This window comes from Homo sapiens, chromosome 18, assembly GCF_000001405.40.
Source record: "Homo sapiens chromosome 18, GRCh38.p14 Primary Assembly".
NCBI classification, from domain to species: Eukaryota; Metazoa; Chordata; class Mammalia; order Primates; family Hominidae; genus Homo; species Homo sapiens.
Window position 1 is genome coordinate 26,754,653 of NC_000018.10, and position 576,716 is coordinate 27,331,368.

Consider the following 576,716-nt stretch of genomic DNA (forward strand, 5'->3'; position numbering starts at 1 on the left):
TTCTCATTGGCCACAGAAGGTACCCTCACAGATCAACAAATACTTACCTTCTTTTCCTGTAGAAAGGATGCAGCATGATTTCTTGTGGTCCTGTTTAGTTCTGAAACCATCTAACAACATTTCAGGGATGAATTTAGGGTGTTTTCTGTGGGGGGTGGAAAGCAGGACTAGAATTTTTTCATCTCAAATGCAGGTAACTTTTAGCTACATGTGTGGCAGATTGAATTGTTCAAATAAACCCCATGCAGTTCTTCAAGTTTCTGAGTCTGTGCTTCCCTTTCTTCTTTGCAGTGGTCCCTTGTGGGGATACTAGCATGTTTAACTGTTGTTATAAGCTGAATTCTGTCCTCTGAAATTCATAAATTGAAGTCCTAACCCCCAGTAACTCAGAGTGTGACCGTATTTGGAAATAGTCTTTAAAGAGGTAATTAAATTAAAATGAGGTCATTATGGTGGGACCTAATCCAATATAATATAACCTCCTCATAAGAAGAGGAGGTTAGGACATAGATATACACAGAGCAGAGGCCACGTGAGGCCACAGTGAGAAGGCGGCCATCTGTAAGCCCAGGAGAGAGGCCTCAGAAGAAACCAGCCCTGCTGCCACCTTGATCTCAGACTTCTATCCTCCAAAAATGTCAGAAAATAAATTTCTGTTGTTCAAGCCACCCAGTCTGTGGAATTTGTTATGGTAGTCCTAGCAAACCAATACAAGTGTGGATTTTTCATATACATTTGTTACTTTCACAACCAGATTCTTCATTGTTTTCATTCGTTTTGTAGCCAAACTTGATCCCACCTGAGTTCCCTGTCAATGCTCTCATAAAATTGCTATTTGGGGCAGAACATAAAAAGTTGAAAGAAGTCTTAAAGTCAAATAAATCTTGGCTTCCAACCCTTCCTTACTACTGCAAATGGCTACAGGGTTTAGGATAAATTTAAGAAGGACCTGACACTAGTCTGCATTCAATTAGCAAAACGACATGAGACAGAGGGAATGTCCTGCTCTGTTTTGCTGGATGACTCTGGTATAGTTAAGGATGCCCATGAAAACCAATCTGATGGTTCAGATCTGGGCAAGCACCACTTAGCTGTTCTCTCTAACTGTAGATTGCACCCCAGTCTTTGTAGCTGTTTATAGAAAAAATTAGTACGGCAAGTCAATGTATTTCATTGCCACTGCTGGAAATCTGAAAGAAAATGACTCACTGGGGCAGTATCTTTGACCTTCTACCAAGTGTAATACTTCTGATTATTGTTAGTTAATTTAATGGGAACCATAAACAGGTTCTCTTTCTTCTTCCTCAATGGACTCTATCGTGTACTTTAGAAACATGCCAAAAATGTATAATCACATGTTTTAAGAATATATATTTTGCTTTCTTTCAATACTTAAGTATAGAAAAATAAGAAAATAGCTTCCTTTTTTTCATCAAACATTAAGCAATATTTCACATTTTAGATTATTAAGTTTACATAAATAGTGTTATGTGTTCACTACTGAAATTCTTATGCATAGACAAAAGTCTACTTTTTGCCTTTTCCCCCCAACTTCCTGGCTCCTCTTAAACTTCAATGAAAAAGTATCTCTTCCTATCCTTGATCAAACAGCTTAATCTTCCCCTGCCTACGATTTTCAATTATACTGGCTTTGAAAGGTCTGAGGACATTGCATTAAAGACACTGCAAACAGTCTAGCATTATTGTAAGCTGGGCAGCCTCAAATCCCACATGAAGTCTAGATCTCAATTTATCATAACCCCTGGGCATGTCTACATTTTCTATAAACAAATTGGAATTATTTCCCCTTTTGATCTGGATATGCTAAAAAATAAATATCTGATTTTGGGATAAAAGCTTTTTTGTTTTTTTTTTTTTTTAAGTTAGGGGAGCCTGTTCCTGGTAAAAAGGAGGGGTGGGGAGCCCACCAGCCCTTGTGCAAGTTTCCCATCTCTCTCTCCTTAGCTGACAGAAGCACTATAGAGATTTAACCCCAGGCCTCTTTTCAGTTTAATTCCCATGGACATCTCCCATTATGGCAAAGGCAGCTGATAGGAAATCAGAGATGAAGCAATATTAAGTGTTACCCAGGGGACCTCTCATTTGGAGTTGAGAATGAATCACCTTTAGCCTCTCTCCTCCATCTCCGACACCTGCCAAGTATTGCCTGGGCTGTCAGTAGCTGTGTCTGGCGCCTGTGCAGGGTGGGAGCTTTGTAAGCATTTCTGCTCCTTCTCCTTAGTTCCAAAGCTTGTTTATGTTTCATTACCTTTTTCTTCCAAGGTGAACATGAGCTGTTAGGCAGTGCTCATGAAGCAATTGTTTGGCTTATATACCAAAATTTTCTCACATTCTTGCAGGACTGATTTTCTTCATGCCAAGCACAAAAAATGCTGTTCAATACACTTTCTCCTTTTCTCCTTGTGTAGTAAAGGAAGGATTCTTGGATATTTATCCAAAGTTTTGTCACACTGAAAAGAGAAGACTGCATTGAGGTGATGCTCCAAAAGGAGCAGCTTTGATGCAAAAGAAGCAAAACCCTTTTGTTTCTTGGGCTTATACGAAGGTACTTCCTTTAGATCAGAGTCGGGATGCATACACACTACAAAAACTGGAATGAAAAAGGCAAACCATTTTTACTCAACAGAATTCTCTGTACAGGTCAAGGAAATGCCAAACTTAACAGATGTCTTAGACTGTGCCCTGCAGGTCAATAAATTAGAGTTTTGTTGAACCAGGAAGAGGAAGGAATTCCAGGACTTCAGGTCCCCAAATGGAAATGCCCCTTAGGACAAGTCTAAACTAGGCAAATAGCACTGGAGCTCCTCCAAGTCAGTTGGCTCAGTCTCGTGTAACTCATTTCTGGCCCCCCTGAAGCTGTTTGTTCAACTGTGCCTTCTACAACGCTACAGTGTCAAAGAGAGTTAATCATTAGCAAGTGTGAATAATGTCAGTGTAACGCAGCATGATTGCAGTTCAGTCTGTTTTGACAAAATTCTAAGCATTTGTCAGAGTTTACCAAAAAACAAAAAACAACATGACCACAGAATGTTAAAATAGCATGAAGTTTGGGGAGCAGTTAATTCACTTTCTAGCATTTTACATCACCATTCTCATCGTTTTCCCAGAGGAGAGTGTTGGGTGAGGCCCTCCAGGTGATGCAGTATTACTGACTGGCCTGGTATGGTCTGATTCAGTTCAAGTCAGCTTAATGCAGCTCACCTCCAGAGATCCAGGCTTTGGAGAATGATCTAAAGGTTTAGGTGTAGGGTCCTTAACCTCCCCATTTTCCTTCTCCTTTGTCAGAGCCACCTACTGCCATAGAATTAATATGGACCCATCTGTGATGCAGAGCCTGTTAGGCCTCCTGCTTGTCCCCTGGGCTGGGGATCATAATGAGTCCAAGCCCTCCCTTTTGACTGGAACTGCAGGGGCCCTGGTCCTGGAACTCTGAGGTTGAGAATGGGATGTAAAGCTATATTCCAGCAAGCACTGAAGGATGAGTTTTTCTTGGGCTCATCTGAGTTCTGGATGAAATGAGAGTGATCATCCTAAAATAGAATCAAGAATTCCAGCAGGCACCCAAAATGGCTGTCCAGTTTTAGAGTCATGGCTTGAGGAGGCACTCAGCTAAGTCCTGCCAACAGTAGCTGAGTCCCAGGCCCTGGAATGCCTCTGAAAACCCTTCACATGTTATAACTATGATAATTAGGATGCTCTTCCAAGAAGGTGCACAGACAGACTTCATTTTTCCTGGGATCAGAGCCTCTCAGATATGCCCTTCTTCAGTTCACACACCGCTATTCATTTGCCTTGCTGCTTAACCCAGAAAGTCAGGACACGCTGGATAAGTCACCAAATCACACACCCTAAGATCTCCAATTATCCTTCTCTACTCTCTTCCTGTTGCCATAGGCTTAGTTTGGTCCTAGTAATTTCTCTCTTAGATTCCTTTTAGTTAGGCTTTATGACCCTCAAATTCAGTCAAGATGTTGCCAGAGTCCCCTCTTTAAAATGCAGAATTGCTCCAAGCACTCCCTTGCATGTTCAGCATGCCCCTTTCTGGTGGAAAAAGCCCAGCCCTTGGATACAGCCATCACTTCCTAATTGGGGGTTTACTTTCAGCCCCATTTCTGTTCTCTTGGGTGTTACAGCACAGAGAAGGGCTTCATGTGTCATGGACTTTCACACCTCTTGGCTCCTTCAAGCTGTTCCCTGTACCTGGGATACCCTCTGCTCATGGCCACCTTGAACATTCCATTTAGGAATTGTCATTAGGAAGCTGCTCGTTTACTCCCATTCTCCCTATCCTCTCCCCTACCCACCACCTTGAACTAAATGGCCCTCTTTTGTACTCCCTTAAGTCCTGGTCTATTGCATATTAAAGGATTTGATTCAAAATGTCTTGCTTGGCTAGATGGCAAAAGGAAATGATCCTAAATTGGTAGTTCTCAACCTTGCCGCACTTGGCAATTGCCTGGACATCTGGTCATCTGGTGAAAGGAAACTGACTCAGTGGAAGAGGAACAAGTCTGGGAGCCTTCTCGGGAGAACACCATGGGTCCTGCTCCCTAAGGTTCTGACCTACATGGTGTGGGGTATGGCAGGACATCAGGATTTAAAACCGTTCATGAGGTGATTCCAATGTGCATTAAGTTTGCGATCCTCAATTTTAACTGAACCCACCTTACTAAGGATAAGCAGGTTCATTTGGTGTTATAGACACACTGGTGTTGTCTTTCTGACATGCTTTGTAAGTTCTTCTGCTTTCTATTTCTCAATCAAAAGCTTTCTAATTTTTCAAATACAGGCACCAAATACAGTAGAGAATTGGGCCAAACATGGAAGAAGCTCTTGATTCTGGCCTCACTGTAGAATCATTACCTAAGAAACAAAAAATATGGATGCCTGGACTTGACTCTAGAGCTTAAAGAGCACATCAACTTCTCTGCATTACTCTGGATGGCAGCCTTCACAAGCCATCATTGCTCTTTGAGGAGAGGGGTCTTTTGTCTCAAAGATTGTCAGGAGAGAAGGATGGAGGGACATTGGGCGAGGAGAAAGAAAAGAAATTGGGAGGGAGGAAAGTACATACGACACTTGATGGGAATATTACCAATAACAGGTTTAGGTTCCATTCAGTACCACTAAAACAAGTCATGGGAAATTGCTTTCACTTCAGGCTTCTTAGCTACTGATCCTTGCATTTGGTAATAATTGTTGTGGTGAAAAGGAAAATCAAAATTTGCTTTGCACAGAGTAAAGATTTTCGTCCTTGGAGAATCTGGTAGAGGAAGGGAAATCAGTGGAAGGCTTTCTCATCTCACACTTGGATAAGATGCTCAGCTGGCAACCTGACACTAGTAGTTCAGTGGCAAAGTCAAAGCCGCGATGCTTTATTCCCTGTTAGTATGTCCCATAGAACTCTTAATAGCTTGCCTTGGAGTTGGAGAGAAGGGGGAGAAACAAATGTTTCTTTTACACTTTCCTCTTAGAAAAACAGAGGCAGTGTAGCTGGTTTCAACTTTCTACTGTGGATATGGCTTGTCCTGTCCATTCAAATTCCCCCCACCCCTGCCTAATTCATGGCAAACATACTAGGACACTTGAAAGTAGCAAATGAAATGGAGTGTCTAGTTTTTAAACCATGAATTTCAAAGAAGTAGCATATGGGGGCAGAGCGTTATGTTATTTTATTTCGTTTATTTATTTATTTTTTTGAGACAGAGTCTCATTCTGTCGCCCAGGCTGGAGCGCAGTGGTGCGATCTCGGCTCACTGCGACCTCTGCCTCCCGGGTTCTAGCAAGTCTCCTGTTTCAGCCTCCCTAGTAGCTGGAATTACAGGTGCTCACCGCCATGCCTGGCTAATTTTTTTTGTATTTTAGTAGAGACGGTGTTTCTCCGTGTTGCCCAGGAGCTTGAACTCCTGAGCTCAGGCAATCCACCTGCCTCGGCCTCCCAAAGTGCTAGGATTACATGCGTGAGCCACCACGCCCGGCCTGCTAGTCATTTAAATAAGAGACATAGCCAGACAAAGTGCAAATATAAGAACTCCTCTGAGTTTTGTATTTTCTTTTTTTTGTTTGTTTGAGAGGGAGTCTCACTCTGTCACCAGGCTGGAGTGCAGTGGCGCGATCTCAGCTCACTGCAACCTCTGACTCCCTGGTTCAAGCAATTCTTCTGCCTCAGCCTCCCGAGTAGCTGGGATTACAGGCATGCACCACCACACCCAGCCAATTTTTGTATTTTTAGTAAAGACAGGGTTTCACCATGTTGGCCACGATGGTCTCAATCTCTTGACCTCATGAGCCACCGCCTCGGCCTCCCAAAGTGCTGGGATTACAGGTGTGAGCCACTGTGGACTGGGTGAATTTTGTATTTTCACAAGGCTCATTTGTTGAGGATAACATTGTAGGAAGGTGAGCACATGTGACCTTTTCAATCATGAAATTTTATGAGACACATGCCTTTTTAGGTGGAGCTTACTGCTCTAGGTTTAAGAAGGTAGAGGGTTTCTATCCCTTGAGGATGGGAAGGTGTCTTGGACTCTGCTGTTTTCAAGCCAAAAGCTTACTTTTCTAACAATGCAATGAAGTATCTCCTTTATCTTACATCACATTGATGCTTTGCACACTCAAGTCCACAGGGGCACCTTCTCCGAGCCCTGTAGAGAGCTGGTGCCTCTCTAGTGCCTGGCCTGTGAGCAGCGCTCAGTAAAGCCTTGTTCCTTCCCACACCCTTTCCTCTCTATTTTCTTTTTCATGTGAGGGTACCTCTAGGATAACTGTGATTCTTATCTTCCCAATACCAGGGGGCAGTAAAGATTACGAGGTTTTCCTCTGTTTCTCCTGTTTTTAAACACCTTATGTAATAAAGAAAAAATGTTGAGCAAACTTGAATGGGTGCGTTTGAGTATTTATGTTTCCTATTCTATTTAAGTATTGCACTACATAGTTTCCAAGATGGCCTATAACAGTCCCCATCTCCTGGTATTCATTGCCTGTGTAATCTCCACCCATTGAGTAACTTGCTTTTAATGAGTAGCACATGTCAATCTTGAGGGGATGCTAATTCTGGGATCACATTACAAGAGAGTGTGACTTCTGTCTTGATATCTGATCCTCCCTGATGGCTTCATGAAGGAAGTTGCCATGTTGGGGAAGCCCATGTGGCAAGGATGTGAGAGCAGCCAGCAGTCAATAGCTAGCTAGAAATTGAGATTCTCCATCCAATAGGCCAAAAGGAATCAAATCCTGCCAACACTACATATGTGAGCTAAAAAGCAGATTCTTCCCCAAGTAACCTTCAGATGAGACCCTGGCCCTAGTTGACTCCTTGATTGTAGCTCTGTGAGAGACTATGAATCAGAGAACCCAGCTAAGTTGTGCCCAGGTTATTGACACACAGAAACTGAGATAATAAATATGTATTGTTTTAAGTAGCTAAGTTTATGGCAATTTGTTACACAGCAGCAGATAACTAATACAAATACAAACAATAATATAGTGCTGTCATATATAATTCCTCCATTGTTATAGACATCTGTTTTTTCTTACCTCTATAAAATGTTGATTATTATTATTATTATTTTGAGACAGGGTCTCACTCAGTCACCCAGGCTAGAGTGTAGTGGCAAGCTCACAGCTCACTGCAGCCTTGAACTCCTGGGCTAAAGCCATCCTCCCAGCTCAGCCTCCCTAGTAGCTGTGACTACAGGCATGCACCACCATGCCTGGCTAATTTTTGTATTTTTTGTAGAGATGGGGTTTTGCCACATTGCTCAGGCTGGTCTCCAACTCCTGGCCTCAAGCAGTCCTCCTTTCTTGGCCTCGCAAAGTGCTAGGATTACAGGCATGAGCCACCACATCCAGCCTATAAAAATGTTATAACAAAATTCTGGAGAGGAAAGAGATGACTCTTTTTTTTTTTTTTTTTGAGACAGAGTCTCGCTCTGTCGCCAGGCTGGAGTGTGGTGTCGCGATCTCGGCTCACTGCAACCTCTGCCTCCCGGGTTCAAGCGATTCTCCTGCCTCAGCCTCCTGAGTAGCTGTGACTGCAGGCACCTGCCACTATGCCTGGCTAATTTATTTTTGTATTTTTAGTAGAGAAGGTGTTTCACCGTTTTAGCCAGGATAGTCTCGATCTCCTGACCTCGTGTTCTGCCTGCTTCGGGCTCCGAAAGTGCTGGGACTATAGGTGTGAGCCAGCGTGCCCGGCCAGAGATGACTTTTTATGTGCCTTGGCATCTCCCTCAAAGTATTTAGTAAAAGTTTTCTTGTTTTCGTTTTTGTTTTTTTTTTTTTTGCATACAGTAAATGCCATTAAATATTTTTTGAAAGAATGAATAAAGGTATATTTTTATTGATGTTTTCAAAAAATGACTTGAATTCATGCCTTCTGATATTTGGCATGTCTGATTCTGCTATGTTCACATAGTTAAAAGGTTCATGCTTATTTCTTCTTGATGAATAAAGAAAAATTATTTCCACAAAACATTATAGGTTGTTTTGTTTGTTTGTTTTTTAGGAACTTGGAGAATGAGTAGTTCTACTTGTTTGCAGGCTTAATGAAGAACCAAATTGGATATAGTTTAGAAAGTGGGGTGAAATATATTTGACCTACAGATTCTGGGTCCTGATTATTTTCTGACTGCCTTTGCCCACATTTTTCATGCCACTCACCTAAAATGATGATGCATTTGTGGTATTGACAAATCTTTTCTTTTGGCTGCTGAGTTCTGTGTTAAGAAAGACATATATCAATCACTAATTAGTAAGTCCTAGTCAAATGGTGGGCGGGGGAGGGAATCCATGAAAATGTAAATACAAAAACAACAAGCCATATTATACTTAACAATTAGTTTGCTTTTTCCTGACCTCCTCCACTTTTTGGTACATCTTTTTTTAGACACAGGAGGCGAGAGGAAGTTCAGATTGGAGGCAGCCTTCCCACTTTTCTTTAGAGGAAGTCATCTTTGTCTTTATCTTTCCTTCCTTTACAGCACAAAAAGTTTTCAAAAGATAGAGCTGACTTCCCTGAATGGCTTCCCCATTCCTATTCCACTGTGGTAGCATTTTTGGGTCTGGACTCTGGACTTTGAATTTATAGCTGTCTTGTGTTCTCACTCTGGCAGAAAGACATCCTCTCCCTCAGGCACCTTGCCTCTTAACTCACTGCTTTGAACTACAGCCATATGGGTATGTGATCAATCTGTCTTCCTCAAGAAATCCAAAGAGCGCAGGCAGGGGAATCCATCTGGACCCTATGTAGCTCTCAGAGAGGTGGGAGAGAGCCCATCAGGTCTGAGCCGGCAGTAAATTGCCCGCAGGTGTAGCCAGGGACCCTTCTTCGTCTAGATGGCTTGAGATACACCATCCTGAACCTTGGCCCCTGGCCACATTCTTTCCTGATGGGTAGAGGAGGGTAAAGTTAATACTCACAGGAGTATTGTATTTCCAGTTCTTAACTGTGCTGCCTGCAAGCATGGCACAAGAACTACATGGGCAAACAAACTACTGAATTTCAGCAAGGCAGTTTAGCAAATTCTTTTATAAATTTGAAGGAACCTGTGGATTGGATGATTCTGCGTTGTGGCAGCATTGTCAACTGATGGACCCACCAGTTCCTGAATCCTGCTGACTAATGGATCATTGTCAACTTGCTGGAGCTTTGAGGAAGGTCTGTATTTAATCTGTACTGTTCAATGTTTGTTATCAGTAACTTGGATGAGATTATTCATGACACACTGATCACCTTTGTTGATTTTGTGAAGCTGGATGAGCTTCCCAAAGCTATTGAATGACTGAATACAAATCCAGAACTATTAGAACAATGAGTGAAATCTTACAAGACAGACTTCAGCAAGGATAAATGTAAGGTCCTACACTTGGATTTAACACACACACCCCTTAGTACTATTTGTTCTTGTCCCCCAGACAAGGGAGGATTGGATTTTGAGCACTGCACTTGTGTAGAAGGCAGGATGGTATTGTCTTGGGGGAGATGCTTAGCCAAAAGCTGACCATGCCATTCAACAAAATAATATCCAAAGAGGTTAGGGAGGCAGAGAGCATCTGGCTACAAAGCCAGCCAGATAGGGATCTGTTGACAGAGAGGTCTTGGAGAGGGTGGGGGAGGTAGGTTGTAGGCAGAGCCTGGGGCAGTTCCTGTGCTGATGGTTGCTGTACTGTTTTTTATCTGTTGTGATGGCCTTAGGCTTGGGTGGAGAGGGAACAGTGAAAGGCATCAGCCAGGTGTGGACAAGCATAAATACAGAAAGGGGAAACTATGTCTAGGAGTAGCATGCAGAAAAAAAGGCTCAGGGACTTGAATTGAAAACATGATGTGAGTCAGTATTAAAATGCGCTTGCCAAAATAGCTCATTTGATCTCTGGCTGCACTGGTAGATGTCTATAGAATTTGTAATGAGTCTTGGTCTGATATGACCCAGTGTACAGAGTCCAGTACTGGGCACTACATTTCATGAGGATCATTGGCACACCAGAAGGTAGCCAGAAGAGAGGCTTCTTTCATTCATTAAGTCGCCAAATATTTGATGAACACCTACTAAGTGTCAGATACTTTCCTAGACACTGGAGACTTAGTCACAAACAGGAGAGACCAGGTCCCTGTTCCTAGTAACCATCTGTTCTAGTGGACAGAGAGGTAGCAAAGTTGTACATAACTAAATAAGATCATTATACATAGGAATAAGTCTTACGAAAAATAAAGTAGGATGATGTGCTGGGACTTAATGGTGCGGGGTTGGGTATAATTTACTTATTTAGAGTGATCAAGGAAAGCCTCCCAGAAGAGCTGGGATCTGAAGAATGAGTAAGAGGTAAGCATAGAAAGACCCAGGAAAATAATTGTACAGGTAGAAGGAACAGCCAGTGCCAAGGCCCTGCAGAGGGAAAAGCTTAGAAAATAGAAAGGGGGCCAGTGTGTCTTGGAAGCAGTGAGCAGTATGACAGCAGGACAGCAAGTCTAGGTCAGAAATGCAAGGTAGGGTTGGCTGGTGCCAAGGACTCTAGTGAGGTGGTGCAAAATGATCCCATTTATTTTATATTATTACACAATCAGGTACACAGCACTTAACTGTGTGCCAAGCACTGTTCCAAGTCCTTCGCAAATATTAACTCATCCATCACCATGAAAATGATGGTGGTAAGCATGTTCTCACTCATAGGTGGGAACTGAACAATGAGGACACTTGGACACAGGGCGGGGAACATCACACACTGGGGCCTGTCGTGGGGTGGGGGAAGGGGGTAGGGGGTAGGGGGGAGGGATAGCGTTAGGAGATATACCTAATGTAAATGACGAGTTAATGGGTGCAGCACACCAACATGGCACATGTATACATATGTAACAAACCTGCACATTGTGCACATGTACCCTAGAACTTAAAGTATAATAATAATAAAAAAAAGAAAATGATGGTGGTAACTCATAACCAAATTACATTTTATAGCTAAAAATCTTAAAATTTTAATTTTTATTTCACAATTATTATTTCATTAGAAACATAAAATTCAGACTAAAAGGGCTTTTTAACATAGTGACTTTACCTACTTTGAATGCAAAGCACAGAAAATATGAAATAATTTGTCCAAGGGTCAAACCCCATGTATTTTCACTCTTGATGTCATTTGTTGTTTGAGCAATAAAGAAGGAACAGAGAATGTTTAACCCAGAGAAGATGTATCTTTGAGGTAATATATCTCTCTGATATTTCTGCATCATAGAGTTACAACACCATGACCATGTTTCAGAATTTGATGGGCTGTGCACAGTGGCCTCTAACACCTGACCAGAGACCCTGTGAGTCCTCTTTTCACACTGGTTGGGGTCAAATATTTGCTGAATTATTGTTTTTTTAGTTGTTGCTGTTCTTTTGTTTTGTGAAAACCTCAACGTATTAGAGAAATGCTTAAAATCTTTCCAATTTGTGGTTTTGATCCTTAAATTAGGGAGCGAGGAAGGAGTGCAGCATATACAACCATGATGCTGCTCTCATTTATTTATTAAATTAACACATATTTCATTGAGTACCTCTTCTGGGTAAGACTGTGCTTGGTGCTAGGTATAGAGAGATGAATGAAACAGATATGGTTCTTGCCCTTACACAGCTTACACTCTATGGGGAGGGACAGACAACAAACAAGATAAAAGCACGTATCTATGTAATTTCAAATCTTATTAAATGCTAAGGAAGCAATGAAATGTGTTTTTGTTATCTATTGTGCATTATAATTCCCACTGAAATTTAGCAGCTTAAAACAACCACGGTCATTTATTTTGCTCACATATCTGCCATTTGGACAGGGCTCAGTGGGAATAGCTTATCTCTGCTCCACACAGCACCAGCTGAGGTGCTTGAAGGATCCACTTCCAAGGTGGCTCACTGATGTATTTAACACTGGTTGTCATCTGGAAGCTCAGCTGGGGTTGTGGCTGGGGGCCTCCTTTCCTCTCTACCGTAGCCTTTCTGTGGGACTGCTTGGGCTTCCTCATAGCATGGTGGCTAAGTTCCAAGAAACTGTCAGTCTTTTTAAGTCCTAGGCCCAGAAATGGAAACAGTCACTTCTGCCATAGTTTGTTGGTCAAGTATGACCACAGAGCCCACCTAGATCCAAGGACATCTAGCCCAAGAGTGGTCATAAGCCAACTCTTGATGAGAAGAATGTAAAACAAAAAGTGTGGCCATCTTTGATCTATCATAAGCTGTTATTTCATAAGTTTCCATCTTTAAGTCTACTGCCCGAGATAGAGTTTATTTTTGCCTGCAGATTTTCCCTATAATTATAAGGTGTTGACATTGGCTTATAGGTGCTGGTTTAGCTGTGAGTTTAAGGTATGACCAGTTCATGAAGATTGTTATTAACAGATTATCATGTTTCTCTGTTGATTATATATTTTATTTAAAAAATATCTTTATTAAATAAGAATTAAAGAGCAGGATACAGACTGAATCCCAACCCTTTGACTATCTTATCAGAAGATTGGAAGCACCTGGTTAGTTTTTATCAGCGCCTGGAGAGAAGAAAGAAAATGAACTTCTATTGAGGGCTTACTACGTGCACAGGTGATTCATTTAAGGCAGCTTGTTAAATCCTCCTAAACACCTTTCTAGTTATTCAGTTTCCACAACCAAAAAATAGAGATACTACTAACTTGAAAGGTGTTTAGGAGGATTTAACACACTACTTTAAATGAATCCCCTGTGCACACAATAAGTACTTAATAGAAGTTACTTCCCTTTCCCCTCTCCAGGTTCTGATCAATTTCTGTCTTTCTTCCCTCAAGGCAAACTCATCAAGAGAACAATCAGTTACCTGGTAGCTATCTTCACTAGTCCTTGCTTCACTCTCTCCCTCAATCATTGACTGATTGAAACCTTTGGGGCTAAAATGTGATATTCCTGATTCACACATGCACACACACGCAGACGCGTGCACGGACATGACATTATTTCTCTCTTTGCTCACTTAGCAGTGAAACAAAAGGTCTAGCTCACTTAAAAACTTGTCTCCAAGTTCTGATTCAATAAAAACAAACCAGAGAAAAGTAGAACAAATTTGAAGAGAAATAGGAGATTCTGAAGTGGATACAGATGGTTTCTTCACAGCAGCAGACACTCCCCTTATTATCTTTCTTTTGCTGGTGCCCTTGACTTCTCTACCTTGCCCTTAACCCTGCCCAAATTAGGGCATCAGGGGTAGAGAAAGGAAGCCCCTTCCCTGTTTCAAGCTGTAAACCCTGCACATCCTTCCTGTGTATCCCTTTGTGCAGCCTGGCTTATCCATTCCGGAAGGTTTGTTTATTCCTTCTATTTGCAACCGACAGATCAGGAGAGAGAAAAGGAAGGAATTACCTCGGATGGCTGGAGCGGAGAACTAATGAAGGGAAGGCTCCAGGGCTTTGCCAATGGGGCATCTGGCCGGAAAATCTGTGGATGAATCAGCACAAGTGGATGCTCGCTGTTACAAAAATGGCCCAAATCACATATTCTAGTGATCATTGTTGATGGTATCATATTAAAAGTGAACTGCCATGGAAGAATGCTAACTTTTGTTGGTGCTTGAGGTGTAGGAGTCCAGAGACATTCGATTGGGTGTTTTGAAAGCAAAAGGCCAGTCTCCAGACACGTTTTAGTGTCAGCATTCAGACTTTCACAGCTTTGGCTACCTCTATGTGCTATTATAAATTGATGTCATTACAAAGATATTATAATACCTATCTTTTCTCCTAGAATCATGAAAAGGACTATCCTTAATATGGAATTGGATATTAAAAGCCGTTTCTTATCCGTGTGTCCTAAAGCAATAAATGACTTCTATAATTAATTAGTGCATGGGTCATTCCTGGAATGCTGATTGTCATTCTGTGGTTTAAAATCACAACCTGGGATTTTCTTTTTTGTCTTTTGTCCATATGTGACTCTGAGTAGCCAAATCTAAGTATCATTTGCTCTAGATGCTTGACATAGTTTATATGCCTAGCAATTATGACTGCCAAATATTTTACATTGTGAAGCCAAATGGCAAAGTCACACTTATAGGGTGCAAAAAGGAAATCAGATATCGAGTATGATACCACACATTCAATAGAGAATGAGAGTTCAGGACACGGCCTGTGGAGTTGAACTGACCTGAATGAGAACTCAGCTTTCTCATTGAATGACTGAATGCCTTGCACAGTCATTTTACGTCACCAAACCTCTGTTTCCTCATCTGTAATATTGGGATAACAATGACATGACCTCATTAGGTTCTTACATGGAATAAATGGGACAACCCATGTAGAAGGTTTAGCACAGTCCCCGGCACAGAAGGGACTCAGTAAATACTAGATGTTATTTGTGCAGGAATAGATGTGGTGCCTGCAACCTTGCTGTATAACCTTGGAGAAGTTTTTTAGCCCCTTTTCCTTTTCTATTTCTGTACGTTCTTATTTGCTTATTTGTTAGGGTTATTGATTGGATGTAGTACCTGTTAAATACCATCTTGTACTGGTATTTGTCTTTGTATGTGTGTCTCATTGTCTCAAGTCCTCTATTATGTGTTGGAGGATAGGGGCTGTGTTCCACATCCTTTTGTCGTTTCCACTGTGACTTAACTGGTGGTTTGCACACTGTGTGTGCTCAATGCTGATTGATGATAATGGTGAGCAAATCATAGTGTGTGGTGGAAGCAAATCAAGATCAGGTAGTCCACTTTCACATGCATGAGAAAGCTTCAAGTTTGCGGGAAAAAAGAACTCCTTTTTTTCTTTATGGTTATAGAGACTTCACCCTTCCTCCTGGACAGTCACTTTACATCCTCTCACTTTCACGGAATGAAACAGGCAGATGATCAGATGTAAATATTAATATGTCATAGCTATGGGCAAAACAACTCCAGATGACTGTTTATACAAATTTTGGGGTCAAAAGACTTTATTACTCTAACTTTTGGACAAAAAATGTTCTATGAATACAGATCTTTTTAAAAATTGTGGTAAAATTAAAAAAAATTGTGGTAAAATATACATAAAATTTACCATATGAACCATTTTTAAGTGTACAGTTCTCTGCCATTAAGTACCTTATTGTGCAAACATCAGCATCATCCATCTCCAGAACTTTTCATATTTCCCAGGTGAAACTCTGTACCCATTAAACACCAACTCCCCCCTCCCCCCACCTTAGCCCCTGGCAACATCATTCTACTTTCTATCTCTATGTTTGACTTTAGGTACCTCATATAAGTGGAATCATACAGTATTTGTAATGTTAGGACTGGCTTATTTTACTTAGCATAACGTCCTTGAGGTTCATCTATGCTATACCAGGTGTCAGAATTTCCTTCTTTTTTAAGCCTGAGTAATATTCAGTTGTATGTATAGACCACATTTTGTGTATGAATTCATCCAATGATGACTCTTGGGTTTCTTCCACCTTTTGGCTATTATGAATAATGCTGCTGCAAAACATGGCTATACATTTTTTTTAAAATATGGCAGTGTATTAGGTTTCTCCAGAGAGACAGAACCAATAGGATATAGATAGATACGTGGATATAGATTTGGATAGATAGATGAGAAGGGTTTTATTAGGGGAATTGGATTACATGGGTATGGAGGCTGAGAAGTCCCATGACAGGCCTTCTGCAAGTTGGAGATCCAGAGATGCTGCTAGCGTGGCTCCATCCTCGTCTGCAAGCCTCAGAGAACCTAGGCCAGGGGCAGGGGTTCGGGGGAGGTAGGGGTCATTGGTGTAAGTCCTAGAGTCCCAACACTCAGTTGACTGACTCACATTTCAATCTCTTCTGAAAACACCCTCATAGAAAGAAGGAATGCTTTACTATTTCTCTAGGTATTCCCTAGTCCAGGCAAGTTGACACCTAAAATTAAGCATCACAAGTAGTGTAGACTATGATTATGGGCTTTCTTGTGTAACTCTCAGGTTACTCCCTTTCATAGAAGGATTAACGCTGGCTACCATCCTGTAGTGATACAACTTTGTTTTCTGTTTTTCCGCATGTGTCACCACTACGTGAATTATTTCCTGCTTATGGGAACTGGTGTCTACAGCCTGTGTGAGTATTGTGGCTGTGCTTCTGTTCCAGTCTTCTTTATTGAGGGAAATATTTGAGAAGAGTCCTTACTGCTTAAAACTAAAGCTTGGGAATTGCTTGCTTGAGTTAGATTTACCCAAAAAAGAAAAACGTAAAAAAAGAGACAAAATGTAAGCAAGCTACACTGATACACGTCTCGGACACAGCTTCCTCCACCCCATGCCAGGCTATGTGCTGCCATTTGAACGGGTATCAACTTTCTTGTTGTTTAAAAGGAAAGGGCCCTGGTGGGCTGATTCTGTGACTCGGTGCACATATGGCAGACCCAGTGCTGTCATAAAGAATTCAGTGATCCCAGAACTGATTTATTTTATTTTGTTTTTAAATCTGAAGACCAGGTTCTTTTGAGGTATTAAGTTCTGGGCACCAGCGTTTGCAGATATATCACTGCTCAGGGCAGAAATGCCTTCCTGTGCAGGGAAACCTCCCAAGAAGAGTGAGCCTCCTCTCCTCCTGCTGGTGAGACCAGAGAAGTGTTTCTAACATTGTTGAAATGAAGCAAAGTTATCCTTCTTTTGACCCTGCTGTAGCATCTGGGGTCATCTTTTTGTTTACTGTGTATTTGTTTTTGACCTTCAGAAGGTCCTGGTGGCACAGCCCAACAAAGACTAGAGAATAAAACAAACAGATGCAAAACAAAACAAAGTCTTTAATCATTTCCAGATACCACCACCCCACATGGCAATGTGGCTCTCAGCTTATAAGGTGATTTGATTTTAGAAGCCAACTGTGTTCTACATAACTTATACTGTCACCTGTCACGTTGTAATATACCTAGTATGTTAGTCCATTTTTACACTGCTATAAAGAACTGCCTGGGACTGGGTAAATTTATAAAGGAAAGAGGTTTAATTGACTCCCAGTTTTGCATAGCTGGTGAGGCCTCAGGAAACTTACAATCATGGTGGAAGGGGAAGCAAGGCACCTTCATAAGGCGCCAGGAAGAAGACTGAACACAGGAGGAACTACCAAACACTTATAAAAACCATCAAATCTCTTGAAGACTCATTCACCATCATAGAACAGCATGGAGGAAATCACCCCTATGATTCAATTACTGCCACTTGGTTTCTCCCTTGACACGTGGGGATTATGGAGATTATAATTAAGATGAGATTTTTGGTGGGACACAGCGAAACCATATCACCTGGCAAGCATCAGACACCTATGGTGCTTTTTTTTACCTGTGCTCCTCCTTCATCTTTCATTTTCACCTTAGTAGACTAAGGCACAGGCAGTGAGAGCATCGAGGTGCCTTTTGCAAAGGCTAATGGGGGTCCAGGAATGCTCATGCAGCCTGTCTGTGGGGACAAAGAATAAGGTTGGGTACAGAGGACCTGGTGGATTAATGCCCATCACATGGAAGGCCCTCCACCTGTAGTTATTGGAAGAATAAATGAATGAAAGAGAAGCATCCCTGTGATGAGAGATATAAATTGGCAATCAGTATCTAATATTAATTCCATTGTGCAGATGAGGAGACTGGGTTATTGAGATAGTAATTGATTTCCATAGGCTCAGCCAGCTAGCTGCTGTCTTGTTAATGTCAGAAACAAGACCAGACTTTACGCTTCCAAGCTCAGAGCCTAAAGTGTTTGTGCTAGATTTATGTGCTTGCCGACCCATTCCTGCTGATGGTCACTTTGATAAATCATTTCAATTAGAAGCAGATGTTATCATGGTATACATGGAGACAGGTCTTTCTGAGTTTCCAAACAGTGTAGTTGCTGTTTTATGGTTTCCTGTCTGTGTGTGGGTCTTTATTTGTACAAGTCTCATAAACAAACAAATAAGCAAATAATAACAACAAAATTGGCTGTGGTGGCATTTAAGATTTCAGTAGAACTTTTTAAGTATATAGTCTTGTGTATTTCTCCAGAGAACATGATCAGCCTGCTTGAAAAATCAGCAGAAAAATGAAGAGCTTGGTTTGTTGTACAGAGTAATCAGAGAGCACTCACACAGCAATGGTAGTTTCTGGAAATTTGGTCTGGAAAACAATAATTAAAAATCTTTCCTGCTTTTACAGCATCTGGTACTAACCATCACATTCTGGGAATCTTGACTTGCATGCAGAGATTTTCTTAAATTATTTCTCCCTCATTTAGTATTCACATGGCTTTTATTTTCTTATAATAATTTCCTTTTTTGATTATATATTTAATACTAACATAAATTTTGCATGAATTTGGGGAAGATCTGTAATGGCATAAAGATAAAATTTAAAAATCACTTATAATTCATTATTCAGAAATACCAATTTTTAACATTCTCGGGTATACCCTTTTATTCTTTCATATGTTTTTGTTTTTTTTTTTTGAAATTAGAGGATCTATTTTACATTTTGTTGTGCAATCTGCTTTTTTTTACTTAAAGGTTTTTGTGGAAATTTCTCCATGCAATTAAACATTCTTCTAAATACAGTTTTTTAAAAGGTGCCGCAGTTGTAATGTTGTAAATGCACTATATTTACTTAACCATTTCCTTGTGGTAAAATTTTAATAGAATTCTGACTTTTATAGTTCATATGCATATGGATAATATAGCATCTATTTTTATATCTGTAAACTTTCTTCTAGAAATACATTTATTTTGAGCAGTAAAGTATCTGATTTTAATTTTGGATCACTCTTTCCCCCCGGGACCTTGGAATCAGAGCAAAAAATGAGAAAAAGAAACAAGATAATAACAAAAGTTGGGGCAAGTTAGTATTAGTTGAACTGTAACAATTCTTCCTGCCTGCCAGCCTAACTTCCTGACTCCCTCCCTCCCTTGCTATAATAAGTGCCTACCATGTTTCACGCATAGTGCTAGCCCTATGGAAGAATAATAAGCAAGTGCTAGTTCCTACTTTAATAAACATATCATGGAAAGAGGAGTGGAAGCTGCAGATGTGTCTAGCAGTTTAACATGGGAGAGTGGAGGTAGTAGGTACCTGAGATTATATTAGCCTTGTAGGAAAGGGAAAGCAGGTGATTGCTGAGTTGATGTGATTTGAGGGATGCTGCTTAAAGGCATGTGTGTTTGTGCATATGTCCATATGCTTCATGGGTGGCCAAGGGCATGCAGTAGAGAGAAAGCAGGTTGGATGAGTTGAGTGTCATTGACTCATAAACTGGGAAACTCAGTGCTTCATGCTCAGTTCATTTCTGAAAATGTTAATAATAATTTTTTTTACTTGTTTTTTTTCTTTTTACAATTTCAATAGTTTTTGGGGTACCTGTGTTTTTTCGTTACATGTACAAGTTCTTTAGTGGTGATTTCTGAGATTTTAGTGTACCTGTCACCCAAGAAGTGTACACACTACCCAATATGTAGTTTTTTGATACCTTCTCCCAAGCTTTCTCTGCTGAGTCCCCAAAGTCCATTATATCATTCTTATGCCTTTGGGTCCTCATAGGCTTAGCTCCCACTTATGAGTGAGAATATATGATATTTGGTTTTCCATTCCTGAGTTACTTACCTTAGAATAATAGCCTCCAGCTCCATCCAAGTTGCTGCAAAATACATTATTTCATTCCTTTTTATGGTTGAGTAGTATTTCTTGATGTATGTATACCACATTTTCTTTATCCACTTGTTGGTTGGTGGGCACTTAGGCTGATGCCATATTTTTGCAATTGTGAACTGTGCTGCTATAAACATGCATGTGCGTGTGTCTTTTTCATATAGTGACTTCTTTTCCTTTGGGTAGATACTCAGTAGTGGGGTTGCTGGATCAAATGGTAATTCTACTTTTAGTTCTTTAAGGAATCTCCACACCGTTTTCCACAGTAGTTGTACTAATTTACATTCCCACTAGTAGTGTAAAAGTGCTCCCGTTCACCACAACCACCAACATCTATTGTTTTTGGACTCCTTAATTATGGCCATTCTTGCAGGAGTAAGGTGGTATCTCATTGTGGTTTTAATTTGCATTTACTCAATGATTAGTCATGTTGAACATTTTTTTCATGTTTGTTGGCTGTGTATCTTCTGAAAATAATTATAAAATACCTACTTTGTGGAATTCCAAGGCTAAAGTCCTATGAAATTCATTCTTGCACCCACATGGTCCATCATATTGCAGAATTCTATCTAATTTATCCATGTTCATTAGCCAAATTGCAAACTCTTAACACCAGAAAAGTAAGTAAAGGAAAAGAAGAAGCAATTACCCCCAGCTGGCTGCCAGTTTCCTGTTTCTGTTCCCAGGACCAGATTCTCTTATCCCTGGAGCATGCTCCCTGTTGAATTGGATGTGGCTGATGTGTGGGTAAAATTGGACCATATCTTGTCATTATTGTGTCTCTGATGACAGAAGTCATGGGGTCAGACTGGGTCTCAGGTGTTGTCTGATCAGGGAGGCTGCACCTGCTGTGGGGTTCTGGTCTCAGTCTCCTGACTGGAGTGCAGTCCTCCTACCGTGCCCACTTCTCCCTTCTCTCCACGCCCCCATCCCCAGGCTCCTGTCTATCAGACCAAGACAGGCTTCCCACTGGCCCACAAAAATTCTTAATTACAATAGGGACTTCTCTCTTGTTGACTTTTTACGACTAAGATCCTCCTCAAGGTCCTAATCAATAATAGAGCAGTTGATTATCCTGTGTAGGGTGACATGGTGTATTTAGACTTGGGAACAGAAATATTTTGTAGCCATGTCTTATTGTCCAGCACAAAGTTATCTTAGATTCAGACACTCAAAACAAACATTCCATATAAAAAGAACTTGCTAACAGAACATAAACACATTTAGCATATGAGGGGAGATAACCATGCTCTTTAGTAAATTTCTCATGTACTGGTAAAACACATATTTTGAGACAGAGCTATATACAAGCTAATAGAAAAATATTGTAATTATAGGCTGGGCTTGGTGGCTCACACCTGTAATTCCAGCACCTAGAGAGGCTGAGGAAGGTGGATTGCTTGAGCCCAGGAGTTCGAGACCAGCCTGGAGAACATGGTGAAACCCCATCTCTACCAAAAATACAAAAACTAGCTGGGCATGGTGGTGGGTGCCTATAATCCCAGCTGCTTGAGAGGCTGAGGCAGGAGAATCACTTGAACCCAGGAGACGGAGGTCGCAATGAGCCGAGATTGAGGCACTGCACTCTAGTCTGGGTGACACAGCGAGACTCTGCCTAAAAAAAAAAAAAAAAAAAAAGAAAAGAAAGAAAGAAAAATGTTGTAATTATCTATAAAAGTGGTTTAAAATTATGCTTTTCTAAAATTGTGACTTTCTGAGCAATTCAAAAGTGTCATAAATTGTGAGCTAAATTTTTAATTCCTATTTAATATTTGAAAAAACTGGGGTTTAGAGAGGTTAAATTGCCTGCCCAAGGTTACCCAACCAGTAAGTTCAAAAGAGGGAATTTGAAGTCTAATGTATTCTTAACCAATTTGCATCTTCAAAAGACAATGTTTAGTGAACACCAATATGTCATGTTATTTCATTTAGTACTCATCGCTACCCTCTGAGGCATTATTCTTCTTTTACTAATGAGGAAACTGAGGCCCTAAGGGATTAAGAGAAGTGCTCAAGGTACATGTTTGTTATGTGACACATTAAGAGGGATTCTCACCCAAGTCTGTGTAACTCCAAAACCCGTGAAATCCCAGTGCACCTTAATTCCTTCTGGAGCTGATACGATTGGAAATATGATTGGTTTCTAAAAAAAGTTACTTCCACTTCCTCTAGTTTTTCAGACTTGAGAAATCACTAGAAATGGGGATAAGTTGAATTTGGGTAGGGAGGGAGGAAAGGAACCAAGTAAACTCTGAGCAGGGGCAGAGAAAAGAGATTTTTTTTCCCTAGCTCCATTTTCAAATGTTTTTGAATCATTTTTTTTTTCAATCAAATTCAGAGCATGCCCCATTTATTTGCAAACCTGGCTGGTATAATTTTTGTCATAGTAACCCACGTTTTCATAATTTTCATTTGAGATTGCAAAATGCTCTTGCACAGCATTTTAAAATAGCAGGCAAACCAGCCTTGGAGCCCTTTCCCTGGGAAGGGTAGCGGTGGGGGTGGGAGCTCTTCTCCTAAAGGACAGAAAGGCAGAGCCACAGGAGCTCTGACACAGGAGAAGATCCCAAAAAGTAGGACACCCTGGAGGGTATTTGGCATATAACAAGGTTGAGCTAGCTCCCAATCGAAGCAAAATCAAAGCAGCCTGGCCTCACATTGGAGATGGGAGTCTGCCTGGAGCTGACAAAGCCCAGGCTAGGCAGGGCTTAATGACAGGAAAGGAAATGAAGACATTCCTCCGCTCTCCTCCCACCTTCTTTTTCTCAGACCCAAAGATGCTGTATCAAATTTCATGCTAGGTGGAAAGAACACATATGCTGCCTGCAGATGCCTCTGCTCACAGGTCATTTTGGCCCTGCCTGAAGTCAGTACTTTAAATGCATCCTCAAAGGAATTCCTAAAGGAGATCTTTCCCCTGCCAAAACACATATGTGTGGAGAGCATATACGCGTGCATTCTGGAAATGAGGAAGCCTTCAAGGAGAAGTTTCGCTGGGAGTACCCAAAAAGCTCCTGGCCATGAGACCTGAGAGAGCAAAGTCCTTGCCAACTGGTGCTGTGGGGACCAGAGAATGCTTCATGGCCCAAGGAGTAGAATCTTGCAGCCAACTCTGGAAGGGTTGGCCAGGGTTTCATATGGGAGTTTGCATTCTTCAGGCGGGGCCAAGTAGTTGGCACCTATACAACAAAAGCATTCCCTAATGGGAAGCTACATCTTTGGCTTCTTTGATGTATGCCTTTCTGTCTCGGTTATCCCAAGATTTTATTAGCTAAGGCAATTTTGTAAAAAAACAAAACAAAAAGAAAACAAACAAAGAACAATAAGAACACCAAGGAAACATACTATGGTGTTAAACACACAGACACACAGACACACACACACACACACACACACACACCCCACTACTTACCTTGTAACCAGAACCCAACAACTAACATCTTAGTACCTTCTTCAGATGGCTCTTGCATTCAGAAATAATTTTACCTTTGACTAATCACATTTTGAAGTTACTCTTCATGTAAACCAGTGATTTTCAACCTGGGAAGCACCAGGGCCTTGTACTTAGAGATTTTGATTTGATTGTTCTGTAGCAGGTCCCAGGCTTGGGTGTTTTTACCTGCTCCCTGCCTGGTTCTGAAATGCAGCTAGGGGCTGGGTACCCCAATATCCCTGGAGAAGCACTATGCACCTTCCTCACCTGCTTCATGCATCCTTCCTGCTATGCCTAGATGACAGCAAGAGTGGCAGGAATCAGAGTTTAAGCCACATTACGGTACGCTCTTCATATTGTATTTCAAGTGGATTCCTTGTGTAATTTACTGTCACACTTTTGAGATACAGGAAATCCTTTTGACCTATTGACTTTGCGGAGCAGGTTTCCAGAAGTGTTAAGAATGCTCTGGCGGTCCTAGGTGACCGACACAGTAATCTTGGGGCTTAGCAGAATATACTAGCCTCTGGCTGTGACATCCACAGGAAACTTCCCCGTCTGGAGATATACATCTGAGAGAACACACTGGCATCTTTTCATTCACCTGAAAAATCAAGAAAACGCAAATGTAATCCATGTTTGGATGGATTTCGCGCCCTGGGAGAATCCTACTGGTCATTAATATGCGTTTTCACATTACCATAATCACATCGTGCTTCCTGTTTCTTAGCTGAGGAGGTGGAAGATCTTGGATTACCTGGCCAGAGTTATATACTTTCGATAAGACCAACCAGTTCATAGTTTCTGACTGCAGTGAGTCCACTTCCCTTGTAATGAACACATGGCTTCCTTTTGAAGCCACAAGGATAAATGATTTTTGACTTAAGGACTGAGAAAATAAAAAAATCTTTAGATCTTAGGACATTATTTCTGACTGATTTGTAATATCCCAGGAGTCTGAATAGAACTTCTTAAGCTATGTTGCATAATACAGTAGCATTCCACATTTTAAAAATGTAGGAGGGTAGATATATGCTAAATAGTATCTAAGAAAATATTTTAATAATTGCCTTTCAAAGGATTAGTAACTAGATGACTACACATTCAATATATTATCTGGGTTCTTTGAAAACCTTATAAATTTGAGAAAAATCAACATAAATTTCCTCAAAGATATCCTAAAAATCTATAGTTCAGTTTGGCCATCTTAGCCTTTAATTAAGCAAGCAGCATTTAATTTTACATGTTCTTTAAAGACATGTAAAATTTAAAAAAGTTCTAGTTTAGTTTGAACATTTCAGCTCTTAATTAAGTAAACAGCACTTTATTTGATTTTAAAGTGCTATTTATTTATTTAAAAACATTTACATAGTTCAACATTCCAAAGGGGCAAATGGTTAAAAGTGAAAAGCTTTTTGCTCGCCTCTCAACTACCCAACTTTCCCTTCTGCAATTCAAACAGTGCTACAGTTTCTTGTATAGGTAACCTTTATTTATGCTACATTTAACTGGAATTGGAGAAGGAAACAGATTATTCCCACTGAAAGCCCAGAAAACAAGTTTTGATAGAAAATGGGGGAAGAAGGAAAGTGGCATTATTTTTGAATATGAAGTACAGTAATATTTACTGCCAAGTTACTTTCCAAAATGAATCTCTGTTAATCACCCAAACATAATGCCTCCTCAGTAGATGTTGAGAAATACTTGCTTATTTAATTGGCTATCGATGGAGTGATATCTTCCTAACACGTAATTTGGTGTTGTGTGTTTTCTTCTGTTTCCACATCCTCTGTGAGGTTCTAGAATTAGGTAAATTGGGACCACGCATGGTGGCTCATGTCTGTAATCTGAGCACTTTGGGAGGTCAAACTGGGAGGATCGCTTGCACCCAGGAGTTCAAGGCCAGCCTAAGCAGCATAGCGAGACCCTGTCTCCACAAAAAAAAGTAAAGAAAATTAGCCAGGCATCATGGCACGTGCCCGTACTCCCAGCTACTTGGGAGGTTAAAGCTGGAGGATCGCTTTACCCCAGGAGTTTGAGGTTCCAGTGAGCTGTGATTGCACCACTGCATTCCAGCCTGGGCAACAGAGTGAGACCCTTTGTCTCTAAAAAAAATGAAAATAAAAAATAAATTATTGTAAGCTGGCCCTCCTTACCTTTGATTCCCCTGTTTCCTATGACCAGCCTATTACCCTCATTTGACTTGAAGGCTGGAGTTTCCAGCCTGCCCCTTCTCACACGTGCAATTTGGATTCACGGGTGGAACTCCAGGTCGTATTCATGGTGCTGAGATACTTGAAGCACTTTCTCCTGAGATGTGGGGCAGGAGAGAGCTGAGGCACTTTTCCTGCTGTGTTAAGAGCTGCCTCCTACTTTCCCAGCAGGAAAGAGAGCCCAGTTGGGGTGAGAAAGCAGTTTTTTAGCTACTGCTGCATGTCAAATAGGGCTTCCTATTGTTTTGTTTACCCTATTGGCTAATTCTATGATTTTAGTTCCAGAAGGGTTTTGCCAGGTGGCAAATATTCCAGGTGCCTGGGAAACAGCAACACCATAGCAGAGAGAAACAGTGCAAGGCTCTGTTTCGACCAGGACAACCCTCACTTTTATTCTCTATCATTTTTTCCCTCTTTGATATCCTTATTTTCAAAAACCCAGAAGAATGCATGAAATGGGCTATACCGGACAGGTTGAAGCTAAGAAAGCAGTTTCCTTAGCAACTGTAGCCATATGAAAGGCTGGCAAGTCTTCCTTGTCTCATTTTTCATTTCATTTTCTGCAGTTCCTGAAAAGAGGTCAGATGCTCTGTGTTAAGTTCACGTTGCAGTTTTGCTTGTGGTACCTTCCGTACCAGAGCTAGGCAGGCAGATAACTGTACATGTTACTGACTGCTTTTGTTTATTTCAGTTAGAGATGAGCACATGCACTGTCACATTTTGCAGTTGGTTCTCAAAGAAACACAGAAGACTTCTTTGTGAAGAGTTCAAAAGCAAAAGTATAAAAGCAAAGGCCACATATTTGCAGCTTGTTGGTCTTTAATGAGAGCTATTCTGATTTCAAAGTCATATCAGAATATTTTTGGTAATGGCGAACAGAACCACATTAAAAAATTCAAGTTAGTCCTCCACTAATATGACACCTCTTCTAAAATTATTTGCAAAATCTAAAAAGGAAGTTTTTGGTTAATTTTAAGTTCCTAAATTCGATTCAACAGTATTTGTTGCAGCTCTGATTCACTAAGAACTGCAGGGCATAAGCAGATGTGATAAGATGGTCTGTGCCCTCGAGGAGTTGCAAACTTAGTCCTGGGAATAAGACAAATGCAGTGTAATTACGACTACAAGGAAGAAAGTGATAAATGGCACAAAGCAGTGGTTATCGACCTTGACTGCAGGTTGGAATCACCTGGGGAGCTTTAAAAACACCAGTACCAGGGTCCTTCTCCCAGAGGTTCTGATTTCATTGGTCTGGGGTACAGCCTGGGATTGGGATTTTAGAAAGGCTTTTCAGGTGACTCCAATGTGCAGCTGAGGTTAAGGACCCCTAGTGAAGAGGGTCCGAGAGATGTCCAAGAGACAGTTTTGGTTGGTTGGGGTGAGAAATTGTTTACTTTCAGGTAACATTTAAGAAAGGCCTTGAAAAGTGGGTGTGAGTTCATCAGGCAGAGAAACTTGGAAGGGAAAGGAAATGTTTGCAGAGGAGAAAAAAATATGAGGAAAGCCACGAAGTGTGAAACAGGGTGGGTGGATGCGTGGGTATTTAGGGAACTGTGAGCAAACCCCCTCCATGTGAGTGTGGAGTATCCGAGTCCAGGAGAAGGTGAAGCTTCGAGGCAGATTGGGAAATCCTGAGGTGGGTAAGGTGAAAAGACTCTGAGCTGGAGGCCAGACTTGCTTCAAATTTGCTTTCTTGTTTTTAACTGTGCCTTGGGGTCTTTGGGGGTTTGAGCCCAGTCTTGATTGGGGGAAGTCAAGCAGAAGGGAAGACAAGAAAAAGAGCTTATTTATGGGAGAAGAGGATGAGTTCAATAGTACAAAATCACCGCAGTTAGGAGGAATCTTGGTTAAACTCCTTTGTTTTCCAGTGGAGGAAGCCCTAGAGGAAACTGACCTAGGACAATGACATGAGTAGTTATGAGCCGTTGTGATTCCAAGGTTGAGGGAGTTCAGGTGGAGATGTCCAGCAGCCAATTGACAAACAGGTGTAAAGCTGAAAAGAGAGGTCAGGGATGAAGATGTAATTTTGTGACTCACTTTCAATGAGGCAATAAGGACTTGGGGGTGAGAGGAATCTGGAAAGGAGAGAAAGTGATATTTAGAAGAAAAGAGAATTTGAAACCCATAAAAGAGGCACAGAATTAGCATCAGAGAAATAAGAAGAGAATCAGAATAATTCAGTGGTACAGAAGCCAAGAAAGAGAGTTTCAAAGAAAGAGATCCTTCACAGAGGAAGGATCAACATGCAAAAGGCTGGGGAGAGACTGCAAGCATGCAGGCTTGCCAAAGGCCCTGGGATTAGAGGCTTGAATACAACATGTGACACCATTGTGAGACGGTGGGTGGGAGGTAGATGTTAGGAGCGATACATGAAGGCCTCTGAGGAAGATGCTATGAGCTTTCTTCATGTGCTGGGTGGCCCTTCCCCAGATCTTGTATTCAGTCATTTTTCATCAATTAAAAGACAAAATGGTTGTGGTGAAAAACAGACTATTTTGCTTTCTGAGGAGCAAACAAAAGCCTCCAATTTTAAAATTCAATTAAAATCAATGAAAAAATGACATTCTATACTATGAGCTTGAAAATATAAAATGAATAGCTTAAAAAACCACCATAATTAGTTATCTTACCAGTCTAAGACTTAGACTTAGACCTGAGTCACTTACAAAGGAATACCAATGGATGGGGTGTGAATATGTATACAGATTATGTATATTATATTTGATAGACAGATCAGGAGAGAGAAAGAGGAAAAGTAGGGTGTTGCAGACGGCACAAATGAAAAGACTCTAGATTTTCCCTTCGGGGAGTGCAGACAGCATGCTCCAAGCTGTTGAGTGGCTCTGCTCAGCAGTGAGAAAACCCAAAGGCATCGTGCCTCCCAGAATACCCCTCGGCTGGCCAGAAATAGAGAGTTAATGAACAGGGACAGACGCTACCAACAAAAGAAGAAATGCTTTATTTATTATTCACTAATCTCCAGGGTCCCTGTGCTATTCAGAATTAACATGCTCTCTGGAATAATGGTTTAACACCTCCTGGTTTGACAGAGCTGTGCTTATCCAAGCACGTGCAGCATTTCTTTTCCTGAGAGCCAGGATGGAGCATAAAATGGAGCCCCTGACTCTTCCAGCCTTTGAAGGGCATCTGGTCCACCCTCCTGCCCCATTGTAAGAATGACCTCACAGCATCACTGACAAGGGCTGCCTTCTCTTAATAAGTTTTTAGTGTTAGGGAGTTCACCACTTAATAAGGTAGCCCATTATGTTTTAAGTGATTTTATAACCTTTAGAAAATTTTCCCGTATATTGAATTCTTTCTTTCTATAGCATTCATCTTGTACCTGGTCCCAGGTCTTCTCTCCTTCAGGTTTCATCGTTTCCCTCAAGCTTTTCCTCTATGAACCGTTGAATTTGTACTCTACTACAGTCTTTATGTTCATTTGCTTTATGATATGAAAATAAAATCTTAAAAAGTCATAGCTTATGTACCCAAATTAAAATTCTGTCCTGTGATGTCCAGGTCCATTGGGATCATGCATTCCTTTAAAAAGTCCTTGAAACCAACACAATGTTGTTAACTTCATTTGCTCATTCATGCTAGCAGAGTCTAGGCTCCTCTTAGAATCTGAATGGAATGCTTTATTATGTGTCTTTGACAAGCATCTTTCTGAGCAGGGACTTCCATCCTGTATGTCAGACCTACTGAAGGGAGCCAGTCTATGTTGTGAATGCAAAGGCATCACTTTCTTCGGTGGTGAGCTTGGTTGATATCTGGGCTATCAGAAAAATGTAACAGTTATCACTTACAGAAGCCCATTTGCAGTCAAATCACAGAACTTCTAAAAAAGCAAAAAAAAAAAAAAAAAAAAATCCCATGTTAGGGAGAGAATTTTTGCTAATTTTTTTTTCAAGATAGCAAAGCAGCATAGATGCCACAAGTGTGTCTTTGACAAATTCCTGCTGAGTTGATTTGAACAGAATCTGCTTCTTGTCTCTGAACTTAACATTTTTCTGTGGAGGTACTGGTGGAGTGCCTCCCCACAAAACAAGAGAGACATCTTTTGACAATTTCTTCTTCTATGAAAGGTATTTGGATCCTTTAGTATTTCTTTGCAAGACTAGGTCAAGAATTCTGTGTTAGACATTATTTGAAACTTTTTTTTTTTTGTAATTGATAATACAAATGAGAAAACTAGAATAATCAGCAGACAAACTAGATCAGGAAATCTGCTAGCATCTATGCAGGGCAGCATAAATGCCTACAGTTCAATATCTCGAATATCCAAAATGCTTACCTTCCATATCTGGGTTCTTCAGAGTCCTCAGGATATCTGGATGACTGCTTTCAGTTGTCACATTTTTGTTCCTTAGGGAATTAACATTGTTATTTTTGTCCACAATGACTAAGAGATATGCAAATAAATCACAAATGATTTTTTTTTTCTGTACATAGTTCTTCAGGGCATTTTTACCAACTCCTCTTACATAACTTTAAATATAGTGTGAATTGAGGTGAGACCAATTTAAATTATAGACACTATTCTCATCATTTTAACAAATGCCCTTATCATATCCAGCTCTATTACTTTTACCATGACACGAAGTTCCTGCTAGTATCTCTTGGCTCATGTGGACTCCATGAGTTACGCTGGGGTCCCTGTGTAACAGATGCATTTGTAAGCCCCTCTCTGTCCCTTCTTTTCAGTCAGTCTGTCAATCTACTTAATGACTCTTCCTCTTGGCCTTTTTTAGTAAGGCATTTTTTATACATTAATGGTAGAAGCTTTATGTACAGATAAAGCTTGACACATTTTTCAAGTGTTGGGATGGCATTTAATGGACACTTTGATGTTTCTTCTATAGATTAGAGGGCTGGCAATTTTACTGAAAGGCCAATGCTTGGAAACAAAGCCAATGGCAAAGTGCCTCCCCTTGCCCCACCTCCTTAACTTTTTTGGTTGAAGTACAACTTTTCCTACCATTTTAATGAAAGAACAGCTCAGTAGGTGCCAGGCTCCCAGATGCCAGGGCGTTTGGAAGAGTGAGCTGAAGGAAAGAGAATGAAGAGGTAGTGTAGACAGAAGATGTGTGGAGTCTGTAATTAAGTAAGAGAGAGGAGACGTAGGTGAGTTTGGAAAGCAGAAATCTGAGGTTTTTCAATAAATTAACAGAGTCTCTCTCTCTCTGTTGCTCTCTCTCTCAGTCAAATTTTGTGGTGGCAACTCATTCCTATACCAGGGTGCCACATGTGGAATCCAGATGTTCTTGAATATTCACGTGTAGAATTAGACAAGTTTGGGGGAGAGTCAAAGGCCTTTTATCAAGGCCTGTTTCCAAAGCTATTTTTTCCACAAAGCATTCTCTGATTCCCCTGAAGGCAGACTCTGTTTCTCTTGGATCCCCAAGGGCATTCAGCACCTCACTTAGCCTTAGAAGTTGCTCCTTGTGAGTTTGTATCCCTTTCTGAACTGTGTGCTCCCTGAGGGTGGGCCTGAACTTGCATGCTTTCGTGTCTCCTGATGCACTAAGCGTGGAAGGCGCTCTCCCAATGCTGGAGTTGAGTTGGAAGGACTGAAACTTAAAAGGCTGGGAGAGAAAAGAGGTGGGCTTTAAAAGCATCTGTTCTTTCATTTCCAAGAGCAGTGGATCCACTCCAGAGGCCACCCTGAAGAGGGAACTGACCCTGTGCCATGACTCGAGGAAGCTGCTGTTTTGATGGAGGGCATGGCTGCAAAATCTTGCCAGGCCATTTTTACGTGAATATCTTCACAGGATCCTAGGTGCTCATGGGCACAGCCTAGGCTCTGAGGAACAGGATGACTCTGTTGGGTCATTAGCAAATACTTGACCTCAAGGTGCCAAGGGTAGAAAGGAAGAAGGCCTGGAGGACGAGGCCAGGTACCAGGAAAATAGGTGAGTCTAGTGAGCATCTTGTGTGTTTCAGGGTTGTGACATCCTTCTTTCTCTAGGTAAAGTTCCAAGATTGAGCAGGTGACATAATCTCTCCACCTCCTTTACTTTCTGGCCCCTTTCAACCATATTCGTTTGTGATCTTCCAATCAGGAGCTTTTATCTCATCCATCTCTGGGCTTAGCTGGGTGCCTGACATGGAAGGCACTGAATATGAGCTTACTGAGCCAATCTGTCACCCCCTGTTACGATGCTTGCTTCCATGTGTGTTCTAGTTTGATGGACCTATCCTCCCATCATACTCTTCAAAGACTGTTACTTTTGAATTTCAACATTGTCCAGCACAACATCTTTTTAAAGGACAACAATAATACATTTTAAATAAAATTACTATTTCAGACATGTTTTAATTTTTATGCACTAATTTTAAAAATAAATAAAATTTGATTTTTAATATTATTTTATTCTATAACTTTATACTTATAAAATGTTATGATGTAAAAAATGATAGTTACAAAGCTTAAAAATAAATGGAATGCCCACAACCACCACCCAATCTAAGTGTTAGAATATTACCAAAACTCCCATCCTGTGTGTTATCTTACCGCAAACCCTGCTTCTGTTCAGTGGGTAGCAACTCTGCTAACATTTATGATTATTGGTCCATTGAATTGCCTCTTAAATACAGTTTTATCTCAATGTATATAATCTTGAACAAAATATTTAGTTGAATTTTTTTAAGTTCTATTTAAAAATGCCCGTCATTTTGCTTGTAGATTTCTGGTGCTTTCTTCTCTTTGCTTAAAATTATGTTCCCAAATGTATTCATGTTGTTGCATGTAGCTATTGCTTGTTCATTTTCACTGCTACATAATATTTAATGATGTGAAAATACAATAATTGTTTATTTCCCTTTCCTGTTGACAGGCATAGGACAAGTTTTTGCTATTATATTTGGCTGGTATGAACCACCAAATGTGTATGCAGTTATTTGGGGCATATACATTGGGAAGCAAGGTCTGCAGGTATTCAGCTTGGCAAGACAATGCCAAACTGTTTTCCAAAGTGGATCTACCAATTCTCCCCAAAGCCGGCTATGAGATTTCCCCACTGATCTGCTTTCTCTATAACCCTTGGTATTGTCAGACTTAGCAATTTTTTAAAGTCTAGTGGGTACAAAATGACATCTTTTTATTTCTGTACTTAGGTAAAGCCCCCAGACTTAGCAAGTGGCGTTGTCTCTCCTCGTTTACTCCCTAAATCCTTTCAACCACATTGATCTGTGATCTTCCAATAGAGGGGCTTTATCACGTTCATCCCTGGGCTTAGCTCGGTGCCTGACATGGGAAGACTTGTTGATCTGAGTTTACTAGAGACTCCATAGAATTTGGATCAACAGAATCTTAGCATTAGATGGGATTTACCGAATGGAGCATCTGAGAAAGCCCAGAACCAGACAGCAGGAGGTTGGTGTGTGCTCTCTCTCTCTATCTCTGTCTCTCTCTGTGTGTGTGTTTGTGTATATATATATAAAACACAATTGTGTGTGTGCAATTGTGTGTTATGGAGAGCAAGCATATTGACATGTTGATACTAATACAGCCCCCATGCAGGAGATGAGAGGACAGGGTGAGGGCCATGCAGGCTGACAGATTTGTTTTCTTGAAAAGTGGTGAAAATGACTGCTCTGCTGAAGGGACTGTGGGTTGTGGGGATCGTTGCCAGTTGGAGAGCATTATCCAAAAGATGGGACAGTGTGTGTGAGTGAGAAAGAGGTATCTGTGAAGGAAGAGTGTAAGAGAACTTGCTGGAGTTTGAGGAGTCCATAATCACAGATTTGGGAAGCTAGAGAATTGGAGAGAAGAGAAAAGAGAAAAGGAGATTCTAATAATATTGCCATGACCTGTGTATTCAGATCCTCTTTTAAGATTCATCAAGAAATAAAATAAAGAATTTTAATCACTAAAGTCCTGTTGGAGATTTAGCCACATTTTCTTACCTTGTCAAAACTTTGTAATGGAACCAAATGAAGTTCATATAATTTTAGATATATATTCACACATATCCTAAAAACTGTAACCATAGTAGTTTGAAAAATATCATATGTTATTATGACCACCATTACCAAATGTTTTACTTAAAGGATAAGATATAAATGCTACAGGCCCAAAATACCATGAAGATTTGCCATTGTAAGCAAAATATCTCCTTATAACCAACAGTTCTCTTTCAAAACATTTTTCAAAATATAAAAACGTAATATCTGCTTGACAGATATTGTAAACCAATAAAAGACAAATAAACAAATACTCTTATACTGAATCTCAATATTAGCTTTTGGTTTCAGGTGCAATATAGTTATTCTGATGGGCAAAATCATTCAAACTTATTTTAACGTGTGCGTAACTATAGCATTCTCCTCTACATGTGGATGAGAATACAGTTGCGTTTAGCTAGGCTAAGAATACGGCTGTATTTAGCTGGGCTAATGTTTCCACTGTCAAATCTACTAATCAAAAAGCCAAGTTCTACTGACATTTCTCGGCATTCCTATTAGGGACTAAATATATATTTGTTTACTTATTTAATGTGATACTTCTTTCAGAGGTTCTCTTTCCATTTCTGGCCTTAATATGAAATCCTTATACTGTACACCAAGTAATACATTTAATGAAGACCAAATCTATTGGATATTTGAACCACTGCATTCCATGTAAAATGTGTCTTTTTAAACCTATAATGGACATTAAAAATATGCTCAATCAAATTTCTTGGGGCCTCCTGTGTCAGTCTTCCTGGAATCCCTTGAGAAGCGTTGTCTTAGACATGATCGGATGTGCTCTCAGGTGACCTTTTCTGTATTAAGATCTCCCTTTTTATTCATAAAATGTCGATACTGTAACACAGAGAATCCTATATCCACCTGGATTTCAGACCTCCACACATCCTAGTGCACCCTGGCTTCAGAAACTCCATTTTGCAGTAGCAATGCCCTCCTTTCTCTTCACAGGCAACCTCTCTTGCCCCTCCTTCTGACAATCTGTCAGACAGTCACCGATTTTTCTTTGCTGGCAATGCACTGTTACCAGTAATTGCAGAAACCATTAATAAAGTGGGTGGGAGGGGGCAAGGGGGAGAGGGAAGCGAGACACAAAGGGAATAAGTATTGTACATAGCCCACAGGCTTTTCCCTCCCACACATATGATGCACTGTTGTTCCCCGCCTCACGTGGGAAAATGTTGTCCTGCTGAAAATACACCTTAAAGGCAGCTCTGCCTCAAAGATATCACATATGCATATTAATAACACACACTTTGTAGTGCCTAGAGTTGTTTTTAATGAAGCAAGCCGAAATATACCAGCAACTTTCTCATCTTCTTCTGAGTGCTGCACTGATGCATAAGGGTGGGTTGGGGTGGCTTCTGCCCCGAAAAGAAAGATGAGAGAGGCTTGGTTAGTAATTCTTTATGACAGAAATAGAGGGAAGGAAGCATCACTGGATGAAATGAGTCCATCTTCCAGAAAGACCGAGGCTTTAGTAAGATTTTTAGCACAGGCTATGCACGTCAGTAAAAGTAAATAGAGATCAATGTAGGTGAGAAAAGGACCTGCAATGGAAAGCCAGAGGAAGACGAGAAAATATTTGAGGAAGAGGCTTTGTGTGAGGAGGCATGAAGGTTCCTTTAACCCTGAGATGATGTTTTTCCATCTTGCCAGATGCTCTTCCATTTTCTTATGGGACTTAACTTGCTTATTTAAAGAGAACAGATCACCGCTGTTAGCTGGGCCAAATGTAAGCTTGAATTTTTAGGGACGATATGGTATATTCTGCCTATCAAGTTCTTGCTCCCTGGGGTCCATTGCTCTAAAGAACAGCTGATTCTTGGGGGTTTAGCCATGAGGAATACTAAGTAATCGATATTTGGCTTTCTTTTATTAGATGAGCCCAAGAGGCAGGTATGATTTTTCTAAAAGTCTACTTAGCTCAGTTGGTTAGAACATGATGCTAATGAGACCATTATCTTGGTCTCATTTTCTTGTGGTTTAACTTTGCATAGAAGAAATTTCTTCCATGCTCACAGAATTTACTCATGAAGAGAAACAGTGTGGCCTGCTCAAGACAAAGCCATCATCACCTCTGGGAAACCAAATCACAGAGCCTAAGCTGTTCCTGTGTTTCTCACACCTGTTCCTTCTTTCCATTCTGGGAAGAAAAGTTTAGTGACCTGTCACAGCTTGTTTCAGTAGGCTTCTAATATTCTCCGTGTCTCTAGTCTCTTCCCATCCTAATAATCCTACACATGAAGGCCAGGGGCAGCTCTATTCATGCCATCTTCATCGATGGCCCTGAAGTTAAAACCCAATATCTTTGTATTTAAAGCCTTCTGTGTTCGATCCCTGGTTTTCCTTCCTATCTTGACTCCTCATCCTCTTTATCATTTAATATTGCACTCAGATTGCATAACCCATTAGCCCTCAAATTTTCTCCATGTTTCTCACCTTTGTGTTTGTTCTTCTGATGTTACCCCTGGATGGAACACCCTCTCACCAATTATCTCAAAATGTTTTTCATTACATGGCATTGTTCAAGTGTCACCAGTTTTCAACTGGGCACAGTGGCTTACACCTGTAATCCCAGAACTTTAGGAAGCTGAGGCGGGAAGATTGTTTGAGCTCAGGAGTTCAGGACCAGCTGGGGCAACATAGTGAGACTCCTACAAAAAATTTAGCCAGGCGTTATGGTGCGTGACTATAGTCCCAGCTACTTGGGAGGCGGAGGCAGGAGGATCACTGGAGCCAGAAGTTCGGGGCTGCAGTGAGCTATGACTGAACCACTGCACTCCAGCCTGGGCAACAAAGTGAGACCCTGTCTCAAAAAAAAAAAAAAAAAAGAAAAGAGAAACAAAAAGAAAAAAAGGAAGAAAAGAAAAAGGGAAAAAGTCACGAGTTCCATAAAAAAAATTCTGTTCTTGCAAATGGAGACAAACTCTCCATCTTCTAAGTGTCTCTTGTACTTGGGTTTTTACCTCTTTTAAGACATGAGTAATATTTTAATATAATTATAATCATTTTTTATCAAGTATCTAAAAGTGCTAAACATTATGGTACAAGGAGGGTTGAATATAAGTGTATGTAATCTCCTTGTATTAGTTAAGGTTACACTAGCTTCTCTAATAACCCCCCAACTTTTAATGATTTAACATAATAGTCCAGTGTGGTATTACTGGTTAGCAGGAGGCTCTTCTCCAGGTGTTGATCTAAGGACAGCATTAGTTTAATCTAGTTCAGGTTTTTCTACCTATTTTATTTATTAGTTATCTATTGCTGCATAACCAATCACACCATCAAACTTACTGGCTTAATAAAACACATTATTTCACAATTTCTGTGGCTCAGGGATTTGAGAGAAGTTTAGCTGGGTGGTCCTGACTTCAGGGTTTCTCATGAGGTTGCAAACTGTTGGCAGGGGCTGTATCATCTGAGGGCTGGACTGGGCCTGGTGGATCCACTCCCAAGATGACTCACTCACAATACCTTGCCATGCAAGCCTCTTCACTGAGTGTCCTCATGGCATAACAGCTGACTTCTCCCAGAGTGAGAGATGCAAGAAAGAGCAAGATGGGGCTTGTCCTTCATGACCTACCCTGAAAAGTCACACTCTGTCATTATTTCTGCACTCTATGTGTTAGAAGCAAGTCACTGAGTTTAGGTCACATTCAGACAAGGGGAAACTAAGCTCCAGCTTTCAAAGAAAAGTGTATCAAGGGATTTTGCACCCATTTTAAAACCACCACAGCCTGAAACCTTCCATACCTTCCTCCATTGTGTGGGGCTGTGCAATCTCCTAGGGTCTGCATTCTTTAGCTTCCAGCAGGTGGAAAATGAAGAAAGCATAAAGGCACAACATCTTGTTAAAAACACTTGTCTGAAAATGACACTTATCACATCCATTCTCATTACAATGACGAGTGTCATATGGCCAACTCTGGATTCAGAAGGTGGCCAGAAAATGTGGCCTCTGGCCAGGCAGCCATTTCTTAGTGGCAACACTCTGCAACTCACACCCAGCCCCAAACATTAACTTCTTTAGGGCAGAGACTGTCTTGTCTTTCATCGTATTCTTCATTCTACAGATAGCACAGGCCTTGTGCAGAGCCAGTGTTTTTTAAATATTTCATGAAAGAATGAATACATAAATAATGGGATGGTAGCATTATTTTTCTATATATTTCAAAAGACAAACCCAGGCTTGCTTCCTAACTAGAATACACACAACTGTGCTACTCAAATTCTATTTACAACCCAGCTATGGCCTGTGTGTCTATGCTCAGAACAACCTAGGCGTGATAGTTCTCTTGTTATTTCTTATGAATTATTTATCTTCCCCCCTCTGAACTTTCTTCAAATGGCACATTGCAAAGGACTAGTTCTTTACTAAAGAATATTATATAAAGGCAAGAATGTTCAAAGCTTCTCTGCATCACTACACAAACAATTCAAGAAAGATGCTGCCAAATGCCAAAGTGATGGGATCACAGGGTAGCAGAGATAAGAGGTAAATTGTCATAGCAACCAGAGGACCTCCATTGGAATGACTGCACTCCAACTTAAAAGGAAGTTTTAAGAGCTTAAATACACACAAAGAAATGGCTAATTTCATAAAAATGTCATTTAAAAACAAGAGAATCTCTTTAAACTTTTCTGAGTGAATATAATTTGGAAAAAATATAATGTAGGAAAATGCCAAATCTGGACATTAGTGAGTCTTCACCATAATATTTAATAAGAACAATAATTTTTGTTCTTATTAAATACATGATTTTTTTAATTTTAGAAAAAATTAGTTATTATTCATTTGGGGGTTATGATGGTAACACATGCTTAGTGTAGATAAATTGAAAATGTAGAAAAGGTAAGAGAGGGAATTAAAAGATAATCTTACTACCCAGAGTAAAGCAATCTAAAAAATATTTTTAGTATATATGTATATATGTTCAATTGTATGTATATAAACAAACAAAATTGAGATTGCTTGTGTATATTTCTTTTGGTATGTTGGCTTTTTACTGACATTATCTCACAAACATTTTCTTACATCTTTAATATTTTCAAAACATTACTTTCCATTATTTAGATATATCTTAAATTTATCTAATTACTTCGGTAATGTTTGACATATTGATGATTTTAATATTTGGGGTAGCATAAATAATTTTGTAGCCAACACTATGAATGGACAACATTTGTCACATAATAAAGTATTAATAAATGTTTGATAAATAAATTAAAAGATGCAAATATTTCTGAATATCTCTGATTATTGCTGTGTTCCTAAAAATGAATTATTATCTATTATTTTAAATTTTTTCATTTGTTTCTCAACTTAGGTTATTCTTATTTTGCCATATGTAGATTAATTCTTTTTTATTTTTTATCTTTTTAATTTTTTATTGTACTTTGTAAGTTTAAGGTCTACAATATGATGTTTTGATATACATATACATATGGAAGTGATTGCTACCATCAAGCAAATTAACATTTGTTAGCATCTTCATCATCTCACATAGTTTCCTTCTTTCCTTCCTCCCTTCTGCCTTCCTGCCTTTCTGCCTCCCTCCGTCTCTCCCTCTCTCTTTCTTTGTGGCAAAAGTACCTAAAATCTAAGCTCTTAGCAAGTTTTCAGTGTACAATACAATATTATTAACTAGGGTCCTCATGCTATACATTAGATCTCTAAACTTATTCATCCTACAAAACTGAAACTTTGTATCCTTTGAACTACATCTCCCTACCACACCCCCGACCACCACCGTGACTATCATTCTTTTCTGTTTCTACATATTTGATTTGTTTTTAGATTTATCTGGAAGATTTATTAAACTTTGCTGTGAGTATTTGGAATAAACTTGGCTTCTAATACCTAGATTATGGACCATTTTATGTAATGGGGGAAATAATAGTTTGCAAAACATGGGTGAGGGAGTTGGAACAGTCCCTTGTGTAGCCTCTGATAAGTCAGCAGCTCGGGCGTCCTAAGTAAACCTGAAAAGCAGTCTAGGCCACAAGGACGGCAACTCCTAGGTGAGTCCTCGTGCTGAACTGGGCTCAGGGCCAGTGGACTTGTTGGGGGTACATGACCTACTGAACTAGCAGCTGGGGTGGCTAAGGAAGTGCTGGCATTATCCCTCCCCTAACCCCAGGCTGCACAGCTTGTGGTTCCAAAAGAGACACCCTACCTTCCACTTGAGGAGAGGAGAGGAAAGAGTGGGAAGACTTTATCTTGCACTTTGGCTACCAGCTCAGCCACAGCAGGATAGGGCGTTGGTTAGAGTTATGAGGCCCTCTTTCTAGGTCTTAGCTCCCAGATGATATTTCTAGACACACCCTGGGCCAGAAAGGAACCTGCTTCCTTGAAGGGAAGGACCCAGTCTTTGCAGGACCTATTACCTACTAACTGAAGAGACCTTAGGCCCTGAATAACCAGCAGCAATACTCAGGTACTTTCAGGTACTATGTTGAAAGACTTCGGTGAGACTCTGAGGTTTGCTGGCGTCATGTGAGACTCAGCACATTTCCAGCTGTGGTGGCTGTGGGGCAAGACTCCTTCTGCTTGAGAAAAGTGTGGGGGAAACTAAAGGGGACTTTGTATTGCACCTTAGGCACCAGCTGGGCCACAGAAGGGTACAGTACCAAGTGGGCTCTTGGGGTCACTGATTCCAGGACTTGGCTCTTGGATGGCATTTCTGGACCTGCCCGGGGCCAAAGAGGAGCCCACTGCCCTGAAGGGTAAAGCTGAGGCCAGATAGCACCCACCAGAACTGACTGAATAGCCCTTGGGCCTTAAGTGAATGTCAGTGGTAGTCTGGCAGTACTTCTCATGGGCCTGTGATGGTAGTGGCCATGGGGTAAGGCTCTTCTGCCTTTGGAAAGGGGAGGGAAGAGTGGGAAGGACTGCGTCTTGTGGTTTGAGTGCTAGCTCAATACAAAACAGTATAATAGAACACCAGAAAGACTTCTAAGGTTTTTGACTCTAATCCCTGGCTCCCAGATGGGACCCCTGGACCCATTCAGGGCCTAGGGAAATTTACACCCTGATGGAAAGGACACAGGCCTGGCTAGTTTTGCCACCTGCTGATTGTAGAACCCAGGATCTTCAGCAGTAGCCAGGGAGTGGTTACAGAAGGACTTGTGCAAAACCCACTGCTATGCTGGCTTCAGGTCTGACTCAGTGCAGTCCCCATGGTGGTGGCCACAGGGTTGCTTGTGTCACTCCAACCCCATCTCCAGGTGGCTCAGAACAGAGAGAGAGAGAATCTCCATTTGTGTGGAAGAAAGTAAAGGAAGAGAACAAGAATCTCTGCCTGGTAATCCAGAGAATTCTCCTGGATTTTGTCCAACACCATCAAGGTGGTACCTCTATAAGCCTGCAAGAAACATAGCATTACTTGGCTTGGGGTACCCCCTAAAGCAGGTGCAGCTTAGATCACAACACCCAAGTCTTTTTGAATACCTGGAAAGCCTTCCCAAGAAGGATAGGTACAAAGAAGCCCAGACTACAGAGATGGTGAAAAAATACTTAACTCTTCAATGCTCAGACACAGACAAACATCTGCAAGTATCAAGACTGTCCAGGAAAGTATGAGCTCACCAAATGAACTAAGTAAGTCACCAGAGACCAATACTGAAGAGACAGAGATATGTGACCTTTCAGACAGAGAATTCAAAATTCATTTTTGAGGAAGCTCAAAGAAATTAAAGATAACACAGAAAGAATTCAGAATTCTATCAGATAAATTTAACAAAGAGATTGAAATAATTAAAATCAATTAAGCAGAAATTCTGTAGCTGAAAAATGCAATTGGTATACTGAAGGATGCGTCAGAGTCTTTTAATAGCAGAATTGATCAAACAGTAGAAAGAATTAGTGAACTTGAAGACATGCTATTTGAAAATACACAGTCAGAGGAGAGGAAAGAAAAAAAAAACCAAAAACAGTGAAACGCTTCTACAGCATTTGGAAAATAGCTTCAAAAGGGAAAATCTAGGCTGGGCGTGGTGGCTCACACCTGTAATCCCAGCACTTTGGAAGGCCAAGGTGGATGGATGACGAGCTCAGGAGATCGAGACCATCCTGTCTAACACGGTGAAACCCCATCTCTACTAAAAATACAAAAAATTAGCCGGGCGTGGTGGCGGGCGCATGTAGTCCCAGCTACTCAGGAGGCTGAGGCAGGAGGATGGCATGAACCTGGGAGGCGGAGCTTGCAGTGAGCCAAGATCACGCCACTGAACTCCAGCCTGGGCAACAGAGGGAGACTCCATCAAAAAGAAAAAAAAAAAAAAAGGGCGAAAATCTAGAGTTATTGACCTTAAAGAAGAGGTAGAGAAAGAGATAAGGGTAGAATGTTTATTCAAAGGAATAATAACAGAGAACTTCCCAAACCTAGAGAAAGATGTCAGTGTCCACATACAAAAGGTTATAGGACATCAAGCAGATTTAACCCAAGGAAGACTATCTCGAGCCATCTAACAATCAAACTCTCAAAGGTCAAGCATAAAGAAAGGATTCTAAGAGAAGCAAGAGAAAAAAAACAGATAACATTCTATGGAGCTCCAAACCAAAGGCAGCAGACTTTTCATTGGAAACCTTACAGGCCAGGAGAGAGTGGCATGACAAATTTAAAGTCCTGATGGAAAAACACTTTTACTCTATTCAGTGAAAATATCCTTCAAACATGAAGGAGAAATAAAGACTTTCCCAGACAAACAAAAGCTGATGGATTTCATTAACACCAGGCCCATCCTATAAGAAATGCTAAAGGGAGTACTTTAATCAGAAAGGAAAGGACATTAATGAGCAATAAGAAATCATCTCGGCTGGGCACAGTGGCTCATGCCTGCAATCCTAGCACTTTGTGAGGCCGAGGCAGGCAGATCACGAGGTCAGGAGATGGAGACCATCCTGGCTAACATGGTGAAACCCTGTTTCTACTAAAATACAAAAAATTAGCTGAGCATGGTTGTGCGCCCTTATAGTTCCAGCTACTCAGGAGGCTGAGGCAGGGGAACCGCTTGAACCTGGGAGGCGGAGGGTGCAGTGAGCTGAGATCGCGCCACTGCACTCCAGCCTGACGACAGAGTGAGACTCCGTCTCAAACAAAACAAAACAAAACAAAACAAAACAAAACCAAAACCAGAAATCATCTAAATGTACAAAACTCACTGGTAATAATAAGTACACAGAAAAACACAGAATATTATAACACTGTAACTATGGCGTGTAAACTACTTTTATCCTAAGTAGAAAGACTAAAGAATGAATGAATCAAAAATACTAACCACAACAGCCTTTAAAGACATAGTGCAATAAGATATAAATAGAAACAACAAAAAGTTAAAGAGTGGGGGAATGAAGTTAAGACGTAGAGTATTTATTAGTTTTCTTTTTGCTTGCTTCTTTGTTTGTTTCTTTATGTAAACAGTGTTAAGTTGTTATCAGATTAAAATAATGGGTTATAAGATAGTATTTGCAGGCCTCATGGTAACCTCAAACCATGAAACATACAATGGATACACAAAAAATAAAAATTAAGAACTAAATCATATGACCAAAGACAATTACCTTTACTAAAAGGAAGACAGAAAAGAAAGAAGAGAAGACCGCAAAATAATCAGAAAACAAATATCAAGAAGTCTTTAATTTTCAATATTAACATAGGATGTAAATGGACTAAGCTCTCCAATCAAAAGACATAGACTGTCTGAATGGACAAAAAATCAAGACCTATTAATCTGTTGTCTATAAGAAACACACTTCACCTGTAAAGATACACATAAACTTAAAATAAAAGGATGGAAAAACATATTCCATGCCAATGAAAACCAAAAAAGAGCAGGAGTAGCTATACTTATATTGGACAAAATAGCTTTCAAGACAAAAATTATAGAAGAGACAAAGAAGGTTACTGTATAATGATAAAGGGGTCAATTCAGCAAGAAGGTATAACAGTTTTAAATATATATGTCCCCAAATGCTGGGCACTCAGATATATAAAGCAAATATTACTAGAGCTAAAGAGAGAGATAGGCTCCAGTACAATAATAGACGGAGACTTCAACACCTCATTTTCAGCATTGGACAGATCTTCCAGACAGAAAATCAACAAAGAAATATCAGACTTAATGTGCAGTATGAACCAAATGGACGTAATAGATATTATGGAACATTTCATCCAAGGACTGCAGAATATACATTATTTTCCTCAGCACATGCATTATTCTGAAGGATAGACCGTACGTTAGGTCACAAAACAAGTCTTAAAATGTTCAAAAAAACTGAAATACTATGAAGCATCTTCTCTGACCACAACAGAATAAAACTAGAAATCAGTAACAAGAGGAATTTTGGAAACTGTACAAATACATGGAAATTAAACAATATGCCCCTGAAAGGCCAGTGGTCAATGAAGAAATTAAGAAGGAAATTGAAAAATTTCTTAAAATAAATGATAATGGAAACACAATATCCCAAAATCTATGATACAGCAAAAGCAGTACTAAGAGGGGAGTTTATAGCTATATGTGCCTGTGTCAAAAGAAAAAAGAAGAAAAACTTCAAATAAACAACCTAATGATGCATGTTAAAGAACTAGAAAAGCAAGAGTAAATCAAACCCAAGATTAGTAGAGAAAAATAATAAAGATCAGAGCAGAAATAAATGAAATTGTAATGAAGAAAACAATACAAAAGATCAATAAAACAAAAAGTTGGTTTTTTGCAAAGTTAAACAAAATTGATAAACCTTCAGCCAGACTAAGAAAAAAAGAGAGAGGATCCATATAAATAAAATCAGAGGTGAAAAAGGAGACATTACAACTGACACTGCAGATATTCAAAGAATCACTAATGGCTACTATGAGCAACTATTTGCCAATAAATTGGAAAATCTAGGAGAAATTGACAAATTTCTGGACATATGCAACCTATCAAGATTGAACCATGAATAAACCTAAAACTGGAACAGACTAATAAAGAGTAATGAGATTGAAGCCATGATAAAAATTTCCCAGTAAAGAAAAGTCCTGGACCAAATGGCATCACTGCCAAATTCTACCAAAATTTAAAGAACTAATACAAATTCTACTCAAACTATTCTGAAAAATAGCAGAGGCTATTCAAACCATTCTGAAAAATAGAGGAGGTGGGAATACTTGCAAACTCATTCTGTGAGGCCAGTGTTACCCAGACACCAAAAACAAAGACACATCAAAAGAAAAAAAAAAAAAAAGAAAGAAAGAAAAGAAGAAAACTGAAAACTGCAGGTCAATATCTCTGATAAATAATGATGCAAAAATCCTTAACAAAATACTAGCAAACTGAATTCAACAATACATTAAAAATATCATTCATCATGACCAAGTAAGGTTTATTCCTGGGATGCAAGGATGGTTTGACATATGCAAATCAATCAATGTGATACATCATATCAGCAAAATGAAGAACAAACACCATTTGATCATTTCAATTGATGTTGGAAAAGCATTTGATAAAATTCAACATCCCTTCATGATAAAAACCCTCAAAAAATGGTTATAGAAGAAACATGCCTCAACACAATAAAAACCATATATGACAGACCCACAGCTAGTATCACACTGAATGGGGATAAAATGAAAGCCTTTTTTCTAAAATCTGGAACACACAAGGGTGCCCACTTTTCACCACTGTTATTGAGGATAGTACTGGTAACCCTAGCTAAAACAATCAGACAAGAGAAAGAAATAAAGGACATTTAAATTGGAAAAGAAGAGGTCAAATTATCCTTGTTTGCAGATAATATGATCTTTTATTTGGAAAAACCTAAATATTCCACCAAAAAACTATTAGAACTGATAAACAAATTCAGTAAAGTTGCAGGATACAAAATCAATATACAAAAGTCAGTAGCATTTCTATACCGAAGAAAAAAGTAATCCCTTTTACAATAGCCACATATGAAATTGAATACCTAGGAATTAACTTATCCAAAGCAGTGAAAGTTCTCTATCATGAAAACTAAAGTATTCATGGAAGAAATTGAAGAGGACACCAAAAAAAAAAAAAAAAAAAAAAAACCAAAAAAACCAAAACCAAAAATAAAAAAAACAGAAAGATATTCCATGTTTGTGGATTGGAAGAAAAATATTGTTAAAATGTCCATACTACCCAAAGCAATCTACAGACTCAATGCAATCCCTATCAAAATACAAATGACATACAGAAATGGAAAAAACAGCTCTAAAATTTATACGGAAGCACAAAAGACCCAGAATAGCCAAAACCATCCTAAGCATAAAGAACAAAACTAGAGGGATCACATTACTTGATTTCAAATTATACTACAGAGCTATAGTAACTAAAACAGCATAGTACTGGCATAAAAACAGACAGACACATAGACCAATGGAACAGAACAGAGAACCCAGAAACAAATCCACACACCTACAGTGTACTCATTTTCAACTAAGGTGCCAAGAACAGACATGGGGAAAAGACAGTCTCTTCAATAAATGGTGCTGGCAAAACAGTATCTATATGCAGAAGAAAGAAACTAGATCATCCCTCACCATATACAAAAATCAAATCAAAATGGATTAAAGACTTAAATCTAAGACCTCAAACTATGAAACAGCTACAAAAAAACAAAAAACAAAAAACAAACAAACAAACAAAATTGAGGAAAATATCCAGGACATTGGTCTGGGAAAAAATTTCTTGAGCAATACCCCACAAGCACAGGCAACCAAAGCAAAATGGACATATGGGATCACATCAAGTTGAAAAGCTTCTCCACAGCAAAGGAAACAACAAAGCAAGGAGACAACCCAGAGGATGGGAGAAAACATTTGCAAACTATACATCTGACAGAAATTAATAACCAAATTTTTTCTCTATAGGGAAAAAAATCTAATAACCTGAGCTCTTCATATGAAAAAAAATCTGATAATCTGATTAAAACATGGGCAAAAGATTTGAAGAGACATTTTTCAAAAGAAGACATACAAACGGCAAACAGGCATATGGAAGGGTGCTAAACATCATTGATCATCAGAGAAAAGCAAATCAAAATGACAATGAGATATCATCTCACCCCAGTTAAAATGGCTTATATCCAAAAGACAGGCAATAACAAATGCTGGCGAGGATGTGGAGAAAAGGGAACCCTCGTGCACTGTTGGTGGGAATGTAAATTAGTACAACCACTCCAAACAACAGTTTGGAGGTTCCTCAAAAAACTAAAAATAGAGCTACCATATGACCCAGCAATCCCACTGCTAGGTATGTACCCAAAAGAAAGAAAATCAGTATATTGAAGAGATATTTGCACCCTCATGTTTGCTGCAGCACTGTTCACAACAGCCAAGATTTGGAAGCAACTGAAGTGTTCATCAACAGATGAATGGAAAAAAAAAGTGTAGTACTTACACACAATGGCATACTATTCAGCTGTATAAAAGAATGAGATCTTTTCATTTGCAACAACATGGATAGAACGTAAGGTCATTATATTAAGTGAAATAAGCCAGGCACAGAAAGACAAACATTGCATGTTTTCATTGATTTATGGGATCTAAAACTCAAAACAATTGAACTCATGGAGACAGACAGTAGAAGGATGATTACCCCGAGGCTAGGAAGGATAGCAGGGGTGTGGGGAGGAGGTGGAGATGGTCAAAATATACAAAAACAATAATTAGAAGGAATGAACAAGACCTAGTATTTAACAGCCCAACAGGGTGGCTACAGTCAATAATAATTTCATGGTACATTTTAAAATAACTAAAAGAGTGTGATTGGGTTTTTTGTAACACAAAGGATAAATGCTTGAGGGGATGGATACCCCATATTCCATGATGTGATTATTACGCATTGCATGCCTATATAAAAGCATAGTTTGTACCCCATAAATATATACACATAGTATGAGTACATGAGATGCTTTGTAACCACAAAAATTAAAAATAACAAATTAGAAATAAAAACAAAGTAAAATAAAATAAAATTAGGACCATTGATCCTGACAGTACAATAGATATATCTGGGAAAATTTAAAAAAATACTGTTGTCTAGACTCCGTCTTTTACAACTAGGATCTCTAGGAGTGGGAGTAAGCCAAGCGGCAATACACAATAGTAGTGCTTTATAATAGGAAGAAAGTGTGAGTCACCATGTTGAAGATGTGTACAAATGTTTGAGGAACTAACACAGGTCCAGAAACTTCTAACCTTCTTACCTGGATTTTAGATATGAAACTATCCCCCTTTGAGTTGTTGTTACCTATTTATTGTCCATTATGAGAAACCTCTTTATTGACCACAATTATAATAATGAATTTATCAAGGACCAAAACGGCCTGAAGTCTAAGCTAAAAACAAAAAAGGTTGAAAAGGGAAACAATCCCAAGGTAGACCCCAATAGTGCCTTTGAAGTGGCTGACAACTCATAAGCCCAGAGCCACAGACTTTAAGCCACAGCTCTTTGAGCTCATGGGAGACACAGCTTAGGCTCCAACAGCCTACTTTTCCTCTCTGGAAGGCAGGAAAACAAGCTCTGGCTTGAAGAAGCACACAGCAATGAGGTGGTCGGCCTTTTTCAGCATGTCCCAATTCAGCCTCTGTGGCTCAGCCAGGCCCTGGCAGCCTAAGGCTCTTTCTGGAAGTTGGGTAACAAATCAAGTTGGGCTGCAGACAGCTGCAGGCAGAGGCCATCCCACAGCACCCTACACTCCCCTCTCCCTACACTGCTTCCTCTTACTTATTGGCAATACCAGCCATTATTTCTAACCAAGGTATTATTTTTCTTAAATATAATTTATCCTGCCTTTGAGGATGTTGTATAAAAATTTATTAATATGTGGTTGTGTGATGTCACCATGGATCTTGCATATGTAGGGAGATTTGCTTGGTTTACAAGACATCCAGAATTTAAAAAATGACTGGCAGTGATCTGAGCATTTAGCTTTTACCAATGTGGCGAGGGACAGCTGAAAGTGAAAGGATAAAATGCCAACTTATGGTTAAATTGCTTGATTTTGTGTCCTTCAATCTCATCATCTCACCACTTTGAGGCAGCAAATTTAATGCCATTACAATTGCTATTAAAGCATTTGCATAGATAATCCTATAATAGAAAGCAAATATCATTATGTCTCCTTTCACAGTTTTGCTTCAATGATTCCTTGCCAAAAACCAGCTCCGTCACCCTCTTGGTTATCCTCCATGTCCTCAAACTTAATATTTTAAAAATTTATTTTTAATATATTTTTATTGTATATATCTAAGATGTACAACATGATGTTTTGATATACATATACATAGTGAAATGATCACTACAGTCAAGCAGATTAAAATATCCCCCAAACCAAAATTTTTACACACACATACACATCTAATGTAAAAAAAAAAATCCAGGATGGCTCATGCAGAAATCATTTACTTTTAGCACCTGCCAAGGGGTGGAGCTGCAGAACCACAGACTACCAGGAGACTGCTTTTTCTGTCCCATCAGAACAGTATTTTTTTTTTTCAAATGATTTAGGAAGACCCACCTTCCATTACTTTTCCTGATGAAGTGTGATATTGGGTTTTTAGCCCTTTGTTTTCTCTGGTAATTTTACCCTGATTCCAAATGTGGTGTAAATTCCTTAACAATTCACCTCTTTGATGTAAGATCTGGGTAGAGAGAGCATACTTGGGGGCGCAGCCTTCAAATAACACATCTTGATGAGACGTGTGCATAAAATGCAAAGAAGAAATAAGTGGCCAGAGAAAATGATGGTGCAGAAAATGTGTTTCTTAAAGAAGGGTTGTTAATTTTAATGTTTGGTTCTAAAACTCTTTGCTGCACCCCCATTTAACAGCTAAAACATAGGACTCAGGGAGAAAATGAAGGTGTCGGGAAATTTAGGCTGAAATTCCTGGGTTGGAAGGAGCACAGTAAATGAAGCCCAGCCTTTTTCGTGTTTTATATTCATTAAGCATAGCAATGTACTGATAACGTTTTTTAAGCTGTCATTACATCTAGTTGATATTTAATCTGAATTTTAATATTTAAAAGGATACTCAGGATCTTCATTAGAGCCATAAAAAATTCAAGCAGGGCTACTGTTTGGAACTGTAACAAAGCAATTTATACTCCTATCATTTCACTTAAATTAGAGTGAGGAAAGAAATTTAGATTTTTTGAAAAGTGCAATCAGCCTCTTAAATAAAAAAGCAACTGGTGTCACCATTAGGTGGCAGGCACACTGCAGCCAGCTGTCACTTAGGCTGGGTGGAAGCGAGCCTGGACACCAAGGCAGAAATTCCTGGTCCCTTTCCTGGATCTTTCTTTCAGTCATTTAAGCTTGCAGAAGACAATGTGCATGGAAACCAGCAGCAGGCATTTTAATGCACCTTTGACACTGTTTCAACATTTGGTCTTCAGCTGCATGGACTGCTCATTCAGCTTCTCTTTGCCCTCCTGTGGTGTCTGAGCTGGCTAGCCCCTGCTGCTTTAGTTCTTTCAGCTGTAGGATTTTCATCACATGTGCATGTCAGAATCTGCACTGGGTTTGGACTGAAGACTCTGTCTTTTGTATTCGCTCCATTTCCAGTGGGTCAGGAGAATTAGTGTAATGGGCTGGTGTGTTTTATAACAAATGCCATTCTAGAATTCCATCCTTGTCGTCTAATGTTTGGGCAAAAAGTAGAAAAGAATAGCTAAAAAATGAAATCATGGTAATTGCTAGGACTCTCAGCATCTGCTAATGTAATACTTTTCCTTTAATTATGTCCCATAATATGTAACCTTTACTTTCTCAGGTCACACCGGCTAGAGGGACAAATTGCAAAGTGCAGTTTACAATCATAAGGGTGGCAATAACAGTCTTTGGTTTCAGATCCTCCACCCAGCAGAATCTAAGGGCGAAGTCCCTGAATTCCCCATCCTACTCCTGACAGTTTTTGGCAGCACAGGCTCTTCTCCTTGGAGGCCATTACAGTTTCTTTTTATTATACCTGGCACTATTCACTCTGATTTCTCACCCAAAGAAGAGACACCTGTGCTGCCCACGCTGGCCCTGCCTCTCCTGCTGTTATTAATATTTTGTTGAGCCCATCACTCCTATGGCAAAAGGTACTCTTGCTGGGCTCCCAGCAAGAGGCTGACCTTGGATTTTTAGTATTTTATAGTTCTCCGACTCTAGGAATTTGGAATGCATTCCCCTGAAGCTGGATTGGAGAAGATTTAAGTAGCAGCACCAATGATCAAATCCAGAAATGTTCCTTTCCACCAACAGGCAAATTATACTCCAGAATAAAGCCCTGGACTCTTGAATCATGACCTATTCTTCCTCTAGCGGTACAGCTTGGGTTCAGATATTGGACTTTCCGCTTCGTAGGAGTGTGGCCTTGGATAAGGTAACTTCTCTCTGCCTCAGTTTTCTCATATGTAATATAAGGGCAATCACAGGATCAACTTCCTAGAGTTGCTGTGAGGATTAGATGAGTTAATGCATGTAATGGGCTGATAGTGCCTGGCTCATAGCAAGCACATAACCAATGTCAGCTATTAGTATTATTAAAAAATTTTGATCTATGTATTCCGGGGACTGACCACTAGTTTCTATTTTTTCCAAAGAGGTAATTGAGATTTCATGCCCAGGGTCTCTGATGTTTTGCCCCAGTATACCAGAATGCTAGAATAATGAGGGCAGCTTTAGGTTGCTATCTCTACCCTCTCACCCCTCACTCTGGAAAGTTCCATGAAATAAACATGTTTTTAAAAAAAGTTCTGATATGAAAATTACGATTGATCTGATGCCAAGACTGGCAAGTAAGAGTAAAGCCCTCAGAGTTTGCTTTGTATTTGGCAGTCTAGTTAGACATTAATGTATTTATATTTTAGCCATCAATCTCCCTTTCTCCTTAAAAGTACTTCAAGTTTCTTTTGGGGAAACTACCTTCCTTCCTTCTCAGCCCTGTGTGATTGGGTAAGATTGAACCTACCCTGGTTCCAGAGTGGCCCCTGATTGGCCAATGTCAGGACCATCCCATCTGCTCTGGCCCTGTGATTGGCTCATTGAAGGATCTGTAACAAATCAGGACCATAGAGACTTGAGGAGCTATTTGCTGGGGTTTCTGGGTAAGGAAAATGTAGCACTTCTTCCAAACGCTATAGGAAGAGACTCCTCCCTTCCTCTGCCTGAAGAAGCCTGAGAATGTGAGATCTGGAGTGAGGCAGCTTTAGGAGCAAGTCAGCCCAACGGCGAGAGATGGAACTTAGCCCTGGGCAATATCTTTCCAGTTGCTGGATCCAAACTCACCGCATCTTCCTCCAGCCTTCTCAGCTACGATTCAACAAATATCCTTTATTAATTTAGTCCGAGTTGAGGGTTTTTGAGTGTGTGTGTGTGTGTCACTTGCAGCATAAATGGTGTGTCCCTACTGAAACGCTGCATTACAGTTAAAACATTCCTATGGCAAACAGAAACCCTTCATGATTTCAGAAGATAAAACTTGTAAACTATTCTTGCTATCTCATTTGGATGTAGACGTCTAAAATGTTGAAAAATTTCAAAGCTTTGGGTACTTACATATGACCTCCCTTGATGTACAAACCCAGAGTGGAATCATCTGTTAAATTGAATTTCCAGAAAGGGGTTCCATCTATCAATTAGGAAATGGCCTTTTTTTTTTTTGCACTTTACCAATTTATTGTAATTGAGTGCTTGGTGCATAGCAAGTGCTCATGGAATGTTTAAGAAGTGGAGTTTTCTGGTTATACTTGAATTTCTGATTAATTGAAAGTTAATTAGAAACTCTCCCCCCACCACCTACCATTTCCTCTCTTTAGAAAATCTTTGTAAAATGTATGAGTGCACTCTTTCCTTAGTAATTACAGTATAGTGAGCATAATTGCATTTTTGATGATTAAGAATTTTACAGTGCCTGAGGGTTGCCAGTCAGACTATAAATTCTCATTGTAGGATATTTTACATGGAGAAGTTGCAGGAAATTGGGCTAAATATGGATTGATCCTGGGACAGTCTCTAGAAGTTTATTTTCTAAAAACTTGAATATCTATTAGTTTTCATTGTCCTTTAAATTTTTCTTCAAATTTTTTTTTGTGCAAAAGTTTAATCAGAATTTTGATCAGCTAGATTTGGGTTAAGAAAAAATTTGCTATGTTTTTTGTTAAATCATTTGAATGCTGGTATCAGTAATGGTACAGTGAAATTATTCACGTGGGGCAAGATTGGAGGTGTGCATTACGCGAAGGGTGGGATAAAAGAACCTGACAGCGTTATGAGTTTCAATGAGGAGGTTATGTTAGGATTAACTTCGATTGTGCAAGTTTACTGTTGACTGTAAATTCAAGGAATGAGGGGATGTCAATGTCAGGGCATCCAGCAAGTAGGAATTATCTTCCATTTTTGTCCTGTTTCTTTTGTGGAGAAATGGCCCTGCATGTTCAGATCTTCCTATATCCTGTGGCTGAAGCCACCATTGGTGGGTTAATGTAGAGGTTGATATAGAGGGAACACATCAGGCAAGTACATATTGTTCATGGCAATCTTTTCTCTAGATTCATCTTTTTGAGTCTCTTTCACCAGTAGACTGATCAGCTGGAGGTGATTTAGGAATATGGGATCAGGGCCATAAATCTTTCTATTCCCATCAAAGATATGACTAACAGCTAGAGTCAGGGGTCTAAAGGGGATGCCACACCCCATGTAGTTATCCAAGAAAGTGGCAGGCTAACCATTAATGTGTGACCAGGGATGGGATGCAGAAATTGTTGGTCAAATCAAGAGGGTGTGAAGGGCCATATTGGTGTCCAGGAAGGAAACATTAGGTTGCAGAACATGGCAGATGGTAGTGGGTCCTCCTCTTTGTCTCAATACCCTTAACGTCTCAATTCCCTTCTTTTTACCCCTTCTTCCAATGCCTTCTCATCTTCAAGAGGTGATATTTTGGCACTGTTCAGAAACTGGCATTGGACAAGTTAAAAGTATGTTTTTGTATTATTTTCCACCAAGTTTGTCCTTTACTAGGGTTGTCTTTAAGTGTTGCTGTTACTGACCTACTGTCTGCAGGGCCTGTGCCTTGAGTTGTGTATGTAGTAGTGAAGAATTAAGCTTGAGTTTGTGAAACTCTCTCACCAGTCTCCCCTGTGAATCTGGCTTTGCATTTGTAGGAAAATTATGGGGGTTTCCCAGAAGACTATGTATTTCCTGGAAGACTGATGAGATTGAGAGAGTTCATGACCAGGGTACTAACTCCTCTTCATGCAAAGGAAACTGTTTATTTTATTCTATTTAAAAATCAGGTTTAAACCTCAGTCACTTCTCATTAGCATCATTCTATGTATGCTCAGTTCAGTTATAGACAAAATATTTTACTACCCAGCCAATTCAGCCACAACTGGAATGAGCACTGTGGGGATTATATGGATGAGTTAGATAAAGTCTAAGAGCTCCTGGGGCTCAAAGTCTCACAGAGGCATTTAGTGATTCTAACATGAGAAAACTGTGAAACATGCCATAATGAAAGTATGAATGGATTTCATTGAGAGAAATAAAGGAGAGAGAGGACGCTCCAATTAGGAAGATGCCTTGGAGTAGAAGGAATTAGAGTCAGGCCTTGGAGGAGGTATAGAACCATAATGGCCATGGCCCATAGTCAGGGCATTTCAGGGGGAAGGGATGGCCCAGATGTATGCACAGAGGCTGAAGGGAGTAGAACCTGCTCTAGGGCAGATAATAATCCAATGAGGTTGGGCTAAGGGTGTGTGGAAGTCAGGTAAGAAAAGGGAGTATGGTTTCAGTAAGATTGGAGATGGAGGCTGCTGTTTTATCATGGATGGCGTGACTACCACAGTAGGGGATGATGAAAAGTCAGCATTGTTTTTGAACAAGAAAGTTGTTGAGATTGTTACGTTTTAGAAAGACAATTCTGGGGGCAAGGTGGAGAGTAGGTGGCATGGGTGAGGGTGGAGGACAGGACAGACGAGCTGGAGTGTCCAGTCACGAAGGTACAGCAATTATTCAGATGAAAACTCATAAATCATGACCTAGGAAAGTGATCATGGGAAGGAAAATGAGGCCATGGACTTGGAAGATGTCAGGGCCCACGGAGAGGGAAGTATGAATAACTCTGAGGTTAAATGAGATTGGGAACATAAGGGAAGTAAGAAAGGAGAACAAAGTTTACTTTTAGTAAGAAGATGAAGGCCACGCGTGGTGGCTCATGCCTCTAGTCCCAGCACTTTGGGAGGCCAAGGTGGGAGTATGACTTGAGCCCAGGAGTTCAAGACCAGCTTGGGCAACATGGTGTAAACCTCTAAAAAAAAAAAAAAAAGAAAGAAAATTCAAAAATTAGTGGTGTATGCCTCTAGTCCCAGCTACTCAGGAAGCTGAGGTGGGAGGATCACCTGAGCCCAGGGAGGTGGAGGCTGCAGTGAACCAGAAGCAGGACACTACTGCAGCCTGGGTGACGAAGTGCAACCTTGTCTCAAAAGAGAGAAAAAAAGATGAATAGCTCATTTTTGAATATGCTGAAGTTTGAGTGTGTACATGTTCAGCCTGAGAGGTGAACTTGCTCTTTGAGAGCTGGGATATGTCTCATTCGCCTTTGTAGCCTTAGCACACAACAAGGCATTTATTTAATTATTCGTTTATTCATTTATTCATTCAACCAATATTGATTAAATGACTACTCTGTATCAGGACCTGGCATGTAATAGGAGCTGAATAATTGTTTGCTTAATTGAACTAAACTAACTTTTATGGATCCTCACCTAGTTAAGTTGTCATTCTATTGAGAACTTCTACTTGGTAGACTTTATTTGGTAGGACCGTTAGTTTAATGGGGACTGGGTGAAGGAGTGGAAGCATAATGATAACTGTTTCATAGGAGGGGGAGTTAATGACTTGTACCTGCAAGGACCAGATCATGGGCTTACAATGGGAGTTCAGCCTGCCTTCCGCTGTGTGCCCCAGCTTTGAAGTAGACAACACAAAAGTCTTGGGGAACTTATTTATAGACATTTTCCAAAAGCAGAGGGAAGGATGGAATGGGTGGGTTGCATGAGTCACTTAGGTATTCCTGCCTAAATCAGAACCCTGTACTTCATAAGATTAACCGTATTCATGCCTCTTTTTTTGTATGATTTGTGTATTTTCTTCATACTTTTAAGTTACATTTTTCCTTAGGTGTTGACATTTTTCAAAATTTCAGTCTGTCTTTCTTATGCGAGTGAAGGAAAACAAAGCCATCTTTAGGTGATTCGTTTCTATTTTGGGTTGGAATTTTATGTGGAGAGTAACATACTACCCAGACTAGGTATTGTGGTGTCAGGGTCCTAAAGAAGGAATATGCACTAGGGAAAGTGTAGGGAAAAGTCAGGCTCAGCTGCACAGAATCCTTTTCTACGAGGGAAGTTCTTTTCCAGAGGTCTTTTCTCGGGCATTGGAGATGTTGTGTAGCGTGGTGATGGGAGTCAGGGTGCTGGATTGGAGTAATCCTGATCCTGATTATATGTACTCATGCAAATGATTCATTCTTTTAGGCGTCCATTTTCTCATCTATAAGAGAGATAATTATACCTGATTCACCTTCTAACATGCTAAATGATTTGCCTAATTACTGTGTTATTTTTTATCCCCCCTAGAATGTTAGCTTCTACAGATAAAACTGGGGCAGAGTTTTATTTGCATTGATCCCTGTGTATCCCATGTGCTGGGGACATGGTTACCTTGGAGGTAATTTCAAGGCAAAGGAAGTAGAGGAAGTGGGAGGAATAATTGGGGTGGTAAAAGGACAATATGTTCCTGAAAGTCAATGTAGAAAGGGGTTTCATGAAGAAGATGGCAACAGGGCTGGATACTGAGGAGAGACAGAAGGGAAAATCCAAGGATAGGTCTTTGGATTTTGTAATTAGGAGGATACTGGTGCCTTAGAGAAGCCAAAAGCCATTGAAAAACCCAATAGTCAGTGATAAGAAGGCTAAAGAGATGGAAGGATGTGGTGACAGTGAGTTACAGCAACCCTTTCCAGAAGCTCAACAAAGAAGAGGAGCGGGATGGGACTTAATCTTGATGACAAAAAAGGTTCAAGGGAAGAGTTGTATTTTTATAATTTATTTATTTTTATTTTATTTTATTTTATTTTATTTTTTTGAGATGGAGTCTCGCTCTGTCACCCAGGCTGGAGTGCAATGGTGCAATCTTGGCTCACTGCAACCTCCAGATCCTGGGTTCAAGTGATTCTCCTGCCTCAGCCTCCTGAGTAGCTGGGATTACAGGCACACGCCACCACACCAGCCAATTTTTTTTTTTTTTTCAGTAGAGACAGGGTTTCACCATGTTGGTCAGGCTGGTCTCAAACTCCTGACCTCGTAATCCTCCTGCCTTGGCCTCCCAAAGTGCTGGGATTATAGGCGTGAGCTACCATGCCTGGCCAAGAGTTGTATTTTTAAACCAAGGAAGGAAGGTGCCCAGGGGCAGGGAGAGGCGGAATATGTGAGGAGAGGCAATTATTATTAAGTACCCGAGGAGGGAAAGAGTGAGATAAAACCCTGAGGGAAAAGGTTAGTCTCAGAGGACACTTCTGGTTGAATGTGATTAAAAGGGGGAAAACCATGAGAAGCAGGGAGATTGGAAATTTAAGAGAGAATAATTAAAGGGTTCAAATTGAAGTCATCTAGCGTCTCAGTGAAGTAAGAACCAGATAATATGGCTGTAGTTTGGTGAGGACTTGCAAAGGGTAGAAAAGTTTTCAAAGAGCTATACAGAGAATCTCAATAGGGATCAGTATACATAATTGATGAGATGGCTCAGTGGACAGAGACAAGTGGAATTAGATGGCATGGACATGCTGCAGATCCCATCTACTCAGTTATGTGAACTTCCCCCTCAGTAATGCTCTGTATTCAAAATGGGGCTCAAAAGCAAAATGGCTGACTCGAAGAATGTGAGATTAAAAATTAGAAGGGAAAGTATGAAGGTGGGTAAACGGGTCCTGGAAAACCACGATCTTATTGAAAGTATGACTGAGAAAATGGACAAAAGTAGTAGAGGATTCAGCGATAATGTAAAGATCAAGGAATTGAAAGCCCTGAAGACAAAGACTAGATTCAGCAGCAGTGAGAGGGATGGAAGAGGCATAAAGTTAGGTGTGTTTATCTGATTAAATCATTCTTTTTGTTTTCAGAAAAGAAATGTGGAAGTAATGAAGTTGGAATTTATGGATTATTCCAATGAAAGCAGTCCTTTGTCCTTTTTGGCACACAAGTATGCGTTACTGTTTCTGGGTGATAATAACTTCTAGTTAGACTAGAAAGAGCTGAAGAAAGCATTTTTCTACATCAATGTGTAACAATGAGAAGAGGGAGGTGGGGAGTAGGGGTGGGGGATAACGTCAGTCCTCATCTCAATCATTATGATCATGGAAATTAATTGTTGGGAAGGGAATCTCGAGTTGAATTTCCCCTGAAGTTCTTTTCCAGACATATGCTAAGTTATAGCAGGGTTTATTCTAAGTAGCTTTTATTTCCTCTTTCTTCATCTGTAGCAGAAATTAAAAGAAGTGTCTTTAATAGAAAGCAAGATGCCATCTTATTAGTCATGGTGCCCTAAATCTATTAGCTTTGAGTAGGCAAAGTGGCAGTGATTCTGATATGCCTGACATTGTCCAGTCACATTTCTAACAGCATTTAAGGAGGTGGTCAAAGTCATGTATCTCTTTTGACCTTGGTAAAAATTAATAGTGTAATGCCTAGTCTGCCTGTATCTAAAACCCATCTACAAAAAAGTGATAAAGCAGCCCATGTTCTCAAGGAAGAGGATACAGGTTCTGTCCAGCAGCCATTAGGTGGTGCTGCCTAACCAACATTCCCTTCCCTGTTAGGTCACCTACATGAGTCCTGTTGCCTTTATTGTGGATACAATGGAGAATATTATGTGATTCACTTACAAAAGGTGGAAGTGGCTGAAATTTCTCTATCACCTCTGTGAAACCTATCAGATTCTCTTTTTTTCTGGAGAGTAGTCAATAGCTGCTCTAAGGAGGCAGCAGACACGAAAATGGCTGCTCAGACTGAAAAGCAAGCATTGATATTTGAGTAGCACTTTCCACTTTACAAAGAATTTTCACATGTCAGAGTTCCTGGAATATTGGAGGTAAGCACTCATGACATTTTTTGAATGAATAAGTGGAGTACTGTAGGTAGAGAAAATTAATTCTATATTGACTTCTGATAATGTAGAAATTACATCAAAGTTAGTTTATGAAAAAAGGTATATGTTTCTGAGACAACATGCATGGCTATTGATAAATGTGACACATAATAACACTTACTCTACTCATACTTATTCTATTGCAGGGCTATTATGGAAGTTACCTTATTAGCAGAAAATTGAAAAACAATAACAATAAGAAATTTTTATTAAGAGCATATTCTCAGGCTCTCCTTATTTCCAAATGGTGTCTTCATTGAAGAATTTATTCTCCATTACATAGCTATATATATGACTTTTCTTTTTCTATTTTCAAAAATGTGTTTTTTAATTGACAAAAATTATATATGTTTATTATGTACAACCTAAGTTTTGAAATATGTATACATTGTGGAGTAGCTAAATTGAGCTAATTAACATACACATTACCTCACATTGTTATTTTTTTGTGGTAAGAACACTTAGAATTGACTTTCTTAGTGATTTTCAAGAGTATAATACATTGTTATTAACTATAATTACCATGTTGTTCAATAGGTCTCTTGAACTTACTTCCTCCTGTCTAACTGAAATTTTGTATCCTTTGACCAACATGTCCTCAGCCCTGACCCCTACCCCAAACCCCTGGTAACCACCATTCTACTCTCTGTTTTATTAGTTTGACTCTTTTAGATTGTACGTATCAGTGAGATCATATGGTATTTGTCTTCTGTTCCTTGCTTATTGCACTTAACATGATGCCCAGGTTCATCCAAGCTATACCAAATGACAGCATTTTATTCTTTTGTAAGACTGAATAGTATTTTATTATGTATATACTACATTTTCTTTATCCATTCATCTGTTGATGAACACTTAGGTTGATTCTATATCTTGGTTCTTGGGAATAATGCTGCAATGAACATCAGAGTGCCAGTATCTTTTCAACATACTGATTCCATTTCCTTTAGGTATATACCCAGTAGTGGGATTGTTGGATCATATTGTAGTTCTATTTTTAATGTTTTGAGTAACCTCCATAGTGTTTTCCATAATGGCTTACTAATTTACATTCCTACCAACAATGCACAAGGACTCTGTTTTCTCCACATCCTCTTCAACACTTGTTATCCTTTATCTTTTTGGTGATAGCCATTCTAACAGGTGTGAGGCGGTATCTCATTGTGGTTTTAATTTGCATTTCCCTGATAATTAATGTTGAGACTTTTTCATATAGTTTTGGCCATTTGTATGTATTTTTTTGATAAATGTCTACATTTTTATACCTTTTTTTTGAAAGTTTTTCTTTTTATCTTGAAGGGATGTTGAACTTTGTCAGCTGCTTTTTCTGCATTTATTGAGATGATTATATGTTTTTGGTTTTTCATTCTGTTAATGAGGTATGTCACATTTATTGATTTGTGTATGTTCAATCATCCTTGCATCCCAGAGATAAGTCCCACTTGATCATTGTGAATAATCCTTTTAATGTGCTGTTGAATTTGGTTTGCTGGTATTTTGTTGAGGATTTTGCATCAATGTTCATCAGGGATATTGGCCTGTAATTTTCTTTTCTTGTAGTGTACTTGTCTGGCTTTTGTATCAGGGTAATAGTGGTCTCATAAAATGAGTTTGGAGGTGCTCCGTCCTCTTCAATCTTTTGAAAGAGTTTAAGGATTGGTATTAGTTCTTTAAATGTTTGGTAGAGTTCAACACTGAAGCCATCAGGTCCTGGGCTTTTCTTTGTTGGGAAACGTTTTATTAAGGAGACTGAGTCAGTTTCCTTACTTTTTATTGGTCTGTTCAGATTTTCTACTTCTTCATGATTCAGTCTTGATAGGTTTTATGTGTCTAGGAATTTATTTATTTCTTGTAGGCTATCTGATTTGTTGGCATATAATTGTGCATGGTAGTCTTTTACAATTTTTTGTATTTCAGTGGTATCAGTTGTAATGTCTTTTTTTCATTTCTGATTTTACTTAAGTCTTTCTTTCTTAGTCTAGTTAAATGTTTTCTGAGTTTATCCTTTCAAAAACCAACTCAGGGTTGTTGATATTTTCTACTTTTTTCAATTCTCTCTCTCTCTCTTTTTTTTAACCTAATAATTTTTTTTTATTATACTTTAAGTTTTAGAGTACATGTACACAACGTGCAAGTTTGTTACATATGTATACATGCGCTATGTTGGTGTGCTGCACCCATTAACTTGTCATTTACATTAGGTATACCTCCTAATGCTATCCCTCCCCCCTCCCCCAACCCCACAACAGGCCCCGGGGTGTGATGTTCCCCTTCCTGTGTCCATGTGTTCTCATTGTTCAGTTCCCACCTATGAGTGAGAACATGCGGTGTTTGGTTTTTTGCCTTGTGATAGTTTGCTGAGAATGATGGTTTCCAGCTTCATCCATGTCCCTACAAAGGACATGAACTCATCCTTTTTAATGGCTACATAGTATTCCATGGTGTATATGTGCCACATTTTCTTAATCCAGTCTATCATTGTTGGACATTTGGGTTGGTTCCAAGTCTTTGCTATTGTGAATAGTGCCGCAATAAACATATGTGTGCATGTGTCTTTATAGCAGCATGATTTATAATCCTTTGGGTATATACCCAGTAATGGGATGGCTGGGTCAAATGGTATTTCTAGTTCTAGATCCCTGAGGAATCGCCACACTGACTTCCACAATGGTTGAACTAGTTTACAGTCCCACCAACAGTGTAAAAGTGTTCCTATTTCTCCACATCCTCTCCAGCACTTGTTGTTTCCTGACTTTTTAATGATCGCCATTCTAACTGGTGTGAGATGCTATCTCATTGTGGTTTTGATTTGCATTTCTCTGATGGCCAGTGATGATGAGCATTTTTTCATGTGTCTTTTGGCTGCATAAATGTCTTCTTTTGAGAAGTGTCTGTTCATATCCTTCGCCGACTTTTTGATGGGGTTGTTTGTTTTTTTCTTGTAAATTTGTTTGAGTTCTTTGTAGATTCTGGATATTAGCCCTTTGTCAGATGAGTAGATTACAAAAATTTTCTCCCATTCTGTAGGTTGCCTGTTCACTCTGATGGTAGTTTCTTTTGCTGTGCAGAAGTTCTCTAGTTTAATTAGATCCCATTTGTCAATTTTGGCTTTTGTTGCCATTGCTTTTGGTGTTTTAGACATGAAGTCCTTGCCCATGCCTATGTCCTGAATGGTATCGCCTAGGTTTTCTTCTAGGGTTTTTATGGTTTTAGGTCTAACATTTAAGTCTTTAACCCATCTTGAGTTAATTTTTGTATAAGGTGTAAGGAAGGGATCCAGTTTCAGCTTTCTACATATGGTTAGCCAGTTTTCCCAGTAGATGGAATCTCACTCTGTCAGCCAGGCTGGAGTGCAGTAGTGCAATCTCAGCTCATTGCAACCTCCACCTGCCAGGTTCAAGTGATTCTCCTGCCTCAGTCTCCTGAGTAGCTGGGATTATAGGCACATGCCACCATGCCCAGCTAAGTTTTATATTTTTAGTAGAGACTAGGTTTCACCATTTCAGCCAGGCTTGTCTCGAACTCCCAACCTTAGGTGATCCACCTGCCTGCCTGTATTCTCTCTTTCATTTATTTTTGCTATGGTCTTTATTATTTTCCTCCTTCTACTAACTTTTGGCTTAGTTTGTTCTTCTTTTTCTAGTTCCTTGAGGCATAACATGAGGCTATTTATTTTAGATCATTTTTCTTTTTGATGTATGTGTTTATTGCTATAACCTTCCCTCTTAGAATGGCTTTTGCTGCATCCCATAAGTTTTTCTATGTTGTGTGTTCATTTTAATTTGTCTCAAGATATTTTTAAATTTCATCCTTGGCCCATTTATTGTTAAGGAGCATGTTGTTTGATGTCCATCTTTTTGTGAATTTTTCAAGGCTCTTCCTGTTATTGATTTCTAGTTTCATAACATTGTGGATATAATTTCAGTCTTCTTCAATTCATTAAGACTTGTTTTATGGTTTAATATGATCTATTCTGGAGAACATTTCATGTGTTCTTGAGAAGAATGTGTATTCTATTGCTACTGGGTGAAATGTTCTGTATATATTTGTTAGGTCTATTTAGTCTAGTCTAAAGGTTATTGTATTCTAGTCTATAGTCTATGAAGCTTATGTAAAACACTTTATAACAGGCTGTTTTAAGCTGATAACAACTTAACTTTGATTGCATATACAATTCTATACTTTTATCCCACCCCACCCCCAATTTTATGTTTTTGATATCATAATTTACATATTTTTGTATTGTGTATCCTTAAATTGTAGCTGTTACTATTTTTTTGTTATGTTATTATTTTAAATAATTTTTTTCTTTTAACTGTCATAGTCATGATATGTTATCTGCATACCACCATTACTGTATTAGAGCATTCTGAATTCAACCATGTACTTTTACCAGTGAATTTTATACTTTTATGTGTTTTAATCAGCATTACTTTTTTTCCAGCTTGAAGAATTCCCTTTAGCATTTCTTATAAGGCAGATCTGGTGGCAATGTACCTCCTCAGCTTTTGTTTGGGAAAGTCTTTATCTCTTCATTTCTGAAGGACAGTTTGCCAGGTAAATATTCTTGGTTGGCAGTTTTTTGTTTTTTGTTTTTTTTCCCTTCAGCACTTTGAATATACCATCCCATTCTCTCTTGGCCTATGTGGTCTCTGTTGGGAAGTTCACTATTAGTCTTATTGGAACTTCTTTCTTTATTATTTGGTTCGTTTTTCTTGCTGCTTTCAGTATTTTCTCTGTGTCTTTGATTTTTGACAATTTGATTTTAATATGTCTTGGTGTAGTCTTGTTTGGATTGAATCTGATTGAAGAATGTTGATCTTCTTTCTCCTTGATATTTATATATTTCCCCAGATTTGAAAATTTTAACTTTCTACTTCATCTCTCTTCTCTTCCTTTAATTCCTATAACTTGAATATTTGCTCTTTTGATGCTGATACATAAATATTGTAAGCTTTCTTTATTACTTTTCATTTTTTTCTTTTGTCTTCTCTGTACATTTTCAAATAACTTGCCTTTTAATTTGCAATTTCTTTCTTCTGTTTTATTGATTCTGTTGTTGATGCCCTCAGTTGCATTTTTTATTTCATTCATTGTATTTTTCAGCTTTGAATTTCTGTTTGGTTTTCAAAAATAATTTCAATCTCTGTTAATTTTCTCATTTTGGTTATTTATTATTTTTCTGATTTTGTAAAATTGTTTCTCTGCATCTTCTTGAAGTTTGCTGAGCTTACTTAAAACGATTCTTTTGAATTTTTTGTTGGGCAGATTGTAAGTCCCCATTTCTTTAGGGTCTGTTACTGAAGCTTTAATTTGTTTCTTTGGTGAGGTCATGTTACCTTGATTGTTCTTTATCTTTGTGGTTATGCATTGGTGTCTGTGTATTTGAAGAAGTAGGGACTTATTTCAATCTTTGCAGACTGGCTTTGTCTGGGCAATCCCTTTACCAGTCAACTCATCCAGAGACATGTGTGTGGTCTGGAACCTGGGGCTACTGGGGATCACCTGGCCTTGAGGCTAGTGTGGAGCCCAAGTCTGGGAGAGTTGTCCTGGTACTGGGGCCTATCCAGAGCCTGGGGATGCTGAAGTCAGTCTGGCAGTAGGGTATACTTGGGGACTGAGTCTCCCAGGCAGGCCTGGAATCTGGGGCTATAGGATCTGGACTGGTGCCAAGGCAATTCTGGAGGCTCAGCCTGGCAGGCTGGCCTGCAGTCTGAAGCCACAGGGTGCTGCCCAGCGCTGGATTTTACTGGGGCAGGCTCAGTGTTGGAGCCTGAGGCAAAGTCTGGTGCTCACTTTCATCTCTTTCCCCCACATAAAGGGTATCTGTCTTTATTCTGTACTGCCTGGGATTGGGGGAGGTTGTCATGGGTGGGTAATGTGAACTGTCCTTCCTACCTTCTTTTCTTTTTATTATTTATTTATTTATTTATTTATTTTTGAGACAGAGTCTTGCTCTCGTCACCCAGGCTGGAGTGCAATGGCATGATCTCAGCTCACTGCAACCTCTGCCTCCTGGGTTCAAGTGATTCTCCTGTCTCAGCCTCCTGAGTAGCTGGGATTACAGGCACCCACTACCATGCCTGGCTAATTTTTTTGTGTATTTTTAGTAGAGACAGGGTTTCACCATGTTGGCCAGGCTGGTCTCAAACTCCTGATCCCAGGTGATCCGCCTGCCTCTACTTCCCAAAATGTTGGGATTACAGGCGTGAGCCACCGCGCCCAGCCTACCTTCTTCAACACATCTTTTCTGTGCTACACCCAGATACTGTAATCACTCACTCAGTTTCCTTAGCTCTTGTGAAGGTATTTTTGTGCCTGAATAATTGTTCAAATTGATGTTTCTGCAGGGGAATGAGCACTGGAAAGTGCTATTTTGCCATCTTTCTTGAGTCTTTTCGCTTCCCGTCTACATATACTGCTCTCAAATGATTTTGGGGAGTAGGCAAGACAAAAAGTTCCTAAACACAGTATGAACAGTTTATTTTACCATCCTGAAAGTGTTTTTATTTATCCATGAAATCCACAAAATTTAACTGAAATAAGCAATGTAACTTTCTAAGATATTCTGTGACTAGCTTCTAAAAACTTCTCTATGCAATATTATCTTGGGAAGGAAACGTAAACTTTGATATTCTAGCTCTCACTCTGAGATGCACCTGATAGGTATTTTAGCCTGACATGGTCACAAACTCCAGGAATTGTTTTAGGCTGCTCCTTCTTTTGGGGACCCTGAGAGATTAGGTGGATTCACAAATTCTTGTATTGTCTTCTGCTGGGGTTTGCTGATTCTATAAAGGGAACCCTACTGTGTCTAAGGTTCTTCAAGTTCCATTCTAAAAACACTTGGAATGGTGGAAGTTGTGGTTCATACCCAGAATGTTTCTAGGAATAGTAACATAAAATATCTTTGAAATTTGAGAAAAAATACTAAGATATCACAAAAAAGATAGTATCCTACACAATTTGAATTATGTAAATAAGAAATAAAAAGTATTCCTCATCTGTTCTTTCTGATACCATTCTCCATCAGAAGTAGTCCTTGTTAAGTATGGTATATATCCCTTCCAACTCTTTCCTATGTTGCTATATTTCCTATAGTTCTATACATCTATTTGACTATTTTTCTTTGCATATGCAGCACACATACACAACAATTTTCTTTAGTATCTTTTTTAAAAATAGAAATAGCTATATAGTATTTCATTGTGCAGATGTATCACAATTTATTTCACCTTTTTTCTATTGATGCTCATTTTTGTAATATTCACTTTTTTTTGGCTAAGTGCTGCTGCAGTTAACATCCATATGCACCTGTCTTTTCATTCTATGGACTTTTAAAATTGAAGATGCTGTGTATGAGGGAGAAAAGTATGACATAGTACCTAATATTTAAACTCACTCAACATTTATGTCTTTATCAATATTACATTGTTGATCACCCTTCGTAATTTTGTGCTGGGGTCAGAGGATGACCAATGCTTCCAGCTCTTTGAGGTGCCCCCAGTCTAGGCTCCAACTGAATGCAGATTTTAAAACCCTCTGTTGATAGAGTGTGATGGTGGATAGGGAATAGTTCACAACTCCCTACAATTTTACACTCTCCCGCACCTCTTAGAATTTTTCTCTGAGAGTGTTATGTAGTCATCACATCAAGAAAGCTTTAGCTATTCAATTAGTGGCTGCATATCTCTTTTCCTTGTTTAAAAGTAATATTTAAAAAACAATGGCTGGGCATGGTGACTCATTCCTATAATCCCACTGCTGTGGGAGGCTGAGGCAGGGGATTACTTGAGCCCAGAAGTTCAAGGCTGCAGTAAACTATGATTGCACCACTGCACTCCAGCCTAGCTGGCAGAACAAGTCCATGCCTCAAAAAAAAAAAAAAAAAAAAAAAAAAATTTCTTTAGAGAAAACATGCCATCTTTTTCTCCCACCCCTTCCTTTTTTTCTTCTCTCCCCATCTCTTCCTCCCTTCCTCCCCCCATTCCTTTCTCCCTCCCTCCTTCCTATCTTCTTTCTACCACCTTGAGAACACAACTTTATTTATCAGTTAAACTTCCCATTTAGAATGCTTGCATTGGAATTACATTTTGTTAAGGAAATTCTGGAGTTTAAAATAAAAATAAGGAAGTGGACAATATGCTTTTTTCTTTGATATCTCTTTTTTAGTAAGTCAGGATTAATGGAGTCCCAGGTGGTTACCAGCTCTTAAAAGTGAACTGTAGTACAGTGCATCCTAAGATTTCCTCTTAGAACTCTGCTAAGACAAAGATGACTGTGCCTTGTGGCAGTAAGCTATGGTGATCCTGGCAATTTTCATCATAATGGTATGATTTCAAGGTGACTCACCTTTCATGGTGGATCTTTTTTAGAATTTAGAGAGAAAGTAGTTTGACCAAGATGGTTAAGTTAAGGTAAATGATTGCAGTAATTATTCCTAATTAAATATCACCAGAGGGATGATAGGTATATCAAAAAGGAAAGCCTCCTGAGATGGAGGCAAGTAACGTTGTATTATAGTATCCACATTTTAGGAAGTGTTTGCATAGACATGGTTTAACCTGGATATTTTATAATCTGTATATATCAAACCACATCATAAAAAGTTTTATTATAGTTATGGGGAAAATTAATTTATGAAATTAATTAGGTTAATCAATGATTATCTACTTAACAGAAATTTTTCTGATGTGTCATTGGCACATATATCTGACACAGGGACATATATTAGAGCAAATACATCAACTTTTTCTTTAATGAGTACACTGATCAGATCATATGTGGTTTACCTGCTCCAGTTACCTTAAGTATGAAATAACAAGATTTGGCTCTGTTGATCATTAAAGGTGGCCCATTAGGTCTGGCTACTTAGAAATCCATTTGTGGTTGAGGCATTTTTCACAGTGGCACCTAGACAATCTCAGGACCATTATCCGGGCTCTGATTATCTACAGAGAAATAGTCACAGATTCTCTGCATGACAAGAGTGAAGCATGTTGCTATGTTTTGTTTTCCAGAATCTAAGATATAATAAATTACACCCAAGCAATAATCAGTGTTCCCGATCCTGTCTGTGATTTGCCTTTATTGTTTTCCAAGAGGAAGCCTCACACATGCAAAGCCATATGCTCTATCACTTTTCAAGTTGTGGTGTCTCATCTGGGAGTGATTTGAGCCCCTGCCCCTCAACATTTCTTTTATGACTCCAAGATTAAAAGACCATATTCAATCTTATTTTTATTATATCTTTTTGGGGAGGCACAAAAGCAGTAACTCTTAGCAGAGGAGGAACTTGTATGCCATCTGACCTAGAAACAGATGCTACTGATTGGGAAGATCACAAGCAAGGATATACACAGTCTTTCTGTATCTTTCAAAGTAAAGATGGCCCTGACAATAGAAAAGGAGAAACTACCTCAGTACCATCCCAAAATATCATTTCATGTGTAATAAAATGCAATTATTCTTCTTTGACCAAAATAAAACCCTTAGTGGATCACCCAATCAAAAAAGTCAGTTAACGTACAGAAGCGTAAAAATAGCTTACACAAATCTTATGTGCTGTGGCTCATGCCTGTAATCCCAACATTTTGGGAGGCCAAGGCGGGTGGATCACTTGAGGTCAGGAGTTCGAGACCAGTCTGACTATCATGTTGAAACCCCATCTCTACTAAAAATACAAAAAAATTAGCCAGGCATGGTGGCAGGCACCGGTAATCCCAGCTGCTTGGGAGACTGAGACAGGAGAATCACTTGAACCCGGGAGGCAGAGGTGGCAGTAAGCCGAGATCGTGCCACTGCACTCCAGCCTGAGCTACAGAGCAAGACTCCATCTCAAAATAAATAAATAAATAAATAAATAAATAAATAAATAAATAAATAAATAGAAACCCATAATTATACACCAATTCACCAACCTTGTGAAGCAGGAAATGACCTTGTTCTTGAGTTTGGTTCTTCTGATTAATGTTCTTCATTGGCTCTCACAGACAAGTGACACCTACACAGCATCATTGGCCATGTGAAGCTTCAGTTTCTTAGGTGAAGGAGGAACTTACAGAAACTTACAAAGCAATCTAAGACCACTATTCTTCCCATTTTTAAATGATCTGATTTCCTTCCTCAATCTTTTATGGTTGTCTTGGTCAAACTTAAGATGACAGTATTTATTTTTAAGGTGACCTGACTTTATTGTCTCTTTTCAATGCATTTGATTTGGTTTTTGTAGAGGAAGTAGATCTTTTGTTCTTCATATCCATAATAATTGCTTTTAATAATATTTAATGAGACTGCATAATGACAGTAATAAGTACAACTGGAATGACTGGATTTAGAAATAGAAATCTTCACATGTTGCTAGGCATACAAGGCAGGGTCTGGGACAGAATTGTATGGATATACAGCACTAGCGAGTGGCCTAGCAGTTGTGAGAATTTGGTATTCCATGGGTACCAAACAGCAGGTTTTATAGAAGGCAGTGAGAGCTCCAACAAATCTTTCCTACTTGATTAAAGGCTGGTAAAGAGACAGTTTTTGAGTTATTATCATCAAGTATGTAGGTTCTGGTAGGTCAACAGCTGTATCAACATACAGAATGGCAGCCCTTGGATAATGCCCCGTGTCTTTAAGCAAATGTAGTTTAAAATCCCTTAAAATCCGGTGTTGTTTTACAGATCCAATGAATCTATTCACGCAATAGAAATGTATAAATCAACAAAATCTGCTTATTAAAACACTTTTGAGTAGATGGTATCTCACATTATGTAGCTCTTTCACGTTTATTTTTCTGTTCTTTTTTCCTAAAAGAGATATGCATTATAAGCAATGGGAAATAGCTATATTCAACAATAGTAAAAAACCCTCAATGTAATTTAATGTTGGAAATCAGTACTGTATGTCCTGGATTGAATTGAGAGGTGGAGATGAAGACTTTTGTTGCCCTAGGTACACTGGAAAATGTTGTGATGCCTGCAAGCCTGAAGTCAGCCAAAGGGTATCCAGTCACTACACGTTTTCATTGCTCCTAATACTCTTTGGCTCTAGGCTACTGCCTCTTTTGCCTAATGATAGGGCTAACCTTGACCAGGAGCCCTCTGAACCTTTCCCAAGGGGTTCCTCGGTGCTTATTCACCCTTTGACATCAACCTTCAGAGTATATGAAATAGAAATCTTAATGAAAGAAGGGAGGGCTGAGATTTTCCTGCGTGCTCATCTGGCTAAACTCCTAGCATTTTATGTTTATACTTGATTTTTAAGTCATCCTGAACTCTATTTGCAGCTCTGCTCTCTTTTATCTTTTCTTGTCATCACAACCTTTACTACAAAGCTTATTTCAAGGGAAAACTGTTAGAATTCAAATCACTTACTCCTGTTTCACGCTCGTCTGTTTGTTTGGGATTCCAGCTGACAAGATGTCCTTCAAATGATTGCTTTTAGTAAAATCAAAGTGACTTGAGGACCAAAAATTTTGATAACTGAATATGTGTTTTAGACTACTTCAGGGGTTTCTCTCGCAACTTGGCTGGATAAGTGTGAAAACAGAATTGTTAGTGATGAAGAGGGCTGAGGCCTGTATTCTAGATTGTTTGCAGAATTCTAAATCACTACCAGGAAAGGGCTCAGAGAAAGCCGTCACTTTGTGAGACCTCAGAAGCAACCTGGAGCCAGGTCTGTGGTTGAAGAATGTTTCCAAACTGGGGTGATGGCTATGGCTATTTTTTTTTGTTGTTGTTGTTATTGTTGTCAGATGCCTCAGGGCGCCAACAAATGAGAGTGGGTTGTTGTCCTTAGAGGGTGTTTTTTTTTTTCTCTTCAATTTCTTACTTTGGGGAAAACTCTGGAAATGCTGTGTGTTTTTGGAGATTTCCAGGGGTTATTGTAGGAAGGGTAGAAGACTCCCCCATCCACACTGGGGTGACCCTCTGGGAAGGGTAGAAGACTCCCCCATCCGCACTGGGATGACCCTCTGGGTGCCACCGACTTCCCTGTCTGCAGACCCTCGGAAGCTGCTGTTCCGGCTCTAGTGGAAGTGACTCCTCATGATTAGAAAAGGCATTTTCAGCACAAAACTCTATAGTTTTGCATCATGCTGCCTTACTCTTCTTTCCATTAGGGTGAACAAATGTTTTATAACAACTTATCAGGTATCTACTTGTCACCTATAATAAAAACGCTGAGCACTTGCTATGGACAAGGGATGGTGCATATGTGCTTTCCTTTAATTCTCTCAATAGCTTTAGTGATTTCATCATCCTTCTTCTGTGAAGGAGAGAAATGAGGTTTAGAAAGATGAAGTTCCCACAGCTGGTAAGTGGCAAAGCTGGGATTGGATTTAAGTACAGTTCTATCTGGCTCTCCAAACCGGTTTTCACTAGGAGACATGTGTAACTCTCTCAGAGTGTCACTGGGAAGAATTATTCAGTATTATGCACTTTGAGTTAGAGAAACGTAAGCACATAATATTCCCTTTAGCCTCTTAAATTTCTGGGAAGAAGAGCAAAATAAAAAGATGAATACTTTTAGGTACCGTATTATTAACAGATTAGCTTGCATGCTGGTAACCAGATATACCTCTACCATCACAATATATTTATTCAGGGAAAGGAGGATAAATTAGTAGCTATTGTCTCACATGTAGGAAGGAGAATGGAGAATGGAGAACATTCTATACTGACACAAAGTGTCAGCCAATGAGAAGGGAAGACTATTCTTGTTAGTGAAGGAACTTCCCGATTACTGATCATTCTAGACATTCATATCTGGGTGCTTATGGCAAGCTGTGCTTGGTGAAGCTACCATATACAGGGAGGTTGTCCTCTGGTCCTCTTGCATGTGAGCACCGTGGCTGGAAGGACCTGGCTCACCTTCTGTGGCCCAGCTTCTCCAGGGCTTGCTTGAGAGTGGGCGGACATGTAGACAGGCTGGCTATCCCAGCAAATGAGAGTGATTCTCTTTGCAAGTTTTAGTAGCCAGGGTGTTTCCTAACATGAAGAATGATTTCATATATAATTGTATAACATCGTGATAAGTGTTTTTAAACAACAAAACAATACATCAGAGATAGACTTGCCAAGCTCAAAAGCAATCCAGATGGATTTTCTGACGTCTTTCTGCACCAGCATTTTCTTTATGTTCTTAGGAAATAGCTGGAGAGGTTTTTATAGCCATTCAGATTTCAATCTTGGGACTCAGAAAGTTTTGATATTGTAGAGTGAAGTGTGCAACTATTAAACTTGAACTGCTCTGGACAGCTGTGCAGATGGGAAAGAACTACCATGTTCAAAACATTTTCTTTTTGTTTTGTACATTCCTTACAGTGCAGCTGGTTAAATTCTCTGTAAAAAGATGGTGTGCAGCTGTTTCTCTGAGGCAGACCCTGAAGGCAAATACCCATCACCCCAAATACCCATCACCCCAGCACGTCCTTTCCTATCTTGGCAAGTCGTTTTGTCCTTAACTCTATTGTGTATAACCATGAAACATTGCTATTTATCTGAATCTTCTTTAGGATACAATACATGAGCTCATTCTCAGAAGTTCCAGGAACACGGCACTCCATCGTAAAATATTTTCTATGTCTCCCACCCCCTCTCATTTTCACAGTTTCCATGGCAACATTTGGCTCCGATGGCACCTCCAGGATTATTACTATCATCACAGTTATTTCTTCTGATTACTATTGTTGCTTATGGTCATCAACATCATTTTGACTGTCGGTTAGTCAGATCTTGATCCTAAACACCTGGCCTCTGGGGAGTGTTTCCTCAAAACAGTTGAAAAGTTAAAAAAAAAAAAAAGGAATGCAAATCCCAAGAGATTACCAGAGGTGCAATTATCCTACATCAGGTTTAAGTTTCTCTTTAAAAAAATTTCCCCATCAGTCATTGTAATCCTTCCAGAATATACGTAGATAAGTTTGTCATGATACCAAAATAGACATGGTTGTCAATACTGCTGTTTTGTTTTTAGAGAAGGAAAGTGTGTGTGCATTTGTGTGTGTGTGTTGGTGGGTTGAGAGGGGAATTATGAATCTAAAGCTTTCTAACATTGCTAAAGGAATTTTTCATGAAATGTTGGAAACTGGTTGTTTAGAGATGAACAAAATAGTTTGAGACTATTATCCACTGATTTTTCCATACTTGCTGTCGACCCTGTGAGCCTCCTTGAGGCTCAGAGGGGAATAGGCTTCCTTTGTAAGAGTTACTGCCTTATGAATTAGTGTAACACTGGGATGCCCTGTGCTTTTGAGATAGACTTAGACTTGACTCGAAACACTACCTCCGAGGCCATGAGAATCCAGAAGCATCATATTAATTTCTGCAAGTTTCTTCAGCTGTCTTTTTGTGTGTCCTTCTGTCCCTGGGCTCCTGTGTGGATGCTGGCTGCTCTGCTGGGTTTAGTGAAACCCTAAATGCAGAATTTGGCCTCTTTAGCTATCTTATATCAAGCTAGCCTGTCCTTTCACACTTCCTCTCCCTCCTTTTCTTTTCCTTCTCTTCCTGTTTCCTTTCTCCCTCCTTCATTCCCACCTTCCTTTCACTTTTTCGGGAAACCTTGCTGAGTTGGTGGGTCACTGGGAGGAGTCATATCATAGGGCACAACCTTTCCTCCCCTGTCTGCTAGCTCCACCCTTTCACTCCCATTCTTCCCTTTCTTCCTGGTGCATTGAAGAATTTCTTCTTTTTGTCTCATTTAGGGCAGCCATCCCTGAAAGGAATTCTAGTTTCCCCACTTGGTTTTAGTCTGCACGTAGATATATTTGTTGCACCTGCAAAAAATCAATTCCACAAACTCTTTCTCAAAGGGGAGAAGGACAAAACCAAATGTTAATTTATGTTTTGGTGGCAACAGAGCTGCTCTAACTGAGTGCTCAAAGCCCTGCCTTACTGCCTCCTGGTCACCGAACACAATCTCAGATGCTTCTAGGAACCTGGCAGGTGACATACACGAGTTGAGGGAATCTGGTGGAAGAGGCAGTGTGGAGTGAGGGACAGAATATGTGTCCAGAGTCACAGTTTACTCAAAGGGACCACAAGCAACTGGGCTCCAGCTGATGGCTGCCAGTGAGGATGGAGGTCCAGTGTGGCCTCATTACCCAATTTTTAAGAATTTAAAGGTCTAATTTTTATTAAAAAATTCCCAAAATGTGAACCTTGGCAGCTGTTTTTTCAAAAAACTTTGCAAGACAATATTGTGTTGGTTACCAAACTATGCAGGAGAGACAGACCTAAACCACATGGGAGAGACCGACCTAAACCATGTGGGAGAGACAGACCTAAACCACGCGGGAGGGACAGACCTAAACCATGCGGGAGAGACATGCCTAAACCATGCGGGAGAGACACACCTAAACCATGTGGGGGAGACAAACCTAAACCATGCGAGAGAGACATGCCTAAACCATGCGGAAGAGGCACACCTAAACCACATGGGGTAGACATACCACGCAGGGGAGACAGACCTGAACCACATGGGAAAGACACACCTAAACCACGCGGGAGAGACAGACCTAAACCATGCAGGGAGACACGCCTAAACCAAGTGGGAGAGACACACCTAAACCACACGGGACAGACGCGCCTAAACTACATGGGGTAGACACACCACACAGGGGAGACAGACCTGAACCATGTGGGAGAGACACACCTAAACTATGCAGGAGAGACAGACCTAAACCACGCGGGAGAGACAGACCTAAACCACGCGGGAGAGACACACCTAAACCACGCGGGAGAGACACACCTAAACTACGCGGGAGAGACAGACCTAAACCATGCGGGAGAGACAGACCTAAACTACGCGGGGGAGGCACACCTAAACCATGTGGGAGAGACACACCTAAACCACGTGGGGTAGACATACCACGCAGGGGAGACAGACCTGAACCACATGGGAAAGACACACCTAAACCACGCGGGAGAGACAGACCTAAACCATGCAGGGAGACACGCCTAAACCAAGTGGGAGAGACACACCTAAACCACACGGGACAGACGCGCCTAAACTACATGGGGTAGACACACCACACAGGGGAGACAGACCTGAACCATGTGGGAGAGACACACCTAAACTATGCAGGAGAGACAGACCTAAACCACGCGGGAGAGACAGACCTAAACCACGCGGGAGAGACACACCTAAACCACGCGGGAGAGACACACCTAAACTACGCGGGAGAGACAGACCTAAACCATGCGGGAGAGACAGACCTAAACTACGCGGGGGAGGCACACCTAAACCATGTGGGAGAGACACACCTAAACCACGTGGGGGAGACAAACCTAAACCATGCGAGAGAGACGTGCCTAAACCATGCGGAAGAGACACACCTAAACCACGTGGGAGAGATGCGCCTAAACCACATGGGGTAGACAACCACTGCTGCTTTGGGGTTGCCTGTTCTGCCCAGGAGGATCTTGGGCAGGAAGTTTCCTGTTTGGTTCCAGTCTATTTTTTTGTTTGTTTTTTGATATGGGGTTTCTCTCTGTCACCTGGGCTGCAGTACAGTGGCATGATCTCGGCTCACTGCAACCTCTGCCTCCCGGGTTCCAGTGATTCTCCTGCCTCAGCCTCCTGGGTTGCTAGGATTACAGGTGTGCACCACCACACCCAGCTAATTTTTTTTTTTTTTTTTAGTAGAGACGGGGTTTCACCACATTTGCCAGGCTGGTCTCGAACTCCTGACCTCAGGTGATCCGTCCGTCTCTGCCCCCCAAAGAGCTGGGATTACAGGCGTGAGCTACCACACCCAGCCTGGTTCCAGCCTTTCTCCTCCCCTCTGTGATGTGGTCCTTGCTGATGCCCAGCCAGGTTGGAGTGTCCTTTACATTCGGAGAAGCTTCAAGGGATCATGGGGCTTGAGGCCTAGTCAGCTCCTTGATTCTAACTCAGCAGCAGCAAAGTTTGTAGCTGAATCAAATACAAATATCACTCCCAGCCTAGATTTTCGGTCACATTTCCTCCTGCCCCAGGGCCAGGATCCACCTCTCACCATCTTTGTCTTTCAGTTGCTAGAAAAGATTGCATTATTCCCTCCATGTCTTGGTCCATTGAGAGAAGAAAGAATTTAAATGCTTAAGTTATTTTCCTTTTCTCTTTCTCTTGGTAACAGGTTAGTTCAGCTCTCAGTGTGGTTTTTTTTTTCTTTTTTTGAAGCTTGGATAATTTAATAAATTAAAATTGGGAGTGGAGGAGTAGGGCAGAAGGAAAAAGAGGAACATCTCTTTAGCATTTGTTCATTCTAACATTCACATGTTTGCTTCTCCATGGAATTGTTTTACTATGAACAGGTTCACTAAGGAGCCAATTATGTCCATGTGAAATGAGAATAAAAGTGCAAACTCATTGAGATCAGGTTCTTCTGAGGAGTGGTGCTTTTGAAAAAAATATGTAAAATAAAAATAGAAACACTCTTTGTCAAATACTTAAATTGCAGCCACAGTAGTGGGACAGCCACTACTTATAGAACACATGTCTATTTAAACCCTTTTTTTAGGCCAAAGACTGACACCTATGCAATTGACCTAGGAAAAGAAAGGATAAAGGAAGGAAGAGAAAGAACACTTCATGTTAGACAATTCAGTCACCTTCATTGGTTTTGACATAATTAGGGACTCAGAATTGCTCCTGCTGAGGCAATGGGAGCCCCACTCAAGCTGAAAGCATGAGGAGGTGAGGAGGCAATTGCCTCCAGGTCCTCAGGGACAGATCTTTGTCTTTCCCCAAATCAAGCATACAACTACAAAGTCCTGCTGCTCCACTTCCAAGTCAAAGTTGATAATTCTTAGGTACCTCTAAAGAAATCTTGAGTAACAGGGTATTCTCTGATGAGGCTCCTCCCTTCAGTGCCAGTAACTAAAAGCCAAGATGTTGCAATTAATTCTTTTATTATTTTCCAATCAGCCAACAGTCCTCACTTAGGGCTTTCTTCCCTTTTTACTCAACGACTGTCCTTCTCCAGAGAAAGCAACGAATCTGCCTCCAGCTTCATCCTCTTCAAACTTTTTGACAAGGGGACATGCATTTCTGATGAAAGGTGTCTTACCAAGTTTAAATTCATGATTGGGAATTCCTCTTTTAATGTCTCCAGGCTTGATTGGGGAGGGGCTTTCTTTCTTTCCATCCAGTCTGTTGCCAGAGCCGGAGAAGGCACGGAAGCCCAGCTCTCCAGCATAGCCACTGTGGTCGGCTTCACCTTCTGTCAACTCCTCGTGCTGGACTTGTCTTTCGGGTTCTTTGTAGCCCAGGGGAGCATCAGAGTCCACGTTTGTGTCACACTCAGTGATGGACACTGCCTTGTTGGGTTTGGTTTCCATCACACGCAGTTCGAGTTCATAGATCTTTTCATTACAGTTGATGGCAGTCACATTCCCGGTGGTCAGACAGGCAAAGTTCCTAAGTGCGTTGTCTAATACAGCTTTGGGGTTAGTGATGTCCAGGATGTCAGGGCTCTGAGGCTGGAATTTGGAGTAGGTGGCCACTTGAAGGTTGACACTCTCCACCTAGACCAGGCTGCCTTCTTCCAAGAGCAAGTTCTGCATCATCCAGTGTGGGAGGTAGCAGATGCCCTCATCAGCCACAAACTCCAGCACGCCACAGTGCGTCATGCGGTCCAAATTCTTACTGGTCAGTTTGAACAGCATGGGATAGGTAATGTTAAGTTGGCTGAGTTGGTCCAGGGCTGAGGGCAGCATAATTATCTTCCCTCCTTTCTCCACATCTGACTTGTCATTAGGCCCTGCTAGCGTGGACACAGAGAAGCAGCGGTAGTGTGTGGAGAAGCGGTTTTGGAAGACCCTGGGAATTAGGTGGTTGAACATGTTGAAAGAGAACATGATGGACACCACCTCACAGACACCGCTTCTCTCAGGGAATGCGACAAAGGCACCCTGCCGACCGCTGTCCTCGCTGCCGCCGCCACCCCAGTGTGTTGTTTTTAACCTTGACTTCTAAAAGATCAGAATGCAGATCTCCTTAAGCATAAAATTCATCAAAAAGTGTACTCTCTCTCTATATATATATTTTGAGACAGAGTCTTGCTATGCCACCCAGGCTAGAATGCAGTGGTGCGAACATGGCTTACTGCAGCCTCAAACCCCTGGGCTGAAGTGATTCTCCTACCTCAGCCTTCCAAGTAGCTGGAACTACAGGCACGTGCCACCACACCCAGCTTATTAAATTTTTTTTTTTTTTTTTTGTAGAGACAGGGTCTTGATATGTGCCCAGGCTGGTATGAAACTCCTGGGCTCAAGTGAGCCTCCTGCCTTGGCCTCCCAAAGTGCTGGGACTACTGGTGTGAGCCACCACACTTGGCCAGAGTGCCCATTCTTAGCAAACTCCAAAATGTTTGTTCTGGGGTCTCAGGCAATGCCTTGCCATTTCTGGTGCCTGCCCCTCCCACACTGCAGCCTGGGAATTGCTGTGGTTGGTGAGGCGGTGCAGTCCCTTGTGTGTGCCCATCCCCTACATGGGAAGCACACTGGTGGGTGCAGGCTTTCAGGCTCTAACCAGAGTCTAGAATTTGGCCTGTGAGCCTTTTGACCAGAGGCTTGTTAACAGACAAGCAATTCCTTTCAACACTGGAATCTTTTCTGGATAGGAAAAGAAAGCTCATTGTCAACATGCCCGGTGTACTCAGAGTCTCTCCCTGGCCCACACAAAGGCCATGAATCCCCTGGATAAACAGATTATCAATGTAAGTACCTTTTCTCTCACCAATTCACAGACATTTATTGAAGACCTGCTATCTGCTGGGTGTTAGGAAGACACACTTCTAGAGTGTTATTTGTGCCCTTGAGGAACTCAAGGTCTAGTGTGGGAACAAACGTGTAACCCAGCAAGTTTGTGCAGACCGATAAAGACACAGCATGAACAGCGATGAGGAAAAGCAGCCCTCGGGTAGAAGTTCAGAGAATCTGCTTGGCCAAAGTGGGGTGGAGGCGCCGCCCAGGTAGAGGGCACAGAGGCCTGCACTTGGGCGCGGAGGTGGAAAGGACAGTGCTTGTTCTGGAAATGCAGTTTATGGTTAAGGAAAATGTTGCAGAATGTGTGTCCAGAACCCCCAGAGCCCTGGATCTCTCAATGAGAGGCTCTCCCCAGGAGAGGCTGGCTGGGGTAAAACTGACAGGATGAGTGATTCACGTTGCCCATTTCACTTTCATTCTAAGACATTCATACTTAGCGTGGAATGCTAGGTGAAGCCATTTTTACTGTTAACTATACATTAAAAAAAATTTTAGTGCCTATGCATGTAATTGAATTAGTGAAAATTAAGTGAAAGAATGATGCAACCCCAATGGAGAGATCTTTTTCAAATACCCAAAGAACACCTTCAAAGTACACATCCAGTGCTATTCAAAAACTCTGTTTTGAGCTGACTGCCATTAGGCTCTCAAAGGTTATATAAGAGAGACACCCTTGGGCATTGGAGGCACCGTAGTGTGACGGTTAATAGCATGAACTTGGATGTGTTGGACATCTGGACTTGAATCCAGGCGTTCTCCCTTAATAGTTCTTGATGCTGGGCAAGTTAATCTCTGCCTCGGTTTTTCACTGTTGCTCTTGTTCTCTCTGGGTTTTTTCATGCTTCTTCAGGTCCCAGAGCCTTTTCCTCCTCTCTCTTCACCTACTTACCTCCCACACAGCATTTCAAATGTCCCTTCAAATAGCATTTCAGATAGCATTTCATTTATTTTTTATTTTATTATTATTATGTTTTTGAGATGGAGTCTCACTCTGTCGCCCAGGCAGAGTGAGTACAGTGGCATGATCTCGGCTCACTGCAAGCTCCGCCTACCAGGTTCACACCATTCTCCTGCCTCAGCCTCCCAAGTAGCTGGGACTACAGGCACCCTCCAACACACTCGGCTAATTTTTTTGTATTTTTAGTAGAGACGGAGTCTCACCATGTTAGCCAGGATGGTCTCGATCTCTTGACCTTGTGATCCACCCGCCTCAGCCTCCCAAAGTTCTGGGATTACAGGCGTGAGCCACTGCGCCTGGCTCTCAGATAGCATTTCAAATGCTCCTTCAAGATGATAATGAAAATGATATCATAACACATTGTGCCTTTTCTTCACAGCATCTCTATTTTAGTTCTGTGTGTATCTGTGATTAATTTATGCGTGCCTCCAGCACTACCCTTTTTTGTTTGGGTTTGGATCATAATTCCAAAAGACACAATCCTGAAAGCCAAAATCCCGAATGTTGAAATTCTGAAAGACCAAACTCCCAGAAGTCTAAAATCCCTAATGTCTAAAAATCCTGAAAATCACAGTCACATGTTGGGTGGAACTATTACCTTGTTACTGTCTTTATGCAGAAGAAAATGAATTTCAATAGAATTTCCAAACCATAATCACAGATTTGGAATTAGGTGTGCTCAAAGCTACTAAAAGTGAATTTCTAGTTGTTAAAAATAAAGTTTGTCTTTCCCACTCAGCTCAATGCATTTGGTGGAAAATTCAAGTGAATAGATTGGTTATATGATATGGCAAGGACAAAAACTTTAGTTTAAAAATTTGTCATCTTTGAGTATTGGCATTTCTTCCGCCTGATGACATTGCAGGAACTTTTAATAAATTAAAGCCACATTTGGCTGAAGAAGCCAGAGAAGTTACTGACTGGCTAGGAAATAATTATATGCACAGTAAGATAAGAAGACACTTAGGCAACGGTGTTGCTGTTGGATCACGGTATTGTTTCCAACACATTTGTCTGTATATGAGTGCATGTAAAATGGATTTCTGCATACCCAAAACAACAGAGAGGCAGAGCACAGAAGATGGGAAAATTTAATAGGAATGCTGATGTCAATGTATATAAAATTATAGAAGAATTCCAGAAAGGGCAGAGCCACGGAGAAAATGAATGTGAATGTATTCACTGAAGACAGCCATGTCCTAAAAGAAAAACAAACAAACAAACAAAAAAAACTCCCCAAAAAACCCATCAGACCTAAATGCAAGACTTCAAAATATAGTCAATGATTGTGAAAGTCGGCCGGCTTTTGTAGACTAACTCTGTGCAATTGCCCATAATTTATCCCTGTAATACACTTTTTATAGGTGTTAATTTCTAGCTTTTATCTTTTTTCAAGTTTTTTTTCCACGATTTTAAATTGTCCACATTATTTTTTACAATTCGCTATGCTATGCATTTAATCTTTGCATCGTTCCAATACTGGAGCTATAAATTGTCTAAAGATTTTTAGAGAATTCTCATTCATTTTATGCATTTTTGTTTTTTGCAAATTTAACTCCACAAAGATGCATTATCACAGCGTTGGCTTTGTTTGTAAGCATTGTGCATGTACCTAAAATAAAAACATTGAAACTTCTTCAGTAAATGAAGAGGTGTCCTTTTTGTGCATCTGCATTTGTGAAAGATAAAATTTCTTGAGCTCTTGGCTCTTTGGGTGAATGGTGTGTTGGTGATGTGGTGGTGACCCATCACAGGTTTTGATTGATCTCATCGAAAGACTTAGGTTGTCTGTCATAGTACTTCAGCTGACTGTAGTTATAAAGCTGAGTGCACACAATTATCATAGTGAAGGTCTTTAAAATACTTGAAATAGAAGAATATTGATTCCATGTTAAAATCTTTTGATTTTAACATGGTATGCATGTGTGTATTTCACTTATCTATTTCTTTATGAATGTGGTTTATCTGCTTATAACTGTTATACCCATGTGACTATCATTAGTATACCTGAATGTTTATGCTTGCAAACATATTATGTTATTATTGCCTATTTTATTGTGTAGAGTGGCCTATGAAGTATTGTCATGTTTTTATGTTTCTCAAATAAAGTCACTTTTAAAAATGTTAAGTAAATATCTTTAAAATAATTTTTAAAATTATTTTTCCATGATAATATTTTCAGGACTTCAACACTTGGAACTATGGTGTTCATAATTGTGTCTTTTGAGATCATGATTGGCTCCAGTTTTGTTCACCACTGTGGCCCAGTTTAGCATAGTATTTGTCACATAGAAGGTATGTGATTGGCCAGGTGCGGTGGCTCATGCCTGTAATCCCAGCACTTTGGGAGGCCGAGGCAGGCAGATCACCTGAGGTCAGGAGTTCGAGAACAGCCTGGCCAAACATGGTGAAACCCCGTCTCTACTAAAAGTACAAAAATTAGCCGGGCGTGGTGGCGGACACCTGTAATCCCAGCTACTCAGGAGGCTGAGGCAGGAGAATTGCTTGAGCCTGGGAGGCGGAGGCTGCAGTGAGCCAAGATTGCACCACTGCACTCCAGCCTGGGTGACAAGAGTGAGACTCCGTCTCAAAAAAAAAAAAAAAAAAAAAAGAAGGTATGCGGTCAATATTTTTGAGTGAATAGGTAAATAGATACTTCCTTTGTAAGCTTGATTGAGGGCTGCATTGTATAATGCATCTAAGCTATTTGGCACAGTGCCTGCTATATAGTCAGCATTCAATAAATGTTGAGTTAAATAATTATTCTTATTCCTTTAGGTATGCTGTTCTCTAGTCCTATAGTGGACTGAGTAATGAACAATTTGTGTGTCGTTAGCTAAGTTCCAATAGTTCTATTAGCTAAGTTTTTATGGTGAAAATGCTTTAGGTTCAATATTATGCCCTTGGCTCTGAGTGTTGATTTAAGAAATGGAGACCTTCTAGGTCATCTGTGGAGCCACTGAAAAGGATTTTATGCACAGTGTGGCAATTTGGAGCAGGAGTTTGGAAGTAGGTTGCCTGGGCCCAGGTTATTGCTGCTTCGTTTTAGCTGTAACCACGGGTGACTTATTTCTCTGTGCCTTTGTTTTCTAACCTGTAAAGCAGGCATAATAATCTACCTTACAGTGCTGTTATGAGGATTAAATTACTAATACATATGAAGAGTTTAGGAGAGTATTTGGCACATAGTCGATATTCAATATATGTTAGCTATTATTTTATAAGGACTTATGGGACAAATTCTTCCTGGAATTTGGTAGAAAAACTAAAATAGTAACTCTTGAAGAGCTGGTATATGTATTTTTTAGTTTATGGTAGATTTACTATAGGCCACTACATTTCTTCTTTTGACTTATTATCAGAAATTTTAGAGCTAAATTTAGTGCTGAAGTGCAGCAAATATCTCATCTCTGACTCTGTATCATCCTTCTGTCTATATTCTTTGTTATTTCTTATCTTCATCCTGTGTACCCAGATATCTTTTTTAAAACTTGAAATCTACCTCAAATCCTTTTAGGAAGTAGGCGGGGACACATATAATAAATGCATGAATTCCAAATAATAGAAAGAAAACACATTTTAGGTGATATTTACTTCAGGTAAACTTTATGTGATCCAAAATTTTCCCTATGATCCTGTATAGACTGTTTCACTCCTTTTTGAATAACTAAAAGCAAATTCAGTATTCTGGTGGGAACCATTTATTATGGAAATTCTAATATAAATTATGTATCAAATGCTAACTAGAAATTGCAAAATTTTGCTGGAAGTATTTGAAAAGTTCAAATTATTTTCCACTATTCATATCATAGCATCATAAAATTTTAGAATAGGATACAATTTGTTTAGTTTTCATGTTTCACTTGGTGTGAGCAATAAGAGTCCTGACCAACTTAATTTTATGTTAATTGAGTTTCAATTTCTTTTTGTTTTGAGACGGAGTCTCGCTCTGTTGCCCAGGCTGGGGTGCAGTGGCGCGATCTCAGCTCACTGCAAGCTCTGCCTCCTGGGTTCACGCCATTCTCCTGCCTCAGCCTCCCAAGTAGCTGGGACTACAGGCGCCCGCCACCACGCCCGGCTAATTTTTTGTATTTTTAGTAGAGACGGGGTTTCATCGTGTTAGCCAGGATGGTCTTGATCTCCTGACCTCGTGATCTGCCTGCCTCGGCCTCCCAAAGTGATGGGATTACAGGCGTGAACCACTGCACTCGGCCACAATTTCTTTTTAGAAATGAGACAAAATTGTATTTTTATGGCATTGTGATGTTGGACAATCTCAGCAGTTCGGTATTTCATTTGACCCTCTACTCAGGGCAACACCTGAACTACTTGAAATAGAAGAATATTGATTCCATGTTAAAATCTTTTGAAAAAGGTATTTTAAAGACCTTCATTAATAACTCACCTCAAGACTTAGCATTTCTCTTTTTTCTGTTTAATTTACATCTGCAAATTGAAGACAAAATTCATACCTCTATTGGGCAGGGAACAGAGAAGTAATTGACCATTTGTTGCATAACAGCCCATTGGGGAAAACCAGTAAAGACCAACTCATTCATTCATTCAGTCTTCAATCAATATATATTTATAGATTGCCATCTATGTGCTATGCACATGCTGGATTGTACAGATGCTCTTACGAGTCCTTATGCTTAATGAGTTTTATAGACTAGCAGGTGGAGACAACAAGCAATGAAATAAAAAAGAATTTTGAAAATGAACTCTTTCTGTCTGTGTTTTGATCAAGACATTGACATAATGGACATGGGAAACCAAAGTCAATGTGAAATAAGTTCCCTGTGACACAGGATTTATAAGGTAATGAATGCACTAGGACTAGTGCATTAAAGTTTGGACCCCTCATCCAGATGAAGGTTGTACAAGCTTGCAGAGCAGAAAGAAGGATTTGAGGAAGATTTTCTTGGAGGAAATGATGTTTAGAAGCCTCTAATTTTCTATCTGAAGGGGTAGGGTGGGAGGAGAGCACCACATTCTTTCCCTCAATCCTTTAATAGGTTCACTTGGAGAGCTCTGTGTGTTTTAGGAATGGGGGGAAGCTTGCACTGGGGTCTCACTCTTCCTTTGGAAATCCAGAAGGTGACAGAAAGGATGATACACTGCTTTGATGCTGCACAGGGATCAGCCTGCGTGCCTAGAGTTTATCAGAAGACATGTGAGTGTTTTTCATGGAAGAAAGGGCCAAACTGGAACCATCCTAATTCCTGCTGTGGAGCAAAGGGAGAGGGCTGATGGTAGGACTTAAAGATCAATGCATCCCCTCCCCTTCTCATCTTGAGAATTGCAGGTAAAGAGAGTCCCTAAGGATGAGAATTCCAAAAAATTGAAAACAGAACACCAACTCATGAGGGTAAGAGTTCAGCTCTAATAAGTTGCTTGACCCAGATAGCTCAAAGCCACCTAACCACTATTTTTATTTGCTAAATCGGTCAACTGTTTGCTTCCTTCCCTTCTTGTCCATAGCTGAATGAGCTGCTGTCCAGCGTGAAAGAGTAGGGAGAGAGCAGAAGCTGGTCACACCCCTCTCTGGCAGCAGGCAGCTGCCAAATGTAGGCCTAAGCAAGAGAGAGAGGAAGAATTAACTTTGAAGGAATATTGAGGAGTTGCTTAATATTTTGGGGAGAACACATTCCAGTTAGTGAATCAAGTTTTGTGAATTAATGTGATCATAGGACTCTCTTTTTCATGTAAGCAGAAAATTGTGGGGATCCACCAACTTTCCTTACAGAGATGGAGGAGATTATCATCACTGAACAAAAGTTTACAGGGACACAAATAGACAAATATAAATCTGTGTTTTTGTCCCAGCCACATCCACATCCACATATTTGTGGGAGGAACACAAGGTTTTAACAGGGGGCATGTTGCAGAGGCATTTTTCCTAGATTCGGGGGTTTCTCAGAGGAAGTAACATTATTCCAAGAGCAGAAGCGATGAGAGGATTTCTGTGCAAGGTTGGCAAGTTAAACACTTTCACTCCCTCCCAAGGTCTCCACAAAACAACTATATGGTGATTTTTTAAAAAGTCTTGGCCGGGAGCGGTGGCTCACGCCTGTAATCCCAGCACTTTGGGAGGCCGAGGCGGGCGGATCACGAGGTCAGGAGATCGAGACCATCCCGGCTAAAACGGTGAAACCCCGTCTCTACTAAAAATACAAAAAAAAAATTAGCCGGGCGTGGTGGCGGGCGCCTGTAGTCCCAGCTACTTGGGAGGCTGAGGCAGGAGAATGGCGTGAACCCGGGAGGTGGAGCTTGCAGTGAGCCGAGATCCCGCCACCGCACTCCAGCCTGGGCGACAGAGCGAGACTCCGTCTCAAAAAAAAAAAAAAAAAAAAAAAAAAAAGTCTTAATCCCTAAAGGATAAGAACAACAAAAAAGGAGGCAATAGCTGCAAAGTTTTGTAACCTGGAAAGTAGGTGGGTGAGTAGTGAAGGACCAGAGAGAATGGAAGTCTAAGCTAAAGTAGAGAAAGATGAAATCCAACACACTTTACTCCTCAGGATTGACAGCTCAGAAATAAGTAGCACGTGGCACTTCCAAACGTGGGCTACTTAGAAGGACTAACATGAGGAGGATTGACGGAAAGCTCTTGAAGTACTCAGATTCCCAGATCACCTTGCCAGCTTCATAAAGCCATGCAAAAGATCTTCCCAACCCTGGCAGGAGAAGGTGGATTTATTTTTTCTAGAGACAGTGGACTCAGTTAAAGATGGAGATACCATAAAAAAATTAGGAGATAAAATGCACGTATACAAAACTGGATGTTGAGAGCATCTCCTAGCCTCCTTCCCACATTCAGCTTCCAGAGGTCCAGCAGCCAGGTCTTCACCTTCCATGCAGGGGGCAGTAGAGCTTTCTCTGAGGAATCTGACCAGCCCACGAACAAAGACCTGCAAATATTGACATCAAGGCTTCCCCACTTTGATGGCTGGGGAAACTGCCCAATCAATTACCCTAAAGTTCACAGTTCATAAGTTCTACACACACTTACGCTTGAAGGATTTGGTCCCCCCACAACGCCACTTAAACGTGAGCAGACAGCCAAGGATAATCAGATGTCTGAGTAAAGCGTCTAACAGAGTGCAGGAAGCCCAATATCGGAATAACAGGAGCTGAAGAAGAGAGGTAGATAAAATGCAAAGTAGGATGTAAGGATCAATTCAAGTAAATATCTCAGAATTAAAGGATTTGAGTTCTATATTGACAAGCTCACTGAATGCCTAGCAAAATAAATGAATAAAAATAGACCCAAGACATATCATTATTAAATTTCAATGCACTAGAGAGAGAGAGAGAGAGAGGATCCAGGATTAGAAAGATAAATGGCATCAGATTTCTCATCAACTAGAAGCCAGAGGCCTTCACAATTTCCATACTCAGCAAAACTACAAATCAATTTTCAGGATAAACAAAGAAGGAGGAAAGTAGAGAACATGAGAAACACTTGAGAGGGGTAAAAGGAATCCCCAAGATGATGGTGACGGGAGATTCTAGGATGACAGACAGTTACCAGGTGAGAAGCTCCAACAGTCCAGGTTGGAGCAGGAAGGCTGTCAGAGAGGTTTCTTTAGGAAGGTGAAACTGATAGAATGCTTGCTATGTCCAAACACTTAAAGAGGAAATGTAGACAACTGATGAAGGAGTTGCAGGTTGAACTGATAAATACGTAAAAAATTAAGAAAACAAAAATTAATATTATTATTAACTTTAGGAAAAAGAAAAATTCATGCAAGAAAAGCAAAGAAACCAGGTTAACTCCATGGCTCAGTGTGTATGTATATATTTGCGTGTCGGAAACAAGGGAGAGAATCACAATAAATCTTCTTCTTTAATAGTGTCAAGTCAATAGATAAATGTCTAAAACCCAGAGCTAACAAAATCAGCAAGTGGCAGCACAAATCTATTATTTAGAAACATAGAGGTAATTACCAAAATATATAGTTAGAATAGGTGAAAGTGATTGCCTTTAGGGGAGAGGGGAAAAATGAGTGGAAAGAGTAGGGCATTATCAGTAGGGCAAACTTTTGTAGAGCTGTTAAAATATATTCTGTATAAAAGAACTACATTTTTTTCTTTTTTTTTTATTATACTTTAAGTTCTGGGGCACATGTGCAGAACGTGCAGTTTTGTTACATAGGTATACACGTGCCATGATGGTTTGCTGCACCCATTAACCCATCATCTACATTAGGTATTTCTCCTAATGCTATCCCTCCCTTAGCCCCTCACCCCCCGACAGGCCCCAGTGTGTGACGTTCCCCTTCCTTTGTCCATGTATTCTCATTGTTCAACTCCCACTTATGAGTGAGAACAGGCAGTGTTTGGTTTTCTGAAGAACTACATTTTTAAAAGGTGAGAAAGTTCAGGTGATGGCATTGTGGTGATTGGGTTAAAGTCCTTGGGGTCGGGGGTGGGGAAGAGAGAGAGAGAGAGAGAAAGAGAGAATGGCTCATATGAAGAATCAAAAGAAGTTCAATATAAGTGTGATGGGCAGAGGAGTGGTAGGGATGATGAAAAGGGCAGAAATGAGATATGAAGCTAGAGGATTAGTAGGGGCTAGATCATGAATGGGCTTTAATTTTATTCTAAGGACAACGAAAATCCAAAGAAGAACACTTTCACATTGAAGAACACTTTGACATTTAAGGAAGAGGAAGCTCTAACAAAAGTAGCTTAAACAATAAAGGATCTCATTTTACTATGTTTTATCATATAACAAGAAGTCTAGGCTGATGACTCACACCTGTAATCCCAGCACTTTGAAAGCCTGAGATGGGAGGATTGCTTGAGGCCAGGAGTTTGAGATCAGCCTGAGCAACATAGTGAGACCCCCCTCCCACCTCTAGAAAAATAAAAAATAAAACTAATCAGGCATGGTGGTGCATGCCTGTGGTCCTAGCTACTCAGGAGGCTGAGGAGGCAAGATCACTTGAGCCCAGGAGTTTGAGGTTACAGCAAGTTATGATTGCACTGCTGCATGCCAGACTTGGTGACAGAGTGAGATCCTGTCTATTAAAAAATAAATTAATAGGCCAGGCATGGTGGCTCATGCCTGTAATCCCAGCACTTTGTCAGGCTGAGGCGGGCAGATCACCTGAGGTCAGGAGTTCAAGATTGGCCTGGCCAACATGGAGAAACCCTGTCTCTACTAAGAATACAAAAATTAGCCAGGCATGGTGGCACACACCTGTAGTCCCAGCTACTCGGGGGGCTGAGGAAGAAGAATCACTTGAGCCTGGGAGGCAGAGGTTGCAGTGAGCTGAGATTGCACCACTGCACTCCAGCCTGGGTGACAGAGTGAGTCTTGGTCTAAATAAATAAATAAATAAATAAATAATAAATAAATGTCTGGAGGTAGGATTGTTAATTTGGCAGCTCCTTGGCAACATAAAAGATCAGGATCATTTCTTTTTTCTACCCTGCTCTTCTCAGGTGCCAAGTATGTCCCTCAGAATAGCTGCAAAAGCCAGATGTTGCTTTTATTACACAACAGCATCCAAAGGGTAGAAATATCCATATGTTTCTGTATCAGTTATTTATTACTACATTGAAACCTACCACAACAAAATTTAATGTCCAGAAACAACCACCATTTTACTTGCTCATGATTCTGGGACTCAGCAGAGTGGGTTGGGTTCAGCTGGGCTGTTCTTCTGTTGCTCTTGCTTAGACTCTCATTCACCTGCAGTCCGTCAGTTGGTGGCTCAGCTGGGGTGGTGTTGTTCTAAGATAGCCTTACTTATAGGTCTGGGGCCTCAGCTGCATGGTTGGGGCAACTGGCTTCCCTGCTTCATGTGGTCTCATCCCTCAGTTGACTAGGCTTGGCTTCTTCACATGGCAATCTCAAAGCAGTGTTCCAAGGTAATGAGAGCTCAAGCTACAAGGTTTCTTGAGGCCTAGACTCAAAATCACACAATACCCAATTGGCTCCATTCTGTTGGTTAAAGCCAGTGGCCAGCTCAAATTCGAGGAATTAGGAATAGATTTTACCACATGATGGGAAAAACAGCAAAGTCATATTTCAAAGGTACACACACATAAGAATGGTATACATTATTATGGCCATCTTTGCAAATAAACCTATCGGAGCCCCTTTTTAAGTAAGAAATATTGTCTCAAATCACAGTCAATGAGTTATTCTCAAGCCCTTTTCTAAATCAGTCACTGGGGAGGACAATAAAGTTATTCTCATTGAGTAAGCTTAATAAGGATTGATTGACTCCCTGGGACTGAGAACACATCTTTCTCTGAAGCAAAATGATTTTTGTTGCAAACAAGTATGTGTGTGGGATCTGGGTAGAGAAATAAATAGTATCTCCCAGGTTTTACTAAAGGAAGGTTATTTCATTTTTAAGATATAACCTTGATTGCAGTGTGAAGATGAATTGGCGTGAAGCAAAATTGAAGGCACGTAGATCAGTTGCAGGGTTTCTGTTATGGTTTGGCTGTGTCCCCACCCAAATCTCGTCTGGAATTGTAGTTCTCATAATCCCCACATGTCGTGGGAAGGACCTAGTGGGAGGCAATTGAATCATGGGGGCAGTTACTCTCATGCTGCTGTTCTCGTGATAGTGAGTGTGTTCTCATGAGATCTGATGGTTTTGTAAGGGGCTGTTCCCTCATTCCTTGGCACTTTTCCTTCCTGCCGTAATGTGAAGAAGGATGTGTTTGCTTCCTCTTCTGCCATGATTTTAAGTTTCCTGAGGCCTCCCCAGCCGCGGAACTGTGAGTCAATTAAACCTCTTCCTTTCTGAATTACCCAGTCTCAGGCAGTTCTTTATAGCAGCATGAGAATGGACTAATACAGCTTCTGAACCTCAGCACTATTCACATATTAGGCCAGATAATTCTTTGTTGGGAGTGGGGGACTGCTCTATGTATTATAGAACGTCTGGAAGCATTGCTGGCATCTAGATACCAGAAACTCACTCTGAATTGAAACAACCAAAATTGTCTCCAGACATTTTGGATATTTCCTTGTGGGCAAGGTCACCCTTTCTTGATAACCACTGAGGCTGGAGGCTAATGCAGTTATCTATTGCAATGGTCTGAACCAAGGTAGAGGAAATAGGCATGGAGGCAAAAATAATTTAAGAGGTCTTTGATTTGGCAAATGATAGAATTGAAGAGAATTGGAGACTTCGTATACAATTTTTAATTTTAAGTTCGTCTGAAAAATCAGATCAGGCTACACTGGACCCAAGAACTCAGGTGGCAAAAATCTGCAGAGTTGAGTTTGCCCCAGTTTGTCCCAGTCTCTCCAAGGCCTTCTTGATTCTTTCCATTGCTTGCCTACCTACCCCTGCAAGAATTTGAGCTTAAGACCCCTGCCTTTGTTGAAGCTTTCTGGCTTTGAAATAGATACAAACATGAGAAGCATTACTATCTAAAAGGCCCCACATTATATCCTGTGTTCCCTCTGGCACGTATATTTAAATCGGACCTCTTAGGTCTCTTTTAATATATCATTCATTTTTTTTACATTCTGGTTCTAAAAGTATTACATGTCTGTTGTGGAAAACATAGAAAATACAACATGTATATTATCCCCAAATCCTATAGTCCTCTTGGATTTTGTTTTAGCTTTCCATATATCTTGGAAGTGGTGATTAGGACTCACAGGCCACCACCAGGAAGGAGCCAATCCTCTCTGTCTCCACTTGGGTAAACTTTATCGCATTTCTTAACCCAGATCCCAGGATGTTTCAGGACTAGAGCAGAGAGTTTTTTCCCAAACATCCATGGAAGAAAATTAAACAAGCTGTATTTTCCTCTTTGCTTTTGTGCATTTTAAGTCCATCATTCTGGGGGTTGCTAAGAATGTTTTTGAAACAATCAAAAGTTCAGGCAATTAAGTGGTTTTTTACATTGCCCCTCATGTCTCTTAGTGTTTCAAGAAAACATTTTCCATTCATGTTAGTTATCTCAAATTATTTTAAAAAATGAGCCTTAAGTGTACGATTTGTAAGTATGTGACAAAGTTCTTTTAAAACTGCTTGAATAATAGAAAAAACATGACATGCCTCTTGGAGAGCACAATGGACCATAATAATGTGAGGGAGAACAGATAAGAATGGATGTAATGGTTAGAATTAAATGATGTCTGACAATTACTTTCAATTTGAACTGAGGTGAAGAAAATCAGAATTACAATACTCTTGTGATTAAACTTTGATGAGATGAAAATGTCATTGTTTGATGAGAATTTTTTATTAGAGTTCAAAGAATATGAATGATTTAACCACAACATACTAACACCACAGGGCTGAATAATCTATATCTGAATTTCTCAAGTCTTCCTTACTGCAGGTCACTGGAGAAATCTCAGCTGCTCTCATTCCTCAGTTCTGTGACTGTTTCCATAATATCGGGTTTTGGAACAACAAGATAAAACTCAAGTCCTTTGTGATAAGTTTTGACATTGAAATCTTGGAGTAGCTTAATATGGTGAAACTTTTCCAGGAGCCAAGTACTAAAATTTAGACTCATTTTTTTAAAGAAATAAATTTTAGAGACTAGATGAGAGAAATGGAAAAATCCTGCTTTTATTCTGCATTCATTGATGAAATCAAGTGAGTCTTTTCATTTCATAAGAAGAATCTGTTTCCCTTTAAAGTGACGTTTTGGCAATTAAAATTGAGGTATGGGCTTGAGTTTGTTAAAGACAATGCATAGCCCGGTTCTCTTTGGGGCACTAATTACAATATAGGATGACAGGTACATGCTGACTTAGCACAGGGACTTTTTTCCGTACAGGGGCAACGGCTGTCTTAGTGATTCCTGCAGTCAATCGAGGGCAGAAGAGCTGGGAGCCCTTTTCCACCTACTTTGCTGCTACTGTGGGATGAGTGCTGTCCTTCCCTCCCTCTTCTCTTTTCCTCTCTTTCCTTTTTGGGGGCCCCAAATTTAAAAAATAGTTTTCCACAGTCATTGGTAGTACATTTTTTCCCACATTTTTAAAGATATTTTTTCTTCCAAGAGTCTGAAGTCAAAATGTTTGGGGACTTAGGGTACAATCCGGTAGTTTGGAAACAGGAAGGTGATAGTTATGATCAGTCCTATTTTTATAAATGCAAATCTTGGTCCTCTTATTGAAAGAAAGAGAAAGTACTGAAAATAGTCATTCTATCCAATCATTCCCCGAAGCTGTTGGCAGTGTAACAATGTTACAGTTTGGCCCAAACACACACACACACACACACACACACACACACACACACACACACCACTTTTATTTTGTTTTATTTTTAAAAAGCCCATCTTTCAACTCTATAGGCTGATTTAGGGTAAGTGATCAAACACTAGCTCAAGTGATTGCTGAACACCATCTTACTGATTTTCTTATTCACATTTTATAAAATAAAATCAATAAATATTTAATAAATAAATTTAACTTATTAAAATTTGTGATAGATCTTTGAACAAAATAGGCACTCAAGCACATATAAATTGGGTGATTAATAGGTAAATAAGGATTAAAATACATATTGACAATTGAAATTGAGATGAGAGCTTAAGTCTCAATGAAAGGCAGAGAGAAATGACCACAAAAATGGGATCTAATTAAACTAAAGAGCTTCTGCACAGCAAAAGAAACTACCATCAGAGTGAACAGGCAGCCTACAGAATGGGAGAAAATTTTTGCAATTTACCCATCTGACAAAGGGCTAATATCCAGAATCTACAAAGAACTCAAACAAATTTACAAGAAAAAAAACAAACAAACCCATCAAAAAGTTGGCGAAGGATATGAACAGACACTTCTCAAAAGAAGACATTTATGCAGCCAACAGACACATGAAAAAATGCTCATCATCACTGGCCATCAGAGAAATGCAAATCAAAACCACAATGAGATACCATCTCACACCAGTTAGAATGGCAATGATCAAAAAGTCAGGAAACAACAGGTGCTGGAGAGGATGTGGAGAAATAGGAACACTTTTACACTGTTGGTGGGACTGTAAAGTAGTTCAACCATTGTGGAAGTCAGTGTGGCGATTCCTCAGGGATCTAGAACTAGAAATACCATTTGACCCAGCCATCCCATTACTGGGTATATACCCAAAGGATTATAAATCATGCTGCTATGAAGACACATGCACATGTATGTTTATTGCGGCACTATTCACAATAGCAAAGACTTGGAACCAACCCAAATGCCCAACAATGATAGACTGGATTAAGAAAATGTGGAACATGTACACCACAAAATACTATGCAGCCATAAAAAATGATGAGTTCATGTCCTTTGTAGGGACATGGATGAAGCTGGAAACCATCATTCTCAGCAAACTATCGCAAGGACAAAAAAACCAAACACCACATGTTCTCACTCATAGGTGGGAATTGAACAATGAGAACACTTGGACACAGGAAGGGGAACATCACACCCTGGGGCCTGTTGTGGGGTGGGGAGAGGGAGGAGGGATAGCATTAAGAGATATACCTAATGTAAATGACGAGTTAATGGGTGCAGCACACCAACATGGCACATGTATACATATGTAACAAACCTGCACGTTGTGCACATGTACTCTAAAATTTAAAGTATAATAATAAAAAAAAGACTAACAAGGAAATTTGAGCCAAAAAGTGGAAGGTATATTGTATAAGAGGTTTCTGTCACCCCCCCTGCTCATTAAATAAAGAGTTTAATTGGCCATTCAAAGTCCCTTTCAAAAATACTTTGTAAGTTTAGCCGATTTATCTTCATGGCATTTGCACTTGAGTGTTTAAATCTTCCTTCAGAGGTGGTCAAAATGATTATTATAGATTAAGTCGGGAACTACTGAAGAGTTCCAATGCACTGCAATCTCTGTTGGATATGAAAAAGTCAAAGGCTTGGAAAAAGCAGATAATGAAAGCTGGAACTAGTGGAACCCCAAAGCACCACAGGTAAGAGACAACACAGGCAGTGGCTAAGAGCAGAGATCTACAGAAAGACTGTCTGGGTTCAAATCCTACTTCTATGGCTTAGTAGCTGTGTGTTTTGAACAAGTTACTTGCTATCCTTAGACTGCAGTCTTCCTGTCTTCCTTCCTTCCTTCCTTCCTTCTTTCCTTCCTTCCTTCCTTGCTTCCTTCCTTCCTTTCCTTCTTTCCTTCTCTCTCTGTCTCTCTCTCTCTTTCCGTTTTTTTTTTTAATTTTTTTTTTCTCGCTCTGTCGCCCAGGCTGGAGTGCACTGGCACCATCTCTGCTCATTGCAGCCTCCGGCACCCGGGTTCAAGTGATTCTCCCCTCTCAGCCTCCCTAGTAGCTGAGATTACAGGTGTGCGCCACTGTAACCAGATAATTTTTGTATTTTTTGTAGAGATAAGGTTTCACCATGTTGGTCAGCCTGGTCTTGGACTCCTGACCTCAGGTAATCCACCTACCTGGGCCTCCCAAAGTGCTGGGATTACAGGCATGAGCCACCGTACCTGGCCTAGCTGCAGTTTCTTTACCTGAAAAATGGGAATAGTAGCAGGACCTACCTCGTAAGGCTTCTATGAGGAATAAGTAAACTTATGTAAAGCTTGAGTAAGTGCACAAAAATACAAAGTTAATGTTACTATTATTCATATTGAAATGTGGAAGATCTTCTCACTAACTTTGCAGTTATCCTCAACTGTCTTTTCTAAACTAAATGAAAAACGTTTCAAATAGTGGGATTTATAACATTTTCCTAAGGATAAAACAACCAAAAATTTCCTAAATTATCCAAAGTATCCTAAATTAAACCCATTGTAGCAGTTAACGCTATTCTCTTATTTGAGACCTTTTGTAAGGTCTGCAATACTTAGTCTAGCCCTGTAGTACTTACTTTATTGCCCTTTGGTGGCGTTGACATGAGGTGTTCCCATAGTATAGCTAGAACATGTTTTTATTTTTTGCCACTTAAAGGAAACATGGCTAATGGGAAATGAAGCTGATAGATGAATGGGAGAACTTTGTGTGATTCAGGGGAACTGTGTGGTGATTGGGATTAATTGGGATCCGTATTCCAGTTTTTGCTTTACTTTTAAATGTAATTTTGGGTAATTTACTTAATTTCCTTGACACTTGATTTCCTCATTTTTGGAAATGGGAATGATAATATTGCTTGCCCCACAATGAGCTTTGAATATTAATTAATTGAGAATAATATTTATAAATTCAAAATTCCCATATATATGCTCACAATTGATAATTATTCTAATGCATTCATTTCTCCTCTTCCCTTGATACCCTTGGCTGATGCTTTCATAATTCTATAACTCTTCTGTGAAAAGCAGTCCTTGAAAAGATAGAAGGAATACAGGCTATGATTTTCATTTGCTCATAGATTAGTATCTCCAGATTAGAGTGTTTCTGTCATCCACCCATCCATCCATCCATCATTTATCATCCATCTATCCACCTATCCATGATCCATCCATCCATCCCTCCATCATCCATCCATCCATCCATGCATCCATCTTGCATTTATTGAGCATCAGCCATGTGGTATGTCAAAAGGTTACAAACATCATAATAATTTCCCAGAGATTTCTGAACATGTGGAAATTGAAGAACTCAACTCAGCTTTTTAGAGTTCTTAATGTTGCCTTAAACCCAGAGATTGAAGAAGTGGAAAAATGAAAAAATAGTAAGAATTAATTCAGGTGACATTGTTTTGGACATTTTCCAAATGGGATAATTATCCAAAAGCAAGCCGATATTTATATCTGTGGGTTTCTATGCTTGTTAAAATACTTTCTTTTTGCTGAAGTACTCATTGAGCTAAATTTCATCTAACATCTGGCTATTGTATAAATATAGCAATGAAAACATGTCTAGTTGCCTACACATTAGGCATAAATTTTAGAAATCCAATTAGTGTTTTATTCTTTGTGTGCATTTCCCTTTTTCTTTAGTGTTGAGCTAATTTTGGGCTTCTACCTGAAACTATAAGAATTCAAATATTTAGCACACATCTATGCAGCAAAATCCAACTAGATTGAACATTTCCTAATGATTGTAAGATATTAATTAATTTCTTTCTTTATCCATGCAACAAGCAGTTATTGAGTGAAAAGTCAAGCCTCGTCTCAGTGTCAACGGCTGGAGGTGGGAGTGGGAAGATACAGAATACATAAGACACAATAAGGAGTTTAGAATCTAGTGGAGGAGATAGACACCTACACCAATGATTTCACTACAGTGTGACCAATGCTATAAGTGTGGTACTTATCCACCTGGCTCCTAAGGCATCACTCACCACTCATCTGATGGGTTGCACACTACATATATAATTGTCCTTAGTCTTCCACTGAGAGTGTATAACCTCTCAAAATTGAGAAGCCCCTCAAACCAAGAACCCAGGGAGTTAAACCAGTACTCATTGAGCCTACATTATCCATCTGGGTAGGCGGAATCTGCCAAATGGCCTGAGGATGGATCATTTATTTAGCAATACCAGTCGCAGTTGTTTGTGTCTTCACTTTTAGATTCACCATAATGATAGCTGATAACCAATGGTTTATTTTGCATAGATGCGGACATTTTGAATTAAGCCTGTACAAACACAATTTTCACTATCTCTATCAGGGCATCCCATGGTGTATACTCTGCAGGCTTTCAAAAAATGCATTTGATTTCATGGGCTTACCACCATTTCCTTTGGTGTTGATTATACTCAAATATCTAAACCTGCTGATCATTCTAAAGGATGAACTTAAGATCTAACTACAAATGAATTTTTAACTTCATCAAACATAATGTTTACCTTTTAAAACATCCAAATGTTTATTTTCACAAGCTTAGTAGTACAAGATGCAACATAATTCAAGAAAATCAACCACAGTGCTAATACTTTAATATATTATTCCAAATATTAGACGTTACAGTTTAAATCTTTTTAACATTAGCTCTAATGTTGGAATAACATTTAAGTTAATAAATAACTGTGAATATAACCATATGTTCAGTCTATTCTCCCCAGTTTATCCTAAATGACAATTTTATTGTGATTTGGGTCATAAAAGTGATAAATAATTGTTTATATGTTTTCATAAATTGCATGTTTATTTAATTAATCCTGAAGAGAACCTAGAAATACATTCCAATGGGTTACATAAATTAGACGTATTTTTTAGCTCTTCGATTTTTTTTAAACATGAGTGAGTCACACTGTAACTGCTCTTAAATTTAGTGTTCATTGCACATAACATTTTTTGAAATGTATTTTCACAGGCTATAGGTAGTCATTTGCAAAGATGGCCACAATTTTTGATCCTTGAATTAAATGTCTTTCATTTATTTCAGAGAATTATGAGTTTCAAAAGCTACTGCTCTTATGGGGCAATCTGTAGAGTACTAAACTCACAAAATTTGTGGTAACAAAAGAGAGTTTTGTTACATTACACTTTCCAAATAGTAACCACATCTTCCTACTAATTTTCATGTTAAAAACACTTTAGGAAAGACAGAATTACTTTTAGGTATAAAATGTTCTGAATTTGCAAATTCTATAGTGCTTATGAGAATTTATATTGGCTTTTATATTGTTTGATAAGGTTGTCTGTGCCCCCCAGACTTCCATCTTCAGTTGCCACAAAGGCAAATTCTCTGTGAATTGTTCGTAACGTGAGGTTGGTGTCAACATGCTGCAATCAGAGGCCTTCTAGGATTCATCTTACCATTTGAATTTACTGCTCTAGTTTGGAATTTTCCTGTCATTATCGAGTTTAAACCAATACATGTGTTGTCTGGTTTCATGGTCTGAGAACAGTATTCTGTGCTCTTTGGAATCAGATCTCTGATAAATCATATAGCTCAATTTCATCACATATGTTTTCCAAAGATTTCTAATCTCCTTGTAAAGTCTTCAATACTGAGCAGCAGCTCTAGCTAGCACCTATGAGCTGCATTAGGAAAAGGCTCAGATAATAAAAAGATAGTATAAGGGTTTAGGAAAAGCATCAATGGCAGAAATAAAGTGTAGGAATCTTAAATTTAGGCAACTACTTAAGTCCAGAAAATATTTCCTTCCAGTACAAAAGGTTAAGGCTCTTTGAAGAAAATGTTATCTTCAACAATGGAAACATACATTGAAATTCTGGTCCCCAAGTTTTTAAGAAAGCCTGAAAGCTTAAAATAAGACTCTTTCCCTTTTGTACACTTTTGACAAACTATGTGCGTTTTCAGTGTAGGGACCACCTTTCAATTTTAGGGTACTTGTACTCTTCCTTAGGGAAGAGACAGTTGGCATTGTTTCATGGCTGGGTATAATTCATTTATGTCTTCCCAGTTTTTCCTCTCTGATCTCTTCTCTGTGTATCTGTCAGCAGTGGTCTCCTGGGAGCAGCACTATGCACTTCATTAATAAGAAGGGATTAAAGAAAAAAGCCCCAGTCTCCTAATACACTTGGATAATTTGGTGCCATCCACAAGGCGATAGACCCCTGCTGCATAGATGTCATTAGAAAGGTACAATTTCATTACTTTTTACTGGCAGAGCCTTGAGTGAAATACAAAATATGTTGTCTCATATGTAGGGGCAAAAAAGTGCTAAAGCTTTCATTCATTTCATGCCCCTAAAAATAGTAGAATGCAAAAAATGTATTTTATGGTTTTCACATGTATATTGCCTTCCTTTAGTAGTCCTTGAAATCATACTTCCTATTAAATATTGAGCAAAATAAAGATTAAAAGAAAATTATTTATATTCTTAAATCTCAAATGAGATTTATATATTTTTATTAATTAACACACTTGTTTTGAATACATACTATGTGCCAGGCTCTCTGCTAGCTACTAGAAAACAAATTACAAAAACACCATTCACTTTTCTTTAACCGTAACTTATTGAATGCTATAATTGGAAGTGAGTGTAAAAGTGAGTGTATATGAAATAAACCATATGGCAGAATAAAAATGATTATAAGCCAGTATATTGTAAGTGTATTCAAAAAATCTGCTTAACACTTCCTTGTTAACCGAACTTATTTTTAAACTGACATGTTTGCTGACGGTTGATATTACCTTTTGAACTGAACCACCCTGATTTTAAGCCTCTAAGTGGTATATTGTGCAAACATTTGAAATGACGGTGCAAACCATCTTTGGGAGATTTGTACCCTAGTTTCTATAGGTGCCGTCCCAGCCAGGAAGTAACTATGTGTCACTGGCGCAGTGTGTGGTGTGGCCACGCCCCCTGAGAAAGGGGCCTGGGATTTAGGCACCTGCGGTATGCCAGTGGCACTCCCAGGCATAACACTGGTGTGACGACTCTCTGGGAATCTCACACATCACTCTTTCCTAGCACCGAAGAGAATCAGGTTTAATAGTGGTCCATTATCTCACTGCCACAGACACACAACTGCCATTAACGCTAAAAAGTGACACAGAGTTGGAACCATGCTTGAGAGAAGACAGCCCTTGATCATCAGTTATTTACAAGTCACTCCTTGCAGTGATAGGTTTCTGCTTTACTTCTAATAGCTTTTGTTTAGTGAAATTGACATTTGCACTTCTTTGTCTAAGTTAACGGCTAGACTAGACAGTTAAGATGACAGAAACTGGGGTTTCTGGAGAACATTCTAGTGACAAAAGGCAAAGCAGGACAGAAAAACCAATTATTTTGACAAGTAAGTGAGTCAGTAACAAAAATAGTTTAAAAATGTGTTGGGTTAGCTACAATATATCCAGAAATGAAAGATTGTTCGTCTAGTAAGCTTTGAATACAGAGTGATCTGATGTCCTCACCCTTTTATTCTGCAACCATGTTGTACCTTGTCTGTCATGCATTTTAATTCACTCAAATATCATTACACTTGCAGTAAAGATTATCAACAAATGTCACGAGAAGTGAGAGAGCAGAGATTGGGACAGGGCCTTTACACCTTCTAGAGTGAACACAGCTTAATAATCAACAAAAAGCCAGGACTCAACTAGCTAAGTTCTTGTTATCAAAAATATGTCTCAGCTAATGTTTAAATATAGATAACCAAAGTTACAAACAAAATCCCCAGTTTTGCCAATAAATTTTTTAAAAATAAGCAAAGTGGTAAAGGGGTTAAAAGCTTAGATCGTAAAACTGGTGTGGTGCATTTGAGGGTGTGCACTGAAAACAGATCAACCGTTTGATACCCGAATACAGATCTCCTTTTTGTTTGTGATTTTTGTATGATGATAACTTTGCCTCTGCCTCTACAAGATTTTACGAGTCTGCTTGTCTTGAATCTCAATAGGTGCCCTTATGATTTGGGAAGGATTTCTGAATATTCTTTTCAAATTTCTGGGCTTTAGTCCCACATTACCTTGGGCATTGAGGAGGAAGAAATACCATGAAATGAAGTTAGAATTGAAACTTGGGTATTTGTGATATAAATGGAAGGAAGTAACTGATGAGCAGTGACACTTGCTAATGCTCTTTTGCCAAGGTAGTCTATGCATAAGGGATTGCTCATAAAAGAACTTGTTATATTTTCTCTCTTGAATGTGCATGACTGTGACATACTGTATTTTGCCATTGTTAAACTCAGTTTAATAGAATAAATATTCAAATAAGAATTGACTATACCAATATTCCAGTAGAGAAGGAATAAGCTGATAGACGTGTCTTTGAGTTCTGTCAGGCAAGACTTAACCAAATCTTGACACACGGTTAAAATTGGTTGTTAATGAAAGGTAACTAGATAAAATAGGTATATATTTGCTTAAGAACATTTTAAAAATATTTCTTTTTTTAGATTTGGAATTCACAATAGGTTTCTTCCGTTCCTCCTTTGTAAATTATGAAATATTTATTGTTTAGACTGAGTAATATGACATGAAACAACAAACCTGCACATTTCTAATTTATAACAAATCTGTTTCCTTAATGGGTGGAAGGAAATCTGAGGACAGTTCTAAGGAGTCTTGTCTGCTTTCAGTGCGATCTTCTAGTCATACTGAAGACAATACCTCTCCAGATTGGTCTTTCCCCTTCTTCTCCTCTCCCCGGTCAACGTCAATCACATGCACCACTCCAGGTTTTAGAATCAGGTCATCCGTCTCTACCTGACTCCTGTTGTCCTCCACCTCCATGTAGCTTCCTTTTGTTTGCTGGGCAGCTTTGCTGAAGGCTTCTTTAAAACGACGTTTGAATTCAACATCTGGACAGAAGACATACTCATAAAGGCCACCAGCGAGGACAGCTCCTATGATGGGCCCAACCCAATATATCTAAGGAAAAGATGGAAGAGGATAGAGTGTAAGTAGAGAAAAGCTATTCCATTGAGCAGCTCATGAATGTAGAATCTAGCTGGGTTAAATTAAGAGTGTATTTGTGTCATGCATCAAAAAGAGGGGAATTGGAGAGGAAATAAGAAAACACACCAAAGCCTCATCAGAGATCCATAAATTATTAAACTGCATTTGAACAGAAAACAAAAAGAACTGTTTCATCTCCTATCCTCTTTTCATTAATTATGTTCTTTCCATCTTATGATAATCGTTAATGTAAAGATAGATCCTCTTTGGTGGTACTACAAATTAAGCGCACTAAGAATTCTTTAACTAAAATAAAAAAAAAATTTCTGGAGAGTCCTTCTCTTATTTTCTCAATATTGCCATTTTACACTGGTTTCCTGCACAATCATGATCATAACACAGTTTTTATCTTTTGGGGATTCCGTTATTCAGGTAAGCATGATCAAAACCAACCCAGCTCCACCACTTAGCAGAGTTATGAGTGCTTGTATCAGTTACGTAACTTTCCAAGTCTTAATTTCCTCATCTGTAAAGTGGGGATTATAATAATACAAACCTCACGGGGTAAAAGGATTAAATGCAACAATACTTGTAAAGTACTTGATAGTTTTTAGCTCGTAGTAATCTGCTCCATTCCAGGCTTCCAAAATTTGGTGATTTGATTTAAATGAAAACCTCGTGTTCATTACTGTGCAGATAGCTTTCATCTATGCGGTTCTCACGATGGCTTGGTGAAAAAATATGAGTTTATGGCTAGTTGAGAAGTAGCAATTCCATAGGATTTCAATAAATGGAAATTATTATTATTATTATTATTATTATTAATTTTGAGACGGAGTCTTGCTCTGTCACCTAGGCTGGAGTGCAGTGGGCGATCGCCACTCACTGCAAGCTCTGCCTCCCGGGTTCACGCCATTCTCCTGCCTCAGCCTCCTGAGTAGCTGGGACTACAGGTGCCCGCCACCACGCCTGGCTAATTTTTTGTATTTTTAGTAGAGATGGGGTTTCACTGTGTTAGCCAGGATGGTCTCAATCTCCTGACCTCGTGATCCACCTGCCTCAGCCTCCCAAAGTGCTGGGATTACAGGTGTGAGCCACCGTGCCCAGCCGGAAATTATTATTACATATTAGCTATGCCCCTAGAATAAAGTTTTGAGTTTGAATGAAGTGCAGACATTTGCTTTAGAGCACATGTGTGCTGTAGAATATTAGACATTTATTTAACAGACGCACTTGGGCAACAGAAACCCTGCTTGTTGAGCACTGTCCCCGGGCCAGCCGTACTTGGCACTTTTCTTGTATAATCTCATTTAATTCTAACAATAACCAATGAGATAAATATTATTATTCTTCCCATTTTATGAAAAGAAGAGTGACACTCTGAGAGGGTAATAAGCTTGCTTAAGATTTTGTGCTTATCAAATGGTTGAGCTGAGATTTCAGACCTGTCTGACTTCAAACCTCTCATTTGAGGCTGGGCACAGTGGCTCACACCTGTAATCCCAGCACTTTAAGAGGCCAAGGTGGGTGGATTGCTTGAGCCCAGGAGTTCGATTCAGCCTGAGCAACATGGTGAAACCCTGTCTCTACAAAATACAAAAAAAAATTAGCTGGGCTTGGTGGTGTGCACCTGTAGTCCCAGCTACTTGGGAGGCTGAGATAGGAGGATCACTTGAGCCCAGGGAGGTCTCGGCTGCAGTGAGCCATGATCGTGACACTCTACTCCAGCCTGGGCAACAGAGTAAGACCCTGTCTCAAAAAAAAGAAAAAAACAAACAAACAAAATGAAAACCTCTCTTTTGAAACACTGTTCCAAACACTGCAGTATACTGTTTTCCACTGTACTACACACTCATTTGAAAAAAAACATGATGGATGCTTTTTGTTTAAAACACCCTCTGCAAATTAATCTCAGTTTGCATCCTCATTGTAAGATTTAAATAAAATTCAAAATTTAAGCTGAGGCTGAAGACATAACATTTACGGGGAAACTGTTGCTAGTGTGGCTGGAAGAATCAAGTTCCTCTCTTGAACATGAAAAAACCCATATGAGCCTTTATCTTCTCTATGCCCTTTTAAAGGAGAAATGAGAGCCCTCCTCTAAATGTCTTTGCTCTTTGTTAGTAAGGTCTCATTAGACATGTACTATTCCACAGGCTACAAATCCCACAAGGGAGACTAGAACAGCAAAATAATTACTACCCTTTCCAAAACATCTGTGAATAAGATACCCAGCTGCATGTTCTCAAAAATAAACAAATCTCAGTGTCAAGTTGCTATTTCAAAATGAAGTCATATGTACTTTAAAGTAAAGAATCTTTATTGCTAAAAATCTAGAAAATGTGTAAAAGTATAAAGAAAACTAAAATAATATCATTACACTATACAAAAAACCCAATTAATATTTTAATGTTATTCCTAATCTTTCTACCTACAAATATACTTTAAATTAGTTCTAAATTTCATACAACCATTGCTATTTTTAGTAGAATTAAGATTGGTATAATATAACATGGGGCAACTTTTAGTTTAATCAACAAGCTAAGAATGTTCCTACTATTTAAATCTTAACTAGTTTACTGCAACTGACAAGTAATTAGTAAAATATATTTTTTCATCTACATTTTCAAGTGCTTATAAATTTAACTAAAAGTTGTTAATGACAAAATAGTTTCAATTTAATATGTTGAACTGAAAGTTGTATTTTCATTGTAAGATCAGGGCTGGGCACTGTGGCTCACGCCTGTAATCCCAGCACTTTGGGAGGCTGAGGCAGGTGGATCACCTAAGGTCAGGAGTTCGAGACTAGCCTGGCCAACATGGTGAAACCCTGTCTCTATGAAAAAATACAAAAATTAGCTGAGTGTGGTGGCATGCACCTGTAATCCCAGCTACTCGGGAGGCTGAGGTTGGAGAATCTCTTCAACCCAGGAGAAGGAGGTTGCAGCAAGCCGAGATCATGCCACTGCACTCCAGCCTGGGCAACAGAGCAAGACTCCATCTCAAAAAGAAGAAAACAAAATCATATACTACTCACTAAAAATTTCCATTTCTGTTAATGTGGTAACAGTTTTTGAGACATAAATGGAGGTATCAGTGACAAAATGACTAATCTCATGGATGGCATTTTTGGCTAAGTCTTGGTTTGAACGCTGACTCTTATTCTGTTATTTAATGCTGTAGATTACTTTTAAAGATTTGGTATACTTTTCTTAGAAGTGAATGCACATAGCAGCGGTGCATTTTCTTGTCATTTGCAGTGTACACCATAGATGAATGGCTGTGACTAGGTTGGTAATCACTGTCTGAATAAACACAAGGGGCATATTCTGTTATATTCATGAATTTTTTAAAGTTGTAAGTGACATTTGCAATATATAAATTATAATAAAAGCTAGCGCTCTTTGAAGCTGGCTTACAGGTCTCATATTTTTATTGGCTATTGTAAGTTAGCATGTTGGTGGCCTTCACAACTGCTGCATTACTTATTTAATTTTAAAGGATTTAAATTCCTTTGCTGTGAGAAACAACTGAAACAAAATTAATTATAATATTTTAAAATGGACACTGCTATTCTCTGGAAGCACTGCCACTACATTAATAAATATTTATTTATAATAGTTTAGGTTTGAGACTGAAAAGTGAGCCTTTTCTGTGAGTCATTTATTTTTCCGGTAACAGTTATGGTGATAATAACATAAACCTTTGCACTATTTATTCGACACCATCTGCAGTTCAAATACTTGCAACTTACATACTATTAATTGAGTTCATGCATTTGTAAACAAAAAAAGGGTAAATATCTTTGCTATGGGCAGCGCTTTTAAGTATTTCATTCTTTCTCTTTTTTTTGCAATTTTTTTCCATTATAGCTGGGAAGACTTTACTTTCAATTATTTAAACACCATATTCACTACACCATGCTGACTTTAACTTGTTCCACATAGGCAACCTCTATATACAGTGTATTCTGCTGCAATCTGTTAGATACAGTGTCTAAAATAGTGCTTCAAAAAAGGAAAAGACTATTATTGGAGGCCTAGAACCTTCAGTTAGAGATGTTTTACATCTCTTATCTTTTTACAGCAGATCTGTGCTATTCTTTCCCTAGTCTTTATGAAAGATGTAATAAAGTGAGGGTCAAGGTTGGAGAAATGCAAGAGAAAGTAGTAGGCAAAATAATGAAAAATAAAAGAGCCCCACAGGTAATTGTCCTCAACTGTAGGAAGATGGGAACTATCAATATGAGGGTTACCCAATGGTTTTCCCAATTTCCCATGATAACTGCAGGTCCAAAGGATCGGGCGGGATTCATGCTGGCACCAGTATAATTGATCTATAGGAAACAAGAAAACAACTTCAGACATTGCTGAAACAGGGCTACTAGCAAGTATCATTCATTGCAATTTGCTGTCATTTGTCACTTAGAGGAACCTCAAGATATTAGCAGCTATATCAACATTCTCATTGAGCAGTTGGAAAAATTATAACCTAAAATGGACAGTCATGGCTGGATACTAAAGAGCTACTGCTGTAAAACACAACATCTTCAGGCCAGCTAGAGTGAGGATAAATGAGGTGGGATTGATTATTTAAATGGACTTGGAAACTTACTGCAAATAAATGTCCAATTGCAACAGAAAATCCAATTGCTAAAGCTATTGAGCCAGTGACATCAGTCCGTTTGGAATCACAGCTGGCAAAGATAGTAAACACCAATTGAAATGTGATTATCAACTCAACCAGGAGACCATGACCAGCGGTAAGATTTCCATGAACCTAGAGAAAGAAAAATATTCCATCAGAATTGAAGCAAGAGTATTTTCGATGACAATGTATTAATATCATTGTGAAAGGCACATTTTATCTGTGTAAAAAGTAAAGGTAAGTCTTCTACCCCACCTTCAACTGAGAATTTCCTTCTCTCACCCCCCAAAAAGAAGGAATAAATTTATATTCATTTTGGGTCATCACAGATGACTGTGATTACTCTTACAACGACCAAACAGGAGTTTGTGCTGAATGTCCTTTTCTACAAAGGAAGCAAAATGTGCCACTGCAGCACTTAACTCGTAAAAGAATTTCTTGAGAGCCTTGTGATTTTATAAGGCAATGATTAAATCCATTAATTAGGTTTAAATTAATTAATATATATTTCAATTAAAATTTAAGCCATGTGTGTTTTTTTTTAATCAGCCCTGGTGCTGAGTTAACAATTGATACTCCTAATCAGCTAAGAACAAAACTAGGATCGGATGTCTATTTTTTTAAGCATAACCCTTTATGTAGATCATTGTACATCTTATGAACATGACAAGAAAATAGTTTTTTTCTGCTAGTGAACAAATAACTGTAAGGAAAATGCATTAAGCTAAATATAAAGTCAATATAGTAATTGGAATGGGAGAAGGGGAGGAAAAAACCAACACAATTTTCGGGCCACCTAGATTTTGTTATTTTTAAGGCACTCAAGAGCAAACAATGATTTCTTACAGATATACCTAAATACTGCCAGAATCAGTTTTCACACTATTAAGAATCATCAAAAATTCCCTAGGAGTAAATTAGCTATTTTAGGGATGTGCCTCATGCCACCAAGGCATTATTTAGCAAAGAGTTTGCAAGAAGCTTGGAGTCCTAGTTTGAAAATAGCTAAAGATGCTACCATGGTGACTCCCAGGCCTCCCACCACACTGGGAGGTGTGACCAGATAGAGGATTCCTGCTCCAATGATGGCCCCCAGGCACTGGGCTGCGATGTAGAAGACAGACTTGGCGATGCTGATCTTCCTGGTGCACACCATGGCCACAGTCACTGCAGGGTTGATGTGGCCACCGCTGATATGGCCAAAGCACTGCACCATGGTTGCAATGCTGAGTCCAAAGCAAAGGGAGATGAGAACCATGTCGACCGGTAAAGGCTTTTCTGTTCCACCCCAGTTGATGGTGGATCCCAGGCTGAGGAGAACAAAAATAAGCATGGCCAGAAATTCCGCTGTGACTGCTTTCCAGAAAGCTTGAGTCCAGACCCCTTTGAAAGCCACCATGATGTTCTCTCTGGTACACAAAGGTCCACACTTACTGAAAAGAGAAACAAATCAGCATCAGAAGCCACTACACCCAGGTTTATGAATTTAGGTGAAGGGAACAAGGCCTGCCATCTTCGGGTACTGTGGGCAGGGGCTGCCAGGCGTGATTTGCACACCAAGAAAGAATGCTTCTGCTAAAGCTCCTTCATGAATAGTCAAGAGACTGTTATTCTAGTCTCCTTTCATTTAATATTCAAAGATCATCCAGTTTCACGGAAAATTATCCAAACTGTCCCTAGAAAGGAAAAATGTCTAAATCAAATTCCTTAAAATATTAAGAATAAAATATATTTACCTTGTACTTAATTCCCTTAGAGCAAGTTTTTAAGTTTCGAGTACATTTTATATGCTACTTACATTTCGAACATAAAGCATTAAAACAAGGTGTGCGTGGGGGGGGGGGGTCGTCTTTTCTAGCTTTGCATTTGATTGCTTTGAAATGGCATTCTGAAAATCTCCCCCTCCCCCCAGACTCTGGATTAGGGGGAAGCCTTCTAGGAAACCAGGGTGCTGAAGGCTGTCTTTTGAGAAAGTGAACTCATTGAGGGGAGAGGAGCTTCTGGTGACTAGCAAGGGCGATGGGAACAGGCAGGGCCTCAGCTGGGACAGCGACACTCCCTCCCTCTCCTTTGCGCCAGGAACGAGCAGGCTGCCAGCGGGAGGAGTCCGGGAGCTGAGCCTGCCCAAGGGACACGCGCACCGCCCAGATCTGGGAGCGCGGCACGGGGACGTGTAAACCTCCGTCCCCAGGGAGCCTGGAGCACCTCTCAGAGGGCGGAGCAGCGGCCATTCCCGGCCCGTGGCAGGCTCCCGGGCGGCGGCCAGGTGCACACGCAGAAGCGGCCCCGCGAGCTCGCCCGCCTGCCCGCCGGCCCGGTGCATCCTGGCCGCTGGAGGTGGGGAGAGATGGGAGTGGGGGATGCTTTTAGGGGAGGAAGGACAGCCTCTCCTCGTGCCCGACCCTCTCTCACCCCTTGACCCTGACCGTACAATGCAGATAAACCTGCCAAAGGGAGCCTGGAGGCTGGGGTGTGCCAGCAATGCCCCGGTACCTTTCCTGCCTTCATGGTGCAGAGCTCGGGAAGTCAGGAAAAGCGGGTGTGGTTAGGGAAACTGTGGGCCCCTGAGCAGAAGGCTCTATGGAAAACGGCTTTTCTCTACGGTCTTTTTGATGGCTTTCTGTTACATGGGCCTATAGGACAGTGTGTCTCACCTTGTGGAGCTTCTCTGGGGAGGGTGGTGGGCAGGGAGTCTGGGAGAGGGAGGACGCCTTCTCCTCCCGTCTATATCCCTCTTGCTGTCATTAGATCTTTGGAGCAGAGAAGGGGTGGTTTGACGATATTGATGCCAACTGCTCATTCTGGCAGGAAATGGCTAGGATTCCCCTTTTGGGGGGGGGGGGCAATTACCCCAGTTACCCTATCATCTAAGACTTTTGCCCTTGTCCTTTGCCTGTGATAGTCATGAGAGCCAAGAAGTATGGAGAGTATTTACCAGAGAATCTAATTGCAGAGGACCACGTAAGGGGTTAGGCAAGAAAGCCAAGTACTTTAAGAGATTAGTATTATTGTGGCTTTCCCTTTGACAAATTGCGGGGCCCTCATTTCCCCATGTCACTGAATGTTCCCGGGAACCTGCTTTCTGCGTGGGTAGTGAGGAAATGCAGTGCCAAAAAGGGTGAGGGGAATTTCCAGCTCAGCCTAGCCCTTAGTTTGCTATGGGGCTTTGCTTTAGAGGTGGAGAGAGAAAAACCCTTTCTTGCCCAGGCCCGGGTGGCAGGATAAAGGAAGAGCTGGCTCCACAGGGGGGTGGCCAGCCACATCCCACGCATCCCCTGCCCCAGTGAAGCGAATCTCAGAAGTATGAAAAACCCCAGGTGGGATGACAACGACATCATACTCTCTAGAGGAAAAGAATGTAAAGAGACAAAAACGATGGTTGCAATGGGGCAGGGAGGGCACCCTGGAGGAGACACTAAAAATATTCCCAAAGACGGTAAACTCAGAAAAGTCACATATTGAAGAAGTTAGGAGAGTCACTTCTGAACTCACCGGCAGCCCAGGGCTGTAGCCGGGATGGCAAAGGGGGCAAAATGCGATCATAGGTGCTGTCGTTTGTGGTCAGGGTTAGGGGAGAAGGAGGAGGACAAAACAGTAGGCTAAGGAAGCTAGGTGGGCAGGAAACGTCCTTTTCAGCCCCGCAGGAGACACCAGAAGAGGTGGGACCCAGAAAAGGCCAGCCCCGCTGCTCACCCCCTTCACCTCTCACTTCTGCCATTTCCGGAGTTCTCTCCCTGCTTGGCCTGTCATGCACCTGTTTACCTCTCCAGAGGTAGTTGCTCTTTCAGCTTCAAATATTCATCAACCAGAGAAATTTAAAACAGTGCAAAACACCAACACAAAACATAAACATGCTCTTTAAGAATGTTTTTAGCTTTTTTTTTTTTTTAAATCCACAAAAATCTGATCTTCTTCCAAGGCAGATGGACCAGCCTCACTTGGCTGTGAACCGTGAAGTTTGCTGGCAGCATATACATATCTCTGGCCTTATGAGGGCTCACCCTAGCGTCACCCATAGCACCCTGCTTTTATTGTCAGTGTTCCCTTATATGTTCACAGTCACTGGAAATGATCAACACAATTAGATTTGCTTCTTTTGCCCCAGAACAAAGCGGGTTTGTTGATGTACTGAATCGGACACATTACTTTCTAGCTGAACACTCAGCTTCATCCACTCCAGGACAGCTGAGCGTCTGGGTGAGTAATTTTTCCGAAGAAATGTACTATAGCTAGATTCACCTCCATAGGGTAATTTTCCTGGGCTTTTGCAGATCTGAAACATATGGAGGATTTGGCTAAAAAGCATCCCTTTTCTTCTACCTTCTCTATGCCTCTCTTCTGAAAATGCCCAGTACTCAGATCTAAAAGAACCACCCACCTGCCCTATAGCTGCCTTCCAGATTCTGCCTAAGAAGGCACAAACATCTATAATAAAAGAGACAGTTTCATCTTTTGGCCCTAAGCGTTGTTCCCTTAAGGCAAAGAAGGACTTACCCCCACCGCCTTGCTGTGGGTCTGTCACTCATGCCTTCCCCAGCCAGAGTGCAGCTCTCATTGCCTGCCCCGCAGCTCCCTGTGTGCTGGGAGTCAGATTACGGCCACTTGTCTGATTGGGTTTTTGGAGTGTTAGGGGTGGAAAGATTCTGCACCATGTGGCAATCGCTAAGTTATATTTGAACTTGAAGTAGCTTTTCTGTACCTGATCACTGTAGACACAGGGCATTTCAGGAATGCAAAAACATTTACTTAATTTTTTTTTTTTTGAGACAGTAATTTTTGAAAATGAGGATTTCCTTAAATCTTTATTTGAATTCTTTCTACCATGAAGAATTGTTCAGAATTTGTCTTGTTTGGTTATATGTTGTAGTTGAAATTGGGCAATTATTAGAAAATGAATTTGTATAATCCAGCAGTTAACATGAATTTAGATAGAGACTTCAGTGCATTTAGTTTTTAGCCAATGAATTCTGTTTGAAGTTTTTGATCTGAGAAGAAGCATTATAAGAACAATATATAACTGCAGCTCCATTTATAGCACAGGCAGCACTGATTTGGACAATAAAAATAAGGAAACATAGGAAATACAGGAAAAAAGACTGCTCTAGGGTGCTCACCTGACTGTTACATTAATAATCTGGGGATAAGAAGTAGCAAACTTAAAAAATATCAAAGTTGGATGGGGACGAAATTATGGGGAACTGTAGGTAAATTTAACCTCTGGAAACTTAGGGACAGGACTGATTTTATAATTTACTGGTCCCAGTGCAAAATGAATGCAGGACACCTTGGTAAAACACTATTTAAATTTCAAGATTGCGACAGCAGAGCATAAATAAAGGCTGGGTGCTCCTAAAGGCAGGACCTTGTGCAGCTGCGCAGGCTGCATGCTTATGAAGACGTCCCTGCCGAAGGAGTTTGGTGAACTCTAGAAGGGTCTAACCATTAGCTACCTGCATCACCATCTCATTATTATTTTTTCTTTAAACAGATCTTAGGTGCATGGGATTGGAATAATCAGAATTCCTGATTTATGACACTCTGTCATCACTCGTGCATGTATGGCCCTCTTATTTTCTAATAGTTAATTATAATGGCTTTTAAATAATGTAATGAACATCTATGAACCCACCACTCAACCCAACATCTAGAACAATGATAATAACTCACATTACCTACGGATGCCTCCCTTTTCCCACTTTATATTTCAGATTGGATTATTTTTTTCCAGAATGAAGTATGACAAGAAAGAAATACATGAGAGAAGAAAGACTGTTATACTTTTAAATCCCAGTTACAGTTTTTTTGTTTTGTTTTCATTTGCGTACTTGAGACATGGGAATGGGTGAAGAGCTCTCATTAGAAAGAGGAATTCAAAATTTGAGTGTGACTTTCAGAGGAGCACTTTATTACTGTTTCAAGCATTCTCAGCTAACCAAGATTGAATTTAGATTCTTAAGAATATGGTTGCACACTTATTATTGTACATCAGTGGTTTCTACCTTTAATATGCTCCCTGAAAGTCAGAATAAATTCTGATGAGAGGGGCAGGGAGAATTTATATGAAGCCACAGAGAACACTTAAAACATTTCATATTGATTCTTAAAGCTGTTTACCATTTGGATTTTAGAATGAGATTTTTAAAAGGTGCAAAATGTTTGTTACAAATTGGAAAACTGTGAGTTTCTAGGCAGATGTGCTAAATGTCATTACTCTGACCCTAAGACATTTGAGTCAGAAGTATTTTGAGGGCTGTGAAGCTAAGGCACAATGTAGCCATGTTTAGGGGCTTCCTTGTGAATGAGTACGGTGGGCAGATCCTCAGGAATCTACAGAGTGGGGCTCTTTAGGGCTACCGGTCTGGTCGGTGGGTGGACATTTTCTAGGTCCACTCTTTACAGGTTGTCCTAGGCTTATTAGCATTCTCTGCACAGCCTCGGCAGTTGCAGTTACCATTTTACAAAGTGCCAGCAAAACTTGGTTACCACGGTTTCTCAGCCTCTTTCCCTGTTTTCTGGCTGGCTGATGCTTTCCAGGGCAGTTCCTAAGGGATGACTGTTCCCATCAAGGAAGGGGTCACCCTCATTGGCTCCAACCCCTACACTTATTAGTACTCTCAGCAGAGTAGCTTAAAATTGACCAGGGATTAACTCTTCACCTGCCAGAGGTAGTTTTTCTTATTAAGTATTGCTAATTAACCTTTTTGTACTTGAGCTGCTACTACTGATCTTCCTGTGATACTGTCAGCTCTATGCAATAATCAGCTACTTATCTGGCTTTTCTTTGGACTAGGGGCAGAAATTTCCCACACGATTGTCTGTGGCTTTGTATGCAGAATGCGATAATGAAGGAAAGCAGCTATAATGTGCTTGTAGTGGTGGTGGACCACCAGGAGGTGGGAAGCTCTGGTGAACATGAGTAATACCTTCTACATTGAAATGTTTTGATGTGGACCTGGATCCAAGTGAGAGTTGGAATCTAACTGCCCCCCACCCCCCACACCACTGGTATGTTTAAAAGGGCGCAATTCATTAAAAAATTGAATAACAATTTATTATATTTTCTTGACTTTCTCATTGTATAGTGTTACGAACTTTTGGGGGAGGATAGTTACATGGCATATTGATTTAAAATTGGTCTTTATGCCAGACCACCTTGTGAATCTTTAGTTCAATAGCCTTGCGAAGTTGTGGGTCAGTAACACATGAGGAACCAGAGAGAAGCGTAAGTGAAAATGACAAGTACTTAGCAAACACTAGCTAATTGACACGCTTTTTTTGTTGTTGTTTCTGAATTTTTAATCTACTATGCCATACTATTTTCCTTGGGTGCTGTTGTATATCTTTGGGATTTGTGGACTCCTTCTCCCATCCTTGCCCTCAGAACTTTTAATATTTCTTCATGTGTTCAGAGATTGAAAACTGAAACAAAAGCACTAAACATGCCAGCAATGCCTCAGTACCAGACGGGAAGTGTCTCCAGGCTGGTAGGGGCAGATTCAATCGCAACTCATAAATCTTACTTTGCTTTTCATGAATCTCAGCATCATGAATTCCCCCAGAGCACTTATATATCAGTATGTTCATTAAAAACAAACAAATAAACAGAACAACAACAGCAGCAGCAGCCGCAACCACAACCATCACGACGAAGGGCTTAATGGGGCTTTGTTCCTTTTTCAAGGAAGCTTTACCTTATGGTTATAATTCAGGATGGCTTCCAGAAATAGAGTTCACCACCGAAAGAGTGAAATAAAAATAATGATCAAATACAGCAAGGAATCAGAGTGTTTAACTTAGCTTCCTGCTCCTTAGTGAGGTAAATTGGAGAAAACCTATCTTTCCAATGGTTGTTGAACCTTTCACAAACACCATAAATCTCTCTCTGTGCCCCACGCCCCACAGATCCAGGTTTTTATGTTTGGTGTAGCAGGCACATTTTTCTTGATTCAGATCCAGGCGGACTGCTTTGGTGGGGTAGTTGTACTCTGCTGACATTTAAGGCAGGAATTCCCTGGGAAAATAATCAAGAGATTATTTTGGAGCTGCTGGAAAAGCTCCAAAGGGTTTAGGGTTCCCCTCACTAGGCAAATAAGGAGAGAGAACGAGAGGGAGGGAAAGAGAAAACAGAAGGACTTTATTGAGTGACTGTATTTCATCTGAAGCTGGTACAAAAAACCAGAAATGTGGTTGGATGACTGGATACTTTTCTTACACCTTATCTCTTACCCAGCTAATATGACAGCTCAGAGTCTGGTTGGGCATTTAAAAAAACAGCTCAGACGTCCATAGTAGACAATCAGTTCTCCGGGAAGCAAAGGACTTCGGGATTTAATGGGTTGGACAAAATGTTTGAAATGGTTAACAGTCTAAGTGTAGCCTGTACTAGTAATTGTTTTAGAATTTAAATTAAATTTGAATATATTAAAAGCTAAGCCAACATTTTGGTGACCACTCTCACTCAGCAACCTCTGTCATCTACACAGTGATCATTACAGAAGGGCTCAGAGTACCCATATTTTTAGCAGACTGACAAAGATGTTTCCAGCTTCAAGGACAGAAAAGGTGTTTAAAATTCTGTACACATGGGGTATGACTGGCAGAGTAGGCCAAAAAACTAGGTGGTTAAAAAAAATGCTTTCAGAATAATGCTAGAAACAGAACACTTTTTAAAGAAGCAGAAGTGGCCATAATCTGTGACCACAAAAAGAAATGACTGATCTCAACAGTCAAGTTATTTAGGAATGGCCTTCGATGACCTTTCTAATAATTCAGATGCTTTCTTTTTTTCCTTCCTAAGTGATCATACATCCTTCTCTTTAACCTCTGTGCTTTTTTTTTTTTTTTTTCACATTCATACAATCAGGAAAGCACATCTGAAATTCACAGGGACTTAGAAGTGTCAAGTCTTGGCATTACTGGTTTTACCTTTCCTGGGTGTTCTTATCTCTTGCCTCACTTTGGCCTGTATTTTTGCTGCAGGGAGTATGCTGCGACCACACCTTGTCAGGCCCCACCTTGGAGCCAACTTAGGTGATTCTTTTATCCTCAATCCCTTTCCCTTCTCTCACTGCCACAGGATTTTCTGATTCTTCTTCAAACACTCCTCAGTATTTATCTCCTTCATGAAATCTGCTCTTCGCAAACTTGCTTGGTTCTAGTCACTTAAAAAACCCATAACAACCGGAAGCCTATGTGATACTCTACAGTTATAACTAGGTAATATATTGACTCATTCACTGGTGTTTTGATGCTACCTTATCTCTCTTTTAAAATATAAGCTGTAGTTATGGGAATATATGTCCTGTGAAATTTCTTACTGTGTTGGTGTTGATGATGATGATGATAAAGTGATGGTAATGATTTTGTTGATAATACCATTGTGTAGTGGAAGGAGAAGGGTAAGATTTGGCAGTCTTGGCTCGATCATTTACCTTCTGTTGGCTGTAGACCCTTGACCTCTTTGAGCTCTGTTTTCATCATCTGAAATGGAATAGATGATTATCTGTTCTGTGTTTTTGCAAATTTATGGGAAATCTATGATGCCCTCTGTGATGGTTTGGCCTGTTTGACCCTTCTAAATCTCATGTTGAAATTTGATCCCCAGTGTTGGAGATGGGGCCTGGTGGGAGGTGTTTGTGTCATTGGGGTGGATCCCTAATGAATGGCTTGGTGCCATTCTTGCAGGAGTAACTGAATTCTCACTTAGTTCCCATGAGAACTGGTTGTTGAAAAAAACCTGGCATCTCTTCCTCCCTCTCTTGCTTCCTCCTCTCACATGCCAGCTCTGCTTCCCCCTCCGCCATGAGTGGAATCTTCCTGAAGCCCTCACCAGAAGCAGATGCTGGTGCCATACTCCTTATACAGCCTGCAGAGCTGTGAGCCAAATAGACCTCTTTTCTTTTTGAATTGCCCAGACTCAGTTACTTCTTTATAATAATACAAAAATTGACCAAGGTGTCCTTCTCACCTCATTCTGGTTTGAGTCCAACTTTTATATGCTTCCATAATAGTTTGGGCTCCCGAATTCCATTGTAGAGTTGTGTCTAGCATGCTGGAATCACTTGTTTACTTTTATCTCCATCACTGGCCTGTGATGGCAACGGGAGTAGGGAACACTCTCTTAGTCATCTTACTAATTAGTCACATTGTAAAGATTAAAAAGAATTGTGGAGTAAACAAGTGAATATGGCTCAAATAAGGCAGTATCAGCAGGAATGCTTTGCAAACAGTGTTAATAAATGTGAGTAAGGATGATGCTGAGGCTCATGATTTTAAAAAAGGCATTCAAGCCGGGTGTGGCAGCTCATACTTCGAATGCCAGTGCTTTGGGAGGTTGAGGCAGGAGTATCACTTCAGGCCAAGAGTTCAAGACAGCCTGGGCAACATAGAGAGACCCGTCTTTACAGACAATTTTTTAAAAATTAGGCATGATAGTATGCACCTGTGGTCCCAGCCACTGGGGGGCTGAGGTGGGAGGATCGCTTGAGCCCAAGAGTTTGGAGCTGCAGTGAGCTATGATTGCACCACTGCATTCCAATCTGGGTGACAGAGTGAGACACTGCTGCTAAAAAATAAATAAGTAAATAAAAAAGGCATTTGCTTATGAGTTAAGAAACTTATCCATGTCAAACCTTGAAAAAAATCATGCATTCTTAATCTTATTATCCAAATTACAGAATGAAATAATAAATCTTTTCTAGCATAGGTAAGGATCCATGTTAATGGATGCATATTGCTTTTAAAATAAGAAGTTAGGTAACTGTAGAGTATAAACATTAACGATAAAATTTCATAAACTTCAAATGTATATAGATAATTCCATGGCTACATTTTAGAGTTTAAGGCAGAAGTAATACATTTTGAAACTTTACTTTGTTTTATGGATTAATAAAAAATATCTTGCAAATTTTATTAAAAAATAAGAAGCTGATTAGTATATCATCTCCTCATTGGCTTATTAACTCTTTGTGGTTGATAATAAATGACATTACTGAGTACTGCTGCGAATAACACCGTGGAGAATCAGTAACTTGGTGAAATTATGGTTTCTAAAGTAAAGGTGCTCCTCAGTGTCACCCTGCAATCCTATATGGGTTCAGAGTCATCTGTCTTTCTCATTCTCCAGTCAGAACCCTAGCTGAGACAGAAAATGACTCTGGCTTCCCTAAGCAAAGGAAAGTTTATTGAAAGTATATTGAGGCTCAAAGAATTGTGGGGAGGATGGAGAACCAGTTTGCAAGTGGCAACACCCCAGGTAGCTCTGGAAGCTGGAGGCAGGACCTGCACATCAGCTGCTGGGATGGATGGCCTTCCAGCCTTCCTCCTTTTCTGGCATTGCTGCCTTCAGAAGCAAAATTGCAGAAGTGAGCATTTGATACTGGGTCAGGGAGAGAGATGACTTCCATAGAGGGAGAGAGTCATCAGGCATTATCCTCCTCCCAAGGCCACACTCAGTGGGTGAGGGGTAATAATGATGGCAGCTCTTTTGTACGATCTCATTTAATCCTTAACACAACCCTTTGAAGGAGACACTATTGCTGTCCCTGTTTACAGATAAGGAGACTGAGGCAGAGAGAGATGACAGACTCTGCTTGAAGGTCACACTGCCAGTGTACAGTGAAGCTGGATTCGAACTGTGGCAATCAGACTCCAGAGTTCTAGTTTTTTATCACTTTAGCATGCTGCCTCTTCAAGAGGACTCTGGGAGGCAACTCAGCAGGAGGCTTGATACAGGCAGCTGAAAAATAGCAAATGCCCCTTTGCACCATTCTTCCACCTGTCTCCCTTTACCCCAGTTCTGCATAGAACACATGCCTCATTCTTCACTGGGAAAGTAGAGGCCTTCCACCCAAGCACTCTGTCCACTGCTCTCTTTCACCTACACACATGGCCTCTAACATTTCTGTAGCCAAAAGAAAATTTTGTATTTTTTCTCTTCAAATCAAATGCCATCTCCGTTCATCCAGCTACCCCACGTCAGAAAGTGGAGAGTCATTCCTGACTTCTTCTCTCAACCCACACTCCCAATCAATCACAGGATTCTGTCACTCTCACCTCGTAAATATCTCTTGCATTCTTCTCCTCTTTTTACCCCATTGTCACCTTCTTAGGTCAAACCTTAATGATTTACATTTGGATTATTAGCCTCCTAGAGAGTCTCCCTCCCATAGCCCTGTACCCCTCTAACCCATCATTGCCTCAGGAATAAACCTCATTTATTTATTTATTTATTTTAATATTTTTATTTTGACACAGAGTCTCACTCTGTCACCCAGGCTGGAGTGCAGTGGCGCGACCTCGGCTCAATGCAACCTCCACTTCCTGGTTTCAAGCGACTCTCCTGCCTCAGCCTCCTGAGTAGCTGGGATTACAGGCATGCACCACAATGCCCAGCTATTTTTTGTGTGTGTGTGTGTATTTTTAGTAGAGATAGAGTTTCGCCATGTTGGCCAGGCTGATCTTAAACTCCTGGCCTCAAGCGATCCGCCTGCCCCAGCCTCCCAAACTGCTGGAGAGTAAGCTTTCTAACACACAACCTGAAACTGATTTTGCAACCCTCTGGCTTAAAATCCTTCAAAGGTGCTGCTTGTGTTCCAGGTAGATCTCAAACTGCTGACCCTTGCCATTTAATCATTGGCTGCAGGTTCTCCCCACACTTGGCTCCCACCATCCTGACACCCACTTTTCTTTCTAGTTACACAGGACTGTGTTGGTCAGCTCAGGCTGCCGTAACAATGTACCATAGACTGGGGGGCTTGAACAACAGACATTTATTTTCTCACAGGAGACTGGATATCAAGGGTAATTTGGTGACTTTGGTTTTTCCTGGGGCCTCCCTTGCTTGCAGGGGATGCCTTCTTGCCATGCCCTCACATGTCCTTTTCTCTGTGTGTGCACATCCCTGGTATCTCTCTGTATGTCCTGATGAGTTCTTTTTGACATCTGAACTTGGAGGAGGACATAATGCAGTGCATAGCAGGGACCTGTCCAACAGAAGTCCTAGGGCTTCTTACACATTCTTTCTTCCCTTCCCTGACTAGGTAACTTATATCTCATCCTTTAAAATTCAATTTAAGTTTCACTTTTTCTGTAAAACCTTTCCTGTTCCTCTAATTTTATTTAGATGTCATTTCTCTTTATTTCTCCCACAACACCCTTCCAAAATAGCTTCATACCTCCCTATTTCCAAGCATATAAATATCAGATCCCCTTCATGTTGCTCCCCAAAAGACATGAGTTGCCCCAGTAAGCAGGTATAAGAATCAAAGGCCTTTTTCACCAGTAATGGATGACTCACTAGGAATTGTACACAGGGCTGCTTTAGTTATAATTAAGGGTTGTGTTATAATTACACTGCTCCATAATTTATGGTTGTACTTTGGTCTTCCTTGAAAATAGAGTAAGTTTGTAGAAAAATTGGCTAATTTCAGAATCATTTGATAAAATCTTTTACCAAACACAGAATCCTATACTGTTTAACTGGTTAGAGTAAAAAAATAAATTTTTATTTCAAATGGGAGAGACTTCTTGAGAAACAATTTAATAAACCAGTAAAGTACTGACATAATGAACTATGATTTGTATTGATATCTGAGAGTGATTGGTACAATAGAACATTGTAACAAAGTCTGAATGGTTTCATAGACATACTCAGTATATACTTAATATTTTTGTTGTAATCATTTTTTTTTGTGCACAGTCTTTGTAACTGACCAAAGGGGCATATGAAAATCACCTGATAAGCTTTCAAGAGCAATGTGATTCTTATTTCTTTTTATTGCTAATAATTCCATTTTAAAGATGAAGAATTGTTGTGTGGAATAAATGAAAGAACTCTATAGTGCCTTCGTAGTTTCAACACTTTACCCTTTGAAAGCATATTACACTGGAGATCTCACAGAATAAGTATAAAACCTCATATTACCCTTTTCATACTGCACAACATTTTGAGTAGAGAAAGTGCTGCCCCAAGTGCCTTGTGGCTCGTGAGATGTTAGGGAGGCCAAAAGAAATTGCTAGAACCAGAACTCATGAGTGCCTCAAGGCCTCAGCCTCAGTTGAGATCATTAGGTTTAACTACAGCTGAATATGGGAATATAGTTCCTCAGACACTCCTAAGTATTATGTCATCCCAGAAACCTTTAATTTTGGTGAAAGAAGAACAAGTGCTTCCATAGTTGATAAGATTAAAGTTCTAATGGTTAGTTGTCTGTCAAAATTACATAGTAGTAGAACACATGAACTATTCCCCGAGTTAGGGTTCTGAAGATTTAGCTCTAACCATTGTAATTTGTTCACTCCAACAAGGAAGCTGAACTTTGATCTTCTTGGTTGCATCACATCCTCACTACATAATACATGGAGTCAACAGTCCATATTGTATCTTTTAAAAGAGAAAGTGAAAACAGATCCATTTAACCATTTTCCCAGTAAAATTGTTTGCTCTCTGAAGCTAAAGATGGCAAGGTGGTCACTTTCAGTGAGCACCTCAATCTTGAAATCTTGATCGAGGTGTGTGTACTGTGTACAATTCCTAGTGTGTTGTCCATCTAGTAGAGTTAGATTTCAAAATCAACAGCAGAAGTAGAACTGAATAACTGAACATTTATAAAATTAGAAGATAAAGAGTGGACTAAGCAACTAAGAAAGTATTTTAGGACACTTTAAAACACCTAGAAATAAATTAGTTTAAACATTCAGTTTGTTACCTATGGCAAAACACTAAAATTCTTGAAATGTTGGGAGTGGACAGGCAGGTGTTTGAGATATCATTCTTTCTATTTCTGTATGGTTGAAATATTAAATAAATAAGAAATTAAATACATATCGTAAATGCTGGTTGATATTATTATGCTCAGTGTTCCTGCCCAGCTGCTTCCGCAGGGTAATGCTCTCTGAAGATTTATCCATGATTCAGGAATACTCCCCCCAACCTGGGGGCTCTGATGCTGCTCCGTCTTCCCTTTGCTTGGCTCTGATAGGTACCCTAGAGCCACTCCCCTGGCTGCTCAAACTCCTGGTATCCCCTGCACTTTCTTCTTATGTTTAGCCAGTGATTTCAACTCCTACATCACAATGAAAAGAAACCTTCAAAGGGAAATCCTTCAAATTCCTGCCACCAAATCTAAAAATGTCTCCACATCTGTGTCATCCCCTCCTTCTGTTTCTTACTGGAGAAATATCCCTCCCTTATCTCAGATGAATTTCTCCACTTCTGTTATGGGTTCCGCCCTCTCCTACCTCCTCTAGTACCATTCTCTAATCCAGCAGTCCTCAAATTGAACTATATATGTTGACATCATACTAGGAACTGAAGCAGAAAAATTTTAAAAATATGTTATAATTTTCTTAAAATATCAAGAATAAACCCAATATATGTTAACTAAATTGAATTTTTATTTATTTATTTGTTTATGTTTTTGAGACAGGGTCTTGCTCCATCCAGGCTGGAGTACCGGGGTGCTGTCACAGCTCACTGTAGTCTCGAACGCCTGGACTCGAGTGATCCTCCTACCTCAGCCTTCTAAGTAGCTGGGACTACAGGCATGCACCACCATGCTAAGCTAATTTGCAAACACTTTTTGTTGAGACGGGGGGTCTTGCTATGTTGCCAGGCTGGTGTTGAATTTCTGGTGTTGTTCAGGCTGGTTTCAAGTGATGTTCTTGCCCCAGCCTCCCAAAGTGCTGGGACTATAGGTGTGAGTCACCTTATTTTATAAGTCACATTTATTTCATAAATAAAAATAAATTTAATTTTCAAAACAAAAACAATTAGTGAAAAGAGAGCATTGTTTTATATTTTTTCAAATCCCTTTAAGTCTGATTTAGTAGAAATCACCTGGATTTCTGTATACAATCTATTGTGAAATAGTTATTTAGTTGAAGTATGAGAAGAGAGTCCTACCCCATACACATATGTAGTTGGAAAAGGGAGGACTTTTTTTTAACAATCTGTTCAGATAATTGTGGATATTTTTCTTTAATACTATACCAAAACTTAACAAGTGGTACTTTCTTAAATCTAGTTGCAATGTGGAATCTGAAAGTATATTAATGATTTTTTAATATCTTGTTACTTTAAAATCCATTAATCTATTTACACTTTGAACTAATTTTTTACTAAGGCATGATTTTTAACATTATTCATGGTGTTTTGAAAAATATTGGTTCACTGAGGTGTGCAGACCATCCAAATGTTGGCATATTTTATTTTATAACATAAAAATACCACATTCATTAATATGACCAATGACATCAGAGCATTTAAGCATTGAGAGCTGTCAAACTCATGAGGCTGATACAAATTTTCCAAAATTATAATTTTTGCTTAAAAGCTCAAATATTAATATTGGAAACAAATTCCATCAGTTTTTCTTGAGGTGACAGGCTCATTTTGCTTACTTTAAGAAAATATCTTCCAAACATTCAATTTGAATAGCCATGGTTTGTTAGCCATTCTTTGAAGTAAAAATAGTATTTCATGAAAAAAGGGGTTAGTTCAGCTCACAACTATATAGACCCAAAAAAAAAGCCATCACACTTGGTCTACAGGAGAAGTGCTTTATATGCACTTTCCATTTTGCCACATTGAATGCTAAAAAGATATGGACTGTGAATCAAGATATAATAAGATTAAAATTTGTGTGTGTCACCAAGAACTTTCTTAAGTGAAACTGGTGTTGATCTTACTGTGTGTGGTGGTGAAGAGGATAATGACCGCCATGATGGTGTGATGGCTCTACCTTGATTCATGCCATGGGGCCAGCAGTTTTATCCATTGCTATGGTTTGAATGTGTCCCCCCAAATTCATGTGCTGGAAACTTAATCCCCAGTGCAACAGTGTGGAGAAGTGGAGCCTTTAAGGGGTGATTAGGTCATAAGGGCAGAAAATGAATTAATGCCAATATCGAGGGAGTGGGTGAGTTATTGTGGGAGTGGATTCCTGATAAAAGGATGAGTTTGACTCCGTTCCTCTTGCTCTGTCTTGTGTTTTTTTACTCTTCAGTCTTCCTCCATGGGATGATATAACAAAAGGGCCCTTGGCAGATGCAAGCCCCTTGATCTTGGACTTCCCAGACTCCAGAACTGCAAGAAAAAAAATCTCTCTTCTTTATAAATTACCCAGTCTCAGATGTTCTATTATAGCAGCACAAAATGGACTAATACACCCACCATTGCTTTTGCACTGATAATACAAAAGTCACATGGTGAAAAAGGCAAATGCTATCTTATTATTATTATTATGAATACAGTTTTGATCTCTCAGCCTCCCTGAAAAGGTTTTTGGGACCCCTAGAGGTATGTAGGCCACCCTTTGAGACCCACTGATCTAATTGATTGTCTCCTTTTTTTGTATCTTAATTCTCTAATTCATATTGTGTCTGTATCTTTTAAGCATGCTGATATGTCTCCCAACTTAGAAAAAAACTTTAAAGGTAACTCCAAGTTACTCACCAAAGACCATTAAATCTATTTTCCCTTTACAGCCAAATGTCTTTAAAGAATCATCTCCACTTATTGTCTCTGCTTTTCCCGTCTTCCATGCTTTCACACCCATTCCAATCTCATTTATTCCCTTATCTGTTTCTGTAAACTGCTCTTTTTAGGTTCCAAGGGCCTTTCCTGTCATGTGACTCCAGGAGACATGCTCCAGTCCTTACCTTCCTTGACCCTTCTGCAGCATCTGACCCCTCTGACCACTTTGTTCATCACAATCTGTGCCATGAATTCTGCTAAGTGCTTTAAATGAAATAGCTCATTTAATCCTCACGGTAACCTGGTGATATAGCTAGGATTGTTATTCCATCTTATAATTTAGAAAACTGAGAAAACTGCCCGAGGTCATACAGGTCACAAGTAGAAGTATAGAGTCTCAAGGTCAGCTCTCCATGACCCCAGATCCAGAGGCCTTAACCACAATATACCCCTTTTTGGAAACACTCACTTCCCTTTCCCACAGTACCACTCTCCAGGTTTATTTTCCTTCCTCTCTAGGTCTTTGTATGTGAAAAAAAATACACTTGTTCCACGTTCTTGCTTTGCTTATAGCAAAAGTCCTGGGAAAGGTTACTTAACTGGCCATGGCTAAGTAATGGGCACACCCAGCCCCTGCCTTTGCCATACTGAGGAATGGGTTGTTTGTATCCTTTAGCTCTGGAAGGTACCCCTAAGCCTGTACCCAAGGGACTTGCTCAAGCCAAAGAATAATTGGATGTTACTTCATTCAGAATTGATAAATGGTCACTAGGATTTATTCTTCTCTTTCTTCTTTTTTTTTTCACTGACTCCTACTCATATTTTAAGACTCAACTTAGATACTGCTCTTTCCCAGAAGCCTTTCCTGACTTCCAAATCTGGATTAGCTGTGCCCCTTGGTGCCCTGAGCTTCCTCCCTTGTGGTATTGTCTTATGGTGCATTGAAGTTGCTGGCTTACATTTCTTCTCTGAGTTCTAGCTTTCAGATGGCGAGATTGTGTCTGAGTTTCACCTTACACCCCCAGAATCTGGTACAGGGCCTGGAATCCATGTCCCTTAATATTTGATGAATAATAAATATACTGGGTGTGAGGAACGAATGGGACCTTCCTGAGATATGTATCTGGAAGTCATTAATGGGGAAAAGTGCTCTCAAGAGTGGTCTAAAGATTTTAGAATTATTTTCACAGAAATAGTGTTTGAAGTCATTGGAACGAATTAGACACTATGGGAGAAAGAAGAAAAAAATGTCTCCGGGAATGGGAAAATAAGAGCCTATGAAGGACCCTGAAAAACACATGGGTTAGAGTTGAAATTCATGTGGCTGCAATGCTATGGAAACAAAAAGAGGGAAGTTCATAAAATAGGGATACCCTGGGGTCCAACAGTTGCAAACACATTAAAGGGAATAAAAATTTTTTAAATGCCATGTGATTTTGAAATAATTCTGTGGTTTTAAAAAGAACTGTTGCAGTTGAATAAAGATAAAAATCACGGAGTGAGGAGAAAGTGCATAGTGAAGAAATCGAGGTTGAAGGTGAAGCATAATATATACAGCTCAGTGGTTCTCAACCAGGTATGCACATCAGTTCACCTGCACAGATGTACAAATCACTAACCCTGGCACCATTTGCAGTTTTCTCATTCAGTAGATCTGGAATGGGGCCTGGGATTCTGTAATTTTGAAAAGCGTTATAGATAACTGAACCTCTGGTTGAAAATCTTTAGTGTATGTCCATCACTTTATTAGTTTGGCTGGTGCACCAATGAAGGAAGTAAGGTTAGGGGAAGTGTTATGGGCTGAATTGCATTCCCCCCAAATTTATATGTTGAAGCCTTAACCCCCAATATGACTGTATTTACCTTAAATAAATAATGAGGATTAAATGACATCATACAGGTGGGGCCCTAATCCAAAAGGGCTGGTGTCCTTATTAGAAGAGGAAGAGACACTGGAGTATGTGCGCTCTCTCTCTCTCTCTCTCCACACTGAGAAAGCAGCCATCCACAAGCTAGGAGGAGAGGTCTCACCAGAAATAAATCCTGCTGGTACCTTAGTCCTGAACTTCCAGCCTCCAGAGCTGTGAGAAATAAATAGCTGTTGTTTAAACCACCCTGTTTTAGTGAGCTTCACTAAAAATAAGGGAGAGGCCTTTATTTCTAGGATACTGGAATCTAGTATCCTAGTTATTTCTAGGATACTAGAATCAAGTTAGAGGGAGAGAATGAGCCAATAGCAGTGGATAGGAAAAAAACAAAATGATTGAATAGAAAGGTACAGCTGAGAAAGCCAGAATCTAGAAAATGTGAGAACTGGGATTACAGAGAAGTCAGCCTTGGAGAACCACATTATAGCATTTCTGTATATTTTTCATTTGATCCTACTAATGGCTTTGAGATACGCAGATGAGGAAGATTGATTTCATAGGGGCCAGATTTGTACAGTTGTGAACTGGAAGACCTAGGACGAGGAACGTGTCTGAATTAGCTTTTCCTAATGAGCTCTCCTTCCACAGCATTTTCCAAACTGCTTTCATTTCTGTGCCACCTTCACCATTTCTGCCATATTGAAGTCAGCTCCTTACTATTATTTTTTTGTGTGTATGTATATGTACACGTGTGTGTGTGTGTATCAACACACATATTCAACTCTGATTTTTACTTAGCATCAACCTATGCAACAATACCACAGGTTTGACACGCTAGTTATATTTTTAAAATGCATATTAAATTCAATATATATACTTTCAGGAAAATCCATTCCATGTATCACCTAAGGGCATCTTGCATACCATCAGTGGCCCATATGCTGCCTCCATGATGAGGAATGACACTGTTTTTGAGAAAGGAGGAAAGAAAACGAGGATTCAGGAGGAAATGCCTTATATTAAGATGGAGATGAAGATTTGTGTGCATCTCATTTGAAGGTGGTTAAAGGTGGTTAGCCCCTCAGGCAGTACAGATCAAGGAATGTTGGATAGGACATCACAGAAATCATTAGAGAATTAATTACTCCAGAATAGAGGTTTTACATTTTTCAAGTGGTGACTTGGGCTCTGCTGTCTGTTAGTACGTCCCCTGCAGAGCAGCGAAGGATGAAGGCAGCAGTAGTCCTGGCCTTAGACCTAGGCACTCGGGACCCCTGCCCTGGGTTCCTGTTTGAGGATGCTCTGTTCCTTCCCAGGATACACCACCTTCCTTCTTGGGCACACCCACACTCTCCATAACTAGGACTCTGGAATTCTCTGCTCTTAGAGACTGGACCTGTCTCTTCTTTTGCTTCCCTCTCCCCACCTGAACTACATTGCCTCTGTCTGCAACCTTAGGTTCCAGTGACGGCCAATAGACAGCTGGTGGCCAATAGTTAGCAGGTGTGTGTGTGTGTGGACCTAGGACTGAGGTGTCCACACACACATATGCTAGGCTCCTTGTGCTGCAGAGTAAAGCCATGGGTGGAAAGAAAAGGGAGGGACCCAGTCATGTAAATATTAGGAAAGAACTTGATTACTGCAGACTCAGAGAACTGAGCAAAAGAGAGAGAAGCAATTCTCAGGGAACAGGAGAGACAGTTCAAAGAGAACATGCCCTGCAAGTTCCATCCTCTGCACATTCTTACCACTTTGTAGTAGGAATTAGAATTATCCACAGCTGTGCAAATATTGTGAGGAAGACTTTATTTAAAATGGGGGCTGGATGTGGTGGGTAACACCTGCAATCCCAGCACTTTGGAAGCCCAAGGCAGGATCCCTCGAGCTCAGGAGTTTGATACCTCGTCTCTACTGAAAAAAAAAAAAAAATTAACTGGGCGTGGTAGTGCACGCCTGTAGTCATAGCTACTCTGAGGTGGAAGAATCCCTTGAGCCCAGGAGTTTGAGGCTACAATGAGCTATGATGGTACCACTGCACTCCAGCCTGGGTGACAGAGCAAGATCCTGTCTCATAAAAGAAAAATAAATAAATAAATAAGAAACTTTAACAAGCAGACCAAGAGATAGAGTGCTGTGTGCGGTTAGTACCAAAGACTAGATTCATAGAATCCTCACTGTGGCCATTTTGATACAGACTGAATTGGAACAGGACAATGTAGAACACAGAGGAAGAACAGCAACAGGAGTGGAAACAAGACAACAAAAAGGCCCTGCATGAGCTGTGCACAGAAATGTTCCCTTACTTGCACTGGGCTAAGATTTTCACCAATTCTTCAGGAAAAAAGAAAATGGAAGTTAGCATTGAAATGACACCAAGTATTGTTGGTTTTGGTTTCAATCAGATACATATGTATTGAACAAACTCTATCTTTCATATATTAAGGAAGGCTCTGGTGTTAATAAAATAGCATGAAAATAAATTCCTGCAGGAATCAGGTGGGAGAGAGACTACAGGTGGAGAAGATTTAACATAGAGATTTGGAGTAATTTGTTTGGAAAATGTGCTATGGAAGGCACGTAATATAAATAATAAGGTTTTGGTCAGCTAGCAGCACATTTGAAGCTAGCATGGATGTGTAGGGAGGTCATCAAGATTCTATAGTTTTCCTTAGTAAGGCTCTGCAGTTGGGAGGAGGAGCAGGATGAACGGGTGGAGGGAACTGGGTCAAGCTTGGCACAGTACCCACTTAAATATTGAAGTGGCTGACCTTGCTGCCTGGGCTAATTATCATCATCATAATCACTAAAAAATTTTTTTGAGCTCTTACTATATGCCAGTTTCTGTTCTTAAGTCTTTAAATGGATCATCTTTGGGCTGGGCAGGAGGCATGTGATCATAAGAGAATCAGCAAGCTGTGTAAGATGGAAAGGCAGGCAGAGTCATTCCAAAGCTTAGTAAAGGTTCTAGAAATTTGTATTCAACTGCTTCAGTGTATACTGAACATGGATGAAGTTCAGTATGAGAAATTCAGCTTTAAAGATTTGACAGTTCCAAAATTAATATTGTTATAATGTCCATACTACCCAAAATGATCTATTGATTTAATGAAATCCCTATCAAAATTTCAATGACATTTTTCCTAGAAATAAAAAAAAATTCTAAAATTTTCACGGAACTACAGAAAACTCTGAATAGCCAAAGTAATCTTATGCAAAAAAGAACAAAGCTGGAGGCATCTCATTACCTGACTTCATAATATACTACAAAGCTATAGTAATCAAAGCAGCATAGTACTGGCGTAAAAATTGATGTACAGACTAATGGAACAGACAGGAGGGCACAGAAATAAATCTGCACATTACAATCCATTGTTTTTTGACAAAGAAGCCAAGATGTATACACTGAAGCAGTTGAATACAAATTTCTAGAACCTTTACCAAGCTTTGGAATCACTTTGCCTGCCTTCCCATATCTTGGGGGGTGTCCACCCCACTGCGATGTCGATCGTAATACCCAGCCAGGGGAGGGGGGTGATATTACTCCCCATATGGCGGGGGGTGTCCACCACCCTGCTATGTGGATCATAATACCCAGTGGGGTGGAGGGGGGTGATATTACTCCCCATATGGCGGAGGGTGTCCAGCCTCCTGCGATGTGGATTGTAATAACCAGGAGGAGAGACGGGGGCGATATTGCTCCCCATATCGCAGGGGGTGTCCACCCTTCTGCGATGTGGACCGTAATACCCAGTGGGAGAGACGGGGTGATATTACTTCACATATGTCGGGGGGTGTCCACCCCACTGCGATATAGACCCTAATACCCAGAGAGGGAGAAGGGGTAATATTACTCCCCATGTCATGGGGGGTGTTCACCCTCCTTCTATATGGGGAGTAATATCATCTCTCCCATCCTGGATATTAGGAACAATTTCACAGGGTGTGTGTACACAGCCTGCAATGTTGAAAGTAATGTCATCCTCTCCCCCTCCGGATATTAGGAACAATATCACAAAAGGACTGTACACTTTTTGCGATATTTCGAGTAATATCATCCTGTGATTCCCTGAATATTGGGAGACATATTTTCCACAAGGTGGGTGTACACTCATTGCTATACTGGGAGTAACATCCTACTGTACCCCCCGGAAATTATGAGCAATATCACAGGGGTGCACAGCCATTGCCATAGCAGAAGTAATATCATGCGCTCCCTCACTAGTTTTTAGGAACAATATCACAGGGGGAAGTACACCTTCTGGGGTATTGGGAATAATATCATCATCTCTTCTTGTAGATATTAGGTACAATATCACGGGGGGGGGTGTACACCCCTTGCTCTATTAGAAGTAATATCGTTCTCGCCTCTTCTAGATTTTACCAATAATATCACAAGCGGGGTGTACATCCCTTGTTATATTGGGAGTAATAGCATCTTCTTTCAACCTGGATATTGAGAACAATATTACATGGGGGTGTACATCCCTTCAATATTCGGAGTAACAGTATCTTCTCCACTCCTGGATATAAGAAACAATATCACAGGCAGGGTGTACACCCCTTGTTGTATTGGGAGTAATAGCATCTTCTTTCAACCTGGATATTGAAAACTGTATCACATGGTGAGTGTCCATGCCTTCAATATTGGTAGTAATACTAATTTCTTCCCTCCTGGATATAAGAAACAATATCACGGGTGTGGTGTACACCCCTTGCAATATTGGGAGTAACGTCACCTCTCCCTATGTGGTTATTACGGAGAAAATCACAGGGTGGCTGTACACTTCCTACGTTATTGGGAGTAATATCATCCACAACCCCCCTGGATGGCAGGAACCGTATCACAGAAGGGGTGTACAGCCCCTGCGATATTGGGAGTAATATTATTCTCTTGTCCCTGTACGTTAGGAACTATATCACAGGGGGGCTGTACACCTTCTGTGATATTAGAATTAATGTTATCATCTTCTCCACTGAATATTAGGAACAATATCACAGAAGGGTGTACACCCCCTGCGATCAGGCCAGTAATATCATCGGCTCCTTCCCTGGATATTAGGAACAATTTCACAAGGTGTGTACACCCCCTGCGCTATTGGGAGTAACATTATTCTCTCTTCCCCTCGATATTAGAAAGAATATCACAGGTGGAGGGTACACCCCACCCCCTGCGATATTGGGAGTAATATCATCCTCTTTTAACCTGGATATTAGGAGCGGTGTCACAGGGGGCGTGTACACTTCCTTCGATACTGGGAGTAATATCCTCTCTCCCCGTAAATAGTAGGAAAAATATCAAAGGTGTGTACAGCACTTGCGATATTGAGAGTAACATAATCCTCCCCTCACCTGGATATCAGAAATAATATCACGGTGGGGGGGTGTACACAACCTGCGATATTGGGAGTAACATTATTTTCTGCCCCCATGGATGTTGAGAACAGTATCACAAGGGCGGTGTACACCGTCTGCGATAATGGGTGTAATAGCGTCCTCACTCCCCCTAGATATTAGGAACAATACCACAGGCAGATTACACACCCGCTGCAACGTTGGGAGTAATATCATCCTTTCCCCCCTGGATACTAGGAACAATATCTCATGGGAGGTGTACAGCCCATTCCATTTTGGGAGTAATATTAATTTCTTCATTGCTGGAAATAAGAAACAATATAACAGGGGTGGTGTACACACCCTGTGATATTGCCAGTAATAGAGACTTCGCCCCCCCCACCGGATATTAGGAACAACATCAAAAAGGGGTGTATACAGCGATATTGGGATTAATATCACGCTCTCCCCCTTGAATTTAGGAACAATATCAAAGAAAGGGTGTCCACCCCTTGCGATATTGACAGTAATTACATCCTCTCCCTCCGTGGATTTTAAGAACAATACCACATAGTTGGTGTACACGCACTGCGATACTGGAAGTAATGTCATCCTCTTCCCCCTGGATATTAAAAACAGTATCACAGAGGTGGTCTACACCCCCCGCGATGTGGCCAGCAATATCATCCTTTCCCCCACTGGATATTGGGAACAACATCACAGGGGTGTGTACACCTCCTGCGCTATTGGGAGTAGTATCATTCTCTCTTCTTCTGGATATTAGGAATAATATCATAGGTGGGGTGTACAACCCCTGCGATACTGGCAGTAATATTATCCTCACGCAACCTGGATATTCAAAACCGAATAACAGGGGGGTGTACACCCCCTGCGATATTGGTAGTAACATCATTCTCTCCCCCACTTGATATTACAAAACAATATCCCAAGAAAGGGTGTACACCCTCTGAGATATTGAGAGCATTATCATCCTCTCCCCAACTAAATATGAGGAACAATGTTGGTGGGGGGGATGTACACCCCTTGCGATATTGGGAGTAATATCCTCTCCCTCCCTGGATATTAGAAACAATATCAAAGGGGTCGTGTACACCCCCTGTGATATTGGGAGTAATATCATTCTAATCTCCCCGGGATATTTGGAACAATATTATGGAGGGGGTGTACAACCTCTGCCATATTGTGAGTCATATCATTTCTCTTCCCCTGGATATTAGGAACAATATCTAGAGTAATAATATCCCTTCCCTTCTGGACATTAAGAACAATATCACTGGGTGGGTGTACAGCCCCTGCAATATTGGGAGTAATATCATCCTCTCCCTCTCTCGATATTAGGAACAATATCCCAAGGTGGGTGTACATCCCCTGCGATATTGGGCGTAATATCATCGTCTGCCAACATGGATATTGGGAACAATTTCACGGGGTGGGGAGGGGGTGTACACCTTCTTCCATGTTGGGAGTAATATCATCCTCTCCCCCCGAATTGTAGGAAAAACTTCGAAAGGGTTTTACCACTTGTGCAATATTGGCAGTAATATCATCCTCTCCCCACCTAGATATTAGGAACTATATCACAGGATGCTGTACACTTCTTGCGATATTGGGAGGAATATCATCCTCTCCCATCATGGATATTAAGAACAATATCACAGGGAAGGTGGACAACCCCTGCGATATTGAGGGTAATATTATGCTCTCCCCTTCTGGACATCAGGAATAATATCACAGGAGGTGTGTACAACCCCTGCGATATTAGGAGTAATGCCATCTTTTCCCCCCGAATATAAGAAACAATATCACAGGAAGATGTACACCCCCTGAGATATTGGGAGTAATATCATTCTCTCCTACTCTGGATATTCAGAACAATATAACGGGGGTGGAGTGGCGTGTATACCCCTGCGGTATTGGGAGTAATATCTTCCTCTCCACCGCTGGCTATTAGGAACAATGTCACAGAAGGGGTGTACACCCCCTGGTGTATTGGGAGTAATATCATCCTCTCCGTCCCTGGATATTAGGAACAATATCACTAAGGAGTGTACACCTCCTGTGATACTGAGACTAGTATCATCCTCTTGCCCCCTGGATATTAGGAACAATATCACAGGGGTGGTGTACACCTCCTGCGAATTTGGGGCAAATGTCATCCTCTCCACCTTTGGATATTAGAGACAATATCACAGGAGGGGTCTACGCCCCCTGCAATATTGGGAGTGATATCATCCTCTCCCCCCCGGATATCAGGAACAATATCACAGAAGGGATGTGCACCCACTGTGATATTTTGAGTAATGTCATCCTCTACCCGCTGGCTATTAAGAACAATACAGGTGGTGTAAGCTTTCCGCGACATTGGGAGTTATAGCATCGTCTCCCCCAGATATCAGGAACAATAATATTAATATTAATAATTAATATCAATTATTAATATTAATAAAATGATGCTAATTAATATCAATCATTACTATTAGTAATTAAAGTGCTTACAATGAAATTAATGTTAATAACATCAATAAGAGCCATAGTAAATAAAACATTAGCAATTTATATTGATTAATAACTAGTATTAGTATTAATAATTAATAATACCATTATGTTAGAAATCAGTATTAGTTGCTATCAATAATTAATAATAATAATTAGTGATTACTAATGACATTATCACTATTATCATTTCTAATACCGCACGGGGTCTACACCCAACTGTGATTTTGTTCCTAATAGTCAGGGCAGGAGAGCATGATATTAGTTTCAATATCGCAGTAGGTGTACACCCGCCCTGTGATACTGATTCTAATATCCACGGGTCAGAGTATGAAATTACTCCAAATAGAGCAGGGGGTGTCCAGCCACCCGGTGATATTGCTCCTAATATTCACAAAAGAAGAGAATGATATCACTGCCAATATCGCAGGGAGTGTACACCTCTTCTGTGATACTGTTCCTAGCATCCGGAGGGGGAGAGGATGATAATACTTAAAGTATCGCAGGATGTGTACACCCACCCTGTGATATTGTTCCTAATATCCAGGAAGGGAGAGGATGATATTACTCCCCTCATAGCACAGATGTACACCCACCCTGGGATGTTGTTCCTAATGTCCATGGAGGAGAGAGGCTGATATTACTCCCAATATCGCAGGGGGTGTACATCCACCCTGTGATACTGCTCTTAATATTCAAAGGCCGGGAGGTTGATATTATTCCCAACATCGCAGAAAGTGTACACCCCCGTGTGATATTGTTCCTAATATCCAGAAGGGGAGAAGATGATATTACTCCCCATATCGCAGGAGGTGTACAGCCACTCTGTGATTTTTTTTAATAAGCGGGGGGGTGGGGGGAGAAGATAATATTATTCTCAATTTCTCAGGGAATGTACAACCCCCTGTGAGATTGTCCTTAATATTCAAAGACAGAGGGGATGATATTACTCCCAATATCGCAGAAAGTGTACACCCCCTAGTGATATTGTTCCCATGATCCACGATAGAAGAGGATGATATTACTTTCAATATCACAGAATGTGTACACGCACCCAGTGATATTGTTCCTAATTTCAAGGTGGGAGAGGATGATATGACACCTAATATCGCAGAGAGTAAAAACACTCCTGTGATATTGTTCTTAATATCAAGGGTGGGGAGAGGACGATATTACTGCCAATACTGCAGAGGGTGTACACTTGTCTGGAAATAGTTCATAATTTCAAGAAGGGAAGATGGTATTACTCACAATATCATAAACAAGCTGTCGGTCCACCGTGGATCGTAATATCCAAGGGAAGAGAGGGGGGTGATATTACTCCCCATATCGTGGGGGGTGCCCACCCCCCTGCGATGTGGATTGCAATATCCAGGGGGCAAGATGGGGATGATATTACTCCCCATATCGCGGGGAATGTCCACCCCACTGCGATGTGGATCATAATATCCACGATATGGGGGTGATATTACTCCACATATTGCAGGGGGGTGCCCACCCCCCTGCAATATGGATTGTAATATCCAGGGGAGGAGAGGGGGGTGATAATACTCCCCATATTCTCTTATGATCTCATGCCTCCTGCCCAGCCCAGAGATGAGACTTTCCTTACCTAATGAGAAAAGGACAGTCTCTTCAACAAACAGTGCTGGAAAAACTGGATATCCACATGTGGAAGAATAAAAATGGACCCTCATCTCACAACATACACAAAAATCAACTCAAAATGGATTAAAGACTTAAATGTATGACCCGAAAATGTAAAACTATGGAAGAAAATATAAGGGAAAACCCTATGATGTTGATCTGGACAGTGATTTTTTTGGATATGACCCGAAAGGCACAGACAACAAAAGCAAAAATAAAGAAATGGGATTATGTCAAACTAAAAAGCTTCTGCCCAAGCAAGGAAATAATCAATAGAATGAAGAGACAACCTATGGAATGAGAGAAAATATTTGCAAACCATACATCTGATAAGTGGTCAATATCCAAAATATATAAGGAAATCAAATGACTCAATAACAGGAAATCAAATAACCTGATTTACAAATGGGCAAAGGATCTGAGTAGATATTTCTCCAAAGAAGACATGGAAATGGCCAATTGCTAAGAAAGTAGATTTTAAGTGTTCTTTTTACAAAAAAAGATAAGTATTTGAGATAGGGCTTTGTTAAATAGCTGAATTTTGCCAATCTACAATACATAAATATATCAAAACATCATGTTGTATGCTATAAATATATACAATTTTTATTTGTCATTTAAGGTAAACAAATTTTTAAAAATGAAACAAACAAAAAGATTTGACAATTCCAGAATGAATGACTGAGATAAAATGTAGTGATCTGATCATCTTGAAAGGTCATTACAATTGATTGAATTATTTTGGCTGTTGTGGAATATTTTCCACGTGGCCTTGTTTGGAAGCAGGGTTATAAATAAGGTCATCCCTTCCTGATTTTAGGGATGTGAAATCAAACTTAGTATTTTAAAATTTTGTTTTGAGTTGGGCTTCCACTGGTAGAAAAATAAATGAGAACTTAATTCCATTATTTAGAATTGAAAAAATAGATTTTTAAACAAAATGATTTGTCTACCTGTGCTGTGGTGGAAAAGTATGGGTGTCTGTGACAGGGTTTCCTTTATCAAGTGAAAAAACTTCAACCCAGACTGGGCTAATTTTTCATTTGGTAATATGGCCATATCTGGGAAGCAATCATTTCCAGATCTTAACTGGCATTTCAATTACTAACTTTTACATTTCACATGTTTAATGGAACCTGGAAAAGGAGACACAGATTTTAGTCTTCTTGGCTAGTTTGTGGGTATAGAACAATCTTAACTCGGACATCGTGGAAGTCAGTGAGCTGTGTAGACAGGACCTTCTGGGGAGCTGATTGTTCATGCACTGCAAAACTCTCTTTCAATTATTGAAATCAACTTTTTTCCAATGCCTCAAAGCAAGGACGATTCTGAGGCCTTTGAAAGCAATTTTTCATTTTGTTTCTTTGCATACTGACACATCTCGATGTTTACTACGTAACAGAAGAGCTAATTTAAAGCAGTGTGTTGCTAAGCCTAGCTCTCTCCCTATGTCTCCCTGCCTCTGCCACCCTGGATCCTGTGGTCCTCAGTACTTTTCTGTGCCATACATTAGAATCCCAGAATGGCATTCTAAATAGGAGACAGGCGGCAGAGTAGTAAAAATTGAGTGAATTTATGATTCAACTGAGAAGATTCTCTTTCCAGTATTCTTTTCCCCAGTAAAGTGATTGTACTGATTCCTTTGTAAATTTGGTCACTTGGAAAGTTCTAAGGATTGAGCAAATTGCTTTTAAAGAATCTCCATTTTCTGCATATGTATGTCACCTACTCAAAATCTTATTTTCCAGTTTAAATTATTTTCTAACTAATATGTTATACTTCCCTCAGCAATCCCTCAACTGTAAGAAAAATGCATTTTTTTCTTCTAGTGATAAATAGTAAGTTCATTGCATTTCTTAGAATATAAACATTCATAATTGATAACGTCCACACATCTCCCCAGTCCTCATGTTTGTATTATTAGCTTAATATGGAAAGACTGTGTGTGTGTGTGTATGTGTGTGTGTGCATTTGTGTCCATAATAAAAGAGAAATCTTATGTGTCCATAATAAAAGAGAAATCTATTTTGCTAATGAGAGTTTCCAATCAACAAATTTTGCCTTGTGAATTACAGTTTTAAAGTACTTTCAATTGTTAAATTTATTGCTATTTAAAATCCTATTTAGGAACCTTGCTATTAATACTAGAACTTTAGTTACAGCCTCAAGTTTGAGCCCCTCCCAAAAAATCTCATCTCCTGGAGCCTGCAAAAGTGTATAAAATATGTTCAGAAAAATACATCTTGGACAGCCATGGAGTGGAATGGAGAGCTGGTGGGATATATGGCTGAGAGGAGAGGTCCAAGACAGTGCCTTTCCTGGTCACAAGGTCAAGGTCAATATGGCTCACATGGGTGATGCCATTTTCTTCTTGTTCTCATAACATCCAGAAGATGTGCTGGCTGATCAGCAGTTTTGCAGAACTGCTACTTTGGTTCTCAGGGAGTGCTCTAGAATATATTTACATAACTTGAGAAAAATGTCTTGAGCATATACTGCATGGCCAGTACTGTGCCTGAGCCCTCTTAGTGTCTAGATGTGAATTGTAGTTATAGTCTCATGGCTAAAAGTTGTTTTGTATTTCAGTCTCTTCTGCCACCTGGTTTTTAAAATGTTTTCCTTTTTGAGAAAATCACAATTACCTGTATATGTAAATTTTATTGTTAAAGATGAGTACTGATATTTTGACTTTATTTTGGGTCATAGGCTTGCAAAGCTTTACTTAAGACTTCAGTAAGTAAAGGCCCATGACTGATTTGTAGAATCACTGAAATAATAGTAAGACTCTACTTCTCAGAAGATGAAACAGAGTCTTAGAGAAGTTTATTACTAAATTAGACAGTTTTTTTTTGTTTTGTTTTTTTTTTTGAGATGGTGTCTCACCCTGTTGCCCAGGCTGGAATACAGTGGCACGATCCTGGCTCACTGCAATCTCCATCTCCCGGGTTCAAGCGATTCTCCTGCCTCAGCCTCTCAAGTAGCTGGGATTACAGGTATGTGCCACCACGCCGACTAATTTTCATATTTTTAGTAGAGATGGGGGTTTCACCATGTTGGCCAGGCTGGTCTCGAACTCCTGACCTCAGGTGCTCTGCCCGCCTTGTCCTCCCAAAGTTCTAGGATTACAGGCATGAGCCATTGTGCCCAGCTGACAGTTGTGTTTTTAACTTGAATTTTATACTTAATTTTTGATAAGAATTTTTATTTGGGGTGTATTATGATATTTGAATATATGATATTTTGTGGGTATGGAGATTGCAGATGATTTACCAGATTTGCAGAGCAAGTAATAGAGGACAGTTTATTCCTTCTTAGTTTTCACTTGCTCTTCTTCCACATGTGTTAGCCACTGTTAGCTCCACTCCAGATGAGATAGAGCTTCTTTTCTGTCTGAGCATGAATTTGCTGGGAGCCATGAGATAAGTTTTTTCTTAGGTCACATAGTTATTAAATAAATATTCACTGAGTTTAATTTATGAACAACGAAAGTAAAACCAGACACGATTCCTCCCCAAAAGATGAGCTCATGTGAAACAGTGGGGAATGCATCATCTTTCAGGTTACCAGTGTATGGTGGCACTACAGTATCAAGGTTATGTATTATAGACAATAAGTAAGGAAGACATATCTGAGCTGATTCTAAGATCAGAATCTGGTGATGTGTTAATTGAACACTTGGCAATTGCTTTCTTAGTTTACCCATTCAGATTACTTATCCTATTGAGGAAATGAAGATAGAAAAGATTGGTGGCTTTATTATATGTTACACTGATGCTTTGGGTTAGAGAGCATGGGTTGCATAAAATATTTTAAAATGCGGATGGATAATTTTTAGACCAGTTAGGATGGCTACATTAGAGAATCCAAGACAATGTCTGCCATTATCTTTACAATACACACTGATTTTTGTGTGTACCTTGTCATTATGTAAGCTTCCTACAGGGCTGTGGTAAGTCATGGACAGGGTTAAGGAGAAGGGTACATGTCGAGAAACTAAATCACATTTGGAGAGGAGATGTAACAAAGGTAGGGTTCAGAGGTTTACTGGTAACAATTCCAAATTTGGAATGAAAAAGTTACTCTTTGTTTAGCGTTCGAGTTGGGAGTTTGCCCTGCAAGAGACAGTCAACCACTGACTTCAGTCGAACGTACTTGGAAAGGGAAGAACTTAAACCAGCCATGAACAGAAGAAAGCCAGGTTTTCTGGAAACATCGCCAAAACCCAGCAATTTCTCAGAATTTTCAGAGGCGCCAGGGGGGTGTTTGCATTTCAATGGAAAAAGTTCTGAAAGCTCTGGAAACTATTCTCAGTTTTACTTTCTCATTGAAAGGCAAAAACCATGGCTGTAAGTAAGAGACAGAAGCATTTGCTATGGCTTTGTTAAGAATTAAGAAAAGGGACCTCTGGAAAATTTGAATTGTCCAATCCTTTGCCACAGAGCCAAGACAAAGTGGTCCAAGTCATAATGGCAAATAGAAAATAAAAGTACTGTTAGCTTTAAGACAAAAGTACTCAATGTCTGGAGCCACTTTCCACCAGCCTGGGTTTTAAAAGAAAGACAGAACTTTCTAGATTTAAAGAGACATAGTTGCAGCTGTATTGCAATAACATAATGGTAGCTCTCATAAGTACATACTTGTCATAAGTATTTAATCTTTTCACACACTACAAATACCTTGTTAGGTTGCTAAGGGGTTACAGTACTTATGAGAAACGATCTTTGAGAAGAAGAAGAATACTATTTCCAGTTAAGATTTAGAAGAATTTTAAGTAGATCTATAGTAACAGTCAAAAGTAGAAAATATGCAGTATAGCAAACAAAATTATTTTTGGTCTAATTCTACCACATAAAACTTGAAGGCAACATTGTCCAACAGAAATACACTGTGAATCACATATGTAATTAAAATTTTCTACTTGCTACATTTAAGAAGTTAAGACAAACAGGTAAAATTAATTTTAATGCTGTATTTTGTTTAATCAATGTCTCAAATATTATCATTTTAATATATAATCAATATAAAAAATTAGAAGTGAAATACTTTACTTTTAATCTTACTGTATGAAATTTATAATTTATGTTTACAACATCTCTCCATTTGGATGCTAAGTTTTCATTGGAAATACTTGATTTGTATTCAGATGTCATAAAATTTATGGTTGAAAAAGTAGATATATAAACATACTTAAAAATTTTCTAATAATTGAAATGAGTAGCAATTTTTAGTTTTAAACTCATTAAAATTAATAAAATTAAACATTCAATTTCTCAGTTGCACTAGCCCCGTTTCAGGTACTCAACTCAGCAGCCACACGTGGCTAAGTGGAACTGTATTAAACAGTGCAGCTCAAAAAGGTTGCTAAATTCATCTTTTATTATTCTGTAATTTTGCTCTTTCAAATATTAGCTAACCAGATAAGCTTGTGAAAGTGACTAATGCCCCCTTTATTATGCGAAGATATTTTGGGGGGAATACAAATTGTTCTGTGAGCTTCGACCTACCCTTTGCTATAGAGGTCATTTCTCCATTTACTGTTAAGTGTGCATATCTTGCTGGAACTCTTCAAAAACCCTGAGCGAGCTTTCCATATGGGAAGCAGTGAGTCACTTGGTGGGGGGATTTCGGGAGAGGAAGATGAGGAGGTGAAGTAGAGTCAGCAGGAAGAGGAGCATTTTTCAACCAGGGTCAGAAATGTGAACAGTAATTTTCAGGAAATAACCACATATTTTCTTATTATTAAAATAATTATTACTACAAAAAAATTAATAACATTCAGATAAGCCTGAAAATATAGAAACCATGCATAATTCCATTACCCAGAGATAACCACTGGTAACACTGAACACATGTCTTTTTAGTCTTATAAATTTATTCACATTAATGACTACTTTCTATAGTGGTTTCTATTGCTTCACAGATTCCTGGGAGTCTCTGAGACATTTTCAGGGGGTCCATGAGATCAAAACTATTTTCAAAAAAGGACTGAGAAGTTATTTCCCCTTTTTACTGTGTGGCACTTGCGCTGATGATGCGAAAGTGGTGTAGACAAAACTGCTGGCTCCTTAGCACTAATCAAGGTGGTAACACTGAATTCTACTAGAAGTCATTGCATTCTTAAACACCACACGCTTAGAGTAAACACACACACATACACACAGACACCCTAAACCCCAAAAGACAAAAAAAGTCAAGACACGAATAACCTCCTAGTTTCACTTAAGAACATCCTTGGTAAAGCAATACAATTATTAATTATATTAAATCTTAACTTTTTTTTTTTTTTTTTTTTTTTTTTGAGACGGAGTCTCGTTCTGTCGCCCAGGCTGGAGTGCAGTGGCTTGATCTCGGCTCACTGCAAGCTCCGCCTCCCGGGTTCACGCCATTCTCCTGCCTCAGCCTCCCGAGTAGCTGGGACTACAGGCGCCCACCACCACGCCCGGCTTATTTTTGTATTTTTAGTAGAGACGGGGTTTCACCGTGGTCTCGATCTCCTGACCTCGTGATCCACCCGCCTCGGCCTCCCAAAGTGAAATATTAACTTTTGATTACTCATCTTTTTTTATAGTCTGTGTGGCAAGTGAAGTACAAATGAAGTACTCCCGATTCATATTGAAGCATGATGGTTGTTTTAGGAAAGACACCTATGCCATTATTTGAGTTGTGAGCTGAACTAGCAGCTTTTTTTCCCCCAAGGAATATCATTCTTACTTAAAAGAACAATACTAATAAACAAACATACTGATTATTCAGACTTGCATATTTGGTGGACATTTTATCAATGATGTGACCCTGTCATTTCCAGGATAACAACTGAAAGTATTTGTTGCTAATAGTAAAATTTGAGCTTTCAACCAAAATTTAGAAGTGTGAAAAACTCCATGAACTTGATGGCTTCCCAATAATTAAAGACTTTTTTTTAAAAATGAGATTTATGATGATGGTAACCGATGTGACTTTTTGATGTTATATAAAATCTGCCAACATTTGGAAAATCTACATAACTCAGAAAAACTAATATTCTCCCAAACGATAAATGCACTGTGTTCAAAATCACGCACGAATAAAAGATCCTTTCAGAGTGTGAGATAGATGGACTTCAATGTAATAGTATAAACATTCAGTTATATGGTTTCAAATTGCATATTGTAACTAGCATTTAAGAAACATTGCTTTTTGAGTTTTGGTGTAGCATCAAAGAAAAATATTCACAATTAGCTGAAAAGGCTATTAAAATACTTCTTTTTCCAGCTCCAAGCTGTGTGAGAGTAGATTTGTTCCCCCATACTTTAATCAAAACAACATATCACAATGGATTCTATAAACAGATATGATGAGAATCCAGTTGTCTTCCATTGATATGATGAGAATACAGTTGTCTTCCATTAAGTCAAACATTAGATTTGCAAAAATATAAACAATAACTCTTTTCTTACTCATTTTTTTGTGGGTTAAAATATTATATCACAAAATATGTAATTTATGTTAATTTAGTTGATTTATTATTATTTTAGGTATGTTGATAAATATTTTAAATTTTTTTCAGTTTTAATTTCTAATGTGGTAAGTTTTAATAGATATAATACACATAAGCAAATATCTCTCAGTAGTTAAAATACTAGAAATTATTGAGGCCCTCAACAATTTTCAAGAGTTGTGAAGAGGTTCTGAGATTAAAAAAAAAAAAGTTAGAGAACCACTGCTACAATAGGTCCAATCTTAGGTGCCTACCCCCATCCCCAACTCAGGCTAACTACAGACATGACAAATAAACAGAAACGCAAGAATCCTACTGTGTTTCAAAAACATTCTCTCAGTACATACACATATTTTAAAACGTACTTACAACATTTAAAATTGAAATCCTACTGTACATACTCACTTGTAATCTGACTTGTCCCATTCATCATAAACACTTTTTTTTTCCTCAATTTTAAGTTCAGGGGTACGTGTGCAGGATGTGCAGGTTTGTTACATAGGTAAATGTGTACTATGGTGGTTTGCTGCACAGGCCATCCCATCGCCTGGGTATTAAGCCCAGCATCCATTAGCTATTCTTCCTGATGCTCGCCCTCTCCCCACCCGAACCCTCTGACAGGCCCCATTGTGTGTTGTTCCCTGCCACGTGTCCATGTGTTCTCATCACTCAGCTCCCACTTATAAGTGAGAATATGTGGTATTTGATTTTCTGTTCCTGCATTCGTTTGCTGAGGATAATGGCTTCCAGCTCCATTCACATCCCTTCAAAGGACATAATCTCATTCCTTTTTATGGCTATGTAGTTTTTCATGGTGTATATATGCCATATTTTCTTTATCCAGTCTATCATGGGTGGGCATTTAGGTTGATTCCATGTCTTTGCAATTGTGCTGCAATGAACATACACGTGTATGTATCTTTATAATAGAATGATTTATATTCTTTTGGGTATATGCCCAGTAATGGGATTGCTGGGTCAAATGGTATTTCTGCCTCTAGGTCTTTGAGGAATTGCCACATTGCATTGTCTTCCATAATGGTTAAACTAATTTACACTCCCACCAGCAGTGTAAAAGAGATGAACACTTTCCAATGTCATGAAATATTCCTCTCAAGTTGGATTTGTGGAGGTTGTATTGTATTCTACTGGTCAGATGCCACTCAGTTCATTTATTGTGTCTCCTTCCATCAGCAAGGTTTAGGCAGGAAAATGATGTTTATGTTTTAAGAAAGTACTCTAATAACAAAAGAGAGAGAATCAGGGGAAGCTGTTAGAAATCTCTTGAGGAGGACCAATTAGGTAGACACAGTGATGGCCTGAGAAAAAGCAGTGACCTTGGGATTGTGGGGGTGAGAGTACATTAAGGTGGGCAAGTGAGTGGGAAGAGAGAGATGTGTGCTCTATTATGCATTTTTCTAGCATAGAGATCAAAGGCCTTTGGTAAATCCAAGTGGCAATGTTCAGTGCATTTTCCATTCTTTCAAAGCAGTGCATGTTTCACTCTTTTTAATTTTGAAATACTCAGTATTTTAATAACTGTGTACCATATAATGTAGAGTTTACATGTAAATGTCTTCATTTGCATTTACACATGGCTTCTTTCCACAAAGTTGTCATTTCTTTAGTTTTCTGCAGCATAATTTAATTGCTTATCTACCAGTCCTGAGTAAACTCACTCACTTAGGGTTTTCTCAGCATTTCATAGATCATAGATCACCTCTGCCAATTATAGGGGTCATTCTTTCCCACTTTCCTTTCCAAGGTGACCTGTAACTTCTGGGCAGCTTACATTGCCTCATGACCTCTGGATGAAAGTGCCTACTTCAGGGTCTTCCTCTGGCTTGTGTTGGCACCTCTGAGCTGTCTGTAGGTCCACTGTGATTTCTGGTTGCTGATGCCTGTCATTGTTCTGGCATCTTTGCAATGACTGTGAACACATCTTAGTGTCTCTGGTCACTGGTCTATATGTTTCGAGTCATCTTTACCCCTGAGGGCTCCTTAGGTCCATTGTCTGCTCTCTGCAGCTCAGGGGAACAGACAGCACAGAGTCTCTGTGGTGGCTTGTCTACCATTCCCTGGAGACTGAGAGCTGTCTTGGGCTCTATTTGCCAGGTTTGCATGCCTACCTACCATTGTGGCTCCTTTGTAACTCCCACAAATACTTAATAATTGTTCAAGAATGTATATAGATAAAGGGAGGCATTATTGCTATTAAAACTGCTTGATAACATCATGGAGATAGCATGAGACTAAGTCATTTGGACTACTTGTTCATAAAAGACTTCCCATGGGATTAGAGAACACCATAAAGGAATGTTTTCTTTTAGTCACATTTTAAATTTCTCTATAGTAAAGCAAACCACAGATAGAAGAGTCACCTGTTTTAAGGTTTCATTATTGCAAAATCTCTTGCCATTTGCCTTTCTTTACTTTCTAGAGCTGAAAAGGAATTGAGGCATAACTAAATCCTCCTTTGTGATTTTTCATAGAAGAAAACTGAGGTCCAGTGGGGGAAGCGAATTGTACAAAATTACACACAAGTTAGATGGGACCAGGTCTCTCAACTCCCAGTCTGGAGTTCAATTTTTTTTTTTTGAGACGGAGTCTTGCTCTGTTACCTAGGCTGGAGTGCAGTGGCACAATCTCAGTTCACTGCAAGCTCTGCCTCCCGGGTTCAAGCAATTCTCGTGCCTCAGCCACACAAGAAGCTCGGATTACAGGCATGTGCCACCATGCCCAGCTAATTTTTGTATTTTTAGTACAGATGGGTTTTTGCCATCTTGGCTAGGCTGGTCTTGAACTCCCGGCCTCCAGCAATCTACCCAACTTGGGCCTCCAAATGTGCTGGGATTATAGGCATGAGCCACCACGCCTGGCCTTCTGGAGCTCTTTTGAATTCATTCATTTCTTTTCTTTATAAATTACCCAATCTGTAGTATTATGTTATAGCAATACAAAATGAACTAAGACAGTGACCATCATACCCAAGATTCAAGGAGCCCTCCCAACCAGCTATTAAGATTTGCTCCAGAAGCTCTTGCCAGAACTTGAGTCTCAAGCATGATAAGTATCAACATGTCAATAAATTGTGCCCTATCATACATTAATATTTTGCCTCGTCTCCATTTATACAACACCTTCACATTTTTCTTTCACATGCATTGCCCTAATTTCTACTGATTTATATTGTTGATGTCCTACAATAGTTTTTAGCAAGCAAACTATTTTATTTCAGCACTCCTCCTCTTGGGCTTATCCTAGTTATCAATCTGGAGGTAATGAGGGAAGATATTGAGGAAAGCAAACATTGTTTTATGAAGTGCCTGCCTCAGATATGTTTTTGTGTGATCTTCATGGAAGGTGAAATTGCTTTTCTCTGGCAAGGGGAATAGCACTGCTTTCCCCAGGCTGGGTATTCAAAGTTCTCAGACTCTGTTATCTAAAGGACCCCCATCCCAGGTTTCAGTGTCCCATTTTCTTCTGATCACTGCCTTGACCTTGACACAGAGGATCTATGGAGGCTGTGCACTCAGCTCTGTCATGCTACAATTTGATCCTGGGCCTGATTTTCCAGCACAATCCACCCTGCTGCTTCAGGAGTTGAGAGTCTACTTGACAACTGTAAAAAAGGCTCTGGCTTTAACAATGTACCTTGTGTCATCAGTAGGCCACTCTGAGCCTATCATTTTCTTCCTTCAATGTTTCAAATACAGTTAAAGAAAGCCAACCCACTCCACAATCCTTACAGTTATCAAAGTCCAGATTCTGCATATTCCAATGACTCACCTTCCACTTGAACCTCATCCTGACTAACCACAGGTAGTAACCACAGCCTTTGTAGCTGGGATGCCATTCCTTGCTAGGGGTTCCCATAATTTCACTCTTGTCTCCAAATGTTGTAGCCCAGTCTACTGATTTGAAGAGTGTCCTCTTCCCCCTGGCAAATTCATGACTACCTGGAACCTCAGAAGTCACCCTTATTTGCGAGCAGGGTCTTTGCAGATGTAATTAGTTAAGATTAGGTCATACTAGATGACGATCGGCTCTAAATCCAACAACTGGTGTCCTTATAAGAAGGCCACATACAGAGGCACAGAGCTAAACAGGGAAGAACACCATGTGATAACAGAGGCAGAGCTTGGAGGGATGCAGCTACAATCCAAGGAACACCAAGGATTGCCAGCAACTACCATAAACTAGAAAATAAGCATGAAACAGACTCTTCCTCAGAGCTCCTGGAAAGAATCAACCTGAAGACAGCTTTGTTTCAGATTCCTGGCCTCCTGAATTGTGAGAGAATAAATTTCTATTGTTTTAAGCCACTTAGTTTGTGGTACTTTGTTACGCCAGCCCTAGGAAACAAACACACCCAGGTTCCCAAGAAAGCAGCATTTGAGGCAGAGATCTTATATGTGGTTACTCCTATGTGCTATTACACCTTACATGCTAATACTTCTGTATTAGGAATCAGTAGAGAGGGTCAGGGCAGTGATCAGGGAAGAGACAATGGCCAATGTGAGGATGCAATATCTAGTTGGTTGCCTTAAACTACAGAACCATTAGAAGAAAGAACGTTAACAATGTTTTTATACTGTCTATTTAAGAGAGAAAGGAGGAATAATATATCCACATGGTCACATTTCCCTTTGATTAAAAGTTTACCCATGGGACATTAAGTCACCTCCACTTAAAAGGTGTACATTCATTGGCACTGTTTTCATCAGGGATGTCTGAACTATGGTAATCTGTGTGGGAGCATCATTCAGAGAAGAGAGAGGAGAAAAATGCACTAGTAGCTCCCTTTCTTGAGCTCCAATCTCCTGCCATTGTCTTTCATTGTCTAAACCCAACTAGAAGCCAGCTGCATCAGGGGACTTGGAAATAGAGTCTACAAGTGTCCTTTACTGCAGAGAAAGGAGAGGAAATGGCTCTCAGAGCCAGCCGGCCAGGAACAGACACATCAGGCATGGTGGTATGAGGAAAAGTGCAGGGTGGCGACTTCTGAGAATCTGTCCTGGCGGCCTCCAATTCAGCCTCCTGCTCTGTATGCTGTGCTGTCTCTGCCTTTGTGGCTGACTGGGCAGAGGGACCAACTGCCTGGCAGTCTGTATTAGTCCGTTCTCACGCTGCTAATAAAGACATACTTGAGACTGGGTAATTTATAAAAGAAAGAGATTTAATTGACTCACAGTCCAGCATGGCTGGGGAGGCCTCAGGAAACGTACAATTATGGCAGAAGGGGAAGCAAATATGTCCATCTTCACATGGCGGCAACAAGGAGAAGTGCAGAGTGAAGGGTGGCAGCAAAGCCTCTTACAAAACCATCAGATTTCGTGATAACTCACTTACTATCAAGAGAATAGCATGGAGATAACTGCCTCCAAGATTCAGTTACCTCTCATCAGGTTCCTCCCACAACATGTGAGGATTATGGGAACTACAATTCAAGATGAGATTTGGGTGGGGACAGAGCCAAACCGTGTCATTCCACCTCTGACCGCTCCAAAATCTCATGTCCTCACATTTCAAAAACACAATCATGCCCTTCCAACAGTCCCCCAAAGTCTTAACACATTCCAGCTTTAACTCAAAAGTCCAAGTCCAAAGTCTCATCTGTAACAAGGCAAGTTCCTTCCACCTACAAGCCTGTTAAATCAAAATCAAATTAGTTATTTCCTATATACAATGAGGGTACAGGGATTGGGTAAATACATCCAGTCCGAATGGGAGAAATTGGCCAAAACAAAAGGACACAGACCCCATGCAAGTCCGAAATCCAATAGGGCAGTCATTAAACCTTAAAGTTCCAAAATGGTCTCCTTTGACTCCTTGTCTCACATCCATGTCATGCTGATGCAAGAGGTAGGCTCCAATGGCCTTGGGCAGCTCCACCATTGTGGCTTTGCAGGGTACAGCTCCTCTCTTAGCTGCTTTCATGGGCTGATGTTGAGTGTCTGTGGCTTTTCCAGGTGCATGGTGCAAGCTGTCAGTGGATCTACCATTCTGGGGTCTGCATGATGGTGGCCATCTTCTCACAGCTCCGCCAGGCAGTGCCCCAGTGGGGATTCTGTGTAAGGGATCCAACCCCACATTTTCCTTTCACACTGCCCTGGCAGACATTCTCCCTGAGGGGTCTGCCACTGCCGCAAACTTCTGCCTGGATATCTGGGCATTTCCATACATCCTCTGAAATCTAGGCGGAGGTTCCCAAACCTCAATTCTTGATTTCTGTGCACCCACAGGCTCAACACCATGTGGAAGCTGCCAAGGCTTTGGGCTTGCACCCTCTGAAGTGACAGCCTGAGCTCTATGTTGGCTCCTTTTAGCCACAGCTGGAGCTGAAGCAGCTGGGACACAGGGCATCATGTCCTGAGGCTGCATAGAGCAGGGGGTCGCTGGGGCCAACCCAGGAAACCATTTTTCCCTCCTAGGCCTCCAGGCCTGTAATGGGAGGGGCTGCCATGAAGGTCTCTGACAGGCTCTGGATACATTTTTCCCATTTCTTGGTGATTAACTTTTGGCTCCTTGTTACTTAAGCAAATTTCTGCAGCTGGCTTGAATTTCTCCCTAGAAAATGGGGTTTTCTTTTCTGTCACATTGTCAGGCTGCAAATTTTCCAAACTTTTATGCTTTGCTTTCTCTTGTACACTTTGCTGCTTAGAAATTTCTTCCACTAGATACCCTAAATTGTCTCTCAAGTTCAAAGTTCCACAGATCTCCAGGTCCAGACCAAAATGCCACCAGTCTTTTTGCATAGCAAGAGTGACCTTTACTCCAGTTCCCAACGAATTCCTCATCTCCATCTGAGACTACCTCAGCCTGGACTTTGTTGTCCAAATTGTTACCAGCATTTTGGTCAAATCCATTCAACAAGTCTCTAGGAAGTTCCAAACTTTCCCACATCTTCCTGTCTTCTGAGCCCTCCAAGTCTCCAGGAAGTTCCAAACTTTCTCACATTTTCCTGTCTTCTTGGAACAGTTGGAATAAACTGTTCCAACCTCTGACTGTTACCCAGTTCCAAAGTTGCTTCCACATTTTTGGGTATCCTTACAGCAACACCTCACTCTACCAGTACCAGTTTACGGTATTAGGCCATTTTCATGCTGCTAACAAAGACATACTTGAGACTGGATAATTTATAAAGGAAAGAGGTTTAATTGACTCACAGTTCAGCATGGCTGGGGAGGCCTCAGGAAACTTACAATTATGGCAGAAAGGGAAGCAAACACATCCTTCTTCATATGGTGGCAGCAAGGAGAAGTGCATGGTGAAGGTGGGGAAAACCCCCTTATGAAGCCATCAAATCTTGTTAGAACTCACGCACTATCACAAGAACAGCATGGAGATAACCACCCCCATGATTCAATTACCTCCCATTGGGTCCCTCCCAAGATATGTGGGGACTATAGGAACTACAATTCAACATGAGATTTGGGTGGGGAGACACCCAAACCATAACACAGTCCTTATGGCTGAGGACCATTGGGCCAGTGGTCTACCTCTTCTCCCAAAGTGGCCTTATGCAAGGTACCTGGAGAAGGTCCACTTATGAGACTCTATTAAACTATTAAATACTATTTTCATTCACCACTGAGTGAATAGAAAATCAGAAATTAAGGTCCTATTTTATAGACTTCATAAAATCACTTGAATTAGTGGAGGGTTGATTGGGGTTTTGTCTTTGTCATGAGTACAAAGTATCAGTCATGATGAGCCTCATTGAGTTTTGTGGGGAGGGGTGTACCAAAGTTCGGTAGATTACATGAGTGAGGAAGGATGGCAAAGCCTCTACAGGCAAGCAATGCCTAGAAGGAGTGGCACCCGTTCTACAGACTCCACACCAGAAATAAACACTGCTCATCAGGGGTTCAGCAAGACAGAGCTCTGGATCCAGATGGACTGCTGACCAACTGTGTGAACAGAATAGTTGTTCTCAAGTCTTCCCCTGCTCATTTAAATTACTGAACAAGTTCCACTACCATGTTAATGCCAAGCTAAATTACACTAGTCAATGCTTTTGGTCAACATAGAGGTCACCTTTTAATTTTCCCCAATCTTTTCTGCTATAGAGCAAAGCACTAATACTGTCCTGGCTTCTGTTGCTGCAATGCAGTCTTTAGGAATTTAGTCTTAAGTAAATTCTGGTGGAGTAACTCCCGTGTAATCCGTTTCAGTCTAGCATTTGCCAATGTCTTAGAAAAGAGGAAGACTGAAACTCAGAGCTTTATTTATTTAGTCAGTCAACAGAGTTTACTGAATGTTGACTACACGCTTGGGGCTGAGAAAAACAGAAGAAACCTAAGAGACACTCTCCCTGACCCAGAGGACCATCTCATCTTGCAGTGGGAATGTAACTATGAATGAATAAGCCTGATCTGTGGACCAGGAAAGGCTTTCTGAAAACAGTGATGTATTAGGTTGTTTGACAGTATTCCAGGCTCAGAGAGCAGCCCATAGAAAGCCCTGAGGCAGAGAAAAGCATAGCTTATTTGAGGAGACAAAAGTTCATCATGGTCAGGGTGTAGCACTAATGGAAAGAAAAGGGTTAAAGATGATTGAACAAAGTGATTTTTAGTTTACTTATTTGTTTCTATGTTTGGCTAGGAAGCCTGCTATTCTAAACCATTAATTCGAGAATCCACATTTGAAAGCCTCAAATTTAATTTGATGTATGTACATTTATTGGGTAAGATGTGATTCCTGACCTCAGATAACTTAGAGTCTGACAGGAAAGATAAGACACATTTTTGTAGTATTATAATACAAGTCAGAATGTACCTTAAGGGAAAGACAGAGTGCCATATGAATGCAGGAACACCTGTGCTGGATTTGTTCCTGCATTCATTTCTTCAACAAATACTTAAATAGTATCTTCTCTGGGGTTACAAGGATGAACAAGACACAAACTTTAACTTCAAGGAATTGATTCTACTAAGCAAGGCACATACATAAATCATTAGAATTCTTTAAGCACAGAGATAGAAATATGCACAGGCTATGATGAGATAAATCAATGGTTTTATTTTATTGAGCACTTATTAAATACTTTACATGCATTTCCCATACCCCCCTTACTAGGTAGGTATTCTATCCTCAGTTTTCAGATGAGAAAACTGGCACTGAGAGAAGTTAAAGCAATTTCAGAGGTCCCAACATTTGAAAGTTGAGGATACGGAATTCAAACCCAGTTCTTACTCATGACAAGCCCCAGGCTCCTAACCATCCTACATAGAATCCTGCTTCCCAATCTCTCATAGTACTCAGGGCAGAGCATCTCATCTGAGCCAGGCAGAGATGACAAATGCCTCCCTGAGCTTAGTTTAGGGATTAGGAAGTGTTGGGGAGGTGAAGGGGGGTAGGTGGGTGCCCTAATAGAGGGACAAGCTGAGTAGACCCAGGAGGAAGAAAACTATCCAATGTTAGGGTATTATGTCCATTCTAGGCTGTTGGAGATTAAGCCAGGAGGCAGAAAATGGCCAGAAATATGCCTGGAGAAGAATTGGGATCATGCAGGATATAGAATGTATAGTGGGAAACAGAACTGGAATTGGATTTGCATTTTAAAGTGATTACAAGGGCAGCTGTATGGAGGATGGCATTGAGGGAAATGAGAGTGGGAGAGAAGTTCAAGATTATCGTAGAGTTGTAGACAGGAGAAGGTGAGAGTCTGAACTTAGATATTAGCAGAATGGATGGGAGGAGAGGAGAAGCTTGAGAAAAAGTCAGGCAGTGAAGTTAATGGGCTTTCTGAATTCTGTGGCTGTGAGGAGTCAGCTTAGGGAGAAATCGGGGTTGACTTCTAGGTTCCTAACTCAGAAGATGGAGTAGATGGATGGTGTTGCCACCAAATAAGGAGAAAGCAGGTTTGGGGGTTAGGTGATGAGTTCAGCTTTGGTCATGTTGAGTTGGAAGCTCCAGTGAGACATCTAGATGAAGCAGTCCCACAAGAAACTGGGAATCTGAATCAAAGTTCGTGATAGAAACATAGCCTAGAAAAAGATTTCGGAACCATCAGCCTAATGGTGGAGCTAAAGCAAGGAGAGTGGAAGAGAGTCCCCAAGCAGAGAGGGTAGAGCGAGCTGAATGTGGGATGGTCATGCGGGGCAGGCAACTCTTGGAGGGGGCACCCATGTGGAGGTCCTTAAAGAGGAATAAAGGACACTTCAGGTCGTGTAATAGTGTGAGCAAAATAGGGGAAAAAGCAAGAGGTGTTTTCAGAGAATGTAATGGTTCCATGTGGCTGGATAATAGTGGGTTTGATGCAGCTATCAGGTGATTAAGCTGGGAATGGGTTATAGTCTTGAGAGATTGAGGCCAGGCAATGAGAATGGAATACAATTCAGCCTTGAAAAGAAAAAAATTCTGGTACGTCCTTCAATATGGATGAACCTTGAGGACATTATGCTAAGAGAAATACGCCAGTCACAAAAAGACACATGCTGTATGATTCCATTTATATGAGGTATTTTAAGTTATCAAATTCATAGAGACAAAAGGTAGAATGATGGTTGCCAGAACTGGGGGAGGGCAAAAAGTGAAGTTGTTTAATAGGTGCAGAGTATCCATTTTTCACAAGGAAGGAAGGTATGTGATGGGATAGTGGTGATGCTTGCACAACTACACTAAATGCTGCTGAACTGTACACTTAAAAAATGGTGGCAAGGCATGGTGGCTCATGCCTGTAATCCCAGCACTTTGGGAGGCTGTGGCGGATGGGTCACGAGGTCAAGAGATCGAGACCATCCTGGCCAATGTGGTGAAACCCAATCTCTACTAAAAATACAAAAATTAGCTGGGCGTGGTGCTGTGCACCTGTAGTCCCAGCTACTCGGGAGGCTGAGACAGGAGAATAGCTTGAACCCAGGACGTGGAGGTTGCAGTGAGCAGAGATGGTGCCACTGCACTGCAGCCTGGGCGACAAGAGTGAAACTCTGTCTCAAAAAAAAAAATAGGTAAGATGGGGAGGGATAGGAAAATATTCATTAAAAGGATACCAAAAAATGATAAGGTGATAAAATTTTATGTTATGTGGATTTTGCCACAATTGAAAATATCAAAAGAAGAAAAATGCAAAGAGAAAAGAAGTAATTTTTAAATAAATAAATAAAAAAGGCAGGACTTCTATTCAGAGGCTATTTCCAATAGTTCTGAGGAGAGCCAATGTGGTTAGAATTGGGTAGGTAGCAGCAGAACTGTTAGTGGACCCACATGAAAGGGCTGTGTTTATATGTCAGAGTCAGTCAAATGTTGGCAATGTCATATGGTTCAACCTAATAGAAAGGCAAAAAGAGACAAATCCTTTAATGAAGTTCAAGAAAATATACATTATAACCATTTAAGTTAAATTGCAAAATATTTCCTGGGGCACTTGCTCTCAAACTAATAACCAAATAGCAAATATTTTCCATTTTCAATCATCTTAGGTCAATTTGAAAACAGCTTTTTAGTTTTTATTGGAGAAACTCATATTGTCTTCACTTGTTCAATGTGAAGTTGAGTTGCCAAAATTGCCTTCAGTACACATTTGTCTTTTATATTTCAAACAGAGGAAAGTTTCCATTTCCCCATTTCATTCTGAAAGCTTTCAAAAAGTTTGGGCAGTGCCCAGTGCTGTCCCCGTCCCTCACTTCATCATTTCAGCTCTAGTTCTTGCACTTGGCAGACTTCGGACGCCAAGTTTCTGCTTCAGTGCTGGTCAAAATCCCACAGAGGACTTTGGTACCAATACCCACTGACAATTCTCTGAGCTGAGAGTTGTTAACTTTTCAACACAGTGACAGAATGAAAAGAGCAGGTTGTATTATCATTTATAATCAACCAGGACTTAAAAAATTCACACACACACGAGAAGTACCCCAAGAGATTATTAAAAAGGAAATTTTCAGGTGGTTTTCATAGAGATTCCAATTCTGTGTATCTTGGATGGGGTCTGGGAATATGTTTTTAACAAAAATTAGGTTAATTCTGATACAGGTCGTCCATACACTATTTTTTTCAGAAATTGATAAGTTAAATCAGGGCTTATTTTTTCCTAAGGATAATCACAGTCAAACAAATAATATTGTTCTTTTAAGTTGGTAGACACTCTAGCATTCTGAGTGCATTTTTATTTATTATATAGTACATCCAAAAATCATTTTTCTAAACTTTGGAAATATTTTCAGCAAATGAATGCATAAAATGAGATACTGTGTGTTTTACTAGTTTTCCTGGTATTTGAGGACAAAAGTCGTAGTTATCCCTTCTCCTGTTTTCTCCACCTCTCTAAGTATAGAAGTGGGGGGAGGAGTAGGAGGAGTAGGAGGAGGAGGAGGAAGAGGAGGGAAGAGGAGGAGGAGGAGGTTGTCAGAGCATTAAGAAGCAAGAGAGTAGAATGTTACAGGGGGTGCTACAATCACCCAGATAATAGCAGGAAGTAGGGTGGAGAGGCATGTTATAAATCAGAAAGAAGAATCTTCGGAGAAGGCTGGGAAGCAGGTGATTTTTAGAGTTGAGGAAGCGGGCACACCTGCAAAACAGAAGAGATTTTTGGATGAAGGTTATAGAACAGCAGTCTAGAGGCAGCAGTGGGAGCCAGTTTCTGTCCCTAGATACTAGAGCTCCAAGAGCCTGGGAGAATGACTCATCTCTGCAGAAAGAGGTGGGAAGGAATGTCGTTGCCAGGGGACCCAGTGGCTACGACAGAAAGATGCCAAAAAAAGGTACTGGATTTCTCCCAACATCTTTGTCATTGGTCAAAAGAGACTTCCCCAAACAATGAAATACTGTTTGGAGATCCCACTGGATATAGGACCAAAGGGCAAGCAGCACTGTGAGCAAGGATATGGAAACCCGGAATGGGATAACCTCACTACCTGCACAACACAAATAGGGTCAAGGATAATGTTCAGGAGTTGATTTCCTTTGGAAGCTTGGCGGGGGAAGGAATACACTCTTCAGAGCAGGACTTGAAAAGTGAGATGCTTAGGGGCCAGGCAAGTAAGGTGAATGAGTGATGGTGGATTAGTGAAGAGTGTGAACAACTAGAGATCTCCAACCTCATCTAAAGGGACTGACCTTGCCTCTGTCCAACTATTTTCAGGTGGGCATATAGAATGTAGGGTAACAAATCCCCTGTCATTAATGAGGCCCAATGTTGGCAGCTAATTCAGATGTTAAATAAAATGCACTGTCAGCCAAACCAAACATATCTGTAGCCAGATCTACCCCGTGGGCTGCCAATGTATGGTCTCAGCTTTGGAGCCAGAGAGACTGTTATTAAACCTCTTTGATACTCAGTTTTCTCATTCATGAAATGATAGGTGGAAAAATACTCGACTTTGATTTTTTTGAAAGCTACTTTTGGAAACGGTTAGACTTACTCTTCATGTCATTAAATGAATGTATGCAAAGTATTTTTCCCGTGTCTGCTACTGAGTAGATCCTCAGTAAATGGCTCTTATGTTGACCAGAATCATGCATTTTTCTCAAAATTTTCTTCCCCAAACAATCAAGCAACTGCTATTTCTTAGAAATGTAAAAGATTTCTGTGTCTGCAACTATCCTTCAGGTCAAGGGATGACTATTAGTGTAGAAAAGGTGTGTGGCTCAGCTCCCTTCCCTCAGCTGCCCTGCTCTAGCACCTTCCTTTCAGATCCTCTGGTCCTATAGATGCCTGAAGGTCACAGGCAGAAATATACGAATTCTACACTAAAAGAAGTTGTACAGGAACCTTTAAACAACAGCATCAAAAGCATCTGTTAAAGTAACGCTTTCCACTGAGTGCCTTGCTAGACATGGTACAAAGTGCATTCAACAGACACAGTTCCTTTCCTCTTGGAAGACCTAAGACATTCCAATGACAACAACAGATATTTTATATTCATAAAAAGTGAGATAAATAGCACATGAACAAATAAATTAACGAACCTCCCTGACAAAAAAAATCGAGGAAAGGAATGCCTGCATTTATTGGTAAGAGAATAATCTGATGCATGTTACACCAGGGGAAAACTCTGCTGTCTTTTTCTGCCTATCAGGGAGCTCATAAAGAGATGAGATTTTGAAATTGAATAATCTCAAGAGATTCCTTGGTGAGTTAACAAGAAATGAATGTCCAGATATATAGAGAGGGGAGCATTCCAAATATAGTGTGAGACTTGAGGAGAGGTTTAGGGATGGAAAAAGATGACTGCTTAAATGGATTTAAATACTTTTGCCTGGAAGCATATGATCCTGGTGAAAAACTAAGATGTGACTGACTAGGAAATTCTGAGAATGAAATGATATGAGGCAATGTTCTGTTGAACTCCCCAGACCTGGCCTTCCTCAGGTAATGATCACAGGCCTGGGAAATGTCTGCCATCTTCTAGCAAGAGCTTATTTATTTTCACCTGGTTTCATGGTGTTTTTTCAGTCGGTTTAAGTCAGCTTGCTCCTCTATTCTTTTCTGCAGTCTTCCCGTGTAGGCTCAGGGTAATCTGACTACAAACTAGTACTAGGGAAGGAGACTCAGGAAGAAGGGGATAATGCACAGTTGCTCTGTTTCTAGCAGGAGTGGTTCTCACTGTGTGTGACTAGCTTGCTGAACCGTGACCATCTGCAGTGGCTGTCAGGGGCCTATGTGTGGAAAGTTCGCCTGAACTTTCTTCCTCTTAGATTCTGCTTATCCTTGACTGGTCTTGTAGCTGTCTGGAATTTCTTGTCAAAGAAATGATATTTTGTTTTCACAAGGCTAAATTTGTTCCAGGGACTATTTTTTCTTCTTAAAAACATTGTTTCCATGATTAACTAAGGATTACAAAAAAGTTGTGGGGAGGAAACCTAATTTCTTCCAAAGTCTTTGAACCTGTCAGTTTAACTCAGCAGGAATAAAGAAATAAGCTGATTTGAAATGTGATAACTAACTAGCTAAATACACACACACACACACACACACACACACACACACACACAGACACCCATATTTGTATGGAAAAAATTTCAGGATTCCAATATATTGTTTTTGCCTCTACCTATCCTGAATAGAGGTAACGGAAAGCAAAAGTAAATATTGGTTTGTAATATTCTAAGCAAAGAGTTTGGTAGTGGTATTTGCTGCTTGGCTTCATCCTGGCTTCTGACCTACTTATCATCTCTGTCTCCTTAGGCAAGTTACTCAGCTATAGTCTGCTTTACTTTCCTTTATGATAGATGGAAAGGGAGAGGGCTACATAATATTACCTATGTTAGACTGGCTATGGAGATTAAATTAATGCATGTAAACTACTTGAAGAGTGCCTGACACCCAGTAAGTATTGAATAAATGTTAGCTAGGATCATGCATACGATTACTGTATAATGATCATGATTGAGATTGAGAAGGTATGAGCCTAAATGTAGGACTAAATTGAATTAGCCTTGGCCTAAGGTTCTCAGGTAGTTGAGCTATAATTAAACGCCTTTGGCCAATCCTTTTTCAAGTATCAGAGCATCTTGGGAGGGTTAGCCCTGGGCAAAACATCTGCTTCACCACGCCCCATGAAGGCCTAGAGGCTGGGATGCCCTGAGAGGCCACATGAGAATGCACAGGAGGGAGACGTTTACTGTAGTCCTAGCCTAATCCCAAGTTCTATTAATTCAGCAAGTGATTTTTTCAAAGGGCACTCTAATATTCAAAATTCTCTGCATCTTCTTATATATACCTTCTGCTAAATACTATACATTTTAGGAGATAAGAATAATAATACATCAATAAAATGTAAAAGTATTTTTCCTCTTTCTAATTAAAAATGACATACAAGTAGTTCTTGAATTAGAACTACTAATTCCCTAATGATAATAATATTATTATTTTCTGTTACAGAATGTTTTATAGACATCTAGCAAGTGGCATCACATTTCCATTGAATTAATGGATATTTCCAAATGTTTGAGAAAATCCGAAAACTGGATGTCCTGTACATACATTTCCATTGAAGTTTATGGCAGTTTCTGGGCACAATCACATCAATATTGCACATCTATAGATAGTTTACAGGTTACATAACTGTGGTTTTGGATTTAATTGCCAACTTGTTACCCTGATAGTAATTCCAGACAGGGGAATAACAGAGCGAAGGGGTCTGCCCATTGTGTTACTGCTGCCTATAAAAACAAATAGGATCCTTAGGGTTTAATTGGAGGACTTATAATTGCACCTAATGTTAAAATGGGAACTTTGGACATCTGGAAGATGAGTCTGGATTTGGTCACTTGCCTTTAGGAATTAAATTCATGAAATTGTGATGGTCCTAAAGAACAGTGGTGTTCCCACCTGGATTTATGCACAGGCAGAAATGACAAAGGTGAATGTGAGCTGGTCTGCAAGGCCAAATAAGTCAGGAGAGAAAAATGGAGTTTGGCTTTAAACTCACAAGTAATCCAGGATGATGACTGGCTTCTTTGGTCCTAACATGAAAATAAGCCATCTAAAATGAAGAGCAGGTACATAAAAAGTTTGTTCTTACTTGGCAAAGACATGCATGGCTTTTGGAACTTGCAACTACACAGGGTGTCACTTGGCATCATAGAGCCCATTTAGGAAAAGAATGACCCATGGTGACACGGGCTCGTTGGAAAGGGTCAGGAAAGGAACATATACAGCAAAAGGTACAATACAGCTTTCCGTAGAGAACACTGGGTATCATTTTCTTCCACTCATCCCTCCTCTCCACCATCAAAGCCAAACATTTATATAGGTATGCATTCCACCCTGCCCAATGCATTACAAATGCCAATAAGAGAGGTAGGACTGTTGTTTCCATTTTTTTCCTTCTAAAGCTATTGAAAGTTCTTTGTCTGTTCCTTATATAGTTTTAGGAATACTTTTGAGGAAATTGCCTTTATTCTTTATAGTGGATTTCATATAAAGCAAGTTTTGTGTTTCTTAGGAATAAAATTTCAGGCTTCTGGAATATTTTTTATTTTCTCTCTCCATAAAAAGATAATTTCAATTTCCCTAAATTACTAGGAATCTACTCTACATGGTGCAGCAAAATTTTAAATTATGTAATTTAGATTACTCCAGAGTAAAACGTCTTAAAAACTGAGAGCACAGCTTAAGTGTATGGTCTAGAGGCAAGAGTTAATGGCATGGAAAAGTAGTAAAAGGTTGGATTAGAAGGTTTAATACTTTTGATCTCTCAGCCCATTGCAGTTTACTTACTCCTTAGGAGACACAGATGGGACACGGCAGGTGTGTGTAAGGAGCGAAGCAATTCATGAATACTCAGCCATGAAATAGAAAATCAAAATGAAATAAGTATGACTGCAACTATCTTGGTCTATTAACATTCAACTATTAATACCTACTGTTCTTTGAAAGCCATTACTGAATATTTACTGATAAGAAAAAAATGATAGCTTAGGAAGAGGAAGATGTTCAGGAAAAGCATTTAAGCAGGGTTTGAAAGACTTGTGATTTTCTTAACTCGGGGTAAAAGTCGACCAATTAAAGTAGGTTTCCCATCCAAATGTTTCCCATCCAAAATGATCCCTTTTTTTTTCCCCAAGGGATCTAATTTAGGATCCCTTGGAAAAAAATTCCAAAATGCATTACAACTATTCATAAGGGTGACACATGGACCTATTTTTCTAAGGACTTTGATTTAATATTTGAATGCAATGGTATCTGACTTTGTTAGTATAGAATATTTAAACTTAAAAAGAAAATACCTTAATTTACTTATGCATAAGCCTATTAAACACATTTCTAGGGGCTCTTTTTATGTTTATTCTCTAGAACATAACCTATCTTTGAAGTGGTATATTAGTTTTTAAAAAGTCATTCCTAAGCTGAATAATTAAACTGAAAACAAAAGCTATTCTTAGGGTGTATTCCACATATAAAGCTATGCACATGATGCTTTGATTCAAATAATATACTTATAAAACTTTGTTATTGTTTGAGTTCCATATTCAGAATGGCAACTTTTGTTTTTGATGATTATTCCATCCTGAAACAATTTCCCCCCTGCTCAATTAAACCAGAATTAGGAGCACATTTATATCTGATGAGACTTAAGCTTCTCAACTGCCTGCTTCAGAAATGTAGACCTTTAGTGCTTGTGTTCATTTTGTCTCTTTGTGGAAGGCTCAAAAGAAAACAGAATCAATTCCCTTAAGTTTTTCTGGAAGAAGAAGGTTGGTTTTGTTGCTTTGATCTTAGCATGTTGTGCATTTTTTATTGGCTGTTGAATATAAAAAGCCACAGCCTCATCTGGTTTTTCTGCTATATTCTCATATTGTAAATCACATAATGCCTTCCAATCTAAAGTAAAATGCCTAAGTCCAAAATATCACTTCAAAATGGATTTATCATTATAGTTGATAGAAAGATTTCCAGGGTGTAAGAAAACAATTCAACAGTTTGATTAATATGCCACAGACTGCTAAAAATATATTCATGCATTTTAGACAATAAATTTCAGGATATAGACATACACTCATGCTATTTGAGATCCTTTTTTCCTACCATTGCAAGAGGCTGCTTTAGCTAATGCAACAGCTGGCTAGGTTATTGCTTCAACAATATAATTCATAATGCAAAAGCAGCTCTTTTCCAAACATTTTAGAGCAACTCAAGTTGTTTACATCTCCTGTAGGTGATTTTCCTATAACTTTGTGCCAATTGGTGTCATACTATTTGGTAAAAATCTACATTAAATCAAGACAACTGCACTTGGTTAAATTTCTGTCATACAGAGAATTATAGAAAAATTACAGCTGATTTGAACTTATCATCATTAAGTATATACAGGGTTTTAGAAAATGAATGCAAACTACAAAAATGGAGTTGTATAATTAAACATTAAATAGTCCAAGTAATAAAAGTCATAGATTAATTGTCTCTCAGTTCTAGTCAGATCCTTTAAATACTGTCTCACGACTTGAGCATTGGTTCTTTCATCGGAAGAGTGCCTATCCTTAAAGTTGGGAAATTTCAGCTCCTTTGGAGCACCGATCATCTGTAAAAAGTAATTGGCATCTTCTTCCAAAGTCTCAAATTTCCCTACAAAATCATAGTTGATCAAACACGGATAGCAGAGTTTGCTGACCTTTTCCCAGTGAATGTCCATTCCTACTGGACGGTGGGAATCCAGCAAGTAGTGGATAAACTCTTTGAACTTGACTCCAGATCCATTAATTAATGCTTCTTCACAGGCATTTGGTCGATATTTCTTGATAATTGCCTTTCCGAATACTGGATGGTAATAACTATTGGGGTGTTCAAATTTGTCCCTAAAGGCTGATACTAATCTTTCCATGGGATCACGAACAAACACAGCTTTGGTGTAAGTATTTAAGCGGGTATATATCCCTTTTAGGTCAAAGCTATCTAGCTTCTTCAAATGCTTCCCGTAGTGGACAGCATTGTGGGAGATGTTGTATGCAGAGGAAGCCAATCCATTTAGTACCATCAGAATTCTTTTCCAATTGGAACAGCCAGCCTTAGGTACCTCACAATATAAGATTTTGTGTTTATCTTCTACATAGATTCTGGATACTGTATGAAAAAGATGTGACTGATGATGACTCACCCCACCGTATTTCTTGCAAAACTCCTGAAGGAAAGACCTTCGTTTCTCTTGGGTCTCCTCAGTTTTCTTCCATTTATTATCTTTGACTAAACTTTTGTTTAAAGGGTGAATGTCCACTGGCCAATTCATGTTGCTGAACTTGTTAAAAACAGTCTTAGCTCCTTGACGTTTTTCAATCAACTTCTCTGTTGGTGACCCTGTGGACTTACTTAAAGCTTGATCCCCTCCTTGTGAATGACTGGTCTTTGTTAAGAGCCTAGTAGATCTCTCAGAATTGAGTAGAAGATTTTCCTTTTTTTCTCGTACATCCTCAGGCATGTGAAACTTGGGGTTCTGTTAAAATAAAGAAGGAGAAATGTTGAAAGCACAGTCACGAGTGTGGGTATACTGGATAAGGAACTTCACATATTTGTTTTAAAATAGTATCAAGGAGAGCATATTTCATATAAGCTGCCAGAACAATTTAGCAAGGCATGCTGAACATACATTTTGTAGTGAGCTTCTTCACAGAAAATGTAGCAATGAGAAATGGCATCTACAGGATAGGGAGGAAAGAGCCCTGGATTTTTGTCCTGGCTTTGCCTGTAATGCAATAGGATGTAACTCAACCATTCTGAGCATCTATGACTTTTGGGATATTAATAAGTATGTCATCTTCAAGTACTGTTTTAGTTTGTGCACCTGAATGTAGATACAAAATGGAGATGTTTTGAGATTGAAACTTTTATTGTTTTTAGGGAGCACTCTGTAATGCACAGAATAGTTCAAAATCATAAATTACAACTTAAAATTTTGGCAAGGCTAATTATAAATCTCGATGACCACTTCAGTTTTCTAAGTGCTTGCAAAAATCATGTATTTTTTTTTTCCTGGGAAAATGTTTTATTTTTCTAAAGCATTTATCACAATAATTTAAGAATTTATTATGATCATAGTATACAATCTCATTCACATATGAGACCTTCCCTCTTTCCCAAGTGAAGAATGACTAAGGAATCCAGAAAAGTCTACTTGACGTCCTGCTCTATAAAACTGTATCAAGGTAGAGCAAAAATGTAGTTATCTTTTCAGTAGGATGAATGAGTCCATTTACCACATACTGTTCATCTTGCCACATCCTTCCTACAACTCTCACAGTAAAAGAAGACATGGAAGACGGGATTTACAAGGTGGCATCCTCTGGTAGGGATGAAAATTTTAAGGACCTTGGCTTTTACTCTGGGTAAACTAGGGAACTTTTGTAGGGCTCTGGGTAGAAAAGTAACATGATCTCACTTAGACTTGAAAAGGATGGTGTGGAGAGGAATGGACTGGATATATACATATAGGGTTGTCAGCATGTTATTGGAAAAGTAAATGAATAAATTCTGTGCTGTGGACATAATGCATGGTGTCATCAGCCTAGAGGTGGAGGGAGTGGTGGGGAAAGTTTCCTAGGGAATATAAACATGATTGCAAATATATATATACATGATACACATGATTGCATATATATATATATAGTACATATATATGTGTGTGTGTGTATACACAATTTTTAACCATTGTATCCCCAATAGTGTCTAGAATGGTCTACAGCCTATAATAATTTCTCTCAAATATTTGTGGAATGAACAAGTGAATGAATGAATGGAATTAGGTCTTCAAGGATAATTAGTAATTTTCTAGCAAATTAAGCAATAGAACAGAGGAATGAAGCACCGTTCATGGAGCCACCTCCAGACATCATGGTCATTCCACCAGCTGAGGTTGAAGGGCACTGCTTTTTTTTCTAGTGCAAGAGGACTGTGTGAATAACCCCCTGAATACCATATGCCAACGTGTACAGCCCCGTGTATAGCCCCGTGTATTAGTCTGTTCTCATGCTGCTAATAAAGACACACCCGAGACTGGGTAATTTATAAAGAAAAAGATGTTTAATGAACTCACAGTTCCACATGGCTGGGGAGGCCTCACAATCATGGCAGAAGGTAAAGGAAGAGCAAAGGCCTGTCTTATATGGTGGCAGGCAAGAGGGAGAGTGTGCAGGGGAACTGCCCTTTATAAAACCATCAAATCTTGTGAGACTTATTCACTATCACGAGGACAGCATGGGAAAAACCCACCCCCATGATTCAATTACCTCCCACCTGGTCCCTCCCATGACACGTGGGGATTATAGGAGCTACAATTCAAGATGAGATTTGGGTTGGGACACAGCCAAACCATATCACCCCCTGAAACGGCCACTCCAAATCTTCCATACCATTGGACCGTCTATTTGGAGTTTTAACTCTAAAACCATTTGTCTGCTGTCTTCTCCAGAGACTGCCAGGATTACTTCAAAGCCCTTTGTGCTTCTTTACTCTGATCAGTGATTTGTAGTACATAAAGTTGTCACTGAAAATATAAAATTTGACTGTGGTTTGACAGACCATAGGGTTATGGGTGCACATGCATGGAAAGTACTTAGCACAGGCCAAATATAAAACTGCCATGATATTTATACTATTACACTGCTATAAATAATAACTACTATTATTGTTGTTTTAGCAGCAGCAGCAGTAGTAGTAGTTATAGTACTTTAATCCCAGGGACCTGGTGAATTTAAAGCCTCCCCATTTGTCCATTATTATTCAGACTATAATTTGTGTGTCCCTACATATGCCCTCACCAGGTCTCTTCTCTGCTTGACAATCAGAAATAAAAACAAAATCCACCTTCCCCTGTGGCCTCTGGACTTTCTGCTTTGTGGCCATCAAATTCCCCTTTAATCTCCAGGGGTTTCTGGAATGTTTGTTTCCAAGACTCTCTGTAAATGAAACTTGGCTGACTCCCAACACTCTGTGTCTCTTGCACTTTCTCAAGTAGGTGAAACTTGACTTCCTTGAACTACTTGTCTCTCCAGCCAGAAGATAGGGAGTGATTTCCCTGCAGCCCACGGCTGCTTCCAGGACATCACCCAGCAAAGCCCTCTGCTTCTGTGAAATCAATGTGTTCTCCTTAAGTCTCCCTTTCCCCCTCCTCTTGTTGTCATCTACCTTTATCACTGATCTGTCCACTTTACACACTCCAGCTTCTAACTCAGCTCCTGTCATTACATTTAGTGACTCTGACATCCAATCAACTCTCAGTTCCTTGACCACTTTGTTTTTAACAGAGGAGCTCTCCACTTCACATCAAACTTGGTTATCACCAGAGCCTTTACTATTCCCACCATCTTTCTGACCACTCTTGTCTCACCTTCCAGTTCAGTGTTATTTCCTGGTTTGCAATTCTTTGACCACTTTTCACTGTTACCCAGGTCTTAACAGCCAGCATGACTGGCTCTTCATTCTTCAGCTCTCAGTTGGAAAGTCACCTCTGTAGAAAGGCTTTCCCTATTCACCCTGTCTAGGTTATTTCCCTCCCTTTCAAAATATTTCCTGCAGAACCCTGCTTATTTTTCTCATAGCACTAATCACACTGAGAAATGATTTTATTTATTTCCTTCTCTGTTGTCTTTTTCACCCCACTCTACCTCCATTGCACTAGAATATAACTGCAGAGAGGTCTTATCTTTCTTGCTCTCTGTGGTACTAAGCACACTGCCTGGCGCATAGAAGATGTTAAGGAAATAATTCTTGAATAAGTAAATGTGCTTCTAATTTAATAGTGGTCTTCTAAACAACTGTTTTATGACCTTGTTGAAGAAAAACAACATTGACCAAAAGGTCAAGTTAAACTTGAATAAACAATTGACCAATTCTTGTTAAGGTGATGAGAATCTGTGTTTAAATAAACCTTTGGCAAAAGAGAAAACAAATAAAATAAGCACATGGGAATCTGCTTGCAGTAAAGTAGATGTGGAGGCTTCGTGTTTAACCTGCCTGCCAAATCAGATCAGTTCAAAGTCACTCAACGCTGTCTCCAAACCTGTCGAGGGCTTGCCAGCAATCCGGATTTCCAGGCCTTACTGCAGACATCCTGAATCAGAATGTCTGAGTGTAAGGCCCCTGACTTTAATTTCAACAAGATCCCCAGGTACTCCAGTGGCAGTCATAGCATTTGGGGACTACTGAACTAGAATATAAGAAAGGAAAGTATAAAAAAAGGCACAAGCCTTGAAAAGTTCCTTTCATCCTATCTGGGGGAGAAAGACATCAAATGTAGTGGACTTGAATATTTCAGTAAGAAGAGAAATAACTTGGATGTAGAGTAGGAATGTCACATGAGCCCTCATGCAGACTAGATGCAATGTCTTTCTTGTTTATCCATTTCTCGTTGCTGGAAGTCTTGGATCTCCAAGCAACTTTCTAAAGACTAGTTTAGCTGGGGAGATAACCTCATGAGGGAAAGGTTCACCACTCAATATAAATTAGTGTCCTCCTGTTTTATTGAGTGCTAGTAAGTTTCCTCTAGTCTAACCAAATTGAGATATGGGAAAAGGGTTAATTCTCTAAAGTAATGGCACCAGCAACCCACAAGGGTGGCCACCAGACCTTCTCCTGGAACTCCTCATCTCAATGTCATCCACCTTATAAAAGCTGTTATTCGGGTTTGATGACATCCCTCCCAGCCCCCATCTAACTCCATTTTCTTCCAATCACAGCAAAGACTCCATGACTAAGGGGTTTGCATTACTAAAATCATAGCTAATGACATTTCAAATTTAAAGCTCATACCAACAAAGTCCCATCATCATCATCATCATCATCATCTTCACAACAATAATAAAAGAGTAAAATCTTACATCTCCATTTTCCTTGGGACACTTTATTCTGATTGTCCCTGAGGCAAACATGTATATAAAGCCAAAATTATCCTGTTGCCTTCAAGAGTGGCTCCCCCTGTGTTATTTTCCGTTTTTGAAAAGGTCCTATTACTTTCCTGTCACCCACTCACAAAATCTGAGAGATGCTTTAACAATGGGAAAGTAAATTGGCTATTTTACATCTCATAATACTTCTTTTTTTGTATCTTTCTAAATTAATTACCCCCAATTGGATATTCATTATCCTCCTAATTAGTGTCCCTGCAATTATTACTAAATTATTCTTCCCCAAACATTTTGTTTTTTATTTCTTAACATTTTGAACTGGATCCTCTAGTATCAGTGAACGTCCCCATTCCTTTGCTGGCATTTGCAGCCTGGTGCTGCTGAGCCTCTTCTCCTTTTGCTTTTTTTGCTTCTCTCTTAACACATGCCCTGTCCTCCACTTGCTTTTATCTGGGCTCTTGGCAGCCCCAACTCATGGTCTCCTCCTTTCTTGGGACGTTCAAAATCTTCTAGTTTGATGTAAAAATCCTACTTTCTCCATGACAACCACCCAGGTCTCCAGTGAGTGATTCTACTCCCTTTGAAATGACTATAGCACTTAGTCTGTACTTCCTGTGAGGAAAGTAATTTTATTCCAGCTTCCACAGTTATTTGATTGTTTTGTTGGAAAAACTCTTTTAACTGCAGCTAAATTGTAAGCTATGGAGGAAAGCTATAGTTTTCCATAAATATCCTTAAAGAGTAGATATTGCAGAGTTAGCTGAAAGACATGTAACTACAGATTTAAAAAAATGAGTATCTAAAAAAAATATGGAAAAATGTGTGGAATGTTCATTAAGTCTGCAATAAACTTGAAAGCCTAATTCTTGTTATTTTTATTTATTTATTTATTTATTTTGAGATGGAATCTTGTTCTGTTGCCCAGGCTGGAGTGCAATGGCATGATCTTGGCTTACTGCAGCCTCTGCCTCCTGGGTTCCAGCAATTCTTCTGCCTCAGCCTCCTGGGTAGCTGGGATTACAGGCGCATGCCACCACACCCGGCTAATTTTTGTATTTTTAGTAGAGACGGGGTCTCACCATGTTGGCCAGGCTGGTCTCAAGCTCCTGACCTCAGGTGATCCAGCCGCCTCGGCCTCCCAAACTGCTGGGATTACAGGCATGAGCCCCTGCGCCTGGCCAATTCTTGTTATTTTTAAGGGTTTCTGTATCAAGCATATCTCCTCTGTGAATTCTTATCGATCCTCAACACTGATATGAATTATACTTTCTTTCTCCCCGTCAAAGTTGTTGAGCACCTCCTATACATCAGGTTCTGTGCTGGATGCCAGAGATGGTGGGGTTTATAAGACAAGTGCGGACTTTATTCATATACAGTTGGTATTCTCATAGGGAAAAGTATATTAAGCAAATAACTGCACAATTAATTAATCTATTACCATAGTGGCAAAGGCTCCAGCAAGATACTATTGGAAGCTGGGAGAGCAGAAATGGGGGTCCAGGATACAAAGAAAAGACTGGCCCAGTTTGAGTGTTAAGTCCTCTGTTTATTGTGTTTTATTTTATTCTAGGTAGTTGTTAGGGTTAATTGTTTAGGTAATGATCTCTCTATTTTAATTTCATTAAATGTCAGTGTGCACTCTTTTAAATCTATATAACCCCCACTAGCATCAAGAACACTATCTTGCATTAATAACATATGTTTGAATTTGATTGAAGCAAAGAATATCATTCCTGCACTGCTCCTTATTCAGGCAACAAATTCACATTGGTTTTATACTGTTGATAAGTGTTGTACATTTGTAGGACCTTATATACTATTGTGGATCCTATGGAAACTATAAAACTTGAGACTTTGATCATTCTTTCATCAATGCACATATATGGAATTACTACTGTATGTTGTTTTAAGCATTATATAAATAAGGATGAGATAGATAAAATTTGTGGCCCTTCAAGGAAACCAAAGTTTAATTGATCTGATGAAAATAAGCAGTTTATGAAAAAATGTGACAATTGCTATAATAAAAGGATAGGTCAGGTATTTGGAAAACAAAGAAAAAAGTGCTTAATTTTTCTGGAGAGATTTTTGGGGGCAAATTTCACAAGGGAGGTGATGCCTGAGATGAGCCTGGGAAGATGACTGAGGAGCTACCAGGTGGACAAGCCAGAGATGGCAAGGGCTGTACATCCTGACATCGAGTCTGCTTGGGGGCCAGACTCAGATGACAGGGAGAGGCAGGAGGGGTTGGGTGTCATTCCAGGAGGGCCTGGGCTGATATAAACAGTCAGACTTTACCATATATATGATGGGGATTTTCAATAAGGTCGTGACAAGATTCACGATTTAAAACATTCTGGGGCAGTGGGGAGGTGTGCCTGGGGGCAGAGGGATCTTCTGGAAGATGATTATGATTGTCCATCAGGAATCCTTAGGAGAGGAACTAAGACAATGGGGTAAGAATGAAGAAAAAGGGAGTTGAGACAAACTTAGGAAACTGCTCAGATTCGAAGCATAAGGGTGACAGAAGTGTAAAGAATGGCTCCCCATTTCCTCTCTGAGAGAAGAAATAGAAGTAGCAGTTTTTATGGGGGCCCTGGGGTGGGTGTGGGCATTCACTATCTTCGATTTCAGACCTCTTGAGTTTAAGGTGCCTTAGAGAGCTGGAGGTAGATAGCAGGACTGAAAAGCTGGGTATAGATTCAGGAGTTGTTGGCTGGTGGAGGTGCAGCTGGATTCATGGGCCTTGAAGGCACTGCCCAGGGAGTAATTTATAATATTACTCTTAATAATGTATCTTTTGTGATTTACCTTGAATCTAGATAGAAGTGCAGTTATATTTCTTCACACCATCAAGGAGACCTAATTGTCTCCAGTCATTGATAAGATAAATGATGGGAGAGGGTGGGGTGCTCAAAAGTCAGTCTTTTCTGGGGACACAGGTCAGTGTGTCTCTCCTGGGTCCCTCTGTGCCACAGCTACTCCTCTTAAATCTTGATTCCAGGGCTTCAGAAGCTGATGGCATAGTTATGAGAGGGGTGAAGACTGCGACTGCATTTCCAACAGACCCTGAGGACAATTGGGAAGAATGTGAGTACGGAGTCCTAATATCCAGTGCCATCTGCCCCATCTCGCTCTCCATCCTCACCCTTTGCCCTTCCACCTTCAGTTATTCATTAAACACGTGTTTTCTGAGCACAAACTGTGCTCCAGGTACTGGGCTGTGCGTTGGTGGTATAGCTAGCAAGACAGACTTGGTCCCTGATCTTACGGAGCATCCTTGTGGTCAGGGTGGGGTAGGGAGATACAAATAAGAAAACCAAAGTTATACTTATGGGAGGTAATGAGATGGAGAAAAAACTTGGTGCATTAAAGGACAAAAAAAAATTTGGCACAGGAAAACATGAAAGAGGAATCCTGGCTCGCAGGTGAGGGAGGGTATCTGGGAGAAACTATGAGCCAGGCAGAATCATTTCCATTTCCTGTCTCTGTGACTTATTTCCTCTCTCTTGAATATTCTTCTCCATTTTGTTTGCCTAGTTAATAGACTAGGGGGCATGGAGCAAGCTGGTTTAATCACTGCATCAAACAGAAGAGTAGATGCAGATAAGCTCATTTTACAGATTAAGAACCTGAGCTCAGAGAATTTAAATAATGTGCCAAGTTAACACAGCTATTGCTGGAGCTGGTGTCTCAAATCTCTGTCTTAGTCATGCCTGGCTTTTTTCAGCTGCATCATATATCAAGCAATCTATTTCTTGTTTAATGTCCATTAAATGAACTGATGTCAGGAAAGCACCAGGCATATGCCTGTTACAAGAGATAATGGTCGTTAAGAACATGGATTTTTGAGTCAGACAGAACTGGTTATGTGTCTTCTTCTATCGTTTTCTCTCTGGGTGACCTCGGTTATCTTATTTTGTTTTTCTGAGCTTCAGTTTCCTTATCTGGAAAATGAAGATAATAACAACATCTACCTTGTTGGATTATAGGAAATGCCTGTAGAGATTCCTTAATGTAAATATGTTCTCCATAAATATTAGATTTTTTTATTGATTTAGGCGCTGAATATTTTTGAGCAATTTCTATATGATAAGCAGTTTTTAGGTAAGTATTTGTTTTTTATTCTGCTTTTTTCATCTCTTTCTCCTCTTCCTTCTCTCTCACAACATGTAGCAAAGTTAAATGTTCAATGGCAATAAAAATGAGTGAGAAAAAAAGAGAAGGATAAGACACTTGAGAGACAGAAATGGGAAAGAGAAAAGATAAAATTAAGTGGAGGCAAAGGCAAAGAAAGAAAACAGAAGAAAAGAAATCACAATTATGGGTAACAGGGAGGAACAGTGAACACTTGAAGAGAGTGGGTAAAGAGAGAAACTACTGAATTACAGTCTTCTCCAAGCTATGAGCTTTAAAATATTTAAACTGCTTCAACACAAACCAGCTGTTTCTGTTGTGAGGCTATTCAAGTTGATCCAAAAAGCTAATTTCTATGGTCCTCTTGGATTCAAGGATTGAAACTATGGTTTTATTTGCCAGTTCTTTCCATTTTTGGATTTAATTCCTATTTTTTTTCTGCTTGAAGCCAAACAAGCTTAAAATATGAGGACTGAGGACATAACATAATGTGAATGTCAAGGAGAAGTTTCTATTGGAAACAGTGCTCTGGTTTGACAAGACCATCAGAAGCGGAAAACTGACATAACCTTAATGTATATAAGTAGATAAGGCTACTCCCCAAGGGGTTCAATATGCTTTTATAGATTTATCATTCTATCTTCCTTCCAAGTTTTGTAGGAAAAATGAGATGACTCTTTTGTTTGCAAATTTACAGATAAATAAATCAAGACAGACTTGTGTAATAACTTGCACAAGGTCACTCTAGAAAATGAATGGAGAAGTCAGGAATGTAGTCCAGTTCTCTAATTCTAACCCAGTAAACATTAGTTAGCAGAATATCTTGTTTTTTTAAAGAAACTCAAAGCCTTAATGAGGAGCTGCAACTTGATAAATGAAATACATTCAAAATGTTTGGCCCTATTTTATTTCTTAGGTTTGTGTCTGTACATATTAAATGTGGATGGGAACAGCAAAACCCAATAAATTATATTTGGCAGGAAAGAAGTAGAATAAGTTGGTGTTTTCACTATTAGGATTTAAACATTTCATTGGATTTTAGATATCTAATGGATTTGGGATATGGCTCTTTAATATTTCCGTGTATTTAGTTGTCTGAAATTAGTATTGGTCAGCCAGCCTCCCCTCCCCTTGCATTTCAGGTTAATGCCAACAACAATGTGTGTGTCCAAGAGGGTTTGGAGGAGCAATGGAGGGGTGCACCCTGACTCTGACACCTTGTTCTAAAGTATACAGTTGCTAGACAGAGTTCTTCTTCTTGTTCTCTGGAATGTGGTGAAGAGGAAGGAACCAGCTGTCTTGTGTTGCAATTTCAAAATGTCAAGTTTTCTTTTTATGTGTGTGTGTTATGGCCATGGATTGGCAAGAAAAAGATTTTCACAGGTGAAGGGGAGGTCTTCCCCTCCACACCTGTGGGCGTTTCTCGTCGGGGGGCGGGGGTACGAGAGACTGAGAAAAGAAAGAGATACAGAGACAAAGTATAGAGAAAGAAAAGTGGGCCCAGGGGATCCGCGCTCAGCATATGGTCTCTGAGTTCCCTCAGTATTTATTGATTATTATCTCTACCATCTCTGAGAGGGGGATGTGGCAGGACAATAGGGTAACAGTGGGGAGAGGGTCAGCAGGAAAACATGTGAACAAATGTCTCTGTATCATAAACAAGGTAAAGAAAAAGGTGCTGTGCTTTGATGTGCATATACATAAACATCTCAATGCATTAAAGAGCAGTATTGCCACCAGCATGTCTCAACTCCAGTCCTAAGGTGGTTTTCTCCTGTCTCAGTAGATGGAATATACCATAGGGTTTTACACCGAGACATTCCATTGCTCAGGGATGACAGGGATGAGCAGGAGACAGATGCCTTCCTCTTATCTCAACTGCAAAGAGGCCTTCCTCTTTTACTAATCCTCCTCAGCACAGACCATTTATGGGTGTCAGGCTGGGGGACGATCAGGTCTTTCCCTTCCCACAAGGCCACATTTCAGACTATCACATGGGGAGAAACCTCGGACAATACCTGGCTTTCCTAGGCAGAGGTCCCTGCCGCCTTCCGTGGTGTTTTATTTCCCTGGGTACTTGAGATTAGGGAGTGGTGATGACTTTTAACAGCACGCTGCCTTCAAGCATTTGTTTAACAAAGCACATCCTGCATAGCCCTAAATCCATTAAACGTTGAGTCGACACAGCACTTGTTTCGGGGAGCACAGGGTTGGGGGTAGGGTTACAGATAAACAGCATCTCAAGGCAGAAGAATTTTTCTTAGTACAGAGCAAAATGGAGTCTCTTATGTCTACTTCTTTCTACATAGACACAGTAACAGTCTGACTTCTCTTTCTTTTCCCCACACACAGGCAAGGGGGATGAGTCCATAAGATGACACTGGAAAAGGGGATTGGCTTGAGTGCACCAGGGGGCCAGAGACATGGGTCATCCCTGGTGACGGGAGTTGGAATGCTCCCCTGAGATGGAGACTGGAAGTACAAGAAAGAAGAAAGTTGTTGTGAGGTCAGGAGCATGGTGGCTGGATAGATCTTCAAAGTATGAAGAGCATTAGCTTTTGCGTCAGATTGCCTAGGTCTTCCACCTATTAATTGGGTGATTTTAGGACAATGTCATCATTTGTGGCTCCCTAGAATCAGACCTTAAGTCAAGGGTTGAGAACAAGTTATTAATTTAGTGTTGATTCCAGGAAACACTGGCAGGAGAGTAGGGAACTGAGAAAGGAAAGGCACAGAATATAGGGTGGATTATTGAGCAAGTTAGCACAGTGGGAATAGGAGCTGAATTCTACTGAGGAGCCCTCAGAACAAATGTAGAGCATATCTCCCCAGAGTTATTCCACACAATCCTATCAGCTGTGGTTAAAGGTTTCTGCAGGGCGAGTTCTGGCAATTCCAGTCTGCTCTACAGGCGGGCAGGGTGGACTCACTCAGGCAGAGTCACAGGTGTGGGTAGTTGGTTGGAAGTCTGGCTGGAGTGCAAAAGAATGTTAAGAGATGAATAAATATGGGAAGGCACAGCTAGCACTCTTACAGAGAGTCCATTAACATTCCTGAGTCTGTTTCCTCATTTTTAAAGTGGGAATTCCAAGAACTATTTTGGAAACGTTGAAATGTAAGTGAAGGCATTGGCTGGGATCCAGGACCCCAAACACTCTGTCTTACCATAGTAAGAGGTCTCAATTCTGTCTTCCTATACTCACTCTTCCTTTGGAAGTGTCCATGGTGTATGTTTGTGTCTATGCACACAAACAAGGCTGAGAAAAGGAACACCCTACAACTAGATGGAACCCTAATCCTGTTCAGCTAAGACTATATAGATCTGTGGGAATTCTGTTGCTCAGAGAAGGCAATCCTAACTTTGGGCAGGAGGTCTCTTTGGACCCTTTAACCAAGAGCCATGCCAAAATATCAGCCCTCTGATTCTCAAACTCTGATACTGGGAAAAGGTAAGTCTTTTAGAGAATTAACTAGATAAATGCAGTTATAAAGTACCTAGTACAGTACCTGACATATAGTGTCTGCCATATAGTAGGTTTCTCCAAAATGTGAATGCATCCTGTCTCTATGCCTTTCTTCTCTGATTTTCTTTAAATACCGGGCATATCATCTATAACGCTGCTTTCCCAACTTCAGATTAAGATGACCATGGGAACAGTCCCTGTGTGCATAAGCAGTTGACAGAGGTGGATGCTAATTCAATTAATAGTATCCATAGGCCAGTGAGCAACCAATGAGGGGACCTGGAGCAAAAGACACTGTCCAAGTGGGTAGAGAGTAACTAGCTAAATCAATGTGTCCATCTCCCTTTTGGGCTGTAGACTGGAAAATATGGAGAGTGGCCAGTTATTACGGGGTAGGAGGAGAGAGAGAGAGAGATGAAGAGAGAAGAGGAGGCACAAAAGTAGCAGAATAGGAGTCTGAGAGGGCATCTGAGTCAAGATAAGGTGAAGCTGGGGGCTATGACGTAAGTGACACTCCTTTTCCAGGAAGCAGCATATACCTGCCCCCAACCCTGCCCAACATGCCAATGCCTACTAGTCCAAAGCCACCTGAGTCCTGGGAGCAGCATTGCCATGTGCGAGAGTAGTAGGGGCACTGGCAGGAATGCACTCCATTCGTCTCACTGGATTAAGCATCTACTGGTCCCAGATCAGATTGGCCTGTGTCAGCACCTTTGAGTGAAACACACGCCCCTCTGGCTTATGTCACTTGCATATTTGACAACTCAGCTATACTTAAGACAGCTCCCCAAAGCCTGCTCTAACCCTCACTGGAGAGCAGGCAGCTCACACTCTGGTGCTACCATGTGTTACCTGGGCCCTGAGTTAGGAAGAGAGATTGCCTGTGGTATCAGATCATGCCATGGGGATTCTGAGTCCATGCTGAGTGGGGTTTCTTTTCAGGATTTCATTCTGAGAAAGAATGCAAAGGAAGAATATAGAATTACACTAGCAGCAAAGCAGAAGGACAGAAGGGAAGACAGGAGTCAAGTGGGTTGTCATATGATGAGGTCAGAGTGAATAGAGCACTAACAAAACTAAGCGAGCATCAAATGGATATTTGCAAGGTCTATGTATGCATGCATTCAGATACATTTTATCATCTTTATTTTTTAGAATATTATTTCATTAACTCTAAGTTTTGCAGCTTTTTGGGGTTTCCAAAATGGGTTACCTCTCCTAAAAACAGTTGTACTTGATTCAAGATATCAATTAAATGGGTACTGGAGGCAGCCATGGCCACAGCCTCTCCTTTTGTTCCCTTTCTTTGTGAGGGCAAGTATAGGTTGCACTGATCCTGACCTTTTGGCCTGAGGATGGAAGTCTTCAGTATCTGTACAACTTTACTCCCAAGAGCTGGTGTAGAATGAGTTCCTCTGGCCATGGGAGGATCGCAGAGGGGCACCTGCCACCAGCAGCCCAGCCTCAGTAAGTGCAATGTGCAGTTGGCAGAGGGGAGGGAGCTGGGGGCACACCAACCCTTTCTGTTACTTCCTGTAGGCATAGCCCAAGTCTCAGGAAGCAGAATATACATGGGGTGGGGTGGGGTGGGGTGGGGGAGGAGAGGGGAGCTGTTTCTGCCCCCACCCATTACCTACTAGTCCAAAGCCACTTGAGCCATGGGAACAGCAATGCTAACCACAATAGCTGCAGGGACCTGGAAGGGGATTGTTGATGCATCCAACTGCAATGCTCTTTTACATTGAGATGTTGATGGACAGGCTTCTACCTAGTCTTCTCTAGAGATACACATATCATAAAGCAGGCAAGTATAACTCTCTACACATTCCTTAGATGCTGTATCATTACCCCCTTCCCTCACTACAATTCTGTAATCTGCACCTTGGGAGGAACAAACACGTCTTATTGCACCTTGCCCAGAAATAGTATCACAGCTTATTAACTCCATCTACTCCCCACACAAGGGATAACGACTGTCCACTGAAGGGGTAAGGAAGTCTCAAGTGCCACACAAGGAATTTTCCTAGGGCCTTCCATCATTTTAGGCCAATAGTAACTCACCTATAGCCAGTACTGTAGCAAGTTGAAAGTGTATGGATTTGGGTACCATTCATCTGTAAAAACCAAAGAAAAGACTTGCCCTTCTGGATTAATTCACAGACCTGTGGGAAGACCCTCTTGTCTCACCTGTGACTCATGACCATATTTTGAGATCCCCAAGTCCCTGGAGCCTGCTTCCTCCTGAGCAAAGAGGGTTGTCTTTATTTCAACGGGCAAGGAAAGTCCATTTGTTTGTCTCCACTCCTGCCAGGGCTCCACTCTCCTTCAGTTACAGGAGACCTCCTGAAGCAAGGCTGGAGGGAGAGGCTGTGTGGTAAGAGTGAGCTTTGAATGAGTATGGACTGAGGGCTTCACATGCACCAGATGCTGCACAAAATAATTGAATTTAATCCTCACTCTGGCTCTGACAGGTGGTTGAGATCATATTTTTATTAAACTTACTCAGCATTTTATAATGGGCAATTAATTGCTGGAGGTGGGATTAAAATCCAGTCTTGTCCAGCTCCAAAATGGTATGTCTCTCACTACCTAACCCATGCTTTCCTCTCGGTGACATCACATCTGTAACTATAGGAGTGTTTCCTTGCTATCAGATCCAAATGAATACAATCCTTTGTACCGAGTTACCTTGAGGTAGCCAAATGTGCCGGAGTCAACTCTAGTTAGAATGAATGAGGACATCATCCCACCTTTGGTTGCTTCAGCTCTCCAGTTTAAAATAATATATGTTGGGTACCAAGAAGCTCTACTGAACATCATTGTTGGAATGACCAAAGTACTAGGCTCTTGCTCCTGGACAACAATGATATAAGTCAGCACTGCCTGGACTTTGGGTCTCTCCTCAGGTAGCATAAACCACACAGAGATTGTGATCATCTGCTCAGCTTTTATGTCAGCCTTGCAACAAATCTCCTTATCTTCATGGGATCTTTATCTTCACTTCTGCCTCCACACTACTGTTAGAAACACATATACTGAGACTTGGTGGTTATGGAGTAATAATATCTTCACTCCATCAATGTTGTTTTTTTTCAAGAAAATTTATTTTAAATCTTGGCACTTCCACAGCTGCAAAAAATCTGGGAGAACAAGCCAGCACTTGTGGAGCTGTGTGTGTTAGCTGGATCAGGGGTGAAGGGGGGCAAGCTGAAGTACCTTTCAACCCCTGATAAACTCCCAGGGACCAAGGAACCTGGTCCCCATGGCTTTTTATCACTGAGATGCTAGCTCTATAATGCCATCTCCATGGTGATTTCTACATTGAAGAAGAACATTTATTTCCTGCCACCAGTAAGAGACCACCTGAGTGTTCAGTTGCAGTATCTTCAACTCCCCAGATCCATCAGTAGCATTGTCTTCTCTGGGCTTCTCTTATAGAACTCTTTTTTAGCAAAGTCAAGTTTCCATATTCTAGGTAGTAACTTATCAGATGGATGTTCAAAACGATGGAAGCAAAGCATTCATGTATTGCATTTCAGTTATTTTCTCTGGGGTTTTATCACCCTTCAGGTGGTTGTCTCCAAAATAACAGGTGTCATTCTGCTCTATTAATCTGGTTCCCCTACCTTTATCCAGGCACTTTTCTCTTCAGCGTCTTCTTCAAGGTATTTCCAGTTGCCCGCCCTGAACTGTTTCAGAATGAGGAGGACACCTGGAGGAATCTACACGTGCATAGACCAATTTGCAAAAGAACCTGTGAGCCAACGTAGGTTGTGAGATGCATATCCCACATCCAGTTCAGCCCAGTAACTTGGGAAATGGGGGAGAGGTAGCTCTGAAGACCAGACTTAGTACATTTTTACCCCCATCCATGCTTGCAACTGTAAGTTGATCTTAAATTAGTACTTTTAACCAAGTCAACCTCAATCACTTGAATAGGATACCCAGCTGAAAAACTTGGGGTCACTGAATCAATCTCTTATCTGTAAGAGATAATGATGCCCACCCAATGGGGTTCTGAAAAATATGTAATGCCTGACATGTAGTGTATACTCACTGAATGTGGCTTTTAACCACAACCTTTATATTTTTGCCGAGTATCACCTTTCTGCAGCAACCGTGAGAACCTCGCGCTAAGCTTGTCTTAGATTGCTCATTCCTTTCCTATATTTAGACACCAAACTCCATTCATTTTCCCCTTGAAATGTTCATTCCCATGATCAAGATTTTGCTTAAACACATTTTGTTTTCATGTCCAGATTATTACCTCAGCTGGAAGAATTAATAAGCAACACGTTCACCCAAGAAGTATTTACTGAGCACCTACTATGTGCATTATTTTCTGGTGTTGGGGCTAGGGGGCAAACGACTCTGACAAGTCTCTGTTCTCAAGGTACTCACATTTATATGGATGAAGATAGATAACAAACAAGGAAAAAATTGGACAGACAAAAAATTTAGGTGGTGCCAAGTATGATGCAAACACTAAAACAGTAATGCAATAGAAGATGTCAGAGGGAGAGTGGGAAGGTTACGTTAAATAGATGTCCAAGGAAGATCTCTCTGAGGAGAAGCTACTAGGGCTGAGATCTTAATGACAACAAGGAACCCAAGGGCTGGAAGCAGAGCGTTTTGAACATGGCCAGTGGGTGCAAAGGCCATCACACGTGAATGGGCCTGGCCAGGTGGAAGGACAGAGGGCAAGGCTGTTGTGGTTGCCCTGTGAGTGCGAACGGCCCAAGATGGGATGAAAGAGGAGGTCGGGACCACACCGTATAGGAATATCAGATCATGGTCAGGGCTTTGGATTTTACAGGGGTGCAGTATAAGCCATGGGGAGTTTTAGACAGGTACAGAAGTAATTTACATTTTCTTTCTTTCTTTTTTTTTTTTTTTGAAACGGAGTCTTGCTCTGTCCCCCAGGCTGGAGTGCAGCGGCGCGATCTCGGCTCACTGCAAGCTCCGCCTCCCGGGTTCACGCCATTCTCCTGCCTCAGCCTCCCGAGTAGCTGGGACTACAGGCGCCCGCAACCACGCCCGGCTAATTTTTTGTATTTTTAGTAGAGATGGGGTTTCACCATGTTAGTCAGGATGGTCTCGATTTCCTGACCTTGTGATCCGCCCGCCCCCGCCTCCCAAAGTGCTGGGATTACAGGCGTGAGCCACCGCGCCCGGCCGTAGTTTACATTTTCTAAAGCGTACTCTGCCAGCCAAGTGGCAAACAGACTTGGGCCTCTTAAGAGTGGAAGCAGGAGGAAACCCGAAGATCCTGGAGAGAGACTGGTGGCTGGTACCAGTGGAGAGGGAGCAAAAAGGAAAATACAGGATACAATTTCAGGAAAAATTTCATACCAATTTCCTGAGGTAATTTCTGAACTCGAACATTTTCAGTGTCACCACATTGTGTTTCCTGCTGAATCAAGTCTACATCACTTCGGTTTTTAAAGCCTTCCACGATCCTTCCCTGAACACTGTAGTTTTCACTGATGGTTGGCTGTTTCAAACTCCCATATGATCCATACTGTATCATTAATAAGCAAGCAAGGAATAACACACCCTCTGCTATTCTGTGCAGTGTTTCAGGTTTTTAGTTTTCTCTTTCAAGATAGAAAATCCCTTTAGAGTAGGAACTCGGCTGGCACTTTCTTTCACATCCTGCATAGCACTTAGCAAAGTTCTGTACACAGGGCACATGTGGAAATTGCTTATTGATTGATTAAAAGCATATATCACTGGCATTTGTATCTTCAGTATTTCTCTTGTATGAAGAAGGGTGATTATCTGTCAATATTCATTGCATCATTGAACCAATGTACAATGCATTAATCATCACTGAAGATAACCAGATGAGGCTTTATTGTAATCTCCTTCTATTTTGCTGAGATAATTTCACTTGCTTTAGAGTTTATGAGGCCATAAGTGGCTCCCATCTGTTGATGAACATATTTCTAAGAGTCATTTAGTCTCAAGTATGGAATACTTGAGGGGAAGTTAAATTGTAACTTTTATATTAAGTGTCATCTTAGTAACAGAACCAAAATTGGAAGCATGTGTTCAATTTTGGTTTTTCATTTTCAAAGCTTTAGGTCAGGCAAAGAATTAATTTCATTTGTTTACAAAGTAGATTATGCCTAATAAAATCTATTTTGTTTATGGTCACATTTTAATCAATCCACTGCTTTAGAAAATGAGAGAATTCTGATTGGCTAATCATTCAACATAGTAAATTACATTATTCCACATCCACAGAACACTGGCCTAATTGCATTATCCAGTAATGATAAAAATATTCCTTTTAATACATTTTGAGCAAGGCATATACCAGTGATGAAACAGGGAAGAATCTTGTTTATTCCATCCTTGTTTGATGATCGACCACAGAATATAACATAACACTTCTGTGTATAAGAATTTTTTCAACATTAAGGATAATAAGGACAAGGTAGTTTTCACTGGATCCTTACTGGTACTCTGAATTTTCACTATTTGTCCGCATTTCTTCTCCTTCCCGGAAATTTGTTTTCTGCGAAAAACAAGTGCTACTTTGTCAAATAAAGCTTAAATAAAATTGGTTTCAATTTATGCATAATAAAAGGAATGCCTAGTGACTTTCTATCTCTAGTGGGAGGTAGAAAACTCTCCAGGGTGACTTTATTCACTCCAGAGGTTCTGGTGAGCACCAAGGAACATTACCTCTGCAAAATGCAGACATACGCAAAAGGATGCATCAAATTTAAGAGAAGTCCGTAGATAGATATCTGAGGGATCTGCCTTAGGGGATGTAGACCATATATACAACACGAATTCCACAGAATTAGCCTGGTATTCACGATCACTGTTTCTTAAAACATAACTCTTTTATGTTACCAAGCAACTTTTATCTGAGATGATGACTACTCGAATACTTCTTTTGCATATCGCCAGAAAATATCAAGTTTTCATTTGAGTCCTTAATTCAAGTTCTTTATCACAAGAAGAAAGAATAGCATGGATAAAATGGTTTAAAGGTAGCCAAAAAAAAAACAAAACATTGTATTTTAGAATGCATATTCAAACATATTCCAAAAAATACTGTATTTTAGAATGCATATTCAAACATGATGACAAGTGGGCTCTGTGGCTCATATTGACAATAGCTTTAACCTATGAAGTGAGTGTCTTTCTATACGGAGGTGATGAGTTACTCAATACTGAACGGCTCTACTAAATTGTGCTTTTGGCTATTAGAACTTGGCTACTGCCTTTCGTTGCTATGTGTTGAGAGAAAAATCTCAAATGATGATGCTAACCATTTTGCTAATAAAATATGCTAAGCTGAAACATTTCAGTTACTCAGTTCATCTTCTGGTACAGATGCTAGCAAGCAGAGAAGGTTATGATTTGAAAAACTCAACAGAAAGGAGGAAAAAGATGAGAAAAAGATTGACTAGAAAATTATTCATGGAATATATTTCACCAGCCTATTGGGTGTTAGCATCTTAGGTGGTGTGGTTAATGCTAATTTACATTAAATGGTAAATTAACTATTTTTATTTTTCATAAATGGTACATTTTCAGTACGGAGTTTCAGTATTCCATATTTTCTCACATGGGTACATACACAATGACACTGTTATTACTAACAATAAAGAACTTGTAAGAGAGTTTTTAGAAGTAACATGCTTTTCTAAGAAACACAAAGAAAACATTTTATAGTGAGTGAAAATGAAGGTTTTTACTTCAAATTCTCTTTTTATTTCCATGATATTTCTGCCTGGGCTCTGCCAAGGAAAACTGGCAGTGGGCAACGGATTATGCCAATGTATACTTTTTTCCCCTCTGAGTTTTTAATCTCTTTTCAGGTGACAAATAGTTTTCTCTTAGACCAGATTCACTTTATTTTTCACTTACTTAATTAAAAAAGTAATTTACCGCTCAACAGGGACCCTGGAGTATATGTATGCTCATCTTCATGGTTAAAACACTTTGAAAAAAGACATACCACATCATAAAAATCTGTATTCCAGGGTCTCAGAACAGACTGCTTCAGTATTGGTGTCAGAATTGGGGGATTAATTAGGGTGGTCATAAGTGAGATCATTTAATTAATAGAACAGCTTCCAGAAGAGGTGGGAGTGTAGTATAATTGTGGAGAGAAAGGAATTCAGAATGAGATACACCTGGATTCACATTTGAGGGCTGCCACTCATCAGCGGAGTGCCATTAAGGAAAGATATTTAAAGCATCCCAGAATAGTGGCTGTTGCTCACACTGTAGATAGCATTGGATTGCCTTATTTAATCCTGGCATGACCACTTATGCATGCATGATTTTAGACGAACTAATTCGCCTCACTAAGATGAATCTTTTGATTTGTTCCTACTTCGCAGGGTCACTGTTGTGAGGTTTAAGAGAGATAATTTAATGTAAAATTTAGCATAATGCCTACACACAAAAAGCTTGTCAAGCATTTAATAATAATACCGACCATTATTATTACTAATGTCGTGCTAAATGTGGCAGGACCTGAAAAATTACTAAATCTGATTTCAAGCCTGAGTTTCCACCTGTATAAAGTGGAGATTAAAATCCTGGTCCTCACAGGGTTGTTGTAACAAAACATGAGATATGGAGCACTGAGTGATTAGCACAATTATTGATGGCAATTATTCAGAAGCATTGAGTGCTTGAATGAGAGCTGTCTGTATATTTGATTGTGAATAGTTCTCACAGTGTTTATTCCAACCACTATTTTCTTCTTGGTGGTCATGCTTTTAAAACATCTGAAGGCCATATTCTCAGCTTTGCTTTGTCTTGTCAATCTAGATACCTTTCCACAGGTACCCTTCACATTTTAACTTTCTTGGCTTCCAATTAAAGAGGCAAAGCCCAGCACTTCGACATTTACACTTAAGTATTTTCTAGGTAGAAGCCATCTGACCTTTAAAAAAGACATCTTTTATAAATTCTTCTTTGTTAACCACCATTAGTGTCACCACTTTTCGATCCTTTCAGTCCTTCTTTCAGGATTTTGAAAAAGACTCGTAAATTGGATAGCTTTTCTAAAAGTGCAACTCTCTCAATTCTGAAGGTAATCTTAAAAGGGAATTAGGGACATGTGGGATCTTTACTAGCTCCATTAGTGCCAAACTTGCAAAGAGAAACTATCTTTAAGTCAAAATTGTCTCCTTGAGTGCGTGGCCATTTTGATAAGAATAGTGCAAGGTAATGCAATCCCACTTTAAATTTAGAAGTTCTAAAGTTCACACTACACTGAAAAGTCATCAGTGAGTGGCACTGCCATGCTTACATTAGAGGAAAGAATCAGGTACTCAAGTCTTGAACCAGGCAAACCATTTAATGTTCTGCAGGCAATATGGATATGGACATACAGGTAAAAAGAAGATCTGGATCTCCCTGCCCTTCAATTCTTTCATTTCCTGACTGTGTGACCATTATTCATAATGACCATGTGCAGTCTTGGCTTGTTCCTTCTGTTTTTGGTTTAGAATCCTTACCTGGGAGGGGAAGGAAGGATACCTTGTTCCTGCCTTATAAGAATCAATGACACAGCAGGTTTGAACATTCCGGTGTATAGGGAGTAGACTCTAAATTTAGCAGCCCCTCTAGCTACTAGAATAAGAATTTAGTGATCTGAAGAATTTACATTCTGCCAGCAGTTGATCGAGTTCTTATGATATGCAAGGCCCAACGTTGGACATGGAAATGAACCAAACACAATCTCTTCCCTTTAGGGCAATACTAGGTAGTTTCAAAAATCATGTTGGGATATAAATGATTAGAATATAGGGTAGAAAATATCTATAGCAAAAGGGCAGAGAAAATAAAATGGGGTCATGGAAGAGAGTGAGATTATTCTTGGCTATGTGATAAAGGAAAGCTTCATGGAGAAGGTAGTATTTGAGTTAGGTCTTATATGAGTAAATTTTGTACATGAAGAGAAGGGGATTAGTACGTTGATGAAATAGTTTTATAAAGAACCAACAGTTTTATATAAAGGAGTAGAATGGGAAATAAGTCTAGGAAGGTGGGGAGAATCCTCTCCAAAGGAGTACAAGATCCCAAGGCTTTGTATTTCATACTCCAAGGTTAGAAACGTATTGTATGGCTTTCCATCAGAATCACATATTGAGTTTTTGAAATTGCAAATGTCTGAGCAGGATCATTCCCAACATTTGTGGGGCCTAGAGCAAGAGCATGAATGGAGGTCCACATACTATATGTCGAACTATTTCAAAGTGTTAAAGGAAGCTGCACCCAAGACCTGGTCCTTGTTCCCATCCAAGGGACTGCTTTGGGACTAGGAGGCTTAAGAAGCCCTGCTGTCCCTCAAGGCCATCCTGCACTAGAGGCCTGATTCATTGCTTGGAACTTCACGGGGGAAACAGGACGGACCCTGGACTTAGCCTGGGGACTCGTGGGCAGGGCCTGCATCTGCCCCCATCAAGGATGGAAATGACTCAGTCCAGGTCTTCTGGTTACTGAAGGAAAAGGTTCTCCTACCTCATGTTTTACTTTTCTGATTCCAGATTACCAGGAGGTTCTAAGCACCAGGTGAAACTATACTCACCCACTCCATACCCCCTCCCCAAGCAGAGGGGAAGGTAGAAGTACAGTTACCTGGGGAACACAGTCTGCCTATATATCCTCCCACTTCAGGGGCTACTGGGTGGCTATCCAGAAACTAAAGCATCCCTTCTTTCTTTGATTTCACAGGGCCCACACAGCCTGACCTCTCTCAATAAGGGGATTTCACTCTTTTTTTGGTCTATCCCATTTGCCCAGATGACCCAGTTCAGCTGCTATGTTCCTTTCCATGTTTTGTGTGCTCTCAATTGGTCATGAAACTTTAAAACATGAGACTCAGAAAAAAAAACCTGTCTTTGCATGACTGTGTTTGTGATGCTTGGAGACTCCTAAAGCCTGTGACCTTTCTTGGTCTCGTCTGAGGGTTGTGCTGTGTCTTAACCCAAGTCTAGAGCTACTGACCCAGAATGTCTTGGGGTTAGGATTGGAGATGGGGTCTCAGGATCTGTGTTAACAAGTTTCAGGGGTGACTATAATGCCCAGTCAGGGTTAAAATCACTGTTAACAATAGGGGAGGTTTTTCTACTTAGTTTTTATTTCTCAGCAAGATGATATTTTAAAAAGCAAACTGCAGGAGAATGGAAGATGAATAGAAAGGTGGTGAGGCTAACAGGAGAGCCTCAGGAAATCACCGAGCAAATGAGACAAGGGCCTGGATGAAGCAGGGGTTATGGGTGGAGGTGAGAAGCTGGTTGGGAGAGGTCAACAGGAGATCCCATCAGAAGTGCCCAGTGCTCAGAGGGAGTGATGGAGTCGAGGATGACTCTGAGGTTTCCGGCTTGTTATGGGTCATATTATGTCCCCCAAACAGATATGTTGAAGTCCTAACTCCTAGTACCTAAGAATACAACCTTGTTTGATAATAGGGTCTTTGCAACTGCAATTAAGTTAAGAGAAGGTCATTGAGGGAAAGCCCTAAGCCAAGATGGCTGGGATCCTTATAAGAAGGGGAGGGACACAAAGGGAGGGCAGCCATGTGTCCACAGGGGCAGAGAGTGGAGTGATGTGGCTGTAAGCCAAGGAATGTCAAGGATTGCTGGCAAGCACTAGAAGCTAAAAAGAGCAAGGAAGGATCCTTCCCTACAGGTTTCAGAGAGACTATGGCCCTGCTGACCCCGTATTTTGTATGTGAGACAATACATTTCTGTTGTTTTAAGGCACCTGTTCATGGTACTTTGTTTTGGCAGCCCTAGGGACCGAATACAGAGCTGTAATGGCCTGCACTGGTGTTGCCTCTCTCTGCACTGGGTCATCAGTGAGGGCAAGCGTTTCTCGTAGACAGCACCTGTCTATGAATGTTCTCCACAGCATAGACATCCTCTGCACCAGAAACAGAGCCTCATATTCGGTGTTCCTCTTTGTTATCTAGCTGCACAAACACAAGGTATTAATTCACTAAGGGTTTCAATTATCTGCTATATAAAAAGGCATAAACATAAAAGGTTTTAATTGTCTTTTATATAATAAGGCAGTTTCCAAAAATTAAATTAGGATTTTTACATTTAGTTTTCCCATTCTCATGCTGACCATATTTTAATTTGATTTCGAAAGCATTTTTGGTAATATTTTAAAGTATTATCTTTCATCTAGTATCATAAAAATTATTTAGAAAACCTATAGAAGATTTCATCTCTACAAGTAACATTTTTCAGATAGGAAATGATTGCAGCATTGAACTGCCAAAGAGACAGCTGAAAAAAAAAATGGGTCATGCATTCATCCCATTCTAGAACAGAGGCTGCCAAGCAGTTCACTGCTCATTTTTGTCCTGTTCTCGTAAACAAGCTGCGTTAACAAGTTACTTTTAAAAAGCATACTAATTTCCCCAGTGAATTGCACAGGAAAGAATCCAGCGTTCCCTCCAGAGGACTCAAATAGTTGTTTGTTCTCAGAGCTCAGGTGTGGTAAAATAGCCGTGGGCTAAAAGCACAGGCTGGATATTGGCCAGCAGGCTAGAGCTTCCCCTCCACTCCTGATTTCTCACGTTGGTGAGAAACTCATAGCCTGCCTGATGTGGGGGGGAGAAAAGACTCGATTTTCAATTTCAATTTAATTACACAATCCATAGTGCCTAATGGGAAGGATTTAGCGGCAAGATTAATGCTCAGCAGCGCTCCATTTTGCCTTTTTTTTTTGATAAAAAATACTGTATGGATTATCTAAAGTGGGTTTTCAAAAATGTTTTTCAAGAGCCAAATTATTTTGGTGGCATAGTGATTTGAAAAAGAAGGTGACTTTATTTCTTGACTCTCTGCCAGAGTTTATATAAATTAGAGGTATAAGATACCTTTTTGAATTGTATTGCCAGTGTATCATTCTTGAGAGTGGGGAGCACTTCTTTACTTGGGAGAAGAATGAATAGAAATTTCACTGTAGGATTAGAAATATAAGCAATGATTGAAGGAGACGACGATCTGTTCTGAGAATGACTGTAAAATTAAAATATTAAGACCTTTCCCTCTTCAGTTAAATCCTAAAGAATTTCACTCTCTTATTGAGACTGAAAACCATTATAATTTTATATGGCATCAGATCAATATTTAAGATTATGAGTAAATATTTGGCATTCTATTTTGGTGTCTACATATTTTGTTAGTTTTGCTAAACGTAAAAAGAAGCTAAAATAGGAAATGGAAATCTACCCATGAGAAGTGACCTTAGTATATTTTTTGACCAATTGCTTTAGGTTGTTAAGTTAATAAGGGAAACAGGTAGGTTGTTACATTTATAAGGAAAACAGGGCTTTTTATAAGGAAAAGTATTCCTATATGATTTAAATAAATAAAAATAGCAGCAGTAAACTTTACTGGCTAACCATTGCTGAGCCTCACCAAACCACTTGAGCACATACAAATAATTTTAAATGAAGTAATAAAGAAACTAAGGGCCGGCGTGGTGGCTCATAGCTGTAATCCCAGCACTTTGGGAGGCTGAGGCAGGCAGATCATGAGGTCAAGAGATCAAGACCATCCTGGCCAACATGGTGAAACCTGGTCTCTACTAAAAATACAAAAGTTAGTTGGGCATGGTGGCACACGCCTGTAGTCTCAGCTACTTGGGAGGCTGAGGCAGGAGAATTGCTTGAACCTGGGAGGCGGAGGTTGCAGTGAGCCAAGATTGTGTCACTGCACTCCAGCCTGGTGACAGAGCGAGACTCCGTCTAAAAAAAAAAGAAAGAAACTAAGTTTAAAAGGCAAATGAACTATTTGAAATGGCCAAATGATTTTGCTATTTCACAATGATGGCATTTTCAAGTATTAAGAGAGTTGCTACTACAAGTCAACATGTACAACAGTATTTAAAAACAAAATGGCACCTGATTAAATTTTGGCTACTGAATTTGAAAAATAGTATATTAGCCAAATGGGTTGACTATTTTGAAAGCTTGATGAGTTACAGGGCATCTGGCACAGATTGGGTAAAACTAGAACTTTATTGGGATGGACTGACAATAGGAACTAGAATTGGAATTTCTTTTGGAGTGCACTTAGAAGGTTGAAAAATGCACCTTTGACTGGTATAAGTGTAGATTTACCACCCTTCTCTTTGGTAAGGGTAAGCTGTAATTTATGCCATTGAAAGGAAAAAAGAAGGAAGATATGGAAATGTGTACCTATGGGTGAAACCCAAGCATATTTTTCCACAGGTCAATGTCTGCATTCTCTGACTCTAGTGGCACAGGCAGGGTTTGGAGAAACTGTAGCTAAGCTGGCCTGGGGAAAAATTAGGTGGGTGGGGCAAGATATGCTTTTGGGGAAGGCCTCTCTTTGTTTGTGTGGCTGCAGGTCTCAAGCTCCTAAAACAGTTCTATAGAAGGACACCATCTACCTAGAAATACAAAAATAGATCAGTAAGAAGATGGGATAAGAAAACCATGATGCAGACAGGAAGATGCTGGCCAACTGTGAGTAGAAACAAAAGACCAGAATGGAAGATCAACTTGTGGTATATAGGGGGCCAGTTCTTAGCTGTTTGGGAGGCAGTGACTTTTAGCTGATTGAACGAAAACCTGAGAAAATCACGGAGAGTCACCTTAGTTAAGGGAAAAGTAGATGGAAGTATCTATTTGCTGCCATGATAGTATCAATACAGAGGTCACAATAAGGTCACAGAGATACTTGCAAGTTAGAACTGGCAGAGTCTCATTAGTCTACTGTTTCCTGTTTGGATAGGATGTGGTTGGGAAGGACTTGGCTTGGGAGGAGACAAAGAAAGCGCATGGTCATCTACATATGACCAAATATGTTTTTTTCCCCAGAACCAATAACATATATATTGCTCATAACTAACAGCTAACATTACCCCCTGCCTTTTTTATATTTACACATGTTTATTAACATTGAAACAAAATTCTATATTAGAGTTTACGAGAAATGAGAGAATACCTGGTTGGTGATATGTTCCTGGATTTTTTCTGTACTCACTGAAAGAGAAAGCAAAAAGAATTTTTACATTAAAGCATGAAAATGAATAAAATGCGGTACTGATGCTGCTCTGTTTACAGTAAACACTTCCAAAGTGGTCATGGACTCTCTGAGCAAGGATTTCTATCACAATGTGGATGTTTACAACCACTTCAATAACTGGGGAAAAAAAGCCAAAACCTAAATAAACTGTGTTAGGCAAAGATAACAGAAAATGGAGTGGAAATCCAATAAGGGTGATACCAGCAGAATGTATTAAACTTTCACAGATAAATGATGAAGAGATGAAAAGGACCGAAGAAAAATTTGAACAACAGCCAGTCAAAACAAAGTTTTCCAAACAATGACAACCTATTGAAGTATAATACTAATACTGAGCTCAGGGAACCCTGAGAACTGGACAAGGAGATTTGAGGTGGCAGATGGCAGCAGTGCTACTTCAAAAACATTTCTTACGTGGGAAGTGATAAAGGCAATATTATACTTTGTTGTTATGGTACTGCCAGAGATTGAAGTACAAACCAACAGTTCTATAAATTGTATCTTGATCAGGATGAAAAACATGCAGAGTAATGTATGACAGGCAACCAAGGGACATAAAAAATAAGGATTCTAATATAATATATTTCTCTGTCATTGTGAAAATAGCCTGAAAGTGATCAACGTTATGTATGTCTTAAGTAGAGGAAAATAAAATCCTTAGTAGTAATAAATAAAAAACAAACCATGAGAAAAGAAAAGAGAGAAGACATTTAGTGGCATCACAGTTATTATGTGTTTGTGAACACCTTAGTGTGTTACAAACATTTTATTAAATGTGTCCCTTTTAAAAAAACAAACTTTAATTTTAATTGAAATAACTGTTGAGTCACATGTAGTTGTAAGAAATAATGCAGAGAGATCTCTTGTACTTTTTACCCAGTTCCCCTAATGGTAACATCTTGAAAAGCTATAGTACAATATTACAACCAAGGTATTAATATTGATAGAAAGAGTGTTTTCCTTACCACAAGTATCTCCCCTTTTGTCCACTACACTACATCACTCCCCTCCACCTCCATGCTTTCCCTAAACCCTGGCAACCACTAGTCTGTTTTCCATTTCTGTCGTTTTGTCATTTCAGGAATGTTATACAAATGAATCATAAAGCATAGAGCCTTTAAGGATTGGCTTTTTTCCTCGGCATACTTCTCTGGAGATTCTTCCAGGTTGCTGTGTGTGTCAATGTGGTTGGTTTCTTTTTATTTTTGATATATTCTGTGGTATGGATGTGCCAAAGTTTGTTTAGCCATTTACTCGTTGAAGGATATCTTGGTAGTTTCTAAGTTTTGACTATCATGAATAAAGCTGCTATAAACATTTTTGTACAGGTTATTATGTGAACATAAATCTTCATTTCTCTGGGATAAATGTCCAGAAGTGACATTGCTGGGTTATATAATAGTTGTAGGCTTAATTGTTTGAGAAACTGCCAAACTGTTTTCAAAAAAAGATGTCCCAAGTGAAACTTACTGGCCAATTAGTCAACCAATAATAAGTATACTTAAAAATTTTGTTAAGTATTCAGTACCAAGCTCCATGTCATATGAGATACAGTAGAAGTGTAAGGCGTATAGGGGAAATTGAATGGTGATGTTCAGAGTGGGCTATTTCATGGTGTCATTGTTAGGAAATGCCTGATGCCTGGGGCCAGTCTCAGACTCGCCAGATAATAAGAATCAATTTTCTTCATTTTTTTAAGGGCAATCTCAATCAGATACTCTTGATATGTTTTAGATTTCTTTTGTCAGTTTATATGCGGAGTGTTTAAAGAAGAGACAACATGGCTTGTGGGAAAAGGTTGGCCTTTTAAATTACAGATCACTGGTGTTTAAATGTGGGCTCCCCAAAGAAGTGACATTTGAGTCAAAACCTGAAAGATGATAAAGGAGTTAACTTGACCAAGAAGAGGGGGGAGAACTTTCAGGCAGAAGGAAGAACATGACAAGGGCCATGTGATAGGAGGGAGCATAGTGGATCCAAGGATAGAAAGGAGGCCAGCATGGCAGGTGTGGAGAGGTGAGCAGGGCATAGTGTGAGAGAGGCTACACAGATAGGCAGGAAACCCTGCAAAGAAGTCAGGTAGACCATTTTTGGGAAATTTAAGATCCTCTCAAGAACAGTGGGAAACTGACCATTAAGGGGATTCAGGCAAGTGCACAGGTAGTGACATCAGAATAGCATGCACAGCCTATGTCCTGAATGGTATTGCCTAGGTTTTCTTCTAGGGTTTTTATGGTTTTAGGTCTTACGTTTAAGTCTTTAATCCATCTTGAGTTAATTTTTGTATAAGGTGTAAGGAAGGGGTCCAGTTTCTGTTTTCTGCATATGGCTAGCCAGTTTTCCCAACACCATTTATTAAATAGGAAATCCTTTCCCCATTGCTTGCTTTTGTCAGGTTTGTCAAGATCAGATGGTTGTAGATGTGTGGTGTTATTTCTGAGGCCTCTGTTCTGTTCTGTTGGTCTATATATCTGTTTTGGTACCAGTACCATCCTGTTTTGGTTACTGTAGCCTTGTAGTACAGTTTGAAGTCGGGTGGTATGATGCCTCCAGCTTTGTTCTTTTTGCTTAGGGTTGTCTTGGCTATATGTGCTCTTTTTTGGTTCCATATGAAATTTAAAGTAGTTTTTTTCTAATTCTGTGAAGAAAGTCAATGGTAGCTTGATGGGGATAGCATTAAATCTATACATTACTTTGGGCAGTGTGGCCATTTTCACGATATTGATTCTTCCTATCCATGGGCATGGAATGTTTTTCCATTTGTTTGTGTCCTCTCATACTTCCTTGAGCAGTGGTTTGTAGTTCTCCTTGAAAAGGTCCTTCACATCCCTTGTAAGTTGTATGCCTAGGTATTTTATTCTCTTTGTAGCTGTTGTGAATGGGAGTTCACTCATGATTTGGCTCTCTGTTTGTCTATTATTGATGTATAGGGATGCTTGTGAATTCATGACTAAAACACCAAAAGCAATGGCAAAAAAAGCCAAAATTGACAAATGGGATCTAATTAAACCAAAGAGCTTCTGCACAGCAAAAGAAACTTTCATCAGAGTGAACAGGCAACCTACAGAATAGGAGAAAATGTTTGCAATCTATCCATTTGACAAAGGGCTAATATCTAGAATCTACAAAGAACTTAAGTAAATTTATAAGAAAAAAACAAACCCCATCAAAAAGTGGGCAAAGGATATGAACAGACACTTCTTGAAGACATTTATGCAGCCAACAAACATATGAAAAAAGCTCATCATCACTGGTCATTAGAGAAATGCAAATGAAAACCACAATGAGATAACATCTCACACCAGTTAGAATAGCGATCATTAAAAAGTCAGGAACAACAGGTGCTGGAGATAATGTGGAGAAATAGGAATCCTTTTACACTGTTGGTGGGACTGTAAATTAGTTCAACCATTGTGGAAGACAATGTGGCGACTCCTCAAGGACCTAGAACCAGAAATACCATTTAAGCCAGCAACCCCATTACTGGATATATACCCAAAGGATTATAAATCATTCTACTATAAAGACACATGCGAACGTATGTTTATTGCAGCACTGTTCACAATAGCAAAGACTTGGAACCAACCTAAATGCCCATCAATGACAGACAGGATAAAGAAAATGTGGCACATATACACCATGGAATACTATGCAGTCATAAAAAAGGATGAGTTCATGTCCTTTGCAGGGACATGGATGAAGCTGGAAACCATCATTCTCAGCAAACTAACACAGGAACAGAAAACCAAACACCTCATGTTCTCACTCATAAGTGGGAGCTGAACAATGAGAACACATGGGCACAGGGAGGGGAACATCACACACTGAGGCCTTTCAGGGAGTGGGGGACCAGGGGAGTGATAGCATTAGGAGAAATATCTAATGTAGATGATGGGTTGATGGGTGCAGCAAACCACCATGGCACATTATACCTATGTAACAAACCTGTGTGTTCTGCACATGCATCCCAGAACTTAAAGTTAAAAAAAAAATATCATACACAGATTTGCATTTTTAAAAGACCACTCAACTCTGGTTGGCAACTGAAACACTGACTCCTCAGGGTGTCAGGGGTGGCAGCAGCACTACAAAACCTTAGTTTTGTTTCCTTTGGGACTAAGAGAAATCTGCAGAAATTGAAGAGACAAATAAGAGCCAAACAATAAAATATTCACACCCTAATAATGCAGCAGCCTACTGAACTCTAGAAAATGGACTAAAGGACAGCATGGTATCTAATAGCAGCTCTGACAATTACTAGGTGTTTGAACTGGGGCTAGTTACTTTAATGCTCTGGCTTGTTTGCCTATCTATAACAAAGGGTTAACAATATCCACCCTTTCCCAAATTTGTGAGGATTGAATGAAATAAGAACGAATTTTGCAGGTAAAGGATAAGAGAGGGGCACTCCAGGGAGTTGGGGCAGGACAAGTAAAGAAATCTAAGAGGCAGGTAAGTGTAGGGTGTGTGTGGGTGAATCGTGAGAAGTTCTGAGCGGCTTATGTAATACACGCATACACTTTAGCAGGTGTGGGGATGGAATGTGGGAAGAGGGAAGGGGCCCAGCCTTTGGAGATTGTGACTTGGGGTGATATTGGAGGCTTTGCAGGCAGAAGGAGGCCAGCAAAAGTCTTTCAGATGAGGATGAGGTGGCCAAAGCAGTTCTTGAGAAAGATGAATTGAGTGGTGGTGTGGAGACGGGTTGAAGGGGTAGTAGAGGTGGGTGGTGAAGACAGCAATGAGCATGTGCTGTGTCCAGGCAGAAGGGGTGCGGGCTTGAGCCCAGGCAGTGAGAATGGGAAGGGAGGGACGCCAGGAGCAGGTGGTATTTCTGAAGTAGGTTCTGGAGATTGATTGAATGTGGGAAATACAGGAGCAAGAAGCAAGGACAACACTCAGGTTTTTATTAGGGAATCTGGCAGATGATAGCATTATTAAAGATACAATGAGAATACAGCAAGACCTCATCTCTACTTTTTTTTTTAATTAGCTGGGTGTGGTTGCATGTGCCTGTAGTCCCAGCTACTCAAGAGACTGAGGTGGGAGGATTGCTTGAGCCCTTGAATTCAAGACAGTCCTAGAAACATAGTGAGACCCTGTCTGAAAATAAACAAACAAACAAACAAAAAGATACAATGGGAGAAGGAAAAAAAATGAAGAGGAAGTTAATAAGTGAGGCTTGTGCCTGTAATAAAGAGGAAGATACCTGTAGGTTACAGAAGCTGACATGACAATTACGGCAGATTGAATAATGGCCCCCAACATGTCCACATCCTAATCAGCCTGTGAATACGGGACCTTTCATGACAAAGGGACTTTGCAGATGTGATTCAGTTAAGGATCTGTGGATGGGAAGCTTATCTGGACACAGCCAGTGTAATCATAAGAGTCCTTATAATAAAGGGGCAGGAGAGTTTACAGCAGAGAGAAGGCGAGGTGGCAGTAGCAGCAGGGGTCGGAGTAATGCCATTGCTGAAGAGGGCTGTGAGCCAAGTACTGTGGGCAACCTCTGGAAACTGGAAAAGGGAAGGACATAGATGACTCCTAGAGCCCTGCAAAGGAACGCAGCCTTGCTGATACCCTGATTTTAGTCTGGTGAGGCCCATCTGAACTCTGACCTTTAGAATTGTAAGATGCATACATTTGTGTTGTTTTAAGCCACAGAGTTTTTGGTGATTTGTTACAGCAGCAAAAGGAAATGAATTCAAACAAGTTCTTATGCTTTTTCTCAGCTGTTCCTCAAGGTACGGGGAGGAAAGCACACTGCTGCTGAGTAACTGCTGTGCCCTGGGCCTAGGCGACATACCTCACAGACATTATGTCCTGAAAAGTAGAGATTATTCCTCCTATGTTTTTAAAGATTATGTGACCAGGGCTCAAATACATGCAGAAACTTGTCCAAATTTTCATGGTCTATGGGTGAAAGGACAGCCAGCATTCTAAGGAACAACATAGCTACTCTTAAGACATAGAAAAGCAAACTTTCATTATATAAAAAAGACATATGAACATGCAGGTTTTTAGCAGCACAATTCGCAGTTGCAAAAATGTAGAACCAACCTAAATGCCCATCAACCAGTAAGTGGATAAAGAAAATGTGGTATATATACACCGTGGAATACTACTCAGCCATAAAATGGAATGAAACAATGGCATTTGCAACAACTTGGATGGAGCTAGAGGCCATTATCCTAAGTGAAGTAAGTTAGGAACAGAAAACCAAATATCACATGTTCTCATTTATAAGTGGGAGCTAAGCTATGAGGATGCAAAGGTGTAGAAATGATGTAATGGACTTGAGGGACTCAGAGGGAAGGGTTGAGGGAGGGTGAGGGAGAAAAGACAACATATGGGGTACCGTGCACACTGCTTAGGCGATGAGTGCACCAAAATCTCAGAATCACCACTGAAGAACTTATCCATGTAATCAAGAACCACCTGTTCTGCAAAAATTATTGAAACAAAATTTTTTTAAAGCTAACTTTCAGGATAAAACTAGTCTTTTTTGTCTCATATTTGGGTCTTATCCCTCCAGCTTTTGGTTAGAGGATTAAAGAGGGAAAAAATAAAAAAATTGACAAAGTTGTCTGACCGGCAGATTAAGTGGAGAGTCATCCCAGATTTCTTAAATTTTAATCTCATTATGTCTTCACAAAACAAAGCAGAATAAACTGCAGAGGCAGGTTGCGCACACTGTTGGCTCATCTTATGATGAAGGTGGTGTTGAGACACTTCTGTGCATTCATGAGCTTCAGGAATAAAATTTGTAGAAACAGCCCTAACCCACTATCATCAACATGGGTGGGGAAGGACCTATTTCTCTAAGATTTATAATTCCAGGACAACTGCCTCAAATTCTCCAAACTTTGCAGTGAGACTCACTAATTCTTCTCATTGTAAGTTGCTTGATTAATCACCCCGAACTGATTAAAATTCTAGGGAAAGTTATTTTGCTGCCTAAACAGTTTAAAGCAGTGGTTCTAAACCTCTTTCAGGTAACAGGCCCCTTTGAGAATCTAAGAGCAGTTATGATTCTGCATTTCAGAAAAATGCCAACACACAGGAAAAAAGGGAAAATGGCAGGAGGCTAATAGACCTTCTTCAGCCATGCATAGATCTGCAAGAATCTATCTGTTGCTCAAAGTCTTTTTGTTTTTTTTTTGGTCAAAGGGATTTGGAAAATACTTCTTTTCTAGGTATCTCAGTAGGAACTTTACTCTCTCAAACCATAAATTTGTAGTGCCTTACATAAAAAGTTACAATTAAATCAACATAAATCTTTTGTTTTAATAAATAAAGCACATTCATGGCTTAGATTTTAGATCACATTTATAGATGAGGAAAATTTCTAGGCCCAAACAGTAACAGTGAAGCTACTACTGCTGGAAGGAATAATGTGCCACCTGTGTCTTAAATCTCAAGAGCAGAGACTTCAGGGCAGAGAACACCATACACATCACCTCTAGACTAGGTTGCTGGGAGCCAGAGGAAGATCTTGGTGAAGTGCATGCAGCCACCATCTGCTCCCATCACCTAATGCTGCAGAACCAACTGGAGCTGTGCTACTTTGAGATAAACTAGAGGTGGGTTCCTGATCATATTACATGACACTCTCTCCCATTGTTAGCAATTAGGCAAGGACATTAGTGACAGAGGGGCATCCACTGAAAAAGACAGAGCAATACTCGAACAGCAAAGAGGAAGCCACTTAGACATTCTTGTTTCTTCAAATATCAGAAGCTTCCACATCATAGCAGGAGGGCTAGGGATGGACTTCACCTCCCAAAAGCTGTTGGCATTTGGACCAAACAAGGCTCCCCGGACTTCTGGCATCATCTGCTGGCCTGAGATCCAGTCGGCTTTTCAGGGTGTTGGAAACCTTTATTTTACAATCCCCATTGTGGATCTCAACTCCACCAACTATGTCCTCAGGCAGGTAGGACTCCTGGGCAATTGGGACATCAACAATTGTCTGTGGTGGGGATTTTGTACATAGAGACTGCCTTTGCACCATAGTTTTTACCGGAGGGAAATCTTATTTCCTGCAATGAACAGTCATTTGGGGCTCTGACAATTGGTATAAACCCTGGAGGACCAGTCCATCCAGCAGCACTTGGTACCTGGGTGTATCTTTTACCACCTTGTGAAAGTTTATTTTGAACCATAGGCTCTAACGTGTGAAATAATTTCTTGGATGTAGGCTTCTCTGGGTAAGTTACTAGTCCCTCAGAACTACAGACTCATTAGCTGTGTAGTCATTTTCTCTAACTTAAGAACTAAAAATGTAAGTTTAATATCTTACAGTATAGTATATTCATTCCAAAAAATATAATACCTTCACTGTGTCAGATACCTCCTAAGTGCTGGGCATGCAAAGATGATACAGCAGGGTGCTTGCCCTCAAGGAGGTCAGGGTCAGGTGGCAGAGAGAAATAAGTGAAGATAAACTGCAGTGCCTCCTGAGAAGTGTTTTCATAGAGTTATGGTTAGCAAGCTGTGGGCACACAGATGGGGAAAACCAATATGATTGGTCTTGGGAAACAAGTAGGTTTCCCAGAGGTATGCTGTCATTAATCACTGCTATACTCCCTTTTAACTCATGCAGGAATATGTCTTGAACAACCAGGGACCATGATTTTAATTGATTTATTATTAGCCTTTCACTTCTTGGAGTTCAAGAATATCTCTTGAATATGGATATCTAAGTATCTGTATTGTACTATCTATTGGATATCTCTTTTGCATGTCTGAGCAAATTCTAGAGATATGGTGAGTTTAAGAACTTAAAAATAAGTTCAGAGATAGGACCTGTCTTTGTAACAGGAATCAGAATAATTAGAAGGTGGAATTTGAATTAGGTCTTCAAAAATGGATGGAAGTTGGGGAGAATAATGGTGATGACTACCCTAACTAGGGGAGAGGGTTTAGAGAGAAACAGCATTGCCCAGGCAGGTCTGGGTCAATTGCTTTATGTTTAAAGCGATAGACAATTTGGGGGGCAATTATGGTTTTTTCAGCAGAGGTGGGTTATAAAGGAACATTAAACTGGTAAATAAATTGCTCAGAGTAGGGGGAGAAATTGGAGAATATCTAGGAGGCATTGGTGGGTTGCACAAAGTAAGTGATGGGTTGGGGCCTAGACTAGGGAGGTAGAAATGAGAAGGAAAATGAAGAAAATCAAAGACAGCCTGTTGAAGAAATGTTTGAAAGAAATTGGTAACAAATGAATACAGGGAATAAAGATTAGAAGGAGTTGTACCTGACTTTATTCATTCATTTATTCCAACAAATACTGTTTGATCAGCTGTCAGGTGTCATGTATGGATGGGTACAAAGTTCTGGAGACCCAACTGTGAACAAGACCATTGCTCCCAATTAGCCTGCTCCTTTCTCCCAAAGAACTGGTTGGCTCTGTTCTCCCCTTTTCCATGACATTGTCTCTTTCTGTACTATCACCTACATTTAGCATGACCACTTCTGTAGGGGTGCTTGAACTGTTTTGAAGGTGCCACATGTGAAGTCTTGAAATGGGGCAAGGAAAAGAAGATGAGATTATGAATCTATTCCTCTTTCCTGGGGTGCAAATACGCCCATTATAGATCTGCACATGTAGAGTAATTTCATATTCCAGAACTGTGGAGTTCTGGAGTATCACATCCCCCTCTTTTCACCATCAAATTGTATTTTAATAAGGAATCTGAGAATCTGGGAAAGAGGGCCAATATGGTGATCTGAAACAGGGCAGATTTGGTCATTCAGCAGACTGGGGCCCTGTCCTTACCTCTCAAAGAAGCATAGAGAGGAAGCTATTGCTTATGAAAAGGCACAGGACGAGGAAATAGCTCAAGGGGCCAATGACAGGGTGGGGAACAGGGACTCAAAGAAGTCCATGGGTAGCAGGACAGTGTGTCAGTGTCTTCAGAATATATCTACAATGCATGCTGTCTAACCACAGTCCCCAATTTGTTGAGCCCATCAACATGTCTCCCCTGGACTATGCTGTTAGCCTTCTGGGGTCTCCCAGTTGCCACTCTGGCTCTCTCCAAGTTCCTTTCTTCATCTTGTAGGCCTTGCACCATCTGCTTCTTTCCTACCACCTCTACAACCTTGCCTTGCTGTCTGTTTCCCTTCCTTTCTACCCTCCATCTACTCTGGTCTTATGTTCATTTCTGGTCCTTTTTGGCCTCTTGTCTTTTGCACATGCTGTTATCTTCTCTCTCCAATTTTGCAGGTCTGGTTCTTTCATATTTTTCAAGTCTCACTTTAATATTAAGACGTCAGGAGTTCTTCCCTGGTCACCCCATCTCTTCTTGTGATTCTTGATCTCAGCCTATTGTTTCTTTCATAGCACTTACCACAAACTTGCAATTATTTTATTTGCAGGTCTGGTTACTTTTTTGCTTGTTTCCTATTCTATAATGTAAGCTCCTTGAGGCCAGGGACTACATTCATTTTGTTTATTGTATCCTAAGGACCCAGCTCAGTGATACTGAGACCACTATCAATTATTCCATAAATATATGTATTGAACACCTAGAGTGTTCAATATATATATTGATCTCAGTGGGTGAAGCCTTGCACTAGCCTCCAACATATTGAGGGCAGCTGCTCCTGGCCCTGGTTTGCTCATGAAAGAAAGGGTACATGGGTTAAAAATCTTTAGATGGATGATATTAGGGCCTGAGTTTGACTGCTGATGAATTCTGGGCCATATCAAATGCTTTGTTTGTGATAGCAGCCCTTTTCATATTCGTTCCCAACTGATTTTCCAAAATGTTTAAGCACCTCAATAACAGGAATTACACCAGAATTCTGTTTTTTTTTTTTTTTGTATTTTACACATCTATACCATCATAGTTCTGTATTAGGAATACAGTGTGCTCCAAATTATGGGAATTGAGGGGAAGGACTGAGAGTTAATTCTACATAACTTACAAGATCATGATTTGCAATTTTCCTGATGATTAACCACATTATACTTGTCCTTTTAGTTTGAATTTACCCAAATTTCTACCATTTTTCCACTAAACTATTTACTCAAATAGTTTTTTTGGGGCACAGCTGTGGTAAATATATGCACTTTCTTTTAATTACTTTGTGCAGTGTGTGTAGCAAGGAAGCCTTGGGTAGGCTGGACAGCACAAGTGCAGGCTGAAATTGAGAGCCCAGGCACTGGAGAAGAACCCAAGACACAAGCTTGGGGTGTGTCTGGGGATGACAAGAGAGGCTGGATACAAGTTTCCTTGGCAAAAGGTCAGAGGGAGTCCAGCATTCATGACATCTGTCCAAATAAGGAAGAGGCAGGTGATTACTGGTGGTAAGGAACATATCCATGCTTTGGAGGGACTTGGGTACCAGGTCATGTACAACTCAGGAAAGAAGGCAGGAGCTCAGCTGCTGGGGGCCTGAAGGGTAAAGCAAGGGCTGATTCAGAAGGTAACAGGGCAATCTTCCAGTGACTGAGGTCACGCAGTCAGTTGAGGATCAGGGGGACTCAGGAGCCACATAGTTCATTTCTGTGAGTTATAGCCATTTAAATATGAGAAAAAATTACCTCTTCCCTTGAGCTAGTAAAATTCCAATAAATTAAAATATATAATTATAGCGCCAGGTGCAGTGATTCACGCCTATACTCCCAGCACTTTGGGAGGCTGAGGCAGGTGGATCACAAGGCCAGGAGTTTAAGACCAGCCTGGCCAACATGGTAAAACCCTGTCTCTACTGAAAATACTAAACCCTGTCTCTACTAAAAATTAGCTGGGTGTGGTGGCGCACACCTGTAGTCCCAGCTACTCAGGAGGCTGAGGAAGGAGAATTGCTTGAATCCAAGAGGCAGAGGTTACAGTGAGCTGAGATTGCGCCACTGAACTCCAGCCTGGGCGACAGAGTGAGACTCTGTCTCAAAAAAAAAAAAAAAATATATATATATATATATACACACACAATTATATCATATATACAAATATACATATATCATATATAATTATATCTATATATATATACACAATTATATAATCACTAGGACCACAAAAATAATATAATTGTGTACATATATACAATTATATATATAATATACAATTTTTTATATATATACACACACACAATTATATTATTTTTGTGGTCCTAGTGGTTATGATTCTGCTAATGATAATGTTTGTCTCTTGCTTATGGATAGCCTTAGCCTGGTGGAGATGACAATATTCTCTGGCCTATGCAAGAAAAGAGGAGGGAATCCCACTTAACGAAAACTTAAGTCATTCTCAAATTTATTCAAATCATACTTGAAAAGGCGGAATGAAATTTAGGGGGATATGTTTTAACTATATAAGCCTTTGCTAATAAAAGATTAAGAAGTATGTGGCTTAGCATCTTTTAATTATTTTTTTCTAGCAACTTGAATATACAATGTTTGAAATCTCTGGTTGGATCAACATTATTTTGCTCAGAGGTTTGTGGACTTTGCATACTGATTCTTTCCTGTTTCCAAGTACATTTGCTTTTAGGCTATTTTTATTCACTTTAAAGGAATTTTAATAACTTTCTGTTGACAGCATGGACAGCTGGTCTTGAGAATTAAAGAAAATTCACTTGCTGACTGAGGAAGGAAGTGACATCAATGAGCTTCTAAAGTCAGCCCAGCGGGGGAAATTGGCTGGTGAGAGAGTAGCCTTTCATTGCACTGTATTTATCGAGCGATGCCTTGAGATGCAAATTGCTGTATCAATCAAACCTGTGGTGCCTACCTCCAACCAACCCAGTGCAAACTGAAGGAACAATGCCCTGAAACACTGAGAATAAAAAGGATGAGGGGTGCAGGAGCCCAGAGGCTAAGTGAATTACGGAGCTCAGAATGCTCTCTCACCAAGCCTATACTTCATTCTCTGTCAAACCTCAGTTTCTTTGTCTAGAAAATGAGTTTTATGGAAACTGTTGGTTGAAGTCAGTCTGTTTCTTTGACAGATGGCTAAGAGGACCAGGTACTAATATAGATAGTGTAGACATGCTATCTCAGTACGTTTGTCCCAAAGAGAGCTATCAATTGCTTTTTATCCCCTACTGAGAGCTATTTAGAAATAGGAATTTTTAGCTGTCATACTTAGCTACTACCTTGATCCTTTGTTTTAAAACCCTGTATTCATTGTTTATAACTACACTGCAAAAAAAAAAAAAAATAGCCAAGCATCAGATCTGGACTTTAATAACGACAATAGCAATCACAATCATCATCGTCATAATAAATGACAATTTTCACCACTATCAGAGAATCTTCTTCTGGAGTTGTAGTTACCTATTTTGCAAAGATAGCTGTGGTGTGAGTAGATTGTGTGTGTATGTGTGGGTTATGTTGGGTGAACAGGCAGGTATGTATGCATATACTCACACCTGTGCAAAAGAAAGGTAGAAAAGTGCCTAGGTACATTTTATGTTTATGACATGAAAAATTACATTCTACTTATTTCTTTCTTTCTTTTTTGTTGTTTTTGTTTTCTTTTTTTAGATGGGGTCACTCTTTGTCATCCAGGCTGTAGTGCAGTGGCACGATCTCCACTCACTACAACCTCCGCCTCCTGGGTTCAAGCAATTCTCCTGCCTCAGCCTCCTGAGTAGCTGGGATTACAGGCATGCACCACCACACCTGGCTAATTTTGTATTTTTAGTAGACATGGGGTTTCTCCATGTCAGTCAGGCTGGTCTTGAACTCCCGACCTCAGGTGATCCACCTACCTTGGCCTCCCAAAGTGCTGGGATTACAGGCGTGAGCCACTGCGCCTGATTCTCAGACATTTCTAGTCTTGACTTTGCCAGGCTATATGATATTTGGCAAATTACTTCACTTCCCTGGCTTTTGTTTTGTCTTTATTGCATAACAGGGATATAAATACTAAATTTGCTTATAGTTGTTTACGTTCTTTGACTCTTAAAAGAATGAGGAGTAATGAAAATTCCCATAGGATTGGCACAGATAAAAAAGAAAGGAAGCCTAGGAAACACGATTCTAGACATCAGCTCTGGGAAGGAATTAATGACTAAGCCCTCAAAAGTAACTGCAAAAAAAAAAAACAAAAAGAAAAATTGACAAGTGGGACCTAGTTAAACTAAAGAGCTTCAAGAAACCATCAACAAAGTAAGCAGATGACCTACAGAACAGGAGAAAATATTTGCAAACTGTGCATTCAAAAGGGTTAATATCCAGAATCTATAAGGAACTTAAACAATTGAACAAGCAAAAACAAACAACCTCATTAAAAAATGGACAAAAGATGTGAACAGACACTTCTCAAAGGAAGCTGTCAGCAAACACAAGAAAAAATGCTCAACGTTACTAATTATCAGAGAAATGCATATCAAAACCACAATGAGATAGCATCTCATGCCAGTTAGAATGGCTATTACTAAAAGTCGAAACAGCACATGCTGGCGAGGCCATGGAGGAAAGGGAATGCTTATACACTGTTGGTGGGAATGTAAATTAGTTCAGCCACTGTGGAAAGCAGTTTGAAGATTTCTCAAAAAACTTAAAATGGAAGTTCCATTCAACCCAGCAATCCCATTACAGGGTATATATACAAAAGAAAGAAATTGTTCTACCAAAAAGACATATGCACTCATATGTTCATTGCAGCACTATTCACAATAGCAAGACATGAAATCAACCTAGGTGCCCATCAATAGTGGATTGGATAAAGAAAATGTGGTACATATACACCATGGACTACTATGCAGCCATGAAAAAATGAAACCATGTCCTTTGTAGGAACACAGATGCAGCTAGAGGCCATTATCCTAAGCAAATTAATATCCAGGAACATAAACCAAATTCTACATGTTCTCACTTATAAGTGGGAGCTAAACATTGGGTACACATGAACATAAAGATGGAAACAATCGACACTGAAGACCACTAGAGGGAGGAGTGATGGAGGTGGGGAAGGGTTGAAAAACTAACTATTGGGTACTGTGCTCAGTATCTGGGTGATGGGATCAATGGTATCCCAAACTTCAGCATCACACAAGATACCCAGGTAACAAACCTGCACATGTATCCCCTGAATCTAAAATAAAAGTTGAAATCATATTAAAAACAGAAAGAAAGGATTCATGTTTGGTGTGGGAACCTGGGAAGACTTCATGGAAGAGACAGCGTTTGATCTGGATAGGACATTAACAGAAGCAGATTAGGGGAACAGTATTTTACCTGGAAGGAAAAGCATGAGCAAAAGCACATCAGGGAATGTCTAAGGAACAGTAAATGGTTGCACTGAACTTAAAGGTGGTCTGTATATTGGCAAAGTAATAAGAGACAAAGCAAAAATTGTATGATGGGCCAGTATCACGGAGGACTCTAGATACTTAAAGAAATATTTTTTGACATAATATTTGTTGAGGGAGTCCTTGAATAATTTTGAGTCAAAGATTGATCCAAATGGTACCCTAGGAAGATTAACCTTGAGGATGGGGGATCCTGGCAAAGAGATGGAAAAGTGTAGATGAATGTAGGGCACATTGTATGAGTAAAATGGATTTGAAGATTCAGATGAGGGGTTAGGATGGGGAAAAAAGGAATAAAAGAGGAGCAAGATTTTAAGCTTGGTTACTTGGGAGAAGATGCTATTAATGCAAAGGTAAAAATAAGGAAATAGGTCCAATTTAAAGAAGTAAGTTTGGTGAGCAACAGAGGAGGTGGGATGATAAGCTCGGTTTAGCATTTATTTGGTTTAAAATACCAGTAAAACATCCCACAGGAGGCAGAAATAGATATCAGGAAAATACCAGGCAGTCTTCTGCAGAGAGATGATGGGGAGAAGAGAGCGTAGAAGACTCTCGAGTTGAAGGGAAATAAATATCAAGATTTGAACTTTGGAAAATGGTTGTATTTTATTTATATTTGAATAATTTGATGTTTCAAATTATTCAACTTAGATAGTGGAATGCAAATTTTACATCATCCATAGTGAATAAGAAGAGACTCCTTCTCTAAGCTACCACAAGGATTTATTCTCAGGAACTAGCAAATTTGAAGTTTGGTGTAAGAGCTTAAGTTCTCACTGGTTGTGGAGTTAAAAGACAATTGCAAGTTTTAGCAGAAGAAAATTAGGCTGATTTCCTTATTTATTAAGCTGAGGCTAAGGAATGTTTAGAATTTATCGGAGAACAACAGAATTGTTTATGCCTAGCATTCCATTATTGGAACGCTAAGCATATGGGAGTTATTTATATCCTACTGCTCAAGGTCATTGCCAAGGTCTGATTGCAAAAATTCAAAAAATTGCAACCTCCAGCATAAATGGGTTAAGGGCAGAGCCCAGGCAGGAGTTAGTGGTGCGATCAGGGCTCACTCTAAACTCTGACTCCTGGGCTTCAGCAATTCTGCCATATCCTTTCGAGTAGCTGGGATTACAGGCATGAACCACTATGCCAGGACTTCTTTCTTCTAATGGAGTATTCTCTTCCTTCTAGTAATAATAATTTTTGCCCATCATATGTTTTATGAATATTTGTCCTAATTTGTCACTCACCTTTACTTGTGTACAATGTTTAGGGAATAAAAGAATATTATAGCAATGGCTAGTATTCAGTAAGCGCTTACAACATACCAGCAACATCGATACATTCTTCACTCAGTTCTCCCAGCACTTCTGTGGGATAAGGCTATTGCAGATGATGAAGAATGAGGCATACAGATACTAACGTGCCTGGAATTGCAGCTGGGAGGTGATGAACTCAAGCCTCACTTCTGAGCCTACATCATTTCCTTTCTGGTTTCTGCTTTCAGTGTCCAGCTTGGAAAGGCACAACTCCGTGCAGCAATTAAAAATAATAAGGTCATATCTGTATGTAAGGCTAGAGAACAATACCTCCATTGTATTTTTAGAACAATGTGTATAACTAATATGTTTTTTAAAGTACATATGATTATATGTAAAGAAGTCAGAGGAGATATACTTTAGCACTTTGTTACACGTTAAGGCCGGGTGGGAAAGGAGTAAGAGTTACTTTTAATTTAAGCACATCTGTTTCCTTTTTTTTTTTTGCCCTTGTGACAGCAACTGGCTCCATTGCCCAGGCTGGAGTGCAATGGTGCAATCATAGCTCACTGCAGCCTCGAACTCTTGGGCTCAGACAATCCCTCCAATTCAGCCTCCAAGTAGCTGGGACTAGAGGCATGCGTCACTGCACCCAGTTAATTTTTTTAATGTGTAGAGATGAAGGTCTTGCTTTATTGTTCAGGCTGTTCCCAAACTCCTGGGCTCAATCGATCCTCTTGCCTTGGCCTCCCAAAGTGTTGGAATTGCAGGTGAAAGCCACTGGGCCTGACCTGCTTTTGCTTTTCAAAACTTTTTTATTAGGAAAAGGTACTGCATCAATTTAAAGAGAACAATGTTTCTGTTTTGGATAAGAAACATGGGTGAGGCTTTGAATATGCTTTTCTTTTTTGCACATTAGGACAGGCGTTCCTTCATTCATCCACTTGTTCAACCATTCATACCTGGTTTGAAAGTCTAGTTTGTGTTGGTCTTGGGCTGGCTACTGGAAATACAAAGGCGAAAGGGTATAATCAGTCCCTCCTCTCAGTCTGGCAGGGAGACACACAGGACAGATTCGGAGTGAGAGTTGCCATAGGAATAAGGCAAAGTCCAGTCTCCATTCAGATGAAGAGGGCCAAAGTTGGCCTGGGGGTGTCAGGAAAAACTGCCAAAAGGCTCCAGCTTTTAAACTGAGACACAGCTTACAGAATTTTCCCTTTCTAGTTCCCATAACTGTTCACACCCACTGACTCTTCCAGCCTGGGGTGTTAATGACTCTCCTGTTACTAACCTGGGGTTACTATACTATCTTCCGTGGTCTGCTGCTCCCTCTACTCCTATCCCAAATTATAGTCTCCTTTTTTTTTTTTTTTGAGACCAAGTCTGGCTCTGTCGCCCAGGCTGGGGTGCAGTGGCGCGATCTCAGCACACTGCAACCTCTGCCTCCTGGGTTCAAGTGATTCTCCTGCCTCAGCCTCCTAAGTAACTAGGACTACAGGCATCTGCCACCATGCCCGGCTAGTTTTTGTATTTTTAGTAGAGATGGAGTTTTGTCCTGCTGGCCAGGCTGGTCTTGAACTCCTGCCCTAAAGTGATCCACCCACCTCAGCTTCCCAAGGTGCTGGGATTACAGGTGTGAGCCACTGCGCTCAGCATTGTAGTCTCTTTCTATATAATCTTTTTTTAACTTATCTCAATCTGAATGTGGCCTCTGTTTCCTTTGGGACATTTACTGATAGTTGGTGCCTTTCACCTGGGGACAGGTGCAGCTGCTGGGAGCTGGTAGAGTAAAGGCTGGTGGCATCACCATCGCCTGGGGTAGTTTGCTTATCACCTGGGTATTGAGATCCAAGGCCGCTTCAGGCAGTATCTCCGCAGGTGTCTGGTATAAATGGGGAGAAAACTGGCAGGTGGTAGGTGATAGATGGTAGATGGTGTGTTTATGAGTCAGGTGGAACAAACTCAAGACCTCTAGAAATCATTCGTGAGATGGGATGAAGCCAGAGAAACAGTTTTGTAAAAGTTTTTTTGTGTATTTGAAACTTTAAAGCTGACATTTTCTGAGGAACACCCATTACTTCGATGAGAAAATTGAGGGTTCAGTAAGTTATTAATTCACCCATTTAGTCATTCGTTCAGAAAATACTGAGGGCATATTATGTACCGGGCACTGTATTGGGCATAGAGTGAATGAAACAAACAAAAACACTCATGGGGTCATATGTGAACCCAAGTCAGTCTGCCTCTCAACATAGAGTTCTTTCCACTGTCTCAAACTGTCTTCTATTAAACATTTGATAAATCTCATTTTTCCAAAACTTGACATGAAGGACTCACTCCTCTGCCATTTCCTGGAACCATGGGCTGCTTTTGCACCTTTTCTTCTAGATGTGCACTTTCCGCTAAGCTTGGCAGGATCTCCAAACTCCTAAACTCTGTGTCCTGGTAAGTCATCACCAGGACTAAACAAACATTAATGTTGGTGCTTATTACTGAGCCGTTGGGTCTATTTTTAAGAACACAAAGAATGAAAAGATTAGCTGCCTACAAGCTCCCCCATCTGTTCAAATGGAAAAACTTCACAGAGCCCTAGGGTGCTGGGCAGCGCAGATTCCAGCTTCTGTTTTTAAGGAGTATTAAAAAAAAAAAAAAAAGGAAACAATTATTTCAGTGTCTCTACAAATGAAAACATCTATTTCAACTCAAAGAATATTTTGTAAAAGTAGAATGTAGTGAGTAAGATCACAAACTTGGGTGTCAGTGAGACTGGGTTCCAGGACTAATTCTTCATTTTAGTAGCCATGTGACTTCAGGCAATTCAATTTCCTTAGCATCCGTAAACCTTGATTTAGCCTTCTAAAATGGAGATTATCAGAGACAATCCCTACCTCTTGAGGTTTTCATGAGGACTAAACGATATCATGCACGTTTCATACTTAGAGTAGTGCAGGTCACATAGTAAGTGCTCAATAAATATAGTCACTACTGTTATATGCATTATCTCTTTCACTTAACACAACCTTAAGAAGGAAAGAAAAAGTGATTATGTAATCTAAATATTTGTAGCCAGGGAAGCAAATAGTTCTTCTTATAGTTTCATAAGAAGAGCATTTTTGATTAATTTAAAGGAAAACCACAGACATTTAAAATAAAAAATAGAAGCAGAACGCTGATGTGGCTAACACAAGTTGGACAACATTTATTAACGTTCTAATGCTTTATAAAAATTGGAGACCAAATAGAAATCCATATAATTTCCTTTATTTTATTGCTCATATCTAACTTAGCCACTAAGAAATTAGTGCAATACTTTATGGATGTTTTCAGAGGCAGCTCTTATAATTTTCAGTTGACGACCTTAACAAGGTATTGGTTACATGAAATGTATGTTCATTCTCAACCGCCCACCTGTTTTATTATTTCTCTCCAGAAACAAATATTTTTCTGGACTTCAAACAAATAGGACTTCAAATTCCTATTTCCCATTTAGTGCATGTTACTTATATCTGCTGCTTTATTTTTCTTGATGTATTTACAATAAGTGAGAAAATCAGATCTAGGCCCAGCTTACAGTTATGGAAGTTCTAGTGTTCTTCAGGGCAGAGCTTCTCAGGCAGCAGACTGTGGGCCGTAAACAGGTATGCCTCTGTATTTGCCCCCTGGCTTCTGGGTCTACCAGTCAGGGCCTGGGCCAGCCCAAATCTCTAAGCTCATTGCCTTCCCACCTCCAGCAGAGCAGTCTTGTCCACTGTGTGTGCTACACAAATACCACCTTCTTCCATGTGTGCTGTGATGTGGGAAAGGATGGAAAACACTTTCTTGGAGAAGGAGGAGCTTTGAGCTGTGCCCTTCCAGAACAAGACTAAAGGAAATGTGCAGGATTGACCCTGTGTTTCAGAGTACAGCAGAAGAAGAGAGCATGAAGCAAACAGGATGAGGAAGAGGTGACATGAGGGACAAATGCACAGGGAAAGGAGCGAAGATGGGAGGTCTTTCTGCCTAGTGGTCAGAAGGAAGGTCAGATGGCGATGGCAGGAGCCTTAGACTAGAAAATAAGAGGGTTTCCTCTGCTTTAATGTCCAGAATCGTGATTTATTTCTTTCCTTCATTATTTGTAGTTGTCCAAAGTGATGAAATTCTTGGGAAGCTATTATGAAAACTATTTACAACTGAATGCATTCCCAATTACAAGCATTGGACCAGCATTTTTTGGGTTTAGAATTTGAGCCGACTGTGAATGGATTATGAGACTCATGTGAGTGTCCCCTGGCTGGTGGGTCATGGCCCGAAGCTGCACTGTGCGGCCTGCAATGTGTTTCATAAAAATACTCAACTGAGGTAGCAAGTACTTGTGCTGGTGGCAGTGTTATTTCCACTTGCAGGAGCAGTGTAGCTCCATAGCAGTGCCATCAGTTTATAACTATGTGAAGATTTGTGTATGAGAACCTCAGTGAACTGACAACACATTACTGATTTACTCCAGTAATGTCCTGTGCTTTTTATAGATTAGAACCCCTGGGAAGCAGGCCATCTGGCTTGCCCTTTAGTTTGACCTGGCCTGTAGCATGGGTTTTGGAATTCACAGACCTAAGTTCAAGTCTGAGCGCTACCACCATTAGCTGAGCAACACTGGGCAACTTATTTAACATCTCTAAGCCACTGATTGCAAATCAGAGAGATGTGATAACAATAAAATTTACTGCATGGTATTGCTATGAAGACTAAATGAATAATGTGTGCCATGTATCTAGAAGAGCTTAACACATGTTCACTCTCCTCTTCACTCCTGCAGCAACAGCAAAAATCATCTGTCGAGTTAAGGGTAAGAAGATCTTATACTAGTAGCATCAGATGCTGAATAAACTCACAGAGATCAGAGCCTCATGGTCAACTGGTAGGCCTAGTGAGGGACTCAGGAAGAAAACATCTCATAGGAGGACAAGAAAGGGTGTCAAAGAAGTAGACATTGAGGAAACAAAAAAACCCTTTGGAACCCTGACTACCATCCAGTGAGACAAGATTGACAATTAAAACAGAATAGACATAATATGATCCATGCCTCAGTTCCTATGCCTAATGTTGCACAGTTTGGCAAAAAGTAAATAGTTTATTCATAATGCTGCTTTTAATTTTCCCAACTAATTGTTTTTATTTCTTTCTAAAGTGTCTGGCAATCCCAATTGATAGACTCAATTGATCATTTAGTGTAGAAAGGGTAAGTTAGGAAAATCCAATCTTGACAACTTTTAATGATTTTTCTGATGTATTAAAAAGGTGGGACACTATAAAACTATGCTTTATATGACAGCTCTTTTAAAAAATCAAGTACAAAGTATAATTGAAAATATTCTTTCATTTTTCTAAAGAAATCTCTTTTAAATTCTTAGAAAAGATCAGGCACAGCAAAAGCGAGTTAAAGCCTTAAAAATATGTTATTGGTGTCTTAGACCCCAAAGCAGAAATATACACTCATTTTAAGTTGCAAGAATAATAATCTAGATCTTTGGGGATTTTAAAAATTTCATCTCTTTGCCTTAAATGATTTTGAAACAAGGCATGAATATAAATAATACATATAGTACTTCTGGATTTAAACGTCTTTGATGAAATGATGATACTGGCTTGGAATCTCTCTCTCTTACTACACACACGTTCATGTGTGCACTTGTATGTGTACCTGTGACATAGCTGTTTAGAATGGTTGGACCTTCAGATGGATTGGCCACAGACCTTTCTGTCATGACACAGCCTTGCCAGTCATTCTTTCAGCTTCCTAGCTCCCCTGGCAGTGGTGGAGAAGATCCCAAGTTGTTATCAACTGAACAAGTGAAGGAAAGTTGGTTATTTTAAGGCACATGAATTATTTTAGGATTTCTGGTTGTCCCTGGCTAAGTTTTTGATGATTACTGGAGATAAGAAAACAATACTTAATTATTACTTTCTTTAAAAAAAAAAAAAAAAAAAGCTCTTGCAGAGTTTCAGAAGATTCTGGAAATTGACATGATTTCCTAATGTTCCAGTTGGTAGATATCTCGGGTTGGCCTGGGGACTTGTCATTTCAGTCTCAGGCAGACACTACAGATACGCTTTTTGGGGGATGGGTCAAAAGGAGAGTGTGACTGAAACACTGAGGGCTTTATTCTTCCTTTTGTGAATTCTAACACTAATCATATTCATCATGAAAGACGTTTCCAATACTGAGAGAGTGTAAGGCAAAAATCAAAAGGGTCACTTCACCCTTAGTCACACCCCCTATGTCTTTAAAAGCAAGAAGACAAATACAAAAATCCTTGTATATGCAATGAAAGCTTTCTGAATGCTATGTAGGAAGCTGCTTATATAAGGGACTGCTTATCTAACATTCTGAAAGTTTATGTTGCATTTACAGGGATATTTATATTTGTCTTTTTGCTTTTTACACGTGTAGTAGGGCCATGGTGTAGATGCTCTTCAGCTACTTGTTTTTTGCTTTTGTATATTACAATATACCTGTATATTGTAAACACCTTTTTGTTGGTCCCTATAGATCTACCTCATTGTTTTCAATAACTGCATTGTATTCTACTGAATAGAAGTCCTATAATTTTGTGGGCAGATAACTATTGTATGTGTTTAGAAATTTCTTATTACAAGCAATTTGTCAATGAAACTTCTTGTAATCTTTGTGTACTCATGCAAGTATATTCTATCGGTTAAATTCTTAGAAGTGGAATTATGTGGCCAAAAGGTGTGTGTGATGGTTAATATTGTGTCAACTTGATTGGATTGAAGGATGCAAAGTATTGTTGTTCCTGGGTGTGTCTGTGAGGTGTTGCCAAAGGAGATTAACATTTGAATCAGTGGACTGGGAAGGGTAGACCCACCCTCAATCTGGGTGGACACAATCTAATCAGCTGCCAGTGCGGCCAGAATAAAAGCAGGCAGAAGAAGGTGGAAAGACTAGACTGGCTAAGTTTTCTGGCCTCCATCTTTCTCCCATACTGGATGCTTCCTGCCCTCGAACATCAGACTCCAAGTTCTTCAGCTTTGGACTCTTGGACTTACATCAGTGATTTGCCAGGGGCTCTCAGGCCTTCGGCCGCAGACTGAAGGCTGCACTATTGGCTTCCCTGCTTTCGAGCTTTGGGGACTTTGGATCTGGCTTCCTGGCTCCTCACCTTGCAGACGGCCTATTGTGGGACTTCACCTTGTGGTCCTGTGACTCAATTCTTCTAATAAACTTTCCTTCGTATATGCATCTATCCCATTTGTTCTATCCCTCCAGAGAACCCTGACTAATACAGTATGGAAATTGAAATTTTTGGTTGTTATTGCTACATGACCAAAAAAGATATATTATATAAGTAATATATATTTACACTCCCACCAACAATTTATGAGAGTTTGTTATTTCACCCACATCCTCTAGGCTTTAGCATTGTCAGACTTTGAAACTGTTGGCATTGCTATCTCATGTTTTTAACCAACGTTTAAAAAAATCATGAGTGAGGTCGGTGCTTTTATGTTTACTAACCATTGGTGTTTATTTTTCTACAGCTTGTCCATTTTCCACACATCTACTTTTTATTTATAATAGTTTTGTTGCACTTTAAAGAAATTAGATACCTGTGTGCCAAATTCTAAATAAGTTTTAAGTCTGCTGTCTTTTGAAGTCATGAAAATTTGTTTGCATGTGTGTGGATGTCTTTAATATGTATATATTCATTAAATATTCTACAATGGTGCATGCATTTCATACCATTTTTAGAAAGGCTTTTCTCAATCCACAGCTGTTTTTTAAAAATGAGCTATTTTCTTCTATGACTTTTACAATTATTTTGATGATTTCTTACCTTATGGTTAAAAATTTGACACATTTGAAATTTATTTTGGTTTAATGTTTGAGGAAAGGATCCAGATATGTTTTTCTTCCAGGTGGCTGGTCAGTTTTGCTCAAAATGTTGATTGAAACATCTATCTTTCTTCTACTGATTACCACTTCACTTACACAAAATCCTCACATGGGTTCAAGTCTATCTACACTCACTCTGTTCCATTGACCATTCTCATTTGAATTTATGCAGTCTTTTTTTTTTTTTTTTGAGATGGAGTCTCGCTCTGTCACCCAGGCTGGAGTGCAGTGGTGCGATCTCGGCTCACTGCAAGCTCCGCCTCCCGGGTTCACGCCATTCTCCTGCCTCAGCCTCCCAAGTAGTTGGGACTACAGGCGCCCGCCACCGTGCCTGGCTAATTTATTTTTTGTACTTTTAGTGGAGACGGGGTTTCACCGTATTAGCCAGGTTGGTCTCGATCTCCTGACCTTGTGATCCACCCGCCTCAGCTTCCCAAAGTGCTAGGATTACAGGCGTGAGCCACCGCGCCTGGCCACGAATTTATGCAGTCTTATATTTTAATACTCTTTACTAGCTAGTCTTCCTTTTTTGATTCTCTCTCTCTCTCTCTGTGTGTGTGTGTGTGTGTGTGTGTGTGTTAAGCCCTAATAATAAAAGGATAGAAGTCTCTATACAGGTTGAAGGTGACCTTGGGTTGTGAGTATATATTTGGCAATTAAGCTCCCAGATAAAGATGAGTTTATTCCACAAAATAGTTCTTGAAAACCGACCGGGCTAGGCACTCTCCTGGGCTCTGCGCACACAGCAATGAATAAGGAAGAAAAGGTTCCTGTTCTTGCTGAGCTTACATTAGAGAGTTGGGGAGGAGCATACAAACAATTAGCAAATAAGCAAATGTATACGGTCTTATTGTGCCATGAAGTGAAATGAAGAAGATAAATTAGGGTGATGAGCTAGAGAGTGAGGGAGGAGGGAGGTATTTTAGATAAGTTATTTGGGGAAGATTTTCTGAGTGACATTTGAGCGTAGCCTTAAGTTAAGCTTCAGTTTATCGTATCTAATTTCTTTCTAAATAGTTTGATCTTGATACTTTAGTGTCTAAAATAGAATTTGTTATATTTCCCTTAAAATCTGTTCCCCTCTGATCTTCACCATTTTGGTCAGTGTTATCATTACATTTCTTGGTCATCCAGACCCTGAAATTTTGGGGCCATTTACTTCTTTGTTTCCTTTCCCACATGACCCATTGGTAGGTCCAGAGCACCTTCTCCAGGGCGTCTCCAGCATGTTTCTTCCTTGGCCATTACCATGGTTGGGTGCCTAAAATTGCCCACAGTGAGATTATCATGTCTGCCTCTAAACCAGTGTCTCTGCCTCCAGTGTCTCCCACTTTCAACCCAGACTCACCCTGCTGTGATGTTAAGCTTCTAAAATACAGATTTCTGATCAAAATCTTTGAGCTGCAAATGGAAAGTATTTTTGCTTATAGAATGACATTAGACTGCTTTATTTCAGATTCAAGATCTTGCAAAATCTGAGATCTGCTCAACTCTCAACTCTTCTTTCCAAATGAATGCTTCCTATCTGCCAGGTACAATTCTAAATGCTGTATGTATTGATTCATTTAAACTACACAACAGCCCTTTGAGGTACGTACTATTATTATTATTATTATTTTTGAGACAGGGTCTCACTCTGTCAGCCAGGCTAGAGTGCAGTGGCACAGTCTCGGCTCACTGCAACCTCTGACTCTGGGGCTAAAGCGATTCTCCCTCCTCAGCCTCCCAAGTAGCTGGGACTACAGTCACATGCCACCACACCTGGCTAATTTTGTATTTTTTGTAGAGATGGGGTTTCACCATGTTGCCCAGGCAGGACTTGAGCTTCTGGGCCCAGGTGATCCTCCTGTCTCGGCCTCCCAAAGTGCTGGGATTATAGGCGTGAGCCAATGCGCCTGGCTGAGGAAGGTATCATCATAATTGCCACCTCATAAATAAGGAAACTGAAGCATGGGGAAGTTAACTGACTCATCTAAAGTCGTGGAGCCAGCACATAGACATCCATCACTGCAATCAAAGAAATCTGGCCTCTACCCATGGTGATATATGTTACCTTCTAATGTTTCAAGATCTATTCCTGCTTGTGTGTGATTGAATGTTGTTCCTTCTGGCAGAAATCTTTTCTCAGCTCTATTTTTGCTTGTCTATGTCCTCAAGGCCCAGCTCAGGTAGCCTCCTATCCCCTTCTCTCACCAGCCTCATCCTCATTAGTGGCTTCCACCCCTGAACTCTCAGGACAGTTTTAGGATGTATCACCCACTACTACACAGTGGAGCAGATGATTCTGAGCACATCTTCTGTTTCTGCAACTAGATTGCAAACTACCTTAAGGTAGACACAGTGGCTTATTCCTCTGGGGCCCTAAGAAAGACCTAACTTGCATAGTAGGTACTTAATGTTGATTGTTGACCATGTCAGTCATAGAACACTCACTCAATGGAATAAAGCTGGTGTCTAGATATTGGTGACAACTTTAGCACATTTAAATTTAAAGTATGCTGTGTAAAAATTTCAGAATAAAGACAGAGAAATTCACTCAACAAACACTTATGGAGCATATGCTGTGCACCTGGCATTGTTGTCAGTACTCAGGAGGCATTCCTGAACATGTGAGACATAGTCAGAATAGACTAGGTTGTGTTGCAATAACAAACAATTGCCAAGTCACAGTGGCTTAAAAGGAAAGGTTTATTCATTTATCATACTCTATGTCCTTTGATGGCTGCCAGGGGAATAATGTTCGAATTAATCACTCAGGGAGCAAGCCCAGTGGAGCAGCTTCCATCTAGAAAGGTGCAGATGCTGTGTCAGAGGGAGGAATGGACGTGGCAGATGTGCTGGCTGCAAAGAGCTCTGCCCGCAGCAGCAGCACGCATCCCTTCTGCTCACTTTCTATTGGCCAAAGCAAGTCACACAGCCACGCCCAGCTCGGGGGGCGGGCAGGGAAATCCACTCCTCCACTAGACCTGGAAGGACAGAGCGCCCATGGCTATGGATAGCTCCCACGGCTATGGATAGCTCCCACGACTCCCCACAGACAAAGATTTCTGCCTGGTGGAGCTTATTCCAGTCTCTGAAGGGGAACACAGACAATAAGTAATAGACACGATAGGTAAGTAAATGGTAGAACATGTTAGAAGATGACAAGTATTATGGCGGAAAAAAAGCAGAGTTTGGTGAGGAGGTTGTGATGGAGGTGTGGCAGGGGTGTGGAGGGGAATGGGGTTTTCATTAAGATGGTTACATTGGGCCAGACGCCGTGGCTCACGTCTGCAATCCCAGCACTTTGGGAGGCCGAGGCGGGCGGATCACTTGAGGTCAGGAGTTCCAGACCAGCCTGGCCAACATGGCGAAAACCCATCTCCACTAAAAACACAAAAATTATCCAGGCGTGATAGCACGGGCCTGTAGTCCCAGCTACTCGGGAGGGTGAGGCAAGAGAATCACTTGAACCTGGGAGGCGGAGGTTGTAGTGAGCCGAGATCGCACCACTGCACTCCAGCCCAGGTGACAGAGCAAGACTCCAACTCCAAAAAAAAAAAAAAAAAAAAAAAAGGAAGAAAAAATAGATGGTGACATTGAGCAAGGAATTGAAGGAGGTGACAGAGTCAGTCATGCAGCTATCCTGGGAGAAAGGGTTCTAGACAGAGGGAGCAGGAGCGCAAAAGCCCTAAAGGGAGAGAGAGCATGGCCGTGTGTTTAGGCAGCAAGGAAGCCAGTGTGGTGGAGCAGATGGGGACCGACAGAGTTTGGGGCATGAGGCCTTGGGGATTCCACCTTTTCCTGCGAATGGTACAAGGAGCCGTGTCAGAATTGGAGGCAGAAAAATAACCCGATTTCACTAACTTGATAAAGGATCTGTGTTGGGAATGGACTCTGGGAGGGTAAAGATGGAGGCAGGGGGCGGCGGCGAGCAAGACAGTGATCCAGATGAGAGCTGAGGCGGCTCACCCGGGGATGGCGCTTTTCCTTGCCACGGGCTCTGATACCAGATTTCCTTTCAAGTGTGTGTTTTAAAATGCAGTTTTGGCTTCCAACACTGCGTGGCACTAAGAATGAAATCCAGTTTCTTCCCACGACCCAGAAGACGGCCGAGCTTCACCCTCTGGCTTCACCCCCTGGCACCCCGCTCCTCGTTTACTGAAGCCAGCTACACTGGCCTCCTTTTGGTCACTTGATTACAACAAATTCTTCCAGCCTCGCGGACATTCCCTTTACCTAGAACATGTTCTCTCCTTTTTCATGTCTTAGCTCAAATGTCTCCCGTTGGAGAGGCTTTCCCTGACCTCAAGGAGGCCTCTCCTGTTTATCGTTGGTCTCACCACTCCCTGTATTTCCTTCATGGTGGTTACTGCAGTCTGCAGTCCTATAGTTTACCTAATTCCTTTTCAATGGTCTATTTCTTACTGCTAGAACGTAAGCTCCATAATCAGACAGCTGGGATTGGCTGTGTCTTGTTCTGTGTGGAAATTCCAGTGTCTAGAGTGGTACCTGGCAGAATTAGGCACACAACAAGTGTGTGCATGAAAAAAATGAATGAGTCAAGAGTCCCATGGGATGAGAAGGCATCAAGGAGGCGAAGGTGCGGAACAGTGCGTAGAAGGCCCCGGGTTCAAGTAGTCTCATAAAAGCTGGAGAAGGTGTTGCTTTAGATCAAGCTTATCCAACCTGCGGCCTGCAGGCGGCATGCGGCCCAGAATGGCGTTGAATGTGGCCGAACACAAATTTGTAAACTTTCTTAAAACATGACATTATGTTTTTTTGCAATTTTTAAAAGCGTATCTGCTATTGTTAGTGTATTTTACGTGTGGCTCAAGATAATACTTTTTCTTCCAATGTGGTCCAAGGAAGTCAAAAGACTGGACACCCCTTTAAATGGGAAAGTGTTTTTTGAACCCAAAAGTGGGTGCCGTCACTCTGAGCATGCTGGGCCCTTATATTCTAATGACCTGGTTTTTGTATCTGTTTCCCCCACCAGGGGCTATGTGCTATTCTTCCTTTTAACCTTGGTGCCTACGGGCTCAAGGAATATTTTATTGCACCAAACTATACTGACTGCTCTTGTGTTCAGACTCTCATGCTGAGCTCTCTAATTAGATCCTCATTAAAAATAAAATCTTATCATGAATCTTGTAGGGCCTTCATGGACAAAAAAATTGTGCATGCCTGCCATGATATTTTGGACACACTGAGATGTTTTTAATCAAGCCACCATCTGGGCCATACATTTTGGTGACTCCATTTTATTGTGTTCCATCAATTCATGGCAGCCTCACACAATCTGAAGTATGGCATTTGAACTATGACCTATAACAACTCAGGGAGATGCCTATTTCCTTCCTGAAGTTTTAAGATCCAATGCAACTTGAAATGAAAGAAATAAGGGACTAATAAGATGAAAAGCAGTCTTCAGGAGTGGACAGTGGACACAGGCAGGCATGGCAAAGATGGTTAACTAGGTGAAAAACTGCGAGTAACCAAAAGAGGTGAATGCAACACTTTCTCTAGTCACTATCAGTGTTCCAACACAGGTGGAATCCTGAAAAGAACAGCAAACATTTTGGATGGTGGAAGTATGAAAAATGTGGGAAAGGAAGAGGGAAGAGAAGAATAAGATATGAAGTATGTTTTCTGTATTTTATAACTGCTGTTGAATTGATTTCTTCTGAAACCCTATCAGTGACTTTAGCTTTAGGTTATAATTTTGTTTCCAATTTAAAAATTAGTTTCCTTATATTTGCATGGTGCCTGGCAGCTTTCAGATTCTTCCATCATCCATGATCTCATCCGGTCCTCCCAACAAGCATATAGTAGGCAGAGCAGGCATACTTATTTTCTTTCTTTTTTTTTTCCTTTTTTTTTTTTGAGACAGGGTCTCACTCTGTCACCCAGATTGGAGTGCAGTGGCCCGATCTCGGCTCACCGCAACCTCTGCATCCCAAGCTGAGATGATTCTCCTGCCTCAGCCTCCCGAGGAGCTGGGATTACAGGCGTGTGCCACCACGCCCGGCTAAATTTTTTGTATTTTTAGTAGGGATGGGGTTTCACCATGTTGGCCAGGCTGGTCTTGAACTCTGACCTCAAATGATCCACCTGCCTCGGACTTCCAAAGTGTTGGGATTACAGGCATGAGCCACTGCGCCCAGCCCAGGCGTACTTATTTTCATTTCACAAATGAGGAAAGAGAGGCTTGGGGCTCTAGGCACCTTGCTCCAGGCCAGAGAGCTGTTACGCGGCAGAGCTGCAAGCATGGGTCTTTTGATAACACACCTACTGTGTCCTGCTAACCTTACTTTGTTGTTTAAATCTACTGTTTTATTAGATAAGGTTCTCCTGAGCCAAGATTTCAGTTGCAAGTGATGTAGTGATCAATTGCTTCCAGGAGAAGCCAGTGAGGGTGGGGGGAAGAGACATAGGGAACAGGAAGGAGCCCACACTCAGCCTGACTTTCCTTTTTACTTGTATAAATGTATGGCATACAAGTATAATTTTGTTACATGCAGAAATTGTGCAGTAGTGATGTCAGGGATTTTAGGGTATACATCACCCAAATAATGTACAGTGTACTCCTTACATAATACCTCATTGTCTGGCCCCTCCCACTGCCCCCACCACTCCGAGTCTCCATTGTCCATCATTACACACTCTAAGTCCATGTGCACACATTATTTAGCTCCCACTTATAAGTGAGAACATGCAGTATTTGTCTTTCTATGTCTGACTTATTTCACTTAAAATAATGGCATTCAGTTTCATCCACATTGCTTCAAAGGACATGATCTTATTCTTTTTAATGGCTGAACAGTATTCCAATGTATGTGTGTATATATATATATATATATAAATATATGTATATATGTGTGTGTATATATATGTGTATATATGTGTGTGTGTGTGTGTATATATATATATATATATATATATATATATATATATATAACATTTTCTTTATCTTATTCATTGATGGACACTTGGGTTGATTCTACATTTTTGCTATAGTTCAACCTGATTTTTGAGGGAGGGGCACTGCAGAGCATAAATTACATCTCAGAATTTATTCACCTTGGGGCAAAGGAGTTGGCCTTTTGTATTCCCACATACTTCTGTTATTGGCCAGTCAGCAGGAGGTGTCCCCCACCACAGGGAGGAACCAGGAGAACAAGGAGGACCCAGTGAGCCCGAGCAATCTTCTCATGGGTGGGAGTGCCAGCCTGTTAGCAGCAAAGCACATTAGAGGGGCTCCAACAATGTACTCCAAATCTACGCTCAACAGGAGGACTAAATAAGTGGGATAAGCAAAAGCTACTTAGAATTTTAAAAACGCTGCCTGAATATAAGAAATAATTTTATTCTGGTGCATTCTTAGGACAAATGGAATCATTCCAGAACCTTCTTTGAAATCAGAATCAGACACACTTGCAGTAATCTGACTCTCTCCCTGAGGAATCTGATATGAAGACAGTCATTTAGAAAAAGGAGTTGTGGCCAAAGCTGGATATTGTTTCACTGAATTTACAGAATTAATTCTTTTAACTAATTCTGTTCAGATAAAAGATCAAGCCTAGCAGACAAGTGATTTAGCCCCAGGCCACATAACTGGTAATTGACAGAAGCTGAATGAAGTCAGGTCTCCGGACACTCAGTCCAGAGTCCTTTCCAGTCCCTGCCTGCCCAGCATTAGGAAGCGATTTTGCTTTCTAGCTGGGCCAGACAGGGATCCAGGAGGGAAGAAGTGAGGGAGACATTCCCTTCTTTGACTCTGATCTTCAGCATTTTTGAAGCCCACTCAGACATGGAGAGAGACTAAGTCTCTTGAATGCTTTTCAAGTCCTTCTCTACCGTGGATGGGAAGGAAAGCATTCCTGAGACTCATTTGTAAAGACTGCATGATGTGACAAAGTCACATGAATACAGGAAGCCATCAGGCCACAGTGAGGAAAGGAAGCTGGGGACAGGGGGCTGCTTTGCTCCTGAGAAGGCTATCACAGTGACAATTGTGATCTGAAGGTCCTCAGAGTTTAGTAGAAGGAAAAAAATCCATCTCCTTGCATTCTTCTTCAGGCAGTCTTATGCAGTGCTTATGTATAGCTGCCTAGTCCAAGGTTTTTTCATTTTGTTTCTTCCTCTTTTATAAAGAAAGATGTTATTTGCAGGAAAAACATGAGTGAGAGATAAGGGATCTGAGCAGTCTCATGTACTTTGCCAGGCCCTTTTATGGAATGGGAGCATCCTTCATGCAAAATTCATGGAGTCATTCTTATGAGAAGTTCAGCATGCCTACTCTTTTCTATGGTCTTAGATTTCTAAGAAAAATGTGCATCTCTAAAGAAAAAAAGTTACTTGCCAATATATAAAGCCTTTTAATTTGTACCGATGCTTAAAAAAAAAAGTTTAAACAAAACCCAGATGGAAGCTGTCTAAATGCTTGGGTTAGAAAGAAGATTGGGTCAAATACAATAGCAAGTCCTAAAGCAATAGCCTGCTGCAGGGAGTATACATCTATCCACATTTAGTCTAAATGTAGAGTGACCTTTCACTACCAAGCCTTGAGCTTAAAGTTGGCTGCAGTTATTGGAAATCATTTCCAAAGGTCACTTGTAAAAAAAAAAAAAAAAAATGAAAAGAAAAAAAGTAATATGGATTTAAAGATACCTTTCATACATGTAGAAAGCCAAGGCTGCCATGCTAGTTAAAATACTATGGGAGAAATCATTGCTGCAGTGATGAGTTTTGAAAATAATCTAAAAGGTCTAGGGCTATACAGATAGCAATTTAATTTTCTTTCCCTATCCATTAGTAGAATTGTTCCTATGTGCATTGCTAAGCTATTTACCAACACCATATTATAAGCATCCGAAAAAGAATATGCATTATTACACTTAGGAGGGAGTTACTGAGAACCATTTGCTTTCATTAGGTCAGGGATATTACACTGAGGCCAGGCAGAGAACATTCCCATGAGCAAAAGTCTGACTCTCATTCCAAGTGGTGACATTTATATGCAGGGTGTCCAACATGTCATTAGAGATTTTCAAAGGGCATATATAGCCAAAGTCACTAGGGCATGATGCGTGCACCACCTTAATAACTTAAAAAAAAAAATTCACAGGCTCAGCAGGAGTATAGAAATACTCTTATGTTCATCAGTGAATGCTAAATGAGTCCCCTTTGTAGATGCAGGCAGAAAGAGAGCAGGCATGTGCATGTGTAAGAAATAAGACATGCTTTGATGATTCTCAAAGACATCTGCTCTTTTCCTGTGGTTTTTTTTTTTCTCCCAATGTAAAATTTTGTTCAAAGTGGAAAATAGATTTTTTTTTGCAATAAAACAGAAATTCATAACAAATTGTTCTATTTTATTTAATTAGAAATCTCTTTGTCTCAAAATTTTTCTTTTTACTCTTCCCAACTAACCCGTTTCTTTTCTCTTTTTCTGATGTGTGTGTGTGAGTGTGTGTATGTGTGTGTGTGTGTGTGCTGCTCTTCAGAGTAGATTGCTAAGGACAATGACAATATCTATTTAGATACTTTATTTAGGACTTGTATATTTATTTTTAAATCCTTTCATTTATTAAGTTTATTAAGTATTAATAATCTTTTCATTTATTGCCACCCCTCACAAATGTATAGAGCATCTCTCGTGTGCTAGAACTTTCCTAGCCACCTGAACCCACTTAGATGAAAAATAAGACACCTCTCTGTTCTCACAAACACTCGTCTGTTTTTGTTAGCGAAGACAGAAGTGTCTATCATGTGAGTTTTGTGATGCAGAGGGATAAACACATGTTCAGAAAAACATCTGACTTCCAGTGTTGCTTCTAACACTTACCAGCCTCGTAACCAGAGGGAAGAAACTTCATCTAAGTCTTAGTTTCTTCAACTGTAAAATGAGAAAAAATAATATCGGTCCTTCCTACCTCACAGGGCTGTGGAGAAAATAAAATGAAAGTAAACATTATGAAAATGCCTCATAAATTTCAAAGTGTTATGCAAATTCAAGGCACTAATGCACTGAGTAAATGGCAGACTTGATGCCTGGCTCAGAGCTGAACAGAGTGGGTTCCCTACAAAGGGACGAACCCAAGGGAGAGTCAAGACCTTAGCCAATAAGAATTTTCTAGGTGACTCATGTGACAAGGCCTATCTGTGGTTTTTGTGGTTTTTGTTGTTTCCGTTTTTTTTATTTATTTTATTTTATTTTATTTTTTTTAAAGATTGTGGCAGGTATGTCGGGGCACAGAAGGGTCTTTTATCCTTGAGCATGTTACCCTGTGCTATTGCCTTTTGGAAATATGCCCATCCTATTTTGTTGTGAGAGTTTGACCATAAATAGCTCTCTTCTAAAATGTGAACACTTTGTGCCTTTTATCTTCTTGCTGGCAACCCCTTGCATCTTTCTTTCGTTTTACAAATAATAATGCTTATAATAGAATATTTGGGGGAGGCCAAAAAGGAGAAGTGAGAAAAACATCACCCATAAGACAATCACTGTTAACATTAGTTTATTTCTTCACTTTCTTTTTTTCTATGCATATATGGAAAAAAACTATATTTGGTTTTATATAGTTATGGACAAACTGCATATCCAATGTTATAGTCTGCTTTTGTTTCCCACATAAGGTAAAATAAGAAATTTCCTTTATTTCCATTTTTTTCTGCCCTCTTATCATTCAAAACTCATGTTCTTCCTCATCTTCCTTTGGTAGCTCCCCATGTTTTGCTGATTTGATTTACAAGGCCTCATCTGCATTCTAATGACATGTTTCTGCCACTAGAATCCATCTCTCTTCTTCTTCTAAGAGTTAATTTAATTGTCTATATTTGTCATTTTACCAAGAGCTCCTTCAAGTAGGAGCCACGTCTATTTGTCTTTTTGTACACAGAGATCAGATCAGTGCTTGGCATAAACTGCTCAAGAAATATTTGTGGAATAGACTACCAATTCCTATGATAAATTCTTAGCAAAAATCATGTGTGTCTGCCCTCTAGACCATTGAGTTGATAAACTATAATTTCCTTAAAAATTCCTCAATTGCTGGTTTCCATATTGTTACTACACTACAATTAACATTTTAAACGTATTTTTTCTGTGTTTCAGATTGTTTTTAAACTTAAGATTCATAAATGAGAAATTCTAGGTCTCAATATTTTTTAATGAATTTTGACATGTATTTTCCAATTGCTTTTAAAGAACTTGGATCTACTTTCATCACTTTCAAGCTATATCCCAGAGTTCATCAAGACTACATTAAGACAGGATGGATACTCTTTCCTCCAGGAAGCCACCTCTGTTTCCCTACCCACTCTACCTGTTAAGCTTAGGTGTGTCTCCTCTGTGCTTCTATATAACCCTTCACTATAGAGTTAGGATGTTTTGTTATGGTTATATATTTACTTGTCTTTCTTCCAAAGAAGACTATGAGCTCCTTTAAAGGAAGAGGCAAATGTAATAAATTATTACAATCCCTAGCGCCTAGAAGTGTAACAGATTCACAATACATTCTTATTGACTGTAAGAAACCAGTGCTTAATCCAACTATATAAAAAAAATGACCCATGAATGAAGATAATAATGGCAATGATTATGTACCAAACATAAATTGGAGGATGAGAGAGATGAGGAGACTACCGATTTATTCTTTACTCTGGAAACTTTGACAGAATTAATGTTCAGTACATGCTATAATGTTCGATTATTCAACAGTTCACACACTGGAGTCAGGAAGTTGCCCAACACTGAATTTTCCCTTCTCCATCAGCCTGCCTTTACTCCATTTTATATGTCAGGTTTCCTTCCTCTAAAAATTCTTAGGGTTTACCACTTCAGCATGCAGATTTAATTACTGGTAGTGCTGTCTAAGGCAAGCAGTCCTATCAGTGCTAAATCTGTTTAAAAAAAGTCCACACTTTTCTTGGGGAAAAAAAAGGTTTTATAATTTATAAGAGTTCATAATGAATATTTTACCAAGGGCAGAAAATGAGCAAAGAGGTATGAAAGAGGCTATGGGATTATTTCCTAGCAACCCATCGGCCAAAACGAAGCCTAAATATGCTATGTCCTAAATCCCAGTGCAGAAAGAATATGTAAAAATGAAGTGATCTTAAAGAATATATGTGCTTTTTTCACTTGTTCAGTTTTTCTTCAACATGCTGATCAATATCCTCTATATAGAAATGATCATTAAATATGTAAGGAGAGTTCTGTGATGTTGATGGAGCCACAGGAGGCTCCCTTTTTCTTATATTCACATTCTCTAATAGCAGAGTTGGATTATTGCATTTTTTCTAGTTTCTCAAGTTAAGAAGTAGATTGGGAAATTAGAATTGGTTACAGGCTGAATTTTACATGTTAAAGGCTTTTGACTTAAAAAGATATTGGTAAGAAAGAGCCAAGGGTTTCTTTTTACAAGGCCAAAAGCATAAATATGCATAACCAGACAAAGTCCTCCACACCTAAATACCAAGTTATAAAAAAATCTTGCTCCTAACCCATGTAGACATGATGCTTACTCTTCAGGGTGAGGTATCCACCTTCATTCCATTCACAAAAAGTAGCCACTCATGTCTAGGATCCATCAATGTGTGAATTCTTGACACTTAGCTGCAGCAAGTATTTGCTAAGTGGCATATTCAGAACAGAGCCGCATCTATCATTCAAGTGTTACTAATTTCCATTGTAATGAGCACTTGAGAATGAACAGTAAGTTCGTTGTTCAGGAATACATGTGCAATCCTGCTGTTGATGGCCCATAAACACGAACTCATTTTCCAACCCTCAGGGCTTGCCTCTGGCACATGGAATTTGGAGGTATGATTTCTGTGGGTAATTATCCCACTTTGCATGTGTACAGTGCTTTGTAGTTAACAAAGACTTCCATTACATAAACTTGCACATCCAGTAGAAGCGGAGGCCTGACAATTTAATTATTACTATTAAATTGAAAGCTAACTGTAATCATTTCTGACAAGTCCCCTATCTTTGTCAGCAAATTTAGTGGGTTGAGTCAACTGCTAATTTGAATCCAGTCCATTTTCCTCCATGCCGTCATTGCCCTAGTTGAAGTTCTTATCAGCTCTCTCGATCAGCTGCAATATTTCTTCTAACCAGTCTTCTGTATTCCAGTCTCCCATCCTCCCCTTCCCACTTCCCAGTAAATCCTCCACACAGCAGTCAGAATGACCTTTAGAAAAGCAAATCTATTATGTTATTTTCCCTCCTTAACATCATTCAATGGCTTACAGCTGCCTTTAAGATAAAGTACAAAATCCTCCGCAGAGTAAAAAAGACCCATGATGTAGTCTCTGCCCAGAGGCTGAATTCTGAGTCCCTCAACACTGAAAAGATTACAGTGATCCACTTTCTACTTCCTCGTCTCTTCATCCACATGTAATTAAGAAGGGAAGAAACTATAAAACATGAAACACATATGTATGTTGTAGTTAAAATAGTTTCTTAAAACAGTTCTGATTACAAAATTGTGGATAAATTTATCAAAGCTAAACTCCTTTTACCTTTTTTTTTTTTTTTTGCCCTCTGCTTTGCAAGTGCCCCTAAGAATACTCAAACTTTGCCAGTTGGGTGATCTAGAACTGAGCTGTTTCTCTAGCAAAAACAGTCAAGCAAACAAAACAGTAGCAACAAAACTCAACATATGTCACTAAGGAACCTTTTGGTTCATTCAGCCATTCACTTAGAGTAAATTCATTGTGTGTCAGACACCGTTCCAGACCTTACTGGGGACGGGGGACACACAGTGAATGGGATACTGTTGCTGGCTTCAAGGAGCTCACAGTTTAGAAGGGATGGGGATGAGGGGTTATACAGTAAAGGTTTTCCAGTCTTTTCTTCAACATCTCATGCAACAGGTATCTCTGTGTTCCTAACCTCCTTGAAGTCTCCATTTACTGTACCTTGTTCCATGATTCCACATGATGGTCCTTCAAGTACTTATTCATTTATTCAAATATTAAGTCATTTCTTTTCCACGTGATAGTTCTTCAACGATAAAATGGAATAAAATTCATATACTCAAAAAATTATATGCCACACTCTGGGAATTCAACGGCCCTTGCCTTAAGCTCCTCACAGTTTTGTGGCAGATATTGACAAGCAGATAGACAATTACAAAGTGATGTGACAAGAAGAAGGACTGAGGAACTGAATATAGACCTCTAAGTGTGTGACCATCTGTGTAAGGAGAGGGAGGATCTGACCTCTGTGTAAATATTAGCCGGGCTAAGAATCACAGCGGGAGTCCAGGAAGAGGCACTGTCAATAAGCAATCACTGGTGGTATAACCAAGCATGGTAGGTTAGGGGAATCCTCTGTAGAGAGTATGTTTGGAGAAAGTATAGGTCCTAGACCAGTGTGTTTCAAATTTAGTGGACATCAGAATGACCTGCAGAACTTATTAAAGTAGTTTTCTGGGTCCCTGATAGTTTGAATATATGTCCCCACCAAATCTCATGTTAAAATGTAATTCCCAATGTGGGAGATGGGACCTGTTGAGAGGAATTTGGGTCAGAGGGGTGGATCCCCTCATGGCTTGGTGCTGTCCTTGCCACAGTGAGTTCTCATGAGATCTGGTTGTTTAAGTGTGTGGTATTTCGCCCCCAACTCACTCTCTTGTTCCTGCTTCTCCCATGTGACATGCCTGCTCCCTCTTTGCCTTTTGCCATGAAAAACAGCTCACTGAGGCCTCCCCAGAAGCCGAGCAGATGCCAGCTTCGTGTATAGCCTGCAGAGCCATGGGTCGATTAAATCTCTTTTGTTTATAAATTAGCCCACCTCAAGTATTTCTTTATAGCAATGCAAGAATGGCCTAATATAGTCCCATCTTCAGAATTTCTGATTTAGTAAGTCTTTGGAAGGGGACAAGAATTTGCATTTCTAACAAGTTTTAGGTAGTGCTGATATTATTGATCTGAAGAACCACACTTTGAAAACCACTGCCATAGGCAATTAGACAAGGAAGAAATCACTAAGTTTTATATATAAAAGTTATAAGTGCCTCATGAGTGTAGATAACAAAGCTTTGCAGTTATTTAAAAGTGGATAACTTTTGCAATTCAGTAAACTGTTACTGAGTCTTGATATACAAAAGACACTATTCAAGACCCTGTTCTTTTCTAGGGTCAACCCCTCTTCACTCCCACATTCCCAGTGGTTTTCAACCCCTTTACCAGCTTGGTTTTTCACTACAAAAATATAAAAGTGTCCTTTTTGCTGACATTGACTTAAGATAACCTTAGGCAAGTTTGGAGTCAAGACCTAAGCTCAAAACCCAAATTTACACCTGACTAGCCATGAGCTATGGAAATTAATTTAACTCACTTAATTGTAACTTTTCCAATATATAAAATGGGGAAACATTTATAGGGATTTTGTGAAGATAAAATGAAATATCAACTTGCCTAGTGCCTGAAGCATAATCAATGCTCAAAAAGTTCTAACTCAAAAGAGATAGTCTTTTCAATTAATTATGCTGGACCAGTTAGTTATTTCTATCCTGACTCCCACTTCACAAACAAAAACTGATTTTGGATAGATTGTAGAAGTACTGGAGATTGGTAAATGATAAAGCTTTTAGAAGAAAACATAGGGTAATATCTTCATAAACTTGGAGTAGGCAACAGTTTCTCAAACAGGATATAAAAGAACTAGCAATAAGGGGAAAATCTGGTAAAGTCAACTACATTAAAATTAAGAATTTTTTTATTATCCAAAGACACCATTAACAGAATAAAAGGAAAATTTATCAATAATAGGAAGATATTGCAATACATGTATCTGACAAAAGCATATATAAATAACTCCCATAAATCAATAAGGTAAAGTCAATCTCTCAGAAAAATGACAAAGAATTTGAAGAGAATCTTCATAAAAGAGGATTACCAAAAGACAAAAAAAAAAAAAAAAGAAATTGAAAAGCTACTCAATCCTTCATTAGTCATGAGGAAAATAAAAAAGTCTATATTGTACACACTCATCAGTATAGCTAAGATGAAAAAGTGAACAATGCCAAGTGTTAGTGAGGGTATAGATGAAAAGAAACTCTCATACACTGATGGAGGAATGTAATTTGTATAACTATTTTGGAAAACTCTTCAGCAATCAGTATCAACCAAAGCAAAGCATATGCCTGTCCCATCACCCAGAAATTCCACTTCTAGTTGTACACCTACCAGAAAGAGATGCATGCACATGTTCACCAAAAGATATTTATTGTAATACTGTTTATAACAGATCCAAAATGGAAACAACCCAAAGGTCTAGCTAGAGTAAAATAGATAAATATATGTGGTACATCAACATAAGAGAAAACCACAGAGCAACAAGAATGAATGAACTACTACTACATGCAACAACATGGATGAATTTCATAAGCATATGATTAAGCAAAAGAAGACAGACACTATTCAATTTATGCAGTGTTCTAAACCAGTCAAAATGAATCTATGTTGAGAAGAGACTTTTGCTTCTGATCAAGATGGAATAACTGGGACCAAATTTATTCTCTTGCCAAAACCAACCAACCAAACAAATTAAGACAAAATAGAATTAACTACGGTTTGCATGACACTGAACAGCAGGAAAAGGAGGACAGTAATTTCTGAGAGATAGTAAACAAGCAAGGCAAGCCATGTGATTGTCCCAGTTTACCAACTTGAGTTCCCAGGTTGTAACACAAGGAGAGAAAACTACAATAGAGCCCAGAAGACTCTTTGAGTTTAAGGGACAAATATGAGAATCCATGAACAAGGTGTCTAGAGTTCTCAAGACAAAGAACCAGAAAGGTGCATGCAGTTCAAAGAGAGAATGCTGAACATCTGCTGAGGCTTCCCATTGGGTATTCAGCAATTTCTGATGAGTACATGCATATGTCATAATGACCCAAGGCAGGGAAAGAACCTGGGTTAGAAAGGATTAGAGGGGATAGTGCCTGACACTTACACAAGGGTGGGAACAGTGCCTATTCCTACCAAATATACTGGAAAAAGTTACAATTTTTAGGGCATTGAGTAGATGCAAAAATCTTCCCAATGTTCGAGAAGGTCCTGCCTCAGTGTTAATTAGTTTTAGACTGGTCACTGTTTTAGATCCATCTAAATCATAAAAACAAGAACCAAAGTGATCAAACTCTCTCCAAGTAATTTAACTGTATCCTGGTATAAAGCCTGAGAAAATTTCTAGGAATACAAAAACATCCAATATAAAACAGGATAAAATTAACAAAGTCTGGTATTCAATCAAAGATTACAAGGTATGTAAAAAAGCAGGAAAGTAAGATCAATAATCAGAAAAATAAATAAATCAATTTAACTTAAACAGAAATTACTCAGAGATGAGAATTAGCAGGCAAGGATATTTTAAAGAGTTATAACTATATTCTGTATGGCCAAAAAGTTAAGTAAAGACATGGAAAATACAAAAAAGACCTAAATTAAACTGTTAGAGATAAAAACTAGAATATTTGGGACAAAAGAATTATACGGGATATGATTAATATCAGATTAGACAAAGATTAGTGAAATTTAAGCCACAGCAATAGAAATTATCAAAAACAAAAACACAGAGAAAAGATATAAAAAAAGAAAAGAGAATTAGTGAGCTATCAGACAACTTTAAGCAGCCTAATATTTTGTAATTGGACTACCTGAAAAGAGGAGAGGAAGATTTAAAAATCTGAAAAATAATAGCTGAAAATTTCATATTTTTGGTGAAAACTTTAAGTTCAGAGATCTAGGAAGCTCAAGAAACCTCAACCACAGAAAATCTGAAGAAAACCACATCAATGCACATCACAATCAAATTCCTCAAAATTGACACTAAAAGGAAAATCTTAAAAACAGCCAGAGGAACAAAAGACATGTTTTATACTGAAGAACAAAATTAAAGATGACAGGATTTCTTGTTGGAAACAATGCATGTAAAAGATCTTTGAGTAACAACTCTATAGTACTGAAAGAAAACAACCTGTCAATCTAGAGTTTTATATCCAGCAAAAATGTCTTTCAAAAATAAAGGTTAAATAAAGATGTTTGTGTACATATAAAAATTGAAATAATTTATAGAAAAATAAAAAGGATTTCTTTAGGCAGAAGGAAATTGATACTGAATGAAAACCTGTGTTTATACAAAGGTATAAAAAGCAACAGGATTATTAGCCATGTGAGTAAATGCTGTGGTTTGGATATGATTTGCTTTTCCCCACCAAAATTCATATTGACATTTGATCCCCGATGGGGCAGTGTTGGGAGATGGGGCAGAGTGGGAGGTGTCTGGGTCATGGGGGCCGATCCTTCATGAATGGCTTGGTGCTATTCTCATGACAATAAGTCAGTTCTAGCTCCAGTAAGGTTGAATTAGTTCTTGAGGGAATGGATTAGTTCTAGGGAGAGTAGTTATATAACCAAGACATCCCTTAGGTTTTGGCTCTCTTTGCACGTGTCTGCTTCCTCTTTGACCTCTCTGCCATGCTTTGCAGCACAAAAGCCCTTGTCAGAAGCCAGTGTCATGTGCTTTAACTCCCTAGCCTGTGGAATCATATGCCAAATAAACATTTTTTCTTTATAAATGACCCAGTCTCAGATATTCTGTTATGGCAACACAAAATTGACTAAAACAATAAACATAAAAAACCGAAAAAAGTTGTTTAAACCTTTTAAAAGACAATTGACTAAGCAAAAATAATAATAATGTATTGTGGGATTTATGGTATATAAAAATAAAATATATGACAACAACAGGGTGGGGAAAATGGAAGTATTATAAAGCTTTTATATTATACACCAAGTGGTACAATGTCTGCCCTGATCTGAATGTGTCCCCCCATCTCCTGCAAACTCATATGTTGAAACCTAACCCCAAAGGTAATGGCACTGGGAAGTGGGGTCTTTTGGGAGATGATTAGGTTATGAGAGCAGAGCCCTGATGAGTGGATTAGTGCCCTTATAAAAGAGACTTCAGAGAGCTTCCTTGCCCTTTCCACCATGTGAGGACCCGAAGAGAAATTGGCAGTCTGCAACTTGGATAAGGCCCTTCACTGGAATCTGACCATGCTCAACCTGATACTGGATTTCCCAGCCTCTAGAACTGTGAGAAATAAATTCTATTGTGTATAAGATACCCAATTTATGACATTTTGTTATAGTAGCCACAATGGACTAAAATAAAATAACTGAAAAGTAGACTGCTAAAGTTAATGATGCATATCTACCCTAAAAGAATGACCAAAAAAAATAACCTAACAAAAGAAATAAAATTGAATAATTAAAAAATCGATTAATCCAAAAGATGGCTGACAAAGGGAAAAAGGGAACAAAGAAGACAAGAGACAAATAGAAAGCAAATAGCAAGGAGATAGTATTTAAATTAACCATATCAATAATCACATTAAATATAAATGGTGTAAACATGTCAATTAAAAGATATTTATGTTTATTGGATAAAGAAGCATAGCACAACAATATTCTGCCTTTAAAAGGGCACTTCAAATATAAAGACAGAAATAAAAGTTTGAAAAAAGATATACCATTGTAAAACCAGTCAAAAGAAAGCTAGAGTTTCTATATTGAGCCAGGCAAAGTAATATTCAAAGCAAAGAATATTACCAGGTATAAAGAAGGTCATATCATAATAATAAAAGGACAATAAGTCACAAGGACAAAACAATGCTAAGTGTTTATGTCCCTAAAAATGGAGATTCAAAATACATGACACAAAAACTGATAGGGCACCATTGAAAAATAGTCAAATCCATAATTGCTGTCAGAGAACTCAATACCTCTCTTCCAATAAAGAATAGAATAGACAGATACTCATCAAGGCTATAATAGACTTGAAAAACATCATTAATCAAACTGGCTTGATTATTAAGAAAGACTCTATCCAACAATAGGATAATACACACTTTTCAAGTGCACATGCAATATTTAACAAAATAGAACATAAGTCTGGTCCATAAAACAACTCTCAATAAATTTAAAAGTATTCAAGTCATGTAACATATGTTTTCTGGCCATAATGGAATTAAATTAGAAATCAATAATGTGAAAATCTCTAGAAAATCTAAATAACACAAAGGTCAAAGAAAAAATGAAATGAATTTTGAAATGAATGAAAATGAAAGCATGACATATCAGAATTTTAAAAATGTCCCTAAAACAGTACCCAGGAGGAATTTTATAGTGCTTAACACCTATATAAGAAAAAAAGAAAAGTCTCAAGTTAATGACCTCAACTTCTATTTTAAGAGACATGAAAAATGAGAGCAAATTGAACCCAAATTAAGCAGAAGAAAGGAAATAAAGAGAATGAAAAGACAAAGAATAGACCAAGATAAATATATGCAAAGCATATCACTGATAAAAGAATTATATCAGAATACATAAAGAAAACTTAATTTAAAAACAAACCGTAGAATAAAGAAATGAACAAAAGATTTGAACAGGCACTTCACCAAGGAAGATATAGGGATGGCAAATAAGCATATGAAAAGATGCTCAACATCATTAGTTATCACAGGAATATAAATTAAAGCACCATGATATACCCCTACATACCTATTTAGAATGGCTAAAATGAGAAAGACTGACCATACCTGCATTGTCATTGATGTAAAAGGATTACAAATATCATACATTCTTGATGGTAACATGAAATGGTGCAACCATTCTGGAAAATAGCTTGGCAGCTTCTTAAAAAATTAAACATATAACTACCCTTGATCCAACCTTCCTAGGCATTTTTCCCAAGAGAAATAAAAGAATGTCCATACAAACACTTGTAAACAAATGTTCATAGTGGCATTATTTGTACCAGCCAGAAACTGGCAGCAACTCAAATATTCATCGAGGCTGCGCCTGGTGGCTCATGCCTGTAATCCCAGCACTTTTGGATTGCTTGAGGCCAGGAGTTTGAGACCAGTCTGGCCAACATGGAAAAACCCCATCTCTACTAACAATACAATAATTATTTAGGCATGGTGGCAGGTGCCTGTAATCCTGGCTACTCAGGAGGCTGAGGCACAAGAATGGCTTGAACCTGGGAGGCAGAGATTGCAGTGAGCCAAGATCATGCCACTGCACTCTAGCCTGGGAGACAGAGTGAGACTCTGTCTGAAAAAATAAGTAAAAAAATAAATAAAATTTAAAAATAAAGAAAAAAGTTCATCAACAGGAGAATGGATAAACACATTGTGGTATATCCAACACAATGGAAAACTACTCAGCCACAAAAAAAGAGTGAACTATTGATACATGCCTCAATCTTGATGATTCTCATGATAACTATGTAGAGTTAAAGAAGCCAGGTGGAAATGAGTACATACCATATGATTCCATTTATGTAAAACTCTAGAAAATATAAAATGACCTATTGTGACAGTGATTGGGGTGGTAGGGAAGGGTCAAAAGGGACACAAGGAAACTCTTTCTTTAAATATGTGCAATTTGTTGTATATTAATTATACTTCAATAAAGCTATTTTAAAAAGCTAATGGCATAGAGCTGAGTGTTAGTGATTGGAAGGAGGCTGGAGGGATTCTGGGGTGCAAGTAACTGTTTCTTGATCTGCATGCTGGTTACATGAATGAAAATGTATTGGGTTGTTAGGATTCACTTTTTTATAAGTATGTTATGCTCCAAAAACTATTTTGCTTTAAAAGTTATATGTGTTTCACTTCCAAAAATAATCTGTAGCCAATGGCTTTTTGGTAGTGAGCCTTAAAACTCTCCATCAATTAATTAATGGCCTTAGCATTTTATGTTTCATGTCATGCATCATTTTCTCTAGCATGCTGTAGTAATTTAGGTGTTTGCTGTGTCTTCCCTGCAAGACTATGTGTGCCTCATTCCTTTGTGTCTCATTCCTCATGCACCCTGCAGAATCTGTCTCCTGTCTTGCTCATTATCACTGGTTGAATATTGTGTTTAATAAATGAACACAAATTTGTTGAGGAAAAGAAAGTTCTAGTCCATTGCAATCCCATGTTCCTTGCCTTGTTACCTTTCCACAGTTTTCTTTTATTCTTCCCTTCCCTTCCTCCTTCTGCTCTTCAGGCCTATCTTATTTTTCTTCAACATGCTTGCTGCCTCCCCAGCGTGGCTGGAATGGAGTGAGAAAAGGAAGGAAGAGAAGGTAATAAGGTCAGAGAGAAACTTGGGGCTGAGATCTGGCAGCATGGGGATAGGGATTTGTAAGGTTGTGTGAAATGGGGGACCTATGCAGTCTCTGAACCCACTTACATATTAAAATAATCACTTAAACATATCTGTTGAGATTAGACGGTGGTGAGTATAGGATAAGAGGGAAAGAAAGCAGGGTCACTTCTTAAGAGGCTATGGCATATTCCAAACAAGAGATGATGGGGGCTTAGACCAGGGCAGTAGCAGCGACAATGGGGACAAGTGGTGCTTGACATTTGAAAGTGGAATCCTCTTAATTCTCTAACGGATTAGATATGGGATGTGAGAGAAAGAAAAGAATCAAAGATGATTCCAAGTTTTATTGCCCAAACAACTGTAAGTAAGAATGAAGATGCCATCAATGGACATGTGGAAGACTGTAGACTCATGGGAAGAAAACTGAAAAACATGTTTAGTTTGGACATATTATGCTTCTTAGACTTTTAATGATAAATGCCAAATATGCAGTTGGATATATAAAGCTGGGATCCAGAGAGAGATGTGGTTGGATATGAATTTGATGATTAACAGCATGAGACTAGCTGAGGTTATTACCACGGTGTAAGAAGGGAAGAGGACAAAACAGCATTGAGCTACCTCAATGTTAGAAAACTAGGGAAACAGGAGGAAGCAGCAAGGAAACTAAGAAGCACCTGCCAGTGAAAGCAGGAGACGATGGTGACTTAGATGCCAAGCAAAGACAGTTTTCTGAGGAGGAGGGAGTGATCAACTGTGTCAAATGTTTCTGACAGGTCTGATGAAGACGAGGACTAAGACCTGACCACTGGATCTAGTAATAGGGTGTTCATTGATGGCCCAGAGCAGTTTTGTAAAGTGATGGAAGTGAAAGTCCCTGTGGAAGGGCTTTGAGAAGGAATGGACAAGAAGAACTCCTTTGAAGAGCATTGCTGCAAGAGGCAGAGCAGTGGGCAGTTGTTGTGAGGGAAAGTAGGGTTAGAAGAGAATATTGAGGATGGGAGGAAGAACGGCATGTTTGTGTGGTGAAGGAATGATCCAGCGAAAAAAGGAAAAATTGATGTTGTTATCTGTCACTTATGTTCTTGTTCATATCCCACCCTGTTCCTATGTTTGGGGATCCCAACTTTGAGGTTGAGCCCACACATCCTAGATTCTCACTTTCCCAGAATCCACAAAGATGGGGCACAGGAACAAGAAGCTCTACTACCAGATGCCTCAGCCCCTCACTCTGAATTAGAAGCGAGTGACATGAAGAACAAATCACACCACATCTATGCTGGAAACAGATGCTAGTGAGCCTTCAGACACAGAAAGTTTGAGAAAAAGAAAAGTGTTATGTTTTCCTTTAAAGGAGTTTATAATCACTGAGGGTGGGGATTGACTGTCTCTTATTTACCACTGAAGCTCCTGAGCCTAGCGCAGTTCCTGATACCAAGCAGAAGTTTATTAAATTTGTGATGAATAAATAAATGAATACAGACTAGTTTTACTTAGTTGGTTGGTTGACAGATTAGAGTGTGAAAAAATTCACTTCAAAGGTATACTTCAATCACTATCCCTTGTTTAGCAGACCTTAATCAGACTTAAAGGGACAGAACTGAAGTTATGATTGCTTTGAAATTCTTTCTTTTTTTTTTTTAAAGGAATGTGATTTTGTGTGCCTTGATATCAGACCTTATATTTGGTATTGACTAAATGGCCTGTTTAACATTTCACATGATGCGTTAACACTGGAAAAGGAGAAGAACGGGACAGAAAAATGAAAAACAATAGCATTTTTTTCTTGAGCAATGCGATGGCATTAAGCCACTATAATAGTTTTAAATAAAAAGAACAAGAAGAGAAATAATTATGCTTGAGTTTAAAGTGGGCATTTTTACCTATATACCCTGTAAATCCACTGTGAGTCAAGTTTCTGTAAGTATTCATTTGCAGGCTCTTTTGTTTAGTTGAAGTTTTCATTTCCTTATAATCTGCAGGCAGACACCCTAAATGCAGCTCAAATACTTAAACACATCTCATAACTTCAAACTACTCATTAAGAACATTTGTCTACTAGGCATGATAATCACCACTCTCCTCTCCCCATGTTGCTGTTGATGACAACCAATAGGAAGGAGTGGGAGGGACACGTTATGGTTTAACCAGTCTCTCGTAAATTCTAGAGGATTCAAATCTCAGACTATCCACACAGAGCTCTCCATGGTTAATCTTGCTTAGCATGGCAGGTGTTAAATCTGTCCCAACCCAGAATACTTCCACTTCATAGTAAAAACACTTAGGTACCATGAGCTTTTTTTTAAAATAGGAAGAATCACAGAAATTAAAGAGAATTGAAACCTTAAATTTTATTATCTGGGGAAAAATCAGAACTTTTAGGTCCAGAAATGAAGGTGGTTTTAAAATGGTATTAGTAAACTAATGTTGATGACTGTCTCATAAAGAATAACCAAAGAATCCAAGAAAAGTTCTTTATCTGTGACTTTTTATACTACCAACATAGAGCCAAGATTTCTGTCAAGCCACAAGTATTGCTACTAAGACACTGTAAAGGCAGTTTAATATTATCTTAAGATAAATGAGGAAACAATATAATAAATGAGTAAAAAGAAAGACAACTAAAGAAAGAAAACCAGAAAGACTATATTCGATTTAATTGTTTTTAGAAAATTAAACACAATCTTAAAAATAAAAGAGTTAGAACTATGTCTGGAGGAAAGTAAAAGCAAAACAGAACACTTACTTTGTTCTAAATATGGCCATTTGGAAACTGTGAACTGAGATTGCACAGAGAGATTCTGATCATAAAATAACAAGTTGTATTAGTTTGCTAGGGCTGTCATAACAAAATGCTGCAGACTGCGGGCTTAAACAAAGATGTACTCCTCGTGGTTCTGGAGGTTAGAAGTCCAAGGGCAAGGTGCCGGCAGGGCACGTTTCATTCTGGGGCCTCTCTCCTCGGCTGGGGGATGGCCCTCTTTCTCTTCTCACCTTGTCTTCACATGGTCTTTCCTCTCTGCCCTTACAGATTTGATGTCTCTCTTTGTGTTCAAATTGCCTCTTATAAGAATGACTGTCAGAATGGATGAAGGCCCACTCTAAAGGCCTCATTTTAACATAATTATCTCTTTATAGGCCTTATCTCAAAATACAATCACATTCTGAGGTACAAGGGGTTAGGAATTCAACATATACATTTTGAGGGCACACAACTCAGTTCCTAACACTAGGTTTCCGAAAAGATTTTACACATCAATGTATATATTTAAAAGATAATGCTAGAAATGTGTTTTTCATTTTCTTTTCTCTTATAATTTTTCTGAGGGCTAAAGTGACCTAATACATAACAGTTATGATCAGCCAAATGCTTACTCTGTGTTGTGTGTGTGTGTGACAGAGAGAAAGACAAAGAGACACAGGGAGACAGAGCCAGAAAGAGCGATTTTCTCAGTACCTTTTCTCAATACTTTTTCTCTTTTGATTTCTGATAACACGTTTGTTAGGCAGCCTCCCAAATGGCTCTCAGTGGTCTGCACCTCCTGTTCTTCATGCCCTTGTGTATCCACTTGAGTGTGGGCTGGATTTATTGATTCTTTTTTTGCGGGGCTGGGGGGTGGACAGGGTTTTGCTCTATTGCTCAGGCTGAAGTGCAGTGGTGCAACCTTGGCTCACTGCAACCTCTGCCTCCTGGGTTCAAGTGATTCTTTGCCTCAGCCTCCTGAGTACCTGGGATTACAGGTGTGTATCACCGCACCCAGCTAATTTTTGTATTTTTAGTAGAGATGGGGTTTCACCACGTTGCCCAGGCTGGTATCAAACTCCTGGCTTCAAGTGATTCACCCATCTCAGCCTCCCAAAGTGCTGGGATTACAGGCGTGAGCCATTGTGCCTGGCCTGGATTTATTGATTCTTTCCTAACAAGTAGTATATAGCAGAGTGACAGGACATCAGCTCTAATATTAGGTTGTGAAAAGACTGTGGCTTCCATCTTGGGTGCCTCTCTCTTTGAGTGCTCACTTCTGGGGAAAGCCGGTGGACGTGTCTTGGGCAACCCTGCGGAGGGTCCCATGTGACTGAGATGGAAGCAGAGCTTGTGAGACCTGCCAACAGCCACATGAATGAGCCTGCAAGTAGCAACCCTTAAGATGACTGCAGCCCAGTGGCTCACGCCTGTAATCCCAGCACTTTGGGAGTCCAAGGTGGGTGGATCACGAGGTCAGGAGATCAAGACAATCCTGGCTAACACGGTGAAACCCCATCTCTACTAAAAAAAAAAAAAAAAAAAATGCAAAAAATTAGCTGGGCGTGGTGGTGGGCGCCTGTAGTCTCAGTTACTCGGGAGGCTGATGCAGGAGAATGGCATGAACCCGGGAGGCGGAGCTTGCAGTGAGCCAAGATCGCGCCACTACACTGCAACCCGGGTGACAGAGCGAGACTCCGTCTCAAAAAAAAAAAAAAAAAAAAGATTACTGCAGCCTTGAGGAAAACCCCAAGGTAAAACTTTCTAGCTAAGCTGGCTGGATTCCCGACCCACAGAAACCGTGGAATAATAGACTGCTGCTGTTTTCAGCTGCTAAATGTTGACATAATTTGTTATGCAGCAGTTGATAACTAATACAAGCTTAGCCTGCAAATGTCAGTCCAAATTTTCCTTTTCAAGCTGTAGCTTGGGATACATGAAAAATAAGCAAGTGTTTTCAAAAATCAGTTTCAGAAAACTTTCATTAACACTTATAAATTGAGATGAAAAACCTAGGATGAAAGTTTTCAACACAATAACAAACCTGAAAAGAAAGACTGCTTTGCTTTGTCTATTATTAAAGCAAAATTGCTTATTGTGTATCTTAATGTAATTGATTTACATTTTCGTTCTATAATAATTTAGTTTAGGCTGAATTTTGAAAATAAATCAGCTGCAATTTTAGTTTCCCTCTTAAGAGAGAGCTAAAAGTTCAAGAATTACAAAATTAATAGTGTCAGCAATAAGAAATTATATAGTTAATATGAAATGCCCGTCTGGATGATAGAGCCAGATTCTTTACTCGTTGCTTACATGTCTTATAAGCCAGGAATGGGTCTGGTCCAATATCTGAGTCCATCATGATTTGTTTCTCATGGTGCTCAGGCACCTGCCCTGTCCATCCAAGATGATGTGGGCAGGCCTGGGTGATACCCAGGGTAGTCCGTCATGCACCATTCTTACACTCTCATTCTTTGTACTTCTGCTCTTACAACTTATACCCTGTAAACATGATTCTAAGTCAGCAACATTTTTTTTAATTGGAAGGCTTTAGACACACTGATATAGTTTGGATGTTTTGTCCCCTCCAAATCCCACGTTGAAAGGTAACCCTCAACGTTGGAGGTGGGGCCTGGTAGGAGGTGTTTGGGTCATGGGAGCGGATCCCTCATGAATGGCTCGGTGCTGTCCTCATGATAGTGAGTGAGTTCTTCAGAGATCTGGTTGTTTAAAAGTGTGTGGTACATGCAGGATATGAGGGAGAGGAAAGGCCTCTTCTTCCGTGCTTTTATAATCATTGGTTAACAGTTAGGGTAGCAGTGCTTCTATATAGGACAAAACCAAACTCCATTGGCTGGAGAGGCTGCAAGGCAGGAAGGCGGATACCTGCCCCAAAGGATGTTAGAGAATGGGCAGTTTCATAATTTTCAGACAGGCCTGAGGATACAGACTCTAGTTAAAGTACTGCCTTGGATTACTGTCCAAAATACTCTCTTGTCCCTCCACAGTGTGCATGTATGTGAAATGCATGGCTGTGTGCATGTATGTGTGTAATCTAACATCAGATGCTATATCTATGTGTATATACAGGTACCTAAACTATGCCTAATCTCTTAATTTGACTCTATGCTGCTTGTCAGAGAAAAGCAGTAGAAAATTTGATTTGGGCCATATTTCCTCTATCGTCAGCAATAATCCTTTGTATTTTAAACACATGTCCCACAACTATCAGAAAAATATGCAGTATTTTTTGTTAGTATTTTAAACATCTTAGCACAATGAGTCATAGCATGGGTCTGGAATTCTGACCTCCTGAGTTCCAATTTTGCTTTACCACTTGCTAGCTACGTAGGTATGTTGTTTCATTCTGTGAATTCCACCTTTGCATCTTTAAAAGGGAATAACAGCAGATGTTACTGACAGGGCTATAGAGTGCTTAGGATCCACACACAGCTATTAATCAATAAATGTTGGTGATCATGCAGAAAGGTGGAACAACTTTCTTAAAATAAGTAATTCTCCAGCATATAACTGCAAACAAAATTCTAAGTAGAGAAAGTGTTATTATTAGTAGTATAATCCTGAGCTATAAAATAAAATGCTCCAGTAATATCTATATTATCCATTATAAACACAATTAGTATAATGTAATCCATCTTTCTAAGCCATCTGTGGGGGTTTGGTTACTTCTTCTTACATAATCTCATTGAAGAGGATCTCATGGCATGGAATTAGAGGAGAAACCACTATGTAGTGATGAGATTTATCTGCACAATGCAAGATTTCTAGCTAAGCTTCATGTAAAAGGTATGTCTTGACATGCATCTTAGACAATAATGCCATGGGAAAGAGTTCTGCAAATGGAGTTGGAAACTTTTGATAAGGAAAGGGTTAAGATAAATGTGATCTTGTAGCTTGGTGGCCATTCCACGACATCACCCTAGAATAGCACTCAAAATTAATCTCCAACTGCGAATCACTTTCCCTTTATAATAGCACATAACCACTTTACTATACTACCTAACAAGACATTTTGGGTAATATCACTGTCTTCAAGGCCTGGGAATAAGGCTGAACCATGATTTTTCGGGCCTAATATAAATTTCTGCCACAGGCCTCTAGTCAGGGCCTGCATAGGGCCATTTACATATACTCTCTGCCATTAATTTTTGCCACAAAGCACACAGTTCTAAACCACAGCATATGATGTGGAACTATGAAGAAGCGTTATTTTTATTTTGAATTCCCATTCTGCATAGCTAGTAATTTTGCATCTTTTTTTGTTCTGTAATCAACAGGAGGAGCAGTGTCAACAGTCCTAGCCAGCTGTTGCTGAAGGGCCCAACACCAAATCCCAGCTGAAGAACAGCTTCTCATCTTTTGAGACACAGCACAGGGTGATGGGCATGGAGCTCTTCCACACTCCCCACAGTCTGACTTAGCTCTCTCCGTTGTGCCCTCCTGGCACCCTGCTCGTATTTTATTGTGGCACCTATATCGCTGGATCTCACTCACTGGTTTGCACTCCTGTATCCCCTTTGAGGGAACAAATCCCATGCCTCTGCAATCCCAGGATCTGATACTGAGATAGACACTAAACAGATATTTAAAAATTTTTGATAATCAATGAATGGACAAGGAGAATAAATAATATGAAAGATGAAATAAAGAAATAAAAGTATTAATGAGAGTATAAACATATCCAGATTGGGCTGGGTGCGATGGCTCATGCCTATAATCCCAGCACTTTGGGAGGCTGAGGTGGGAGGATCACTTGAGGTCAAGAGTTCGAGAGCAGCCTGGCCAACATGGCGAAACCCTGTCTCTGCTAGAGATACAAAAATTAGCTGGGTGTGGTGGTGTGTGCTTGTAATCCCAGCTACTTGGGAGGCTGAGGCAGGAGAATCACTTGAACCTGGGAGGCGGAAGCTGCAGTGAGCTGAAATTGCACCAGCCTGGGTGACACAGTGAGACTCTGTCTCAAAACAAAACAAAACAACAACAACAAAAAAAAAAAAAAAAGAAAGAAAGAAAAAAAGAAATCCAGATAGACTATTATGTCTTACTGTTCTTTTTCATTCATACCAAATGGGAAAGAATTTCCTGTCAATGCTGGCAGTCTCTGGCTATCATGTGGCAGCATCCGGGAAGGACCTTTGAGGCCACGCTCTTTCCCTCAGGGGACAGTGAGGTGCGTTGTCCATGGCACCGATGGGTTTTTCTCTGGGTAGCAGGAGGTTCCACAATTCCCCAGCCCCATTTCCTTTTAAGTCATTCTGGTTATCATTTCAGTTGAAAGAATTGGAGCTACTTTTCACTTGGGAGAACATAATAAAAATCACTTATTCAGTACTAAATTAGGATGGACAGCCTTTCTCTTGGGAAGAAAAGCAATAACAGATCACAATAATGAGATTGTGCAACAAGCTTTGAAAATGCTTATACTACATTTATATGAAACAGTATTTGCTTACACTTCAGATATGGCTGTCGATTTATGGTTCAGAGCCATGGAGCAGGTAATAAATATGACTGTGACAACTTTCTGAAATCATTTTTATTACTTTTTAAAAATAAAAATACTATTTGCTGTTCAATTCCTATTAAACTATAGCTTCTAAAATACTCAACTTTGGATTTTCAAAATCAATTCTGGAAGGATGTAGTCCATAATGCTATAATTCATTTTTCAAAGTACATAGCATCACTGATGCAGTGTGCTCTAAAAACTTGTGTTCCAAGCATGATAATGATTTTTAGTCCATATCATTGATATTGACTTTACTAGGTCTCATAAAATGCATTTCCAAAAGTAATTACATGTTTTGTAAGATGAAACTCAATATTTAATTTTAAATTTAAATAGAACAAACATTTAAAAGTTTATATAAAAAAATTGGTGAAAGAAAAAGAATTTCACTATATTATATAATTTTGTATATCCTGAGAAAGTTATATTTTTCTCTTTAACTTTCTAAATTCTAACAAATGAGGTCCAAATTACCTACCTTTCAGGGATTTTTAAGTATTGTAATGTATAAAATATAACAGAGTTGGTAGTAGTAAAGTTATTATTATCTAAATATTAAGGGAAGTCTATGGATAAAATAAAAATAAAAACAACAAATACATACAATCAGTTTAGTTGGGTACTTAGACGTTAAGTGGGACAGTGTGTAATGATGCAAAGCCAACTATTTAGTAGCTGGTTATAAAGCACATTTCTTAAAATAGGAGGGGAAACCCCTTAAATACAAGAGAACCACGTAATAAAAATGCAACAGAAAAGCAGCTTGATGATGTGCACATTCAACTCAGTAACATGCTTGTAAATACAGAGACCTAGGCTGTCTTTTTTCATTTTGGGGAACAGATTCTAAATGATATCTCCAACTACCTCTTACCCCATCCCTGGTAGGATCACATTACAGATATCCACCCCGGTTTTCAAAGTTGTGCAGATAGCTAACCATGCTCCTAGATTCACCCCAGACCTCTGAATTGTCTAACCACATCTGCTTTGCTCTTAGTTTCCACATACAGAACTCTAGATTTGTTGGACGTTTGAGGGCTTTAGCAACTTCAGCAAGAAAAAACTATAGACATAGAATAGTCTTTCAAGAATAACAAGATGAGTTAAGTGGCAAAGGTGTTCACTTACGAAGGGACTTATCAAAATTTTAGTCCAGGTATGCCTTGCTTTCAGCTAACTCAAATGTAGAGAATCTAAAATAATATATCTATTCTTTCAAAATTAATTTGTCGGGCAAGTGATATGTGACGTGGAAACATAAGATGAAGCCCTAGCCTAGCAGTCCACAGCCTACAGAAACAGTCTTAAAGCCTTTTTCATTGTACAGCACTTTCTCTCCATCATTTATTTGTTTTGTCTATCTATCTATCTATCTATCTATCTATCTATCTCTCTATCTATCTATTATTCTATCTATCCAACCATCCTTTATCATATACCACCATGGTAGAATATTTTGATCTCATAAAATTTACCTTTCCCCTAAAATAGAGATTTAAAAAGATAAAGAATACACACAAATGACATCTCCAACTCCCTCCTACCACATCCCTGGAGGGATCACATTACAGATACCCATGTGGGTTTCCAAAGTTGTGTATATAGCTAACCATGCTCTCAAGATTCACCCCCCCATCTCTGAATTGTCTAATCACATCTACTTTGCTCTTAGAACAAACGGAAGTTCTAATCATTTCTCCCTAGTAGATGATCTTGCATACCCCTTGGGATATGAGCAACCCACATTGGAGATCAGTGCCCCCAAAGGTTATAAAGCATGTGAACAGATTACCATCAGAAGGCACAGAGATAGAAGCAACTAACTCCCTAGGGGAATTGGAAAAACTTTACAGGGAGAGTAGATTTATAAACAGGGTCTTTGAAAAATGAGGAGGATACAAAACATAATGTAGGAGGTGATGATGTGTGTGCATATAAGTAGATTATGCACTGATCTTCTCTAAGGGAATAATAAAAAGCCAGACTGACTCTAGGACTGGACATTAAACTTGGTAGATTAAGAGGAGGAAGAGAAATAATTCTATTCCCTTGGAAAAGAGGCATGACCCTCGGCTGCTCACATTCCATGCCCAAGGAGGGCTGAGATGCTGCATCTAGTCCAAGAATGTATTTGGGTGAAGCATTAGCAAAAGTATAAAGAAGTTTGTTTTGCAAACAATTTTTTACTGCTTTCCTAGAAGTGCTTTTACTTTTAGACTCTTAAGACAAGCTGAGATTTGGATGTGGAACTAGTTAAGAGAGAAAAGAAGGTTCATGGCTTAACTAGGTTGGAGGCTAGTTGGCCTGCCTCTAACTTTGTCTTGCAGAGACTTCATGGGGCTTGGAGTAAAGGCATTATTAAAAAAAGACTATGCCCTCCTGATTCTGTTTGCTGGGCACACCCTTCCTCAGAGACCTCAGAATGCATGGTGGGAGGGTGGGAGGGCAGGAGGGATAGGACAGAACTTAGTTATTGAGGATCTCATTTCAGATAAGACTACTTATGACAGAAGTTTGGACTGGGTAAAATGTCAACACAAACATGGGTTGTGGATTGGCACACTCAGGTGAGGAATGGCATAGAATCAGAAACACCCACGGAACAGAAGACATTTACCAGGAAGATGGGGGAAAGGCAGAGGGAACAGTGGAATTATGAGATAACAACCTAACCTCTAAACTCAGGGCCAAGCATATACAGAACATTTTGTGAATTTCAAAATGCTGCCCCTGCAGAAAGACAATTTTTTAAAGAAATGCCCACTCAAGATTGACAAAGTAAAAAAAAAAAGGCACATCCTTTGGGTGGATGAATGAGAAAGAGTCACTCCTTCCTTTAGGCTAATTCAGTACTGGGCCAGGACCCACAGCTTGAGAAACAATGTAAGTGAGCTTTCAGCCCCCATTCACCCTGCAGTGCACAAACTGCAGAATCCTACCTGGAGGCCTGCACCATCCTTAATTTTTTTTTTTTTAATTCATTGCTCACTTGGAAGGCTACAATAGCCTTGCTATTTCCTTTATTGCATTATGTAGCCTCCTGCAACAAAAACTGAGCTCTTTGCCAACATGGATCATCTTGATATTCCTAGAAACCAGGAAGTAAATGCAATATAGAAATGCAATACAGACCTATGTCCTTGACTTATGATGGATCAGCTTATGATTTTTCAGTTTTACAGTGGTGCAAAAGCTATATCCATTCAGCAGAAATTGTACTTTTGAGTACTCATGTAACCATTCTGTTTTTCACTTCAGTAAATTATTCAAAAAATTACATGAGATATTCAACACGTAATTGTGAAATAGGCTTTGTGTTAGATGATTTTGCCTAACTGTAGGCTAATGTAAGTGTTTTGTAGGCTAGGCTAAGCTATGATGTTAGGTAGGTTAGGTGTATTAAATGCATTTTCAATTTATGATGTCCTCAATTTATGATGAGTTTAATGAAATGTAACCCTATAATAAGATGAGGAGCATCTGTGGATTACAGTTCACAGAAAAGCAAATATTCTATCTTCCTAGGAAAAATGTTAAGAAATTATGCAATGTTAAAGTAATGACTGTGTGAATAAACACATAAATTGTGAAGTTAGGTCAGCAGAGTAGTTTCAAGTGGGAGGAAATGTTAATGGCAGAAATGTGAAAAGATGAAAATCTTTTACTAAGTTAAAAAACTGAAATTAAAATTAATTTATCTGTACATTGTAACTCAACCACATGGGTTGGCTAACTAGATAGAAATCTTATAATTTGACCTAGCGCTACATAAATTTAAAAAAGTTAACAGTATCCTGAAAATAATTTTAAAATAATAATTGTGTGAAAACTGGCATTGGAAATAACATTTGTTGTTTGCGTGAATGAAAAGTTTATTTAAAGGTTGAGGGCAGAGTGAGGTGCTAAGAGTGGCTTATTGAAATCAAAGCTCTAGAGTAATCTGCATAATAATTATCCTAATCATTTTCCTACCAGAAAAACTGATGATGTGTAGACTTTCCCATGACCACATGGCGAGTCAGGGGAACAAGGAATCATATTCATGATTCCCAGTCCCAGACCACCATTTCATTATTCAAGAAGACCTAGATCTACCACTCATGGGAGGTTAGCCCAAAGCTCACAAACTAGGTCGCTGGGTGAAGTGCAGCGAAGTTTTCTTTGTTTCAATTTACAGGATGAAATAATGGGCATGGACCTGGTAAATTGTACTTGCAATTATTTTCTTAATTATAACTGCAGGGTAATTTCCGCAGATAGGGTGTATAATATAGAAAGATTTTTTCCCCCTCACACTAAGGAGTAGGGCAATTGAAGGTCTTCCATTTCTCCTATAAGGTGTTGCTGAGACATCTGATATTCCTCACATATAGCACTTGGTGATTTTTTTGTACTTTACAACACCTGCACATGACAGCCAAAAGAAATGGTGGATTTGGAAAAGAAAATGAATTAAATTGGTTTTTGGGTATCACATGGACAAAAACAAGCTTTTGGGAGTTTTTTTGCTATACTTTTCACTTTTCAATCTACGGGCTTAGTCTTGTATATACACCATGAAATATGTTTTTCTGCTTGATTGTTTCCTATAAAAGACTGTAATGTAAGAATGTGTTATTTGCTCCAATTTTTCTCCCCATTTACTTGATCAGTGTGAGAAACTATTCTCCTCTAGCCTCAGATAACATGTTATCTATTACCATCACGTTTAGGTAAAACAGAGCCTGGAAACACATTTTATTGATTTCTTATGGAAATAGGAATATGAGTGTCTGGAAAAAAAAAAAGTACTCACAAAACAGAGATAAAAACCAAAACCAGAACTCAGTCTCACACCTAATGAAAGCAGAGAAGAACAGTAAAGTGGAAGAACACAACCAGGCATAATGGGAGGAAGAACAGAATGAAAGATAGGCTTGTAAAAAGGAAGAGCAAATTACTGCGAGCAACAGAGGGAAGGAGAATTTCCTCAGGCGAGGATTAAGGAGGGAAAAGGCCAGAGAGAAAGAGGCCACAAGAAAGCAATGAAAAGAATCAAGCAGGGCGGGGGCGTTTTGCTAGGCTTTTCTTTTCTGTCTTTTTTTTTTTTATTATTATATTTCTTTCCTTAACAACACATTTGTGCTTCCAGTGGTAAAAGGCAGAGGCAGAGAAAAGATAAGATTTCTCACTTCAAAATTGTGCCCACTTTTAATGGTCCTTTTTCTCTAACCCATTTGGCACCTAACAATAATCCATCAAGAGAGGTGCTGAATCCTTATGTCGATAAATGTATTTTTTCCCTCTCTTGGAAAGACATATGCTACTAATTGTTTTATTTCAGAAAGTACTTTTGGCAATGCTGATTTTATATCCCTAAGTGCCCCCTAGTGACAAGGTCCAATTTCAAAATCTCTTTCACAGTAATTTTGTTCTAACGGTTTCCCTTTTCGTAGTACAAATGTGGCTGTCGTAGGGACAAACAATCCAACTTTCGATCAATTTATTTTAATTAGGCAGAAAGGAGGGTTTCTTGAGCAGGTCTAGGACACCATAATAAATTACTGTTTTTCTTTATGAATTAATTTATAATTGGAAAAATTCACAGTCCCTTAGAATAAAATCAGGCCTCTCCAAATTACACTATTAACAAAATAAACTATTTGGACTGTGAGTAGTCACATTCCCTTCTCCTCTGTTAAGTTATATGAAGACTCAGATTCCTGACATCGTTTCTTTTAATTCAGTTTGTGAAACAACAAAATAGCAGCACAGACATGAAGAATGACAGGCTATACTTTTCCAGTTATGATTTCTCCTGATCACTTCTGATATTCCTATAATTCTAGCATGAAACATAGACACTGCAAGAATAAATGTTAAGGCTTAAATACTGATTTAGCGACTCGTGTGATATGGGCATATTATGTAATTTCTTTGAGCCTCAGTTTTATGTCTGTAAAATGGGAATACTACTACTAATAATAAAAAGATTATTGTAGGGATTAAATGAGATATTACATGTCAAGCTTTTAGCAGCATCTCTGCATATATTTAGGACTTAATAAATGATAGTTATTAAAATGCTCAGCCCAATAATTTATAGAGGCCAACCTTGGGTCTTTTCTTCTCTCTTTAAAATTTGGTGGAACCGATCTTAATACTTTGAAGCAGAGTCACAATGACCTTTAAATAGAGTGGGGATGATATTTACTTCAAATCGATGCTATTTTTAGATTCTCTTTAGATCCTGAGTACTCAAGAGCTTAACTAGAACATTCAACAAATCCAGTTCTGGTGTACCATATTTAGCAAATTGTCTATGAATTTAAACATGCAAATAGGAGATATTATAACTTCTCTTTGTATATTGTTTTACACATTAAAAGATCCTGGAATATATTTTCCTCATTTTATTGATGAGGAAACTGAGGCACAGAGGGGTTATATCAATTGGTTTCCATGGGGGAAGGGGCAAGTCTCCAGGGGAGGCATCAACATCTGCTGGAGGTGAGGGGGAAGCTCTTCCTAGCTACGAACCTTCTTCTTCCACTAGGGGCAGGAGAAGCTTAAGATTTGAACAGTTCTGCCCTTGCAGTCCCTGAGCCACTAATATTGATGTAAGCATGTTGAATTTCTTAGCCACTTCTGGGATGGAAACAAAGTTAGGTACTACTGGGCTAGTAACTGATTTTGAATGAGAATCTAGGTCTATTATATTTATATTCCCATAGCTGCATAAGGAGACTCACTTCTAATTCTTTATTCAGAATTTTTAGCTTCAAATATTTGTGTTTTTTCTCACTTGCACTCCCTGTACCACCATAGTCTTACTTCCATCACCTTTTTACAGAGCTAGTTAAAAGGAAAACTGATTAGCATGAAGTTAAAACGATCGGTATGCCACTGGAATTTTCTCTCTGATGTAATCAGAAAAATAGATCTCAGTCTGTGCCCTAAGAGAGGAGGTCCACTGCTCTAGGCTTTATTAATTTTATTTATTTATTTATTTGGTCAGCATCAAGTGCCCAATGATGAATCTATTTTCAGAGCTCTCTAAAATTTATACACTGGGTGTGGAGAGGGTATGCTATATTCATAGAAAGAAGTCCACCAATTCCAATGAACTTGATACAAATAAGTACTTTGATTGTTCTGAAAACCTCCAGCAATGTGTGGGTCATGAACTGAATCTATAATAGTTTTCCCTGCCATATAAATTTTTATTATAATGCTGTTTGGCCTGTTTAATTATTTAATTTCCATTCACTTGATTTCAAGTGTGGTTGAGATGTCAGAGATCATTAGTTGTTTATCCTCATAGTGTCCTAGATAGCTGGAACAATCGTTTGTTTCTAAAGCCCATTTCCCGTCTGCAGTTGCAGCTCTTTTTGTACTACATTTGCTTGCCTCCTCCACCATTCCAGATTCAAATGATTTATGTGATTGCTTCTCAGTCTTTCTGGGATTGCTGCAATTTTTAGATGTTATTTCGGTTCAACCTGTCACATAAAAACTGCAGAGAAAAGTCCAATCTCCCTGAGATAGATTGAGTCAAAGCCAGCAAAGCCGGGTCATTTGAACAGCCTTGGTGCAGGTAAACTAGACACTGGTGAATGGGCAGAGATGGTGATCCTGTCATGGCAATATCAAACACAGCATGAAAGCAGGAGAGAGCACATATTATGCTTTCCGTATTCCAGTCCCCCTTGTGTGTATGTGAGCATGTGTACGTGCATGTGTGTGTGCGTGTATATGCGTGTGTGGGCATTCCGTGGAGCTTACTTCAAGCTCCTAAAATTCCACATTCAACAGGCGCAATCCCCACTCTGGTATCAAAGTCTCCATGGTGGAGAAACCCACTGAAGTGTGGATTCACTAAAATATGAATAGTTGACAATGCTACCTCTTTATGACATTTTCTGCTTAAGTATCCCTTTCAATTACAACTATTTAATAAAATGGCTGTCTCCTGTTTCCATAGTCAGTGAGAGATGGTGGCTGAGAGAGAAAGACACAGACAGCACAATATATGTTTTGGAGGTAAAATTGATAGATAGCCCTTAATTGAAAATGCAGACTAAAGAAGAGGGAAAGTGTCCAGTCCTAAGTTTCCAGCAGTAGCAAGGAGGTGACACTTACTGAACTGAGAGATTTTGGAAGAGGGCCAGGGGTGAGGCAGGTAGCACTAATGGCATATCAATAGGCAGGTGGTTACGTGGCTCTCATGTTCTGAAGATAAGCAAGTGAAGAAGAGACATTGGCTTACAAGAGCAGATATAATCACTGTAGGAGGGAAAGAGGATAGATTAAAAAGCAAAAGGCCAAGCCAAGAATAATCCAGTGAGTAAAATTCCAATAGAAGAACAAAACTCAAAGGGATGGAAAAGGAACAGTCAGAAAGGGAAGGGGGAATCCTATTTTTCTAGAAGGAGAGGATAATAAGATTAGGACAGGTCATGTCAGATGGACAATAAAGTGTCCTCTGAATTTAACAGCATGGAGATCAACCATTCGCAAGTGCAAATCAGTGGAGTGGCTGGGACAGAGCCAGACTGGGGTGAACATGGAGAAAATAGGGTCTGGGGGGACAGGAAAGGGTATAGATAACTCTTCTGAAATGCATGGCTAAGGAAAAGAGCTGTATCTGGAAAAGGATACAGGATTCAGGAAGATCATTTACTGACTGATTTATTTTTTGGTGGGGGAGAATACAGAGCATTGCAAATGCTGACAGAAAGCATCCAGTAGAGAAGAGGTTAAAGATCCAGAAGAGAAAGTGAGTCACTCATCAGGGAGGTTCATGGGAGGACACGGAGAGACAGGACCCACAGCATAGGAGGGACGACTCACCACTGATAGGAGGTGGGTCCACTCCTCCCTTGTAACAGGAGAGAAGGAGAAGACAATGAGAGCAAAGCATATTGGTGTATACAGATCTGGTGAAGATATCAGAGATAGATCTCAGCAGGTGCCTTCTATTAACTTCTCTGGAACATGAAAGTCATCCACTGAAGAGGAGAAGAAGATGGGGTTGGGAGATTAAATTTCAAACTAGGGGAGATATGGAATGGTTACTTCAGAGAACTGACCTAACTAAAGAAGTAATTTCAGCATGGTCAAGCAGTACTTTTAAGCATTTGTATTAATAACAACAATCAAGTAGTTAGAAATGATAGCATATCACATATAAATCTGAAAAGCATTATCTCCCCTCTTATACTTGGTCCCTCCTAAGCATGCTATATTAAAACCAATCAATTTAAATGTAGTTCTTTCTCTAGTTTGTAGTTCTCCACCACTTAATATATCTTTTGGCTTTGAAACAGTGTGTATTGAGCAGATGTTTCTTTAAGTTGACAATCCTTAATTGGAAAAAGGAAAAATAAATTGCATAAAGTGTTAAATGAGTTCCTTGCGAGGCTAGGAGGCAGTCGTTCATTCAACTGCTCCCCCTGTCCTCTTGTATCTATCTCTTTTCCCTACCTATCTCGGTTGCTTTCTTATTCCTTTAGCACCTGCCACAGTGCTGGGCTCACAAGAAGTATTCTGGAATACTGGCATTCCATTCTTCTGCCATCATCAGGAGAGTTGAATCTTCAGTGGCCCTTCAATCTTGAGACAGGATTGCAGCAGGTTCTTGTTTTTTTGGTTCTGTTCTGTTCTGTTTTTTTTTTTTCCTTTCCTTTGTCAAAAATACTGAAACTCAGAATTGAAAACCAAAGGAATCACTTGCGAGTGCTCTCACTCTCGTCCTGTGCTCTTCTCTCTCACACATATAGAAATATACCTCTATAGTTCAGGTAGGGTTTTTGCACTGTATATCAAGGACTTAAAGAGGAAAGGGGGTCCTGTTGATTCTGCTTAAATATTTTGTTGCAATTTGTAACAATCTGTAACTCGGATTCAGTCATGGAATCTCAAGTCTTTAATGTTGAAAAGGATCGTAGAGACAGTTTCATCTCCCCTCCAGCCTGGACTACACTCTATTTTATGGATGACAAAACCTACAATGGTTAAGTGTGTGTCCTGAGGAGCCCATTCTGTAAAATAATGACCTTAGAGTTTTTATGAACATGACAAAGAACTCTTTCCTAGGAGGAGGCCAGGCATTTACATGCTCATTTTTCTAGAATGGTGTTCTGCACTCATTATTGCTTAATGAATGCTGGATAATTTGAATTCGTTGTTCATGATCCTTTACTAAAAAAAATAAGCACAGATCTTTGGACTAATGGAATTTGCCAAGTCATCATCAGGCTAAGATCTGGGTCTTAGTATAATTTCCCTTCTTTCAGTTCAGAATTAAAATATTATAGATAGGTGGGTGAAGTAATGCCAGTAAGTATGGTAATACATTTCTGACACATGGCATGCAATCTGTGAGGGCATTCCTTCACTTGGTCCTGTACTTTGGGCAGTAATGAAGTGGAAAATTAAATTAAATAAGCTTTTATTATTCTGTGGCTCTGTTGAAAAGGGTACCATCAAACACTTTAAATAAAAAACATATCTTCTGAAACAAAGCTTCTGAGTTCTTTGGCATTATTGAACTGTGAAGAAGCCTTCCTCTCATCCACTTTATGACTTTCTTTTCTTCTGCTTTTACCTTTGGTAGAATCATATCCATGGTAAATTATTTGGGGTTGCATCAGAAATACACACTTCATGAGCCTTGGAGGTAAAACCAGAAGGCATAGTTTCTAAATTAAACCAGCAAAAGTAAAAAGGTAATACTTTTGTTTTATTGTTTTCACTTATATCTAACCCTCTAACCTCAGTTTTCTGTGAAGGCTTATAAGTCTTAGACTGCAATATTTCTAATTCTACTAGGTTCTTTACTTAAATATAATTGTATCATACTCAGAATCATTCTCCTTTATAACATGTCTGAAGATACGTATTTTTTTCATATGAAGTAAATTTATTTAAGATCACAAAATGATACTTGACAGCTGAAAGGGAGATCTCATATTCTTAACTTTTAGCCCTGGGGACTTAAGGGAGGTCACTCTCATGGTCTATGTTTTTTTCTCACTTCGACTTCCTTCTTTTAGACTATTACAATTTTAGTGACATATGAAAAAAACAGCCTCCTCTCCCTGTGTTCTTGTCTACTGTAAGTCATTGGCCACACATGAATATTACATGACTTGAAGTAATTGTCAGGGTGAAATCAAGACAGTTGTTGTCTTACAGTCAACTCAAGTGATCTGATGTTCCACCAGGACAGAGACAGGGCAAGTGCAATGGGAGGAGTGTGAGGTCTGCTGCCCTACAGCCTCGAACTTGTATCCTAACTCCTCCTCTACTTCCTGTGGGGCTGTGGATGAGGAACGAAACTGCTCTGAACCTTGGGTTTCTCATATACAACATGAAGATAATAATGTCATTGATATAGAGTTGATCTGAGGATTGAACGAGAGAGAGTTCCCATCTCTCATCGTACTCAAGAATTAGTACCTATCATTACTGTGTATTTTGGCATCAGCAGAAATGTCTCAAGGGATGATGGGAAGCCCCATCTTGATATCTGATTGGGAATTTCCTGATCGGGACTGTTTCTAAGGGGCTCAGGACACCAGCTGCAGAAGCTATAGTCACTTGCAGGAATTATGGCCATGAGCTGTCTCAAGGGCAGATGGGTGGGGAAAGGAAAGAGAGGGCGGTGAATACACTCAGCAGACCACCAGCCTCTGGTAGGCAGTGGCTGAGGAGTGACAGGTCTGCTGAGGCCAGGGCTCTTGGGGTGGGGCCAGGTATTCAGATATTGTAAAGGCTCCTGGTGATTTCTGATATGCAGCCAAGCTTGAGAAGCCCTGGCATGGAGATTAACAATAAGGAGGACTTGAAGCCACAGGAAGATTTATCTCTGGGTCTTTTTGGGTAATTAGTGACATGGAAGTCTGGCCTGGACAATGTAGTAATAAAGTCAAAAAAGAATGACAAAATAGCAAGCCTATAATCATATGCATTAATTTATTTAAATTTCTATAATAAAACACCACTGAAGTGGCTTTCATTTTCTCTTGGTGAAGGCAGGAATTATTTTAACAGAGCAGAGAGTGCTCATTGGTGTAAACAGACAAGCTTCAAACAGTTCATAGAATCAGGCACACCAATGCCCTGAGTGCAGGGCCGTGAGCGGAAGGTAAGGGATGCCGCCCAGGCAGAATAGAAGAGCCAGGGCCCCATGAAGAAAACTTTGAGCCATTCTCAGGCTGGGGAAAAAAACAGACAAGAGCAGCACCATGCAGTAAATCACTTGTTGAGGGGCCAAGTCAGGGTTAGCAGAATGAAGGCTGCTAGAATGAGGAAATCCCACCAGGAAACTAGAGTGGCTACCCAGAACGGGTGGAAATTGAAAAGGGGAGATCTTTTAAGAGAAGACCATAGAAATAAGTTCAGGGAGCCTTTGAACTTGAATTGCTCAGCTGTCTATTGTATCTATTTATTTTACTTAACAAGGTTCCAAACTCTCAGTCTCAAGGAGACTGGAATATACCAGTGAGTGAGCTGGGCTTCTCTCTAGAGTGCCAGGCAATGAGCTAGACTCACGGCTTCTGCTTCCCAGTTTCTCCTCTTCAGGAGAGTTCCCACAAGGCCAGCAGGTGCTGGCCACTGGTGATTCCTGACAATTCCCTGCACACTGGATCCGAAGTTTAGATTGCTTGCCTTCTACTGTCAAGACCACCTTTGCCTTTGCCCTTTGCAACATGGAAGCAAGCTCCTCCTCTTTTGGTGCACAGGCCCACATGTATCTAGTTGTGCTTTGGTCCATGCAAGCCTTTCTACATGATACTGGGGAAAGGGGAGGCGTGCATCTGCCCAGACTCTGATGCCACTAGTATGCTCCCAAGTCCATAAACTGACAAATACATAAGTACATTCCTATTTGTTAATTATAATTTATGTACTGTTGACCCTTGAACAATACAGGGTTTAGGGGGGAGCCAACCCCCCTGTGCCATCAAAAATCTGAGTATAACTTTTGACTCCCCCAAAATTTAACTACTGATAGCCTATCGTAGACTAAAAGCCTTACTGATAATGTAGTCGATTAACATATATTTTAATGTTATATATGTTATATACTGTATTTTTGCAATAAAGTAAGCTAGAGAAAAGAAAATATTTTTAAGAAAATCATAAGAAAGAGAAAATATGTTCACTATTCATTAAGTGGAAGTGGATCTCATAAAGATCTTCATCCTTGTCTTCACATTGAATAGGTAGAGGAGGAGAGGAAGAGAAGGAGTTGGTCTTGCTATCTCAGGGGTGGACGAGGCAGAGGAAAATTCACATATAATTGGATCCATACAGTTTAAACCCATGTTGTTCCCAGGGTTAACTGTAGTTCCTTACAGTTTACAGAGCACTTTGGCATGGAAATGGAAACTATAAACAAACAAACAAAAAAGACAAATGCCTGCAGTTCAGCAAGGTAGAACAAGTTTTCCCAAATCACACAGACAGGATGTAGTGAACTTAGAACTCTACTCCAGGTGATATATTTCCAAGTTCAGAGTCCAAAATAAAACAAAAGGTACAGTAATTATAAGTCAATTTAATTCTCAATAGTTTTGGACATGCGGCTAAAAATTATAGCTAGTGGCCATCTGTCAACAAATGTAAACTATGAAACTGGATATTAAATTATATCTAATTTAATACACTGTACATAGGATCTAATTTTACATACTGTGGCCTAACAGTGTGCAAAATGTTAGGCTACCCCTGTAGTGTACAGTGTCACCTCTGTCATATACCTCTGTCAAACTGGTGCAGTGGAGTCCTGCCTTCCAGATCTAATTCTTTCATTACTGTATGAGCTTGGGTAGGGCCACTCAAACTCTGTCATTTATGAAATAAAGGATTATATGATTCAACTAGTAATGACTTTCATGACACATGCAGTGTATCCAATAGCAACAAGTGAAGTGGTATCCATAGTTTCTCATTCCATGAACTTGTGTGGTGCATAATATTTGCCAAGTCTGTGCATGTAATAGCAATAGCTAGTTTTCAGAGCATGTTACACGCGCTGAATATACTGTCCATTTCAGAGCCCTTTACGCACAACATTGGCAGATTCATGAATTATTATGTTATTTACCTTTCTACTATTGAGTGAACAGTTGTTAATTTAAATATTCTTTTATAATTTGATTGATCATTTGGCATGAAAAAATTAGGAAAAATAATTAAACAAACAAGAAAGCCAAAGCTTGAGCCCGAGGCCCTGATCCATGACATGAAATTCAAATACACTTATGAGTATCTGAGCATATTTTACTCTTCTAACAACTTCTAAAGATTTAATTCAAGAAAGGGCTCCTTGACTTAAAAAAATTAGCAAAGAGCCTTACTCAAGGTACTGTGCAATTAATATCATTATTGAGAATTTCCCTAGTTGCTTCTCTCTTTTGCATATATTAGCAGCAGGTGTTGTTTTGTATTTAACTTATTATACACATTTTGTTATGTCACAGAAAATCAAAAATTTCATTTTAAAGTTCTAATTACCTAGAATTTCCTAGATGATCATTTATTTCTTGAAAATTAATGTCTTGACACAGTGCCTTTCAAATAATATTAATGTAGAAAATGTAAACTAATTTGAATTTAATAAATTGATTGCCAACTCTTTCTTTTATGTAAAAGTAGGTTGGGCACACCTTTGGTAACATCAAACCTTTGGAAAAGTTGGTAAATAAAATTTAAGTTCAATTGTATTAATGAAATTAAAAAGCTATGATTGTGGTATTATCATAAATAAAATATGTGAGTGCAACAAATATTAAATAACAAGATTCAAGAACTCTGCAACCAGGCCCTCATTCACAAGCCTACAAGAACATGTGCACTTCATTAAAGTCAATGGAGTGTACCAGTTCATCTTGGCATTACTCATAATCGAAACATTTCAATTTTAGTTAACACACACACACACAAAACTAATTTAAAAGTCAAATGAGTAAATTAGTTCTATGCTCCTATGTTCCAATTCCATGTTGATATCAACTAGCTGAATTTAGCCTCAGGAGGTATGAAAAAATATCTAATACAATGAATGGAAAACCTTTTAAAGAATTACAGATCTGAGGCTGAGGCAGGAGAATGGCGTGAACCCGGGAGGCGGAGCTTGCAGTGAGCCGAGATCCCGCCACTGCACTCCAGCCTGGGCGACAGAGCGAGACTCTGTCTCAAAAAAAAAAAAAAAAAAAAAAAAAAAAAAAAAAAAAAAAGAATTACAGATCTGTTAAAACGAATGTTTTTGCAACTAACTCAACAAACATATATTTTATATTGTAAGAGCCCCTCAAACTGCTCCATTAGAAAACAGCCAAGCTTAACTACAGATTTACTTCTGGATTTTGAAAGCAGCGAATCAAAAACTGGAGGATTTATATAAGAAATAAAGTCCACCTCCTGAAAAAAAACATTTAAATTGAACAGTGATTGATTGAAAAATATTTTCTGTGTACACATTCCCCCAGAAAAGGGGGAATTTTTCTGGTTTACATCTGGTAGATTTCTCAATTGTAGTAAACACTATTCACAACACATTCTAGACATTTTCTTGACCTTTATTTCTGTGATACTCTTCTTTTTTTGCTTTCCCAGTTTTTGTCATTCTTTTAGGGTCTCTCTCTTTTCTATTGTCTCTTTTTTGCTTATTTCTTTATCAATCCTTAGTGGGGGTCACCAAGGACTCTGCCCTGCATTCCTTACTCATTCATTTCTACATTTTTAGTCTTTTGACTCCACCTATGAAGTTAATGATTTACTTCATGAATACTTGTTTCCATTTGAGCCTCTTCCTAAAACTAGGTTTTAGTTATGGTCATTTGCAGATATCTAATGTGATCCCAAAGCTCAAAAAAGAAGTATTAAAATTCCTAGAGTTTTCTGCTAAGATATTCTTGTAGCTGGTGCATTCTGGCTGTGCTGCAAGCTCAACGGCCTGGAATTTCATGCCCCATGATTAGACATCCTGGCACATTTCTCCAATTTTTCAGTGTAAAGAAACATACTTTTTATTTTCCGAAGTTTAAATGATCACCAGAGAGGCAGTTGTGTGTGTGTGTGTGTGTGTGTGTGTGTGTGTGTGCAGGCACTACGCATCCTTCGGAGAGTGTGAGGGGAAGGGACCTGAGAAGAGGAAAGCAAATGCTGCCTGGCCAGTGTAGGGCGTGGAATCAAGGAGGGGACACTGACTTTGAACTCTGCACCCAGCTCATCCATCTGCCTGCCCCCAGTCTTGTTGGGAGCATCCAGTCACACAGACCCCTGCCTCTCCTGGCGACTCTGTGTGGAGGGATACGTGCTAGCATATGTGTACATACTTCCTAATAGCAGGAAATAATGGCTTGAAAAATTCAAAAGTCACAGAGAGGGTTATGTAGGGGCTTCTATACTCCAATAGACTAGGCTGACCAAAGGGTAGAGGATTCCACACATGGTTTCAGGCCTTCTTTTCCTTTATCACTCTGCATCATTTCTATGAATTCTTTAAAACCCTTTTTAGTAGAATTCTCTGCTTCTTGTTTCTCTGCAATCCATATTACCTGCCTCAGATTGATGGTGTCTGTGAGATTTGGGTCCCTCGCAAGGTCTCAATCTAAGTCCTGGATATAATTTCAAGACTTTGCTTCAGCCTAATCTTGTGACACGTGGCCTTCTACAAACTTCTTCAGTATATGCATGCACATGTACCTGATGTGGATCCTAAATTCAAACCCACTTGGTGAGCATCCCCCTTTCTGTCTCACTATTCTACAGACCTCCTGTCTTGAGAATTCTGACCCTGCTCATCCCAGCCATGGGCTATCAGTCACCACTTATAAATGTAAGTTACTTTTTGGGCACTCTAAACAAAAGCATTAATTTTGGCTTATTATGGCTATATACACCTCATGCTTCTTTTGTAAGGAGTGTGGCTTGGCTTATAAGCTGCTGAAAGGCAGAGCAGTCTGCCTTGCTATCACCCCTGAGCATAACCAGCATGCTCACCACCGCCTCTTTCCTACCTCACTCTACCCGTTTCTCTCCTCTCCTGTTACCTTGGCCTAGAACACGTGGCTTTTACCTGCCTAAGGATTTCATCTTTGCTGCTTTTCCTGCACAGAGTGCTCTTCTCCACTGGTTACATGGCTGGATCCCCCTTGATCCAAGTCTGTGATTAGATGCCACCTGCACAGGCAGGCCCCTGTTCCTGTCTTTATAGCACTCTGTTGCTTCCCTGCAGAAAATCTCACAAAATCAAAAACTGTACGTTTGTTTACTTGATTAACTCTCCCCTCAGACAGTAAGCTCCCGGAGGTCAGGTACCTGGACGTTTGCTCACCACTGTATATCCAGCGCCTAGCACAATATGGGTCAATAAACACTAATCAAAGGAAATAGTGTTAGAGCTTTCCTAAGCTCTAGGTTGTGTTAGAACATTATCTTAATAAAGGTGATGAGGATGTTTTATATATCTATACTTACATCAATCTCTCTTTCTATAGTTGTGTGTATGTATACATCTATGATGACAGATATAGTATGCACATATGATATTAAAGACTTTATTTAAATACTGATTTACAGTATTGAATCACTGTATGCAATACATAATATTATTAGGAGAGTTTCATAATTTGCCATCATCCTCTCACTGCAAAGGTGAGGATAAAGAACAGAAATCATATGTTCTGCCTCCCTGGAACTGAAGTCCTTGCTGAAAGACAGTGAATAATGCTATAAAATCACTTGTGATATAAAGATCATTATCTAAAGTCATTATCATACATGGGACATTCAAACCTCACACTGAGTTTTTCTAGTACTTCAAGCCTGACAATTTTCAAAACACTCAAATTTCTATTTCTACTTTATATTTCTCAGAAAAAAGAGAGTAAACCAAGGAGACACTGGAAAATTTACGGTTAATCACAAATTATTGGGATATTAAATGCATTTTCAACATAACGATATTTCTGACTTATGATGGGCTTCTTGGGACATAACCCCATCATAAGTCAAAGAACATCATATTCACAAACAGATCTGTGCAAAAATGTCCATAGCAGTCCTATTCATAATAGCCTCAAACTAGAAACAATCCAAATGTCAAAAACAAGATAATGGATAAGTAATTTGTAATGTAGTCATACAGTAGAATATCACACATCAATAAAAAAGGAGTGAATGACTGATATATGCAACAATCTCAAAATTATTACGGCATGTGAAAGGGGCCTTTACAAAGTACATGCTGTGTGATTCCATTTATATTAAGTCCAAGAATAGGCCAAACTAAACTATGGTGAAATATGTAAGAAGTGGTTTCCTGGGAGGTAGAGAGAAGGTAGAAGAAGGGTAGGGAGGTAGGTGATGAGGTTTTGAATTGGAATTGACTGGAAAGGGCAAAGAGAAAACTATTTAGGGTGTGGGATTCAATACCTTATTTTGGGTGGCTGGTACACAGGTGTATCTAATTCTCAAAACTTACTGGATTGAGAGAATACTTAAGATCTGGGCATTTTATTGCAAATTATACATCAATTTTAAAATTAAGAGATTCTATTATTTTGTTTAAAATTGTATTACTGAACACTGTTTGGAATATTTCCCTACTTTCTAGGCATGTGAAACATTTTTAGAATTCTTGTATTTTATAAATTTATCAACTTAGTTTATCAAGTATGATGACAACATTAATGCATCCAGTTTCCTTAGATTAAGCCTCAATTTATTGTGAAGTTCAAAAACATAAAGAATTACAAAAACCAAAACCAAAAAGCCTTGTCCAGAATCAAGATTAAAATTTCAGAGATGAATGTCATTGCCACACTATGCCAGCAAGGGGAGTAGTTACACTTTGAGAAGAGCTCCATCTCCATCACCGCTGAATTATTCTATGGGGCACTTTAACAAGGCCCCAAAAATTGACTTTTGAGTGTTGTCATGATGGAAATGACAGATCATTTTAATGCAAGAGAAAAAGATTGAAAACCTTGACCCTTTAGATTACTCCGAACCTCAATGAGAAGGAGAAAAATACTTGCTGATCAGCTTATTAGAATATTATGTTCATGTAATTCTGGTACCAGGAAAATATTTAAGAGAATAGCTAAATTAACTGCAGGGTGCCACTTTTTCTTTGCTAATTATTTTCATACAAGAATAATCATATACAGCCCTTTCCCTACAAAAGAAAAAAACCCAACAACTTCACAGTTTATTTTTATACATGTGAGAAGGACAGCCCCAGTGTGTGCAGAAGGTACAAACTGTTGGAAAATCGAGGCTTGGTCTGACAGTAGATAAGGCTGGCAAACAGTACTTTTTCTTTCCCCTGCAGGATAAGGGCTTTTCAGTTGAGATTGTTAGGCTACAAATCTGAAGATTTATGCTGAATTTTAAAAAATATCATCATGTTCATCAATTCTTATAAGATTTGTAAGGCTTAATTCTCACAAAAGCTTAGGAAGGCTGCAGAAAAGTCTCTAACTATCCTTTCCTACCAACTTTGGTAATCCTGGATTTACAGAAAAGAATGTTCAGGCTGACGGTGGGAAACATGCCCCCAGGCAAGCAGGAGAGAGAGCAGGAGAATGGGCCTGCCAGATATGGACACTTATGAGATGGGTACCGGCCCTCTTTACCCTCTAACCTTCGTGACAACCACACCCTTGATTCTAACACCATAGCACCTTCTTCTCAATTTGTCTCATTCTCCGGAGAAACTGAGTGCAGAGGAGCTAGCAATGTGTGCCCCAGAAAATACCCTGAGCCACGCCCTGTGCTGGGCTGGAGTCTTGACCTATGTTTGGGAACTGTATCTCCGCAATCTGCAGTGCTTGTGAATACGATGTACCTCCCTCCCTTTGCCAAATGAGGGCAAAGACACTGAGTATAGGTAAACAATAGTCCATTTCAGGACCCGTGCCCAGGAGAACATGCCTACCAAATGCAAAGCTCTAGGGCACCAAGTGCCGGTTTGTGGACCCACAGTAGCCTGCAAGGATTAACTCTAGCTTTAAAATCACACGGCACTGCAGTTTGGCACAAAAGCAGCCCTCTACTCCGAGAGAGAGTATGCTATCAATATGTAAAAAGGTATTATCCTTGAATATGTGTATCCTTTTGCTGGTACATAAACCCTGCCTCAAGATATTCTTCATGAAATTCCAAGGAACATTTCTCAGTTCAATGACCCTAAGAAATGATGTTGAATTACTCTCCACTTACAAAATAGAGGAAAAGCATTTTCTTTCAGTTCCTGTAAATGGAGGCCTAGAGACGTAAAGGAGTCAGAGTCAGAAGAGTCAAGTTTTAGATTCTGCTTTGAACTATATCGAGATCTCCAAATCGGAGATGCTAGTCTGGGTTATATTCTTGCCGTCAAGGACGCACAGAACTGGTCCAAATTGACCACTGTTTCACTACATGGCAAAAAAAAAAAAAAAAAAAAAAGAGAGAAAAACATGTTAATGACATGCCACTGTACACCTTTCCCTAATGTTGGCTTTGCCACTGAATGGATGTGAGTCTTGTGTTCTAAGTGGGAAATAAACTAAAAGACCATATTCCAAGGATTACTAAAATCTGTGAGATATGTAAAGGATAGAAACAAGAGTGAAAAAGAACATACACAAAGAACCCAGAAATGGGAGACATGTTGATTACAGGAGGAAATATAAGGAGGGTGTAATTAGGGTCAAAGAAATAAAATGAATAGATGCTTGTCTTTGCATTTGTTTTTAATGAGTGGTGAGTTGCTTTCTTGAGCAGGCAACTGGGTACAAACCAGGCAGAAATAAAATGGGAGTTGTAGAGGGCACTGGCGGGGGTGGGTGTCTGGCATGACACTAGGAGATTAAAGCACCTTGGAGAAAGGACTGATGTGCATTTGTAGAATGGGAGAGAGTACCCTGTCTGAAACCATATTAGGAGACACATTACTTGGTGCTTCCTACCCTGGGAAAGGCAGGGCTGCACTTCAGTGTGGTTCATGCTGTGTAGGGAAGTCCCACCTGTGGGGTTGAGGGTAGTAATGTGCCATGGGGCAATCTCCACATTAGCAGGTTACCACAGTGGACCGAAAGAAATGTACAGGAAGCAAGGTGCTTGGAAGTGAATTTCACGTGATTCATGTTGGAAGTCACAGAAGAGTGGGCTTTGGGAGCCAAGGCTGAGAAGAGAGAAGAAAATACTCTCGGTCTCTCAACCCCTAATGAGTCTTTGGAGCTGTCTTTTCACAGGTGCCTGGAATTTTGTCCAATTGGATAGGTTTTTCCAGATGTTTCAAATGTTATTCATGGGAGATGTTTATATTCATTATCTCCAAAGATCTTGACTAGGAGCTAGCACCTTGCATTTGATATATTTAATGAATAGCCATTGACTGAGGGAATCAACCATGCTCCCAAATGAGGAATGTGTCTTATATTAATTAAAATAGGAGTCAATAACATGCAAGATATAGCCTATATTTCCTTTATTACTGCCATTTGGCAAATTGAGGACGAAAGCTCTAACAATTCAAATCTCTCTCGGAGGTAAGTTTAGTAACTATCAAGATAGATCTTGGCAGCTCTCTCTTGGGGTCCCCAAGGCTCATTAAACATTTTAAGAGGACGCTGAACATTTTCCTAGTGGATGGTGAGATAACTCACTTCCAAGTGTGGGAGGAAGTGCAATCTTGCCTGTTGCAACCAGCAAATTCTGGAATGAGGTTTAGACTTGGTGCTAAAGGTGTGAGGGGCAGGTAGCATGCAGTCTGGCTCCTTTTTATTAATAGTTAGCTGAAACTTTACCTTTCTATTTCAGAGGAGGTGGACAGCTTTTTTACTACCTTATGTGCTAGGGAAGAATGAAAGTTCAAGTGAAAGGGGAGGCTGGGAATAGGCTGCAGTTGGGATGTGAGACAAGGGTGGGAGGTGAGAGGGTAGGAGGGTCAGGCAGGGGTCTGGCTGGCCACTGTCCTAAATCTGAGCAGTAGCGTCAGGGCTGGAGGTTAGCTGATGGTGACAGCATATAACCTTGGAGGCATCTGGCTGCTCAGCCCTTTGCACAAGCCACTCACTTACTTGACAACAACAAGTCACAGGATCACAGGCTGCGGACTCTGAATAGAAAGGGCGCCATTCTGTCAAACTAATGCTGAGGCCGGAGAACAGGGCCTCTAAACTTCTGAGATCTGCACTGGCCAACGTTTCCAATTGTCCCCTCAATGGCACTTGCTCTCAGCCACTAGTATACCTGCTTTGATCTACCCCAACCCCAGACCATCAACTCATTCCTTTTGATTGCTCCAGAGTACACAGGTGTGGCTGTACCTGCAAACTCATGTTTTCAGGATGGGCTTTTAATTCCGCTCAAAAATATTTTTCCATGTCTCTTTCTTGTCTTGCTTCCCCATTGCAGAATTTTTTCCTCTTTCCCCAGAGATAAGCTCTTACTCACAGAAGACAGTAACCCAGTGGTTCCTATCTATAGAGCACACATGGTGGATACCATATCTTTAATGCTCTCAGTAACCCGTGTAAGCTATGTGCTGTTGTCCTTATTTTATTTGATTTTTTAGAGATAGGGTCTCACTGTGTTGCACAGAGTGGACTGCAGTGGCTGCTTACAGGTACAATAATCATCACACACTACAATCTTGAACTCTTGGCCTCAAGCAATCCCCCTACTTTAGCCTCCTGAGTAGCTGGGATGATAGGCACATGCCCCTATGCCCAGCTTGTCCCTGTTTTATAAACAAGAGCTCAGTGAGGTCACCCAGCATGTGTTCTGGCCAAGTGCATTGTAGTTTATAAAATGCCTCCACATGTGTTATGAAGTTCTCTGACCTATGAATTGCATGTTATTATTATCTCCATTTCACAGATGGTAAAATGGAAATTTAGAGGGGTTATGTGACCTACCCATGTTGCATTGTTCATGGGTGGCTGAACTGAGTTTCGAACTTGTGTCCTCGTATTCTACATCCCATGCTTGTTCACAGTATAGTGGCAAGAAAATGGGAGCTTTCAGGCATAAACTCTCTCAAATTTCTTTATATCCATCTTTAAACTCATCTTAGTTTTTCCCCACTCATCCTTTTCTCCTGTCTCAGGAAGAAGTTGATTCTATTGTGTGTTCCTAAAAGTTCTCTCCTGTGCCCTTGAATAATCTTATTCATTTCCATTTCTTCACATTTCAACTCTTTATGCAAAAGACTCTCAAATCTTTCTTTCTCTAAACTCCAATTATTGTTTTCGACCACTTAAAGGGTATCTTTTCTTGGTAATATACCTTTATGTATAGACCATACACTACTCCCACATTCCCTCAGCTCTATACAACTAACTCTAAGTCTACGTTGTTTTACTTGGGCAATACATGTGCTTTGATGTCTCCATGCTTTTGCTTGTACTGCCTGAAATGCTGCCCTTCCCTTTCTCTACTTGCAGAAATTCCATTCATTCTTTAAAGAATCAGTTCAAGCGTGATAACTGTTACTGAATATTCTCCCAACTCTTCCTGTTAGATTTAACAGTGTATTCTGTGCATTCCCAAAGCACTTTGTTTTTTGGGATAACACATTGCTTATCACATGAGAAAATCACTTGTCTCCATCTCTGTCTCAACTTATGGGCTACCAGTAAAGTGAAGACAAAAAGGGAATTTTATTTATCTCTACATCCCTTGATGCAATAAGCATGGCCCTTGGCTAAGTGTTTATTGAATGAATAAAGGAATAAATGGATGCATGGTGACTCAGTTACTATTCCAATTTTTCAATATACCCCTAGGAGGGCATGGTCTGATTTTGTCTTTTTCCCTCACCTCAAATCTTTGCTATTGCCCTAGGAATCTGACTTGCTTGCTTTGCAAAAATGTTGAGTTTTAAATGAAAACAAATGTTACCTGCCATGTGAGATCATGAAAAAGAAAATGGAATAATATATCATTTTTTTCTTGTAAAGTAAACATACTACTGTCATCTAGGTGATCAACATTACAGATATGCATCCCAAAATTAGAATTTATATTTATAAATTTTTAAGATAATAGGAATTGATCATCTTCTATTACTAAATGCTTCCATCCACATGTTACACAATAGCAAACCTCATTAGATTAGAATAATTAGTTTGGAAAGGAGGAGAGGAAGATCTAGCCTGAATTATGGAAGTCAGAATTTATTGAAAGCAACATTGTTTTATTACTTTCAATACTATTACCTGCCAATAAAGTCTAAGGGGATATCTACTTCATGATCTTAATAATCTTTATTTTACAGCTGAATCTTTTTGCCTAAAGACCACTGTATGCCAAAGCCATGAAAACAATGTATTCTTTTTACATGGGTCACAAATATTCCATTTCACTTAGCAAATCCATTCCTTGCAGAAAATTCAAAGCTAAATTTCAGCTTAGTCTAGATCAAATTCTCAAGAATTCTGTATTAGCAGTATCTGAATTAATGAGGTTTTACTCTATTCATAGAGGAAGACACTTTAAACAATAGACTACAGTGCAATGTGCCAGGAAAGTGTTAAGTACTTTTAAAATAAAAATAGAAAAATATGTAAACTTTTTCATATAAGGAAAACACCATCCTATATATAACTGAAATCAGTCTTCAGAGCCTTTAGTTTCCTTTGTAAATCCCTTGAGGACAAGGATCGTGGTTTGCTTGCTTTTTCTCCCCACCCTCCAAGACTTTACGCACTCCAAAAATGCCACCTAGGCAGTGCTTCCTAGGGATGGCTATCATCAGCAGAACAGGTGCTTAAAAGCCACACTCTGAGGTTTTCAGATATTCTAGTTGTTGCTCTGCTTATCTATAACTACCCAAGATTCAAACATTATGAGGAAGTTACTCACTGATTCTGGGTACAGGCCGCAAGTACTTCACTGGTCCCCATCCTGAAAAAGAAGAGGAAAGAAATTCATATATTACCATCACATCCAAAGACATTTATAAAACTTTCTACACAAAGATGCCTCAAAGCCTCTCATATTTTATTTGTAACAAGGAAAATGATGGGAAGGGAGAGGGTCATGAAATAAAATGTGTCATCCCCTGTGTTTCTGGCCTGATTAAGCTTGGTGTCACTTATTAGGAAACCTGGCATTACCATGAAAATTTGGTATAGAAAAGCCTGGGCTTTGAGCCTGTACTCTTTATGGCAGGGAAATGGAGCCAGGGACTGGGGGGTGGGTAGCATTGGAAAATGACCATCACAAGGAAGACAATTTCCTTTGATTCTCAGCATTCCATCCCATAACAGATCAATGTGCTAATATACAATAATATTTTCATTTATTAATAAAATCTTTGTGTAAAATTGAGTACTTGGGCTCGATGTCTTTGGGTGAAATTGAGATAGAGATGCCATGTACAGCTCCTGGCATTATTAGTGACCCACTATTGGATGCCTTAGTTTGGGAAGCTTGGAAGAGTAAATGAACAGAAAGCTAGGATAAAAAAGAGGGCTCTGAGGCAAGCAACCCCACGGATATTTAAATTATCCAGAACGAATGAAAGTTTATTCTGTAGTAAACAGCTATAAGAAAGAAATCTTAAGGTTTTCCTTGAACGGGTGATTTTTCATGGTGATTACCAAGGGCATCTTTCTGCCAGATGAAGTTGGCCTACTGTAACATAGTATATTTCTTCTGGCCTAGTCACCTATGGGGAGAGAAGAGCCTCAGTTCCTTCTGAGAACAATCTTACAGAGCAGTAAGAATGTAATTATATGACTACTTAGTTTTTGGCTTTTTGGGTTACATGGTTCCATTTCTTTCCTTTAAAACATTATATATATATATGTATATATATAATATGTATAATACAACATATTATAACATATATACTATATGTCATACCATATATTTTATATAATATATAACTATAATGAAATATATATTATATAATACACTTACATATATTATATATTAATATATATTCTATTCTGTATTTTATAAATATATAGGTAATGTTTTGCTCTCTGCATGCCTTTTAAAAAATATCTTTCAACATATGTTGACTAAAACTTGAATGAGTACTAAAGGATGGTGTGGCTTAAGCAATGGTAGGATTAATTGTCTGTCCTGCTAGCCTGCCTCATTTAAATCACCTAGTCTCAGTGTGACTCATTTATAATATTGCTTTGCTAACCCTAATTGAGATAAAAATCTTATTGGTACTTGTCTTTTAAGTTATTTTTTAGCAAATTTCACGTGTGCCAAAAAATACCAGTTTACACTTGCATCAATGATATGCTATTCTGTTTTTAGAATGATTTAAAGCATATATCCAAGGGCATTTTTAATTGTCTTGTTATGAACTTCCTGGTGTAAGGTACTGGCCATTCTACTTGATTTAGTAATATCTGCATTTTGGAGGCAGGTATTTATGAGTCATATAGCTCATCAGTAAGTCACAGGTCCTTCAGTACAACTGATCCCCAGGGGCTGGACCTGGATATGTAATGCATTGCTCCCACCCAATTTATTGTAATTGCAACTCTATATTTACCTGTTCACCCAGGTAATGGTAGCATGATTAAGGTCACACTATCATGGCTTAGTGATAAGAATATTGTTTAGACTAGAACAAAATCTTCCTCCACACAAAATTGATTATTTCTAGCATATTATCATTATTTATGCAGGCTGTCACTGAATCAAGGAAGGAAGTTAAATTGGTGTGGAAAAACTGGTTATTCAAAAAATCTGCTTCTTTATATCCTACAATATTCTGGTAAGTTGCTTATTGATTGTATGAGAGATTGTTCTCATCAAATATTGCTTTTAAGCTATCTGACTTATAACAATCAAGTCATTTCCTTAAAAAATGTGGACATGATAGGCTCTTTCCTCCATCTCCATGATGGCTCAAATATGAAGGTTGTGCAAATCTGGCAATTTCTTAAGGATGTCTGGAGACCTGATATTAGGGCATTACAATGAGAGTACACTCAGGTATTGGTAATTCTTCCCTGGTCTAGTTTGTCCCTCCACACATCATGGATGGAAGTATACTAGTTAGATAAATGCCGTTCTCCCCCACTATAGTAAACTTATTGAACACTGGGATGATCCAGTCTGGTTCCTCTTTTTAACTTCTCTGAACCTAGTTTAGTCTTATGCATATATATTGAATTAACCTAAATTTCTGAAAGAGCTATTTCTGTAAGCATCGATTAAATGATAGGGAAATAAATACAATTTATTTTTTATCTTTTGAATTGTCTCCTAAGGAAAAGTATCCTCTCCCACATCTCAATAATAGTAATATAGTATATAGCTCTTTAAAGGCTTTAACTATATCTTTTAAATCATTGTTATTTTTCTGTATATTTGTACATAATAAATATGTAGGATGTTGGGCTCAGTCCATACAATCAATATAGACTGACTGACTAGCTACAAGATCATGTACTGAATAGCTATGCATATTCTTCCATGGTTAACTGTGAAAATAACTTGAAACCCCAACAATGGGGATTGCTTCACAAACAGAAATTAATTGGGTTTGGCCAGAGCCACTAAAATTAATGAGTTTAAACCTCACATCCAGTATATCTGTTCTTATATTGTGTTTAGAAGATTGAAAAAGAATTAAGACTTAATTTAGATAATCAAATAAAATAGGATCTTTGCCTTTCATTCCATAACTTATTCTGATCATCGTTTTTTGTGGTGAAGCATGTTTTACCTCTTGAAACTTGGCATAAACATCATAATAAGTGAATAGGTCTAGAGCTTTGATGAAAATTTAATTTTTTTAAAAATTAGCATTTCACTGATCCTTATCCTGAGGGTTGGAGAGCTTCACACAGCACTGAGCCAGGTAGAGCTCACACTCAAGTGAGAGAACACAAATACAACCATGGTGTACTTTTCTCAAAGAATTCAAAATAATTCTTCTGGCCATGTGATAAATTAATTTAGTTGTTTGTCATCATCCTTATCTAACTGAGAATACAAGGATAGGAAAAGGTTAGAGAGCTTCCTAAGGCTATGTGGCAGTTTGTTGTTAAAGTTGAAATAGGGTTACATTTGGAATGCCAAGGCTTTATTTTCAATAATGAATCAGGATTTGTTTTTCCAGCTAAACTTTGTAGATATTTGATCATCAATATCCTCTTAATTTTACACACAGATATTTGGATGCAAAGAAAAAAATAATCACAGTGAAGTTTAGGTCCTTTGGTTGCTGGGTTTAAAAGTTTATCCCAATATTTTCTTTTGAAAGATTGATTTGGTCTCACCTTGCCTTTTGTTTTATCTTTTCTTTTAAAATCGCCTGGATGCGCCATTATTAAATGAATAATAACCACAATAACAGCTAACATGGATTGAATGCTTATTAAATATCAGACATGCTGCTGAGTGCGTTATGTGAACCTTATCTAATTTAGTATCATAAGAATCCCATGGAAATACTACCAGGATTTCTGCATATAGAATATAGCCACATATTTCCAGTTCTGCATTTTCTTACATAAACTACACCCATAATCATCATGTATATTTCTCAGTTTCTGTTTCATTAAAGTAGATTGAAAAAGGCACAAAGCAGAATCCTTTTAGATTTAAGTTTTTCCCCAATATTTTACCACTATCTAGCTCACATATAATTCTATAGCCTTTATTTTATTTTATTTTGTATTTTTTTGAGACAGAGTCTTGCTCTGTTGCCCAAGCAGGAATGCAGTGGCGCGATCTCGGCTCACTGCAACCTCCTCCCACTGCAACCTCTGCCTCCTGGGTTCAAGCGATTCTCCTGCCTCAGCCTCCTGAGTAGCTGGGATTACAGGCATGTGCCACCATGCCCAGCTAATTTTTGTATTTTTAGTGGAGATGGATTTTCACCATGTTGGTCAGGCTAGTCTCAAACTCTTGACCTTGTGATCTGCCTGCCTCAGCCTCCCAAAGTGCTGGGATTACAGATGTGAGCCACCATGCTCGGCCTATATAGCCTTTTATTTTTAGTAACTCAATTTTATTGAGTCTTTACAAAACATTTTAATAGAAATAGCAGTTCTCTTCTACACACCCATATATCATTGGTTTACATAATTATCATTGAATAATTATATGAACTAGCAAAACTGGCACAGCACATCTGGGTACAAACACCACTGACGCTTGGTCCACATACATCTCCACAGGAGGGATCAGGAGTTTACAGGCGGGCTAGAGGGCATCCGGTACTGAGGTGGCTGTGAACATCAGTCGATAGGATATAATGAGAGAACGGACAGAGTTGCTTAATCAGGCAAATCACTTAGGAGGCCAGTAAAAGTAACTTCTTTTTTTTTTTGAGATGGAGTCTCGCTCAGTCGCCCAGGCTGGAGTGCAGTAGCACGATCTCGGCTCACGGCAAGCTCTGCCTTCCGGGTTCACGCCGTTCTCCTGCCTCAGCCTCCTGAGTAGCTGGGACTACAGGCGCCCACCACCAGGCCCGGCTACTTTTTTTGTATTTTTAGTACAGAGGTGGTTTCACCATGTTAGCCAGGATGGTCTCAATCTCCTGACCTCGTGATCCGCCCGTCTCAGCCTCCCAAAGTGCTGGGATTACAGGCGCGAGCCACTGTGCCTGGCCAGTAAAAGTAACTTCTATTGTATTTTATACTTTAACTATGTATGCATTTGATAAAATTCATTACTTTGATAAAATTATTAAAACGTTTAAAATGGAAGGACAAGGAGGAAGAGCATGAGTTTAGGTATCCTATCCAAGATTGCAAAACTAGTGGTGGAACTAGAATTTGACGCCTGAATTTGGCCTCCAAGTCTAGAATTCTTTTGCTCCCTCCCATTATGCGTTAGGACAGGGATGATTGTGGTGGGTTGGGTGTGCTGCTGCAGACCAGAAAGGGGGCTCAAGACAGTTCTCCTGGTCAGCAGGAGAACAGAGCAAAAGAAGATAGAAGAAACCACAAAGTGATTAAATAGTTTTAGAAAAAAGACAATTCTTGCAAAAGAAGAGCACTCTGATTCTGTTTTCCTTGAGTTAACCCATGTATTTCTTGACTTTGTACCTCACTGGTTCAAAACAAAAGGGTTTTAGCATACAAATTTTGCTAATAGAACTGGTTTTTCTAACTCTAAAATTGAGGAAATCTTGAAAGGGCATCGCGTCTCTCCAGCAAACAGTAACAACACAGAAGAACCCATGATGCAATGGTCCCATGGGGAACCAAGGAACCAAGGGTGGGATAAAGCTTAAGGAAATTTGTGACCAAAAATAGCAACTGTACTTCAAATGAAGTACAGTTGTCTCTTGGTATCTGTGGCAGATTGGTTCTGGGGCACCCTGCAAACACCAAAATCTGTGAATACTCAAGTCCTTGATATATATCATGTGCATATCACCTATGCACATTCTCCCATATACTTTAAATCATCTCTGGAGTATTTATAACACCTAATACAATATAAATGCTATGTTCATAGTTGTGATATGGTATTGTTTAGGAAATGACAAGAAAAAAGAGTCTGCAGTTATTGAGTACAGACGCAACCATGTTTTTTCCCCCAAATATTTTAAATCCACGTATGATGGTATCCATGGATGCAGAAACCGACATACATGAAGGGCTGATTGTAATTTGAATCTCATCATCCACCTTTTTCTAATCTTTGGGTTTCATATGTTCTATTTCCATCAAGTCCTTCTTTAGGTAATACTATTTAAGCACCAGTTTTGAAGAACTTCCTAGTCCCCTAGAAAGGATTTTGTAGTAGCTGTTTTAAAATGCCTGAGAATAGAATATTATGTTTTCCCATTAGGTATTAATGATTTCAGTTTATGTTAAATGCTTTCTCCGTTAATTTCCTTGGCACTTCCCAAGTTATTTCCTTCAAGAAGAAAATTTGAAAGGTACTCAGATTTCTATGACTTCACAAGGAATTCATAAAAAGGTCAAGCTCTCAAATGGCTATCCCTTCAATAAAATTATGTTAAATTGTTCAAAATGTTTGTACATGGGTCATCACTTTTATGGACTTTGAAAAATAGCTGTTTAGTTTTTAACCGATCTGGTTATAAAAGTAATTATTGCCATGATGTGGTTGAGATTGAAAACTTTCTTTTTATAAAATAGAATTCAGCTTAAATATCTTTTTGGAAGGAGATTACAAGCCATGGATTAATTATTTGATTAACATGAGTAAACAAGTAAAGAGTATATGAGTAGATGGCTTGTTTCATGATTTAAAGATTGTAAAATTAGTTAATTAAAAGGAAACACAAGCTTAAAAGACGGCGAGATGCAAGATCAGTGTCTGAAATAAGTGCTTCTTTTCAGGATGCCCTGCATAAAGCCTTGCCTGTGCGGAGGCAGCTTCCTGTGCACTGCCGGCTGCCGGGTGTGCTTGTCCATGTGCCAGACCCCCTGTGCAGGAGAATCCAGCACTTTAGAGCACGCTTTGTGTAAAATAGAGTGAAAATCGAATCATATTCGGGGAGTGTCTGAGAGACAGGACTAGCTCAAGAGGCAGCCTCTAAAGTGAGAATAGCACTGAAAAGGGGTGGAGGGCCTGATCCCAGGCCTGATTCTTCAGCGATCTCATGGGAAACCCATTCATTCAGCTTCTCTGAGCCCTCATTCCCTCACCTTCACCTATACAATGCTTTAATGTCCACTTCAGCCTTGAGATTCTAGGAAATAGGGCAAAAACAAACAAACAAGCTCTTCATTATCATGCAATCATCAAGATTTTCCTGTTTATATTGTATTTAATAGTCCACCCCACCCCCATCCCATAAGTGTTCTCATATGTGTTACTTCATGTAATTCTCACAACAGTTTCCCAAGTATGGTGGGCTTACTGGCTGGCATGGTAGCCTGCCTTAATCTTGCCATACTATTTCTCTCTCTCAATTATTTCACTCTCACCTATACTTGATTCAGTTCCAAATATTTATGCAATCTTCGCTTTGACCTCTCCTGAACTTCAATTCTGCTTCTTCAAATTCTAGCTTCCACATCAGTGTCCCATTGTTGCCTCAAGTGCAGCTGGACTTGAATGAAACTTGTAATCCTGGTCCCCAAACCACCCACCCCTCTGAACTTGCACAAGTGTCTATTATATGGACACTTCTTCCTGCCATTCCGGCATGCAGCTTTGACATATCCCCCCACCATCTCCTCTCCCCAACACTTGCTTCCAGCCACCTTTTGATCCTTTCTTTCTATATCTCATAATCATTCTTTTTAGCTTTTCAGCGCTGCAGCATTCTGGCCAAGGTCCTTAGCACATCAAATTACAACTGTCTGCAAGCTGGTATCCCTGGCTTCAGCATCCATTTTCATCTTAATTTATCCAATGAATTGTTTTAAAAATTGTTTTTCCTATGCTACACTCCTCTCCAAAAACCTTGCTTTTTCCTTTCACTGTTACAGGATCCAGTATAACTGCATTAAATACAATCTCTGCTTCCCTGTGTAACTCAGAATTCTCTACAAATTCTGAAAGTCCCCTGAATAGGCCACTTCTAATCCCAAGCTTGAAACAGCCCTCATCCTTCTGTTTGAAAAATTCATATAGATTCTTCAAGATCTAAGATGGTTTCTTCTCTCAGTTTCAGAGTGGCCATCCTCTGAACTACAGCAGGCATTGCTCGTTGGGAGGAAGGCAACGGCACAGGCATGAGCAGCATGCCAGGCCAAGCCCTTTATATATACATGAACTCATCTGCTCTTAACCTTACCACGCATGCATCATCACTGTCCCTACTTTAGAGGAGCAAATGTGGCTCAGAGAGGTTAATAACTTGTCTAGGTCACAGATTTGCCAAGTGCTGGACCCAAATCTTGGTGGTCGGGCCATAGAGTTTGTGCTTCTAACCTTTACACCACACGATCTATCAAAGCTTCTGTTGCTCTAAAAATCCTTTTGTGCCACTGGTCTCTAGCATTTGCAAGCTCCTTAAGGGAAGGCTCTTTGTCTCTGTGCTCTGTAGCCTGTGACTGGCACACAGAAACACCCCGTATGTGAAGCCTTAGAGGTCCAGAGATGGAGTTTAGCAGTAGAAACAAGAGCAAACCCCTGACAGTGTCTCTGGGCTCAAAACACACAGAGACATACACCTTCCTTCTTGATCTTTCCTCTACTCTGACAAAAGTGCTGACTGCATATTTCATAGATCAGAAAAAGAGTAATACTACTAATAAAAATACCCGATACATTTCCACATTTCAGAATGTGGGCCAGATAATGAAGAAAGGTCTTTGAACAGTACAGCCTCCGTCCTTCCCTCTCTTCCTTCTTTTCTTCCTTCTTTTGTCACTTGCTCAACAAACATTTGTTTTATGCACACCCTGTGCCAGAACAACGCACCTCAGGGTTTGTTACTAATGGTTTCTACTGAGCTGCTAAAAGACAGAGCCAAGTGATATTAGGTGATTACCAAAAGCAACAAAAAAATTGCTAAAATGTATTGTGAGCATACCACCAGGTAGACATTAGGCAAGGGCTTGGCAGATATTATCTCACTTAATCCTTATTAAAACTCTATGAGATAAAAAGATTATTATCTCCATTTTACATATAAGGTGAGAAAGGTGAAGGTCATAGGACTCATAAGGGACAAGCAAGGATTCTAGTTTGGGTAGTTTGAAACGAGAGCCTGCACTCTTACCCTTTACACTTGACTTCCGCCAGAAGTAGATACAGCTTTGCAACATACCAGAGGCATATTTAAAATTAGTTTCATATCCTTTGAAAATAGCTCCATAAACAGTATCAGGGTACAACAGGAATGCCTCCACTATCATCACACACTTTACCTGAAAGCAGGTGTTCCCAGGGCTTTATTCAATTCATTTGTAAAATTAAAAATTAGCACCAAGCAATCTCCAGAATTCCTCCCAGACACAGACCTTGTATTATTCCAGAAAGGCAGCTGTTGGGCAGTGAGTGTTCACTAATCTTGGAGTCAGAATGAGGTTTCTTTGAATAGCCCAGCACCCTTGCTATCAGTTCCTGTCACCGTGGTTTGTACCTATTACTTCCAGTTTGTCATCTGCTGTCCTCAACTGTCTGGTAGACAATCACCCAACCCAAATAATCACCTGGATATACAGTGGTCTGTCCTTTACCCCACCCCTTTCATACACGCAGTTCAAGATCAACGTCTCAGTTTCTGAGTTCTTTATCATCCTGCTCTGTGGTTGCAGGTTTTGCTCTTTGGATGTGAGACTTGCCCTTATGTCCAATATTTCCTAGTTGCAGGTCCTGGCTGAAGAGGAGCTACTTCTGATAAAATGATGCATCTGATTTGGAAGGATGTTTGCGTCATTCCCTCCCTTCTCTTTTTCTCATTTTCAAGATTGCTTTGCTCACCAGCATGACACACATCAAGCTTTTTCTTTTGATCTGAAATAAAGTCTCTTTTTGTTTTTTATGCTATGGGCCTTTTCTGGGTAATCTCATTCATTTTGTTGGCTCTAATGACAACTATATTAGCACTGGTGACTCCTAAATTTCTGAACTGTATTTCTTACCTGAGCTCAAATAAGAATGTGCCCAGAGCACATGGCCTCAGGTTTTCCACGAGCACCAAAACAGAGCCTATCTAAATATGAAGTCCTCCTCTTCCCTTCCAAACATGCTCCGGCTCCTGTGCCGCCTCTCAGGGAATGTGGCACTCAGTCACTCAAATCAGGGGCCTTGGAATTCCTCTTGCATTCCTCCATTACTTACATGTCATCGATAACCAAGTCCTGTTCATTCCTTCTTCAAACATTTCTCAAATCCACCCACTCCCCCATCCGCACTGCTGCTTCCCTGTTTCTAACCTAGATAATTGCAGTAGATATCCAAGAAGCATCATTGCTTTGGTAGCTAACAGTCATTTCAAATTTAAGATAAATAAAATAGAAATCTCCTTTTATCCTCAGCCCCCCAAATGGATCCTCTTGTGTCTGCTGTATCTCAGCTAATAGTATTATTCACCAGCTTGTTCTCAGCTTAAATCTGGAGTCATCCTTTATCTCTGTTTTCGTATCCTTCCACATCCACTCTATCAGCATGTGCTGTCAGTTTTACTTCTAAAATCCTTCCTAAATCTGACAGCATCTCATTATTTCTACTGAAACCACCTTGGTCTCGGCCACTTCATTTTTCTCCTGGTTTACTTTAACAGCTTTCTTAAATGGGCTCCCTATCTCCACTTTTTTCCTAAAATCCCACCTGTGTCAGAGAGCTTAAAAAAAATTTCATTACCTGGCTTAAAATTGTCCAGTGTTTATTTTTTTCTCAATGCAATTATAATAAAATCCAAACTGCTTCCCACAGTCTATAAGGCCCCATGTAAGCTGCATGCTGCCACACGTTCACCTTTGCTCACCATGCTCCAGCCATGTCAACTTTCTTTCTTCTTCCTCAACCCACCAAGCTTGCCCTGCCTCAGGGCCTTTGCACTCTTCTCTCAGATCTGCTCAAGGCTGGTTCCTTCATATCACTCAGGATTTAGCTCAAATGCCTCCTCCTCAGAGAAGTCTTCCTCTCCCATTCTGGCTAATGTGATGCCTGTCTACAACTCCTCAGAATTTAATTTTATCTCTTCTGATGGGATAATTACCATAGACTGATGAATGTGTGTGTTCTTTTTTAACTAAAAAATTGAAAGTGGAAAAAGTTGAAAGCTTTTTTTCTTAAAATAGAAAAATACAGGCCTACTGAAGCAGGTTATTTAAAATTAGAGAAAAATAGTTTAATATATCTCTTTGAGATGCTGAATTCAATTCTTTTGGCTCTACATACCCAGAAATGGGATGGCTGGATGATAAAGTAGCTCTATTTTTAATTTTTTGAGGAATTTCCATATGGTTTTCTACAATGGATGTACTAATTTACATTATCACCAACAGTGTATTAGGATTCCCTTTTCTCCACATCCTTGCCAACACTTGTTTTCTTTTCTCTTTTTGATGATAGCCATTCTGATAAGTGTGAGCTAATATGTCATTGTGGTTTTGATTTGCATTTCCCTGATGATTAGTGGTGTTGAATATATTTTCATATACCTATTGGCCATTTGTATGCATTCTTTTGAGCAGTGTTTATTCAGGGTCTTTGTCCATTTTTAAATCATGGTTTTTGTTGTTATTTTTTGCTATGAAGTTGTATGCATTTCTTATATAATTGCAGCATTATTCAAAATAGCTAGGATATGGAAACAATCTAAATGTCTACCAACAGATAAATGGATAAAGAAAATGTGAGACGTGTGTTTGTGTGTGTATTCCATTGTTTATGTGTGCACATATATACATTTTATATATGTATATGTATTATATATGTGTACATATAATATATAATGCATTATATATAATGCATACATAATGGAATATTATATAGCCTCAAAAAAAGAAGAAAATCCTGCCATTTGTGATGACGTGGATGGACTTGGAGGACTTTATGTTCAGTAAAATAAGCCAGAGGCAGAAAGACAAATTCTACATAATCTCAATTATACGTATAATCTAAAATTGTTGAACTCATAGATATAATTATGCAAGATGAATAAGTTCTAGAGCTCCAATGTAGAGCATGGTGACTATAGTTAACCACACTGTATTGTAAAATTTAAAATTTGCTGAGGGTAGATCATAAGTGTTCTCAACACACACACATGCAAAAGGTAATTATGTGAGGTGATGGATATGTTAATTAGTGTGATAATGGTGATTATTTAACAATGTATGCAAATATCAAAACATCAAATTGTACACCTTAGATATATATAATTTTGTCAATTATACCTCAATGAATTTGGAAAAAAATAAAAATATATAAAATGCTATATATATATCTATATTCATGTGCCAAATTCAAAAGTACACACCCTTTTTCCGAGTGTAACAGTACGTATGATATTATGAATGCAGACCGAATACAGACACTGGATGATTCAGGTTGGTGAAAAGAGAGCAAGGTGCATCAGCTCTTCCGATGGGACATGGAAGAAGCAAGAGTCCTGCTTCATAGGTAAGTCTCAAGGCTGAGGATAACTGGACTTCCACCTCTCCTTTATCTCCAGTTCAGGAAAGAAAGAAGGATGGACAATTAAAAAAAGAAACAAATATCTCTTGCTTGTCTAAACTGTCTGGAAGACACAAACTGATGTGGCAATCCAACTAGACCTCTGGGAATACAATGTAACCTAGAATTAAATAACGTAACCTAGAATTACATTACAGGGTTTCTATAGAAGGAAATACAGAGGCACAGGTGCTGTGTTTTGTTTTTGTTTCCCAACATTTTGTTAAGATAATTTTCAAACATGCTGAAAAGTTGAAAAGCTTCATTTCTTAAGATCATATTTCTCCCACTTCAGGCAAAGCCAAGCAACATCAAAACTTCCTACCTGCCTAAGACCAGTATATTCTAAATCTCTAAGTGCCTGGGACCAAGGACTGGGCCACGACATGATTTTTGACATTTTGGTTACCTTTTTAGTGTGCTTATACCTGCAATGAGCCAATCACTCTTGCTAGATAGAAAGAGACTATTTTTTTTAAAATTTTATTTTATGGTAAGAACGCAACATGAGAACTGCCCTTTTAACAGATTTTACATGTACGATACAGTATTGTGAACTGTAGGTATGATGCTGTCCAGTGGATCTCTAGAACTTATCAGGGGCTGCAGGGAGGAGGAAGTGGGGAGTTGCTAAACAGCTGCTATATTTTTGTTGGTTGAAAAAGCTCTGAACTAAATTTTGTCTTCAAGTCTCCTTACACCACTGCTGGGAAGAACATCTACATGCTTATTGGGCACATTTGTTTTCTGTCGTTTAGAGAGGTCCTTCATCAATGAGTATTGATTATTGTGTCACGTAGTATATTGCTCATACAAATTCTGAAGTCAAATTGTTTTTAAAAATCTAAATTGGTCACATCTTAGCCTTGGCGTTTACATTTTTTTCCAGCAATATGAACTGAGTGGTCCCTCATATCTGCCATCTTCATAGCCAAACCTGTTACTTTTCACCCAGAAAAGAAATCTTCCTTTGACATTTTCTCATGAGTAACGATAATGAATTTGATAATTTACTAGTGGAAAGGGTATGATGCCTAACTTACACTGAACTAGATCCTATTGTGTTTATACCGGGCACAACTCAGTGGTCTCTGAAAAGACAAACAAATGCCTGGGCATGGTGGCTCACGCCTGTAATCTCAGCACTTTCGGAGGCCAAGGCAGGAGCATCACTGGAGCTCAGGAGTTCAAGACCATCCTGGGCAACATAGTGAGACCTTGTCTTTACTAAAAATAAAAAAAATTTAGCTGGATGTGGTGGCACACGCTTGTGTGTCCTTGCTACTCAGGAGGCTGAGGCAGGAGGATTACCTGAGCCCAAGAGGTCTAAGCTGCAGTGAGCTGTGATTCTGCCACTGGATTCCAGCCTGAGCAACTGAGTGCAGAGAGAGACCCTGTCTCAAAAGCAAAACAAAAGAAAAAAGACAAACAATGCAAGCTGATTGGAGACACCTGTTTGCTTATTTTTGCCACTAATCATTATACGTTATTTAAAAGCAAGAGATGATTAAATCCATCTTTCAGGTCATTTAGTTAAGTTTTTTTTTTTTTAAATTTTTACAAGCTCTCAAGGTCTTTGACTACTGCCAATTCTCAAGCCATTCAGATAAGAAAGCATTGCTGCCAAGTATGTATATTAAATGCTTCTTCAGAAGTTCACTGAAATTCAAACATTACAACTATAATTAGGATACCAAGAATAGGACATTACTGGTACTTTAATGTGAAACCAGGACCTAATACACATATGTTGGGAAGTGTTATTTAAAGACTTCTGCTATGGGGTTATATTTAAAAAATTGATTATCTCTCTTTTTATTCTCTCTCTTATGAAAATGACAAGAATTGTTTTTTCTTATGTTTTAGATAAACACTAGAAAAGTAAATTTTAAAAATGAATTCATGTCTTACTTTAAAAAATATTTTGTACATTTGCATTGGGTTAAATAAAGAAGATAACTTTCTGTCCAGGTGCAGTGGCTCATGCCTGTAATCCCAGCATTTTGGGAGGCTGAGGTGGGCAGATCACTTGAAGTCAGGAGTTTGAGACCAGCCTGGCCAACATGGTGAAACCCCGTCTGTACTAAAAATACAAAAATTAGCTGCGTGTGGTGGCATGCGCCTGTAATCCCAGCTGCTTGGGAGACTGAGGCAGGAGAATCACTTGAACTCGGGAGGTGAAGGTTGCAGTGAGCTGAGATCATGCTCCAGTCTGGGTGATAGAGCTAGACTCAGTTTCAAAAAAAAAAGAACTTCCAGCAAGGGCTTCAGTTCTGCAGTGTCCACTATGGTAGCTGCTGGCCACATGTGGCTGTTGAGAACTTGCTATGTGACTAGCACAACTCAGAAACTGAATTTTTAATTTTAATTAATTAAAATGTTACTTTAAAATCTGAAGTAGTGTAAAGTGTTTTTTTCATTAACCATAACTTTATTGTTTCCATAGACTACATTTTTCTTCAATGATTGCATCATGTAATCTACTATTTTCTATTATAATACACATGTTCAGCCTATCTATCATTTCTAGCATCTAATGAATAATTTCTTATATTGATAGCATGCTGCAATAATACTTTCAATATCCTGGCTTAAATAATATATCATTAAATTAATTTCCCCTATTGCATTTTGCTTTTTGAAATGCAGCTTTTCAAAATGTAATTTATATATATGGCTTACATTGTATTTTTATTGGATATTGCTGATCCAGAAGAAAGCGACAGAGTAAAAAACAACAGCAACAACAAAAAATACACCAACAAGTAAATAATGATGAAATCTGGAGAGTCTTACAAATTTACTTGTTCTTTCTGCCTAAGTTAAAACCTTGTAAAGTACCACATGATCCAGCAATTCTATTTCTGGGGTATATACCAAAAAAATGGAAAGCAGGGTCTGAAGAGATATATTTGTACACCCATGTTCACAGCAGCATAATTCAAAATAGTCAAGAGGTGGAAGCAACTCAAGTGCCCATTGTTGCATGAATGGATAAATAAAATGCAATATATACATACAATTGAATCAGTCTTAAAAAGGAAGGAAATTCTGGCACATACTACAACATGGATGAAATTTGATGTTATGAAATTAGCTAGTCACAAAACCACAAATATTGTATGATTCTACTTATATAAATTACCCAGAGTAGTCAAATTTATTGAGACAGACAGTGAAATCGTGCTTGCCAGGGACAGAGGGATGGAAGAATGGGGAGTTACTGTTTAAGGAATACAGAGTTTCAGTTGTGCAAGATGAAAAGATTTCTGTGAATGGGTGGTGGGGACAGTTGCACAACAATGTGAATGTACTTAATGCCACTGAACATTTTTAACACATAAACATGGTTAAAATGGTAAGTTTTATGTGTATTTTATAATTTTAAAAAATAAATAAATAATTTTTAAAAATCATATAGCTATATTGCTCCTATTGCTGCAGAAAGATATAGTCCATTTCAAGTTACCATGAAGGTTAAGGAAAAATATTAAATTTAATGTACTTCATATTTGCTTATCTATATGTCCTGGGATGAACATTTTTAAATGGCAAGAAAGCTAGCAGATTAGGTAAGAAAAATGGCCAGAGAAAACAAGATAAAAGTTCATTAAATAAAGTCAGGTTTTGAATGTAGTGTTTTGTTTGTCTCTGGATATCAGTGAAACAGAGAACTATTCGTTTTCAGAGAAGGCTTGGTAAAATTGCATTTCGGGGACTTTTTGGAGGAGGAAAGGACTATATCTGACTGACAAGTACAGATTGTTTCTATACAGTGTGAAATGTATTAGAGATTTATAGTCATACTAATAACTAGGCCATAGTAAAGGTGTGTAAGGAAATGAAGGTAAGCTAGGGTAGACGGACATTTGCCAAGGACTCAAAATGTAATTTATATATATGGCTTACATTGTATTTTTATTGGATATTGCTAATCTAGAAGAAAGCAATGTTGGAAAGATGTTCAAAGAAAGGCATGGGGATCATCCCACCCTTTAAATGGTCCAAATGGAAGCCAAGATACTGGATCACGTCTAAGAAAATTTAAATATGCTAGCTACACTCAATAATGTAGTAATTCATGGTCATCTGTAACTCCTCAGTGTGAATTAATTAATCAGATCACTCAGCTGCTTCTGAAAGGGACCCCTGGTTCTGGTGTCCCCCACAACAGGTACCTCCCTTTGTGGGTCTCTCTGTTTTCCCACTAAAGCTTAGCCTTTCTTGGAATTCCTCCAACTGCCACTCAAGTCATAACCTCACTTCTGGGGTGAGTGGACTTGAGGTGTTTCATGTTTCCTTAGAGTTTCATGGCTTCTCTGTTGTCCTACGAATGCTCTTATCTGGGGATTTTCAGTTAAATAATCAGACAATGTATATGATTGATTTCTATACTGCATGGCTCAAGTGACATACATTCACTTTAGAAGGTTTTAAGTTGCACAGTATACAAGTATATCATTTACAGTTGATTAAAATGTTTGTGGTCATTTCTATTTAAAAGAACAAGTTAGGCATCTGTTTCTTGGTTAGAAATAAGCACCTCATTTTTTTACCCTGTGTGAAAATCAGGTATGACTTAACACTCCTTGCACAAGCCAGGCTGAGGATCTCTGATATTCTATTTCTGTGTGCATTTGTAATCCTTTGTTTATACAAATGACACTTTCAGCTAGTCAAAATATGCATTTACCTAGAATGCTCAATTACAGGTCATGTCACATAAGAGTGTAGTTACTGTCATTATTATATTGACTGATACAGAGATACACACACCTAGGTTGCCCTTTGATACAACTTCCACGATAAATTAGTTGATCATTCAACACATACATATGAGCCTAATAGCATGAGCCCAATTTTGTCAAGACCTGCTTCGTCTCATGCTGCCTTGATGAGATTTGTCATCTAGCTCTTGAATATTCATTTTTATTTGAGTTACTTTCTATTTCAATTGGGAATTATTTGTGATTTGTGTTTGTAATACCATATTTAATTGAAGATGAAAGTGTAAAGTAATTTTTGGCTAACACCAACTATGAAATTATTCTCCACTTCCTCTTCTGGGTAAAAGAAACACATACATGTTGTTTGTGAAAGAGTCAACACAGATTAAAGTTTCTCTTTTTCAGTTACACAAGGAGGCACCCTGTGAAATTTATTGTGATGCAGCTGAAGATAATACTTCTCCCCTGCCACCTAAAGAAAGCATGTTTCCAGTCTCAACTGTGAGCAAATAAATCCTGTTTGGTGTAGTATAATAGCAATCCAAATTAAACATCAAATATGTGGAGGGAATTTCAGGTAGATGTGTTCATATCTGTACTTTGACTATGTGGTGTGACATGGCAATTTCTCCTTCATTAGCTACTTAGCATTTCAGATTTGTCTAGTCTGCATACACACACTCCTTTAAATGCAGTGTTACACGATAAAATTTAAGGTATTTTAAAAATAATGTGGCACAGCTGTGTTGCTATTTAATCTCTATCATAAATTCGACTGGCTGGAAAATGAAATTTGTTTAAAGATAAAACCTGTAGGACTTCTTTTAATGAACAGCCCAAGTGTAAGTCTTCCATTTTGAGGAAGGGAAAACGCATCTAAGAGACTTCATTTCATTCAATAATAAATATTGTTCCGAAACCATAAACCCAGAGAAAATTGGTTGCTTTTAAAAATAGACTTCATTAACATAGTTCAGAGAGCCAGGTCTTCAGGAAAGCTGCTTAAAAAAGCAAACATGCTGGAGATGGATTGCCTGGGAGGCCGAGGCAGAAAATTGGTAGTTCAGAACTACAGGATGGAAAAATGTGAGACTTTGTTTATACCAACCTGGGCCACTGGGCATAAGATCTTAGGAAAAAATATTTTGCTTCTTTTTTCAGCAATTCCTTGGGGTCTGTGTTAAGCCAGATGTGGATCACAGGTCTGGGTTCAAGTCTCAATTCTGCCATCTGCTAGCTAACCCAAGTGACCTTGACCAAGTCACATAGCAGGGCAGTGCAAAATGACCAGGCTTTGCTATCACACAGACCTAGATCCAGGGGCACACTGGTCAATGTTTAAAACTGAATGAACCCTGGTTTGTAGTGTTTGCCAATCTCCATGTGTAAATACTCCCACCATGGCCAATTTTAAGCTACCTGCATGACCTCACTGAATGCAGAGCTGGGAAGAGAGGAGCACAATCAGTTTTCTCCAGACAGCTTTCCAGATATTATAAGCTGGCTCCAGCAAGCCACAGCCTAGGTTCCATTTCTGGTTCCACCAGTTAATAAATGGGGCCTAAAGCAAGTAATTTAACCTTCCCAATCTCAGCTTTCCAATTTTTAAAATGTTGACCATAAACAAACTTTACATGTTCATTTAAAGGCTCAAATAGAAGATACTGGGCGCAGAGCCTGAAAATAGTGGTTCAATAAACATCAGTTCCCCAACTTAATGGCCTAAGGATTAAGCTCTTCTCTCTCTATCTCTCTCTCTCTCTCCCTCCCTCCCTCTCTCTCTCTTTTATATCTTCTTCCTTCTCACTCTCCTTCCTTTCACATATTCCTTGAAAGAACAAGTCTGCATTTGTCTTATATTTGCTCCCCAACCCCTTGTCACTTGGTTTTCACTTACAGAATTCCTCCAGCATAATTTCTCTGTGGTGATGAGTAGATATCTCCCTGCAACTCCAATAGATGTTTTCAGTGCTTATTTTACTTGCTCACTCTGTGGCACTGGACAGGTTTGACCAGTCCCTCCTTTTAACTTTCTGTCTTTCTTGGATTCAGAGACAGAGAATGCTGTTGATTCTCACAGGACAGCTTTGATTTATCTTTCCTAGGGTCTCGGTCTCTGAGTTATCTTACTGTGTTCTTTGTTAATGTTGGGGATGTTCTAAGGATTCAGCCTTGCCTTGTCTCTTTTCTCACTCCTGACTGCCTTTGGAGCTCATTCATATCCAGGGCTTCAACTCTTATCCAGGAACCAATTACTTAAAAGGCAAATCTGCATCTCTCTGAAGTTCTAGGCTCTATTGCCCATAACCTACCACTTATTTGACATTCTTGACAAAATTCTGTCCCCATATCACACATGCCACATTATAATCAACATAGATACGACTTAATTTATTATTTTCTCCACCAAACTTGTCTCTCTCCCCGTATTCCCTACACAGGTTGCAGTATACATCTCTTCTCTAAGGTGGGAAACCTAAGAGTTATCCTCCCGTACCTTCCATATCCAACCAGGTCAGTTTGATCTTGTAAATGTATCTGGATTCCATTTTCTTGGCTTCCTCTCTAATGTCACTGTCTTAGTAAAGACACCTCAGACCTTCATCCTGTTATTCTTGGGTAATTAAAATGATATGCTTCCTGATTTCCTTGCCTCCCGTCAATTTCTCTTCCAATCCATACTTCCGCTGAGGTTTTTAGAAACCTCTCTCCTGGAGAGATTTTTAGAAAATGCAGATGGATTCTGTAATTCCTTGTACTTCATTAGCTTTCAGCACTTACTGCATGAAGTCCAAACTCCATGGAACGGCATAGATGGTCCTTGTTGATTCTAGTGTGTGCCTACATTTTGGCCACATCTCCCACCTCTTGTTTATGACTCTGTTCCAGGCTTATTAAATCACTAAGCTTTCCCTCAATAGGCCATGCCTTTTCCCACTACCTTCATCTCTCTGGCAATGTCTCTTTCATTAACTATTAGGTGTTTCAGATTTGTTTAGTTTGCATAAACACACTCCTTTGGACAGCGAGCCCTTCCCCCCCCTTTATTTTAACCTGGTAAACTACTCCAATTCTTTCTTCAAGGACTGACTCAAGTCTCGCCTCTTCCAGGAAGCCCTCCCTGAAATTCCTCATGATACCTTGTACATCATTCTCTAAAAGGCACTCTTCACACCATGTTGTAATCATGTGTACTTGCTTTTCTCCCTGAACTGAATGTGAGTGAATTAAGGGTATTTATCCCACATCTTATTCACCTTTGCATCTCTGATGTTAAGAACAAGTCCTGGACCATTAAAATATTTATCAAATTGAAAGTACCAACTTATAAATACCTCAGATTCCTTCTCTGCCCCTTTTGTGGTGCCTGAAGTGCTGTCAAGAAAATAGCTTTTATAAGCTACGAACAAGTTAGGATGATAAGCATTTTAAGCTTGATTCTAACTGGAATAATGATTCTCAAAGTGAGAATGAAACATGTAGATATTGCAAAATACCAATGTCCAAAATAATGGGCTTTTCAAGGATAATAGTTTGCTTAAATGTATTTGTCACAATGTCTTCTACCTGCTAACTTCATATGTTTAATGTTGGTCACCAATAATTAAAACTATGACAAAATAGGTCTTTCTCACTCTTGATTTTTAAGTTTTTTTTTGATAGTGTATAGGAACTATGTCAAAAACACTATAAAAATAGAAATAGCCTAGAGAAAAATCATGCTAAATGTGCTAAATATTATTTGCATTCAATAAATGTGACATATAATAAAATGAACATGTTATTCATGCACAGATGGAAGATTTTATTCAGTATCTACTTAACTATTTTTTTTATCCTGAATGACTGCATGTTCAACGTGTGTTAAAAAGTTTTAAAATGGAGGTGCCATTGCTGTTGTAGAACATTTCCAAGCATCAACACACTCAGTCAAAAAGTAAGCCGCAAGGGACTGAGTTTGCAAAGCAGATGTTCTACATTTGCTAAATTTCCAATAATGAATTTCACCTTTTGAGTTGAGAAAAAAAAAAAAAAACCATTGTTCCTCTCTGTGGGTAGCTTTTTGCAAATGATGTAAATGAACAAACCATTTCTAACTTTAGGGATGCTCTAATGTAATAAATGAAAAGTACGCAATTGATTTCTCCATTCTCTGGTCCACTAGGGCTATTCTTTCCATTATACTTAACTGAATTTGAAAGAGTTCTTCTTTTTGGAAATGTTGGAATATAGATTTAACAGATGGTGTTCCCCTAGTTTATGTTAGTAAGCATCCTAACATACCTTTTTCTAAACAATAATTTATAATCCACTTTTCTTCACAAGAATTCCTCTTTGCACTTTATGCTGTGTTGCTTTCTAATATCGAGAATTCCATGGCCCACAAAGAGGTCTTTCTTCTGATGAGATAAAGGTACTTCAAACAATGAAGTTTTTACATAAAATCTATGAAATAGCTGATCTTTTTAAAAATTTTCCCGGTAAAGAGAATCAAGGGAAAATAGAAAATTGATGACATCAGGTATTTGCCTCCTCATATGTATCCACTTATCATTATATCACCATATATTTTATAATATTCTTTACCAAGCCAAATCGCCAAATTTAGTTTTGATGTTTCTAACCATATTCTATGACTATGACATAGACTTTCAAGCTTAGTGTCAAGGAGGATATAATTTGAATGGGTTTTCAAAAATGACAATGAATGATACCAAGTGATACATACTCTCTTGTGAAGTTATTTCTGGCTTATGAAAAATAGCATCACACATGAATCAATAGCCCGGACTGCAATCAGTGTAGACGGACTCTAAATAGAAGTCACTAAATAGACTACAGGACAGTTTTATTCCATAGTCCTGGCACCATCAGCTAGACGCTTTACTGAGAAACTCAGTCGAAACTAAATTAGTGTAATCTTTGGAACATGATTCACTCAGTTATATAATGAAATGAAAGCCACTTAAGTTTTGTTGACCACCATTATACATAGTAGAGCCATTTCAATTAAGTGAAAATGGCAATAGAATCATAGACACAAAATTAGAAAAAACGTTGGCAATGATTTAACCAAACTCTTTATGAATCTCTTGTCAACATTCTTTTAGGGGGTGCCCAACCCCCTGCACATGTTTACAAACATAATCTCATTCTTTCCAATGCTAGAGACGTTTCCTTGTTAGGAAGTTATTTCTTACCCTGAATAAAAAGTTACTTCTGTGTAGCTTTCATCTTAGTGCAAGACTCTTTAAACAAAGAATTAACCTTAACCAACCAAAAAATGAGGGTCTTGGTAGGTCCCAGTTTTAATAGGAATATTCTGTCTAAAATATTTTCTAATTTTTTTGTTTCAATTATTATACATTTAGTGCAATAGGATAGGGTAGATTGAAATGGTCCAGAACCTAATATTGGTCTTTCTTAGCCAGGAGATAAACTCAGCTGTAAACAAGAGGGTGCAGGGTATATAGTAACTGGGGAGGCAGGACATAGAACCTGAGGAAAATGAACTAAGATGTAAAAAATTCCAAGCAGGAAGTCAGAAATAGGAGTTCCCATGATGTTTTTGGTATCTTAGCCACACACTTTATCTAAAGAAGTCTACATTCAGGCCAGTACCACAGACTGATTGTAGTATTTATGACTATAGTGGCAAACAGTATGTTCCAATCTTGAAAACTCAGACTATTGTTACAAATTTAGATTTCCTGATGGCGTGATTTGTTGTCATTTGAAATGATTAGGAGCCCCCTAACATTCCCCTAGAATATGGGCTCTATCCATTAGTTATCCTTAACCTCACCCTCTCATAGAAATCAGGCAATTGACAAGCTACAGATCAGATAGGGCAAATTAGTAAAAATTCCACTAGTAAAGGGATTTTTCTCATAGCCCTGGTGACCTGTGTTCCCTATCAAAGATGCTGTTGCCTTAAAGATTTTCCATTTGTTGAAAAGTGTTTTATTAAGCAAGTAACTGAACAAAGCATTAAAGTGATTAGCACTTTGTTTTGAAAAGAAACGTTAGCATGGTGGGGGTGCAGGAAAGGGTAGGGAGTGGAGATGCCTGAGTCCTTGTCCTGCCTCTGTCTCTAACCTTGGTGTCACCTTGATCACAAATAATTTCAGAAGCCATGACTATTGAGGGAACCTAATGAGGCATCAGACTTAACACTTTGGCCAACTTAGCTTTCTTCCAAACTGTGCATTTTCTTTAACTAAGAAGGTAGTACATACAGCATTATGGAAATAGCATTTAGAAGCAATTTAGAAATTATTTAGAAATAATTTCTCCCCCAAGGAGCAATAATGAAGGTAATCATACCTGTGAGGGACTCAGACACTTTCTTGCCTTCATAATTGTGTGTGTGTGTGTGTGTGTGTGTGTGTGTGTTCATGATCAGGCTTTAAAAGGTTCCCAGAGAATGCAAACAATAATATTTAACAGGAAATTCATGCAGGTATTAAGTTGCCCACTTATCTGAAATGAATGCTAAGATTGGAAAGGACAAAAGAGACAGAAGCTTATGCTGTTTATACACTTTTAGATTAAGATGGATCTTTGTCTTCTATTGACTATGCTGACTCTTTGGAAACACACATAATATCTTATTACCAGACAGGAAATGAAGCTAAAAGAAGCTAGTGGATGGGAGTGATTGGTAGCTCTTGCTTATCACAGGAATAGTGGGTTGGTAGAAACTTGGGAAGGATGGCGGGCATAGGTACACATGCCAAATTAGCGTTCTCTATGATTGTTGGCAATTTCTGGGCACTGTGAGCTGCAACACTGCTCCTATGCAAAGATCGACTTGGTAAATGAAAATCTATCTTACCTCACAACTTTAAGCTAAAAGGCAAGTCATGGAAATATGAAAATGTAAAAACTTAATTTTGTATTAGTTAGCAAATACTGACCCCTACTATGTGCAATGGCATTCTGCCAAAGCATGATTCACTTCTGAATCCATATGAATTTAGAAGTGAAGGCATTCTTAAAATTCCTCCAAAATATAAAGATGCTTCTCAGTTAACACTGTCCTGAAAAGCATCCACTACATATACGGTTTTAAGAAATAAAATTGAGATTCATAGTCATTTGGGAAAGTAAACTGGTTGTCAACTATCACATCACAATGTCTGTATTTTAATACTGTTGGTTGCAAGACTTACCTTTAAATAGATAATCATGAAAAAATTAAGCAACATTCCCATCTCATTTTCTTTTGAATGTAATGATTGGATGAAAAGGGCATAACTGATGTGAAAGTGAGAAAGCTAAATGTATGAATTTATTTTAATTAAATTAATATCGATCAGTTCAAAAACCATAAACTATTAATTTTAGTGTGAATTTTTGAATAATAAATTTTAAAAAATTTAAAGGTGGAAATAAAATCAGGAAATAAAGCTGGAGCCCATTGGACAAAATCTTACCTGAAGTTACTTTTTGTTCTCTTCTCTTCTCCACTCTCCCTGAAATGAGAAGTGGAAGATAAGTTACAGCATGGAGTCATGAGAATATGATGAAAATAAGATGAAAGCCCAGTTTACAGCAATTTCCAAACACAACCTCTACTTCAGCCATGTCCAGTGTGCTCCTAGAGATGACTGGGCTCAGCTGACAGGCATAAGAACTGCTTACAAACCAATTTATGAAAGTAAAAAATAAATAACTATGCATTAAATGTGCTGTTGGATTTTTAAAATCTTGTTAGCCAGAGTCGTTTACTCAACAATAAACTTACAAAGGGCAAATCCCCATAGAAACCATTATGGGGAAAACAGCTAAATAAGACTATGCCCTCTTACAACCCACTTGAAAAAATAGAAAGGACAGACAATATAATATGAAGTGAGATGTGCCTCAAATAGTGTAGAATGTTTAAAGATATGAGATGATGAAACAGTTATTTTAAGAAAGGAGGGGGTGCTCATGAAGTTATGGAGAAAGTGGTATTTGATTTTGACCTTGAGATACAAATGGGATTTGAGAAATTTGAAATAGAGAAATGACTGACTCTTGGCAAAGGAAACAGTATGGGCTAAATGGACAGGGTATTTGCGCAAGAAGAACTTGCACACTTACAGCAGTGCATAGGAGGAGGACTATCCTAGAGGTTAGACACAAGGCAATGAAAGGGTGGACTGAGTCATGGCAGTGGGAGTGGAGAGGAGGGAAGTAGTGGATGCAAGAGACCGGGGGGAGGCCGAAATAATAGGGCCCAGTGATTTATAAAATGTGAGTTGCCAGGAAGGAGAAGAAGTCAAGATGAGTGGTTAGCTAGGTGACTTTGGGTATAGAGATGCAAGTTGGGGAAATGGTATTATAGAATGTGATGAGGCTGGGAATAACAAGTTCAGTGTTAGACCTACTGACTTTGAAGTACTATGGGGACAAGGAGCTTGTAAGAGGTCAGAAAATTTAACTATCCTAATATATACGCATCTGACATTGGAGCATCCAGGCTTATAAAACAAATACTACTAGATCTAAGAAAAGAGATATAGCCATACAATAATGGTGGGGGACTTCAACAGGCACTGACAGCATCAGACAAATCATCGAGGCAGAAAACTAACCAAGCAACTGTGGACTTAAATGAACTTTTGACCAAATGGACCTAACAGACATCTACTGAATAGTCCATCCAGCAACCACAGAATGCACATTCTTCTCATCTGTGCACAGAACATTCTCTAAGACTGACCACGTGCTCAGTCATAAAGCAAGTCTCAATAAATTCAAAAAAATCTGAGTTGAAATTACAGATGCAAGAAATGTTCATCATAAGATGGCTGAAGCTGAAGGAGTGAATGGGGCATAAAGGCAGACAGCACAGAGGAGTGGGTGGAGGACAATAACTAAGATAACATGACTGCTGCTTTTGTTTTGTGATGTAGGCCCACGGGAAGTCAGAAGCAGCTGAGATCTGGGGACCTCAACAAAGTGCAGGCTCCGGTACCACAAATCAAGTTTTAGAAGTATGGGGGTTTTCAACAGCATGTTGCTACTGCTTGCTGAGTTCACATGATTGTTGCTAGATTGTGAGAGAGTAGTTTTAGCAGAGAGTGGGCAGAGAACACAAGAGAGACTGCGAGGGTTTGGGAAGTAAGTGTGTGATGAGAAAGTGGAGCTGAGGACATGGCTTCTTGTTTATCAACTTTGGCAGCCTCCAAATGAGTTGAATAAGTGAAATGGGGTAATAGCTTGACTAGAAGCCAACTAAAGGTTTTTGCTAAGTTATGGAAATCCTAAGCATGCTTATAGACTTAGGTAAGAAACTGTGTACCTGGGCAATGGTGTGTATGAACACCACGGTGGAGGTGAGGACCGTGGTTTGGGATAAGTGAAGACCATCCTTCCAGCTGTCACTTTTTTTTGTCATCTATCAACATTCCACAGCTGGAGCTAGTTACTGAGAAGTTAGGCCACACGTTGAAGCTACATGTAAACTTTATCCAAGCTTTTCTAACAGCCCTTCGAGTCTTTTAAAATCCTAACATATAAGGTGGAAAATGTACAATCTTCCCTTATGTCGCTGCCAAAAGTGTAGAATTCATTTAACTGGCACCTTGATTAATGGCATGTTATATTCATTTGGGTGATTTCCAGAGGACTTGTTTGATGCAATTTATTTCAATGATTCCAACAGATAAATAGCATGAATAATCCATTTAAAGGCCTCATTCATTATGAAGTGTGACAGGGTACCTTCTCATTTAAGTTTTCCACTGGGCAAGCCACTGCTTACTGTTGGATTATTCACTTATGAATACTAGAGGCCTCGGACATTTTCATAAATTTTAAAAAATGGTATTCAAGGCTTGAATTGTAAAATATGTAAACAAAAACAACTTTTTGGAGTGTCTTTAACCTATATTAGAATAAGTCACTAATTCTGAAAGTTGGAAGTGTATGTATTTGAGATAAATAATATGGTGTAGTGATCAAGGTATCCCAAATGATTCCCATCTTCTCTTCTTTTGATATTCACGTCCTGTGTAATCCCACTGAATTAGATTGACTGTGTAATCAAGGATTTTGTGGGAATAATATAGTGTGATTTTGAGGTTGATCCTTAAGAAAATTGTGGCTTCCAGTTTGGGTGTGGTGGCTCATGCTTGTAATCCCTATGCTTTGGGAGGCTGAGGCAGGAGGATCACTTGAGGCCAGCAGTTTCAGACCAGCCTGTGCAACAAAATGAGACCACCATCTCTAAATTGTTTTTTTAAAGATTAGCCAGGCATGGTGGCACACATCTGTCACCTCCCTAATTAGTTGGGAGGCTGAGGCAGGAGGATCACTTAAACCAAGGAGTTTGAGGTTACCATGAACTATGACTGCACCACAGCACTCTAGCCTGAACAACAAAGCAGGACCCCATCTCAAAAAACAAAGACAAAAAACTATGGCTTCAATATTCCTTTCTTTTGGATCACTCCCTCTGGGGGATGCCGGATAATATGTTGTGAGGACACTCAAGCAGGCCTATGGAGAGGTCCATGTGGCATGGAACTGAGGCCTCCTGTCAACTGCCAATGAGGAACAAAGGCCTGCCAGCAGCCCCCACCAACTTGCTAGGCACATGAGCAATCCATTTACCAGCCCCAGTCAAGCCTTCAGCTGACAGCAGCTCTGGGCAACATGTTGACTGTAATTTTGAGAAAGCCAAAACCAGAACCATCCAGTTGGCTATTCCAGAGTCCCCTACAGAAACCATGTGAGCTGATAAGTTTATTGTTGTTTTTAGCTGCTAAATCCTGAGATAAGTGTTAAATATATGTTTCAAAAGTCTGTAATAATTTATCATTTAATATACTATACCTACAGTAATGCTAATTGCAGGCATATCAATCAGTCTCCCTGATTTTCTTATTTTTAAAGTGGGGATCAGGGTCTGCTTCTCTGGAATGCTATGAGGATGAAACAATTCCATATGGTAAAGCTAGCAAGAAATGGACAAAATTCACATGAAATATTGGCATCTCATGTTTCAGAAGGGAGGCTGAAAGGTGCAACTTTTTTTTATGAATACCTCAAATAATTTTTTTTATGAAGACCTCGAACAATTCTCAGCCCCTATGTTATATGAAAGGGCTTTGTAAATTGTAGAGTGCTATATAAATTCCACCTATTAGTTTTATCATGAATTAGTCCTGTTACAGGAATCTACTTAGATTTCTTAGTTATATATATGTATGTGTGTATATATAGGTGTGTGTGTATATATATATGTGTATATATATGTATATATATGTGTGTATATATGTATATATGTGTGTATATATATGTATATATGTGTGTATATATATTTATACATGCACACACATACACACAAAACATCAAATTAGAAAAATAAAAATTACATGGTAGGACAGTACTATATTGATCCATGGACACAGAGATTGAACTGTTTAGATGGAGACGACCCTCTAGGCTTCCTTCTTTAGTATCTTTATCTCAGTCTGAATAGGTGATCTTATCTCTCATTCTCTCAATGTTCACTTTCCCCCAAAGAGACAACTGTGACACTACATCTCTAGCTCCAAAATCTACTTAGGTTTTAAAGCCTCTTGGAAATCTCTACTTGTGTCCTCCACTGCACTTCAACACATGTTTTTAACTTAAATAATTATAGTCCCAGTTTCTCTAATGACCAGTGATGATGAGCTTAATGTGGCACATATACACCATGGAATACTATGCAGCCATAAAAAAGAATGAGTTCATGTCCTTTGCAGGGACATGGATGAAGCTAGAAACCATCGTCCTCAGCGAACTAACACAGGAACAGAAAACCATACACCTCATATTCTTACTCACCAGTGGGAGTTGAACAATGAGAACACAAGGACACAGGGAGGGGAACATCACACACTGGACCCTGTTGGGGGTGAGGGGAAAGGGAAGGGAGAGCATTATGACAAATACCTAGTGCATGCAGGGCTTAAAACCTAGATGACAGGTTGATAGGTGCAGCAAACCATCATGGCACAGGTATTCCTATGTAACAAACCTGCATGTTCAGCACATGTATCCCAGAACTTAAAGTAAAGAAGAAGAAGAAAAGAAGAAGAAGAAGAGGAGGAGGAAGAAGAGGAAGAAGAAGAAGAAGAAGAAGAAGAAGAAGAAGAAGAAGAAGAAGAAGAAGAAGAAGAAGAAGAAAGAACAAGAAGAGGAGGAAGAGGAAGAAGAAGAAGAAGAAGAAGAAGAAGAAGAAGAAGAAGAAGGAGAAGGAGAAGGAGAAGGAGAAGGAGAAGGAGAAGGAGAAGGAGAAGGAGAAGGAGAAGGAGAAGATTTCATTAAAAAAAAAAAAGCAATAATTATAGTCCCCTACAAAACTGCTCATCCTTGGTGTCTGCTCAGGCACCCAAATATAAAACCTAGGAACCACCGTCTTCTTTCTTTTGCTCCTTCTTCCCATCTAATCTGTCCCTCAGTCCAATACATTCCCCTCCATCAGGACTTTGAGACATATCTTCTCCTTTCTCACTGCCATCACCCTAGTTCATGAACTTTATATCTGTTCCTGGGGTTATCTATTTTCTATGGGCTCCTAACTTGTTTGTTGGTTTTTTCTGTCATTGTAATCCAATCACTCCTAAACAGCAAACTCTACATTTCTTAATATAAAATTTATGACCTTGGACAATTTGGCCATAACTTTCCTTCTGCTGTCACTCCTCAAGCATCACAGAGAGGAGTTAGCCATTACACCAGGAATTACACCTTCACCCCAGTTCCCCATTCATGCTGTTTCTGCTTCCTAGAATGTCCTGTCACACGGCTCCTGCCTATCAAAACCCTATTCAGCTTTTAGAGCTCAGCTCAGCTGCCAGTCCTCTGTGAAGTCTTTTCTTTTGTGCCAGCTCCCCAAACTCTCCATGCCCTGCAGAGTGAAGCACCCTTCTTCTGTGCTTCTGTAACCTTTCATTTACTCCTTTGCCATAGCACTAATTCTTATTTTGGTTCACAATTAGTTGTGTGTTTGTTTTCCTGACTGGATGGTGGCTTCCTTCAGGACAAGTCGAGAGTCCCATATCGTTCTCTCTCCTGATGTCTAGCACCGTGCCTTAAACACAAATGCTCCAACTCACTCTGAAATGCTGGAGAACATGAAGTCAATTTTAGTACTGCTAAAATGCAGTGAAAGTACAACCAAGAATAGAGCTTTTAGCAGGTATGTATATTACAACTGACAACCAAGAAAACTATTATATTAGAAAAGTGGGTGATAAAATAATAGAAAGGCTTTCAGAATAATGAACACACATTCTGTCCTAGTTGTGCTTTATTTTATCACAGATTCTAGTTTAAAAACAAAACATTAAAATATGGTTTGCATCTTATTTCTGCTTAAACCTGGATGCAGCACTCCACTTGCGATGAATAAAAATGGACCATAACCTCATAAAAATTGAATTTGTAAGATAAAACTTTTTCCTTATATGAGAAAATTTATTTAATTGAACACTAAAGTTCCGCATCTCATGACTATTTATCTATGTAAACTGAGTCTCAATATTTTTAAAAGCTATTTTAGACTTGAGGTTGTGGATATTGTTTCATGGAGAAATATTACATATATGTCAATTTACAGTACATTTCAGTACTTCAGTATGGAAGTAGTCTCTTAATCACAGTGATTGTTTCTGATCTTTTAAAACCACAGGCACATAAATGGCAATTTGATGCTGTCTCACCAATAATGAGTATGGGCATCTGTATCATAACTCAGTATCTCATGTCACTTCTCAGGAGAAGGAAATTGTATATGTGTGTGTGTGTGCGTGCACATGCACACACATGTATGTTTATACACATTTATATGTACACTATATATATGTAGGTATATATATATGTACACACACACATATATACTATATTTTCATGCTCAACTATAGTCTCCTCTCTAAAATATGTTCTCTCTTCTACTTGCTTCCATCTTTTTATAATAAAGTCTGTTGTGGTATCTTATGAAACTTGCCTCACCGCACTACCAATTTCTCAGTAGCCAATTCTGAGTTTGCGTTCACTTTCAGGCATTTTATCTGCCTTGCTCTGAGAGGTATTATTAATCACATCCTGTTGCTAGGATACCTGAGAATGTTCATTTATGTCTGATGTTTCTTTGGCAAAATGCACTATGAAGAAGGCATAGAATCATGACAATGAAAATTACTGTGCACATGCTACTTATTAAAAAAGGGAGGAAGAGCATAACCACCAGATAATATAATGCTAACTGCCATGAATTTTTTAATATCGTTTTTGTTTCACCTAGATTTTAAAGGAAAAAAAACTCGCAATATTTTTGGATAATGAGAATCTGTAGTGCTTCTATACTTCCGAGTTAACTAGAAAAAGTGGAAGGTGGTAGGGTTTTGGTTCTGTTCATTTCATAGGGATTTAAGAGAGGAAGGAGCTTGAAATGCTTCAAATGCTTCCTTTACAGACAGGGTAACTAGGTTATAGTGCTAGTTGATTTGCAGGGCCAGACCTAAAACCCAGGTCACCACTATTGCCATGTTTAGCTATTTTAATGCAAGATTTTTTAGAAAAGTGGGATGTGGAATTGGACAATAATAGTAAAAAAATGCCTTTATCAATATATTAAAATAATTTCAAAATTAGTGCTGTCTTGGGTGCTAGTACACCAAAAATTCCTGCTTATTGGTTGTCATGAGAGAATATGGATACATAAAATCCACCTCAATGCAAGATTTTCTTAGTCAATTTCTTCCTACAGGAAATAGCATGATATAACAAAAGGAACACGGATTTGGAGTTCGATGGACTAACTTCTCATCCTACCCAGGGATGCTTGTGAGCCATGTAATCTGGGAATGAGGTCTTGAGTACCTTCTCATTACATGTGCTTTTTCTTCTCACCTCTTCTCTCTTTCGTGTGTGTGTGTGTGTGTGTGTGTGTATACACAAGATACGTTTGGCATATCCATAAGCCATATATAATCAGTCTCTAGGTTTTAAAAGTTGCAGGAATAAATTATTTAAAAAAATTTTCTGCAGACTAGCTTTTTATTAGTCAATTATTGTTTATCAAATTATTTGTTTGAATGAAACAATTTTTTTAACTTATAATTATCTAACCACAATGTTTCAGGAGTAAGATACTTGAAAGATCTTGCAATTTTCTTTTTATCAGGTAAGTATTTATTTAGTACCTACTATGAGTTGGGCATTCTATTGACACTTAAATATTTCATTTAATTTTCCCAGTAAATGACTTTCATTTTCTGATGGTGAAGGCAGGCTCAGAATCTTTTTTCACATGCACAAGGTTCCAGTTAGTGAATGTCAGAACTGGAATATGAATCCAGAGATTTTTACCTTTTCTGTGCTTTTTAGCTGTGGTGATTAAGGACAATTTTGTAGAGTGGTGAAAACTTTGAGTTGTAGCTCTACCACTTGATCACTGTGGGCTGTGGGCACCTCATTTTAATCTAAGGTGAATTGTTTTTTTCTGGAAATGGGAGTAATACAAGTACCTACTTCACAGGGTCACTGTGAAGATTAAATAAAATGATGTGTTTAATAATAATCTCTACATGTTTTGAGTGCATAACACAACAATATTTATAATGCTCTCACCTTGGTGCCTGGGACATAGCAAATAGTACATTGCTAGGTGCTCCTCTTTATAAGTATTCTGTATCAGGTTGTCCTTAATAGCATATAATAATTCTTTATATCCTTAAGGTCGATGACTTCCATTATGAATATTATAAAGTTGAGACTTTGGGAGTTTTCTGATATGTTTACATCACCTCCCTCTCTTCCCTTCTTTTTGTTTCCAAGGAAAAAGGGGCTTCCCATTTTAGTGGATTCCCTTTCTCTCATCCTCATGTCCTAACTCTTTTCAAATACAAATTAGTTTGATGAAAACCAAATTTACATGTCAAAATTCTCCCCAGTTATGAGCTAAGATCATATGATTTTAGGATGCAGGCTTTATGGCTTAAATTCCTATTCACATTTTGGAGTGGCCACCAACTGTGGACTGCCAATAGTCTAATGTGGTCTGAAGAGAAAGGGAGAGCTGCTCTAGAAATCAGAGACCTCCCTGCCAGAACTTGTTCTCTTCCACAATTGGTAGTAGAATCTTGAACAAGTAACTTGGCTCTTGCAAGATTCAATGGTCTATTCATTTAGATAGGTAAATGCTATCTTTCAATAATTCCAAAAGAAATTATGCAAACAGGGATGTGAAAGGATTTTATGTACTACATTGTAAGAGGAGGAACAGAGAAGTTTAACTGGGCCAATTTGAAAACCAACTGGTCTGTAGAAGTCTACATAAAACTGTAGAAACTGCATAGCTTCTGTGTGGTCAATGGTATAAAAGAATGAGGAGTTTATTTTATAATTTATGGCTGGATTCATGCTGCTGATTAAACACCAGCCTCCGCAGACATTGAGGATAGCCTCTATATGGCTGTGAATCCTCTCTGCCCTCCTGCAGGTTTAGATAAACTCCACTTGCTCCTGTCTGTTTCTATTTGCTTAGTTGATATGTTGCTAGGACGCTTAGGCAAAGAGAGCCATTATGAGCACAGCGAGTACTGTGAGCTCCAGACAGTGTGTACTGAGATACAAAAACTGGCCCTTCAGAAACATATCGATACAGATAGATCTGGGCTTCTGAGGTCGGCCATCTGCCTTGGCAGGGCTGACTCTCCATCTGCACTCCCCAGCCCTGGGGTCTGCCATCCGGCATAGCGTGGAGAAAGCTTGAGAAGGACTGAATGCTCAAAGATTTGCAGGCGGCTGACCTCTCTGTAAAGAAATAGTAAAATCAGTATGAGAAACAACAGTTTTAGGTTGTCTTGGAAATTCCCAAGTACAAAATTTCTTCCCACTGAGATCTACCCGACAAGCACGTAATTAATGTGACAAACAACAGCCCCTTTCAGATTCCCAACATTGGTCTGGCTGAATTAAATCTTAGAGTAAACCTTTTGATATTCAGGATCTCATTCTGAGGCAGTCATTTCTTGGCAGAGAAGATTTTTGGAAGACCTTTAGAGGTTGAAGTCAGACTGGCAATAGTAAATACCTAATTATTGCCAGGTTTTAAATAGCTTTGCAAAATAGGAATGCTAGTCTTAATTGCGTAAGCTGCAGCTACTGACTAAAGGAGGGATGTGAGCATTTGTACTTTCCTCTGAGCATTGAACGTGTTTCTAGTAAGTTAGGTGTGAGTAGTCACTTTTAAATAATATAATATTCTAAGTGTCTTTGGTGTGTTTATTATATTGAGAAAAACTGGAATGAATTATTTTGTAAAATGACAAATCTTTTCATAATGTTTATTCACTCCTGTGCTAGAAAAAAATGATAACACATTAAGAGTTAGAGTTTAATTCCCTTCCCCTCGAATCTCTGCAGGCCTAGTAACTTGCTTACCCAGTCGGATACAGCAGAAATGATGTTTTTCCAATCCCTAAGCTTAGGCCTTGAGCATCAGGCAGCTTCTACTTTCCATCTTTAAAAACGTGCTCCAGACACCATGTAAGAAATCAGACAACCCTAAGACCACCATGCTGTAAGGAAGCTCTAGCTAACCACACATGGAGGCCACATGGAAAGAGAGCTGCCTGAACAGTATGTGACCAGCTCCCAGGTGTTCCAGCCATCCCAACCCAGGGACCAGATACGTGGGTCAAGAAACCATTTTAGAAGGAGATTTTCCAGCTCTAGTCACCTCAGCAAACGCCATGTGGATTTGAGACAAACTGCCCTGCCAGACTTTTCCCAAATCCCTAAGCCACAAAACTGCAAGCAAAATATCATTTTTATATCATTAGGTTTTGTCATACTTGGTTACACAGGAATAGTCAAAACAACGCTTTTCTTTTTTTCATAATGAGAATATTTATTGACATACATATCAATATATATTGATATTTTTTTTCCTTTGAAGCAGGGCTCACCTAGATTCCTTCTTTCCTAAGAGGGTTTGTTCAATATACCTATAAATATGTTCTATTATTCAGCATTTTAGCATCTAAAATTATTCCTTTTCATGAAAAAAGAATAAAGCCTGTTATTAGGAGTGCAGTTAAAGCACAATTTCTATAGATTACTACATATTTTGTTTTATTAGAGTTTTACAATTTTACCCTGTAAAGTGGAGTAAAAGTAAAGTGGAGACTTGCCAGTGGTCCAGCACATCAGAACTTGTAAACCATCAATTGGGGTACCCATTTGAAACAATGACATTAAAATATGTATCTAGGCTTCGAAAACTTTACCATATATTGTTAGAATTATGTAGAAATCCTCTGAACTGAAACACTCAAAAGATTCAACACAATTTATGGTAAATAATTTAAAATAGTCTTATTTTCCCTGGGTAGATTTACTTCTAAAGGATCAATTAGTGGAATCTATATTGAATTAAGAGTTTTAATATTATTTAGAGTTAATTTTCTGTATGAAGGCAACAACGGGAAGCATTTCATTAGGAAAGGTAATGATATGAGTCCAAACAGAATCTATGCTTGTGAAGTCTGAGTTTGTTCACTTTAAATAGCAATTTATGTGGCTAATGAACACACAATCCTGCCTAGATTTTCATCTGGGGGAAACAAGGACATTTCATTGCTCTTTTTCCCCACACTCTTAATCATCATCTCATTAGCTTGTGGAGAAAACTGGTGGAGGCCAGAGGTGAGCTTTATTTTCTTCTTTGAGATGTCAGTACAGGTTTTAATCCCGCTAGCCCCAAGTTTTTCCTTTTTTATCTTGAAAATATCCTCTTCACACTCATCTTTTCCTTCACATTGACCCACGTCAAAGGTTTGGGCCTCAGACATTCAGGGAAGCCGATATTTCATGGATAGAAGGAAGAAAACATGAAAAGTATGTTTAGATCAGTGGATATTGATTAATTGCTTTCAGGCCTTTACAGGCTACTTTGTAAGCTTGTAAAGACTATCCCCCATAAACTTGGTTGAATGGAGTTTACTAGGAAAATTGTTAATTGTCTAGTTCATTTTAGGTGTAGAAGAGGCTCCCCACCACTTGGGCACTTAGGAGAAAACAACCAGAGCACATCTTGTTGAGTGTCTATTATGTGAGAGACAGAAAGATAGGTACTTAATGTCTGCAACGCTATTGTAAAAAGTAAACAAGAAATTCACAGTCAAGGTTCAGGGAGGGGCCCTAGAGAAGAGGCTGTGGACTGGTGCAACTGCTAGGGCCTTCAAGTGGGGGCTGGAAGTGGGCCTGTACCTAATAATAGAGACATGGAGGAAGAGACACTCCAGGAGTGAAGAGAAATATTGTCTGAATGCCTAAGGCAACAAGCTATTTTCTGGAAAAATCTTTTATTAGTGTTCAGTGTGAATTGCTGACTTCAGAAAAAGCAAGCCAGGCACTGGCACAGTGCAGCTCACCAGAAGGGCGGGAAGTAGGGTACTCCAGGGAGTGGGTGCGGGTGAGCTCCAGGAAGGAGAGTGGGAATGTTGAAAAGAGGGTCCCAACTAGATGCAGTCACTGAGAGCTAAGATTTGCACAAGACTAAGAATTTGGCATTGTCAGGGAAGGGCAGTAACTTTCTAGCTTTATTTACTGTGAAAAACACAACTGAGTGCCTGTCCACAGTCCATTCTCCTCTTTTTCTACTCTGGTACCCAACCCTCTTCTCACATGACATGCATAAAACATGTAAACTAATCATCGTGGTCCCCATCTCCCTTAGTTTAGGTGGTCATTTGACATTTCTGGCTAATGACATGTACATTTATTTATTTAGAGATGAGGTCTCACTATGTTGAGCAGGCTAAACTCAAATTCCTGGGCTCAAGCAATCTTCCTGCCTCAGCCTCCCAAGTAGCTGGGATTACAGGCATGTGCCATCACATCCAGCTATAGGTGAGATGAATTCTGTTGAAGAACTTCATTAAAAGATTTTTCTTGCCAATAAAAAGACACGCATGGGAGAAACCATCTCCTTTTCTTTCAGTGCATGTTGTCACATCTGGGCATGATGACTGGTTCTTGACCTACACTGGTTCTTGAGGAGAGTAAAGATCACCTGGTGGCCACAAGCAGATCATCTGGAGGCAAAACTCCTTATCTGAGGACAAAATCAACTCACTTCAAGAATGACTGAGGGGAACACACCCCAAGGATGAAGTCACCAAGCCTCTGAATTAATGCACCACGGGACCACCCTGCATCAGGTTTTCTTGTTATGTGTTATTTAACCTTTTTGGGTATAAGTTCAAGTTTTTGGTTACTTGTAGCTGAAAGCATACACAAGCCAACTACAAAAATAATATTCAATGCTAAATACACTAGGAATAAAATCTAAAGGAAAGAGCATTGCCTTTAAGACAGTTCCAAAAATTGTAGGCGTGAGACTCTTCCCCAGCCAGGCACTGTACTTTAGAGGATCTTCTCTTGCTCTCTTTCACACACATCACTTTCACAGAAGGTGAGGAGGGCCCAGGTGTCTGTATATGGCATCCACACCTTTCCTAGACCATGCACTGAGTACCTGGGATGCCAGAATTCTCTGACCTAACTCTGCCCAGATCAGATCTCTGGAGGAGGGGACCAGATTGCATCATTGGTGTGTAGGCTCCAAGGCCCGAGGAGTGTTCAAAGGATTCCTGGGGCTTTGATGTGTGTATCAATGGCCCCAGTGCACGTGCATGAGGCCCCTTGCAATGCTGGAGGGACTGTGATGAAGGCAGAAAGAAAAGGGGACCTACACTTGTTCTCGATGAGAGCAAAGATCACCTGGTGGCCATCAAGCAGGTCATCTAGAGGCAAAACTCCTTATCTGAGGAATTCAGAAGTAATTAGACTTCTAGAATTTCTATACATTTCTGGAATGCAAGCATGTCGAAACCCATTGTACAACCTTTGCCGACATAAAGGCACCAAAACATCCACAAATGTTAATCATTTCTCATGACCAATGTGACTAATATGGTCCAAATCACCCTTCAGCTCCTGCGTTAAGTCCACAAATACCCCTACGGAAGATCCAACTGGGCACACTCAGTCCTCTCTTACTGAAGCTGCACTCTGCTGCAGCGTTCCTCCTATCTAATAAAACATTCCTCTTCAAACTTATACTGTTGTTTGGTCAATTCTTTTTTTTTATTATTATACTTTAAGTTCTAGGGTACATATGCACAATGTGCAGGTTTGTTACATGTGTATACATGTGCCATGTTGGTGTGCTGCACCCATTAACTTGTCATTTACATTAGGTATATCTCCTAATGCTATCCCTCCCACCTCCCCCCACCCCATGACAGGCACTGGTGTGTGATGTTCCCCTTCCTTTGTCCAAGTGTTCTCATTGTTCAATTCCCACCTATGAGTGAGAACACGTGGTGTTTGGTTTTCTCTCCTTGCGATAGTTTGCTGAGAATGATGGTTTCCAGCTTCATCCATGTCCCCACAAAGGACATGAACTCATCCTTTTTTCTGGCTGCATAGTATTCCATGGTGTATATGTGCCACATTTTCTTATCCAGTCTATCATTGTTGGACATTTGGGTTGGTTCCAAGTCTTTCCTATTGTGAATAGTGCTGCAATAAACACACGTATGCATGTGTCTTTATAGCAGCATGATTTATAATCCTTTGGGTATATACCCAGTAATGGGATGGCTGGGTCAAATGGTATTTCTAGTTCTAGATCCTTGAGGAATCGCCACACTGTCTTCCACAATGGTTGAACTAGTTTACAGTCCCACCAACAGTGTAAAAGTGTTCCTATTTCTCCACATCCTCTCCAACACCTGTTGTTTCCTGACTTTTTAATGATCGCCATTCTAACTGGTGTGAGTTGCTATCTCATTGTGGTTTTGATTTGCATTTCTCTGATGGCCAGTAATGATGAGTCAATTCTTTTTACTGCCGGGAGCCAACCACTCTTTGCTGCCAGGGCTCTGACACCTCACCTGGTAGGTCTCTTGCCTCAGGCCCAGCAATTACAGGGGCAGGTGTGTCATGACAAAACACCAAGGGTAGTTCCTGGGAGAAGGCACAGAGATGACTAGCACACATGCATTGTCTCACTGGATTCTCAGCTCAGTCCCAGGGGAAAGAAGGGGGAAATATTTTGTCCATAGCTTGTAAATAAGAAATAGAGACTCAGAGAGGTAAACTTGCCCAAGATTACCCAGTAAACATTAGATTCTGGATTAGAATCCAGGGCTTTCACAAATCACACTGTTTACCACATATGCTCCCTCATATATTTGTGATACTGGTCTAATTTATGTACAAAACTGAGAGACACAAATTGATTTAAACTATCCTTTTGATTTATACAGTCTCCAGTTTCCTATCTCAAACACACCTAGCAAAGCTTATCCTAAGGAGATAAAATACAAATAAATTAAATACAAGTATCTTTATAAATGATCATCATCAAATTTATTGTACATTTTAAAAATTGAAGAAATTCTTTTTAAAAATCCTATACTGGTGTGAAGTAAATAAAGTGGGATGGAGTTAGCCTTTCCTCCTAGCATTATTTTATAGGATACAGACAATCCACTGTCATGTGTATAAAATGTTCTCTGAAGTCTTGTGGAAATGGGTCATTTCTATTCTTTTTCCTTTGTTGTGCAAAATATGTAAGTTTTTCCTTCCATAAAATTATCTGAACTGGCTGCTTACATAGCCCCAATCTGTCAGTTTGATTTTAAACTCCTCAATTCACTATTTGCTATAGATTTTTTTTCAAAAAAGTTATGAGATTATTTGCATATTACATGTGTGGTTTTTTTTAATTGAAGTTTTATCCTTCAGTTGAGCCAGTTGTATTCAAATCTGGGTGAGGGTGGTGGGGGTGGTGAAGGTGGGAGGCCACGAGGGCTGTAAATTTTGTAGTATTGTGTTCCATCTTAATGGGGTGGCTCTGGAAGGAGGAGAAGCCAATCCCAAATGTGCACAATCCAATTATATTTCCAGGGACATCTAACAGGTATCCTCCAGAATCCTGAATACCTATGGGCTATATACAGAGACTTTTTTTTTAAGCTCTGTTGTGACACTGCTAGATATTATGGGTAAAGAAAAATCAGGCCTGAGTATGAATAGGCTGGCTGATCTTAGTTCTTAACAAGCTCATTGGAAACCCTGGGCAAGTGATAATAGATAGAGAAAAGAGTAATTTCAAAAGGTGAAGAAAAATGTTACAAAATTCAGATCACACATTTGTAATACCTAAGCCTTACAGCGAAAAAAAAAAAATCAGCTTGTGGGCTCTGCCAACATTTTCCTGGAGCCAGCATGATGGGGCCCAGGTTGCTGTCTCTGGCTTCCAACAATATCCACCCATGCAGACGGCACCATGATTAATACAAGCAGAGCACTCTGTTCCGCACGCATCAGAGCAGTGACATTTTTGCACTGGAAAGTACTATTTGAGCTATAAGCAAAAATGGCAAGGCTAGCTTCAACTCAAGACAGTTCGAACTCCAGATTTTGTTCTAGGCATTCAGATGATGCCCTCATGGATGGCGGAACTATTCATTTAAAGAATCATGGTGGGTGCATTTTTCCATTTAAAAACATTTGACAGAATTCCATATGACAACATAAACATTTGAAAGAAATGTGGAGTATACAGGTTCCTTCTGGTGAGCTGCTCCTGCCTCTGGTGATGATACGCTCTTTTGTTCTCTGGCTAGTCCAGAGACTTTCACTTAATCCCATATTCAATAGGACACTGCTTGGGGTGAGGCTGGCACTTCTTGGTACAGGCTTCACCCTACAATGCACACACAATTTGAAATAGATTGCCAGCAGCCCAGGGCAGGAGAGGAAGAGGCCAGGCCTGCTGGGCTATTTGTCATCTCAAACATTTCAAGCATCACATGCCACCTCTTTAGCAGGGCACACAGGGATCTGTATCCCCTGGCAAGATGTTTAGTTTTGGTGCATACAAATAAGGTCTGTAATGTATAAACTTGAGGGGACAGAAAGAACAGCCGTCGCCTGAAGCTTTTCTTCCTGTGTGTAAGTGGCAGAAAACTCTTCCATAAACATCTTAATATTTCATCTTGAAGACTGGATAATGTCATGTAATGGAATTAAAATACATACATATTAAGGAAGTCTGCTGGGTAAAGAACAGCTCACAGCCAGCTACATTTAGTCGGACTTTGGTCTGCTTTCAGAGGAATGTAAGAATCTTCGAGGTATTTTGTTTTTCTCCAATTTTGGAAAGCCAAGAATTTTAGACCTCATTTTTTTAAAATTCTGGAATCTTTTATAACCACTGTGTGCAAATAGATAGTATTAAAAACACAAATGTAACAAGAAGGAAAGTTTGCTATCAAAACAAAACAAATGGCAGCCACTTTCTTTTGCCTTCTAGGGGAGGAGCAGAATGCCATCTCCAGAAAAAAAATAATTCTTTAGGAAAATTCCCTGATTCCTTAAAAATTCATTTTGGTTATTCAAGTGAGACTCCTGGTATAGTCCAGTTGGGAGAGAGTGGAGAAAAGGAAAGGTATAATGAAGTAAGAGGATTTATAGAGTCGTTCACTGCTTTTTTTTTTTTTTTTTTGAGAGAGATAAGGTTTAATGACCCTGAAAATAGTAAGGGAGAAACGATATAAAAAGAGAGGCCTCCTCTAGGTGAATATATAAATATGGTAGTCAGTTGGATCCTAAGGAAGGATACAATCAATAAGAAATTCCCTTTTTAGGAAACGAAAAGAAAATACTTGGAACCATGATAACTACTTTCAATATTAAGTTATTTCCAATTCTGCATTATGTTGGACCCCATTCTATCAATCTTCCAATTAACAAAAGTCACTTTGGCTTTATAGTGCCATGTGAGGGTGGCAAAAGTTTATGGCCCATCTTGGGGTTGATATACATCAGAGAGTGTCTTGTTCTAGGAGGTAAAACATGGAGTAGGAACAAGAATGTGGCATAAGCAGAAAATGAAACAGGTGATAACCGGAAGAGCTTATTAGCCCCCAGTAAAGGTGGCATGTAGAGGGCACAGGACCTCACAGAGGGTGGAAAAACAGTCCATTTATTTGGATCTTAAAAAATGGGTACCTCATGAAGGGTGGGAGACTTTTGGATCTGGGCAACAAAGTCAAAAGGAGAAGAACTTGCTGCAACGCAGCTATTACTTATTTGCATATTTTAAGTTTTAATTGCTAGGAGTTAACAAGGTAAAATAGCGAGAGGGCCAGCATTTGGACCCTCTCTCTTCCAGGTGTAGTAAAGTGACCTTGGCCAGTTGCTGTCCTCTCTGGACTTCCATCTCCTCATGTTCAAGGTGGAAGCAATAATACTAAACTGTTAGGCTTATTATAAAAGTTAAAAGAAATGCTGAATAAATGACAAATATAAATTCACAACTCTTAAGTTATAGTAAAATAAAAATAACTATGATTCTGTTTTTTAAATTTATTTTTTAGAGTCAGGGTTTCCATTTGTTGCCCAGGTTGGCCTCATATTCCTAGCCTCAAGCAATCCCCTTGCCTTAGCCTCCCTCCCAAAAGAGTTGGGATTATAGGCATGAGCCACAATACTCAGCCAATATGATTGTTATACCTGTCAGGATGACACTGACCCCCAAAGGCCTAAATCATTCACATTTCCTACATTAATTATTTAATTAAGTGCCTTAACTAGTTGGTGATATTTTAGCATTTATAATTTGACATAAACCTAGTTGTGTTTTTCATTAATTATACTTCACTATATAACCTAAATTATTTTAACTTCTTACATGTATTTATTTGGTTCTTGAAAAGCTAGAGTAAATTCTAAAAATATTTACTAAATAGGACTCATTAAACTTATAAATACCATGACTTCTAGGAGAGCACAAAGTTCAGTAAATATCTTTGTCTTACTAGTGATTATTTTTAATAAGGCCTTACGTTTCTGTGGTGGTTTCTGTTTCATGTGTGTGATCTCTTGATTACTCTGATCTTTTTTATTAAGATAGAATTATCTATATTCCAAACATTAAATTCCAGTAGTAGGACCCAATTTTCTAATTCTACTTTCTTGAAAGTAAAATGGTATGGTACCATTTATTATTGCACCACCCAATCAATATTTTCATAGTTAGACCAAAGTTTCAGATTCATATACTAACCTATGGGAATGTCACTAGTGGATAACTTGGCTGGTAAACTGCACTGACACTTCACCATAACCGACTTTTTTTTTTGAAAATCATTCAGTTCAATTTTGTTTAGAAGATTAAGCATCTCTTTGGAGAGCAAAACATCTAGATCAAAACTGACACTGCATTAAATTTACAGGGCGATGCTTTCTGGTTTGCTAGTTATGCTTTAATAATATTTTGTGGCAGGAACAACACACTGCTGTCTGGCATTTTCATTCTCCTTAGAAAAATAAAAAGAAGAAAAAGAAAAAAGTAAAATAAATAAATAAATAAATAAAGGGCTTTCCTGTAATAGGGTCAAAGGATTCAACGACTAACTCAATTCTGTCAATTTTAATGGTGGGATAGTACCCAAGGTGTTTCTTTTTCATTTATCTATTTTTATCAAGAAGTGGTTTGTTTTGAGGAGGATTTACAGTTCTGCTCTCGTATCTTCACTTTTCTATGGGCCCATATGTACTCTTGCGTAAAGCAGCTTTTTAAAAAGGAGTGGTTACTGTGAGTTTTAGAATGTTAAACCTAATATATTGAGATTGACTGAATCTGATGGCCCTGATGATTCTAGGAATGCCTGTCCAGTTTAGTTTATTAAGCCCCTGTGTCCCTCTATCATTTTATTGCAGCCACACTAGGGCGTGGTCTGGAGAAAGGGTACCAAAACTCAAAGCAGATATTTAAAATAATCTGTGGGAAAACAAAGAAGTTATAACTATTGCATATCATATTACTTTGGGAGCTGCTTTTGAATGATCCATTTTCCTCTCTCCCATAGAGTCCCCAAGACTATCTGAAACATTCCCTTCCTCAACTTTCACTGTCTGCTCCTCTGTCTTGCAAACCTAACCATGCCCCTAAAAGGGAAAATAAAGTGCTTACTTTATTTGCTTATATTGATAAGAACCTGTATATGTTACAGATACTCGAGTGGGAATTAGAGAAAATAAGAGGAATAAAGAGAGATAGAGTAATTTTGAAAACTATGATTGCTCCTCTGTCCTTCCCATTTATTAAATTTTATCATAATAGGCACTTTTTTATTTTAAAATTTTATTTGGTTTTTACTTATACCATATGTCCTTTTTTTCATACTGACTTTACATTTTCCTTAAGAGTTTTGAGCTATTCATTTATTTCTTTTATTTCTTTGAACATTTAAGATGTACTTGAGGTCTTTTCATTTTCAGGTTCTTTGTTTCTAGTTCTTGGGGTAAAAACTAACTTTTGTGTTATGTGTGCTGATCTCCCTTCAAATAATTCATATCATTATATAAGTTTAAATCTTTGAATTATCCCCAGTGAAAGATGGCGATAACTCTTTGTGTACGTTACATGTGTCCTTGGCTGTGGAAATTTTTCTAGAGTAATTTGCATTTGCTCCTGATGATATCCAGGTATTTCATCAATTTTGGACCATTTATTATTTTAACTTACCAACATACTACTAGGGTAGTTGAATTTGTACCCTATATTCATTCACATAGTATGGAAGTCAGAGGTTCAAGTTTCTTTGGGATGCCTCATTTTATTCTTGTGGCCTTTGGCTTACTTGCTAGTGCTGCATCTCTGGGACAACTGCAGGTTTCTTCCAGGCCCCTTTCACAAATGTGGTCATGATTTCACATCGTCATATGTATGAAGCCTGTGGCCTGGATTTCTCTTCAAACGTGATGTAAGAATGGAATCAGCTCCTCCTCACATTTTTTACTTTGAGCTCCTTTTCTTTTCTAGGACATGAAGGTTTTCTATTGTTGTTTTATGGTGAGTTTGAAAGCTTTTGTTGTATTTTGCCTGCCATTTTATGTGTTTGGATTCGGGGAAGAAATTCCTTCACATCAGCTCAGGTTGCCAAATTGCCTGGAAATCCTTGCTTACTTTTCTTTAATTATTTTTCCCTTCCAGTAGATTTTAAGCTCTTACTATCAGGAGCAGCCAAAATGTAAAGTGGTGTTAGGGTTAAATAAGTAACTGTAGAATAGATAAAGACATATTAATAAATTGATTTATGAAATTGGTACTTTTACTTATTGCTAACTTTTGGACCACCAGTTTTCTTATCATCCTATAATAAAGGCTGTTTATGTTCTCTAATGTACCCTATAGTTCCTTAATATAATTTTGCAGTTATAAAAAGCAATGATCCCACCTGTGACATACTCTCTTATCTCCGTTTCTGTGGTTCAATAAGCCTGTGAGACAATTGCAAACATTTCTAAGAATTTCTTTTGTAAGTCCTCAACATGAAAAAGTGAGAAAATGTATGACTGAAAAAAATCAGAATGATAGAAAATGTTCCCAAAAAGCCAGTCTTCTTCCTATACTCATATTAAATACAAAGTCAACACTCCTTCTTCACAAGCATAAAGTCTTGATGGATTGCAGATGCCAACCATTACACAGATAGCACAATAAATCTGCTATAAACTACTGAACATACTCTGAAATATCTATTGAAACATAGGGGCTATATGCACTATAACTCCAGTTTCCAAATTCCTGCTATATTAATTCATTGTGACTTTTTTGAATAGACCTGTCTTCTATTGCTACAAAATGAAAATTAAACAGATATGTGAAAACCGATTTGGGGGCTACCTAAACTGAATTGAGCACCACCAGACACAAATTACAGCAAAAGGATACTGTTCTAATTTGAATCCTAGTAAACCAAGCAGCAGCAGTAAATTAGTTGGCATTTGAGCCAGAAAGAGGTTCAAAATGAACTGTTTTAAGAACATGAATTAAATAATGCAGGAGAACATGGGTTACCATTTTAGCAACAGTGCCTTGAACACGTTAAATGATTTAAAAAGCAATAATTTCATAGGAAGATAATTGGTATTTAAATCACCCTCTATGCCACTGTTCGGCACATAAAAAGTTAATTCCAGAAAAGATTAGGATAATGCCCATTCAAGAATAAATCAGATAATGGTGGTTGTCTTATATTTAGAACTTTCTTGTAGCTACTATCTGCCCTAAGTTTGACAATTAACAATGATACTAGTAAATTTATTTTTCAGAGGCATCTAATATAATGCACTGGGCTTGGGTCAGCTTCAGGGGCTCCACACTTAATGCTCTTTATAAAATTCTTAATAACATTTGAACCAGAGGCCCTACATTTTTATTTTATACTAAGCCTTACAAATTATACATAATATAATTGGCTGACTGGGCCAAATATAATAAGGCTTATCTCTATATCTGTTCAATAGGAAGCATAATTTTGATCATCTTTCCAGGCATGAAGGTCTGAAATGGCTCTCCATTGCCTACCAATGTCAAATAGTAGTAAATGTCAAACCTTTTAGCCTGCCATTTAATATTTTCCATGATAGGGTTCCAATCTATGTTTCCATATTTAGTTTACATGATTTCACTCTTGCATTTATTTAATGAAGATGTGTTTATTGAGACTTACCATATGTCAGGTACTCTAGGTCCCCCACTAAGTGGGAACAAAAGAGGTTTGACCTTGTCCTATGTCACCCCCGTTAGAGGTAAACTATAGAACTTGCCATTTCCCAAACACTCCTTGCTTTTTGTTGTCCTTGCTTTTGCCAGTTATGCAGGTCTACTGCTGGTTTGTTCTCAGGTTTATTCACACCCTTATCCTACTTTGCTCTGTGTTAGCAGAAGCTAAATTTTCCAAGTTTGCTTGTGCTTTTTGGTAGGTTTGGTCAGTGCTGGGTATTGATGAACCTTTGGAGGATAAAAGGAGGGGACTAGCCAGACTCTCCTCTGTTGCTGACCCCCCAGTACCCCACAGGGTCCTGTGGCCTCTCCGTGGGCCTAGTTCCCATGAGTCTCCCTCTCCTTTCATGGCTCCACCTCCCTGTGGCCAGCCTCTGCCAACTGGCGCTAGTTTCTGGGCTCTGAGAATGATTTCCTTCCACTATCCTTCCACCCTGGTGGCCTCTTGGTCTTGTTCTTCTTGGGGTACCTCGCCATCCACTGTTAGGCTCCTCAGCTCTCTAGCACCTTTGTAACCAGAGTAGTTTCTCTTTCTCTAACTGGATCCTGATCTTCTGAAATAGTCTTCCTCTTTATCTAGCCTTCCATCATTGATACACATCAGTATTTCATTCACTCTTCAGGGCACAAGTTTAATCCACCTTGTTATAAAGGTTTCCTTGGCTTCTTCCCCAGCCCTGAACTATAAAACTGGAAATGATCTAGACTTAATATTTGAAATTCCCTAACAGTTTGCTTATAGTTCTCTTGTGATATTTAAAATGTTCTAACTCATTAGATAATGACTTATGTAAATATATCTGCTGTCCTTGAGCACAGGGACACACTCTAGCATAAATGAGCAATCACACTTATAATGTGAGATTTATCCTAAGAAAATATTTCACTCAAAGAAGGTGCTCAATAAATATATTGTTGCATTCCTCTAAGTGGTAAATATTAGACTTTTTTTCTCAATTCAAAAACTTTGTTGTTTCTTTTGGAGAAATCACTAAAATATCTGTATTATCCTCATAAATACATTGTTGAGAAATTAGCTGCCAGGACAAAATGAACTGTGCATTATTCATATAAAAGTGACATTATTGCTAGAGGACATACAAATAATGAGCAGGCATTAATATAATAACAAAGGGCCTTGGGGGGGATCCCTATTTTCATGATTCCAAGACTGCATCAATTATAGACATCTTCACAATGAATTAGTATAAATAGTCTCTCATCTTCCCCTTTTTCCTGCTGGTATATATCTAATGTGATATATTTTATTACCAATTGGCCTTCTACATATTTGCTGTCTTTTCTATTTGACGGTGATGCTGTTCCTGCTTACCATTATGTATAAGTGTGGCTGTTAGGATGAATGTTGACTCAACAGCTTTTTCCATATTGCCCGGTGTGAAGTTTGTTCTTTGATTGGACTATAGCTGGGCTTTTGAGAGGCTGTGACTGTTTGTAGCTCTAGATCTTAAACTAATAGTGAGCTTGTGAAGTCTCTGCTCTGAGAAAAGTTCTTCCTTTGTGGATTTCAATGCACCAGCCTCATTTCCTTGTGTCTGCCACTTCCTTGCAGTCTGCAATAAAGCTTTGTTGTTTGAAGCCAGGATGTAGAATATCCTTAAAGCTTTCCTTCTGGCATAATTGTTGGCATTTCCCTCACTTCAGGATGCTGTACAACCAGGGTTGTCAGCAACAATTTCATGATTTGTTAGCTCCAGTGGACTCATGATGAACATTGAAGACAGACCATCTAGTTGCCAAAAGGCTTTTCCTTAGCAACTTCTTGGCAATATTTACATTGCTGATGAAATGCTTTAAGTTAGTAGGGGACATAGGATGTGCCAGAGGTCGAAGTTGTAGGCTTGCGTGTCCACATGTGTGACCTGTAACTAAGTTGACACTCTGCCTTACACAGAGACCAGTTCTCCTTGGCCAGATGTGCAGCCTCACTTGGACCCAAACCTGATGAGATCCAGAAAATCAGGTCAGATCATCCTGACAGATAGCTTCTTTCCTAACAGATACAAAAGGCTTTGTTGCTCCAGTAATCCAAGCCTTGGCAGAAGACTTTTTAGTCCAGTTTATGGCTTTAAAGTAACTGCTAGAATTAATGGAAGCATAGAAGTATGCCTTATTAAGACTTATTGGTCCAGTAGGGGCTTCTCTTTCTGTTTGAGAAGTACAATCCAACTCTGGGTAGATCCTTGCAACTCAAAGTATGGGGGACAAGCCGCAGTATGATTACCAGGAACTCATTAGTTATGAAGAGTCTCAGGTTACATTTCAGGATCTACCAAATCAGAATCTGGACTTCAGCAAGACTTCAGTAGTTTGTTTGCCCGCTGAAATTTGAGAAGCGTTGGGCTAAATCACCAAGTGACTAGAGCAGAATCAGCACCAGGGCATCCTCTAATTGGCAATGGGAATTTTGTACTTGTAGGTGAATATGTAGCTGGATGAAGAAGCTGGAATTCACACTGGTCTGCCTCACAATGTTCTGAGAACTCCAACCACTATGACGTGCAAGGCCACAGTGGCTTGGAAGAGCAGAGCGTATGTTCTGGAGGGGCATTGCTATGACTGCTTAACCTAATGTAGTTATCCTGTTGGAATGCTGGCCTGGCTGAGGCATTTTCTAGGATCTCCTAAGGAGACAACCCAGGATAAGAATGATGCCACTGCTGGGATAACAAGTTAAGCTGGTGCACTGGTAGCGCCCAGCTGATGGGGGTGGGGGGTGGGGGTGGGCAGCGCAGGTGCTGGGTCAAAGTGGGGAAGTGAAACCCTTAGACTGAGTAGCCCAGACTGTAAAACACTATGTGACACACTGAGGTGACATCAGCAGCAAGTATATAGTCAGGAATGGGTAAACCTGCAGTGTGACCAGAGGGAAGATGGCATAGCCTAGACAGGAAGGTTCCTAGGGGTAATGGAGAGGGGTCATCGAGGGGCTGATGCTGAGAGGCTGCTGCAGGAAGGAGAGTCAAGGTCGCCATTCCATGAGATTGACGTATTCAGTAGCCACTCCTGCTGCACTCTCTGTGGTTCCCCTACTCCCCCGCAACCCCCTGCAAGAAGCTATTTGTGGCTTCTGACATTCAGTACCTCTTTAAACAGTATTTTGCTTACTTTTTGTGACTATTTATATATATATACTGACTATATATAGTCACAAATATATATATTATATAAAGTAGCAGCATTACATTTTCTGTCTCTTTGGGTTCACATTTATTATTTCATCTTTTCTTATTTTTTGTAATCTTAGTTGCACCCTACAACTCTATGAGGAGGTGCAGGCATCATTCATCTTTGATAAGTAGCAACAAAGCAATAACTGAGACACAGAACAACATGTCTTACCTAAAGCAGCATATATTTGGCAACAAAGTTAAGAACAGAACAAAGAAATTCATATTTTATCCTAGCACATTTGAATATGACAACTAGCTGTTTACCATGCACTTCAAATGTGTGAAACTTTATGAGACTAACATCCTTAAGTTACAAAGCGTGGAAGCAACTTTCTCCCAAGGGATATGTTATTTTCAAAACTGTGATTTATTTTGGCCAGCTTAGCATGAAGGATCTCTCGTCAAATTCATTTTCTTTTCTTCTTTATTATTTACCCCAAATATCTGAATCCACATGAATACCATCTATGGAGTAACTGACATAGTCTTTAATGACTGGTATGAGTTTTCAAACAAAAACAAAACTATAAAAATGTTTCAAGTTAATGAGAGTGCCTTTAAAATTATTAGCATTTAAAAAATAGCCTAGGGGTAAAAGGTTTGTGTGTTTATAGAGTTAAATAAAATGGAATCTACTAAAGTTATCCTTCCCCCGTCTGTCAAATTTTGACTTTCTCTAGGAAATGAGGATGACAAAGCATTCCCATCCTCCTGACTACCTGTCTTCCCCTACTCCAAGTCCTGGCATTGACATAAAGCCATCAGCCTGTCTAGGGTTGCGGGGGTTTGATGTTGGTATTCTATTTATATAAAACACATGATATTTCCTAGCTTTGCAAAATTAACAAAGCTTATACTTTATTTTTTAATTATTGGTGAGGTTAGGAGAGTATGTCAATATGTTACATTTATATGTAATCTTAATAAAAATAAATAATATTAACTTATATATAATTATAAAATATACATTATAATTATATAAATATATGATATATAGTTTATGTATATCTATATATCTAATATATAAATTTTATATTTTATATATTGAAAGGACAATAACTTATAAGATTTAACATCTATAGTATATAGTCACCAAATAGGAAAAATATAATGCTTTAAAGAAAATGTTTTTCCACTATGTTTTTCTTTTTTTTATGTGTAAAAGCTAGGAAATAGAGACTGTAGATCACTGATAAAGAAAAATGAAACACTCCTAAATTGGTGCAGCCATTGCCTCTTTGACTAGCGTATATTGCAGCTCTTATGAGAGGGTTTTGGGGGTTGCTTTTTTTGTTTGTTTTTTTTGTTTTTTGTTTTTTTTTTGGCTGACACATTTCATTAGTTGCAAGGAGCTCCAGTGGTGGGTTGATATTTGTCACGCTCAGTTTACAAACTTTTCCAACCAGATAGCAAACATACTAAATTTCCACTGCTTAAGAAAGCAAAGTACTCAAGATACACACAAACACACACACACAAAGAGGGGGACAGAGAAGAAAAAAGAAAGCCTTGTTTTCAGATAGATACCAAAGAAGGAAAAATAAAACAAATTCTAGGCTGCCAACTGGTCTTATCTGAAAGTATCATTCATTCTTTCCTAGGTTCTGATTCAGTGTTGAGAAAATACATTCTGACTCCAAGTAGTCTGACATTCTTACAAAATTAACTTTATCCACTTGTAGGTGGAATTCATGTGAACACAGTTTATTGGATCATAATAACACATAATATTAGACTGTACCAGAAACACTTTGTTTTTAACAAAACTTAAAAATCTCATTTGCCAGCATCAATTACCTACAATGAAGTATCTCTTCCACACACATACTCCCAGATGTGCAAAACTTCTTACATCTCCTATTAGACATGGAAAACATTCACTCTTCTCGTATGTACTGTGTAAGAATGACTAAAATTGATTACACAACACCTAAATATTTAAAAAAAATCTGCCAGATTTAGGGATATTTTAATGGCACCTAAAAGACTGTCATGAATGCCAGGATCCATGGAGCAAATTATTAAACTCTAGGAGCTCAAAACATTTTAACACCTGTGTGATCCCCATACCCCCTTGATCCAGGTTGTGATAAAGATGTGAAGTGCACAGAGCTGAAACCCGAGTAGCCATTGGAGGCTGTCCTGCCATGGTAACATAATTTACTGTGTCATTACCATTGTTATCGCATCCTCCGCTTCAAAGCACATGGTATCCAGGTGATAAATTACTGAATCTGACATTTCTTAATATTCATAAAGTACTTTGATAAAAAGAACTTGGTTTCCTTATCTAAATGTGCAATTTCAAGACAATAGGCTCTCTGAAGAGGATTAAATTCCTGAGAGTTTAGTTAAATGAGAGATAATTAGAAATTTTAGGCTCTTTCTGATATGGGACAATTCCAGAAGCAGTAGCAGTAACTCTATCCTGTTTATTTTAATTTAAAGGACTGACTTGTTATTAATGAATGTGTGTGTGTAAGTGTATGTGTGTAGTATTGGTCCATTTTAGTAGGTTCAGTTTTTTTCTAGGTCACTAAGTTTCCACTTAAAACTTATTTTCAAAGGAGAAACTCTTTAGAATTCTTGGAACACTTTGGTGCCTGACCAGTAAGCAAATCCTGGTATAGGTGTGGGCCAGTGTGGCAAGTGAGAGCCAAAGGAGTTCAGAATGAAATTCCACAGTCCGTGAGCCTATACTTCCCTACCAACTCCTATTGACAGCAGCTAGGTTTTCATTAGTGTATACCCGAATGAGTCCAGAACAGACCATTCTATCCACAGCTTACACGAGGGACTCCTGGTTTTCCTCTGCATAACCTTGAGGTCTTGCAACTTAAATTCAGCATATGAATCCTCTGTGTAAGCTTTGAATCCTATGCATCTCTCCTCATCCACCATCAGGCCAATAAAGTGTTTGACAGAAAGCTTAGGACAGAGGTTGTTCCATATTATCTGCACATGATGGGAAAAGGAGACGAGGCTACATGTCCAATGAGGGGAAAGGAGCTGAAGGGGGAGAATAATCAATCATTTAACCACACATTTAGCTCTTTAGAGAGGTGATCTGTCAAATGGACTCGAGAGGCTTTCATACAAGGCATAACTGCAAAAATTGATCAGGGAGTTCTCACTCTACTAGAAAAGGCAGTCCATCTATATTTTATACTGTGTTCTTATAATGTGCATAAAATTCTGAATTTATAGCTTCACATGGTTCATTTAACCCACCAAGATAGAGTTTATTGACTCTGTGTGGAAACTTTGGAACAATTTTTGTTATAGTCATTGGTGGTGCTAGTGGGTTTTTCTTTCTTTTTCTTTACTAATGTTTAGAGTCAATCACGTTGATAGAAGAAAACAATTATAATTTTAATTAGAACATAAATGAAAATCAAGGAAAATTCCAAATGGCTAAAATTTTAGTTTGAATACCCTTCAAATTCTCTTGGAATGTCTTAAGCTAGTGACTAAATGTTTAGACTTTAATATACTTGCATATATTTTATTCTATAGTTTTTCTTTTCTGTATTTTCACTTAGTGTCCCCCAAAATGGTAGAAATGCATTGGTGAGAAAGAAAAATACCCTTTATATCTGAATCTTCCATAGCACTCAGTGCAGTGCTTAATAAAACCTTGTTAAATCAGAGTCTTGAAAAAAAGATTCTGTTTCCTAATAGAGAAATATTGTGGGGGAGGGAGCCTCTTTCTGGATGTGTTTTTGCAACTAAGAAATAAACTTCTTTCGGGAATGTGGGGGAATGATGAAGTGATTTCATCTCTATGAATTCTGTATATCTTTTTATCTACACCTCTGAAATGTAATACTGTGAGGAAAACTTATAACTTGCCAATTATTAGTAGGTAAATAATGTATCTTGCTCATATAAAGACAGAAAAATATACAAATTGTATTAATTTGTTCTCACACTGCTATAAAGACATAACCGAGACTGGGTAATCTATAAAGAAAAGAGGTTTAATTGGCTCGCAGCCTGTGGGCTGTACAGGCTTCTGTTTTTGGGGAGGCCTCAGGAAACTTACAATCATGGAGGAAGGTGAAGGGGAAGCAAGCATGTTTCCATGGCAGGGGCAAGAAAAAGAGAGCATGAAGGGGGAGGTGCCACACACTTTCAAACACTAGATCTTGTGAGAACTCTATCACAACAACAGCAAGGGGGAAGTCTGACCCCATGGTCCAATCACCTCCCACCAGGTCCCTCCTCCAACACTGAGAATTACAATTTGACTTGAGATTTGGGTGGGGACACAGAATCAAACCATATCAAACATGGTAGAAGGAATTCATTATTTTATCCATTATTGTTTCTCTAAGAGAGAAACAGGGTAACAGAGTGTGACATACAGCCAGCCTGCATGCTAACACATGAGTGAAGCCCATCTATTCCCAACTGAGGTTCATTATGAGCATTTTCTAAGTATCACCATGACCAGCTCTAGTCCCTCTATAAAATGCTTCACATTGAAATGTATAGTCAGTTCCTGTTATTCATGGTAGTTTGGTTCTACAAAGCCTCTGCAAACACTGAATTAATGAATACTGAACCATTGCGCTTAGGGGAAGTATATACATGTGTATGTAAAGTATATATATATATATCTCTCTCACATATATTATAATCTTAAACCTTAAAAACATCTTAAAAACAAGGTTGTCCTGGTAGATACTATTTTATTACACAAGAAAAAACAAGGTTCAATGGTGTTATGTGACTTGCCTGAGGCTTCCCCACTAACAGGGATCAGAGATGGGACTCAAGCTGTCCAGATGGCCCCAGAGCAGAGTCTTCTTGCACTACATTGGACTGTCTCTTCCATCTCCATCCTCTTGTCATCTCTGTATAAAGAGCTGAAAAAGGGTGGCAGAGCGTGGCCTTCTTTAGCCTCAGCTAGGAATGTACACAGTTGGACAACACAAATTTTTGCCACTCTGCACACATCCACTTTTGACCATCAAAGTGCCATAAATATTGATTTTGGGGTTACATATAAGGTTTTGTGAGTAGGTGAATTTGCAGATATAGAATTCATTAATGAGGTTTACTGTATTTGTAAATCTCACATTAGCAGTCATTTATGGTTAGGACCAAATACTGAGTACCTCAGTTCCTAAAGCCATGAGCAATGTCCTGTGCATGCTTGGGGTCCCACAGGTATTTGTCTCCATCATCAGCTTGTGGCAATGAGTGGGCGTACTCTGAAGCCCTCCTATGCTCTAATAATGGCAGAACTGTTTATACGATAAACCATATTTCATCCTCATTGTCCACCAATATTTACTAAAAGGGATTATGGACTTTCTTCTTTGAAAATACTGGGAAGCTTGCGATGCACATTACATACTGTCTTTTTACTCTAAATTATGGAGCTAGTAAAAGATAAATGGAGGATGATATTTTATGGAAATTTGAGTGAAAATTCACAGATTGTGATAATTACACCCAGTCAGATTTTCTTGGAATTGTGTTATAAAGTATAGGATATCATTAGTTCAATAATGTGACTCTAAAATCACAATATCTAGAATTTCTCTTCACTATTTTAAAAATCCTCTTTGATGATATAATATTTTCTATTTTTTTTTACTTTATCAAATTAGCACAATCTAGTGGTTGTTACATTAAGGATTCCCTGCATAAATTTTAAAAAAATTTATATCTGCCATCCTAATACCATATAGACGAAAAAGTTTAAAAATCATGTCACAAACCTATAAAACATTTATGAATATTAAACATCATATTAGTTTTCTATTACTTCTGTAACAGACAATCACAAACAGTGGCTTAAAATAGCGCAGATGTATTATTCTACAGCCCGGAGATCGGGAGTCTACCGTGAGTGGGCAGGGTTGTGCTGCTTCTGGAGGTTCGCAGGGAGACTCTGTCCACCCCGGCCTTCTGCAGCTTCTAGAGGCGGCCTATATTCTCTGGCTCACAACCCTCTTAAAATTTGGCTATCCCACTGCTCTCACTTGTGCTTTTCATTCTCACATCTCTTTGGATTCTGACCCTTGTGATGACATGGAGTCCACCTAGGTAATTCAAAATAATCTCCCCATCTGGGGTCCTTTGCTTAATCACATCTGCAAAGCCCTTTTTCCCATGTAAGGTTACAGAGTCACAGGTTCTGGGGGTTAGATTGTGGATATCTTTGGGAGCCCTTATTCAGCCTACCACAAATGTATAATTGGTCCAAGTTCTATAGAGAGTTCAAAGATAATTGATGCATGGTCCTTGCCCTTAAAACCTGTAATCTAGGCAGGAGCTGGCAAATACTAAAATGACCATAAAACAAGGTAGAGGAACTTTCATGTCATATGGGAGTTCAGAAAAGAAAGAGATGGGTCATTAACTGACCAAAAAATGGTTCAACCTGCGTATCTCCACAAGGCAATATATGCCTTTGTTCATACTTGTCTCTCATCTGGAAATGCCATTTCCTCCTCTTCTACTTGGTTAACTCTTACTTAGCCTTTAAAATTCAAGTCATTTCTTTTAGGACATGCTCCTGGATGCCCAAGCAGAGACGGTAATTTCGTCACATTGTTTTTGAAAAATAGCTTATGTATATCTCTCATTAGAAAGAATGCTTGTCTTCTATAAAACTCTTCCAACTTTTTTAAAATTTTACTTTTGTATTCTTTGGCACCTCATGCTGAGTTGCATATAATAGGCATTCAGTGAATACTTGATGAGTGAGTTAATGTGGGTAGGCACTGTGTAAAGAAGGCATAGGTGGCCAAATGTGTAATTTGGTGTGTTGAGGATGTCCTGCAGAGTGGAAAAGTGAGCCACACACTGGAACTAGGGGCAAGTAGGTCTTTTCAACTAACTAGTTATCAGGGAGATCTGGAAAGAAGATGGGAGAAATGGCAGAATGCAGCTCAACTGTCAAGCCTGGGTAACCAGGCAAATGGTCATGTCTTTAACAGAAATGAAACATAAATACCCAAGGGAATGGCAGGTAGTAAAGAAGTGATCTATGTTTCACTTTAGGCTCCATGAATCTGAAGAATTTAAGGCAACAGCTCACTGACATGACCAAGAAGAAATGGAATTTAGAAGAAAAATCAGAGTTATGTTTGAGGCTAGTTTCCCTAGGAGTGATAGTACAAGCCATAGGGATGGCTTAAAGGAAGAGGTAGACAAAAAGAGAAAAAGAGAAGATAAAAACATCTGGGGCAGAATGTTGGTGAATATATTCAGAGGGACCCTAGGTGGGGGCACTTTTTAAAGAATCAGTTCCAGCCTAGCCAACACAACAAGACCTCATCTCTACTAACAATTAGAAAAAACAGTTTGCTGGGCATGGTGGTAGCTGCCTGTAGTCCCAGCTACCCAGCTACTCAGGAAGCTAAGGTGGGATCATTTGAGCCCAGGTGTTCAAGACTCCAGTGAACAATGATGGTACCACTGCACTCTAGCCTTGGTGACAGAGTGAGACCCTGACTCAAAAAAACAAAAAAGAAGAAAAGAAAAGAAAAAAGAATCAACATCAGACGAAGGCTGCAGCAGTTTTTCTCAGATGATGGTTTCTCTGATTGCAGGAGAACAGGAAAAGTGCTCCCCTCTCTGAGCTGCTAGACAGCAGAAAGCAGTGCACCTACCTTACATTATTGTTCTTTGAGTATGGAACTTGTCTCCCATCCCAACCCTCCTAGATGATATATTTCTTGAGGGTGGAGGCTTTGTCTTTTTATATTTACGTTTCCTGGGTGTTGAACTCACCTCTTTACATTTAGTATATTTATTAATCAATGGAGTAATAAATGAAAGAGTCAGATGTTGTGATATTTCTTTATTTCATAATATATCCAGTTTCTCCTAAAGTTTGCCTTAAGGTCCTGGAATGAAAAAAATGTTACAAAGCAGCTTAAAAATACTGGGCATAGCCAGAAGCTCAAAGCACACCTTGTGTTAATTCTATCTTGTTTGCAAAGTGGAACTGCCTGAAAATAGTCAGAATCCTGCTGAACTAAAACTTCCTGCTACATGATACTCCTTAGGTTCAAGTAAAGGACAGAGGCCTGCACTTAATTAAAAATATAAACCCAAGCTTTCTATCTCCAAGATGAGACTTAATTCTAAAGTCACCTGCGACATGTTTATCAGCCAGTCTGACTAAATGTTTCCCCTGAGGGTAAGTGGTACCTAAGATACTAGAAATGTAGCCCTAACAAAAGATCCACCAAGTTCCCCTAAAAGTGTACCTAAGAAACATATTAAGTACAAATGCATCCCATAAGACAAGATTTCAAAAGACTCAGGACAAAGGACATCCACATATGTGAAGTTATTTAGATAATGAAAATTTGCTTTTTAGTACTGTCAAAATAACAGATATTTGAGAAATTCATCACAATGTTCATATTTTATACTTAAGCATAAAAGAAATTATAATATACTAACTTCAATGAGTTTTCCTACTATCAGATAATTCTCAGATTTAGTATTGATTTATCTAAAGAACAATGTTATATGGAAAAACATACAATGTACAGATTATGTTTCTACCACACCCAAGTAAGTACAAACTCCTTATAATGCTGTGTCCCACAAGTGAGTTTTATGACAATGACCATCCACCTGGCCCATCAATCTTTTTAGGGGCTTCTCCCATCCTCAGTGTAGCACTCACCTTGCCTCAACACTGTGCACAACAAAAATAAAAAATAAAATTAATGACTGAATTACACTGTTCAGGAACTGGGATTAATTTATCAAACCAAGGCAATTTCTAAGTAAAACTCTTGGGCAAAAATTTCAAAAGCTTCTCACAGTTGGTTTCCACTGTCATTTACTTGAAGTTTTATCAATACACAAGAAAAAGATATAACTTTGTGCATTTTTCTACCTGAGAGAGTGAGGTGACAGTATAAGAGGAACCCACTAAGCCTTTGATACGTCCAGCTGAAAGGGCACTCAAGCACAAGAAAATTTTCTCTAAATGCTTACTTGGTGTGCTACGTGCAATTTGTTAGGTTTAAATCCCTATAGCAATCAGGAGATTTTCACAAATCTTTTAGCAAATAGATATTTTTCAGGGTAAGACAACATCATGTTTCTTTGGTAGGTGTGTTGGATCTTATGTTAGACAGGTTATTAAAGTACAGGGTATTGCTCATTTCAACCCAAATGATGAAGGATCCACAAAGAAATATATAATCCATGTGAAGAGATAGCCGTAAGGAAAGGTAATACATTTAATCTGAAGAATGGTATGTATATATAAGTAGATAGATGGATATAGATATACAGGTAAATACGCACACTCATCAACTCCTATTTAACTCACATTAAGCTTGCTTAAATAGGCATTGGAAGGGAGGCAATGCAGCGTTCTTTCTAATTACCACTTATTCTCATATGTACAATTGTGAAGGGCTTATTATTAATTACTAAAATTTAATATGAATTATACTTTATGTTGCCATTAATTGTTTAAGGCACATTCTGCAGGAGATCCAAATCCATTAAAACTTTGGGTGGGATGAAAATTTTACTTTTGTATTACAAGGCTGATGTTCTTTAACATATGATTTGATTGCCTCTGAACATGTCTTTTCATAAGATAAATTTAAAATGTTAATTTTCCCCTGCATGGTATAAAAATAGGCCTCATAGCAAAACAGACCAATTTGCTAAATGACTAATTTATCCAAAGCCAATTCACTACAAACCAATTTGTCAAATGACCAATTTGCCATTTTATCCAACATTTTTTTCAGTGTTAATTTCATCATGTCTTCCCTGCTTCCTTTTCCACTGACTTATTCCAAATTGGGTGAATATTCATTTGGCATGTTTCAAAATGCAGATGCCTAGAACTCTTGGAACATCTGCTTCTAGTCTTCTCATGGGCCCCATTCCATCTGGGTTCTTATGTCTACCCTTGTCTCTGTCTGTGACAACATATCCTGGGTCTTGTTTAAAATATTTGTATAACAGTTTAACATGAGGGAAAGTTGAATTTTATTGAAAGCCCTTTCTATATCTATTGAGATAATCATGTAGTCTGTGGTTTTAGTTCTGTTTGTGTGATGAATCATATTTATTGATTTGTGGATGTTGAACTAACTTTGCATCCCAAGAATAAAACCTACTTGATTGTGGTGGATTAGCTTTTTGATGTGCTGCTAGATTTGGTTTGGTAGTATTTTGTTGAGGATTTTTGTATCTATGTTCATCAGGGATATTGGCCCAAAGTTGCTTTTTTTTTTTTGCTTGTGTCTCTGCCAGATTTTGGTATCAGAATGATGCTGGCATCATATAAAGAGTTAGAGAGGAGTTCCTCCTCTTCAATTTTTTGGAATAATTTCAGTATGGTTGGTACCAGCTCTTCTTTATATATCTGGTAGAATTTGGCTATGAATCCACCTGGTCTAGGGCTTTTTCTGGTCGGTAGGCATTTTTATCACTGATTCAATTTCAGAACTCATTATTGGTCTGTCCAGGGTTTCAATTTTTTCTTGGTTCAATCTTGGGAGTTTGTATGTTTCTAGGAATTTATTCATTTCTTGTAGGTTTTCTAGTTTGAGCTCATAGTGGTGTTCATAACACTCGCTGGGTTTTTTTTTTTTTATTTCTGTGGGGTTGCTGGTAATGCCCCCTTTGTTGCTTCTGATTGTGTTTGTTTCAGTCTTCTCTCTTTATTCTTTATCAGTCTAGTTAGTGATCTACCAATCTTATCTATTCTTTCAAAAAAACAATTTTTGGTCTCATTGATCTTTTGTATGGTTTTTTTGGTCTCAATTTTGTTTAGTTCAGCTCTAATTTTGGTTATTTCTTTTCTTCTGCTAGCTTTGGGGTTGATTTGCTCTTGTTTTTGTATTCCCACATCCCATGTGATATTAGGTTGTTAATTTGAGACCTTTCTAACTTTTTGATGTGGGCTTTTACTGTTATAGATTTTCCTCTTAACACTGCTTTAGCTGTGTCCAGAGATACTAGTATGCTGTATCTCTGTTTTAGTTTCAAAGAATTTCTTGATTTCTGCCTTAATTTCATTTATTTACCCAAAAGTCAATCAGGAGCAGGTTGTTTAATTTCCATGAAATTATATGGTTTGGAGAGATCTTATTATTAATTTCTATTTTTATTGCACTGTGGTGTGAGAGTATGGTTGGTACGATTTTGGTTCTTATCTTATTGGGAATTGCTTTATGGACAAGCATGTGGTCAGTTTTAGAGTATATGCCATGTGCAGACGAGAAGAATGTATATTCTGTTATTGTTGGGTGGAGTGTTCTGTAGATGTCTGTTGCACCTATCATATCCAAGAAGAAAACCTAGGAAATACCATTTTGGACATAGGCCCTGGCAAAGAGTTTATGATAATGACTCCAAAAGTAATGGCAACAAAATAAAAAACTGACAAGTGGGACCTAATTAAACTAAAGAGCTTCTGCACAGCAAAATAAATGATTAACAGAGAAAGCAGACAACCTACAGAATGGAAGAAAATATTTGCAAACTATGCATCCAACAAAGGTTTACTATCCAGAATCTATAAGGAACTTAAACAAATCGACAACCAAAAAACAAATAACTCTGTTATAAAGTAGGCAAAAGACATGAACAGACACTTCTCAAAAGAAGACACACAAGTGGTCAATAAACATGAGAAAATGCTCAAAATCACTAATCATCAGAGACTTGCAAATCAAAACCACAATGAGATGCCATCTGACACCAGCCAGAATAGCTATTACCAAAAAATCTAAAAACAACAGATGTTGGCAAGGTTGTGGAGAAAAAGGAACATTTATACATTCCTGGTAGGAATGTAAATTAGTTCAACCACTGTTGAAAAAATTTGGAAACTTCTCAAAAAACTTAAAACAGAACTACCATTTGACCCAGCATTTCAGTTAATAGGTATATACCCAAAGGAATATAAATTCTTCTACCATAAAGACACATGCATGTGTATGTTCATTGCAGTACTGTTCACACTAGCAAAGACATGAAATTAACCTAGATGCCCATCAATGGTGGACTGGATAAAGAAAATGTGGTGTATATATAGCATGGAATACTACACAGTCATAAAAGAGAACAAAACCTGTCTTTTGCAGCAACATGGATGGTACTAGAGGCCATTAACCTAAGCAAGTTAATGCAGGAACAGAAAACCAAATACTGCATGTTCTCACTTATAAGTGGGAGCTAAACACTGAGTACACATAGACACAAAGTTGGGAACCATAGACACAGGCCTACTTGAGGGTGGAGGGTGAGAGGAGGGTAAGAGTCTAAAAACTACCTATCGGGTACTGTGATCATTGCCTGGATGATGAAATAGCCTGTACACAAAACCTCCATGACACACACCCATGTAACAAACCTGCACATGTAACCCCTGAACCTAAAATGAAAGTTGGAAAGAAAAATATATATATTTGTATAACAGTTCAAAGTGAATTTTTCTTTTGACAAATTACAATTCAAGGGACTAAAAATTTGGTGAGTTGGCCTTTGCCAAAAGTTTGGGGATATTTGTTTTCTGCAAATTGACTTGCAATCCTAAAACTATCCAAGAAAATCAAAGAATAATACTCATTCCTAATTGAGTATTTCCTTTATATCTGGTACTTCATAAGTATCATCTCACTGAATTCTGACAGTAATCAAAAGAGTTTTCTAACAGGTAAGGAAACTGAAGAGTGAAATAATTAAGTAACTTGTCTAAGGTGACACTGCTTTTAAGTAGCAGAACTAGGACTTGAATCTAGCTTATTTGATTCTACAGCGGGAGTGCTTAATATGAAACTAAAACACAATCTGAAAGTGTTTTTAATAAAGGTGATAATTACTTTAAAAAAACACATACACATAAAATAATTTTTGATTTTTTTCTTTGGAGAAAGTGAGTATACTATATACACTTTCAGAGATTTAAAGCCTTAATGAGTACTCAACTGAATCAGAGAAGATTCTAACCTGTTTCTTCAAGGGTCTCTATAAAGTAAGGAAGTTGTCAGACTATGAGGTGTGGATAATCTTGCTTAACTGAAATGTGGGGCTCTAACATGAGGTGGTTTCTTTAATTTTCTAAAAAAAAATAAATGAAACAGAAATAAGTACCCTAAAACATGATTTATGCACAGCAGAATGGCTTTTATGTATAGACATATGAAGCAAGAATTGAAGTGTGTGTTATACTGTCTTGAAAGTCAACCTATAAAGACAGTAGGGGCTCCTATGTTTTCTACTGTATGAATCTAATCATATAATAATAAAACTACAGAACACTTATTAGGATATCTGAAAGTTAGCATTCTTGAATTGGACTCTATTCTCTTTCCTAGAGCCCCTTCTAAAAATTTATGTTTATTGACATCAGAAATGTCAGCATGAAGATAGTAGGAAAAGAAGAAAAAAATAATTTAAAAGGTGTCAGGAAGCATGTTTCTGTCTTGTCATCCCTGTTGACAGTATCTGTGACTTTCAGTGCTCATCTGGACCCAACATTAGCAGAAACACTAGCAAAATCACCTTTCTAACTGAGCTTCTTCGCCCTTTTATTGAGTCTCTTTGCCCTTTTGGATGGTTTCCAACTGTAGATTGCAGTAAATTATTCAATCATTCATTTTTTCTCCCTAATATGTACTGAGTACCTCCTTTTAATAAGGAAAGTGTACCAGGCATATTTCACCTTAACATTGTACTAGATCCTGTTTTGCAAATTTGTAACAATTGAAATACACAGAACTATAACTCATGGTGACTATATTTTCATACATACTTGCCTCTGAGACCTCACTAAATCAGTTGGAACACTATCCCACAATGAATTGGGGGATTAAACTATAAGTATCTAATAACCTTATTAGCTAACAATAGCTAACCAGATGACCTTATTAGTGGGCTAACTTCCAGAGGAAGCTAATGTATACAACAGTCCCCTAGCGAATGGCCTTTGTGAAAAGGGCATCTGTAAGGGAAATGAGAGCTTCTCCCGTACACTTGTTGGTCCTAGACACTGCCCAAGGTGATCTGTGTGTTAATGAGCAATCTCCCAACAATTTTGGGTATTCCAAGAAGATCATGTTAAAAATTCTTCATCACTTCAATTTCTCCCACTTGATGACTTGTCAAAAAGCCAAACGCTCCTTTTCAAAGACTGGAATTTTTGGAGACCTATTTGTGTTCTGTAAGTACAATATTACATTATAGGCTCCCAGTTTATATTAGTGATAATTATCCCAACATTTTAGAATATGTAATATCCAGGATTTTGCAGAATACTCTGCATATAGTTTTGGATTCCTCAGTAAATGAGAGGGGAATTTACATACAGCCATAGGAGAACAATGTTAGCAATTAAAAGGTTGGAAAGACAGGCTTTCCTGGCAAAGATAAGGGACACAAAACTACCAAGAAAAGTCTTCTTTATGTTCCCAATAATTTACACCTTTGTACCTCACACATTCAATTTCCCATGTTACTAATATACTTAGTTACAAGCATTTGTACTGCATTTCCAATTATTAACACTTTTTTTTTTTTTTTTGCTTTTTTGAGATGGAGTCTCGCTCTGTCGGCAGGCTGGAGTGCAGTGGCGCGATCTCGGCTCACTGCAACCTCTGCTTCCTTGGTTCAAGAGATTCTCCTGCCTCAGCCTCCCCAGTAGCTGGGACTACAGGCACGTGCCACCACACCCAGCTAATTTTTGTATTTTTAGTAGAGATGGGGTTTCACCATGTTGGCCAGATGATCTCGATCTCTTGACCTCGTGATCTGCCCGCCTCAGCCTCCCAAAGTGCTGGGATTATAGGTGTGAGCCACTGAGCCTGGCCTATTATCACTTTTTTTAATGCCTGTGTGCTGGGAAACTTCCCTTAGGGATAGACAAGGACTATCTACTCAAGCTGCTAGTAAATTTAATGCCATCTTCGAGATAGATGCACAGATTTAGGGACATGCTATGGAGAGGAGCTGCCAGACAGGGTTTCACATACCAGGGACCTGGTTTAGAATCCTCCTACAGAATGCCCAGGTCAATGAACTGGCAGCTCTAACAGTCTGCCCTTCAGAACCTCTGTAAACAGAGAGGAGAAAAGGCTACCCTTCAGTCACTGATCAAAAATAAAGTGTCATGATTTGATTTGATATTAAAACATATAAGCTAACAGCCTGGTTAGTTTTCCATAGTTTCCAACTTCACACTATTCGTAAAACTTAGAACCAATATTCCATGTAATTGTTAATGAAGCTCTATTTTCTTCCTCTTTTTCTCTTTCTTTCCTTCATTTTTTTTTATTATACTTTAAGTTCTAGCGTACATGTGCACAACGTGCAGGTTTGATACATAGGTATGTGCCATGTTGGTTTGCTGCACCCATCAACTCATCATTTACATTAGGTATTTCTCCTAATGCTATCCCTCCCCCAGCCCCCCACCCCCCGACATGCCCTGGTGTGTGATGTTTCACGCCTTGTGTCCAAGTGTTCTCATTGTTCAATTCCCAGCTATGGGTGAGAATGTGCGGTGTTTGGTTTTCAGTCCTTGTGATAGTTTGTGGAGAATGATGGTTTCCAGCTTCATCCATGTCCCTGCAGAGGACAAGAACTCATCCTTTTTTATGGCTGCATAGTATTCCGTGGTGTATATGTGCCACATTTTCTTAATCCAGTCTATCATTGATGGACATTTGGGTTGGTTCCAAGTCTTTGCTATTGTGAATAGTGCTGCAATAAACATACATGTGCATATGTCTTTATAGTAGCATGATTTATAATCCTTTGGGTATATACCCAGTAATGGGATTGCTGAGTCAAATGGTAATTCTAGACCTAGATCCTTGAGGAATTGCCACACTGTCTTCCACAATAGTTGAACTAGTTTGCAGTCCCACCAACAGTGTAAATGCGTCCCTATTTCTCCACATCCTCTGCAGCATCTGTTGTTTCCTGACTTTTTTTTTTTTTTTTTTGAGACAGAGTCTTGCTCTGCCGCTCAGGCTGGAGTGCAGTCACGCGATCTGGGCTCAGTGCAAGCTCCGCCTCCCAGGTTCACGCCGTTCTCCTGCCTCAGCCTCCCCAGTAGCTGGGACTACAGGTGCCCACCACCACGCCCGGCTAATTTTTTTGTGTTTTTAGTAGAGATGGGGTTGCATTGTGTTAGCCAGTATGGTCTCAATCTCCTGACCTCTTGATCCTCCTGCCTCGGCCTCCCACAGTGCTGGGATTACAGGCGTGAGCCACCGCGCCCAGTGTTTCCTGACTTTTTAATGATTGCCATTCTAACTGGTGTGAGATGGTATCTCATTGTGGTTTTGATTTGCATTTCTCTGATGGCCAGTGATGATGAGCATTTTTTCATGTGTCTGTTGGCTGCATAGATATCTTCTTTTGAGAAGTATCTGTTCATATACTTTGCCCACTTTTTGATGGGGTTGTTCGTTTTTTTCTTATAAATTTGCTTGAGTTCTTTGTAGGTTCTGGATATTAGCCCTTTGTCAGATGGGTAGATTGCAGAAATTTTCTCCTATTCTCTAGGTTGCCTGTTCACTCTGATGGTAGTTTCTTTTGCTGTGCAGAAGCTCTTTAGTTTAATTAGATACCATTTGTCCATTTTGGCTTCTATTGCCATTGCTTTTGGTGTTTTAGTCATGAAGTCCTTGCCCATGCCTATGTCCTGAATGGTATTGCCTAGGTTTTCTTCTAGGGTTTTTATGGATTTAGGTCTAACATTTAAGTCTTTAATCCATCTTGAAATAATTTTTTGTAAGGTGTAAGGAAGGGATCCAGTTTCAGCTTTCTACATATGGCAAGCCAGTTTTCCCAGTACCATTTATTAAATAGGGAATCCTTTCCCCATTTCTTGTTTTTGTCAGGTTTGTCAAAGATCAGATGGTTGTAGATGTGTGGTGTTATTTCTGAGGCCTCTGTTCTGTTCCATTGGTCTATATATCTATTTTGGTACCAGTACCATGCTGTTTTGGTTACTGTAGTCTTGTATTATAGTTTGAAGTCAGGTAGCGTGATGCCTCCAGCTTTGTTCTTTTTGCTTAGGATTGTCTTGCAATGCAGGCTCTTTTTTGGTTCCATATGAACTTTAATGTAGTTTTTTTCCAAATCTGTGAAGAAAGTCATTGATAGCTTGATGGGGATGGCGTTGAATCTATAAATTACTTGGGGCAGTGTGGCCATTTTCATGATATTGATTCTTCCTATTCATGAGCATGGAATGTTCTTCCATTTGTTTGTGTCCTCTTTATTTCATTGAGCAGTGGTTTGTAGTTCTCCTTGAAGAGGTCCTTCACGTCCCTTGTAAGTTGGATTCCTAGGTATTTTATTCTCTTTGTAGCACTTGTGAATGGGAGTTCACTCATGATTTGGCTCTCTGTTTGTCTGTTAATGGTGTATAGGAATGCTTGTAATTTTTGCACATTGATTTTGTATCCTGAGACTTTGCTGAAGTTGCTTATCAGCTTAAGGAGATTTTGGGCTGAGATGATGGGGTTTTCTAAATATATAATCATGTCATCTGCAAACAGGGACAATTTGACTTCCCGATTTCCTAATCGAATACCCTTTATTTCTTCCTCTTGCCTGATTGCCCTGGCCAGAATTTCCAACACTATGTTGAATAGGAGTGGTGAGAGAGGGCATCTTTGCCTTGTGCTGGTTTTCAAAGGGAATGCTTCCAGTTTTTGCCCATTCAGTATGATATTGGCTGTGGGTTTGTCATAGATAGCTCTTATTATTTTGAGATATGTTCCATCAATACTTAGTTTATTGAGAGTTTTTAGCATGAAGGGCTGTTGAATTTTGTCAAAGGCCTTTTCTGCATCTATTGAGATAATCATGTGGCTTTTGTCATTGTTCCTGTTTATATGATGGATTATGTTTATTGATTTGCATATGTTGAACCAGCTTTGCATTCCAGGGATGAAGCCAACTTGATCATAGTGGATAAGCTTTTTGATGTGCTGCTGGATTTGGTTTGCCAGTATTTTATTGAGGATTTTCGCATTGATGTTCTTCAGGGATATTGGTCTGAAATTCTCTTTTTTTGTTGTGTCTCTGCCAGGCTTTGGTATCAGGATGATGTTGGCTTCATAAAATGAGTCAGGGAGGATTCCCTCTTTTTCTATTGATTGGAATAGTTTCAGAGGGAATGGTACCAGCTCCCTTTGTACCTCTGGTAGAATTCAGCTATGAATCTGTCGTCCTGGACTTTTTTTGGTTGGTAGGCTACTAATTATTGCCTCAATTTCAGAGCCTGTTATTTGTCTATTCAGAGATTCAACTTCTTCCTGGTTTAGTCTTGGGAGGGTGTATGTGTCCAGGAATTTATCCATTTCTCCTAGATTTTCTAGTTTATTTGCATAGAGGTGTTTATAGTATTATCTGATGGTAGTTTGTATTTCTGTGGGATTGGTGGTGATATCCCCTTTATGATTTTTTGTTGCATCTATTTGATTCTTCTCTGTTTTTTTCTTTATCAGTCTTGCTAGTGGTCTACCAATTTTGTTGATCTTTTCAAAAAACCAGCTCCTGGATTCATTGTTTTTTTTTGAAGAGTTGTTTGTGTCTCTATCTCTTTCAGTTCTGCTCTGATCTTAATTATTTATTGCCTTCTGCTAGCTTTTGAATGTGTTTGCGCTTGCTTCTCTAGTTCTTTTAATTGTGGTGTTAGGGTGTTGATTTTAGATCTTTCCTGCTTTCTCTTGTGGGCATTTAGTGCTATAAATTTCCCTCTACACACTGCTTTAAATGTGTCCCAGAGATTCTGGTATGTTGTGTCTTTGTTCTCATTTGTTTCAAAGAACATCTTTATTTCTGTCTTCATTTCATTATGTACCCAGTAGTCATTCAGGAGCAGGTTGTTCAGTTTCCATGTAGTTGAGCAGTTTTGAGTGAGTCCTGGATCCTGCGTTCTAGTTTGATTGCACTGTGGTCTGAGAGACAGTTTGTTATAATTTCTATTTTTTTACATTTGCTGAGAAGTGCTTTACTTCCAATTAAGTGGTCAATTTTGGAATAAGTGCGGTGTGGTGCCGAGAAGAATGTATATTCTGTTGATTTGGGGTGGAGAGTTCTATAGATGTCTATTAGGTCCGCTTGGTGCAGTCAGGTCCCTCAGCTGCAGGTCTGTTGGAGTTTGCTGGAGTTCTATTCCAGACCCTGTTTGTCTGGGTATCACCAGTGCAGGCTGCAGAACAGCAAATATTGCAGAACAGCTGCCTGATCCTTCCTCTGGAAGCTTCATCCCAGAGGGGCAGCCACCTATATGAGGTGTCCATCAGCCCCTACTGGGACCTACTGGGAGGTGTCTCCCAGTTAGGCTACACAGGGATCAGGGACCCACTTGAGGAGGCAGTCTCTCCATTCTCAGAGCTCAAACACTGTGCTGGGAGAACCACTGCCCTCTTCAGAGCTGTCAGACAGGGACATTTAAGTCTGCAGAAGTTGTTTGCTGTCTTTTGTTCAGCTATGCCCTGCCAACAGAGGTGAAGTCTAGAGGCAGTAGGCCTTGTTGAGCTGTGGTGGGCTCCACCCAGTTCGAGCTTCCTGGACGCTTTGTTTACCTACTCAAGCCTCAGCAATGGCAGATGCCCCTTCCCCAGCCAGGCTGCCGTCTCGCAGATCGATCTCAGACTGCTGCGCTAGCAGTGAGCAAGGCTCTGTGGGTGTGGGAGCCACTGAGCCAGGCATGGGAGAGAATCACGTTGTCTGCAGGTTGCTAAGACCTTGGGAAAAGCACAGTATTTGGGCAAGAGTCTCCCGATTTTCCAGGTAGTCTGTCACGGCTTCCCTTGGCTAGGAAAGGGAAATCTCCCAACCCCTTGTGCTTCCCAGGTGATGCGACGCCTTGCCCTGCTTCAGCTCGCCCTCCATGGGCTGCACCCACTGTCAAACCAGTCCCAGTGAAATGAACCAGGTACCTCAGTTGGAAATGCAGAAATCACCCATCTTCTGTGTCAATCACACTGGGAACTGCAGACCATAGCTGTTCCTCTTCAGCCACCTTCCCTTCCTTTTTTTTTTTTCTTTTTTTAAACAAAGAGGCTGAGAGATGATTGAATAATGCTACTCAAACATAAAAAGGTGTATGTTCTTAGTTTTTATCTTCATGTTAAGTCAGAATCAAAGTAAAAAACCATATAGTGGAGCACGCAAATTTTACGTTAAATATCTGCAAAAGGGTTATTTTCACAATGAGAGAATTAAAGTATGTGATGGAAACTAATTTTTTCCTACTTTTATTTGTGTCTTTTATAAGGGAACTATGTATACATAGTGGAAAACTCTTATTTGCTATAGACAACAGAATGAACTGGGGGAATCATAATCATAAAACACTGAGACATCTTGATCAAACTGTAACACCTTATCATATTCACAGTAGGGATGTGGAATGGGACAAAATTATTGAACACTTGATAAAGAAAACAAAATCTTATTCAAAGAAAATCTTAACTCTCATTTGTTTATTGTTGGTGTTTTATATATACAAAATAGCAACCTCTCTTTTATTCAAAATTCAGAATAAATATTAACATCAGAAAATGTAAAAAGCCTTTCTGTCAGGTGATAACATCAAAGTGACCAAAATGTTTATGACTGAGTTCTCAAGTTTTCATTACCAAATTGTTAAAGAGATTTAGCAATTTCTTATGTATAACTATTTTATGTTGATAATAATGTGCAGTTACATGAAACGTTAGCAATGAAAATTATAAATGATGTTTCATTTTAAATATATCAAAGAGAGATTTCAGGAACAACTTGGAGAAAAAGCAATGGTCAGAAGGAATTTATAAAGTGTTATGTTCATATAATAATAGATACAAAGCTTGGACATTTTTACTCCAATTAACCCTCATGGCAACCTAACAAAGTTCAAACTACAACCCCAAATGTATAATTCAGCACAATGTGGCTCTGCGAGTTCAGGTGACTCATCAAAGATCACACAGCTAGCTAGTGTCTAAGGCAGAATCAACACCTCTGTCTTTTTTATTTCAAAGCCTAAGATTCTGTCTTCTTTTTACAGACAAGGTAATTGCACTCTAATTATGGTTAAGTGATTTGAACAATTTTTATAGCACAACTAAAACCCACATTTTCTATTTCTACTATCCACACTCTATCCACTATATGTTAAGAGACAGGTTAGTTGACATTAAAAAATATTCTTTTGGGGAAGATCCCCTTCAAAATGAGGTAGTGTATTACATAAAAAGTTTAACTCACAATTTTCCAGGACGTATAAAATGTGCAAGTTAGTTTCAAGCATTGAGTAAACAATGAGTAATTAGCAAGATGAGGGGTTTGTGAACTGTGCACCACATATTTGCAGTCAGGAAACAAGAGCCACTTTGAAGGAAAAGCAATGTATATTGTAAATTTCCTCATCATTCTCTAATCTAGCATGAAGATGAATAGAATAATCTTTTAATGAAAATTAGGTTGATGCTACCGTAAAGACACACTTAAGTATATAGCCTGCAGAACCTATAAGGCAACCACACAATAGAAACTAGAAAGCAACCAGCTAACAATTTCATGTTAGGATCAAAACCTCATATGTCAATATTAACTTTGAATGTAAATGATCTAAATGCTCCACTTAAAAGGCACAGAGTGAAAAGTTCGATGAAAAAACAAGACCCATCCATCCTTTGTCTTCAAGAGAGCCATCTCAAACATAATGACGCCAATAGGCTCAAAGCAAAGGGTTGTAGAAAGATCTACCATGGAAACGGAAAACAAAAAGAGCAGAGATTGCTATTCTTATATTAGATAAAACAGATTTTAAACCAAAAACAGTAAAAGAGGACAAAGAAGGGCACTACATAATGTTAAATGGTTCAATTCAAGAAGACTTAATTATTCTAAAAATATACACACCTAAAATTGGAGCACCCAGATACATAGAACAAGAACTTCTAGTTCTCCAAAAAGACTTGACAGCCACACAATGATAGTGGGGGACTTCAATACCCCACTAACAGCATTAGACAGGCTATTGAGGCAGAACACCAACGAAGAAATTCTGGACTTAAACTGAACATGTGACCAATTGGACCTAATAGACATATACAGAATATTGCCCCCAACAACCACAAAATGGACATTTTTTAAAATCTGCACATGGAACATACTCCAAGATTGACCACATGCTCAGCTGTAAAATGAGTCAATAAATTCCAAAAAATAGAAATCATACCAGTCATACTCTTGGACAACAGTGGAGTGAAAATATACATCAATACCAAGAAGATCTTTCAAAACCACAATATCACATGGAAATTAAACAACTTGCTCTTGAATGACTTTTGAGTAAACAATGAAATCAAGGCAGAAATTTTAAAATTCCTTGAAATAAATGGAAACAGAGACACAACATATCAAAGTCTCTGGGATGCAGCAAAAGCAGTGTTAAGAGGAAAGTTTATAGTGCTAAATGCCTACCTCACAAAAAAAGACCTGAAATTAATGATCTAGTATCAAATTTCAAGGAACTAGAAAACAACAGGAACACACTAATCCCAAAGATAGCAGAAAAAAAGAAATACTAAAATTGGAGTGGACCTAATGAAATTGAGACCCAAAAATCCACACAAAGAATCAATGAAACCAAAAGTTGGTTCTCTGAAAGGATAAGCAAGATTGGTAGATTGCTAGCTAGATTAACAAAGAAAAACAGAGAGAAGGTCCAAATAAGCATAATCAGAAATAACAAGGGTGTCATTACAACCAATCCCACAGAAATACAAAAGATCCGTAGAGAGTATTATTAACACCTTTATGCACACAAACTAGAAAGCCTAGAGGAAGTGGATAAATTCCTGGTCACATACAATCTCCCAAAATTGAATCAGAAAGAAACTGAAACACTGAATAAATCAACAGACTTCCAAAGTTGAATCAGTAATAAAGATTCTACCAACGAAAAAAAAGCCTCAAGCCAGATGGATTCTCAGCCAAATTCTACCAGATGTACAAAGAGCTGGTACCAATTCTACTGAACCTATTCCAAAAAAATCAAGGAGAAACTCTTCTCCAACTCACTCTATGAAGCCAGCATCCCTCTGATACTGAAACCTGGCAAAGAAACAATGAAAAAAGAAAACTACAGGCCAACATCCCTGAAGAACACAGATGCAAAAATCCTCAACTAAATACTAGCAAACTGAATTCAACAGCACATCAAAAAGTTAATTTACCATGATCAAATAGGCTTCATTCCCGGGATACAAGGTTGGTTCAATATACATCAAATAAATGTGATTTACCACATAAACAGAATTTAAAACAAAAACCATATGATCATCTCAATAGATGCAGAAATAGTTTTCAAAATTCTTGAGAAACTAGACATTGAAGGAGCATATATCAAAAAAATAAGAGCCATCTATGACAAACACAGCCAGCATCATACTGAATGTGCAAGAATTGGAACCATTTCCGTGGAGAACTGGAATAAGACAAAGATGCCCATTCTCACTATGCCTATTCAACATAGTACTGGAAGCACTAGGCAGAGGAATCAGGCAAAAGAAAGGAATAAAAAACATCCAAATAGGAAAAGAAGAAATCCAACTATCTCTCTTTGTAGACAACATGATTCTATACTTAAAAAACACTAAAGACTCCACCAAAAGGCTCCTGGAACTGATAAATGACTTTACTATGGTTTCAGGGTATAAAATCAATATAAAAGTTCTTTAGTTTGATTAGATCACATTTGTCAGTTTTGGCTTTTGTTGCAATGGCTTTTGGTGTTTTAGTCATGAAGTCTTTGCCCATGCCTATGTCCTGAATGGTATTGCTTAGGTTTTCTTCTAGGGTTTTTATGGTTTGGGGTTTTACATTTAAGTCTTTAATCCATCTTGAGTTAATTTTTGTATAAGATGTAAGGAAGGGGTCCAGTTTCTGTTTTCTGCATATGGCTAGCCAGTTTTCCCAGCACCATTTATTAAATAGGGAATCCTTTCCCCATTTCTTGTTTTTGTCAGGTTTGTCAAAAATCAGATGACTGTAGATGTGTGGTATTATTTCTGAGGTCTTTGTTCTGTTCCACTGGTCTATATATCTCTTTTGGTACCAGTATCATGCTGTTTTGGTTACTGTAGCCTTGTAGTATAGTTTGAAGTCAGGTAGCATTCAGGCAACCTACAGAATGGGAGAAAATTTTTGCAATCTACCCATCTGACAAACATCTAATATCCAGAATCTACATGGAACTTAAACAAATTTACAAGGAAAAAGCAAACCCATCAAAAAGTGGGTGAAGGATATGAACAGACACTTCTCAAAAGAAGACATTTATGTGGCGAAAAAACATTAAAAAAAAAAGCTCAACATGACTGGTCATTAGAGAAATGCAAATCAAAACCACAATGAGATACCATCTCACGTCACTTAGAATGACAATGATTAGAAAGTCAGGAAACAACAGATGCTGGTGAGGCTGAAGAGAAATAGGAATGCTTTTACACTGTTGGTGTAAATTAATTCAATCATAGTGGAAGATGGCGTGGTGATTCCTCAAGGATCTAGAACCAGAAATTCCATTTGACCCAGCAATCCCATTACTGGTTATATAACCAAAGGATTATAACTCATTCTATTATAAAGACACATGCACATGTATGTTTACTCCGGCACTATTTACAATAGCAAAGACTTGTAACTAACCCAAATGCCCATCAATGATAGGCTGGATAAAGAAAATGTGGCACATATACACCATGGAATACTATGCAGCCATAAAAAAGAATGAGTTCATTTCCTTTGCAGGAACATGGATGAAGCTAGAAGCCATCATTCTCAGCAAACTAACACAGGAACAGAAAACCAAACACTGCCTGTTCTCACCCATAAGTGGGAGTACAAAGTGGCTGTACTTCCCAAAGCAAACTGCAGATTCAACACTATTCCTATCAAACTACCAATGGCATTTTTCACAGAACTGGAAAAAAAAAAAACAAACCTATCCTAAAACTCACTTCAATGAAAAAGGAGCCTGAATAGTGAAAGCAATCCTAAGCAAAAAGGAAAAAGCTGGAGGCATCACATTACTCAACTTTGAACTATACTATAAGGTTATAGTAACCCAAACAAGATGGTACTGGTACAAAAACAGACACATAAAACAGAATAGAGAATCAAGAAATAAGGTTGCATGCCTACAGCCATCTGATCTTTGACAAAGTCGACAAAAATAAGCAATAGAAAGAACTCTCTATTCAATAAATGGTGTTGGGATGGCTGGTGAGCCATATATAGAAGAATGAAACTGGATTCCTACCTGTCACCATATACAAAAATTAACTCAAGATGGATTAAAATTTAAATGTAAGACCTCGAACTACAAGAATCCTAGAAGAAAACTGAGGAAACATCATTCTGGACATCAGCCATGGGAAATAACTTAAAAGTAAGTCCTCAAAAGTAGTTGCAACAACAACAAAAATTGACAAGTGGGACCTAATTAAACTAAAGAGCTTCTGCACAGTAAAAGAACTATCAACAGAGTAAATAGACAATCTACAGAACAGGAGACAAGTGTTTGCAAACTATGCATCCAACAAAGGTCTAATATACAGAATTGATAAGGAACTTAAAACACTTGAACAAGCAAAAAAACAGAACAAAACAAACAAAAAACAAATAATCCCACTGAGAAATGGTCAAAAGACATGAACAGACACTTCTCAAAAGAGTACATACAAGTGGCCAAGAAACATGTGAGAAAATGTTCCACATCATCAATCACAAGAGAAATGCAAATCAAAACCATTATGAGATATTATCTCACACCAGTCAGAATAGGTATTGGTTTACAAATTAAAAACAACAACAACAACAACAGATATTGGCAAGGCTGCAGAGAAAAGGGAATGCTTATACACTGTCGGTGGGAAGGTAAATTAGTTCAGCCACTGTGGAAAGCTAATTCCTTTAATTTCTCAAAGGACTTAAAACAGAACTAACATTTCACCCAGCAATTCCATTACTGGCTATATACCCAAAAGAAAACAAATCCTACTAAAAAGATACATGCATGTGTATGCTCATTGCACTATTCACAATAGCAAAGACATGGAATCAACCTAGGTGTCCATCAATGGTATTTTGGATAAATAAAATGATATATATATAATGATATATATATATATACACACACACATATATATACACATATGGAGTACTACAAAGGCATAAAACAGAATGAAATCATGTTCTTTACAGTAACACGAGTGCAGCTGGAAACAATTATTCTAAGCGAATTAATGTAGGAACATAAAACTCAATACTATATGTCCTTACTTATAAGCAGGAGCTAAACAATGACTACTTATGGACATAAATAGGACAACAATTGTGACTGGGGACTTCTAGAGTGAGGAGGGAGGATGGAGCCAATGGTTGAAAAACCAACTGTTGGGTACTATGCTCAGTATCTGGGTGATGGGATCATTTATACCTCAAACCACAGCATCATGCAATATACTCAGGAAAAGAACCTGCACATGTACTGCCTGAATCTAAAACAAAAATTGAAAAATAAAAGATAAATAAGTGCTAGCAGTAAAGAAGGGAGTCAAGCAAGTTAAAAACACACACCTATGGAAGGAAGAATAAGAGTGGGTATGGAATAGTTAGGGAAAGGGGGGCACTGATTCTTGACTGACTGCTAGAGGACAGTGCAAAAATTCCCCTGTGGTTTTATGTGTAAAATGGTATTCAATTTGACTTTGCTTTGTTTGCGGTAAAATATGATGCATGTGTAAATAAAAAATAAGTTAATGTACAAAAATGTAAAAATAAAGTTGAACAGAGCTCAGTCATGACTAGAATTCCTAGTGTGTATATTATATGGGCAACAAATAAATCATAATATGATAAGAAAATCAATGTAGTGGCCTCAAATATGTTTGTCACAATTTTAGATTTTTAAATAATTTCAGATAAAAAATGAACAGGAAGAACTTACAGCATGTAATTCAGACATGATGGTATAGTCCACAGTTCATCCTAATTGATTTTGGCATTTCCTATTGGTTGGGACAGAGGAGATTGTTGCAGCCAAATGTTATCAGCCAAGTCAGTTACATCTTGCTGTCTGTGAAGTACACTGCTTGCTTTAATGCTCCTTTTTAAGGAATAGTTTGTATGCTTGTCAAGAGAACTATAGGAAGCTTTGAGTCTCCAGCCACAGATAAACTCTTGTTCTGCACACCCTAATCTGTCAATTTATTAACACAGGAATCTAAATCCAAGAACAGCCAAAATATAATTGATTTTCTTTGTTGTCAAGTAATTATTTTATTTAACATGCATTATTATTTTTGAATACCATAGAGTGAAGCTAACATATGCACAGAGGTAAAAAATATATATAATTTTTTTGACTTTAAACACTTTCTTTTTACATAGTAGTTAACATCTCAGGCCGGGCTCGGTGACTCACGCCTGTAATCCCAGCACTTTGGGAGGCCGAGGCGGGTGGATCACGAGGTCAGGAGATCAAGACCATACTGGCTAACACGGTGAAACCCCCTCTCTACTAAAAATACAAAAAAAATTAGCCGGGTGCGGTGGCGGGCGCCTGTAGTCCCAGCTACTGGCGGGGGTGAGGGTGGGCGGGGGCTGAGGCCGGAGAATGGAGTGAACCCGGGAGGCGGAGCTTGCAGCGAGCCGAGATTGCGCCACTGCAGTCCGGCCTGGGTGAAAGAGCGAGACTCTGTCTCAAAAAAAATAAAAATAAAAATAAAAAATAAAAAAATTAAAAAAAATCTCACGGCTATTAACTACTATAAATGACATCTCTGCTCTCAGAATTACCAAGGGTTCTCACTATCACTGCAAATACTTTAACTTACCTTTCTGAGAAACTGTATATCCTAACACGTTATTGCAAAACTATATTAGGTGTGAATATTCTTAGACTGGCGGCACAAAATGCTCTTAGTCATCATGTCAAATCAAAATCGCTCCAAATTTCTGTATGTTAAGTGATCAGGTGTCATTGCATTCAGAAATAAGACTACACAATTGTTCCTTCATAATCACCTATTAAGTAAATTAAAAACCACAGGAAATCACAGGTGGCTTCATGAGGAAAATTTATAAAAACTTTGCTGAAAGGCACAGATAGTGAGTTGCAACTGGGCTTCTGCATCATTCCCACTAACTGAAGAATTTTCCCAGGGTTATGTTTTGTGTTTGGGTGTACACATGGGGCCATGAGTTGAGGTCAGTGTTTTCCAAAGTTTGGTACCCAAAATGATGTTAACTATACTGATGATCAAGTTTTATTTGAAGAGATATGCATTCATTTTAAAAGTTAATAAAACAATATAATTAGTATGTTAAAACTTTTGTACTAATTTATGGATATCCTTGTTTAGGGTAAATGTAAGTAAGCATTTTTAAGTCAATTTGAGGAAAAGTATTAGTAATTTATAGAACAGATTGATGGCCATGGCAAAATTTATGAAGGTGTTGTGATGATTAAGGCTTGAGAAACAAGGGCTGTGATTTTCCCTATTTGGGGATTCATTCTACTTTGGTCTAGTGGCGCAAACTATTGAAGATGGACCATCCTCGACTATAAAAAGGGTCTAAAATTATACTGCCATATTTACCCCATCCTAAATGATAAATTTTTCTATGCACATGTAGCATTCTTCATTGGGGAAATATAGAATCTTATTCAGTTAACAATGTGTAACAACTTCTTAGATAACGATATTATCACCTCAAAATTTGATATTAAGCTTTGCACAGATAAGTTTATTCACACATTAATCTTTGGATGAGATTGGGTTCCTTTGGGACATACTTGGGTATCACCCTGAACTTCTCCCTCACAGGCAGGTTCTCAACTACAGTATTCATTCCTGTGATTATCTGTCTAATATCTGTCTCTCCAACAGGACTCAAAGCTACATTGAGGGCAGGGATTGTGTCTACTTTAGCCAAAGCTGGGATTCAACACTTTTTTTTTTCTGTATTGAATTTTAAAGTACTGTTTGTGACTAACTTAATGTAAGAAGGTAATATATTGCAATTATCAGCTTGCATAATGGGCCATTTGTTTGTCATTGACAAAGAGACTCATTAGTCTTGAAAATGTGATAGTAGCCAAATGTATTCTTGTTGTTGCCCAAGTCTTCAACTAAGTGTGTTTGTAGACAGTGGAAAAAAGCAGGGAAAAATGGCCACTTAAATGACAAATAGAATTTTGGAATTCCTTGGCTTCAACAGACCTTAGAGACACCTTCTCTAACCTTTTCCTTTTATTGTTAAAATGAGTAAACTGAGGCATAGAACGGGTAGGTGGTTGATTCAAGATGACATAACAAGATAGTAGAATCAGAATCAACACCTACATTGTCTCAGGATGATTCCATGCTGTGTACTTTCCTTGCTGCTGCCCCCAGTCCTGACTCCCCTTGTTAATGAGGAAGTACTGTACCTGGTCAGTCTCTGCTAACTTCTGCCTCAGTGGACAGGCAGTGCCTCTGGTTTAGCCTCATCCCTGGCCTCAAGGTGTGGAAGCACAAGGTTAATGGCTCAGTCAAGGTCCCCCTCCACAAACTCCTAAGACTCAATCAAGGTGAATGAAAATCTACTCTAAGAAAAAACAATGGTATCTGGCAATCCAGGTTGCAAATAACCAGCATGGTGCTAAGATGGTGACCGCAAGAGTATGCGATCAAATGAGGGGCTTTTAAGGGGAGTTTACCAAAACCAGGTTATCCTCTGATATCATTTACAATCAATAAGGATTATTGAAAGAGACTGGATTCCTTCCATGGGAGTATATAGATGCCTTTGGCGAGTTAAGCCAAGTGGCCTTTTGTGGCATAGATCTCTTTAAATCATCAACTGCTGGTCATTAGCAGAGTCCAAGGCAAGTAATTAATTGTAATAACCAACCACACAATTGGAATTAATGCTTTTCTTGCTCTCACATAGCTGTTTATAAATACTATAGTAAAGAGTACAGAGAAGCAAGAGGTTCATTACCCTGAAGTCCCTGAATATTATGAGATTTCTAGGATTTACAGGTAATTTACTAATCAATACTACCTGATGCAAGGGGGTGAGAATTCAACTTATTTTAATAAACTCTAAATGCATACTATGTTAAATGTGCATTAAATATATAATATGATATTTAAAATCTTCTATCATACTTTTAAAAAAGCCATTACCTGCTATCTTACCACTATTCCTGCCACCAAAACCACCACACATCGAGCACCTACTAAGAACTAGGCACTGCACTGGGTGCCCAAGGAAAAGTCTTCATATGTCATTTAAGTAAATTCTACATCCTTCCAAGCTTATCTTATAAATTGCAACAGATGGACTGAATATATTCAAATACATAGTCAGGGCATTGTTGTGATTTTTCACAGTGTCTGAACAAGGAGTTGTGTGTCTGACTGATTGGCAGATGCAAAATTTTCTGTGCTGTGCTAACTTCATTGGTAAAGGTTCTTTGCCTGCTTTGCATGGGTAGAAATTTTTTTCAGAAGTTGTTACTTTTGTTTTCTGTGACTGGTGATAAATCACCCTTAATGAAGACCCTTTCCTTAGACTATTATGAAAGTCAGATTTTGCTCAGGCAAGAGATGCTGCTGGGAGACAAGTCAGCATATAAGAGTGATTCTTGCAACATGCCAATAAGATAGTCCCAAAACTATTCTGGTTAGTAATTCTGATGGTGCATCTCTACACCATAAGCAGCACCTTTGGCTAAGCTGTTGATTTTGACTGTTTATTTCAACTTCGAAAAATGATTGATGGTGCTGTTGAGATATGCACTTTCCATAAACTTTCAAATCAAATTTCATAGACTAAGATGAAGCCAGGGTGCAGTGTAATCATATTAGGACAAACAATTATAGCCCACAGATTATTTAGAATATGGCATCTTTTCTTCTTTTTCATGCTTTCGTTTTGAATACTTGAAAAAAAATGAAATTTGTTTAGCATTTGGATCTGAGGAAGCAGGATGCCTCTTTAGTGCCTGGCTCATAGACGGCACTAAAGACATAGTTGTTAAATGAATAAAAGATGCAAATACTAGTCACTTTAAGCATAGGAACTGTTCGCCTTCCAGTAATTTATGGAAATGAAGTTTTATTAGCATCTATTTTTTCAGGTTTTCTCCTCTTCTCTTTTCCCCTTCCTTTGTCCTTTCTTCTTTTTCTTTCTTTGTTAGTGACATTTGAAAAGAAGACAGCATGTGAGGCATTAGTAAAATAGATAAATTTTTTAAAAAATAATTTATTACTATAAAAAAAGATACATGGCCTTTCACTTTTCTTTACTCATCAAAGTTTGCATAATAAAGACAGAATTTACTAATTTTGAATTTGTTCAAATCTTTTTCCTCTTCCTGTCTTAAAGCCACTCTACTTGCCTTAAAGAAAAGAAAGCAATAAAGAAAATCTCTCTTTGATCAATTTCTTCTCCTTGACTTCTCCCTAAGAAGACTTCTGTCTTTGTCAGACCAATCTGAGGACTCATTGTGATTTAGAACCTGGAGAGTCTCATAATAAAGAACAGAGAGAAAGGAGGATGATCTGCAGAAAAGTTATGCATGTTTACTGAGAGAAAGTTTTGTAGGTTTGGTGTATGAGAAATTCTGAAGCAGCCCCAAAGTAGAGGAGAAGAGAAGAGAAGTTAAGAAGAAAAGGAAAGAAACTTTTGAGAAATATCCCTATGTGCAATGAATTACACCTCTTTCAAGTCCTGCAAGGGACCCAATTGAATATGGAAGTTCTCTTTTAATTTCTTTGGCTATTGCTTTTACTATTATGTTATGCAAAATCTGATGCATGTGTGATTGTGATTACACATGCAGTTATGAAAACTTTTAAAAGTTTATTTGGACCAGAAATGTGCTTTGGCACTCAACCCCTCACACAGGCAATAATCTGTTTTTTTAAAATTTAAGGTGATAGTCTAAATGGACGATAAAGTTAGAATGAGATTTTAAGGTAATAAGGATGAAGTATCCTTCAAATGTAGGAAGTTGGAAAAACATGTATCAATTAATACAAGTTATCAAATACATTTCGCAAATTTTTAGGATTCCGACTCACTGTGTAAACTTTCTACTTCTGGAAAGGCAGGCTATTTTACTCACGAAACTAAAAAATTTAAATGTGTAGAGGAAGAATGTAACTTATATAGTTAGAAACTTAAATTTCTTAAAGATTTAGCAATTTATAACCTTAAGGATTTATCAATATATAAACAGCCAGGAAACTCAGTCAGACATTATTCTTAGTAATGGTTGCCATCATCATCCAGACCATTAATTGAATTATAGATTTTTTCAACTGCTTTTATTTGCCTCTGAGGAAATAAAGACAGTCCCATGCTGTGTGGGACTAATTCTAAGAGTAAAATTAGTTGAGCCTCAACTTTGAACAACATTATTGACTAAGGATCATTCTTCTTAGTTTCCCGTCTTAATGATTAGCTCCATTTGAAAAGTAGCTCTCTAATTTTGTTAATGCCATTATTGGAGTTGGATAAATTCGCCTACTAGCCCAACCAATTTGTTCCTATTTTGTTGTAATTGTTGTCTTAGCAACAGCTTCTTATTCTCTCAGACTTTGCACATGACCTTTGGAAAACACATTTATAACTTGTGTACTAAAGCTTTCCCCCTTCTAGATTATTTTGAATGCATGATAATTTATTCCCAACTATGTTGAAATAAGAATTTATTTAGTATTTATAGTTTGTTTTCTGGCTAATGGTAAAAAATTTAGGAGTAAAGCCTAAATTAAAGCATTGCTTATTTGTATAACACATCCTTTTACTTTGCAATGCCTGTCAAAAAGCAGAAATCATATAATTTTCTTTCTTAATTTTGATAAATTTCACAATGAACAATTTACCAGTCTATCGCAGTTGGCAAGTTAATCTACCTGCTTACTACCCTATTTCCATAAAATAACCTTTTTATTTACCTAGATCTTTTTCATCAATAAAAAGGAAAATAATCCTAGCACTTTGGTTCCACTTAAATATCTCACTAGGTTATATATGTGTACATGTGGGTGGGTGGGCACTGGAAGACAATGCTGGACAATCTGTGACCGACATAGCTTAAATGTGGCATCAAAGGATGGAGTGGGTTTCCACAGATGGGAAAGGCCATTGGGAAGAAAAAAGGTGAAGTGTGAAAAATGGCCAGAGAAGGTGAGGGCCCTGGGGGAATGGAGTATATGATTATGTGGAAGAATAGTGAAGTGGTCTTGAAAGGTAAATAGTGACTATACGTCAAATTGTTATTAAATACTCACCTATAGACTTAGAATTCTATGACTATTTTATAAGCAATGAAGAGTTACTGAAGTTTCCGCCAGTGGTATCATGGGGACTTATTTTAGGAAAATAACTTTCTCAGCAGTATCAAAAGTGGACTAGGAAAGAACAGAGCTGATGAGGGTTCCCTGGCTTTGGTCGCCTGTTCAGTTCATTGTATAGTGTGACTGCTTGGGTATCATCTTGTTCCCTGCTTTTTACATAAAAACAGCAAAGACTTGTATTGAGAATTTTCTAAGCTCTCATTGTTTATGGGTCAATTCTGTCAGTTAAATGCTCTCTGGAATTATACAGATGCTGAAATACTATTGCTGACATGCAGGCTTAGGTAATACACTGCAGCTAGAATAAAAGCCCTGAAAACTTTTGTCTTCCTAGTGTGCTTCCTATCCAAGCATCTGTTAACAGCTCTGGAGTGCACATGGTCTTTAGCCGACACTTCTCATGGCACTGATGAAGAGGAAAGATGGCTACCACATCATCCTACAGGACATTCCACAGAGATAGCCACAACTTTTCTGAGTCATTTCAGGGAAAACTTATGAGGACTTGATAAATACCTATCTCCAGAACTTTAATCTAATGGAATGTGTTTCCTTCTAAATGTGTTGTGTTTGGAGGATAAGAGTCTTGGTGAAGGGCAACTGTGGACAACAATGAAGCGGATCTTGCAGATTCCCCATCATGTGCATTTCTGCTTTGTGTTCTAGTTACACTCAATCTCACGTCCACGTTATTACTCAGGGCTTGTTTCTCTTGGTTCCCAGTCTACTTGTCCAGTTTCTCAGAAATGAGTCTTCCATTTATCCTAAGCAGTTCTCTTTGAAACTTCCTAATGTCAACAATCTACCCACCTAGACACCTAACTATTGCCTGTTCCCAGAGTTCTCTGTTGACCTATTCTACTTGTTTGCTGGGACACCCACTAATTATTCCTTATTAGGCCTGCATGACTCTTGTAATCATGGTTCACCTGCCTGTGTAGCTCTCCCCTCACAGCTGTGGCTGGATCTATTTCCAAATACATGTCTCTGCTGAGGTGTTGTGTTGTGTCTCAAAATTCCCTGGTTTGACTTTTTAAAAAATCATCAGTCAAGCCAGTATTCTTTAGGACTTTTTATATAAAATGATGTCAACACGTACATTATTGTATAGCAATAAGCAAATGAGATTTTTCTAGTGTGGGCAAGTATTTAAATGGTATGTCACTAACATATTAAATTATTTTTCACTTTGATAGAGCTTTACCTGATAAAAACAGGTAATTTCTTTAAAAGACGGGATTTAGATTGCACATTTACACATACTGAAAGATAGATTAGGGGCAGGAAGAATGAAAAGAAAAAAATGCATCCAATTAGAAATATGAAATTTTCTGTCCCAAAGAATTCTTTTCTCTTCAAGACCATCCTATTTCACTTTTTACAAAGAAACATCTCAATATTTGTGGACAAGTTGAAAGGGAAGGAAGGAATCATGGAGATGTAAGAAAAATGATCACTTCTTATCCTACCAATCAGAAGTCATTATGATTAATTAAACTGCAAACATAACATAATATAAAGATACACTTAGTCTTTCATATTGGGACACAAAAATTATTCTTTGTTTTTTGTTTTTTAATTCTGGTCCTTAACAGGACAGAGGGTGGAGTGAACTGAAACTTTATTTTTCCTAGAAATTTTAAACTAAAATATCTTTTAAAATTTGCTTCAAAGTTTATAATAACTGTTATTCTACTTCTCTATACTACAGTCCTTACTACGCAGAACTGCACTGTCACACATTGATGGACACACCAAAATATCACGTGACAACTCTCAAGGCAGTAAGGGATAATTGTATGCTGAGGAGGTCAGAAGTCTTGAGTTGTAACCAAAATTAGATGCCTGTTGTGTTTCTAACAAATCCCACTACACAGCAAGACTTATGTAGAAAATAAGCAAAGCACAGGAAAGCAGATGATACTGCAATATCAAGAATTCATGCCCACACCTGGGATGGCCTCCAGCCACCTGGGAGCTGGCGCATAAGTTAAGTTCTTAATTAAGACACCAGCACCTTTTTTTTTTCTCCCTGCAAACCCATAGGACACAAGCTGTTGGTTCTTGGGATTTATTGTCTCTATTTTACCCTGAAAAGTGGTATTTTTCTATGGTATGAAAAAGCTTGGGTTATTTTAAATTGTGCTGAGAAGTCGCTCATTTTCGCTTTGGATTTATGCGGCAAAATACTAAGTGATATAGCTGCTGTCTTGAGCGTAGAGAGGAAAGGGCATGCAGCCACAGTTGAAGACTACGCAAAGCGTTTGACTGATCCAACTGAGATCTGTGTTTATGTCATTGTTCAGTCCCAATGTAGCTGCGACAGCTTGTTTATTTCAAGGGAGAGCAGGGCCATGCGCGCACTGACTGCTCTAGTGCCAGATCTAATTGGTGCTGACGCCAGCTGCTTGACTCCCATCACGATCTATCTGAATCCGTTCATCACTGCTGCTTCATTTGTCTGACAGGGGCTCCTGGTGAATTATAAAATTGGTTCCGACAACTTTTTTTTTTTAACCTCAAGGCTGTGCCCCAGTTACCTAGGTGAGTTTGACAGTCTGATGTTTCTCTTCATAATCAGGGATGGTTCAAGGCAGTCAGACCCTGAGTCCTTGGCACCGTGGAGAGAAGTTAGGCCTCTATGTCTTATCCATTAGCAGGAGGGGAAGCTCTCGGATGAGCACAGAAATGGGAAAGTCCAATTTCCTTTATTTAGGTATAAGCAGAGTTGAGTCATTTATTACCAGGGTGGTCTGGGAAGGCAGATGGAGAAAGACAGAGCTTTTGTCTCAGGGTTTCAACACATTAAAATAAATCCTACTATAAAAGTGTAAAGATTCAATGTAGAGTTCCTCACCAGAGTGTTTTTAGCCCAGTCTTTTTTTTTTTTTGGATTATTCCTGCCACTTGAAAAAAGGTTTGTTTTGCCAATTTGCTACTTCTTTAGCCTGGTTGTTTTCTTACCACTTAGGGGTCTAAATATTTCCTCCTGTTTGACACTGTCTAGTATTTCCTCGTTTGCATGTGATGATTTTTTTTTTCTATTTACCTCTTTCTGTTCCTTTTATAGTTTTCGGATTCCCTGACATTTCTGTATTAATCAGGGTACTTTATAAAAACCAGAAGTATCTAACTCAAACTGGCTAAAACAATGAAGATATTTACTTTCTCTGAAAGTGCAGGCCCCAGGCTAGTTACTCTCTGGGCCACCTGTCATCATGTAACCAAATTACTTCCAGTTCCCTGCTCTGGCAATCTCAGGCTGGAGTAATGGTAGGGCTTACTTTACAAAGATTATAGGATGGTCCAGCAAGGCCTCAGTTGTTTCTAGGTTGCACATATAGAAACACACTACCTAGAGGGAAAAGAGTGGGGAACTGGGAGGGAACACTGTTCATTCTCAAATGAGGTATGACATGTCTCCCAGCAGACATCCCCTCATGCTTCAGAGGCCAAATTCAGATCACATGCCAATTTCTTCATCTGTGGACAGCTAGAGCATTGCTGACCTAGGACATTGTTGAGCTAGGGCATTGTGACCTAAGGCTAGTGGTTCTGAAAGTGTGGTTTTGGACCAGAAGCATCAGTATCACCTGGGAACTTGCTAGAAATGCAACTTCTCAGGCTGAGCCCCAAACCTACATTTTCAGAAACTCTGGAGATAGGAACCAGCAATCTGTGCTTTAACCCTCCAGTGATTTTGATTCAAGTTCAGTTTTGACTTCCACTGATCGTCCTGGATAGAATGGCTTTAAAGTCTATCAGTGTGGCTTCTCCACCATCTCTTGTGAGAAGAAATGAGTTGCTGAAGTCATAGAGAGGTCTACAAAGAACAGGGCTCCCTGATGCTGCGGGGCTGATGACCATGAGAGAACAAACCTTATTTGTAGGTAACTTCTTTGATGTGAATGAACCCAGGAGAAACAGCACATGGGACTATTATCTGCTGGATCTTCCATTATCATCAGAAACCACCCTATGTCCTGCTTTCTAAGACACCATAAATTATAAGAAACACCAGCAATTTAATCACCACTTTTCAGATAATTAGTGCATACATTGACCTTACAGGGTTTTGGAAATGCAAAAATGTGAAAGATTTAGAAATTATAAGAAAATTGAATTATATTTTATCCTTCTGTGGTAGAAATGAGAGTTGAGTCTTGAAGCTTTAGAGTCTAGGCCAGTCAGGGCAGAACTACACTGCTCAGGAGGGACAGGCATGGGGGAGCACTTCCTTGCTTCCAGGAAAGTATTTTGAGTAGCAAGAAAATGACACAAAGCCCCTTACACACATAAGAATTCAAGAGTGCCACACAAACTTAAAACAGTTCAAGATCACCCACTGAAGTAAACTGAATTGCTGTCTGTGATGATTAAGTTTATGTGTCAACTTGACCAGGCCATGGGATGCCCACATAGCTGGTTAAACATTATTTCTGAAAGCATCTGTCAGAATGGTTCTGCAACAGATTAGCACTTGTATTGGCAGACGACACATCACCCTCCCCAAGGTGAGTGGGCATCACCTAATTCAGTGAGGGCCTGAATAGCACAAAAAGGTGAGAAAGGTTGACTTTGCTCTTAGGCATTGCTCTTCTGCCCTTGACTCGTGGCTCTGAGGTCTTCAGACTTGGACTGGAATCTACACCATTGGCTTTCCAGCTCTCAGACCTTCAAATTATACCATCAGCTTTCCTGGGTCTCCAGCTTACAGATGGCAGATCATGGGTCTTCTCACTCCATAACTGTTGTGAGCTGATACCTTAAAATAAATTTCTTTCTAAAAATATACATATAGATATATATTTTTATATATTTACATATGCGTATAAATATATTAATAATGTATATATTATATTAATAAAACATATAACTATATTTATATTTATACTTATATATACCTACATGTATATATATATGGTATTGGCTCATGTTATTATGAAGGCTGAGAAGCCCCATGATCTACCATCTGCAAGCTGGAAACCCAGGATGTGTATGTGTGTGTGTATAACAGAAGTGTTTCAGATTTTAAATTTTTTTGGATTGTGGAATATCTGCATATACATAATTAAATATCTTAGGGATGGGACCGCAGTCTAAACACAGACTTTATTTATGTTTTATATACACCTTATAAACACACCTTGAGGGTAATTTTATACAATATTTTAAATAACTTTGTGCATAAGGCAAAATTTATGTTAAGTACTTATGTGTGGAATTTTCCACTTGTGGTGTCATGTCAGTATTTAAGAAGTTTTTGACTTTGAATAATTTTGGATTTCAGGATTTTAGATTAGGGATATTCAACGTGTGTGTGTGTGTGTGTGTGTGTGTGTGTGTGTGTGTAGGATACATATATATTATATATATATAATCTATTGATTCTGTTTTCTTGGAAAACTTTAATAAACTTCCTGACACAAAACTCTAAGTCTTGAAATAAAACCACCTATATTTTGTTAGTCATGCAGTCAAGAAGCAAAAAAAATAAAAATAAAAATGCTTAGAGTACATCACATATAAATGATTAATTTTCAAAATGGCAACGCATTTCCCATAAGTAGTCCATACATCCCTAAGAATATGACTTATCTTCTTTCTGGCAATTTGCTGCCTATATCTTTTTAAAAATCAATTAGCCGGGCCCGATGGCTCACGCCTGTAATCCCAGCACTTTGAGAGGCCGAGGCCGGTGGATCATGAGGTCAAGAGATCGAGACTATCCTGGCTAATGTAGTGAAACCCCGCCTCTACTAAAAATACAAAAAATTAGCCGGGCGTGGTGGTGGGCACCTGTAGTCCCAGCTACTCGGGAGGCTGAGGCAGGAGAATGGCATGAACCCGGGAGGCGGAACTTGCAGTAAGCGGAGATCACGCCACTGCACTCCAGCCTGGGTGACAGAGCTAGACTCCATCTCAGAAAAAAAAAAAAAAAAATCAATTGATGACACCAATCAGTACTATCACATAACCTATCATCTTCCCAGACTTGGTCTTTTCAGTAACAAAAGTAGTTTAAATAATTCATTTTAGTCAAATATCTTCTAGTCATTTTCTTTACTCAGCTGGTATCCCACTTAACTCAAATGTTATATTTGTTTTTATTTCTCAGTATGTGTTTTTCTACTTTAAAAGGAAAAATAAAAAACTATTAATATGCCTCATTTAATAATTGTTAAAACCTATTTAGCAACCTGACATGGTCTGAATGTTTGTGTCCCCCTAATAGTCATATGTTGAAATCCTAACCCCAAGGCCTTGGGAGGTAATTAGGTCAGGAGGGTGGTGCCCTTGGGAATGGGATTAGTGCCCTTTTAAACAGACCCCAGAGAGCTCACTTGCTCCTTAAACCATGTAAAGACACAGCAAGAAGGTGCCATCTCTGAGCTAGAAAACAGCTCCTCACCCAGACACTGAATCTATTGGCACCTTGATCTTAGACTTCCCAGTTTCTAGAATGATGAGACATAAATTTCTGTTGTTTACAAGCTCCCCAGTTTACGGTATTTTGTTGTAGAAGTCCAAATGGACTAAGACATAACCGTTGCTGGTCACATAAACCAACTTGAGGTACTTAAATTCAAATTTAGTTTAATATAGCTAATGAGCTATATCAAATGGTGAATTTGTAAAAATTTTAGCATTTTGCAAATAGAAAAACAAGTCTTAATTAGATTATACACAGCTCTGCATGAAAATTTAAATGTTAGGGGTGAACATAATGCAAACACTTACTTTATTTGTTAATGTTGTTAATCTAAGTAATACTGCTCTTGGACCTAGATAAAGCTGATGTAAATACAGCAGAGGATATAAAGAGACAAACTGACATAATGCAAACTTGCTTAGTGGACTGAAGTTTGAAAATGAGTGAATTTTTGTGTTATAATGTTATATGTTATGCACTAGGTGATGTTTTATGTTTGAGGATTATGACCCAATTATAACGACGGAATCTTTATAAGTGAAAAAGAGTTGAAGTAACATCTAAGTATATAGTCTTCTATCCCAAAACAGAACTGTACTTTATATAGACGAGATGGTTGTCTGTCCTATTTTTAAATTCCTCTGAGGATTCTATGAACTTCCTCAATACATTTTAGTGTTTAATTACACCCAGCTAAGATGTTTTTCCTTATATTTAATCAAGTTTTTTCAGAGTCTACTTTTTCAAAACTAACAGCTATACTGAGGTATAATTTGCACACCATACAATTCATCCACTAAAAGTATACAAATTCAGTGGTTTGGGGAATTATGCACAGAGTTGTACAACCATCACCACTATTTTATTTCAAAACACTTATCAATTGTCCCCAAAAGGAACTCTATAGATATTAGCAGTCAACCCTCAGCCTGTGGCAACCACTAATCTACTTTCTGTCTCTATGGGTTTGCCTATTCTGGGCATTAATATATATGAAATTATACATGTGACCTTTTATGTCTGGCTTCTTTCACTAAGCATGATGTTCTTAAGGTTCATCAATGTTGTAGCATCTATCAGTACTTTTTTATGGCTGAATATCATTCCCACTGTATAGAATACCACATTCCACATTTTATGCAGAATACCACATTTGGATACGTGGGTACTGATGTGATTTGGCTGTGTCCCCACCCAAAATCTCATCTTGAACTGTAATCCCCATAATCCCCACGTGTCAAGGATGGAACCAGATGGAGGTAATTGAATCATGGGGGCATATTTCCCCATGCTGTTCTCATGATAGTGAGTCTTACGAGATCAGAAGTTTTGTAAGTGCCTGGCATTCCCCCTGCTTGCACTCACTCTGTCCTGCTGTGCTGTGAAGAATGTGCTTGCTTCTCCTTTACCTCCCACCATGATTGTAAGTTTCTTGAGGCCTCCCTAGTAATGTGGAACTGTGAGTCAATTAAACCTCTTTCCTTTATAAATTACCCAGTCTTGGGTGTTTCTTCATAGCAGTGTGAGAACAGACTAATACAGATATATTTATCAACTGAGAATATTTGAATTGTTTGAACTTTATGGATATTATAAATAATATATGATATAAACACATAAACATTCATGTACAAATTTTTCTGTGGGCATATATTTTCAACTCTCTTGGGAATAGACCTAAGAATGGAATAGCTGGTTCATATAATAACTCTATGTTTAACCTTTGGAAGAACCATCAGACTTTTCCAAAGTGGCTGAACCATCTTACAATTCTCCAAGTAATATATAAAATTCCAATTTCTCCACATTTTTGGCATACTTGTTATCTTGTTTGTTTTTTTAAATCTCACTCTGTTGTCCAGGCTGGAGTGCAGTGACACAAACATGGCTCACTGCAGCCTCAACCTCTTGAGCTCAAGCAATCCTCCTGCCTCAGCCTGCTGTGTAGCTGGTACCACATGTGCATGCCACCGACTTGGCTTTTTAATATTTTTTTGTAGAGATGGGGTCTCATTTTGTTACCTAGGCTGGTCTTGAACTCCTGGGCTCAAGCAATCCTCCCACCTTGGACTCCCAAAGTGATGAGATTACAGGTGTGAGCCACCATGTCCAGCCCTGTCTTTTTTATTTTAGCCATTCCTAGGAGTGTAAAGTGATATTTCATCATGGTTTAGATTTGCATTTCCCTGATGACTAACAATGCTGAACACCTTTTATGTGCTTATTGGACATTCATACGTCTTCTTTGGAGAAATGTCTATTCAGATCCTTTTCCTGTTTTTTAATTGAGTTGTTTCTCATTATTGAGTTGTAAGTGTTCCTTGTATATTCTAGTTACAAGTGGCTTATCAAGTATATAATTTGCAAATATTTTTCCCATCCTTTGGGTTGTCTTTTCACTTTCTTTATAGTGACCTTTGAAACACAAAGTTTTTTAATGTTGAAATCTAATTTACCTTATTTTTCTTTTGTTGCTTGTGATTTTGGTGTCAGAGTTAAGGAACCCATTGTCATGAAGATTTATGATTATGTTTTCTCCTAAGAGTTTTATAGTTTAGGCTCTTACATTTAGGTCTTTGATTAATTTTGAGGTTTTTATCTATGTGAGGTAAGGGTCAAATTTATTGTTTTGCATATGAATATCCATTTACGCCAGTATTATTTGTTAAAAATACTATTCTTTCTCCATTAAACTGTCTTGCCAACCCTGTTGAAAATCAATTGACCATAAATATGAGGGTTGATTTCTGAGCTCTCAATTCCAATCCATTGATGAACCACACTGTCTTAATTACTATGGCTTTATGGTAAGTTTTAAAATTGAAAGTGTGATTCTTCCAACTTTGTTCATGTTTTTCAGGATTGTTTTAGTTATTCTGAGTCTCTTGAATTTCTGTATGAATTTTTGACTCAGCTTATCAATTTTGGCAAAAAAGGCAGCTGGGATTTTAACAGCAAGTATGTTGAATTTATAGATAAATTTGGAGAGTTATTGCCATTTTAACAATGTTTAGTCTTCCAATCCTTGATCATTAGATATCTTTCCATTTATTGAGGTTTTATTTAATTTATTTGGATAATGTTTTATAGCTTGAGTGTAAGTTTTGCAATTGTTTTGTTAAATGTATCCTTAATTTTGTATTTTATTCTTTGTAATGCTACTATAAATGAAATTATTTTCTTAATTCCACTTCAAATTGTTCATTACTAGTATATAGAAATGCAAATCATTTTTATAAGTGATTGTATCCTGCCACCTCATTGAAGTCATTTGTTAATTCTAATTTTTTTTTTGGTGGATTATTTAGGATTTTTCAAGAGATAGTTTCTCCTTTCCAATCTACATACTGGACTTTACTTTTTAACTATACGTTTCATATGAAATTTTGATGATTCTTCCCTAAAATGACTGAAAAATAGAAATAATAATGAAGCAATATATAAGAAGATGTATGTTATATTTAAATTACTTGGATATTTATGATAGAAAAAAATATATCTACCCTATGTCAGGCCTTGTGCTAAGTGACTCCTACATTTTTTAAATTAATAAACTAAATTTTTTAGAGTAGTTTTAGGTTCAAAGAAAAACTGAGCTGAAGATAGAGAATTTCCATATACCCCCTGCCCCACACAAGCTCAACCTCCCCCATTTTCAACATCCCTCATTACAGTGGAACACTGGTTACACATGAACATACTAAAGTGGACTCATAGTTTACATTGAGATTCACTTTTGGTATTGCACATTCTATAGGGTTAATAAATGTATAACAACATATATCTATCATTATAGTATCTTACATAGTAGTTTCAGTGCCCTAAAAATCCTCCATGCTCTGCTGACTTATCCTTCCCTCTCCCCTAACCCTGGCAACCACTGATGTTTTTACTGTCTCCATGGTCTTGCCTTTTCCAGAATGTCATATTGTTGGAATCATACAGTATGTAGCCTTTTCAGATTGGGTTCTTTCATTTACTAATATGCATTTTTAAGTTTTCTTCATGTCTTTTCATGGCATGACACCTCATTTCTTTTTAGTGCCAAGTAATATTACATTGTGTAGAAGTACCACAGTTAACTTGTCCATTCACTTACTAAAGGACATCTTATTTGCTTGCAAGTTTTGATAATTATGAATAAAGCTGCTATAAATATTTGTGTGTATGTTTTGCATAGATACAAGTTTTCAGTTCATTTGGATAAATACCAAGGAGCATGATTGCTGTATCACATAAAAAAAGTATGTTTAGTTTTGAAAGAAAGTGCCAAACTGCCTGAGTGACTGTACCATTTTGTATTCCCACCAATAACGAATGAGACAGCTACAATTGTTCTACATCTTTGCCAGCATTTGTGGTGTCAGTGTTTGGGATTTTGGCCATTCAGTGGGTATGCAGTGGTATTTTACTGTTTTAATTTGCAATTCCCTAATGACATACAATGTTGAGCATCTTTCATATGCTTACTTGCCATCTGCTTATCTTCTTTGGTGAGGTGTCTATTCAGGTCTTTTGCCCATTTATTTTTAAATGGAGTTGTTCATTTTCTTATTGTTGAGCTTCAGGAGTTCTTTGTATATTTTGGATAACAGTCTTATATTAGATGTCCTTGAGAGATATTTTCTTCCAGTCTGTGGCTGGTCTTCTCAATCTCATGACATTGTCTTATGCAGAACAGTTTTTAATTTTAATGAAGTCCAGCTTATCAATTACTTCTCCCTACATTATGTAGTAAGTTTATAAGCATCTTCAAAATAAGTATTAGTAATTCATTTTACACATGAGAAAACAGAGAGTTCAACATCAGGGATTTAGATATCCATCAATCGAGGAGAGATCTGAAACCAGGTTGTTTGGCTGAAAAGCCAGATTTAAGGTACTCAACAAAATGCTTTAGAAAGAGATTTTTAATAAATGAAAAATAATACCAATGACCCTAAGGTCTGCATTTGGCTCTGGAGAAGGCATCCCATGGTGCCCCTATGGCCCCTGAGGCCATGCTCACCTATGCTGCCTTGAAACATCATCATGCTCCTGGATTGCCCAGGTGGCTTCCTTCACTTAGCCACTGGTGAGGTCAGTTCTTCCCAAGTAGTCCCACAGTCTTGCCAGAATGGCCACTATTCCTCTAACTTTTCCTTTTCCATCACCCACCGTATGCAAATCAAAATCTCTGCCTAAATAATTATATGGTTTTCAAAAATAATGAAATCATTAATTATTTCTATTTAACCATTAATAAAATTGATTAACAGTTACATTTTGTAGGCATTTATGTTGGCACGTATTCATTTTGATTTAGCAATTTCCTTTTTCTTTTCTTTTTTTGGAACCAAAACCTATGTTTTTCAGCACCCAAACATTTTCACAAGTCTTTGAAAAGATCATAGGCTCTGGGCAAGGGGTTGATTAGAGTTGCCACTGGAAAAAAATTATCCAACCACATTTCATCTCCCCTTTGGCCCAGCATTTTTAAATGATTAACCCACCAAACCAAGTACATTTGCCTTCTCGGTTTAATTAATAATGTGTTCTTATAACCTCACAGAATCGATATGCCTAGAAACAAATGCAAAGGGCTTTTGTTTTCTACATCACTCAGCCACATTATAGAAAAAGGTGTAACATTCATTGGGCTTTTAGAAGTTCTGAACTTAGCTTAATAGTTCTCAGATCTGAGTACCTGGGATATTGGGACCCCAGTTTGTGGATTACTAGCTAGGTAATATTAAAAGTCTTTTTCAGTTGTAACATTTTGTGAAAAAGAAACCACAAAATACTCCCATGAATATTATCTCTGTTTCACTGTAATTAGCTCTTATTTCTCTAGCCTGATTACTTGCCCCTCTCCAGTGAGTCTCTAGCTATTTTCACAGCTTAAGCCTCTGTTTGTTTATGTCTATACTTAGGTTGCAGGTGATAATTGCCTACTTATCAGTTTTTTTGTTTTGGGTTTTTTTTTTTTTTTCTACTTGCTCTCTAAGCCTTTTCTAAGTTTCTCCTAGACTTTCTTTCACACCTTTTTCTTTTGAGTGGTTCAAATTCCATTTAGAGTGATGTTTCCTTAAGCACTTATTCTAGGTATTGATGTTTTCTTAAAAGAGTCTTTTCATTCACTCAACAGAGAATGAACCAATGTTAAGTAAGGGTCAGGCACAGTAAAGCATGCTGAGAATACAACAGTAAAATATGGTCACTCAGTTACAGTTTAGTGTGGGAGATCAATACTAGACTGACTATAAGTCACACAAGTAAATTAATGATTGCAAAGTATGATAAATGTTATGAAGGAAAGGTACAAGGTGCTGTGAGAGAGAATATCCAGGGAACCTAATGGAGATGGGTAGAGGGGGAAAGGCCCCATCAAGAGAAACAGCATTTAGAATGATCCCAAGGTTTTATTTTAAGTTTTACATTTTACACTAGTACAAGTATTAGTTAACCAATGATGAAACCGTGCATTTTTCAATATTGCTGGCAAGGAAACAGTTGGATATATTTCAATTGCCTACATTACGAGTAAATTTTTGATACAGGTAAAGAAAGTAGTGGGTGAAGGAGAGATCCAAGTACGTTACCACTTATCCTCTTCTCAGAATACTCTTTCCTGATGACCCAGTAGCAGAGTTTCCTCATAAGGTTACCACCAGTAATAACAGATGTTATTTTTCTCCCCTTGCCTTTTACTATTGTTTATTTTATGACTAAAACCCTTGGACCCTCTGCCATTCTGCTTCCTTCTTGTTCTTAAGGTTGGTGGTTCTTGAGCCTAATTACTCATCAGAATAACTTTGGCCATCTTAGAAACTGTAGGATTCCCCAACCAATTCCAGAACTCATGAACTGAAATGTCCCAGGGAAAGACCTCAGTAATCCACGTTAAAAAAAAAATGCTTCTCGTGTGATTATGATCTGAAGGAGAGCTAGGAACCCTTGTCTCACTCCTAGTTATGTGCCTTTGGGCAAATTATTTATTTTCTCTGTGACTCAGTTTCCTCAATTATAAAATAGGAATCTTAATGGTACCTATCTCACAGAGTTGTTGTCAGTATAAAAAGATGTAGACAATTCAGAGTTCATGTAACATATTTGGATGGGAAACTCAGCCACTGAAGGAAATGCCAGTTCTAAAGGCCTTAGGAACTCAGGGTTTTCCCAAAAACAGGAAGGTTCTCATGGAGTCATCTCTGGTTCTGATTTCTGAGGTCATTTTGTGAGCTCCTTTAAGAGATGAGCAATTCTACCACCACAGAGTTAAATGTGGTTTCATGGATATCAGCTACAGTTTTTTTGTTGTTTTTGTTTTCATTTATTTATTTGAGATGAGGTCTCACTCTGTCACCCAGGCTGAAGTGCAGTGGCACAATCACGGCTCACTGAAGCCTTGACCTTCCTGGGCTCAAGTGATTCTCCCGCCTCAGGCTCTCCAGCAGCTGGGACTACAGGCACCACACTTGGCTAATTTTAAAATTTATTTTATTTTTTGTTGAGACAGGGTCTCACTATGTTGCCCAGGTTGCTCTCAAACTCCTGGGCTTAAGTGATCCTCTTGCCTCATCCTTCAAAAGTGTTGGGATTCCAGGCATGAGTCACCATGCCTGGCATCAGCTACTGTCATAAAACCTGCCTACATGCCTGTTTTGGTGTACCACATGCCTATTTTGGAGTACTGCCCCTACTCCCCCTCCCTGTTGATTGGCAGGAGGCTGTCAGTTCTCAAATCATACTTTCCTAGCCACAGGTGAAGAAGGTCTATAACTCAGGTTGGCCAATCAGAATATTTATTTCTGTGGGTATGGCAGCTGGTACATAGGTTAGCAGAAGACCTCAGTAGGATGAATCAGAATCCAATTTTGGTAAATAATTGGGGAAACAGGGAAGAAAGGGAGTCCTTTTTGAAACTGCTATCAATAAAGATGATAAAAGGCAGGAACTTCCCAGTGGGTATCTTTGATGTCAAACGCAGGAATCTGCTGAGGATTGAGGATGACACCATATGGAGGAAAGTAGAGTCAAGAGAAGAAGCCATGGATGGAGAGAGCCCTGGTGAAAACATTGTTGGCCCTCTGGATCTAGCTATTCTGAAATCACTCTGGACTTTCCAGGGGCGATACTGAGAACGTCTCTCATCAAATGAATACATCTAGGTTTCTATGCATCTATCTATTAATGTATTTATTAGTTTAACTTACTTGGAGATGAATTTCTGCCACTTAAAACCCAGAGTTCTGTACAGTACATTTGGATATACTTGTCTTTTTTATGATAAATTGGTGGTCAATGTGGCTTATTCTGGGGTGTTGTGTTTGAAGCTCGTGAGAGGCTGAGGCTGAGGCTGTCTCTCTCTAACAACCCAGAGGAGTAAAAGCAGGAGTATGGATAAGAGATGGAGGCAGGATCATAACTGCTTTAGCAATCTTTGTATTATAATTACGGAAGAACAAACGCACCAGTGTATTTAAAATGAATGAATTACAGACATTTCTCATAGAAAGTTTAAAAATTGATTTACTATCTGAACTGCTCAGAAATTTTGCTACTGCCCAGATATAATTCTGGATTTGTGTGGGTCTGTTCTTTCCACTAAATGAAACAACCTTAATAAAAATGCTGTTCTTACAACTTCAATAAGAGCTTTTGTCTTACATTAAAGCTTTATAATATTGCATTCTATTGTGAGTAGACCTCTATTCAGAGTTACATTGAATACAAATCGGAATAGGGTTACAAGCAACATTAAAAGTTAATGAAAAATCAGCCTTGTACATGTAGAACAACAACAAAAAAAGTTGAAGGAAAGAAAGTACATAATTACGCTAGTTTCAGTTAAGACTTAGGTAATAGTTCCACATTTGAAATCTAGATCATTCTCTCCCCCTCCATCCCATGTAATTATCCATTCAACTTACTAATGAACATTTGTCATACAGAACTAGCAAGAACTCCAAAATGAAGAGGTGGAGCTGAAAGAGTGAAGGAGAAAAAGGCAAATTTGATGCATGTGGAAGCAAAAGAGTATAGGAAAACATCAGTTTTTATTGAACGATCTGTTACTAAAAATGTGCAGGAGTGCCAAGGTTTATTTTGGTTATCATATGAAGAAACACATATGAACCTAATACATCTCCAGTTTGACTACTCAAAAGAAAAAAAATAGGGTAAAAGGAAAGCATTTTAAGTGAGTGAAAGGACCAGCACTGCAGAGCTGGAAGGAAACTTGAACAACTCCTATTATAACTTCCTCATGGTTTAGGTGAGGAGACGCATCTGTGTGGACTGAGGGCCTTGGCTAAGACAATGCAGCTACTAAATGGGTGTTCTTGTGGTGCCAATTAATGACTTATTTCCCTCTCTGAAATATATATCAATGAGGAAATAACATACAGATCAAGCACAGTTCTTATATTAGACACATTTCTCAGAACTCCCAATGTGGGGATTCTATCAGTGCTGAGTATGTCTATTCCAATGATGCATGCAGAAACAGGGAAAATGACCACAGCATGGATATGGGGACCATTGGATCCACTATGAGATGGAGCTAAGCTGAAACTCCATTGATCACCTGACCTCCATACACCCATACTCTGACAGTTATGTTTTGGCTCTCCCAAAAGTAGTGCCAATTCAGAGCTGGTGCCCTGTAATACCCCCCAAATCTGATTATCTTCTTTTTCCCAACACACCATCACCCTGGTAAAAGGCCATTGTGTTCAATAATATCCTAGAGAGACTTTTGAAATTATGTAGGGTTTTTAAAAATAGAGACTTGCATTTATAGATAAAAAATAGTTTATAATACCATAAAGATAGACCATCATGCTGTGGGTTTAAATTCTACAGGAGCAGAAAAAAAAGAGAAGTCTGGGGAGGGCTAATAGGCAATGGGGAAAAATGTCAAAAATCAGAGAAGATTTACTTATTTCTCCAAGACACCTTATTAGTTCTTAGAATTGCTGGTGAGCAGTTTGCTGCAAAGCAGGAATAAATATTGTGGCAACAGAAGAGAGTATTTCTTATGTGCTGACATCAAGAACATGGTCTGCTAGGATCTGAGGAGGCCAGAGAGAGACTGGCAACAAGGCTACTCTTTGCAAACCACCACCACCACAGCAAACCTGGGACCTCCATCTTATACTGGGCCAAGCAGAGAAAATACTATCCTGTCACATTTTCACAGACCCACCTCTCTCAGGAATTCTTTCTCCTCTCTGCAGTCCTTGGCCATCAGTGACTTTCATGAATATTTGGAGAGTACAAATGCGGACAGACGTATGCCCTTATGAAGTTATATGAGCTGTACAAAGGAGCTGACAGAAAGGAAAGGCAACACAATTCTTTGAAGTTAATACAGTGATTCATGCTGTAGTGCTACCCGCTGCACACACACAAATGTAACAACCCAAAGGGTCCCCAAAGTCAAAACTGAATAAATGAATATTTAAGAAATCCAGATGCTAAAAATACACCTGAGATCTCATTTTCTTCTTAATCAGAAATTGCTTCAGGGAAGAAGGCTCTTTATCTTCTGGAATCCAACATGAGCCAAGTTAACTTGGCATCCTGGCAGAAATCAAGGATAACCTGATTCTTGCCAGTTGTAAACAGAGAGCATGAAATTTAAATTTCAGAGATACAGAGGGAAAAAGCTGCCTACCTGTTGCTGTGAATGAACAAAGACTTATGCTATTTAAATATCAATGGGTAGTGCCAGAGTAAAATTTGAATACGTTTGGATGATTTCAAATGCATACCTGCTTTTACAAGCTCAATCTAGTTGAGGCAAAAACACTTCAAAAGGACCAGAAACAGAATTAAAACCCATTACATTTTCCCATTACCACTAGTTTTCCATTTAAGCACACCACCATTTTTCCATCAATTCTTGATTGCTCATAACTCTTCAAACCTCTTCCAAAACTACAGCATCCTGCTTTTTGGATATGGAGTTTCAGGTTGCAGTTATAACTTTTCCCTTAGCTTTAGTTTATTGGACACACCTTTGATTCAAAGCAAACCAGGAGTCTCTACCTAATTTTCTGCCACTGGTTCAGTGAATAGAGTTCTGATTTCTGTTGATTATTGAATTGCTTCTGGGATGGGTCTAAAATGCAGGCACTGACCCTTAATGTCAATCACAAAATTCTGAGTCCAAAATTCTGAAGCAATTTCATTGTTTACAGTATATTTCTGGCAGAGTGATAATAAGCAGCCTGATCACTTTATGGATTTGTCTCTCTCCCGAGCAAACTTAAAAGAAGGCTTAGTAAAACCTACATTGGTTTATTGAGTGTATGAAAGCTGGCTGCTACTCGGTTTATTCCTGTTACTAGACATTCTTTGGCTTTATACATCTGAAAAGAATTTTCAAATTGAGGATTTTTTCTTTGTGCTACTAAATATGTCTTTCTTAGCTAATTATTATGTGATGGGTCATATAGAAAGCAATGAGAACATATTATGATGAAATCATTCCAATTTTTAAGTATATTTCATATGATAAGAAATGTAAAACTGTGAGAGCCCTAATTTATACAAACTAGCTATTCACATTAAATTAGTTATAAAAGTAATTTGAAAGCTGTTCATAAGACCATGAAATATGTAAGTATTTATGTCTATTGTTTTTCATTTGCAAACAAGTATTAATTGAGACTTTGCCCATATGGTACGTAATAAACATTCTGGAATTCTACATTTATCATTCTGATGTTTTTCTTAAGAGTACTTTTAGGCATTTTCTACCAGTACTGGGCTCAGAACACAGCCCCAGCACGGGAAGCTGGGGAGTTTCCTTCTGTATTGGTTTCTCTCTAAATAAATTTGAACCATTTTTCATATTAACTTTTCCCCTTCTCAATTTTTTTAAGAATTAATGAGAAAAATTCTTCATCAAGATTCTTGCTAAAGAGATTCATACTAAATATGTAGCCAGCAGCCACCCACATATCAGTTAAATGTCAATGGGAAAGAAGAAAATGGCATCTGTACAGGATATATTTTGTTCTTTCTCTGAGACGGAGCCAAACAAATGGGAAGCTTCCTGAGAAGATAGCCGTCAATGTCACTAATGTTATCTCTGCCTCCATATTCTTTTTTGTTGGCTTTTAAAAATCACAAGTACTTTAGACAACAACTTTCTACTGTGGGTCACATAGACAGGCTACCCAAGTGAGTTTCAATATTCTCCAAAACAAAGGAAGTGTAAAAGGGTAACATGGAGAAAATAAGAGAAATAAGGAGTCTGGGTAACAGAATGAAAGTTTGATAACTAATCTGAATAGTAAATTGTATTTATTACAGAAAAAAACAAAATTATATTACACAAAAATTTAGCTACCTTTTCAGTAAAATACCGCATGATAAAGAAGTTTTGCAGAAGCATGTTGCTCTGACAGAGTACAATCATGCACTTTTCGCTCTATGAAATCAGATGATGGATTCTCACAGACATTCTGATAAAAAACATCATTTTCATGGTTACGGAAGTTTGGAGGTTGCTACATGTGCCTCTGACTAAGAGAGAAGGCATACACCTGTATTTAGCTTCCAAGATTTCTAACTTGATATTTTCAAATTGAGTTAACAAAATCCTACCAGTTGTGGCCAAGGAACACATATGTTAGGCACAGGGGATGCAATGGTACAATGTTCCCCCAGTGCCGCCATCACAGATCTCATGGTCTAGTGGGTTGAGTGTGATAAGGATGATATTAAACAACACTTTAAATCTACCCTCGTGAGGGCTTCAACTGGGAAGAATAGAGAGCACAAGGGAGAGGCAACTTAAGCATCTGAGTAACAGGAACTGTTTGAGAGGCACCTGCAGAGGCCTAGGGTTGAGAGATCTGATGGTCAGTTGAGAAACTGAAAATTTAGGACAGCTGGAGGTTTAGGGCAATGTGAGCAATGTGGCCAGAAATGAGCCTAAAGAGTTAGGCAGAGGCCACATCATGAAGGGTTTTGATAGCCTGAGTATGGAGTTGAGGTTTGTCCTGAGAGCCACTGGGGAGACATGAAGAGCTTCAAGCAGGAGGATAATCAGGCTTCAAGCAGGACAATGAGGCTCAGTGAGGACAATGGGATGGTGACAGGGCAAGGTCACGGGATGGGGAGGAAGGCTGCTTTAGGGGCTGCTGCAGCAACCTCAGAAAAGGATAATTGTGACATAGACTGAGGCAGTAGTAATGGGATAGAGAGAAGTAGACACACTTGGGAGTAGCTACAAAGATCTTTCTGGATAACATGTAGGTGCAGGCAGAGAGGAAGGAAGAGGAAACTGGAGGCATCATACATGACAACAGTCTTAGGTGGAGCCATTGCACCACTACTGAATCGGAGTATTCTGGAGGAAGTATAGACTTTGGAGAGAAATTATGACTTTAGCTCAATTACTGAGTTTAAGGGGTCTGGAGACATTCAAGTATAGATGCCCAGGGAACAAATGGCACTACAGAGACTTGCAAGGGATCAAATTTCTGTGTATGGGATCACACAGGGAATCCAAGTAGAGTGAGATGAAAGAGAATAAGGGTAGAACTCTGAAGAACATCAATATCTAAGGGATGAGAAAAGGAAATAAAGTAGTCTGAAGAGCAAACTGAGAGTGCAGCCAGACAGCAGTAAGAAAACTGGGAAGGCCTGTCTTCATGGACGTCAAGGGAAAGTGGCATGAAGTGGACATCGCCAGTATCTAATGCTGCACAGAACTCAAAAGAGGAGGACTGAAAAGGACTTATTGGATTTAATGGTGGGAAGGTGGTTGCGGAGAAAAGGACCAGTGGTTGATAGGGGCAGACTCCAGTAAGAAAGGTGAGGGTGAGGATGGTCATACAGTGGAGATAGTTATGACACAAAATTATTCAAAGAAGTTAAAGAGGAGGGAAGAAATAAATTGGGGGGAATAGGGAAAATATGGTTGAAAGAATTAGATATTTGAGTTGTGCTTTATTTTTAGACAGAAGAGATTGAACTGTGTATAATTACAGAAACGACAAAGCAATACAGAAAGAGACGATGATACAGAAGAGAATACATAGACGATGGGCAAGACCACTGAGGAGGCAGAAGCCCTTGGGAGCCAGATGTGAGTAGAAGAATAAGGAGGAGGAGGAGGAAGTAGCTGAGAGGGGAGCCAGGCATGAAGGTGGAAATAAGTGAGTCTATGTCTTGGTAGCAGGAAGCTCTGGGAGTTTTCTTTGATACTAGCCATCTCTTTTCTGTGACGACAGAGGAGAGGTGATCTGCAGTGACATGGGGAGGAGACGTGTTTGGAGTGTCAAGGAGAAAGTAACATAAAAGCTGCCTCTCTAGAAAACAGGAGGGAAAAAGCTCAGTAGAGAACTTAGGATTGCCAAGCAACATTAAGGACTCATCAATTTATCCTGGTACCAATCCATCTTGTGTAATTTTCTGTCACAATCTACAGTTGCCATATATGAAAACAGACACCCTGGCTGATCTTGGGGATGAAACCATGAAATATAGTATTTTGTGATACATTGGTTATGAGGCTTCTTCATGACCCGAGCAAAACACACCCACAAAAAGATTCCAAAATCATTTTTATTTTATTTATTTATTTTTTGAGATGGAGTCTTGCTCTGTCGCCCAGGCTGGACTGCAGTGGCGCGATCTTGGCTCACTGCAACCTCCGCCTCCCAGGTTCAAGCAATGCTCCTGCCTCAGCCTCCTGAGTAACAGGGACTACAGGCAAGTGCCATGACGCCCGGCTAATTTTTGTATTTTTAGTAGAGACGGGGTTTCACCATATTGGCCAGGCTGGTCTCGAACTCCTGACCCCATGATCCACCCGCCTCGGCCTCCCAAAGTGCTGGGATTATAGGCGTGAGCCACCGTGCCCGGCCCCAAATCATTAAGTGAATCCAGGAACAGTAAATTTTTTCTCAAACACTCTGAACCTAGCAAAACGGAGAAGATTGGCCAGTCCATATATCTACTTAACTAGTAGCAAGATACTACTCCATTAATGTGATAATCATTGGTTAAATGATTTTTGGGTTATACATTAAATTCCTATGTGACTGTGTAGTATGATTAGTGACCCAAAAGTTGTTTAATTCTTGGAAACTGGCAAAATGAAGTATCTAGAATTGCAATGCTCACAAATGGACCTAGAAGGTAGTGACTACACCAAAGATCTGATACATTGTGAATCATGGATAAACCGTTGGCTGCTCTGTCTTTTTGGAATCACTCCTCCATTTCTTTCCATTGAATTCCTTTTTGGGGTCTCCTATGTTCTAGGCCCTGTGGTCCTAACCCTCATGGGGCTTTCAGTAGGGAAGGAGGCAGGCACAATGGCAAATGTTTAAAACCCAGGCAGAATCATGCAGTAAGAAATGAAGCTAAAAGGTTGAGAAATAGTAGAGGAAAGTGAATTAATTTTGTCTGTTGGATTAGCACACACACACAAAATGTACTTTCAAGTTTCTGTATAAAACACGATAAAACTTTTAGCATTCTGTGACTTAGGGAAAAATAACAGACAGAACACTTAATGAAAACTAAGTTTCTTCTTTCATTTAAAAATGATCCTTATTTTATTTTCAAGTTTTATACTTCTTTGGTCTGTGATGAATTAGAGAAACTGTGCAACTTGCCACCAAACCTCTTAATTGCCTTAATTGCTTGGTTTATTTTTATTTTTTATTTTTTTTATTTTTATTTTTATTTTTAGATAGTGTTGCTCTGTCACCCAGGCTGGCGTGCAGTGCAGTGCAGTGCAGTGGCATGATCACAGCTCACTGCAACTGCCACCTCCTGAGTTCAAGCAATTCTCCTGCCCCAGTCACCCATGTAGATGGGATTACAGATGTGCATCATCATGCCCAGATAATGTTTGTATTTTTAGTAGAGATGGAGTTTCACCATGTTGCCCAGGCTGGTCTCGAACTCCTGACCTCAAATGTTCCATCAGCCTCGGCCTCCCAAAGTGCTGGGATTACAGATGTGAGCCACTGCATGACCCTTGGTTTATTCTTGAAAAGAATACCTCAGTTTGAAAATAAAACCTCAGTGAATTGTTCCAAAGACATTGGTTCTGTACTTCTGAACTTTCTCTTGAAGTCTGGGGCTGGTACAGTAGTAAGTTCTCAGCAGACAGATTTTCAGCTGGAGAACAGAAACCATATTCTTGCTCCTCGTGGTGCATCTAGTTGCTAAACTTCCTAATTCTAGGTTTTGGAAAAGCTATGTTCAAACCAGTTTGGGAAATAAGCCAATAATTCCAAAGGATCTTGAGCCCTCTTGGATCTCAAGAAGGCAGGAAAGAAGAAGGCAAAGGTGGAGGAGGGGAAGGGAAAAAATCAGCATGGAAAAACAATTAGCAGGAATTCTGTTTTAGTTCCAGTTTTGTTACCTACTGGCTATGCAAATTTAAGCTTTTCGGGAGGAGGCTGGGACTAGATGGTGCTTTGACATTTAAAGGAGTTTATTTCTATTAGGAAAATTACGTAGTTTGGACTAGGTAGTATTACATTACTGAATCAATACTTGCTAACAGGACTTAACTTGCTGACTGCCATGAATTATTTAGTGAGTGAGGTCTTTACACTCATACTCAAAGTCCACACTAATGACCTAGTAATTATTTTAATCGATTTTCAATGAACTGTGAAATACTCTGTTGGCATACCAATAAAGTAAGAAACACTGAGAGCAGATTCTGTGTCTTATATTTATATCTTTCCGCTATAATTCTGAATAGCAATCAGTGTATCCAAAAAAATAGTTCTGTGTATGTTTTATTAGAATTATCATTGAACACTTCTACTGTTTTAAGAAACCCTAATTTGGATTCATGTGAGCCGAGGAATAGATACGATATGGAAGCATAGAATTTTGAAGCTGACAGGATTTTGGAGAATACGCAATTCAGCCCCTTATAGCAGCTTTCAAACATATAAACAAAGAGATTATACAATGATATTCTTAGCAGAATTATGTGTGAGAGTCAAAAGTTAGAAACAACTTTAATGTGCATCAGTTGGAGAATGTATATATAAATTACAGCTTATTCATATAATGAAATATTAGTTAGCAGTTAGGTAAATGACTGAGAGCTATATATATCAATGCAAATAAATCTCAAAAACCTACTGTTGAAAGAAAAAGCAAGTTGCCAAAGGGTATATACAGATAGATACCTTTCACATAAGGCTACAAATATGAAAATGGAATACATGCATGTGTTAAAAATTATAGAGACATACAGGAATGTGGTAATAAACATCAAATTTAGGATGGGGTTACCTCAGGAAGGCAAGAAAGAAGGTACGAAAATGAGAGAAGAAAAGAAACCATCATGTACAGAGACTTCCAATTTGTTCAAAGACACAAAGCAGGTTAGAAGTGAGTATCCTAGAGAATACTTTTCACTACAAACTACTAACTGGAGCATTAACTACTAATCCATTTTGGAGAGCTTCTGAGACTTATTTGTTAATATCTCTGTAAACTTAAAATAAAATCCTACGTTCCCCACCGACTAAATAGACCCCTCCTGGCCCAGGGACCCCAGAGAAACCTTCAATAACTGAGTTCCTGGCCAAGCGTGGTGGCGCACGCCTGTAATCTCAGCACTTTGGGAGGATGAGGCAGGTGGATCACCTGAGGTCAGGAGTTCGAGACCAGCCTGGCCAACATGGTGAAACCCCATCTCTAATAAAAATACAGAAAATTAGCTGGGCGTGGTGGCGCACGCCTGTACTTCCAGCTACTTGGGTGGCTGAGGCAGGAGAATTGCTTGAACCTGGGAGGCAGAGATTGCAGTGAGCCAAGATCGCACTATTGCACTCCAGCCTGGGCGACACGAGCAAAACTCCGTATCAAAAAACAAAACAGAACAAAAAAACAAAAACTGAGTTCCTGGCTATGATGAGAAACAAGGTCAGACATGACTTGTTATGCCCTCCCCACCCCTTTTGGAGTTTAGACACAACTGATAATCATTAATGTTAAAATCGAGATCATAAGTCTGACACAACAGACTTTTTGTGGCAATAGGTAACAAATTATAAATAAGACCTAAGGCCATGAAAGGCAAGGGTGAAGACACACCTGCAGGCCACTAATCTTGCTACACAGCATCCCTATTTTAATTTAAAACATTCCTTTCTGCGAATCCAAATTTTACACAGAGTCTTACTGCTTCAACCAATTGTAAGTTAAAGAATCTTTGAATCCATTTTTAACCTATAAGCCCTCACTTCAAGATACCCTGCATTTTCTGGGCCAACCAATGTATACCTTTCATGTATTAATTTATGTCTTTGCCTGTAATGCCCACCTCCCTAAAATGTATAAAACCAAACCGTCATCCAACTGCCTTGGGGCCACTTACTAAAGGCATCTTGGGTTTGTGTTTACCCTGGGCTCTGGTCACTTATATTGGCTTGGAATAACCCTCTTTAAAATATTTCACAGAGATTAGTTTTTTCAATTAACATCTCCTTTAGACACAAAATGATAGTCACATAAAATTTAACATTGTAAGAGACTTTAAAAGGTTATCTTCTATAATTCCTCATTCAGGTTTTGACTTTTCTTCACAACATGTCAGCTAAATGATGATCCACTGTTTTATTCAAACAAAATACTGTATTGCAAAAGGAAAAATAAACTGCAGATAACACATTTCTGACCTCAACGAAGACATTTCAGGATATCCCTGGAGAAAATCTGCACCCCACCCCAAACCAAGCAATTTAACTTCTGAAAAATCGAGTTAAACACCAGCTTCACTTGTCTTCCTTAGCTTAGGTGCTTAGTTTTGGGGTGAATTCACTCATACAGCAAAGACTTACTGAGCATCTACTATGTGCCAGGCACCATGCTCAGTCGTAGGGCACAGGAGTGAACAAGGCAATACCTTGGGGTTTGTGGTGTAAAATGAATTAAAAACAGTGAAGAAGGATTGCTCTGCGCCATCCTCTGCTTTACCCTCTACTCTAAGAGGTAAATAGAGAAAATGGGGTCCATTATGAGGCCCCTCTGAAATTCAGTAAGCCTTCTCTGAGACAGATGAGTGCTCACCGTGGGTAGGAAAGAAGATTAAGAAAGAGTAGGAATAGTGTTAGGTCTGGGAGTAAATGGATCAAGGGACCCCAACATTTGCTGGGGCTCCCTTTATATAACTCTGCTCCTTTCTTCCTGTCTGCTTTTCTTCTTTCTCTTGCTCTAAGCCTAGAATCTTCAGCTGCTCTGGTCCACCTGGTAGAAAACAGCTGAACAAGCTTCTGACCTTTGCATCAGACAGTCCAGGTACTCAGCCTATATTCCAAGTCTCAAAAGCCAGAATGCCCAGAAAGGGAATCACTGGCCAGGCTTGGATTAGCCTCCCATCCCCTGGACGATAAATTTACTGTGCTCATCATGTGTGGTACACTAGGAATAACAGGTCTAGCATTGGCCAGGTACCTGCCAACAGAACTAATGAAGGGTTACATTGTAATATGGCAGTTCCTGGTACCACTTCGTAGATAGCAAGTGCATCATTGTTTATATGTGCTCAAAACATGTTGGGAGAACAAACACATTCAATATATTACTAGATGTTAAACATCTATGTTGATGGGATCGACTTTGTTGCAAAGCTTGGCTGCTGCATGTTATTCAGGTTCAGAAGACTTTAAGCAATTTGACATCCATGACTCCTTCACTTCTGGGGTATCGGGCAAAAGCAGGGGACAGCACGTAAGAATACAAGAGACTCAAAAAGCTAGGGCAGAGAGTTAAGACAGAGCCCACAGAGTTGAGTTGTAATTGGCTGAGTGAATAGGGTTGCTGGGGTACATGGCAAGGTGAGGACTGAAATGTGCATCTGGAAGCAGGGGCAGCTGTGGGACACTGGTGACCAAAATACAAGTTTCCTGCCCTCAGGAAGCCTCCATTTTACTGGGAGATGCAGAGCATATGTAAGCAAACAAAAGGAATTATTACAAATTGAGATCAGTGCCATGAAGTAAATTTTAAAAAACAATGAAACAGCTGCAGAGAGAGAAAACTTCCACTTTACATAGGATGTTTGGGGAAGGTGATATTGAAGCTGTACCCTGAAGGATTCAGAAAAGTCAGCCATGGAAATGGCCAAGGAAACGTGCTCCAGGAAGAGGGAACAGCCGTGACATGGGAATAATCACATAATGGGAAGACGAGGTGTGGCGCTGTCCAGAAGTGGGCAGCAGGAGCATGTGCTCATTTGATTAAAAAAATTGTTTGCCACACTTACAGATATAGGAGAAAGTAATTCAAATCAGTGACTTTTTAAAGAAAAGCAATTTTATTTCCCTGAGTATATGATTGACAGTAAACATAAAGTCCTTCTATGTAAAAAATGGCTTTGTTCTAGTTCAGGTATACAGAGATAACCTGAAAGAAAATACAATTTCAAAACAGCAACATCGCAATCAGGATGAACGGCCTGGTTTTTGAAGGAAAAGAACAGACTCTCTCATCAGAGAGGCTCAGGGGAAAAGAATTATATCAGTCCAGTCTAGAAACAAAACTTTATATGCCAAAAATATGCTTCAATGTAGAGAGAGAAAGTGTACTTAGTTTGAAAAAAAAGCAAGATGAAGTCTCCTTAGAAACACCAGATGCACAGACCAGAATCAATTATCTGAGAAAAAGCAATAAGGTGGCTTTACTTTGCCTGAAATCAGAAGCTTGCAGCTACTACTTTTCATTTTCATACAAAGTGGGAGGGTTGAAATACAACCAGGACTACTGATGTTTATGTGCTTAAACAAAACAAAACAAAACAAAAACTAGTACAAGTCACCATCTATTCTGGCCAACTTGCCACTGCTAGTAGCATGTAGGATTTGAATAGAACCTCGACCTACCAAAAGGTCATATCACTGACCAAAAAAAGAGTATTTTCAGGCAAAATAAGTTCAGGACCAGGGTCCTACAGAGCATGGATTGGTGACAATGAGTTTTTAAAAGGTGGGGTTATATTTATATAATTCTCTTATAGGCACATTGCTATGTGCCTTAGCATTGCTAAGCCTTAGCAATGATAATTCATAGCTAAATTATTGACCTTAGATGTTAATGCTGAATCCTAAATTCAGACATTGTACTTATTTGACATAAATCAGAAAAAAACTGGTAAAAGTCAGGAAAAAAAATCTAACTAGAAGTATACAAGAAAAATGTAAAAAGTTTCTGAGTTCTGGGGAGATAGTCAGAAAACAAAAAATTTCAGTTAGACAGAGACAATTACATCAAGACATCTATGGTACACTATGCTGGCTATAGTTAATAACAATATATTATACTGTATATTTTCAAATTGCTAAGAGAGGAGATTTTAAGTGTTTTTTACCACAAAAAAATTAGTATGTGAGAGTATGCATATGTTAAGTGGCTTGATTTGACTGTTCTGCAAGGTGTACATGTATTAAGACATCATGTTGTGTACCATAAGTGTATACAATTTTTCCTTGTCAATTAAAAAAATTTAAAAATAACACAAAACAAGGGACAAAAAAGTGCTTTAAAAGGAAGGGAAGCAGTAGTGAACCGTTTCATATTGGGAACAAATACTTGTTTGGGAAGAGTATATTTTTCTGTCTGATTCCTTGGCTGGGTCAGCTGATCCATACTGCAGTAATATTTTCTGGGTTTAGAAATAATTTCACTTTGTTGGTCTCACTTTATTGTTCAACTTTTTATAACTTGAAGCCTGTCTTGGTGAAAATGGAGACCTCAGACATAATGTTATTTACAGTCTTTCTCCTCTTCTGTCAGCTTAATAAGAGTATTACAGTGACCACTCTTTCTTCTTCTAGTGCATGCCTTGTAGATGAGTGAGAGGTAAGAGGAAGTGCCAATAAATCAGCCAAAGTCAGTACCTCTGGGTCAGTGGTTCATAACCTTGACTGAATATTAAAATCACCTGGGGAGATTTTAAAAATCCCCGTATCGGGGCCGCACTCCCAGCCTGGCAAATTAGCATCTCTGGGGAGGAGGCCAGGAACCAAAATCAACATGTCAGGGTGTGGACCAAGGCACGTGTTCCTTAAAACGTCTGGTCTTTCTCAAGCAGCTGGTGAGAACCACTGATCTAACTGCTTTTCTCACTTCACCATGTGCAGCAACCACCTGAGAGTTTTATTAAAATGCAGATTCCCATGCAGCAGACCTGTGTGGGTGCTGAGGGTCTGCAATTCTAACAAGTCTCACGTGACGCTGTTGCTTCTGCTGCTTTCCACATTTTGGGTACAGAGACTCTGGATCAGGGGTTCTCAAAATATAATCCCTGGATCTGCAGCATCAGGGTCCACAGAAATCTTGTTGGAAATGCAAATTCTTGGGCCTCATCCCAGATCTAGTAAATCAGTAACTCTGGGGGTGGAACCCAACAGTCTGTTTTAACCAAACCTTAAGGGGATGCTGATGTACATTGAAGTTTGAGAACAACTATTGGATTGGATAATATTTTTGAGTTTACTTGAGTGTTAGGCTTTTGAGGGGCAAGAAAGGGAGATACCATAGTTTATCCAGAGCAATGGAGAAGGCTTACTTGTGGAAATGAGATCAGGCTTCACAGGAACCCAGGAAAGGTTGCACAACCAGGAAACACGTGATGACCTACTGTGGCACAGCGAGGCATCCCAGGAATGTGGTGTGGTCTGGAAGCACGGAGTGTCATTCTGCACCTGGAGTGACTGCCCAGGCTGCCCACTGCCTGGCCAGTGCACTGTGTCTTTCTCTAGTGCCTTCTCTTAGCATGACTCTACAATGCTCACCATCTCTGCACACTGCAGGGTGGCTTAGTTGGAGTCCTAGAATGAGGCGGCTTGAATCAGACTTCTGGTTTCTTATTTGCTTAGCCTCAGTTTTCTTGTCTTGAAAAATGGGAATACTAATGGTACCTATCTCAGACTTGTTGTGGGATTAAATGAGATAGTGGGTGTGATGTGTTTAGAGCATTGCCTGGGACCCAATAACTGCTAAACTATAACGCTTCCATTCTTGTCTACAAAAAGCTTTTTTAATACAGTTTTTAAAGAAGTTTCTGAGTTTTAAGTAAACATGTAAAATTGTTATAAATAAATAGCTAAAAAAGTATTGGTCCTAGATAGAAATGCTTAGAAGTTATTTGGACAGATTGTTGTAATGTAGGCTACATTGAGGAAATGGTTTCAGTTTGGAATGGCTCAAACTAAACTTGACTCTGGAAAATCTCAGGAAAATATATAATGTAAACTATTAGATGCAATCTGTATTGATTTTTACTGCTTTGTATGTTTTAAAATATGTGCATATAACTCTTCATTACTTGATAGAAAATGTTGTTACATATGAGTATTTCTAACACAAGTTATGAGCTCTCTGTCCATACAGAGTTCATAAAATAGGAAAGGATACAGACAATTAATAAGTCAACAAATAATTAAGGAGTCAATTGCTGATTGTGATAATTTTTCTGAAGAAAATGAATAAGAAGGAGAGATTGATTTATACATATAATGAATATATAATTTATTATTTATTAATTATATTGACTCATAATTGATTATATTGATTTATATGCATAATTATATAATCTGTATATATTGATTTATTTATATATGTGTGTGTGTGTGTGTGTGTGTGTGTGTGTGTGTGTGTGTGTGTGTGTGTATAGAGAGAGAGAGAGAGAAAGAGGCACTGATTGACTGTGGGGGTGATCAAAGAAGGTGACATATGAGCCAAGCCCTGACAGGTGAGAGGACAGAAGGGATCCCAGGCTCCTGAAACTGAGCACATCCAGTCAGCAAAGGGCTTGGTTTAGCAGAGGAAGAGAGGCAGCTCCAGAAGCATGGTGAGTGAATGGAGAATGAGGCTGAGGAGGCAGGCAGTGGCTACAGCTCACACAGCTGTGGGCTCTGGGGAGAAGGTTTTGTTAAAGGAAATGAAATATGATTGAAAAATTTTAAACATGGGAGTGATATAATCCAATTTGTATTTTTAAAAAACGGGTGGATTCAAGAGGATCTTTGAATTCTTATCTAAAGCTGAGATGGTGACTCTGTCGTTAGAGGGTCTCAAAGCTGTCTTACGGCACATACGAAACAGTTATACACCATGACTTTTGGTATGAGTTCCATATAGCAGTAAGATTCTAACTAGACAAATAGTGCCACTTATAAACTTAAACAGTAGCTGGGGGAAAAAATAAACAACAAGCCATTCTTGTGATTTATCCTAACCAGCCCTCATCACTGCTGCATCATACGCATAGCTCCCTGCTCTCCTCTGGTCCTCTGGGTCCTCTGCACGCTTTCACCTGCCCAGCCTCCACTCCCCTCCTTCTAGCACTTCTATCTGGTCAGCAATTCTATCCCTGACAACTGACTGTGCTGCTTCTCCTGCCTGCAACTCATTAGTTTGTCCCATAATGGAGGGCCTGTCTCTTTTCTGTCACAAAGGACTCCTCCTTTTGTCCCAATGGCTTGGCCTGGACTCAGGACCATTTTCTCCCTTACAATTCATTTGACTGCACTCTCCTTGAGAAAAAGGATTATATCTGGCTCACTATTACATGCCTGTATTCACCATGGTGCTCAGCACATCCAATTGTTAAGTCTTCAAGAAATACTGCTGGATGAGTGATTCCTCTGCCCATGGAGGCAGCTTGTATGGACACGAGATACCCCTGGACAATGACCTCTCTCTATGCACTCAATCCTATCCTTCTCCTGCCAGCTTCTACATTAGGAACCAGAATGGCTCTGTGCCAATTAGCTTCTCCCAACTAATTTAACCAAAGTTGGATCTAAGCCTTCATTTTTTTTTTAAACCTTACTCAGTCAAGGCACAAGCTTGGGCACAATTGAATTTTCCTGAATTGTGGCTGAGTTTTAATTGTGGCAACTCAGAAAAAGCAAGTTTTCAGATGTTCTGCGTCATTTCCAGGATAATAATAACAGCTCACGTTCATTGTGCATTACTGTTTGCCAGGCACCATGCTGAGTGCTTTGCAAGCATTGTCTCCTTTAATCTTCACTGCAACCCTCTGTGAAAAATATGACTATCCTCATTTTACAGATAAGGAAACTGAGGCTTAGAGAGGCAAAGAAATTTGCCCAGGGTTACAAAGCTAACAAACAGGAGATCTGAGATTTTTCAAGATCCTTCTGAATGAAAAACTTGTACCTGTAACAACTACGAAAAAAAAAACTAAAATAAAATTTGTGATAACATATCAACATACTGCAAATTAGCACTAGGAAATGGATAAATTAATGGATAGTGATATTGAAAAAGTAGATGGTATTATGGAACTCTATTGCATAATTGGATAGATTTTAATTTCTCTGTCATACAGCTTCTCTTTACTTCCAAAAAAATCTGTTTTCATAATCCTTTACCAGTATATCAGAGCATATTTCAGATTTTTTGGATTCTAAAGTATTTTATTTTAATACGAAAAACCCAAGAAAACCAGGGAGGCTTAGAAAATAGTCCATATCTTAGATTTGAAAAGCCTCAAATAAAAGACACGAAGAAAACCTAAGAATTCTCATATATAACTGAAATATATGTGTGATCAAAGCCATTTAGATTTTAAAACCAGCATTACTTATAGAAAGTCTCAGGAACCAAACCAGCTCATCTTTCAAAGTTTCTTTGAGTGACAGTTCTAAAGTGTCCAAAAGACAGATTTTCCATTTTTTTAAACTTAACATCAAAGCACATATTCATATATTTATTTATTTAAAAAGAGATTGCCTTTAAAAATGCCTAATGCTCCTGATGTTATTTGAAACACACACACACACACACATATATATATATATAAAAAATAAATGTCTGCCTACCTAGAAAACTGCAGAATTTCAACTCACAGCACTAACCTAGTATAAGGCAGAACTTCAGATGGAAGTCTTCTTAAAGAATATTACAGTTTTTCGTCAGAGAAATAGTTATCTACAGGACTCTTGACTTTTACATTTATGCTTTTTGTCATGAGTAGTTTATGAAATATTACATAATTCATTTAAAATATATCAAGAATCAGGGAAAGCACTTCTATCAAAATTACAAATAAAATTTAAGAGAATAAATGGTAAGTGTTTTACCAGTCTTAACCAAGGAAAATAATTTTCCAACACTTGGGAAAATTATGAACTCAAGTTAAGATTTAATCTTGTAGAAGAAGTTACACATCTGTATGTCATTTAATTTACCAATTTCAGTGATTTTAAAACATCTGTACTGATACTACTGCATTTATAATTATATGCCTACATAATCCAGTGTTTTGGTTAGGAGACTCTTTCAGGGATTCCGACAATTAGGAAAACCTAGGTATGGGTTACACTTCAAAAACCTGTAGCTTTATAGCTACAGGTTAAGTCATTTAAACTTTCTGAGTCTCCCTTGCTTCATCTGTGCTATAGAGAAATAATAATATTCACCTTTTTCCTTCATGGAAGTGATACATTGAGCAGAGGCGTGGACCTCGTAGCAGTACAACCTGGGTTCAAATCCAGGCTTTCCCCTCTGCAACAAGGCCATGCAAAGCCTTGGATACGCCCCTTATCCCTCTGGAGTCTCATTTTCCTCATCTGTAAATTTAGAATAATACTCACCTAGTAAGATATGAGGATTACAGAAAATTTATGTAAACATTTGGCACTTATTAAGCTCTCCATAAATGGTAGCTATTAATGCTTATGGACACATTTGGTAAACTACATTTTATATGTATGGTATTATTAACCTGTTTCCTTAGATATATAATTTCTTAGTGACAGACTAAACACATTTCTGCAAAAAAGTAGTCTATACATATGAATATATTTTCCCTTAAGTATTAAAATCTTGCTGTGATAGTCTTTTTGTGAAATTTGTTATGAGACCATGATATGAGCAAAACTCAAAATAATGAGATCTTTTTCTTTCTTCTTCCTTTGCTGTATTTCAGTCTATAGTCTTCAGTGAATTTTCAATCCATTCATTCATTCATTCATTCATTCAACAAAAACTTACTGAAGGCTTACTATGTTACAGGATCTATGCTAAGGGTTATATTTCAGGAGGAATTAGCCTATATATTTTACTACAGGTGGTTTCATTAAATATGATGTTATTATGATAAATTATTTCAGTAGTATAGAAAAGTTAGCATAATAGTTTATGTAAACTGTAAAGGGAATTAAGAATATATTTTGACAATATGTTACATATTCTTTAGAAAATCATTATATGCAACCTCTTTTCACAAAGTTACTATATAAATTAAATACATCAAAAGTGTTGTCCAGGGGCAGTGGCTTACGCCTATAATCCCAATCCCAGAATTTTGGGAGGCCAAGGCAGGTGGATCACTTGAGCTCAGGAGTTCAAGACGAGCCTGGGCGGGGCACGGTGGCTCACGCCTGTAATCCTAGCACTTTGGGAGGCCTAGGCGAGTGGATCACGAGGTCAGGAGATCGAGACCATCCTGGCTAATATGGTGAAACCCCGTCTCTACTAAAAATTCAAAAAAAAAGAAATTAGCCGGGCGTGGTGGCGGGCGCCTGTAGTCCCAGCTACTTGGGAGGCTGAGGCAGGAGAATGGCGTGAACCCAGCAGGCGGAGCTTGCAGTGAGCTGAGATCGCGCCACTGCACTCCAGCCTAGGCGACTGAGCAAGACTCTGTCTCAAAAACAAACAAACAACAACAAAATAGACCAGCCTGGTCAACATGGTGAAACCCCGTCTCTACAAAAAATACAAAAATTAGCCGGGTGCAGTGGTTTGTGCCTGTAGACCCAGCTACTTGGGAGGCTGAGGCAGAAGAATCACTTGAACCTGGGAGGCAGAGGTTGCAGTGAGCCAAGATCATGCTATCGCTCTCCAGCCTGGGCGACAGGAGTAAAATCCCGACTCAAAAAAAAAAAAAAAAAAAAAAAAAGTAGGAGGATAAACCAAAGAAAGGAATTTAAAAATGGAAACAATTTTAAAAATAATCATAGTTGTAACTCAGTATTAAATTGTCTTTTGGAGAAGATTCTTAAGGGTTTTATATCTAGAATAACTTAAAAAAAAAAAAAAAAAAGAAAATGGGCCACAACTGGAGACAATCAAAAAATCATTCTTCTGCTTTTACTTTATTATCCTTAACAGTCATAAGCCATAGTCTATTTCTACCAATGGAAACCATCAGAACTTCACAAGATCTGTATGTATACATTTCTATGATATTCTAAGTTTTTTACTTTAATAATACTATATCATTATAAATATAATCATTTTTAACAGTAAGTGAGTGCCTCCAATGGGCAGCAATTGCAAATTGAAAGACAAAAGTACAAGATGAGCACAGCAGGGATCAGTAAACTATTGCCTGTGGACCAAATCTGGCCCACCAGCTGTTTTTGTAAATAAAGTTTTATTGGAACACAGCCTGTTCCATTTGTTTACATGTAATCTATGGCTGCTTCTTGATATATTAGCAGAATTGAGTAGTTGTGGTAGAGATGGTATGGCCTGCAAAGAGTAAAACATTTATGATCTAGTCCTTTATAGAAAAGATTTGCCAACCCCTCCTTTATAATAAAGGTATTAAATGATATTTATACCAATTTTGAGTATCAATATAAATTAAGACAGAATTAAAGGAGAGGCTGCTGTACATTCAGGGCCTTTTAGGCTTATGCCTGATGCTCCATGGACAGATAAGAAGTAGGATAAATGCTATACTTTTGGAGACAAATTCTCTACAAGCAGTTCTTGCTGGACTGTGGGAGCACTGCTATTCCCCCACTGAGATAACAAAAATTTCCATTGTTAAGCCACCAAACAAATGCCTACCAGAGTTGTATAATTTTCCTTCCTTTTAGGAGCTGGGAATTTTATCTTATGACTCATTTTTTGTTGTTGAAAATATTGTGATTCTCAATATATTAATAAGCATCACAACTAATTTAATTTAAAAATAGCTATTATTGTTACAATTAAAATAGAAGAAAAAGCACATGTGTTACCTGTATGTTGTTCTTCAATCCAGACTTGCAAATACATGAAGAGGAGTAGCCCAGCTACTCCAAATATCAGCACAGAGAGGAAGACTTGTTTGGGGTTCATGACCATTTCAGATGGCTGCATTTCTCCTTATTTCAGAATCTGAAGACCACATGATTTGTTTTCCCGTAAAACTTCAGTCTTTTCTTGTTCTCTAAGAGCCCAATTCCATAAAGTAACCTAGAATTTTAAAAAGAAATCTACATTGTACATTTCTGCTAATATTAATTCTCAAATACGGCATAAATATTCACTATCTCAACAAGGCTGAAGACTTAATGTGCACACTAATGCTCTGAAGACAGAAAAGACTGTAGTAGGTGTTCCTAGAATGGCAATTTTCTATTGCATACTTTTATCTTATCTAAGGAATGTATTATCCTACAGTTAATAAGTAACATCCTAACATTTAGTTAGGCAAAGTCTGGCCAGACTTAAGTCCTCCTGTATTGTAAAGTGTAAAGTAAGGTTTGGGATACCTTAAAATAATTGCAAGTAGGAAGAATAACAGAATGGGTTGTTAAAGGACGGGTTTTGAAAAACATGCTTGTAGAATGTAAGGAAAAATCACCTCCTGTCTTAAGAATATATAAAGTTCAAAAATTGAAGGTGTAATATCATTTTTCTCTCATATAAAGTAACAGATTTCTCCAATTTAAAGAGCACATTTAAAATCCTTCAGAGGCATAAAAAGATAAATAATAAAAGGTCAGGGTTCAAGGACCCCTCCCACAATAACATGAAATTACTGAAATCTACCTCAGATTACAGAAATCTACCTCAGTAATAAAGAGCTATTTTATTTTTTTAAAAATACTGAACAGATTTTCTTTTAGAACAATCTCGTTTAATATAACCTTAACCTTTTATTTTTTTTAAAAAAATTGCATCCTTTTTTGAGAATCTGATGAAAATGTGAGCCCTCTCTTTAGAAAAGATTTACAAAATCTTACATAAAATGCCAAAGTGTTCATGTACCTTCACTGAAACCCACATTAAGAATCCCTGTTCCCCAGTGAGAACACGTGGATGCAGGGAGGGGAACATCACACACCAGGGCCTCTTGGGGGATGGGGGGCAAGGGGAGGGAGAGCATTAGGACAAATACCTAATGTATGCGGAGCTTAAATCCTAGATGACGGGTTGATAGGTGCAGCAAACCACCATGGCACATGTATACCTATGTAACAAACCTGCACGTTCTGCACGTGTATCCCAGAACTTAAAGTAAAATAAAATAAAAATAAAAATAGAAAAAACAAACAAACAAAAAGAATCCCTGTTCCCAATGAACTGCCACACAAGTATGCAGTAAGCCGTGTGGTGAGCTCACCTAGTTAGCAGCCCGGCTAATGGGGCCAAGGTCACGGCTTTGTATCTAACGCTGGCCAGAAACCCTGGCTCAGTTCCTTGGCCACAGAACACAACCCCTCTGGGTGAGCCGAATAAATGTTTCTTAAATGTGAAGATATCATGCACATTGCTGCATCAAAAAGTTATCTCTTCTATTCCATTGCCTCAAAATATTTGAGGAGAGTCTTTGATGGAAAATATTGATTTTGCCTAAGAGGTGTTTTATGGGGTGCCAGTTAAAAGTTAAAAACTGCTGTGGGAAATTGCTTGTCTGGTTAAAGGATAATATTTAGGTATTCTTGGCAAAACCAATTTTCAGGGCTGGCGAGGTGGCTCATGCCTGTAATCCTAACACTTTGGAAGGCTGAGGCTGGAGGACTGCTTGACCTCAAGAGTTCAAGACCAACCTGAGCAGCATGGTGAAACCCTGTCTCTACAAAAAATAAAATAGATTTTAAAATTAGCCCAGCGTGGTGCCATGGGCCTCTAGTCCCAGATACTGGAAAGCCTGAGGTAGGAGGATCACTTGAGCCCAGAATGGTGGAGGCTGCAGTGAGCCATGATCAGGCCACTGCGCTTCAGCCTAGGCAACAGAGCGAGACTCTGTCTCAAATAAATAGATAAATAAATAAATAAAAAACAAAAACAAAAAAACTGTAGCTGATATCCATGATACCACATTTAACTTTGTGGTGATAGAATTCCTCATCTCTTAAAGGAGCTCAAAAAATGACCTCAGAAATCAGAACAAGAGATGACTCAATGGGAGCCCTCCTGTCAACCCTGCGTTTCTACAGTCCTTAAGGCTGGCTGGCATTTCCCTTGAGCCTGAAAGGTTGTGGCTGCAGTGAGCTGTGACTGTGCCAATGTACTCCACCCTGGGCAACACAGCAAGATCGTGTCTCAAAAAAAAATACAAAATAAAAAACCAGTTCTCAAACAAATGAGCTTCAAAGATAATGTAAGAATTCAGAATTAGAAGTGAATGTATTAAGTAATTAGAATGATTTCTTGATTAGAAAAAAAAACCCACCAAATAGTTAAAAGTTCTTATGCAAAATGAGAAAAATATCATGTCATGAATACTTCTTTTCCGTTTGTTTGTTTGTTTGTTTTGTTTATTATTTTTTTGTGGTGGAGTTTCACTCTGTCGCCCAGGCTGGAGTGCAGTGCCGCAATCTTGGCTCGCCGCAACCTCCACCTCCTAGGTTCAAGCGATTTTCCTGCCTCAGCCTCCCAAGTAGCTAGAATTAGCTGAGCCACACCCGACTAATTTTTGTATTTTAGTAGAGATGGAGTTTCACCATGTTGGCCAGGCTGGTCTTGAACTCCTGACCTCAGGCGATCCTCCCGCCTCAGCCTCCCAAAGTGCTGGGATTACAGGCGTGAGCCACTGCCCCTGGCCTGAATAGTTATTCTTCTTTATATTTTAACTCTGACCTGGAAGGGGCCAGGGTAAGAGCTGTTTGTCAGCGCTACCTAAGATGCTTTCTCAAATCCAGTTCTCTGAGTTCTCTGAGGAAGGGGCAACTGTTTAACATTTCACTAGTGCTTTTGAGGATTTCAGACATTTCCTTGATTCAGGTAGTAAAGAAAGTTTTTAAATAAGTAGAAGAGCCGAGAGTATTATCATACTGCTTATTTGATGGGTGATACTTTGCTCTTATATTGAATCTAAACTAAAATATTATGGGCTTCCAAACATATGTAACAAAGAACAGTTCCCGAGGGAGACTTGCAATTTGAGGTGTTCCAAATTGAATCCCTCAAGGGAAGCTATGAAATGAAGCCAGCTTTCTCTTCTCTTGATGCTGCCATTAAACAATGAACAGACATAATTCCTGGGTACATAAGAAGATTCAGAAAGGAGGAAACCAGTTAAACAAAATCTAGTACTAACAAAGAAATAGTTGTTTACAAGAAGAAAGAGACTTTTACAATCTGTCTACATAATTAAAACTTATCTCAGAAGAGAAAAGGCTAGAAGAAAACTCATAAATCCAAGCAGAGCCACGAACCTGTGGGAACGGTGGGAGTAAGAGCCAAAAGGAGTACTCCTCGGGGGTTTGCAGAGGAAAATTATTACCTACGATGCTGGAAAAAGATTAAGAATTTGCCCTTCCTTTCTTCAGGAGATGTTACTATCCTCTGACATATCCTCCTGGGTGAGAAAGCAGTAGAAAACCCATAATTGTTATTATGGCAGATGTGAGTAGGATTGAGTGATTAAAGCCACAAGGCAGAAAGGCAATCTGGTGTAAAATGGAGAGATATGTTTGATTTTCTCCCATCTCAGTCCATTAACCCAACGTTGGCGTTAGGAAATGGCTCTCATTAAACAAAGGTGAGGTGGTAGGAGCAGCAGGATTGCTTTAAGCAAACCTGAAGGTCAGCTGTGATGGGAAAACACACCTATTTGGAGATCATATATCTATCTCCAAGCCTGCGGAAAAAGTGCAGACTACTGGAGATTTAAATTACTTGGAATAATGCTGCTTTATGTACGAGCATTATACATTTCTACAGCCAAAGGCTTCCTGTATTTTGTACAACTCCTTCTTCTCCCTTCCCATAAACAGAATATCTTGAGCCTAAAAGGTACTTAAAAACTTGTTGCATTGAACTGAATTTGGAGCTCCAATAACAAAATACAGGTAATTGATACTTTTTATAGTTGTATTTGTAAATCCTTAGTCCTAACCTCCAAATGAAGAAACATGGAGAAATACTAAAAGATAGGGTCGATGTTTCTTTGTTAAAAATATTTTCATTTGCATATCTTTTTATTTATCTCTAACAATTATGAAAAGAAATATAATTATTTCATTCTGTCATCTCTTTTCCAAAAGTTTAAAAATTATTTTTTTAAATAATTGTGGCTACAAACGGAAGTATTTTGGGACTTAAGTATAGCAATAAATTACTTGCTGAAGACAATTCACATAAATTAAATTATGAGTTTCCCAGTTTAGCAGACATTTATTTTTTTATTTTTATTTTTTTGAGATGGAGTTTCACTCTTGTTGCCCAGGCTGGAGTGCAATGGTACGATCTCAGCTCACCACAACCTTCACCTCCTGGGTTCAAGGGATTCTCCTGCCTCAGGCTCCCCATTAGCTGTGATTACAGGCATGCACCACCACACCCGGCTGATTTTTTTGTATTTTTAGTAGATACGGGGTTTCTCCGTGTTTGTCAGGCTAGTCTCCAACTCCCGACCTCAGGTGATCCGCCTGCCTCGGCCTCCCAAAGTGCTGGGATTACAGGTGTGAGCCACCGCACCCAGCAGACATTTATGATTTTAAGGAAGGAGTGGTGGGGTTTTGGGGAATGTCGGTTTGGACCAAATGATGCAGGCAGTTTAGCAGAAAAGAAACCAGGAGTCGGGGGCTTGCTGTTCCCAGATGAGTGTTGGTAGCCCACTCTTTCTCCCCTCCGGTAGCAGCTACACCATCCTCTATCTCCTTCCCACTCTCTGAGTAAACCGAGACCAGCAGGGATGAACTCCCTCCGTTTACTACTAACCCTTACATGTTTACCTTCATTGGTCCACACCCACACATCTTTGCCTCTGTCTCTGAAAAACAGGAGTCCTCACTTTTGCCTCTATCTTTTCCAGGTTCTGGTGAAACGCAACTCCATCAACACCTCCCCAGTCCGATCTTATCCTCTACGTCTTTTCTCAGTGACACCTTCCTCTGTAAACCCCTACAGTGATCACCTAATATGTGTGTGTTTATCTGGACACTATTCTGTTCTATTGATTCAATACTATACTATTTCTTTTTTTTTTTTTTTTACTTTTAAGTTCAGGGATATAAATCCAGATTTGTTAAATAAACTCACGTAACAGGGGTTTGTTGTACAGATTATTTTGTCACCCAGGTATTAAGCCTGGTACTCATTAGTTATTTTTCCTGACCCTCTCCATCCTCCCAAATTCCACCCTCTGATAGGCTCCAGTGTCTGCTGTTCTCCTCTATGTGTCCACATGTTCTCATCATTGAGCACCTACTTATAACTGAGAACATGCAGTATTTGGTTTTCTGTTCCTGGGTTAGTTTGCTAGGGATAATGGCCTCTAGCTCCATCCACGTTTCCACAAAGGACATGATCTCATTCCTTTTTATGGCTGCATAGTATTCCATGGTATAGACGTACCACATTTTCTTTTTTTTTAATTTTATTATTATTATACTTTAAGTTTTAGGGTACATGTGCACAACATGCAGGTTTGTTACATATGTACACATGTGCCATGTTGGTGTGCTGCACCCATTAACTCGTCATTTAGCATTAGGTGTATCTCCTAAAGCTATCCCTCCCCCCTCCCCCCACCCCACAACAGTCCCCCGTGTGTGATGTTCCCCTTCCTGTGTCCATGTATTCTCATTGTTCAATTCCCACCTATGAGTGAGAACATGCGGTGTTTGGTTTTTTGTCCTTGTGATAGTTTGCTGAGAATGATGGTTTCCAGCTTCATCCATGTCCCTACAAAGGACATGAACTCATCCTTTTTTATGGCTGCATAGTATTCCATGGTGTATATGTGCCACATTTTCTTAATCCAGTCTATCAATGTTGGACATTTGGCTTGGTTCCAAGTCTTTGCTATTGTGAATAGTGCCACAATAAACATACATGTGCATGTGTCTTTATAGCAGCATGATTTATAATCCTTTTGGTATATACCCAGTAATAGGATGGCTGGGTCAAATGGTATTTCTAGTTCTAGATCCCTGAGGAATCGCCACACTGACTTCCACAATGGTTGAACTAGTTTACAGTTCCATCAACAGTGTAAAAGTGTTCCTGTTTCTCCACATCCTCTCCAGCATCTGTTGTTTCCTGACTTTTTAATGATCGCCATTCTAACTGGTGTGAGATGGTATCTCATTGTGGTTTTGATTTGCATTTCTCTGATGGCCAGTGATGATGAGCATTTTTTCATGTGTTTTTTGGCTGCATGAATGTCTTCCTTTGAGAAGTGTCTGTTCATATCCTTCACCCACTTTTTGATGGGGTTGTTTGTTTTTTTCTTGTAAATTTGTTTGAGTTCATTGTAGATTCTGGATATTAGCCCTTTGTCAGATGAGTAGGTTGCAAAAATTTTCTCCCATTCTGTAGGTGCCTGTTCACTCTGATGGTAGTTTCTTTTGCTGTGCAGAAGCTCTTTAGTTTAATTAGATCCCATTTGTCAATTTTAGCTTTTGTTGCCATTGCTTTTGGTGTTTTAGACACGAAGTCTAATAATGGCCTCTAGCTCCATCCATGTTTCCACAAAGGACATGATCTCATTCTTTTTCATGGCTGCATAGTATTCCACGGTATAGACGTACCACATTTTCTTTATCCATTGTATCACTGATGGGCGTTTAGGTCAATTCCATGTCTTTGCTATTGTGAATAGTGTTGCAATGAACAAACATGTGCATGTGTCTTTATGATAGAGTGATTTATATTACTGGGTATATATCCCGTAATGGGATTGCTGAAGTTGTCTGTACAAACTATTTTCAGCTTTTTTTTTTTTTTCTTTTTACATTGTATTTTTCTGAAACTCTTACTAAATGTTGAGGCCTTTCAATATACCTCACAAGGTTTTCAACTGCTCTGCCATTTATTTTAAAACATTCCTTTTTTCTTAAGCTGTAATCTGGGTAAATTCTTCTGAGCCATTTTGCAACTTAGCAATTTCTCTGTCTTTATCTATATCTTAGTGTTTATTTTGCCTGTTGTGTTTTCCTAATGCCGTATTTTTCATTTCTAATATTCTGTTCCTACTTATTTCATATTCACTTGTTCAAGTTTCATTTTTCTTTGCTTTTCAAGTTATATATCCTTTAATTGAAAATCATCCTTTATCTCTTTGCATATTTAAAATATATATCTAAGTTTTTGTCAGACTGCAATATAAAAGTTACATTTTGCTTGTAGTATTGTGGCCTCTCTTTCTTAGCATTAGATTTATTTCTTTATTTTAAATTCTGATGTTTACATTCATTTTAGTGAAAGGCTTTTTGATTTTTTTTTTTTCTTTCTCTTTATCTTCTTTTTCTCTTTGTCACTTCCTTCCTTATCAAACAACTTTGCAGTTATCTCTAAAATGCTCTTTGGGCTCTTTTTCAGAGCTAAGTTTTCCCATCATTGGCTTGGTGTCCCCTGAGCCAGAGTGACATTGGTACTAGTGCAGGCAAGAGAGTTAGCCTGGAGATTAGCTGGTTTTCCAGCACTTCTGTGTCTGTGTCTGAGTCTGGTTCTCTAAGCCTAGCACATTCTAAACATTACAGCTTCAGGTGGAGATTGCTACCATTCTTTTACTTCCACCTTCTTTCTCACTGGGGCATAGATTGGCACCTTAGTCCCTGTCCTTGTCTTCAATCAATGAGCCTGCCTCCCAGCTCTTACTTAGGAGTTAATCTTCTAGCTGTTCCAGCAGCTTCCAAATTTAAAGTCTAACAGGCTTACTACAGTTTCAGCCCATTTCACCATTTTTGTTAGTTTACTTCTGTTCTTGATTTTGAGTCCTGGTTATGTCTTCCTGTTTTTTCATTTTTAAATTTTATCTGACTTTGGTTTGTTTAGTGAGCAGACTAGAATACCCAAATATAAATACACTTGTCTTTCTTGACCAGAAACCTTCATGTAACTTTTCAATCCTAGTTTTCTTTGTCTGTAAGAACAGGTCAATAAAATCTACCCTATGTATCCAACAGCTTTACAAAATATTAAGTAAAACAGAATGTGATGGTCTTTTAGAAAACTATAAAAACAGTATGAAATTTATTATAAAGCACCTTAGTATAAATTGGCTTAAGGGGTTTAGATTTTCATTTGATAGGCTTGGTAGGCACATAAACGTTTTGAAAATGTATTGTTTCTATCAACCATAGTGAAATTAAACTGTGGTATGTAGTTTAATGATATTTAGTCAATTATGGGCCTTGGTTTATTTAAAGGGAAAGAAACTGAGATGGTACTCATATAAGTCTTTGTAAAATGTGTAACAACCATAAATAGTAAATATTTACTAAATTGTTTTTAATTAAATGAAGAATGTGACCTTTATCATTTATTATTTCATTTACTAGTTTAGTAGTTAAATAACCCCATTTTAATCTATTTTAATACTGTGTAATTCCTGAAATTTTGTAATCATTTCTATATGTTTTCACTCAATTCTCCAAAAAAGTGGGATTGTTTAAACTTTGATTTTGAGATAATTTTAGACTTACATAGATGTTGTAAAAATATCACAGAGTCCCTGCATACCTTTTATCCAGTTTCCTCAAAGGATAACACCTCACGTAAGCACAGTACAGTTACCAAGACCAGGAATTTGACAATGGTGTATGTGGCAAGCAGAATAATGAGTCTCCCAAAAGGTCCACCCCCTAATCACTGGAAGCTGTGAATATGTGACATTACATGGCAATGGAGAATTGAGTTTGCAGACGGAATGAAGTTTGCTAATAGGCCAACTTAATATAGGGAGATCATTCTGGATCATCTGGGTGGACCCCATGTAATCACAGAGTCTTGAAGAATGGAAGAGTGAGGCAGAGGAGGAAGTCAGAGTGATGTGATATTAAGAACGACTGGAATCACCTTTGTTCATTTGGGGGATAAAGAAAGGGAACCATGAGCTAGGGAATGTAGGTGGCCTCTAGCAGCTAAAAAAGACAAGGAAACAGATTCTACCCAGAGCTACAGAAGGGACCGCAGTCCTGCTGACACCTTAATTTTAGCCCCTGTCAGACTTCTGACCTACAGAACTGTAAGATAATGCATTTGCATTGTTTTAAGCCACCAAATTTGTGATAATCTGTTATAGCAGCAAAGAAAACGAACACAGTACAATGCCATTTGCAAAGTATCATTTTGAAGGAAGACAGTAGTAAAGTTGCTTTGAATGGGTAAAATCCTTCTGGGATTTTTTCACATATTTTTCAAATGGTTTCTCAGATGCAGTGTTTCATGGGCTATTCCTGTAATAACTCAACTGCTCACTGTGTTTTGTCATACAGAACACAGAAATATATCCTTTTTCTAGACACTAATTTATAGGTGCTTCCTTATACATCTTGTTGCTTTGATTTTCTCTATAATTTATTTAACAGGTGTCTTCTACTTTTAGCTGTTGTGATTAAGACTTAATTATAATTAAAATTTTTAGCAAGACAACCCTTTGCCCTTATATTCTTTGTTTTAGAAGAAAAAGTTTTAAACTCATATTTTACATTCTAGTATTCAGTGTAGAGTCTTTTTTTTTTCATTTTAAGCAACAATAGTCTATCTTTAGACTGCACAAGCTAAAACCAAAGGCCTTTGTACACATTTGCATTAAAGAGTGAAAAAACACAGAGGTTATTGCAAAATGATTTGTTCATCCCATCCCTCAAGTCTGCTTGTTCCCCATTCTAAAGATTTCAAAGTTTTAAAGAATTTCAAAGCACTAAATTTGAGTGAAAGAAAAATATCATATTTGACATTTGTTTACACATAGTCACAAGAATATGCAGCATGCACTTACATGCCAGTTAAGCATCATCAGGATCAATGTTAACCAACATATGTTGAGAATCATCATTGCATTAAGTAACATGTAAGGTACATCTGGACTCAAATTATAATTTATTAAAGAGACCAATGTAGATAGAGATAGAAGATTTTAAAGGGAGCCTTTTAAAAAATTTTTGGAGTCCTGGGATTTTTCTGCGGTGGTACAAAAAAATGGTAATTTGGGTGGTCATATCTAAGATGACTTGAAGGAGTTATCAGTGAGGGATGTGTCTGATGAGCTAAGATAACTATGGATTGGGTAAGTCAGTTAGCAACTCAAATGAGATGATCAAGTTTTAGTTGTCGTAATTAATCATGTAAACTAAGAAGTGCTGAATAAAGCTCTTGAATAAAGACCATGATTGGGATCCATTGTGCTGTAACCAATAGAAACGAGCAGGTTATAAGCAGGAAGTGGAATTAAAGAATACCGAAGTGGGTGCTGTGTTGCTGCTCTAATATCCATTCTGCTCCTGTGTGTGGAAGTTACACAGTTTAGAATGGATTGCCCCCACCTCCAGCTCCAGCCATGGGCCTGAAATAGTGTAATCCCAACAGTGTCATCCTATGCTCCTTGTCAAAATAGTTGGTTCGGGAATGACCACTTATATTAGTTTCCTGTGGCAGCCATAAATTACCACAAATATGGTGGCTTAAAACAACAGAAATGTATTCTGTTACAGTTCTGGAGGCCAGATGTCTGAAATCAAGGTGTGATTAGGGCCACACTCCCCTTGGAGGCAAGGACAGAATCCTCCTTGCCTCTTTAGGTTTCTGGTGGCTCTAGGTATGTGGTTGCGTAGATCTAGTCTCTGCCTCCCACTTCACATGGCCTTTTCCTCTCTCTTGCTTTCTCTTTGTCTCTGTCTCTGTCTCTCTCTGTCTTTCTCTCTCTCTCTCTCTCTCTGTGTGTGTGTGTGTGTGTGTATGTGTGTGTGTGTGTGTGTGTGCCTTCTCTTCTGTCCTGTATCTTATAAAGATACTTGTCCTTAGATTTAGGGCCCATCCAGCTAATCTGGCATGATCTCATTTTGAGATCCTTAACTTAATTACATCAGCAAAGACTCTTTTACCAAATAAAATCACAGATTCTGGGTGTTAGAATGTGGACATATCTTTTTGGGGTCACCATTCAACCCACTACACCAGGTGACTCAGGGCTTCCCAGGCTGCAGTGATTATTTTGCAGGTGATCTGAGAATGAAGCTCAGAGCCTCAGTTGGATGGTTATGGGAAGTAATATTTTATGTCCTAGTGAATGTGAATAAGAAAGCATGTAGTTCCTGCTGTTGCTGGCAGCTCTCTGGCTGCCTTGATGGAAGCCAGTCTGAAAAATAAGCTGGCACAGAGGAGGCTAAGCTGAGAAACCTGTAGAGAAACAGAGGAAAAGCTCTGACTGGACCCCAACTAGACCCACCCTGCCTCTGAATTTGTAAATTAGGCAAGCCAATACATTTTTATTTCTCAATTTTATTATGAGGCAATTTTAAGGTATAGTGAGGGAACTAAAAATAAGCTATAGTTAGGGTACAGCATTTTTTGCATGATAATCAGAAATAAATGATAATAAATATGCTAATATTTCTTAAGCAGTTATATTCTCGGTGCTACTACTCTAAGCATTTTATATTGATTATTTAACTTAATTTTCACAATAACCTTGTTTTCTTTTCAGACAAGAAATATCATTTAAGCACATGGTCAAATTCAGAGTTCAGGGAGAGATGAGGTAAGAGGTATGGGTGGAGACAGACTGCAGAGGGCCTTGGTGTCTAAATTATGGTGATTACATTTGTTCTGTGGACAAGAAGAATGAATAGATTTGTGCTGTGGACAAGGGAGTGGAATGATCAGCTTTACTTTTGGGGAAGATCACCCGGATGTGGTGTGCAAGCTGACTGAAAATAAAGAAGACCACAGGCATTCAAGTCAACAGATTAGCCATTGGCCAGGGAATCACCAGAAAAGAACTATACTAGATTATAGTCCAATATAAAAATCTTTCTGTCCTTTGGTTTATATGCACATCTTGCCTTGTTCTTGGAGGAGGTTTATCACAGCGGTTCGGTATGCAGATTCTGGAGCCTGACTGCCTGAATTCAAATCACAACTTGACCACTTACTAGCTTTGTGACACAGCTCATTATGTAACCTCTATGTGGTCGGGTGTGGTGGTTCATGCCTGTAATCCCAGCACTTTGGGAGGCTGAGGTGAGTGGATCACTTCAGATCAGGAGTTTGAGACCAGCCTGGCCAACATGGTGAAACCCTGTCTCTACTAAAAATACAAAAATTAGCTGGCATGGTAGTGCGCTCCTGTAATTCCAGCTACTCGGGAGGCAGAAGCATGAGAATCCCTTGAGCCTGGGAGGTGGAGGTTGCAGTGAGCCAAGGTCACAGCATTGCACTTCAACCTGGGCAACAGAGTGAGACTGTTTCAAAAGTTAAAAAAAAAAAAAAAAAAAAGAAGTAACCTCTATGTGCTTCAGTTACATCTAAATTGGGGATAATAAAAGCCCCTACCATAAAAGGCTGCTGCAAAATAAGTTAGTACATGAAAAATATTTAGAAGAATGCTTTGCCCATAGAAATGATCTACAATATTAAGATGTTAGTATCTTTATATTCCAGATGCTTAGCACAGGGACAGCTACATTGTAGGTAATGAATAATTCTTTGTTGAAAGATTGGATACTGTTACTTCAAAAGACAGTCTATTTTTACTGCTAGAGAGGTTTATTCTTTCCATTCATGCCAATTCAAATCAATCAATAAACACCTATTAGGCCCAGATATGATTAAGGCCCTGTGCTAGACAATGTGGCAAAGCCAGAATGAGTAAGATTTAATACCTGATCTTCATTAGAGAATATTTGAACCTATCTGTTTATAACTTGTACTGGTTGTTCTAGTTGAGCTTTCTAGAACAACTCATAACAAATCTGTTCTCTCCTTTACATGAAACACTTTCGAATTATTGAAAACAATTATCCTGTCTACACTTAATCTTTTTTACTCCAGGATAAACAATAAATATACACAATTCCTTCAGCCATTTAGTATAGGACATGGTTTAGGAGAATTCAATCAGTTTAATCATCCTCTCCAGACATATTCTAGTTTGTTAATACCTTTTTGTAAATCCAGGGCTCAGAAATAGATACAATAATCCAAGCATGATTAAATGGACAAATAGTGTTATGAGAATCAGCACCATAAAAATGGTGGCTAAACTTGAATGCATCCACCGGTAAAATGGGAGAATAAAGCAGGTTATATGTTAGAAGCTTGGGGGATTCTTTTAGCTCACATGAAAGGAAAATACAAGATATAAAAAATAATTCAAAGGAAAAGATCATGAAGTAGGAAACATATTATAAAAAACGTGTGATTAAGAAACCGAGATAGGATATTATCACACAATATGCATGAAAACAAACTTTTAATATACATTAATAAACAAGTACAAGGAAAGGATTTAAGGAACAGTAGGAATGAGGGTTAACTATGAAATATGGCCAAAAAAAAAAACAGTGAAAAAAGATGAACCTGAAAAGATGATTTTGTCAGTGTCAAAAGTATTGAGAGAAAATCAAAAAGGACCAAAGGGTTCTGAAGAAAGGAATTGAAAGATGAGAAATGTAGTATCCCTCCCATTAGTTTGAAATGTCAGAAAAGAAGAAGTGTATGTGAGATATACCCTTTAACCTTAAATAAAAATAAGGTATTTTGGGTACTATGTATATAATCAATACTAATTTAAATTTTCATTTTCTGTTTCAGTGATGACAGTACATGAGTTTTTCATGTCAATTAAATAGAAGAAATTGCCTTTCAGGCGGATGTAGTATAATATATAAAATCAAGTGAATTTGGTGGGGTGTTGTGACTGAAAATAGTGAGATATTCCAAAAACAGGATAATGCAGGAGAATGAGAAAGAGACAAAGATTTTAAAAAGCTTCATAGTGTTAAGATCTCAACAAACAAGTAAACAAAAACGAGCAGCATTTAAGAGGCAATGGGCAACAGAGTATCCTAGAAAGTCATTATGATCTCCCCACATACTTCGTATGAGTAAAAAGTAGTTCAAATTAGATTATTAGCCACAATGTAAAACAGAATGGATCAAGCTGGTTTTGAAATATAAATATTTACAGTAAAATAGAAACATCTGCACTTAATGTCAAATAGTTAAGGCTACATCTATGCAACAAATTATTGTGACAAATAATTTATACAAAATGTTTGGCATTGCTCAATATTAAACAGTGTCTAGATATATTTTCAAATAAATATTTTTATGGTGAGATAATAAAATGTAAATAAATATAATTGTTTTGGTTATTATCTAGATAAAATGTGTTTATATGTTGTCACCTTATTTCTGAATTATTTTTGTCACATTATTTCTGAATTCCCCCTTCTGCTCATCACATAACAATAAAATCCTTGTAGAAGTATTGTATTTATAGAGAATCCTCCTTCCTTATGCCAGATATGTGACATAGCTATTTCTGTTAATGATTAGCAGTCAATACCTATTTGGAAGATTGATTTTTTTCCTTCATCATATATTATCTAGGCATCAGATGTGTTGTTATTGTAGTGTGTCTTTTATAGAAAGAATAATACTGCTCTCCATACAACAGTAAAATTCAATGGCTAACATAAAACTCTATAAAACACTAGAAGTATGTGTATATTCTGAAATTAATATGATTTGTTTCTTATAAAGTTTGTGAGCCATGAACTCATTGCTAGCTTCAAGCAATCACATGCAAATATTTATTAAGTTCTACTATATGCTCCCTGTCTTATCTCTCGTTTCACATTCTAGCCCATGTGTGGTTAGCCTGCAACCATTTAATAGAGAAATAGCATGGACTAAAACAGCAGAGGTCCTAATCCAGAAATCTTGGTTTAGAAAAGACAACTAAATTAAATCCGCAAAAATATCTACTGACAAGAAACGTATAGGAAGCGCTTAAGGCATTTTCAAAAACCACACCAAACAGTGCTCACATTAAAATTCCAAAGTAACTGCCTAAGGTAGTTACTGAAATAAATATAGATATATAGAGAAGCCTAGAATAATGCCAGCAAATCAAAGCAGAAATAATATATAACTCTGAAAATTAATTCCAGAAAAACAAGCTTAAAATACAAAACATGTAAAAAAAAACTGCATTGTAAAATTTTAAGGATACCATAAAATTATAAATAATTAGTGATAATTTTAGTGTTATGAATATGCTGGTTAATTTTAGTTAGTTTAGTTAACTAATCAATGAAGAGAATTTCCAGTAAAATGGGGGCATATTGGACTCATGCATTGATCTCTACTCCCTCATCAAACCTCTCTAAACTGAAAGGAAATGAATTAGAAAAGAAATACAGTTACAAAATATAGATAAGGGAAGGGAGAATTTTACAAGAGAGACATCACAAAGTTTTTTTGTTTTTTTGTTTTTTTAATTATACTTTAAGTTTTAGGGTACATATGCACAACGTGCAGGTTAGTTACATATGTATACATGTGCCATGTTGGTGTGCTGCACCCATCAACTCATCATTTAACATTAGTTATATCTCCCAATGCTATCCCTCCCCCTTCCCCCCACCCCACAACAGGCCCCAGTGTGTGATGTTCCCCTTCCTGTGTCCATGTGTTCTCATTGTTCAATTCCCACCTATGAGTAAGAACATGCAGTGTTTGGTTTTTTGTCCTTGTGATAGTTTGCTGAGAATGATGGTTTTCAGCTTCATCCATGTCCCTACAAAGGACATGAACTCATCATTTTTTATGGCTGCATAGTATTCCATGGTGTATATGTACCACAATTTCTTAATCCAGTCTATCATTGTTGGACATTTGGGTTGGTTCCAAGTCTTTGCTATTGTGAATAGTGCCACAATAAACATATGTGTGCACGTGTCTTTATAGCAGCATGATTTATAATCCTTTGGGTATATACCCAGTAATGGGATGGCTGGGTCAAATGGTATTTCTAGTTCAAGATCCCTGAGGAATCGCCACACTGACTTCCACAATGGTTGAACTAGTTTACAGTCCCACCAACAGTGTAAAAGTGTTCCTATTTCTCCACATCCTCTCCAGCACCTGTTGTTTCCTGACTTTTTAATGATTGCCATTCTAACTGGTGTGAGATGGTATCTCATTGTGGTTTTGATTTGCATTTCTCTGATGGCCAGTGATGATGAGCATTTTTTCATGTGTCTTTTGGCTGCATAAATGTCTTCTTTTGAGAAGTGTCTGTCTGTTCATATCCTTCGCCCACTTTTTGATGGGGCTGTTTGTTTTTTTCTTGTAGATTTGTTTGAGTTCTTTGTAGATTCTGGATATTAGCCCTTTGTCAGATGAGCAGATTGCAAAAATTTTCTCCCATTTTGTAGGTTGCCTGTTCACTCTGATGGTAGTTTCTTTTGCTGTGCAGAAGCTCTTTAGTTTAATTAGATCCCATTTGTCAATTTTGGCTTTTGTTGCCATTGCTTTGGTGTTTTAGACATCAAGTTCTTGCCCATGCCTATGTCCTGAATGGTATTGCCTAGGTTTTCTTCTAGGGGTTTTATGGTTTTAGGTCTAACATTTAAGTCTTTAATCCATCTTGAATTAATTTTTGTATAAGGTATAAGGAAGGGATCCAGTTTCAGCTTTCTACATGTGGCTAGCTAGTTTTCCCAGCACCATTTATTAAATAGGGAATCCTTTCCCCATTTCTTGTTTTTGTCAGGTTTGTCAAAGATCAGATGGTTGTAGATATGTGGCATTATTTCTGAGGGATCTGTTCTGTTCCATTGGTCTATATCTCTGTTTTGGTACCAGTACCATGCTGTTTTGGTTACTGTAGCCTTGTAGTATAGTTTGAAGTCAGGTAGCGTGATGCCTCCAGCTTTGTTCTTTTGGCTTAGGATTGACTTGGCAATGCAGGCTCGTTTTTGGTTCCATATGAACTTTAAAGCAGTTTTTTCCAATTCTGTGAAGAAAGTCATTGGTAGCTTGATGGGGATGGCATTGAATCTATAAATTACCTTGGGCAGTATGGCCTTCTTCACGATATTGAGTCTTCCTACCCATGAGCATGGAATGTTCTTCCATTTGTTTGTATCCTCTTTTATTTCATTGAGCAGTGGTTTGTAGTTCTCCTTGAAGAGGTCCTTTACGTCCCTTGTAAGTTGGATTCCTAGGTATTTTATTCTCTTTGAAGCAATTGTGAATGTGAGTTCACTCATGATTTGGCTCTCTATTTGTCTGTTATTGGTGTATAAGAATGCTTGTGATTTTTGCACATTGATTTTGTATCCTGAGATTTTGCTGAAGTTGCTTATCAGCTTAAGGAGATTTTGGGCTGAGACAATGGGGTTTTCTAGGTATACAATCATGTCTTCCGCAAACAGGGACAATTTGACTTCCTCTTTTCCTAATTGAATACCCTTTATTTCCTTCTCCTGCCTGATTGCCCTGGCCAGAACTTCCAACACTATGTTGAATAGGAGTGGTGAGAGAGGGCATCCCTGTCTTGTGCCAGTTTTCACAGGGAATGCTTCCAGTTTTTGCCCATTCAGTATGATATTGGCTGTGGGTTTATCATGGATAGCTCTTATTATTTTGAGATACATCCCATCAATACCTAATTTATTGAGAGTTTTTAGCATGAAGAGTTGTTGAATTTTGTCGAAGGCCTTTTCTGCATCTGTTGAGATAATTATATGGTTTTTGTTGTTGGTTCTGTTTATATGCTGGATTACATTTATTGATTTGCGTATGTTGAACCAGCCTTGCATCCCAGGGGTTAAGCCCACTTGATCATGGTGGATAAGCTTCTTGATGTTCTGCTGGATTCGGTTTGCCAGTATTTTATTGAGGATTTTTGCATCGATGTTCATCAGGGGTATTGGTCCAAAATTCTCTTTTTTTGTTGTGTCTCTGCCAGGCTTTGGTATCAGGATGATGCTGGCCACATAAAATGAGTTAGGGAGGATTCCCTCTTTTTCTATTGATTGGAATAGTTTCAGAAGGAATGGTACGAGCTCCTCCTTGTACCTCTAGTATAATTCGGCAGTGAATCCATCTGATCCTGGACTTTTTTTGATTGGTAAGCTATTAAGTATTGCCTCAATTTCAGAGCCTGTTATTGGTCTATTCAGAGATTCAACTTGTTCCTGGTTTAGTCTTGGGAGGTTGTATGTGTCCAGGAATGTATCCATTTCTTCTAGATTTTCTAGTTTATTTGCGTGGAGGTGTTTGTAGTATTCTCTGATGGTAGTTTGTATATCTGTGGGATCGGTGGTGATATCCCCTTTATCATTTTTTATTGCGTCTATTGGATTCTTCTCTCTTTTCTTCTTTATTAGTCTTGCTAGCCGTCTATCAATTTTGTTGATCTTTTCAAAAAACCAGCTCCTGGATTCATTGATTTTTTGAAGGGTTTTTTGTGTCTCTATTTCCTTCAGTTCTGCTCTGATCTTAGTTATTTCTTGCCTTCTGCTAGCTTTTGAATGTGTTTGCTCTTGCTTCTCTAGTTCTTTTAATTGTGATGTTAGGGTGTCAATTTTAGATCTTTCCTGCTTTCTCTTGTGGGCATTTAGTGTTATAAATTTCCCTGTACACACTGCTTTAATAGTGTCCCAGAGATTCTGGTATGTTGTGTCTTTGTTCTTGTTTGTTTCAAAGAACATCTTTATTTCTGCCTTCATTTCGTTATGTACCCAGTAGTCATTCAGGAGCAGGTTGTTCAGTTTCCATGTAGTTGAGCAGTTTTGAGCGAGTTTCTGGATCCTGAGTTCTAGTTTGATTGCACTGTGGTCTGAGGGACAGTTTGTTATAATTTCTATTCTTTTACATTTGCTGAGAAGTGCTTTACTTTCAACTAAGTGGTCAATTTTGGAATAAGTGTGGTGTGGTGCCGAGAAGAATGTATATTCTGTTGATTTGGGGTGGAGAGTTCTGTAGATGTCTATTAGGCCCACTTGGTGCAGAGCTGAGTTCAATTCCTGGATATCCTTAACTTTCTGTCTCGTTGATCTGTCTAATGTTGACAGTGGGGTGTTAAAATCTCCCGTTATTATTGTGTGGGAGTCCAAGTCTCTTTCTAGGTCTCTAAGGACTTGCTTTATGAATCTGGGTGCTCCTGTATTGTGTGCATATATATTTAGGATAGTTAGCTCTTCTTGTTGAATTGATCCCTTTACCATTATGTAATGGCCTTCTTTGTCTCTTTTGATCTTTGTTGGTTTAAAGTCTGTTTTATCAGAGACTAGGATTGCAACCCCTGCCTTTTTTTGTTTTCCATTTGCTTGGTAGATCTTCCTCCATCCCTTTATTTTGAGCCTATGTGTGTCTCTGCACATGAGATGGGTTTCCTGAATACAGCACACTGATGGGTCTTGACTCTTTATCCAATTTGCCAGTCTGTGTCTTTCAGTTGGAGCATTTAGCCCATTTACATTTAAGATTAATATTGTTATGTGTGAATTTGATCCTGTAATTATGATGTTAGCTGGTTATTTTGCTCATTAGTTGATGCAGTTTCTTCCTAGCCTTGATGGTCTTTACAATTTGGCATGTTTTTGCAGTGGCTGCTACTGGTTGTTCCTTTCCATGTTTAGTGCTTCCTTCAGGAGCTCTTTTAGGGCAAGCCTGGTGGTGAGGCAAGCTCTCAGCATTTGCTTGTCTGTAAAGGATTTTATTTCTCCTTCACTTATGAAGCTTAGTTTGGCTGGATATGAAATTCTGGGTTGAAAATTCTTTTCTTTAAGAATGTTGAATATTGGCCCCCACTCTCTTCTGGCTTGTAGAGTTTCTGCCAAGAGATCCGCTGTTAGTCTGATGGGCTTCCCTTTGTGGGTAACCCAACCTTTCTCTCTGGCTGCTCTTAACATTTTTTCCTTCATTTCAACTTTGGTGAATCTGACAATTATGTGTCTTGGAGTTGCTCTTCTCGAGGAGTATCTTTGTGGCGTTCTCTGTATTTCCTGAAACTGAAAGTTGGCCTGCCTTGCTAGATCCTTTAAGGACTTCTCTGCATTGGTTATTCTAGTTAGCCATTTGTCTAATTTTTTTTCGAGGTTTTTAACTTCTTTGCCATGGCTTCGAACTTCCTCCTTTAGCTCGGAGTAGTTTGATCGTCTGAAGCCTTCTTCTCTCAAGTCGTCAAAGTCATTCTCCATCCAGCTTTGTTCCGTTGCTGGTGAGGAGCTGTGTTCCTTTGGAGGAGGAGAGGCGCTCTGCTTTTTAGAGTTTCCAGTTTTTCTGCTCTGTTTTTTCCCCATCTTTGTGGTTTTATCTACCTTTGGTCTTTGATGATGGTGACGTACAGATGGGGTTTTGGTGTGGATGTCCTTTCTGTTTGTTAGTTTTCCTTCTAACAGTCAGGACCCTCAGCTGCAGGTCTGTTGGAGTTTGCTGGAGGTCCACTCCAGACACTTGTTTGCCTGGGTATCAGCAGTGGAGGCTGCAGAACAGTGGATATTGGTGAACAGCAGATGTTGCTGCCTGATCGTTCCTCTGGAAGTTTTGTCTCAGAGGAGTACCTGGCCATGTGAGGTGTCAGTCTGCCCCTACTGGGGGGTGCCTCCCAGTTAGGCTACTCAGGGGTCAGGGACCCACTTGAGGAGGCAGTCTGTCCGTTCTCAGATCTCCAGCTGCATGCTAGGAGAACCGCTACTCTCTTCAAGGCTGTCAGACAGGGACATTTAAGTCTGCAGAGGATTCTGCTGCCTTTTGTTTGGCTGTGCCCTGCCCCCTAGAGGTGGAGTCTACAGAGGCAGGCAGGCCTCCTTGAGCTGCAGTGGGCTCCACCCAGTTCAAGCTTCCTGGCCGCTTTGTTTACCTACTCAAGCCTCCGCAATGGCGGGCGCCCCTCTCCCAGCCTCACTGCCGCCTTGCAGTTTCATCTCAGACTGCTGTGCTAGCAATGAGCGAGGCTCCGTGGGCGTAGGACCCTCCAAGCCAGGTGCAGGATATAATCTCCTGCTGTGACGTTTGCTAAGACCACTGGAAAAGCGCATTATTAGGGTGGGAGTGACCCTAATTTCCAGGTGCCATCTGTCACCCCTTTCTTTGACTAGGAAAGGGAATTCCCTGATCCCTTGCACTTCCCGGGTGAGGCCATGCCTCACCCTGCTTCGGCTCACGCTCAGTGCACTGCACCCAATGTCCTGCACCCACTTTCTGATACTCCCCAATGAGATGAACCCTGTACCTCAGTTGGAAATGCAGAAATCACCCGTCTTCTGTGTTGCTCATGCTGGGAGCTGTAGACTGGAGCTGTTCCTATTCGGCCATCTTGGCTCCACCCTTGTTTCACACAAAGTTTTATAAATATGGAATGCAGACAAAGGAGTGATAACTAACTTTAAAGATCATAAAAGCTGAAATGAAAGTTTTTTCATAGATACCAGAAAGAAGCAAGATGTTGTTTGCTATAAAATCCAGGAAAGGTTGACCAGGTTGCCCCGAAGAGGGAAGGCAAGAGAGAAGGCAACAGATTATCAGAACAAAAGTGAGGCAAAGAATGTGGGGACAAAACAAAACAAAACAAAGTAAAACCAAAAAGTTAAAATAACTATATGTCACAGCCTCAGAAAGATAAGAGAAAATATTGGTTCCACCAAAAAAGGAAAGGCCCTATGTTTAATAAAAAGACAAGAAATCAGAAAGAAAAAAAAAAAACGCTTTTGCAAATGAAAAATATAACCAAGTGAAAAACATATGAGTTGGAAGATAAGTTAAGGTGATTCTTAGAAAGTAAACAAAAAGAAAAAAAAAGATGGAAAATTGAAGAGGAAAAAAAGCCAGGAAATTGGATTAATTTAAGAGATTCAACATCTAAGTAATAGGAATTTCAGACAGTTAGAAGTGAGAAAACAAAATGAAGAAGACCATTAATGATATAATTCAAGAAAATTTCAGGGAACTGAAAAACATGAGTTTCTAGATCTAAAGAGATCACTCTGAGTACTTAGCAAAATGGATAAAAAAATAAATACACTATGGGACATTGTCTTGACATTTCAGAACACTGGTAATAAAGAAAAGGTTCTATATATGTTGTCAGAGAAAAACAAACAGATCACATGAGGAGGATCAAGAATCAAAATTGTGTTAGACTTGTCAGTAGCAACACTGGAATCTAGAATAAGGCAATGGAGCAAGAATGCCTTCAAAATTCTCAAGGAAAACAATTATCACTTAAAATTGTATTAAATGCTACCAAATTCTATCAATGTGTCAATCAAGGTTGTGTGTGTAAAATAAACATTTTCAGACAAGTTCTCAAAATATCTACCTCTCGGAAAGATACCAGAGGACATAACAAGGCAAGGGAGTTAGATGAGCGGAAGAAATGGGATGCAGAAACCTGATCTGAAAAAGGAGAGAGAGAAAAGAAAATTTCGATTGGTTGGCAGGATAACAGCTGTGTAACAGGTGTAGAGAGCAAGCATTTCAAATTGGAGCAAAACAGATGCTTGGGAGACTGTGTGGAAAGATAAAACTGGCAGACAAGATGGTTTGTTTTAAAATCTAGACAGAATATTTAGACAATGATGAAGAGCTTGCTTGGATAAGTGATACAAACTTAGAACTTTGAGCAAATGAAAGAGTAAGATGCTATTAACTTCAGGGAAAATAGAAAATGCAGAAAAGGAAAAAATTAGATGAAGCTGCACAGCTAAATCGTGGATAACATTTACATTGTCATAATAATGAAAGCACTGACTCTAAACAAAATGGCATCACTATAATGGAAGAATAGGAGGGTTGGAAGGACCAGGACATACATGCATGGTTGAATGAAGAAGGAACAATGACTAAATCCTCTCATCCCATGGTGGGAAGTCAGTAGATAAAGCCTAAAACTAAAATATCAAGTTCCAATATAGATATTGTTGAGAGACAAAAGTAAGCACCAAATATAAAAGTTCACATGACTCATAACCAGCAGAGCCAGAATCCAAACATAGGCTTGTCTGTCTCCAAATTACATTGCTTCTGTGTCCCCTGCTAATAAAACTTCCGTAGTGATGCCAAAATTATGAAATGTATCAAAAATTTCTTTTAAAGGAGCTAATTTTTTATTAGTTACAAAAGGGGTTGATTAAATAAATGATAACCTAAGTAACTTAGTGCTACTATCTTAAGAAAACATTGTATTTTCTAACACTGGCAAATAGTTTTTCATCATTAACCCACATCTAAGTGCTTACAAAAGTGGACATCCACACTGAAATACCACAGCCACATAGAACTTCCTTTTTTAACGGCTACAAGTTCTTGCTATCACAAAATATATCTTCTGAATTCCTGACCCCTTTGTGGCATTTTACCTGCAGACTATTTTGAAAGGCTTCACAATCCTGGCTTCCACAGTGGTAATCATTGCTTTTTCAACCTTTAACAAACTCATCCCTTTCTCTTTCTTCTGTCTTGGAGTTCTCCCCTTCTTTCTCTTCTCTGCTTCGTCCTCCAAAAAATGACCTAATTTCTCAAACAGGAAATCTCAATCTGTATTTCCAGTTCCAATAACTCATCTGTTCTGGTCTCATATTTCTCAATGCCTACTAGACATTTTCATTTGTATATTCCACCATTTCTCACACTTCTTAATTTGTCCAAATTTCTTATGATCACAAACAGGGCTCTTCCTGATCTAGCTGTTGACCACCTCGTTAATTTTATCATTCATACCTGTCCCTCAAACTCTACTCTCCAGCAAAACTAAACTATTTAAATTCTTAAGAACTAGCTGCATTCTTTTTTTGTCTCTGGACACATGAACACTCTCTCTTTTCTTTTTAAGATCCTTCACCAACCTTGGGTTGATCTCTGTTCTTTAGAACTCATCTTTGAAGTGATGCTCACAGAATCCTCCATCCCAAGGACAGTGCCTTAGACACAGTGAGTGGAACAGAAATATTTATTGAATAAAAAAACAAAAAGACTCTTGGGTAGATGATCTATCTCTAGACAGTCTCTTCAGTTCAACAGAAATAATGGTGCTTCATTAATCTTTCTTAAACATTGCTTTTTAACTATTTTTCATTTGCCTATGTAGGGGAGGAAAAAATTTTCCCTCTACTGTTTTAGGGCTTTTTTCTTTTTCAGATGGACCTAATAATTAAATTGGCCTAAGACAGATCAACAGGAGAAAAACATACACATTTATTTAATATAAGTTTTACGTGGCACAGGAGCCTTCATAGGGAAATGAAGACCCGAAGATGCAGTCAGTGATGAACATATGTACTGAATTAGACAAAGAGTAGGAAATTAGGAAAATGTGACACAGCAAAGGAGCTAGGGGTAGAGTCCTTAATTCAGTGGAGAAATGACTAGGAGCATAAGGATTAGTCTAAGTTTGTTTGCACAGATTTTCCTGGGCCTCAACTTCTGTTCTTGATGATAGTAAGAGTGACGCTTTCCTTCTGGTAAAGGGAGGACATCTTTCTCTTAGGAATTTCATCTCCTGCTTTGGAGAAACAGAAGAAAGGTCAGAGTGATTTTTTGCACCTGCTGCTTTTCAGATGCTTTTAACTCACCATAGTCAATTTGCCAGAGTGGCTTATTTTAAACTCTTCACCTAAAAAGCCATCAAGATCCTTATTTAAAGTGGAAAACTCTTACGTCTGCCTTTCTAGGTTCTTCATAAATTGGTCACTATACCTCTGCAACCTAATGTCCAACTGCCCCTTCTGGTGTACTGACTCCTGGGCCCTCCATGCCCATCTCCATATCCATCAATTTGTTTTTGCTCTCCACTACATCTGTCATAGAACTTTCTTCTTTTCTGATTCTCAGTCCTAAAACAAATGGCTCAAGGCTGATGTCCCCAGAAAGTCTTCTTGGAGTTACTCTAGCATACTCTGATGATAACAGCAATACTTTAGTTGTCATTCATCAAATATATTTTCAGGACCTATTATTACACAGGCAGTGTTTAGGTATTGGGATACAAAGGTGAGCAGGAGAAAAGAAAGAAGTTACAACAAATTGAACATATGATTATAAAGTGTGACAAGTGCTAAAATCAAGGGGTAAGGTAGAGAATATTGGGTAAAGGGCACAGGAGACCTCTTTGGACATTTTGGTCAGAGGAAGTATCTTTAAGAAGGTGATATCTAAGCTGCGATCTGAAGTATGGGAAGGATCTAATCATGTGCAAAGTTGTAGTGAAGGAAGAGAGGTTTCCAAATAGTGAATCCCCTATCAAAATGCTCTGAAACAGAAAAGAACTTAACACATCCTAAGAACTGAAATAAGACAGTATGGCTGGAGCTTAATGAATGAAAGCAAAGTGGTCTAGAATGAGCTTAGAAAGATAGGCAAAAAGCCTATCAAGGCCTTGAAGGCAATTCTAAAGGGAAACAGATAGGCATTGAATGGTTATAATCAGAGGAGTGAAAAGATTATACCTATTTTTTTTTTTTTTTGAGACGGAGTCTTGCTCTGTCGCGCAGGCTGGAGTGCAGTGGCATGATCTCGGCTCACTGCAAGCCCCGCCTCCCGGGTTCATGCCATTCTCCGGCCTCGGCCTCTTGAGTAGCTGGGACTACAGGTGCCCACCACCACGCCCGGCTAATTTTTTGTATTTTTAGTAGAGACGGGGTTTCACTGTGTTAGCCAGGATGGTCTCGATCCCCTGACCTCGTGATCCGCCCGCCTCAGCCTCCCAAAGTGCTGGGATTACAAGCGTGAGCCACCGCGCCCAGCCTATACCTATGTTTTATGATCATTCCTGTTGCTGTAGGAGGAATACACTGAGAGACAAAGAAGCTAATTAGGAAGGAGGCTGTTTTAATCTACAAATACAGATAATGCTGATGACCTGGCCAGGGTAATACCACTAGAGATAAAAAGAAGTGACAGAATTTGAAATTATTTTTTGAGATGACATTTATGATACAGGGAAATTTTTGAAGGAGCAAATCAAGAGTTCAGTTTTGATCTTGTTGAGTTTTAGATATTAATGAGAAAACCAAGTAAGAGGTATCACATAGGGAGTTGAATATGTAAGACAAGGTCTCTGTGGTAGATAGAATTATGAGAGAAACCTCAATAGTCCTCTATAATCCCCTCCTCTTGAATGCAAACAAGACCTATAATTCACTTCTAATGAATAGCACATGAAAAAAGGTAAAGAAATTTTACAGAAATAATTAATGTTCTTAATAAGTTGACTTTGAGTCAATGTAAAGGGAGATTACCCTGGGTGAGGCTGACCTAATCAGTTTAGCCCGTTCAAAGAGGGTCCAGGACTTCCCTGAAGTTAGAAATGATCTCCTGCTGGCCTTGAAGAAGCAAAAAACTACATCTTGAACTTCCTATGGAGAGGGGTGTCCTCTAGGAGTTGAAGTCATCAGTCCTATAGCTGCAAAACACAGAATTCTGCCCACAAGTTCAAGCTTGGAAGATGACTCTGAGTTTCAGATGAGAATAAAACCCAGTCAACAGCTTGACTGTAGGCTTGTGATATTCTCAGCAGAGAGTCCACTTAAGTTGTTCCCATACTCTTAACTCATAGAAACTGACATGATATATGTATGTTGTTTCAAGCTGCTAAATTTACAGTAATTTATCACACAGCAATAGAAAACTAATACAAGAGGTCTAGGCTGAATACATAAATTTAGAAGTCATAAGCATATAGATGATCACTACACTTTGATTACAAAATTAAATTTACTAGAAATATAATTCTAAACTTATATGCACCTAATAGCATGGCATCAAAAAATATAAGGCAAAAATTGATAGAACTATAAGAAATGGCTAAATCCATCGTCAGCATTTTTTAAATGTACTTCTTTCAGTATTTGATAGAACATTCAGACAAAATTAGCAAGAAAATAAGAATATTTGAATAACAGACTTAAAAACTTTATGTAATGGACACACATAGTACACTATTTCCAAAATGTATAAAACATATATTCTTCTTTTTTTTTTTTTTTTTTTTTTTTTGAGACAGAGTCTCACTCATTGCCCAGGCTGGAGTGTGCAGTGGCACGATCTTGGCTCACTGCAAGCTCCGCCTCCCAGGTTCACACCATTCTCCTGCCTCAGCCTCCCGAGCAGCTGGGACTACAGGCACCCACCACCATGCCGGCTAATTTTTTTTGTACTTTTAGTAGAGACGGGATTTCACCGTGTTAGCCAGGATGGTCTCGATCTCCTAACGTCGTGATCCTCCCGCCTCGGCCTCCCAAAGTGCTGGGATTACAGGCGTGAGCCACTGCGCCTGGCCAGAAAATATATATTCTTTTAAGCAGCAAGAAGCAAAACCAAGCCAAGCAACATATATCAGCAGTATGAGTCCATTTTTATAAAAGTCAAAAACAGGCAAAACTAGACAAGATTTGCTTGAGGCAGGTACATATGCAAAACAGGAGAATCCTTAACACCAAAATCAGGAGGCTGGTTACCTCTTGAAGAGAGAGAATGAGAGGAGAACACAGAGGGTATGCTGAGACAATGCTAAATTCCCTTTTATTTTCCTTATTCTATTTCCCCTTACAATAGGTGGGATATGAGCAGAAGTCATACACACATCTTCATGGCCTGGTCCCTTAAAACATCCTATAAGATTCTCACATTATCTCTCTTTCTTTCATCTGCAGAGGAACCAGGGGATGACTTGAGGTGGTGAAAGGTGGCAGAACTGCCAAATGGAAGTAACCTAGGTCCCTGAATGACTTAATGGAGCAGAATTTCTCCATTGATCCTCACGGAATTGTGTCATGAATGTGAAACAGGCCTTTATTGTATTAAATGCCTGAGATATTTGGTTGGTCAAATCTCCCCTGATTAAACAGTTAATCTCCCCTGACAAAAGTAGGACACTTCAAAGATACTGGAAAAATTCTTTCCCTTCAGTGTGATAGTGAATACATGGATATTTATCTTTTATTATTCTTTAAATTGTCAATATATGTAATTTTACTTTAAACATTAAATAAAATATTTAATGCAAAAAAGTGGCAACTAGAACTCTGAAACTTCTGCTATTGATGAAGTAAAGGCTTTTTTACTCTGCCTCCTTTTTTTGAAAAAAAGAAAACAAAAATACAAAGTATAAAAACCACTAACTGTCAAGCATACCTGCTAAATCGTGTAAAATCTAGAGGGAGAAGAGAACAAGAATCGACACATCTACCTTCAAACCTTGAGCTTAATATAGATTTTTGTACAAATAATATTAGTCCCAAAAGGCTGTCCAGCAAATCTTACTGGAACAGTGGTACATAAATAGGTGATAAAGAAGGTGTATGTTTTCCTACTGAAACTCAGAATAACTGGGGACATCAGGCTGGAGAAAATAGCACACTCTCCTACCGTTTTTATTAGCTATGTAGTGGTCTCCCAGATGAGGGTACTGTGGGAGAAAACAGAAGAAAAGCGCATGACTACAAAATCACAACACAGTGTTAGGGGCTTTGCATGTTTCCAACTTGAGGGTAAGTGAAATAAACTTGGTGACAGAGGATATTCTAAACAAGACCCACACTGGAGCTGTAGGCTCCCCGTGTACAACACCTCCTGCCATTCCACATCATTAGTCCCCTTCAAGAATGGAAAACAATCAAAAAGTGGCTTATGAACTAGAGGCGCAGGCAAGAGGAAAGGGTGGGCATGGGGAGGACATGGATTAGGCACAAAAGAATGCAGGAGGTAGCATTACATGAGTCCTCCTAGAAGAAACTCCTTGATCATGAAATCTATTTATTCACAAAATAAACTAAAATAAAGAGAGAGGAGTGAAAAGACTGGTTTTGTGCACTGACTACATTTAAATATGAAAATACGAAACATAATATAATAAAAATGTAACCAAAATCTAAAATGAGGAAAGGAAATTGAAAGATTCTACATTTCATTTTTATTTTCTTAGTATACAGTAAAACTGACTTGGTGGGGAGCATACAGTCCTATGAAGTATTGTAAATGTACAAGGTTCATAAAGAGAACGTGGTTGTTTTACATTTTATTTTACCACGAAAGTGTTTTTTCTAAACTGGTCAGTAAATACCACAAAAGGCAAAACAAAAAACAAAACAGTTAATCATTGAGTTCTACATGCAATATCAGGAATACTTCTCAGGTAATGATTAGGTATTTATTTATTTCCAATAATTATGATTTTCAGTGTAATTTTGCTTACTTCTGAAGATAGGTTTTATAGTTCTACTTTGCTATTTCTTCTGTAATTGCAATGTTTTAATACATGCACAAATAAAACAGCTTCACTCTCCATTGTTTTACTTGTCCTTTCTGAGACTTTAGGTAAAATGACCTATTAAATACCATGAATGAAAAATGGTTATGTACTTGGTCTAGAGGTCTGCATTCTGTTTGCAGGGAATTCAAATATACTTATAATATCTAGAATTATTCCCCAAGGCACAGTCTTTTACACGGATTTATTATCAAAAGTTTCCATTTGTGCAAAGTCTTATTATCATATTTGTATATTCAATAAACTTAGAGTACAAATAGCTTCCAGCTAATAATTACCTACACAAATTGCTTACATAGCTATTTTCTTTTAATGTCAAATTCTGTATGGAAGTCCACCTTTCATACTGCTATAAATTCAAACAACTTTTAACTTATGTTATTCATGGTCTTGGAACTTTTAAAAAATATCTGAAATAAAAATGTATTAACAGTTTAATAAGATAACTAAATGTGATTTTACCCAGTTTTCTTGGGTGTTGAAATTCTTAGTGGTATGAGTGTCCTTTGTCTTACCACTGATATAAATATGAGTAGCATGGGAGTGGGAGGGGGATAGGGGTATAAGAGCAAAGCTGTTATATTATTACCTTTATTTTAAGATAATCAGTACTTCTTAAGAACATGCTCCATCTCCACAACAATTTGTTACTATTTTCTTCTTATTAAAACAATATCAAGTTTAAACTGATTACTAATATATTTGTCTTAATATAAGCTGAAGATGAACTGTAATTTTCCTAATAAGGAGATTCCATCATAGTGAATTTTAACCTCAAGATAGTGTAGGCTGGCAGTATCAAGAGACCAGTTCTTTCTGACTTTTTCAGAAACTCGAAACTCTCCCTCTTTGCTATTATTTATAATAATTTATCAACTTACTATATGAAATATGAGTGGAAATAACTATCCATATTCTTATCTTTGGTTTATTATATTGTACATTAAGATACATGATATATTGTATGTTAAGATATAAGAAGAGCTACATGTTTTCTTTTTATCATATACCAAAAGGCACCAATCTACTTGCTTTGATTAAGTTACCACACATATCTGCAGGAGCCCTAAATATCATCTTAGCACCATGCAAAGTATTCCTACAGGGACCTGATTAGAAATATTATATCATATGCTTTTACAGTATGAGGAATATTTTAAACATTTATTTTGAGGTTAAAATTTTCCTGAAGAAATAAATTTTTATTTACAAATTTATAAATATTTTTATTTAACCTCATTTACTTTGTCCCTGTCATAGAACCTGTACTTGATGGATATTTGTTGACTAAATCGAGAGCTTTGTCTTTTGATAATTGTATACCTGTGTTATTAGGCTGTAAGTATCTGCTTCTAATATATTAGCACTAACAGTGCTTGCCAGTCTTCCTGAAGTTGCAGAGTTGAGAATCACACAGGATTCTAAATGTCACTGTAGCCCTGGCCAGATCTATTCTACACTGAAACTGCATTCTGCTAGGTTGTAGACATTTTAGTGAAAATCATCAGTAATCTCATACTTTGTTTTGTAGGCGAGCACCAATGTTTAGGAAAGACATGGAAGAATAAAACACATATTGCCATAGATGACTCATTTCCCTTTAAAATTTCTCATGTTGAAAAGTTCTCATATATAACTGGAAAAATGAAAAAAATTATTTTATCTAATACATACTGATATTATCATATTATGTATTGTCTCCTACATTGCCTGAAACATATTCTTCTAAGGATAATTTTTTCTTTAGTGCTTATATATAAATTATGGAATTATTATAGAATGTTGAATTAAGATATTTAGATACTTTAGAGAAGACACTCTGTTAATTAAACAACTTTCAAACATTTAAGCTCACTTCAAGATATAAAAATTATTTTATCCTTTGGATAGCTAACTTAAAATCATAGGATATTTTTTCTAATTTTTATTTTGAAAAATGTCTAGCCTACAGAAATTAGCAATATAACAAGTGGCATATAATCTCTTTATCTAGATGTAAAAATTATTAACATTTTGCCATAATTATTTGCCTATTTCTCCCTTTCTTACACTTAAAACATTTCTTTTTGCTGAACCATTTGAAAGTTGCAGATATGAGATTTCACTTCTAAATACTTTCAAATATATCCTCTCCCTAAAGACACATCCTTCTATATAACCCCAATATGATGATCACACTCAAGAAATTGAACGGGGATGTAATACTGTTATATGAGCTATAGCCCAAATTCACATTCCTTCCATTGTTCCAATATTATCCTTTATAGATTTTTTTTCATCCAGAATCTAATCAAGAAGGATGGATGTCTTGCAATTAGTTGCCAGGTCTCCTAGTCTCCTTTAATCCTGAACAATATTTCAGGCTTTTTTTGTTAATCACACTGACATTTTTGAAGTGTCCAGGTTAGTTGTAGTGAAGAAAATCTACCAGTTTAGATTTGCCTGATCGTTTGTTTCCTCGTGATTAGACTCAGGTTAAACATTTTTAGCAGAATACTTCAGAAGAGACTTTTGTGTCATTCTTCATGTATCATAAAAAAAATACATGATTTCAATTTGTACTACTTCTAGTGATGTCAAGTCTGATCATTTGATTAGCTGGTATCTGTCAGACACCAACCATAAAGGGATGTCCCCCCTTTTCAATTAATAAGCAATCTGTAGGGTGACATGAAGAGATAATGTGAATATCCTGTCCCCATCAACCATTCACCCAATGGCAGATGACTTTTTTATTATTCTTGTTATGGTGGTTGCAAAAATGTGGCTCTACTATTTCTTTTTCATTATCAGCTTGTATTCTTCAGTGAAACACAGCCTTTCCTTCTCTCCACCCAATCTGTGCATTCACACACTCTGGGTTCACGGATACTTTTCTTAGTCAATGTGCTCTAATCCATTACATACATTATTACTCTTTATATACAAAAGATCCCAAATTTGGCCAGGGAGAGTCTTTTAAATCTGGCTATGTCCTTCTGATGTGCCCTCATTTGTTTTTGAGCAATTCCTTGCTTTCTGGGACAAAATGTTCAAGAGTTTCCCCTAAACTAGTTGAAGCAAGAAGGCTTTAAATAAAAACAGTGCTAACCCAACTCAGTTTTAATGCAGCATTTTGAATTCAGTCACGAATGTTAGCATAGTATCTAAAACATAGTAAGTGCCCATCAGTATGATATAGGTCTTCCTTAACTATTTTATACCTTGTTTGAATCTTTTGTGCAATTCTTAAAAATATAAACCTTTAATTTATAACATAGACTTTTATATTACTTTTTCAATTTCACCTATTTTTTTCTTATTTTAATTTTTGTTCTCCTTTATCTTCCTTATTTTCATATAGGGGCCATATGAATAGGTAACTTTCAGAGGATTTTTGTTTTCTTCAATATGGTAAAATCTTAGACCACTTCTTAATGCCGGAATGTATACAAACAGCAGAGCATAAAACCCCCATAAAGTGAAGCCTTTTAAAATTCCTGAAATTATCAAGGGATTCCACATGTCAGAGGAAGTAATATAAAGGCATGCCTGGGCATTTATTTATTTTGGGGGGTGTAAGAAATTCAACAGCCCTGCCCTACTTTCTAAATAAATGTAGCAACACCCAAACCACATCTAAATTATGGAGAGGAAAGAGAAATAGAACGAGGAGTATGATATTTGGAGAGGTCACAAAGAAAAAAGTGGGGCATCATAGCTTACAAACTTTATTTTATTTACTTATTTGTGTATTTTTTATTAGAATGTGAGGGTGGATACATGTGTGTGTTTGCATATGGCACATGTGTATAACTTTGTACATGTGGAGTTAGAGATGTTCACTCAACATTTATTCAACAAATATTTATTACACTTCCTCTCTGAAGCAGGCGTTGTAGTATTTGTTAGGAATACAAGGACCATCAAAACCAGATGGATCCCTATCTTAGCGGTTAATTAAATAATTATACAAATAAATGTGAATTTGCAACTCTTCTAAGCACAATGGATACAGATACATAAATGTGTATATACTTATATGTATTTTATAAAGGGATTTAATTCAATTTAGGGGTAAGAGATGGTTCATTTGAGGAAGTGACATTTGAGTTGATATTTTCAAAGTGTTAACTAAGAGTTAACTAGAGAATGCTTGAGTTTGTGTTTTTAGGGGATGGGGGGATGGGAGAGAGCTGGAATGTTAAGGCAGCTTGAAGAAAGCCAGGCAGCTGAAGCTGAGGGAAGAATGGGAGCATCTAAAGAGATAAAAGTGGAGGAGGCTGTCCTTGCTGGGCTACAAAAATCAGGTGCTGAGTTTTGGTCTTTATCTTAAGCAAAGCAATGGTAATTCATTTAAGTGTTATCCGTGGTTGCAAGGTGATAGTTTTCATATTTGCATTTTGAATGCAAATATAATATCTGGTATCCCATTGGAGGATGAATTTGGGGGTGGGGAACAATGCCAGGAGATCAGTCATGGAGACATTGTTGTTTTTCTACACAAAGGATGGTGAATGCTTACACTTGTGTGACGGCAGAGGCAGATTTTTGTAATTAATTTTGGAGGTCAAAATCAAAGCCTTGGTAATGGAATTGAAGGAGAAGTAATGTCAAGATTAAAACCAGATTGGACTATGGGAACCCTGCACCCTTGAGGTGAGATGAGCAGAGATCAGGAGTTTGATTTTGACATGTTTCATTTGATGTTTCTTTAAGATAGACAAGAAGAAATGCCAGGTGTATGAGCTGTATCTACAAGTGGGCAATGTAGAGGGACTTTCTGAGCTGCGATTATGTTTTATAGAGTGTTCTGCATTAAATATATATCAATAATCTCAAGCCATTCTTACTGGTTAGTACTTGGTATATGTATGTTGAGAAATCCCAAGGTGAATCAAAGGTCTGAGGTATTAGATGAACAAGCTCTGGTACCTGGGATTTCAGTGATTTTCAAATTCATTTCTATTCTAAATGCTGTTCTAATTCCCTGATCTGCAAAATCTGAAAAAATGACTTTGCTAGACTTTTAGCAAGTAGCAAGTGGTATATTTATAGGTTGAAGTTACAAAAGTGATCATGCAAGAGGAGGATTAGTATTTAAATTATTTAACAATCAGCACAATTTGGACTCCAGCTACAAATAACCAGTAAGACTATACCAGTGCATCTAGCTGAATGCCAGCCCTGCTGGAGTAATAAAATCTCATTCTCTGATAATAAAAATTCCTAATTGAAAATAGAGTGCAAATGTTAGAAGGTAAAAGGGTGTTGATAGTTACTGCTTTTTGTCCAAAAAATGTCACTAACACCTAAGCATTTTTTTTAATAACTTGAGAAATCGATCTTTTGGGGAAAAAAATTACCCTCCTTCTAATCGACTGTTCAAAGAATCCTGTAAAAAACTAAATTAATTTAGATGATAATTTCTTTAAAACTGTGCCTATTTAATTTTTAAATGTATTCATTAAAGTATATAATCAACATCACTATTTTACCTAAATCCTTACAGACTATATTTGCTTAAAGTAAGCTGGACCTATAGGTCACCACTTTAATTCCATCTGTGAAAAGAAAAAAAAAAGAAAGAAAACAATAGAAATGACCGCAAAACTAAGTGGAATTTTGGGCTTCTTGGTACTGAAATTAATGGAAAAGTAAGTATCGTTTCTTCATTTGAATTGACGGTGTCATCTTATTTGGTTTTCCCATTTTCACATAAATCTAACAGAGCCTTCTGAAATTTCTTTTACCACATTAGCTGGGTATATTTTTCCTTTTCTTAACCATATTCTTTAGTGTTATAGAGTTCAGTTTAGGGTAGCATTGAAGTACTATAGCAAAAGGAGGCACTCTGAACAATGGGAGTGGAATGTGCCATATCTGTTTACTCTGACAAAGAAGGTTTTCTCTTGTATAGCAGAGTTAACAGTACAAAGAGGAAGGAGGGTTTTACTTCCACAATCTTTCCCTCTATTCCATACAAAAATAAAAAGCAGAGTAAAAGGCAGATATTCCAATAAAATTTCACTGCCTATATAGATCTTTGTGCTGTTCAAATGAAAGAAACACCTTATTTTCCTTATCGCCTCCCCAATCCAACAACTTCAATTTCATCTTCTCTGAATCCCCATTGCACCACTATACTCGCATTAGAAATTGTAACAAAAGTAGACCGAATAAAGTTAGGGGTCAGTCTGAGGTTGAATGTTGGGCCATTCAACAGACCAAGAAGCTTCCAGTAAGAATGAACAATACACAGAAAACAATCACAGATCAAATTGTGTTCTGTACAATTGCTGCATCCTCTTTGTCGGAAAAGCTGCCTCTCTTGATTTGGTAAAACATGTCCTTCTATGCAGAGAATTTTGTGATTGTGTCAAAGCAATTGGTTATTCACACACATACACACCACACACACATATTATTGACTTCAATCTCAAGTGCTGCGCTTACATTAAAAAGCTTCTTTCTTTAAAAAGAATAATATATACAATGGCCTAAAAATATGTAACGTGGACCCTGACTGGGAAGAAATCTAAGAAAAAATATCTCACAATTTGATAAATTCAAGATGGTGTAGCTAACACTCAAATTACATTTCATATTAACTCTTCATTTTCAAGAGCAGATCTTAAGTTACAGTCCAGTAGACAGAAGTAAGAAAGTTTGAATTTCACTCTCAATTTCCTCCTTGCTTCTGGGATCCTACACCCTCCTGTATGTTGTATATATGAGTAATCTTCAAAACCCTCTAATCTCTCTGCAAATACTGTATATTGCACAAAGAGAAGAGATGTTGGTGTGCTTTTAGGATGTCAAGAGTGCACAGGTTAAATACCTCTGAAACAGACAAAACTGACCACACCCCTTACCCTCAACTTCTAATATGCTGCACAGGATTCATCTACCACAAGCAATATAACAAAATTCTAATACAGCAGTTTATTTGGGTTGGAAATAGCTTTTGGGCTTTTACTATAAGCATACTTCATAGCACGTAGTTTTGTGGTATAAATTCCAGTATTGGACTAGTGCAGTTCTTTTTTGCATAAGCATGTTTCAAGGGCATTAAAAATATAAGCCTTAATAATACCTCCTTTCCTGTTTTTTCAAAGCCTAAAATTATGTGTGTATACATATATGCTTTCATAAATATGCACATATATACATATACGTACATGCATACATGTGTGTGATAATGTCTCTCTCTCTCTCTCTCTCTCTCTCTATATATATATATATGAAAACTTTCAGTGCTTTATGGAGATATACATTTAAGCAGTTAAGGCCTAAGACCACTAAAATATTACCCAGCATGTACTTCAGTTTGTCACCACTTATTGTCACCCAAAAAAGATAGATTCCTAAGAGAAATAAGGACCAGAAGAAGTGAATTTTTACCAAGGTGACAGCGACAGAAAAAGATTAGAACATGACCTGCTTGAGGGCAGTGAAGTCTGTGGTTCTGATCCATTAGAGCCAGTGTATCAGTGAACAAATGGGATGGTCCTACTTAAAAGAAGTAAAGATAGATAGGTAGGGGCATGAAAAATAATCCACGCCTACATAAAAATCTTGGTTATCTAGCTCTATGGCTCTCATAATGGCAAGTGACACACCTACAGAATATTTTAGGTAGGACTGGGTATGTTCAGGGTTGTCACAAATTATTGGTGGTGGTAGTGGTGGTGTGCTATTGGCTTTTAGTGTATATGGGGGAGGCAGCCCAATTTAATGAAGAGTTTTTCTAAAAATATTCCATATAAAGTTTATGTGTCCTATTTAGCTAAATGTTATGCATATCAAACTGTATAACCTGGTACATAATTACAATTAAGAATTTTATTTACATTCCCACCAAAAGCCGAGCAATTTACAAAAATAGTTTAGTTATTTCATGTACTCTATCTTCTAACTCTAGAACTGATAGACTATAATGTTGATAGAAATTAAACTTAAGACCAACTCAGCACCAAATCAGTAATTTTTATTTTCAAGTATTTTACTTATTGACAATACGGTGAGTAACCTTCATCTCTTGAAATAGAATTAACATTAGTTAACAACATGGAAATGTTCCAGAAAGTACTTTTGGGATTTTAGTGGAAGTATATCAATGGTATTTACTCTCTCATTTGCAAAATATCATACTTTAAAATTTTCTCCACTCCAAGAGTCTACATTTGACTTGGCAAATTTTCCCTATACCATTAACTTTCTTCTTCCGGTTTTCATCTACAAATAAGTCTGGGTTGTTAGTATCTCAACACTAGTTTAAGTCTACCCTCATTCTTTCACTTTCGTGCACTTCTTGCACGGGATGTCTTCTAATGTTTTATTTGTCTTAAATTCAAATTTATTCATCATATATTCATACAAGCGCTGACTTTACTATGTGTCTAGTGAAGTTATCCCTGAGCGTTAGTAGTGAAATACACATTACTTTTATTTTATTAGTTTTTAAAAATTACAACTATATTCTGTAATTATTTATAAATGACTTTTGAGGATAATAAGGGGGTAACAAAATATTTGTTTTTAAAAAAGAGGACAGAGTCTGAGAGGGTCAAGGATCACAGTCTGGTCCACGATGACTACTCAATGCATGAAAGAAGACAGCAAATCACAAGCCTTCTACATTTACCTCTGTACTGCTTCATTCTGTGACTATCACATATTAGTTGATACCGTGATGGCCAGAAAGAGTTAACTCCCCTACCTAACTAATCTAACTTTCTAAGAGGTAGCTGGATGAGGAGTCAGGAGACCAGGTTTCTAGTTTCTGCTCTGCCACTACCAGTGTGGCCTTTAGCAGTTCATCATGATCACTGTAGGTCCCCATTATTTCTGCAACTGTAAAATGAGGACACAGGAATAAATTACTTTTAAGATTCTTTCCAGCTCTATTAAAAAATGCATAATCTTGATCCTAAGACTTAGGCATTGATAAGAAGAAACGGATTCCTTTAATAAGTGTATATAAAATTTATCCTGTGGGTCTCAATTATATTTCCAACCACAATATTTCTTTTAAAATATTCAGTCTAGTCAAGTCTTTAAAAAATGTCATGCCTTACAAAAAATGAAAATGTTTCCTTAAAAAAAAAGCATCCCTACACTTTATGTAGTGAGCACATTTATGATGAGAACATAGTCTCTATTCTGAAGGGTACATCTACTTTTCTATCACCATTCTCCTTACTTCCATAAAAGTTACAGTTTGGCTGTGAATATTTGAAATAAAAATGATCTTATCTGCTTTTCCCATCATATATTTTTGGCAGTTCTAACCTTCCACACAGAGGTTTTCTAAATTCTAACAGTCCACAGAACTAACAATTCAACAAAATCTATGTCCAACTAAAAACTGACTATAAACAAGATATTTCATGCTATGGTATGAATCAGCTTCTTGCTGAAGTAACTCATCTACAACCCATTTTGCCCTAGAGCTTTTGAAAAACACAATAGAAATCTGTTAAATTGGCAGTCTTGCTGAACTTCAACTATTTTATCTAGCTTGGTCCACTGTAACAATAATTGAGAGGTTCTCTTTGATGAAATGTGTTTTTGATTTGGAGCATAGGTACAGAGATGAAATGGACCAAACCCCTTATTTAGATGGCTTCTTGCTATTCCTTCTCTTGGAAAGGACATATTAATATATAAGGCCTAGGAATGCCATTTAACGTCAAAGACATACATATGCTTTAGGAAAACACTTAAAAATGCAGTGTATTAATAGTAAGATGCATACATTAACACATTCTTATTTGATTTTCAGGAGCAACCTATTATCACTTCTTAAAATATATTAACCACCTCTGTTACATGTAAAGTGGGATTGAATTTCTCAAACTTTGACTATAAGACTTTTATTTTTGCTGGGAACATATCTAATCCTTAACACATATTCATTAAACAGGCATACAATCAAGTCTTGCTTATCTTTCTTTGAATTACATATGATTTCCTGCAAAGTTTTCATACCAGGTTTGCTCACTTCTGCCACCCAGCTCATTTCTGGGCAGTCTGCCCATCTTCCCCACCTCCCCACAAATGGGTTTTCGTGTTTGAGGCATGAAAACTCATTTAAAAATTAACCTAAACACAAGAAAATAATTAGAAAGGCAACTTGCCCACAATAACAATGAAAATCTTTTTTAAACCAAACATGCAATACATTCCAAAGACAAACACAAATGACTTTTTAAATAACCATGATTTTACATTATCTTTGCCTCTATTTTTCTCATTAACATGAATAATTCAGAGTATTTACTATACATGGTGAAACTGTTTCTCCTCAATAATTCATTTTTAGGATACAGAAAAATAAGATGTAACATGTTCTTATGTAATATCCAAAGGTTTTAATTAGACTATATTTTTAAAGGCAACTTTACTTTCAAAATTATCTGTAGTTTGGGTTTATTCTGTCCAAAGCCATTCTTCTAAGTTAGGAGAATCTTAACGCTTTCAGGGAAAAGAGCAGTATAGAACACTGTAGCTGGTGATAATGGCCCACTTTTTCTTGGTTCCTGATAATCTTCAAGTACACATCAATTATTTGCAAAGTGTGAAAAAGATCATCACTATCTTTTTCCTCAAAAAATATGAAAATGCTTTGGGACATTGCACCCATATTTGAGTGAAAAGAATTTTCCTAATGTGCTGGCTAGGCTAAAGGAACAAAGGATGTATTATGTAACTTAATTTGGAATGATAAAATACCGTAATATTGAAGCTCTAATTAGAGCAAACACCCCTAAATGGGAAATCTTTCTTGGATAGGGAACTGAATATCTCAAATCTTGCTTTATTGATGACATCAACCAAACAAAGAGTGTGAATCTATCTGCTGATTACATCCCAACTCATCCAGATTCCCAAATACAAATATAAAGTATATAATAACAGGTAAACATGTTATTCATATCCTATCTCACATCCTATGCTATTCATATGCAATACTGATGTGGGAAACAATGTGTATTTCTTAGGTTTACTGAATTTGGAATTTGTAAGAGTAAGTTAGTCTCTTATTTTGTAAATTCTTCCTTGGAAGATGTTACATTCTCCTGGAAACCATACTAAGTTTCTGAAGTCACAGGGCTTTTTAATGCACTTCTTCAGAGCATCAAATGCTACCCTTGTGACCAGGAAGAAAGGAAAAGAAGGTCATCAGGAGGGCCCTGCAGCTGCACTAATTTCTAGCTTCTCTCTGTTAACAAAAAGGTGGGGGGTGGGGGGAAAGCAATCAGATTTTTACTGGAGTATACACCAGCCTTGGCCAAGTGCTTTGAAACTTTTAGAATGTCTTCTTTCATTGAAAATAAAAGAAGCAGAGCTTATGGTGTAATAAGCCAAACACAACAGTTACTGAACTTGAGTCAACATTGGATACCATTACAGCTTTCAGGATAGTCATGGGAATGTATGAAATGAGTAAGTACGTTTTGATACCTGTGAAAATAAAACATTGTGCTGTAAGTGAGTGGGAGAGAACAGATGGTTGGTAATGATTTAAAACATTTATGTTTTTGGACTATCACCAAGCCTCTGTATTAAAAAATATGGTGTTTAGTTAGTACATACCAACATCTATATGCAAGGTGCTCATTTTCTGGAGGACGGTACTGTAATGAAGGGGATAAAAACCAAATGAGGTAAGAGGAACATTCTTCTCGTTTTCTGGGGGCATTCAGTGTGTGCTATTTCTTATTGACGATATGCAATCTAAATGTTTTCCATATGATGAGAGGATTTTAATTTTTCCTCAATTACTAGTCAGCTGTAAGTGCCTAGGAATCATACTGTTTGATCGTATGGTGTAGAATTGTAATATTGTTTTGTAAATTTGATTCACTTTGATTGAAGCTCTTACACCCTTTGAGCAATAATAAAAAGTGGTAGTTCAGGGTGCTCTTGCCCATGAAAAACAATAGCATTCACCTTATCCTCACGTTGGTTGGCAGGCATATGGTGTTATGATTAGGTACTGGAATTAACAGGTGCCAGCCAACTGAATCAGAAGACAGATAAATACTAAATATGGTCACAATGCATTTGGATGTGTATATGTGAGTTGAAAAGAGGCCCCTGTCCTTCAAACCGAGAGGAATAATAACAATGTAAATAAAATTGTACAAAGATAGATTAATGCAATTCTGAGGTTAAAGCGAAGAAAAATAAACATTGGTAATACTCTCAATTATCAGAAAAACTGCGAAAAGGGAGTCCTGTTAAGCATCCACGGCGTTTTGATTTGGATCTGATAGCATAATAGGGAGAAAAAAGTCACACACACACATTGTGTATTATTCACTTGCCATCGCTTTCAAAACGCTGGGGATTATTCAGGCACAGTATGTTTGTGGGAGGGAGCTGGGGGTGGACCGCAGAGAGAGAGAAAGGAGGAAGGCCTGCAGCTCTAGACTTAGCACCTGTGAACTTAGTTGGAAATAACTCCTGACAGACATCAACCATAACACCTTCTAACAGAAACATGCTGATAGGCAGGATGTTCAAACGGGGCAGAAGAGGGAGCAGGCAACCCTGTGAAAGTAACAGCAGCAGAAACAAACACACCATTCCTTCTCCCCGCAACCCACTTGGAGCCCCTCCTCAGATCGCCCCTCCCAACCCCTCTGCTCTGGCCACGATCGCACCTGGCCTCCCGGTCCCCCTAACTTCCCTCCCACCTCTCCCGCAGCCTGCGCCTGAGCCTGAGCCAGGTCGCGGAGTTTGAGACTGACGCAAAGGAGGCACCCCCGCAGCAGAGATGCTCGTCTTTCTGCCACACACCCTGGAGGACCCGACAGACTGGCAGCAGAAACTAAAGACTGTTCCTGCCGTCCTCTTTCCAACCTCTGCATGCCCCAAGAGGGGTCTGACCCCGGAATCCTGGAGTCCAGGGTGCCCCGCCGGGGCGCAGGAAGGAAACTCAGGTAGCTGACAAGTTCAGGCGGCCGTCCTTCTCCAGCGCCCCCTCAAAGTCAGGATCCCCTCCTGCTCCCGCCCCCCACCTCCCGCCATGCGTCCACTGAAGTGAAGGGAAGTGGGTTGGAATACTGGAGGTAGGGGAGATAGAAAAAGGAAGAAGCCTCCCGCATCTCCAGCGGCGAAGCACCTGGAAAGGTGAGGGCGCACGTCCCCGCCCACCAGAGCCCGCTCCCGGCGCGGGTACCCAGCAGCGCGCCATCATCTCTGCCCCTCCAGTGCCCCCCAGCCCCAACCCCAGCCCCAGCGCGGTTACCTCGCGGGCCGCTGCCGGGCGCTTGCAGGTGCTGCTGTTCCAGGAGCGCAGCTTCGGAGGAAACTTCCCCGCGCTCCGGGGCAAACTCCCGCGCACTCCTGGCAGCCGTGAGGTGGCTGAGAGCGGAGCGCCGCGCCGGGAGCGGGGACAGCTCGGAGTCGGGCGCTCACCCTGGCCCTGACCCTCCCGCGTCCGGCCCGGCTGGGGCTGCGGCGCCGCCTCCGCGCCCGCTCCCGCCCGCGCCCCCGCCCCCGCCCGCCCGGGCAGCTCCGCCTCCCTCTTTTTCTCTCCCTCGCCCCCGCTGCCCGCCCTGCCTTCTCCAGCTCTGCCTTTGTGGCTCTCTGGTCCCCTCTTTCCTCTGACTTTCTGGCCTCGCCTCCGCTGGCGACTCGCCCTCCCAGCCCCGCGTGCCAGGGCTCAGGTGCCACCCCATGCCCAGTCGAGGAAGTGATTACCCTAGCAGTTCTTTCCCAATTCGCCCTCTCCTCTCCCCTGCGCTGGGGTCTTCTCCTAGCTTTTCTAGAAACCCAGTTCTGAGGAACACGTCCATAGGTTAGAAGGCTGTCGCAAACGTTAACTCCAAAGTCAAAATGTGTTTTGCTTTACAGACAGGAGGTGATGTTCGTTTGTTTATTTTAATACATCAATTATAATAGATCAATAAAGTGCTTGTTGTAAGTACGGCTAAGTTCAGCAGCAGGTTTGTGTAAACCAGGGCTCCCTCAAAATGAGCATAGTACCCATTTATAATGTTCAAGACCTAGGAGATTTCTCAGGCCACGCATTTCAAAATCGAACAAGCTGAAGTTGGCGGTTTTAAAGGGCTTTGCAAAGACCAACACTAGAATAACATTTTTAAATCATTAAAGGAAACACCAGGCTTTGGGAGGCCCAGGCGGGAGGATCACTTGAAGCTAGGAGTAAAAGGCTGCAGTGAGCTCTGATCCTGCCACTGCCCTCCAGCCTGGGCAACAGAGCAAGACCTTGTCTTGAAAGAAAGAAAGAGAGAGAAAAGAAAAAATAAAAATGGTTCATTCAGGTTTAAAAATTAGTTCTAAACATTATTCTATCAACAATTTGACCAAACTAGGGCAAATAAAAATAAATGAATCCTTGATTGCTTATTTTGCATTCAGATGATTTCTATAAATTAACAAAGAAAAACTCAACTATTTTTTTAAAAGCATTAACTAGTTAAACCTACCTTATTACGACATTAGAATTTTGTTGTTGCTTTTGCTGAAACTGAAATATTAGCCTTATGCACTTCCAGTAGGTCTTATTCTTATTAATGGTTTAGTAATAACACATCTGGTAGTAGTGAACTTTGGTTCTTTGAAGAATTACCATTATAGGACTTGTTTGCCTGATGCAGGTTTCTTTTTAAACAGAAGCTGATTTATTATTCTGTCACAAGTGTTTTATTTTCATGCATTTTTAAAAATTGGGGTAAACACCACATTTTTATCATTTTTAATGTACAGTTCAGTAGTGTTAACATACAGTCACATTGCTTTAAAATAGATCTTCAGAATTTCTTCATCTTGCAAACCTGAAACTTTGTCCATCAAACAGCTCCCCCTTTTCCTCTCCCCTCTAGCACTTGGTAATTACCATCCTACCTTTTGCTTCTATGAATTTGACAATGTTAGATCTCTGATATGATTAATATCCAGAATATATAAAGAGCTCCTATAACTCAGCAACAAAAAGTCAAATAACCTGATACAAATGGGCAAAGGACTTGAATAGACATAAGAGTTTAATTTTTAAAATTTGTATATTTGCTGGGGTTTTTTTGTTTTATAGATTTCTTTTTATTTCAGCTTAATTGTAAAGGAGTTTTAAAGTTATCAATGCCATATAAACACACTATTGAAAATTTGGAAAATTGAAAAAGAGTAAACAAATCATTCCACAAGCAAACCATTGTAATACAACTTGCTGATTTGTTATTAACTTTTAACCCAGAGTCAGTCCTTCATATGGGGAAAATCCTCATTCTCCAATAGAATAAATGTTTCCTGAGTTGAAAGAAACAAGCTAGTGTTCCCTGAGCTGTATTTAACTGACACATGCCTGGTAGGCAATTGATGAGCGCTCCTTGAATGAACTAACCATTTAACTTACTCGCTCTTGGTTTGGTTCCCTGTGTATCCATCCATGTTCTATGAATTCTTGGAGTTGGTACTATCCATTATATCACAGCAGTGAGGAAATTCAGGCCAACCTGATAATACATGAACTCTACTTCTAGGCTGTTGCAAAACATGCAAATTTTTTAGCCTGTGCCTTTCAGAAGTTGAGCAAGAATATCATTAGAACTGTATTTGAATATAGTTCTATGCTTAAAATGGGCATAAATTGAAAAGTTTTAGTAGCTAACGGGGGAATTGGGCATGATCAGATCAACTTATTGAATTTGCTTGATTGATGAGCTACTAGGCATTGCTAGTCCATTATGGGGTTTCCAGTCTTTAGAATCTATTTTATTCACTTATCTATCACAGCAAATCAAATATTTAGAACTGTGGCTGTCTTTCATTCCTAGACCTCTGTTTAAAACTGATTTTAAAAATTTGAAGAATTACTATTATAGAAAATTGAATATTGTTAATATCCAAGGTTGATGAATAAAGGATCAAAAAATTACCTAAAATGTATACCAAGCACCAGTATAAGATGCATGTTCTCATGCCATTTGATTGGGAGTTATATTGTTATGTGAAAATATTACCTTTTAATTTTGTAGTTAAACTAATTTAATTTTACACAGTGAATTATTTCTAAAACATTGATTAACAGCATGTTTCTAAACTCTCCAGTCTATTAATTTTGTTTAGTTCTTTCAATTTCTTAAAATGTTTAACTATTGACTGTTTCTGGGCAAGTGTGAAGCTTATGTATTGTTGATCCTTTAATGAATAGGTTGGTAACAATTATGGTCCATAAACGTGGTTTCTGCATCAAATCTCAAGGTACATTCAATAGCAAAAGTGCCTTCATAGAAGGAAGACTTCATCATTCTCAGGTTTATTTGGAAAAGGCATACAATGCTGATACCGCTAGGCTAAGCACAACAATAAAGTTAAACTTAACTTTGAAAGTATAACTAGTAGTATAAAGAATGACTTCAGTGAGCTGCTCATAGAGATGAAAAATGTGTGTAAGGTGACCTGGGGTAGAGAGGTAGGAAAAGAGTAAGAAAGGATATTTTCCTGGTTTCCTTATGTACCAAAAACAAACAAACAAACAAAAACAAAACAAAACAAAACAAAACTAATTTAAGGTATCAGCATGACACTGCTAAGGGATACTTCTTGCTATTTTTGAGTTTATGCTTTTCTCTAATTATGCCGGTGTTAATGATGACTTGGCTTAATTAATGGCCAAAGTCAAAATTCAGCAGAAATGCATTTAGCACAATATGCCAGGTCATGTGGGTGTTGCAAATACCTCTGAACCTTCTTATTTATGCCTCCAACTATTTTTTGAGGGAAAGCAGGGTTTTATTTATCTGGGAAGAGATATTTTTACACAAGTCAATAGAGGATAGTCCAGTAGCTACAGTAGTTTCCCTTTATCTTATCTTGCTTTTATTTTGCAGCATACGAGTAAAACTAGAAAAAAATGATAGAATGCGATTTATGTTGATTCCTGGTCAAGTGAACACAAGCCGGCCCACTGAACCAGAAGAAAAGAGTAATAGAACTCTTGAAAGAGAAGATAAAACCCACCGTATCCAGATATTGCTGGGAAGAAAAATAAAAACAACTATTAAAAATTTAAAATCACTTTTAGAAAGCTTCCTTGCATTAGTGCTATGAAATAGAAAGAGTCTTGGAGAACAGGATTTGTTCACGTTAAGTTGGGCAAGTCTTCTCTTCCTGGGCTCAGTTTCCTCATCTGCAGTGCATGAGGTCATTGAACTCCATAAGCCCTAAGGATCCTTCTGGTTTCAAAAATCCCATAACGTCTGATATAGAACACTTACCTTGACAAAGCTCTTCAAGTCATTTTCACCTTCACATATTGATTTATCTGTGTAGTGACATTTAAAGTGAATTCTAATCAGGAAATAAAAGGCTGATTTCTTCAGTAGAAGAAATTGACAATAAAAAAATGTGAATACAAGAGAGAAACAAAGGCCTGATTACCAGAAGTCGATCTATAGGATACAGAATGTGGCATTGTACAAAGTAGAAATTCCTTTCTAAAATTTAAGAAGAAATCATTGTAACATCAGGAATAAACAGGAAAAAGGAGAAAGCATTAAGATTTTCCAGTCAAGGAGAGATCTGGAAACATAATGATTTACCTCCTGCCATAGCAAGCATGGTATAGCAAATTTTATGATTTGGGGTTGATCAAAATTATTGTGTGACGAAGACATAATTAAAAAAAGATTTGACTCTGTCTCTAACCTTTTTTAAGGAAGGAATTATTTTCTTAAAAATCAAGAACAAATCAAGGACCAAATATCTATAACTAAAGCACAAATTAAGTGTTCAGAAGAATATTGGGGAGAAAAAGCAGAATGCAAAAGGAAAAATGCCTTATGGAAAGAGCATAGGATTAATAGTAAATGAGGAAGAACTATGACTCCTAAAGAATTATAAATTTTAAATTGTATGAAAAATAATATTGGTAAAACAGAAAAACTAAGAGATAATTGTAAGTAAATAAAAATGAAACAAGATGTGTTGCCATTATTATTATATATCAGCTGCCCCAGTAAAGCAATAATTCAAGGTCAAATAACTTAGAATGGTCAGCACCTAATAGTCTTGGTAAATAGAGCAGGTCAATAAATATATATTGATTGGTTGATTGAATAAGAAATGCTTGCAGTTATTTTAGGAAAATCAAAGTTGCTTGGGAAGTTATGCATGTAATTTCTTAAACTAAGCAAGTATAAATTTCCTTTTGAAACAATATAAAACAAAACCTTTCCTAACAGTTACCTCTAAATCCTAAACAATGAAATCTTTTATAAGATAATGTTTATATATAGCAAAACCTAAATTGGAAATAGATAAAATGTGGAAATATAAATGTGCTTCTGTAGAAAGAAATTATATTTTATATCTTTGATGGTTTTTGATAGGTGGTTGGAATAGGGAAAATTCTGTGTGAACAATTTACCAAAAAAATGCTATACTTTCCTCTAAACCAATATTTGGACATATAAATATTTTCCAACTGGGTTCAGTTTTTGATATGGCCAAAGATAATGATATGTTATTTCAAGACTGTAAGTCAAAATAAAATTGATTTGAAATGGTCTGAATTAATGAGATGCCTTCCATCCTGTAAGTTTCAACATTGTCATCTCAAGTGATAAGATAATGATGGACCGTTTCTTACCAAATATTTTATTAATTAACTCACGAAGCTTGGCCTGTTCAGTCAGTATAGACACTATGTTCCGGTGCCTTGGATGTGATTAGCAAGATGTGATTCCTTTAAATAATGAGCTCAAAACACATATTAAATTTAGAAGTGGTAAGCTTACAGGAAAAAGAAAGATCTGCTGGGAGTGAATAAAAGGAAAAAGAAAAAATGGCTTTGTGATTTCTATCAATGGTGTGCATGTGCGTGTGTGTGTGTGTGTGTGTGTGTGTGTGTGTACGTGTACTTGAAAGAGAGAGAGAATGCAGGCAACAGGCAAGCTGGTAAGAAATTTGATGAAATAGAGAATATGTCAATGATGTATCCTAAGAAAAAATATAGAATTTGAGGGCACAGAGTAATTCTAAATCCACCTCCAATCCCATGCAATGAAATATTTCCTCGTCCAGCACTGGGAGTACTTGTGATATACGGCTCACCTCACTAAATCTAATATCATTTCAGCCCAGAGGGACACAGAGCATGGTGACTGACTTAGCCTTTTTGAGGGAAGGGATTTTGTTGACTGTTCAAAATGTGTTGTCCTTAATGGGAGGATTTTTTTTCAAATAAAGGTAAATAATGATTTTTGAAGACTAATACCTGTGATGAAAAATTAGTGTAAAAGAAAATTTATACTCAGTAGCATCATAAAATAAGTATAATATTAGCAGTGTGCTACAAATATTATTTCTAATGTTAATACTTAAAGTGAGCTGATAATGAAACCAATTCAGCTTAGTATTATTAAGCTTATGCTTTTATTTAGCTAGTTATTTACATCTGAATCTATGTCTACATATAGCTATTCTAAATAACATTTGGATATTTGGTCTATTTAAAAGTCTTTTTCCCCTCTTGTAATAAAAATGTTTTTAAATTATCTCCTAATATTTAGAAAAGAAGGAAAGTATCTATTAGATATTTATATCTTGTACTTGTGAGGGGTAAAACAGTGGAACTTAGAACTTGAAAGACTGCCTTGTTTTAGAGGGAAAACAAAGATGCTATTTCTGGCTAATAATTGTGAATGTAACCTGAACCTTAATTACTAAGGTAAAAATAAACAAGTTCAAGATACAATCTCTTGCTAAAGTCTATTCTTCAATACATTTCTTAATACACATGGTAACATCTAAGAATAAAATTTCCAAGGAGGAATGTGTCCTAATGCAATTACCTTGGAAAGTTTTCATATTTCAGCTTATGGGAAATCATAGATTTAGGCATTTATGAATTAATTTTTGAATTAATTAAAATAGCTCAATGAAATGGCATCACTATTACACTGATAAGTCTCCGTTTCTTCTTCTCTCTATCTTGTTGCTTCATGTTCTATGTAGTAGCTAGCCATTGCTCTGGGCACTTTAATTCTTGATTTTCAAATATCAATCTTATTTTGTAAAAAAATCTCCATGCACAGAAGCTCTTCTATTAGTTACATTGCTATACAGTCTAATTTTTTATGTTGGGTCACAAATTTTATAAGCTTTCACAATATCACATTTGATACATCTTTCAAGCTTGCTTTTTCATCTTGATTAGAGGGACTGTTTAACAAATCTGCACATAGATATCCAATCTCCAGCCGGGCGCGGTGGCTCACGCCTGTAATCCCAGAACTTTGGGAGGCCAAGATGGGCGGATCATGAGGTCAGGAGATCGAGACCATCCTGGCTAACCCAGAGAAACCCCATCCCTACTAAAAATACAAAAAATTAGCTGGGCATGGTGGCGGGCGCCTGCAGTCCCAGCCCCAGCTACTCGGGAGGCTGAGGCAGGAGAATGGCGTGAAGCCAGGAGGCGGAGCTTGCAGTGAGCGGAGATGGCGCCAACGCACTCCAGCCTGGGCGACAGAGCGAGACTCCGTCTCAAAAAAAAAAAAAAAAAGATATCCAATCTCCGTTGTTTAGACACATGGGACTGCATTTTATGGAGTACTAACTCACTTCTACATTATTTGCCCAGAAACTATAGAATTCTTGTGCTATCTTTTTTCAACCACAACTAAAAGCAAATGAATTAAATACCTATTACCTCTGAACACTGTTTATACTTCTGGGTTAGGTGTGCAAATATTTTTCCCAGCACAGGAGCTGACCCTTGTCTGTGGTTATGCTGACTAAAGATTTTAATAGCAGAGAAAAATAAAATGTGTTTCAATGTGAAGAAGTAGCAAGAAGGAAAGCAAAGGTATCGCATAAGAAATCTAGAAACAGGCCAGGCGCCGTGGCTCATGCCTGTAATCCCAGCACTTTGGGAGGCCAAGGCGGGCGGATCAGGAGGTCAAGAGATAAAGACCATCTGGCCAACATGGTGAAACCCTGTTTCTACTAAAAATACAAAAATTAGCTGGGCATGGTGGCGCACCCCTAAAGTCCCAGCTACTCGGGAGGCTGAGGTAGGAAAATCACTTGAACCCAGGAGGTGGAGCTTGCAGTGAGCCGAGATATCACACCACTGCTCTCCAGCCTGGTGACAGAGTGAGACTCTGTCTCAAAAAAAAAAAAAAAAATCTAGAAACAAATATGCCCCAGTTGACAACTTTATTGTAAATGTGGTATCAGGAATTAAAGCATGAAAATGGAATGTTCAACAGCCACTAGTTAGCCATGAATAAACTTTTAAATCACCCTTCAGATTAAATACAACAAAATGGCATTACTTTTAACGATAATGAGTTATCACAGGTGCTGCATACACAAACGACTATATCACATAGGATGAAACAGAAAGCAGCAAAGAAGTGACCTTAATGAGTAACGAAAAAACATCAAGTTAGGGAGGTTAAAGAAAAGCTCGTGTTTGTTATTATTATTTGAATATTTTGAAGCATGTCTGTTGATGAAAAGAACTAGTAAATATTTATAGATACCATGGCTACCTTAGGTAGTCTGTCACTTTATCAAAATAAACATGGCCTCTGGTAAGCATTTGTTTTAAAATTTAAATTGTAAGCCTGATGCGGTGGCTCACACCTGTAATCCCAGCACTCTGGGAGGCCAAGGTGGGTGGATTGCTTGAGCTCAGGAGTTCAAGACCAGCCCGGGCAACATGGAAAAACTTCATCTTGACAAAAAAATACAAAAATTAGCCAGGCATTGTGGTGCACACATGTAGTGTCAGCTACTTGGGAGGTTGAGGTTGGGAGAATTGCTGAGCCTGAGAGGCCAAGGCTGCAGTGAGCCGTGATTGTGCTGCTGCACTCCAGCCTAGGTGACAGTGAGACCTTGTCTCAAAAAGAAAAAAAGAAGAAAAAAAAGAATTTAAAATAAGATCCATGGAAAAGACCAAATAATCTAGCATTTTTAAGCTGTCTTCAAGATTTAGAAAAGAAAAATATCTTAAAGAAAATAAGCTACATCAACCAACAAGTGGATAGAGAAAATGTGGTCCATACACACCATGGAATGCTACTTGGTTATTAAAAGGAATAATGTCTTTTTCAGCAACTTGGATGGAGCTAGAGGCCATTACTCTTATTGAAGTAATTTAGGAATGGAAAACCAAATATCGTATACTCTTACTTATAAGTGGGAGCTAAGCTACGAGGATGCAAAGGCACAAGAATAATATAATGAACTTTGGGGACTCAGGAAAGGGGAAGGTTGAGTGAGGGATGAGGAATAAAAGACTACATATCAGGTACAGTGTATACTGCTTAGGTGATGGGTGCACTACAATCTCAGAAATCACCACTAAATAATTTATCTGTGTAACCAAGAACCACCTATAACCTACTGAAATAAAAATTCAAATAAAAAAAGCCATAGTTAGTAATTACTGTAAAAAAAGAAATGGGCTAAAATGTAAAGCACCAAGTACTATATACTATGACATATATGTTATATATGTAAGTGTATATATATGTACATATATATATGAGAAGCCATTTCTTTTGTTCATTTGTTTAACAAATATTTATTGAGCTTCTCCATGTCTACAGTGACCTTTGAAGATTGCCACATAAGCAAGAAAATCACCTTCATGTTGATTAATTCTAGCCGGAAAAGAATACTAAATAAACATACAAATAAATAAACAAGAGAAATAAAGACTAAAATTTTAATGAAGGAAATAACCAGGGTTCTACAATAGTTAATAGGGGGAGAGGATACTGAGGTAGTAGTGCAAGAAAGAAGGTGCTGTTTGAGCAGAGTCCTTAAAGATGAGAAGGAGTAAACTAAGCCAACAGCCTAGGGAATGGAGTTTCAGACAGAAGAATCAGCATGTGTGAAGATTCTGAGTTGTGAGAGAGTTTGGCTTATTTAAAGAAAAGAAAGGAAGCCAAGTACTGTGGCAAGGCGAGACACCTTGAGCTGAGGTTAAAGACATGGAAGGGGCCCAGCTATGAGGGTGGTTGGGACAGGACAGGTCATCCACACTTCATTTTATGTGTAGGGGAAGCCTCCAGAAGATTTTAAATAGAGATAGTCAGATTTGTATTTCTTGATAGTGGATGTCAGTAGACAATAGTTGAGTTAATATAGATTTTATATATACATATTTTTTAAGACAGGATATCGCTCTGTCACCCAAGCTGGAATGCAGTGATGCAATCATAGCTCACTGCAGCCTTGAGCTCCTGGGCTCAAGCGATCCTCCCACTTCAGCCTCCCAGGTAGCTGGAACTACAAGTGCATGTCATCCTGCCTGGCTAATTTTTTATTTTGATATTTTTGTAGAGACATGGTCTCCCTATGTTGCTCAGGCAGGTCTTGAACTCTGGACTCAAGTGATCCTCCTACCTCATCCTCCCAAAGTTCTGGGATTACAGGCATGAGCAACCATCTTTTAAAGATCTTTTAAAATAGAAAATTTTCTCCTTGAAGAATGTTCCATATTTGGGCCTATCCCTAGGTGTGTGTAAATAATTATGTTGTTAATCATAATGTGGGCCCCCTTATGCCTGCATTATGCATACACACATACATACACTCATACAATATAGCAAGTCAATTACTTCTGTTTCTAGTGTACATTTTTAATGAAAATCATAAATCACACCATTGGTTCATCATGAAATTCAGGATCAGTCCTATAATTAATTCTGGTGAGCTTTTCATATGTGATGAATAGATATTTCCTGTGGCTAAAAAGTGGTCTGCAGATTGAAGATCTCTTAGTGTCTCTTTCCATTTTTATCATTGGTATTTCCACTAAAATTGTTGACCTCTTTAGACTTTTACACCTTGAAACAACAGTAATCTCAGAGACTTGCTTGGTTTTAAGGTTTATTAAAGAAAAGTTCCAGCTTGAGCTGCACACTCACAAAGTGGAGCCCACAGACTGTTCTCTGATGACAGGAAACAACAGGCCCTCATCCCACTGCCCGGTGGATGCTGGTTGTGTTCCACCGTATTTGGAATTTTTTTCACTGTTTTGCTGTTATTGTTTTAATCATGTTCTAAAATTGTGGGCTGTCCAAAATCCTTGGAGGCAACATAAGTCAGGAGAGAAAATGTGTCCTAGAGTTATACAGAAAATTTGTAGGCTTAAAATTGCAGGAGATATGATGGGGGTAAGAAATGCAAAAAAAAAAAAAAAAAAAAATCAGAGGAAAGATAGTTAAAATGTATTTGTGCAGACTGGACCTCACTGAAACTCGCTCAACTCTGAAACTCACAATTCTGATGTCACCTAGACTTTCAAACTCTCACCTTCTACCCACACTGAACTGCCCTACTCAAACATCTCTAGTTTCTTCTACTCATTTAAATAAAGTTTGCAATGCCAAGATACCTTCTTTTATCCCTAATGTAAGGGCTTAAAATTTCTTAAAGCAATGGCTTTAAGAAAGGAGACTTCAAAGGTGATGAATGACATTACTATGTGATGTTTCTATCAGAAATGAGAAGATTGGGAACATAGGAGAAAGGAGCATATGAGGCAAAGTAATTTTAACCATTTCATTAGAAGATTAGGTTATTTTAATTCATTGAAACATGCTGATTATAAGACTAGTTCCAAGTTGGTGTTAGGACGTGTTTCTCTTAACTTAGGCATTTGTCTTGGTGTAATGTTGAAAAATTGTTACAGTTTTCTAATTCTTGAAATACTAGATCACTGTGATGATTTTTTTCTGTTTGCCTCTCCACACCCAGACGGTACCCTCCCCACCCTGCCCTTTGTTGGAGCACAAATCTGCATGGACTCTATTCACAGATTTCCTTGCCTTCTGGCTTCTGGTTGGGTTTTGCTAACAGGAATGGTGGAGTTGGAGGTCAGAGAACAAGAGAAAAGAGAAGAGAGATATTTATTCCCTTGGCTCCCAGTTTCCCAAGTTGTTGGAGAGGGGTGGGGTTAGGGGTTAGGACAGAGAGCTGAGATGCTTTTCCAAAGGTATTTTCAATAGCTGGCTACCAGTGCTGGGTCCTGGAACCACACTCCCTCCTTTCCCAGGACTAAGAGTACTAACTCTGCACCACCTTCAATTCCCTTCAATAAACCCCGAGATTCTACACTATTCCTGGGTGATTTCCTTAAAACTCACCCACATCTTTGCAAATAGCCCATTTATTAAACTTTTCTCAATGTTGGACTCCTCTGTTTGCTAAATAGAAGTCATAAAGATGGGTTCTACAGACCAAAGAATAAATATATTTTCAGTTCAATCACATCATTTAATAAATGCACTTTAAGAGGCTAAGGTGGGAGGATTGCCTGAGGCCAGGAGTTCAAGACCAGCCTGGGCAACACAGTGAGACCCTCATTTCTTCAAAAAGCTTTTAAAAAGTAACCAGTGTGGTAGCATGTACCTGTCGTCTTACCTACTTAGGAGACTGAGGTGGGAGGATCACCTGGGTCCAGGAGTTCAAGGCTATAGGGAGCTATGATTAAAACACTGCACTCCAGCCTTGGTAACAGAGTAAGACCCTGTCTTAAAAAAAAAAAAAAAAATGTAGTACAGGGTCTCATCCTGATACATGTATTTAACCATTTATTTAATTTAACATATTTATTGTCTACTGTGGTCTGGGTGTATGTTTGGTGTTGGGAATATAAGGTCAGTGGGTCTCAAGGTACTGAGTATTCATTCAAGGCAATGCCTCGGAAGAAACCAGGAGGACCACTTAACCTTGGGGTAGCAGTTAAGGAGAATCAAAGATAGTTTCTACAAGGAGCAATTAATTTCAAGCATGAAGGGAGGGGATAGGAAACAAAGAGAGGGGATGAGAAGGAAAGTGGACTTTCTGGTCAGCGAGAAAAATATTTATCCAGTTCCAGGGGTGAGAGAGAGAACATGGCATATTTGGAGAACAAAGAGCAGCTTAGCATGGCTGCAGCATAGACCCTGATGGAGTGAGTAATATGAGGTTGCAAATGGTACCAAGGGTCTTGCATGTTGTTTTAAGAGTGTGAACTTTATTCCAAAATCAATGGGGAGAATGAGGTAATAAACAAGGGATTAACACTTCAGAAAGCTCATGCTGTCTGCAGCATGGAAACTGTGCAAGGCTGCAGGCAGAGAGGTGACTGCGCAAGGCTGGAGGCAGAGAATGAGTGAGGAAACTGACACATTAATCTAGGCAAGAGATGATAGTGGCCTGGACAAATGTCTTAGCAGTCGGAATGGGAAAAAAGTGGAGAGAATGGAGAGATGTAATCTATAGGAAACTTGCCGCTGGCAACACAGGTAATACTATATCAAACTGAACTTTAGAATACACATAGCTCTGCTTATCGGTGTTAAAGCTGAACTTCAAACTTTTCATAGCCTTTCAAGAATTTCAGTCAAGCATTTTCATTATTGCTAAAATAGCCTTTGTTAAGACTACTGTTGTTGACTTTATTGCAGTTTGAACCAGGGCCATCAATACAGTCTGCCCCAAGTAAATATTTCATGGGTGAATTAATCAGCTGTCCTTTCTTAAAACTATGTTTATAATATGTCTTTAGTGATTATAGATTTTTCTTATGTGTTTTGCAGCTTTCCATTATCTTTCTGGGTAAATATTAGTCTTAAGCAAGAATGAAATACATTACATAATATTTAAAAAAAATTACAACAGCTGTTTGTGGTGGGAATATTGTTTCAGTAATGCATTCAACAAGTCTTCACAGAACTACTCTTTTTTAAAAATTAAAAATTTTTACAAATGCTATCTTTATGATTCTCAGCACCTAAATATGTCTTTCCTTATCTATATTTTAAGACAGTCTAGCCTGCATTGAACTATGAGTAAGACATATTATATTTTAGTCAGCAAAATGCTTTGCTCAATATAAAAAAATTATTATCCTTTTTAGGACAAAGTAATATCACTTGCTAGTTTACTAAGTTTTTACACTGATTTTGCACTGATTATCACCTTGGTGAGTTGAAAAAAAGTCTCCAGTTTTCAGAAATGTCTGAAACAGAGTTACTATAAATACAAATAATCATCAAAAATATTTTTTAGATAAAAGGTATTTGGGGAAATAAAAAATATAAAGATGTTTTAAAATGTGACAGTAGTAAAAACTTTAAAAAAATAAAACACTTAAATTTGACCTGGGTCATGAATTTATTCTGACAAAGCACATCCACCGCATCAAATTATTAGTCTTCCCAAACCCCAAAGATAATGGATTACTACTGAGAACTTTTATATAAGATTAAGCTAAACTGACCTCTTTGTAAATTTCTGTTATCACTTTCAGTTGTAGCTGGCATGAAATGATATATAGTTCCATTTCTGGTGTAATGTTCAAATGTTTGTGGGTGGTTATTATATTTCCATCCACAGTTTCTCTCTCTCAAGCCTATTCTGGGTCATCTTTGTGTGCCCCTAGGTCCCTAGAGAGGTTTAATCAGTGGATAACATGTTGTCGTCCTTGATGACATTTTTCTCCTTATTTTTTACTATCATAATACACTGGTAAGACATATTTATTTTTTCCATGTGCTAGAAAAGAAAACCACTTATTATTCTTGACTTTTTTTTTTCTCATTTTTCTTTTTCAGTGAACGTTTATACCTTAAATACTTATATCCTGGGAGTACTAACTCATTATTGTCTTAATTCTTGAAAATATCAGTTTTCCTTTATGTATCCTCTCACCCACATTGGTATCTAAAACATTTCCTGTTGAGTTGAGTAGTTTCAACAATAAATGATATTATGTACTGAATTAAAATATTGCTGAATTTTTTCACTATGACTAATTATAACCTGAAATCTACATGTAATACAAAATTATAGTTAATATATCAATTTTAGAAAATAAAATACACAGCTTAAAAAGTTCTCAAATGTATATATGTGTGTGTGTGTATGTATGGGTATACACATATATATATAGAGAGAGAGAGTCACATGCCATGTAATGACATTTCAAAGACAGGCCACACATATAACTGTGTTCTCGTAAGATTATAATACTGTAATTTTACTATACCTTTTCTATGTTTAGCATGTTTGATACACTAATACTTATCATTGTATTACAGTTGCCTACAGTATTCAATGCAGTGACATCTATACAGGTTTGTAGCCTAGGAGCAATAGGGTATATTATATAGCTAGGTGTGTAGTAGGCTATACCATCTAGGTTTGTGTAAGTACACTCTATGATGCTCACACAATGATGAAATCAGCCAATGACATGTTTCTCAGAACCAATTGTTAAGTGATATATGGCTGTATACATACAATGGAATTTGTGAAGGAAATATGTTTTATTCCAAAGCTGTCAGTGAAAGCTTTTATGCATTTGATAAATGAAAAACTGGTTTATATTGAACATCTGGGTAGTAGACAAAGTCATGATTTCTCTTCTTTTAAAAAGGAAGTCTTGATGGATCATTACAAGTGCTATAAGGCCTTATATGGAAACATCATGGACTCAGATATGCTCCTTACATTATGCTCCTTACATTCTCACCCTACTGCTGTCTTCTATATGTAAAGTTCAATTATGGATTCAAATTCTGGGCAATAGCCTTAAAAAGTAGTCTGGAAGGCAAACTCTATAAAACTTGCATGATAAATGGCTAGGTAAGAAATAGTTGAATGTATTCCGTTGCTACAGAATACTGTTACTACAACATCCAGGTATTAGATAAAAGATCAGTAAGTCAGAAGTCCAAGCACAGCCTGTTTGGGTCCTCTGCTCAGGGTCCCACATGCTGAAATCAAGGTGTTGATCAGGCTGTGTTCTCATCTGAAGCTCAGGATCCACTTTCCAGAGGCAGAAATCTGTTCCTTGTGGTTGTAGAACTGAGAGTTCCATTTCTCTGCTGGCTGTCAACTGGGGGATATTTTCAGCTCCTAAAAACCAAGCACTTCTTTGCCAAGAGGCCCCCTCCATTTCCAAAGTCATTGTTAGTTGTGTGTGTCTGTGTGTGTGTGTGTGAGAGAGAGAGAGAGGGTTTTACTCTGTCGCCCAAGCTGAGTGCAATGGCGTGATCTTGGCTCACTGAAACCTCTGCATCACAGGCTCAAATGGTCCTCCTGCCTCAGCCTCCCAAGTAGATGGGATTACAGGCATGCACCATCTCATTCTACTAATTTTTGTAGTTTTTGTAAAGACGGGGTGTCACCATGTTGCCCAGGCTGGTCTTGAACTCCCGGACTCAAGCAATCTGCCTGCCTCGGCCTCCCAAAGTGCTTGGATTATAGGCATGAGCAACCCCAAAGTCATCGTTAATTCTTCATCACACCTCAAATCTCTCTGACTTCTCTCTCTCTCTCTCTCTCTGACCCCTGAACCCACATTTAAAGGGCTCATGTGATTAGGTCAGGCCTGCCCAGATATTTCCCTATCTGAAGGTCAATGGATTTTGGAACTAATTGCATCTGCAGGATCTTTTCAACAGCAACACCTCAATTAGTGTTTCATTGAATAACTGGAACACAGTGCGCATATACAAGGGGCTGAGAATCTTGTGAGCTGTCTTAGAATTCTGCTTCCCACAAACAGCAAATAGACTGAAATGTTGAACAGCTAGTGGCTAGATAAGAAACATTTGAACAGTAAAGGTGATTGATTGTTGTTTTCAACCCAAATTTCTCCAAACTGATTGTATTTTTGTGAGCTGTGACATTATCAAAAGAGTAACCAGATAATACAGGACTCCAAAGTAATAAAGTAAATTGGGAAGGAGAACACTAAGCCTGGAAGATATTTCTCTCTCCGCTAACATTCAGGGAGCTCAGGGTGGTCTATAAAGTCTTCAGATCTTACAGGCTGTTTGTAGAAATGCTACAGGTATTTTTGTAAAACATATTTTGGAGAAGAGCTGCACAAGCTGAAATTCCAGATTTTGAGGCAGGAAATCCTAAAAGGAATAGTTAGAGCCTATAGGAATATGCATGATTCAGATGTGGAACTTTACAGTCCAAACTTCTAGCACTTCAGACAGAGGTTGAGAATGTTAAACAATTATGTCACTTTGGTAACAGTAACAAGACTGATTTATTGAGGGAGATCATCAGGGGCATAGGCCAATGGCTGAGATACAAAATACAATGAGATGCCTACTATTCGGTACAAAACATGAAATGGATTAAAACAATGTCAGCTGGGCACGAGTGGCTCACGCCTGTAATCCCAGCACTTTGGGAGGCCGAGGCGGGTGGATCACCTGAAGTCAGGAGTTCGAGACCAGCCTGACCAACATGGTGAAACTCCATCTCTACTGAAAATACAAAAATTAGCTGGGTGTGGTGATGGGAGCCTGTAATCCCAGCTACTGGGGAGCCTGAGACAGGAGAATTGCTTGAACCCAGGAGGTGGAGGTTGCAGTGAGCCGAGATCATGCCACTGCACTCCAGCCTCAGTGACAGAGGGAGACTCTGTCTCAAAAAACAAAAACAAACAAAAACCAAAAAAACACACACACACACACAAAAACAAAAAATAATGTCTACAGAAAGGCAATCCTAATCATGCAGTAAGTGGGAATTCCAAATCATTGGCTCCTCACAGGTCTAAGGGATTTGGTGTAAGTGCCCTAGATTTGCTGGTATTTGAATAAGGTGAACCACAAAAGATTTGGTTTTTTGGCCACTTAGGTGATCTCATTCTTCTAGTAGCATGACTGACAATAGCAGTGTGGGTCTAAGTTATATATATGCAGTTTTCCAGCTTGGAATAAGTAAATTTGAATTTAATTCTCAATGTTTAGGGTGTTTGGTTGATACATCAAGGTCCTTGTGTATTTTATTAACCTTTGGAAAATTGGGACTCAGGGGATATTGGTTAACATGATTACGTTAATTCATGTTTGGAGGTGCCAATGGAACTGCATTCTCCTCAATCAGGCTGCAGCTGCGGAAAAGAGGAGTCCAGCTTGCAATGAGGCATCTGAATAGAAGATCTCTGGCTAGGACTAAGGAAAATAGAACATGAGTGAGAGGAGAATCTCAAGCTGTACTTTTCTTGGCTGTTGTTCAATTTAGAAAGGAAGTGGCAGTCAGATGGGATTCACTGGTAAGCCATGGCTGCTGCTGCTCTCCTGCTTATATGCTGGGTAATAGAACACCTCAGTGCCCACTCAGCCTTCCCTGGGGCAGAGCGATTACTGACTTGTTCTTTCCTTCAGCCAAGCAGCCTAAAAACCAGCCAATTCAGGGCTGCCATGCCTCTGACCTGGCAGTTTTCTCAGCCCCTGCATCAGGTACCCAGGTCATTTGGCCTGTCTTTCTAAACTCTAGTTTCTGTACTGTTTGGTTTGGGGTTTTACAATTTTTGTTGTTGTTTTAATCAAAGTTCCTCTGAGCCCTAAACTGAGCCTGAATCATCATTTTGGCCTAGCTCTTATCCAAAAAGAGCTGTGGCAGGGTGTGGCAGAGTGCATGGTAAAAAGAGGCTATTGGTCAAACACCAAGTGTCTAAAAGATCAGGTGGAGGCAGTAATGAGAAGAGCTAGAGGAAGGGAGGTAGTGATGGATGGTATGTGGTATGAGCTTCAAAGAGATCCAGAGTATACGTGAGGAAGAACAATGTGGCTTTTAAAACTACATATATTTTATAGGCCAAATGTATAAAATCAGACAGCACTTCTCAGAATGACATTATGTGAAATGACCATCACAGTGGTGGTACCAGTCCTGAGCTTACACTAGACGTTTCATTTTTTTTAGTGCATCTAGCGCCAATAAGAGCGTGTACTTGTAAAAACTAGAATGCTACTGTATGTATTTTAACAAGAAATAGAGCTGTCCATGTAGAGTAGGACAGAAAGCTCGGAAAAGTATAAAAGGTAATTCATATGATTTTCAGAGAGTTATTTAGTAACTATGAAAAGAAACAAAAGGATATATTTACATACTAACTCTCCCTATGGCTAGGGTACACGGTGCTGGGAGAGGCAATGTATCCATCCGTAACACAAACACATCAGCCTGACAAATAGCCTGAATCACAGACTAGAGTTTATCAGGATGCCCTCTTTCCTAAACTGGGAAACAAATTATTATAGACACAGACACAAATTTTATTTTTTTTCTCTTCCCCATCTCCTCATCCATCACCACTGTATCTTCCCCCTGAATTCTAGGCATACCACCTTCTTTTACTGACGCATCCTTTATTATAGATAGATTAACATCATTGATTAAGCTCCAGCAACCTGTTTTACCAATTGATCTTGTTCATAAATTATAGATACACTTATGGGTATTAGATAAGTTGTTTCCCACATCTCCTCAGCTACACATTTTCTATCTATCCCCATGTTCTGGGAGCATCTTACTGTTTTCTTCCAAGTTCTGGCACTGGTTATGTTTTGTTTAGTTGAAGAGTGAATTATATGGTGTATAGTGCAAGCTGAATTTCCGACAACTATTTCTTTTAATGTATTCATAACATATCAAGCAAGTTTATCTTGGAAGATAATGTGACCTCTGGGGGCTCAATCATCACTTAACCCCAGAGATACAGGTGCTCAGAGAGAACAGACATCTAAGTAGCTTTTATAAGGGCTAAAAACAAGGGAGGAACATTTGCTCATGAAATTAAAATTCCAGTAAAGGAGGAAAATAAAACAAAATAAACCAAGCTTTTATTCTTATTCACACAGAGTCTCTTTTTCTCTCTCTCCTTATTTCATTGGAGTCTATTTATTGACAAAACTTTGTGACTGACAAAGGCTGGCAAGTATATAAAGTGTTGGAACAAATGCCTCAGGATTTTGATAATCCATTGAATGGTATCGATCATTCTTCAGCCTTTCATATATCTTTTTCCTAGGAATATATAAGCTGACATATTTTTAACTGTTTGTTTTCCAGTTTACCCAGTGCAATGTTTCTGAGTTAGAATTTTTCTTCCACTTTCAGAAGGGAATAAAGATATTTTATATGCTAAAAAAAAAACCTCTCCAGTATTCCCACTGTGGTATATTCTGCATTCTAAATATATTTATATATCTTGCATCATTATTTTGTTCTAATTATTAAATAGAATAAACAATTACAAAATTCTATTTTGGTTTTATATTCTAATTTTTCATAATTTTATTCAGACAAGTATTTAAAGTTGATTTTTCTCATATATGTATTTCTGGATCTACCAAATACTGATTTTCTCATGCAAAAGAAAAAATTAAAAGAAAAACTACTAGGGCTGGGTGCAATGGCTCACGCCTGTAATCCCAGCACTTTCCGAGGCCGAGGCAGGCGGATCACCTGAGGTCAGGAGTTCAAGACTAGCCTGGCCAACATGACAAAACCCCGTCTCTACTAAGAATACAAATACAATTATCTGGATATGGTGATGTGTACCTGTAATCCCAGCTACTCGGGAGGCTGAGGCATGAGAATCGCTTGAACAAGGGAGGCAGAGGTTACATTGAGCCAAGATCACACACTGCACTCCAGCCTGGGCAACAGAGCGAGACTCGGTCTCAAAAAAAAATTACTATTAAATGATATTAATATCTCAAACTCATGAAGAGCATATTAAATATTTCCCTTTTGTCTTCACTTTAGCTGCTGAGGGCAGTGACAGAGACTGATAAGTATTTCCCATAGGATGCTTCTTTAGCATGTACTAGTCATGGAGTTATGAAACAAAAGTAACTATGCATTTGTAAGTAAATTCCAGAGAAATTCAAATTGGTTTAAAGGATGTGGCTTCTAACCCAGGCTAAGATGTTTGCACTTCCCAGTAACCTGAGTAATAATATTAGTAACTGTCTGAGTTCATTTGTGCTACTGTAACAAAATCCCTTAGACTAGGTAATTTATAAGGAACAGATATTTCTTTCTTATAGTTCTGGAGGCTGGGAAGTCCAAGATTAAGGTGCCAGCAGCGGTGTCTGGTGCTGATTGCTCTCTGCTCTCAAGATAGCCCCTTCTCACTGTGTCTTCACATAGTACAAGGCAGAAGGGCAAAAGAGTGCTCCCTTTAACCTTTTATAAGGTTAGCCCTTTTGTCACTAATCCCAGTAATAAGAGTGCAGTTTTTATGACTTAATTACCTCCCAAAGGCTACCCTCTTAATAGGAACAGTATTGGGGATTTCGTTTCAACATAAGTTTTGAAGGGGACACCATCATTCAAACCATAGCTGTAATTAAATATGGAATTAACTCTTCTTTATTAAGCCAGGGGAATTTTAACTAAGCAGATAGAATAAATCAAAATATCAAAATGAACATGATTGAAGGGAGTTGTTGGTGCCTACTAATCCTTTAGCACAATTTCTGCTGTCATTTCATGGAAACAGTAGAGAGCATTTCTTTTAGTTTTAGACATGTCCTAGGAGTCTTGGAAATCAACTGATAAGCTTTTTTTCTATGCACTACTGATGACTACATTTTAAAAGAAGCTGAAGAACTATGGATACCTGAGGAACCATGTATCCAATTTCCCTGCTTTCCTCCAGGAATGTTCACTGCCCAGTCAAGGGAGAGACAGCAAGAAATCAGAGGCCTGCTTGGAAAGTGGATCTCTAGGGCCCTAAATTACTACATGTTTGTGCCTTGGACTGATGTCTTTCCAAGGTATGGGGAAATGCAGAACCTCCTGAAGACAGGTTTCCAGTGGAATCAGGGATTCCCCTATGGAATTAGCAGTCTGACGTCGACCTGGCAAAATTTTCCTAAGATTACCAAAAGGGAAATAGAAACACAGCTACACTGCCTCCCCTGCGATATCCAAGTGAATGACCTCTGGACCAGAGTGCAGTAACAGTGCATGTTCTTGTGATGAGTCTCAGCTAGTAATGAGATTACTTATAGAATCAGAAGGATCTTGGGAAACCTCTAGCTTAACTTCCTCATTTTACAGAAGAGGAAACTTAGTCCAGGTTATGTCTATTTCTACAGTGTGTGCACCATATATAATTCACACACTATCTTTTCAAGAACATTCATTTATGTAGTGACTTTCACGGAAATAGTTGAAAATTTTATTTTAAAAAAAGCCATACTTTTCTACTGGGTTTGTGTAATTGAATACCACATTATTGAACTGTTTGAACATTTACAAGGTAATTTTTTATATTAGTAAAGTTAAGGCTGTTGTTAATTCATTGTTTACCTAAAGCTCAGAATGTGTCCTTGAGAATAAAAGATTTATTTCTTAAAGAGATATTGACTTTCTATTAAAAATATGTGCATTATTAGATGGAAAGTTTATTCAAAATAAAAAATACAATGTCTAAACAGTGTGGTTGGAAATTATTCTCTCATGCGGATCCAGAAGGAGGCCTGATCTCATCAACAATAAAATAAGAACTGTAATCTGAATCTATCATAAAATGACTATTGAAAATAATAGTATCTCGCTCATATATAGAGGTAAACATGCTGTCAGTAACTACCCTGAGGCTCTGTTGAAAGCCTCTTTAAGAAAGTCATTCATAACAAAGATAAGTTGTTTTCCCAATTTAATTAGAAAAACATTTAAATATCCATTAACCATCATTGAATAATAAGTGTTGCAAAAATATACACAAATAACATTTTAGCAATTCCGTTTTAAATCTTTGACTGACAAAACAATGGAAGATGTATCTTTTCTACAGAATTCCCTGTACCTTGAACCACCCCCCCATCCCCACCCCCCCACACACACACACAAATCAATCCCTGCAAAGGGGGAAAAAATGTGAATGTCACTCTTCTTTGGAATTCTTTTCATATTAGGAAGCAAAATTTTATAAGTGGGTGTTAGGGTTTATGTATGCAAGCAGACTGACATCTTTATATTTTCTTCCATATTAAAAGAACTAGGGAATTCAGGACTTCCCTATATATAGTAGCACACACTATACATTTATTTACAGGATTTACTGATAATGGTACAGGTATTATTTCATCTTTCTGAAGTTTTCTCATCACAAGATGACGAAAGAATTTTAGCATTCTGATCTGGATCTCTCACTACCCCTTCAAAAATGTCTATACAAACATCTAAAATTAAAAGGGCAGTCAAGAAAGCAGAAATATCTTACTCATGCAGTGAACTTTGGTGTCAGTGCTAAAAGTTGCATTGCATTACTTAGGGAAAAAAATCATAGATGCAATTTCAGAAAAATAAGTAAAAATTACTGTGATTTGTTGCAAGCCTATTTCAGAAAATTAAAGTCTAGACTTGTCTTTTTGAACTTGAGAATCAGAACCAGGTTGAATTTTTAGTACTATTGTCATGCTGATGTTTCTAATAGTCTAATAACCCAATGCATCAGTGAAAACTTGTAAAAAATGGACAGGAGATTACATCCAAAAGGAAGTGGATAGATGCTTTTTGAAACCTTGTTGAAGCTATATGAATTATTCTGCCATGCCATGCCTGACAGCTCTGCTTCTAGGAACAGCCAGTGTGGCCAAGCATAAAGCTATGCATCAGAAAAGGGCTAATTATTTAATTAAAAGGAGAAGCTTTACATGACTGCACCATTAACTTGATGATAGTAGAGTTAAACACAAGGCCAGATGGTTTTGTGTTTGTTGGTTGTATTTGATTTTCATGTGTTTGTTCATTGTCATGCTTAGCATTATTGGACTGCTACAGTCAAGAAGATAAAATCCTTTAATACTCTATTTAGAACTACAGGAGACAAAGCTTGATCAATAATTTTTATGAATCTGTAAACTATTACAGCACGGCATGTTCCCGCAGACTTTCCCCTGGTGACATGGCTATATTATTTTGGGACTAGAGGCCAAGCAATATTGAAATCCTGCTTGAATTCATCTTTTACAGACCATAAAAGTGACAAGATCCCCAAAGATTTACATTTTTTTATGCTATAGATTAATCAATCTTGCAGGTGGAAAGAGAAGGATTTCAATGTGTGTGCTATAGAGTATCTTTTCAGCCTGACGAGAGTGTAAGAAATTAATTTCCCTTTTCCAACAGAAGAGGATAGTGAGAGCAACTTGTCTAAATCAAAGAAAATGCAGTTAAAGTTTCTTTTTGCCACATGCTTTTTGATTGATTTTGACAATGATGTCAACAGTGAAATAAAGTAAAACCTCTGGAATGCATAAGTTTATGGAAAATGATTTTTTGGCAACAATAAAATAGCAGGTGATTTTTTGTTGCTGTTGTTAAATTCACCCTCAAATACTGATTGATAAATGTCTGTTCAGAATTGTTACTAATTGCAGTATTTATTTCTGGTGTTGTTCAAAATGCAAGGGTTCCATGCAGATGAGTTTTATCCCCCAAACTCTTAAATAATTTGTTAGAACAGACATGCCCAAATTGACTTCATTCATTTAAAAAAAAAAGTTGTCAAATTTTTCCATATTCATCCTCTAAAAATATAATTTTTTTCTAAGGACTTTATCAATTATTTAAGCACAGTAGCAAATAAATTATTTTATTCTCTGCTTTGGACAGTCCTTTAGCATAAAAATACCACTGACAATTTCAGAATGTCATTGGGTATTTTACAGACTATGAATTTATTCTGGAAGTGTTAACTCATTTGTTCCATCAATTTAAACAAGTTAAGATTTTCTCACAAAGAGGAAAGATAATGGAATATTTATTTAAAATGTTAGATAGTTTTAATTTACTAAAGAACTTAGAAGTACAATTTAGCAATATCTATCAAAATTAAAAGTACATATAGCTTTTAACAGAAATTCTACTTGTGGAAATTTATTTGATAGGTATACTCACACATATAGATATAGTTTCACATATGTGAATAGATTTGTCTTCAAATTATTTATAGAAGAATCTTTGTAATAACAAATGACAAAAACTATCTAAATGTTCTTCCTTAGTACACTTCTCATAGTATGTTTCAACTATATTTTGGATTACTATGCAATAGATATACTGATGTACTGACATAGACTATCAAGACATTGTTGGGTAGAAAAAACATGATACAGAATAATGTACATTGTATGTTACCATTTGTATGTAAATAAAGGAGGGAGAGAGAATATATATTTATATTTAATATGATCACTGGGCTGGGCGTGGTGGCTCAAGCCTGTAATCCCAGCACTTTGGGAGGTCAAGGTGGGTGGATCACGAGGTCAGGAGTTTGAGACCAGCCTGACCAACATGGTGAAACCCTGTTTCTACTAAAAATACAAAAAATTAGCTGGGTGTGGTGGTGCGTACCTGTAATCCCAGCTACTCAGGAGGCTGAAGCAGGAGAATCGCTTGAACCCAGGAGTTGGAGGTTGCAGTGAGCCGAGATCGTATCACTGCACTCCAGCCTGGGTGACAGAGCGAGACTCCATCTCAAAAGTAAATTAAATAAATAAATAAATAAGATCTCTGGAAAAATATATTTGAAACAATACACTTAATAATAGTGGTAAGAGGTGAGGTGGAAAATAAGCATCAGGAAATCCATTATCTTATTTCCTGAAGAAAGGAATGGGGGGAGGCTTTTCTCTTGTCCCCACTTATAATTTTTTATGTTTATGTTTGGACCTTGTGAATATTTTCAGTAGGCACAAATTAAATAATTTTTAAAATAAAAGAAAAAAGGTGACTAACATATACGCATCACCTGTAAGGGGACCAGGATTTGTTGGATGAATTAGGTCCTTGATAATTCTGGCATATTTTGTGGAAGATGCTGTCCCTGCCTGCTCCAATCTCCCCTGCCTTTATGGCTTTAGTGTGAGCCTCCACTTTCAACCATCAGCATCTGCTTCAGTCTTTGCTTTACCTTATTATGGAGCAGGCAAGAAGTACTGGGGAATTAATCTTCTACCTCAGAAGCAGCCCATAACCAATCACTGGAGAGGGTGGTGCAGTCCATACCCCAGTTCCCCATCCCTCAGTTTGGGCAGTGAGGTCTGTATTCTACCCTGGAATTAAGCGATATCGCTGAACATGGTGACTTGCTTGATCATGCATCCCTTGTTGGCTGCCTTCCTTTCTCTCTCTCACTTCTTTTTGTTTGTTTGTTTGTTTTGTTTTGTTTTTTTGAGACTGAGTCTTACACTGTTGCCTGGGCTGGAGTGCAAAGGCACGATCTCGGCTCACTGCAACCTCTGCTTCCCGGGTTCAAGCGATTCTCCGGCCTCAGCCTCCCGAGTAGCTGGGATTACAGGCACGTGACACCATGCCCGACTAATCTTTTGTATTTTTAGCAGAGACAGGGATTCACTATGTTGGCCAGGCTGGTATCGAACTCCTAACCTCGTGATCTGCCTGCCTCGGCCTCCCAAAGTGCTGGTATTACAGGCGTGATCACTTCTTCACTCCTTCACTGATGCTTCCTGATATTACTTCCAAAATAAACTACTTATACTCCAGTCCTCATTGCAGGGGTTATTTCTGGAGGAACCCACATTAAGACAGTTGGTCCTAGAATTTTAGTGGTGAAGTGGTAATTTCTGGTGTGCCATAGCATCGTCATATGGAGACTTCCCCTGTGGAATGGGATAGAGATTCAAGGGGACAAACTGGGCTTGTGAAATATCTCTAGCATTTTGAGAGATAAAGGGGCAATGATAATTGTACAGATTGTGGAGTTGATTGTTGCTAAGATTAAATGAAGGACTGAGGGAAGCTTTGGGTCACCAACTGTTATCTCAAGGCATGGTGAAATCCAGAAAGTCTCTGTGGCAGTGTTTAGAGGGATTCTTGTCTGCAGTTGGAAAATAGCTTGTGCCACAAAATCAACCAAGGATCTGATGTTACAAGTAGTAGCATTACACAGAAGGCTAAATTAATGGCCTTCTACAGTCAAACAAGAACTCTGATAAGAAAGGATTGGGACCTTGAGACCTGGGTTGAGGAAATTAAGGGATGCACTTGAGCACTCTGTACCCCAGTGTCATTGAATCCACAGGGCTAGGAGAAGTGGCACACTGCCCCTTGCTGGAAAGCAATAGCATCCTCTCGTGTGAAGAGCTTGCAAAGCCCTCACCTTACACAGATAGCTCTCAAGGTGATATTAATCTCCCTCAAGATCTGCTCCCACCTCTCCTTGTTGTTTCTGAACTAATAACTAGGGCTGCATCACAGCATGGTCTACTATGGGAAAAAATATACTATTTACCCAAAGAGCCACAGGATCTGGTTAAAAGGTACCAGGATGAACCAGGAGAACATGCCTGGGAAGGGATTGTGAAGATGTTGGCTGAAGTGGGGAATGGAATGTAAGACTGGTTAAAAGAGAGTTTATTGCCATGGGGCACTCTCCTGGGACTGAGGATTTAATATTCTGACAAGGATGTCTGTACTGCTGAGATGTCTTCGCACAACTTTGAAAAAACATTGGCAAACCACAAATTAAGTGCCGATGCCAGAACTTCCTTAGCAGAGTATTGAGGATTGGTCAAAAAGCTAAGAGAGCTGATCACGCTAAAGCAAATACAATTTAGAATAGATACTATTTTCACCAATTGCCCATATATATTTGGAGGGCCCAGAGAACACTCCTTTCTCTAAAGCAGTAGAGACTTCACTACTGAGGGGGCATTAGCATCACTGAGAATTTCAATGGTGTCTGCTCTCTGTGTGGAGGATGCCCAGCAAAATACAGGATACAATATTTGGGATATTCTTATGTTAAAAATATTACTCGTTATCTGAAATTCAAATTTAACAGAATGTGTGTGTGTGTGTGTGTGTGTGTGCTAAAATGTTTTTTTTTTTATAAACCAGATGATTTGTATCATAGGCCAGTGTTGATGACAGGAAATGCCACTATAAAATGGGCTCCATAGTGTCACAGAAGATGGAATGATTTCAAAACAATAGAGATGGGTAGTTGCCCCTCATCATCGGAGGAAAAACGAATGAAATTCTGTTAAAGGACAACAGAGCTGGATTAGCAGCCAGGCTCTGAGTAGCAAGGATCTTTAGCAATGGCTAATAGACCATGGTATTCCTCGGAGCAACATAAATGGGCAGCTAATGAGAGTTCCGTTTAACTATGATATCCAGAAAGGATCAAGAGTGGGTTATTTCAGCTCCTGCAACTGAAATTTTTGACTTCTTTCCCAGTTTCTAGATCTAGCCAATTCTTATATCAAGAGCCCATTAATCTAAAGGGAGGCCAGATTCTTTTAGGGAAAACTCTGAATTATCAGAGCAAGCATCAGGAAACATTCCCCCAACTCTTCCTCAAAGGGACCTGCTATGATATCCAGAGTACCTGAACACAAGTAAAAGGAAATACCCAAATCCTTTTAGGACTCCTAGACATAGCACTTGAATGAAACGGATACCAGACAACCCAAAACACCATCATGGCTCCCACAGCAGGGAGGTGAGTATGGAGTCCTACAGAAACCAGGGGGAAGATGGATTCCTGGACTGAGTCTGTCTCACAGTGGGTTTAATACACCCACACAGCACCTGGATCATTTCTCTAGACTGGGAGTGTGTAATTGGATTAGATATGCTTAGCAGGTGGCAGAAACCTCAACTTGAGCATCTGATCTGTGGAGTAAGAGCTATAAAGACAGGAAAGGCCAAGTAGAAACCACTGAAACTGCCACCTCCCTTCTGGCCAGGAAAGGACATCAGAAACAAACCTACCCACTGGGAGAAAAAGTCGAGATTAGAGCCATCCTCAAAACTTATTAGCCATCCTCATAAGGTCCTTGTTGAATTCATCAGCCTCCTGTGGTGCCTCATGGTGAATGACAAAAGACTACTGTGAATTTAACCAAGTGTTAGCCCCAACCTCAACCATAGTGACAGATAGGCTCTTTTTTATAGAAAAAGCATGCTACTTCTGATCTGGTAATTGGGTTTTTTTCAATCCCCACCAAGAAGGAGAACTGGAAGTTTGTATTCACTTAGAATTGACACTAGTACACATTAAAAGTCTCATCCCAGGGCTATGTTGACTCTTCCGCTCTCTTTCACAGTACAGTCCAAAGAAAACTTCATCGTCCGAATGTTAAAGCATCGCACTGCTTCACGCATTGATGACATCATGTTAATTTCACCTGAGAAGCAGAAATGGACAAGTAACACGTGCGTCCTTATAAGAAACATTCACGCCTGAATTTAGAAGGAAAACCCTTCAGATATAAGAGGCGGGCTACAGAGTGAAGTTTTTGAAGAGGTCTAGTTTATTCAGATTCCCAGGGCAAGTGTTACATCTTGCACCTCCTAAGAAGGAGGCACAGTAAATTTAGTAGACCGCTTCCAATTTTGGAGACAGCACATACTGCACTTGGTGCCAAGTTGATTACATAGTGCCCTCGTCATCCTGTAGGGCAGCAATTCATGCTTCTTTGGACTGATACATGTTCTGGATATAAGTTTGTCTTTCCTCTCTACAGTGCATCATCCTGCACTGCTTTCTGAGAGCTCACAGAATCATGGTGCATTACCACGGGATCACACATAATGCTGCTTGGATGAATGAACCCACTTTATGAGGGAGGAGGTGTGACAAAGAGCACATAATCATGGGATCCAGCAATCTTTCCTATACACCACATCAACCACTAACATAGCCAGAGAGAAAATCCGAATGGCCTCCTCAAAGTACTACTTCCCTTTCCCTGCCTCTCTTGCCCACTTCCCTTCCAGTATGTCCTGGATCACCTCCCAGATAAATTATTCACCCTAGACTCCTTCAGTGAGGGCTTGCTTCTGGGGCAACCAAACTAAATCACAGTGTAATAACTGCATGGGTTCTTGTCAGTTTGTTAACATCAATTCTTTCTCTTCTAAGCATGCGTGCCTTGTTCCACTCCATTTACTAGGCTAGAATAGCAAAACATTTGTCTGCAGCCAGCATACATCTACATTTCCCATAGACACCAATTCTTATAATCAGGACACAGAATTTACTAAATTTATGTCAGACTCTGAACTTCACTTTCATTGGGTCTAGCCTAATTTATTTTTAGTGCTTTAAGCCCATGCTTACTTCCACAGGAAAAAGCACACTGTAGTAAATTAGGCAGGTTTTATAGGGGGATATAGATAGTCTTGGGTTTGAGTCTTACTAACTTATTTTATGGTAATGAAGGGTGAGTATCATACACTCAGAGCTGAGTTGAGTATCATAAACTCTGAACCAAGTTTCATTCTCTGTACTCTGAGAATATAATATGTATTTTGCAAGTCTTTTTGGAATGTTACTCAAAACAAGTTCTTTCATGCCCAGCACATACTGTATCCCTAATGAAAGCTAATTTTTCTCTTACTGTTCACCCTAGCTCCGTGTGTAAACACTTTCACCCTAACTCTGTGTGTAAACACCTTCTTCTAATTTTCAAAACATTTATAATTTAGGGAAAACTCTGACTCAACACAGCAGTCACCTGAAAATATTTCCCAAACTCTTCCTCAAAGGGAGCTGCTACCATATTCAGAGTACCTGAACACAGGTAAAAGGAAATACCCAAAACCTTTTAAAACTGTTAGATATAACATCAATTTTTCTATTTTCATACTGCTATAAAGAACTGCCTGAGACTGGGTAATTTATAAAAGAAAGAGGTTTAATTGACTCACGGTTCAGCATGGCTGGGAGGCCTCAGGAAACTTAGAATCATGGTGGAACAGGAAGAGGAAGCAAGGCACTTTCTTCACAAGGCAGCAGGAAGGAAAAGTGCCAAGTGAAGATGGAAGAGCCCCTTATAAAACCATCAGATCTCATGAGATCTCACTCAGTGTCATTAGAACAGCATGGGGGAAGCTGTTTCCATGATTCAATCACCTCCACCTGGTCTCCCCCTTGACACTTGGGGATTATGGGGATTACAATTCAAGATGAGATTTGGGTGGGGACACAAAGCCTAACCATATCATAGCATTTGAATGAAACTGATACCAGAGAACCCAAAACACCATCACAGCCCCCACTGAGGGCAGCTGGTTAGGGAGTCCTACAGAAACCAGATAGGAGGAATAAGTTCTAGTGTTCTGTACCACTGCATTCTGAAGAATGGAAATTATGAAGATTAATGGAGATAAAGTAAGTAGAGTGCTTAATATACAATAAGTGCTCAATAAATGTTTGTCCCTTTCTCATGTAGCATTATTTCTATCTGCTTTAAATTGTCAGACTTTCAAAAAGAACTTTAATCATTACTGGAGAGGAGAAAAGCATATTCTTTAATCAGACTTACTTCTAGCTATTTATTTTCTAGAGCAGCAATTTTTACACATAATAGTTTGACCTTTATTACAGATTTATCTTATCACCTGGGTTGGTGCGATAAATACAGTTTCTATCTGTTCACCCCAAAAGCATCAGCTAGGGAGGTTATTGCCCCCACAAGACAGGCAATCTCATTTTTGTGCATTTCTGTTAGAAAGATGAGAGTAAAAAAAGGGGCCAGGCACAGTGGTTCACACCTGTAATCCCAGCACTTTGGGAGGTCGAGGCGGGCAGATCACGAGGTCAGGAGTTCAAGACCAGCCTGGCCAATATTGTGAAACCCCATCTCTACTAAAAATACAAAACTTAGCCGGGCATGGTGGCGTGTGCCTGTAGTCCCAGCTACTCGGGAGGCTAAGGCAGAAATCGCTTAAACCCGGGAGGTGGAGGTAGCAGTGAGCCGAGATTGTGCCACTGCACTCCAGCCTGGGTGACAGAGCAAGACTCTACCTCAAAAAAAAAAAAAAAAAAAAAAAAAAAGTGAGTAGGTGTGAAGACCAGAGTAAAGGCATAGCCAATCAGGACAAGTTTCCTCAGACAGCAATTTTTTTCTGGCACTCTGCCCTTCAGGAGACTGGCCTGGGCTCCAGAATTTCTAAATGGGATGGACCAGTGGCTTACCAAGGTCAGAACAATGGGTACAGTCTACATACCTTCTGGGAATAAGAAGGTTCAATGGCTATAGAGAATTTAAAAATAGTAATAAAACTGACCAAAAGTTAACCTGCTTTGTTTTATCCTACATAGTAGCATTTCTAAACAATGTTAGTGTTAAAAAAAACCTAGAAGACATTAAGTTCAGATAAAAACGCTAGGGACAGAAAGTTAGACAACACATGTTCTCATTCATAGGTGGAAACAAAAAATAAAAAGTTCTTATAGAAGTAAAAAGTAGAACAGAGGACACTAAATGCTGGGAAGGGTGGAGGACAAGGGGAATAGGAAGAGATTTGTTAAAAGACATAAAATTACAGCTGGATAAGAGGGATAAGTTCTAGTGTTTGATACCACTGTAGGATGACTACAGTTAACAATAGTATATTATGTAGTTTCAAATAGCTAGGGGATATTGAATGTTCTAAACACAAATACATGAAAAATATTTGAGATGATGGATATGCTAATTGCCATGATCTGATCACAGTACATTATATGTATCAAAACATCCCTATGCACCTCGTAAATATGTATGATTATCGGCCGGGCGCGGTGGCTCACGCCTGTGATCCCAGCACTTTGGGAGGCCGAGGCGGGCGGATCACGAGGTCAGGAGATCGAGACCATCCCGGCTAAAACGGTGAAACCCCGTCTCTACTAAAAATACAAAAAAAATTAGCCGGGCGTAGTGGCGGGCGCCTGTAGTCCCAGCTACTTGGGAGGCTGAGGCAGGAGAATGGCGTGAACCCGGGAGGCGGAGCTTGCAGTGAGCCGAGATCCCGCCACTGCACTCCAGCCTGGGTGACAGAGCGAGACTCCGTCTCAAAAAAAAAAAAAAAAAAAAAAAAAATATGTATGATTATCATGTGTCAATTAACTTTTTTAAAAAAAGATGTAAGACAACTAAAAAAGCTTCTCTGAAAACAATGTCATTGGTCTACTAAGTCATTACTGTGGGTATTGTTGATGTTTTTGTATTTATTATTTAATATACATTGTATTTGGCATGAAAATGGATTCACTCAACTCTTGTCCCCATCCCCTGGATATGTAGACTCAGCTACATGCATTTAGTTCAGAATCATCTGAGCTTGTGTCAAGAGAAATTTCCATCTCCAGTCCTGGTGGTATGTTATAGATTCCTGCATTTAAATAGTAGATTTGAAATAAACATTTTAGCACACAGAAGATTATAAAGAAGAAACAACCAGAGTTACTAAATTCTGTTGTTCTTTTTTTTTTTTTTTTTTGAGACAGAGTCTTACTCTATTGCCCAGGCTGGAGTGCAGTGGTGCAATCTTGGCTCACTGCAAGCTCCGCCTCCTGGGTTCATGCCATTCTCCTGCCTCAGCCTCCCAAGTATCTGGGACTACAGATGCCCACCACCACGTCTGGCTAATTTTTTGTATTTTTAGTAGAGATGAGGTTTCACTGTGTTAGCCAGGATGGTCTTGATCTCCTGACCTCGTGATCCACCTGCCTCAGCCTCCCAAAGTTCTGGGATTACAGGTGTGAGCCACTGTGCCCGGCCTTAAATTCTGTAGTTCTATGTGACCATTCATGTTTAAAACGTAAAACGGTGACAGAATGAATGAACATTGTAAAGTGTATTAGTTTGGTAAGTATGAATTTTTGTCCATATGAGAAATGTGTTCGTGCTACTTCATGATTATTACTGAAAATAACTTCGTTGTATAGAAAAAAGGGGCATTATAATGTGACCTGCTTTGAGCTATGTAGCTACACAGGCTCCTGAATGAAATTAGGGTCAAAGTCTGGTGAGGAGATGGGGTTAAGGCCTTTGTCTCCAATCCACATTTGCATAAGAGTTTCTATATTTTTATATTTTTAAGTTTTTTAAAAATAGATTTTGGGGGAACTGGTGGTGTTTGATTATATGAGTAAGTTCTTCAGTGGCGATTTCTGAGATTTTTGGTGCACCTATCACCTGAGTAGTGTACACTGTACATATTGTGTAGTCTTTTACCCATCATCTTCCTCCCACCCATTTACTCAAGTCCACAAAGTCCATTGACCTTTTTTTTTTTTTTTTTTTTTTTTTTGAGATGGAGTCTCGCTCTTGTTCCCCAGGCTGGAGTGCAGTGGTGCGATCTCAGCTCACTGCAACCTCCACCTCCCACGTTCAAATGATTCTTCTGCCTCAGCCTCCGGAGTAGCTGGGATTACAGGCACCCGTCAGCACGCCTGGCTGATTTTTGTATTTTTAGTAGAGACAGGGTTTCCTCATGTTGGCCAGGCTGGTCTCGAACTCTTGACCTTAGGTGATCTGCCTGCCTTGGCCTCCCAAAGTGCTGGAATTACAAGCACGAGCCACCATGCCCAGCCCATTGTATCATTCTTATACCTTTGCATTCTCATAGCTTAGCTCCAACTTATGAATGAGAACATACAATGTTTGATTTTCCATTCCTCAGTTGCTTCACTTATAATAATGGTCTCCAATTCCACTCAGATTGCTGGGAATGCCATTATTTCATTTATTTTTATGGCTGAGTAGCATTCCATGGTATATATACACCACATTTTCTTTATCCACTTTTTTATTGATGGGCATTTGGGCTGGTTCCACATTTTTGCAGTTGTGAATTGTGCTGCTGTAAACACGAGTGTGCAAGTATCTTTTTCACATAACGATTCTTTTTTCCTCTGGGTAGATACCCAGGAGTGGGATTGGTGGATCAAAAGGTAGATCTACTTTCAGTTCTTTAAGGAATCTCCACACTGTTTTCCATAGTGGTTATGACAGTTAATACTGAATGTCAACTTGATTGGATCGAAGGATGCAAAGTATTGATCCAGAGTGTGTCTGTGAGGGTGTTGCCAAAGGAGAGAGTTTAACATTTGAGTCAGTGGGCTGGGAAAGGCAGACCCACTCTTAATCGGTGTAGGCACAATCTAATCAGCTGCCAGCGTGGGCAGAATAAAAAGCAGACAGAAGAACATGAAAAGACTAAGACTGGCTTAGCCTTCCAGCCTACATCTTTCCCCTGTGCTGGATGTTTCCTGCCCTTGAATGTCAAACTCCAAGTTCTTCAGCTTTGGGACATATACTTCCTTCCTTGCTCCTCAGCTCGCAGATGGCCTATTGTGGGATCTTGTGATTGTGTGAGTTAATACTCCTTAATCAACTCCCCTTTACATATATATATATATATATATATATATATATATATATATATATATATATATATCTCCTACTAGGTCTGTCCCTCTAGAGCACCCTGACCAATACAGATTTTGGTACCAGGAGTGGTTCTAGATGAACCACTCCATTAAGGATGGAGTTCTTTTGTTGGTTTTGGGGTTTCTGGAGTTGGCTGCTTAATATGACTGGACCACAAAATGCTAAGGACTCTACTTCTAATAGTATGAAGAACACTGATAGTCCTTGGCATGAACTGTTTAGAGAGTTATGCAAAATAAATGCATTTGACACTTCTGATTCACCGCTTGTGAGAGGCCAGGAGTTTAGTGACTCTATACATACTAAATTTGACTATATGTGGAGAATCAAGGAACATAGTGTAGTTGGTTTGTTTCTTCTAAGTTCACTGGATGAAGTGATGAAAGAAAATGATGAACTCAAGGATTCTAACTCCCAGCTTCAGGAGCAGATACTGAGCCTCAAATCTGCTAAGATCACCCTGAGTGAGAGTCATCTCTTGTAGAGAAAAAGATGAAATTGTGCAAAATCAGACACAGGATCTTCTCATGTGAGTGGCTGACCTGCAACCAAAGGTGCATGCACAGCCTCGCCAGGTGTCTACTGTTAAAGTGAGGGCATTGATTGGAAAAGAATGGAACCCTGCAATTTGGAATAGGGACAAGTAGGAGGACCCTATTGAAGCTGGGGACACTGAGCTTGTAAACTCTGATGAAACTTTCTTACCAGAAGAAACAGCTTCCCCATCCCCAGTAGTGGCAACATCCCTTCCCTGACCCACACTGCCATCAGCCATTCCACCTTTGTCTGAGGAGATAAACCCTGCGCTGCCTAAGACAACAGTGATGGCCTCCCTTGAGGCAGCTCCAGACAAGATAATGATTATTCTCCTCAGGAGCCACCCCCAACACCCCTGTTTGCTTCTAGACTTATAACTAGACCAAAGTACCAGCAGACCCCTAGAGGTGAAGTTCAGAATGTGACCTATGAGGAGGTGCACTACACTCAAAAAGAACTGCTTGAGTTTTCTAATTTATATAAGCAGAAATCTGGAGAACAGGCATGGGAATGGATATTAAGGATGTCAGATGATAGTGGAAGGAACATAGAGTTGGATAAGGCTGAATTTATTTATCTGGACCCAGTAAACAACGATTCTGCTTTTAATGTTGCAACTCAGGGAGTTAAAAAATGTTCTAATAGTTTATTTGCTTGCTTAGCTGAAACATGGATCAAAAGGTGGCCCACTGTGAGTGAGCTGGAAATACCTGATCTCCCTTGGTTTAGTGTAGAGGAAGGGATCCAAAGGCTTAGGGAGATTGAAATGCTAGAATAGATTAGTTACCTTAGGCCTACTCATCCCAACTGATAAGGTCCAGAAGACATACCTTTCAACAATACCTTGCAAAATAGATTTGTGAGGGGGGCACCTACATCCTTGAAGAGCTCTGTGATTGATCTTCTCTTTACGCCAGATTTAACAGCGGAAACTGCAGTCACTCAACTACAAAATTTAAATGCAATGAGAACAATTGGATCCAGATTCCATTGTTGAACCAACAATCATTCAGGAGCATGTTATTTAATTTCCATATATTTGCATAGTTTTGAGGGTTTTTTGTTGTTGTTGTTGATTTCCAATTTTATTTCCCTGTGATCTGAGAGAGTACTTGCTGTAATTTTTATTTTCTCAAATTTGTTGAGGCTTGTTTTGTGGCCTGTCATATGGTCTATCTTGGAGAAAGTTCCATGTGCTAATGAATAGAACGTATGTTCTGCAGTTGTTCAGTTGTTGGGTAGAATGTTCTGTAGATATGTGTTAAATCCATTTGTTCTAGGGTATAGTACAAGTCCATTGTTTGTTGACTTTCTGTCTTGATGACCTGTCTAGTGCTGTCAGTGGAGTGTTGAAGTTCCCCAATATTATTGTGTTGCCATATATCTCATTTCTTAGCTCTAGCAGTAATTGCTTTATAAAATTTGAGAGCCCCAGTGTTTGGTGCATATATATTTAGGATTGTGATATTTTCCTGTTTGACTAGTCCTTTTATCATTATATAATGTTCCTCTTTGTCTTTTTTAACTGCTGCTGCTTTAAAGTTTGCTTTGTCTAATATAAGAATAGCTACTCCTGCTTGCTTTTGGTGTCCATTTACATGGAATATCTTTTTTCACCCCTTTACATTAAGTTTATGTGAGTCCTTATGTGTCAGGTGAGTCGTCCCTTGAAGATGGCAGATGCTTGGTTAGTGAGTCCATTCTGCAATTCTGTATCTTTTAAGTGGAACATTTGGGGCATTTATATTCATCGTTAGTATTGAGATGTGAGGTACTATTTTATTCATTGTGTTATTTCTTGCCTGAATACCTTTTTTTTTGGCATTGTGTTATTGTTTTGTTGGTCTTGTGAGATTTATGCTTTAAGGATATTCTATTTTGGTGTATTTTGAGGACTTGTTTCAAGAGTTAGAGCTCCTTTTAGCAGTTCTTGTAGTGCTGGCTTGGTAGCACTTGTTTGTCTGAATAAAGACTGTATTTTTATTTATGAAGCTTAGTTTCACTGGGTACAAAATTTTTGGCTGATAATTGTTTTGTTTAAGGAGGTTAAAAATGGGAAGCAATCCCTTCTATCTTGTAGGGTTTCTACTGATAAATCTGCTGTTAATCGGATAGGGTTTCCTTTATAGGCTACCTGATGCTTTTGCCTCACAGCTGTTAAGATTCTTTCCTTCATCTTGACTTTAGATAACCTGATGTCTATGTGCCTAGGTGACGATCTTTTTGAAATGAAATTCCCCAGGTGTTATTTGAGCTTCTTGTATTTGGATGTCTAGATCTCTAGCAATCATGGGGACATTTTCCTCAATTATTCCCTCAAATATGTGTTCCAAACTTTTAGATTTTTCTTCTTCCTTGGGAACACCAATTATTCTTGTGTTTGATTGTTTAACATAATCCCAAACTTCTTGGAGGTTATGTTCATTTTTTTAAGTTCTTTTTTCTTTGTCTTTATTAGATTGGGTTAATTCAGAAGGCTGGTCTTCAAGCTCTGAAGTTCTGTCTTCTATTTGTTCAATTCTATTGCTGAGGCTTTCCAGTGCATTTTGCATTTCTCCAAGTGTGTTCTTGATTTGCAGAGGTTGTGATTGTTTTTTTATCTATGCTATCTATTTCACTGGAGATTTTTCCATTCCTATCCTGTATCATTTTTTTGATTTCTTTAAGTTGGACTTCACCTTTCTCTGGTGCCTTCTTGATTAGCTTAATAACCAACCTTCTGAATTCTTTTTTTGGCAATTCATATATTTCTTCTTGGTTTGGATTCATTGCTGGGGAGCTAGTGTGGTCTTTTGGAGGTGTCAAAGAACCTTGTTTTGTTATATTACCAGAATTGTTTTTTTTATTCCTTTTTATTTGAGTACACTATGTCAGAGGGAAAATCTGGAACTAAAGGGTTGCTGTTCAGATTCTTTTGTCCCTGGGCTGCTCCCTTGATGTGTTGCTCTCCCCCTTGCCTAGGGATAGGGCTTCCTGAGAGCTGAACTGCAGTGATTGTTATTTCTCTTCTGGATCTAGCCACTCAGCAGAGCTACTGGGTTCTGAGCTGGTACTGGGGAGTGCCTGCAAAGTGTCCTGTGATGTGATCTGTCTTCAGGTCTCTCAGCCACGGATACCAGCACCTGCTCTGATGGAGGTAGCAGGGGAGTCAATTGGACTCTGGGAGGGTACTTGGTTGTATTTTTGTTGAATGCCCTGATTTTGTGTTGGTTGGCCTTCAGCCAGGAGGTGGAGCCTTCAAGAGTGCATCAGCTGCAGTAGTATATGGAGGATACAAGCTTTCCCTAGAGTTGCCTTTGGATAAGTATTCAGGATTCTCAGGTGGTGGGCAGGTCCATAGAGCTCCCAAGAGGTTATGTCCTTTGTCATTGGCTACCAGGGCAGGTAGAGAAAGACCATCAGGTGGGGGCAGGGTTAGGCATGTCTGAGCTCAGACTCTCCTTGGGTGGGGCTTGCCGTGGCTGCTGTGGGGGATGGGATGTTGTTTCCAGTCCAGTTGAATTATGTTCCTGGGAAATTATGGCTACCTCTGCTGTGTCACATAGGTTGCCAAGGAAGTGGGAGAAAGCCAGCAGCCACAAGCCTCACCCAGCTCCCATGGAGCCTGCAGCCTGCAGCTTGAAAGGCCAGCCTCATTCCCACTGTGCCCCCACAACAGCACCGAAGCACCGAGTTTATTTCCAGGCAGGCAGTGAGCAGGGCTGAGAAATTGCCCCAGGCTACAAGCCTCCCAGCTGAGAAAGCAAGCAGACTCACAGTTCCTTGGCTGTCCCATGCAGCCTGCAGCAGCAATCCACCCCCTTTAAAGTGTCTGTGGATTCTTTCAGCTTTTTTGGTATGTTCCTATGGTAGTTCTTGGGGCAAAATTTCACAGTGTGAGTCTCCAAATGCTGCTTTGTCTGTTCAAGTGGGAACTGCAAGTTAGTCCTGCTTCCTATCTGCCATTTTTTCCCGGTCTGTCTACATTTTTATACAGTTCATCTTTTACATGCTAGTAAAAGTAATACTGTGCTTTAAAGTTTTTTTTGTTTGTTTGTTTGCTTGCTTGTTTGTTTTTAAATAGGAAGGAGAATCTGATGTTTTTTGTTTGTTTGTTTGAGACAGAGTCTTGCTCTGACACCCAGGCTGGAGAGCAGTGGTACAATCTTGGCTCACTGCAACCTCTGTCTCCCAGGTTCAAGCAATTCTCCTGTCTCAGCCTCCCGAGTAGCTGGGATTACAGTCATGTGCCCCTGTGTCCAGAATTGGTTCCTTCTGGTGGGTTCTTGGTCTTGCTGTCTTCAAGAATGAAGCCGTGGACCCTCGTCATGAATGTTACAGTTCTTAAAGATGGTATGTCCAGAGTTTATTCCTTCAGATGTTCAGATGTGTCTAGAGTTTCGTCCTTCCAGTGGGTTGGTGGTCTCGCTGACTTCAGGAGTGAAGCCTCAGACCTTCGCAGTCAGTGTTCCAGCTCTTAAAGGTGGCGTGTCCGGAGTTGTTTGTTCCTCCCGGTGGGTTTGTGGTCTCGCTGACTTCAGGAATGAAGCCGCAGACCCTTGAGGTGAGTGTTACAGCTCATAAAGGTAGTGCAGACCCAAAGAGTGAGCAGCAGCAAGATTTATTGCGAAGAGCGAAAGAACAAAGCTTCCACAGTGTGGAAGGGGACCCAGTGGGTTGCCACTGCTGGCTCAGGTGGCCAGCTTTGATTCCCTTATTTGGCCCTGCCCACGTCCTGCTGATTGGTCCATTTTACAGAGCACTGATTGCTCCATTTTACAGAGTGCTGACTGGTGCATTTACAAACCTTTAGCTAGACACAGAGTGCTGATTGGTGCATTTTTACAGAGTGCTGATTGTTGTGTTTACAATCCTTTAGCTAGACACAGAGCACTGATTGATGCATTTACAATCCTCTAGCTAGACAGAAAACTTCTCCAAGTCCCCACTCGACCCAGGAAGTCCAGCTGGCTTCACCTCTCACCACCACACCTGGCTAATTATTGTATTTTTAGTAGAGACAGGGTTTTGCCATGTTGGCCAGGCTGGTCTTAAACTCCTGACCTGAGGTGATCTACCCACCTTGGCCTCCTTAAGTGCTGGGATTACAGGTGTGAGCCACTGCACCTGGCCAGAATCCAATGGTTTTTAATATAAAAAATAATAACAACATGAAATAGCATCTACACGTAAGTCATCACCATAATAATTTCAATTTGGCATTAGTACGATGGCATAGATATCAAAAGCACGTCACATTTACTTCGCCCTCAAAACAAACAAACAAACAAACAGGAAATAAGGCTCAGGTAACTAAAAAGTTAGAGAAGTGCTTCTCTTCTTGATGTGTAGGAAGCAAGAGCTTCACAGGTACATCTTTTAAGGTTCTTCCCCAGGCCTGAAAGCTTAAGGAGATGAATAACTCCTCCCTTCTCAGGCCTGGTACCAAGGTGCAAAGCTACTTGCAGCAGCAGCGTGCGCCAGCAAGATAGCAGAAGCAGGAAGAGAGCCAGCCGGAAGACATGTACCTCTGAAGATCAAGAAAGAGGCTATCCAGGTACAACGTAGCAGTTAGGTCAGACTAGGACACTTCCTGTTTACAGGAGACTATAAAACCTTTGCCCCATCCTCACTTGGTGCTGATGCCATTTTAGGCCTCAGCCCGCCTGCACCCAGGCACTCATTAAAACAGCATGTTGCTCCATACCGCCTCGTGTTATTTGTTGGTGTGCTCTCGGGGTTCGAACCAATACAAGGACTTTACACATCTAATGTTGAAACCCTTGACTCCTTTTGAATTTGTAGATAAACCTGCAGCATCACTTGTTTGGCTGTTACTACCTTCACCCTTTAAATATTTACCTAGTCAGATGGGACAGGGAGAATGGTCAAAACCAAACTGGCACATACAACTCTGAATGGGCACATGCATAGACTCTAGGAGCCTGAGGTCTCATCAGCCCATACTCCCTCCCTGCCTTGGCACTATTATTTCTCTTGCCACTGGTGCTTTATTCGTTGGATTTTGAGGCTAGAATTTAGGACCATGAAATGTATTTTTTGGATCAAGAATTCAACCATGTTTCTAAGACATGGATCTGTTGATGGCTAACCTAAAAAAATTCTTTAAGAATGAAACACATGCTTAGCCCCTAGGAAGAAGAGCAATGGTGTCCATGGAAGAAAACCTGATTCATTCTCAATTTGGTAGTCAGTTCCAGCAATTGTTATTGTCTGATTTTCTCCCCACCTCCTTCCTCTTGCCGATCACCTAAAATATCTTTGGAGGGCCAGCTCATTTCCATACTTCAAGACTCAGAGCACTGAACAAAGTTGCCATTGTCTGTTTATCTCCACAAAGATCTTAGGCAAACAGGATAGAATTTACATCTTAGTTGTTTTTAAGAGAGCTCATGAACTCGGTGAAGTAGCTTTTGGTATAGGGAAAGCAAGTGTTACCACAAACGAAGGGAATCTAGGCAATTTCCTTCTTTTGCTTTCTCCGTTATTGAATATATTTATTTATAATTCACTACACACAAAAATCTTCTCATAGCTGCTCTGGTACATTCCTGCAGAGAATTCTGAATGCCATAGTGGTGATTAAGATATTATAACTACATAAATAGCATAATGGCGTCCCTTCATGAGCAAATAATAACTGAATTTGGTTTCCACATAATGGTAGTACTGAGTTCTATTTTTAAAGAATTCTGCTTAGGAATATTGAAGACAAAAATTGAATGCTTATGAAATAAGGGAAAATTGAAAATCCCTTATTTTCATGATTATTAAGGTTATTATTATTGATTAAAATGGTTGGAATTGAATCATTGCGAAGCGTTATTCTTATAAATACCATTCTTTTAGCATATTAATATACTTTCTTCCAACTAAAATGTTTACTGTGTAATAAAATTATTACAATGTAACATAGTTTTTAAGAAAACATGTTCTCCACCTCTATCAAATATCAGGATTTTCCCATATTTGCAAACGAGTAAGGGTGTATAGCATAAGTGCCCAATGGATTCTTTCTGCCCACTGCACAAACAAAATGAATTCGCAGACACCACGGCATTGCCATGAGAGAGTTTAACTGAAGCGAGGCCAGCCACACCATGGGAAAGATGGAGTTATTACTCAAATCAATCTCATCGAAAGTTCAGTGGTTAGGGGTTTTTCAAAGATACTTTGGTAGGCAGGGAGCTAGGGCATGGGGAGTGCTGATTGGGTGGGTTGGATATGAAATCATAGGAGATTGAAGCTGTCCTCTTGTGCTGAGTTGTTCTCGGTGGGGCCACAGGGGCCTTTGGCAGGTCCAGGTGGAGCCATAGGTAGTCAGACATGCAAAAAACCTGAAAAGAGATCTCAAAAGCCCAATCTTAGCTCTTCAATGGTGACATTATCTGCAGCAGTAATTGTGTGTAGTTGCATATCTTCTGACCTGCGGAATAATGGCTGGTGATCCCTTAAGGTTACCTCTACACCAGAGCAGAATTCAGGCTCCTCCATCCTCCTAACCTGGTGGTGGCTCATTAGCTTTACAAAGCTTCACCAAAGAGTTTTGGGGAAGGGCTATTATCATTAAAACTGCAAGCTACATGTCTCCCAAAGTTAGCTTGTCTTAAACCAAGGAATAATTAAGGACAGCTTTGAAGCCTAAGAGCAAGACAGGGGTTGGCTAGATCAGATTTCTCCCATGCCATAATTTTCTTACTGCTATCATTTTTGCAAAGTGGTTTTAATGATATGGTGTTTGAAGGCACAGACTCCAATTTTTTTGGGGGATGGAGTCTTGCTCTGTCACCCAGGCTGGAGTGCAGTGGTGCCATCTCGGCTCACTGCAACCTCCACCTCCCGGGGTCAAGCAATTCTCCTGCCTCAGCTTCCTGAGTAGCTGGGATTACAGGCGCCCGCCACCATGCCCAGCTAATTTTTGTATTTTTAGTAGAGACAGGGTTTCACCACGTTGGTCAGGCTGGTCTCGAACCCCTGACCTCGTGATCCACCCACCTCAACCTCCCAAAGTGTTGGGATTACAGGCATGAGACTCTGCGCCCGGCCGACTCCAATATTTTTTTGTAGTGACGGGGTTTTGCCAAGTTGCCCAGGCTGGTCTTGAACTCCTGGGCTCAAGTGATCTGCCTGTCTTGGCCTTCCAAAATTCTGAGATTATAGGCGTGAGTCACCACACCTGGCCTGTTGGCCTTTTCCTGATGAGTGTGTAGGAGCTGTGTTTTGTTAACACAATTCAAATATAAATCCTTTGTTGGTAATGTGTCTTGCAAATATCTTCTTCGAGTCTGTGGCTGATTTGTTTTGTTTTGTTCAGTCATTACTTCATTTATAGTGCCCTTTTGAATAGTCTTATTCTTCTCCAATATAGTCACAGTTGTCAATCTTTTTCTTTATGGTTGTGATATTTTTGTCTTATTCAAGAAAGTCTTTCTTGGCCCGAGGTCACAAAATATTCTCCTTTATTTTTTCCCTAAAAGTTTTAAATATCTTTATCTTTAGGGCTTTATCGTACTTGAAAAAAATAAAAGCAGGTTTTCACAGGATGTGAGGTAAAAATCTAATTTTATTTTCCATTTGGATAAACAATTGTACCAACTGTGTTTATTGAATAGCTTTTCCTTTCCCCACTGATCTGTAATGCCATCTATATCATACTTCAAGTTTCCTTATACACATGGGTCTATTCCTGGCTTTCTATGCTGTTCCATGGGGTTAGCTGTCCTTTGACACTATCACACAGTCTAACTTCCTCTAGCTTGGTGGGGAGGGGTAATATATCTTGCCCATCTTCTAGGGAAAACTCTCCTTCCACCTCCCACACCACACAATTGTGCTGTCCTCCTCTTTAGACGTTTAAAATTTTCAAGTTTGTGTGCTTGATCCTTTACTCTTCCCTATTAATTTTATGATTAGCTTATCTAGTTTGCAAAAGACTGTCTGGACACTTTGATTGAACTTAACCTTATAGTTTGCCTTAAACTTATAGATTAATTTAGGGAAAATCGTATATTTAAAATTCAAATCTTCTAATCCATGTATGCTGTGTCTTGCCAGATCTTCTTCTATATCATTTGACAATCTTATAATTTGCTCAAAAATGTTCCTGTATTTTTTTGTTAAATTTATTTCCAAGTTCTTATGATTTTGTTGCTATTATGATTGGAAATGTCAACTGATTACATATTCTGATATTCTTTTTTTTTGAGAGGGAGTCTCGCTCTGTGGCCCAGGCTGGAGTGCAGTGGCGTTATCTCGGCTCACTGCAAGCTCTGCCTCCCGGGTTCACGCCTTTCTCCTGCATCAGCCTCACGAGTAGCTGGGACTACAGGTGCCCGCCACTACGCCCAGTTAATTTTTTGTGTTTTTTAGTAGAGACGGGTTTTCACCGTGTTAGCCAGGATAGTCTTGATCTGCTGACCTCGTGATCTGCCTGCCTCGGCCTCCCAGAGTGCTGGGATTACAGGCAGTGAGCCACCGCGCCTCACCCATATTCTGATATTCTAATAGAGTATAGAAATAGTATTAATTTTACATGGTGATCTTATTTCTAGCAATCTTGACTAATTTTCTTTCCTTTTATGTTTTTCTGAGATGGAATCTCACTCCATCACCCAGGTGGCAGTGCAGAGTGTAGTGGCGCGATCTTGGCTCACTGCAAGCTCCGCCTCCTGGGTTCACGCCATTCTCCTGCCTCAGCCTCTGGAGTAGCTGGGACTACAGGCGCCCACTACCGCGCCTGGCTAATTTTTTGTATTTTTAGTAGAGATGGGGTTTCACTATGTTAGCCAGGATGGTCTTGATCTCCTGACTTCGTGATCCACCAGCCTCGGCCTCCCAAAGTGCTGGGATTACAGGCATGAGCCATGGTGCCCAGCTGATGAATTTTCTTATAAGTTCTACTAGGGTTTTTTTTTTTTAATTCTCATGGATTTTTCTCTATAAACAGTTATATCTTTTAAAAAACAAATTGTACCTTTCCTTCTAATATTTATACCTCATATTTCTTTCTAATCACTTGTCTTATTATCTCAGAAATATATTACAATATTTAATAGAAATTGATATAAGGTAAATCTTTGTCTTCTGAACTCTTACTGGAATACTTCTAAAGTTTAACCACTATTACGTTTGTAATAGATCATTATTTCTTAAAATAACTTTATATTTGTAAGGCCTCTGAACCCAAGTCAAGCCATCGCATCCCCTGTGACTTGCACGTATACATCCAGATGGCCTGAAGTAACTGAAGATCCACAAAAGAAGTAAAAATAGCCTTAACTGATGACATTCCACCATTGTGATTTGTTTCTGCCCCACCCTAACTGATCAATGTACTTTGTAATCTCCCCCACCCTTAAGAGGGTACTTTGTAATCTCCCCTACTCTTAAGAAGGTTCTTTGTAATTCTCCCCACCCTTGAGAATGTACTTTGTGAGATCCACCCCTGCCCGCAAAACATTGCTCTTAACTTCACCGCCTATCCCAAAACCTATAAGAACTAATGATAATCCACCACCCTTCGCTGACTCTCTTTTCGGACTCAGCCCGCCTGCACCCAGGTGAAATAAACAGCCATGTTGCTCACACAAAGCCTGTTTGGTGGTCTCTTCACACAGACGTGCATGAAAATATTAGCTTGGAAATGATTTTTATTATGAATGAGTGTTGCCTTCTGTTTCTAGTCCTTACTAATATTTACCTTCGTTTTGATCATATTTATATATATTTGCTTTATCTTTGTATTTTATCATTCTTATGTGTTTGGATCAGACATAATCGTGTAAATGTGAAATTAATGTCCTACACTGTCTAGTAGTTTCATTATCACTGTTGGAAATGCTTCTTCCCCAGTGCCATAAAGAAATACCGCTTGAACATAAGTTTATTTAGTAAGGCCATTTTTCCTTCCTGCAGAACGGGTACACTCTCCAGCAGTTTTGCCACAAGAGTACAGCGAACAAAGGAGACAGGATCACTTATCACCTGATGCATCCACCCTACTGATGTGTCTGGTTTCCACTGGCTGGAATGGGACCTTATATTTGTATTTGTCCCGGTTGGCTAGCAACTTAGAACTTTTTAAAAGAGGCAAAGGTAGAGGAGAACAAAGGAAGGAGGAAGTAACTTGTGGAATGCTAAGAAAGGTAAAAACACTTTTAAATAAGGAAGAGGAACAGGCTATGATCTAACGTTTGCTTGGACCAGTATAAGCATGTCAGGGCAAATATTTAGGCTAAATTGTGGGAGCTAAGAATGTAAAGTTCGTTGATTTCTTTCACTTGCGTCCGTGTGAAGAGACCACCAAACAGGCTTTGTGTGAGCAACAAGGCTGTTTATTTCACCTGGGTGCAGGCGGGCTGAGTCCGAAAAGAGAGTCAGGGGAGGCAGATGGGGTGGGGGTATAGGATTTTGGTAGGTAGTGGAAAATTACAATCAAAGGGGGTTGTTCTCTGGCAGGCACGGGTGGGGGTCACAAGGTGCTCAGTGGGGGAACTTTTGAGCCAGGATGAACCAGGAGAAGGAATTTCACAAGGTAATGTCATCAGTTAAGGCAGGAACAGGCCATTTTCACTACTTTTGTGATTCTTCAGTTACTTCAGGCCATCTGGATGAATACATGCAGGCTTGGGCTCAGAGGCCTGACAATTTCCTTATTACAGCTAGCAGATATTTAAGAATGTTAGCACAGGTCTTTGAATAAATTTTGCTTCTAAGAGAAGTTACTATTTATTCCTAATTAGATGGGGAAAAAGTCTTTGAAGAGGAACCTCTACTTTACTTTTTACAATCACATTTTTTAAAAGAGAAAAATTATAGTCACCAAATAATCCACCTGTCAGGCCTCTGAGCCCAAGCCAAGACATCGCATCCCCTGTGACTTGCACATATATGCCCAGATGGCCTGAAGTAACTGAAGAATCACAAAAGAAGTGAAAATGCCCTGCCTTAACTGATGACATTCCACCACAAAAGAAGTGAAAATGGCCGGTCCTTGCCTTAAGTGATGACATTACCTTGTGAAAGTCCTTTTCCTGGCTCATCCTGGCTCTAAAAGCTCCCCCACTGAGCACCTTGCGACCCCCCCACTCCTGCCTGCCAGAGAACAAACCCTCTTTGACTGTAATTTTCCTTTAGGTACCCAAATCTTATAAAACGGCCCCACCCCTATCTCCCTTCGCTGACTCTCTTTTTGGACTCAGCATGCCTGCACCCAGGTGATTAAAAGCTTTATTGCTCACACAAAGCCTGTTTGGTGGTCTCTTCACATGGACGCGCATGAAACCACCTAAGAGATTAAAAAGTAGCTTTCAGAAAATCCAAGTGAAATAAATTAACTGTGGTATTGCCTAAAATTCCACCATGGGATTTTTCTATCTTTTCAGCATTATGTTGGATTAGGCAAACATTTGATCTTTGGTTATATTTTAATGAAGGTATCACTTTTACTGTTTCTTTAATAACAGGAAAATAATTTACACAGTTATCAAGAATTTTCAAATGCTGAAGTATTCACAGTGCATAGCAGAAGTTGGCAAACTTTCCCTGTGAAGGGTTAGATAATAATTTTTTTTTTTTTTTTTTTTTTTTTGAGATGGAGTCTCCCTCTGTCACCCAGGCTGGAGTGCAGTGGCGCGATCTCCATTCACTGCAAGCTCTGCCTCCTGGGTTCACGCCATTCTCCTGCCTCAGCCTCCTGAGTAGCTGGGACTACAGGTGCCCGCTACCATGCCTGGCTAATTTTTTTGTATTTTTAGTAGAGACGGGGTTTCACTGTGTTAGCCAGGATGTTCTTGATCTCCTGACCTCGTGATCCGCCCGCCTCAGCGTCCCAAAGTGCTGGGATTACAGGCGTCAGCCACCGCGCCCGGCCGATAATAAATATTTTGTACTTTGTGGACTACATGACCTCTGTTACAGTTTCACAACTCTTCTGTGGCAGCGCAGCCACAGACAACGTGTAAATGAATGAGTGTGGCTGTGTTCCAATAAAACTTTAGTTGCAAAAACAGCCAGCAGCTGGATTTGACCCATAGGCCATAATTTGCTGACTTCCAGTCTGCAGTAATCTGATTAGTTGTTCAATAATGTAAATGCCATCATATAAAAGTATTAAGTTCATGAGGGAAAAATTAACTATGCTTAATTTTTCGTAGTTCATTATAATAAATAGACAAGTAAAAGTGAAATTTTGATTGAAAAATGGTTCACATGCTGATAATATGTTTTCTGAATGTTAGACTCAAAATGAATAAGGTACCTGCTCAGAAAATTCAATGGATATGTTTATTTTTACTTGTACTGCTGAGGTTCAATAAATGTTAATTAGTCTATATTGTATAACTCAGTAACAATAGTAACACTAATGAATTTACAAGTTATAGTTATTTGAGATTATATGTATATTAGAATCCAATGTAAAGCAATCCTTTCATTGACATCTAAATTATTTAAGGATATATGTACAACTACTAGAGGGGATACTAATGAGACCATGATATGAAAAGCAAGATAGACTTTAAACTATAACAGAACATAGAAACTCCAATGTCAAAATGTTTCCACATGCTCTCAAAAATTATCCACCAAAGAGGAAAATCAAGAGTTTTGTACAGGTAGTATGGAATATTTTATAGCAAGTGTTGCTTTTTTTGGGATAATAAAAATTACAAGGACAGACCATAAGCAAAAGCTGGAAGAGCAGGCTGTTTCACACTCAGTCTCTCTTTTGTCTTACCTAATGCCAGTTTCTCTCATCTGAAGTAACAAGCATTCTATGTCCTCACATCTTGTCTCTTAGTAAAATCTACACACAAGAGCACATCTAATTATCTAATTTCTTTTTATTTGTTTGAGACAGGGTCTCACTTTGTCACCCAGGCTAGAGTGCAGTGGCACTATCATGGGTCATTGCAGCCTCAACCTCCTGGGCTCAAGCAATCCTCCCACCTTAGTCTCCTACAGGCCCTTGCCACAACACCCAGCTAATTTTTTGTGGAGAGGGTTTTGCCATTTTGCCTAGGCTGGTCTGAAACCTCTGAGCTCAAGCCATCCACCTACCTCGGCCTCCCAAAGTGCAGGGATTACAGGCGTGAGCCACCACGCTTGGCTGCACATCTAATTTTTACGGTGTTTGTGATTCTTTGCAAGACTATTTGGATTTTCAACCTGGCATTCATTGTGCACTGAAAATAAATTCATCCTTTGCTAACAGGCATTCCAGGCAGCAGTGAAGAGGTTGGGTAGGGAGGGTAAGGAAAAGGGTCTCTTGGTGATGGGAGGGTGGCCATCTTTGGGTCCTGCAGTCACACCTTTTAGGATGTTACCTGTTCAGACTATGAACCAGGCTAGTCCCATAAATATGGTCTATGTAGTCAGTACCCAAATGGACAAAACCTGTAAAACAAACCAAAGCAAGGAATTTAAGAAGCGGCAATATACGATCATCTAACTCCTGTAAGTTTTAGCTTCATCATAGTAATGTTTTCTTTCTTCTAGAAGAGAACAGCATCAGGGCACATTGAGGCTCAGAAATTTATATTCCAAGAAGAGGTGCACAGGAACAGAGCAGATCCAAAGGTAAATTGCTCATGGGTTCTAAACTGAGCTGGGTTAAGAGTTTTGGGATTCAAAAAGAATGCATTGTGCAGAATTGTGGAATGACCCTTAGAGATGTGAAATACTTGAAAGAATACTGAGTTTTGGAATGTTCACCTTAAGTCTGAGTAAAAATCTGTCAAAAATCCATGTAAGAAGCATAATGTTAAATTACCCCAATGATAAAGCCTGTCCCTTTTGCTTCATAGGATATTTCCGGTTATAAGAAAGGATTCTGTATATTAAAATTGGAGAAGACGTCACAAAGAAGGCCAAAAATGCATTGTTTTTGATAATAATGTGCCAGGCTTCAGTTTGGCAATCTGTGTAGGAGAACATTTGTGCAAGAGCCATCTCTATTGGAGAGGTTCGATCATCACATTGCTTTCTCTGTTGACTGATATTTTGAGAAATGAGACACATGGCAAGGAGAAGCCATGCTATTACTTTCAGGTGCCAAATGAAATGATTCACTTCAGGGCACTTCAAAATAAAAATAAAAGTACAAATATAATTTAGGCATAGATCATTCCTGAACTAATTTAACTGTGTATTTCTTACTAATTTAACTGTGTATTTCTTTAAAGCAGACAACCACCTGGAAGCAGTCATAACAACAGCAATAGCAAATCAATGCTGGTGAGCAAACTAAGTTAAATATTAACATCTAATTATATACTGTCTTGGAAGCAGCTGTGAGTTTATTGCCTTTTTAAAACAGTGCTAATAGTTTATAAATGTAGCATGCATCTAGTATCTTATCCTCACTGAAAACATAACTATTGATTTATACTAAACAAACCATAAATAAGTACGTATCTCTAAGGCTTATTGGAGTTATTTAGTGTTTCTATCAAATATATTACTAAGAACCATCTTTGAGAATTTTTTTTTCTGGAAAAGGCTTCCAGCACTTCAAACTGACATAATAGAAAAATCAAATAATATATATGCTTATGTTTAAGTATTTGTGTATTCTCATCAAAAAACTTGATTATCTAGGCAAGTGTACGAACCATAAAGTAATTAGAAGTTAATATAGTGTCCCCTGACTCTAGCGAGCACCTCAACCCTTAAGATATTTTTCAATTTCATGTTTAAAGACACAAATATAATTGGATCAGCTTTTCCTCAAACCAACTAATACAGCACAACTCCTGGAACTAAGGATGTTTTACAGATGCAGAAAAGAGACTGTCTAGGCAAACTGAATTTCAGTCTTTGAAACAAAAGCAGTGGTCTTGAGAAGACGTTTACCTGCTCACTTTTAAGTCAACTCATTTTCTTTCTTTAAATATAAAATAAACAGCTTTCTCAGGTGTTTTTAAAGTAGGCGTATATAACTGTATGTGTATAGTTTCTTTAACACTATCCACTGAGGATATCCAGTGAAACAAGAAACACAAGCCCTATCGTATAAGTCTAAACAGAAAGCTCTTGCTTCCTGGGAATGAAAATCTAATATTATAATGCAACATAAACCGGGTGAAGATGGGCAGTGTTAGGTAATTTTATTAGGTTTCTCTTAGTTCTCTCTGAAACTGGGGATATGTTAGGAAGAGGCAATGGCCATAAAAATACATTTTATAAAGTTCAACATATCAAAGAGAATTTAGAAGTAATTAATCTGTAAGATTACTGCCACAAATCCTATATTAATTATCAACTAATTAATGATGTGCTAGAACCCAGGATTCTGGTAATATTAGCTCTGCTCTAAAACAAATGCCAAATGGTTTCAAAGGACTTACTACTTATGACAGGAATAACACATATTAAAAAGAAAAGCAAAAGGATATTTTACATTCTTCTCAGTGGTGAAAGTCTGATAATTGAAAATTAACCTTGTATCATGTGGATAGTTCAGTTGTTAGAGAGCCAGAATATATATTTCCTAATAATATGGATCAAGGATAATACATAGTCCAGTCACTCTTGACTAAAGGAGTCTGACATTTTCTTCTTAAAACTGAGGTGAAAATTGATTGACTTCAGGTTTGTTTTTTTTTTTCCTCCAGGGGAAAAGATCAATTTTCTATTCTTATTACAATTTGTAGTGTGTGAGTGAGGTATGGCACTTTAGTGCTCTGAACACAATGAATCAGTGTGGTGTTCTGGTCAACACTTTTCTGACCATTTGTTAGCAGGCATTTTTGGAGATCTTGTAGCCATTCCACCCCTCCAGAGTCACCATAAATTACAGCTTGCCATTTTCAAATCTGCTTTCAGGTATTATTTCAGTGGCATTAGCATTAAAATACATTTGTTCAAGATAAATGAATTAAATGTAAGAATGATGAAAAAAAATTTTTTTAATCCTCTAATTGTAGAATATTGCCTCTCTTTAGATTCAAGATCAGCTAACATCAATTTGCCCCATTAGCTGCTTTAGACAAATTGGTCGAATAGCATTTGACTAACATTATAAGATGACAGGCTCTATCTTAATGAATTTGATTATGTATTCACTGGCTATTTGTGTGTTCTGCTTTATTGGTCTACAGATTACATGTGTAAGGTATAATCACACAATGTGGAGGGCACACATTTTCCTCTCACTGATTAACCTTTCTTTTCACATTTCTCAACATGGGTAATGAAATCAAAGCAGAAAGTGATGAATGGTGAATGGTTAATTCTAACATAAACCCAGGTGTTCTCAGGTATTAATATAATCAACGTGAGTTTGTAGGCTGTGAATTTTCAAAATGGCAGAACAAAACAAGGTGGAGAAAATAGACTTGGTTAAACCTAATTTTTTTTCCTACAATGTAACGCTGACAAACCAAATACTATCAGAACCAACTTCCATTTTATTGGTAAACTTTGATTGCTTTTCAAACAATCAGAGTAGAAATTTCTTAGATTAACACAGAAATTGAGAATCTCCAGAATCCAGGAGCATAGTTTTGCACTTTTAACAAATATTGTGATGTGTGGACAATAAAACTCACTAATTTGAGGCAAATAGATAAATCTAACATAAGAAAATCTATATAAAAATTGTGTAATTGGAAATAAGACTGCCGCGTATACATTGCCAACACTGCATCCCTGAAAAACAATCTACTTTTTCAAACAAGATCAAGTTTCCTGTGAATAAGTCTCACTGTTTTAAAATGACTTTTTGGAACATCTATGAAAGCACAAGAAACACAACTAGCTATTGGGAGGAACGGAAGTCTGACAGATGATGGAACATGATCAGAGCATCTCTAAACTTGAAGGGACATTATGAATCATCTAGAATAATTATTTTCCAAACTTCAATCATTTAAACACCACCCTCATAACTTCACCTATCTCTATACCTGTCTTTTTTCATTTGTATAAATTTAGGGGTTACAAGTGCAGTTTTGTTACATGGATATAATGGGTAGTGCCTATACCCTTCTTCATAAGTTTCCTACTGCTGCCTAACAAATTGTCATAAATTTGGTAGCTTATGCAACATGGAATTACTGTCTTGTAATTCTATAAGTCAAAAGTTGGACATGGATCTTATGGGCTAAAATCACAGTGTTGGCAGGGCTTTGTTCCTTTCTAGAGGCCATAGGAGAGAATAGGTTTCCTGGCCTTATCTTCTCGAGGCCACCCACATTCTTTGGCTGGTGGCCCTCTTTCTCCATCTTCAGAGCCAACAACATTGCATCTTGATGACTCTTTGGTCGTCACATATTTTTCTAACAACAGCTGAGAACGGTTTTCCACTTTTCAAAACTCATATGATCACAACAGGCACATTTAGGTAATCCAAAATAATCTCCCCATGTCAAAGGTTCTTAACCTTAATCCCATCTGCAAGATCCCTTTTGTCATGTACGATAACATATTCACAGGATCTGGGGATTAGGATGTGGACATCCTGGGGTGGGGAGCATTTTTTTCCTTCCACATCTTCTAATATAAGGTATGAAATATTTTGATGTAAGTTGACTTATTTACAGAAATTTTTATCATTGCTATAAATGGGAAACTAAAATTAGAATAAATTCTTTGAAAGTAGAACAAGAGTATCAGATCTGGTTAACTGGATATTATTGCCCCCTGCATTCTAGAACCTGTTGCTCTCTTGGTTGAAAGGTAGGTTAGCATGTTTGAAAAGTATTATGGCACCAATCTGAGGCTTTCCCTTAGGCCGTAATGGAGGGAGTGAAACTATAATTAAAAAGGGAATTGAAAAGTCTCATTAGGAAGGTCAGTGATTTTGAATGCTGCATCTGTGGAGTTCTAAAAATCATTTCATGACACTCTAATAGTTCATTTACCATTAGCAATGTATGTTCCACATTCTGAGAAGCTCAGAGGTAGTGATGCAAGTCACAATTGGTGCAAGAGGTCCCTGGGTAAAACCCTTGTCACCTGTCCATCCAGAAAATGGTCAGGGGATTTTTGGCCAGGCAAGAGCACTCATTAAGTCAATTTTTTAAACGTAAAAACTCATTACATATGGTGCTTCATTGCAGATAAATCTTACTCTCTGGAATTTCCAGCCATTTATCCTAGCTTGGCACTCTGTAGCAAGGCAGAACTGGTCAAATTACCCAGCAGAGTAGCCAGAGAATAGTTTGGACCAGCGTATCAGGATTCAAGTCACAGCTCCGCCACTCATTGGTGGAAGAATTTTGGAACAAGTCTATATTTTTTTAGGCTAAAGAATGGAGAATAGTATAATAATATTAATACCAACTACACAGGACTTCTGTGATGGTCAGATGTGCTAAAAATGTGTAATCTTTTAAGCCATGAATTTGGTGACCATATAATAATTGATTATCCAAATTAGAACATTCTTATGAACGAAAGAGGGTGCTATTAACAATTGTGTTGCAACAGTAGGCACAAACTGCGACTGATTCAGCAATCAGCATGCAGGTTCAGACTGAACACGGGAGACTTCATTAATTTTAGTCATTTCTGTTTTACGTGGAAGCTTTTCTAAATTTGAAGTCAAATGACCATATTATCTCTGTTTTTGGTTTGCTTTTAGCCAAATATGTCCATTTATTTCAAACATTTCAAATATGATATTTCTCAGTCTTTTTCTGGCCAGCCTCATATAGGTGGAATCTAGTTTTTAAAGTTTTGTTTTGGAGTGTAAGCAGAGTGTGGAGTGCCTAGGTTCAGATTTTTACTTCCAACGCTGATCAGCTTGGATACAGTTTTTAATCCCTCTGTATCGCAGTGATCTCTTCTACCTGCCTCACATAGTTGCAGTGAAGAGTAATGAGTCAATAGCTATAGGACTTAGACTCATGCTTGGCACATATAAACACCATGTAAGTGTTGTTAAATAGAATAAATGATGAGGCTACTGGAACTGAACAATACTCAAAACAACAAACTGCAATAGTTTATGACAGCCTATGCTAGACACTGGAGATAAAACAGTAAACAATAAAGGCACAGTCCCAGCCCTCAGGGAACTTCCAGACCTGCAGAGAGAAAAGGTGTTAAGCAAGCTGTCACATAAATTAATGATTTGCAACTGTGACTAGTGCTGTGAAAGAGAAAAGCAACTTACAGTGTGTTGCGCCTCTTTGGGGACCCAATTTTATCTGGCCAGTATAGACCACAGTAGGACAATTATGTCTGCTGTGCTGGCACCAGAATCCTATTAATGAATGTAAGTATTCATTAGCTCCCAGGCAACTGCATCACACTAGAAACTCACGTTCAGCTTGTGGTCGTTAATACCCTCAGGTTTTTCTTTGCATGTACTGTTGTCAAGATGGAATCCTTGGCTTTGTAATTCTCTAATTGATTTTTTAAAAAATCCAAATGGGGTTTTAGATTTATATATATATATGTGTGTGTGTGTGTGTGTTTGTGTGTGTGTATATATATATATATATTTTTTTTTTTTTTTTTTTTTTTTTTAGAGACTGAGTCTCGCTTTGTTACCCAGGCTGGAGTGCAGTGGCACGATCTTGGCTCACTGCAACCTCCACCTCCCTGGTTCAAGCAATTCCTCTGCCTCAGCCTCCCAAGTAGCTGGGATTACAGGCCCATGCCACCATGTCTGGCTAATTTTTTTTGTATTTTTAGTAGAGACAGAGTTTCACCATGTTGGCCAGACTGGTCTCGAACTCCTGACCTCAGGCAATCCACTCGCCTTAGCCTCCCAAAGTGCTGGGATTACAGGCGTGAGCCACGGCACCCATCCTACAGTAATTTTTAATAACATTCATCTTGATGCCTTTAGCCCTTCTTCTGACCTGTCAACATAATTTTAAATTGTTGATTCTTCATAACACTGGGCTAATGTTCTTTTTAGGTTATGTCAGGTTTAGATATACTTCATGTTTAGGTCTTATCCAAGGCATTTGGAAGGGTTTTGGTGTCTGGAACTTTGCAATTTAACATTTTAATTGTAATAACTTTTTTTTCACCTCAAAACAATACTTCTTTCTGGTAGAAAAATGTAAGAAGATAAAATTTTTTAAAAAAATAAAAACCTCTGTCACACCTTCATAACAGAAATGCTATCAACATTTTAACATTTTACGGAATACCATTCTGTTCTTTTCTAATTTGAGAAAAGCGTACTTAAGAACTCAGGAGTGTACGTTATATATGGCTTCAAATCTATGGATGGGGCACATAACCATGTGTTATTCTTCGATCACACAACACTAAAAGGTTGTGTAATTTTTTTTCATACGTACTTTGGTTGTTTAAAAACACTTGCATTATTTTCTTACATTTTCTACCAGAAACGAGTATTGTTTTGAAGTTAAGTTATTAAAATTAAAATATTTAAAATATTAGACTGAAAAGTTCTAGGCTGGGTGCGGTGGCTTACACCTATAATCCCACCACTACGGGAAGCCGAGGCAGGCGGATCACTTGAGGTCAGGAGTTTGAGACCAGCCTGGCCAACATGGTGAAACACCATCTCTACTAAAAATACAAAAATTAGCCAGGTGTGGTGGTGGGTGCCTGTAATCCCAGCTACTCGGGAGGCTGAGGCAGGATAATTGCTTGAACCCGGGAGGCAGAGTTTGTAGTGAGCTGAGATCACACCACTGCACTCCAGCCTGGGAGACAGAGGAAGACTCTCTCAAAAAAAAAAAAAAAAGAAAGAAAAAAAAAAATTCCCAGAAACCAGAACTCTTCCAAATGCCTTCAATAAGACAGAAAGGATACATATCTAATTTAAACATGACATAATCTAAAAACATTAACATGGTGTTATGAAGAATCAAACTCTTCAGTTGTGGCTTTGTGTTATTTACATGTCTTGCTATCATAAAACAAAGCTTGGATAAATATCTTTATCGATAAAACTCTAAATACATCAGAAATCAGAGCTTTTTACATCTTCCTGAGATATTTTCCCTATACTGTGAAGCAATGACTTCTAAAGTGGTTTTACTCAAGAAACTTTTGTTCTTCACTCATCCTTGACCATCTCATTTAGAGTTCATCACACCCTCCTCCCTATACACAGTAACTTTTTAACCCCTTTCTTTGCCTTGTTTTTCCAGAGCACTTATCACAATTTAACACATTATCTAATTCTTATTTGCTTATGATCTCTATCTCCTCCCCCGCTAAAGTGCAAGCTCCATAGGGCAGAATTTTTGTTTTCTTCACTGCTGTATTACCAGTGCCTGGAACAGTAGCTGGCACCTGGAAGTAAGTGCCCAATAAATATCTATTGAAAGGCTACAAAAAGGTCTCGTTTTTTGGTGATCTCTAAACTACTAGAGCAACTCTACCTCCCAGTTCTTTACTGACAGCTTGCAGCATTCCTTTTCTGCAATTACGATAATGTGCACTCATTTATTTCTCTATCTGGCAGAGCACACTCCTCTTTTCCTCTCTGGGTCACAGGAGGGCATGGGGCTGCATGGAAGCTTGCTTGAATGTTACCTGTGTAGTATATTATTCTAATCTTTCCAACAACCATATCGGTTGGTTTTACTCATTATACCAATGAAGACAAGGGGACTCAGGGAAGTTGAATAATTTGCTGGAGGTCACCCGGTTAGTGATAAAATGTTCCTAATAAACTGTGACACACTGCCTCCAACTAACCAGCTGAGTAACTCTGGGCAAGCTATTTAATCTCTCTGATTCTTTTTCCTCGTTTATAAAATTAAGGGGTTCCATCTGATTTCTGAACCTGACACTTTAGAATTATTTTGTGACTAGTATGACCCATGTATCTCTTAAAGGATTATTAATTGTGTTTTAACACAGGGACTTTTTCCTTTCTACTGATACCTCTACTAAACAAAGGAGGAATTTCTGCAGGGCGCTTTTATGCTTAGGACTCTAAAAAACATAGGCAGAAATAACCAGTCATATATTGCTTTCCACAGTGTCTAATTAAAGAGTTATAGTGTGAAGCTATCATAAAAAAACTGACCAAATATTACCAAAAGGATTGTGACATAAGCTGTGTTTCCAGGCATTACATACATGTACATTAAAATTTTTAGCCATTCCTTTATTCTATGAAAATAACACCCAATCATTTCTGTAACACAATGGCAATCATTGAGCACTTAATGTCTGTTCTCAATGATTTAACCTCCCCAACAATGCTGTGAGGTATGTAATATTATTATTCCCCTTTTACAGATAAAAGAAATCAAGTACAGAGAGTTTTAAGGACATTGTCCAAAGTTGTACAAGGTAAGTAGCAGAATCAGGATTTGGACCCAAACTGTGTAATTTCAAAGCACACTCAGATGCAACGCAGTATGACCCAGGGCCTAGAGATTGTGTGTTGGGATAGTATGTATCTCACATTGGAGTATATTCATTCTATGACATAAGAGAAAAACTTATGGCATGTTTTGAAACCCACTTATATAAAATGAGATTGTAATAGAATACATATGTATCATAAAATAGAATAAAATTCTATGTAATTGAATAGACTTCTACAATGGCCATTTTTCTCTTAGACTGTTCCTTTCTTTTTTACACTTAATTCTAATTGTTTTAACAGTTTTTCCTACATAAATATATGAAATGCATTCTCTTTTTTCATTATATCCAAGCTATATAAATATGTAAGTCATAGTTACCAAATCATTGTCTTAAGGACTCTGTAATAATATATTTAACTTTTTACTTTAATAAACACGTTATTTTTTGGTGACTCATAACATAAATGTGCCAGTCTATAAACTATAGGAAAAGTGTCATTCTGCAGTATTTGAATTAGCTGCTTTTGCTGATAATTAGCCTTTCTCAGGGTTATGTCAATTCTCAATTGCTGCACGCCTATAATTTGTGATTCCATTCCTGTTTTTGGCATATCGATTGTCTGTTTTTGATGCATAAATTCGGAATGACCAAATTTAATTAACATTCTTTGAGTTAATTTCCCTCTTTGTGTCCTTGGTGAAGACCAGTAATGGTTGGTCAAAGAAAATTTAGGAAGTTATTGTTACCCATGCTCATCTAAGAATGAAAGCTATCTAGAGAAAACAAAAGCAAGAAAAACAGCATATCTACATAGCATTTACGTATTTGTTAACTACTCATTCAAATTCATTCTATAAAGGAAGGAGACCTGGCTCCTGTCTTCTATGAGCTTTCAGTCTTAATCCTCAAATACTGTCTTACCTAGTGGCCTAATTATAAAAGCAACTTGGTTGTTTTTGCTTATCTGTGAGCAAATCATGGTTATGAATCATGGTTATGATTCCAGAGCTCATTCCATTTTCATTCCCTGTAAGAGAAGCCACTTATCAGCAGAAGCACCTAATTCAAATGCTGCAGAATGAAATTTTTCCTGGAGTTTATAGGCTGATTATATTAGTCTGTTCTCACACTGCTATGAATAAATACCTGAGACTGGGTAATTTGTATAGAAAAGAGCTCTAATTGACTCACAGTTCTGAATGGCTGGGGAGGCCTTAGGAAACTTACAATCATGGTGGAAGGCATCTCTTCACAGGGTGGCAGGAGAGAGAATGAGTGCTGAGTGAAGGGTGAAGCCCCTTATAAAAGCATCAGATCTTGTGATAACTCACTCACTGTTATGGGAACAGCATGGGGGAAACCACCCCCATGATTCAATTACCTGCACCTTGTCCTGCCCTTGACATGTGGGGATTACTACAATTCAAGGTGAGATTTGGGTGGGGACACAAAACCAAACCATATCACTGACAAATTTATAGATGGGTCACTAAATAGTAACTTGTGTATTAAAGTGAAAAGTTAAATATATTATTACTGCTTCCTTAAAACATGTCTACAACTATGGCTATAGATTTCTCAGTTGTTTGTTTTTTGTGGTGGAGTGCAAACTCTTGATGTAGATTTGCCATAAGTCTAGATGCATGGAATTCACACAAATTAAATGTGTTTATTATTATAAATATGCACAAATCCAAGTAGCAAAATTCTTTAAAATATCTTTCAATCAGCTGGCCATTTAATGTATTCAAGGAATTGTTATTTTGGAAATACGTATATAATATACCTGGTTGATCCTTTCTATGCCTGAATCTTGCTAAATCCCACTTTATTCATTATTATCTGACTATTTTTTCAAAGGATATTTTATTTATACACATTTATATGAGCAAAATGCATTACAAGTTGAAATTATTTTTTTAGTTGGTTTAATTACTGTCACTTGTGTTATGGAGTTTTGATATAGTTTCCACTTTGACAAGTCAAATTTGACAAAAGCAAATATTGGCACAGACTGTCGGGTCAAAAATGAACTCCTAATGTGACAACTAAAGTGAACTGCTACAAAACCTGGCTGTCAAAAACAAGTTATGGCTTTGTAATGTAAATACAGCTTTAAAAGTACAAGTTTCTCAGGCACCCATCTGTCAAAAGACAGGCTATGCTATGTCCTGAGGTGCTTTGATGAGTTTGCTCACTCTTAAGGGTAGGGGCCAGGAGAACTGGGCTCCATGCCTCAAAAAGAAGAGGGCTGATATACAGTTGACTCCAGGTTTTATTGCTTTATGTTTTCCATGTTTCTTATGGTGGTAATCTATTATTCTTATACTGATAAAAGCTCCTGTAAATGGAAATGATAGAATTCTATTCTAAAATATGACTAGAAATCATATTTTTACTATAAGAAAAAAATACTTCTTACAATTTTATTTTATTTTATTTTATTTTGAGACAGAGTCTCATTCTGTCACCCAGGATGGAGTGCAGATGCATGATCTCAGCTCACTGCAACCTCTGCCTCCCAGGTTCAAACAATTCTCCTGCCTTAGCCTCCAGAGTAGCTGGGATTACAGGCATGTGACACCATGCCTGGCTAATTTTTGTATTTTTAGTAGAGACGGGGTTTCACCATGTTGGTCAGCCTGGTCCTGAACTCCTGACCTCACAATCCGCCTGCCTCGGCCTCCCAAAGTGCTGGGATTACAGGCATGAGCCACCATGCCCGGCCACTTCTTACAAAATTTTTAAAGGAAATAACTAATTTTTTCCTGGCTCCTTTCAGGTAAAAAGATAACTTCAGCACCATCTTTGGTACGGTATTGAACGAGGTAGTGGGGATTACTGTCTGCAAAATAGATGTATGTGGCTTACCACCATGGGCTGTTTCAGGAAAGCTTTGGAAAAAGTGATTAACAAAATAGGCAGAAAGGATAAATTGCCAACATTTATGACATAGCATAGAGCATACGATATGTAATTAGGGAATCAGCTTTTATAAAACTCACATTTTAAAATCTAAGAAAATGACACTAACTACACAAGTTTCCCAATTTGCTTCTGTCAACTGAACATCTATTACGTATTAAGCACAAATGTAGATAGTTAACATATGTCCATTAACTAAATTACACAAATGCAAAAAGGATTGCCAAGGGAGAGGATAATCAGCCCAGGAGCAAGCATTCATTAAAGAGATTTCTAAGGAAGAGCAATGTTTTTGAAAATAACAGGAGCCAGGATGAATTGCATGTCACACCAGTTCTCAGTAATGTTTGGGGAGGAGTCCAGAGTTTTTCCATGAACTTTAATCCATGAAAACAAGCACATTAACTACTCTCCCGCCTTCTATTTAGGGCACCATTTTTAAAAGTTGACAACCTCCTGCAGGGATGTTCTGAAAGACAGAGACATCTTGTCGGAATTATGAATGTCCTTGGTGGATGAGGCAGAAAGAGTTGACTGTGTAGGACATTCCTGACAAGTCCTCAGGATTTGAAATGGTAACCATCTTTTTCGGCAAGTTGTTTTTTGTGTTTTTTTTGGATGAGAGGAGATATTTTAAAAGTTCAGTAGAGACTGAACTTTTAAACTCAGTTACCTATAGTTGCGTGGATAAGGGTGTGCATCCAGTTGAGCTCATAGTATGTGTTCAATACATATTTATTTCATCTAATCCTTCCCCCCATTACTGCTGATAGCTTCTGAGTTAAGGATGAATTGTTGACTCCAATGCTGTTAGAAGGGGCATGTAGCGCAACCCAGTCACACACTTCCCTTACTCTATTGTGTGCAGCCTCTCCTTTTGCTTCCACCATGAGCTATTTTCCTGCCCAAACTGAATTTATATACATATACATAGATACAGATAGCTATATAGCCACAATATATGCGCATGTGCATGTGTGTGTGTTTGTGTGTATGTATACATTTGTACTTGGCATGTGTATCTGCCATCTTCCTATCCTTCTGAAAATTGTTGCCCCGCTTTACCCCAACTGATATAGTTACTATCCATTGAGACATAAGAAGAGTAGGAAAATGTGAATGCTTACAAGTGTTATCTCCCAGGGGTGTATCTATCTGAATTTTTAATAACTGTCTTGAATGTGTAATGGGTATTACAACCTAACCTAACATAGCCAAAAATAATTCCTGCCTCTTCACGCCGGCTCATGCAGCCCACTCTCTAAACATTACCTTGTTCTTCTGGAGTTTTCCATCTTAGTAAATGGTCTCATTAACCATCCAGTTGCTTACTTAAGCTCCAAACCTAGGAATTTTCTCTCTTCTTTACTTTCTTATATCCAATCCATCACCAAGCTCTTTCGGTCTTATCCCCAAAATATTTTCCAGATCCATCCCACTTCTCCCCACTTCCACTGCTGTTATAGTCCAAGTCACCCGTGTCTTTTGCCGAAATCACTGCCGGAGCTTTATAACTGGTATCCCTGTTTTGACTTTCTTCACTTAGAATAAAATTGATTTTACAAGGCTCATAGATTGTACATCTTCTGGTTCCTGATTTTGTCTCAGCCCAATTTCCGACCACCATTCTCTTCATTCACTGGACTTTACTGACCTTTTTGTTTCTTGAACATGTGAAATCTGTTTTCTCTATCAGAGTTTAACATTTGCTGCTTCCTTTCCCTAAACTCTCTGCTCCTTGAAATTATCTCAAGCTGACTGGAGCTCGTTTCAAATATCACCTCCTTGGTGATACCCATCAATTTTCCCCTCTCTTATTCACACAATCATTTTATCAGCTTTCTGTTTTATTTCTTTATTGACACTTAGCACTACGTACAATTGTGTTGCTCATGCGTTAATTTGTTTGCTTGTTTACTGCCTCTTTTATCCTACTAGTATGTGGACTCCATGAGAGCATAGGTTTACCTGTCTTGTTCATCACATGTACCCAGCACATCAAATAATGCCTGGCACATAGAAGAGTTGAACTAAAGAAGAGAAACAATAATTGTATTAGCATACTTTCCTCAAATTTATTTATTAATTTGTTTTTTTTTTTTTTTTTTTTTTTTTTGAGACAGAGTCTTGTTCTGTCACCCAGGCTGGAATGCAGTGGCAGGATCTTGGCTCACTGCAACCTCCACTTCCCGGTTCAAGCGATTCTCCTGCCTCAGCCTCCCAAGGAGCTGGGATTACAGGCATGCACCACCACACCCAGATAATTTTTGTATTTTAGTAGGGACAGGGTTTCACCATGTTGGCCAGGCTGGTCTCAATCTGCTGACCTCGTGATCTGCCCATCTCAGCCTCCCAAGGTGCTGGGATTACAGGTGTGAGCCACCACGCCCGGCCCTTTCCTCAAATTTCTGAAGCTGAAACTAAGAAAGATAATCTATTTCATTCTCTAGAGGTTGAATCCTAGATATAAAACTCAAGAGCTATTGGTGCCTGTTTTCTGTGACTGGGCCAAAGCCATGAGAATAATGAAGCCAGCAGACCTTAAAAGCAGAGCTGAGAGCAAAAGATAGTTTTGATGATATTTAATTCTCCTTTTAGTTGTTTGAGACCCAGGTATATTCCTTCTCTTCCCATAGTATGCTTGTACAATTTATGCATGAGATATACCGACATACTTCCAATAATTCCTCTTTTTCCTTTCTTGCTTAAGTTGGTTTGAAATTGGTTTCTGAGATTTACAATTAAAGTATTCCAAACTATCCTGTCACGGCTTGTTTCTATTGCCTTTTCTGCGACTCTCTATTATGAAATGCAAAACTCTGGCCATTATACACTTCTTTCATCTCTCTGCCTATCTCTCCAGCTCTTTCTACCTCTATCTCTATCTCTACCTCCGTCTCCATCCTTGGACCTTTACACATGTGTTTTTATACGCTTGGACTATTCTTTCTGATTTTTCTTTAAAAAAAGTTCTGACAGCCCAAGCCTAGGGTTTGTACTCCTTCTATGATCTACCATAGCATCATATATTTATTCCCAGTGTAGCATGAGCGACCAGTCTTGCATCTCCCTATTTGTTTCTTTCACTGTTGTATTTTTTCTTACTTACAACAGCATTCTTGGTGTCTAATACAATGCCTGATAGATAAACAGATGGCAACTGAATAAATGGACGAATGAACAAATAGAGTTGTTTTGTTTAGGACCAAAGCAGAACTAAGAGGCAACAGAGCAGGATCTGAGTGCTAATAATGTGCTCCACATCAGACTTTTTCCTTCTGATGCTGCTCTAAAGTATGGAACTGATTTTTTTTCAGATTGAGGCTGTTTGCTTTGGGCTTAGGCAAGATTTATACCTATATTTTCCAGTACTTGTTTTTCTAAGGGCTCTTTTATTTTTTGCTCATGTTCCCCGTTTTCACTTACAGGGCCTTATTTTTTCAGAGCTATTTTCCTCTAGTATAAGATTCTGAAATTTCTACCTATTAGTGCCATTTGGTTTGTCACTTTGTCAAATATTGGCAGCATGCCAAGCTACTAGGCATCCTGTTTAAAATATTTTCTTGTGGAAAATAAAAATAAATTCATATCATCATTATCATTTTCTATTTAGTATATTCCATGGGCTATCCTTTTAAAAATCCTTTCAAAAATCAGAATTGCTATACTAATCTCTGATATTCCTATTTTGCATAGTTTTTAGTGCTTAAGGAAACAAAGAAAATATCAAAGTTTCTTCAAGTTTATTTTATATTTGAAAAAATAGCATGTCCAAATTTATGTGATGTTCAGTCACCCCCAGGGGAAGAGAATGTTTCCATTGACCATGACTGTGACCCATTATTGTACTCTTGCTCTGCAGAGTCTCAAGGAGTCTCACTCAGTGTTCTGATGGGCTTGGTGCAATGATTATTTTTCCTTTTTACACTCCATGGATCTTATCACTGCAATTACACTAAATGATTGCACTTTGCTTGTTTTTCTGGTAGTTTCTCCATTAAAGTTGTGCCATTAACAAATGAATTTGCAACATTACATGAACACTGTCAAATATTCTTCATATAAATGGATTCTTGACAGAAACACAGAAGGAGCAAAGAGGAAAACCTTACACAGGGAGGAATTTCAAAGACAACATCTCTAAATTGAAATGAGTTGTCAGATACTGATGATTTCATATAACACCCTATCATACGATAATCTGTGATGGAGAGGATGGACAGTGAGCCTGAAATATTGAACTCTTATTCTCAACGTGTTGGTGGATGACGTAAGGAGTAAAGATTCTCCCCAGAAATAAAGCAGTTATAAAGACATGGAATCTGCTTACTCCTTTTTCTTTAGTTTTGGCCTTAGAAAAAATGAGGAGTGGTGACTTTATTTGTTTTAATTTTCTCGAATATTCCTGAAGCCATGTTGGTGGTCAGATTTGGACCACTTTTTCTAGCACTCAGATTCTGAAGGCAGAGTCAATAATTTTAAAAACAGATGGAAGCCATTGAGTGTAACCAAATATCTTCATGGTTTAGAAATGAGTTCTAGAAAATCTAAGTCAAAACTAATCTCAAAAGTGATCAATGGAAGGCCTGCACTCTTTCAAAGTAGAACTAATCTATTAATGTGCAAGGCAGAGAGTATCACTGAATGGGATCAGCATTGGAGATTACAGATATTAATCAGGTGCTATTTTAATTGCGGTCTCCAATTACAAACAGGTTGTGCATCGAAACTTCATTAGGGAAACAAATATTTGTAAGAAAGAATGCTTTTGTTTTCTATCAAAAGAACATTTCAGATGGTAAGTCATTACCAAATTGCTCAGAAAAAGTTGTATAATGTATCTGAAGAATGATACCAATGAGATGTCCAAATATTAGATTCTGGTTGCAGGAGGATTTTAAGTGGGGAGAGAATAGAAGGAATGTATTTGCTCTCCCTTTCTAGTCTCAAAAGTCAAAAATAGTGTAATTTCCCATAGCTGCCCTGTAACTCCATTCTGCCTACCTCCCTGTTTCTGTGGGCAACTCTCCTCTACCCTTCAGGCATAAATACTGATACTGATACCCTGCTGTTCTGGGCACATTAAGCTTCCCCCTCATGCACTCAAAACTCTTATTTATTCAATAAAGGTACACATTAGAGAAGAAAGCATTCTGATTAAATTAATTCACAATAAGGTATGAATGATTTAAAGCAAACACGCACTTCAGACAGACAAAACTCATTGAAACTACAATTTGTCTGGAACTGTGTTAGGCTTACTAGTTCTATTATCTCACATCTCTACAAAAAACTGTTTTATGGAGAACATCGGAGCTCAAATTCTTTAAAGACTTTGCTCTAAGAATATAGTTAGTAAATTACAGAGCCATGATTTAAGATATCAAAAATATTCTCAAAATTTTTTTGAGGTACTCTTGGTGCCAATTAACTAATGCAGTTTCAGGTTCAGCCATTGGGAAAAGGGAGGTGCTGGTAAAAATGTCACACATTATGAGGAGAAATAAGTTAAAATAGGTGGTTTTGACGAGGTATCTAGTCTCCTAGACCAACTTCCTCAAGTTAAACTAGTTTTGTGTATTTTCTTTCCCACTCTATCATCCTCCATTTTCTACGTACAACCATACCTTATAATGCATTAATCTAAAAGTTTCAAATTGTTTACAGATCTAACTTATTTATTTGCTTTTTCATTCAAATTATCAGGAATTCTGGAAGGAGTATGGGTCACCCTTTCATATTTTCAAGTCTTGTTGGCTGTTGATGGGGTTTTTATTTTTCATGGATGAGGGTTTGGAAATTCTTGTAGCCAGCAGGGATAGGAAGACACTAACTGAACATTGTGATGTCTGATAGCAGTAACTCTGAGGTGTGCGTGGTAAACTGGGAGGAGGGGGGAAAGAGGAGGAGGAAGGACATTGAGAAACCTCCAGCCAAGTAGAAATTGGCTGTTTAAAAATTATTTTTTACCTGAAATTAAGCCTTTCCCTCCACTATTGTGATTATATATTGTATTTGTCTGTTTTCACACTGCTGATAAAGATGTACCCAAGACTGGGTAATTTATACAGCAAAAGAGGTTTAATGGACTCACAGTTCCACATGGCTGGGGAGACCTCACAATTGTGGTGAAAGGTGAAAGGCATGTCTTACATTGGTGGCAGGCAAGAGAGAGAATTTGTTCAGGGAAACTCCCCCTTATAAAACCAGATCTTGTGAGACTTATTCACTCTCACAAGAACAGCATGGGAAAGACCCAACCCCATGATTCAATTATCTCCCACTGGGTCCCTCCCATGACCTATGGGAATTGTGGGAGCTACAATTAAAGATGAGGTTTGGGTGGAGACACAGCCAAACCATATTATATATATTACATTAGTGTTTGGTCTCATAGGCCTGTACAGTGGCCCATGGAAAAAGTACCTGTTATCTAGCAAGAAAATATGGAAAAATCTGGAAAATTGCTACTCCAAAAAAAAAAAAAACACCTTACTCAAAACAAATTGGTCTTAGAATTGGGGAAAACCTGTACTGACCTGGATTTTCTGCTCTATAATACCTCACCAATTATATTTCATCTAATGCTAAAAATAGTTACCACATCATAAATTAGTTAAAAAGATCCAAAACACTGCCACCAATAACAAAATATCCTTCTACTTGAAGAAATTATATCTCTTGGTGGCTTTTCAATCAAAATGCAAAGCTACCCCCAAAGTAGTATGATAATATTTACTAGCCTGTCTTTGCTTTAAATGTACAATAAGACACACATTCTCACTAAAGCAAAAGTGTGTTACAATACTCTTTAGCTAAAATAACTATATTCATCAACATCAAAACACCTAAATAGCCTAGAGATAATCTCATAGAACTTATGTTTTCAAGTTTACAATTCACTTGACTCTCATTCAATTGCCAGAGGATTTATGCACAATGCGTATTGTTTTCAAGTTCTTATTTACATAATTAAGTAAAAGAGATTGTAATATCAGATGTTGACACAATTTACGATCATTTATTTATTTTTATTTTCCATGATAAGAGTCATTTGAGAGCAATTTCACATATTATCCTCCCCCTATTCCTCAAAATAGAAGCTAATACTGAATGTCATACTCCCTTTCCTCACTTGAGAACCAGAGAGCATATGAGCTCTTACAGGAATTGAGAAATACTCTCTTGCCTGAGGACATATCATTTGATACTAAGAAATGGAGCTCTCAAAATTTAATGAATGTCTCCAACACTAAACTTGTGTGAACTGAGTCATAAAATGGAAAGCAACAGTCTTTTACACACTGTGGAGATCCTCTGGCAAGAACAGGAGCAGTCCCTCTAAGAGAAGGACTATAAATATTATCTTTAGTATCTTTCAACTGAAAAGAGATGCTAGTGTATCCAGTACCACAGACTGGATTCCAGTGGTGGCTCTGCAATTTTTGGGTGAAACCTTAGACACCTCTCACTTCTTAGAGGCTCTTTCCTCATTTGTAAAACAGGATAAATCTGGATTAATAACATCCACCTCTTACCCAGAGGATTAAATGAGATCAAGTAAGAAAAAATCTTAGTTAAATGCTTGAGTATAATAGGCATTAAATAAGTGCTTGTTTTTGTCCTGGGAAGCAGAGCCTAAGATGAAGACTCTTGGTCAAGAGGTTCATGGTTAAGTACTTTTAGGAGGAGAGAGGGATGTAGGAGCGTGGGCAGAGGAAATAAGCTCATAGAGTTTTGCCTGGAAACTAGCTTCAGTTTGATTTCCTGGGGAAGCTCTGCAGCTCAAATTGCATTAGCATCAGTCCCATTTAAAGGGAGGCAGGAGTGTGCAGGAGTGTCCTCTCCAGCATGGGAGGTCTCATTTTTGGCAGAGGTCAATTCTCAAGAGAAGGTTGCAGCTTTGAGTTGCTATCATACAAAACTAGTAACATGGGAGTGGGTGGGCATTGGGTGGGGAGAGGGGATGTGCACCTGTTAGTAAGCTGGTCTTGATTTGACACCAACAGTGCCCACTAGAGTCTATCCTTGGCATTATTCAGATCCATTTGCTTCTCACTCCAAGTTCATCCGCCCAGGTGCAGCTTCTCCAGTATTTTGATTGGTCACACATTTTGGGAAAACTTAAAAGAGAAGAGGGTTACTCAGACAAACTGAAACCCTTGCTGATGCATTGTTCCTGAGGTTGTAACTCAGTAGTTTTCAATCAGGGAAGATTTTGTCCCCCAAAGGATATTTGGCAACGTCTGGAGAAATTTTTGTGTGCCATATCTGGAGGTTGCTATGGGCATTATGTCCTGCAATGCACAGAACAGCCCCCACAGCAATAATTATTCAGTGTAAAGGTCAATATTGCTGAAATTGGGAAACCCTGCAGTAACTGATATGCATCATTTCACTGCTTCTTCACCAATTCTAGATTCTCCTCCCCTCAGTGAGCACATTTGCTGGTTTAGGTGGATTGTCTGGTGGGTTGACTCATATCATCATCTCTGAGGAACATAAGCCCAGTTTAGCATGATTTATCAGCTTATGGTTTCTGTGCATACCCACTTAGTTAAAACTGGATGTGGGAGTACCAGGAGCTATTCCAGTTGATCACTTGAGTGCAAAACAGATCCTCAACCTGCCACCAAGAGGCCAAGTGGTATCCTTGAGGGACGGGATGGTTTGGAGGCTCAACCTTGGTCTCTGTTGCTGGCAGGGCAGACATTCAGCTGTGACAGTAGCTAGATTAGCCTGAGTGAGAGTTAGGACTTACTGTAGAGCCCATATTTGGTGCTATGGATTGCTGCTGAGCACATTTGACCTTATTACTTGATGGCCATCAGAGTGACTTCTGACCACATGGTAACCTGCTGTCCGATGGGCCAAAGCTCTGTTTCTATCATAGCCTAGTAGCATTTCAGGAGCTGGTTGGTTTTTTGTTTGTTCGTTTTTTCAACAGTTTATTAAGATATAACTTAGAGCCAGGCGCAGTGGCTCACGCCTGTAATCCCAGCACTTTGGGAGGCAGAGGCAGGGAGATCACGAGGTCAGGAGATCAAGACCATCCTGGCCAACATGGTGAAACCCCGTCTCTACCAAAAATATAAAAAAATCAGCTGGGCGTAGTGGCGCGTGCCTGTAATCCCAGCTACTTGGGAGGCTGAGGCACGAGAATCACTTGAATCCAGGAGGTGGAGGTTGCAGTGAGCCGAGATCGTGCCACTACACTATAGCCTGGAGACAGAGTGAGACTCTGTCTCAGAAAAAAAAAAAAAAAAGACAACTTACACAACAGAATCACTCTTTTAAAGCATACAATCCAGTGTTTTTTAGTTTATTCATAGAGTGGTACGACCATCGCAGCCATCTGATTTCAGAACATTTTCATCATCACCAAATAAAACCCCACCTGCAGTCAACTCCCATTCTTCCCAACTCCTCTAGTACCAGGAAACTGCTAGTTTACTTCCTGCCTCCATGGATTTGCCTGTTCTGGAAATTTCATATAAATGAAATAATATAATATGTGACCTTTGTGTCTGGCTTCTTTCATTTGGCATAAAGTTTTCAAGGTTCATCCATGCTGTAGCATGTATTAGTACTTCATTCCTTTTAATTTACAAATAATATTTCCTTGTATACATATACCGTATTTTACTTATCTATTCATGAGTTGCTGAACATTGGGTTGTTTACATTTTTTGGCTGTTAGGAATAATGCTGCTATAAGCATTTGTGGACAAATTGTTTGTGTGGACACCTTCAAGCCCACATATTTAGGAGTGGAGTTGCTGGGTAATATAGTAACTCTGTGTTTAATGTTTTGAGAAATGATTAAGCTGTATTGCAAAGCGGCTGCACCACTTTCTCACCAACAATACATGAAGGCTTCTATTTGTCTATATAACCACTATTCATTTTCTTTTTTATTTTAATCATCCTAGTGGATACTGTTTCTGTTTTTTGCTTTCATTGTGGTTTTGGTTTGCTTTCCCCAATAACTAATGATGTCGAGCATCTATTCATGAGCTTATTGATCATTTGTTTATCTTCTTTAGAAAAGTAACTATTCAAATTATTGGCCTATTTTTAAAATGAGTTGTCTTTTTATTTGTAAGTGGTTAAAGACTTTTTTCTCTCATTGAATTGCCTTGGCAGAATTGTTAAAATCAATTGACCATAACTGTGAGGGTTTCTGGGATGTCAATTCTATTCTATTGAGCTACATGTTTATCTTTACGCGAGTACAATGCTGTTTTGGTTACAGTAGGTTGGTAGTGAGTTTTTAAATCAGGAAATGTGAGTCTTCTGATTGTGTTCATCTTTTTCAAGATTGTTTTGGTGATTTTGGATGCCTTTCATATTCACATGAATTTTAGTGCTGGTTTTTAAATTTCTGCAGAACGGCATCTGGGAGTTTGAGACTGTATTGACCCTGTAGATCAATGCAGAGAGTACTACCATTTTAACATCATTATCTTCCAGTCTATGAACATAGTGTGTCTTTCCATTTATTAAGTCTTCTCTACATTTTTCAAGAGTATTTTGTATTTATTAGTGTACATATCTTGCACTTCTTTTGTTAAATTTGTTCCTAATAATTTTATTGTTTTTGATGTCGTTGTAAATGGAATTGTCTCATTAATTTCATTTTGGGATTGTTCATTGCTGTTTCATAAAACTTCATTTGAGTTTTGTATTTTGATCTTACATTAATATCTTGCAACGTTGCTGAACTGGTTTATTAGTTCTAATAGGTTGTGTGTGTGTTTGTGTATTCCTTAGAATTTTCCATATTGAAAATTATGTCTTCTTTAGATAGAAATATTTTTACTCTTTCTTTTCCAGTCTGGATGTCTTTTATTTCTCTTTCTTTCCTCATTGTGTTGAGTAAAACCTCTAGTACAATGTTGAATAGAAGTGGAAGAAGTGGATAACTTGTTTTGTTCCTAATTTTAAGGGGAAAGCATTCAGTCTTTCACTATTAAATATGATGTTAATTATGGATTTTTCATGGGAACTGTTTAGCATCTAGAAGCAGTTTCTTTCAATTCCCAATTTATTGAGGGGTTTTAATAATAAAAGTGTGGATTTGACAAATGTCCTTTCTGTATCTATTGAGATGATCATATGGTTTTTGTCCTTCCTTTATTCTATTGATATAGTATATTGCATTGAATTTCAGATGTTTAAATAACCTTGGATTCCTGGCGTAAATCACACTTTGTCATGGTGCATAATCCTGTTTATATGTACCTGGATTTGATTTATAACTATTTTGTTAAGGATATTTGATCTTTATTCTTAAGGAACATTGTCTGTAATTTTCTCTACTCGTGATGTTTTTGCTAGTTTTGGCCTCAGTATAAAACTGGTCTCATAGAATACATTGAGAAATGTTCCTTCCTCTTTCATTTTCTGGAAGAATCTCAGACAAATTGTTAATTATTCTTTAAGTGTGTTTTAGAATTCACCAGTGAAGCCATCTGAACTTGGGATTTTCTTTGTAGGAAGTCAATGAATATTTTGTATTTTACCATGAGTCAGTTTTGGTAGTTTATGTTTTTCTACAATTCTTTCCTTTTGTCTAGGTTATCTAATTTGTTGGCAAACACTTTTTTGTAGTATTTCTTTATAATTCTTTTCATTTCTACAGGGTGGATATTGCTATGTTTTCCTTCATTCCTGGTTTAGGTGATTTGAATCTTTTCTCTTTTTTTGTGAGCTGTCTAAATAAATGCTTAGTAATTTTTCTGATCTTTCCAAAGAACCAAATTTTTACTGGTTAATTTTCTCTATTGTTTTTCATTTTTATTTCATTTATATCCACTATATTTTTTCTGCTTGCTTTGGATTTTTTTTCTTTAGCCTTTTATTTTAGGTTCAGGGGTATACGTGAAGGTTTGTTATATAGGTAAACTCATGTCATGGGGGTTTGTTGTACAGATTATTTCATCTTCTAGGCATTAAGACTAGTACTCATGAGTTATTTTTCCTGATCCTCTCCCTCCTCCCACCCTCCACCCTCAAGTAGACCCCAATGTCTGTTGTTTCCCTCTTTGTGTTCATGAGGTCTCACCATGTAGCTCCCACTTACAAGTGAGAATGTGTGGTATTTGGCTTTCTGTTCCTGTGTTAGTTTGCTAAGGATAACAGCCTCTGGCTCCATCCATGTTCCTGCAAATGACATGATATCTTTCTTTTTTATGGCTGCACAGTATTCCATGGTGCATATGTACCATATTTTCTTTATCCAGTCTACTATCGATGGGCATTTAGGTTGATTCCATGTCTTTGCTATTGTGAGTAGTGCTGCGGTGAACATAGGTGTGCATGTGTGTTTATGTTCCTTCCCCAACTTGAAGGCAGCAGAGGACAGAACTTTAGTAGTGGCTGTGACCAAGGGTGTTTTGCTTGTTTCCTGGGGGCTCCACCCCTGAGAGATGCAGGTCAGCAATTGCTCAGTGCAATCAGCCCAGAATGGAAAGGGTGTGCCGTGGGCCCAAGCTGGGGGTTCCCTGTCTGGTAATGAGTAGGGGATGTGGGTGGGATCCATGGGAGATGGACTGGCCTCCTCTCCTTGGATTGACTGCAGCTTGTTGGAGGTGTCAATAAGGCACTGAGGGTCTTTGCTCCTTCATTAGTCTGAGGATAGCAAGGGCAGTCCCACTGCAGAGGCAGTGGCAGAAAGGCTTTCAGTTGTCCCTGTCCAGGGTTGCAGAGCTACTACTGGCTGAATAGCTCTGGCAGGGGTGGCTGGAGACCTAGGCCTGGAGGACTTGCCTGGTAAGGAGATATGGGAACAGGCACCACTTTTCTGTAGGGCTGCTGCAGTATACAGGGGATCCACTCTAGTCCCTAGTCACCATGAATTTTCCAGTACCTGGAGGTATCAACAGTGAAGGCTGCAAAACAGCAAAAATGGCAGCCTGCCCCTCCCTCTGCAAGCTCCATCCCAGGGTGGTTCTTATCTGTTGCCAGCCTGAACACACCTGCAGGAGGTGGCTGGAGATCCCAACTGAGAGATTCTGCCCGGTGAGGAGGAATGGAATTTGGAAACCTGCATTAAAAGGCCATTTGGTCATGTTTTTGTAGAGCGGTTGTGTTCTGGGGGTCCACTACAACACCTGATTGTCTTGGACTCGCCAAAGCCTGAAGGGCAGAATGGCTAAGTTGCCCAAACAACAAAGATGGTGGCCTGCCTCACAATTTCTTCTTTCTGTTGCAGGGAGGCTTGAAACCTCTGTTGGCTGGAAAACACTGGTGGTGCTAGCTAGAGTCCCCAGTTGGGAGGTCCCACCCAGTGAGAAGAAACAAGACTGGGGACCTGCTTAAAACAACAATCTGGCCACATTTTTGTAGGACAGCTGCTCTGTACTGGGGGTCCACTTCAGCCCCTGGTTGCCTCCAGCCCAAAGGCCGGAACAGCTAAGTTGCCCAAACAGCAAAGATGGCAGCCCACCCCTCCCCCTGGGAGCTCCACCTAAGGGAGGCACAAGCTGCTACCTGTGGCTAGCTGGAGTTCCATGCCAATTATCCTGTGAGACACTGTAAAAGCAGGGCCTGCAGACTGTTGCTGCTCAGCCCTCTGGATTCAGCCCCTTTCCTAGGGGCCTGTACAGGGGGGTCTAACCTCCTATTTTGCTGAAGTTGCAGCTGCTTTTGCTGGGAAGCCCAGAAAGCCAATGTATCTAAGGCTCCTGGGCCTTCACATGTGCCTGAGTGGCTGCTCAGCCAAGACTCCACATAGCTCTCTGTATGTCAGACTGAAGGTCCTGGTGGAGTGGGTTCTCAAGGGGATCTCTTGACCTGAGGGTTGCAAAGATCCATGGAAGAAGTGTGGATTCCTCAGGTTGCACATTCACTCACTGCTTCAGTGAGTGAGCAGAGCAGGGGAGGCTCCCCCCGGCTCTGTGTGACACCCAGGTGGGCTGTCATCCTGCCCTGCTTTTGTTTGTTCTCAGTCAGTCCAGTTGTTTTCTTGATTAGTCCCAATGCATGTACCTGGATGTTTCTGTTAAAGGTGTTTTATTTTCTGCTTTGGATTATATTTGCTCTTTTCTTTACAGTTTCTTAGGGTATAAGTTTGGGTTATTGTTTTGGGATTTTATTTCTTTTTAAAATATTGGGGTTTAATAGTATGTATTTCCCTCTAAGTGCTGCTTTATCTGCACCTCATGAGTTTTGGTATATATCCCATAAAATTTAGTGTTCATTTCCATTTATCTCAAAATATTTGGTGTGTGTCTTTGTGATTTTCACTTTGATCTGTTGATTATTTAGGAGTGTGTCATTTATTTTTACGTATTTGTTAATTTCTAAAATTTTATCTTATTACTGATTTCTAGTTTCATTTCAATGAGAGCCGAGAATATACTTTGCCTGACTTTATCCTTTTAAATTTATTGAGACTTGTTTTCTGGCCTAATATGGCTTATCCTGGAGAATGGTTCATGTGTATTTTAAAAGAATGTGTACTCTACTGTTGTTGAGTGATGTTTTCTTTACATGTCTGTTAAATCTAATTGATTTATAGTATTTTTAAACCTTCCATTTCTTTGTTGTTCTTCTGCCTTGTTGTTCTATCCATTATTGAAATTGGGGTATTGAAGTTTCCAGCTCTAATGTTGATTTGTCTGTTTTTCCCTTCAGTTCTCTCTGTTTTGCTTTATGTATTTTTGAACTCTCTTGTTTGGTGCATACATATTTTTAATTACGTCTTTTTGCTTGACATTTTTATCATTATAAAATGCCCTTCTTTGTCTCTAGTGACAATTTTTGTGTTAAAGTCTATTTTGTCTTATACTACTATAGCCATTTCAGTTTTTATTTGTTTATTTGTTTTGGTTACCACTTGCATCATGTTTTTTTCATCCTTTACTTTCAACCTATTTGTGTCTTTGAATCTAAAGTATATCCTTATAGGTGACATATAATTGGGTCATTCAGATAATCTGTTAGTTTCTGCCTTTTGATTAGAATGTCTGATTACCAGTGTTTAATGAATATCTTATAAGGTAGAATTTACATCTGCCATTTAGCTGTTTGTTTTCTGCATGTCTTATGTCATTTTGTTACTCTATTTCTCCATTACTTTCTTTTTTGTTGTTGTTAAATAGGTATTTTTGTTAGTCCTCTTTTGATTAAAATGTACCATATTCTTGTACTATATTTTCTGAGTTTTTTTCTTAGTTGTGGCCCTGAAATTCCCAATTAACATTAACATTTTAAAATAATGTATTTCAAATTAATATGAATTTAATTTCAATAGTATATGAAACTTGTCTACAATATTATTCTTTCCTATCTTGCCTTTGTTCTATTACTGTCATAAAACATACAAATTACATCTTTTAATATTTTAAGTCCATTCAGCAATTTTATAATTATTGCTTTATGATGTTATTGTTTAGATAAAACAGAAAGAAAAATTAGTTACAGAGATACAGTTATTCTTTCCTTAATATTTAGCCTTGCAATTATCTTTACTAGTGTTCTTTATTTTTTCATGTGGATTTCAGTTATGTTTAGTGCTCTTTCATTTCAATTTGAAGGACTCTTTAGTATTTCTTATAGAATAAGTCTGCTATCAACCAATTCATTCAGTTTTTATCTGGGAACACCTTTATATCTCTTACATTTTTGGAGGATAGTTTTGGTCAACAGTTTTGGTTGATTGTTTCTTTCTGCATCTTGAAAATGGCATCCCATTGCCTTCTGGCATCCACAGTTTCTGGTAAGAAGTCCAATGTTAATCTTATTTTGGATCTCTTCTCTATGATGAGTCATATTTGTCTTGGTTCTTTCAAGATCTCTCTCTCTTTGTCTTTTGACAGTTTGACCATGAAATTTTCAGTTATGGATCTCTCTGAGCTTATTTTACTTGAAGTTTGATTAATGCTTTCCTTCAATTTGGGGAAGTTCTCAGTCACAGTTTCTTCAAATATTTTCTGCTCCATCTTTTATCTTCTCTCATTTTATGTCTTCAATTTATTTGGACACTGATTTGCTTAATGATATCTCACATGTGTCTAAGACTCTGTTCTTTTTTCCTTATTCTTTACTTGCTATTCCTCAGACTGGATAATCTCAATTGACCTTTCTTCAAGTTCACTGATTCTTCTGTCAGCTCAGATCTGCTGTTGAGCCCTTCTAGTCAATTATTTATTTCAGTTATTTTACTTTTTTATTTCCTGTAACACAACCCATTGTAAGTGCTGGAATCCATAATGAGTCCTTTTGTTTGCCTCTGGAAAACTGATGCAAATCAATCTGACGTCCTGGCTCCTGTTTTTAACATGAATAATACAGACCTTTGTCTCTGATCCAGGAGTCTTTTGTCTTCTTCCAGCACTGTAAATCTTGAAACAGCATATTACTTGTTATTTAAAAGTAGGGTAACAAGACTAGACTCTGTACAGTTTTTTAATTTTGGCAATGAGTATGGTGTGCTAACAGAGGCATGGATTTCTGGAATAGAAAGGATGAGGTTTTCTATAGGCTGGGCTAGGGGTTATGTGAAAACTCACTCCCCAGGATCTGGTAGTGAATGCTCTTGCCCCAGTGGTAGGGTGGAGGCAGTAAGCATCTTCCCAATGTTCTACCTATTAATGGATGTTTAGAGGCTTTATGGTGAGAGGTAAGATTAAAACCAGCCTCCTGAATGCTGCTTAGGTTCATTCTCTACTAAATGGTAGAAGGAAGGGATGTTATGATGGCAATGGGGGCAGCAAGCCTCAGGTAGGTCCTTAGCCAAAAGGTATCATGGCTGCTAGAGGATCCCTCATGGCATCAGCAACAAGGATATAGAGCTTTGGTTACCTTTAAACATCTGGAGGTTTTTGTTGTTGTTGTTGTTGTTAAAACTGAGAAGTCAGCTGCTCAAAACTGAAAGTAGATGCAAAGCCTTGCTTATTGGCACTGAGTGCTTCTTTCTCCAGCAGCCCCTGATGCCTTTTTTTGCCCTCTACCACATCCTCAGCTGCTTTACTAAAAGCCAATGTGCTAGAAAACTTCAGACAGGGACGTTACTCACACTTTTATGGTGGTATAGGATGTGGAAGTCCAAATCATCCCCTGGCTGGCTCTGTGTGGATAGGGGATTCTGGGTACAAGGGTGGCAGAATGCTGCTGAACATTTCAGGTAGAAGCTGCAGTGAAATGTGAGGGTGCAAGAAGAAAGAGCGCCTGTTTTTGGCAGGCCTCAGATGCTGGAGGTGCACAGGGGAGGATGTAGCACTGACCTTCGGGCAAGAAGCCAGGGGAGAAAAAAATGCTTCCTTGTATACTCCAGCCATCCCTGCAGGCCAGTCTCCACCATCCTTCTGCACTCCCCAGGCTCCTTGCTAGGAAATGACATTATCTCCTGGTAGCTGTCCCTAAAGTATAGTTGTTAAACTCCTTGGTGTGTGTTCCCATGGTGTGGAGGGAAAGTGTCCAAATTTAAATAGCGCTTGAGCAAAATGTACAGTTAAAAAAAAAACAACATTAAAGTGACCTTATGAATGAAGCCCTCTGGGTCAACTCAACGTACTTTGTTATGAAAATATATAACATGTGCTGTAAGTGTTCATAAAGTATCAGAAAATATTATGTGCTTTAGGCCTTTAAAAAAACACTAGAGCAACAAAGTACCCTGCTATTTGCAAACTGGTGGGGTAGTCAGCATTCAGCAGGAGTGCCTCACTCCTCTGATGTCCAGATTTTTCCCTATATAGGTGATGTCCTGATGATTGGCAAATCCGAAGCTTCAGTCTCAATTGGCCTGGCTGTAATGCTATCATACCTCATCCGGCAGAGGTGGTTAATAAACCCCAGCACAATTTTGGAACTGCGTTCCAAGAACAGTTTCTTAGGACTGTGTGAGTGGGTTTATTAATACAATGTTCAATTCTTCTAACAATGGATCAAAAACTGCTGTCTTTTTTGGTCCCACTATCACCAAAAAAAAGTCCTAACCCTTTATTGGATTCTTTAAATATTGTAGACAATATATGCCTCTCTAAACAGTCTTACTTGTCAAATGAAAACAACGTGTTCACGGAATCAGCTAACCTGGACTCAGCTTCACCTCATTTTTTTTAATGATGGGTGGAAGCTACTTCTTTAGGGAAAACTTATCTCCCCCTCTGCTGCCTGAAGCAAAGTTCCGATTCAGTGGGGCCCCCAATTCAGAGAAGCTCCCCTCAATTCCTGGGCCTGGTTGACTGATGATTCAACAAAGTCAAAACTTAATGTTGTCCACTGGGATTGCTGTGGCTGTTTAGCCTCAGCCCCAGCTACAAATAACTGAAAATGTGCATGGTGACTCCACTCAGTAGGCAAAACTAAAGGTTGTTTTCATAGCTCAGGCCAATACATCCGTTGATATTTTTACTGAGTCGTGTGCTGGTCTAGTCATTTGGATTGTCACTTGAAAGACCACAGATGGGCAGAGTAAAGATACTCCTCCTTAGGGCCACAAACTGGAAACAAATTGTGGCTGCTGTTATGGTGGTCTGGGTCACTCACATGGACCATGTGACCTCACATTACTTAACCTAAATGTCTACAGGAAGGCTCTATTCACTGACTGAAGCCAAGCTGCTGCTCACACCTGCAATGCTGAAATTGCTGCCTCTCCATCGGGATCTGTCATCACATCAAAATATGGCAATATATCACCATCAGGCTTTGAGGTTCTGTGTCTGATACAGAAGCAATCACTGCATACTAGATCTGTGATTCCTGCCAATAAATACTTGTTTGTCTCAAGATGAAGGAGGACACATTGCAGGAATTGGTGATCCTGTCTTCTCTTGGCAGATTGACTACCTGGGATCTTCCTTACTTCCTTAAGGTTATCAATGATGCCTCAGTACTTTTGACACTTTTTCAGGTTATGGTACTGTGGTCCAGTCCATAACACTTGGGCCATTAAAACTAATCTGTGCCATGTTTTTTGCTTTTTGAACCTTCTACGATCTGACAGTGATGTCCTTTTTGTCACAAACGTTATCAGTGATGGGACAATGACCAAAGTATTGGATGGACATTCCATGCCCCCTACTATTTATAAATTTTGGGTATTGTTGAGCTTGGGAAGACTTCTGACTTTACTTCCCTCACCTCCTCCTGATCCACACACCTCAGTAAGAGTGTGAATAAGGTTGTGCCCAGAAAGGGATTTTATCATTTCAACAACTTTCCAGGTAATGATCAGGAAAAAAATTATACATATGAATATAAGATAATTGGAGAAAAGATAAAGTTGTAATTACTCCGGGATTGGATGCATTAATTTTATGGTAGTAGAAGGAGAGAAAAAAAACCCGGCAACCAGGGAGGGAACTTAGATCCCAGAGGTATACGGGAAAAGAAATGATTAAACCCACTCTATCTTCTAGATCCAGCACTGCTTCCTGAGTCAAGCCACAGCTTCATCTGACAATCTAAACTGAGGCTGAGTTTGTCATCTCTGTTGACATGCTATAAAAATGAAATAAAACTCAGGCGAACATGACAGGCCTTGACCTATTCTGCTGTGCCTGATGCCATCAACAGTAGCTTCCAAACACAACATTTACAAACACAACCTGTTTCAATCTGACTGATTATGTGATTCTCCTGATGCTGAGTGGCCTTAAGTTGTGCCACGTGTGATTATCAAGGCTACAGTTACTCAGTGAAGATACACATGGGGCTTAACCAAACCAATGTAATGGTGATCCAAATCAGCTTTAACAACAAATCCTCAAGAGAGTGACTGAATAATGACTTCAGGTCATATGTTTGTGTGTGCATAGATTGGGCTGTGAAATTGGGGATGAAGATTGCTTTTTGGCCTTTTGTCCCCTGTAATTATTGGAAGACTCATAGCATCCCTTTCATCACACTATTTTGATTAAGACAGTTACACAGGTCCCTCCAGATTTGAGGATCAATGTCACTGTAAGTATATGGGTCATGGGGGTCTATAATCAAAAACTAAAAAAAAAATACATGTTGGCATGGATGTGGTGAACAAGGAACACTTCTACACTGCTGGTGGGAATGTAAACTAGTACAACCACTATGGAGATTCCTTAAAGAACTAAAAGTGGAACTACCATTTGATCCAGCAATCCCACTACTGGGTATCTACCCAGAGGAAAAGAAGTCATTATACAAAAAAGATACTTGCACATGCATGTTTATAGCAACGCAATTCACAATTCACAATTGTGTTGTGCAAAAATGTGGAACCAACCAAATGCCTATCAGTCAATGAGTGGATTAAGAAACTGTGGCATACTACTCAGTCATACTACTCAGTCATAAAAAGGAATGAATTAATGGCATTTGCAGTGACCTAGATGAGATTGGAGACTATTCTTCTAAGTGAATTAACTCAGGAATTGAACCAAACATATGTTTTCACTCATAAGTGGGAGCTAAGCTATGAGGATGCAAAGGCACAAGAATGACACAATGGACTTTAGGGTCTTGGGGAAGGAGTGGGAGGAGGGTGAAGGATAAAAGACTACAAATTGGGTGCAGTGTATACTGCTTGGGTGATGGGTGCACCAAAATCTCACAAATCACCACTAAAGGACTTACTCATGCAGCCAAACACCACTTGTTCCCCAACAACATATGGAAATAAAAAATTAAAAAGAAAAGAAGTACATGGGGTCAGGTCATGCCTGTAATCTCAGCAGTTCGGGAGACTAAGGTGGGCAGATTGCTTGAGCCCAGGAGTTCAGGGCTTGCCTAGACAACATGTTGAAACCCATCTCTACAAAAAATACAAAAATTAACTGGGTGTGGTGGCATGTGTTTGTAGTCCCAGCTACTTGGGAGGCTGAGGTGGGAGGATTAATTGAGCCTTTGAGGTTGAGGCTGCAGTGAGCCATGATTGTGCCACTGCACTCCAGCCTGGGCAACAGAGTGAGACCCTGTCTAAAAAAAATGAAGTACATGAGGAATAAAATATATATTGATGCAGCCATCTTTAGAAGATATAATCTGCCACATTTCATTATGACAGTATTTTTCACATCTATTGAAATTGCCTTCAATGATTCCTCCACATCCAACTATAATGAATCTGCTTATTTCAAATCTAATTGTATTCAAATATTGTTGTGCTATTTATTCATGTCTCTTAAATTGCTTTATTATTGTAATCATCCTTGGCATTGTGTGAACAAAATATTTTCCTCATTAAAATTACACCCCTTGGAAAGTACACTCTATATGAGGAGGATTTTGTTTTGTTCTTTGCTATAAACTCAGAGTCTAGAACAGTGCCTGACATATACTAGATAATAAATGCTTGTTGAGTGAATAAAAGCAAAAGGTTATGCCAGCTTTCCTCAAGCAGTCAGCAGGTAAAGTCCATAATCTGAGAGCCCAAATTTGGGGTGAGTAGAAAGGTCGAAGAATAGGTCAAAGAAACCAAGAAGAGTCAAGTAAGAAATTATCGAAGTTCAAGTGGTGTATCCATTGTTATCGAGTTTTGGAACATTTAAACTCAGCAGAAAAGGGTCTGTCTCACCAGGGACTATTTTATTAGCCTCTTCATGTATGCAGCAGTTTTATTTACTTGGTCTTGGAATTTGTAAAGGACTATTTGGGATCTAACTATGGTACATTGGACAGTGAGATTCTTATTCATTCACTAGCACTTTCATCTATATGATCATTTGTAATTATTCTACAAAACCCACAGACAGAAATTAATAGTCTCATTATAAATTATTTACTTGTCCCAGGTCACTGGATTTTAAGTGGCCCTAATTTGATTCAAACTTATTTATTGCTTTTTCCTCTTTAGCTCAATCGTCTTGACCAATTTTCCAGTTATCTATTCTGATTTAGTGCAGTTGGAAAAGACAAAGACAAAATGTATTTTCATCCTGTGCTAAGTTACTGGTGGGACAGGCAACTGTCCATGCAAGAGTGACTTTAGTTGCATTAGGATGTTTAACTACAAATACTTCTCCCATCAAGTTACTGATTATAATAATAGTTGTAATTGTTACAGTTTTAGTAGTAGCTAGCATTTATTTAAATGTATTTAGTTGTGGTAGTGCTAAGCTGTTTCCTAAATGTTTCATTTGAACTTATAGTTTGTCAACATAAAACAGTGTATTTCATATCTTTCATTCAATAATTGTAGTTAACATTTAAAGTGTAACTGCAAAAGTAATAAATTCATTCAGTGTAATATTAAATCTTTCTTGCTTATGTGCTTTGTAGAAACCCTTGAGATCTCAGGTCAAATTTCTTCACAAACTTCATCGCACTTGTGAAGTCTTCATTTTTTAAACTAACAGCTTTTATTGTCTATTTCATTTATTCGATATTTACTGTCTATTGTTGATGTGGGTATTCATTGCAGAGTACTTTCTATTAAATGCAACACTTTTTATTTTTTTTTAACTAGAGATGGAGTCTTGCTCTGTGGCCCAGGCTGGAGTGCAGTGGCGTGATCTCAGTTCACTGCAACCTCCACCTCCTGGGTTCAAGCAATTCTCCTGCCTCAGCCTCCCGACTAGCTGGGACTACAGGTACACGCCGACATACCCGGCTAATTTTTTTGTATTTTAGTAGAGACAGGGTTTCACCCTGTTGCCCAGGCTGGTCTCGAGCTCATGAGCTCAGGCAATCCACTCACCTCGGTCTCCCAAAGTGCTAGGATTACAGGTGAGAGCCACCGCGCCCAGCCAATACATTTTTTTTTTTTTTTGCAACAAATACAAACAAAAACACTTATATATTTATTTGTTTGAAAATAAGTCTTGTGTCTTCTTGTTTCCACCTTGGAGGCAACTTATAGAAAATAAAAATAAAATAAACATGAAATTAGAAACAGAAAAACCTAAAATGAAAAGTAGTGAACAGTTCAGAAACTAAAATGCAAAGGAAATAAATTTTTTTTACTCTGCTTATCCTGGTAGCCCAAGGAAAGGGAAATTTAGGCAGTCATCTAATTTACATTGAAGAAAGCACATTGGTCTTTCAGGGGGATTAAATGATTTCCTGGGCCTAATTTTTATAATAAATTTCTATCACAGAAGCATTTTGTGGGGACCCTGAACAAATTAATAAGCAATAGCCTCAACATCGACATCAGCACATCCAGTAGAGGTTTTTAAATATTAGGTAGGTGCCAAAAGTAATCATGGTTTTGCCACTGGCACTAACCTAAATAGTCATTCTTACGTGTTCCTTATATACTCCTTAATTAAGGCAGACTTTATAACACTAAAGCACAAGTCAGTGAAACTGATAAAAGGCTTCTCTAAAAGAATGATGTAAAAATAAAGAAGGTTTCTACATTTCCCAGAGACCCAATATGACTGATTCAATGTTCAGTAAATGCATCAAATTGTTTATGTTTTTGAAGAAATTAGATTCTGCTTACAAAGTGCTTATAAAGGTGATTCGCTGATAAAAATTCATGTCTTTTGTAGGGCTGGGGCTTTGTTTTCTGGACATCTATTCCTTTCTTTGGAGACTTGGGGAGTTTGGTAAAATCAACAAATGGAGTATTTATTTTTTAAAAAGATAGCAGAATTAATTTCCATTTTCAGTTCCAAAATTGAGCTTGTTCTTACTCCTGTCAAAATACAACTTATTTTGGGGATGACATCTTGATGAATCAACCCCCTTGACAAACAAAAACATACAGTTTTGCCTAAATAATGCAATAATTGTTGGGGTAAACTTGCTTATTGAAAAAGAGCAACAAGGTAGAAAAGCACACACATCCTGAGTATTCATTAGAACTATCACAAAGTGAATATACCTGGGTAACAATGTCCTCATCAAGCAATAGAACATTCTTAACACCTGACTCCCCATGTCCATTCAAATCGCCATTTCCTTCCACAGCAAAGGTGGCTACCATCATAACTTTGAATATCAAATATCATAGCCTAGTTTTGCTTATTCTTGAACTTTTTATAAAAGATACAGTTTGTATGCTTTTGTAGCTGGCTTATTCTGCTCAATGTTATAAAGAGGACTTCAAACAGTTCATGGAAAATGGAATTAAAAGATAAAAATAAATATATCAACTTTATTTTTCAACAGAAGCTCCATCTAGTTCAAGATACTTTTGTAAGTGATGATATCAGCAATTTAGTCCATTGTTAAAGAGCTGAATGTCTTGGGAATTTAAACATGTCAATGCAGTCTTTTTTTACGTGACTAACCGAAGAAAAGTGAGTGCATTTTAAAGATTTTTTTAAGATTAGAAAACAAAAAGAAGTCAGAAGGAGCCAAATCAAGACTGTATGGTAGCCTAGTGATTTTCCATCCAAACTTTCAAAAAATTATCCTTGTCTGATGAGATAAATAAGCAAGTGTTGTTGTGGGAGAGAAGGACTCTCTGGTGAAGTCTCTTGGGCATTTTTCTGCTAACGAATTGACTAGCTTTCTCCAAACACTCTCATAGTAAGCAGATCTTACCATTTTTTGGCCTTCCAGAAAGTCAACAAAAAAAATGCCTTGATCATCCCAAAAAACGATTGCTATGACATTTGCTCTTGACTGGTCCACTTTTGCTTTGACTGGGCCACTCCCGCCTCTTGGTAGCCATTGCTTTGATTGTGCCTTGTCTTCAGGATTGTACTGGTAAAGCCATGTTTCTTCTCCTGGTACAATTCTTTGAAGAAAGTCTTCAGGATCTTGATCTTACTTGTTTAAAATTTCCATTGAAAGCTCTGCTTTTATCTGCAGATGATGTGGGATCAACAGTTTTGGCATTCATCAAGTGGAAAGCTTGCTCAGCTTTAATTTTTCAGTCAGAATTGTGTAAGCTAAACCAGTTGAAATGTTTATAGTTTGGGCTATTAGTTCTGCTATTAATTGTCAGTCCTTTTCAATTTGGATATGAACAAGATTAATTTATCCTTGCAAATTGATGTGTATGGACTACTGCTTGTACTTTACCTTCAACCTCATCTTGTCCCTTCTTAAAATGAGTTATCCATTTATATGGTGGATTGCTTTGGGCCATTGTCCCCCTCAACTTTTCATAAAGCATGAATAATCTTACCATTCCTCTACTCAAGCTTCACCAAAAATTTGAAGTTTGTTCTTGCTTCAATTTTAGTAGAATTTATGTTGCTCTGATAGGAGTTATTTTAAACTGACAGTATCCTTCTTAGTGTCTCAAAGTAGACTCTGTTCAGATCTGTTATAACAAGTTAGTGTGAGTTCATTTTGGTGCAACAAGTTTTTGAAATCCATGCATAGTTTTTTCATAATATGCATTTCCTATGAACGTTTTGAAGACTCCTTGTATGTGGTATGCAGCAGTAATTCATTCATTTCCATTTCTGAATGGTATTTCATTGTATAAATACACTGCACTTTATTTTACCCAATTCAAGTACTGTTCAGTATGTTGGATTTTCTAGTATTGGGATATTATAAGTAACATAACTTTGAACATTCTTGTACAAATCTTTTACTTCCCATATAGGAGTGAGGCTGATGGATCATTGGAGATATATATGTACAATTTTAATAGATACTGCCAGTTTCCCAAAATGATTGGACTAATTTATACTCCTATTAGCAGTGTGGGAATTTCAGTTGTTCATCAATCATACTTAACACTTGTTTCTCTCAGTCTTTTAATTCGAGTCATTCTGGTTGGTAGGTATGGTATCCCATTGTGGCTTTAATTTGCATTTTCTTGATAGGGCTAATAAAGTTGATTATTTTGTTGTATGCTTATTCACCATTTGTATATTCTCTCTATGAAGTCTTTTGCCAATCTTTTTTTTTTTTTTTTTTGGGATGGAGTCTCACTCTATCACCCAGGCTGGAGTGCAGCAGCACGATCTCGGCTCACTGCAAGCTCCGCCTCCTGGGTTCATGCCATTCTCCTGCCTCAGCCTCCCAGGTAGCTGGGACTACAGGTGCCCGCCACCATGCCTGGCTAATTTTTTTGTATTTTTAGTAGAGACGGGGTTTCACCATGTTAGCCAGGATGGTCTCCATCTCCTGACCTTGTGATCCACCTGCCTCAGTCTCCCAAAGTGCTGGGATTACAGGCGTGAGCCGCCACACCCGGCATCTTTTGCCAATCTTTCTATTAGTGTCTATTAGTTCTTAATGTTAAAAATTCATATTACATTATATTAATATGTTGCAGGCATAAGCCCTATGGTTTCGGTCTCCTAATTTTTTATGTATAAAAGATTTTAATTTTAATTAAGTCTAACACATTGATCTTGTCTTTTAAGTTAGTGCTTCTTGTGTTTTCTATCCAAGGTTCTGAAAATATTTTCCTTTGCTTTCCTTTAGAAGCCTTTAAGTTTTACCTTTAACATTTGGATCCACATAGAATCTTTTCATTACTAGTGCAATGAAATAGTAGATAATAATAATAATAATAATAGTGCTGCCATTTTTTTGTATGTGAGGCAGTTGACATTCTGGAATTTTAATTCTTAAAATAAGACTGCAATATAGGTATTATTATCTACATTTTAAAATAAGAAAATTGAAGCTCAGAGTAGTTAAGTATCTGTTGCTCCTTGTCTTCTTCCATAGATCACATATTTATCATTTCACCTTATTTCCTTAAAGGATTCCTGTTTGTGAGCTATGTTCAAGTAAGAGCCTTAAAATCTGTTTAGAACTCCTAAATTTAAAAACTCCAATTCCATAAGAAAGAAATCAAGTGAGTAAAATAAAAATAAAAAGAAACATTTGGTGGAACATTGAAAGCAGTGCATCAATAAATATAACAATATAACAAGATGAAAATAATGCGCTGAAAACTCAGAAAAGATGAAAATGAATAAAAAGGATTAGCAACAATAGAGGCTGACAAATGGAATCATTAATGTACTGCTTCAATCTGCAAAGCATTGTTGAAAAGCAAGCAAGAAAGAGAAAGAGCAGTGAAAATTGTTGAAAATCAGGGACATAAATAATTCTGACTGTTATCACTTCATAGGTTAGATTTCTAAGTTCACACACACAAGGGGCTTCTTATTTCCTTGCTATTACTTTGTTTTCATTCAGGTAAGCTCTTACCCAGAGAGGGGAGATGGTTCTTCTTCTGGTATATCAGCTGTTGTCAACATGACAAAATGGAAAGGTTGTGTTTTATCCCACTGGTACAATCAGACTGTTGCTTTCTGTTAAATGATTTTTAAAGCAGACTTCTATTTAAATGGTACACATCAATGAAATAGATATCTCCAAATAAAAATATAAATATATAAAAACAGCATAATTTCATAACTCTCTTATTAATTTTTAGCATGTGATTGCTCTGTTTCAAAGAGAAAAAAAGTAAAAGATATCATTCCTCCTAGGTTATCTGAAGAGAAACTCATGCTGATCTTTTTGAATCAGAAGAAAGATTCCATGGGGCCAAACTACTTATTCTTTTACCTATTTATTATTTTCTTATGATAAGTTTAATATCCCCTCAAATCTGGGTATCTTTATGTTGTTATTGTTGCAAAGATAGTGTTTTTCATTAAATTTTCTTTAGTAGCACTGCAATGTTAAAAACTGTCACAGTTAGAGACTATATTCCTTAGTGCAGTGTAACCTTTAAAACAATGTTTAAAAGAACTTACTGCAGTTTGAAAGCAGAGTTAAAGTTGTCTCACCTCAGCTTTTGGGGCATTTATCTGATTTGATGACAATGGTTTTATAGAGAGGATATTGAAATAGTTAAAGTACTTACAGTGTTATAAATTTGACATAAAATGTTATAAATATACATTAAAACTTTATAACCACCAAAAGTAATTAAGCAATATAAAAATGCACTATAAGATTTTAATCTAAGGAAATATGAGAATTGAATGTGATGTGTGAAAAAAATGTGCTTGTGGAGTGGGTAAATTTTTATGGGGGTATTTGGTATGAGATGTCAACTTTCAAGTGAATTTGCTTCTTCTCCTCTCAGACTCCAACACTAAGCATTCACCTGGAGATAACCTACAGAGATACTCTGTGTTACCCACAACTAGTCTGTTGACTAAGTTGGTGAATATATTTGGGAAAAGCCCATGTGGAAGAATGGAAGCCTGCATTATCTTTCTCAGAGACAGACAGGAAGGTGACTCTATGGAAGACATCAGCGATAAACTAGGAAGGAGTGACACGGTAAGTGAAAATAGAGATATGCAGTGTGAGAGAGAAATTCTGCTTATTTTTTCTTAATAAAAGAAAAATGAGAATATAAAGAGGAGAGAAACAAATGAACATTTAAAATGTTTGCATGATCTGGTTGCATCCAGGTCCTTACATGAAAAGTAGGTAATCTGTTCACCAACCTAAAGAGGTGGTCATCTACTATTTCTGTTATAAGTGTAGGAAATGGCATGTATATAATATAGTCAATTTCCCTAGTAAAACTTGAAATAGTTATTCATTTAATGATTCATTCATTTAGTAAACATTTATTGAGTGCTATTTATGAGATAGGCATATTCAAAATCTGAACAACTGAATATATACATTCCTGACCGCAAGGAATTCACAGCTGGTAAAGGGTGTATCCAAGTCAGCAAATCACCTCAAGACAATTGTTGTCAGTGTAGTAATGGTTTCAGTAGAGAGGAAGAATGCCAAATTTTGCCAAGATAGAGGCAGGCAGCTTCAAGGAGAAGATGCCTGAGCTAATTTTAAAACTTAAGTCGTACATTAACAAATGGACACACACGAGATAATAATTCCAGAGAGAGATAATACAAAAAGTATCTAAATATTAAAAGTATGGGCTATTTGGTAAAATTCAGGTAATTCCATAATGCTGAAATGTAGATTTCAAGATTCAGGTAGTTCCATGATGCTGAAAAATAGACGTATGAGCCCGAAAAGTGCAACAAGAGCAGTCTAGAGAAGTAAGCACGGGCCAGAGTCTTCATGGTCCTCAACATACAAGCTCATTCTCAGGCTATGGGCCTGAGAACATTCGAAGAACGTTCAGGTCCACTATTGGCATATTCTGGGGTCTTCAGTATCCTGTTGAGGTTATTCTGGAGATGGCAACACCAGGAGGAGAAATGGTAATAACAATAAAAGCTGGCAGTCTGGATGTAGAATCCATGGAATTAAACACAACACTATTATATTATGAAGGGGCTATTAATTGATGCAAAATAATATGAACTTAAGAAAAAAATATTTGAAAATAAAATAGGAAAAATAAGAAAGATATTGAGTAATATTTAGGGCATACAATCAGGGGGACATTGTAGCTAATAGGATATCAGGAGTGAGTATGATGCTTGAATCTAGGATAACTCTTGGATCCCTGGATTGAATCATTTATTCATTGCATATGCAGCTGCTGAAATATGCTGATCACCATGTTAAGTCATTGGACTACAATGTTTGGTGAAAATATACATGATTTTTATCATCAATTTTATAACTCGGAGATTTTTATTAATTAAATAATCACCCTATTTAATGTAAATGGCAACTGAAGAAACATTCATTTTACTTTCTACCTTTTTAAAATTAGAGCATAAGGAATTTGAGTTAGACTTGTAGTTAAGAAAGGCTTTACTGAGGAAGTGATGCTGGAGCTGAGATCTAAGGAATGAATGAGTAGAAGTTACTTGGGGTGGGGCTCTTTGTAAGTGATGGTGTGTCATGCAGCAAGGGAGACTTGAAGAAGGGAAGCACATTCAGGACAGATACTAAGGGATATTGAGGTACCAGAGACATCCACATGCATATGTGCATTGGATAACTGCAAACATTGATTGGCCATTAGGAGAATCCATCTGGACAAAATTTGGGCACTTTACTGTTCAGTGGTTTGGTGATATGTGTGTAGGTGAGATCACACAGGAAGTACGTGAAAAGTGAGAAAGGATGTGAGCTCAGGGCTGGACCAGTGTAACATTTAAGGGCTATGTAGAGAGGAAGTGGCCTAATGATTGCAAAAAAAAAAAAGTGGGGGAGGTGGTTAAGAGAGAAGAGGAAAACCAGGCTGGAAGTACAGCAGAGGAACAGAACATCTCAAACGGGTGTCGCAAGTGCCACAGAAAAAACAGGTCCAGTAATGACTGAAAACAACAAATTTGGTAACTAGCCAATTTACCAGACTAACCTTTGTAGTGTTAACTACAGGTCAGTTAACTGTAACCTTTGTAGTTAGCAGGACAACTGTAGTGGAGTGGTGACAGCAGAAGGCAGATTGGGTTGGAAGGAAATAAAAGTTAAGAAAATAGAGACTGTGATGCATACTTGCCCAGCTGTTTCAAGTGGCTTGGCTGTAATGGGTAGGAGAAAGCATACCAAGACTAGAGAAAGTGCCAAGGAAAGATTTTGTTGCTTGCTTGTTTTATGTATTTGTTCACCGATGAAGAGTCTAGCACAAGTTTGTAAGCCCAAAGGAGAGGGGTCATGCAGAGAAGGAAGTTGATGCACGTGATGAGCCATAGGGGATCACTGACTACATGAGGGAGAGGATTGGCTCCAGGCACATAGGGAGGGAAGAACATTGGCCAGAGGCATCTCGTTATCTGATTCAGGAGGGGTGAGATTATATGGACAGACGCTGTTGCCGCAGGTGGTGAATGTATTAGCCAGCAGGTATTAAGTGCTCAGGTACCAGACCCTGGCTAAGCTCTGTGTCTGTGTTTTCAGTTTTAAGATTCCATGCTGGCATCAAGTCACTCGTATTAAAGTTCTGTTTGAGACTAACTTTTATGGTCTTTTAAGCATTCACATTCTTTCTCTTTCTTATGCAAGGTAATCATTTATTCACAGTTCTCCAATTCTATTCCTTTAAAGTTGACATTTTGGTAGACATTTTGGTAGAAGAATGTGAAGTTTTCAGTTTGTTGCTATCCCTATGGTAATTGGTATAATTCTTAGCCACTATTTTTGTGTGTTCTTAGAATAGCAGAGTTCATGTGCAGGAAAACTTGGACCGCTGCTGGCCCCATAAGGCAGTGATCCTGAGACTGGAAATATAAGTTGGAAGTATGTATTGTTAGTATGAATGTGCATCCTGTTACCTGAAGGGTCTTGTTAGGGTAGCCCTGAGCCTTGCACAGCAGGAGGGTGTATGTGACCGCATTTGGCAGTGGGGAATATTCAGAGCTTTTGGCTTACTCAGACCTGTTCAGGCTCTTCAGAGTATCTATGACAACCAACAGGTCTCCAAGAACCTGAGGGAGCTCAGCTGAGAACACCCATCTGTTCTGGCTCGGTTGCCTTTTCCTGAGCTAAGTAAACTCTTAAGCTGAGCTAAATCTGACACTGGGGTCTAAGTACACTGCAAGTGCATGGTGCTTCATTATTGGCATGCAGTCCACTGCATCCATGAATGTGGTCGGTGAGACTGGCCAACTTTTCTCCATCCCCACAGCACATATTCCAAATTTGCACCCGTTCCTTGAGGCTACTTCCCTGTTCCACAGCCAATGGCTTCTAGAAAGACCATTGAGACTTTTAGACACGACTCCCTCAACTTCCTACCTCTCTAGCCCTATTAAAAAATACTTGCAGCAAAAGGTCATGAATCAATAAGAGCACAAATTTTTGGAGCACATTTTTTTGGGCCGCAGGTGGTGAATGTATTAGCCAGCAGGTATTAAGTGCTCAGATACCAGACCCTATGCTAATGCCCAAAAGAATACTTGCAGAAAAAGGTTGGGAATCAATAAGAGCACAAATTTTGGAAGCAGACAGTTGTGGTTTCAAGTTCCAGCTCTGTCACTTATGAGCAATGTGGTCTTAGGCAAGTCATTTAACCTTCCTGAGCCGGTTTTCCTACCTCATGGGATTGTCGTGAGTGTCTTAAAACCAAAGTAAAAAATACTGTGTTGACATTATCTGATTATGTAAACATAAGCATTTAGTGTTTGTAGCAACCAGAAATGAAAGAAATGGTCAACATCAAGACATCTGATGAAGTAAACATTTACTTCAATAATACCCACACACAAAAAGAGGGAAAAATCTGCAAGATACATGCTAAAAAATGCAGTCTATAAAATTCAACTATTCCTATTTTAAAAAATCATAAAATCAAGAATAAAAGGATACGTGCTAAAATGGTAGAGAATAATCACTTTAATGCAGCATTCTAAAACAGAAAAATATAATAACATTAGCATATTTTTAACAGAAAAACATTAGCAGCATTTTTATTAATGGACTAAACAAGGGTATCAAAAGTCTCCTGTGTGACTTAACATTGTTCTAAAGTTCTGGTGTAGACATTAAGAAATGGGATGCAAAAAGGAAGCTTAATTCTTGGAAAAAGGGAAACAATTGTTTCCCAAAACTATTATTCGATTGATTAAAAATCCAAGAGAATATACAAAAAAACTCATGAAGTAAGAATGTAACATAGCTTTGAAACATCAAAAAAGTCTATTTACCAAAATCACCAGTTTGAATCATTTATTTATTCCACAAACAATGAAATAGCAACAAAATCACTGAACAACTGAATAATACATTGAATATAAAAACAAAACAAAAGCTATAGAAATAATACAGAATAGAAATAATAAATCTTTAAAAGAGAATGAAATAGATAAATCCCAAGTAAATCTAAAAAATAGGAAATGATGGTTAGAAGCATGTACAGTGGGGCTAAGAAATGTCAGCTCACATCTTGGCTCTACCAGTTAATAGCTGGATAACCTTGAACTGGATCCTTAACCTTAGTCTGCCAAAGACAGCCCTAGCTCAGCAAATTCCCACCTACACAGCAAATGCAGTTAGACTGTTTCAGCCTGTCCTCTATCTAAAACATTTGGGTTGTTTATGATGTTTTTGACAAATAAAGCTTTTAAATTTTTAATTAGTCAGATCTGTAAATCTTTTTTATGTGTTTGCCTCTTGGCATTATTTTCCATCTCTCTCCTTGGAATCTTCTCTTTTTTTAGGCTCTATTCCTAGGTTATTTTCTTTTGTCGGAAATGAGAAATCTTTATTTGTCCATTCACTTTTCTCAAGAGAAGATTTTCGGAGGAGCCAAGATGGCTGAATAGGAACAGCTCTGGTCTACAGCTCCCAGCGTGAGCGATGCAGAAAACAGGTGATTTCTGCATTTCCATCTGAGGTACCGGGTTCATCTCACTAGGGAGTGCCAGACAGTGGGCGCAGGTCAGTGGGTGCGCGCACCGTGTGTGAGCCGAAGCAGGGTGAGGCATTGCCTCACTCAGGAAGCGCAAGGGGTCAGGGAGTTCCCTTTCCTAGTCAAAGAAAGGGGTGACGGACGGCACCTGGAAAATCAGGCCACTCCCACCCGAATACTGCGCTTTTCCGACGGGCTTAAAAAACGGCGCACCATGAGATTATATCCCGCACCTGGCTCGGAGGGTCCTACCCCATGGAGTCTCGCTGATTCCTAGCACAGCAGTCTGAGATCAAACTGCAAGGCAGCAGCGAGGCTGGGGGAGGGGCGCCCGCCATTGCCCAGGCTTGCTTAGGTAAACAAAGCAGCCGGGAAGCTCCAACTGGGTGGAGCCCACCACAGCTCAAGGAGGCCTGCCTGCCTCTGTAGGCTCCACCTCTGGGGGCAGGGCACAGACAAACAAAAAGACAGCAGTAACCTCTGCAGACTTAAATGTCCCTGTCTGACAGCTTTGAAGAGAAGAGTGGTTCTCCCAGCAGGCAGCTGGAGATCTGAGAATGGGCAGACTGCCTCCTCAAGTGGGTCCCTGACCCCTGACCCCCGAGCAGCCTAACTGGGAGGCACCCCCCAGCAGGGGCACACTGACACCTCACACGGCAGGGTATTCCAACAGACCTGCAGCTGAGGGTCCTGTCTGTTAGAAGGAAAACTAACAAACAGAAAGGACATCCACACCAAAAACCCATCTGTACATCACCATCATCAAGACCAAAAGTAGATAAAACCACAAAGATGGGGAAAAAACAGAACAGAAAAACTGGAAACTCTAAAATGCAGAGCGCCTCTCCTCCTCCAAAGGAACGCAGTTCCTCACCAGCAACGGAACAAAGCTGGATGGAGAATGACTTTGACGAGCTGAGAGAAGAAGGCTTCAGATGATCAAATTACTCTGAGCTACGGGAGGACATTCAAACCAAAGGCAAAGAAGTTGAAAACTTTGAAAAAAATTTAGAAGAATGTATAACTAGAATAACCAATACAGAGAAGTGCTTAAAGGAGCTGATGGAGCTGAAAACCAAGGCTCGAGAACTATGTGAAGAATGCAGAAGCCTCAGGAGCCGATGTGATCAACTGGAAGAAAGGGTATCAGCAATGGAAGATGAAATGAATGAAATGAAGCGAGAAGGGAAAGTTAGAGCAAAAAGAATAAAAAGAAATGAGCAAAGCCTCCAAGAAATATGGGACTATGTGAAAAGACCAAATCTACATCTGATTGGTGTACCTGAAAGTGATGCGGAGAATGGAACCAAGTTGGAAAACACTCTACAGGATATTATCCAGGAGAACTTCCCCAATCTAGCAAGGCAGGCCAACGTTCAGATTCAGGAAATACAGAGAACGCCACAAAGATACTCCTCAAGAAGAGCAACTCCAAGACACATAATTGTCAGATTCACCAAAGTTGAAATGAAGGAAAAAATGTTAAGGGCAGCCAGAGAGAAAGGTCAGGTTACCCTCAAAGGGAAGCCCATCAGACTAACAGCGGATCTCTCGGTAGAAATTTTACAAGCCAGAAGAGAGTGGGGGCCAATATTCAACATTCTTAAAGAAAGAATTTTCAACCCAGAATTTCATATCCAGCCAAACTAAGCTTCATAAGTGAAGGAGAAATAAAATCCTTTACAGACAAGCAAATGCTGAGAGATTTTGTCACCACCAGGCCTGCCCTAAAAGAGCTCCTGAAGGAAGCACTAAACATGGAAAGGAACAACCGGTACCAGCCGCTGCAAAATCATGCCAAAATGTAAAGACCATCGAGACTAGGAAGAAACTGCATCAACTAACGAGCAAAATCACCAGCTAACATCATAATGATAGGATCAAATTCACACATAACAATATTAACTTTAAATGTAAATGGACTAAATGCTCCAATTAAAAGACACAGACTGGCAAGTTGGATAAAGAGTCAAGACCCATCAGTGTGCTGTATTCAGGAAACCCATCTCATGTGCAGAGACACACATAGGCTCAAAATAAAAGGATGGAGGAAGATCTACCAAGCAAATGGAAACCAAAAAAAGGCAGGGGTTGCAATCCTAGTCTCTGATAAAACAGACTTGAAACCAACAAAGATCAAAAGAGACAAAGAAGGCCATTACATAATGGTAAAGGGATCAATTCAACAAGAGGAGCTAACTATCCTAAATATATATGCACCCAATACAGGAGCACCCAGATTCATAAAGCAAGTCCTGAGTGACCTACAAAGAGACTTAGACTCCCACACATTAATAATGGGAGACTTTAACACCCCACTGTTAACATTAGACAGATCAACGAGACAGAAAGTCAACAAGGATACCCAGGAATTGAACTCAGCTCTGTACCAAGCGGACCTAATAGACATCTACAGAACTCTCCACCCCAAATCAACAGAATATACATTTTTTTCAGCACCACACCACACCTATTCCAAAATTGACCACATACTTGGAAGTAAAGCTCTCCTCAGCAAATGTAAAAGAACAGAAATTATAACAAACTATCTCTCAGACCACAGTGCAATCAAACTAGAACTCAGGATTAAGAATCTCACTCAAAGCCGCTCAACTACATGGAAACTGAACAACCTGCTCCTGAATGACTACTGGGTACATAACAAAATGAAGGCAGAAATAAAGATGTTCTTTGAAACCAACGAGAACAAAGACACAACATACCAGAATCTCTGGGACGCATTCAAAGCAGTGTGTAGAGGGAAATTTATAGCACTAAATGCCCACAAGAGAAAGCAGGAAAGATCCAAAATTGACACCCTAACATCACAATTAAAAGAACTAGAAAAGCAAGATCAAACACATTCAAAAGCTAGCAGAAGGCAAGATATAACTAAAATCAGAGCAGAACTGAAGGAAATAGAGACACAAAAAACCCTTCAAAAAATTAATGAATCCAGGAGCTGGTTTTTTGAAAGGATCAACAAAATTGATAGACCGCTAGCAAGACTAATAAAGAAAAAAAGAGAGAAGAATCAAATAGACACAATAAAAAATGATAAAGGGGATATCACCACTGATCCCACAGAAATACAAACTACCATCAGAGAATACTACAAACACCTCTACGCAAATAAACTAGAAAATCTAGAAGAAATGGATACATTCCTCGACATGTACACTCTCCCAAGACTAAACCAGGAAGAAGTTGAATCTCTGAATAGACCAATAACAGGAGCTGAAATTGTGGCAATAATCAATAGTTTACCAACCAAAAAGAGTCCAGGACCAGATGGATTCACAGCCGAATTCTACCACAGGTACAAGGAGGAACTGGTACCATTCCTTCTGAAACTATTCCAATCAATAGAAAAAGAGGGAACCCTCCCTAACTCATTTTATGAGGCCAGCATCATTCTGATACCAAAGCCGGGCAGAGACACAACCAAAAAAGAGAATTTTAGACCAATATCCTTGATGAACATTGATGCAAAAATCCTCAATAAAATACTGGCAAACCGAATCCAGCAGCACATCAGAAAGCTTATCCACCATGATCAAGTGGGCTTCATCCCTGGGATGCAAGGCTGGTTCAATATACACAAATCAATAAATGTAATCCAGCATATAAACAGAGCCAAAGACAAAAACCACATGATTATCTCAATAGATGCAGAAAAAGCCTTTGACAAAATTCAACAACCCTTCATGCTAAAAACTCTCAATAAATTAGGTATTGATGGGACGTATTTCAAAATAATAAGAGCTGTCTATGACAGACCCACAGCCAATATCATACTGAATGGGCAAATACTGGAAGCATTCCCTTTGAAAACTGGCACAAGACAGGGATGCCCTCTCTCACCGCTCCTATTCAACATAGTGTTGGAAGTTCTGGCCAGGGCAATTAGGCAGGAGAAGGAAATAAAGGATATTCAATTAGGAAAAGAGGAAGTCAAATTGTCCCTGTTTGCAGATGACATGATTGTTTATCTAGAAAACCCCATTGTCTCAGCCCAAAATCTCCTTAAGCTGATAAGCAACTTCAGCAAAGTCTCAGAATACAAAATCAATGTACAAAAATCACAAGCATTCTTATACACCAACAACAGACAAACAGAGAGCCAAATCATGAGTGAACTCCCATTCACAATTGCTTCAAAGACAATAAAATACCTAGGAATCCAACTTACAAGGGATGTGAAGGACCTCTTCAAGGAGAACTACAAACCACTGCTCAAGGAAATAAAAGAGGGTACAAACAAATGGAAGAACATTCCATGCTCATGGCTAGAAAGAATCAATATCGTGAAAATGGCCATACTGCCCAAGGTAATTTACAGATTCAATGCCATCCCCATCAAGCTACCAATGCCTTTCTTCACAGAATTGGAAAAAACTACTTTAAAGTTCATATGGAACCAAAAACGAGCCCGCATCACCAAGTCAATCCTAAGCCAAAAGAACAAAGCTGGAGGCATCACACTACCTGACTTCAAACTATACTACAAGACTACAGTAACCAAAACAGCATGGTACTGGTACCAAAACAGAGATATAGATCAACGGAACAGAACAGAGCCCTCAGAAATAACGCCACATATCTACAACTATCTGATCTTTGACGAACCTGAGAAAAACAAGCAATGGGGAAAGGATTCCCTATTTAATAAATGGTGCTGGGAAAACTGGCTAGCCATATGTAGAAAGCTGAAACTGGATCCCTTCCTTACACCTTATACAAAAATCAATTCAAGGTGGATTAAAGACTTAAATGTTAGACCTAAAACCATAAAAACCCTAGAAGAAAACCTAGGCATTACCATTCAGGACATAGGCATTGGCAAGGACTTCATGTCCAAAACACCAAAAGCAATGGCAACAAAAGCCAAAATTGACAAATGGGATCTAATTAAACTAAAGAGCTTCTGCACAGCAAAAGAAACTACCATCAGAGTGAACAGGCAACCTACAAAATGGGAGAAAATTTTCGCAACCTACTCATCTGACAAAGGGCTAATATCCAGAATCTACAATGAACTCAAACAAATTTACAAGAAAAAAACAAACAACCCCATCAAAAAGTGGGCGAAGGACATGAACAGACACTTCTCAAAAGAAGACATTTATGCAGCCAAAAAACACATGAAAAAATGCTCATCATCACTGGCCATCAGAGAAATGCAAATCAAAACCACAATGAGATATCATCTCACACCAGTTAGAATGGCAATCATTAAAAAGTCAGGAAACAACAGGTGCTGGAGAGGATGTGGAGAAACAGGAACACTTTTACACTGTTGGTGGGACTGTAAAGTAGTTCAACCATTGTGGAAGTCAGTGTGGCGATTCCTCAGGGATGTAGAACTAGAAATACCATTTGACCCAGCCATCCCACTACTGGGTATATACCCAAAGGATTATAAATCATGCTGCTATAAAGACACATGCACATTTATGTTTATTGTGGCATTATTCACAATAGCAAAGACTTGGAACCAACCCGAATGTCCAACAATGATAGACTGGATTAAGAAAATGTGGCACATATACACCATGGAATACTATGCAGCCATAAAAAATGATGAGTTCATGTCCTTTGTAGGGACATGGATGAAATTGGAAATCATCATTCTCAGTAAACTATCGCAAGAACAAAAAACCAAACACCGCATATTCTCACTCATAGGTGGGAATTGAACAATGAGATCACATGGACACAGGAAGGGGAACATCACACTCTGGGGACTGTTGTGGGGTGGGGGGAGGGGGGAGGGATAGCATTGGGAGATATACCTAACGCTAGATGACAAGTTAGTGGGTGCAGTGCACCAGCATGGCACATGTATAGATATGTAACTAACCTGCACAATGTGCACATGTACCCTAAAACTTAAAGTATAATAATAAAAGAAAAAAAAACTTAAAAAAAAAAAAAGATTTTCACTACCTTCTCCACTAGCAGAGATACATGTTTGCATTTTGTTAAATTACAAGACATACTTTTTTAAAATTGTGAAACCCTACAGAGAGAAGGTTTAGGCTGAATTAAAAACTAAAATTCAAATAACTCCTATTTTTAAAAGAAGTATTTTTTAATCTCTAAGTTACCTTCTCTTTCTTCTCTCTGTCTCTCTTACACACACACACACACACACACACACACACACACACACACACACACTCTCTCTCTCTCTCTTACCCATAGGTTTATTTTCCTGAGCTTATTTTCTCATCTACTTCTTAAACTAATATAGACTATGAATTTCATAAGATAGCTCAAATTGTTTTCAGAACAAGACAAGATAAAGATTAATAATAATATCAGAACATTCTGTCTGGAAAGACACAAGAAGCTGCCTTAGCTGTATTCTCAAGGAAATAACCTTGAAAAGTTTCATTACCATGTAACTGTTTATCAAGAGATACAGAAGAGCTTATTGAAAAGGCACTTCATCCAAACCTCAGTGAGGATGACAGTGCTGATGCTTCCTGGGCTGCTATTTCCCATGACCTTGTCCTACCCCAGCCCACCCCAACCCTGCTGTTAACTTTCAATCTTCAGAAGACTGGGACGGAAAATGTCAATGCAGTATTTTTAATTTTGGTTTGCATAAAAATCACTTGGAAAGAAATGCTAAAATGCAGATTCTATGGCAACATTCTTAGAAATTCTGATTCAGTTTGTCTGGGGGAGGCTGAGAATTTGAATATTTAGAAGTAACCCTCTGCCCTTGCTCCCATGATTCTAACACATGTGATGATGCACACCAAATTTTGAGGAATATGATTTAAGTAAACTTCTTAATTGTATTCAATGGTATTGGTATTTTTGTTATTGTTGTAGTAACGTAAAAAGTGAAATTAACCTAATAAAAATGTTTCAATTGTCTGTTTTTATTTTAATAAGATTGACATATTTTTGTGTTCTGGTTTTGCTAGCTTCATTTAATACATTGATGTCTCTTAAAAGATTTAAAAAATGATGTTAACTATTCAGAAAGCAAAAAAAAAAATTCTGTTACTTAAGATTTTAACATAATTAGTAGGCAAAATAATCTAATCCTGAGGTTTTGTTTGTTTGTTTGAAGTAATCCATACAGAGCATATTATTCTGCTATGGTTACTGATCTAACAAAAATTGCAAATTGGTTCAGAGATGGAAGAGTAGCCAAGTTTGGGCAGAACATATCATACATAAGAGGGTCTAACGGAATACAGGAATGGAAAATTCATATGGGACTCGTTCATGGAGGGCCTTAAATAGGTATAGAATAAATAGCTAACAAAACATTTATATGTACATTATATCATTTTATGTTTATAATAGCACCATGAAATAGGTAGTATCTCCATTCTCATTTTATAAATGAGGAAACCAAGGATTGGGATGGATTTAGAAGAAGGGCTCTGATTAGGAAACCAAATCCAAGTAAGTATCAGTGAGGAAATACATCCTTAGGGACAAAGTAAAATGTTAGAACAGAGCATCCACAGTGCCTGGGATCAGATGAGCAAGGTGGAGTTTTGAAGGGCCTATGTGATAGCAGTCTCTTCTGGGTGTTTGGTATTGGTAGCCTCACAAGGTAGTTTTGCCATCTCAGAACATCTTTTGATGTTTAGTTCGTCTGATTCTACTTTTTCTAGTTATTTGACACTTCCCAAGCAGAGGTTCATCAAGATGATTTGACACTTCAAACTTACATATTTTAGGGGCTATCTTTAAGTAAAAGAATTTCTCAAAAATCTCATTTTTGTAACATTCATAAAAACAGACCATGTTATCACATTTCTAATACTCCTCCTAGTAACCTATGAAAATGAAGGGACATTTAACAAAAGTATATTTAGCTTCATAATAAACCTGTTTCTGCTCTTGGGTAAGAATTAAAATTTTGGGCTTGGTGCAGTGGCTCCTGCCTGTAATCCCAGCACTTAGGGAGGCCGAGGCAGGCAGATCACCTGAGGACAGGAGCTCGAGACCAGCCTAGAAAACATGGCGATACCCTGTCTCTATTAAAAAGACAAAAATTAGCTGAGCATGGTGGTGGGCGCCTGTAATCCCAGCTACTTGGGAGGCTGAGGCAGGAGAATTGCTTGAACCTGGGAGGCGGAGGCTGCAGTGAGCCAAGATTGTGCCCTGCATTTCAGTCTGGGCAACAGAGTGAGACTCCATCTCAAAAATAAACAAATAAATAAATAATTAAATTTTAATAGGAAGTTTCAAGATGTAGTAGTTAAAGTATTAACTTACAGAGTGGGAATTTCATAAATCTAGAACTGTATGAACCTCAAATTATGCCAGTAAGGATGTCATAACTTTTTACTTAGGGATCAGCTCTTTCGGACAGTATCCAGGGTCACTGGTAGAGACTGTGTGTTGTACAAGAGTCATGGCAGACATGATCCCTAGGTCCCTATTTTCTTCCTTCCTAGAAATATAGGCATGTGTTTCTATTTCTATATGCATGTATGTGTGTGTGTTTGTATCTATATATATTCCTGTAGATGTACAAGTGAAGTCATAGAAATTTGAATAGAAAAAAGGGGTAATTTGTTCTGGAATTCTCAGGCCAATGCCTCTATGTTAGAAAGGTAAAATATCTCCTCACTTATTCAACTGCTATGGACTAAATTGTGTCCTGCCCGCCCCCCTCCCCAGTTTCATATGTGGAAGCACTAATCCCTAGTGTGATGATATTTGGAGGTGGGGCCTTTGTAGGGTAATTAGAGTTACATGAGGTCATGAATGGGGCTTTCATGATGGAATTAGTGGCCTTTTAAGAAGAGACATCAGAAAACTTGCCTCCTTTTCTCTCTCTCTGCCACAAGAGAATACAAGAAGGTTGTGGTCTATAGGCCAAGAAGAGAGCCCTCATCAGGAAATGAACCCTGCAAGACCTCAGTCTTGGATTTCCAGCCTCCAGAACTATGGGAAAATCCATTTCTGTTAGTTAAACCACTCAGTTTATGGTAATTTGTTATGGCAGCCTGAGCAGACTAAGATACCCATCATATAGCTAATTTTTGAAATGAAATGTGCAAAGATAGTTGAATATAATAAAAGTACCTTGTGAGATATCAATAAAAAAAAGTCTTCGAAGTGGTTTAAATCAATTACTTATCCACTCTGCTATGGCAGTTCCAACTTGGATTTTATGTTTATAATGATGCAACAGTCTTCATGGTGACTTCCTGAATGTGGATTCTTCTGTATCCATGCTGCTACAAAATTAATTTTCCTTTAAAACATATACATTTACTTGTATTCATTTATTTAGCTAATCGCTCAGCTATTCATTTGTTTTTCATTTATTCATTTATTTTGGAGAATCAAAGGCAAAGAAGTCATTGTCAGGGACTGGCAGTCTAGTGCATATTCACATATAGCTAGAAACAAGATACCTCAAAATATACGTAGATTACACACTGGGAACTATGCAGCCCAGAAAGGAGAGACATTCCTTCAGGTTGGGGTGTAGGAAGCTGAGTTTGAGCTGGATCTTGGTGTCTGAATGGGATTTCAACCAGTGGAGATGAAGAAAAGAGCAATTCAGAGATGAAATAATACATTTCGAGGCATGAGGAAAAAATAGCATGTTCTTTAAGGACAAGTACACATAGTTTGCTTTTATTAGTTTAGAGTATATGTAGGGAAGATAAAACTGAAAAACTTCTAAAGATTTAGAAACTTAGAAAAAAACTTACAAAGTAAAGTCACCGACTAAGTTTTCCAGGTTTTGTTCTCCCTTATCTCTAGGTAAGGGAGAATAATTACAGGATTTTACAGCATTTTATTAAGCAGCAGCAATAACAACAATTAAAACAGGAACTTGAGTTTTAGATCTGCTTTCAGAATGCCACTGCTAGTTCATTGTTCATGAGGTCATTGAATCAGCAATATTGAGAAAGATGATGTGATCCAGGACGCGATCATCCTTGAGATGGTGAAATGGGAGTAGACAAAATCACCAAGGGAGAGAACATATAGAAAGAGAAGACTAGAGGACTCAGACCAAAACCATTTCTGAATGGGGAGTGGGGAAAAAGGAGGAAGAAGTATTAAGAGAGCAAGAATTCTACAAAATCAGGATGCTAAAGAAAGGGACTTTCAAAAGGGGGGATTTTAGTCCCGTCCTGCATTATATTTTACATGTTTTGGGCTTATCTGTTTTCCTTTTAAAATAAAAATATGTTTCTATATTGTTAGGGCAACAGTTGTTATTGTTACTTTAACAGTGTTCAACACTGTGCTGAAGGTACTGCTAAGGACATTGTTAGGCATTTAATAATACTTGCTTATTGATTAATTTTTATAATATCCAAATAATGATAAAAAATCTCACTTATTACATTTATAATGAGCAGTTCTAGGTGCATTACATGGATCATTTATTTAATCCCCACAATGAGCAAATGAGGTAATGTTCATTATTTCAATGAAGGTAGAATAAAAACCTAAAAGAATAAAAACCTAAAAGATTCTTCACCCTGAAGAATCTTGAAATTCACTTTGAATTTTAAAACTGTGAGTTGAAACTCTTTATCTCCCTTATTTTAAAAAATATTTTCCAAGTACATGCTGTGTGAAAAGCGTTATATTAGGTATTTGGGGGGTGCCCAGGGGAGGCTGGGAAGGCATGCCTGTTATCCACATTGTTAGAAAAGTTTTATTCTCTTTACCTTAACCCTTAACAACCTTCTCTAGAAAGAAAAAAGCTCAGATTTCACCCCCAACAAGTTTATTAGATAGACCATTTGAAAAATTATAATTGGAGATTTCCTAATTTCGAAACTTTAGATTTAAGGTTGCTAGTTAAAAATCTTAATTCATAGTTTTTAAAAAACAGAAAATAATAACAAGTGTTGGTGATGATGTGGAGAAACTGGAAACTTGTGCAGTCTCATTATTGGTAGAAATGTAAAATGGTGCAGCTGCTGTGGAAAACGATATGGAGATTCCTCAAGTAATTAAAATAGAAAAACCATATATGATCCAGCATTTCCACTTCTGGGTATACACACAAAATAATTGCGAGTAGCGTCTCAAAGAGGTATTTTTACACCCATGTTTATAGCTACATTATTTATAATGGCCAAAAGGAGGAAGCAACTCAGTGTTCCTTCATGAATAAATGAACAAAATGTGGTATATACATAACAACGAAATATTATTCTGTCTCAAAAAGGAAGGCAGGTCTGACATATGGCACAACATGGATGAATTTTGAGGCCATTATGCTAAGTGAAATAAGCCAGTCACAAAAAAAGACACACACTGTATTATTTCATTTATATGAAGTACCTAGAATAGTCAAATTCATAGAGACAGAAAGTAGAACAGTTACTGCCAGGGAATAGGAGGAGGGGAGAATCGGAAATTGTTGTTTAATGGATATAGAGTTTCAGTTTAACAAGATGAAAATAGTTTTGGAAATTGGCTCCACAATTGTGTGAACGTACTTAATGCTACTGAAATGTACATTTAAAAATGATTACATTGGTAAATTTTATGTATATTTTACCACAGTTTAAAAACAAGTAAAACAATTTAACTCAGTTTTTTTAAGTTTGTTTTTAATTATTATGGGTACATAATAAGTTTATATATTTATGGGGTGCATGTGATGTTTTGATACAGGCACATAATGTAATAATCAAATCAGAGTAATTGAGGTATCCATCACCACAAATATTTATCATTTCCTTGTGTTAGAGAAAAGATTTTAATTCCACTGTTTTAGTTATTTAAAAATACACAATAAATTATTGTTAACTGTAGTCACCCTTTGTGCAATCAAATACTAGATCTTACTCATTTTATCTAACTATATTTTCATGCCCATTAACTGTCCCACTTAATTCAGTTATTCTATATAAAGTATAAATCTATTTTATTATCAGTTTTTCATAGCCTTTGAACACTGTGTATCCTAATACACAGAAAACCCCACTTATGTTGTGCAGCTTTGGCTGTGTATATGGTACACATACGGATTCAAAACTCAAAGAAGGAATTGGCCATGAACAAAAGATAAAGTGAATAAGTGTTTACATCCCCACGACTAACAATGTGCTTAACTATTCAAAATGGGAACTTCTTAGAAAACTTTAATTTAGGTTGCCTGATAAAAAGCCTATTTTTGACTTGAAATGAAGAACAATTAATTTTACTAAAGGCTTCAGTAGTGATGATAATACAGGACCTGATTATACTTTATAATGACACCAGATAAGGTAATTTTTAAAATGTTTTATTGGATCTATGAAAGGATCATTGTGTGACCTGCATTAAAAAAAAATCTACTCTCCAAAGAATTATCTGTGGTTAGGCTATGATTATTAGGTCAAGTTATGTGTTTGAAGTTGATTAATCCCTTTCTTGAGATGATTGCCGTAACTCTTACTGTTTACAATTAATCCCTTCTGTAATCTGGCCCTGAGTTATTTTGATGGTAAATCTGAGGATCCATGCAGTATTCATTTCCCATATACAGACACATAATGGTGGGCAATAGTCTTGCCATTATCTATGGATTAATTCAAATTTGATAGAATTATCTCTCTCCAGAGATAGATTATGAAAGACTTTTAAGGGAACAGATTTCCATACTAACTTTAAACTTAATCAGCTATTTCATAATTATTCCAGGACTGCTACAAGGAATCCCATGGCTTCTTATTATTCATAGCAGCAAGAAAAAAAATGTATGCAACCTTTCTTCATTTTAGGAGGTGGCAAAAGGTCTCAGAGATTACCCTTCACATGCTAATATTTCACAAATCTATTATTTTGGTGGATTGGTAAAGGAAAAGTAACTTTCAAGAGTCTTCAGTATTCTTTTCTTATCCTCAAAAGCATCTTTCATGTAACTAAAATTCTTTCAGTGCTTCTGTAGTTATTGAAAGAGCTTTCATTCATAATGTTACACTAGGGAAAATATTGAGTTTTTGCCATTTGAAATGGAAATGTAAAATAGAGTTTACTGTTTCCACTGCGTTGTTTTATCCCTTCAACTGTGGTTAAACAACAACTGGACTTTAGAAAGATTTCTGAGAAATCACTGGCCACCATAAAGGACCGTATATCCTGTTTTGCTTCCTTCCTATCTTGATTTTACTTTCTACTTGCTAATAATTTATATATTAAAATAATATCTTCTAAGAATTAACTTATTACGTACAACATGTATTACTCTCCCTATGTTTATGTTTCTATCAAATTACATGCTGCATTTTTGCTTGAAGTAGGTAAAATATTTAATTGCATAGGCATATATGACGTCAATTAGAAATATTTTTCAGTTTTTACTCCGGAGGTGTGCTATGGTCTGAATGTGTCTCCCTAAATTAGTATTTTGAAACTTAATCACCAATGTGCTAGTATTAAGAGGTGGGCTGAGGTGAGGTGATAACATCCTAAGGGCTCCTCCCTCCTGTATGGGATTACTGCCGTATAAGAAAGGCTTCACCCTGCATTCACCCCATTTTGCCCTTCCCTCTTTCACCATGTGAGGATGCTGCTGAGAGAAAACACCATGGATGGAAGGGGCCCACATCAGACGTCAAACCTGCTGGTGCCTTGATCTTGAACTTCCTGGCTTTGAGAACTGTGACAAATACATTTCTGTCCTTTATAAATTACCCAGTCTTGGGTATTTTGTTACAGCAGCACAAATGGACTAAGACTACCTAATTCGTGAAGACATGGGAAGATTTATTTTTGTTTTCAGCTGTGCACTACAAGGTGCTTCTATCGCTTTACCTCTCAGTACTGTAAGCCTATAGAAATCAAAGATTGTCTTTCCCTGTTACATGTATTTTATGAAAACTCCACGGGTTATTCTGATGTACAATCTGATTGAAGAACTAGTGTGCTAGGAATGTATCCCCACAATATTCCTGAGAGAAGGAGAGCATGTGGCTAGTGCTTGTCCAGCAGAAGGGTTCGTGTGTTCACAGCAGGCAGTGCTAATTGACTGTGGGTTTTCTCCAGATTAGTCTTTAGCGATCATCTCTAGAAGTTACCATATTGGCACAAAAGTTGGAACTCATTTGTCATCCTTGGCCTAAAATGTCCTCTATTTGCACAGCAATTACAATCTGTAACTTCAGTTGGACAAATCTATTCCATGTGTTGCTATAAAGTAATATCAAGTGATATCACAGTATTTCAACAAGTTCATTTTTCAATGAATAAAAATAATTGAAACTGATGCTTTTTTCTTTTTCTAAAATAATTTTCCTTTTATTGTCAGTAATTCAGGCTCCCACTCAGAAAATCCTTTGTGAGTCAAATTTGATAATACTTCTTTTTTAGTTTCTCTACCTAAAGAGAATAATATTGTCTAGTGATTAAGCACATAAACTCTTGTCATAGTGTCTGAATTCAAGCCCTAACTCTCCCACTTACTCTGTGACCTTAGAAAGTTACAGAACTTTTCTGTCACCTCAGTTTTCCTTTAGTAAATAAGTATGTAAGAGTTGTGAAAAATAAATGTATGAGAAAAATTAATAATACATTATTATTAATAATAATATGGGAGACTCACAACTGTTGTGGGCTTAGTAGAATTTACCTAGTTGTTATTTGTAGCAGAATTTATAACTATTGTTTTGTATTTCCTTTTCTCAAAGTGATCTTTTCTGGCAGTAGAAACTTCAGAAATTTCTTTTTGGTTTTAGATACAAGTTTTTAAGCACTTTGGGAGTTGTTTATCACTGTTTAAATATGTGTGCAGCTCTGTCTATGAAAAGATGAATATTACTTGGTTTTGAAACCTAGACTATCTCTGGATGGTTTTACTTTTATTCATCCCTCTGTTCTTTATCCATCCACTCATCCAATAGATATTTAATGAGTGCCTTCCACAGGCTTTGCACTGGTGAAATAAAGATAAACAAGACACATTATCTGCTTTTGATGATCTCTATGGTGGGACCAGTGAGAGACAGAGAGGTAAACGGGCAATTACAATACAGGCATAACTCACAGATACTGCAAGTTCAGTTCCAGACCAGTGCAATAAAGCAAGTATCTCAATGAAAGAAGCTGCACAAATTTTTCATTTCCCAGAGCATATAAAAGTAATGTTTACATTATACTGTAGTCTATTAAGTGTGCAGTAGCATCATGTCTAAAAACAATATACATATTCTTTAATTAAAAAATGCTTTCTTGCTAAAAATTGCTAACGATCATCTGAGCCTTCAGTAAGTAGTAGTCTTTGCTGGTGGAGGGCCTTGTCTTGATGTTGAAGCCTGCTGACTGATCAAGATGGCGGCTGCTGACGTTTGGGGTGGTGGTGGCAATTCCTTAAAATAAGACAACAATAAAGTTTGCCGCATCAACTGACTCTTCCTTTTACAAAAAAATGTCCATGTAGCCTGCAATGCTGTTTGATAGTATTTACCTACAGTGGAGCTTCTTTCAAAATTGAAGTCACCCTCTGAAATCCTGCTGATGCTTTATCAACTAAGTTTATGTAATAGTCTACACTCTTTGTTGTCATTTCAGCAACGTCATTTCAGCATTTTCAGCATCTTTACGAGAAGTAGATTCTAGCTCAAGAAACCACTTTCTTTGCTCACCCATAAAAACTAATTCTTTATCCTTTCAAGTTTATCATGAATTTGCAGCAATTCAGTCACATTTTTAGGCTCTACTTTGAAATATAATTCTCTTGCTATTTCTACCACATCTGCAGTTGCTTCCTCCACTGAAGTCTCAAACTTCTCAGTCATCCATGAGGGCTGGAATCAACTTCTTCAAAACTCATGTTCATGTTGGTACTTTTACCTCCTCCCATGAATCATGAATGCTTTTAATGGTATACAGAAAGGTAAATATTTTCCAAAAGATTTTAAATTTACTTTGCCCAGAGAAATCACTGTCTATGGCAGCTGTCACTTTACAAATTTTATTTTTTAATCAGTAAGACTCAAACGTTGAAATAACTCCTTGATCCATCAGCTGTAGAATGGATGTCATGTTAGCAGGCATGAAAACTACATTAATCTCCTTGCACATGTCCATCAGAGCTCGCAGGTGACTAGGTGCATTGTTAATGAGCAGTAATATTTTGAAAGGAATCTTTTTTTCTGAGCAGTAGGTCTCGACCATGGCTTAAAATATTCAGTAAACCATGCTTTAAGCAGATGTGCTGCCATTCAGGCTTTGTTGTTCCATTTATAGAGTACAGGCAGAGTATATTTATCATAATTTTTAATAGCCTGAATGTTTTAAGGATTTTTGGAATGATAAATGAGCACTGGCTTCAACTTAAAGTCATCAGATGCACTAGTCCTTAACAAGAGAGTCAGCCTGTCCTCTGAAGCTTTGAAACCAGGCATGACTTCTCCTCTTTATCCATGAAAGTCCTATCTGGCATCTTCTTCCAATAGAAGACTGTTTTGTCTACATTGAAAATCTGTTGTATAGCGGGCCACCTTCCTCGATTATCTTAGTCAGATCTTCTGGATAAGTTGCTGAAACTTGTACACCAGCACTTGCTGCTTCATTCTGCACTTCTATGTTCTAGAGACAGCTTCTTTCCTTAAACTTCATGAACCAACCTCTGCTAATTTCCTCACCTCTCTCAGCTTTCATAGACTTGAAGAGAGTTTGAGCCTTGCTCTGGATTAGGCTTTGGCTTAAGGCTTAGGCTTTGTGGCTGGTTTAATCTTAGGCTTTGTGGCTGATTTGATCTTCTCTCCAGACCACTCAAACTTTCTCCCTATCAACAATAAGGCTGCTTTACTTTCTTATCATCCAAGTAGTCACTTTTAAGTTCCTTCAAATCTTTTACTGTCAACTTAAAGCTGGGCTAACTCTTTCATGTAAGAGGCCTATCTCAGCTTTCAACATGCTAAGCTTAATCATAGAAATGCTTTTGACTGGAAGTGAGAAATGTGTGACTCTTCCTTTCACTTGAACACTTAGAGGCCATCGTTGTGTTATTAAGTAACCTCGTTTCAATATTGTTGTGGCTCAGAGAATAGGGAGGCCTAAGGAGAGGGAGAAAGATGGAAAAAAGGCAAGTCGTTGGAGGTATCAGAACACACACAACATGTATTGATTAAGTTCACTGTCTTATATGGGGACTGTTCATGGTGCCACAAAACAATTACAGTAGTAACATCAAAGATTACTGATCACAGATAACCATAACAGATATAATAATAAAAGTTTAAAATACTGCTAGAATTATCAAAATGTGTCACAGAGACACTAATTGAGCACATGCTATTGGAAAAGTGGCACCAACAGACTTCCTCCATTCAGGGTTGTCAAAAACCTTTAATGTGTAAAAAGTTTAACATCTGTGAAACACAATAAATCAAAATGCAATAAAATAAGGTATGCCTGTACTGAGTATTAAGCATTATGATGTGAAAATGCTTGGGCCTGTAATCTCAGCACTTTGGGAGGTCAAGGCAGGTGGATCACAAGGTCAGGAGTTCAAGACCAGCCTGGCCAATATGGTGAAACCCCGTTTCTACTAAAAATACAAAAAATTAGCCAGGCATGGTGGTGGGCTCCTGTAATCCCAGCTACTCAGGAGGCGGAGGCAGGAGAATCGCTTGAACCCAGGAGGCGGAGGTTGCAGTGAGCCGAGATTGAGCCATTGCGCTCCAACCCTCCAACCAGGGCGACAGTGTGAGACTCCGTCTCAAAAAAAAAAAAAGGAGCGCAAAGGGTGAGTTTCAATGCCTTGGGCATCACAGAAGGCATTCAGCTTTTCTAGTATTGACCAATTTATTTAAAAGACATTGTATTCTAGTTGACCTCAGCCAAAGAGTTACTTCAGATAAATGCATTCATGCCTTATAGAAAACACTCAGGGCAAACCTGGCTTCTTTGAAAGCTGGAAGACAGAAGCTTATTTTTCAATCTCATGGCTATTTTATTTTGGGGAGCCGCAGAATGCACTGATTACGGCTATTTTGCTGCATCTTAGTCCCATTTGGAAAAGGGTGTTGGTCTATTTTATATAGCTGAGCCGAATAAATCCTAGTACTTACCCCTGTAATTTATTGCATGTGAAGCTAGCCTGTGCCCTGGATCACAAAAGAAATGCACCAGGGAAAGTTTCCGTCTCACTTTTATTTAGGAAATAAATCACTCTTTCAGCACAAAACACATAAAAAGCTGACAAATTTAGTCTAAGCATTAATAATTATTTTTAAGTCCCATAAATCCTAGGTTACTTTATAGTATGGCCATAGGAATCCTCTTTTTAAAAAAAGATATTTTATTTTTGTCCAGTAAAATGGGTCGTTAGTTATATAGAGTCTTTATAGTTTTGAATTTAAAAAGCTGTGTGTTTTTATAGTGCTAGTTTGCTTGCTAATTCAAAATATTAAGATCATTCTGCTCTGACTTTTTTTTAATTCAATGTGTCCGGAAACAAGAAACCATATTATCACTGGGAATTTATAGGATACTTAAATCCAATTTAAAAGAAAGAAAGAAAGAAAGAAAATGAATGAAAACACTGCAAAACTACTGAAAACTATTGCTCCTGGAACATTCAGCTTTGATATTAAATTTAGTACCAATGTAGACATTGCCACAAGCACAAGCGTACACCAACTGAGTGGGTTAATCATGACAAGGCTTGCCAACTTCAATCCCAATTGTTGGTTTTATTTTTCAATCTCTAAAGAAATGTTCTTGGACCACTTAAATAATGAGGAACTAAGCAACACACTCATTTCTTATGCTGTGAACCAGAAACCGAAAGGTCAAATGTGCTTTGGGAATGCAATCATTAAAACACATAAGCGTGGCGGCATGGATAGGAGGAGCCATTTTGTATGGAATAGTTGAAATTTCTTCATTATTTTTGAAGACCACCAATAAAGCCTTCTAATGAAACCTTTTCAAAATGCTCCATGACTGTAACTCAGTCTTGATGAAACAAACAGTGAAAGCAGAAGGTGAAGTGCTCCATCTAGAGTACAAAGGAACTAAGTTTAAAAACACTGGGAGAGTTCCTCTAGGAACTGGCTCTCTCAAAATTACCCCTCATATGAGAAACAGATAGTATGAGATGAAACATTATTCTCATTGCTTGCAAAAATAAATTGCTTCTCAACTTGTTCTGTTTCTCACATTTATCAACCTAAACATAACATTGAGATAATTTAGGCGATCCCTTAGATTGATTAAATAAATTGATAGGTCACCTGAAAATACCAAAGTAGTCAATGTGGCATCAGATTTTTAATTATGGCTTAACACAATATATCCAAAATATTCTTTATCTTCCATTATTTATGTAGCATTGATTGGATTTCAAATATTGAATATAGTAGCATCCCCTATATTTGTCCTCTGGAAGGTTATGCTCATAGTAAAGTGTTTCCATTTTGTTAATATTATGTCACTATTCCATTATGTTGATATTTTTCTTTCTTTTCCAGGCAATAATAGGGGAATCATCATTTATCCCAAAGCTAATAATGAAGTGGAGCTTCAGAGTCATTTACTTTCAATGGAGTGTCATTGTAGTGACCATGGACATTTATGAAGTCTTGCTAAATAAAAGTTGAGTTGAGGACCCTTTTATGGGATGTATTTAGGTGATTCACAGACTCTCATAGTAACAGCCCTACCCTCAGATATGTAGCAGAAGATACCCCGCAGCAGAAGTATTTGGGTAACAGAGGATGTGGTGGTCAATTTTCAGTGTCAGCTTTACTGGATTAAGGATTACCTGGAGAACTGGTAAAGAATTATTTCTGGGTATATCTGTGAGGGCATTTCCAGAGGGGATTGAAGTGTGAGTCAGTGGACTGAGTGGGGAAGATATGCCCTAAATGTAGGAAGGCACTATTCAATCAGCTAGGGGCCTTGATAGAATAAAAAGGTGATTTTTCTCTCTTTTTTTGGAGCTGGGGTATACTTTTCTCTTATTCTTGGACATCAGAACTGCAGGCTCTCTGGCTTTTGGACTCCAGGACTTACACAAGTGACCCCTGGGCTCTCTTGCCTTGAACTGAATTTACACCATTGGCTTCACAGTTCCTGAGGGCTTTGGACTTGGACTGAGCCATGCTACCAGCTTCCCTGGGTCTCTAGCTTGCAGATGGCCTGTCCTGACACTTCGCAGCCTCCATAATCACATAAGCCAATTCTCCTAATAAATTCTCTCTCATCTCTCTCTGTATATATCCTGTTGGTTCTGTCTCTCTGGAGAACCCTGATGAATACAGAGGAGAAACAAGGTTTAAAATGAGCTGAAGCAAAAGCAGATTACCCATGAAAAAATCTTCCAACTCTTACAGTATATCTATATCTATATCTGATTTGAAAAAAAAGTGTATATATGATATTTATTAGAATTTGTTCCAAATTTGATGACAATCACAAAAGTTTACATCAAAAGTACCAAAAACAAATTTGAATCTGGAAGAAACATTTCCAAATGATCAATAATTTAAAAAAATTCATTACTCATGTTAGAGGAAAAACAATCTATTAACAAATCAATGTTGTATAAAAAGGTGATCAAAGAGCATGTAGCCAAAAAATGTGAGAAATAAAAACATGAAAGAAGTATAGTAGGTCATTAATTTATAAAATGTTGTATTGTTGTTTTTGTGGAATGTTTATTTGTTGACTTTTAGAAATTTATACTTTCTTGTGCATTTTTCTTATTCTAAGTAACATTAGCTTCCTAATTTTGTATTCTTTTTCTTAAGGAGACACCCAAGCCATCTGCCCTATCAGTAATTCCTATAACGTCTGGAAACAGTTTACAATGAGTGGAATATTCATGCTTCTAGTTTATTTTCCTCTTTTTAAATTGGAGCTAATTTTTAGTGATTTCTTTCTTTATTGTATTATTTCAGAAAATGAGGCCTCAGATTCTCCAGAAATCAATTTAGCTGTTTGTTAATAGATACACTAAGAAGAAAAGCCATGAAAGCAAAAGTCTTCTAAACTTGTTTACCCCAGATTTCCTCCCCCACTAAGTAAAGAACTAGATTCCTTTTCTCTAAGTCTGGTCCAGGATTTTAGGAAGACTACTTCTGGTAGGACTATAACTGATAACTAGAGATTCTGATTGAAAACAGCTTAATACTGAAAACAAAAAGATTCTTAAATGTTTAATTTTTTTAGTCTTGCATCATTTATTATAATTTGGGAAGTAGCTATAGCATTATCCCGACTTCTGAAATTTGACTGGTAGTCTCTTTTGTAAGAGGTTGCAATTTTTTTTTATTTTAATTGAGACAACGGTCTCGCTTTGTTGCCCAGGCTGGTCTTGAACTCCTGGACTCAAGGGATCCCCCTACTTCAGCCTCTCAAAGTGTTGGGATTATAGACATAAGCCACCACGCCCAGCCTAGAAATTGTTAAGAATATATGATGCGATATTCAGCAATCAGGAACGGAAGTAACAAATGGAATTACTTTGTAGGAATACACTGGGTTGGGAAATATTTAATTTTTTTTAAGAAAACCTCTAAAATATTTTTTCACAAACCAAAACCTTCTATGAGCTCTATTTCCTCTTTGTGCAATAGCTGGGAGCTGTGTTCAACCTGGAATTCTAGAAGGGCATAGTAAGTGCTATATTTCATCAACATAAATAATTAACTGGAGAAGGACATGAAATATTCATAGCTGAAAATTATTGAAGTAGACTGCAGAGGGGGAGGAAATATCTAAAAACTGAAGAAAAATGAATCATTTAGTTAATATTCAACTTATGGCATTTTATTTATTTATTTATAATTAATTAATGCCTACTCCTTTTGGGCCAATGACAAGTGTTGGGTGTACTAGGCTAAAGCACAATTGGACCATATTAGATTTATGATTTGAAACTATAAGGGATTTGATGTTTTGTGTGTATTCTGGCAGAAGGTATGCATCAGGAGTAGGAGAAGAGGGAGTCTCTGTTTTGCTTTTTCACTTTAAGCCCATTCCAATAATAAGGCAACTGCTATTTTGGGAGTACTAGCAATTGTTCAATTTAGTGTCACAGACTGCAAATGATTTATGCTATTGGAGGTTTTCACTTTTGTGGGAAGGGATTATAGTGATGGGTTCTAGAAAACCTATTGAATAAATAAATATTCCCTGGCAGATGTTGCTTTTCTGCCCCCAGCCAATACTAATTGCAAAGCACAGAGCTTAGGGGTTGCCTGTGGTGATATTAATTAACATCATGAAACTTCGTGTATGGGTGTCAGTGAGGTGATAAACAACTGCTATTTACATGATGTAAAGTGGCTGAAAATGGGTCAAAAGAACTGCGATATCATTTCTCTTGACAGACACTGGGCATCTATTTATAGATGTTCTTATTTGTGTGAGAGAAAAAGGGATATTTTTTTCCCCTCTTAAAAAAAGGTGGTCATTTAGAAAGCAAAAGATACACTGCTTTTAAGTCCAGAAGCCTCATTAGGATTTCTGAGGAAATGAAAAGTGGTTTGATGGGAGACTGAACTAAACCTACCAGGTGTAGAATTTTAGTGCTAAACCGCTCATCTCATTGATGAGGTGATTTCAGGGCACACTCTAAAGATGCATTGTTGAGTGTGTGGCCCCAAGAACAATGAGGTACAAATTAGCTATGTCCAATCGCTCAGAAAACTTATCATCAACGGACTCTCTGACATGACCTTCTTGCCTTCTTTCCTTTTAGCTCACAAAGTAATAGGATTGAGGCACAGAATGAGAAGCTTAGGGATCTGACACCAATTTCTCAAGAGGAAAAATGGGGCATTTTTAAACAGGAATAAAAGATGGTAGTTTAAAATCATATTTGCTGTAGATATCAGCTATATTTTAAAGCATTTAAAAGTGAACTAGTTTAACTCTTTAAACTCTTCCAAAACCCCCAGACATTTGCATATGAGCTGTTTCTTTATCACAATGCTCTCTTTATTCTTTGTTATTATGGATGCATGTTAGTCACAATAGAATCTATAAACTTCAATTAGCCATGATACTACACCCTACATGAAATTTACAATGCAGTGTACATGTGATGAACAACCTAGGGAATAATTTGGCCATTCCTGGAAATAGCAGTTTGTAGGCATATGCAATGTTGTTTTATGCATTAAGTTTACATTTTAGTAGAGTAACAACTTATGCATTGGAATCATCAGAGAATGAATTCGCCAGAAGATAGATATATATATATGTATATATATATATATTTTTTTTTTTTTTTTTTTTTTTGGCTAAGTTTACCACTGTTTTTCCAAAAAGTATCTCACACCTTCAAGGTATCACTAATACTTTTAGCTAAGATTATAGTTTGAGAATGAAATTAGGGAAAAAAAAACCTCTATGATGACTAAGGTTAGATAACTATTATAAAAAATAATCTATCTCATTGATGATTTGTGAGACTGAAGACATTTAAAGCCACTCATATTCTAATTATAGCTATTATCTATTCATGTAGTTATTCATTAATCAAACATTCATTAAACCCACAGTATGTCTCAAGCATTTGGTTAGGCATCGTATAAAAGAATGGTTGTATTACTTCTTTAAAGTTCTAGCCTACCATAGCATTGCACCCAATCTGCAGAAATACTGTTAACCCAAAGCAGAAAGTTATTGGAGAGACGAGAAATGTTAAGAAATTAAGAATTTAACAGTACATTGCCAAGGCTGTCTAGAAAAGAAGGGGCTTCTACCTTTTAGCCTACCTTCTGGCAAAATAATTATAGTAACCACAAGCTAACATTTATTTAGTATAAGCTGTGTGCTACTTCTGCTAGTGTATTTAATCCTCAAATCAGTCTTGCAGCGTTACTATTCCCACTTCTTGAGGGAAGAAACTGAAGCTAAGCAGTTTAATGAATTTGCTCAAGATTACATAAATAAAGCTGGGAGCCAGAATTTGAATCTAGGTCTCTTTTATTTCAAAGCCCTCTACTTTCACATAATGTGTGTGTATATATGTATTATATTATATATATTATATTATATATATATAATAACTTGATGACATTAGCTGTTAACCATCCTTCAACTCTTGCTCCATGTTTATTAAACATACCTTTCTGATTTACTTAGAACTAACATTAAATATTTTCCTTGCATGGAGAGAATATTCCCCCAGTGATTTTGTATGGTTGATTCCCTTGGACATTATATATTTAAAAATTGTTATTAAACAATTTTATATTGGGATTTATACTGCCTTCTCTTGTGAATTTGACTAACATGAATTAGCCTTTTCCATACAAGCATCACTTCTGAACACATTTACGAATTGCTTTATTTGGTCTACAGAACTCAGGACCCGATCCTAGACCAATGTATTCTGAGTATCTAAGCAAAATATCTACCTTATCATTATCTGTATTCTCAGAAATAATACAGTAGTTTTGTTTTTTCTTAAAAATATCAAATTCACAAAAAAGTTTCAAGTGTAGAAAGTTTTTACCTGAACCATTTGAGGGTTAGTTATCAACATGATGTTTTATCATTTGTTGTGGAAAGACGAATACTTTTGTCTCCCTAATAATGACAAATTAGGTCATTCTCTTATATAACATAATCTATAGCCCAATGATGAAAATTAGGAAAGTAACATTACTACTATATAATGCCCAAACCAAATTCACATTTCTCCAATTATCCCAATAATGTTCATTACAGCAAAAGGCCCCAGTCCAGAATTATGTTTTGCATTTAGTTGTCACATCTCCTTAGTCCTCATCATTGTAGATCTGTTCCTCTTTCCTTGGCTTTCATTATCTTGACTTTCTGGAATAACTACAGGTCTAGTTATTTTGTGTGATGTCCCTTAAATTGGGTTTGTTTGATATTTTCTCATGATTAGATTCAATGTTTGAATATTCAAAAGGAATATCACGCAAGTGATGCTGTGTTCCTCTTATTGCATTCTATCAGGTGGAACATGGTTTCTGTATGTCTCATTTTTGCTCATGTTAAATTTGATGACTTTATTATGGTGGTGTCTACCAGGGTTCTTCTCAGTGAAATGACCCTTTGCTGTTAATTAATAAATATTTTTTGGGGAAGTACTTTGAGAATATATAAATATAAATTTCTCATCAAACTATCTGTCATCTATCTATCTATTACTTATTTATTTATTAATTTATTTTTTTTTGAGATGGAGTTTTGCTCTGTCGCCCAGGCTGGAGTGCAGTGGCATGATCTCGGCTCACTGCAACCTCCGCCTCCCAGGTTCAAGTGACTCTTGTGCCTCAGTCTCCCGAGTATCTGGGATTATAGGCACCCGACACCATGCCTGGCTAATTTTTTTATATTTTTAGTAGAGATGGGGTTTCACCATGTTGGCCAGGCTGGTGGCAAACTCCTGACCTCAGGTGATCTGCCTGCCTTGGCCTCCCAAAGTGCTGAGATTACAGGGGTGAGCCACCATGCCCGGCCTATTTATTTTATATTACTGTAGACTAATGCACTGTTAGCATAGCCAATGCACTATAATATTTTACTATTTACTTTGGTGCTCAAATAGTCTAGGATTTCACCAGTAGGAGCCTCCTCAGTTTGGCTGCTGTGTCCTTTTGACATATCTCCATAATTCTGTGAGCACTTAACTTGTGGTACAATAAACTGTTCCAGAATCACCTTGTACTTTTTTCTGCCACAGCCCTGGATCCATCCATTGCTCCAGGAAACTCTTGTTTCAATATACAATGTCATTTAGATGTGGGCGTCAGATGTGCTTGTTGCTACTGAGGTATCATCACTCCCAGGACCTTTCTGGGGATATAAGTAGGGGACACATTAATATTTATGTGTGTTGTGATGACCTTTTGACATGTGAAGAGGACTAAGGTACAATAACCAATTATTCAAAGACTAGTTCACCCACAAAAACTAAAAAGTAAAAAATTCAAAACAAAAAACTCTGGTCTTGGTGTTGCTGTGAAGATAGTAGAAATAATTAGAGTTTACAATGAATGGACTTTAAGTAATGCACAGATTATCCCAGATATTGAATTTCCCTGATTGACTCAATTAAAAGACCTCAAATGTGGAACTAAGCCTTTCTTGAAAAAGTTTTGCTTCTGAAAAGCAGCTTCAGCCTGTGCCTGAGAATTCCAGCCTGCCCTTTTTGATGGCCTACCCTACAGATTTCAGACTTACCTAGATAGACCCCACAATCACATAAGCCAATTCCTTTCAATAAACCTCTTATTATAGACTTCTTATATATGTGTCATGAGTTATATCAAAATTTCCAATTCTAATCCAACACCTGGTTTTTCCCCTTTCATTTGTAACTCTTTTTCTTTGATAGTGAAAAATATTATTTCCATTATCCTTAATGTGATTACTTACGGGATCAATTCCCATGAGTGTGTCCAATTTCCCATCACTGCTGTCTACTTCTCCCTAATGGGGTCACATGCTTACCTCACCCTGGCTGTCACAACCAGAGCCAGGTTGCCCAACTGTATGGATGCTTTCTTCAATCTTCATATGTCCCCACACTGTCCTCCTTTCTAGATGGACATCCTCCTCACCCTGCTTATTTTCTGACATCCTGTGTTGGCCACCCTCATATACTGAAACAGTCTTCATCCCACTCAGTCTGGGAAAGCCTGTCCCAGACTATCTCCCTTGCACAAAAATTTCTCCTCACTCATCACAGGCTCAGACACCCTGGACTCATTTTCCAAACCCTGTGTGGATGCCCTTCCGACTCATGCTCACATGTACTGCTCTGGGCTACTGCACTTCCCTATCACCTCATCCACCTCTAACACACAGTCGCGTACATTATGGAGCCTCACCAAATGCCTCTTGGACTAAATTACTCAGGGAAGGAGGAGGAAGAGAATGAGTGGAAGCTGACTTTCTCAAGGTCAGTGGTTCTCAGTCCAGAACAATTTTACCTCCCAGGGGTCATTTAGCAATTTGTGGAGACATTTTTTGTTGTCAGAACTAAGCGGCTGCTATTGACCCCTCATAGATAGGGGCCAGGGACACTGCTAAACATTCTACATGTGCAGGACAGCCCTCACAACCAACCAAGAACCATTGACCCCAAAAGTCAACAATCCCAAGGTTGGAAAACCCTGCTGTAGGCAGGTGTCCTGAGGACACTGAAAACTCTTAATTTTCAAATACTTTTTAGGCTTTTAGTTTTCTCTTGAATCACACAAGAGTCATCTGTTTCCAGTGAGACTCAACCAATATAAATTGACAGATCATTCAACTGTCAATCAAATTAAATTATTTTGTTCCTCCAAAAAATTACAATTTGAAAGTTCATTTTATTAGATCAGCTATCCAAACAGATGGTTGAGAAGCAGGGACTCTCAAAATTTCATGTAGGTACAGTGCTGGTGAGTCAGCCAGATTCCTACAAATTGATTCTCACAAGTAGATTGTAAATTTTTGTATTGGTTAAGTTTTAAATGGTCACATGCAAAACATGCTCTCTAGTAACTCTGCAGAATTGAACTCATGGGTGTTGGATGGGAATGCCAAGATGATACCATATGCTGCACTATGAAAAGTGGGATGAGAAGAAGAAACAATGATACAAAACATTGGTCCTCAAAGTGTGTTCTGTGGACCAACAGCATCAGCATCATCTGGGAGCTTAAAAAAATCTCAACACCCAGCTTGCATCCCATACCATCTGATTTAGGACTTCTACTACGCAGAAATATGTATTTGAGTAAGCTTTCAGTGATTACAATACTTGTAGAAGGTTAAAAACCACGGGATAAGGAGCACTAGTCTGAGAAGCATCAACATTTTCTAATCTATGAAGTGGAGAACAATCATATCTTCTCTGCTTATATTACAGAACTATCAAAAATATTATGAGGCCATTGATTATATGAGATAGAATAATAACTTGTTATGACACAGCATTGTCACTAGGTTAATTGTATTAGAAAACATGTATGTATCTATCTTCTCCATCAGCCATTTCTGTTGATTATATACTTGCTTAGCAAGTATACTGTAGAAAAGCACAAGCTTTGTGTCAACTACAGCAGGCTCTAAATCTGTTCCCTACTAGCCACATGAAAATCCAGTTAACCCCTCTGATCCTCTGTTTACATATGTTTATAAAGTTTTCCTGTTTAGAAAAAAACAACTTTTCATGTTTGGTCAGATGGCAATACAGTAAGAGTGCATATCTCTTGTGATTTGAGATCTGGAGTTATGCATAAAAATTTTTTAGCTTAGTATGATTTATTTACTTTTGCATTATTTGTGCACTAAGCAATCAATACATCAAAAATGTAAGAATACTTTTTAAAGGAAAAGTCAACTCATGTTAAATATTAGTTTGAGATCCTCCCTAACCCAGTAAGCCACACATACTTGAGCTTTGTCATAAGTATTCGAAAGCCTCTGAGGTCTTTGCCAATTACATCTAAATTCTCTGCAGGGTTCTGGAGGACCTAACTTGTTGAAAGCCTGCTTAATAATAATGGGAGTCATGATTCTTATATATATAATATGTTAATAATATGACATATCATATATTATTATTAATAATATTACATATCATATATTAATAGTAATATTACATATCATATATTATTAATACTATTGTGTATATTATATATATTCTTATACTCAGGTTATCCCCATCAAACTAATGCAGAAACAGAAAACCAAACACTGCATGTTCTCACTTATAAGTGGGAGCTGAACAATGAGAACACATGGACACAGGGAGGGGAACAACACACACAGAGGCCTGTCGAGGGGTGGGATGGGGGAGGGAAAGCATTAGGAAAAATACCTAATACATGCTGAGCTTAATTCCTAGGTGATGGATTGACAGGTGCAGCAAACCACCATGGCACACATTTACCTATGTAACAAACCTGCACATCCTGGACATGTAACCCGGAACTTAAAAATAAAAATTAAAAAAAATTTAAAGCCTCTGTGCCCCACTGCAGACCTTCTACATAAGAGTTTGTGGAGGCTGGGCTAAGGTATCTATAGAAACAGTGAGCCCACATCGGCTTCTATTGCATATAGATGTCCAAAATCAGTGTGATAAATGGTTGAGAAATTATGAATTTTTACACTTGCTTTTATTTTTTAAATTTTTAATTTTTATGTAATTATAGATTAATTGTAGTTTTAGAAATAATAAACACAGAGCTCATATACACTTCACTCAGTTTCCCCCAAAGGTAAAATCTTGCATAACTACAGTGCAATACCTCAACCAGGAAATTGAAATTGGTGCGATTCGTGGACTTCATTCACATTTCAACAGTTTTTATACACTCATTTATTTGTGTATGCGTTTATATATGTTTTGTTTAATTGAGCACATCTGTAGATCATGTGACCACCACCAAGGTCAAGATACAGAATTACTCTCTCACAAGGGTCCTTTTTGCTACCCTTTTATAGCCTCAGATATCTCCCTTCTCACTCCAAAACTACTAGGAATCAGTAATCTGTTCTCTATCTCTACAATTTTGTAATTTCAAAATATTAAATGGAATCATGTAGTGTGCAACCTTTTGACATTTTCTTCTTTTGACTCAGCATAATGCTATTGAGATTCATCCAAGTTGCTGTGTGTATCAATACTTTATTCCTTTTTGTTGCTTAATAGTGTTTCATGGTATGGAAGTAGCACAGTTTATGTAGCCATTTACCTATTGAATGACAACTGAGTTGTTTCCAGTTGGGATGACTATGAATAATCCTGTTATGAACATTGGTGTACATGTTTATGAAAACATAAGTTTTAATTGCTTTGTAATAAATGCCCAAGTGCAATTACTGGGTTATATAGGAAGAACATGTTTATTTTTTATTAGAAACTTCCAGACCCTTTTCCAGAGCGGCTATACCATTTTACATTCCCACTAGCAACATATGAGTGATTCAGTTTCTCCATATCCTCACCAACATTTGGTATTTTTCATATTTTTTATTTTAGCTATTAGGATAGGTGTGTAGTGATATCTTTATGTTCTTAATTTGCATTTCCCTAAAGGCTAACGGTGTTGAGTATCTTCACATGTGCTTATTTGCCATCTATATATCTTCTTCAGTGAAATGTCTTATGTCCTCTTTCCATATTCTAATTGGATTATTGGTTTGTCTGTTACTGTTGAGTATGAGAATGTTTTATATTTTCTAGACACTAGTCCGTTGTTAGATATATGGTTTGCAATATTTTCTTCATATCTGTAACTTTTTTTACCACTCTTCTCAGAGTCTTTTGCCAAGTAAAATAATTTTTAAAGTGAGATCAAATTTATGATTTTTCCTCTTATGAGTCATGCTCTTGATGTCAAGTTTAAAAATATTTTGCCTGTTCCTAGCTCCTCAAAGATTGGATTATAATATGTATATTTGAGAGTTTTATAGTCTTACACTTTGCATTTAGGCCTGTGCTTTATTTTGAGTTAATTTTTGCCTATTGATGTGCAATTGCTTCAGCACCAATTGTCGAAGAAACTATCCTTCCTCTATTGAATCACTTTTGCACCTTTGTCAAAAATCAGTTGGACCTATTCTATGTGCTTTTGCTGGGTTCTCTATTCCGTCCTATTGATGTCTTATTTGCATTTAAGTCTTTGATCCATAAGTCTGTGTCTCTTGTATTAAATCTGTATCCCTTCTCTAATACTATATTATCTTGATGACTGTAGCTTTATAAGTCTTGAAATCAATTAGATTCATTCATTCCATTTCATTCTGCTTTATCAAAATTATTTTATCTGCTCTAGGCTTTGTGTCTTTCCATATACATATGAGAATAAGTTTGTCCATTTCTACAAAGTTTTATTAGGGTTTTTATGGAAATTGTATTAATCCTATAAATCCATTTAAGTAGCATTGACATCTTTACAATGTTGAGCCTTACAATTCATGAATATAGTATGTCTCTCCATTTATTTAGATCTTCCTGGGCTTTCCTTCATTAATGTCTGAATTTTTAAGATATAGATCCTGCATATGTCTATATTTTTAAGATATAGATCCTGCATAGGTTTTATTAGATTTTTGCTTAATTATCTTATTTGAAGCAATTGTAATTTGTATGGTGTATTAAATTTCTGTTTCCACATGTTCATTTTTGGTATAGAAAAATCTGATTAATTTTTGTTTATGTGTATTATCTTGTGTCCTGTGACATTTCTGAACATACTTACTAGTTTTAAGAGGTTTTTGTGAGTTAGCTGGGATTTTCTGTGTAGCCAACCATGTTTTCTACAAATAAGGACAATTTTATTTCTTCTGTTTTAATCTAGGCATTCTTGTTTTCTTTTCTTGACTTATTGTGCCAGGTAGAACTTCCAGCATTTTGTTGAATAAGAGTGGTGAGTGTGGATATACTTGTTTTTCTCTCAGTCTTAGGGGAAAAGGATTCAATCTTTCACACCTTTCACTAAGCATGATATTGTCTGTTGGCTTTTTGTAGGTGCTACTTATTAAGTTGAGGAATTTCTCCTCTATTCTTATTTTCTTAGAGTTTTTATCATGAATGGGTGTTGGATTTTGTCCAATGTTTTCCTGCATAAATATGATCATATGATTTTTATTTTTTAACCTGTGGATAGTGATGGATTCATAAAGCTCTAACATTTTCTCAATCTTATTGTATTCTTAAAAAGAAGAAATAACTGTATTTTAATTATTTGGATAAATGTGTCGCATCATCATTTTCACCAGTATTTGGGAAGAAAAAGGATATTACTGAACCAAATATAAAATTACGCATAGAGAAGTTAGTTTCTTATAACATAAACTTAGACAATAAATGTAGAGGACTTCTGAGAGAGTACAGTGAAATACTAAGATGTTTTGCTATAAAATTCTCTCCTTCACAAGTGAAAATCAGTCAACAACTTTATGATCTTATGAGGGCATATTCCCTCTCTTGTAAACAAGTTATCACCAAAACCTTTTTTGGCTGGCATAAAATCATGAACTATGTTATGGCATATATGCAACAGATAATGTTTTTAAGTATTCTGCACATCAGTAAATTTTTGCTTAAGTTAATTCTTCTCTGCTTAATGGCTTGTATAACTGATGGTTGCTGTCTTATCGGAGACTCTAATGCATTAGAATAGTGTTGAATCTGGAAAAAATAAATCATATTCCTCTGCAAATTATGCATATATGCATATACACAAAGAGTTGTGTGTAAATACATCGCTTTACTTACACAACTAAATGACTCAGATGCTCTGAGTATAAACAAATCAAGGAGCCAAGTAAATTAAATACTTTGGAAAATTGCACTATCATGTTTGGGCAACTAAATTCAATTTATGTGCTGAATTAGTAATTCACTGCTCGACTGGAAAATTTAAGATAGGCAGTAAGCAAAGATTCCAGAGGAGTACATTTGCTCTGCATTCATGGGTCTCAGTAAAGGAGATAAGGCTTTTTAATTGGTAGACATAATTATCTTCAAAAAATCCTTCAACCTTCTATTTTAGTTTCCTAGGACTTTCATAATACCACAAACTGGGTAGCTTAAACCAATAAAAATTTATTCTCTCAAAATTATAGAGGCTAGAAGTATGAAATAAAAGTGTCAGCAGGGCCATGCTCTCTCTGAATGCTCTAAGGAAGAATCCTTTACTGTCTGTTGGCAGCTTCTGGTGGTTGCCAGGAACCCTTGTCATTCCTTGGCTTGTAGATGTATAACTCCAATCTCTACCTCCGTTGTCACATGGCCTTATTCCCTGGGTCTTTGCATATCTTTCTCCTCTATGTCTCTCCAGATTTCTCTCCTGTAAGTCATTGGATTTAGGGCCCACCCTAATTCATCATGACCTTGTCTTTGCTGATTACATATGCAAAGATTCTACTTTCAAACAAAGTCATGTTCTGAGTTCTGAGAAGACATAAATTGGGTGGTGGGGGAGTCACTATTTAACATAGACTCATTCCCACCTTGCTTTGGGGTGTATTCACATTTAGCTTCCCATTTCTTGCCCTTATACAATGAGCATTTTACTGAAGAAGCAGTTTGCAGGTAACATTTCACTATTTGGTTGCTTCCGTAGTGTGAACCTCTAGAGTAACATGTTTCTGAATGTAAGTTCCCTCCTCTCAGGGTACTCTCACTTCAGCTAAGAACAAATTTATTTTTTAAACCAGAATGCAGAGTTTGTCTAAGTTTGCACTGTTAGGGGATGCTTTCATCCACCACCACTCCCACCCCTACGCTGCCCAATCAGCCTCATGTTCTTTTTAAAAATTGTGTATTGAATAAATCACAATTAAATTTATCATGGAATTAACCAGTTACCATTTAATGTAATTCCTTATAAACAATAATATTTGACAATTAGCCTATGGCAATAGTTTTGGCATACATGCAAGTGTGATTTTAGTTAGGCATTCTGAAAATCTGCAGGTAATTAACAAGCCATTATTACTATCTCTCTTGACCTCTAAGGTGTTAATCACCATTCTAGGGATTAGTAATCAAGAGTACAGACTTGTGAAAGTAGCAGTTAAATTTTCCATCCTTTGAATGGACAAGAATTCAGTGAAACGCAATTCACTTCTCATCATCTATTCTTTACAAATATTACAGTGAGGGACTACTGCTAAGCCATATTTTAGGTAGAAACATGTTAGGTAGAAAACACATGCAGAAAAAGTTTTTTTCTTTCTCCTCCAGATTTGGGATAGGGAGATGGGTGGGTGGATGAAGAAAGGTACAAGGATTTCAAAAAGCCAGTGAAAGATATAATAGCAAAGAATTGTGAAATGTTACCTCTTTTATAAAACAGAATACAAATAGGTAATAGTTTATGTTTATCTAGACTTATTAATTTAAAATACTTTCGTATTTTTTTGATAATGCCAAACTTTGGTGTATAGAAGGCAGGTGTTATTTTCCATAATTTCACAGATGAGAAAACTGAAGCTTGTTGGGGTTAAGAGACACACCCCTCAGCCAGCAGAATTGGAATTGCAATCACTAGCATGCACAACCACTGTTTTTTCATTACTATAGTTAACTCTTGGCTGATAGCAATTCCTAAAGCATTCTCCATCACATTTTGAACACTGCTATGGGGTCAAAATAGGAGCATAAAGTTTCAATTAACAACATCTAAGTTCTAAATTTAGCAGTTATCTGACCTTAGACATTTGTAAACTGGTGTAATAATACTTGCCCTACTTCCCTCGAGGGTTGAGAATGAAGCAGATAGAAAAGCAAAACAAGGATGAGACACTATGTGGGTTGGAAGAGAAGTGGGAGTGTGTGCTTGAGTGACAACTTTGAGATTCCTGGAAGGCACAGCTTGTGACAGGGCTTCCTGAGCTTCCCTGTTTCCTTTTATAATAAATCTCCCTGCTTTTAAACTTTAAAGAGTTTTGTATTGTTGTTGGTCTCTATAATGAAAATACTGTGTTCCAAAGACACCAAGTTTTCCAGATAGAAAGAAAGACCAACATTAAGCAAGTAATTTCATCAACGTATAACAAGAGTAGGGGAACGACCAAAGATGAATAGCATTTTAAGGTGCTATTATTCAGCCAGACATGGTGGTACATGTCTGTAGTCCCAGCTACTTGGGAGGCTGAGGCAGGGGCATGACTTAAGCTTGGGACTTCGAGTCCAGCCTGAGCAACATAGTAAGACCCCATTTCTTAAAAAATAAGGTGCTATTATTAATTTGTTTTTTTAGCATAATTTACTTTCAATCCATTAAAAATCAGGACTCAACAGGAGTCCTGAATTGTGAGGAGGGGCTTCCTGTGAAGTCGAGACGGTTAGAAGAGGATGGCATTAAATAAGAAGGTCTATTTTAATTCATTTCCAATTTAGCAGAGTTGGAAGTGACTTGTTCTCTTCCCACTGCTCCATTCCCCCAGTGTCTTTGCTTGTTTACTTCCTTTGTATATACAGTATTGCCATTGGTTTTCTCTTGGAAGATATTTGGGAAAGGTAAAAATAAGTCCTCTCCTTTTTTGAAACTGGAGGATACTTCCTTTATTGTAAGAGGAAGGAAGAAGGGATATGTATATGCCACACTAGTGTAAAGGTAAAACTCAATTAAAATATAACATCATAATTTTTTTTAATCATTAGACATGTTAAAATGCAATCACCCTGAAATGTATTCATGATGAAGCACAGTGGATGGATGGAACCCATCTGCACAAAAGGCAATGTATTAAAAGGTTTTGAATCAAGCCTCCCTTGCTAGCGATAAAAAAATGACATTTTTACATGTGGCATAAAGCAACTAACAAACGAAGCTATAATCATGGGATTATTAGCAAATAAAGTTGCTTGCATTTATAGAGCCATAGATCTTTTGGGAAACATCCATGTGGTAAGTAAAAAAAAAGAATTCATAGAAATTTATATAAAATTTCACAATGCAATGAATGATTTATTACAACTTTATTTGTATTAACCCAGATGGTGCACAATTTGGATATGTAACCCTGCACATGAGAAATGCTTTATAAATGCCACATATCTCTGTTCTGCAGCAGTGACTGCATGCCAGGACAGCCTTCCACTCCAGAAGGCCCTTGCCAACACAAATAAAGAAGGGAAATGACATCTTACTTGTTGAAGTAAAGAAACTGCAGTGTAAACAATAACAACAATCATGCAATCAGAGAAGTGATTAAGCAGGAAGAATTCATTCTAAATGCCTGACCATGGTGAACTTACAAAATATGACTGTTGCCTCTCGCCAGACAAAAAGAAACTTTGAAATAACTGTCTTCAACATTTCTGCTTTAAAAGTCCTTTTATAACCATCTGTTTTCTACTATTTATTACCAGAAAATATCAGAGTGATTCAGTCTCTTTGATGGTATCCTTACTGACTTTCAAATAAGGCATGGGAGAAACTACTCTGGACTATTCAGTTTCAAATTCTTACATGGAAAGCTACAACTGTCAAATGAAAGGACCTATTTCTCCATGTCCTTTATCTTTTTAAAGGAATTCTTAACATAGACTTTCAAGGTGTCTATGAATCCCGTGTGATATGATTTGGCTGTGTCACCACCCAAATCTCATCTTGAATTGTAACTCCCACAATTCCTACATGTCATGGGAGTTAACCCTATGGGAGGTGATTGAATTATGGGAGTGGGTCTTTCCTGTGCTGTTCTCATGATAGTGAATGAGTCTCACGAGATCTGATGGTTTTAAAAACAAGAGTTTCCCTGCACAAGCTCTCTCTCTTTGCCTACTGCCATCCATGTAAGACATGACTTGCTCCTCTTTGCCTTCCACCATGATTGTGAGGCCTCCCCAGCCATGTGGAACTGTCCATTAAACTTCTTTCTTTTGTAAATTGCCTGGTCTCAGGTACGTCTTCATGAGCAATGTGAAAACAGATCAATAAACTGTGAATAGATATTAAATATGTGTACATGCATCTTTTTACTGAGCAGGTTCAGAACAATAAGTGCCAATACTGATGTGCTTCAGTTTCTCCATGTAAAAAAATAGGAGGCTACAATTAACTGTTTTTTAAGATTTTTACACTGCTTGTGTACTTGAAGCATTTTCTTATATTAGGAGCTTTTCTACCCTGAAAAGAGATAGTTCTTCCAGTAAACATATTTGAGAAAAAGGTAATCAAATTGCTGAGTCAAGATTTAATTAATCAAATGTAAGATGTAATTTACTGAATTCAACAGATGGCATCCATTAGCAAGTCAAAGAAAAACTAAATATAAAGAGGAAGACATTTGGAGAATGACAAAGTGTTTATGTTCATATATTTTATGCTAAAGAAATTAAATCTTTTTGCCCAGTCTAGGAATGGGAAGTACAAAGAGAGTAACCTTGCTTGTAGGGAGCATTTTTCTCCTTCTGAAATATTGGTTCATCCACTTATCTTGATTGTTCTACCTTAGAATTGGGCTGGGTCATTTTGGCCAAATGAAAATGAAGGTAATTTGTTAAGGGAAATTCAAGTGAATCTAAAATAACCTTTCAGTAAAATAAAGATGAGAATAAAGTGAAACTGTCCATGAAGTTTGGCCTCTGGATATTCAATATAAAAAAGATACATAGATAACAATTTAAAAAATTAAAGTTATAAGCACAATGATGAAAATGAACCCAAATTCTTTTCCATTGTTTTCCTGCATGGCTGTATTACTTTGCTAAGTCCTTCACTACAAATTACCAAAAATGTGGTGTTTTGAAACAACAGAAATTTATTCCCATGCAGTTCTGGAGGTTTACATATCAATTCTACCTTAATAAAGATAAAAGAGTAATAAGGAATAATAAAAAAAATGCAGGTTTTAAAATCTATCCATTTCTATATATCCTGAGGGGATAATGCAGTAACCCAACATAGTTAGACAGCTATTTTGAGCTTTATAGTTAAATTAACCACAAAGGCTTAAGTTTCTTCTTTAAAATAGAATTTTTTAAACACAGAACTGTGAAACTATTTTAATGTATTTTAATAAGTTAAAACTAAATTCAATAATATCCATGTTAAATATCAAGTGGAATGATACCACCAAATAGTAATATTGATATAACAATATGTGAAGCAGACATAAATGAGTTTGAAAATATTTAAAAATTTCAATAATTTAATCTCAAATTTCAATAGAATTTATATAAATTTTTATGCATAAAAATATTTTATAAACTTCAATATGCTCATTTTTTTTTTGAAATGGAGTCTCTCTCTTTCTCCCAGGCTGGAGTGCAGTGGCATGATCTTGTCTCACTGCAATATCTGCCTCCTGGGTTCAAGCAATTCTCGTGCCTCAACCTCCCGAGTAGCTGAGACTGCAGGTGCATGTCACCACACCCGGCTAATTTTTGTATTTTTAGTAGAGACAGGGTTTCATCGTGTTGGCCAGGCTGGTCTCGAACTCTTGACCTCAGATGATCTGCCCACCTTGGCCTCCCAAAGTGCTGGCATTACAGGCATAAGTCACCATGCCCGGGCAAATAAGCTCAGTTTTTAAAGTTTTAGGCAAGCCCACCACCGTCTTTTTGAAATTATTGCCTTTACGTATATCAGCTATTCACATCTATCTTTCTTAACAACATGTTAACCCCATCTTAATAGAATTTTGGAATCATGGGGTTTGAAGGAATTTTAAGGTCATCAAGTCCCCTATCTTCAGAATTCCCTGAGAGTGGTTTTTCTGATTAATTGATCACTTTCAGAGACAGAGAACCAGATCTCTCATGACAGATTCTTTCTTTTGCCGAAAATGATTGCAGTCATGTGGTGCTTAACATTGGGGATACATTCTGACAAATGCAACCTTAGCTAAATTTGTCTTTGTGCAAACATCACAGAGTGAACTTACAAAAACCTAGATGATATAGCCTACTACACACCTAGGCTATACAGTGTAGCCCACTGCTCCTAGGCTACAAATCTGTGTGGCATGTTATGTCACTGAATACTATAGGCAATTGTAACCCAATGGTAAGTATTTGTGTATTTAAACGTATCTTTAAAAAAAAGGTACTGTAAAAGTATGGTATTATAATCTTATAGGACCATCCTTTTATTTGTAGTCCATTAACCAACATGTTGTTATGTGGCATATAACTGTTATAGAAATATATCCCATAAGAAGCATAAAAGAGGGACCATTCTCAACATCCTGAGAACTGTTACTTGAAACTTCCCACTTTGTTTATGGCTCATAAGCATTGCATCTAGGACCAAATGGTTTAAGTGACAGCCAAGACCAAAACCCAGTGTAGTGATGTCATCTCCCTCTTCCTTTATGCTGCAATCACATTAATAGCTTACAAAAAAGTAAGTTTTAATTAGTTTTTAAATTTAAATGAAGTATAATTCACATTTTTGTTTTACAATTTTATGAGAATTGAAAAATGCATACAGTCACATAACCACTATCATGACAAAGATGCAGAATGATTTTTTTTTTTTTTTTTTTTTTTTTTTTTGAGATGGAGTCTCGCTCTGTCCCCCAGGCTGGAGTGCAGTGGCGCCATCTCGGCTCGCTGCAAGCTCCCTCTCCTGGGTTCATGCCATTCTCCTGCCTCAGCCTCCCGAGTAGCTGGGACTACAGGCGCCCACCACCACTCCCGGCTAATTTTTTGTATTTTTAGTAGAGACAGGGTTTCACCATGTTAGCCAGGATGGTCTCGATCTCCCAACCTCGTGATCTGCCCACCTCGGCCTTCCAAAGTGCTGGGATTACAGGCATGAGCCACCACATCTGGCCATGCAGAATGATTTTATCAACCCCCAAAGCATACTCTTCTGCCTCTCCTCATAGTCAATCTCTTCACCATCACTAACCCATGGCAACCACTGATTTCTTCCCTCTTTCTGTAATTTTCCCTTTTTCAGAATATTATATAAATGAAATAATGCATTTGTAGCCTTTTGGGTCTGATTTCCTTCACTTAGTATAAGACATTTGGATTCATCCACATTGTTGGAGGTTTGTTACTTTTTATCGCTGAGTAGTATTCCATTGCATGAATGTACCACAATTTTAAAACATTATTTCAACAGCTGAAAGGCATTTGGGTTGTTTCTAGTTTTTTGCAATTATGAATAAAGCTGCTGAAACATTCACAGACAGGTTTCTGTGTGAACATTAGTTTTCATTTCTGTTGAGTAAATACTTGAGGGGTTGGGTTCTGGGTCTTATGTCAAGTATACATTTAACTTTGTAGGAAACTAACATACGAGTTTCCAAAGTTAGACCTCTTGCATTCCACCATCAACATATAAGAGTACCAGTTGCTCAACCTTGAAAGCAGTTGATATTTCCAGCTTTATTTTAATTTAGCTAGTCTTATTAATAGATGTGTATTGTTTTTAACTTGCAATTCCTTAACATCTAATTATGTGAGACTTCTCTTCACTTGCTTATTTGCTATCCATAAATCTCCTTTCTTTGGTGAAGTGGATATTCAAATTATTTGCCCATTTCAAAACTTGGGTTGTTTATGTTATATTTATACATTTCTCTATATTCTGATACAAGTCCATTGCCAATTAAGTGATCTGCAAATATTTTCTCCCAGTCTATGATTTGTCATTTACTCCCCTTAACAGTCTTACTTCTCTTAACAGTCAATTTATCATTTTTTTTCTTTTATGGATTATACTTTTGGTGTCATATCTAAGAATTATTTGCCTAATCCAAGGTCACAAAGATTTTTCTCGTATGTATTTGTCCAAAAGGTGTATAGTTTTAAATTTTATTTAGGTTATAATACATTTTGAGTTAGTCTTTATATAAGGTATAAACTACAAAATGAGTTTCATTTTTTTGCATATAGATGCCCAATTGTTAAGCACTATTGAATTGCCTCTGTACTTTTGCCAAAATCAATTGGCCATTTGTATGGATCCACTTTTGCACTTTTCACTACATCCCGTTGATTTATAAGCCTATTCTTTCAATAATACCATTTTGATTACTGTAGTAAGTCTTAAATCAGGTAGGGTGAATCCTACAATGTTTTTCTTCTTTTAAAAAATTGTTCTAATTCATTTGCCATTCCACATTTTAAAATAACCTTGCTAATAGCTGCAAAATAATCTACAAGGATTCTGATTTGTATTGTTTGTTCTATAGATCAAGGTGGGGTAAAATGATGTTTAATGATATTAAATCTTTCATTCCATGAACACAGTATATGTCTTTGACAATCATAAAGACAATAGAAAAAAAATAGCAATTTATTAGATATTTGTACCTCTACAAGTATTTGAAACTGATTGACTAGAGTGGCTTCTCCCACATTTGACTTGAAAATCTGTAAGGATACCATCAAAATGTTTGAATTACTGTAGTATTTTATGGCAAGAAATATAAAAATTTCAAGGAATTTACAAAAACTTTGAAATCATTAGTGAGTTTGCCAAGGTCATAGAATACAAGTAAATGCACAAAAATCAATCATATTTCTGTATGCTAACATGAACAATTGGGAATTTAAGTTTGACACACGGTACAATGTGCAATAGCAACAAAAATTGAAATAGGTATTTATCTAAAAAAAGTACAGAATCTTATGCTGAAAACTAAAAGCATATGATGAAGACATAGACTAGATCCACAGTTTGTTGTACTTTTGCTGAAGCTTTATTAAATTGAGAAATATTATGATTCCATAACATAAGCCAGCCTTACTTGTGAATGTGACTTAAGATTGAATCCTTTGATACTGATGCTAGGAAGAGGAAAAACAAGAATGTATGAAAATAAATGAACACACAAATGAGAACAAACAAAAGCTACTCAATCAGAACTTGTTATAGCAGGGAAGTCAGACATCATCATTCTTGTTTGGCAGAGACTCAAAGGTAGACAGGAGATTGAGAAAGCTTCATAGTGAAAAAAGGAAGCTTAATTAGTATGGGGAGCTGGAAGTGGGTTAACCAGAAGTGGGGCATCCTATGCGATTGTTTAGGGAAAATAGTTGGCTTTCTCTTACTGGTCCTGAATTGGAAGGTGGGGTAGTTATTGCCTAAGGCCTATTTTGGGCCCATGGCTGCTGAGATTGTGGTCTGACTTCCTGGACTGGTGATACAGAGGTTGTGAGTTAGAGTTCTGTATTCATATATGGCAATTGTCCATTCAAACTAGCCATTGTCCATTACTGTATTCATATATGGCAATTGTCCATTCAAACTAGCCATTGTCCATTTCTGTATTTAACCTCTCAGATGTCATGTTGAAAGAAGAAACTAGAAACACTTCTCAACACATGAGTAGTCCTCAGCCAGTTAAAGGGGCAGAGAAAGAATATTCTAGGTATATGACACAGCATATGCAAAAGCAGAGAATCTTGTCATAGGTCTTGAGAGATTACAAGCAAATTCTAGACACCATATAAATGGTGCAGTGGTGAATTTACAGAGCATATGCATTATAAAAATTTAACCAATTTTATATATTATTAGTAGAAAGCATCCATCTTTCCACACTTTCCTTTGAATTTTCCTTACTCCAAAATTAAAATTGCTGACAGGGAGTTCTACATTCTATTTTTATCCTCCCTCCTCTTCTCCACATGGTTTATACTCTTAATTCTAACAATACTGTCAATCACTTGAATTCATAGAAGTCCCTGCTCCTCTTCCCCCACAGGAATTATTTAGTCTGCACAAAGCTAGCTCAACTGTCAAATTCTAAAAGAGCCATTAAATGTTCATTAGGTTCTCTGTAGCTTTACTTTTTATAATTTGATGAACAATAATCAGTTCTATTGTACATTTTCAAAAGCAGAATTTGATTCTAAATCATGTGCCATTCTCTACAATGAGGGACAGTTATAACTGCTGGCTAGAAGAATTATTTGTCATGAAAGGGTAGAATACTCATCATTTGGGGAGATTAACCATTGCCATTGCTTCTTTGTTACAGCTTTTGAGATATTCCTATTTTGGTTTCTTCCCATGGTGTATCTTTTACTTTTGAACCTCATGTGACTCTTACATTTTTCTGGAGATTCTAACAATCTATTGAAAGTATGAGAGAAGGAAATTAAAGCAGTCTTCATCTTTAGCCGCTAAAGCTAAAGATGAAAAGGAAAATGAAGAGAGTAAAAGAAAAAAGAAGAGAGAAAATTCTTCCCCATGATTACATAAAATTTGAAAGATAATGATTTTTTTTTTCAAGACCCATGTGACTCAAATAGTGTTTCCCAGTTGCGTCTTCCATGTTAACTATTCAATAACTCTCTCCCTCACCTCCATGTTTAGAGGTATGTTATACACAGTCATGCTTAGACCATTTCCTTTAGGGTTGTGTTGTTCTAAACCAACACTAGTCATGAAGTGGCACTGTGGCCTTGGGTGACTGGAGATTGTATCCTACTTTTTTGTTCTGCCCAAAGATTGATCTGGCGTACGTCTTGATTTTCTGTAACACTGTAGAATCAAGACCACAGTTGAGATTTCCCAAAATATACACTGGGAGTAACAGAAGGTGAGTAGAACTTACATCTGCTATTAGTAGATGTGGCTCTAGCCAGATACCTATGCATACCCATGTTTAAGCTTCTCTGTGGTGCGCCCCTATGCCTGGCTCCGCGAATATCTCTAGGGCTGAGGCCAGGCCCCTTTACAAATGAGCAGCTTCCATGCATGCTTGTGGCTCAGATTTCAGGTTCAGCTCCTGGAAATTCTCCCTTACTCCAGGCCATGGCCTTACTTCATGTTCATGTTTAGCATCTTCCCAAGGTGGCTGACAGTGCTATTATAAGGTCCATTCAGAGAAGAGATGCCATTTTCATTGGTGGCCCTTACTAGGACAACAATTTAAAGAATTTATTCTTTAACATCAGTGTTTACTGAGATATTCACTTTTTCAATACCCATGTGGAGTATCACCAGGACAATCTGGGTTGAGTTAGACAGAATCCCACTGATATGGTTTCACTTGTAAACAAAAGACAGAGTTTCCTGTTATCTTCCAGGTCTTGTTATTGATCTCCATGAGCACTTGCTTAACAAGAACATTCCTCTTTCCATGTTCACAGAAAATAATTCGTAGTTTCCTTATAATTTAAATCTATAGACAGGGAAAAAAAATTCTCATTGAAAGCTCTACAGGAATAAGGCTTTGCCTACAGCACATAAAACAGGAACCAGGTTGTGTGGGATCTGTCATGCCGAACAGCCCTCATGAGGCTCAGTGTCCCAAACATCTGGGTTGTAAAAGAAGACTCTGGCTTTTGTTTGCAGAATTATGAGTCTTGTTCTAATCTTTTCCCCAAAACTAAAGAGCCTTTTGGCTCAGAGATTAACTAATGGCTTAATGTCTGAGATTACTGACATAATATCAGTTTTTAAACTTCCACCAATAAAGATTAAAACAACAAAAGCAACAACAAATATTTACATCAGGCCAAGACAACTGATAGCACTTACATACTGCAGTTATTTGCTTTTATATCTCTGGCACAATTATATTTTAAAGGGCAAGAATGTTATGTATTCATCGTTATGTTCCCAGAATTCAGCTCAGAGTACAGAATAGACAATGAATAAATACTTGCAGAATAAGTGAATGTTAACACTTTTGACCTCACAATTGGACTTCAACACCCATATCTTTCCTTCTTTTATCCATCCTTTACTCAGGTTTTATTAAATCTACTCTCTTTTCTCCCAATTAGTTCCCTTTTGTCCTGACTGCTATCACTTTCATTCAGACCCTCAGTGTTTCACCCTGTACTTTAACAAGAGCCTCTGACCCAGCTTCTCTGCATCTCCCCAGGTCAGGGCATCTTACACAGTGCCCCAGCATCTCACTCTGAGGGAAGTCTGACCCTGTTACTTCTGCTCTTAAAAACCTTTCAAATTTTTTGCATGGTTAAAGCAGTGATTTCAAACCTTTTTCTTCAGAATGCTAGGATTTCAAAGTAGTGACTCCAGCCTTCCACATTTGATTTAGATTTTATTTTTTGAAACATCTATGCTTGATTATTGTAACAGGTGACGCCAGAACTACCCCTTCCAGAAAGTTGGAAGGATTCCACCTTCTGAGTATAGCTAAAAACCTCATATATTATATCTAAAACAAACCTAAGACTCTGAGAGGCACAGAAGGTAGACAGACTCAGGACGGAGGACCCAAGCCATGACACAGTAGTGAGTTACCTGGGATATCCTTTTCTCTCATATATTCCATACTTGGAGCAGAAGAAGTAGGCAACCTGGAAATGCCAAAAAATAAAAAGCACATACAAAAAGCTCTCAAACAAGGCTTGCTCTTTCTGCCTGTAGGACCAGGAAATGGGCAGCCTTGGTAGAAAGAAAAGCTTAGATAATAACAAATATACTCCAGCAGACACCACGAAGAAAACTGGTTCCTGCCTCGTCCAGGTCAGCAAAGGCCAAGTGAAGAGCATAGACAGTCCTCTAAGGCTGTTATGAGGCACCTAAGCACCCCCCTGGGGTGAGGCCAGAGAGGGCCACGCAGGAAAGTAGGACTTTCACACCACTGGTGATAATGAGATCTTCCCCCATGGTGTCAGCAGAGTCCCAGAGAAAAGTCTGTGTTTCCATCCCCCGTTGGGAGTAATGATGACCTCGCCCCTTCACCACTCGGGCGGTGACCAAGGAGGCCTGGTGGAGAGTAGTTCACCACTGCTCCTAGAATGAGGCCACCACCGTCTCCTGTGGCATCCGTGGAAAGCACGTGGGGAAGTCGCAAAGCACTCCTACCCCTCCCAGTCAGGTCTCTATTGGTGGAGGCCTCATGGGGGGAATCCCCCCATGTATGCTCGGAGATAAGGAGGAGACCTCATCACAGGTGTCAGGGAAGGCAGAGTGGGTAAAGTGGACTTCTCCTCTCACCTGGCAGTAATGAGGCAGAAGCTGTCCCCAGTCCTTTCAGCGCTGGAGCAGTTTTGAAGGAAGCACTAAAACAGAAGACTGATATAAGAGCTGGGGCCTACTACAAGGTATCCCAAATGTTAAGCCTTCAGTTGAAAATTATTTTTTATATCCCAAACTACGAAGATCTTGAAATGAATGAAAAAAAGACAATAAATAGATAATTCTAAGATTGCAGAGATGTTAGAATTATCTGACAGAACAGCCATTATAAAAAATGCTTCTATGAGCAAGTACAAACATACTTGAAACCAACTGGAGATTTCAGAGCTGAAAATACAATAATCACAATAAAAAACCTCAATGGATGGGCTCAATAGCAGAATGGAATGGACAGAGGAAAGAATTACTGAACTTGAAGATAGAAGATAGAAATACAGCGTATTAGAAGATAGCTGCACAGTCTGAACAAAAAAGAAAAAGTAGGCTGGGGGAAAAAAAGAACAAAGACTTGAGGACCCATGGGACAACAACAAAAGACCTGACTTTTGTATCATCAGAGTCCCCAAAGGAAGAAAGAAAGAGGGTGGGGCAAAAAAGTGCTCATATAACTAACAGCTGAAAATGTGGCAAAATACATAAACCCACAGATTCAAAAAAATTCCAACATAAACCCAAAGAGACCTACCCCAAAACACATCACAGTCAAATATCTGAAAAGTAAAGACATAGAAAAAAGTCTCTTGACAGCAGTGGGAGAGAAATGACCCCCTATCTACAGAGGAAAAAACAATTTTATTGACAGTGGATTTCTCTCCTGGAACCACATTCTTCAAGTGCTAAAAAAAAGGAACTGTCAACCCAGATTTCTACATCAAGCAAAAATGTCTTTCAGAAATGAAGTGGTAATATAGACATTCTCAAATGAAGAAAAACTAAGAGAATTTGTCACTAGTAGACCTACCCTGAAAGAATGGCTAAAAGATATTGTATAAACAGAAAGAAAATAATAAATGAAGAAATTTTGTAACATCAAGAGGAAAGAAAATGGTTAGCAACAATATGTGAAAATACAATCGTTTTTCCTTTTTCTCTTTAGTTTTAAGGCAATATCATAAATAAGGGAGGTTTAAAAATACAAAGGAAGATCCAGTTTCTACGTTTCATTTGAGTTGGTAAAATGATGACACTTGTGTACTTTGTGTGTTGATACACAGACATAAACACATAATATTACCTAAAGTAACCACTAAAAAATACACAAAAATACTGCAGAAAAATCAAAATGGAATTCTCTAAATGGTACAAGCAACTCACCAGAAGTCAGGGAAAAAAAAATCAAATCAAAGAAAATAAAAACAGAGAACAAACAGAAAATGAAATACAAGATATCAGACTTAATCACTAACATTTAAATAATCACATTAAGTGCAAATAATCTAAATAGATTAAAAAACAGAAGCTGGCAGAGTGCATTAGAATATGTGAACTATATTTGTAGTATCTATAAGAAACTGACTTCAAATACAACCATATAGGCGATTGAAAGTAGAAGGATAAAAAAAGATATAACATGCAAATATTAATCAAAGGAAAGCAGAAGGAGTATATTAATAATAGAAAATGTAGGCTTCAGAGCAAAGAGAATTACCAGAGACACAGAAAGACATTATATAATGATAAAAGGATCAATCCATCAAGAAGACATGCAATCCTAAACGTGTACACACCAAACAACAGAGGTGCAAAATATGTGAAGCGAAAATTGATAGAACCATGAGGAGCCACAGACAAATCCACAATTATAGTAAGAGACTTTGATCTCTCTCTCTCTCTCCTTTTGTCAATATTGAGAGAAAAACTAGACAAATTAGAAAGAATATGGAAGAACTAAACAACACCATCAACCAACAGGATCTAATTCATATTTATAGAACATCCCATCCAATAACAACAGATATACATTCTTTTCAAGCATCTGTAGAACATATACTAAGCTAGACCACACCTGAATCATAAAACAGGCCTCAACAAATTTAAAATAATTGGCAGTGTAATGGACTAGAACTATAAATAAATAAGAAAAACATAGGAAAATCTCCAAATGCATGGAAATTAAGCACGACACATAAATAACCTATGAGTCAAAAAGAAAGTTTCAAGGGGAAATTTTTTAAAAATTGGACTGAATGAAAATGAAAATACAGCATATCAAAATTGTTGGACACAGCGAAAGTGGTGGTGAGAAGAAAATATATAGCACTAAATGTGTATATTAGAACAGAGAAAAAGTCTTAAATAAATTATTTAAGATGCCACCCCAAGAATCTTGATCAAGAAAAGCAAAATAAATCCAAAATGAGCAGAGGGAAAAAATATAAAAATAATAATAGAAATCTTGAAATTATAAACAGAAACAACAGAGAAAAATAATAAAGCAAAAAGTTGGTTCTTTGAAAAGATGCATAAAGTTGACAAACCTCTAGTAAGATGGACAAAGGAAAAAAAAAAGAAGACACAAATTACCAGTATTAGAAATACAGGAGATATCACTACAAACCTTGCAAAAATAAGAAGAATAATAAAGAATGGTATGGACAGCTGTACATAAATGAATTTTACAACGTAGATGAAAGGGACCAACTCCTAAAAAAACACACATTGCTACCACTCAATGAAGAAAGATTATATACTCATATACCATTTAGGACATTGAATTTGTTCTTTAAAAATCTTCCCAAAAAAGAAAACTTTAGGTTCAGATGGTTTCACTGGAGAATTCTAGCAAACATTTTAAAATGACCTAACACAAATTCTACCCAATCTTTTTCAGAAAACAGAAGAGGTGTAAACACTTCTTAATTCATTTTTTTGAAGCTAGTATTTTTTCATGCTTTTGTGGCTTTTGTTTCATGATAAAGAATGATGGCAGTTATTTTTTGCTAACTGAAATAAAAAACAAAAAGTTATTTCTTTGAGTTTAGTTTAGAATATTTTGATTAAATAATGTCCCCATACTGCAAGTCAAACTTAGGATATAGTTGACCACATCATAAAGACCTGGGTTCTAAACTGAGCTGAACCTGCATCTTTCCCAGAGAGTTGCTGGTGCCTTCCTACCTCAAAAGCTGATACAGTGAGTTCTGCTTTAGCCATAGCTGCAACAACAAGAGTAGACATTACCCTATAGTTTCATGTTTGTCTAATGAGTTACATTGGTGCTTTTGTAGATAGTAATTGGCTGTGTAACTGTAAGTTTCTCTTTGATATTTCTTTTCTGTTTCATTGACTGATTGGTCTGTTCTTATACTAATACAACACTGTCTTGATTACTATAGGTTTGCAGTAAGCTTTGCAATCGAGAATATTAGTTCTCCAACTTGAGTTTTTACATGATTATTTGGCTACACTAGACCTTTGCATTTTGATATAAATTTTAGAATCAGTGTTTTAATTTCTACAAAATATCCTGCTGGGATTGTGATAAATTTCAATTCATAGATCAATTTTTAAAATTGACATCTTGAAAATACTGAAAGACCCAAAGACAGAAATACCATTTGAGTCAGTAATCCCATTACTGGGTATATACCCACAAGAATATAAATCATTCTATTATAATGACATATGCACACATATGTTCATTGCAACACTATTCACAATAACAAAGACATGGAATCAGCCTAAATGCCCATCAATGGTAGACTGGATAAAGAAAATGTGGTACATATATACCATGGAATGCTATGTGCCATAAAAAAGAACAAGATCATGTCCTTTGCAGGGACATGGATGGAGCTGGAGGACATTATCCTTAACAAACTAACACAGGAACAGAAAACCAAATACCACATGTTCTGATAGTGGGAGCTAAAGGATGACAACACATGGACACATAGAGTGGAGTAACACACACTGGGACCTATTGCAAGGTGGACGGTGGAAGGAGTGAAAGGATCAGGAAAAATAACTAATGGGTACTAGGCTTAATACTTGGGGGATGAAACAATCTGTACGACAACCTCTATGACACAAGTTTGCCTGTGTAACAAACCTGCACATGCATCCCTGAACTTAAAAGTTTAAAAAAAGTAAATAATTACTAAGTCCTTAAAGCCACAAACATGGTGTATCTCTCTATTTATTCAGGTTCTCTTTAATTTTTCTTAGCAATAGTTTAATCTTTCATTCTAGAGGTCTTACATGTTTTTATTAAAATATTCCCTAATATTTTGTTTAATAATACATATAAATGTTTAAATATTTAAAAATGGTTTTACTTTCCATTTTTCTACAATGTAGAAATACAATTAATTTTTGTCATTAAATAAATTCAAGTGGTAGTACTACTGTCTCTGTGTCCATGCCTCTGTTTCCCCACATATGAAATGGAGATAATAATACCAACAAACCCTTAGGGTTGTTGTGAGATTAAATGAGTTGTGATGCATACATTATTGTGAGAACTTTGTGTAGCCTTGGACAAATGCTCAGTCAACATTGGTCATTGTTGCTTATTCTTATTTCCAGGGACTAGGATTAGCTGGGGTCTCCGATCAGGTGGAGTCTCCCATCAGCTGTTCTGGAGGAAAATAATCTTTATCAGAGCAAGAGGCTCATCTGGGTTAAAAGAAGTTACAGGGTCACATCCTGTAACCGCAATGATGTTCTTTTAGTATGTGCTCCCGTCAGGGCTAGATTGAAAGGATGGTTCCAAAGCATGGGGTTTCTTTCCTCTCTGCATGAGTTTCATTCAGAAAGCTGAATTATTCTGTGAAGGGCTTTGGGTATCAAGGAATGAATGCCAATGTGCCAAGCAATATAACAGCACTGCAAGACGGTAATAGGCATTTGTTGTTAAAGGTGTCTTCTATGGATACTGGAGGCTGTGGTGATAAAAGTTGAGAAGTTCTGTTTCTCTTTTGACATTTAAATCAAAATCAAATCTGGGAACTGTTAATAAATAGAAATATAATCTGAAAGGCAATGATAAGACTGAGGTCCAATACTATGCTGCAAAGACAGTGTATGTCAGAGATTTCAAATATAGAGTTAATTCAGTTAAGTGACACAACAACATCCCCACTTCTTAATATTTTTCTAGAGCTCAGATTCAAACTTGTCTTGAAACACAAGGCTTTGGGATACCTGGGAAGTTAGTTTTATTTTGCAGTAAATTGAGCATTCTGGACTATCTTGAGTTGAGAATTAAAGAAACTTAATAGAGATCTAGTTCTTCATTCACAATATAGAGTCTTAATTGTCACTGGTATATTTACCCACCAATGTGCACCAAAATCTTATCTGCCCAAACTGCTGCTTCTTCCTGATAACCTTGGCATGGCTTTCTACTGTGTGAAGCAAAATATATATTGTGTGGAGATGTGACATTTTTTCAATTGGATCTGGAAAGATAATGGTTAAATATTGTTGTCTGATAAAGAGCAGTATCACACATGCATGATTCATGATAGAGTCTCTTTTCCAAGCATAACTGCAAAAGCATGAGCTTGATGTTAAAAAGAAAGAAAAAGGACTATGATACAAACATCAGAAATAGATCATTATCTGAATTCACTAGTTATTTCCTCTCTCTTTTATGGACTAATTTATACTAGCAGAAAAGGGAGTAAAAAGAGGAAAGGCAAGCTATGTCTGAAAATATATCATGAAGCTGCAATTTTCTGTAATTTTAGAATACATGTTTTTCTGATTGTAAAACATAATGACCCTTAATAAAATGTGGAAAATCAATCTATAAAAAAATTTTATTTTTATGATCCAGAATGATGTGTTGCTGGCATGTTAGTATATTTCTTTTCAGTCACTCTCTTTCCACAATAAACAGGCGCACGCATGCACGCGCGCACACGCGCGCGCACACACACACACACACACAGAGTTTTATTTATTTATTTATTTATTTATTTATTTACTTTAAGTTCTGGGATACATGTGCAGAATGTGCAGGTTTGTTACATACGTATACATGTGCCATGGTGGTTTGCTGCACCTATCAACCCATCATCTAGGTTTTAAGTCCTGCATGCATTAGGTGTTTGTCCTAATGCTCTCACCATGTCCCCCACCCCCTGACAGGCCCTGGTGTGTGATGTTCCCCTTTCTGTGTCCACGTGTTCTCACTGTTCAACTCCCATATATGAGTGAGAATATGCAGTGTTTGGTTTTCTGTTCCTGTGTTAGTTTGATGAGAATGATGGCTTCTAGCTTCATCCATGTCCCTGCAAAGGACAGGATCTCATTCTTTTTTTATGGCTGCATAGTATTCCATGGTGTATATGTGCCACATTTTCTTTATGCAGTCTATCATTGATGGGCATTTGGGTTGGTTCCAAGCCTTTGCTATTGTACATAGTGCTGCAGTAAACATACAATGCGTAAAGTTTTTAATACTGATTAGCTCATGCACTGTTATACCCT

General features: G+C 38.6%; 2 protein-coding genes, 5 long non-coding RNA genes and 2 pseudogenes across 20 annotated transcripts, besides 10 other annotated features; 4 read left to right on the top strand and 5 right to left on the bottom strand.

Annotated features, from left to right (window-relative positions):
* Positions 13,841-14,060: a silencer, noted in NCBI's record as "fragment chr18:24348457-24348676 (GRCh37/hg19 assembly coordinates)". NCBI's record gives its function as "represses an EF-1alpha promoter that drives an FKBP-Casp9 reporter gene in an ReSE screen in phorbol 12-myristate 13-acetate-treated (for megakaryocytic differentiation) K562 erythroleukemia cells {active_cell/tissue: K562(+PMA)}" and the evidence as "EXISTENCE:reporter gene assay evidence [ECO:0000049][PMID:32094911]".
* On the bottom strand, positions 67,689-70,500 carry LOC105372035 (uncharacterized). 2 transcript variants are annotated; one of them, NR_188008.1, is made up of 3 exons: positions 70,316-70,500; positions 68,867-69,748; positions 67,689-67,897 (listed from the first exon to the last, which is right to left on the bottom strand). It is a non-coding gene; the product is annotated as an uncharacterized LOC105372035 (long non-coding RNA). The 2 variants fall into 2 exon arrangements; NR_188007.1 differs by lacking the exon at positions 67,689-67,897 and adding an exon at positions 68,163-68,339.
* On the bottom strand, positions 76,100-77,869 carry UFD1P1 (UFD1 pseudogene 1; annotated as a pseudogene).
* AQP4 (aquaporin 4) lies at positions 97,386-111,151 on the bottom strand. Of its 8 annotated transcripts, none has more exons than NM_001364286.1 (5): positions 111,006-111,151; positions 107,530-107,944; positions 106,479-106,643; positions 106,120-106,200; positions 97,386-101,837 (listed from the first exon to the last, which is right to left on the bottom strand). In NM_001364286.1, exons 2-5 carry the CDS (start codon positions 107,908-107,910, stop codon positions 101,559-101,561), a joined length of 906 nt encoding a protein of 301 aa, NP_001351215.1. In that variant the 5' UTR covers positions 107,911-107,944; positions 111,006-111,151; the 3' UTR covers positions 97,386-101,558. The 8 variants fall into 5 exon arrangements, with proteins under 8 accessions (NP_001351215.1, NP_001351216.1, XP_011524244.1 ...); NM_001650.7 differs by having other exon boundaries at positions 97,391-101,837; positions 111,006-111,055; XM_011525942.4 differs by having other exon boundaries at positions 108,310-111,055.
* Positions 108,304-108,804: an enhancer, noted in NCBI's record as "H3K4me1 hESC enhancer chr18:24442920-24443420 (GRCh37/hg19 assembly coordinates)". NCBI's record gives its function as "activates a minimal SCP1, AML or CMV promoter by ChIP-STARR-seq in naive H9 embryonic stem cells {active_cell/tissue: H9 hESC(naive)}" and the evidence as "EXISTENCE:reporter gene assay evidence [ECO:0000049][PMID:30033119]".
* Positions 110,656-181,294, top strand: AQP4-AS1 (AQP4 antisense RNA 1). Its single transcript, NR_026908.1, has 8 exons — positions 110,656-110,708; positions 138,219-138,340; positions 170,108-170,193; positions 171,165-171,210; positions 176,018-176,171; positions 178,341-178,470; positions 178,964-179,097; positions 179,628-181,294. It is a non-coding gene; the product is annotated as an AQP4 antisense RNA 1 (long non-coding RNA).
* On the bottom strand, positions 151,829-430,656 carry CHST9 (carbohydrate sulfotransferase 9). Of its 6 annotated transcripts, none has more exons than NM_031422.6 (6): positions 430,484-430,656; positions 388,037-388,253; positions 293,813-293,851; positions 269,464-269,505; positions 189,677-189,714; positions 151,829-162,698 (listed from the first exon to the last, which is right to left on the bottom strand). In NM_031422.6, exons 2-6 carry the CDS (start codon positions 388,155-388,157, stop codon positions 161,607-161,609), a joined length of 1,332 nt encoding a protein of 443 aa, NP_113610.2. In that variant the 5' UTR covers positions 388,158-388,253; positions 430,484-430,656; the 3' UTR covers positions 151,829-161,606. The 6 variants fall into 6 exon arrangements, with proteins under 6 accessions (NP_113610.2, NP_001243245.1, NP_001385422.1 ...); XM_006722555.5 differs by lacking the exon at positions 151,829-162,698 and adding an exon at positions 181,151-181,227; NM_001256316.2 differs by lacking the exon at positions 189,677-189,714.
* Positions 173,056-173,667: an enhancer, noted in NCBI's record as "OCT4-NANOG hESC enhancer chr18:24507672-24508283 (GRCh37/hg19 assembly coordinates)". NCBI's record gives its function as "activates a minimal SCP1, AML or CMV promoter by ChIP-STARR-seq in primed H9 embryonic stem cells {active_cell/tissue: H9 hESC(primed)}" and the evidence as "EXISTENCE:reporter gene assay evidence [ECO:0000049][PMID:30033119]".
* On the bottom strand, positions 197,353-197,916 carry ATP6V1E1P2 (ATPase H+ transporting V1 subunit E1 pseudogene 2; annotated as a pseudogene).
* Positions 201,908-202,495: an enhancer, noted in NCBI's record as "OCT4-NANOG hESC enhancer chr18:24536524-24537111 (GRCh37/hg19 assembly coordinates)". NCBI's record gives its function as "activates a minimal SCP1, AML or CMV promoter by ChIP-STARR-seq in naive and primed H9 embryonic stem cells {active_cell/tissue: H9 hESC(naive and primed)}" and the evidence as "EXISTENCE:reporter gene assay evidence [ECO:0000049][PMID:30033119]".
* Positions 202,496-203,082: an enhancer, noted in NCBI's record as "OCT4-NANOG hESC enhancer chr18:24537112-24537698 (GRCh37/hg19 assembly coordinates)". NCBI's record gives its function as "activates a minimal SCP1, AML or CMV promoter by ChIP-STARR-seq in primed H9 embryonic stem cells {active_cell/tissue: H9 hESC(primed)}" and the evidence as "EXISTENCE:reporter gene assay evidence [ECO:0000049][PMID:30033119]".
* Positions 215,631-244,706, top strand: LOC124904275 (uncharacterized). Its single transcript, XR_007066323.1, has 2 exons — positions 215,631-215,706; positions 243,380-244,706. It is a non-coding gene; the product is annotated as an uncharacterized LOC124904275 (long non-coding RNA).
* Positions 224,027-224,076: an enhancer, noted in NCBI's record as "active region_13194". NCBI's record gives its function as "activates an Ori minimal core promoter by ATAC-STARR-seq in GM12878 lymphoblastoid cells {active_cell/tissue: GM12878}" and the evidence as "EXISTENCE:reporter gene assay evidence [ECO:0000049][PMID:35858748]".
* Positions 224,477-224,526: an enhancer, noted in NCBI's record as "active region_13195". NCBI's record gives its function as "activates an Ori minimal core promoter by ATAC-STARR-seq in GM12878 lymphoblastoid cells {active_cell/tissue: GM12878}" and the evidence as "EXISTENCE:reporter gene assay evidence [ECO:0000049][PMID:35858748]".
* Positions 306,160-307,490, top strand: LOC105372036 (uncharacterized). The gene is made up of 2 exons (XR_001753383.3): positions 306,160-306,278; positions 306,370-307,490. It is a non-coding gene; the product is annotated as an uncharacterized LOC105372036 (long non-coding RNA).
* Positions 408,404-409,603: an enhancer, noted in NCBI's record as "CDK7 strongly-dependent group 2 enhancer chr18:24743020-24744219 (GRCh37/hg19 assembly coordinates)". NCBI's record gives its function as "activates an origin of replication core promoter dependent on BRD2, BRD4, P300/CBP, MED14 and CDK7 cofactors, with strong dependence on CDK7, by STARR-seq in HCT116 cells {active_cell/tissue: HCT116}" and the evidence as "EXISTENCE:reporter gene assay evidence [ECO:0000049][PMID:35650434]".
* Positions 468,749-469,272: an enhancer, noted in NCBI's record as "H3K27ac-H3K4me1 hESC enhancer chr18:24803365-24803888 (GRCh37/hg19 assembly coordinates)". NCBI's record gives its function as "activates a minimal SCP1, AML or CMV promoter by ChIP-STARR-seq in naive H9 embryonic stem cells {active_cell/tissue: H9 hESC(naive)}" and the evidence as "EXISTENCE:reporter gene assay evidence [ECO:0000049][PMID:30033119]".
* On the top strand, positions 469,408-520,089 carry LINC01908 (long intergenic non-protein coding RNA 1908). The gene is made up of 7 exons (XR_002958212.2): positions 469,408-469,608; positions 469,948-470,105; positions 480,270-480,350; positions 480,956-481,007; positions 488,961-489,014; positions 492,389-492,535; positions 519,862-520,089. It is a non-coding gene; the product is annotated as a long intergenic non-protein coding RNA 1908 (long non-coding RNA).
* Positions 477,701-478,413: an enhancer, noted in NCBI's record as "OCT4-NANOG-H3K27ac-H3K4me1 hESC enhancer chr18:24812317-24813029 (GRCh37/hg19 assembly coordinates)". NCBI's record gives its function as "activates a minimal SCP1, AML or CMV promoter by ChIP-STARR-seq in naive H9 embryonic stem cells {active_cell/tissue: H9 hESC(naive)}" and the evidence as "EXISTENCE:reporter gene assay evidence [ECO:0000049][PMID:30033119]".
* Positions 520,090-576,716: the final 56,627 nt, after the last annotated feature.

What these genes read in the sequence shown, in the direction of transcription:
- AQP4 (NM_001650.7), bottom strand. Translation starts at nt 111,037, where the DNA reads ATGAGTGACAGACCCACAGCAAGGCGGTGGGG. An exon ending in CCCACAGCAAGGCGGTGGGG is followed by an intron (nt 107,945 to 111,005) that starts GTAAGTCCTTCT and finishes TTCTCTTTTCAG; the next exon opens with TAAGTGTGGACCTTTGTGTA. An exon ending in GAGGCCTGGGAGTCACCATG is followed by an intron (nt 106,644 to 107,529) that starts GTAGCATCTTTA and finishes TTCTTTCTCTAG; the next exon opens with GTTCATGGAAATCTTACCGC.
- CHST9 (NM_031422.6), bottom strand. Translation starts at nt 388,157, where the DNA reads ATGCAGCCATCTGAAATGGTCATGAACCCCAAACAAGTCTTCCTCTCT. An exon ending in AGAACAAAAAGTAACTTCAG is followed by an intron (nt 269,506 to 293,812) that starts GTAAGATTTTGT and finishes CTTCTTTTTCAG; the next exon opens with GATGGGGACCAGTGAAGTAC. An exon ending in GCGGCCTGTACCCAGAATCA is followed by an intron (nt 189,715 to 269,463) that starts GTGAGTAACTTC and finishes TTTCTCTTTCAG; the next exon opens with TGAGTACAGAAAAAATCCAG.